Genomic DNA, 576716 nt, shown 5'->3' with positions numbered 1-576716 from the left:
AGCTGACACAGCTATTAACGGCTGATCTCCTCTAAAGGGTAATTAATATTACTTTAAACATTTATAAAATGGATTTCCTTAATGGTTATTTACAGCTTTGCAGTAAATTCTTTAGAATGTCAAATGTCCTACCTAAACAAAATTATATCATTTACAACATGATGAAATGGTTTAATGCTAAAGTCCTTGCTCCTAATTTATTGTTCATAATCCAAAAGATAACTTCTAGAGTGACTTCACCGAGAAACAAATTTAAATAACCGTTTAAATTGCTTCCTTCAGACAATGAATTGAAGATTCTAATCTTAACAAAGATTTAAACTTAATATAATTATAATGGTTAAAGTTATCAGGGACACTTACCTGCTTATTGTAGAGTACAACAGAAAATGTGTGCCGACTTCCTGTGGTGGACTGGGCAATGTTTCTAAATAGGCAAAAGGACCCGCATCTTCGAAGCAACCGAATTCACCATAACACACACTGCCTTGAGATCGTTTTATTCTGAGAAAAACATAAAGATTATTAAGCGATCGTAAAAGCATGGTCCCTTGTTCATTTACATTTATTTTTAATTTGGGTTTATGTACTTATGAAACTCGCTTATACATTTTAAAACATTTAATATACCTACATATGTATATCTCAGAAACAATTATATTTCGAATATTCGTAATTACCTACAAAAGGTCAGGAAAGTATGGTAAAATAAGCTTGAAGTTTCAATGTGTACATTATGGCTAACCCGTTTGTATTTAATGAAACGAGTTTTCTTTTATAGAATCATAATAATTATATAATATGCGTTTGCTAATAAGTGAAAGTATTTTGTATATAAACAATATTTATTAAGCAGTTAAGGGCTTTATTTATTAAAGTTATTTTATATTATTAATATAATTTTATATTTAACTTACACACGAGAACGACTTCGGGCGTAGGATTTCAGAATTATGTACAGAAACGAAGATTGTGTTCTTATAAAAATAACTAAGTAAACCATCCGGCAGTGCCTTCTGTCATTCGTTTTACGTGTCTTCATATAAAATACTAATATTGTAAGGTGTTCCCGCAGAAACCATGCGTAATGTTTATGTATAGGTTTTATTTTATTTTTATATTTTATAATATATCACTTAATTACAAACACGTTTCAGAAGATGATAGGATATCTACATTTCAAACTTAGTAATTGATATGCGGTGAGGATGTTATAAAACGTATGAGTGTTTGTTTACCTCTAGTCTACGGATACCGATATCGCGCCTCATTGCAGTAAATAAATTTGCACAATAGAAAGTGGGTACAGTCAGTTGAACGGTGGAGAAAGTCTTGATAGACACGGGCTTTATTGCTTATATACGGTTTTTATGTCTGAAATTTAATTATAGCGTTATTTCTCTAGTTTTCAATCTTTGAGACTTCTGAGAGAATGAGCCCACCATGTTTTGCTTTCATAAATTCGCAACAATAAATGATATGTACATAGATAAGACTTTATTTGCGTTATAAATGTTATGAAGGTTGGAAAATAAAGTGGGAATATTCGAGGAATCAGTTATGTCAAGACTATGAACACGCTGATATAGATATACATATGTATTATGAAACGGAATGTTATGTCCGTGTTTCGCCGGAAGTGCGATACTTGTATACGGCGGGTATTGTGGGTATGGTAGCTGGTTAAACCAGTTGTAGAATATAGACGTCTGTTTTGCAATGACTGTATACATTTAGAAATTGTCATGTTTATGTTGTTGTTGATAATTTCATTTAAATTGTTACTTGCTACGGCTGCACGCACAAATATTAAGCAATATATTACATAACGTATTCGAGAAAAACAATAACAAGACGACAGCTTTTGATAAAAATGTTATTACTCTAACCTGGTCCTAGATCTCTTGATTTCCCATTGTCTGATGGAGTTCCTTACAGCTGAGAGGAGCTCTGCATCGTGACGTTCGTCCTCCGCCTCTTGGACCTCGGAACTGGCCGGCCAGCGCCCCGCCATGACTGTAGTTCTGCATCTGAAGATGCCATTACAGTGTTTTATTCCGTCCAAAAGAAACTTTCATGTGTACATATTCTTTATAATACATTTATAACTCAAAGAAAAGTTTTTTATTTAAAACAATATAGATTTTCTATTGACATAGATATATAAAGAACATTGACTATCAAATTTTTATACCTTTGTCGTTTTAAATATTTTATAAATTGTTATAAATATGTGGTTTATGTTTAAGTGTGACTACGTAAGTAGTGCAACGGTTTGAATTAAAATGCGAAGAACGTAGTCAGTGAATTCCAGGTAACCTGAATCGTTCTCAGTCTCCGGGTATGCAACTGGCGTCAGTTTTATGATGATGTTTCGCTGTAGGGCAGTAGGTATCTCTGACTGAAGTTTAAAATAGAGGCCATAAAGAATAGTTTCAAGTAATTAGTTTTAGTATTACAACAAATTGTATAGAGAAAATATAGACTTACATTTAGCTAAGGTAAGAGTGGTAGTTGCCAGAAGAATGGCGAGCGACCGCCAAATATGCGGCGCCATCCATACGGCGCGGCATTCACGGAAGTCTGCATGAATAATAAAACATACATAATAAAGGGACAAATTAATGCTTCTATATTTTCTTAAACTTTTATTTTACTTAAGAATCTGTGAGACGCTCAAAGTAAATCTTATATATAGTTTTTGTAAGCACTATGCTAATAAGGTGTTGTAGTTATCTGAGTATCACATTAAAACGCCCCTGTTTTATTTAATAGACACTTACCTAAAAATAATAATTACAGAAATTGAATAAAAGAAGCCAAATTATGTTTTGCAGCCTTAGCTAAATTTTTAAAGTTTAAATTATATTAAAAAAGTAAGGAACTGTCGATGAAATCAGAAAGCTTCTTATGAAATTTTGTTCCTCGACAAAGCCAAAGAAGTGTCTAATATATTTACACAATACCTAGTACATACTGGAATTGTCATTTGAATTTGAATTGTCATTGAAGTATAATGAAATAGGTAGTTCCAGAACAAATGCAACGCTATATCAATATTTTTTTATTATTCGAACTTCATTTCATTAAATTTAATTCTCTCGCATTATTCTTAATGATCAGCGAAGCGTGTAATTGACTTGCTCTTTTCGGGTCAATGAGTTTGACCGATATGTTTGTTCAATCATACACCATGGCTATTGAATTAACCCGTAATATTGTGTCTATACACCGGAAGAATCGTGATATCTACACATTACATTTTGTAGTATTGAAATAAAATCATCTATTTTCGTTCTCGTTTATTGTCAGATAGGGTTTAAACATTCTTAAAGTGTTTTGGACCGAATTTTAAGTTAAAATATCTAAGATTTCACGTGTTTAATCTTGTTTGCCCGTGATCACGATTGTTGTGAAGTGACCGAAACGTCGGGATTATGTAGTTATACTAAAAAAATATTTAAAAACGCGTAGTACCCGAGAAACTAAGTTTCACTTAAAAGTATTTCAAGTACTATTTGAAGCTACGAGTACGATCGACGATTTCAAAGACATTGTTATAATAAATTTGAAATTTATTCTTTACCTGTGGCATTGTAAAGGAAGGTTAAACTATTGTATGAATAAAATAATTAACGATTTTACGGATAAGGGTTCTTAAGGTCAATATATGATAGGTCTCATCAAGCATCTTATGATGTCAACATCTTAACTCGCCACAGTAACATACTGAGTTAACTTAATCGATATATTATACATACAAGATCTTTCTTTTATACAATTGTCTGACTCCAAACGTCATTTGCTTATACAATAAAATAAATACTTTAAATATAGTATTCTAAATAAAATTTTATGGAAAACCTCATGATTGTATGTTATAAAATGAAAACACAAACTGTAGTTAATAAAGACCCAGACGCTATATGGAAGAAGTTTTATTAGCTACTAAACTCGTGGAATAAATGAAAATATAAGGACATATTAAATGTTAAGTCAGATTATTAAATTGGGCTTAAGGTGTATTGAAATAAACTATTTCATGTTAAAATTTTCTATTTCCTTTTCTATGTTGTTTTCATGCAGTGTCCATTACATTCATCTTTTTTAATGTATAATGTTTTTTATTTTTTAGGATTCCAAAGTATTGCAAGTTTTAAAACCTATTTAAATTACAACGGCGCTTAGGTTATTAATTATACTGAACATTTTATCCGATTTTATTTTGCACGACGGGATATATAAAAAATACCTAATTATTATAGGACATAAAATGTTAAAAAGGGATCATTATGGTAAAATTTGTTGCTTGTCTGTGCTAGAAAGATTTTCAAAGAGTTACGTTGTTGATATATTAGATGAGAGCATAAAGATTGCAGTTAAAAACACTATAGTAATGAAACAATTAGTGTAATTATTGTCTACACCAAGTTACTCTTAAAACAGCACCTGATTTAAATTGACCCGGAATTAAATGGTTCAACAATACATGAGACCCTGCGTAATGACCACATCGACAATATGATTCCATGAAAAGCTATTAACACGATGTCTCGTTACAGACAACGTAAAATGATTATTAAATGTGGTGTGTATATAAACTATCATTTCTAATAGTTGAATGAAATGTTTTAAAAGGCCAATTAAACAAAAATAAATAAATAAAAAATACAAAAACTAATCATTATGATGACCTTATTCCCATGAACCAGTCCGAATCTGAATCCGAAAAAGCAGTACAGCGTTTATTTTATACATCTATCAGTTACACATAACAAATTATGAGGTTGAAACAATTATGTCGATAGTTTTTATTAACAGTCTTAAAACGAAATCGTTTAACTGTAGATATACTAAAACTGTAAATAAAATTAAAACATTGGAAAGAATCAATAAACGAGTACTAATGAGAAGAGAAAATATTTGATAGTTTTCACTAACTTTAGTAACCTGATATCTTCAATTAGGTTTGAATTGAATTACCCTTATCTTTATTTGAAAAAGAATTGATAAAAAAACGCACTAGGGAATAGAATGGTAAAAATTTAGACAATATTCAATAAGTTAACGTAGGGAATAGGCATAAAGAAATTATTTGTTATTGTTCTCACGTTTTGTAATTCCAGAAACTAATTTACACCTACATAAGAAGAAATAAAAAAGATATATCTATGATTAAAAACTTCAACAGCACATTGTTCGGATGTCTCATTATAATCTCAGTACATGGAATAATGATAGCGGAAACAATGATGTTACGTAGGGTAATCTCGCTGTTACTTAATTTCAGAAGTCATTTGGGGTAAATGTTTTGACATTGGCCGGAATATTGCGATGCGTTTAATATCACGTTACGAAATCAATAAGTCAATTATATTGTAATGAGTAACCGTACTGCTTTGCGTTTATTGAGTTCTCATTACAAAGTTTTACATTCATAAATCTATGAGGAACGCGGAAAGGAAGAGTTTTATCGAATCGCAAGAAACCAAATTTAACGATTTCTAAACAGATTGTATATTTGTAATATTTTATTTTTCTATTCGTTACATGTGATTGTTCATGTATGTGTGTAATGTGTATGTGTGTTATGTGTGTGTGTGTGTGTGTTAGTTGGTGACTGATGAATGTAATGGCAGTCTCTCAGCCTCCGGATATTCTTATTGTTATAACTTTTACTTTGTTTTTGTCATGAAAGATTCTTGAGAAATGTAAAAATGAACAAACTTTAACTAGGTAAATGATTAAAATAAAATTAAATAAATTTTATTTTGATGAACGATTTTTTATTGAAATTATTTATGTATAAAGCGATTAAAGTCAGTTTGATTATGGAAATAATGTTAGAGTATTTAAAAACAATAAAAGGTTTCTGTTTTCAAACAAAAAACTCAGCAATGCTTATAGCTTCACTCATCAAAAAAGTAGGTATAGTCTTTCGTTTTCACAAACAAGAACTTGAACTATATATATTTCCTTTATACAAAATGTTCAGTTATTAAAATTAAATCTATTTAAATCATTTGAATTATAAACACATGGCCTATTTTATGTATTTTTGATTATTCTGCCGAAGTAAATTAATCCTTTGATAAATGTTTAGAACTATGGAACACATGAATATTTGAATAATAATATATAATGAAGTCAAATAGGCATTTACCAATAGAGCCCCCACGCAAAGCGAGACAATTGCCAGCCATTATATTAATCTGTTGTTAATATAAGTAATGATAATAGCTTGTAATTAAGAAAGTGGAGCATTGTCGTGACTGACTACGTGGTATGTAAAACACGACTTTACTTTCTTACAAACTTAATTTCTTATTTAATCTCTTTACGGCCTCTACACGAAAAATACAACAATAAAATAAAATATCACAATAACGAATAATAATATTTCAAATATTATATAGTAACAACATAATATATATTTAAAAAAACATAGTATTTAATAATAATATATACATACATACATACATACATACTTGATACCCGTATGTACGTTTTATATATGTATTTATTTGATTAATAAGTCAAAAACGTTCAGGTCAATTATTATAATAATTTAATTGACAACTGCCGTGTAGTTATTGGTATTATTTTAAATGTGGATGATAATTAATTTGTTCTCTGTGTACAGATCTTAAAGCAACACAACACGGCGGAAGGAGGCGTGACTTTCACTGGATGGACGCATCGCTTTGACCTCTAAACGATCCGATGACTCGATTCATGTTATTTGAAAGTTTCGACCGATCACATATGACCACGATACTAATATTTAAATAATATAACAAAGAACTAACCGACAGCTATAATTAATTCCTAGCGAACAATAAATACTTTCTTTGTTTTTTTTTCTTCGTTATATAAAATAATAAATGTGTGAATGTTTTCGTGGAATCGTGTTATGCAATTCGATTGAATTATACAATATAAAAAAAAAACAAACTCGGTAGACTACAAGCGAAAGTTGCTGTTTCGAATGTCGGCTGTTTACAGACTGGATAACAAATAGGCTCAACAAGGCTGACGAAAAATATTAGTTATTTACATTCCTATGAACAAATTTAAGCTCGGTTTAAAAGTCAAGGACTCTGTATAATTTAAATTGAAGTGTTTTGGTATGATTTAAATTTTCATACTTAGTTCTTGTGTATAATAAATATAATAATATTTTATAAGCTAAGGACATACAACTTCAATATTAGGGTAGGTACATGTAGTATAACATGATAATCTAAAATTGTAACGGAACCAATTAAAATACGATCGATGTCACGATAGCAACTTTGATTTCTTTATTTTTAACACGATCGTTAAATTCACCGTCACAACTATCCTTATAAGTTAGCATCGTCACACAACATACGAAGCGTTTCATGTTTTTCATTCAATAACCTACGTTAGCAGAATGTGAGAACATTTATAGGGGAAAAACTATTAACGCTCTGTAATGTGACGAACCAATTTCAGGGTAAGCATACATGAATGCATTGGAGAACATTAAAACGTATAATAATAACTTAGTATTTTCGACATGTAGTTGACATTCGAAATAATCCATACTATTAAAACTGTTATTTCGACAATATCTGTTATAACACTAGTAGAAGGATGTTTTGAATAAATACATAGACTCTGATGTTTTTGTAAATCTGAAAAAGCAGTAAAATGAGATACTTCGCAAAATTTGATTTGATTTGAAAATAACAGATTAGTAGACATTTTATTATCCTTAATTAAAACACTGTAAATAATATTAATCAATAGAGCTTACGACCAATATATGATGATAAAAGTGAACAGTGCGGTTTGAAGAAACCTAAATCAATCGGGTCTGGAGCTTCTCAAACATTATTATCTGTACGTTGCATGGATAAGCACAAAATGCCGCAGTTCCGTGTTTTAGTGGAACTTCAATCAGATTATGTTATATAAATAATGTGAGTGAAGTAATCTGGATATATTTTAAGGATTAGTTTTTACATAATTTAAATATATCTGCCATAGTTTTCATGCTCAATTATTAAGTCTTTTTAAAAGTTTGCTTAAAATTTTACTGTTTTTTAATAATACTCGTATATCAGGAGGTTTTTTTCATATACTATATAGTGTATTAGTTTATACAATAATTAACCTTTCTTATATTCGAAGTCATATTTTATATTTTTTCTTATCTAAGTCCCATCTTGAACCCAAGCAATTAAAATTAGCCTTGCGGCGTTTGCTGTCAATTTAAGTAAGTAGACATTTTAGCAATGTACTTGAAAACGGTTCACTTTGATTACTGTAGCTATATACATAGTTTTGTGTTTAATAGAAGTGATAAAGATAATATTTTTATCAAAGGAATCTAGAAGATAAAGATATCGGAATTATTCTTTTACTCTAAAACATTTAGATTCTATATAGTGTAAAGTCCAAAGACTCTATTTGTCATTGCGTTCCCAGATCCCAGTTGGTGGTACTTTCAAACTTTGTGTATGGTATTTGTTGGACATAAATATAAATTTTAATTTAGCTTTATTTCATTGTATTCAGTATAAATTGAGGAGCTGTGTTTCTCAGATATTTCCGTATATGTGTGGAAGATATGAGGCTAGCGAAAAAATTATGTTTCATGATTTAAGACGAGACTTAGATGGTTATGTAATTTAATTTACTTTAAAACATCTTTATACTTTATAATAATTAATATGAACAATAAATGCTTGCTACAAATTTGTATCGTCACATTGCATATGAGCCCTGTCCAGCATTTTATTCCTGTATCTGTGCACATTATACTGTTAAGGTAGGTTATTGTATGAGAAACGGGAAACGCTGAATAAAAAACAACACGTTGAGAAAGAAACGGTTAAACATTCGATTTGTTTTAATAAAGCGACGTACGTACGACGTAATCATCATCCCTTATATATCTCTTTAGATTTTTGGCATAATTTTGAATATAGAACTTAGCAAACGGTTACCTTTTAGGTAGCTGTCAATTGTCTTTTTTGATATTTGTTAAAAAGTACAACATAAAAGGAATTTTCAAGACATATTTCTATTTCCAAAAACCGGAAACTCATTTTCAAAAATATTAGTTTTATATTTCAGTGCCTTATTCTATTTTAAGAATTTTAAGTGGTCAAAATATAAAAGCGTAATAAAAAAAAACAAGCAAAATACTTTAAATTAATACTGAATTAAAAATACGATGTCAAATCCAAAATATGTCAATCAGTACAGTCTAATTAATAGTTAATATAGGCTTAATATATATTTTATTATCATAATTTTATTTATTTAACTCAGAATATTGGTTATTTATCCCTATAGGGGCTTATATAAGAGTCACGTAAAAGACTTCAACGAGCGCAGCCTACCGGACTTCAAAGTACAAGATTTTTGGATGAGAAAATTTAAAAACAGAAAAGCTCTACATATTGATGAAGTGAATTAAATCGTTTCGATGGCAGTGAACGAGTTTCAAGAATCCGTAACTAGTAACGGAATAAAATTTTTATTAAAAAATGCTGGTTATAGAAAGTACAGTTATATCAAGTAGTTAATGCTACCATTTACCTCTTACACACGTTTTATTTAGTAGAAAGTAATTGCATATAAATAATATCCGACATCAGTTCTCAATTTAATGGAAACGCGTATTTTAAACCAGCTCACGAGAACGCGAATTATTTATATTGTGATTATTATTTAAAAAAAAACATTATTTTAAAAATATTTCTTTTTTACTATAATATTTTGTTCACTTTGTTGCTCATAGAGATAACGTTCATAATTTAAATTTTCGTATGTAATTTATATATTTTAAAAAAGTCGGTATTAGTCCAAATTTAAATCGTCATACTACAAACGTCGCGTTTTCCGTTTCCCATACATTAATTATCAGTAAACTTTTCTTGTAAAACTTCGCATGTAGTGTTACGATTCTAACTTATATCAAGCGTACTGTTATTGAACTCACCAGTGTGTGAGGACTGTGACGGAGGGCGGCTCGCGATGCACTTTCGTAAATGCTAGCTGATTGATAAATATATCACGCTTACATTTCAACATACGCGCCTCGATTGTTCTTAGTGTATACGACTTTTTGTTACATGCACTGTTGCAACGGTAAAGGTGTGAGAAATAAAGCGATAGATAAAAATATTGTTTCTTTGTTTTTATTAATTGTAAGGCAATATTTTGTTCTGTTTTTGTGGTTCGAACATTTTAATGAAGGAATTTTAAATAGAATAGTTTTAAGTTTTTTTTAGTTTTCCATTTTTTTAAATGAGTGATGCAAAGAAAAAAACGAAGGTGGAACATACAAATTTCTTAAGGTTTTCGAAAATCATGAATAGCTGCATAAATTTGAAATTTGAATTCCAAACCAAAGGCTAGATATTTGAGATAAAAGTGGGCAGTACCGTCAAACGTCAGGGTTATATGGAAGGACCTAATATAATAATTAACACAGTCACAAGCAGCTCAGTCACTTGAACTGTTATGTATAGAATATAAATAAATTGTGCGAATATGCTTTGTTTCATCTCATATATAAGGATGTCTTTTATTTGTCGTGGCTGAATTGTAATACAAATTTTTTTGAACTAGATTATATCAAGTTCCAAATACTACATTAAAATAAATATTGACAAAGCGAACCAAACTTACGGATACGGTCTATATATGAATGACAAAATGTATTTTGTTCTTCTATACATTATTTATCACAAAGTATGTCGTTACTTAACATGTATTGCATACGTCGTTTAATCGTTTAACCTTGGGAACACGAATTGACGTGTGTTATTTAAGGGAAGTGTTTTTTTCTTGTACGGTCTACTCAGTTGCAAAACCGTCGTAATATAGCATGTTATCCTTCGAGTCTTAATAAAAACGACTTGCTTTAAATTCATAACATAAGGTAACGGTTCATTTTATATCATTATTTATTTATTCGAAATTGGATTTTAAATTTAATATATACAATTTAAACTACAGCCAAAGTTATGGTTTCGCAGTAAAAAACACTATGTCAATCAAATAAATGAAACATACATTTATTTAGCACACGATATAATGTGTAACGAAGTATTGGTGTTAGTTATTCGTGCCGTGGGATAATTCACTACAATACATACAAAAGAAATTGGGGACGTCTGCGACTCTAGTATTCGACTTGCAATAGAACCTTCGCCGCACTTAGCAATACAATACGCAACATACTTTAAATTCTAGGACGTGGTACATAGACTTACATTTTTTATCAACAGTAATATAATGAAACTGATATTGTAAATGCTTATATGTTCCAGAAAATCAAATTTTCTGTTGGATTTTAAATTAATCTGGTAGTTATTAACCGTGATTTAGGCCCTAAAATCGACTGCATGATTTTTATCAGATTGTTTATAGGTTTGCATAGTTTAAGATTTTCGGAAGCCCACATTTTCATAACAGTTTTGTTTCTGGTATTTAACAACGGTAATTTTTATTTGATTAATTGAATAACTACTAGAACAGTAAAGTCATAAAATTATTCATATTAAATAAATATACGAAGAACGATAGTCAATTTTAGTCTGACCGTTAAAAATAACCCCATAAACAAATAACAAGGTGAGAAGACAATTGTGATTTAAAAATAAGCTATTAAAAACAAATACAAACTAAAAATTAAATTAAACTGTTAAACATACATATATGTAATTTGAATTAAAATTGGGTTTTAAAACGTTAATTAAATATTTTTAAAACGTACCTATTATCAGATATCACGAAAGAAAAGACAACAACCGTGAATATAAATAAAAAAATATTTGTATTAGTTGAATATTATAAACTAATAATTTTTAATTTAACCTTACTTTAACGTCTTCTTTATGCGTTGGGAACGCGTTTTTCCTTCCACATTCCTCATTCCTCAAAATTATATAAGGAACGTTCTCCATTAAATGAATACAAATTAATCAAAACAAACCTTACACCTGCTTCAACAAAGGTGCTCTAACTTTGCTTGTTCAATTGGTTAGGTTCTTCACTAAGCCGGAGTCACAGGAGCGGGAAAACAATAAAACACAAGCACTAATAACAGTTCACTGTAACACTGTGTAACAACGATCCGTTCTGTTTACTTTCGAAAATAGTTGAACGTCAAGTTTGTGTAGATAGAAGTGGTCGGGTCGACGCCGCGGCTTGCACTGCGCGGACGCAGGCAGCGGAGAAACTCAAGAGAAAAGTGCCTTCCCTGGCGCATTGTCGATTACATCAGTGATCTCATTGACGTTATTGTTAAATGTACTTATTAGGAACAACAGTTCCCTCTTACTTCCTATACGATTCAAAGTTAATTTATATAATTTTTAGGTAACCCTAATCATGTTTTATTATATAAAGACAACTCTACAAAAATAAAGCTCTCTTTTGTTATTTTTATTATATATGTATTAAATTAATAAAAAGTAAACAGCTGTTTTTTATAGTATGTATATCTTTTTAAAATATATTCATAAGTTGTTACTTTATAATTTTGATCGTCATATTCCTCCTTTCAGACGGTAATTAATACTACAGTAACGGCGGTGACAAAATATGGAGGACATTTAGAATTTGAGAACAAGTCTCGAATTTCTTTTCTTTAATTCTTTTGTCGTCTCGGAGAATGTTAAGAACATTTTCACCTACTTTCATTGTTGCACGTAAATTGAGTAAAACATTTAAAACCTTAAAATGAATTGTAATTTGCTTTTCTATTTTCTTTTTACAGAAAACATGTTTCAGTAACAATTATCCTTATTTCAAAACTACCAACAAATAATTGAAGTCAGTGCTACGACTGTTACATAAAAAGTAAATTACTTAAAACCGATGTGATTAACAAAATATAATGCAGACGAACCAATCATAATTAAAACAATAAGGTTCATTTTATATTTAAAATATGCAAGTGTTACGCAAACGGTTATTTAAACCTTTATTATTCGTAACGCATTTCCTTCCTACTGTTACGTTAAATGTAGTCTTAAATAATAATCATATACCTACCAAAAGGCCACTTACGTGAAAATATTTCATGTAAATACCGTTACGATGAAGAAATGTTGTTAATGAGGCTTACTTTTTGCGACAATTTTCATTAAGATTTCGTCTAATACTGCTTTAACTTATTATATGTAAAAAAAATCCGTTACGACATACAAGTCGACAAACATTTATCGAGGGAGCGGTTGTTGCATGACCTTCTGAAATCCCTTGAAAGGTATAAACCGGTATCTTAGATCAACAAACTACATTCATAATTCTATTAGAGCTCTGTGTTCTAAGTCATAGTAAAAGCAGTCATAGAAAAAGCAATCTCATTCAGACGACAGTGATCTTAACTATTGTAGATTGTTTTTGTTAGATATGCAATGTAACGAGGCAATGAAAAGAGAGTGAAGGTTTTCTGTTCCTTTTAAACATTAGCTATAAATATTTGAAATACTTATTGTAATAATAAAGGGAATTTCAACATAGTTCAATACACTGAGGTATCTACCGTTTATTATAAATTGCATATAGAAACTACATATATGTAATAAAATTAGTCGTCTATGGTTACGAATACCAACCGGTACGAAGAAAATGATAGACGCAATTAAAAAAAAAACACCTAAAAAAGGTTGAATAACGAATTGAATTGTGTAAGCTGATTACTTAAATAAAAATATTAATTAATGCCATAAATATAATATCAGTATATTTTTTTTCATCTGTAATAAAAATTTTTTGAAGGCGACCAAGTCACAATAATAAAGTAATAATTATAATAATAATAATATATCTTGTGCATTTTGTTCATAAAAATCGATTGTAAACAATGGTGACGGTTTTCCTCACAAGTACATTATAATTCAATCCATGATAGTTTCATATATAACTTAGAGTTTATCGAGATTATGGTCAAATATATGCAAATAAAAAATACATGTACAATTCTACAGTACAGCGTTTCCCGCATGCAGCTGCAATTGTATTGCACAAGAACTTTCACCAACAGGAGGTGTTTGTATGTATTATGACGCATTAGTTACGTATCAGTGACGATTCATTACAAAGCCTTGAATATTTAAACTTTTAAATACTTTTATTTAAATAAACTTACATTTACATATTCTCGTTCACAGTTACCTTAATTAACAATTTAATTAATTGTTTAGTTATTCTTAAATAACCTTCTATTTACGTTCGTATGATGTGGAATGTATGCGGCAGTAGCCAAATATTTAAAAGAGGTGTTTTAAAATGGAAAGTACAAAAACGGTGATGTCAACCGGATTTTGGCCCAATTACGTAACCTGTCTTAAGATTGTGTCTTGGAAAAGATCGAAGACAGTAACTGTTTTTGTAAATTTTAAGAAACCAGCATGTCATATTTTAATTAAATATCTCAATGCATCTATTTGATATAAAACTCAATTTGTACTACGCTAAGAAAGCATTTAATTTTGAATCGATTGATTTATATGGCTATTTAAATCAATTAATTCAAAATCGATTTTTTTTTCTGTCAAAAATAAGAAAACGAGAAAGCTAGTATTGGAAACGACATATATTATCACTTTTATAAGTGCTCTTTGGCATTTCAGTTATTTTAGTTTAAATTACAGTTGTTTTTTTAAATAGCTTTTTTTTGGTTAATATATTATATGATTATAAAAGTTTCATTTCCAGAAGACTAGCTCCAGACTCCGATGTCACCCGTTCCAACTACGGACCTAAATATCATATGACCATCTGTGGAAAAGAAGTCCTGATGGTCATAATTTATCTATTTAAGAATTTGAATCTTCTTCTCTAGGCATTTTTGACTCTAAAAGATTATTATTCTTCTTATTACAGACAAGGCCTGTGTCTGCACTTCGGAACCCTCGTTTCAAAGAGGAATATTCCGATGCTTTACAGTGTACGAGTATAGTTATAATATCTACATGAAAGTCAATGAGTAACTAAACGAAAAACAGAAAAATGGTAAGATAATCAGGATTTGAAATTTTTACCTCTATTCCTATGATACCCAGTGGAATTAAATTCTATGATTATGTACAAAGTATAGAAAGCAATACAATAGATAATGTGCTACCTTAACTTTAACCGACAGATTCTTTTATTAAAACCAATATTAATTTTACACAAAACGATTGCGTCTTTTATTTCGAAATCTTAACAAGTGTATAAATAGTAATTAATTATTAATTCCTTATGATAATTATCCATTATTTTTGCTATAGAGACAATATATAATATGATGGTGAAATTAGCAATTCATTCAAAATTCCAAGGTTTGGTCGCGCCATCTGTGGCACACATTTTATAGTTTTATAACCTTCAAAGACGCCATCTAGCGAATACAGTAGTATATACAATTTACCGATAGATGTCACGACTTTTACCTGAAAAATGTATGTATTTTCTAAAAATAACACTAGAGTTCGTACAAAGCGCTATATTTAGTTTTTAGACATTTGACAAAAAGATGGCAGAGAATGCCGTCTGCTGCCTTACGTATTTATTGCAAAAATGGCGCATTATGTGATATTTTCACATGAATTACAAATTATAAGTGAAAAATTGTGTCGTGTTTCGTTGTGATGGTGTGATTTTTCCTATGAATGACAGTGATTTTTGTGTGTCAATAAGACATCGACATATTTTGGGATATTGGATTACACATAATATAAAGGTATTTTGCTCCTCCTACGCTTCAAATATTAAATCTTAGCTTGAATTGTACTGTGTATTTTCGTAAATGCAATACTTGACTGGAAAATATTACATAAGCTTTTGGGCTTTAGCACAAATTTCCGTTTTGCTTTTCCCTTTACCACATTGGTTATTTTGTAGTTCCAAACTTCCTGGAATTTCTGTCCATGGTTTAATATGTATCGAAGCTGTCACGTCGGTGTGAGTTATTGGTTGCCTATGCAAGCTTACATGACATCAGCAGGCGATACCAACTGCTGTAAACATTTAGCTGTGTGATTCATTCCACGTTATAATCGTCCCAAAAAAGCTTGATTTAAACATTTTTTTCTTACCTACGCAACTTTTTTAACACAAATATACATTTTATTTATATCCCTGTTCCAATTGATCTCCTGTGTATTATTTTTAATTTCTCCTATTAATTTTGTCTAGATTTACATGTCTCGTGTAGAATTAAATATATGAAATTTAATATAATTCTTATAGTTCCTTTTTATTTTAAATATATTTTCATGAGATATGTTTTTTGTCACTAAACACATTTTTGATGGTCTTAAATGCTGTCAATTCTAAAAACTGACCAAACATTTTAATAGCAATATGCAAACTATTTAATTGTTATATTTTAAATGTATCTCATATGAATTACTCATAACTTTCAAATATTATCAATGTAAGTCAAATTAAAATCTTTGTAAAACAAAATACTGATAGTTCATAGTAAATAAAACCAAAGGCTGTCCTTGACTAATTGTGTAGTTACATTCTAATAATATCAAAGAAACTAGGTCTGTATTTTTTGTGTAAGCTTCCTAAATCTTTGAAATGGCTGCCATGACATACATTTATAATCTGTTTGAGTTTTGTATTTTATATAAAAAGTACAAATTCAATAACAATAGAAACAATATTATTTACATCATTTAATTATTTTTATTACACATTTAACCATTGGAATGATTATTATTATTATTTTTAATTATTTAAAGACTAAACAGTTTAAACAGTTTCTTCCCAACACATGAAATTAAATCCTTACTTTTAAATGTTTTGTCACATATTCATCATAAAATAACAATATAACCCCATGTTATTTAGTAATGTAAGTCTTTTTATAATTGTAATTCAAAGTTTAAAAAAAATAAACATAGTGCTTAAAGCAATGTCTTAATATTTTACTGATACTGGACTTTTTTTTAAAATTAAAACTAAAGCTTTTGATTTATCAAATTCTTCCTCTGGGCATAGCTGAGTTATAATTTATTATTACTTATTATAAATGATTAAAGTTGCTTTGAGAATAACTTTATAATGTTGCATGTTTTAAGAGTTTTAAATAGTTTGATTTGGAGATATGTTTATGAAGACAGTTATATATGTATATGTATATATTGGTCCATAAACATAGTGCTTTTTATATATGAATGACATAAAATATTTGGTTTATGTTTGTAGCAATTAACAAATGATTAATGAAAATAAGCTTTGCTTTGACTTGACTTTAGCATTTGGGTCAGATTAAGTTGCTTTAAAAAAATCAAATTATTGAGATGCAAATAAAATATATTAAATCTATAACCAATTTTTAAAAAATAATGAGAAAATACCAAACAACTTATTGATTTATGCTTGAGTTTTTGTATCATATCATTGACATGTCCAAGAAATGTTATATTAATTGATTTGTGACATTATCTGGTAAATGTTATCTATCGCCTTTTCCATTGCTGTCTCATATAAATAAACAAAATTTATAAAAAATAAAACACTTAAAAGAGACAATATCTATTTCTATTTTGATATTCACACTTAGATGTCAAAAAATTAACCAGAGTTATAAAATTGTGAAACTATGTCACATTTCATTGACATTCCATCAATATGGACCCTTACTTTGTTTTCAAATTCCCATTGCAAGTAAAATACACATGTCAGTTGTATAATTACATTAGGTGATCCAGATACTCTGAAATGCACTGGGGTGTTCTTGACAGCCTGTCATATTTAGGTCTGGCTAATACAGGTTATGTAAAAAATTTACATTCTAAACTAATTACGAGTATCTATGTAGATATATGTGGATAATATTAATATAAACTCACAGTGGGAGTATCTTAATACTTAAAATACTTTATTAAAAGGTTTAAGTGTCATTGAGTTATAATTTGACCAAATAATATTTGGTCATATAACGTGGCTGTTATATGAGCAAATGTCATTTGTAAAGGATTAAAATACAAGCCCTTTAAGCAGACTAATAATTTTGAGAAAATTATGAACTGAATAAGGAACCTAGGAACTGTGGCACTTTCAAAAAAATCAATGAAAATTTATATCACCAATAAAGAGGTTGCTTCCTGTTGACTATTTGATGAACAAGCTTGAAATGAACTCTATTGAAACACCATAAAAGGGGTAAAGTTTGCACCTGGCCTTTTAAACTTCACTGGAATATATTTTCTGGCAATTGGTTTTTATGGTAGTCACATTAGGAAAGGATAATAACAGATAATATTCTTTTCTCTATGCCAAGGCAGTTCCTAAAAATATCTTTCATGTCAAGTATACTATTATGAAACACCTTCCTTCTTCTCCATGGAGAAAAGTGGGTTGAAACCTCTGTGGGTGGGTTTTCCTCAATATATGTAAAACAATAAAAATATTTTGTTTAACTTAAGATCCATAAACTTAAATAAATTGTCTAAAATGTTTTCATGGATAGTACTACCCACATTCTGGGAAATATGATGTGAATACTTTTAGGATACAATCATTATATACACATATGACAGTAGTTGTCTGGAAAAAGATTGTGAAAATGCTAATACTGATTCAAAATCCAAAAAACCTTTTCTTAATATACTTGTAATTAATAACCTTGACATTATGTAAGGCTTTTTTGTTTATATGGCGAATGTTAACGCCTAATTACCGTTCCCTCCGGCTTATTTTTTACTTATATACTTGGGTTATCAACAAAATATGATCGTTATCCTCGACAGTTAACGGGACACTGAGCTGACTATGAATTTGCTGTTCTCTGCAAATTCGCGAAACCAATAAGAAGTATTATTCCAATGTATATGATGAAAGCCAAAGACTGATTCTCGTCATACATTATTCAAGTATAAGAAGGCGCCTGCACGAGACAGCATAATATCTTGGAAACTAAACATATAAGATTGTCGAAGTGTAAAAGCGTATAGTAGACAAACCAAACCATAACCTACGCTTTGACAAACCACAGATCTCAGTTCCTGTTGAAAATATATACTAAAATGAATTTGCGAGGCTCTAGAAATTAAAATATAATCAAATATGAAAAATATGATAAATAGTAATTTATATAAACCTGGAATCGTCTCACTACTAATATCAATCCTTGGTCCTTGACCTCACAGCAAGACTTCAAGATACAATTGAGTCTTTCTTTCATACAGGAAGTGTTTAAGTCGCTGACTTTTCTCTTCTCCCGATCATTTCAAAAGTAATCTAAATCAAAACGACAAACATCAAAATAAAGTTTTATTTAAATTTAAGGTCGGTCTCCCAAAATGTTTATGCAATGCATAGTAAGTAAGCCGATCAAAAGTGTAACAGTATCAGTTTCCACAACGTATTTAAACTAAGACTGATGAATATTAAATGTCGATCGAATTTTAACCAAAACTCTTTTTGTTTGTTGTTTAAAAAAGATATATTTTTTTTACAAAAATGGTTTACAAAAAAAAAATCCGCTACTTCAAACCAAGACGATAGACTTTTAAATTTTAATAAGAATGGAAGGTTATCTTGTGGCAACTTTTTGTACTCTTTGGTTACAATTATATTATGGTTTGTAATTAATATGTCCAGTGCAAATGGAACAATGCTTTTTGTCTAATGCCTTAGGGATAAAAAAACATTAATTAGATATTTACACTAATTACAAATTTTATGTTATTTACAATAAACAGGCTCCTGTCTGTCTGATGTCTGTTTTGTACTTTGCCCTAATTACATTGAATATGATTAAAAGAGAGCTTTGAAAATCAAATTTTTCATTTTTAATGAACCAAAAATAGGCAAATTATTATTAATGTTTCATTTGTTACATATTTGATTTTCCTTAAATTTGTTTGATTCACTGTTATTAAATGTTTCGATGATTCGAATGCTGGTACGGGAAAATCTGAAAATTAATTTACAATTGTGATTGTGGTGTACTGCACCGTTGAGTCAGCATTCTGTAATTAACTTTTATTTTTGGTACATTCATCGGGCCCAAGTTCGGGACTCTGCCAAGATATAAAATTTTATGACAAAAATCTTACATGTGAAATCTTTAAACTGGTTTTAGATTCTCGGAGACTTCAAAGAGTTTATATATAATAATTTAAATGAACCATTGTCTTCTATTATACATAAATTGCAGCTGCTTCCTTTGTCCCTTTATCTCCAAACACCTGAGTGTAAATTAGATGAATTCTTATAAAACACGTGTGGACTGGCGGAACGTGTGATGTAGGATATATATTTTTATTTTTTTAGTAACATTTTCCTTCTTTATAACTATTCTATTGACATATCTTTAGTTTGTCATATAACGTATAAATACCACGCACAAGACGGCACCGCAGTCGTAAAAGATTATAAAATTAATATGTGCGTGTCGGATTGCGTACCATGTTATATAATGTTCTGAATACAAAAGAAATAATAGAGAATCTAAGACTTTCGCCATTTAAATGAAACCAATGTTTTTCGGATTACTACGCGTGTTTTATGTGATGTCACATTTCGTCTGCCCGTGATCACGGTTGCAGAAAAGTAACCAAAACGTCGGGATTACGTAGTTTTTAAAATAATAAAACACGCGTAGTAGTCCGAAAAATATTAGTTTCATTTAAAAGAAATAATAGAGATGGTATCCCATTAAAGCCTTTGGTGATGGTTTTCATACAATGTTGTTTACAAAATCTGCATATATAAAAATTAATCTCACCATCTGGATTGCATGTAATTGATTGTAAAATCCTATAACAAAACTGTTTGTATCGAATGGTTCCAACGGAAGGTGACTTAATCCAGTCACGTTTGTAACGAGTTTATTGCCTGATTTTCTCGACAAAATTAACATTCCTAATCGATAGCAGATCGACGATAACACAGCGTGCATACGGTTTCGTTTCACATCATACCAAAGAGAGTTTTTAAAACATATTTAACTATTCCAATGTATAAATCCGATGATACATCTATAACCGCGTTTGCGATTATTTGTAACATGAAAAAGTAAATTGGTCTTTGAAATTCACACGCTAACCTATATACAGGATGTTCTTTATGTATCAATTTAAATTGGGTTTATAACAGTGTCAGTAGAATTTGGAGGCGAACTAAGTGCGAATAGTTGATTGGAGGTTATTCAACTGGTGAACAGAAATAGCGCGATCACTCGCGGCATCTAGCGTACCTCTGATGACGCGCCGTCAGCCCCGGGACATGTCTTGCTTCCGGGATACGACACAAACTCAATATTTCATCGCTAAAACAGCTTTACAACAGCTCTCTTTTTATTATACAAAAGTTATATTTGGAACACCTTCCTCATTGCCTATATGTTTACTTTCAAATTATATATTTTTGAATACACTTGTTTTTGAAATGTAATCATACCTACTACACGTCTACTAGTAAACTGTTCCTACGATAATTTTATTTATTTGGGGTGTTTTACGGGATAGGTATTATATTTATTATCTAGATGAAAAATACTTATGTACAAATAGTTTCCAAACTTCTACTAACTTCAGCGATTTTTTATCTCAAAACTAACACGAGATAAACCTGATCTATAAATATTTATAGTAATATAACATTATAATAATTATGGGAAAAATAAAAGCTTCAGTAAAGCGTTCGTTTACGATCTATATAGAAATTCACATCTCGTCTGCCTGTGATCACGGTTGCTGAAAAGTAACGGAAACGTCGGGAGTATGTAGTTTTAACAAAAAATAAAGCACGCGTAGTATATCCGAAAAATATTACTTTCATTTAAATATATAGAAATTGTTTTAATAGATAAATTAAAAGTAGAATCTATTCTCACTTTTTATCTTTTTTGACAATTTTTATAATTTAATGTAAATAGGTGGTCATTGTTTGAAATCAGTAAGGAAATTTTTATCAACTTATTTTGATCGTAGACATTAGTGATGGTGTTAAAAAATTGTTTCAAATATAATTAACGGTTTAATACGTCTATTTGATTTTATCTTGTAGGAAATCCAGAATGATCATAAGAAAATCACCCTTTGTATCCATACGATACGGTTTTCTAGATAAGTCTTATAACTGGCACTCGACGGCATGTCTTTCTGGTGTGACGTCACTTTTTTCGTATCGATACAAGCGTATAAGCCCTTTTTAATGGTAGAGTGTCGGTCGGCTGCGGACGATAGTGTTTCGGCTGCGGCTCGGGCGTTAGGATCGCGATATTTATAGAGGCGCCGACGCCGGCCTTACCCAGTACACTATCCCCGTATGTTAATTGGCTACTTGCACCACATATTTCATTCGTTCGCTCACACCAATGCCATTGAAAAGTTATACAGTTTGATAAACACTACAGAAATGTTCATAAACGTTATTCAAATAGGACCTATCAATATCAAATAAGACGATGATGGTAAAATTTTGTGTAGAACAATGTTATTATATGAAGAATGTAAATAAAAACTGTTTGTTAAGAATATTGTAAGATTGTCATCTGTAATAATAAAGTTAATGGCAATACAATTCATCCGGGTAACCGACCGGCCTACTTCCTCAAGCGTTAAATTTGTTTTTATTACAGCTACAATCACACCAGCATAATTCTCTCTGTGAATATTAATTTCCCAGAATTGTCGACTCATTGAACTTAATTTGAGATTAAGGAAAACCGAATAAATTTTACTGACAACAAATCGTTTAAAGTTCTACAAGATTTTCTCATATAACAAGGTTTTGAATACATCATATCAAATGCACATGTATCTGTTACTATACAAATCTTTACAAATAGATATTATAGATGAAAAAAGAGAATCATATCTGTGATATATAAGCATACCATAAATTTTTCACTGCATCCAATTTTGAAGTCTGCGAAAACAAAGTCGTAAGAAAAACTAGTATATAAAAATGACGTCACATTGGAAGTAATCGACCACATGGTTAGCCCCGGGGGCATTAAAACAATTATATTATATAAAGTGTTAATTTTACAGCCGTTACATATTTCCGGTTCCGTATTTAGCCTAACACGATACTAATTGGAAAGAACACGCAACACACTGCCAAATATATTGTGTTGTTGCAGTCTGTGCATCATTTAATAACTGTTTAAAAAAAAAATAACTTTGCTGTTAATGAAACGTTTAAGTAAAACTATCTATGAAATTTTAATCTAAACTATTATATTATACCTTAAAATATTGCATAACATTAAAAACGACTATGTTAACAACTTAACATTAATATTTTTTTTTGTTTTACACGAAAATATTTCATCGTGAGCTTTTTATTGAGCTCCGGTCTCATTATAAATTTCAACTGAATATCCTACATATAATTATAAACGGAACTTTTATTATTATTATCATTGCACTCGCGTAATTTAAAACATTTCTTAATACTGTAATAAACATTGAGCTGTATTTTATTGACTTGGATGATATTACAACGATTTATGTATAAGCATTATAGGTTTTAATAAAAATAATAATCTGATTTTGTTCCAAATATATCTAAAATGTAAGAAAATTTACGCTGAAATGTTTGAATGAAGCAGCAATAACAGTCTTTAAGCATTATTGCGTTCAACCAAATAAATATAGGTAGTAATTATTTATTCTCCCAGTTGCCGATTAATTTTAAACCATTTTTACTTTTTTCATGGCGTTTTAGTTTCACATTGGTTCTGGGTAGAATAAAAACGTGAGAAATTTTTTGACATGGTGTAATCTTGCCTGATTTAAAATATATTTCATCATTATGAATATTTCGATTGTTTATTAAATTGTTTAGAATTGTTATAAAGTATGATAATATCTTTCTACATTTCCTTACAGCGCGTCCGACGGCTGTTACATAATAAGGAAAGTCTGATGGCTTGCTGTCAATAATTTCTGTCACGCAGTCAGACTTGCACTTTGATTCATTTCTCTGTCTTAACCGGGATATGTTGATATTATCGTTTTCAAGGATTCCAGTTATTAGAACTTCATACTTTCCTTAATATGTATAAAATTCCAAGTTTTAAAAATAGCTTCGATTACACAAATTATTTATATCTAAAATTTATACACATTCTATGTCAAATGTATAAAGCTTGTAAATAATTTCCTGTCTGATTTTATATGAATGGTCTTATAAAAAATAGAATAAAAAAATATATAAAACCGTTTTTTTTTATTTGGAAAATTTATAGTTTAAATTACATTCGCTATTGACTATTTGCCATATGTTTATAAAATCTTTATTTAATATCAAGACCAACAAAATAATTAATCTGGAGATTAACATCGAGAAACATTCATGTAACTTGGCACTAATACAAACATAAATCAATTAACAATATGTGAAAATTTTATAAAATTGGCATCTGCAGTAATTATAACATTAATAAAACATCACTTTAAATTTTAATTACCTTGAAAGCAGACTTTTAGATATTTCGGTATTAATTTTTCATTAAATTGAAACAGAAGGGCTCCAAACAATAGCCTCATCTTTTACAGTAAGGTATAAGTATAACTATACCATTCAAATAACGGTACTATTCAAGGATGCGGCCTGAGTTTTAATCATATTAAAAAAGTATTTGTGGTTGTAATGATACTCAAAGTATATTATCACTTGTTCACGACACGCGTGGGCGTCCCTGGGCGCATTCTTTTATTATCTTCGAGGAACATTAAAGCATAAAAATACAGTAACGATTGGTAAGGGAAAAATATCACGTATATGTAGAATGTCCTAAACAAATATATTTCAGTAATTTTAAATTCAATCGTTTATCTCAAATACTTTGTGTTTTTGACTAAGGTATAAAAGTTTCAGCCAATCTAATCAATTCATAGCAAAAAATTACTCTTGCTCGTAACAAAATTGTGCTCATTTTAATTTGTTATAGACTTATAACGGTAAACCGGTATTTATCATTTCAGTTCGTGTATAAATCAGTTAGTGATCATGAATCATTGTCGTCATCGATGTATTTTGTAGACATTTCAAACCGATGACCTTAACGCATCTCTTTTAACACGTCAATACTTCACACGCTGTCTGCTAGCGAAAAGGACGTTACAAAACATATTTATAGGTAACATAAATAAAACATGAATAAGTTTCTAATTAAATATTGTAATCTGTTTTATATGATAGTACACATTTTAAAAAATTCCTTTTTAATTTTTTAACGTTCATTTAAATTAGTTATATCAATAAAAGTATTTTTTTCACTGTAAACATTTCAATAAATTGTGTACGTATACAATAGATCTTTAGATTGTAATCTAAATCATAAAATTAACATGCGAAAGTAATTCACACGAATTTCTACACACGGGTCCCTGATCTGACTCATTCGAAAGTTGTGTTTCACATAACATACGCGATTAGAATAAAAATGTACATGGATTATTGACAATAGAGTTTAGTATGCTTTCCGCAAGTTTATATCGTCACACTATTTAATGTATACCCAGCCTTTCACGTTTTTAATTCATAAATATTTGCACAATACAGGATAAACGGGAAACGCTTCGTATATAGTGTGATGATGCAGAACTTGTTCTAAGCATACAATTCTATGTTATAGATCTTTTATTATGTGTGCTATAATATTTTAATAACAATAATTTTCAGTAAGTATTAGTATGGTAAAGTTTTTTATTTTTCATTTATAGTAAATGGTAAATTTTCGTTGCCAGTGATTATTTTTTGTAGTTCCTACTGCAACCTTTTTGTTTTTAATGTAATTATGTGTTTGTCGCCAGTGACAATGGTGGTGGGTGAGAGCAAACGCACCGCCAACATCATGGACGGCATCGAGAACACTGGCGACGTTCGTCTCCACGACCATCGACTGCGTCTCAAACAGAGGTATGCTCACTTCATATAACAAGTTGTAAGGCTGTACATACATAGTACCATGCAAATATATATGTAACAGTAATGTAACTTTTAAATACAAAACTGATGCATTACTTTATCTCACATAACAAACGCTTGAAAAACAATAATAACTCCAATTTCCCTAGTTATGTACTATTTGTGTACTTGTTTATTTTGATCATCAATTTGTTCTGTCGCACATCTCTAAATGAATCATAGTACGTTAGTCCTCTGGTTTGTTTTATCCGACTTTATTAATGTGTCATATTGCTTATCCTTCCTTAGAAGTTATATTTTGTTTACCACGATTGGGGCAACAGTACAATTTTAAAAAATATTTCGTAATAATGTTGCGCATTTTCATGCAGAAAATATTTTCTTTCAGTTTTTCATTATTTTATTTTAAAAGAAATAAAATCCGATCGAGTTTGTTTGAGTAAATTTTGAATATTAAAATATATATCAAATTATAAATTCGACTTGTTATTACAAACGTTGGTTCTCGCGGCGAGCCGGTGACCGCATTTCGTTTCGATTCGTGCACCTACGCTCGGCTTCTCCGATATCCTGTGGGTGGAAAGGTTGTGAGTGACGTCACCTCCACACTCTCAACCTTTACAGATCCAGTTGAAATCCTGAACGGAGATTTTAAGAATCCTTTATAGATGTCGTTCATCTAAATGTCATAGCCATTCATTAAAGTGAAGAGCAGTCGGGAATAAAACTATATAATATATTTTTTTAATTGAAGACTATTTATCCATTCTCAATAAATATTCTGATAATTACATATGTTAGAATTAATACGAACACTTAGATATTTGAAGCTTTTAGTCGTATTGAACAATTCCAAATACTTTATTGGCAAATAATTAGGACTTTTCCATAACTTGTCCATAAACTGTCGATATCACGATGCGAAATCAGATATTTTCAATGAAATGTCAATAGTTTCCAATATTTCAAAAGAAGGTCGGTTGATTTTATTATAATTTAAATCTGAAATAACTGATAGATATCAAAAATGGTAAGAAAAGAATCATATATATACATATTACGTATCAATATGAAAGGAATAATTATAATAACATACTCAGCAACAAATATATGAAAACAGTACATATGTATATATATATATATATAACTAACTACAATTGCTAGTGACGACAATAGAAATCTCGAAATAGTGAATTTCAATAAAATGAAATCATTTAAATTATAGAATGTAGAAGCTGAATATAAATAACATATATTAAACACGAACATCAATGTAATGTGTCAGCGATTTATCTCGCAGTAAAACAAACATTCCAACTATTCTTCCATCCCGACAGACAATAAAATTATATAAATATTATAATCTTGTTTATTGTCTTCTAGAATTTCTTTATTTACAGTTTACTAGCATTGATTAAATATAAATTCTATAGCGGGTGATTAAACCTTTGTGGATGTAAACTCGTTATAGAATATAAGTCCAGAAACAATTTCTTACATCTGTCTCGGTCGAAAAATCCTTATTTCACTTATTTATAGTAAGAGGGACGGTGTGGGTGGTGTTTTTGTGATATTTTGTATGTAGAACGATGACCGATTATCTTATTTTAAAACTGTAAAAGAACTACATCGTTGGTCCATTAAAGACGCTCCAGAAGTGCTACGTGGGTTGATGTATCCCAAAACCACTGACGCTAGGGAGATTTAGTGTATACTCGTATTTGTGACCGTTTTGTCTTTAATATTAATTTGGCAAAAACAAATTCATTTGTTTCCTTTAATATTAAACAAGTATGTTATGAATTTGTCAGATTGAATTTAGAGGTCGTTCACTTGTAATTTTTTTCTTGCCTTTTTATTTTTCCTTTTCAATAAATTGAATTTAAAATTTTCTCAGGTTACGTCTTATCGATAAGTAATTTTTTTGGCACAGAGAGACATACAGTTATTTGAATTACGCCTAATTTATAACACATCCAACATGCGCTAAATATAATAACCGATTCATCCTCTCCCCTAAATTTATTATTTAATGACCGGTTCCTAAATCATATCGAGTTATCCGTTGGAAAATATGGCTCTGCACAGAAATGCCTTGTGAATATTGTTTTTAGATATTAATTATATTTTCAATTATATCGCTATTATTAAATCGTATCTGCAAACTAGTATGTAGTAATGCTCTAATTGCTTCCATATACATACTTCAAGTCTTTTTGTATTATCATTATGGTTGCATGAAAATAAAACTATTAATACAAGTGAATACTACGAATCTGTCCTTAATTTCGACAATAATGTAGTATTAGAATTATAAGGTAATTATATTATTATTTATAAGTAATTATAATGCAATGTATATGTTTCCTATATTTGATTGTTACTTAAAAAGATACCTGTATATATATGTGTGTGTTATAGTTATGTATATAATTTAAACAAAGATTAGTAACGAATAAATAACACTATTGTGATGGTAGTTTGCCGTGGATACAATTGTGCAAAACATCTATCGCAATATAATGCACTCGCATACCAGCTATGTGACTATGAAGCGTAGGAATATATTAACGGATATATTGAAAGTTGTCTCGTTTTATTTTAGATTTGATATAGTAAGGAAATTGGGGCAGGGGACATATGGGAAGGTCCAGCTAGGTATCAACAAGAAGACAGGACAGGAAGTGGCTATTAAGACTATAAAGAAATGCAAGATTGAGACTGAGGCTGACCTTATCCGCATACGGAGGGAGGTTCAGATCATGTCTTCCGTCAGACATCCGAACATTGTACACATATATGAAGGTATTGAATTCCTCTTAAACAATATCGAATTAATATTTATCTGGCCAGCGATTTAATTTTTTTTTATCGTATTTGGTGTTTTTAAGTATTCGAGAACAGTGAAAAGATGATTTTGGTCATGGAATATTGTTCCGGCGGTGAACTCTACGACTACCTTAGTCAGAAAAAAGTATTAGAAGAAGACGAAGCCAGAAGGTGATACATGGTTTATTATGGTAGTTGGGTTAACAGTGAAGCGTTTAATGAAATTTGAATATTCCAGGTTATTCCGGCAGATAGCAACAGCTGTATATTACTGTCATATACATAAGATATGTCATAGAGATTTAAAATTAGAAAATGTGTTGTTAGATGACACAGGTAGTGCCAAGGTAAGGTATTATTTTGTTCTAAGTAACATTCGCGTATACCTTATTAGGGTTTTTATTTTAAATTACGTGTTCTATGACGTGTTAGCAATCATTAAGGGTTTAAGATTTGATATTTTTTAATCATATAACAAATAAATTTGTTGGCAACCAGATAAATTTTAACTCCATAAGAGTTCTGTAAGAACATATGTAATACACCTTTTCAGATTGCCGATTTCGGTCTTTCAAACGTTTTTAAGGAGACTTCACTGCTGTCAACATTTTGCGGATCCCCACTGTATGCTTCACCCGAAATAGTCAAAGGAACTCCATACATCGGACCTGAGGTAATATATTTTACTGTAGTAGTAGTCTATAATAGCTGATGTATTTTGATATTAAACTTTTGAATTATTACAGTTATTAATGATAAATATCAGTGTTCTATTTCCTCGCTAGCGCTGTAAGTGCCAGAAGTACAATTAAATAACTTGTTTGTGATCTTGTTTTAGATATAAAGCAACAATATTTCGTGTGTAGAATTCATAAATTTGATGTAAATAAAAAATATATATGTGTCAAATATGTTTCTAGGTCGATTGTTGGTCACTGGGAGTTTTATTATACACTCTAGTGTATGGAGCTATGCCTTTCGACGGTTCAAATTTCAAACGTCTGGTCAGACAGATAAGCAACGGCGATTACTATGAGCCTAAGAATCCATCAAGTAATATATATACTTGTCAATAATTATCGCATTTCGTAAAGTAATAGTCGGGTTTTGAACGTCATACTGTTTTCAGCGGCGTCCCCACTAATAAGGGACATGCTGACGGTGGATCCACTGAAACGTGCTGATATCGCATACATATGTGATCACCCGTAAGTTAACTACAATACCAATTAAGGGTCTTCCGCTAATATCTTGATGTTTTTAGCCACTTTTTAACCCCACCCTCCGATGTGTATTTCCTATTTCCTGTTTTAGTGCAAAGTATATTGAGCATTTTAAAATACAATTCTACGTACAACATGTACGTATAAGATTGCAGAGTGTTTTTAATTCTTATCATGTAGTGTGTTGAGTACACGTGACATCTCATCACGACACAACACCCTTCTATCCAACTCCTTATGACATTACATAAATTTTCTTCTAATTTTTTTCGAACTTCAAATGTTTCTAAACGATTCTTTACGACAAAAAGGGAATGTTATTAGTTTTCATTTGTTTGTCTTTCTGTTTCATAGATTACTACTTAACAAATAGATTGATGATATATTTGTGTAAGGTGGGTGAACACCGGCTGCCAGACGTCATGTCTTGAGATGGCGGAGGCCCTGGCGGCGGAGACTCCAGTGAGACTTGACCTGCTCCTGTCTCTGGCGCCCGCAGCTCCCTCCAGCTCTAACAGTGTCGTTGTACCCCCTGAGGTACACACACACACACACAAACACACAGCACACGCGCAAGCTAAAATATATAAAAAAACATTAATTAAATTTCACAGTACACACCCTCAGTTGTAACACACTGGAGAATTCATATTGATTACAAACAAATAGAACCACAATATAAGTAACATGTTACTCTTTCCTAATGCAATATTTAGAGTAACACAATAAAAGAAAAGTATAATTAATTTATGTATTGTTCGCTACACAGCAATAAAAGATTCATTATCAACTAACATTATAAATTGAAAGAAACTAAAATCAAATTATTCAGAGCCGGTTAAATTACTGCAGTAATTAAGAACAGCTTTGTCAAGACGCGGTGTTATTATTATCTGACATAATTCTTTACTTTGGGCGCTATCTTTTTACTTGGGTTCTAAATATTGACCTCAAATGATGAAAACACTGTTTTATTATTTGTTTATTAAAACATTAAAAACCTTCACATTTATCAAAAGCTACTCTCCAGCACTAGGTATATATTTCCACCATACCCTCCATCGGGTTGTGTTTTACAAGCATTAATATTATTTCCAGGCTGATTTGGGCACAGAAGAGAGTTGTACCGACCTTACCAGTTCAACATCCATGGCGGTCGAACCGAGCAACTCGGCTGAGAAGAGGATATTGGAATTAGTTGCGGGTAAAGAACACTGAATGAGAAACGAATATTCTATATTTGAATAAGTTTTTTTTTAATACCCTGATCATTAAAGGTTTTGATATTTGTTTAGCAAACTACAGTAAATTACCTGAATGTAAAAAATACCGTGTTTCTCAGAGGGTGGCGAGGATGCCATTAAGCCGTCACCCACGCGCACCCTGGTGTCGGCTGACCACAAGAGGAAAATGGACTCGCTCAAGGACAGAGTCGCCAGGTATACTGAACAGTGAACACTTATAAAAATATCACTTATATATATATTTTAACTGAATAAGAGCACTTTGAAAAGTTTTGATAAAAAAAAAATTAAAACTGTATAGTTGTGTATATTTTCTTCTCTAGTAAAGTTTAATGCTCGAAAATTGTTATTACAAATGGTATTAGAATTTCACGTTGAAAATTTTTTTTCAGTTGTGCCAGTATGGGACCCACGCCCCCAGTACTACCCGAGGAGGACACTAAGTTAGAGTCACCGTCTGCAGATAACATCGAAGATGAGGTGAAATAATATATATATTTAATAACGCTACAGTACCTCTACCTACCTTTTTTTATATTTTTTAATAAAAATACTCGTCTAATGACATTAAAAGATAAATTTATCGTTAATTTAATTTATTAAATATCTCAGTTACAGGCTGTCCAGTCCACTCTCAAAACATCGGCCACGATTACAATAGCGCCGGCTCCGGTGCAAACTCAAGAGATACACGAACCTGTCAAGAATATCGAACCATCTCTAGAAGAACAGAAGGAGAAACAAAAACAGAAAGTCATCAAGAAGGTGTCCCCGCAGAAGGTCGAGGAGAAACACAATAAAGTTGAAGAGACTAAGGTAACACGTCTCATACAAAAATGATTTTTATCAAATAATCATAAGATTCAATTTCCCTTAATCACAATCATATATATTAACTAAAATATTTTAACACTATTTACAGGAAGAAAAGCCAGCTCTAGTGCCCCAAGTGGATAAAATCACAGCGGTGTCAACACCACAAGTCGCGGCTATGCCGTCTCCGACGAACGTGCCGGCTAAACCTAAGAAATTGTCTATAGGTATAAGCAGTTGCAATTATATAGATACAGTTGTATTTAATGTCCAAAAATATTTTTCACATGTATATTTGTTGAGGTGGTCACGTGGGCAACTTTAAAGAACAGTTTGAGAGGCGCGCTTCACTGACCACGGCGCCGGATATTAAGAGGAATGTAACGAAACCTGGTTCGTATAGAATGGCTTCTTTGATATAAAAGTCTATATCGTCATAGGTTCGATCTTATAAAAAGCATAAGCTATTTCTATATTATTGTTGTTATTTTAAAAATTAAAAAGAACTTCATAAATTAAAAAATATTTTCCTTATGTGCATAAGCTCGATCAGTTATAATAAATAATTACTTTGATGAAATGTTCCAGTTGTCTCCAAGATCGCTAAGCCTAAGGCTCAGAGCGAAGACCGCGAGCTGAGCGCCAAGTCGCCCGACACCGGCTCCGTGAGGCTGCAGCAGATTGGTATTGAACCATCACAGGTAAGGATATTAATTAAATTATCATTATAACATAGAATTTTATGACATTATAATTATGAAAAATTTATTGTGCGTGAAGTCCCTTCGCGTGGAAGAAGTATAACTGGTAATGATTCCCTCTCGCTCTGTCTCTTTTTATCACCCCCCCCCCCCAAGTAGCGTTAAACGTTTAACGCAAACCTGTTTGGAGTTGCATAGGGAGTTTCACTTCAAAAAGGGTTATAACAACGACAGTAATAAGATCCGTAATAAGTGATGAATGATAAAATATTTGTTAGTATAACGTATTATAAAAATAAATATTGAATATAATAATTAACCTTAGAAATTCTTTATCATCTCAGATGACGTTAATATATGCGTTATAATTAAAACCGAGCAGTGTGCATCACACGTATGATTGAAATGTTTCGTCATCTCCAGTCGTCTTCAAACACGACCGAGCCTCGCGAGACACGCGGCGTGTTGAAGACGGAGAGCGAGCCAGCGCACTGCAACACTAGGGTCGACCCCGCGGCTCTGCTGCAGGACGCTAGAAGGTATACATACATACATACATATTACATACTGTATAACTAATTACTGTATATATTTCACAAATTTTACTCACTGATTCAGATTAACTAAAAAAATTATCTGTATTTTTCTTTGTCTGTAGGCTGTTATTATCAATGGAATTTATATCATATAAACTAAGTTTATATAATGAAAATCTCAACAAGTTCAAATGTTCAGTTTTTGAGTACCCATTTAACTATTTAATATACAAACATATATTAAACGAAATTTAGTGAAAAATCTAGGAATTTCCATATTTAAGTGACGTTTTATGCTACAGGAGTCTTCAGAACTCAATGGCAAAGTTGACGGAGGAGAGACTGGGTGAAGACAGTCGAAGACGCGCGGCGCGGGACATTATATCATCAGCTATACGCACAGGTGACGTCACACACATGAACCATCTTCAACTATGAAACATGAATAGATAATAGAATTATATAAAAAGAATTCCAGTGTCTGCTCATATTAAGGAGCAAAGACTTATAAACTTACGTATATGTCAACTACAGAGTCTGATCAAAATTTACTTTCTGTAAACATTTAGTAGTAGTAGTAGTTAAAATGGTAGTGCCTAATGGTCGTTAAGCATATTTAGAGGCTTTATGATGTATGAGCCTATACATACTTCCATCAATCAAGACTTTATCAAAGTGCTAAGTTCACAACGCTTGCGTCGTATCAAATCAGCTTCCATATTAATGACATATATATATAATATGCCAGGCAAGCCGCCCGTCCCGTACGGTCGTTCGTCGTCAGCGGGCGTGGCGAGTCTGGTGTCGCCTCCTAGCACTCCGCCCGCGCCGACCGCTACTAACGCCGCCTCGCCGCGGGTCTTCAGGACGGAGGCCATGCATCGCGTAGAAGATCACAGACCCAGGTTCGCTCATGACATACACATTGAAGCTTCAAGTAATCATAACATTTAAGTGGAACAGTCTTGTTCTGTTACTATATGTATATAATGTTTTTGCATGCCTATCGGGGATACAGATATGATTGGTGTTATTATAAAGTATAACGATATATATCAATACATATGTCTCTAATAGGGGCATGTCTGTGGAGCGTATCATACCTATAACGATGTCTGGCGAGGAGCAACCGCCACGTGGCTCGGTGACGCCGGTGTCGCCGCCAGCGTCACTCACGTCGCCCACCAGCGGCAGGGTCACACAGACGCCGATCAGGTAACAGATTATAATTACCCTAAAGAAACTACTATTCAAATTTTAACATGAAAGTTAAATGTATGATAAATTACCTTTATAAAGAGCTTAATAGAAGTATTTTAAAATCACCACGGTAAATATAAATAAGGACTTTATTTTTACGATGATTTTGTAGATGTCAAAGTGTTGAATTTTGACATCAACAAAAGATGTCAAAGTTCTTATTTTGAAAACTTCAGATACTTGTATTATTATTTTTTTTAATGGTGATTATTTAATTTTATATAGACGTTTGACGTCGTCGGATTCTACGACGGCCAGCGAGGCGGGTGGGGAGCCGATCAAGAAGTCGGCCCGCGAGTTCATCATACCCATCGCGGTGGAGGGTAAGGGGTACGTGACACCCAGGCAACGAAGCCTCGAACCTGACACGGCCACGCACCGACGAACCAGACCGCGCCGCATGGGGTGAGCGAGTGAAGACGATTACAATAGATTAAACAATACACACACATAAACGATATGTTCTCTATATCGGATACAGTACTGAGCTTACATGACTGGTTTTATATTGACGTATCCACAGAAGCCTCGTGAGCGGCGGCGAGTCTGAGGAAGAGGACGACGCTCACATGCACAGGCTGAGGTGACGATATGTATATTTTGTATTTGAAGAAGTACGAAAAAATGTACTGTTCTTTATTAATATCAATATGACCAGGTCGACCCGCGCCGCCCGCGCCGAGTCCGTCAGCTCCGGTGAAGAGGACGAGGAGGACGAAGGCTTCCATCTCCTCACAGCCGAGAATCTTTTCTCCACTTTACTACATAGAGTATGTTCATTTTATAAAATTTTAACTATTCTGTAGACTCGATTGTAATAAAAAATAAGTGGTCAACACGAGATCCTTGTCTCTTCACGTATTTTATTAATTAAATGGTACGCTAAGAGCCGCAGTGGAAATCTCATAGAGAGGAGCAAAGTATAATATGTATAAGGATAGAGATACAAAAGAGTGTATGAAATTAGGTTAATTTCTAGAAAGCAAGCATTAATTAAAAGATTTATTTAACATAAAGTGACTGACTAGTTAATATTTTATTCAAGAAATGTTCAGTTTAACAGTTTAAAGTAAAAATTAATAAATTCTATACGCTAGGTGTCTTAAGTCCAATATTGCTCGTGTCGATGTTTTTTTTTACTTTGTATAATAATATCGTCCTACACAGGTCCGCGCTCTCACCCAGCGTCTGAACGGCGAGGAAGGTCCGGGCTTCCAACACCCACACTCGCTGTTCAACAATCTGCAGTCGCCGTTCTTCAACAGGTACACAACAGTTTGTAGCGGGTGTCGTTGTTTAACATTTAATAACTGAGTTAAATATGTTTTTTTTATTAATATCCTGAATAGGATACTTCAATGTATCGTTTCATACACATCAGCTGGGTGTTGAAATGACCTATGGGAAATATAATAAATGCCGAACTTATCCTATAGGTAACTTTGTGTGAGTGCATCACTGGTTTATATAGCTTGATATCATATTAATTTCCTCGGACGGAAATTGCCATTTACTATTCATTAATTAATAGACATTCTATCATGTATCGCGATACATTACATCATAAATTAAAAAATGACTAATATAATATATTTTTGTTTTCTGCATGCAGCCCGCATTTACCTCGACGACATCTTTTGTGAGTATATTTTATTTAATAAAACAATTACCATCACACAGACTGTTGTTCATAATAATACCTAATACTCTAAAACATGTCATTACAAGCAGCACGCATAGGTACACGGAAAGTAAACGAAGCGTGTCGGAAACGTAAGTCACAAGATACCTACATATATATATCCTAATGAAATAAACGAAACGACGTCCAGACAGATGACCTACTAAGTTGTATTATGATTTATATATATATATATATGTATATATGTATATAGGAAAAAACAAATATCATTGGTGTCGAAATTTTAATATTCCGAAACGAATGAACGGATACGTGATTACAGCAGTAAACATATAACATAATATGGTGTTATAGACTTAAATGTAATTATATATGTGTGTGTTCACAGGCGCGAGGGCTGGGGCAGTCGTGATCTTCACGCCCCGTTCGAGTCTCTGTTCTCTTCGCGACCCTCTCGAGGTGAGCGTCGCTGAACGCTTGACGACCACGCTTGATACCAACACCCTGTATATACACTGACCGCCTTAGCTGCTTTAGGCGCTGTGCAAACGTACGACAATTGTGTATTTATCCAATACCAGTTGGAAACATATTTTGGTATGATTCTAAATTGTAAACTCTCATCTAAAGGCAAGCAACGTTTTTCTTTGTTGTTCTGTCGAAAATACGACTTGCACAGCGTCTGTGAAAGCGAATTCTCTGTACTAAGTGCGATATCCGCGTGGTTCGATGGCGTCCGGTGTCGGTGACGTCACTGACACCATTACTCCCTAACAGTTACGGATCATCACGGCCTACGGCTCGTGATAGTCCGTTTCCGTGTTTTTTTTAGAATTTGTATTAACATTCGATTACTAATTGATTTTTTTTTGCATCGTAGTGCTCATATTGTTTTTCATATTAAAGCATTCTTTGTGCAGGTCTTGAATTTTTCCTACCCGCTAACACTAGCAGAAAAATGTTGCATCGCTCTCGTGTTGTCACAAATTCACCGTAGTTACAGAATTGCATGATTACGAAAGGCATTTCATATTAAGGAGAGGCAATGCATTTTGAAAGAAGTTGCACATTTTCATTTAAATCTGTATATTTCGAGGGACAAAAAGCGAGTATAATATTCAGACGCCAGTTAATGAATATGTTTGGAAAGAGTCACAGCCTCTATGGTAGATAGTGGATGTGGTACGTTGGTATCGCGATAGCTCGCTCGCGCCGGCCGTAGTGAGTTGTGTTGGTGTGGTTGCAGTTGGGTTGCGCGTTACACTGCATGCCCCGACCAAATCTACACTCCACAGCGGCTCCGGCGCACACAAACCACAACCCACCTCCGACACGCAGCAATAGGTACTATGTTATATTTATTTCTCATTTGTGTTTTTGTGTTGCGCATCGCGCGCTGGGGCTGTTATCGGGTTACGGATGCCTTCATGTGGAACCGCTGATGCAATATTAATTTAGTTCGCATTCTGGTAAATTTGTTTGGATTCAAGGAGCAACATTTTAATGCATATATATTTGTGTGATTTTTGTATTTCGATTTCGTTGCATTTACGCTTTCTTCTTTTGTTCTTAATCGTTAATTTTTTTCTTACACTAAAAACCTTACTCATCGCATCGATGTCTGCATCCCTTATTTTAATTGAAGTAACTCTATTTGTAATCGACCACAGAGTCCCACGGTCACACCGGTCTCTGCCGGACAGACACTCCCTCTCGCCCCGAGATTCAAAAGGCAACACTGTAAATATATCATCGAGCGAACGCCATGCATGATGGAAATCGTGTGTTTTCGATTAATTTTCAGGCAGTAATAAGAAAACCGGCAAGCACCGACCGCAACCCACGCATAACACGGAGGCGTCAACCGAGGCGCTAGACCTCTCAGACCTGGACTTGACCTCGATAGAATTCTCGGAGCGCGAGATGGCGGCGCTGTCGGGCCTCACACCGGCGTTATCGCGCCGTCTGCAGAGGCAGCTCTTGGCGCACTTGCCGCCGCGGGCCGCCGCACGTCTAAGACGCACGCTGTCTCTACATTCGCCCGCCACCGACTCTACAATCTCTGGTCCTACCTCTAGCAGCCCCACTACCACCTGCTCCGCAGCTACCAGCCCTACGTCCGGTATTATTGGCTCTTCGACTGACCGTCCGCCGTATACGCGATGCCGCTCCGCCGGTCAAGCCGAAGACACGAGCATCGATCACAACGAAACAATAGCACTCGAACGTCCCTCCGGAATCGAAAACGAGACAGTTCTTGACGACTTAAAATCTGAATCACACTCTGACCTGCCCGTATCTCAATTTTGCACACTACCTCGCTTGCGACGACGGTCTTCCGTAATGGCCGAAGCTAAATCTCCTAGCGATGTCATAAACGATAGCGCGCAAATTCTGGAACGACCGTCTCAAGAATCTACTAGCTCTAAAGTTGGTAGTGTGCGTTGCACCCCAGAACGTCCTCTACTCAGTAAATATCTAGCGCCGGAGCGAAATCACTCGTTAGACGAAACCTGTTCATTGGAAAGTGGAAGCATACTTTCTGACCCCAGTTACATTGCTGCTTATGGCCCATCTAATGTAGGAAATGCTTCCGGTCTTGGCTTTAGAAGACACTCGCTCAGATTGAGCGGTGAACAAGGTAAAAAACGCATCTCGAGGTTTCTTCGTTCTGATTTCTTTGACACCCCAGCTGACGAAAACTTATACGCTAAGCATAAAAAAGAAAAGGAGCTAGAAACGCAAAAAATATTAAAAGAAATACGGGAAAAGAAAAATAAATCTTTGGAATGCGCCAAAAGTCCCACGGAAACCAATGAATTTAGGTTTGGTGTGAAAGACGAAAGTTCCGTTAAAAAATGTCTTTCCCCTGTGGGAAACTTGTTATTAAAAGATCGTAGCAGATCTAATACCCCATTCTTTCCTATTTTAGATAATATTAAAGAAAGCGCTCTAGATTCTACTTCCATTCAACCTCTTAAAGTAATACCGCAGGAGACCGATGAACTAGTATGTAAAGATAAAATTAAAGAAAGTACTTTAACTAACGAATCAAAAATGATGAGGCCAAAGAGTTATCCAATTAAAAATTTGGATTCCTATGACGATGCTAATAAAAATGCCGTATCATTGGAAATCTCTGATAAATCTCAAAATATAATCGAGGAGAAGAAAGTCAGTAAGGAATCTAAATTAATGCGACCAAAAAGTTATCCTACGGGCAGTCCTTCACCAGAAAAGATTTATATTAATCGTAATACTAAAAAAGATGAAACGAATGATTTTAAGGATATCGATAATGGCAAAGAAAATAAGCCCGACATAGAAGTGAGTTTTAATCTAACGCTCCCGAAAAAAACCAAACCAATTGTTAAAAATTCAGATACAATTAAGAAAGTTGAAGATCCAAACAATGAAAATAAAAAAGATATAGAACCAACGTTGCATCTAAAGAGATATCAAATCGTTAATGAACTTAAACCGGAGAATAAGGATGCTAAGGTTAATCAAAGCAACCCAATTGATACCACTACAAAAGTTAAGAAAAGTTTGATGCTAAAAGATGACACTAAAACTACCGCCACAGATAATCAAACTGATGACAAGAAGTGTGTAAAAAAGAAAGTTGTAAAACGAGTATCCTCAAAGTCTAAGACCGATTTGAGTATTTCTGATTCCAATGAACCGAAACCAACTGTCGAAAAAAAGAAAGTTACCAAAAAGATAAAAGATAAATCTTGTGATGACTCTAAAACTACTGTTACAAAAAAGAGATCAGTTTTGCAATCTATTGGACATAAATTAGAAAAATTCGCTTCCTCTAAATCAAACTCTCCTGAAAAAACATGCAATAATAGTAATATAACAGGCGGACTATCTAAAACATCTAGCGCTTCTAACAGAACTCAGCGAGAGCAATCAGTTCCTGCCATTGTTGACCCTCCGACGGAATCGAACCTTCTAAAGAGGGCTGTAACTATCACTGACGTAGCTGCGCTTGATAATAATCAAAATAATAGTATACAAAATAAGACAACCGTTTCCAAAGTCTTAGGGTTGTTTAAGAAGTTTGAAACTAAAGAAAAAATTACCGAACCGATATCAGAGTACAAAGTACCCGAAAACTCAGGCAACGGTACAAATTTAATTAAAAATAGTAATACCTCAAAATCCAATGTTGATTCCGAGGAGAAAGCTAAACGACCCACTTCTCTTTTATTAAATGGTTTAGGGCGTAAGAATAGGTATAGCAGGTCGTCTAGTGATGACAACAGTAAAGAAATAGTTGAAAACGAAGACCAGCAAGTACTTAAAAAGAAGGAAGCTGATACCAAAAATATCAGAAATACTCTAAGATTAGATTTCTCACGATTGCCAAGAGTAAAGAAAATAGTTCCTACGAATCCTGTGATAGAACCTCAAATTTTTAATAACTCTGATATTGAAAAGGATACCGATATTATAGAAAAAAATGGAATTGTAAATGACCATAAGTCGAATGTAGATTTAAGTGATACTCAAACACGCAGTCGATCTAGAAGTAGATCGACGTATTCCAATTCTGATATCAAATCAGACTTAGGTGTTAAAGAAAAGAAAGTTGTCTCTGATGTTCCTCTTCCCCACTGTAATGTACGGAGTCACGAATCGGTAACACCTGAAAAGGAAGATATCGTAGACAGGATACGTAGAAAAAGTTTTTATTCTCGATTCAATGAAAAGAAACAGAGGAGGAAAAGCAATTTGGTAGGACCTGGAGCAGTTGAATACGATCCATTGGCAAGAATACACTCTCAAGTATCGGAATCTAAGTATGACACATCTCCGACATCGCCGGGAACTTACGATTTATCTCCTGGACTATCAGTTGGCTCCGATGTATCGCCATCAGCAGAACGCTATAGATCTCTCTTAACAGATTTGTCATTAAACACAAGAAACAATTCCAGATACGACGGTGGGAACGAAAAAATTGATATGTACCGATCCCTCGACAGAAACGACTTCAGAAAATATCCAAGCAGCAAGAGCTATTTAGATTACGAACAACCGCTATCGTACAATCCCAACCGATATTCCAGGACGAAATCTTTGTTCGACAGTTCCGATGCCTCCGAGGATTATAATACATTCGTCCTTCCAAGAGAAACACAGAAATATAATCGGACCAATTCCCTATTCTCACCGGGCAGCTACGCCACATATAGACCCAAAAGAACCAGAAACTCCGCTATAATACTTAAGGAGAGCGAAAAAGAGCCCAGCCCCGAGAACATATTAGATAAAATACGACAGCGAAAAATATCAATCAGCGTTACGAGAAAACCAGACGTTGAGAAGGAATCGACGCCGAGGTGTGTATAGCCACTGATTTATTTAATGAGCGTCAATAATTATAAATAACTCCCGAGAAATTTTATGTGCACGCTTCACGCTTTTGAATAAAATTTTACGGCACTAATGCTTTAAAGTTTTTTGATATTTTTTAAGTATATAAATATCTGTACATTGTGTAAATTGATCGAGACAAGCTGTTAATGAAACACAATTTCGAGAGCTCCACACACAACAAAATACTCTAATTTAACGGATCGTCTTCACCCATTAGATATAACTTTGATTATGGAATTCATGTCACATTACATATCATTCAAGCATCGCCGAAGCTGGAAAAAAAACTTATCACTTTGCAAACAAACGGTGAAAAAGCATACGAATAACGACAGTCTTGAATTTCAGATCCAATATCTCACCAAAAGGCGAAAGCGACGGTTCAGAACGCTCTACGAAAATTGACTGAGAGACGCTATTGACGCTACCATTGTGGTCGTATTTTTTAATCTGAACTAATTCTCTAATAACATGCCAATTGAATACTCGAATGTCAAATATACTTTACTTCCGATACCAACAAAGATTTCTTGCCAACAAATATTACGGTGTGTTTGAGTGCGGGTTTTACACTGATATCTGTGAATCCATACATATACTATAATAAATATAAGTCAAAAGAAAGCAAATCGTTGCAGACAAAGGCAGTTGTTACCATTGTTACGTTGCATAATTAAAAGTGTAGCATATCAACTGTATAAGGTTCGGAGATATCAGTCTTGTGTAGTTTATATTTATTTTTGAACGGTCCTCGTTGCTCTTAATTACAAATAATTTGGAGAACTCATTTTGGAATCTCATATTGTTTATTGAATTTTTTGAAAAAAACAATCGTTATTTACCTTTAAAATTGAACATTGGCTGCAAATACTTAATATTCGCATATGTACTGTGGTGAATTGATCTTATGTGCCTTTATAACATAAGCAACTGGTTTTAAATTACATTGTTACACAAGTTTTAGGCTTTTGCACAAAGGTTTTATGTTTAATGATAATATTATTTTACATAATATTAATTGTTGGTATACTAAGTCAGTTTTAAGTTTAAATGTTTATGATGACCACGTAGTATTTGACTGCTTAGTCGAGGCGAAACAGTAATCGAATAGAATGGTGCTTAGTTAAAGGTTTTCTTAGGTGTAATTCATGTTATAGATGAGCCGTTCACTGTGCGTAGGAATGTACACTAATATTAAAATAGCTATTACGTCGTTAGGAGGTTATCTCTGGAGCTACTGAACGGAAAACTCAGATATCGGAAAGCCAGTAAAGTATGATGTGATGGTTTAAAAATTAGAGAATCTATTTTATTAGTCTCTAAACAAGTGTTCTAGATGAAACAGTATCGTGTTTTTTGTTGCCATTTTTAAAGAAATGAAATGTCAATGACATCTAGTCTAAGTTGGTTTGGCTGTTTGTAAAGCAATAATTTTGTCGTGGCTCTTTATTTTATTTTTTTCGTCATTATTAATTTATTGATTTTTATAATTACAATAGAAATGTATTAATTATTTATTAGTGTGCAGTGATTATTAATTTTTAGGTAATTTGAAATGTTTTGAATATTATATAGTTGACACACGTTTTATATTATGTATGTGAATAAATTATATAGTTTAAACAAATTGAAGTTTCATTTATTTTTTGCTAGTTGAAAGTACGGTAAAGAAAGTTGACTGACATATAAGATCATAAAAGTTAAGAGCCAAATAACATTGTCGAAGATCACTCTTGTTTCTATTTTTGGTTAAGTATTTTGACTGTTGAAAAAAAAAGCAAAAAAAAATTAAGACAGGAACAAGATTCGTTCCCGAATGAAAAATATATTGTAAATGGAAATATTATATTCGATAAAATGCCAAATTACTTAGTGTATATACAGTTCAGATGGCTAGTTTGCTGAGTTCTTCAAAGTACTGTTGGTCTTGTGCCGCGAGGGACTCGAGCGCGTCGTCTATAGCCAGCGTGTATCGCTCCACGGATGACGTCACCATCCCTGAAGCACTTGCCTCGTAGCGTTTCAAAACAACGTCATCATCTGCAAATAATAATGGCCAATAACGTTTTTCATCTTTCTTCACAGTATCCACCCAGTAACAGTTATAAATATAGTGAACGTAATTTTGTTATAATCCTTGTACTAAATCGATAATAGCTCCCTGAGGTATGTAACTTGTAAGCGGCAGGACGGAGGGGTGGAGGAGGACATGATTTAATAAATCAGACCACTTTGTTCTAAACGCACGAGATATTACACATCATAAGATTGGTTCGACGATATCAGGACAACAAAACTGTCATTTGCAATGTCCAGAACTTTTGAGATGAAAAAGCCCAAGATGGTATGGATCACAAATATGATTTTAAAAAACTAAACATAGTAGTAAAATATATTTAATGAGATCTAAGACTTCGCGAGTTTTATTCATCTAAATGAAAGTAATATTCTTCGGATATACTACGCTTGCTTTATTTTTTGTTAAAACTACATACTCCCGGCGTTTCCGTTACTTTTCAGCAACCGTGATCACGGGCAGAGGAGATGTGAATTTCACAAATTTTTCAAAATAATAATTTCCCTCATTTATTTAGCTCAATTCCAACATTATTTATCAGGAGGTAATTACATAATATTCGGGAATCCCCAGAGTATAAAAATTGTTGTAATAAATAAGTTATTTTATTAAATTACCTTTGAGAACCGTGTTGGGTTGTACGAATATATTCCGTGGCTGTTTGTGCATCATGACGATGTCCCTCCACCTCAGCCAGGGTTCCTCTAGGCTGCTGAGTCGAGTGAACAACTGTTCGCCCGACGACACGTCTCCAGTAGATTTGATGGTCTGCAGCTTTACTAAGAAGTCGCCTACAAATAAATTCATATTACAGTATATTTCATACAAAAAGGCGCCGTTCATAAACTACGTTCGCATACAAGGGGGGGGGGGGGGGGAGGGGTCTGGCCGAGTGTGACAAGATGTGACTAGGGGAGACGGGGGGTATACGGCAACGTGATGTTCGCCGTTTATTATTTTTTGTGAAAAATGTAAAGAATGTGTTCTATATCACACATCTAATAGAACCTTATTACAGCATTTAAAAAAATTACATCCAAAACAAAAAAGGAAGGTTGATGTAGTTCGGCGCGAACAACCAACTCGTATCGCAGCTCGGCGAGTTCGAGAACTGCTAGGCAAAATAGGAGATGAAAACCATGGTACGGAAGATGCTGAATGGTTGGACGACGATGAGGTGGATGGTGGGTTGGAAGATGAAGAAGAAGACGGTGCAATACCGATTGTAGATATGTCGGCGCATTTATAAGATCCCTGTACTTCTGACAAATATAAATATTATTTATATGTTCTTTATGAAAGGTATTTATTAATTTATTTAAATTTTATTATAATAACTAAATAAATATTTTTAATTTTCAGAATTTGTGTACTATCATTTAGAATTTATCATACTCAGCAAGGGGGGGTCTAGTTAATGTGACACGAATTATTTCTTGGGGGGGTGGGGGTGGGGGGTGGTCACTGAAAGTGTGAAACAGCGTGACAATAGGGGTGGGGGTAAAAACTGATTTTAGTTGGACGTATTTTATGAATGGCCCCAAAATACAGGTTTTAAGTTAAAAACCCTAAAGCGTAAAACCATGTTCAGGCTCATTAATAAAATATAAACTAACTAAAAATATTTTAATTCTTGTGGGACATTTATATATAAACTTGAACAGTTGTCTTAAAAAAATCTAAGTAATTATAAATTTTCATTAAAAGCATCTTACTTATGTTTTAATTTTAAATTAATAACAAGTCATTCTTACCGACAATTCGTTTTCCGTCAGTAGCCAAACGTTTCCTGTCTAAAGTAAGCAACAGGTTCTTGCCGGGATCAACCTCAGTGACTGTTAGTATTCCGTTACCTTCCAATTCCAACAATCTCATTAAAACAAAACGAGCTCTCGCGTGGGCCTGGAAATAGACAAAGTTGAATAATAATAAGTATATAAAATATATACATAACAACGGTTTCTCAATTTTATAAAACAAACAAAGATCCTTTGGAAATTCGTTCACATTTAATTTTTAATCCTGTATAAATAATAAGTTGACTCATATAGCCAGTATTATTCTAAAAGCGATAATGTGTTAGGATAGAAATTAAATTTTAAATTTAATAACTCGACTGTTCCAGCATAATGCAATCCTACCTAGCTTAGTGTATTTGAGCACTTAAAGAACATCACATACATGAGATTGAGTCTTAAGTTTTATCTCAAGATATTTCTGATACATCAACTTATTACTATTCTGTAGTCACACTGACCTGTAGCCACGTTTTCGTAGCCGGCTGGTACATTTCCGTGGCCTTGGCGGCTCCGTTCCACAGTAGACTGAGCCAGTTGACGTACATCACGTCCTCTGCTTCCTGACCCTCGTAACCGAAGATTCTACGTGATGTTTTTAATTAATATTTTACATTATGTTTCTACTAGACATGTCTTAGTTAAAAATTAACCAAGTTTAAGAAATAGCTATTAATAATATTCTATTTATATTTAATATCAAATAAAAATAATTCTTAAACATCTAGATAGTTTTACTGTTCATCTACATATCTAATAGTATATTTACTTGAGTATCTCAGGTCGTAACGACAGATACAATCCAACCGCCTCCGCCCGGCATTCCTCGAAGGCGGATCCCAAAGTGGTGAATTTGCTGTCGTAATTCTCGCCTTCTGAATACCACGACTCGATCTCCTTGCCTTTAAATAAGAGTTAAGAATATTATTATATAGCTTGAATCTGTTTAGATGACGCCTTTACTTCAAATTAAAACAACAATGAAACGTATATTTTTTTAAATCTAATTAAGAGTTTGACTTATCAAAGTTAATATTATTGATAATTTTTCTATATGAATATACTTTATTTAAGATATTTGTTGACCCGGACATTAAAGCCGAGACTCGATCCTAGTGATACAGTGTAAAGGTTGTGAATATCAGTAATATTGTTATCATCAATAAAATATAAATATACACATAATAATAATTTACTTCTGTATGACTTTAGCCGTGTAGTGACGGCAGATTAGAATACAGGTGTCACTACCCCCTTCTCTTCCCGCGGGTGTCGTAAGAGACGACTAAGGGAGTATACATTTTACAGAGACCGGGCAGCAGCGGTCTCTGAAAACCGAACATCATTCAACTGCGATCGCCAACCCGCCTGCCCAGCGTGGCGATTATGGGCAAGTCATCCAATGGGTACGACAAAATGAAGCTCATATATATGCGTTTATTTACCAGTTAGAGGATTTTTAACTTTCTCCTTGTCGAAGTTGAATGTCCCGTCTGCGTTTTGTCTGAGAAGCTTCCCGCTGCCATGACCCAGCAGTTCATGAAGTCCTACTTGAACCTGCATATAAATTTATTTTATTAATGCATAAATTAAATTATTATTATTATTATTGGCTTTTATTACCAATTTAACAGAGTTTCGTGAAAATTAAAATGTTGATCTGTGAGTCATTAATTGGTGAAGCAAGTTAAGGCTTCTTATATGGGACGTTGAATTAAATGTTCTTAATTTTACCTCAAATGCAGCAACCCTGTATTTTTCTAAAAGAACTTTATCACTATCAGAGAGGAATGGTATGACGGACTCCTTATAAGCGGCGGGGAACACGTTACCCAGGGACACGTTCTTAAAGCCTTCATTTTGTCGGATCTCATCATCTAGAAAGAATTTCATTACATATTTAATAAGATATTTGATTACATAAGAGAAAATGAAATATAATAGATATGTTCAATATTCTGGTATAAAGTAACAAACCCACAGTTAGGTATGTTAATTCCGGCTGGTATACCGCTCCCTGAGAACGTCAGTACGTCTAGACTAGTGAAGTCCGGTCGGAGGAAGGAATCCTTCTCAAGCCCCTCCCCCCACGGTAACAGCTTTATGAAGTTTTCAGCACCGTGGACGAGTTCCCCAAACTTTTTTGACATATCTTTATTGACCATAGCCACAAAACCCTCGAATTCACCTCTTTGTCCGCTGGGATCGCGGTATGTCTCTATGAAGCCTTGATATCTATAATAGGAATATAAAATTCTGGTTCTTATTTGTTAAAAACCAATATTTAACTAACGTCCTCATTAGTAAAGTGTATTGTTTGGCGTCATAAAGGCTTAACTTTGATGAAACCGTAAAGGAACATGTTTGGACGATAATAAGTAATGGAACAGCGAATGTTTATTATACAGAAGACTTCTGTTTATTTATTTACAAATCAACAAGTTCAAATATTATTTAATAAGCTATTGGTAAGCGTAAATCTTTTGTATTTATTTACCTAATATATAGCTTCCCTAGCTTTTAAGAATATTTAGACCCCACTGACAGATGGTGAAGGAAAACATCGTGAGGAAAGCTGGTCTTATAATTTCAAATTCTAAGATTGAAATCGCCAACCCGTCTTGAGCTAGCGTGGTGATTAATGCTCTAACCTTCTCCATGTGAGAAGAGGCCTTTGCTCAGCAGTGGGCTTTGATAGGCCGATGATGATGATGATGATGGCTTCCCTTGTGTTCATCTCTCTTTGAGCTAAGCAGAATTGGTGTACTATAAGATTTTAAAACTTACGTCTCTATAATCGGTCCTTTGTCTTTCACCCAGAACCTGCTGCCTTCTTTGTGTTCACTTAAATCTCCCTCTTTAAAACTGTTAATGTAATGTTTAATCATATTCTTTTCATTCTCATTTGCCGCATACTCCATAGCTTTTGCAAGATTTTCGTTGACCAAACTCAATAATGGCGAATAATCTCCCCGAGTCACTTGGAAGTATGCATTTTTGTATTTTTCTTTATCCATAGTAAGGGGCGGCTTTGAGCTTTTCTCGACACTGGCCAAGTGTATCGTATACAAAGGTACTGGAACAATAGACATGCAATTACTATAAGACATTTAAATATTTATATTTTACAAAAAGTAATGGCACTAGGAATATAACAAGTATTTAATTTGCTAAATATATCATTGCATATACAGATTATGGAATTTATATTGCTTTTAAAACTATTATCGTGATTTAAATTTATTCCAATTCATTAAGCAACATTCAATATAATACCATGTACCAGTCTTTCATTTGTAGCTTGAGATGACATTTAAGATAGGGACGGAATCTATTGTGAATTATTGATTTTTAAGAAGAATAGTTAATTGTTAGTCTTACATCCATCGTCAGCGGTTGTCTTGAAAGTTCTACAAATGTATGCTTCAATGCGTTTTGTTTTCATCCAGTCATTTACAAGAGTCGAGTCCGCCTCTGTACAGTTACTTGAGAAATATGTTGTTATACCCTATGGAGTAATCATATAGTATTAGGTATAACAATGTTATAAGTATTTAAATTTTTAAAACTCTTATATAAATACCTTATCGGCTAAGCCAAGGCTGGCTAATCTGGGTGCAGTACTGTACATAGCATTTTTAGTGTTCTCCCACAGTTTACTTATATGTGCTTCATCATTTTTAAATGCTTTTGATGATTTAACAATAACTTCAAAACATTCTTTTGGCAAGTTAGGAATGAATTTTGTATCACCAAAGCCTTTGTAATTACCGCTGTTAGCAAATAATCCACCCGCATAAACTAAGAAGGCCTGCAACACAAAATTTTATAGATATCATTGTTATAGTAATTTTTAACTATTATTTCACGCTCCTATCAGACTTTTAGGATAAATGTGGGTCAGAATGTAAATAACCACAATAAAATTAATAGGTTGTGGTTTTCCTATCAGTTCTCAGTAGGAAATTTTTCCAATGTTCTATTTAGTTTAATATTTACATTGCAATATAATAAAAGAGGTACCTGAAAATCATCCTCGGATACACCAGCTCCAAGGGAAACTTTTTTTAAATCAGCTAATCCTTCTGATTTAAAAATTCTGTGCAAAAGTGAAAAAATCCTTGGTGATTCTGGACTTGTTTGTAGAAGAACAATTAAACCACCATTCCAAGCAGCCTAAAATTAAAATTAATATAAAAACTTATAAAACCTCATTATTTTCTTTTAAATTCACTTACCTGACTCAAATAGTGAGCATACAACTTTTCTTGTTTAGTTAATTTTGTAAATGCCTGTGAACTATCTAGTTCAACAAATTTCTGACTGTTTGGCAAAAGAAAGATCGACTTATCCTCCATAGCTGTAACAATTAAATATAATCAAAAACTTTTACTATTCAATTTTAAGATGCAAGGAAGAAAAAACATTTTCTAACAAGAAATATTGAACTGAGCGAAATAAACTAAGTTAAGAGGTGTTAATCCTGTTAATTAGATACAATATAGATAAATATATTTTTTATAAAACTTATACAAATGAAATACACCTCGTATAAATATTAGCATTTCTTTGACAATTACTGTTGACACTTCTGTATAAATAAAAGTTATTAACAAACAATTTTCACTTATAACGACAAGATACTGACCATTAATACTTTTGACAGGTTGAATAAATTTCTTTTGAGTTCCTGATGAGAATTTATTGTATTTAGAAATAAATGAATCAGCAAATTTCATTTGCCGGCATTTCGACAAGTTTACAGTAATGTTGCGAAACATTTGTGTTATATTTCATATAATCCGGCTTAAATAGATAAAATAAAAAAAGCCGTACTTACTAAAATTACTAAATCTCTCAGTGGAATATAATATGTGTAAAGTGTTGAAATTGCTGTCTTGTATCTTGAAACGTCGGACCTTTACAGACTATAAATTTGAAAGCAACTATGAACTAACAAACTGTCCAGAGTTTTTTCCCAGATAACCGTTATGTGGTTATAGACTATCACTAATGGCTGTCAACTTTTTTTTAATAAAAAATGTTGTTTTATTTAAACTGAAAAAACTAGAGACTAATGCATACATCATTTATATAAGTACTATTAACTCTATTTTATTAAATAAAGGTCACAGAGCTATACTTCTGAAAACACCCACTTGATAATATTTATGGTTTACAGAAACTGTAAGAATAGCCGAGCACAGCTGTGAATGACAGCTGGCTTTTTTTAAACAATCTGCGTTTTACTATAACAGGTTTTATATCTGTGGTGTGAAGTAAACACTCAACATGGATGGTTTCTCATTACTCTCACTAGAGTTATTTCTTTTAGAATTAGTTGTTTAAAATGTTTGAGTAACATATAAAGAAGAATTATATTATTTTTAAAATGTCATCAGAAAGGTAATATGTAGTGACCGCTTATTGCTTATGTCGATGTCAAATCGTTACCGAAAATTTGTCGAAAGTTGCAAAATCAATAAAGTACGCGGAAATCACTAATGTCACGCCCTGAATTAGTTTGTTGCTGTGCGGTAATACTGCTGTGATTTGGATTTATCCAAGGCGATGTTTTATTCCAGAGTGGAATGGGTGGAGATCATAGAACCGAAGACAAAGGAGCATATGTATGCTAACCTAACAACTGGTGAATGTGTATGGGATCCTCCTGAGGTATTATTTTACATTGAATACCTAGCTTTGCGTTTTATTGTATGTTAAAAACCTTATTTAATTTTATAAGAAATACGTTTAGTTATGGAATTTTACAATAATTTCTATTTATTTCCGACATTTTTATTCATAACTTAATAAAATAGTACTGGTATTATGTATATTTTTATTTTTTATGAAATTAAAATTTATTTAAAAATATATCACAATGAAAATTTTTAATATCACAATATTTTATGTATCGAAATATATATTTTTCATTTCATATAGACATGCAACTATCTGTTAAAATTTGCATTAGTAACAGCTTATATATAAAATCAATTTCAGGGTGTGAAAGTGAAACGCACAGACTCTTCTCAATGGTGGGAATTATTTGACATCAATACTCATAGGTTTTACTATTATAATGCATCTACTCAGGTAAATTTAAAAAATATAATAATGTATATAGAATTACATATATAATAATGTATATAGAATTTATATAAAAAAAAACTGTTCCAGACCACTGTTTGGCATAGACCAACAGATTGTGATATTATACCACTAGCAAAATTACAAACATTGAAACAGAATACTGATCCTCAAAAGAGAAGAGAGACATCGACACAAACAAATCAAGCAGTGCCGCAGGTGAATATTGTATGTCAACTTTTCAATCAAAATCAATATGTTAATCACTTGAGAATTGCCCTTAAAGTCATTTATTCCAATCTTGTAAATCGGAAGCATATAAACTTTCCCCTACTATATTGTGATTACTATTATATTTTTTTGCACTCTAATGCTAATATGCATAATGCAAAGATCATTGCCCATTTCCTTTGTGCCATTGCACTGTAATAGAGAAAGTATTTATAAATATTGTAAATTTTATTCAACAGGCAGTTATAATAGACATGAACAACAATCAAAGCATATAAAAAATATAAGAAACTTGTTGTATTTTAATGTATCAGTCTTGTGAATAAAAGTGAATAACATTTTACAATATAACAAAGATAGTGTTGGACTCGGTTATGATGCAATAAATATGTAGTACATGTGATAACCTGTGACCTATAGGTTTTGTAAGCACTGATTTCCATTACCCTTTAAAATGCATTAATTAGTTTCTTTTAAATTTTGTTTATAAAATAATTTTAATTGCTTATGTATGCTGCATTAACTTGCATCTGCATTTTGCACCTGTAATATTTTCTTAATAATCTGTATGTTCTTCAAAATTCCATTCAGTTTCAACAAGTTTGATAACTTATCAATTTCCTTCCTCTTTTGAAATATTAACTGTCATGTTCAATAAGATACTTGAGTCATAGACAATTTGGGTCATTATACATTTTTTTTTTTAGGTTCCATCGACACTAGATCCAATCAGTAGCAATGGCAACAGCACAGCAGCAAGTGCTAATAAACTGTCACCAAATAACACGAAGAGTGTTACCATCACACAGACCAGTCCCGTTAGAACAAGAAGATCTAATTATCATCAACGGTGAGATAACAACTACATATAAAATAAAGATGGCCAAACATTAATTGCTAAGCTGACCTAATTCTAATACTTTCATATAATACCAATTGAATGAATTATTACTTTCTATTGCTGTGCAATGTATTTAATAACTAATTACACATACCCTGCATATACCCCATGAGAATAGGCATTGATAATATGTAACTCATTACAATAGCTAATCCTTTTTGCCTTGACCACTTTGTTCAACTTGTTAGGAATTTAATATTCATGTAGGATGTTAATTTACTATTCCAGTTCATTGGGCCGGAAGACCACCTTAGTTTATTTTATTTACATTTGGAGCTGTTTCAATGAAGATATATTTTTTGAAATAAGACCTCTTACGGGCCTCTTTTAAAAGATGATAGTGGTTATGAAATTTTATATGTAAATTAAAATAATTGGATTAATATTACAGTAGCAGTGGTGAACGTCGCTGTCGTCTGAGCGAAGACAGTGCTGCGCTCTGTCGCCACACAGATTCTGGTCGTTCCTCTGACAGTAGCCTTAGTAGTGCCCAGCAGAGGAGAAAACAGGTGGGTCTCAATACTGATGTATGATATCGTGATGGTCTAAGGCACTATATACATTCTCGATTTTTTATGTGCAATGTGATGTATATTTGTAATGTAAGGCCTATGTTCTACTGTTGCACATCTATCATTAGCTTGAATTTTTATTGATAGACATGTCACTGAATATATATCTTCCCTAATAGTTTATATTAAAAATAATGTAATATTTTAATATTAAACATTGCTAAATTATTTTATTTTTTAAAACACACCTATTTTGAGTTTTGTAGTGAACACTGTAAAATGTAGTTCATTACCTAAGTTGCCTTAGTTTCTTTATTAGTAAATGTGTTTTGTTGGTGAATGTATATAGTAATAATTTTTATATAAATAATGTATAAATTTTTGCAATAATAATAATAAAAAATATATGTTATGACATTTCAGCAAGAGTTAAGTGCGTGTGGCGCGGCTTGTACTCCTCAGCTGCGCAAGCGCAGTTCGGCCCAGCCTCACGAACCAGACAAGTGGTCCCCTCACACCGGTACATATACTATATTCTATGACCCACTATCCTATGAACATCATAGATGAGAAAGTTTGTGAGGATATATGAATGTTTGTCGTCCTTTTACACAAAAACTACTTAACGGATTCTGATTTATAAATTATAGTAATGTTTCTCAGATTCAAAATAAAATATAGGCTATAATTTATCACTTCATTCATTTTAGTTCTCGTGAGATCAGGTCATAATCTTATCTAGTATAAAGCCACGTGACCTACACTACACGTCCCTGTGGATAAGTTATTATAATCTATTGTTTAAACACAATTTCTCCCTGATTTTAATTCCGATGTCTTATACATAAAATATTGCTAAGGTAAATAATTACCTTATTTAATGATAAAAAAAATTTACTTCACCAATTTAAAGTTCAGTGATCAAATAGGTTTTTCCAATATATTAATATAGTAACTAAGTTTTATATTTTTTACAGCTCTCAATCGTAGTGGAAGTTTTATTTCACCACGGAAAGATGCTTCAGACGACTCGATGCACGAGAAGTACTTTAAATCTGTCGAGAGCACGCCGCTAACGAGGCGTAAGGTATGTGCGTTAAAACATACACACATTACTGGATTGAAACAGTAATAAATATCATGTACTCTTCGGTTACTTTAGATCCGAATATTTTAAAAGGATTTTACATATTATTAGTGATTGCTACTTTAAACAATCAACTGTATAACTTCAGCTACGTCAACTAAATTTAAAGTTTTACAAAAACCCATTCAGCGTAGTTCTGAAAAAGTAACAACGATTTATACATACATACATCTATATTAAATTATTAGTAGGATTTATTAAAGTAAGTAAACGTCTAATGTTTAGTTAAAACAACAGTCAGCGGGCGGTTCTTCAAATGATTCTGCGTCCCCTCAAAGTCCTAGTAGTCCATTACAGAAGCCCCAACCTACACCTTTCTTACAGGCAAGTACACATTTACATTACAACACCTACATTATATTTTATTATTGGCTTTGTTAAGAACAACGAGACATAAAAAAAATATTTTTCTGTGTTTTGAATAAGCAGGTGTGTCAGTTGAACCTACTATACACCTGTTATAAGCGAGCACACCTGTTAAACGAATGTATCTGAATTTTTTTTCATGACCAGATAATATGATAGGACCTTTTGTAGGATGTCACTTGTATGATAAAGGTCTTGATAAACTGGTATATAAAAATAACCCAAATGGAAGTCGTTTCATTTTGCATATTTTATTCAATATACATTAACTTCGATCTAGACTATTAACATATTACGGCCTATATAGTTTTGGAATTGGTAGGTGTTGCATTTTTGAGGAATAAATGAGCTCCATACAGTGGACGAGATCTTAGTCGTGTCTTGAGTTCACACCCAGACCTTTCAGTCTGAACATCCTTGATGGATTCATAGGACAATGAAAAGCAGTTTGGTTGACGGATAGTTATTAAATTATATTTAGTGTACGTTATATTAACATATATCACAGGCTTATATCGAATGTTTTTTTAAATACATCTTCGGTGGAAAATAAGCGTACGGCCAGTGTGATGTTAGCTATCAGAGCTGTTTTACCATACCAGGGTTGGGACTTGCGCCTTATCAACCCTATTTTTTGCCAACCCTATTGGAATACCAATGATATGTTTGTCATCCATAATCTTCCATAACCTACAAAGGCCTTTCCTATAGTTTGTCCGGGTTCGATTTTCATCTTCAATTTCATCCTTCATGTTTGATTAATTTCCTTTGTGTGTAAGTATTATCTTAACATGTGTATGTGTGTGTCATATCCAGGCGAGCGCGGCTCGTCCGTCACTAGTGTCGTCTATTTCGTTGGCTGAGAACACTCGCGCCATGCACTCGCTGGAGAGACCTCACCTGTCACGACACACTAAGGACCGCTACTCCGACAGGTATGCATGTTTGATATATCATATTAGACACTTCTTCCATATAATGCGACGCTTTGTTCTAGAACGAATAACATGTAGTATTTTTTATTCTGATATATGTAGCTTTAATATTAATGTACTGTTTCAAAAAAATCCCTTCACATATTTTTTCTTCTAAATTTAAATTTTCACATATTTTAGCATTCAAAATATGAGTTAGTTAATAATAAGAATAAAAGGACTAGCTAAATTTAGTTTTATGCTTTATGCATTCTAATATTAAGAAAAAATACATAATATTTCTAGGCATCTAGACAAAGAGCGTCTAGCCGAGCTTGAGCGAATGGAGCGGTATCCTGAGAAGCAGGCTGTATACAGTGTGGACAAACCCTTCAGACAAACCAGCCTGGACCTACGTCACAACGCCTCCAGCTGGCATCCTCCGCGAGAATTTACTAGGTATTTCTTATATATACTAGCTTATTCAGACGACTTCACCTGCTCTAGCTAAATGTGTGGTTTAGTAATTACACCGAATAATCATTCTATACATATTTCTATTATATTATTTAAATAATCAAATTGTCAAAATTAATTAAAATACTCTTATGCCTTAGTAAAATTAATTCACACTTTCGTCACAAGCAGGCATCTAATATGAACATATATTAAGGGTTAATAATTTTTCATATATATATTAAAAATATGTTTCCCAGGCGTCAACAAGCCGAACCCGAGCGTTATACCTCCAGCAAGACGTCAGTGTCCTCTGGCAGTAGCAAACAAAGGTCCAACGAGCAACATAACTTCATGAGGCTGTCTTCCGCCAACGAACAGGACAATATAGCTGCTGGTTAATAATATTATTCACTTAATTTAAATGTAGTTATAATAATATTCATTAAAAGGATGTTATTTTTTAATTTATAAGAGTGTTTTTCGCCTGCAGTGAATTATAAAATGAAATGCGTCAGCTTGGAGCCGACGTTGACAGAGCCTAATGTACAGAAACACAATCAACGTCTAGAGAAAACAACGACGCCCAGGGATAGAACGAAATCACGACGTAAGATGAACATCACATATATATATATATATATATATATATATATATATATATGTTTAATTGTCTAAATCGGGCTCACGTAATAAAAATAAAATATTAGTTTTATTTTAATTAACACTCGCGAAAGATCTCATCATCACGTTATCACGTGCTAGAATTTTGGTCATTTTTTCTATATGTTACCGGGATTCTGCTTCGTGGTTAATGATGGTTTCATAATTATAACGTATCTCAGGTCACAAGCGTGTGGAGGAGGAAGCGGCCTTGGAGGGTGACGAGGAGGACGAGGACGGGTCGCCGCTGTACTGTAACTGGGACCTTAGAGGCATGCAGCACTTACTCCCGCTACAGGACTACATAATACAGCAGGCTAAACTATCCAGTTAGTATTTTTGTGATGTCTATATAGAGGACTTCCTCTTATAGTACAGTGATATATATTGTATATAACGTAGCTTTTATAGATAGACTTTTATATGTGACAAGTGTATACTTTATATACGTGATTGCTTTCGTTAATCGTATACATGGTGTTAAAAAATGTAATCAGATAAAAAACATTTTTGTTAGGTCGCGGTCGTTATGCGGGTTCGGATTCTGACGGTGAGTCCGGGAGCTCGAGGTCGCGGTCGGGTTCGGAGTCCCGGTCTCTATCCGGACACGAGCCTGACAACGAGTCCTCCGACGGCGGCGCGCGGACCCCTGACGACGATGACGGCTCAGGGGTCTACCTCCCGCACACGTACGGAACACACAGACCGACCGACGCCGAATATATGAACCACGGGGTCGCCTATTATAATACGTTCGTTGGATTCGATCGACAACCCTCGCCTGGTATACACAGGGTGAGTGTTTTATTTTTCGTTGGGTACTGATACTATTATATTATGCCGATTATATTATATTATACCGATGGACTAGAACAAACCAGTCCGAAATGTTATAATTATATTAATTAGTATTAAAGTTACAAAACTATTGTAAAAAAAAATGCAGAATAAATTTCATCAACATAGTGAGTCGCTGCACTTCCTGTAGGTTTTTATTAACTGAAATACAATCTGGGAAGATTTCTCATTACCTGACTATGTGATAAGGATATCTTACTAGAATAAGTTAGTATTTCGAATTAATTTGCAACAATTGAAAGCAGTTTGGACTAGGAAGATAAGGGTGGAGAGGTCAATCAAAAAGACCCTTTTTTAAACGTGGTAATAATTATATATGAAGTTAGCCTAATCATACTTAATTTAATGTTTCGCACAGATTTGATAATGTTAATTGTTATTTATTACAGACGTCGTCCTTGGGTGGTTCGGGTGCTCCTGCGGTGTCCTCTAGTACGGGGAACACGAGTGCGGGCGAGTGCAGCCGAGCGGACGCCTTGTATAGTCCCGTGAGGTCGCACCCACATTCGCACTCCCACTCGCATCCACACTCGCACCCACACACCCACCTACACCCGCCGCCCGAACAGGATATAGAGATATTCGCAAAGGACAATCTCAATTTCAACAAAGGAATATTCAGGAGAAAGGTTTGTATCCCACAACTTATTCAAAAATTAATATTGCTTTTTAACAGTTACTCTTAATGCATGACTTCTTTTACAACTAAAAATAGTGATATTAATTTGAAAAATATATATATTGTAATTCCAGGCGTCAGTCCGTGACATGCTTTCTTGGACGTCATCATCGATTAGCGCCCCCATGGTGGGAGCGGAATGGGACAAGACTCATAAAAAGGCCGCCATAGATCTGTTCCGACTCGTACAGATATACATGGGAGACCGCAAAGCCCGCCCTGGTATGACGCTCAACTCTGTTGCCCAGGATATACTTCACGCAACCTTCACCAATGAGAAGTAAGTTCAATCCATCACAATTTCACAATAGTAAGCAAAGCTGCGCATATATGTGTAGTATTGTATTTCTTTCTTTTGCTTCGAGCGGACTCTTAAATCTATTTGATTACATTATATCTATGAGATATTCTGAAGAGTAGAAACGATCTCAAACAGTTCCATGATAAGGAGTCCTCTCAGAATTAGTATATTGCATTGCATAATAAATTTATTCAAGTGTCGAGTGTTGAGCTACAATATTGCTTTAAAGTAAAAAAATATATGTACGTACTTAAAAAAATGCTGTGTGTGTATAGATTGCGTGACGAGCTGTACGTGCAGCTGTGTCGTCAGACTACAGAGAACCCTCTCCGCGACTCGCTGCTCCGCGGCTGGGAGCTGTTGGCTGTGTGTCTCGCGTTCGTGCCGCCCTCGCCGGCCTTCCAGCCAGCACTCACCAACTACGTCAACAGACACCGCGATCCGGCCTTCGCGGATTGTTTCCCTGAGGTTAGAACAAGGAGTTTTAATTTCTATAAAATTTTTCACTGTGGTCATTTTAATTATTTTTATTACTACTAAACGATAGTTGTAATAAACGAATCTTCTAAATATTTATCAGTATTATTAATTAATTTGTTCGTAAACGGTTAATGTTGAAACTTCAGGTCGGTTTACATTTGTAAATATTAAAATTTGTCAAGGATTCTCTTGATGAAGCTATTTTTCTTATTCTCAATGTATATTTTCACTGAACCTGAGCGATATGTTAAAGATTTTATAATACCCAATTATTTGTGATCTTGTGATCGTAAGATTGCTACGACACACCTAATAACATTTCCTCTTGTTTCCAGGTTGGTAAATGGCCTATTCACGTCCAGGTGTCACACTATGCGAGCGTGGCATGTAAGAGATTGGAGAGGATCGGCTTCGGAGGAAAAAGGCAACCAAGAAAACCGAGTACTGAAGATATTGATCAAGCGAGAGTAAGTAACAAATGTGTATTTGATGATTACATTATAAAAATCGATTATAAAAATCGTTTTGTGTTCCAGATTCAAATATTCAGGCAGTCGATGTTCGGTAACACGCTCGCGGAAGTGATGGTGTTACAAAAAGAGAGATTCCCTCACCGACAGCTACCCTGGGTTCAAGTGGCGCTGTCCCAACAAGTGTTGCAGCTCAACGGTAGAGAGACTGAGGGGATATTTAGAGTGTCAGCTGACGTGGACGAGGTCAACGCCCTTAAAGCTAAAATAGATAATTGGGAACTGCCAGATGCATCTATGCTTACGGGTATACATATAATATATTTTATTTATTGCCTATTATTAACATATAAATTAGTTTTTTTTTTGATAAATATGACCACTTGTATTTTATATATGTATGGATTGTAATAAAAATGAAAAATCTTTTTACTTAAACGATCGATCTTCTATTTTAACATAACAATTTATTATTTCATTAATATAGTTTGCTATGGGAGAATTTAAGCCAGTATATTCCTAATCTTATATTTGTTTTCCCGCCAGATGCTCATGCGCCAGCCAGTCTACTGAAACTATGGTATCGTGAGTTGTATGAACCTTTGATACCTGACTCGCTGTACTCGGCGTGCGTCGCTTCGGGCGGGGATTTCCCGGCCTGCGAGCGAGCCCTACAAAGACTACCGCCGTTGAATAGACTTGTAAGTACTATAAGAATTAATGTGACTACTTGTGAGTATGAAGTTAAAATATCATGAAAATTTTCTATTTTTAAAAACTTTCGTTTATAATGTATTGCTTTGGGTAACTCTTATGCAGGGCGTGCACAGAGATTTGGGTTAGGGTAAGCAGATTGTTTGAAAAAAAAAAATACCAATTTTCATCATAATTTCCTCCTCTAAAACCTTGATAATATTCACGTATAAAGTTACACCAGTTCGATCAGAACTAACATCTATATATTTTATAAATATATCAACTACCTCTGAGCCGAGTAAAACGAGTAACATTACTTTTTTTTAAGTTAAATCTAAACTGGTCACACAATTTCCCTTTGTAACTATTTTAATTTTATCATCAAACGCTAACGACAAATTCGAAAATCAAACGACAATCCAAAATGTACTCTTAAATAAATACGTTAAAAGCACATTCATAGTTTTTGCATACACACTTGCAAATATTTCCCGCAAACAACATGGTATTTGTAGATAGTAAGCAGTGCTTATTTGCATCTATGGTTTGCACGCCACAGTTGTTACGTAATATCTTCGGTTCAATATTCTCTAAATCGAGATTAGAATTTTATTAAATGATAGAAATTTGTCATATCTCTTACAAAAGATATAGCATAAGAAATGTTGATTTTTATTATAATTTTATTCCCGTTATTATCATTTAAAAAATGATTGAATAAAAGTTCTTAAGATATTATGATAATAAAAATATATTTAATTTTAACCTTGTCTTGTCTTTATTAGGCGACATCTTTGAGCACACGAGATAAATTTTATATTAAAATTATATTGCTTGTTTAATTCCTTAATTAGTATGTTTGATACATTCCTTGCTTGCTATATGTAAAACATTAAAAGCATCTCAAATCGTTCAAGGAGATGTTGTGAACAACCAAAATTATATGACATGTAAGAATTTCAAGTACTTCTTCGGTATATATTATATTTTTAATAATATTTTATTTGCACATACATTTTTTTTGTATTTTTCATACTATTTTTTTAAATCTTCATTATATCAAGTGTTAGAAATATGTACCATCCGGTATTCTTACTGAAGTAGTAGAAACTCCGAATACCACTTTCCATATATATGCGGTAATTAATTTATCAAGGAAAATACATTAACATTTATAAAAACAGTTATATAATAATAATAAGTGAGGGACTTGACCTTTCTGAGTGGGAGTTCCGGCCATTAGTAAGCGCAGACAAAATACGGGTCCGTAACACGTTTGCCTCGTTAGCGCCCGAGACAAAAGATGCACTGGCGCTATCACAATAAAGGCGGTGTTAAGTTAATTATTGCTAATGACCGGCCGCTTTGCACACGGCACGCTCTGACGCAAAATCGTTCGATCTAGGCTAGTTTTAGTCAGGTGAACTTTTTTGCCTCCCCGCCACATTTATCACAAGACTCCATCGTTACACTACACACGAAGCGTTTCTCGTCTGTCATACAATTATGTTATTATGTATGGATACTTATATGGACCTTAATAATATAATGTGCGAATATTAACAAATTAAATGTGTCGTAAATAACAGAAAATAATTATTTATTTTATTTTTTATATTCTTTGCACTCGTACAAATGTCAATCAAAAGGTTAGCTTAATGCTACATGCATTTTTTACCAGTCAACTTAAGGGATGAACAAGAAAAAGATCTTGGGGCTGTACAAAAACTAAAGTAATATAGATGACAAAAAAAAAAAAAATAATCTATTATACATTAAAAATATAATTAACATGAAACTTAATTTTAATTCTGTGGTATGTTTAACGAACCTGTTAAAATTAATTTCTCAGTAAAACTAATTCTGTCATAATCACTAAGTTCGTCATATATTATCAAATTATAGTTTTTTACCTACCGATAAATCAAATCAGAGTTACGTCAAAGTTTATTTACATTCGATGTTCGTCTTAAGATTAAAAGATATAACAAAACATATAAATTATATTTTAATTCTGCACGAATCGATTTTTTTTAAGCAATAGTGTAGGTAACAGATAATAAATATTTTAGAAGAATCGTGACTGGACGCGATTTTACTGTAACGTTGAGATCCAGTTTCATCAAGCTTTTTTTTTTGTATCCAGCCCTCTGCAGATTGTTTAAAATGGTTTGGTGACTAACTCCCATCTTCTGGGCGATGTCAGGAGATGCCACATGCCGGTCTAACTCGATGTTTTCCATGTTTTTATTCGTCGTCACATGTCTTCCGCCGGCTGGCCTATCCTCGGTGTCGTTTTCACCGGCTCTGAATCATCGAAACAATTCCTCCGCGGTGATAGAGTACCATCCCCTAAAACACAATTAATCTCACGGAACGTTTCTTTAGCGGATTTGCCTTTAACGAAGAAAAACTTTAAAATGGCGCGAATTTCGGCGTTAGTCAACTCCATGTTTACAAGACTATAACTGTTCAACGAAATATCCAAACTAATGATGCACAGCGTCGTTTTGTACGTTATGTCAAGACCTTTCAAATAATGTATAGTATTGTGAGGTACGAGCTCTGTATGTGTATGTGCGTGGTGGGACGTACGATACGTCTAACTGTCCATCAAATATCTTAAAAAGACTTAATATTGATAAGTGAAACTGGGTCTAAAGCCGGTATCTTTAAAAACAATTATAAGGAAAAAATATGAGATGGTCTATGGCAAAAAATAAAGAAATAAATAAAATATAAATACATACTATTAAATTAAATATTGAAAACAAATGACGTGCTATTAGATGTTTTTTTTTACTGACCTGGATTAGTATTATAAAACATGATATTATAATTGTTGAGTTAAAAAAAAAGGTGCGATTGTTTTTTGTAGGAATCTCTTTGGCCAGTGAGGAGACTGTTAGCTTTAGAGAATCTTTTTTTTATATACAAAGTCACATCATCGATTTATCGGTTCAGCCATTATTGTATCATTTTCCACTTGATTTTGCTTATCTATTTCCCAATACTAGACTGTTATGTTTAGCGTGCTTTCTTTGTATAATGTAACGAAATTCTTTCTTAAAAAAATAATTTGTTCCAGGTACTTACATACTTAATAAGTTTCCTGCAGCAATTTACGGCACCGGAAGTGGTAAGTCAGACGAAGATGGACTCGGCGAATCTGGCTATGGTGTTCGCTCCAAACTGTCTCCGATGTACGTCACAAGACCCCCGCGTGATCCTGGAGAACGCTAGGAAGGAAATGACCTTTCTGAAAACTCTCATCACAAACCTCGATACATCCCACGTCCAAGATCTCCTGTGATTTACAAATCTTAACCACTATGATAACAACGTGTCGAGATATATTATAGCTTTACTATCTCCTTATAGAGAACCATCGAATCCTTAATAATATATTATAGCCAACATATATCAACACGGTTCTTATAAAATACCGATTCTATTCGTCTTGTATATTATATGTTTTTTTTTTTGTATTTTTGTACGCTATGTAATTTTATTTGGTCGTATCCAAAGATATTTAATGATATGTGATTTTAAATATATTTAGGATTGAGCTTTACAAAAGATCACGTGCAATGTTTCTCATTTGGACATCGTATTTGTTGTTAATAATAATTATTTTTATTGTACTCGTGTGCGGGATAATAGCTATGAGTTAGTTTTGTTTGTGCGTGTGTGATGTGCGTGTGTGCGATTATTTCGACCTTATATTTAACATCACAAATACAGCGTTTTGTAATGTCGTCGTTCGTATGCCGTGACAGTGATTGAATGCTAAAGAGCTACCGTTATTTTTATACGAAGTGGCACTAATGGTTTCCTTAAAATAATTTTACGTTGAATTAAATTATATATTAAAAAAACGAGCCGTATATTAGACCATTATTAAAATTCTGAAGGACGTATCATACGATCGATATATAAATTGGATGTTCCTAATTTAAAGTAATCAAACAAATTGGTATCATCAAACAAATAGTACCAAATTCCAATACATCACAAGTAATTTAACTATTGTGAGATACCAACGAATTAAACAGTGCATTTATATATTGCTTTTATAATTTTACGTAGTCATTTGATTTTTATCATTATATTTATATAAATGTATTATGTCAACTGGTATAAGGTTAAAAAAAAATATTGTCTGAAAACAAAAAAATTAATTAATGATGTTAGATTTTAAAAAATTACGACAAAAAGTTTAAAGGTGTTATTGATAAATGGCATCTTGATATTATAGTTGACATTGGATAAACGTTCTGATCTAAACGTACATTTGAAATTCGAACAATAATAATAAAAAAAAATTAACAGTGTATTTACATCGAAAATAAAATTTATTTTGCAAAAATGAATTAGAGTAAATAATTTAAAACAAATGGCCACGATAAAAAAATGTCATCTCGTTAATGTATGATTCAATATTACATTTTATGTTTGTTTTATTTTGTGCCACATAAAAGGTCTGTAATAGAAATTACAAGTTAATGTATTTCAACTTTATGTGTAACGCTTGAAGGTTCATTATGTAATACGGTCTTTCAAAGCGCAGCTATATTAATCGAGATATTATGTTAATTTCCAGATTACTTAAAATCTAACGTCATTGATTTCAACACACAACTTATTTCGTCACACCAAGGTCAAGCGCTATACTGCCAAAAAAAAACACAAATTAATTTTCTTAATTCTCGACACAAAATGAGTTTTTGAGTTTTGAAGGTTTCTTACGGTAAGGTCTTATAATTCATAAATTTCGTTTCCTATAATAATTTATCCATAATGTATTCATATTAACAAACTGATCATTTAAATGTCTCATATAAATTTATGTTACATGTGAAAACGTCAAGTTAATTCCAAACCAGCCTAATGATAAACCAGATAGTTTAATAAACAAGTTAACCAGCTTAAATAATAATGATATAGATTAATGAAGAATCCTATGGACGAATACGTGAGATATAAAAAAAAAAAGCTATTATTTTTTAGAAATTTAAATATTAATAGTTACGTATTGTTGAACGCGGTTTATGAATTTTAATTCGTATTGATCATAGAAAATTATATATTGATGGATTCATAACAGTTGTTGAATTTAGTGAATTAAATAGCTGCCTTATATCGCTTATAGAGACCTCTAAGTTAAAATTAATAAAAATTATTAAAAAAAAAAAGAAATCGCACTACACAAATATGCCTTAGACGAGGAACTATACAACATGGTTTAAGGTTAATAGTTTTAAAGTGCTCTAGATATATACTTGATACGCTCTTGAGCTATTCAAGTAACCCTCATATTCCATCATATGTAAGCTTGGTAACATAGTATACTTATTTCGACTGATTTTTTTTTCTCTCCCTAGTTTAAGCATTCATCTCATTTTATATTATTTTTTATAATCTTTTTTGGTTATGTAAGTAATTTTAAATTTATTTTAAGGGAGCAGCGTTTCCATTCATTCGTGGCGAATAAAAAGTTATAGTATTGAAGCTATTTAGTATAATAATCAATAGAAATAATTGTGAGCTTTTTTTTTGTTCAGCTCTGTTTGAAGCCCACCCTTTATTTGGCAGCTTTGATATGACTTACGAATGAATCCAATTTGAACAAATTTTTTGCTTTCTATAGCGTCGTCCTTGTGAATGTCACTTGTTTTTCCAGTCATACTAAAGAGATCTAAAAATCCGCATGTTCAAATCACTAGGTTATTTTTTCAAATGTCAAAATATATCGAACCTCTCTTTTTTTTTATTTTTTTTTTTTATAAGAAAACCTTATTTTTGAAATGGTTTTATATGTATGTAATTCGAAAGACGAACGTGTTTTGTTTACCTATTTTATCTCGAGTGATTGGAAACGAAGCATTCTTAATATTTTTACGCTTTAATAACAAACGAATGATAATCTCACTCACTTAAAATAAATATTAAATGTTCGGATGTATTTCCTATAGTATATTTTTTTAGTATTTTTAAACAATAATAATTATCGGGGCACATGTTTATTTTTAATATATAGCTTTTTTCAATAATTAATGTTTCTCGGACATTCCTATTCGTTTATTGGAGCAGCCTGCACTATGATTAGTAAACAATTAAAATATCTATTATTATATTTAATTATATATATATATATAAGGATAATTTATAATTTTTCTGCATCTATCGATGTCATATAACACTGATTGCAACCGAACTTATAACTGATAATATTTGTATATCATTCGGCAGCTGTGATAGACCTCGATTATATTTTTTTTTGATACCGATATGAGCATAACCTACTTATACCCCGTTATTGAAAACCGCAACATTTTTTAAGCTATACTATTAAAATGTTACCGTCGCTCACTGTGCCATAAATACTTGAGAGGTGACGACATTTTATTTTAGACTTTATAAAACTCGTGTAAGGTACGTTTTAAATTAATTTAATTTAGAATGTGCCTGACTGTGTGTCCGAGAAGTCGATGTCGTCTAATCTCACGTGATATCGGGACTCCCGATCTATTGAATGCTGGTATTATTCGAATTTCATATCGTTTTAGTTGTTAAGATAATGTTCTTATAGCCTATAAAATATAAGAGATATGTAGCTTTGAGTTAGCTCCAGCCACCAACGCTCTCTTGTTAAGTAGAATTTGTGATTAAAGTGAGGGCACAATTTATTTCCGTGTAAGTTTTTAGTTAGTGATATATGCACACTGTACTGCGATCTATATTTTTGGCAGCTAGATTTATAATAGATTATCTATTGTATACTAAATTGCTTATAATACACCTGTAAAGTTTGTATAGTACTTATAAAATAATGCAATAACTTCACTACTTAGTCTTTGTAAATAATATGCCTCTTGTTTTTTTTTTTTTTTGTTTAATCTGGACAATATAAGTAATGCCTACGATGTTCATGAGAGTTGATGTGAATATGGACTTGCAGAGAAATAAATTATCCGTTGGGTAAATGCGAATACCACATCTTGTTTTATTTCATTATTACTGCGTGTCTACTTTGTACCTAATTTTTTTTATCAAATATCACGTCTCTTAATCCAATGTTCAACCGAATGATCACGACTCGCCATTAGTAAAATTTCTGATGTAAGATCGGAGTTTTATTGCAATAAATATAGATTATTAGCATCAGAAGTTAAAGCAGTTGAAAAAGTAAATAGAGCCTATATTTTATAAAGTAACCAATTACGAAAACAATACTCTTATTTGAATGCACGATATCGAATTATATGTAAATTTGATATCAAAGACATTACTTTAAAATGGTCTTAGTTATTACTATGAATTATTAAAAAGAATTCCTTTATCGTATTATTGTGTATATTCACCTTCATAATACTATAAACATAAATATAAAAAGTTGAATAGAGATTATACGCTCGTTTTCAATCACATTATTAACTCGAGTCATATACTATGTCTCCGGTCATAAACTAAGTCAGCCTGAATTAATAAACGCTTAATAATTTATATTAATCAAACACACAGTCTTGGACAATCATCTAAAATTTGACATCTCATCTATAAGTCTTAATTTAGGTATCTATCAATTTTATAAATGTCAGTGTTGCCACCAGAGCCTTGGATTTTCGGAATTCGGTTGCAAGTGTTGTATAAATAAATTGTATTAAAAATGTTTTTTTTTCCATTTAAAATAAACAATATTTTCCCTTCGGAGATTGTCAATAAGTTGTGTGAGCATTTTCAACGGCTTGATGTAATAAAAACCAAAAAATTGCTTAAAATCCCTAACGTTCAGTAATAAATTAGAAACGAATTGGTTTCTCGTGCGCATCAGCCAATCAGAAATTAATTGATAATATTTCCTTGTTTGTTATGCTTTAAATTATTATATGGAGACCTCGCAACGGATCTGTGAATGATTTCGCCAATAATAATAAAAGATAATTCAAATAAACGTTTATATCCGAAATAGAATATTGAATGATGACACAGCGTTTAATATTTTAAAATTCGGATTTAATTTTCGATTTCATATATCATTTCGATTTCATATATTTCAGGATATCAGAAGTAATTTTTTTTTGAAAATAAAATTCTTTGTTTATTTTTTGTACTGAAAATAAAAGACATAATATTCAATAGTACAACTCGTTGCCAACACCTGATATTTATATTGTATATTAATGGTATAATGAAGTCACATCTCATAAATCATTTTTTTTGTAGATGACATATTAATTATTATTTTCACTGTTATAACTCCTGCTGATACAGGTTTCCTTATAAACACCTTATAATTTTCTTAATAAATATGTTTCACTGTTACGTATTGATTTAGAAATTGGAATTATCTGACAAGAACACATTTAATAAATATGTACATTAAATGATTATTTTCTCATAAAGATAACGTACCATATTTTACATTTTCTTTATTATATATAAATATATTCCGAGCTTCTTTTTCCCATGTTATTGTTTTGTCAACTTTATGCCTCAACACTTCTCACTCAAAGCCAAGTTGAAAAACACTGTTCACATTGGTTTTTTTACTGTCCAAATTTCAATAAAAGTTTATACCAAACTGACTCAATGTTAATGTATACAAATTAATCCTTATTTTCTTAGTCCAGACATAACTTGAGAATGGCTCAAGAAGATGAAATTCTTCTATGTTAAAATGTCTTTTCGATATTTCATACATGTTTACATAAAAAAAACTGTCTCTCAGTTGGTTGAATAAAGCGCAAACCGTTTGTGGTTAACAATGAAGACATTTAATAGTAACTCTATGTGACTTTCCCAGATCAGAGTAATTTAGTAAGATGGGGCAAAGGTACCGAAAAAACTTGCCACATTTGCGGGGAGGCAGTTGGAATTGCTAAGCATTTGCTGGTGGGATGTAGGGTACTCCTAGATAGCGGTCAGTACTCGCGTCGTCACGATAGGGTTTTAGAAATCATACGTGAATCGGTTAGTCAAAAACCAACGATCAATAGATTTTGTGAGAGAAGGCACTAGGGCTACAAAATCAAATGTCAGGCCTTAGTCTATTATTGAAGCGGCTCCGATTGGAGTTTAATGATGGATACGTATGAGAAGCAATATAAAATCCCAGAGGATATTTGTGTGTCGGCCGCCAGACCGGACATATTTTTATATTCGCGAATTTTAAAGCGCGTTGTACTAATAGAGGTCACGGTTCCTGGAGAAACCAACACCCCAAAGACCATGTCATCAAGGTCAACAAGTACAAATTCGAGCTCACTAACGAACCCACTAAGATTATGTTCGTTGTAAATTTGTACGCGGTAGAAGTAGGTATAACAGGCAAATGTCTCTACAACCTGCTAAAAGACAGGCGTGCCAATAACTAACATCAGTTCATTCTTGGAACTTGCGTCGAAGGCAGCCCTAGCAGGTTCGTTTCAAATTTGGTTAGGTAGAGAGAGAAGCTTGCAAAGTGGAGGTGAGCCTTTAACGCTCGTTAGATAGGGGTCCTTTAAAACTACACCTGGGTCGCAAGTCCTAGGTACTGGTGAAGCTCCTCTCGCTGCAACGCGATGGACCCGGCACCCACACGGTGAATCCATGGAATGCTGAGAGATTTCGTCTCTGACGTCACATTCTCCATAACGAAGAGTTAGTAAGTTGTAACGTTCGGGACCAAGAACTTTTTTATAGTCTGTTAGTTTAAAATAAAAAATTAAGGCGTATATCGTAATTAATGAAACTTTAATAATAAGCGAAACAAATATTTTTTTATGATAAATTTGATAAATTATGCGAAGGTTCAAGTTTTTGTAAAATAACTTACAATTAGATATTAAATATGTACCATACATGTTTATTTTATGATAGCTACTAACTATTATGTTTTAAACACATGTCATATAAGCTATACACATATAAATAAATAAGTTCTAACCTGAGAAAACTGCAAATTATCTCGCTATAATCTAGCTATAATGTCAATTATCAATCAATCATAATAATAGAATATCATAATTGTTTTGTAATTTGCCGTACACATTTCATAGTTTGAAGAAGAAAACGTGTTTTATTTTATTGATTCAAAAATATATGTGCTGCTATAAACAAACTTAAACTGTAAACAAATGTTTTTGAAATTCGCCGGTTCGTTTTTTTTTATAACTTTACTTACGTCAAACCGAATTAATTACGTTGCGTGATCGTATATGAATATTTAAAATACAAAAAAATGTATACGGATGTTGTTTTTTTTTTTTGGGTATTCTACGAATGTAATAAATACGAAAGTGTATGAAGATGTATAAATGTTTGGATGTGTGGATGTTTGTGTCTCTTTCACACAAAAACTACTCATTGGATTTTGAAAAAACTTTACAGTTATGTTAATTAGGTATTAGAACAAAACATAGTCTATAATTTATCACGGCATTTCATGTAATTCTCGCGGGATTCCGATATTATAAAGTTATATTTTGCCTGGATTCACGTGATCGACAATGGATGTCTCTCTGTCTTGATATTAAAACAAAAGACATGATGTCTTTTGTTTAATAGACAATAAATTTCTCTCTAGACTCAAACCTGAAATCTTCGCGGGCGAAGTCCGAGCGATAACCAGATATCAGTACTAGTCTTGTTTGTGACTAAGCTATTATAAAAGGTAATGTATTTTTTCTACTAATAAAATTACTTCCAGTTTCAATTTAAACCTACACGAAAAAAAGTACAAACATTATATCATTGTATAAAATATATCATTCAAATATCTTTTACTTATAAAGAAATATCTATTGATAAAATTTTGAAAACAAATGAATATATTGAAAATCTTAGCTCCGCATACTAATGGCACTTATGTCTATAATGTGATGTAATGGTTTTGATTGTGGTTTTCTTACAATAGAGAAATGAAATTAAAAAAAGATTTAACAAAACAAACTAGATACATACCATAATGAGATCTAAGATTTACGAGAGTTTTATTCATTTAAATGAAACTAATATTTTTCGGATATACTTACTACGCGGGTTTTATTATTTTAAAAAACTACATAATCCCGACGTTTCGGTTACTTTTCAGCAACCGTGATCACGAGGCGAGAGACGAGATCTCACATCTCGTAGTATATCCGCGTAAAATCCGCGTAGTATATCCGAAAAATATTAGTTTCATTTAAATAGATACATACCAGTAAAGATAGTTATATGAATTACACTATTAGTAGTTCATATAACCATTTATGTATCTCGTCTGCCCTTGATCACGGCTTTCGTAAAGTAATCGAAACCTTGCTAATACATATAACAAATCTTGAAGTACACATGTAGGAAAAAATCCTACTATAAATATTTATATTAACATCTATTACTCGACCATAAAGTTTTTTGGTTTAATTAAGTTATGAATTGAAATACAAGTTTTGTTTTTTTTTCTATCTAGTTAGGTATTTTGATAACTGGATAACCTGAAATAACTGAAAGGTCAAAGGTTTAAGTCTCATATCTGAAAATGCCGAGCACAACTGTGTAATAGACTAATAGTCAACTTATAGTCTATATAAAGAAATATAATATTTTGATATGACTATTAGAAAGGAATCTATTAAAACTACAATTTTAATGTTTTTTCCTATAAAAGTAAAGGTACAAACATAATATGTCTACAACATTTAAATTGATTACAAGAATTACAAAGAATTAAAAAATATCTTTTAATATCTACTAAATGATACAAAAAAAAGTTATTCCTTTATTCGTTTATAAGAAAATTGTTAGCTTTTTGTAAGTTTCATCGAACTAATAGTGAAGTCGTTTATAATAGTTGTAATTATAATATTAAGGTAAATTCACCTATTAAAAATTAATTTCTTGATTGTTCCTCTACTTCACGCGGACCTTAAACATGTTGTGACAATTCAATCGGAAGGTTGACGCGATGTTGGCTCCAAAGCAACGTCAAAATATCGTACAATCCTCTCACTTAATACGAATCATTAGAAAAATAGCCGGTGCTTCCGTGATTACTATTAAGAGCACGTCTCAAAATGTTATTCTGTCATCATTCACATACTTCGGTTTTTTTAGTTTCATCACTTGGTATTCCATATATTTTTATTCAGTATATAAAATGTATTCAGAAGACCAGACTGTATTGAGGTCTCTTTATAGCACAAAACTGAAACGTTACGGCGACGAAGTCGAGAGGATTATCGAATTAATATTTTCTTTATACGCTATGTGGAAAGTACCGTTCGATTTGAGCGGCAGTTCCGAAGACATGCAACAGATTGTAGACATCGACAAAGCGATCCGCGACTTATCTGAAAGTGTAGATTATAAAAATAACAATAATTCTGTCATTTTTATATGTATTGTTCAGACATTTATAATTGGCACTAGAGTTTTCAGTATATGGTTTTCTCTTTATAATTTAAATCTAAGACTTCCGAGCCAGAAGGTCTTTGTGATTATTTTCACTGATGCTGTCACTTTTATCATAGTAGCACAGTTTTGTTCATACCTTGTGCTTTTAAGGAAGAGATATAATATACTTAATAGAATTCTCGCTTCGATTAAAGTGAGTGAAGTATTGATATCTCGAGTTAAACTTCCAAGGAGCGTAGATAATGGGTCTAAAATACAAAATAGATTTGTTGCTGATAAAATAAAAGCTTGTAGCAACATTCATAGCATGTTATTCATGGCTGCTCAGACGTGCAATGATAAATTTGGTTTAGTAATACTATTAACAATGTTGAAAAATCTCATATTGATTATATTACATTTCTTCTACTTCATGGAGGCGACGGCTGCGTCTCTGTTTAAAGAACCATTGGTGTACATTGGATTTTTAGTCTATGTGTACTGGCAAATATGTTTTTCTCTTGCCGTTATATATGTATTCATTTATTACAGTGAAAGTGCTGTAACAGAGGTGAGGACTGAAGGGTGTTATAGATAATTTAAAAGGACGATATATCAATACGATAATTTATTTGTTTTAGGCTCTACTCATGGCTGTTATAATACATCAAATTATAAACAGCAATTTGGATTCTTCTATAAGAAGTGAGGTATGTTAATGAAAGCTTAACAATGATGAAGAATATATTATTTTGCTATATTAAATATTAAGAAAACTTTTTAAATCATGTTAAATTTTACAGGCGGTTAATTTATCTTTGCAAATATTACATCAAACGCCTAAGTTTACAGCTCATGGACTGTACAAATTGAATCATGAAGTTTTGCTAGAGGTAAGTATTTGTAGGTAGGTACCTACAAGTCCCTCTTAAAAAAATATTGATAAAATTTTAATTCCCATATCTCATGTCCGTGACCACACCGCAAAACCTAGAGACACCGTAAGCGCATTCTGCCAGTATCCAGAGCGGTACGCCAGAAAATTGAGAAATCAATGGCGGTAGATGATATATAACAGGACCAACTGACAGACATTCACATCTCGTCTACCCGTGATCACGGTTTCTGAAAAGTAACTGAAACGTCGGGAGTATGTAGTTTTTTTTTACAAAAATAAAGCACGCGTAGTATATCCAAAAAAATATTGGTTTCATTTAAATTTAATTATAATTCTTATTCCTCAGGTTAGCTATAGAAATGGTTTTGTAATCCCCCCTATAACACGGTACTCTTATAACGCGTTTTCATATAACGCGATTTCATGTCCCTCGTATAACACGTGTTTTCCCCCATATAACACGGGGATTCCCCACGTGATTTTCCTCATTTAACTCGGGGATTCTGAATTTAAAATAAATCTTCAATACTGTCTTGCACCATATGTAAGAATGCAGAAAAAACATAAAATAGAAAACGAAGAATCATTAGATAGTGAAATTTTAATTAATACAGACGACATAACATAGTTTTTCCTTAATATTCGATTTAAACCCTCTTTAACAAGAAAAGTTAAACGTGAATCATTTGTATATAACGCGTTATACGAGGTCATACGAGCGCGTTTTACGAGAATTTTCGTACAACGCGTTTTCCTATAACGCGGAACAAATATACCGTGTAATAGGGATTATTATATTATATTATAATCATGGATTTTATGACAATTGTTTTTTTTGTAACATATAATAATTCTAAAATCTGTTTGAGTGTTCAATACGTATTTTTTCTTTATAAACGACTTCCTAATAATCATATCAATATTTTCAGGGTGCAAGATCTGTTACAACGTTTCTTGTAATTCTTCTACAATTTGTTACCGATAAACGATCTAATTAGTTTGGTTTGTGAAAGAGTTTGTACAAATGCATTTCATGATTCTTAGTCATAAAAATAAATGATTGATTCCAAATTGAACCTTACCTTTATTTTTAGATTTGAGCCTATAGCCTATTTTTATTTTCTTTACTTCTTGGCCAAATAAAGGTACCTATTGAAAATGATTAGATACTTATGTTTTAAAAGTATTAACAGCCGATTTAAGACGATGTGAATGAATCATTGTTATTTAAAGTAAATTATATTTTTATGTTAAAGAGCTAGGAACTGTTAATAAATTTATCGACTTAATTAGTATTAATTATGTCACACGATTCGTGAAAAGATGAGTGTTTTTCATTTGGCATAAAATTTTTTTTTTTACAAATATCCTAATTGGTAATAATTATATTCTTAATGAAACCGTAACAAAAAACCAATTGCTCATAACAATAGCCATTGTGTAGATATTAAAACAATTGTAGTAGTTGAACAAATTAAAGAAACTCATGTTTGATTCCCATAAAGGTAAGAAAAATAGTTCATTTTTTTATACATTATAACCTGTATATAAATTGCAGCAAATGATTAGGGTAATTTGCATAGTCCTCTTGTATACACAAATGAATGTTTCTTTGTATATAAGTGTCGCTTCTGCCCACAACTTCGATTAAACTGAATAGTTTTAATTAAAGATAAATAAAAAGTGTGGCCAAAATAAATTGAATGCCCATAAGTGTTAATTGATCAGTTATCGACCAGGGTAAAAATAATGTATGGTTTGTTAATGTGGCTTCATTAAATATGCGAATCGAGTTTTAAATATAAATATAAATGTGTTTAGAATTGACTACAATTGGTGTTTATAAGGAATAAATCACCATTAATTCTTAGACCTGTAGAATATACATGTATAACGATTAACACTCTGACAAAAGGATATTTTATTTAAGATTCCTTTGTGTGTTACATAATTTTTCTAGTTTTAAATAAATAAGTATATTTAAGTAGAAAATAAAACGTTAGTCTAATAGCTTTCTTAACGCCGTTTTGATGCTGTAAAGCAATATAAAGGAGACAGCAATCATGTTTTTTTGACAATATACAACATTTGACTTTAGTTACAGCCGTTATATTATAAAATTATTTCCCAAGAACTAAATATAAAAAGGATGAATAATTTCAACAAAAATCGACATCGATCACATATAGAGAAACCCTAAGAGTAGTGTTGCTCAAATTTAAGAACAAGACGAGACTTGGCCAGTCTTGGTCTTGGTCTTGGTATTGCACTTCCAGTCTTGGACCTGGTCTTGTTCTTGCAGCAAGAGTTTTGCAAGTCTTGCAATTACCTATTAGCCTGTCGCTATTTATTAATCGTTATTTTAGATATTAGAACAACGCAACAGAGTAGGTACATTTTGAGCTTGAATTAATATTTTGACAAACCAACTTAATAAATGTCTTAATATTTCATGAGAAATTAAAAGAATTCCAAAAGTCAACGGTGTCTTGCCGGAGGGAGTCTGTTTCTTAATAAACGTTTACATTTAATAATCTTCAATGTACTAAAACATGGTTTAAACATATAGAAAAGACATTAATGACATTATGACTGCATTTTAAAATACTTGACTGTATTTTACATGTAAATGAATATTTGCAAAAATATATTGTGATACAACAGTCAATATATCAATTTATTTATTTAAACCGTTCTCTCATATATTATTATATTCCTGCTCCTAAACAGTACATAAATCTTATTGCACGCTTTTTATATTATTCGATTAAGTACTATTATAGAAAATTTTTACATGTTTGAAGTGTTTTAAAAGCGTCCACAATATTTAAGCACCTTGTGTAATGTATTTTAAAATCACACAGAACCGATCAGCATAATGTACTCGTGTCTATTCTTAGCACCGAAAACTCATTTTATTCTTTGGCACACTTGTACTCTGGGGTGGTAATCGAACAGTGTCAAATATTGTTCGTGCGGCACGGCGGCGACGATTGTTTGTATATGCAATAGAAGCCGCCGCACTTGTATCTTGACCTTGTACTTCCGAATATCTGCAAAATTTCTATGAGAGTTCAGTACCTTTGATATTGCCGACAAGGCACCGCTCAGTAGCCGACCTTTGATGATGCCGACAAGGCACCGCTCACTATCACACACCATGCCGAAGGTCAAAACTAGGAATGCAATCTTTTCTTTAAATGGATATTTCTATTCGTTATGTACGTTTGTTTATGGTACCTTAATTCGCATAAGTCTAATTTTGAAAAAAACAAAATGTTATATATTTTGCGTCACATAGAGTCCCTAAGCGTATCCCCGTATACCCCGAACTCCTATACTTAATCCTTGTAACGACCCTCACTCCTAACTGCAAGACGCAAGAGTGTTGCAGGCTTAGTCTTGTTCTAGCTTAAATCTTGGAGAGTCAGTCTTGGTCTTGGTCTTGCATTAATACACCTGGTCTTGACCAACCAAGACTGCAAGACCAACACCGATTTTGGGCAACACTACCTTAGAGTGGTGGTAAAAATATGTAACTTTGGTAAATTTATTTGTGTTGATAGTTATTTGGAAGACACATTGTTTGATCAGTACTTCCTGATCTACTCTACTATTTCTCTCTCTCTCTCTGTACTCCCACCCTAAGTTACCCTCGTAAAATTATATGCGGAGATTTTCCACGTTTTTATTCATACATCTTTGCATATTTTAACGAAAATATTTGTATTTAGTTTGACTTTGCAAACTTGTGGTAAGGATACAGTTTGTCGTTAAAGTCAGCGTTTAATTGCAGTAATTCTATCTATTATGTAAGAGGGGTAAGTAATGAGTTATTTAGACATATTATTATACGGGGAAAATATAATGTTCATCCGAAAATTGTTTTTTCTATTCATTGACGTATATAAATGACATTTAATCATCCTATACCACAAGCAAGATTTCTATTATAATTTTTCCCATAAATATTTAGCATTAAACAATACATGAAGTAATTATAATTAAGAAAAATGTTAAGTAATTTTTAAAATTTCATAAAGGTAGTTACTCTATTTTGAATGGACAGGTATATCAGCTTTGTTTATTCGGATAAACCTTTGTATCTAACAAAATATACTGTAGTAAATTTAGTGTGTGTTCTGTACAATGCCAGTTTTAGCTAAATTAAGAGCCTCTGGGTCTCATTTAAAGTCATGACCTAAAAGTTTGTTATGTCCATACCGGAGAAAATATCTTTTATTTACGTAATTACTATTTATGGATGGTTAAAATTATCAGATATCATCTGCGTAATAACCTGCGTAGCCACCTATGCAAATTCAATCACAATGACTGTTAGTTAGTACAGATAAAGAACATTCACGCTCGAGCCGTTACAGGGATCGGACCTCTTCGAAACAAGGGATTCATCAAACCGTCTACAAGGTTACCTTCAACATCCTGCAAGCATGACGATAACCAAGAATTAAGGCGTTGGTGACATCAGTTACGCTGACGTCACACTTTTATATTTTTTGTTTAGACTTGACTGTAGCTGTTAATCCCTTAGGCTTTGGATACTATATCAATGTTAATTTCAGAAAGCCTTGTCAGCTTTATTTATTTTTAACCATCTCGTTTTTTCATGGCTAATACTAAGATATAAAAATTCTAATTACACGTTCGGACATTTAATAAGTTATAATAAAGTAATTTTTTTTACTTGATAAAATTTGATGGCTTATCTTTTTTGTCGTAGCTTCCTTCTCCGTGGCATCTTTCCAATTAAAGTTGTCAAGCTGAGAATTGTAGGTTAGTCTATAGACTTAGCTTCAAAATGCATACACAAAATCTAACTGCGTTTTTGAAAATATTTACGTACTCTTTGCATAAGCAATTGCTATACCTTGTTAGCAAAATATGAGTTCATAAGTATATTCCCTTTGAAGTTCATAAAATATTAATTAAAATCGCGTTCTCTGAATGTATGAACCGAAATTTAAAAGGCGTAACATTCCAACCATACGAAAAATTAATTTTCGATTACGATCAATATGCTAATAGCACAATACATACGAAACTTTCCCGTTGGTCATTCCATAACCTACGTTAAGAGAAACGAAACCTCTTAGCATTCTCGTACAACAGATTCACCGTGTATGTGCCGGGTCCATCGCGTTGCAGGGAGAGGAGCGTCAATAGTGCCTGGGACTTAAGATCCAGGTGTAGATTTAAGGAACCCCAATCTAACGCGCGTTAAACGCTCATCTCCACCGTCCAAACTCCTTTCTCTACCTAACCAAATTTGAAAAGAAACTACAAGGGCTGCCTTCGAAGCAAGTTCCAAGAATTAATTAATATAAGTTCTGCACAGGCCCGTCTTTTAGTAGCTTGTAGAGAGATTTACTTCTACACACCTACGACGAACCTATTTCTAGTGAGTTCGTTAGTGAGCTCGTAATATTTATTGACCTTGATGATATGGCTTTTGGGGATGTTGGTTATAAAAGGAGCCGTAAGCTCTATTATCACAACGCGCTTTAAAATTCTGAATACATTATATGTCAGGTCTGGAGGCCGACGCACAAATATCCTCTGGGATTTTGTTTTATTTCTCATACGTATCCATCATTATAGTCCAATCCGAAGGCGTCTTAAGGATAGAGTAAGGCTTGTCGTTTGATTTAATAACCCTAATGACTTCTCTCACAAAACCTACTGATCGCTCGTTTGTGGTTATTTCCCTTGGCGTTCTAGCTACCAAAAGACAAACCGCTTCAAGTATGATTTCCAGAACTCTATCGTGACGACGTGAGTATTGACCGCTATCCAGGAGAACCTTACATCTCACCAGCAAATACTTAGCAGTTTCAACTGCCTTTCCACAAATATAGCAAGTTTTTTCGGTACCTTTATCACATCTTACTAAATTACTCTGATCTGGGAGAGTCATTTGGAACGTATTGAGATAAAAGTTCAGCAATGCTGCGACAAATCATTTGTTGTGGGAAAATATGTGAACTAAAAGTGTTAACCCTGTATGTTTGGCAATGCACACTTCAAGGTCGTATCGTTATACGAAGCGAAGAAAAAGGACCAATAAGATAAAATGTCACTCATAAATCCTCAGTCCCGGGCAGTGTCTTAACGTTCTTTTTTATTAGGTATTTTTTTATTTTTTAAATTCATAAAGGATACTTTTAATCATTCTCTTATTCTACAGTCCACACACTATTAGGAAATATGACTTAATCCATTATGCGTCGTATCAAGATTTATAGCTCTGATTAATTTACGAGTATTTTCTACTTGGTCGCATAGATCGCTATCTCTGTAGAACCGTGAATTGCGGACAAAAGGTCGTTTTTTTCCTCATGTTATAAAAAACAATCCTGCCAACCAGTTATATATTGTATCGTACGGTTCGAACATAGAATAATCGTAATGAGATCTAAGACTTTCGCGAGTATTCATTTAAATGAAACTAATATTTTTCGGATGACTACGCGTATTTTATTTTTTTAAAAACTACATACTCTCGACGTTTTGGTTACTTTGCAGCAACAAAAATCACGGACAGACGAGATGTAATCCGTAAAACACGCGTAGTAATCCAAAAAATATTAGTTTTATTTAAAATCGATTACGTAAAATTTTTAAATAGCTTCATTTTAAGCATCAGAAATTCGTAAAAGGTAGGAAAATACGATCTAATTTTGTATAGTTATTGGCGAAGCAAACATAATATTTTCGAAAAGTGCTTGTGTCTCTTAGATTTGATTATGCACATTTTATGTCCTTATATTGTGTTAAACACATTAAACAAAATTCTTATATGACAAGAATATTTAATTTTTTTTCCCCTGAATTTTTTAAGCCTTCATGGAATTCAAAAATCTCATTAACTAATATAAAAATTAAAAACAATAGGTTGTAAATTCGTATTGAGTATAAAATTGTACATATAATTATTAGCGACACTTTGTAACGTCATGAAATGTTGAAATTCTTTCCAATAAAATAAAATATTTATAGAACCATTTCCATATAAACTATACGAAGAATTCAATAGGATTTACCAATTTCGGTTCACTATTACAGAAGCTGTAAACAGAGACAGATGCTTTAAAACCTTAGTAGTATTATAAAATATAAATACTATAAAAAAGATGTCATAACAGTTTGGCAGGTTATATTAAATTCAACTCATCCTATAAGGCCTTACCCGTAAAGATAGCATTGTGGATGTGGATAATGGCAATGTGATAGCAAGATGGAAAGGCAAATCTTTGAACGTTTCAACAAAAAAATTGTCATTTGAACAAAATGTTATATGGACAATAAATGGCGTCTCATTTACATAAATATATATTAGTACTGCAAAGTAATTACATAACGTCGGGGTAATTATTTAACATCTGTTTCAATTACAGTTGACCTCCGTTGCGGTTTGAACTTAAACCGAGTATTATATTATAAAATAATGATAATGATATCTTCGATATTATATCCAAGAAATAAATACTACAGTGATTGTAGTATTGTTTTAATACATGTTGATACGTTCTGTGCCTACGACTTTAATATTGTAATGCAAGAGTGGTAATAGTCACTAAAAACACTTATATAAATATACATACTAACAAACGCTCAAAATACGGTTTGAAAAAAGTTGACCATTAAATATTTTAGAACAATAATATAAAAATAAATAAATGGAATTGTGTTTAAATAAATTATTTGATAGATACATATCTAAGTACTGACTTTTATAAGGCAAACTGGTATTCATTTAATATTCCAAATATTGGGATTTGCTCATATTATTTTAATTACTACCGAAGGTATGTAAGCCAGGAAATTCTTCTTCGCCGTTAAGTCTTCGTTGAACTTTGATTTTCCTTGAATCATTAATTGGGCCTGGTAGTGTAGCTGGGCTGTAAGTAAACCGGACATTTGATTTCTTGTAAGGTATTAAGAATCTCCAGTGAGTTTTCTATTTCCTGTAAGTCCAGTCTTAATAAGAGCCTATTTGATAATCTTTGAATAATAATCACTATTAACATAGATGTTCCAACAACTTTAGGTACCGTCTTCTATCAAAGAATTGATCTTTAAATTCTTGCAACAAATATTATTAATTCTGTTTAATTATTCAATAACTGTAGAGCTCACATACTTTGAGCTTTTTTTAATTGGAAACTAGATTTTATGTACAAATAATACAAAGGCAGACTAATTTTCTTAATTAATTTTCTTTCACAATATATTTGCATTTCAAGCAATACACAGTCATTAGGGTAAAATATTATATCTTGTGGATTACATACTTTTTGTAAAACAAAATAAAAAAAAGAAATACTCTATTTTTAACTTGGTAATTTTTTTCATGTTTATTTCCCTTTGTGCGCTCTAAGTAAATAAAAATTGAGGCGATATTATTATATAATTAAAGTAAAACCGGTTTCTCTCAAAACAGTTCTTATCCACGTCTATAATAAGATTTTTTTTCATTTGTTATTTTATGTATTTTAAGTTAGTTGTAATAATATATTATAAAACTCTACACCATAATTTACTTTAAAATATTTGGTGCTTCATCAATATCGAAGTACAGCCAGTTTGATATATGTAATGTATCAGTAATTTTCTTGACCTCCGTCCTGCCATCGTATTTATTGTTAGAATATTGAATTTAATTGATGTTATTTTTCATCTACCATAAAAAAAAAATACGGAGGTTACGATGGACATGAATAAAAAAAATACCGTAGCAAATCATACGAAACAGACATGACCTTGTTCTTGAAAATGGTTTTAATCAATCATTATCAACTTATTTGGCTTTAAAATATATTTAAAAAAAGAACGAGATACACTAAGTTATATATTTGAAGAAAGTATAAGTTTATAGATTCATAATTTTCTTCGATAATTATAACCATCAGCAAATAAAGCGGTGTCATTTAGTTTTCCTTAGACTCTTAAATATAAGCTATTGTTTTAGATTTTAGCTACTCTACGATGAAGGTCATTACAACCCATCCTGTCAGAGAACAAATTCTCTTTAGTAAAATTAATTTAAATCTGAGTCCAACCTCTAAACTCATTATTATGTATTAAAATTTACAGCGATATCTACAAGATTATGTAAATAAAATGTAATAAGTATATACTTTTGGGGTGACACAATTATATTTTGCCTTGTGTGACGTGGCTCCACATAACTTATATGCCGCCAAAATACAACGAAGGCATTCAGGCTTCCTACTATAAGCCCCAATAAACTATACATCCATATAAAATATCTTACTATTCTTATGAATAATTAATGTCTACACTATAATTTCACGTATTACATAAGTTTGTTTATTAATGATAAAATAAATCTTATTCGCAAAGGGATAGTATAACAAACAAAATTAATTATATCAAACGACAAGGCTGCTGACTGTGTACCGTGAACTAGACGACCCCAGAGCTATTATCTGAAGAATTTGTGCGCCAACAGTGGCCGTCGACTGCAGGAAAATGGTTTAATAACACCAACCTACGCCTATATAGGAGACATAAAACATGAGTGTCCGTTTAAAAGTGTTCATTCATATGCGGTGAGCAGATAATTCAACATGATTTTGTGGTATTTGTTGTTAGCGCTGGCCTTTTGGACTGTTGCGTTCAAGTATAAGAGACGTAGGATGTACAAGTTAGCGGCACTTGTGCCAGGTCCCAAAAATGAGTATCCGATAATTGGTGTTGCTCATGATTTGGTGGGAACTACTGAGGGTAAGTACGATTATTTTTTTTTACGTTAAGAAATATATTTGATGAATCCTTAATTCTTTATTGAATTTTTTTATTAACATTTTTATAAATTATAATACTAACAAATTGCAGATATTTTGCGTACTTTGCAAAGATATAGTTACGAAGCGATGGAACATAATGGTACGGTTAGGGGTTGGCTGAATCACATTCTTTATTTTTGTAAGTAAATGTTTTAAAACGGTTATTTAATTACAAATTTTGCTTTATTGCTTTATTTAATAGATATACACTGAGTTTGCGATTACTTAGGTCGCGTGTGTTCGGATTCAGACAATACTAAATATGGTAGACAATAACATTTACCTGGTCTCATAGAAATGTCCAGAACTTTCAAGGTTTCAATTTACTATTTCAAAACATTTTTGATAATTTGGAGATGATATAATTTAATGTATCTTCTACGAACTTTTTGTGAGTTTTAATATTTTCTTTAAAATTATATTAAAGCGCTAAGATCTGAAGATATTTAAACTAGTATTGTTATTTGTATGATACAAAAATATCAAATGACAATATTTTATTCCACCAACAGTGTAATATAACATGTGTAAAGTATATCGCGAAATGTATTTCTGAAGTCGGTAATATATTATTTCTGTAGTTAGATTACTTTATAATATATTGTGTGCTTCCTTAAATCTATTTTAGACATGGGATAGCTGTATTACAACTTCAAAGAATTAATATTCGATAAAAAAACTCGTATGGAAGGAGTTTTTAATAATTTTATCTTTTTCTCGAGTGTTGTTTTAATCATTCTAATAATATCTAATAATTTCCTATATTTTATAAGGGTTACGTTGAAGAGTAGTTAGAGGAATAATAAAAATTATTCCATTATAAAAGAAAATTATTATCTGTAGGTATTGACAATTTAATGCTTAAACCATTTATTTGGTTATAATTATAAATTGAGATGAAACTTCTCAGCATTCCATGAATTCATAGTGCGCGTGTCGGATCTGTTGGGTTTCAGGGAGAGGAGCTTTAACAGTGCCTGGGATTTGCAGCTCAATTGTAGGTTTAAGGGTCTATAATTCCTATTTAAAGCGTGTTAAAGGCTCACCTCCACCGTCCAAGCCCCTTTCTATACATAACCAAATTTGAAACCAACCTACTACGGCTGAATTCGAAGTACGTTCCAAGAATGAATTGATATTAGTTCTGGACAGACCCAAGTCTTTTAGTATATTGTAGAGAGATTAAGCTATTTTTCTCGCTACCACTTATACCGCCTACAAATCTACGACGAACTTATTCCGAGTTAGTTCGTTAGTGACCTCGTAATAGTTATTGACCTTGATGGGATGGTCTTTGGGGATGTTGGTTTCCCAAGAAACCCTAAGCTTTATTACCACAACGTACTTTAAAATTCGCGAATACAGCAATATGTCTTGTCTGAACGCCGACGCACAAATATCCTCTAGGCTTTTATATTGTTTCTCATCCGGATCCATCGGAGCCACTTTAAGAATAGAGTAACGCTTGTCGTTTGATTTTATAGCCCTAGTACCTTCTCTCACAAAACCTATTCCTTGCTCGTTTGTGATTATATCTTTTTGAAATAATCACAAACGAGCTTCTGTAAGTTAAAAATGTTCGTATCTTTGTAGTGGTAGTACATCCTACTGACTTGGAAATGATATTGAAAACATGCTTAGAAAAAGATGATCTTCATAGGTTTATACAAAAAGTCATCGGATATGGAGGAATATTTGCACCAGGTGAGCACGCAACAATTTATAAGCATATTTATAACCATTGAACTGCAATATATTTCCTTCTAGAATTATAATTATAATTATATAATAAAATATATACAAGTTAAAGGTGAATAAAATAATTTTGTTCGATTGCAATTTGAATTTAGCAATAAAAGTTATTACATATTGAAAATTTTGAATTAAATTTGATTTCAGTTTCAATCTGGAGACGACGACGAAAAATATTACTTCCTACGTTTAGTCCAAAAATACTCGAAACTTTCGTTGAAGTTTTCTCCGAACAAAGTGAGAAACTTGTAAGTAGATTAGGAGAACGAGCCCCACAGAGCTCTTTCAGTATCTGGCCTTTTGTATCATCATACACATTAGATTCCGTGTGCGGTGAGTTAATACTTAAAAACAATTGTGACTTAAGCGATTTTCAATTTTATTTAAATATTTAATTGTTGTTACTTTTAGCAATTTTTTAAAATATACCCAATGCCTTAATATTGAATAAAAAAAAAAGAGGTAACGATTAATTTTAATTTTGTTTTTTTTTTTTTTTTTTAAGAAACTGCTATGGGAGTGAAAATAAATGCTCAAAGCGATCCCACTTCCTCACCCTTTCTGGCTTCATTGACAAGTCTCCTTAATATTGTATGTGCGAGGATTTTCCACCTGTGGCTGCAGCCAGATTGGCTGTTTAAACTTTTCCCACAATTCAATGAACATGAGAAATGTATAAAAACATTACATGACTTTACGGACGAGGTATGTTTGTTTAATGTTTCAAATGGTTTCCAGTTAAATTGTTTTCCTTATAAAACTAGCCTTGACCTACAAAGACAACGTTTACAATCATTTAAATATACATACATATGCGACAACATATTTTTTTCTACGAAAAGATATGAATGCATTTCTTATTATAGGTTATTGAAAAGAAAAGAATGGAACTCCAGGAGGATAAAACAAGTCAAACGGAAGTGGACCACCATTTAGGTGAAAATTTGTTTTCAGTGTTAAAAATATGAATTTTTGAATTATTTTAAAATTAATAAAAAAAATATATTTGTTTTAAACAGATTTACAAGATTATCAAAGAAAAAGTTTTCTGGATCTATTAATTAAGTTGTCTGGTGGAGAGAAGGGTTATACAAATGTGGAGTTGAGAGAAGAAGTTATGACTCTGACAATCGCTGGAACAGATACATCTGCTGTTGCGATCGGATTTACTCTCATATTGTTAGGAAAATATCCAAAGATACAGGATAAAGTTTATGAAGAGTAAGTTATTAATGTCTTTTACCTATTAATTAGTTGGAAGCCTATGAAATTTGTAAAAGTTTTTTATTCATACCTAAATTTTCAAGGTTGTATGGAGTGTTTGGAGATTCCAAACGTCCTTTAGTAAAAGAAGATTTACTGAAGTTAAAATATTTAGAGCGAGTGGTAAAGGAGTCATTAAGGCTATTCCCGCCTGTGCCTTTTATAATAAGAAAAATTGATAAAGAAATAGAATTGCGTAAGTCTCCTTATAGTATATTATTTATTGTATATCATTCATGCCTATTAAATTTAATATTCCATAATTTATAGCGACAGGTAAGCGTCTTCCAGCTGGAGCTGGGGCAGTTATATCAATTTGGGGTTGTCACAGAAACCCTGAATTCTGGGGTCCGGATGCTGAGTGCTTTGACCCAGACAGGTTCCTACCGGAGCGTTTCGACTTAGTAAAACCTGGTAGTTACTTACCTTTTAGTAACGGACCCAGAAATTGTCTTGGTAGGTTTCGTCGTCGTTTCCTGTTTACTTAATAATTTTTGAGATTCTTTGTGGTCAGCATGACTTAAATTACATGAATTTTTAGGATACCAGTACGCATTGATGTCAATCAAGACAGCTTTATGTGCAATATTAAGAAATTACAAAATACTTGGAGAACCCGAAGCCACTCCTATACCTCATATAAGAGTAAAATTAGACGTCATGATGAAGGCCGTGGATGGGTATCAAGTTTGTTTAGAAAAAAGAAAATCAGCTGCTTAGTGAAAGCCCAAGGTTTTTTTTTTTATTGAAAAAACAAACTCGTTTGTATTTTTTAGTATTTTCTACTCAAATATTTATTTAAAAAAATGCTTTAATTTTCGCCTTTCGTTTGTTAAAAGGTATAAGTTTTCACAATTCAATATCTTGTCATAAAAAGACATATACTTGAAGTTGAATGGGAGACACAGAAATAAATTCTGTTATTAAAGAATAGTGAGAAGATTTTGTTATTATTTCTTATAAGTCTTTAGAGGAAATATAAAAAAGCAAACATGTTTATTCATTTTACATTTAGGTTTTGGTTAGTCGCGTCCTCTAAAAGAAGTTCCCATTTAAATGAACGAATTTCATAATATTACATTCTAATATATAGAAATCGTAGACTTTGTCAATGTTTATATAGCATATGACGTTTTTAGAAAAAAAACGACTTTGGATAATTGCTCGTAGGACAATTACTAAACAAGTTTTAAGGTCACGTTAAGTACTCCTGGTTATAATCTAACGTTGTAATAAATACATTTTATAAGGAAATATGAGAAAACATAAATTATAATATATATGTAATAAATGTTTATTAAATAATGATATTTAACGAGTGATACCAGGAATATAATCTAATATATATGTTTCAATTTAATATAAGCTTGGCTCATAAAAAATTGTCCTTATAATTCTGATTTAATATTGCAACATTGTATTTATTCTTTATTAAAAACCTAAATAATTTTGGGTATATTATAAACACGAAAGCTAGATAGGTTAACTTTTTGAAAGTTATTGTATACAATGGTTCATAGAAATATAAAACATTGGCATATCGATCTATTCTCGAGAGAAATAATAAATGTATTTCAATGTTGATATAATTCTAAACCATACTAACAAAAAACTTAGATAAATCCCCAATATAATATAGTATTGAAATATAAATGTAGTTTTTTTTTTGTTTATAAAAGCATAACTTAACATTTAAATTTCGTATATTTTATGAAACTTCCTTTTGCAAATTTATATTCATAGGTCATTGCAAACGAAAAACCCGTCGCCTAAAACGATGCCAACAGCTAGTCAATGTCAAAGACAACGACAAAACTGGTTGTGATTCACACTGCATGCTTTCGTTAATCTGATGTTGCTATTAGAAACAACTTTTGAAAGTAAAATCTTAGTTTTGCCTAATCTTGTGTTAGACAACTCTGGACTTATAAAATTTTTGAAATAATTATAAAACTATATCCATATTTTATCTAAAAGTATTTGAGTTAACGTTTTTCGTTTAGACTTTTTTGATTTATGTTTGTCTCTATATCATTATTCACACACGCGATGTGTAACTTTGATACATTATATGCTTCATAATTAATTTTCAAACAACTATGTTATTAAATTTGTTTTCCGATTTTTAACTTTATATAACTACAATTTAAAAAGAGAATAATATATACAAATTGAAATGTCATACGAATATATTAATTTCTCTACTTAAACTTGTTCCTTGAATTATGTTATAAACTTTGAAACGTAAAAAAATACTATTTCAATATTAAATATTATACGATTGTACATTGTAATGTGTCTTATTATGGAAATGTTTTTTGTTTACTAAAATATAAATTTTATTACTCGTTGATGGATTGTTACCTTGCTATTTTTAAATTGTAACAGAAAATCATTTATTTAGTTGGCACTTAAGCTTGTAAGAAGTGAAAGTACGGATAATTGAAGAGATTTTATCACTCCGGTTATAATTGCTCAATCGTTACTAAATACATACAAATCAAATTGTTAAACTTTAATTAAATATTTTTTATACTAAGTAACATTTGTTTGAACAAGTATTTTTTAAGAATTATGAAAGAAACAATAATATGACAATAAAAGTAAATTAATATTTTTTGAGTTAAAAAATCAGTAAAAGTTTTTCAGTAATATTTAATTTGAATACTGAAGTTGTTTTAATATTGATTAATTAGTAAATTTTGCTTCTGTGACAATATACACTTTTATAATATGGAATATTAGCAATGGAATTGTTGGGCATATATTGCGACTGTTCCTACGTATATAAGTTCAAGTTAACACCCGTGGATTACAGGAGAGCGTAATTTGTATTCAAAAAGCTCTAAAAGTTATTCTATGACAAATAATAAATATTTTATTTACAATATTTTTACTTTTTTAAGATCTTTATAATACAATTTTTTTTTTAATTGTCTTGTAAAAACTGATTGATAACCGTTTCTACGCCGATACTAAAATAGAAGGATGTCAGTCATGTCTATGATACCCTTTTATACGCAGGAAGCAAAAAATGTGTGTCGTATATAGAATTTAAATAAAATTGGTTTATGAAAATGTACGACTATATTACTTTTACAAGCTGTTGCCCGCGGCTCCGCCCGCGTGTTTGTCGCTTTTTGCATAACCATATATATATCAAACTTAAAATATTAACAGACAGAAAAGAGAAGGTAATAAATAATAGGCAACCCTAACCAACTAACATAAGAAAACCAAATAATAGACAACCACAACCAACAAACAATATTGAATTTTCGAACCGTATGACATTCATTACACAACGGACAATCTTAACACCGCTATCTAGGTTGATGGCGTATTTTATCAACGCCATCTATCGAGAACAGTGTTTGTTACCTCTTATAAGTTTTAATTTTAAGATTAATATATATCGGCGCAAGCAGCTTCAACGACGGATGCAACATGAAAATAACTGGCACCAATTATTATAACACCTTATTGGTCGTCGTTACTATTGTTAAAAGTAAAACGAAATCAAAGAGAATAGAACTATGTTTGAATTCTGGTTTAAATATGACGTCTGGACGCACGACAAGGGACTGTAGAGTTCAGCGAGTGCGGAGCATAAAGAACCTTCGAGAAATACAAGAACATTTAGAAGAATTGAAGTTTCATTCTAAAATATCTGGAACTTTCTGAAACAAGTGACATTAGAGACGTCAGCGAGGCTGGCGTCCTGTCTTTAAAATAATGAATTTATAATAAAATCCGATATCAGAAGTGGGATCGCTCCTGTGATCAGTTACTGCCGGTCTTAGTGTATTTGTAAATCCTGATCCAGCTCAAGAAAATAATCATCCGGAGAACTTGCGTAATGAAGAACGCTCCTCAGTCTTTCATGCAAATGATGTCAACAATGCAGAGCGTGACCGAACGTTTGCTACTAAAAAAACAAGGGATACGATTAAAATTACTAACAAGATCATATTAATTTTATCATCTTTTGATCCCGGTGATAGTGTGTGTGTTCGGGATTGATTCAAACGCATCTTTACGGCTGTAAATACGTACCAAATCAGTAACTACGACATTAGAATTAAAGTCTTTTAAAGGAGCGAGCTAGAAAGTGTGCAGACGATTGGTTAGTTGCAACATCTACACAAGAGGCATTACGTGAGACCATAGCTAACATTTGTTATTATCCTTTGAGCTAACCTCGTGTCCATGATGTATTCTGAAGAGAACCATGAGATTCTGTAGGGAAGGCTTGTGGTACCGTGACAAGACAATTACAGATATAATATAAATATAAATACAAAGATATAATATAAATACACCACAGATCTGGAGAGCGTGACCTCTGAGCTAATCGCGTGTTACCCTTGAGCTAACCACGGGTCCTTGATGTATCCATAAGAGAACCATGAGATTCCGTAGGGATGCCTTGTGGAGCCGTGAGAAGACAAATCTACACCACAGATGTGGAGAGCGTACCTCTGAACTAATCGCGTGTTACTCTTGAGCCAACCACAGGTCCTTGCTGTATCCTTAAGAATACCATGAGATGACGTAGGGAGGCCTTGGGAAGACTTGAGTAGAAAGGTTTTGAAACGACTACTGATATATTAACCGGAGCAGATTTATTACGTGATAAGAATACATGTGGAAAATTTAGTATCCTTGCCGATGTTTTGCACATACGAACAAATCAATTATGCTTTGACAGTTTAGATTACAATTCAACAATCAGTCCGTTTAAATCGAAGTAATGCACCAACACATTCAAAACAGGATGGTCGATGGCGGAGAGAAGATACAAAGCTAGGTTTTTGAGAGGTCGAGCTACGATTAAAAGATTCCAGAAGGGACATATTATAACCCCAGAAATCGGATATCCCTATATTTAAAATTTTGTGAACTATACAAAATCCAGAAAATAATTGAGAATGATTAATATCTTGTAAAGTGATTTTAGACAATGGATGACTTCGAAATGTGGCACATGACCAGCTACGATGAGACTTCACAGCATCTGAGGGACGACACAGAATTACTAAGCAAGCAGTTAGGTGGACGGTTCGCCTACCTAATAGTTATCCGGTGAGCGTATTTCATTTTGTTCAAATTGCTTCATTCAAACGCATTACCATTAATCATTGCTAGTAATGTGATTGTCTACCACTTAGTTTGAGATATATTACTATAAAAGATGCATTTGGCGTGCGGATCCGAACCATAACAAAAAAAAAAAAAAAAATTAATTAATAAAAAATTATATTGTAGACGGGTGGAGACGTCTTACGACAAACAAATAAAGAAAAAGAAAATGTAGACAGGTGGAGACGTCTTACGAAAAAAAAAAAATAAAAATTAAAAAAAAATATTGTACACGGGTGGAGACGTCTTACGCCAAACAAATAAAGAAAGAAAAAAAAAATCAAAAAAAATCAAAAAAAAATAAAAAAATCAAAAAAAAAAATATTGTACACGGGTGGAGACGTCTTACGCCAAATAATAATAAAAAAAAAAACAAAAAAAAAATTAAAAAAAAATGTTGTAGGCGGATGGAGACGTCCTATGACATATGTTATGAATGTTCGTGTGACGCCCCAAAGCCATAAGTAGATTAAATAATTGGACCTGATATTATGATTTCGTCTCACGATGAGTCGTAATAAACAACGTAACCCATACGACAACAACAAATTTGTTAACCATAACTATAACATTATAAAGTTATCTAGGTTTACTGTGGAAGTACCTAGACTACATAAGTATCTCTCTGTTATCACAGAAAACAATGCAGAGCACGCATCAGTATAACCGTATCGGCATGACTTCGGATGATGAAGCATCAATTCTTGAACCTGGCCCATCTACTCTACGAGACCTGCAACGGGTACGAGAACATAACGAAAGCTAAGCAAGAGAGAACACATCACCAGGCAGGTGCAGAGCACGCACCGCCTGCCAGAATGGCCGTATCGGCGCAAGCAGCTTCAACGACGGATGCAACATGAAAATAACTGGCACCAATTATTATAACACCTTATTGGTCGTCGTTACTATTGTTAAAAGTAAAACGAAATCAAAGAGAATAGAACTATGTTTGAATTCTGGTTTAAATATGACGTCTGGACGCACGACAAGGGACTGTAGAGTTCAGCGAGTGCGGAGCATAAAGAACCTTCGAGAAATACAAGAACATTTAGAAGAATTGAAGTTTCATTCTAAAATATCTGGAACTTTCTGAAACAAGTGACATTAGAGACGTCAGCGAGGCTGGCGTCCTGTCTTTAAAATAATGAATTTATAATAAAATCCGATATATATATTAGAACATGTTTTTTAGTAACTAATATAACTAATTAACTATTAACTAATATATGATATATAAGTAATCAATATTAAGTTGTAGTGTTTAAGAGTTTTGAAGCAGTGCTTGATGTAAATTTTCAATTGACCATAACTTCTTTTCCCTTAACCGATTTTGACGAAACAAAGTTATGACAATGCTCCTAATTATATGTAATCTAACTGTGAAAACCGCGTTCAAATCCGTTGAGTAGTTTTGAAGTTATAACATACCAGACAGACAGACAGACAAAGATTCCAAAAATAGTTTTTTTTTGGTTTCTATGACTCTTCTTTAATGGCCTCCTATCAGTTTTTTGGAAAAATATTTAATGTACAGACATTAAATTTTTACTATCTTATTATATGTATAGATTAGGTCAATACGTTTAACATCCTGAAATCTTCAACCATGGACCAACCATGGAGTATAAACATACTTCAACGAAGACATATCACTATATACGTGGTTTTAGTCTTTTGGAGTACGACTTTTGTTCTTGTAATGTAAACAAAGTCATGTCTTTCACCAAAAGGATCAGGATTGTGTTTATTAATTAATCAAGCTTCATAAATGCAACATTTTTTTATTAAAAAAGAATTGTGTCTTAGCAACTAATTAATGCATCTATATTCTATCTATATTGTCTCACTAAAGTCGGAACTAAACATATACAATCTCTGTTGTGCTAGATTAGTAATTAACCATTTTTATTTTAAGCATGTGCTTCAGTTAATGATCTGTCTAACAATGAAATCGTTACTTAGTATTTAACAATCATCACAGTTTGATGAAGAAGGTTATTCAGCCTAATAAAATACGTACATAAGTATTTTAATAGGCTGAATAACATTCTTAATGAGTAAAATTGTATAATCATTACAACATCGTTTCAGTATATGGCTCATCTTCAACACCTAATTTATTCCAAGACTAAGTCTTGGTCTACTTCTACTGCTGTGTATGGAGGACAATTCTGTTTAGCGCAATCAAACAATGTATACCATTCCCTCCCCGTGTAAATAAGTTTGTTTTTTGATCTTCGCTTTATTAATGCGTGAACGGTATATACCTCATGTTTGATTCTAGGAAGCAATGGGAAACAATTTACCAGAAATCTATTGCTCGCATACAATTATATAAAAAGGACTATGCGATTGCGGTTCTGACCAGCACAGTTGTCTGACCAGAATCTAAAATCTTTAACTCCATGCAATATTTTTAAAAGAAGAATGCAATTTCTATTTTTGTTTGTAAAAATTATCGATTTACGAAGCCATAGTATAAGCGGGAATGTGTGATATGACCGCTTCTACGCTTATTATCAACGATTCTAGGTTATAAAACAACATAGATTTATTATAATGATTTTAGGTATTATCGAGCATTTAATGTATCGATACTAGGATTACTCATTGGCTTTATCGATGTAAGTAATTAAATATTGTGTTTCAGAAAAGCATAAAACATTATTTTCAGCATTGGCAATATCCACTTATAACTTTCATGTGCTGTTATTTATGTTTTATACTATTGTTGGAGGTAATATCAGTACTTATAACTAAATAACAGATCACTTAATCTAAACAGTACCAACATATACATATTGTTTCATCAGAAAAACAAGCGTCGGCCTGTCTCGTTCGGGGAACTCCCGTAAATGGCGCTAAGTCTGACAAGTTCGCGTTTGCAGAAAATGGCGCGCGTTTTAAAACACCGTACAAAAATGTATGTATAGATGTCCGCAAATACGACACTTATTGGTTGTATTGATAGACTATATATAATAGACGTAGTATGTACATCATATAATTTTATACATGTGGGAGTTTGTGACTATGTTTGTATCAATTTCAAACAAAAACTACAAAATATTTATAATGAATCTTTATATAATATAGCTCAGATAACTGGAAAACGTACAGGCTATAATTTATTCCTTCATTTCGTGTTCTTGTATGTTTGTAAGAAGTGCCGTCACGTAGACCAAAATATTAAAAAAAACTGAAAATGTATGGACGTTCGGTGCTTTTTCATCTATAATATCAAAGCGAACTAGTTTTGAATTAAAAATATATATATTGCAAGGATTTTTAGGCATATTTAGGCGTAGTTTGCTGGTGAAGACAAAATAACATGAATGTATAAAGTCACGTGGCACAGACGATAGATGTCACTGCTGTTTATTTAACATACCTATAATTAATATTGGAGTGTCTGTGTGTAATAACCGTTATTTTCTACATGCATATGAATAAAAATAACATGTTTTACAGCTTTTGTCTCTGTCTCTGTTTGTTTGTTAGTTTCGGTTAATCTTTGAATTGGCTGGACCAATTTTGACGGGACTTTTATTGGCAGGTAGTTGATATAGGGAGTAACTTAGGCTACTTTTACTTTTAAAAAACATCTTCTATTTTAGTAAAATAAAAAAGAATGCAATGTTCAAGTATGAGAAATAAGGCGTTAAAACACCCGAATGGGAGACGGGCCGCATGCGATGCTACTGGCGCCCGGTGAGCGGGTCACGGGCACCAGGAAATGGGAGATACCAACTGTGTTTACGAGAACGAGCAGACGCGTGAAGGCAAAGGATGTCGTCTCACGTATGCGATCTTTAAGTTAATTTAATGCAACGGATTTGCTCTGTTGTTTTGATTACTTAAACATTAACATTTTTTTTTTAGTACTTCAATGTTCACGTATAAATAGGTTTACTTACAGTTTTATTTTAATCTAGAATAAGTACAAATCAGTAGAAACATTGTATTAGTAGCAGTATTTATGTACTATTAAACACCTGAGTAGTTTTTTGTCAGTTTTGTTTATTTCAGTTATATAACGAGGTAATAATGAAGTAATTAGGTTATATTATTTTATGTATTATCATTATTTTTGCGTTTTGAGAAATTAATTCTTTTTTTTGTTAGTGTCCGTATGTATAGTATGTACTTATAAGGGTTTTCATTTTTTTTTTTTTACACTGACGGTGTCGCTGGTCTAATATATTAAGTACACATTATGCATTTCTCTCTAAACACAATACCGGACACAACGCGGATTGAGTCGCCTACGAAATCGAGTTAAATATATTTTTTTGTGAACAAAGGGTATATGGTGCATTATTTTAAGCTTGATCTAAAGCTGTCGTGTTATTTTTCAGACACCATTAAAATAGAAGTTTTGACCACAATCTCTTTCAAAGTATACCTAAGTCATACTTCGTTGATAATATTATATATTTTTTTATTTTATTGTTAAACAACATAAAGTTAGCCATTATTTTGTGTTACTACCTCAAAAACAAATTGTCAATGTATTAAATGTCATGTCGTTTCAAATTTTCATCTAAAAGATCTTTCGGTGCCCACGGTATGTTTGGAGAAGCTCAGAGATTTTACATTGCATTTAAGTATACCATTATAAATAAAAAGATGTTAAGACATGTTTAGTGTATTCAGAACACAAACTTTCAATTTAGTCATGCAGATGCCTGCTTATTTTCATATCTTTTTCATTACCAATTAGTTTTATCCTTTCTGAACACTTTTTAAGCACTAAAATAACAATATATTTCTATTTTTACATCGTTCGTAAGCAAAAAGAAATTAAAACGCAAACAATACTTTTCTTTTCAATTTGAACGTAAATTCATAGATTAAATATAACTCCTTTTTTAAAAAATATCTGTGATAACACTATTTATAAAGCTAATGATAATTTATTTGCAAAATTCAATCCTCGATAAACCGAAAAATTTTCAAACAATATATTTTTTAATATAAATATAAATAGTGATTTCATTTGGAACATTTCAACGTTCTCACTTAATTGTTGACTTTGTTTCAGTAATAGAGGTATGATCATAATTCAATTTAGTAATTTAATTCATTAAGTGATATACCGTGGTACGACCTTCAAACTTATAAATTTCAGTAATGATAAACGACCTTTTTTAAACGTTATATCAAATGCAAATATCATCGTTTCTGGCCATTAGAACAATTTGCAAAACAAATCTGTCTGGTTTATGACAATTGATTCAAACATGTCAGCGATTAACGAACGATAATATAGGCGGAATGGTATTGTTAATTCGATAAAAACGACGAATTTAATTTTTAAATTTAAGTATAACCTTTTTAAACTATTACCATTAAACTTAAGTATTTTACAAAAAGGAACATACTTTGTAATCTTTCTAAATAAAAAATTTGTAAAAAGGATTCATATATTCTTGTATTCAGGTAAGAGATTGTATCATTTGTATTTTTTGTACAATAATATGTATTTTTAACTGCTGATTACCTCAAGAATATAAATAGAATTGTCACATTGTTTATTTATTATTCAGCTACCTATTTAAAAGCCGTGTGTCACGAAAGTTTGGTTGTAAATCACTTGGTTACGTTTACGTAGTGGGACCAGTGCCGAGAAGGCTTGCGTCCGGACCGGTAGGGCCTTATGTCACGTAGATAACGTAAACGTTACGGGTTAACGTGTCGCCAACCACATGTATGTATGTAATCGAATATCAGCATGGCAAGATAACATGCGATTCCGGTATTCGCATACTTTGGCGACACATCCTTTAACCGCAATGGCTTAAACTTTGAGTAAGTAACTTTAACTTTAATACTACGAGTATACTGTAGATTGTTTTGGTCATATGACATTTGAACCTAAATTTTCAGATGTTAGAGATGGCTCAAGTATTTGATAGTGATGGTCCATTTATTTATCGCTTAAATGATAACGGTTCCGGACCCAGTCTTCTAGTTAAGGTATTGAAGGCACTTGATCACGCTGTTTAATTAAATAAATATATGTAACATACTTTTTAAAACCTTCGCTTTATCAATTTTTTTTCAATAGATATTTACTGAACGTGGTTGGCGAATATATCAGGGCTACAATGGTGCAGAGGAGAGATGGAATCTTTGGTGGAGGACAAGCGCTTTTCCAGCTACTTCCTACAAAGCCTTGGGAGACTGGCAGGTATTCTTATTATTTCAATAACTTGCATAAAGGAAAATTATATAATTGACGCTTCTGAATTATGTAATTTTTTGAATGAGATAAGGAAAAGAAACCAGAAATTGTATGATGTTGATAAAATGTATATAAATATTTTATTGCATCGCATATTTTATAGGTGACTGATAAATGCGAGAGGGAGGTGGAATTGGCTATAAAGTGGTTGTCGTGCATTGTAGGCTGGGTTCTGGGTATTCATTCATATTTTCTATTGAGTTTTGTCGTGTCCCCGACTAATCAAAAATTATGACGCTGTGATAAACATTGCTAGTTTTATGATTTTAGGTCGTGTCTGACGATATTTATTCGTGTATTCATGAAAGAGGCTTGAAACAAATTTCAGGGATATATAAAACAATTGTCTCGTTTGAAAATAATTCGTTAAAAAATATTATGAATTTTCTTATTCTCGGAGATGTTATTTACTAATTTTTCGTTGTATAACATAATTTCCTTGTCTAGTTTAAGTCAGTTTGAATTCTATTATTAGAATTAATTTTGTTGTTATTATAGATTACAAGTTTTGTATTTTATATATATATCATCGAAATTTAATATTTATTGAAAATTGTTTACTATTAAAGCCGTTTAGAAGATTGATCCGATGATACTTTATTGTTAAATTATCACACAAAATTATTAAGGTTAAATTTGTAAAAAAAAATTTAGGTATTAGAACTTTTTAATTGCTTTTTTACTGTAAAAAGTAAAAAGCTGTAGACAACCTAGTTTGTTACGTATAATGTATAAAATTTCTGTTGCGTTGTTAGTTTAAGATAAAGAGATATCGAAAAAATTGTTCATCCGTTTTAGAAGATGGCAGCTCGGGGGGGGGGGGGGAGAGTGAGAAAAGTGACGACCCCACGATTTTAACTTAAGCTTATAGTAACCCCCTCCACATAAAAAAAAAATTGGCCCTCCTGAAAAACGCAACTCTAAATGGAACTTTGCAACGGATGAGGTGTATACAAGTCATAACCGCCATAATGTATATGGTAACATGTAGGATCATCAATTTCTCTGAAGTGTTTGAATGTGACGTTGATTAAAAATTCTTTAGTTCACCTACATCGTTTTCATTTCTTACGATTGACATACATCGGCAGATAATCGATTTCATTTATAGATTAGGTGCTATTTTTACAACGAAGGTAAATACTACTTAATATGCTTATATAGGGGACTATAATGTTATCACTATGAACTTCCTATGAAAAAAAATAAAATATGCGAGGAACTTTTATAGTTACAAACTTTTAAATTTGTTTTTTAGAGACTTACATAAAGATTGCAAGCAAATAGAAAATAAAATATATGATTAAATATGTACATATATTTTTTATGAAGGTAGCATATGTAATTACGAATATATCCTCCTATTGGACGTTTCTGCTATTTAGCCAATAATCCGAGTTAAGATCATAACAATTGATATGTGGGGTACAAACTGTGTTGATTCAAATATAAAAATATTTTTTTCTATATTTGTTGATTGAATTAAATTGTATTTTTATTCTACTAAATCTATATTCATTTATTCCCAAAATATTAAGCATTATGGCAAAAATTTTCAGATTTTGTTGGTATTACATTTGATAGATTGGACATAGATATATCATCGCCATATTTTTTTTTTCAGTTTATGAACCACATACCGAAAGGCGGTTCAATTTGTCGGAAGGACAGCTTGTCGAGATTGCTCCGATGTATGAGAAGAATATACGGATCTATTTATGACTTCAGGTATATAAACAACTGACGATATGAGGGAAATTTAACTAGACGGGTTATTGTAAGTGATAGAGATGAAAATATATATTTTTCGCACGTTTTAAAATTTGCATCTAGGTTATGGCTTAGGACAATATAAAAATCGTATCAATGCATATGTGATAGTGTGATAAGTTTTTTTCAATAGAGCTGTAGCAGTTTATGGTCTCAGATTCTTTGAAGATATAATCATGTTAATATAATAATTATCACAATGAAAATAGTCGGAATTATAAACTTATGATATAAATTTAAAGCAAAAGACTTTATTTGAGTAACAAAAATAAGTAAATAATTTGATTGAGGAAATTATTTAAATTGTATTTGAATATTCAAAGATAAAATAAAAAAGACGATAATATTATGAGTTATGTATATTCATAATAGTCTATTCATTAATATTTGTCTCTCTATGAGACCAAACCTCTTAGCACTGAATGGGTTCACCGTGCGAGTGCCAAGTCCATCGCGTTGCAGAGAGAGGAGCTTCAACAGTGTCTGGGAGTTGCGATCCAAGTCCAAGTTTAAGGGGCTCCAATCAAACGAGTGTTAAACGCTCACGTCCATCGTCCAAGCTTCTCTCTCTACCTAACCGAATTTTAAAGGAACCTACTAGGGCTGCCTTCGAAGTACGTTCCCAGAATGAATTGATATTAGTTCTGGACAGACCCAAGTCTGTTAGTAGGTTGTAGAGAGATTTTGCCGTTATACCTCTCGCTCCCTCGCTTCTACCGTGTACAAATCCACGACGAACCTATTTCGAGTGAATTCGTTTGTGAGCTCGTAATATTTATTGACCTCGATGGCATAGTCTTTGGGGAAGTTGGTTTCCCAAGGAACCGTAAGCGCTATAATCACAACGCGCTTTAAAATTCGGGAATACATATATATATTGCGATCCGGGAATAAAGTTGATGAATCAGCCGATAGCCCGAGCCCGAGCCACAACTTCAACATCTTTATGACGCCTGCATGTAATTTTGACAAATGGGTCTTATTAAAATCATAGACGAAAATTGTCGTTAATCCACGCTTTTTTGACGTTACTAATGTGTTGGCTATCTACCTTGTTAAGATCGTTTATAAAGCTATCTATTATTCCTTCTAAAGATGGAGTATGACCTATATTATCAATCTAACGACCGAGAAATGTAAATGGTGCATTTTCAGTAATCCTCTAAGACCTCCTAACGATAATCCCGGATCATATTAGGTATATCTTCCGCCTATCGATACACAGGCAGTGACATTAATTCGTGAACATTTACAAAATCCCAGGATATGTTCGAGTGTAGAGAGAAATATAAGGATATACACCAAGACCGGAAGTCATCATTGTCATTTTCCCCAAAAGTGGTTTAGACAATTAAAAGTAATGAGATGCAAATATTAAAGCAAAGCCTTTATGGCCAATTATAGCCAATGATAACTGCATTCTAATTTAACCTATAAAAAATATAGCACGCAATCTGCTTGTCGGGTTCGTTTTAATGTTAAACTTTTTATTGATGTTTATCAAAAGGTTATCAAACGAACACAGATATAATAGCTTTGTAACATTAAAAAAATGTTGTGTTTGGAATCTGAATTCTTTTATATTTTATATGGATATTAGGAATATATTTTTTGCTTGTTGCCACAATCTGTAGAAGAGATATACTTACAAAATAGAAGCGAATGTGTACTTCAGTGCCATTTTTTCCAGTTAAATTTTTATATTTATTCTTGCTTCTTGTAAAAAAATAACATTGTATTTTGGAATCGTTCGCTATTACCATTATTGCCCCAAATGATAGCTTACAATAAAACAATAAAACAGAAACATTGCACGGAATAAAAATAACAACAAGGAAGCATCCAATGAAATATATCAGGCCCTGATGTATACTTACTTACTTACTACAACGATGTTCTGTTAGTGTTGTATTTGCCTTTTATTTATTATTATTTAATCCGGTTAATATTTTCAATAATATCTAGAATCAATTTGCAACAGATACTAAACAATGTTTAAATTTGAAATTGTTTTTTTTATATATAAGGTCCCCTTGCAAATAACTGTTTGTTGTTTGATAAACAAAATAAAGCAAATATAGTTATCAGACTATATTTGCTATAAGGATATTATTAAAATTTTATTGGTCAATGATTGGAAGTAGGCCCAACTTTTTTTTTATTTTCCTTTATTTACATGTTTCATAATAATCAGCACTACATTGTTCTTTCTTTTTCCTTTGTAATTTTGACATATTTTTAAGTTTTTGTCATTTTCTTTAATTTAGATTAAGCATTTTTTTTATTTATTTTACATTCATCGAAAGTATTTTTTCATTTTTAAACACTTAGAAAAATTTCCTTTAATCGATACATATATAAGTCTTGTGTAGTCCATCGTACTATAACCTACCGTATAGAGACAAAGATGAATCGTTTTACGTCATTGGGTATTTGAATGAAGCCACGCGTTTGTTGCGTGTGGCACGGTATTAGGTAAGTAAAGTTTTTTTTAACTGAAGAACGCTATGTTAATTTAATTTCAACTTTAATTTAAATTAATTAATTTTTAATTTATATTAGAAACGTCGGGATTATGTAATTTAAAATAATAAAATCCGCTTAGTATATCCGAAAATATATTAGTTTCATTTAAATGAATAATACCCGCGAAAGTCTTAGATCTCATTATATTAGTGTCAAAAGCCTAAGGAAAGGTAATGGAATTGCTTAGTATTGAACAAAAATCTAACTCCTTTACCTTTAACATTTACATTAATGCAATGAAAATGAATTATGATGTTTAGCTGTAAAACAAAGTTTTAATGTAATGAATTCCTGAAACAACAAATTGAGACGCGCTTATTATTAAATTAGCAAAGTTTTGGATTTAATTTAAGGTCGACATGGAAATTTTGCCCGTGGGACGAAGGTGAAAGTTCGAGGTAACATTAAATTATAATCGTATATTCATGAACCGTGCTTCCCTAACAATTACTCCAAGTGGCACCGACTCGCGTGACGCTCCCAAGAAAAAGTCAATGTCATAATTTAGTTTTATAGGGAATTATAGTGATGACGTCGAGAGTTAATGTTGCACGCTACTTGTGTTTTCACTAAACATTATCTGTGTCGTTCAGCTTGCATGTGAATTTCACTCTATCTTGATAAATTTAAAAATCATAAAAACATATTTGCACTGTTGATGATTATTTATTATTTGTTTTCTCCTAAAATTACTTGCCTAATTATGACGCTTAAATTTCTTTGGTCTAAATCTCATAACCCCAGGTAAACTCTTCCGTAGTTGATCCACGACCAATAATTTATAGTTTTTAATGTATACACGACATGTAAGGAGTCAAACTATGGACTGTATTATAAGTGAAGATAGATATTAACAAATTACTTCGATGACATTCTCCAATTTCTTCTATCTCCTTTAAATTTAAACACTTTTTTTCCATACATATTTGGAATACTGCTAACAGAGACATAAATGTAATGAATACTTAAAAGACTCCAATATGCAGCTTTTTTTATACAAACTGAACCCGAAAGAATGGTTAATTTAAAATCACCATCCTTTTGTCTCACGAGTGTTGAAACAAAAGTAATAAGGGCAAATAGTCTATAACTTGGGATAATACAAATAACGTGAAAAGAGTAGGTGATAATATTATATATGCAATTTTAATTAGTGTAAAGTTCCAAGACGTGCCTTTTTAAACCACTACCCAAATGAAAAACTGTAACACTCCCTAATTTTCTTAAAAGGAAAGACGAATAGGGACATAATTCTATTCTATGGTTTCACTATAGTTCCCCCTTGGTTACAGTACAATGGCAAAATGTTTAGAGCGTTAATATTACTTCTTTGGAATATTAAGTTTATGAAACCGATGATGTACAATGTTGACTATGAAATAAGCTTTTCAAATAGTTTTAGCTAATAATTATTGTAACTAATATATATTTCTTCTGTCTGTCCGTCTGTCCTATGTTACAGCCATTTATTTCCGAAACTGTTGGGCCTATATGGTTGAAACTTTGTAGGTTGATGTATTCTGTTAAATTTTGAAAATTTAAAGGGGGGCAGTCTATACATGCAACTGATTGAAAAATTTTTTTTTTCAGCTATCCTATACGTGATGGGTGTCTATAGATAGAGCTTAAAAAATACATAAAGGTTCCTAAAACCATTTTTCGTTAAAATCAATTGTTTGAAAGATAGACGCTTCCAAAGTGGAAAAAATGAGTGTCCACCCCCTCTAACTTTTAAAATAAGAGAGTGAAAAACTAAAAAAAAAATATGCTGTAGATTTCAATGGAAACTTTAAACGAAAATTGGTTTGACGAGATATCATTACTAGTTTTTAAGATATAATCCATTTTCAAAAAACGCATATACAATTATGTTGTTCATACAAACAATATGAAAACCAAATTATTTTTTTTTATAAAACATCGATCAAAGTTGCAACGCACTTACAATAACTTTTATATTATGTCATCTACTTACTGCTACAGAACCCTTCATGGGCGAGTCCGACTCTCACTTTTTATATCTATATATATAAAATAATGTTGTGTTAGTTACACTATTTATAACTCAAAACCGACTGTTGGGAAATGGTTGAAAATTGGTGGGGAGATAGCTTAGAACCAGAAGACGGAGATAGGATATTTAATTCTGTTGGATCGAAATAGAAAAAAAAACCTAATACATTCCAATATTTGATTATTTATGGCCTCTAAGGCGGAATAGACTTCGCCCTCTCAGTTACTACTGTTACTAACATATATTACTAATTCGGAAATAGTCGCGGACAAAAACTAGTGTTATATAAAAAGAAAAATATCCTTCGTATTCCAGCCCGCCTTGTTTCCACTTACCTCTGGAGTACGCAAAACTGGTTTCCGAGTGCTCAAGACTCAGGCGCGGCGATGATCCCACCAGCTCGAACGTGGTGTGGATACACAAACCAGTGGCGCAGAGTCAAGGACGAGGGATCTTCCTTTTTAGGGTAAAAAAAAATGATTGTATAAAATACTGATAGCAATATTTTTGTTAATAGTGCTCACCGAAATAATTTTTAAGATTAAATTCATTCAAAAATTTATGCTATTAAATTTAAAAGACAATACAAAAAAATCAAATGCTCAGAATTTACAATTTAATATAAATCTATGAATACGCCTTGATGTTCTCTAAAAGACCTGTCATATGCATTTTTTATTTATTATTATTAGCATTGGTGAATCTTTTAAATGGAGCAATGTTTATCTTACCTTCCATGTTAGATAGATTTTTTGGAGTTAACTCAATTATATCCTTTTTCACTACATCAGATACTGTATTACATATGTTATAACCATAACTTTTTCCTGATTTAGTACTCGATCATGGAAATTATACATTTTTAATTTGCTTGTACAACCTATTTAGAAATTGTTTGTACATATACAATTTTTTATACATCAATATTCATATTTCCCTTACTAAGGTATAATCTACATATGGATACTTAGTACGGGAAATATATGAACATACCTAGTTATTCGTTTATCCATACTTCACTAAGCATAATAGGGCACTAAGTTTAAGTTTTGCCAAAACTAAGTGCATCTAAACACGCTATTTAGTCAGGTCATACATTAGCTTGGTATTCCGAATACTGGTATAAACTAAAATGCATTGTCTGGAATTCATATTGGTATATAGGGAACATTTTAACAAAAGTTTTATAAATGCAAAATATAAATAGAGTAAAAAATTGTTATAAAACTGTGATTAATTCTATTACGAAGAAGGAAAATCATTGCAATTATCCTTTGGTTCCTTATGATGTGGATTATTTTAATTTTTATTTAAAAGAACTAGCCGTGTATATAGAAGTATTTCAAAGCAGATTATTATTATTATTGCTTATATAATGTCTCGTATGATTTAATATATAGTGTATATATTAAATACACACTTCTTTCAACTCAGATACAAAAAACAATTAATAATGCTTAATTTCCATTTAATTGTGTATAATCCTAGAGCTATTTGAGCTATAATTAAATGGGTCGTTATAAAGTCTAACTACATATAGTCTAAGCATAGATATGTCATTTTATTGAAATCTCAAGATTATTTAAAAAGACCCCAGCAACAAGTTTGTAACTGTTGTTGTTTGGAAGATTTGAAGGAATATAAGTGTGTTTTGAAGTTTTAATCTAGATAAACTTACTTAAGCGGAGTCCGGAACATTGAATTCGTGTATAGTAGTTATTTTATATTTAGCAATGTAATAAATGATAATATCTTTATTACTATTGAAATTTATTGTATTGTTTTATAATATAGTTTGTATTGATATCATACTAATTTCTTTGTAAGTAGATGTATTACATACATTTTTTATTTAATTTATACTAAAATCATGTGATTTATTTTTAGAGTGTCTGTGACATGAGATGCGGTAGTCCCGCCGTAGTACAGAGGTATATCGAGCGCCCTCTATTGATAGCGGGATACAAGTTTGATCTGAGATTGTACGTATGTGTTCCCGGTTATCGTCCGTTAACGGCTTATATGTACGCAGAGGGATTGGCGAGGTTTGGTAAGTATTTCAGTATTTAGAACTTTTTTTATGTATGGCTTCTTCTAGGAAATGTAGTAAATTTATTTATTTGAATAAGGCTATATCATCGATAGTCTATGTTAAGAATTTTATCATCAATATTTTATATTCCCACATTGAGATAAAAGGCATTGCACTAATTTTATTTCTCCTACAATTTGCTTGTAAATTTTTTTATCAATAATTTTTTTGTGTCAGGAACGGATAAGTACACTTTATCTGACATCCACAATCCCTACCGACATCTTACAAATTCATCTCTTAACAAAACTGGGCCGCGGTACGCAGAGTGCAAGGATAGAATAGGCAGTGGTGAGTTTATACTTTAGCATTATTAGATACAAAGCTCTTGAATTGCTGCGATTTTGTTTTTATAGTAATACAGTCCTAGAGGGCGCTGACTATTAAGACTTCCCCCTTTTTAATTACACGTGTCGAAGAGAGATGGCGTTTTAAAAAGAAATTATCACAGGTTGTAAGTGGACGCTGAAGCAAGTTAGGCGAGCACTGGTCGGAAGATGGGGTGCTGTGGAATGGTTGGTTTGGCAAAAAATACGAGCGTTGGTTACACTGACTTTACTCGCTCAAGCTGCTGGAACTCCACCGGCAAGGAATTGTTTCGAGTTTTACGGGTTCGATGTACTACTTGATGATTGTTTGAAGCCTTGGCTTATTGAGGTATAATATTACAGAAAAATATGAATATTTAAAATTTAGACTAATGAAGATGTCTATAAATGTTGTGTAATCTATAATTTTTTCCTCTTTTGATTTCACTTAAACAAATATTTATCTGACATTTAATTTTGCTATCCATCCATAATTTAAGGAAAATGTTCAATTCCATCTTTTGATTACGAAGTGATGTATTAAAATCAGTAATGAAGATTAAAATTCGTTTTTAATATCAGAAACTAAACTGCAAGACTAGAAACTATATTACTGCAACTAGTTTCCTAATAATTTGGATCCTTCCGATTATTAGATAAGTTACGGTGTTAGCGGTAAAGTTATCACGTTATTAATTATGCTTTCGAAGACGTAACGTAACGTTAGAAACACGTTATCTTATACCGTATTACCTAAGCGTTAACACTAGTTGTGAGACGAATAAATTTTGTAATGATAACAAAATACTAATGGTCTGTAGGTGAATTTATCACCCGCTTTGGCTGCTGACTGTGAAGCTGATGTGACAGTGAAGCAGCCTATGTTACACGAGCTATTTGACCTTTTGGGTTTACCTATGCGTCACACGGGGTTGTCCTTACTACAGGGGCCACCGACTCCACATATAAGGTATATGAATTATGTGATAATCAGAAGGAAGTATAAAGGTATTTAATGACAAATACATTTACTATTAATGATACTTTGTATAAACGTGTAAAAAAGATTTATTATAAGTATTATTTTGGTATGTGTATGTTGTATAGTCCATATGATGCTTTATATGATTTAGCGTTTATCACATAAAAGTAAATAGATGCTCATAATTAACACAAACCATATAGAGTACGTAAATAAAGTTTGATATTTTTTAAGTGACTATTCTTTTAGAGTTCAAATTTTAATGCGAAGAAAGCCTTATTAGATATAAATCTAATAAGGCTTCGCAATTTATTAATGGACATGATATTCTAGTTTTTTCCGAGAAATATATACAAAAATTTTATTGTATATGCAAACTGTAGCTGCAGTTCTGAAGAGGAGAATAGTTCTGCTAAGACTGTTGGACGAGGACCGACTGGGCCGCGTATAGGGCGACGAGTGAGAACACGAAAAAGACGAGCCATGCCCTTACACTGCGTTACTCTACAAGCTCCAATGACCGAAACTATTACAGTATGAATAAATAAAGATACACTAATAACGCATAAAGATAAACTAATCATGCTTTTTACGCATAACTTAAGTTTGTAAGCATTGAAGGTAGCTAGACTTTATATACCGTAAAGATAGCTAGGTTTGCATACCTTTAGTTAGTCACGCTTGCAGACCTTAAATTACATCACCACGAAATAATAATAACACTATTACGCATAACATATGAAAATATTTAAATAGTCTGACTACACAAATATAAAAAAAACTCTTACCTCTAACACTTTAATTTATCTTTTTATTATTGAATGTTGATACGAGCAATATTTTCTAGCTAAAAACAATTATTGGTTGGTTGTTTATGAAACATAAAATGTTTAAGCTGATTTTTTTACAAGGTTTGTCGCAAAGGGTTACTAAGAATATTTATTTTGTTCTCTTTGTATTTGCATTAAAGAGCACGCATTTACATTTTCATCACCTCTTTACATTTTCAGATTTGTTGTTAGTGTGGTAAATGGAAGCGAAAGCAAAGCTTTGTGTAGTTTTACTTAATGCAAGGAAATCCCTCAGAATCCTTTATATACGATTGAGTCTAACACAAAAACGCCGCGAACGTATTTCACACAAACTTAGAAAGTGGAATAAACAATGAAATATTTCTTTTGTTAAAGGATTTAGCGGAAAAAACAAAAGATATACAAATGGGGCGATTATACAAAACGACGTCAGATGTGAGCCCGGAGAGTTCAGAATCACAAGTAAGACGTAATATGTTATGAAATAAGACAAATAAATTGAGTTCTGTTCTAATCAAAATTGACAAAAAAATAGCCTGTTGTATTTGTTGCTTTATATTTCAAAGGTAAAAGAAGTTCTGTAATAGGCACCTAATAATAAAAATATATAATACTAAAATTCTTTGTAGTAGTAAAGTGTTATATAGTACAGTATAGGAATGTAGAAGTACATATATGTATATTCATTTGACCTGATAATTTTTCGTATTCCAGTGTTCGACGACAGTAATTCCCTCAACGGAGCCTATAGATGAATCTTGGCGTGGTGGGTATTCAACGGCTGCTTCTCGACGTCGGATGATGGCCGCTTGCTCGTGGGGTAACGGTGTCCGATGGGACCGTGGGGTCGGACGAGTGGGTCACTGGGTCCGGATATATCCCCACTCGCTGCCAGCTGATGATCAGGTTAACTCTTATAAGATATATATTTTAAATATTGTTCTAAAGTTATAACGAATATTAAATATATAAAAGTTAAGTTGCATAGAGTCTATAAATATAATTGACATTTTATAAAATTGCAATGTAAATTATTTATGGAAGTTGTAGTTGAATTTAACTTTCATAAAATTTTGACTATTACCGTTACCATATTTTCAGCTACCAGGCGAAGACGTCAGGGAGAGTGTAGCTCAAGTGTCTAAATTTTTGAGAGCAGCACGTGAAGTCGCGAAAGACGGAGGCAGAGACAAAAAAGCATCTCGAGATGGAACAAGAGATTCGATTTTTGAAGTCACCCTACGTAAAAAACTCGATTATGACCATAACTTTGAAGTCTGGCTGCCACCTTTCTAGTGTGTTCATTATATGGATTACTTAGTATTAATAAACGCTTGCTCAATAGCTGTGATTTTGAATTTTCATCTACGAATATGTTATGTCTATTATTTGTTCATTTCATGTTACGTCAATGAAATTTCAAATCGAAAATCGGATTCCAGCGGATATGTACATTTCTATACCTTGTTAGGAATACATATGTTATGAGCACTCAAATTAATTGACACGAAAACAAACCGACGTTCGTTAATAGTAAAATTTTGTCCGTCTATACAACTGAAACTGAATTTTAGTCATGGATCCGTGTGGTTATATGAGAATGCTAAGTCTACAAATAGTAAAATCAAATCGTTAACGACCACAGGCTGGAAATTCGGATTTCGCGCTCATAGGTGAATGATACGCTACGCTCGTTAGCTGCTGACTGTTCTTGCTGTTGTATTTTAAGCTAAATACTTGCGGTAACAGTAACACAAGTTTGAGCAAATTTATATTACAGTTGGTAGAATCTATGACAGTTACATTCATTTACATATAAAGCTTTGATATTATAATTCAGGGAAAATTGATTCTTAGACAGCTTACAAAAAATATAATATCCAGTTTTCTATGTTTATATTTTTAACCTATATTTTCGTAAGCAAGTCATTGTTTTCATTTGGACATGAAATAAATTGTTAGCAAATTCAATGTAACTATTTTGTTAGCATGATTTTATTTTCAATTGTCTTAATATTAATATCATTGAAACCGGTTGCAAGTGTAATTAAAGTGGGCAAAGAGTGAACGAGTGAACGTGTATGAGTAGCGCCGGTCAATAGAAAAACACAATGGATTCTGAACAATACCAACCATTCATCGCTCTTAAACGTTGCCAGCCAAATGGAAATTTTAGAGCTCGACTACATGTCACTATTATTTGATTTTCTTCATATGCCAACAAATGGAGCGATTGTACGTTTTTTTGCTTCACATTTTATCGGGAGTGACTGCTATTTGACCCACGGCTACTTTGCCATTTCAATGATTTTCCCTTTGTTTCTCTTCGGTTCTGTGTGAATTTTCCATTAACGTGATTACAATATTTACCGTCTACATATTCCGAGCTTTTAATAATATTATCCTCGTATATACTCACTCGTCTTATTTTTAACTACGTTATGTTGAAGATAATGGTGTTTTTTTAAATAATGCATTTCATCATAATAACAACAGTAATTAAATATTTTTTTATCAGAATCCGATTTATATATTCGTAATTTTTTTTTCTACGTTCTTTACATTAGGGCCAATGGCAGTATTTATACAATGTATAATGTTTTGTAAGAAATAAAGAACTATGATAATTTTTCAGTCTGTACAGAGGCTAACATCATGGAAGGTCTTAGTTTTAATTAATCCGGCAATATTACTATTTAATGAGGAATCTTTTCAGAGAAACTATTAAGAAAAGAATTTTGCTCTACAATTAATTTTATGGGAATGATCTCAAGAAATAATTTAAATTTTATTAAAAAATGTATTCATATAATTCTTAATGTAATAATGTTTATTGTAAAACCTTTAATTAGTAATTCTGTCTATCAATTCCATCTACGCTGAGTGACGCGTGCCAATAAGTTTAAATGCTTTTAAATTATTAATTTGTAATTTAGCTAACACCTAAATGACAAAACAGCTAGTACAATATGCAAAGAACTCCCCAGTGACATGACCGACCATGTCACCTACCTATTTGTTGTTTAACGACACATTAGAATATTATATCTCTATATTCTAAACTATCCCGGGACAATTTTGCGTCCTTTAGCAATATCAGAGCAGTACTTCTAACTGGGAATTGTCACTTGTCATGTATGAATAACAAATCGAGTATTTGTGATTCCAACAACATTTGATTACTACAAAGTGTTTTCTCTGTATGTGTCTGTATTATTTCCTGGGTTTGTATGTATCTGTTAAGTAATCTTTATTACAATTTTCTTTTCTTAATTGTTATGGCTTTTTTTAAGTTACATTGCCTCACATTTAATTTGCGAATCCATCGCATTACTCATTGCAGTTAGTCAAAGGCAGTTGGCAGTGCAGAGAGAAGGGTAATATGCAAGGAAAAATAACCCGCAACACGTAACTGTGTAGCTTTTCAATATTCGTTTATTCGTTGAACTGTCTCGAGGGACTTTGATGTTTAAAGTAGTGATTTAAATAACTATTTTGTTTTGTTTTTAATACGCTTCTTCATAATAAACTCCAAAAAAATAAATATATGATTGATATCCTACTATCAGACTCAATTTTTGGTAATTAAGATGTAATTAGATATATATTGTCATTTAATAAATGTCAATAGCTTTTAAATGAGATGTATGTATGTCATTATATATAGTTTACTCAAAAGTATTTAGTACAATTCCGAGAAGAATACCTTCAATGTGGCTTTATAAGATAACATCGAATTTATTAGTTTCAAAACTTAAGAATTTGTAAGTTACTTACGATTTTATTTTAAAATAATAGTTATTACTCAGATCATATCCAATAGTACACTCCTATATAATATTATATTCTTCTTATTATAACTTTTTAAAGAACTTTCTTGTCTCAAAGCAAAAAAATCTTTTGCTAAATGCTTTCGCACTATAAATTTAATACTTGTGTATTTTATATAATCTTCAATGGTAAATTTTGCAAAATGGTTATAATTATGTTTATGTGTTTTGACTTTGGTCATGTTTAAGGTCCTAACCTTAAAAATATGATGTTTTAGTGAAAATACTGCGTAACTTCTTTATTGTTCAAAGAAATTTACGCAAATAAATGCCGCTGACAAAAGGAAGGAAATTCTCTCATAAGTAATCAAAATATTCGTGATTGAATGAATCATACGTCTGTCCATACTTCATGTTTCATTATTATTTTTTGTTTTTTCTTTGCGTCACTTACTTGGGACACCGCCGTTTTATTCTCGCCCCTGGTCGTAGAGCGCAAAGGCTATTGATGATTTATACGTTTAATTACAGACACATATATCACAAAAGTGGCTAGGCATTATATGGCTTACTATTAGTTATCGAATTCTGTTTGATTATTTGCTATTTTGTGGTTATGATATTAAACATATGATTAATAAGTTCCAAGTTTAATATTACTTGAAGGTAAGGTAAAATGAGATTTCTTTAAAACCTACTATACTATACTATATATTCTAGGATTATCAGGGAATCGAACGTTTAGAATTTGTTTAAGAAGAGACGAAGAATATCTATGAAATCTAAAGCTATGTTCCAAAGCATGGTTTCATCGTGAAATTAATAATTTCATATTCCGTAATAACACATAGGCACACATCGGCGACCGCGACAATTCAATGAACGACCGGACGACGCGTTCGGGCGAGCAATCCATTATGCAGATTGCCAGCCCGATTGCGGCATTGTCGCAGCTCGGTGTGCCTATTACGGAACGTTGCAACGCCCCGTGATCCTACGGATACATTTTACCTATACACCGATATAACGATTGATTGATCCATTCATATATTTTATAAACGTTTCGGAAGGATTGTACGCACTATCTTGAAGCTATTAAATATTACTTTGATATCAATTTGTATTGCATATGGGATTTAACGGAGCGGTTACTTGATTTGATGGCAACGTTAACAATACAAAGCCTATTAATGGGAACTTATACTTTGAACAGCGATTAGTGTTGGTAACAGACTATATATTAGGGATTGTAATATTCTGCGAATGACAGCTTCATTGAAATATTCATATGTACGGTTTCATTTAATTGTAAGTAAATTTCTATTACAAATTTAAGGAATTATGTAGAAAATTTATTGTTCAAGAGAAATGAGATTGGTCTTTATTTATGTTTGAACTTATGACAAAAAAAAAAACCTCACAAATATTATAATAATGTTATGGTTTGATAGTACACAAATTTTACTTGGAATATGAGGATGTTTATAACTACAAAAGAGAAGCTTCGCAATATACAAACAGTAACAAAAAAATAAAGTACGTTGCAAACATCGGTGAAAAGTGCGACATGTTTATTCAGTTCGAGACTAAATAAAACTTCATTGCCCCTCAGATTTTGAATCATGATTATAATGAATTTTTAGAGGCGAGTCCCAATTTCGGGTTTAGTTTACCCCGTTACCCGGCCACGGACCGTGGAAGTCATGAATATGTAATTATTTCTCCGCTATTAATATTTTTACCAGCTCCCGTAGCGTTGATTGCCTCTTGAATTTATTATCTAACTCCAGGATCTCCATTCAGGTATTTATTAAGACCACCTGCCAGGCCGCGAACGCACCTCTCCCAGTGAATTATGGTCCGAGGATTTCACTGATAGAATATTTTATTTCTCTTGTTTCTCTTTGTTTATGGTCTGCAAAATTAATGCCTTATTCTCGATTTGAAATCTCGGTATTCTGATTTTCTGTGAAAGCATTTTCAAGTTCGCTGGTTACATTTATAATTTGTTCAAGAAATGAGATTTGTGATTATTAATGTTTAATTCGGTTTCGATTATGGGTTCATCTGCAATATATTTGTGTGTATGATGGCATTAAATCAAAAATATATTCAGGAGCTAATTTGTCTATTCTTGATTTTTGTTTCATTCTAAGTTATTTGTAACAAAATATTTTACAAACCGATCCTGTGACCAAGAGTTCATAATTATCAATGTTGTGGTTTTAATAACAGGTAAAAGACGGGCCGAATAAAAAGAAAACTGATTTTATACTGACAATGATAACGGTTTTATGTAAAGTGATAGCTTTAAATTTTGTTTTTTGAATTTTTCTTCTATAGTGGCCCAAACATGCGAGTAAACATCAAAGAAGAACTTAATATAGATTTTTTATTTCATGAATAAACTTTACTTACATACAACAAAATATTAAGTTTTTATTTTAAGAAAATACTTACAGAGTTATATGAAATAGAAATTTAAAATTAAAAGTGGATGTTTCAGTTGAAACTAAATGCCAGTGCAGGCAAGTTTGTAAAAAGATAAAGCTTGCTTTGTAATTCAACAAAAAGAATTCAATTAGGTTGTAGTTAGCAAAAGGAACAACTGTACTAGTTCCCAGACTGCATGTAAATATAAAACGTTTTTCATTTATGAAAAGTTAGCGATAACAATACAATATACGTGATTCATAAAAGATTAAGTTAATGATAAACGCTAAGGATGCCTTTTAAAGAAAGGAGTTTTGTTACGTAAACACGTTACACGGGTATAGAAAAGCTCGTTTAATATTGCATTATCGAGACTTTGCGTTTGTATTGTTTGAGGCATGTTTGAGTTGTGAATATTTATTTTTTTTACATTCTAGGACGATATTAGATGAAAATTTTATTTGAAATATTTAAAACCGGACGCTGTTTTCGAGCCTAATGGATATACAATTTCTATATTAGGTTACAAGAAAATGACTCTGCCTTTCATTCAAATATATAGTATAAAATAATTTATATAAAGCATTGTTGGGTTTCAAAACCATCCAACCAATATGTTCTCCGTAATATTTGTGTGATATAAAATATGCTTAAGCTTAAAGGCACCGGGTTTCGCTCATTCATCTTCAAAGCAAGTTCACAAAATAAGATTATAAAATTCTCATATAATTTATCCTTGGATAGAAGCGAATATATGCATCTTTCATTTTCCCATAATGTACTCCTCAGATTAAGAAGCGATAAAGCCGATAGCCATTTTGAGGGAAAAGTGGAACGAGAGCCGCTACACTGTTTTAGCGTATTACCACTGATTGCGAAATGTTTGCTATTATTAGATAAACAGCGTTCGCGAAATGCACATGTTTGCGGATTGCACTCATTATTGAAATGAGGTCGCTAATATGAATTGAACCGTTAGCACCACTGAATATTGAATACAACTTCACTTGAATGTTTATTGACTAATGTTTACCTTGTTTTGTAATGTTATTTATAATTTAGTTTGAAATGCATATTTTTATTTAGCTATCAAGTAAGACTAACAACAAGGTATAAAGAATTTACAATCACTTTAATAGAATTTTATGATTGCTTCCCGTACGTTATGTTACCGTGTGTTATATAATTTTCTGATGCGTCACAAATGAAAAACAATTGCATAGTTTCTATTCAACATTCCAAGTGGCCAAGTAGCCAACAATAATTTAAACGGGCAGCCCTATCATTAACAGCTTGATATACCTGGCCAAGTGTTTCATGTTTAATTAGGCGCGAACAAATACGTACACTGCTCAAATGCCCCGCGGCGCAAAATCCTTTGTCCTTTGTAATAGAATTCACAACTTTCTTCCGTCCGCAAGCCAGCGACTTTGAGGTCAAGCTTCAAACGGACTATTTTTGTTCTAAACACATAAATTAAATTTATAGATGTTGTAGGAATATTGAGGAAAAATATATGATTTCGTATTACTCGTGGCTTTCTACTGGTTATAAAACTATGGTATATTTAAACATTAGTTAAGGTATGCAAATGTTCATACATACATTCATAATATATGAGCTCACGTACGTAATTAGCGTACAAGTAACCGTTTTGTTGGTTTTATGTTACAGGAAGAAAGGTCGTGGTATTATGAGATGTACTAATTAGAAGTAGAACCTTCTCCAAAAGAGCCAGTAGAATTTTAACTGGTAATTTTGAATTATCTCTCACCTATGTTTGTGTGCATGATTTATTCAGTATTAGCCATATATTTATTTATTTTGAATGTTACAACTTCAAGCAATGCAATACAAGCATTTGGTCCGATTTGATGAGGAGTGAGTGAGTGATATATATATATATATATACATATGTATATAAGAAAATAATAATAAAGGTCATATTGAAGTCGCCTCGTTCTAAAATTTAAAAAAAAATATATTTCCTAAAACTACAAGAGTTGAAGTGTATATACTAACAATTCATTGATTGAAAACTGTAAGAAAATTGATATTTTTCAATAATTTTCATCTGTTTGGTTAGAATAAGGTTTGATATGAAAAAAATATTCATGAAATAAATTCATCATAGGCTGTATTTATCTAACCGTTATTTGCAGTTTTGATTTCATTTAATGGTCTGCTTATTCAGGTCCGTTTCCATTACCCAGAGGTATTTCTTAAAATATTAGTTTTGCACATTTATCTAAACATATATTACGAGAATATCATATTAGCAATAATATATAAAGACATAATTTAATGGCTTTGCTGTATGAAGACATTTTGTTATATATTATTACGTCTCTGTGCTTAAAATAACGTTGTTATCATTATTTTAATTACATTTATGTCATTCGGTTGATATTTTTTTCAAATAATTAGACAACATTGAAATATAAATATACAACGTTCGAATGAGAAAAGTATAAAATATGATTTCAAGAAACCTGCTTACATTATCATTAGACCTTCAGATAATTTGTCAAAACATAAACAGTTTAATGTAACTCGGTTAGCGTAATCGTTTTATTATTTAAGTCATAGAATTTTAAAACGGGAACCTTATTCTATCTGTTAATAAGAATAAATAAAGATATTATTTTAGCTGATACGTTACTTTGAAGATGAAGATCTATGGTTTTGTATTAAAAAAATCCTATCGCCTAAAGCCAATCAAATATTTGTGTCTGTGTTAGTGACACCATTAGAATAGAATCGTACAAGACAATGAATAAACATAATACAACATGATTCAAACGAATATTGTATTCAAAAAGGAATACACAGCCAGAGGTAAGTATTTTAGTTTAGACCCTGGAATCTCCCTGCGGCACTACGGAGCTTTGTGAATTTAACTTGCTCGCCGAAAGTAAACTTGCCTAATTGAAATGTATATTTGAAATAACATGTTTAGTTTAAAAGTTTATGAACATTGGTCTGTTTCTGTGAGTAGTTTAATTTCATTATTATATTACATTGCGTCCGAATTTTATATTATTAATTACATTGGAAGCTTTGTCTCTTTTCATGTTGCCTTTTGTTATACTGAGTGAACTTGCAAATAAATATGCTTGAGTCATATAATATATAGTTATAAAAATACATCTAGATATTCTTAGAAAAATATTTTCAGTTCAATAATATTATGATTTTTTTATGAAAGCAACTATAATATAACAATAATATCGAAATGTGAATTGAAAACTGATGTTTTATATTAAATTATGATTATATCAGTGATACAAAAAATTTATAATTTTCTAATTCATGGGTATTTAAGAAGAAAACATTAAGTAATTCAGATTTAGTAATATTAATGTATGTATCAAGAAAGGAGAACAAATTTTGTATATAAACCGTTTGCTGACCAGTTTAATGGACCTCCAAACGAGTGGGGTGTATGAAGCGATTCATTATAGCCAATCCACGAGAGTGGACGTTGTGGTAACAAACAACCATATTTCTAACAATGACCGGGACTGTTGTATTTGCTGAGGGCAAACATTGACCAGCAACGCTCACTTCGATGATTTGCGCTGAAAATTAAAATGGATACTCTAAACAATGACCAAAAACTGTGACCCTTACTATGTGAGTTAAAAGAAACAAGGAATTAAATTAAATTATAGAAATAACAAAAATGTAATGTAATATAAATGTAGAAAGGGTTCAATTAAATCTTGATTGATAGATCCGCAGCCAACGGTTCAGAACCAAGGCGCTTATTTTCTGTATTATTCTGTGCTTTTGTTTTTTTTTTTGTTGTGTTTGTAGACAATGTTAATGGTTCAACATTCGTTCGGTAAATTATAGCAGAAAAGAGACAAACTTAAAGATCTAAGAATTTATGTATATTTTGTATTTGCAACAAAAATATAATAAAAAATAATATATATATTCAAAATAAAGCCTAATTCCGTAGCAGATTTAACTGATCTTTATCATTGAAGATTCGAATCATCAATTTACTTCTAGTAACGTCTGTCTGTCATAATTTCATAAAATATACATTAATTACTTAATAATAGCTTAAAGTGGCTGTACTTTTACTTATGCAGAATATATTTTATGAAACTAATAAGAATATTTCTAAAAAGAAATAGAGAAATATAATGAGATCTAAGACTTTCGCGAGTATTCATTTAAATGAAACTAATATTTTTCGTTTTACTAGGCGTATTTTAGTATTTTAAAAACTACATAGATGTGATGACATCAGGTCTGCCCGTGGTCACGGTTGCTGCAAAGTAACCGAAACGTCGGGAGTAGATACGTAGTTTTTAAAATAATAAAATACGCGTGGTAATCCGAAAAATAATAGTTTCATTTAAATGTAGAGAGATGCTAGAAGAAATTGAAGTGTATTCTTGATATTTTTTTTTAAATACTACTAACAAGGAAACACAATCTCGTATAAATTAAAATATTATCATAGTAGGGGATAATCGACGCTTTGTTGTTAATTTTCTGCCAATGTTTGATCAGGTATACTAAAAGCACGTTTCAATACATTGTTAGATTATCAATAAACGAATACTGTTTTAAAATTCACCGACTTTAAAGTCAATTTGTTTTTTTCTTTTTTGTGTTCATTTCACAAATATCATGATGAAATGGAAAACCAATATATGGAGTTATTAAAAAGCATTTCCAAACACATGATATTTTGTTTTAACGTTTCAAAGGTACAAAAGGTTTTTTTTTTTTTATGTTCAGCGAATAGTATATTTTTAATTTCGCTTCACTACACTCGCATTTAAAAATAAATAGAATATTTCTGATTTGTTTTTTCTTTTTCACCTTTCGATAAAAATAGAATTTTTAAAATTGTATTCGATACAGAATACCTTTACTTGGAAATATTTGTGGTTGAATTATTTACGTCTACAATGATAAATTGGTTACAACAATAAATTATTGGTAATCTACGAAAATTATGACTTTAATAGCGAAATTTATGTTGTAATTGTCAGTTATCATCGCAATTAATGCAACGAACTCCGTAAATGCGAAGTATAGATTGTTTTCAACTGTCATTTATTCATAGAACTTCTAGGCTATGACAATCGATATTATAGGAGTAGCTAACATCAATAACTTAGTAGTCAGTACTTAGAAATAAACAAATAATAAAGAACTTTTATTAATATAATTTACTCAATATTCTTATCGATGCTCGGATAGGTAGCGAAGAAACATGACTTTATTTTGCAATGTTTGTATGAACATACCTATGTATCAACAATTTTTAAGATTTCCAAGAGTACACATTTAAGCACAATTAGATTTTTTTTTGTTAACGAGGACTGGCTGGTGTTTGATTGTCATTCCACCTGATGGTACGTGGAAATGAAAATCAGTTAAAGGAAAAACAGAAAAATGAGTAGTGAACTTTTTTTTTCTCTTCTTCCGTATGGACTCATGTCCCACCAGGTTACCCAATTGAAGTTTTTAAGTTTACCGCTTTAGCTAGGGATCAGAAAGCTATACTGCCAGAAGGTTGAGCAGAGAGTTGACTAAGAGCTTTCTTTTTGGAACTACATCCTGGACTTTGGAATCTGAGCACTTACCCAGACATAATATGACGAATGCTCTCAATAGGTATTTTTTTGTGAACTTTCGTGTTATGGGATTCGAATTCAGAGATATGACGAGAATAACTTGGGAGGAAAAATACACAATAAAATTATCAAAGAGTTAACAGACAAAAATATGTAATATACAATAAATAAACACTTAAAAATTATATTTTAGTGACGACAAAGAAATGCAAATAATGTATTGATAGAAATATCTTTAGAATATGATAAATTTTAATAAAAATTTAACCAAATCCATACATTACTGACCACTCTACAATATATAAATATTATCTTATAAAAGTAAATTATTTATGTTAGAAGATTTTAAAATATAAAATCGATCGAGGCTGTTATCAAATTCTAGTCAAGTAAGTTTATTTAGCTAGATTAAATAATATAGAATAATTTTGCAATTATTTTTGCTATACATATTAAAAACAAAATGAAGCCTTCATTAAGCTATAAATTTTTATAGGCTAAGTAGTAAATGATAACAAGCCCAAAGTTCTTGCCTTAGGTCGTTATTGAAATAAAATTCAAGCAATTTGTAACTCCGATTGAGATTTTTGTTAAGAGAAGAAATAGTTTTGTTTTTTTTTTGTTCCTAAACAAAGAAATGAACATCACAAAATATCACAAGAATTTAAATATATTGAAAAACTAAAATCACCTTGGTATTTCCAGACACGAAGTTTATTAAAAGGCCACAGCTCATAAACATTGCTTTGATCCACGAAACTTGTTTTGTCTGGTATATTTCCCTACGTAATAATATCCCACAATTAAAATTAATCACACCCCGTGGTTCTTTCACGTCTTCGGCGTCCTTAAAATATTACACCACCTAGATTTTACCAAGACCGCACACGGTTCGTTGTATAAATTTCCGGAATTCTGCATAAACTTTCTCTTCATAGTAACGGCTAGACTGAAGTAATTACCTTGATTGCCCTGAAAAGTAACTTCATGAACTAGCATTTGGCCGCAGGAGTTGAAAGGTTATTAAAATATTCATAAAATAAAATAAGTGCAAAGTGAAAACCACAATATTGGTAATCGTATTGAGGAGCTTAAGAGGAACAACTGAATAATAAATACTGATTTATCAACAAAGCGAGTAAGTTTGTTTGTTGATTCGGTAAATAAATTATATCGAGGTCTCCGCAAGCCTCTTATCGGACGATTGAAAACTTTTACGGAACTACTGATGGGCCCCTACCATTTGTTCAACATAATATTTTTTTATGCATGTGTCTTTACGTACAATTTTATTCTAAAAAATATTACTTAAGTCTATGGCGATATCAGTAAATCAATCGCATGTTGTAATTATGACTTAAATAAGAGTACCATTTATACCTATTTAATTTTAATAATTTAATTAGAAAAAGATATTTTTTACTAAGACCTTATTAACCAAAAGCTAAGAATAGTAACATGACTTTGCAATTTAATATTTACATCATAAACCATGGTAGGGGTGGCGTGAAAGACAAGAACAAACCGTTTAAAGTGAAACTAAGCTGTCCTACCAGAAGAATTCTATTAACACAATCTGCTTGTGCTTTGTGATGAGATTTGATTTTAAATACTATGATTTAAAGGAAATGATACCGTTACTTTGATATACATTAAAATATCAAATAACTTATGAATAAAAAAATAATGTTTTATAATTTGCAATTTTTTTTATGCATTTTGTCAGGAAGAATACTTGATATATCTGTTGCCAAGTACTTTAAGGTAAGTTCCCATAGCCGTGGCATGTATATACAATATTTCCTACTTTAATTTTGACTAATTTGCAATCTAGAAGAGTATTATAAATTACTAGCAGTTTCTATAATATACACTATGAGCGGACTTTAAACTCGTGCTATAGTCTTGAGAGCGCGATCAGTCAACGTCACCCAACATTGTTAGCGAGGAAAATAAAGCAAGCCCTGGACTTGGGAAAACTTTTATAAAATATGTGCAAGCTCTTTAGTGCCCGGGCTGACCTCTCCCGAAGAATGTTCTGAAACAAAAATGCTTGATCTATTGCCGTTGCCGTGAAAGGATAATTGAAGCCATATATACCATCATATAATCGATTATTTTACGATATAATTAATTTCCTTTCGTTGTTTTTAACATTAAATCAATGTTGAGCCAATTCATGTTTTAAAATTCAAATTGAAAATGTAGAAATAAATTTTATTTTAATTATGATAATAATTAGCTTTACACATATTTGCATGGGTGGCTGTAAAATTATCGGTACATTAATCTCTTGATAACATATTTTTAGATAATTATGGATGGTAACAGTTATTGGGATTCCAGAATTGGAAACAGCAAGTCTTCGATGAAGACACGAAATGAGGTTAGTTGTATTGTACCCAATTTAAATTTCACTTTTTACAAGCAAAGTTAATCTTTGCTAGTATTGCCAACTATAAGCTTGTATTGGAAACTTATGTGCATCGATTCATTTGAAGAACACGGAAATTTACAGCAATGATTTGTTTAGATAGTATATTGTATTGTCCAGTTGAGGTATCTGGGTCTTAGAGTGGAATAGACTTCGTGCTTCGGGGCTCACTTCTCCTCGTTGGCCCCGCTATTTGCAATCATCGCTGGTTTCCAGGCTTCCGCCCTCCTGAATGCTTCTGCTCAATTACGGAGGGCCGTCTGTTTATTCTGGTGGTTACACGCTGGTGTTGCGAACAGCAGGGACCTCAACGATGCCTCTATATAGTCGGTTACAATTTCTCGCTAGTCTTTAGATTTCCTGTAGCAGCGGGTTCTCGTAGGTGAGCGTATTATCACAAGTTCTTGACAGTAAGACCGTTTTATTCACCAGCGTTTCCTTCTGTGAGCAAGTCATCGTTACGTTTGAAGCCGTCGATAATGGGGGGTACTGTCTAGTCTGCTGATTTGCTTGAGGAGAAAGACCGTGTAGGCGGGGGCAGGACTATAATTAAAATGAAATATGCATACACACATATGTTATACAACTGTCGATTATTGAAGTAAATTTGTAAGATTTTTCATTACTTACTAGCAGGAGCTTGTAATACTTAGAAATTGAAGAACAATTCGCTGTTGTAAATGCACACAAACGAGTTAAATTATTTTATTTGTTTAGATCAAAATTTGTTCATTCTAAACCAAACCAAAATCTAAACTAAAAATCTGGTAAAAGAAAAATGTAAAGCTTAATTTGTATTCTACATAAAGCGACATCTAGTTTGAAACAGTAGAATAAATGGGAACAAATGAATTTCATGGACCAGGTTTTCTAGGCACTAGATGGCGTTACTAGCCGCATGTGAAGAAAAAATCTAAGTCTTAAAAAGCTTTATTTCAATGTTTCAAACATAAAATAAAACGAGTCCACTTTTCAATTTAATGGTTCAAAACCAGTACGTAATTATTAACTTCAAATAATAATTTATTTATCTTAATTTCGCAAGAAGGATTAGGATTTAATAACTTTCAAGATTCAGGTTTCAAATAACTATTCTGTAAGACACGTGAAAAGTAAAGAAATAATGTGTAGATTAGGTTGTTTAATAGGAAAAGACTCTTTGATTATTGGTTATGACTATTGGTTTATTACTAGACAGCAATTTCCGGTTGATGAGTAAGTAGTAGGTATGTTATTTACAAATGCATTCGTCTCATTTCACTCAGGTGTACGGAATACCGTTTATAAATGCACGCACGGATTACTTTGAGTGCGCTTAAAGTGAACATGCCGTGTATGGAGACGAATTGCTACTACAACCAATGAGTTATTAAAATTATACTCAAAGCGAAGTTTGAAACATTATTATGCGAATGTTGTTGTCATATTTCGCCTCATCTTATATTTTTGTGCTTAATGAGTAATATTTCTAACAAAATCTTTGTTTGTATATAAACTAAACAGAAATGTCTACGCCAGGCTTGTCCTGTCAGCTTATTTGCCAGCCGCAACAGTTTTAAGCCGTCGCGGGTTGAGCGATATGAGCGACGCTGCTTTGTGTCGAGTTGCCGACCCAATCCTCTCGTCTTCATTATTTATTCTACGCTACGCTAAAACTGCCTTCACATTGCTATATTTTTACCTGCGGCGTGTAGATGGAAACATCAACCAATATTTGGTTTTCGGTGTTGTTTAATACTTAAGCCGATTTATGAAACTTTTTCAAACCTTTTATTTAATTCACAGTTTTTATATAAAACCACTGTTTACCTTTAACTGGAATTATAAGTGGCATATACAAACATATGTTTTTGGTTAACGCCAAAGGTCGCATTAATATTTTCTCCAGTGCGTTTAAGACCTTAGCTTAACTGTTTTCCATTACAAGTGAAATTATCCACATAGCGACACTGTCTTAACTGGAGTGACTGAAATTCGGCGCCCCAATAAACTACACGTAGCTTTGCGTAACGTTAACTACGTATTAATTATAAACAGTTGATTATTGAGAGAATAATGTTATCATTAGAGTTGAATGGGGACTTGTTTAATATACTGTTCAATTTATTTAGTGCCTAATCATTCATTCGGATTAAATTATCATAGAATAAAAGGTTTATCAGTTTGTAGACATTATGAAATGTACCAAAAACTAACGCTTGGATCGTACCTCTAATAATCCTAAACAAAGGAATAAAAATATTTAATTATTATTAAGAAAACCCTAATATTTTTTTTTTGTTACAAATAGCGATGGTTCTAAATTGTCGACGAATTAGACAAACAAAATCCAATATTATTATTTATATCGACCAATATTAGACAAACACTATTTTAAACTTTTATTTAAGAAAACAATTGTCCACTTTCAAGGTATTATCAAATTTTTTCTGTTATATACAATCTCCATAATTAATAAATCTTATTTCAGATAAAGGCCTGCTCTTAATTAATTGCAATAAGATGTATGGGATTTGTTACTTTTCTTTAGTTAGAGGCCAGATCTGATTAGTATATGCCTTTTTAAAACACTTTACTAAAAATCTAAGAATACTTGTACTATTACAGCCCTCTAATTGTATTTTGTCAAGAGATTTTCACTTTTAATAAACAACCATATATATATATACAGAAAAAACTGAACAAATTGTTGCGAAACGAAGCTGAAATGTAATAAAAGTTATTGCATATAAATATTTAAATTTTTAACAATAACGTATCCTCCTGCATGTATGGTTGTAAAAAAAGGTGTAGTCAACTTTTTTCCAGAGTTATGGTGCGGACAAATAATGTTTTGTCCATCTGGACTATTCCGTAACACAGAACATATGACAAATGATATCCTGTAGCAAGGATGTTGCGAATTTATGTCCATGAATGTCTCAGTACAAGTCTGAACAAAAGGAAAAAATAAGCCGCTCCCCAAATTTGTTTGTTACGGATACGAGACATCGCAATTATGTATTATGTCGTATATGTAATGTCTGCAATATAACTAAGTTATATTTCACATAGTAATAAATGCACAAATTTTATTTTGACAGTCAATGTAATTTATGAAATAAGATAAGATTAATTATTAATGAAGTATTTCATATATATATACATGTGTATGCGTGTGTTAGGGTGATATTATGTGTGTATGTGTGTAAGATGACTTTTATTTTCTTATAATTACAATAAAAGCATACAGAGCCACCAGCAACACCAACCGTCATTTGTCATCCGCGGCGCTCTCTGACGGATTCCAATTATCTTCCCCTCTACCACCAACTGACCCCAGTGATGCTTACGTCTCAAAAATAATTGCGATATATGAAAATTCATTAGCGTTCATCTTAGAGCTATACATTAAATAAATTATTCCCCGACAATGAAAAAGAGAAAACTTTTTTAACTTTCAAATGGATACCATTTTTCCCAATATCCATTCTATTCAGTTTTTTATTAGATATGAATAAAATATATACAGCCGAAATAGAACTTATAATATTTATTCGGTCAGTCCCATATGAATTGTTAAATTTACGACAGGCGTCTGTTATATATATTATTTTATCGCCGCTAGTATATCAATTGGAACATAAATGGTCTTGTTCATTTCAATAGAATTCCACTTTGTTTGTTCACATCAAACAAGAAGACAAACGCGAAATCTCATGAAAAGAATATCACTCGAATAACACAAACATAGCCAAGGAACAAATTTTTGTTTTCATAACTTTAGAGAAGTAGCAGTTTGAGTTATTTTTTAAAACATACCAACTGGCTATAAATCTTGTTAACATAGCGTAATAACAGTTACAACGGTAACATGTTGAATACTAAAATCTAATTATAATATTGAATCACTTTAGTGAGCGCCGTTTAATCGATTTGTCTAGGTTATTGTAAGAATGTTTTTCATTTGTTATTTTATTCCTAAATTGTCTATACATCGCGCTGGTAATACATATATGAGAATTGATACCTTTAAGAGTATATAGTTGTTTGATAACTGATTTTTATGAAAAGTGCTTAGAGTGCGTCTTTCAGTTAACACATTCAATATAATATATATTCATAAATATTCAAGTCATTGAAGACTGGTTGTTAAAATAATAGTCACGAACACCATTGTCTTTTTAGTATATGTATGCCATAAATTCAACAATCACTTAAAACTCAGACTAAATCGTCCGTAAACCGCGCCATAAAGCTATGTACAAACATCGCATCATGTATGTCGTGAACGCTCCTGAAAGCTAGGATTAGCTACCAATTACACCTCGGGCGGGCTTTGTCACGCCCTGACTTGTCAACTAGAACGTGTTTCGATTTCCTTTCCTTCGTAAAATATGCAAGAGACTAAAGCTCGCATTTCTAACTGTAACGGAATCTGATGTAGTTTTGAGCTGTTGGGGAATTTATTGATTTATGATTCAGACCTTTTTTATGTTCGTTTTGCTGAAGTTTATCACTTGGAATCGAGATTAAAACTATGGTTATAGCATTTCATTGAAATAAATCTTTTAGATGTTGTAGTTTAATCTTTAATAAGTCTGTCATATATAATTGAATGCTTCTTCATAAATTTCTGACCCTTTTTACATATTGTGACACACTGCGTTGTGTCCATAAACGTAAGCAATTAGTATTATGCATATATATTAGACAGCCAGAAACAAAAAGGCTAGAAAGACTTATTTAAAACATTAATATGCATATAGATTAAAGTATCTATATCACCCTTTGGTCGCACGTTGAACGGAACGAGATCTTTGGTCGTTACCGAAGATGAGATGCTTTGTCACCGCTTCACAGAAATAAACAATACACTTCACTTAATAGCCTTTGCTTTTGTAACAATCGTCAATGTCAGAACTCGGAGGCCTTTGACGGAGTAATCTCGCAGAACGGGTAATTACTACCAGTTATTGAGTATCGACCACGTATTTTGGTATAGCAAAACGGAATACTCGGCCTCAAGTAGTTATTTGTGAGTATAGCAAACATCTTCCTTGGCTTCAATCCAGAGGTCTTTGTCGAAGACATAAAAGCACTAGATGTTACTGAAAATTTAACAATAGGAGAACTTTTGAAATGTACGAATACCATGCATCATGCATTTGTAGCAAACATAACTAATTTAGTTTTTTCTGACAGTGACATTCCTTACTGAAATTAATAACTTAAAATATATTTGATTGAGCGATATAATGTGTATTATGATAAAATATTTGAAACGTATAGCCCTTCTATATCTAGGTATTTCTTAAATAAAACAGAAAAAAATGTAAGCAATGATTTATTCAAAATAACCCTTACAATAAATGAATTTGACCGTCTATAGTCAACATATTTAGAAAACGATACCAGTAATGACACATGAGATTAGAGGCAATTCGTGAAAGCGGATAATGTGCATGGAAAATTTGCTATAATGTTTATATAGACATGTCCGTTTTGAGGACGTGAGAAGAATAATAATGTAGGTTGTATTGCGTTAGATGTGTTTAGTATCCGGACTGGAGGGTAACGTGAACCAACATTAAGGGCCAACCTCGACTGGACTTATCGTGAACATTTTACGGACTACGTTAATGCTGGATCCGTAAATCGGAACAATCTGTTAGTTTCTTCGTGTGTTACCATTTATTATTGAACTGTATAAATGCAAAACAAGAATAATTAAAAACCAAATCTAACTTTAATGTTTTGAATATAATAATTGTATTGAATGTAAATAAAAAGGATCTAATCCGTTCATTATTATACTTCCCTTTTATGTAATTAAAAGTTGTTCTATCAGGAAGTTTCTGTAACTCCTTCAATATTATTTATATCGACGTTGTATGGCTCTCTTGCAATTAGTTTCTGCTCAAAGCACGTCTGCTACAGACCGAAGTCTATGATCCGAGCTCAGCCAACGGGAAGCAGAGCCTCGAGTAAGTAAATCTCCGACAAAGTAAAGAAATGGTTTCAAATATTTATCTGGCCCAAATATTAAACGACTAATAAAATTATTACCCGGAAAGCTGATTTCATTAAAGTTCTCAAAGTATAAAAATCAACAAACGTCCATGATATTATTTATTAAAGTATAATTACATAGAGAGAAATTCACAATACTTTAATTTTCTCATTTATGTAAAACTGAAAGATATATTAAACAATATAAATTAAATATTTGTATTTTAACTAAATACTATTGCAATAAAGATATTAAATTATATGAATAAAAATTAAATACGTTGTGAATATTCTTAAGTATAAATAATTAATACATATAAAGCAATAATTTTCTATATTCTAAGATATTTTCACAAATACATAGGTCCCGATTTCAAAGCGACGTCGCCCCACTGCGTAGATAAACGCATTTCACTTCATTAGCGTAATTAAATTTCGTAAATTTGGCCTAAAATTAACATTCTGATACAACTTCTTGTAATGTATGGTTGTATAAAGAATTCTGAACCGAGATCGTTTTTATGGAATAGGAATTATATCTTCTGTCTCCTTCCATATAATAATATTAATGGTTTTATATCCTTTTATCGTATCCGTTGCTTAAATCTATACGAAATTTTGAGGATGAAATTAGAAAACGTTAATATGAAATTAATTTTCTAACAGCATATTTAGAATGTAAATAATAAATGCTACGCTTAGAAACTTCTTATTGTAAATTTTCTATCAGCATGAGTAATACTATATGGGTTAGAGTGGGTTTGAATTAAACAAATAAAAGTGTTCTCCATACAATGTCACAAGCCGGCACAGTAGCCCAGAGACCGCCATTCACAAGACATCTCCTGAGAAATCACGAGGTTACCAAGCCTCCCTTCTACCTGAGTACTTACATAGCTATTGTAAACGCCTTGGAGAATTGTAATGAAGGTACAGACAGCCTTTTTGATGTGCCTTATCTGATTTTTAAACTTGTACGATATGTATCCCCGACCGCTGAGTGCTATTTATATATTAAAATTCAATTATTCTTACATTACAGTCTTAGTGATGATTTAATTTATCTTTCTTTGGGTAATAAAAATAATTCTCGTTGAAGTTTTTTCAAATGTAATAAAAACTTTATAATAAAATCAAATAATTTATTAAATACTTCATACAGGTTAAAAATGTATGAATAGGCAATATTAAATATTTCTTCCCTTGTAAAATTTTATTTTAATTAACATTAAAAACCAATTTACTTCTAGTATAAATATTTAATAACGCTAGCTCCTCTGGTTTTAGCCGGTTTTATTCATTTTAATGAATACTTTATTTTTCAATTATAAACTTTTATTTTTCATTGTGACTATTAAAAAGTCAATTTCATATTGATTGACTTATAACTTAACTAATTAAAGTATTTGGTTGAACAGTGCTATAGATAAATTTAAACTGTCCTAAAAGGCAATAAACAAACAGTAAGAAAGCAAAGTCTTGGAAGTAAACCAACTTAATATAAATAAAGGTAAAATGTAACTGGTTTTCTTTGTTCCATGTGTCCGGATCCAATTGGATTCGTTGCATGAATATCTTATAGCGCCTAGAACATGCATAATATATAGTGAAACATAGCCACGGGATAAATTAAAATATAGAGCCTCTATTACGTTCCTGATTAGCTAATAATTAAGACTATTTGCTGTTATAATCTAGATAAAACAGGTTTTTAGTATCGTAATTTTTAATTTTATCGATACAAACAGATTCGAAAAGCTGTCTTTATTTATGAGTAAATTGAGATCCTTACCTTTCACATAAGTAGCAATGGGTTATGATTTTGAAATTTTAGAGTAATTTTCACACCCAAACAATAATGTTCATAGAACTAGTAACCTGTATGGTGAGATCTTCATTTAACCTACTTTAAATAACTAAGTTTAGATTTCAGTTTTGAATTTCGGACTTTGAAAATAATAAAAAATACTTGGTTTGCAAATATCAAAATGAACTGACCTAATAAAGAAAAATCCATTAAATGAGTCATATCATATTTGCACCACTTATTGAAATGATGTCAAGATTTCTATTATGACTTCATAAAATGAACATGTAAAAAATAATGTAAGGAAAGAAATTTTCCTCCTAAACAAATATACATACACAAAGCCATATAACTAAGGTCCTCTCCACATCCCTCGTTATTCAGTTATATTGCTCGTAAAATTGGTAGCGTAAATGTTCTGACGTCACCTCAAATAAAGACAATTGTCAATATATCAGGGTTATCTCATTGAATTACCTTATGGCCTTTGATAATTGCTTTATTCGATGTATACTATTACTATATATATATTAATCTGCATATGCAGAATAATCAAATCGGAATGTTCTTAATAATATTGTATGAAACGTTTACCTTAATGAATACATAACAGTTTTTACCGATTTCGTCTACGTGTGTAGTCTGTATGTATCTTCTTAACCCTGAAACTTTAAACCAAAAGACAATACGAACCCAACTTATAATGATTACATAACAAACAAAACGAACAAATGAGTTAAAGTTATTTTAATAAAATAACTTTGTTTATAATTTTGATTTCCGTACTTAAACTATGAAGAACTTACATATATCTCATTTGTAACATGAAATTGGACGCAGCTGATGTAGTGCAGTGTAAATAATTGTGAAGTGTACTATAACAAAAGATTTTGTGAATAATGACACACTTTGTTACGTGACTCTATGTTGTGCAAACTTAAGTGAATGAATTACATACACATATTTAATGCTAACTCTTTACAGCTGCTTTGCTTATTGCGAAGCCAGATGTTTGTTAATTAATATTGCTATTTATATGCGCTACATAAACAAGGGGACCTAAATAAAAATCCTTCAGAAATGTTCATGAAAAATAATACAAGGTTAATTTACCTAAGAATAAAATTAAAAGGGAAATGATAAGGATAATTATTAAGCATCAAAATTCTCAACCTCTCTCATGCTTTCATCTCAAGTAAAATAACATAATAAAACTTAAAATATTCTCATATATTTTAAATTGACTTGTTATCTTTGTAAGTTAAAGTTCTTTTATTTTGCAATTGATTTGTAAACCAGTTAACCAACTGACATGATATTAAACTTATTTTATATTGGATGACAGGTTGTGGATAGGTGACGTAATTTTAAATCCGAAATAGCTGTTTAGATAGTTAAATAAAATTAAACTGATACACTGATCGAGAAGAATATAAAGACTTAATAAGTTAAAATAAACTAAAGGAAATAATAAAGAAAACTAAAATAATAATAAAATCATTTTAAAACAATATTTAACAAATAATTAATAATTAATATTTTTTTTATTATTATCATTAATAATTAAATAAAGATTTTTTTATATTATTCTTTACTAATAATACTTCGATATATTTCACTGAACTATAAGTATTAACGTAATACAATGTAGAATGATGTGAATCTATTCTTATAAATATTTAATGTGTAGTAAAAGCGGTCGATTCATGTTAGGATTATCAGACTTTAGTGTTATTTTATTGGTTATATCATAAATGATTGTGGGACGGCATTGAAATCGGAAAAAAAGTAAGTATTTAATGTACAGTATAACAAAAACATCAAAACGATCGTACAAGTGAACAATCCATGCCATTAAGGCTCTGGCAGCCGTGTTTTACGAAACAGAAACAAAATATGTTTCAATTAAAGTTACGTCCGGAAGTTGCTTTCAGTCTCGGGGGGCTGAGTGTTCAACAAATGGAATTATAAGCCCGTCTTATACTTGCGGTTACCTTTGCTAAACTTGAACGTTCGGATACTAGTGCAAGAATATTGGTATTTATAAGTTATTTTTATGTTTGTTACATGTTTAGAAATGTTTATCTCACAAATAATGTTGTATAATGCATAAAATATAATAATGTATCGTGAATATTACTTTTAAATTAATTTTGTGGTTCAAAAATATTTTAAATGAATTCAAGTTTTCTACATTACATAAAATTTAAAACCCATTAATTTTATCAAAACTTAATTACTGCATTAATTTTATAAATGAGAAGGTATGACTTTATTATTCCTTGACATAAAAATACAGAACAGTGTCCTGTAATATTTAGCTCTGCGCTACATGCGGGCATGATATTGTTTATATTTTATTTTTGTCGCATTAAATAAACAACAGACTCGCTTACAATTTATAGTGACACCTGAGTTTTTAGATAAAAGTTTTTTTAAGGTAAACATTAAGTACAAATATCCGAACTCTTACCTATGTATATCGCGACATTACGTTCGCTTCAGACTGATTGCTGTGTTTGTTGCATTTTGAACATTTATATTCCTTCTTTGTCTTTACATGCTCTTTTGTAAACTTGTTCATAACAATGGAATATTCATAAGCTTAGCTTTACGCTCTCAAGTCGATAAAAGCTCGCTAATAAGATTGGCCGTAGTGGCTGTTGTACCGTAATACAGGTTTGAAATATCTCGCTCAAACGTTTTATTATTGTACTTTTATTTATTATGTGATATTATTTACTTAAAATCAGATTAAATGATGTTAAAAATGGATTTTACGGATATAGGGTTCCTAAGATTAAAGTAGGCTGTGTGAAAACATTATGTAATCGCTTTAGATATATGTATGAAAGAAAATGAAATTAACAAATTAATTGGAAAAAGAAATTGAATTAAAAAAATAAACTTAGATTACTTCAGCGGAATTGTGTTTTGCAGGAATAGTGCTCAATGATACCTGATGTTCTATTAGAATGAAGTGTTTTTATAAAAAAGTGTTTTTATAAAAAATCTGCCAACCAAGTGACGGCAATAAAACAAATATAATGAGAAAATAAAACAAAATTCTTTACCAAATTAAGACAACAAAAAAAAATATAATGATCATTATTAATGTTTTGTTGCTCCAGTGATACTTAGGATCTCATGAAAGTTTACTTCGTCAAAGAAATCTTTTAACGTTCTTAATAAAGAAAACCCATATGTTAGTATAACGCTTCAAAGAACTGCACAAATACACGTAAGTAATAGGTTTAAAGGCTTATGACAGCATTTATTGTGCGTTTTTTTTCCTTTATTTATGTTCCAAATTTATTTTATAATCGAAAATATCATTGAAAACCAATCTGCCGGAAAAGCCTCTTTTTATAATGTTATTGAACAATAAAAGATTTAATGTATTACAAGCTGTTCCGAAAAATTTTCTATGTTAAGTGTATATTTACTCTGAGACTCATTGAAATCGATAGAGCCGATTGCATCGGCTGCATGTAGAGAGAATGAGTCTGAAAAATTTCCTGGAAATTTTAGTGTAGTACGATACTCCAGGATTTCCCTTGTTGCGGGGGAATGGTCATGAAGGGTACTAGAATACCAAGACGGGTGTTTAGTTGACTCCCCGGCTGCCGAGTATCGCTTCTCTTTAATGAATAGTATAGTGGATAAATCTTTTAAGCCTGCTAATGTGGTAACCTAAGAAAGGGAGCTTTACAGGCCCTACTTTTAATCTTCAGACTTTAAGTACCGTTATACAATCTTAGTTTCAAACAATAATCTCACTAATGAGTAGGTATCTCATTGAACACTTAAGAGCCCTTCAGTGGGCATTTTCTCTTGTTCGAAACATATTTATGAGGAAAAGCTTCAGAGAACAATAATGAAGTTCTCGTGATCCCTCTTCAATCTTCCATAATTTTTAGCAGGTTATGATGTAGGAGACTCATTGGTAATCCATCAAGTTGTAGTTCATTTCGCGGTCTGAATTTCTGACTTGCTAAGGTACCAAAAAATGGTTGCTTGCTTAATACAATAGTCAATACAGAGGTTCCTTAGGGTTCTGTTCTGTCCGTAACTTCATTTTTGCTATCGATCAAGCTCTCATGTCAGCTGGGATCAAAATAATATTGGAAAGAGAGGCCAAGTAGATCGTGTTTTTTCACGATTCAGGAATTCACAAAAAGCGGTAATGCTAATCTTAAAATTTAATGCCACCAAAACACAAAATAAATTTAAAGGACAGATTCTGAAGCGTTTGCAAAGAATTTGAATGCTTTAATTCCTGTATCCCCTTTTTACCTTTCGACAGTAAGACGACTGAAAAGTCTTCATATTATTATTGTAGACCTTCCTATCAAGCAGACGAAGTGGCACGCCTCTACCTTTCTTATACGCAAATGATTGGAAGAGTGCAAATTCTAACGCATGCAAATGCGTCTGTGTTTTCGCCCACTTCTGATTTGGATGTGTTTAAGACAACAGTCTGACTGTGATAATGCTGTTATCATCTACGGCTTCATTTCTATCTACTTCTAGTGAAATGATTGTCAAGCGCTATCGAGGCAATATTTTTTATACTAAATAAGAATTTCAAACATAAATATTTTATAATGTTGTAAGTTTGATATAGTGAGAGGATATATATATATATATATAACGGAGGATCAGAAGATAGCTCGTTATCAGATATAGTGAACGATGGAACAAGATTTAGTTGGTAACGCAGCGAGTTCATCCACTCCAAAAATGTCGGTGACATTCCCTTTTTTCTCTGTCAGTTGTCCAACGTCAAAACCGATACCGGTGTGACCTCACTCAAGCTAACTGCTTGACGTTGCCAGCTAATTCGTAATAATTTGTAAAATAAAATGGAAATAAAATCATAATTAATTCTGACGCTCCGACACGGCCATCGTGACATCTCACACGTCCTCGTGTGATGTACCTGAAAATAGAAAAGGTTCTGCAGTAGATAAAAATTTCCACTCGGCCAACCTGGCACAAATAAAGAACTCGGAATAGTCTTAATTATTTTATGGCAAACAGAAAACAACTAATCCTCTTTTATAAAGCAAAATTATTACAACAACCAAAGTACAACCATAAATTAGCAATCAAATTTAACTTAAGTAAACTATGATTCAGAATACTAATAATCAAATAATGAACATCATTTTCGATTATAATATACGCGGGTACTCAATTCGGCGTCCGAACAAGCCATGGACAACCTCATATAAAGTTATTATACCTGGATAACTGAACGGAGTCCGAACAAGCCATGGACATCCTTACAGCATCCGACAACATCAGGATAATCAGGTCGGCGTCCGAACAAGCCATGGACATCCTTACAGCATCCGACAACATCAGGATAATCAGGTCGGCGTCCGAACAAGCCATGGACAACCTCACATAAAGTTTTTATACCTGGATAACTGAACGGAGTCCGAACAAGCCATGGACATCCTTACAGCATCCGACAACATCAGGATAATCAGGTCGGCGTCCGAACAAGCCATGGACAACCTCATATAAAGTTATTATACCTGGATAACTGAACGGAGTCCGAACAAGCCATGGACATCCGACAACATCAGGATAATCAGGTCGGCGTCCGAACAAGCCATGGACATCCGACAACATCAGGATAATCAGGTCGGCGTCCGAACAAGCCATGGACAACCTTACATAAAGTTATTATACCAGGATAACTGAACGGCGTCCGAACAAGCCATGGACAACCTTACAGCATCCGACAACATCAGGATTATCAGGTCGGCATCCGAACAAGCCATGGACAACCTTACAGCATCCGACAACATCAGGATTATCAGGTCGGCATCCGAACAAGCCATGGACAACCTCCTTTTAGCATCCGACAACACATGGATAACCGTGCTGGTGTCCGAACATGCCCTGGACAACCATCCCGGCATCCGACATTATAACATATCGCTAATTTTACAGTTTTAACAAGAACTAGTAGATAGCACAGCAAAGTCATCGTCAGAGTCATAGTCGTCATAGTCTGGTCCAGGCATCCTACGGAGTCTATCATCAAACCGTATCTTATCATACTGGGCATTTCTAGTTATGTTCTCTATTGTCTGATCTCGTACAACAATCAGACCGACTTCGGGCTCTACATCACTAGCTAACAAAATGTCTACTGGCCTAACAACCTTGACAATAAGCTATTCCAGAGGACTTAACCCCGTGACTCTGTGTTGTGAACAGTTTAGTGCTAGTTGTACATCTGGCAAAGCTTCCTGCCACGACCGTTTACTAGTCTCGGCGGCAGTAAGCATCCCCTTAAGAGTGCTCATTGTACGTTCGACCTGCCCGTTTGCCCGAGAACTAACTCGTAAGATCTGAACTCGTGAGTCTTTGCAATATCGTCAGGCAACTTCTTAGCTTTAAGGTCATTCACCAACTTACTAATTTCTTCGCCACGCTGTTGTTCTGCTAACAGCCAATTACTAGTGAACTCAGTAATAGTAATTTGTTTTGACTGTACCTGTGAATGGTGCGTGTGAGCTTCTTTGACTGGAAGAGGGTTTCGTGAAAAGAAGTCCGCATGTGCCATACGCTTACCATCAATGTGAATTACATCAAAGTCAAAGTCCTGGAGAAATGCCCACCATCTGTGTACTCGAGGCGTCAAACCTAGCCTTTTGCGAGTGGACTGAAGGGAGTTGCAGTCGATTACTACGATAAACTTGAGACCATGTAGATAGTGGCGAAAATGCTTAACCGCGTTTACAACCGCTAGAGTCTCCAACTCGTAAGACTGGTATTTCGACTCTGCGGCTGTAGTACGCTTACTAAAATAAGCAACTGCATGCAGCTTACCTGCTTTTTGCATAAGCACCGAAACGTATCCAACCGCACTTGCATCAGTATGCAACTCGATCTGTAGATCTGGATCGTAGATCATAAAAACCGGCTCCCGTGGTAGCTTGGAAATAATTTATTGTCTTACCAGCTCATGCTCAGACTTCCAATCTAGTTTACTATTAGAGCTCGAAGTCAACGCGTATAACGGTGCCATTGTCTGTGAGAATCCCGCAACAAGCTGCCTAAAATAGGAGACCAAGGATACTGGTGAAAGGTGAAAAACTAGGACGAATAATATTTGGTTAACTTTTTCCCTAACAATTAATTAATTAAAACAAATTAATTGGTTAACGTTTTCCCTAACAATTTTTCGCTCCTGAGGACTTAAACGATAAGGGCGACAACTTACTGTTTTGTGGGGGCAATGAGCCTGATGGTCATAGGGTCGGTGTTGGCGTGAGTCACAGGTACACCAGTAATAAACGACTTTTCGAAAGACTTCAAGATGTCAATTAATTCTGCCCTATGTTCTAAAGGTACATCAGTATTAAATTAAAGTTGTTCATTCTCGCTAACACTACACGATTCGATAATACAAGTTTTCTCTACACGCAAACAGTTACGAGTCATGTGGACAGTTAGGCCTTGATATAATATTTCAAGTCCGACCATTATGTCATATTGAAGGCAATAGTCGGGTAAAAATGGAATAGTATTTTTAAAGTAATGTCGTCAATCTTAAGCATAGTCAAAATCTGTAACATCGATTTAACAGATGTTTGCCCTATGCCAGTCATATTAACAATACTATTCAATCTTCTACCTCTAAATTTACTAGATATAGATTCTTTACTTAAAGAGCATTCGGCTCTCGAATCAAAATAAAATGGAAAACGCCCACCGTTATGGTACATATATCCAGTAGGCGCATCTATATTGCACAGGTCCACCCGCTTTCTATAGTTGAAGCTCCGCTGCTACCGTTGCCTCCGTCCTTGCTCCTCCGCTTCGGGCAGCTGGATGAGTAGTGGCCTTGTCCTTGACAGGAGTAACAAGTAATGGAGAGGTGTTCTGCAGCAGGCTTCTTATAGTTGTTGAAGCGAGTTTGGTTATTGTCTCCATTTGGCTTCAAATTCCTCCTCGGGAAGGACTGAGTAGACTTATGGCCCAGTTTCCCACAGTGAAAGCACTTGATGCTTGCATGGCTTGTAGCTGGGCGAATCCTCCTAAAATCTGGCACGTCAATGTTAGGTGGAGCTCTTCTCTTTAAAACGACTCAGCTGTAAGCTCTTGTTGCAGTCATTTTGTATTGTCAATATCAGTGGTACAGGACAATCGTTGAATACGAGGCGCGAACTTGCATTGAAAAGCTCCTTGAATTTTTCTCAGTCATCCCTGGAAATGACACAGTCGACAGTCATGTGGATGCGTCTCCTTTCATTGCACGACTCAACGCAATCATTAACGGGGCGCCATGTTGACATCCGTCAGTAATGCACGTGTCCGCTGTTGCAATCCAAGTACGTGCGTCCACATTGTGTCGGTCCGGATCCAAATCAGGAAGACGAAGTTCGTTCGGAGATCGCGAATGCTTCACGGCCTCTAGCATGGCCAGAAAGTTTCTATTTTGCTGCTCCAGTAACAACAATAACTTTTCGCTTTCGGACGTATTTGCAGCACGTGGGGCGTTCCGGTTACATCCCACTTCTGATAACGGAGGATCAGAAGATAGCTCGTTATCAGATATAGTGAACGATGGAACAAGATTTAGTTGGTAACGCAGCGAGTTCATCCACTCCAAAAATGTCGGTGACATTCCCTTTTTTCTCTGTCAGTTGTCCAACGTCAAAACCGACACCGGTGTGACCTCACTCAAGCTAACTGCTTGACGTTGCCAGCTAATTCGTAATAATTTGTAAAATAAAATGGAAATAAAATCATAATTAATTCTGACGCTCCGACATATATATATATATATATATATAAGAAAGTCGTGTTAGTTATATAACTTGAGTTCCGCCGTTCTTGAGTTATACAGTATAACGAATTTAGCGGAACAAATTTAACTAAAAATTGGTAAATGGTAATGAAACTAAAAATTGGTAAATGGTAATGAAATTCAAAATCTGATTACTTATTTCCTCAAATCGTAATATGTTTTATAAGGATATCGAAATTCTAAAGTAACGTTTTATTTTTTGCTTTCATTTTATTTATATTAGTCAGAAATAGGGACTTTAATACTGAAATCCACAATTTAAAGTTTTCAAAACGATACCACATATAATAATAACAATATCACTTACCCAGCTCCCTGGTCTGAATGATATCTTTGACATGCCATGTTAAGGTCTGTCGGCTCTACTAGCATATCACATTTAAAGCTTGTATTTATGGGATACGTACAAAATTGGTGTTCATTTAAAGGCAGCTCATACTTCAAAATCTGGAATGGAATGTGATATCGATGGACGAGAATGCATTCACTATTTGATTGTGAGGACCCTAGATGACTGTAAACGGACTCACAACAGAAAATTGTTTTGTGTCATATTTGATTGTGCTATCAGTTTTAAAGATTTAAATATGGTATATCTAGTGAAAAAAAAGTAAATGTTATAAAATAAAAAGGTTAAAGTAACAAGTTGTTAATGACTTCAAACCTCTATAAAAGACTAGCTATTTATTGATAGCTTTACAAACCGGAGTTAATGTCATTTCATAGAATTTTATGACACTATTTTTGACGTTTCGAAACTCTATTGACAAATACTGGCGTAAACGCTTATAAGGTATGTCATTATTTTTTTACAATCATATTTTTTTTACTGTCATCATTTTTTGTATATGATTAATGAAATGATGAACGTATGTATGAATGTATGTATGTATATCACGAAGACCAACTTTGTAGGTTTAAAGAATTTAAACTAAACAATAACATAGCATTTCTAGAATTTGAGATATTCAACTACATTGTCATCGATTCAGTTCAGTTCAAGTAATGAAAAATAATTAGCTTATCATTTATCGTTTAATTAAAGTATTTTAAAATTAAACTTCTATGAAATCGCCTATTTACTGTAATATATATATTTTCGTGTATCTGTTCTGTCTCTACGAAGTTACTGAAAGGAGCTCTGAAGGTCCATCGACGCTATTATACTGTCGTCAATAGCTTGCATCAGCTGGCCGTGAATCATTTATGTCCGCACTTCGTACAGGTGCTTCACGATATTTGTATATTTTGATCAGTGATTTAATTAAATATTGTGCCTAGTAGATAACATGCCTTTAACATCAGAATTGTTTATTCCAACTTAACAGTTTATCAGAATCACAATACAATATTTAAAAATTAAAAATGTGCTTAACAATGTTAGAAAATAAAAATGTAGGAAAGTTTAACGAGATGTGTAATTATTCAATGTGTAAATTACATTAGTTGCTCGCTGAAGCAAAGCACATTTTAACGATCCATTGTAACGTATAACACCTCAGAAGTTTCAGCACTGAATAATGCAACCGATTAATTAGCCGAGAAGTGAAGAACTTAGTTTAATTGCAATAGCTCCCCGTATTGTACTTGTCAGCTGTACCTTTATTGGCAATCTAATTCGATAAATTATGCACTTCATGGTACGATGATTAAAATTCCGACTCTATGAATTATAAAGGGGCCAGACAACACTGTCACACGGGTGACATGAAAAAAAGTAATTGTAAACTTTTAGGAGTGTTTGAAAATCTGTATTTTAAATCAAAAATTTAACAATAAATCGTTAAGGTAAACAAGTAAATTTTAATACATATGATAAGTTTACTGTAGAAGAGTAACTTAAAAGAATTTTCTAATTTTTTTAATATAAAGCGACTGATTAGCAACACTAGTTATCATTACTTTTGTAATTATTAAACGTAATTTTGATGAACTTGTTATAACATAATCATAATTTTTTAGCCAAACGAAGAAACCTTCTCCAAAATTATTGCTTTGAACTATCTTTGAATAATTATCTGAATTATTGAGGGATATAATTTTATATACACGTAATCTACATTAAATAACTCTTTTAAAAATATTATATCTTTAGATAGAGGGAATGTTCTATAATTTCAGTAGTAGCACAATGATCCTATTTTATTTAATCGTAAATAAGGCATGTCGATGGTTCGGTGTCGTAAATTACTAGTCCCGTGCGAATAGCCTCTCCCGTCTCTAATAAATACCAATCAATAACTCTATACATATATAAAAAAACTTTATAGACTTGTTATTCCGATATCCCTTTTACTTTTTCTCAATTAAGAAGCATTTTTTATACATTTATATAAATATTTTCATCATCTATGCTATGTTTAATAGCAGCTGCTGAAAAGTGATATATACTTTTTTTTTTTTCATAAATTTAGTATTGAATGTGATTATGAAATCATGGTGAATTTTTTTTTGCATAAAATATAACATTTTATCACACAATAGAAATAGTAACGGTACATACAAAAACGATAAAATTGCAAGAATGGATGAGAAAATAAATATTAAAACAACATTTTGAGTCTCATTTTTATATAAACATAATAGAAATCAATTCTGCGACTAAAAATTCATGTGAAATTGCGGGCGAGAATACATTTTTAAAATGTTTTCAGTGGTTCGAGAACAATCTTCTACCAGACTCTATTTGCAGCGAACACAAAAGTAAACTTAAATCTGGTACCCTCCGGCGATTCGCAATGATTTTATTACAGCAAATACGAGTATATTATGAAAAAGAAATTCAGATACAATTTTTGACACGCCCTTAAACCTAAATTAAATCTTTGTCGTGTAGTTCCAAGACAATTCGATTATACTGATGGTTTAAACACTTAGCGTAATGAGATAGTTAGCTTAAGGTTCACATTGAGTGACGTATGTCAATTCTATGTAGAGCATAGAAATTGTATTGACTTTTCAATATTCATAACTTCGTACGAAGAGACAACAGATGAAAGAAGAATTGTTTAAAATTATTAAATTGAATTGGAGGAATAAAATGAGCCAATGCAAATATTTTTCAATATGTATATAGCATATAACATCTATTGTATATTAAGTTTAAGTGTATTTGATGAATTTATTTTTACGTATCGAACATGTATTGGGCTTCAGAAAAGATAAGATATCGGATAAATAAATTGATACTATCGGAGAATGAAAGTCGAGATGTTTCAGCATTCCATGTATCTATATTTTAACAAACAATATCTCTAAAATTTTACTATTGTTATATTTGGTTTAATAGATTTACAGTAATTTAATATTAGCTGAAAGAATTCTGAAGCATTTTTGTAATACTAATAAATGAAAGTGACCTGTAACAATGGAGGGAGAAAATAGGTTACGGCTTTTTTTTTTATATAAACGTATTCAAACTTGAGCGTGCTAAATAAAAGACAAACTTTTAGAAAACTTAAAGCTTGATTGTAATTAAAGATAATAAGTTAGCATAGGTGTGAGCTAGTGTATTAAATGCGAAGGTTTGTGTGTGTGTTTTAGGAATTTATTCATAACGAATAAACAGTCGATCGATTAGGATTTTTGTAAAGTATTTAACTATACATAACTTTCCTATAAATTACTAAACTACTGACATTAATAACTTAAGACTCGCGAATCCTGATTATTGACCATAGTATATAGGTAACATTGTGAAATAGATTACTAAGATTGTCTAAGTAAATAAAGTCAATTAACAGCAAAGGCAAATTCAAAGCGTACTTGTAGATAGCGAAGCCATTATTGGAAATATTATTGTAACCGTAAACCGGACATACTTCGCTCTGCATAGCATCGAGCGTAAGCATTCATTATTGAACAAAGTTGCTAACTGTTCATACTATCCGACTTTTCACATTACTACAGCACCGCATTAAAAGTTTCATTTCCAATGTTTTTATTACATATTCGCTAAAGTCAAATTAAAAAACTATTTTAATGACATGAACATAACAAGACAGATATATAAAATATCCTATGGATTACTTTTCGGAATTCATAATTTGGGAAACTATTTGAAATTACTTTATATTAATAATGAAACAAAGAATGTTAATTTTGAAAACACCTATATATATTAAAAAAAAAACATATTTTCATATTTTAAATAATTGTGCATGAAAAAAAGGATTTCCATGTTATTGATGTGTCGTCGGTCTTTACACTATGAAGTCTTAAACTCAGTAAAAATGTAAGACTCCTACTGAATTGCATGAACACAATGTTTTATTCAAAATGTGTTCTCGTACGGAGTGGTAGTGAGTGAAACTCATTACTTAAAACGTTTACGCGTTTAACTCGATCTTTATAAAAAAAAAATGTTGAATTAAATTGTTACATACAAAATAATCTCTATTTAAATGCGAACTCATCCTAAGGGTTAAAGGTTCATTTCATTGAATAATTTGTAATGCTTCCAAAATATATAAGTAATGCTTCCTAAATATATATATTTTTTTAATACATTTTCAAGTTCAAGGCCGCACAGAAGTTTTATACGAATGTAATAGCATTGAAATAAATAATAAAAAAGAATAATTTCAAATATTTCTTAATATTTATTGCTTTGGACAGCGGTATTTATAAAATAAGTCTGTCCAACCCTATAATTTTGCAATTTTCTGTAGATTTCTTTTAACTGAAGCAGACTGAATTATTTGTTAAATTTACTTTTACTTAATGTAGCCTTTACTTTTACTTAATGCAGCATTCGCATGCAATTCGGTTATTTATGAAAATATTCAAAATGCTTATCAAATTTTTAATGCATGTTAATTGCTTTTATAGAGAATATTTCTAAGCTAACCGGCTTTCAATTCAATGCGATTGAAAGTTACATTAAGTAAATATTAGATAATAATTTATTTTAACTTTTTATGCCTTGTAAAAATATATAAATATAAGTGAATAGGAATTTTTTTGTCAGCATTAGCAAATAGCAGCGTTTAGAAAAAATAAGGATTTGTTCTTTTCAAAATCTTTTTAACAAAACGACTTCATGTTATAAAAAAATAAAAGCTTTTTCAAAAAGTCTCAACGCGTTTAAAACTGCTGAAAGGTTTCTTGAAACTATTTTAACAAGGGGTTTCTAGTATTTAGACTCCATTTTACCAACTATGATTTTAAAAGACCAACCTTTAAGTTTTAGAATCTCTTTATTGGACTAGAATACTTTCGAAGGGAAACTCTCTGAATCTGTGTGCGTGTTATTTTTACAATCTTTTATTTAACCTGCTGTTCATATGTATCTGAGGGAAGAATCTTGAAATTTAAATTTAAATAGGTTTTTTTAAGCCAACATTTTGGTCTTAAATATAAGATCTGTTGATAAATATATTAGAATTAAGATAAAAAATAAATTATAAGCAAAAGTAAAAACGTAAAAATGGTGTTAAAAATTCTATTGTAATCATTAATTATTTTTTCTTTTAATAAAAGTTGCTATTCAAATAATTTTTATATTTTAACTTTTGTCATATTTTTATAAATAACACTAGTAATTTAAGATTACTTTTTCAAAATTCTCTTTACTTAAGGGTGAAGTATAAGACAACTTTTACAAAAAAAATTAAAAATCTGATGTCCATGCCACTTACTTGAACAATTCAGCCCAAAAGTATACACATATGAAACATAAGAATAGTTTCATATGATGCGATAATGATATCACAATGACAGGTATTATCCTAACAATTCCTTCGCCCCTCACCATCACAAAACAGACAATATGTATTGTTTACAAACACCACAATGCCGATCAATGCATGACGTCCCTCAGCAGTGTTCACATGGCAGCATCTTTGTCTTCGATGTGATGAATAAAACATAAGGCGTCATGCTTTAGCCTTTACATTGAATAACTGAAATATGAGAGGTTTATTTAACACCTTTTTTAGGGTACTTTGAATATATTGATTAGAGTGAAGGTAGTCTTATATTCAAGGCTCTTATCTTAAACTTCATGTGTTATACAATATTCGTGTGTGCATATTCTAACAGGACTCATACTATTAGTTTTTGTATTACTTTTATAAAGTATAAACTACTTATGCAAACTTGTGTTAGTTAATATTTAATTAAAAAGATATTATCTTGTAACTCAAAATATTCCTAATAATGTTTATTTTGTAACGAAAACATGAATGTTGTGTGTACATACAGATATAGCCATGTCCAATGTGTTTTGTAGAATGGCAGTGAGAGTGAACTTCCTACTAATATCTGTATCTCACTGAAGTCGGATAACCGTCGATTTAGTGGCAGTCAGCCCAACAGATTTTGCGAAGCTCACAATAAAGTTAAAGGGGAGGGGAGAGATTAAAAATCGAGCGAGTCCCGGGCACAATGAAAATGTTTTTTCACTGGCCCCTTTCAGGCAAGTGCTTTGTTTGTGAAACGAAGTTCGCAGTTTTTGCCTCTATGTGCTTCATCGCGATTTTCTCTGGGGGGGAAATATTGCGTAATGAATATTCCACTCTGATTGCAGTCACAAATGACTGATACGACTACAGTTTAACACATCGATGGCTCCGCTGCGATAATTTAACCAATCACAGCTCCATATCTTTTTGATATACCATTCACTAGATTTCGGATCACAAATCGTCACGCGTGCCGGATGAAATGTATGAATCAAAAATATTTTCCTCTAAAATATAACGGTTAAAATATTTTTTATAAATATATGACCGTACAATAATATAACCAAGTATATTTTGTGTTAATTCTTCATATATATTTGGTATTATAATAATTTTTAAAGTAAAGGGCTTAAGAGTTTTGCGAAAATTTAAATAAATAAAACATGGTAATTATAATTATATACAGAAAAATGAGTATGGATTATCATTTTCAATAATGATGACTATGACTTTATACTTTTAGAGGTTGGATTAAATTGCAAAAAAATACTAAATTATAACATAATTACAGAATAAACAATACTTATTATAAATTATTCATGATCACACTTCTTCTTAGTTTAATTTATGGAAATGTTTTTAATTTATTTCCCACTTACTTTAATATTAAAACACGTAAAAGATTTTAAGGGATATTTTATTACGTCGGAAGGAACCAATTTCGTAGATCTCAATTTCAAATGTTCGATTATGAGTCGTGTAACGCTAGTACAAGCTAACGAGGTTGTCACATTTTTATTTATTATGTATTCCTCCAGAGACCTCTACCAGCCCATATAACACTTTCTTGAACTTCAATAGAGAAACTGGGCTATAAATTTTAGATCTAATAAATTTTCAAATATAAAATAAATTAAGATATTCGACACTTTAATTCAATATTATTATCAATTTATATAATTTAAACAATAAAATCTAATTTTCATTTTGTTAAGAGCATTATCCGTCATTATTATAGAGGAAAATGAAAGGTCAACGAGCTATTGAACATTTTAATAAAGTTTCGGAGAAGGTAACAACTAATGATGTGAGGGTCAAATTGCTAAAATTATAACCTGTTTAACATTGATAGACCAGTCGAACTATGATGAATATTTTAAGTCTTAACCTAGAGCGAATATGAAACGTAATATGAAATATGTTTAATAAATAATATTATATTATAATTAATTTTAAATTTAGATTAACTTCTAAGTTATATTCGATTTATCTTCGTCACCAATTAAACATCACTTTTATATTTTGGTACTTAATTACTACATTAATAAATACTCAGGAATCAATAATAATGTAGCTTTTTCATTATGATACTAAAATCCGGAAATAAATAACGTAAGATTTTTCAAAGTTTAGATGTCACTTACGTATAAATATTGTTGGCTGTAAATAGTATATAGTTTGTTTATTTGGTATTTTCTGAGGTGGTAGAGCCTAGTTGTTGTCAAGTAACTACATCTCGAATATGGGCTAGCTCGACCGGGTAAGTACCACCACCTCAAAGATGATAGGCGTGAAGTAATCTTTAATTCCTAAGTTTCGTCCGATGAAAGAGAGAGCGAGTTGCCCTTTCCTTTTTTCCACACTTTTCTCTACAGGGAAGTTTGTGTGCCTGACCTTGATGACCTTCTGTCCTGTATCTGTTTAAGACTGTTTTGAGGTGTTGAGCGTGTTTCATTAGCATCTCCTCCAAGGAGACCCTGACACGCTGGTCAAATCGGAGGCCATTCTGTACTCCGTAACAGCGATCCACAAAACCCGTTTCTCAGATTAGACTACGGGCAATGCTTATTGATACTATGATTATTGGACCATCAGCATCCCTTATTCCTTTGATCTCAAGGGTGGCAAAGCATCCGTAACATTATGTTGCTGAAATCCATGGGTGACGTTAACTACTTCCCATCAGGTTGGCCGTCTGCTCGTTTGCGACCTTTACCTAAAATAAAAAAATAAGGAAGTTTAGCACAGGTAGCAAAATAATTTGAATGAAATTGGAATAAAGTCTTTTTATCGTGTTTTACATAATATACTATATATGATATATAGAAATAAAATAATTAATTAATCATAATTAATATTTGCATTATATTGTATACTTTTAAAACGAATTAAATATAAGTTGGATTACAATAAATTCCTAAATACAATCAAAATTAATTCAGTAAGCTGTCCCCTTCTAAATCCTCAACATAGTATCCATAGAATTTAATAGGTTACCCGATATTGGATAAGCAACTATAGGAGAGAAAATAGTCCCTGAATCAGAACGCTTTCCGAGGCGCCCGTCCGCCGCTGTCAATTGAGTTGACGGGAACTTCCGAACTTATTGTTTCACTTCACGTTGTGCCACATTCAAAAGTCAGACATACGGCCTTGATGAGGCTGGGTTATTATTACCCTAACGGTGATTGTTGTCTTAAAATTGAATTTTGAAATGAAACATATATACGTATATGTATGTATATATAACTATGCTATTACTTGTTAATTGTTATTAATTGATATGATGTTAGATATAGGATATTTCTACCTGATTCTTGAGGTAACAACGAAAGTTCAATTTCGCAAAAAGTAATTACATGTAATGTCAATAATAAATTATATTAAACATATTTAATAAAGTTTCGGGTTTATTTACAAAGACTTTAGGAATTATCGTGAGGTATTTTGAACGATGTCAATGTTTTTGATAGAACAAATCACTTCTAAGTTACTTGTAAAATAAGTTTGTAAGATAATTATGATTTTTTTTAAATGACGAGTTAATATCTTACATAGTATTTTTTTAAATGTTTAGTTTGTGTTATTTGTATTACTTTCAGCACACAATCTTTCAAATAAATATTAGTAAGGAATTCTGCTACAACTTCAAATGGCTCTACATTAATTTGAGCCTCGTTATTATCATAAAATAATATAAGTTGAATGTTTGATTTTGTTATCCATATTTTTCATTTGTAAATATTATGCAAATGAATATCCCTACAAACCATATCATATTTTATTTCACGCACAAGTAAAATAAAAGAAGTCATAGATCATTCAGAGTGAGCAAATTTATCTTCGTTCATGCCCCTGATACAAAAAACGTAATATTGTATTTTGTATGAGACGTAGGTATTCCAGATCCTTTATAAAGGAAACATTGCAATCTACTTAAGGTTAGAATTGGGGCGGGAGTTGCTTTTCGTTATATTTGAAATAGTTGGCATACATCGGAACTGAAAGACTTTAATTTATAAAAATTCAAAATAACATGTAAGGATTCCTATTTAAAAAAAAAAGTTTTAACTGATTTGTTAATGTGCAGACATTATTTATAGTATAAATTAAAAACACCTGTTAAATTCAAGTAATATTTTCGTTATTATAACTTATCAAAATATCGTAATATAATCAAATTGTATTGTTAATTTTAATTTGCCAACTAATTTGATAATGAATGTGAGCGTTAATAAATTGGTGATATTATAAAGGAAAACAAACTAAGAGTAACACTAAGAAATAAGGGAAGCAAAAAATTGTCCAACTACCTGCTCTACGGAGCTTAAACGGTCATTTATCGTTGATTTTAACACTTGATAAAATTCTTTTATTTTGCGACTAGTGGATTTAAAATATTTGATAGCAGCGGAAGTTTTTACCTGTGGACGCTATTGGTTGACTTTATTTAGTTTTTTAAAGGTGTTATTTATTACGAGCAGACAAAAAGTTTTAAAATGAATAAAAAATTCTATGATTTTACCTTTAAAATGAGAATAGCTTTTTACATATATTATAAAAGAATGTTACTATGTATTTGTTTACTCGCCAAATAAACAAACAAAAAATATTCTATACCATAAGCATTAGAATACGTATCATCAAGTTTATAAAGTATTGTAGTCTACAAAATAAAATTTTACTAAACTAATTTTTGTTTATCGTTGAGATATATAGAAGGTGATCATTCGGAACACGGTACATTTATTTAATTTTTACTATTTACACTACGAAGTTTGTCCGGGAAGCTATTTATTAATATAAAAATTAATATTAATATTCACTTGACATTTTGACGGAATAAAAATAATTAAAATATATTAATACCGTCAATTTAAAGATGAAAACTCTATTTCTAATATATATTTTTTAAATCTAGTAATTTATTTATATTAAATTGATACGAATGCTACCATTACCTATAATATATTAATGACTGTGTATCTAATGATAGAAATTAGATACACAGGATAACAATTAACTCCGATTGGAATCTGAGACGATGTTAGACGGTCCACAAAACCGGATTACTTCATTCACTATACGTATATTGTATAGAGACTAGGGCAGAGGGTTTCGCAGTGCATCACGCACGTGTTGTTAGATTAATTGAATGTCTCAAATCGCCGACAACGTACCGCCCGCATCGCAGGCATCGTCCCAAGGAATTAATTGAACAAACACATTGATTAAATAAATAACAATTATCTCACAAGTGACTCTACAGCTCTCCTATGCACTTGACTTTTTTTGATATAACTCATGTTTTTCATACGACGACGTCTAGGCGCGGGTCGCAGGGCGCGGGCGGGATGAGAGCGGGTCGCGGGGAGGGGCGGGTCGTGCGGCCTCTCGCGTTTAGTACAGCGCTCAGCAGGAGTGTCGGACGCTCGGCTTTACAGTCGCCGACTTTAGTATTCTTCGTTTATTTTCTTTTCTATTCGTTTAATTTGTCGCTCAGCCCCATAACCTTTAATGTGGGAAGTTTCGACGTTGTTGTATGAGTTTTAAAGTTATATGTCCTACCTACATTTTGTTGACAGTGTCACGTGCGGAGTTTAATTGTTACCGGTTCCGGAGTTTACAAGTGTTTATAACGCATACGGCCTTCACTTGAGGCAGGTAGAGTCGGTGGATCATCAAAAAAGTGCCCTGAGTTATTGGAATTATTAAAAAACACTGGAATTGTGAAGGTGTAAGTTGTACAGAGTTTGTGGAGTGATAAAGTTTGTCCTACTAAAAAAATCACAATTTCTCGCGGGTTGACTTATAGGACTCTGCTTGGAAACTCTGTATGAGTACATTGCAATGAAATATTGAAGTTTCGATAAGTAACAACATAACCTTTTCGAAAAAGGCGCGTGTTTACCGGACATGCGCAGTGGGCTCCTCCAAATTATTTATTAGTGGCTTATAATTTTATAAACAAACGAGTATTTGTGGTTTGGTGCCGGTCTGTAGTGCATTCTAATACCAAGTGCGCTTGTGTTATAAATATTGGATTAATTTCAAAGAAGTTTTAAAATTTTCGGCAATTGTTTGGATTACAAATTGAGAGTAACGTTCACCTGTGGGATTTCGGTGTTGAATTGCGCGCGCAGACTGTCATTCCTTCAGGTGAGTTAAAAGTTTCTAAACTAGTAACTATTTTTATATTATTAATATGATCAAATTTAAATTAATGAAATAAGTAATAATGGACACTGCATGAACAAAAACATTTTTCTTATTAATTTTAATATATTACTTATGGAGATACAACATTCTTGTTCGGGACGGTACTATGTGCCGGGCGGGTCGACCCCGACTTTTTGTTCGTTTTAAACATAACCAGTTGCTTATTCTTTTGGTTTTGACTTTTGATGACGTCATCGTTGAAATGTATTTTGTTCTCTTTCATACATCACACTCAGTGATCGAGGATGCATATTGCATATATGAATATATTACTAGAGATTGTTTTATTTTGGTAGTTTCTTTATGGCATGTTGTTTTAAAGTTTGTTTGATAAACTTATATTTTAATTAGGGAACTTGTATTGCAAAGTAGGCTTAAAGCGTAAAGCTTAAAGTGTAAACCTACTTGAACCAAGAACCTAGTTTCCATTGTTTTATTGTTTCTGTTATTCGTATACACTTTTATCAATGCATGTTTCTTGTTTATTGTCAATAAATAATTCATTTCAATAACCGTGACTAAATAGTTTTTAATATCATTATGGTTGCATGTAATGTAGCTTTATAGAATAAATGACAATTGCTGTTAATTTAAATTGTCAGTTCTCATAATCTAGTCTTCACCTTGAAAAATCCAAATTACATTCATATGTAAACTTGTACTTTCCAGTAATTGTATTATGGCGGCCAGCGAAGCGTCGAAGCCACGGTCAAATACATCCTATTTTAAACAAAATTTGCTTAAAGCTATTTCAGCTCGTATGATTGTAAGTGATAAGGTCTATTGTCGATTGTGGTGTCTGGAAACATCCACGTGTAATTTTAATGAAGTGTACAAAACCAATTACTGAAACCTATAATGTCTTGCCGAATTCGTTGGAAGCTAATTAGTAAGACACGTAATCCTATAAGTATATTATATTTGTAATAATTTAGTATAATATGTATTAGGGAGACTCTAAGCATTGTCAGCTTTTAACTCGTCTTTTAATTAGCTCAGTGAATTATATGTTGCGATGTTTTAGGTATATACTTAAATATATATTATTTTAAATATATATGTGTGTATGTCCATACATATTAATGATGGAAAAGATATTTCATGTAGATATTTTGCTAATAAGAATATTTGCACTAATTTATATTAACATTGTTGCAATAAATGTTATCCAATTTTTAAAATAATTATTAAAACGTTCACGAGAACTATGTACGGAACCGTCTGTGCGGGAGTCTGACAATCCGAAACCGGTTTTTTACTAACCTAAGCCAAAAAATTCCTATGTTCGGCTGTAAAAGTGTGTTTATCAAGGCATTATGATGTGTGTCTGGAGTGACAAAAAGGAGGAGGGTAAAAATAATGTAGAAAATTCTAATTTCATATTTATGTACGTAACAAATACATTTTCTATTTTTGAGTAGCTTTACGGCTATTGGGCACAATTTTTTACTACCTTTACTTTTTTTAACGTTCTCAAATTTGTCTTTTACTTTGACGAGGCGTTTACGACTTACGTGTCTAATAAATAGTAGTAAAAAACTGTTTATTTATCAGCTCAATACTTTTCACTTGTTCATTCGATACAATAACTATTTGTTCATTAATTGGTCACGAATAATAAATTATATACCAACTGAAAAATATTTAGGCTAAGAAGAATTATAATACTGATAATTATAACAGCTTTCCCTTTTTAAATATATGTAACACGATGAATTTTGCCATCGCGTTTGATATGTTTCGTCTTTAAGCGCAGCGGAGCTGTGGAAAGTATTAATAGATATGCCTCCGTTCATCAAAAGCTCTGAACTTCCTAAGATTTTAAGGAAGAGGTGCTCTTCATAAGATTTTTCTAGAAAATTATTTACATGATATAAGAACTAGATCAGAAACAGTCGGTGACGTCATAACAAATACATTAATACTTATGGTTATTGATTAAAATATTTACACATCCTTGTGACTTACATATAAAAAAAATTAAGGACTTGCGTGTATTAAAATCTCATATTCAAGTTCTTTGATCCATGTATTATGTAAATATGATTCTTTAGGTTTTGTAAATATTTAGCTCTGTATTCCAGTTATAGTTTTAAAATTACGCCATTTACCATAACGATGGCTTTAATTAATTTTAACTCAGGAAGACCATTAAAATCCATTAGCGAGTCAAGCTTTTTACAGCACTGGAAATACAGCAGAATGTGCCGTCGCGTTCAATATTAAGGGTTAATGTTTTTAAAATTTTCTGCGGTTTTAAACGATTTTACTCTCTTACATTTGTACACTGAGTGGATATAGAAAATTGTTTACAAATTTACTCTGCATTCTCGTGACAATATTTATGAACTAAATGAGTTTTATTTATAAAATACGAGTTTATGCCCGCGACTTCGTATGGACTTTGGAATTTAATTTATAGGGATCTCAATAATGTACTTATACTTAAATTAAATAATTGTGGTAATTATGTTACTGGTAACGCCATCTGAGGTATATTACATGTGTATATATAAAATATTGTCCTGTTATTTAGATAACAACACAAGATATATTAATCTCATTTGACCTATATTTCTCAGCTTTACTACTAAAAAAATTCTTTAAAATCCGCTCAGACGTTTTTGAAAGGAATTTCAAGGAACAAGGGATACATTCAAATATCCTCAAAAACTTTCAAATTTATTATATTGGAGGATAACTTCCAACTTTCGAATTTTGTCAACATAAAGATTTTTGTTTAAGTGAAACGTTCACGTGGTTTGCAGAAAGCCCAATGTCTAATGAAATGAGCAAATAGAAACCATTTCCTGTTCACGATCGTTAGGATAACACAACATAACACATGAAGTATAAAACTTAATTATAAAATATTAAAAGATCATGTGAAGAGAAATTGATATACTGTTTATAGAGTTAATGTAGGTTTCTTCAAAAAAATATTTAAATGAACTCTATATATAAATCAATTACATAGCTTACGGACATACGAAATAAGATAAATATGAAGAATTTATAATGAATATAAAAGAATGCAGTCGAAAATCTCAGTCTAAATTAAGATTAAATAGTAATTAATACTAGTACCTAAAAAATATTTCTATGAAAAACTTGTTTTTAATATTTTTTACATAGTAGGTAAAAGAAAACTGGTGGATTTTCAATAAAACAATTACTTTTGTTTCTCAATAAACGAAAAAAAAATTAATTCATTTGTGATGTTCACAGAGTGGCTGGGGGAGAGAAATTTTAAAAAGCACAGATAATGTAAAACTTGATATAGACTCAAAAAGGCGCGAAATATTAAATGTGAATATTACAACAAAACATTGAAAATTAAAAATAGTGTCTTACGGAAATTTGTTAATCATAAGTATTTAATTACGAACAATTATCCCCGAGTAATCTTTCGTCGCGAACAATTTACTTCACTGACCAAAACAAGCTTGCATAAGATTCAGAATGCCTCCTTCCGCCTTAAGAGGTTGACACAAGGCTCAAAATCTTCGGCTTAAGGTTTAATGAACTGTCTGCCACTTAACGATCGTAAATATTTGAAGGCCTCCATGCTTGCTGACATCGCCAAGAATGTTTACTTGATCATCTCCGTTTGCGCTGTGCTAAACATATGACCTTAGAAACGGCAATGGAAATATATTCTCGAAATTTCGACGATAATGCGTAATATTCATGAATACGATGTCTTAAGTGAATATTCACTTACATATTACTTTGAATATATTGATTATTTTTGTCATTAGTCACGATTCCTATGAACATAGGTCACCGCATTAAGTCGCTTTGTAAAATTTGTATATCTGGAATATTACTACGAATATAGCAGTATCGTTTTAAATACCTATAATTATTTGAAACAATAAATCTTCAAACGATTACAGCACTGATCATATTATCTCGATTGTTAATCTGAAAGTTTTATACGTTTTGAAAAGAAAAAATTTCGTAATTACAAAATTCAGATGGAAAGACAGATATAAAAAAAAACTTCGAATCATAAACAGCTCACCTGAGGGGTCAGATGTCAAGGATTATGAGAGACTGTTTATCAAAAGATAAATTATTACTTTGCGACAAACTTAAAGCGTTAATAGATGAGTAAGCATTGCGTATACATTTCATTAGCTATGGCTCTGTGCCTTTGCTCAATAATATTGAGCAGCTGGAATTTAGTAATCATAGCCTTGTTACGAACTTGGTATGCACCTTCAACATATTTTGTATCGTGCCATAATTTAAATTGGAATATCTACATTAAATTCATAAAATTAAAAGTTTTGAAGGTATAAGGATGGCTCCATGAAATAGTTTCAGCGTGAAAATTAAAACTAGTCCAGAAAATTTAAAAATACGTAAAAATAGCCAATTAATGGTACAGCTTTTATAAAGATATTTAAGATTGCGCACAAATGATTAATTAAATATGTAATTTATCGTATAAGTTAAAATAAATTTAAATATAATTAAATTTATTAAAAACAGCTGCTTCGCTATAGTCCGAATAGTTTTAAAACGGGTTCCCAAGGTTACATCATCACTGCTAACGAATGTATCGTCTACAGAGATGTCGATTTAAAATATCTTTTATGCCAACATCAAGAGTAATAAAAATAGTAGTTTCGATTGGGCTTAACAACCGGATCTGGGCTCGACCCGCTAACGAAAACAGACACGGACGGACGAACGGATTTATTTCTTGATGTCATCAATCGATTATATTATGGATGCATACATAAAGTTTACTTTCATCTGTTAAACAAGTTGTAACACCAGACATAATTTTTTATTGCTAATGGTGAACACTATGTAATGTTTAATATTCGGCTTAGACGAATATAATGTCTTGGTTTTGTTCATATGATATTAGTTTTTTTTTAGCAATACATTTTTTAAGCTTATGTTTAGCGTCTGGTATTTGGGATTCACCTTGATGGTTGTAGTTTTAAAGATTTTGCATGTCATTGCCAAACTAATCACGACATTGGTTTCAAACAAAAAAATAGCTTTTAGTATATTAGCAAATAATTAAAATAAACACCCATTTCTAAAGCCAGCGATATTGCCAACCCGGTTTCCATTTGACGCTGCCGACAAATATCAAAATACCAGGGAAGCGATCAATGCTTAGTTAACTTCCATCGTGTACCGACGACGGGGGAGGCTGAACGGTAATTAATTACCGCTGTCACTGACAAGTGGAGCTAGGTGAGTCGTTTAAGTAAAAGTATGTATAGGACCTCTGCGCAAATTGTTAAAAAACATTGTTTGAGAACAACCGAGCTGAAGGTTATTGGAAAAGAAATTGATTAAACAACAGGGACATTAGCTATTCATGGTTTCAATATTATGCAAAATAAATGTATTGAAATCGAGCCTGAGAGACTAAAACTAAAAACGGTCTGGAAAAACTATAAAAAATAATAAGTACGTAATAAGTCCGATAAGAAATCTAGGTACAAAGATTTATGTGCTTTTAATCATGGCGTTTATCAGAAAATTCATGTAATAAATGTTGTACGCAGTAGAAAACAGTAACGACAACTGTACTCTGGAATACTATAGTGTTCTAGAGTACAGTGCAGTGGAACGATGAAGTTGCAAAAGTGTGCAAGTGAATCCTGCAGACTGTAGTAGATACGTCTCCAGCGAGTCATACGTAATGCGCTCGATAATATATATTCAAATCGCATTTATTCGCCAAAGCCAACGAAACAAGGTTCTGTTAGCAGAGGCGTGAGACAATCCCCTAGAGGTACGCTTCGTAACGGTTTCAAATAAATAATAATATATAGATCTCTGTGAATGTCAACACGACGAAAATTATACCTTTGATACACAGTTTATTTCTATTTGTGAGTCAACAATTCGCAAAAGTCTTTTAAATAGACAGTACGTTTTTGATAGTTTAAATAAGCAAATAATAATTTACTATATTAGAATACTTGTCACGCTTGTAGAGTTTTTGACGTCGAGTTTTAAAGTAGCACTTGTCCCGTTTAAACTACGTAATTCAGACGGAGTCCACGTAAAGTTTTATTGAAAATTTAAAATTCTTAGCGTACAGTTGGTTTTGTGGAGACCACATTTTTTTTATTTAAGGATACTCCCACTATCAAAATTTAATATGAGTTCTTTTGTCAGTAATATCTGATATTATTTTAATATTTTTTTGTATATTGAATAGAAATAAAATCGATACCATCTTTATAAGGTGTCGTTGAAATTTATCCCAGTTTGCGAGGAGGATGTCACAGGGACTCAAGTTTCAAATTGTTTAAATAGGATCGACGGAGTTAAAGAGGTTACTACAATTAGCCTGCTCTAGAATATAATCCTTAACTGTTTGTTGTAATAAGATCAACACGTGTTTGTGGTGTGATAAGAGAATATGGCTATTTGTTGAACATTTTGTGAAATAGTCAATAATTTTATCTGAAACGACTAGTATTTATTTTTGGTAATGCCCTCATCACTTGTAATATATAAAAAAAACACATTTAATATAAAAAAGTTTATATTTAGCTTTGACTATAAAATTTATTTTCAAGTTTTCACTTTCTTGATTATTGGACCGTTATTAAAGTAGAATTTTGACCGCTTTTTCCTGAAGCAATGTCAGGTTGTTGTCATTAGAAATATGATAAATATTCTTGGAAGTGAATGATAGCCGATAAGAAGCTGGCACCTGCGCCAATCTGCGGAATGCCATAAATTACTTAGCAACTAAGCTATACTTCTAAGCCCGCGTTTAGTAGAGACCGATATTAATTTAATAAAGTAATTTCAGACCCATCTTATAATTACAAGGTTTAGTTTCGTTCAAATGTCAAAGGATTATTTTTAACATACAAAATAATCATGAGGTCACGATGTACACACAAAATGCCCTCTTTATAATGATTCACGAAGCGTGTCGGTGAACGTACGACCATTGGCTACTAGAAACGGATCGTGTTTAATTTAGTGACCTTCACTCGCCGTCTCAAGACTATCTGCTATTTCAAACATAACGTGCGTTTACACTAACGTTATATTAAAATTTAATATAGTATAGAAACAAAAACAGATTTATATTTTATCTTACAATTAGAAATATGATTTACTAGATATCTGCTAATTTTAAATACACATGAGACAAAAAACATAACTTCTATAAAACAATTCTAACTAATGAATATCGTTGGATCTATTCGAATATAATAAAACTGTAGGGCTTTTTTTGTTTTTGTTTTAGTTAAAGTAGAAAACAATCTTTTTCTGTAAGGTATGTACATTTTCAAGGAACGCCTGACGCTATCAAGCTTAACGTTATAAATCTGTGTTGGACTTGAGTTTCTTAAATATTGATATTTATCAAGTTGGAAGAATACGCGAACTGTTTTATTAAAGATAAAATTATTAGACTCAGCTACCATTTATGTTTGTTGTAAAATATGATTAATGAATGCGAATATTATTTAAACATTTTAATGGCATCGTTAATTTTATTCCATTTAATTTTTGTTCGTAATCCGTCCGTAAAAATTGCTTTACGTATGTCATCATCAAAAGAAGTCAGGATGTCACATACTAAAATTAGAATCAATTTTGTAACGTATCAAATTGCCGTCGGTGATAATAAACAGCCGCAAGAATATTGTCTGAAACATTGGATCTATTCCAACAATCGATTATTTTCACCCCAGGATTGTGACAGGAAGTCACCGAACGGTGTAACATTTTTTCGTAACATTTTAATTCGAGCGCTAAAACATTTATAAGAAATAAATAGTTTCTACATTCACGAAATTCAGAATGAAACCTGTACGAATATAAACGGTTTTGATTTTTATTTGTACGAGAAATGTTTGGAAGTGCAATTTATTCGAGTTATTCCCACACTAACGCTGTGGTGTAATATGATTTAAGAATTAACTATATATCAAATGTTTGGCACCTGTCAAAATGTCCAGATAAAGCTTGACAATTTTATCATTTATTGACATATCACTGTTAAGAATCATCATGTCCAGAGATAAGCTGATCAGATTCTTATAAAGTGAACCAAATACTCTAATTTTTAATATTTGCACAACAAGAGAAAGATTATGATGGTATATGATCTTAATGTGTTGCAAATATTTTTGGCCTTAATACCTAAAAATGCCTAATGCCTAAAAATTTTATCGTAGACAAAATCTTTCAGTTTCTAAACTGACTTTATGTATTGAGAATCAACTATTCTTTTTTTATAAATACACAGAAACGAACTTCCTAATCCTGAGAGAATGGAAAAACTGAGCAGGAGGGAAATATCCGACGAAATTTCAAACAGAGGTTATGGTTCTGTTTGAAAGCTCCAGCAAATTTAAAAGCGAAGCTCAGTTCACAAAAAGTTATGATGGCATATTTATGCTTGTTTAATATTGACAATATGACCAAATAAAAAGAATATAATGTATATGCTCTTTAAAACTATATTTAACATAAAATGAGGTCTAAGACAGTCGCGAGTATTTATTTATATTTAACATAATTTTTAAACAAAAATATGACTTAAACTATATTCAAACAAGTATTAAATCACGTTAGTGAAGATTTTAGTAGAATTATGTTAATATTATCGAAAATACAATAATATTTATCAAAAACAATAAAGTCAAATATATCGGAAAAGTTAACTTAACAGGGAAACCTTTTATTATGTCTAAGGTTATCAGCGAATATTCCTATAGGTTGGTTTTTTTGCGTGGTTTCCCGATATACGAATACGCCAAGGGAATATTTGCCGTTAAAATAAACTTCGTCTACTCTTATAAATTTACCAAGTACGTAAATAAAAGTAACCGTCATACGCAAAATGTAAATGTTGAAGGTCTGTCTATCGCTTGTCCATATTTGGTCTATTAATTATTATTTGTTAAGGATTATATTCATGAATATTCATAGCTAAATATCATTACAATTTACTGTTTAAATTATAAAATCACAATATATAGAAACAAATAAATGTTGATGAATATTACCCACGCAGAAAATACGAGTATAATTTTCTTCACCAAAATAAATTTCACTTTATTCATGAATAGAAATATTAAAAGAATGAAGCGCTTTTTAAGTTATCATTAAGGATTAAATAAAATAATGTCATATGTTATAAGTGGTCTAAATTTGGGGTAGCATTTAATTTGAAGAGTATTGCCAACGAAAGGAGATAAATTATGTAAATACAGAGTACCTACAGAATATTGAATATTGTATGACGTCATTATAGCGTCATGTTGCCGAGTGTTTTCCGAGTAAAAAAAAACAAAACTGTTCGTCGATAGATGAATCTATCACATATCAGAGAAGTTATGGATGTTTACAACGGGGTACCAAATACTAATCATTTGCTTTCAGAAAAATTGAGATTCAAATCAAATATTATATCCTATAAATATTGGTTTAAAATAGTTATTATATCATTGTTCAATAGCCTTGTTAATGAACGTTGTCACGATTAGTTCAACTCGCCGTACTATTGCGATTAAAATTATTTATATGCCTTACAAATTAATTAATAATTTCAATTGGTTATATGAATTAATATCGATTAGTATTTCTTGGTAAAAAATATATCTAAATGAAAAGCAAAATTAAAACAGAAGTAAATTTAAAACTTTATATTATATGAGTTATTAAAGATTCAATTAAATATAGTTATTGCGTGCAAATAATATGCGGGCCGTAGACTTCCGTGAGTCGATGATGAGACGATTTGCTAAAAATGATGTCATACGTTATATCGAGGGCCAAGGTTCTCATAAGTATTATTGCGCAGTTGTAACTGAAAAGTCCAGCGGAATAGAAATAAATTTTAAAGAGGGTTCTGCTTTAAAACATTTTCATTAAGCCTAAGCTTGCGCTTATCGAACACGACAATATTATACTCATTCCAAATCTCCATTCAGAGCCGTTGAGATTAAAATTGACGAGGAATATTTTAAAATAGAAATTCAGTGAATAGGTCAATAAGAGAGGTGAAGAGAGGAAGAATAAAAATTTCAGCCAAGTTCCTTATCAAAATTAGGTTGTGAGTTAAACAGTGTTTTATCAGAAACGCTACACCATTTAGATTCGGTTAAACTTTGGTGGGGAATTTGTAGCGGAATGTTCGGTAAAATTCCCGAAATAGGAACCGACATCGTGCTCCCGGCGGGAACTAAGACGTTAAATCCTCGTTACGACCACCTATTGAGCCTTTACTCAGTTTCTAAATAGATACAAATTGCTGAATGAATTGCTATAAGGAATTAACAGTCTTAATGTTCTTACAAGGCTTTCAGTTCATTGTTATTAAATAATTGATACCGTTTCCCAATGTCAAAAGACTCAAAAACACGAAGTCCAATAATTATTTCTGAGTTACCTGCTGTTACAATAGAACATATTTGTAAATTATCAAGTAATTGTAAATCTTAATATGAAAAAAACATAGAGATCAAATGAAAATGCAAAAATTTTATAAAGACCTTAAAAAAGTCGTTCTGAATGACAATGGGAATCGGAGTTATTTAACTTGATACTATTGACGTATTGATATTTAAAGTCGTCGATATACAGACGGAGGTGGTTAATTGAGTGTGAGATGAATTATGATATATTATAATCCAATAAAAACAATGTTAACCCAACATTATTGAATATTTCTACATTCATAGCCACTATTTATAACAGTGATAGCATCTATATAATTGTAAGTTTTATCTTTTGTATACATAAATAATATGATATAATAATGGCATTTACCTACATTGGTAAAGTTTGTTACTCCGTAATTATAAGGACACGCACGTCAGTTAAATGGTAAGTTGTTTTATACCAATTTCATACATTATTGATATAATCGGATTGCTTTTGTAATATTCATATAATTTATATAGTCATTGTTATCATTGTTGTTCATATAGCATCTTATTTTATTTAATTTTATAACATACGAAATATGTATTGTACTCCGTATTAGTGGAATAATGTGGCGAGAGAACGGAAATGGAATGACTTCTTTTTACCACATATTTATTATTTGGTGAAACCTCAAACATTGTGATGTTCAAATATAATAATAAATTGAGTATCGGCTGTACTGATGACTAAATAAAATTAATAAAATGTACTGAGTAGGTCATAGCACAGACACTGTAGTTATTGATCGATTGGTATTTTGATTTTAGTTATTAATAAATTGGGATGGAGCGACCGCACTTAATTGATGAACGCGTCAATCCAGAACAAAGTAAAACGTCATGTAAATGCTAATTAATACTGATATGTTCTATCATCATATTAGTTAACAGTAATCATTATTACTGACAACAATAATATTGCTATTAAAATTACTTAAATATGATATTTTTATTAAATAACATTTGATATGTCAATCGCTATACTCAAAGTTCGAGAAGTAGTTTATTATGAAACTTTGAATGTAATATTGATATTAAATTAGTTTCAGATAAAAAGAAATAGCTTAGGTTAAAAATAGTATATAAAACATATAATTTTTTTTAAAGCATGTTTAAGATTTAAATCATTCCCTTTGATATACTAACATAAACATTAATTTCAAATATGTGAAGAGGTTCTTATTAATTGCATCTGGGTATATGTGTCATAGTCCACTTCAGATCTGCTATCGCCTTTAGAGTCCACAAATATGAATGACTGAAAGGTGTTCTCGAACACTTCTGAGCAAACACAATCGTTTGTAATGCTGCCACTAACGATCTGTACTTAACTTAGTTCGTTTCAATGGATTTATTGCATACTTATTTGCTGTCTGGTGTATTTGTAATTTTGTACGTCTTCTTTAAGAATCATAAGTTTAGTTTCGAAACAGGGAACTGCATATTATTTAAAAAAAAAATCTAGAAGTAACATAACCTATGTTAGTATTAAGTAAATCAGTTTTCAAATTTTACTAACAAAACACACTGATTGCCCTTATATACTATAAATGCATATGCGTGTATAATATATCATCAGTGTTAAAATACAACAAAATTACTGGTTTATTTTCACAGTATGGTAGAACTGTCGTCAACCCTGTTTTTTTTTTTGCGTTTTAGAATTTTAAAAAGCGGAAAAGGAAAGTTGTTGAGAAATATTATTGTTAAACTTCGACTTTGAAATTAGTTCTGCGTTCATAGATCATGATGAGAGCGAAAGGGATTATTATCGTATTAAGTATTTACTTGGCTAAATGAATTTCAAATGAAAGCAAATAAAGCAAAACAACGAGGTCATGTCAGCGAGCCTTGAATAATCGGCTGGACTTTAATCCTCTTATTAAATTAAGTATTGGTGGCAAACGGATTTGGTACGAATGATGAAATATTTTATCGTCTAATACATTAATACACACAGTGTAGAAGTAATGATGAAACATGAACATCACATTTTATGTGAAGTATACACTTATATATTAAAACATCTTTAAAAATCCTAGAGATTTCATCGATATACCCTTAGTGTTCAATATATAATTTCAATCAATCGTGTAATTAAAATGAAAGCTATTGTATGTTACATGTATTTATATACTGTTTGGTGGTTTACATCTGTGTGAGTGCCGGTTTAGATTATGGTTATGTATTACAAGGAATGTAAATATAACGCTCATGTTTCAATGACAATAAACAACGTACAACATAAATTGAGGTCGCACCATTAGCTCCTCTATAACCAAACCTCGTTTCGGTTAATCTTATTGTCGTCTTAATTATACCATTATGTGAGTTAATTAAGCAGACAAGCGCATAATGTCTGATGCCGAAGCTTCAGTCAAGCGCCCTCGAGACGGAAAGATAAGGCAAGGATCGGTGTACTTGACTACAGATATCCTTGTTTCATAAATCGATAATACCTCACCGTATTCATTGACGAAATGGCTAAGCTTACCAGCCTCCAAGAAAATTAGGACAGTAGAGAAAAAATATGTGAAAATCTGCTACGTACTTTGGACAATACCAAAGTTTTATACATGTACAAGTTGAGCAGATTAAATAAAAATGATTTTTTTTATTTCTAGCACTTTAAATATCGAGTCATAATACTGGAGTATTTCACGCCTGCCGTTGAGGATTCTCAGAAGAACTTTCGAAGGACTATTTATATAGTTACGAGACCAACCAGAACTATAAGGCACTATCATATGACATGGTCATGATTTGACCCGATTACAGTCTATAATTTTTATGCCGTTACATATTATATAATAAACAAACAACAGATAAATAAAAATATTAAAATATTCATAAGAGCGTTTTAAAGCCGCACTTAAAGTGTAGCACTTAAATGAGACAGGCTCTGGTAGACTCGCGCTGTCAACGTCTGCCCTCAGAGCGCAGACCGCGTGATCGATATAATGCCTACAGCAACTGTATTGTATGCATTCTGTAGTCTCTTATACTTACTGAATAAATATGACTATATTCTGGTTATTATTCTTACTGAAGTAGTATTCTTACTGATACCTGTAGGCATACTGAAAAATGACGATTTTGTGATTTGAAGTCATTTTGAAATTCATAGTTTGTAAGTATTTTCATTGAATGAATTAATTAAACTTTTATCGTTTTGGAAAATCTGATAGTAGTTGAAAAGTTGTAGATGAAAAAATCTGATCGTAGTTTATTATTCTTCATAATTCTTTTTTGCTTTGTATTATGAACCGATAAATCCCTTTTAAACATATTTTTCTTTTCTTATACCTAAAAAACAAAGACTTCAACTTGAGCTACTTTTTGGCCATATGAAATCCAAACACCGAAAACTATGTTGAAGTAATGCCTTTTTATTCAAGAATGTAGTTTTTGGGAATGTATTTACAAATATGAACATTAAAATACTTTTAAATAAATTATAATAAAGTAGGTAATTGTCAAAAAAACATATCCAAAAATATGGTGGAACTCACTTCCAAACATTAACCTTAGTAAAGTATATTAATACAAAGTTTAACTAATAAACCTTTACTTATAGAAATTCCCAAATAATTTAGTTCCTTGATTAATATTTCTTCCATTTGCGCAGGTGTATTAATCTAGTTCATGATTCAAGTTTATTATTATCATCATGAATAAAAAAAATTTTCGTGTCACTTTTTTTCGACCTTGCTGAAAGTCTTCCAATGATACCTAAGATTCATTATATATAACATTGATTTTTATTTCTTCATAACTTAAGGACTAAATCTCGGCAACTAGATGTTTGCTTTATAAAATGAAATTTATTCATAATAATTAAAGGATAACCTTACTAACTAACTTATAAAAGTTACTTACTTATAAATTAAAAACAAAATGCAACTGAAGTTCATATTCCAAGTATGGAATATTACAATAGATAAGGTATAAAATATTATAAAATGGTGATATGAATGAAAATGAATATTTTATCAGGACAAAAGAAGGCCTAATTGTTTATGATTTACAGTTTATGAAAACTAGTTGATTTTGTAATGGTAATACAAATTTGAATTGGACGTTTAGCCAAACATTATCCAATATATCTGATAACCATACGGTGTCTTGTTTGCGGTTATTGGCTTATGACTCCTGTCTTGACCAACAAGATCTGGCAACCATCCATGTGTAAGTGTTGGAGCGCCTGAGGGTAAACAGCCGTTAATGTATAGACATAATTCACCTCCATATTAAATAAATATACTTAGCACATGTAAATTTATATTTACTTAAAGTTAAGATATTGTATATATATAGCGTTTTAGTATTAAGGCCAGCAATTTTTGGAGAAAGTTTTCCTTAAAATTCTTTGCTGGTGGAATTTTAAAATAGTAATTGAAGGTCCATCACAAATGCTTCCAAGTGTTCTGAATTCACCACGAGTGTGTATCGCTTATTCTCTTACCACGCACTGCACGTGTGGATTTATATTCGACGTGTTTTTGTACGCGTCTAGATTTTTGCCCTGTATATTAACGTTTTACCTGTATTGCAACAACAAAAACTAAGCGATAAACTATTATTACTAATTCAAGCACAGTTTTTATAAAGTCTTATAATTTGATATCTGTTGAGGAAAATTTAAGATACTTTGAATAAGTAATACTACTTTGAATAGATATCGTTATAAGAAATACTATTTTGTAAACTTCTCATAATTTATTCACCGTCGTGTCACCTACTACTCCTATATATTAGAACTAAATAAAAAAATCTACTCCATTGAAAACAATACGGAGAGAAAAGTTTAAAGTTCCACATTTTTCGTTAATCGCCACCACAAAAGGTGTTGAGTTTAATCGAGTTTTCTAGGTCTAAAAAAAATCTTTTATGTGACAAAAGACTAGGCTGTTCCGAAATCGATAGATATTTGGGTCACATTATAAAACGCTTGGCCTCATTACATTTTAATAGCATACACAAGCGATAACAATGATTGGATTCAGGGGAGCAGAAACCATAAAATTGAAATCAATTTTGATGTAATGGTTATGGGTTGCACATAAAAACAATCTTGCTGTTGACCAAAACATTTTCTTTATCTTTATAACTAAGACAATATGCATGCGTGCATATGAACCTATATTGATTGAATGGTTTCAATTTGTTCCTAGGCATGTTATGCTAATCAAACTCGACACAAGAGCACCCGTTTGTAATTTCGTTACTACACTCGATGTTCGCTGTATTTAATAAGAGCATGTGTATTAAAAAAAAAAAACAAATTTTTGACATGGATTAATATCCATTTAACAATTAGTAATAATATTCTTAAGGAGCCTGACGAATTCTCAATATAACACTGCAATAGTAATATGCATAACATTTGTAACTTCAATAAACACATACTATTTGGTACAGAAGAATCTATGGAATAAACCTAAAGACATATTGAAGTTGACATTAAACTTAAGGTTTAACCACATTAAAACACTTTATTTATCATGAGGATAAAAAATCCTGGATCTTCTTGGGTTGTATAATATGATATTTGATTTATAATTACATCACTAGTCATACACATAAACTGTGACATAGGCTATAAGGTGAACCAGGAGCACGCGTTAGGCAATACTTAAGTTACATTAATTATATTTATTAAACGTAATTAAATTAACATTCAAATTGAAATTTAAATAAAAGTTTCAACAACACGTTATTTAATAGGAATTTTCAATTTGTAAGTTTTTTGGCCTGTTATGTTTTTTAAATATAATTTTAAAATATTTTGTCTTTATTTTATTCATTGGACAAAATGTCTTACAAAAATCTGACTTAATTTTTAAATTGTATTCTAAAATAAAAACTAAAATTAGCATAAATAATTCTTACAAAAACTTTCCTGGTACAATATAGGATACTATTTAACAATATAAGTTTTTCGCTGATAAACATGTCGGCATTGTAACCTATTGAAACCAAACATTTGATATTTTCGTTCTTAGTAAAATTCGTGAAGGATCTAATTATTCTTTTATCACAAAATATGCAATTTTGTCATTTTCTAATTTTTTAAACATGTATTTAATAATAAGACTTTGTAAACTACTATCACTAGAACGCATGTCTTATTCTCATTGTCAAGACTCATAAAACGTACCTGTTGAAACGCGCTGTTCTCCATAACATCACATACCACGCGTACGCTTCTTTCGACTAAATCTATATTTTTGTTCAACAGATTTTCAAAGACAATTTGTATTTTTTAATTTTCCATTAAATTTCCTTAATTTTTTACTAACTTCATTGCTAAAAACTGCTAGTAGCCAAACTACTAGAAGTCAAGCAAACCAGTAACTAATAGTAAGGAACAGAAAAAAATTACATAACCTGACTTTATTACCACAGCAAATGAGTATAATAAAAAATATATCTTTTTTAAATTTTTACGGCTTATTGATTGAATTGATATATGTTAAGCAACTTTTTTTATCCCCCAAAAAATAATATTTTTCTTTCGGTATACAGACGAGTGAAGCTTAATCTTTATTGAGGTCTTCTAGTACCTGCACACCTTTTTGAGAATATCTTAAAAATAAAAAGACTTTTTTTATTAATATTTTAGCTCTTAGATGTATGCCTTAGTTTTCAATACGAAACCTAACCATGTGACCACAAATTTTGGTTTTGTAAAAATCCCTCGCTTAGAAGTTTAAATGATTCTGAACCAAACTTGTAATGTAATAAGATTGAAAAAGCTGTAACGTCAGCCATAGATATTCTCACTTGTTTTGTAAAATCGAACTATTTCGATACTCACCCATATGCTGGTGGCAAAAGGTTTATTATTTCTTAACGTAATATAATATATTCAGTTCACAAAATGAATTGCGAGTGTTAGTAACTCCGACTGAGCCACAGAACATATTCGTTGGGATCTGTTACTTCAGTTACCTTATAAATATGGTTACTACTTTTTATATTGAGTTGCCTATTTTTTTGCATTCTAGTAACGTTATTTGCTGGACGCCTACTTACTAACAGGATATTTTTATGTGCTGCAGTAACTGTATTAAAACAATGAACTACTAATGTTATTAAATTTCAAACTTATTATTTTATATACATGTTTGATTTGATGATAGATAATCGTCACAAAATCAGGTAAATATTCATTATTAATCAATAATGATTTATATGATATTACTTATTTTATTTGTATTTGTTATTCCAACTCTTGTCATACTTAAGTGTTTATTAAACAAATTTTGTAGGAGAGTTGTTGCAGTTCTATGTTGGTTTACTATATTCGAATATATCCTTTAACCCAAAAAACTATATTCTTACCCTATTTTGTCAGATTTTCAACAGAAGGTAAAATTTGCTCTTCGCCCAATTTTCATCTCCGGTTCACCGATTTAGTCATGAAAAGGTAAAAAGCAAACTGGAAGAGTGACTTCACTTCCAACTCATCATATTATCATAATTGGCTTCGCGACGATTCTGATTCTAGTTTCATTTGAAGTTCAATTTTATTTACTGTTAAATACTTAAAAAGTGATTGTACAAGTGTGACTGTATATATTTAAAGAGAATACCTTAATTATAAAAAGATATGGATATTTTGTTGGATATATGCTATTATTCAAGTGGATAATTCAGGTCTATTATAAGTATATTACAATTTCTTATATATGTATAAAATATGAAAAAGATTTTAAGTTAATGAAACTTAACGTTTTATTATTTTTATGACAAAACTTAAACACTCAGTACATATTTAAATTTACCATTGTTTTAAATACTTACATTCAAATTTTAGTCTGAATTTTCTGTTTTTAATTTAGCATAGAGCATAAAGAATAAAGTAAAGTAGACAAATGTATTATTACAACTTTTTTTGTATTAATTTTGTTGTCATGTAATCATTCTGGTGCTTTATTTTTTATTCAATTTCAATTTCTATGATAAATAATAGAAGAGCAATAGAAAACTTATCTAATGTACTACTTTTAGTATATAAGTTTTTCTTATATTTTTTCATCTCATACAATTTTAATATGTATGTATTACGTATTCATTTTTTTATTATTATTTAAGAGATCAGAACGACTCAAAATATAAAAATTATGTTAAAACTGGATTCCATTTATCCCGATTGCAGTTCACTTTCCATAGATGAGTAACTAACTACGAAATAAGTTTAGAATTCTGAGATATTCAAACAAAATAATTTTTGCTTAAACTTAAATTCGGGATGTAAATTATAATAAGTAATTCGTTTCCATTGTTGTCGCGAAACGCTGTTCGTCTCTTTGCAACGTTACTTGAACAGACAAAATCAAATCTTATTCCACAATAATCTTTCATAATATGCAATGAAATCGTTTTTCATTATAAATATAAGATTATTGTAACAACTACAGGGAATATTTCATATATAATAAATGTTTTGGCTGTTAAATTTTTTTATTATTCGAGCCATATTTTTCCCTCGGTTCCATTATGATTTAGTACTTTAGAAACCTGGAAATGAATCGGCGCCTTGAGGATTATTCGGCGCCGTTTTAGTCGTGAAATATTTTAAGTTGGATAGCATTATAAGTGTATACTAAGAGCTCTTTATAAAACGTCCCGAGACGGTATCATTCAAATTCGTTTCATAGTGGATTGTGAAGCGTGCGGGAAATTTAATGATGTTTCTGGACGAACGTCTTTCATTGTTATTCGAAGCGCGTTTGTCTGGCGACCGTTGACGTAAGGAACGGACACATCGATACAGTCTGATGACCTCGCACGGCTCTACCACTAAACAATCAACTATTCAATTGCTTCGAAGATATTATCAGTAGATTATTTAAATCATTTGAATAGGAAAAAAACTTCGCAATTTTACACTTCGAGTATAATACTGTTTAAAAAAAACATGGAAACGTCGGGTGTATCATCAAATGTTGTTGATTCTGATTCGCGTATCAATTCAATGAATTATTTAAATGTAATATGAAACTCTTAGAATTATGTTTTTAAGCATTAAAGCAATGTTAAGCTAAATACTAGAATTAAAATTCAAATGTAAGATATAGAATGTCAATTTCATCACTATGGATTCGTATTGCTTCTAGAATGTCGTGTCCTACCATTTTTTTAAATAAACCTTAAGTCCTAATAAAATGTAAGTATAATCTTTTTCATCATAAAACATCTCTAATGTACCATAATATAGAAAAATAGTAAAAGTATATAATTTATTTCTTCAAATTAGAAAGACGGTAATCGTGGAAATCACTGTTAGAATGATGCAGATGTCAAGCGATTTGTTATTCAAATTAGTAGAGACATCGTGTCTCAAACGCACCCCTGACGTCTCAATGAATATGTAAAAACGATTATGGAAAACTTTTGAATAATACTGTGGAAGCACTTCAATTTTATAATATATGAATATCATTAATCTCTTTCTTGACATTGTTTTGAATTGTTTTCACATCTCATTTGTATCTTACTTGCGTTTTTTTATTTGTTTTTAAACAATTTATATTATATGAGAAGCTACTTAAACAGTTACTGGTATGAAGACTGGTATTTTTTTTGCTATAAATAGTATTGCCACTTAAATGAATGTTCTCGGCTGTTTATTTTTATTAAATCGTTCTCTATTTTGCTCCACTCGTCTTCACTGAATTTACGTAACTTTTTATTTAAACTCCTTTTACTTAATTTAATTTAAAACGATGCTAATGCTTAATAGCTCAGCTTTTTCTATTCATTGTTGTCCGTAGCCTTTTTCGGGATTATTGTTCCAATGGCTTCTGCCTTTTCTCGATGAATCAATAGTAGATGGTAATAATCTTGACCTATTTGTAATTTTTGTAATACCTGATAAAATGAAATCACTCTTTTTATTCTATTAAATGGAGTTGCAATATAATTTTCTACTCGTAAGTAAAACGTAGAAATCATTGGAATGAAGATATATTAAAACATTCCTTTTGAATGCGGTAAAAAGTACACCCTTTGCCGTTGGACGTACGTTTATGTTAATCGAAAACAATCGTGTTTTATGGACTCGTAAGGTTTGATGGGCGTATAAAAGTGTTCACCTTAAGAAATGGGCTCTGCCTTCACGATTATAGAGAGAATCTATTCAAGATGCCTTTTATGTGCTAGACACAAAAAATCAGGTTTATCTTATTCAGGTCGACCTCGTGTGTGCTAACATATCCTTCGGTACACATTGCTCTATCCAATGTTCTATGAACGTTGAGAGTTGTCGAATAACAAGGAAGGTTTCAATAACATACTTGTTAACTATTGTACTGATACTGAATCTGCTTTCTAAATTTGAACTTGAATATGGAAGGTATATGTAATTCCTTCTAACAAGACTATATTAATTTTCGAAATAGCTTGAAGCAAGTTAAAAGTTTATACAAATTTATTGCTGCCAGCTTTGTACACGCAGTTCGAGAAAGTTGCGGGTCAAGGGCCGGAACCTCAAAACATTCCAAGAAACTTCCTAGATAGCTACTATTCATTTATATATTTTGTTGTCAATACCTCAATGGAATTTATATAATTAATTCACTTATAAAAATTAAGGGTAAATTGAATTGTATTTTTAATCGCATTTTTAAATTTTGTTTATCTTTAGTCTGTTACCTGTTTAGTCTAGTTTATTACCTGTTTTATATAACTATAATAGATGCACCCAGAACCATTTACTACATACTAAAAGTCTTTTTGTAAGACCTATACTCAAAAAATTATGTATATTAGTCCCCAGCATTTTTTTTTCTAGGATTTGTTTTGGACATTCTTGGACGAGTTAATTTCTATTGATTCAATGTGTTTTGTGTACTTATGTGAAATTATATCAATAATAAAGATTTCAGGAAACGATACGTGAGTTATTTGTAACATACTAAATAACAAACAAGAACACTTAGCATGAACTTTTACTCCGTATATATACGGATAGAGATAATATTAAGGTGATATATATTCTTATTGTGTTCGAAATTATACGGATGATTTTTATGAAAGCTTATGATATGGAAATAAAACGTAAATAAGAAACTGCGAAGTTTATAAACAAATAAGACTTAGCTTGGTAGCGTGGGCCGCTTAATAAGAGTTTTTGAATTTCAACTTAAAAATGTGCAAACACAATAAGTATTGTATCATATTATTCAACAGAAAATAAGGAAAAAATATTGACACGAAAAAGGTTGTAGCCTTTGGTTGATCATAATTCAGTTGCTTTTCAATTATTAGCTCAAGATTGCTTTTATGTTAAAATATGTTTAGTATCATAAAGGTTTCAGTTACATTTAATTTTATAAAGGAATATGTCCTTCTTGAAAATTTATATATTATTGAAATAAATGGAATTTGTTTTAAGGGTATATCTATAATAATTAATGTATGCCATAGGTTACTGGCATCCTAGTCTGTGGGCGAATCTTCGAGACGAACATGGTTTAAAATAATACATGGACCACTGTTTAATACTAGAGTGAAAAGGCTTATACTATGTTTGACCCGGGTGACGAAGGTTGTCACGATGGCCATTAAGCCTAGGAAATAGGCACTTTTCCCCTCGTTAGTACACGCTCGCAGTTTTAACTGTGACACTATCAAACTATATCTTATATAAGTTGTTTGTATAGAGATACAAAAATTGTATAAGTATGTACTCGTATATATATATCTCTATATATGGACAACAAACAATTGTAGTCCAATTGAAAATCTGTCGGCGCTAATGCCAACCTCTTCTAAAACCGCAATGTGTTTCAACTGAACTGGTCATTTTATTCAGTCGAAATGGACTTTTGCTCCACGTATATAAGGATTATTTTTAAGGATTATTCTTGAGACCTTTTGTCGCTTAGAGCTTGCGTCTTAATTAATGTTCAGTATAGTACAAAGCTTGGATTGTGTATTTTTTGTGCAAGCCTGTACTATACGCTTATTGCAGGAGTTTTAATTTCTGTAGTATTAATTATAGGGTTGCCGGTGATTATGAACATTAATTGCTGGCTTTGTTCAGCTCCAGAAGCCGAATAGACTTAGGGGTTAGATTAATGTAATATACTTCATACAAAACTATTAGCTGTTCTTAAGTTTCCTTTTTTTAGATTTAGAACAATATACTAAGTATTATATGGAATATTTATTGTTATACTTTGAGTAGATATATTGTATGAGTACAAAGGATACAAGAATTACCGATGTTTCGGACCGGTCGAGACGATCCGTCATACAACTGTGACAACCAAAAGAAATCCAATAAAGTGACATTCCAATGCTACTGGCGTCTCACCCCCAAACCGGTTACACCGAAATCCAAGATGGCTGTCGTGGCGGGAATACAATATTTACATTGACATTTTCACGTTCAGACTGGTTCGCGGTGTTTCGGATAATGGGACGTGCGTGACCTTCACCTCGATCGCGCAGGTGGAGATAGCCAGCCGGCTGCAAATATAGTCTGGCCCACAATTCAAACAACGCATATTCAGATGTGAGTTGTTTAAATTGCAACATTTTAAATTTTTAAATTTTAATTTGTGTCGCTCCAAACTTTTTTATGTTTTTACTTCTCTGAAATGATAATTTATGACGTTTAAAATTCACAAATATATTAAATCTCATGTAAAATAATAAAGGAATTTGAATAATCGTTAGCTCAAAACGAGCGCTGATTTAAAATTTAATAAGTAAACAAACCACTAACCTAAAAATAAAGTCTGGTTCGTTCAAAAATGTTCACAGCTGTTGTCGCACTGATTGAGTGTAAAACGATGGAACGGGCGCTGACATGTTACCATTCAGCCGGGAGATTGTAAATTAACCAAGAAGGCCGCGGTATGATGTAGTGACGAGACTTTGACAGTCACGCTTAGCAAATTTGTTGTTTTTTTATATTATAGTTGATAATATCTTTTCACATAATTTTGAACAATACTTGTAGGTTTATTATCTATTTATATTTGTTAGAGATAATCGAGTAATAAAAGATTTTTCTCGTATTATACAGAAGAAAAATGAAATCATTTTCAATCAATAAATTTTAAGAAAAATCAATCAGCATAGGTTATAAATACCTAAAAAAACTACATTAAACTACTACTTAAAAACTTCTTCACTAATATATTTAATATGTATAATTAATACACTATAAATATTTATATATTTGACGCAACAATTATATCGAATACTTTATAATATTCAACTTTACTACACACCAAATATCATAATAAAATCTGAAAATTATAATACACACATCGTAATATGACAAGCCAAATTTTAGTTATGTTTTGTAGAATGAATTTGCTTAAAGAATGATCCAAGAACAAATGTAATGTCAAAGTATTTAAATAAAAAACAAAATCTGGTTCCACGGGTCTGTGGACTGATGTCATAAAATGTCTGATATCCGGTTTGGGAACACACAAGGTCAAATATTAAAGAATTTACCAAACGATGTGTATTATAAAGAGAAATAATGAGAACTGTTTATTGTATAACAATGATTGTTAATTAATTTAGGTATACCAACCGTAACTAAGTAATATTTTTAAAGGCACGACGTTTGAGTACACGTGTCGCTTTAAATAACGTTGAGTAGCTCAAAGACTATGGTTAATATGCTCAAGTTATTACAAGGTAAGTGTTCAGGCTTTTTCAATATATCAATAAAAATATTTATTATTATAATATATTAATATTGTGTTAAACTGGAAGCTAAAAGGAATAAAGAGTACGTAACCATTATTTTAAAGAGTCTAAGCGTTTGATCCTGTTAAAGTAATGCTATCTACATTAGCTATGCAATGTTTTGTCGGTTTGTTTGGCATTTGAATATTTAAACATTTTATTTGAATTAACCGTATGAACAGGTGAGGTCAAACAAAATATTAATGTTGCAGATACTTTGAATACCATGGAACGTTGACACGCTAACCAGCGTTTCACAGAATAAAATAATAAAAAACAACATCATTAAAAGTGCATATTTTGACATAAAGATAAAATATTACAAAATATCTTTTTTGTCTAACAAATACAAGAACCTAAGTTTTTCTTAATTATGCAAAATAAATATCATATGTGGTATGTAGTCACATGACTATTAAAGAACGAATGAAATAAGTAAAAAAGTTATTAAAGCAGCTTATATTTGAGCATAAGGACTGCTCTTAATTAGTATAGCACTATCATTAAAAAACGGTATCAGAATTACTACTTTCTCTAATAAAAAACTTTTTATTGCTGGATACGTTCCTTTGGTCATCGTATATGAAAGACATTGCATTTTATCCCAGCTCGATAATATTCTATTTTAACTGTCCTAAAAGGGGCGCTGAAAATAGTCCCTTAGGGACTGAATGTTTTTAGTGTTAGTTAAGACCCATTTTCTACGACACCGTGTCAGGGGTAGAATGTAAATAAGATTTAAATTTTAAAGCAGCGTATAGGTCGCAAAGAGCCCGAATAATGTTAGCGGACTAAAACTGTCTACACTCTACAGCGATTAATTAGTTCTATCCCTTAAATTTAACCCATCAATGTTTTAATTAAGGACACGCATGTTGTTCGCTGGTCATTCCATTGATCAGTTAATTATTATTGGGTTCTGTTACATTAATGGCACTCAAAAGCATTTAAATATGATTCTCTATTTCGTTTGCTAAAAATATTGGCATTGTCTTTGCCTCGCCCATTGCATGATCGCTTTTATAAGATAAGGTCTGTATAAATGCACATTTTGCGTTTGTGAACATTTTTGTTTGTGTATCCATTTACGTACTTGAGTTTTCCAGGTTCCTTGTGAAGTGAATTATTTAACTTGTTCTTTTATGGTTCAAAATGCGAGTCCATGTAGACAATATGACAAGACATTTCAACGGCTTTTACTGACATTCGCAAATATTACGTTACATACTCTAGGTAACAACATATATTTTTCGATATCAATATAAAACCTTAATGTTATAAAACAAATATTTCAACAAAATATAACCGTCCCTATATTATACGATACATGTCGAACATATGGCTGTAATACTCCAGTATATCGTCAGGGCAGGGTGAATGTAACAATTAAAATTTCAAAGACCGCTTTAAAGACCGAAATAGAGTTCCTTTTTGATGGATGGACGCTCTAACGCGATTGTGTAACAGCGGCTCACAGAGGCGCAGTCACCGTCGGTTTTAATTTTTTACTTTATGCATGTTGCCTTACAGTTGATTTATTCAAATCATATAAAGTTGTGTACAGTACGTGATATGTACGATGCAGGAAACGAGGGGAGATACTCGGCAGTCGGAGCTTGCCGGGCGTCTGTGGTTAGATTTCTATCGCTCGTTGTTATATCTATTTAGTATATGGGGGCCTACGTCATATCATATTTATATTTGCGGTACGAGTTACTAATAAATCAAGGTGTGTCGTTACTACGCGAAAATAATGTTATGTAACATTTCGGATGAAAATAAAAAAAATAATGTGCATATATTATATGTTCACGATGAAAATGTTTTGTAATACCAACTGGAAACGTTTAGATGGAATGGGACGTTTTTATTCTTTTAAGACAAGAAACCATAAAATGTTCGAAACACGAGTATAAAATGGTAACGAGTTATTATCGCTAATATTGAATACTTCAATATCGGTTTGATCTAATTTCTCGTAAAACATTGTCGGGCGCCACCTTGCCATGATGCCGCTGTAATCTTCGTCGTTCTGGGTGTAATGGTGCGACTAAACTTCACGATGTTTTCCGCCGACCTCAACTTTGAAGCGAGTAAATTGTTGATTAAAATAGAATAAAATAATGAACATGTTTTTCATAACCTTCACTATCATTTGCTTAATGAATTTACTTGTTAGCAAATCTTTGTACGTTTCAAAGACTTTGTACGTTTAAAAATCACTTTCGTATCAGTCGTTTTTCTGAGAACGTCAATTAACAATAGTGAATTCATTATCATTTACATATAGTTACGGTAGTAATATAATATGTTTTGATACAATACAGGTTTACATTTACGTTTTATTAATAATGTTATTGTTTTACACTAATTTTTTTTTATATGAAATAGGCTTTTATTTACGGAGCAAGACTAAACAATATTAAAAGTATCGCACTGTATCATATAATGAAGCATTTGTCAGATCCTATAACGTTTGGTAAGATTTATATCCGAGAGTTTCGACTGGTATTCAACAAAATCAGGTAATGTTTGTTGACATATATAAAAAAAAATGTTTCAAGAGAGTAACACTCTCTTGAAACATTTTTTTAATATAATGATCGAACAATAATATGTATACCGCTGTAATAAATGTGAGAACAAAACTAGCATCGCCTTTGAAGCGTCAGGGTTTATTCATGACAGCCCTTTCTTAGCTCAGTATTGTCAACTCGCCTTCGCCAGCGGACGTCCGCAGCGGTGCGAACTGTCGTCTACCACACAATACTTCATTTGTTTTCTTTAATTGAAATTCTTTATATCACACCATTGTTATTCAAATAATAGGGACAGATAAGGTTTGATTTTCGGTGACACTTTTCAGTTTTCCGTTACGTTAATGTATCTATTAAATTGTCAAGATATTATTTACAAATTCTCGATAAACATTATATTGCTATGTCGGAGACAGATGTTAGATATAATTTAACAGAAATTTTTGATGAGATTTGTGCATAATATAAAGTCTTTCACAGAAGCTTTAATATTTTCTACAGTTAAGTTTACCTCGGATCGAGATTTTGCAATCTTCATATTGAAATTGCTACATGATTCCAACAAATAATATGTAAAACATATTTCTTTATTATATATTTCTTCCTTATTAAGTCCGAAAATTGATATCTATTATAAATACTTACGTTCTAAGTCCAGAAATTGTTAGTCGACGCAGGCTTTGCCTTTCGTTCAATGGACGTTATCAGGCTGCGACACGCGGTTGAAGCGGATTTGACACGGTGATGCAAGTCTATTATGACCGACATGCTATGTACTAGAGATACCATCTATTAGTTTTTATTGTTTACTTATTTAACAAAGTCTTTGCTTGTAGTATACGGTGTCATGCAGGAATTGTGGCTTTTTTTAGTTAAACGTAATTAAAGTCAGTCACTTGATATAAAAAGTAACAGAAAAAGGCAATCTGCATTAATTACATAATTGTCATGGAACCGTTCACCGTTTACTCAGGAGTGTGGATATTAAAGCGCAAACTTTTTTAACCGTTCTTAAGTATTATAAATATTCGAGATCTATAAATATATATTTCTCTTTCGACTTTGCAACAATATAGCTTTAAAATAAGCTATTTAATAAGGTGTATTTTAATTAAATTGTATAATATTTGATAAGGTTAGAAGAGATTTTTTTTTAATATTATGTGTTTTAAAGGGCTATTGTTAAAACATTCTTAAAAATCCGAATTACTGCGGAAGTTGCAACGTCATTGTATTTACTTTTTTTTCTTTTGCTCTAATTTTATTATTGTTTCATTACATGACATAAAATGCCTTACCAGTTTGGTATTCAAACATAGAGAAATTTGTATTGCACATCTTAAGATTGAAATATGATTTCCGTGTTCCTTTTTAACTATGAGGTTATTTGATTGATTTAAAAAAGCTATTTGAAGCTTAAGCTGTTTGTGGTCACTTCACACAACTGTGAATTGCGTGTTCAAACACTGTGGTGAACGTTAGGCGGTCTGTTTGTGTTTGAATAATAAGTTCTAACATGAACTAACAAATTCCCAGCGGCGAACCGTGGTCGTAGTTTCGTCCCAAGAGCTTGAATTATGAACTAAGTTGTTCAAGATTGAAAACTGTAACTTCCAACAATGGCGACTTACTTTCGTCTGTCGTGGTAATAAGCGTTATTTTTCATCGTTTCTCAGTGCAAATACCCGAGCTGAGTTTTTTCAATTTCTCTCCATGATTTCTTTCTGTTGAAATATTTAAGTAACGTTCTCGACATTGTGCGCTAAATCAATTAAACATTTCTTTCATTTTATAACACACGTCAATGTGTAGCAGGTTATAATTTAAAACTGTACTAGCATGTCAAATATTTCAATTGCCTAAAGTATAAATAACTCTGAAAACACATTTGATGTACTTGGAACATTTTAAACTATTCCAAAAAGCAAATGACATTTTTCGTATATTTTTTTTAAATAACGCTTTATTATTATTAAAAACAAAACCTCTTCTCCATTCATCGTATCGCTATATGGGAATGAAAAAGTAATAAGTCAGTATTTAAAAAGCGAAAAGTAGCTCTATTTTATGATTATTCTAGAGAAACCCTCGAATGAAATGAATTTCTCGTTTTCAAGCGGATAAGTCTAGGCATCTACTTCGTCCGCTGAAACCTATAAATTCAGAATATTTATACGAAACTATGTTTAACTTCAATTTCTTTCTATTACATTTTAAAATATTAATTGTGATTCTTTTTAAATTTTATTTCTCATGTTTCAGGTAATATACTTTTGATTTTAAAGAAATTTATTATTGGAGACATGATATGGTATGTAGAAATATATGTTTATTTCAGACAATCTTATTTAGTTACATGGAATGTTGATTTAAGTTCAATTTGGTTTACCTCTTGCAATGAATTTAGTTTTAACTTATTAATATTTATTTCGACCGCGAGTTTCATTCCGACTCCAGTATCTTAATAAAGCCTGGACAACTTAAATGCATCAGCGTTGCTAAATAGCTCTACTCTTATACTTAAAAGGTACTCGTAGATTTTCCTCGGATGGGGGAAAGCTTCTAATTGCTTGAGCAATTAATATTTTAAAACTGAATTGATGCAAAGGCATTTTCGCATACAAGCAGTCATACATAATTCATTGCCTGCTTAATACGGACTCGAATCTATTATTTCTAAACGATTTCACGTCCAATGAATATTCATTTTGACGTAATTCCATCAAAAATGGCATTAAGGAAAAATGGATTCAGGATTGTCGTGAGCCGGTAATTTTTTTTCAATTGTGGAGGAAAGTAAGATGCGAAACAAGGAGTTCAAGAAACTTGTAATAGTTCTAGTAATGCAATGATTGTCTCCATTATATTTTTCGTCAACAACTGACGCAAACGTCAATTACAACTATGTGCACACGTTGGCAGACATAAGACGAATGACCAAATGTTGCACAAAAACAACCCTGTGTCATTAGCGTGAGTTGTGACGTGCAAGTTTGCGGACTAAAGCTTGTAAACACTTCTGCTAATGACAGCCTTATATAGTCTTACATAAATTATGCGAGCAAGTACATTCCCTAATGGACTAACCCTTATTTTTAATAGTTAAATTACCTCTGTTAACTTCATTGGTGGAAACGAAACAGATAAATAATTAGATTTATAGAATTTCAAATAAATAGAATCCAGATTTTATACCAAATTTTGTTTTAAAAGTAGTCCGTGATCTAAGATACTCGTAAGTATGTTGAGCAAATAGGACGGACCGATTTTAAGATTGACTGTTTTATGAAGTCAAACTGATTTAATAATAATCGTTTTGTATGTTACATTTGTCTCGTGACTTTACTTGCGATTTGATACTTACTCTTCAATTCTCATAAAAAAATCACGACACTCTCACAAGGTTTGGTAATAAATTAATCTCAGGATTTCAATGAAAAAATAATTGGGAAAATAATAATTTCCCGACTATAATTGAAAAATTACTATCCAAAACAATTTAATATTTCGACAATGAGACAAGTCACTTGTCACGAACTTCCTAATCTTTTCGAACCGCTTATGATGTATGGACCCTTTCTGCGATCTTCGCTTAAGGCACGTCTGCGACTTAAGAATTATTTTGAAGGGTCGCCCCCACTTTACGCATCGTTTACTGTTCTTCAATTATATGATTTTCTTTAAGTGGTCAGTCCCTTTTTCTTTTTTTGAACATTTCTCACGACGCTCCCCTCTGTTTAACAGCGAAGTGAATATTAGTGTAAATAAAATATTTAACGTTCAACCCCTTTTTCATCTAATTATTTACTGTAGGTCATAATTATGAACCAATTAATTTGTTCACATAAACTAAAGTCAGCGTTCATTATTTTAAAAGAAAAATAGAATTCAATAGGATGGTAACTGGATGATTCTATATTATTTAAAGATAAAAAAGTATATCAGAAGTCAGAACTCAAACAAGCTATGGATTATTTTGGATATACTTATATTAGTATAAATAATTTCTGGAAAATAAATAAAATTAATGAGACTACTACCCACTCAAAAATAATAATACTGACTGTTTACTTACAATTTTATGTAGACTAAGGAGGTTAGAATTCAAGATAAAAATATATAATTTAGAATGATCGCTATTATTATTAAAGGTTATTCAATTAAAGTAAGTTTTACCTGGCAAGTACCAATGCAATCTTTTCCGAAACATATATACTTTCTAAGAGTTTTTAGACACCACTGACGGACGGTGAAGGAAAACATCGTGAGGAAACCTGGTCTTATAATTTCAAATTATAAGATTGAAATTGAATCTGATAGTTTTGGAATTAAAGCACACCAATAATTGCGTAAAAGAAGTGGGTAATATTTAAGAATGTAATTGTGAGTACATTGTGTTTGACATTCAGGGGGATAAATTGAAAAATTGCATTCAATTCAAGTTGATACCCATATCATGTTATTAAGTTTAATATGCACGCTTACTAAGTTTACTTTCTTAATAACATAATTAACTTACTTTCAGTCCTCCTTTGTCATTTGGCATAAACGCATAAATTCCATTTGTATAAAAATATTTCAAATATAGGTACGTATCATATTTTATTTTCGCTAGTATTAATGTCTGAATTCTGTGATATAATTTTACATAAGTATGATTTAATGTTTAAAAGAAAAATTCCTTACTATCGTAGTCAATCATACGGTCCTTCTACGCATATAAAAAGACGAGTACTTTATTTGACACTGACATCCCAACATAGATACAAACTTATTCACTCTTAATAAACTTACAAGGCAAGTGTACCTCGCAAAATTGAAAAATAAAACAATCAATATTTGTATTTTTTGCTTAATATATTTAGATTCTCAAATTTTTTTTGATACCACTCAAAGCCCGCATGAAAAGATTTATGCGATGTAGGTCTTGACAATTGATTCACTTCTAAGTATAACAATCGAAACGTATCTCTAGCGCATTCAATTGAGAGCAATGAATTCGACCTCTGCATGTCAGTGGGAAGTGAGTTGAATAAAACTATTGTATACATCGAAAATAAAACTTATTCATAACTACTTGAGGATATGAACTTATGATTATATATATATGTAAATATATATAATATTTACATAAATACTTTAACCTATATAGAGGTATTTATAAACTTAAAATTGTAAGCGTATATACTAGTAAATAAGTAGTTAATTGTATATAACATTTTAAAGGGAAAATCATCAGAACTAGTGTTGTCGTCCATCAATTCCTAATGTGCCGACAAAACTAGTAGTGAATAGTAGTTTATTGATTTATTGCAATGCATTTAGCAAGATGTGAACGCGGATCTCGATGATATCAGAAATATTTCTAGCCTTAATACTTCATATCAAGTTTTGCTATATGGAAAATTTTCCATTAAATACGCATTAAACTAGTCATAACCTATGTATAAAACTACGACAAGACGAGGATTATGCTGGTGCATGGGGCTTCAAATCTTAAACTAAACGTGACTATTAATTTAGGAATTGGTGATATTAACTCAATTTAGAAAGTGTTGCTTCATATTGTAGGTTCTAGCATTAGCAAGGACGGACTTTGCGAAGCCGTTATCAATAGAACAATTGAAATTCTCTAATTTCCTAATTTGGGCAGAAACGTAGATATTGAAGGTAAGAGAATTCCTAGATATCCCATGCCTAAGAAATGTGGTGCAAAGAATTTTTTGGTTGGCTTTTAGCACCAACCTCTCCATCTTTACTTACAAGAAGAACTTACAATTAATAAAAAACCTTTAAAATTTATTTGAAGAGAATTCTTGAGTATTTCGACAATGTCACTCGCAAACTAGGTGAAGACTTCCAATAGCTAATGTAATGATGAAGTGAAATGAGGACAGGATATTAATAGCTCAAAATTTAAATGCGACCCACTCAACATCCTCACGTGGATCAGGACAAGAAGGTACATTATGCCCGAAGGATTAGGTTAGGAAACTGATAACAAATATTAGAATACTTGCTTATAACAAATATAGAAAATATTTTCAATTGCTTCAAATTTATTCGATTATTTGTTAAAGATCTTTATATAAATTATGAAGCAAAACAAGAAGAATTCAGACTGTGTTTCATGATAACTTTGTGTGTATCTGTAACGAATTTTGATTGGCATTAGTGATAGTGCTTGTTTCTAATTAAAAGATTTGAGACGCCAATAACTGTTTTAAAGCTGCAGTCTGCGACGAATCCGATATCGATTATAATCAGAGCGGGATTCTATATTAGTTATTGAATTTGGACCAGTTCAAAATACACTATTAGTGTTTATGAAAACAATCTCATTATACTTAGTAATATCTGTGTTATTGATTCCGTGTTTTAAGATTCGTTTTACATCTAAATGGGTTTGGAAATTTAAGCACAATGATAATTAATTATTACTGAAGCAATTTTGAGCCAAGTTATACTCAATGCATAATAGAGCAATGCTATTGTTATGTACAGAATTCCGAAAATTAAACTACATAATTGATGACAGGATCGGCGAATTATTCCTTAAATAAACAACGCTGGGCTTAACCCTAAGTAACTTCTGGGAAGTTTGATTAGGGGCGTTTTGTCGATTTGTGGTCGGAACCCCTGTACCGCATTGATTGTTTGTGACATTTTGATTTTACTTTGAGGTGTTCTTCATACTAGCAAACTTATAACTCAGACATTATGTTGGACTAAGATAAATATTTTTATACAAAAAAGCTTCTGTACATCCAAAATTATTTAGAGTTACTCCTCTTATTAGAACGTCTCTTGTATTCGTAGGAAGTCGTACTCAACTTTATTGCTATGATGAGAATATAGCTAATAATAAATACAATACTGCCAATAATAACATATAATTAATAAATTTATGGTTTATGGTATACTTAATTGATTAAATTAATATTATAAATAATAACTTACTTCACCAGAATTATTATTATTTATTACTATGCTCGTAAGCACATATCTTATTGCCGAGGTCGAATCCTTCAATGGCCGCTTTCGTAAATCCTTTTAATCTATTTTGTATGAAGCTATTTAGATGATTGTATTGAAACCGTTCCCTTCAAATTTATTATTAATGAAATATTTACTCTCATTGGACTTGCGGAAATATTTTGATTTCCATTTATTGTTGCAACGCTATAATTCTGGAAACATTTGGAATAATTACGTTAAGAGCGTAATTTTATAAAATTATTGAAGAATAAAAAAATCTTATTTAAGATAAACTAATCAGTAAGGCTTAATTCGTAAAACGTTCTTTCAAATAAATCGAACCCTAGACCAGTAAGTGTTAACCGCTGACCAATTCCTTAAATTATACTATTTTTGCTCGACTACTCAGTTGACACGTGGTTCGAATAACCAACCACACTTTACTATTGATTCTCGAAAGGTTTTCACGTAATACATTACAGGCCAATATTCTTTCACCATTATTTATAACTAGATTTTATGCCATAGAGTGTTTCTTAGCACTTATTAATTTGATTGTGAATGACAGTAGTTATTTAAATTTTCAACTTCGTTCAATATATATATATATTATTCGAAATATATACAAAACTATAGTTTTGAAGATAAAAATACTAGTCAAATTAAGGTTAGTACTATCCCTACTTTTTACGTTGATGTTTCTCTTGCTAGTAAGTATGTATTCTTTGGAAGTGTTTCTGAAATTGAACTCGCCAATAGCGAACATATTTTGAAATGGCGATCGGTAAAAAGTTGCTTTCATATTTTATAGAGTATACGTGATTCGATTTGGAGTGTACTTTTAAAAATATATAATTTGAAATTACTTCCTAAAAACAAAATTACGTTTTAAGAAAATATAGACGTGTACAAGTGCATATACGTATATACAATAATAGTGGTAAAATACTATGTCGTAGAATGAAAAATTAAATATTACTATTTATTACACAAGTGAATAATATTTAAAACTTCAACAATATGTTTACAAAGTCTGCAATGTTAGGTTGTAGCAACTATTTCTTGTTAGGCATCTATTATTTGATGCATGTAAAGGAATCCGTACGCTGTATGTGATTGTCCAATGTAATATCGGATCATAATTTTAGTTTCAACGAAGACGTTGGTAAAGGTAAAGGTAAAGGTATCCTAGAGTAAGAAGTCTAGGATACCTTTAATACCAATTGCGTTATTCATTGTCAATGACGGCATTATGGGTAATATGGTTTATTGGTTTGTGTAGAAATCAATAGTGTACAAAGTGTATGGCGATTTATGATTTACAAATTAATGAAGATTTCTTTATATATCAAACTTGAAAGTTTTTATTCAGTATATTTGTTGTCCAAGTGAAAGTAACCGTGGATTTACGTCAGTTTTAATTAAAATGTTCGTAATTTAGTCCATCAGCAACTTTTAAGAAACTATTTTTTAATAAATATAAATAGATTATCACGTATTATTGTCATTTGCCTCTTTATTTTAAAAACATATGAATCTTGAAGACATGTATCATAAATTTTAAAACCAAGGATGATTAATTAAGTATTGACATATAATTATTGTTTTTGGACTAACACGTCTTAATTAATGTAATGTCATATAATATATAATAAGACAACTTTAAAACAATACCACGTCGTATTAAATATTTCTATGATAGCGTCATTAATTATTCCGGTATTAGTTTGATTTATTGTAACGCCAGTATCTTAACGTCTTATTAAATAATATCTATTTCATGGATACAGAAATGTTATAAGAGTGAGTAAACATCGTTTTCGTCTTGTTTTTTGCCTTGGTTTTATTTTTTCTATATGAATTAGGCTTTTGGTTTTTTTTTTTAATTTAAGTGTGTTAGTTTTGACATGTTGTTTAGAAATATCCGGTTATATATTGGTAATGTTATTTATATATAATTATTGTAACGGTATTTTATTGTTTTATTAATAAAAATCGGGAACAATGGTTTGGTTGTTTAGTCAAACAATTAAAAGGCTGCTGGTTTGTCAATTAATCTGAAATGAATATCATATCTATAATCTGAAATCACTCCGATCTGTGTCGACTTTACGGTGACAGATACATTATTTTCTCTGTAAATTTATTTTTTTAATATAATAAATTACATGTATCCAAATAACTTTTACCGAAAGCAAAACAGCAACTTAACGTTCATGGCAAGTTGCTTCAACTAGTAATTATGTATGAACGGCTTTTTCATGACATTCTTATATATTTATAACGAATAAGTTAAAAAAATAATTTAAACCGTCCTAAGAATTTCGTGGAATTACCATTACTGTTGTCTGTAAACACAACCCTTTGAATATGTAAGTAAACTTTTTAACTCAAATATTCCACGAAAATGAAAGTGAACTGTTGAATTGAGAAGAGGTTGGTAACATGATCGTAAAAATCCAAGGTCAAACTGGCGATCACTGACGATTCGAAACAAAATGAAGTTTTTTTTTGTGTAAAAACTCATTGAATCTTTACCTTTCAGTCTCTTTTAATACAACGTTACTTAAATGGTAATAAACTTTAAAATGCTGCTTTTTGCGTGAATTAAGGTGAACTTACTAGTCTACAATCAAATAAAGATTTTTTGTTATTCCACTTTTATTATTTTATTTTCAATTCAATTCCATTATGCGGTATTCTTATAAATCTCACAAGTTTTGATACAATAAATTGATATGTTTGTTTATTGATATATATATAAACGTACGGTTCCTTGGAAATTATGATTAGGCAATGTTGATGTTTTTGTACCAATAACATCCTTGGTTAATTAATTTAAATTATTATATGTATGAATTCTTTCAATAAATATTTTCTAGGAATATATAATTATTATAGAATGTTACGATTCTAAAGTAAAATAATAACAGTTTCTCATAGTATTATTAACTTATTGTTGAACTTTAAAATATAACTTATGAAAATTATTAAGGATGTTCATTTTAATAATTCAACGGAATCAACAATTTCTCGGAATAATATAATCTTATCTTCATGTTCCAAGATCTCGGCCACTCCTTAAAAAAATCTTTCTTAAAGAAAAATAACGTTTGTTAATTGAATAACATTTTATTAATATTCTAGGTACTCGGTATTTGAATACCAGCGAGATTCTTGTTTCTTATTCCCCTTTTTATTATTTAAATACACCTAAAAATTTGTTTTATGTTAAAAAGTCCAAATAGTAGATAGATATATCTAATAAGCGAGAAAAGTTTATAAAATTTCCTTGCATTCAAAACATTTGCTTGTCTCTACTTGAAACTGAGCAATACTTTGCAAGTATCTTGCTAGCATATTGAGGGATAATATGTAAAACCAAAGGCAAACAGTGATCTGGTAGAACGCTAACTAAATGATTATTTATTCACAATTATATGAGGTGGTTCAATTTCAAGCTTCAAAATCCCATGCCTGGAATTCTATCTTATTTCTTTAAGACGATATCAAAAACCTCTTGCGTCTTCATTACATTAGTTAAAGTGAATGAGGTACCATATACCTTATTCGGAGACATGATCCAAAGGGATGTCAAATTCGCATTATAATGTCGTATCTTTTTTCCTAAGTATAAGCGATGGATATTTAACAATTGACAAAAGCATTAACTGAATGGAACTAAATATAGCGCATAGATGCTAGTTCGCATGTCACTTAAGCGTAATTAGACACAGCCTCTGAGCTTAACCATCAACAATTATTATGCTCCGGCTAAAAATTAAGGCTGACTACTAAAAAAGTTACAGTACATCAAGTCCAAAAAGTAAGTTGTAATATTTATGGTAAAAAAAATTGCATTAGACCAGAAATTTAAAAACAATTCAACAAACGTCTAGAACATTCATTTGTGTAGATATATGTTATAAAATGATCTTCACCTATGATACATTTTTATTTGGGACGATTCAATTTATGTTCAATAAATGGAACACAATGATAATAAAATAGATGAAGATCTGTTTAACAAGCTCATATTACTTCTGGGTGCGTCAGGGCCAATATAAAACAATTGTCGCATCCTGGGCAATAAACTCTTCGTATCACTCCACGGAATACAGCTGTTTTATTAAGTCTGTTATAAAAATATATAGTTCTGAAGGTATTGAATAATAAGAAAGATTGAAACAAAAGTTATGTTTTATGCTACATACGATAATATACATGTAATATTTTTCCCCAGGCAACAATTAATTTTGATTACTTGTTTTACTTGTTGTTAATGTAATGAAATGAGGTTAAACAATTTATTTGCATTATGCTTATATATTAAGTAGTTATAACTGAGGTTTTTAGTTAGCTAAGAACACATACAAACACACAATAAAGCTCCAACTCCAAAAAAAGTAACTTAAAAAAACTTTTTACTTTAAAGCCAGTTAATTTTTATCATTATCTATACCTATACATAATTTACATTAAAACTGTGGTATATCAAAGGGATTTATAATTATTTTACATACTAAAAATTGATATACTTTATTTAAAATAAGTATATTTTTCATGTCAAAATCTGATTGTTTATTTTCGGAAGCCAATTTCAACAGAGGTAACCCAATTAGCGAAGCCTCTTTCGTCGGTATCAATTTTGTAACCCAATAACCGATTTCATCGATTTTCAACCGATTCCATTGATAATCTCAATTCATATGCAATGCCAATTTATAAAGGGAAACTGCAGAAGCCGTGGAAAATTTTATTATATTAAGATATTTAACGTTATTGAAAATTTACCCATTTCTTTCTTAGTAATTTTAACAACAAATAATAACAATTAAATTAATAAATACTTGGTAAAGTTAATGGAAATCTTTTGATGAATTTTTATCCCTATTATGAGCTCCGAATTCGTTTGTTTAAAATCTACAATACAAATATATTTTATTAAATATTGTATGTAACCAAAATACTTTTATCATTTATAAACACAGCTAAGGACTTTAGACAAAAGAACTTTTTGAACATAACATCTACTTGCCCTGGAAGAAATAACTACCAAAATGTAGTTCATAACTAATTATTTAACAAAAAAGTTCCTATCAATACTGCTTGTTCCGACGTCGCTATGCCAAGCTTTAGTTACGGACGTGTACGTAATTTATGAAATATACAGCGGCAATGAACACATTGAAGCAGTTTGTCGCTGGTCCATGATTGATAGCAACTGTAATTAATTTCTCGGTTGATAAGTTGACAGTTCAGACGTGGGGAGAGCTTGATTACGTTTCATACGTTATGAATACCGGGAGTTTATTAGACTCGAATAGATTATGATAAAATTAAATTAAAATGTTTCAATTGAAACTATGGCGTTTTTTGTGGAATCGTTTTTGTAAAAAAATGCTTTTAGTTTTGTCCTTTTATAAATTATGATTTTTTTATGACATTAAAATTCTTATTCAAAAAATATCAGCTGATTTCTTCCATATTCCAAATAATGAAATAAACAGTAAACAAAACGATGAAACCGAATTAAGGTACTCTTTTGTGATATGTAAATTATAATTATCAGCGATAAAGCTATTGTTATACAAATAATATTTAATGGTAAATAATAAACAACACACACACATATATATATATAATGTTTGAGTAAAGTTTCCGACGAAATTTATATTATGAACACGAACACGAAGGTAAACAAAAAAATTTATAGTTTCTTATTATGATAGAAAAATTAAGTTTTGGTAACTTAAGTCAATAAACATTCAAATCTATATCAATGTTAACTAATTCGAGTTTCATGATTTTTTTGTTTCTCTAATTTTTAATATAAAAAAAATATTATTGTTCATATACCAGAAATTATATATCCGTTTAATTTCCTTTATTATGCTGTTCAATCTTGTACAAGATTTATCTCTTGTTAAAATGTGCATCGTTCCTGACAACGCCATACGTACGATATATTCAAAACATAAACCCTCCATAGACACGCACAATATTCGCATATGTAGCAATAACCGTAAAATAGTTTATATTAAACACAGTAACTCGTAAGGCCCGTGCTTGCTAACCCCTACCAGCGTTATCATTCCATTATATAAAATTAATTGAGACAATAAACCACCTCATTGATTGATAACGTCCATCATTCAAACAGACGTCCAACATTAAAATTTTCTCAATACTAATGAAAATGCTTAAAAGCCAGTGTTTACGAAGCGTAAAGAAATCAATGATCTTTATAATTAAATTCCCTGATGTATTTCATCTATTCGTTTTGATTTAAATTTGCTTAATAAAATATTCTATGAAGGCATTTTTTTTGGTCACTAATTAATTGCGGGTCGGATACCTAACGTTCAATAGATTGATTTGCGTGCTAGATATCGAATTTGTTGGGATATGATAAGTCGTATTTGATTTAGTAGATCTAAACAGTATTCAGGTGTAAGTTAAGAAGCCCTTGTTCCTTACACGATTATCGTAAACTTTTCATTAGTTACGATATAGACTGAATACAACTCTCGTGACCGTACTAATGGACTTATCTGTTTCTATTCAAACATTCATGATAAGCACTTTCTAAGTCAAGCCCTTAATTGAATGAATACCCCTAATCGGATAAATTATTCAACCTGTGCAATCACAGAAAACTCAACCGTATAACTATGGAACAGAGTCTTTTGTGAGTTTTAGTGATTTCACTGTGTTTACTTATGACGAAAAATGGGTCGTGCGACGAGGGAGCATGACACCTAACTTACATTACGTGTCGTTTGAAAAGAATTTGAAATTAGACATCGCTTTATACGTTTCAACGATCAAGTTTAAGATATGAACCATATCTATACATCTCTATAAACCAAAATGTACGTGTTAAGTTCCAATAGAAATAAGCATGTTTTCCATTTTAAATAACAACAGCCTTCCTGCTTTATCTATTTTTCATGGTGTGGATATAAATAATACTTCAAACTATTTTATCTGCCAGAATATGTATCTATTCGTCCATTTAGCATGACTGAACGGAAACATTTTTATGGGATTTTTGCGTCATGATAAAAGTTTTCTTAGTTATTTAAATATAATAATCGAATACCGAACTTTGTTACGTTAAACATGTTATGCAATTATTGACAAAATAAATAGATCTTAATCCTGTAGGCACTTAAACCGAAGGACGGGCCATTGACGCGATGTAAGCGGTTAATAATATATATATATATATATATATATATATATATATATATATGCATATAAGATATTGATGAAATAAAACAAAGTAGATCAGTAAGAAGTAGCAACACAGGTAAGAGGGTCAGAAGAACAGAAGGTTACAGTTAAAAAAAACACTCCGTAGCTTGGAATCTCTCAATGGAGTACAATTAAGATTCCCCGCAACTCTTACGTGCCTTCATGCATACGGAGTAAATCCATCCGGCTGCGAAAAGCGACTGTTTTACAAACGACATAAATCTCACATCACACGGGTTTGAACACCGCCGCCGTATTTTGAATAAAAATAAACGATGACGCCACCATAAAGGATTTCAAACCTAATTTCTAGTGTAACATGACCTAAATTCGCACTGTCGTAATCTTGTCTCGACGTTTAACGTCTCTCCAGTCACGAAGTTTTCTATAGCACGGGTAAGTGATATTGACTCGTGCTTGCCGAAATTAAACTTTAAGTCACCCTTCGATGAGAATGAAAGTGGTCTAGGTGCGATATAAGTTTCGTATGGAATTTCCACAATTTTATCCCCGATGTTTGTTTATTATTTATGTAAAGTGCTAATGGAGGATATAAATTAATGACATGAGGCTTCGAAATGTACTGAAAGATAACGTCAACGAAAGAATAACGGGCTTAAAAAGTTTTTTATTAAGTGTATTATAATAGTCACATCGAGAGACTAGTTGAAAATTAATGAATAAATTGCGTAAATAAACATATGGTAAATTAGAAAGAAATGATTATGATTAAGAATGATTCAAATAGTTTAAGGTATTTTAATCGTAGTTATTTATTAACAACATAAATAATAGATAAAGCAAAGTTATTTTAGATTACATTTACGAGTAAACTAACTATCGTTTACAAACTATTTTATTCGTTCGTCTAATAACTGATAGGAGCAATTATTTCTTTAATCTTTAATTCTAATAATTATCTTTTAATTTCGAAGCATCTACCTTAGCAACTTACGCTGTATGCTTTTGAACGGCAAGCAATGTGAATAAAATAATTTGTAAATAACGCTCCCGTTGTGAACAATTGGTTGACGTGGACATTTAAGAAGCGGAACAATCGTCGATTAAAATTGTTTATAAATTTCAATGCGATTTTTGCAGCATTTGTATTTATCTTTTGTTTGGAGCTCATTGCTTTCTTTAGTTTATCAACGTGCATTGTTTCCTGTTGAAATTGAAATTTAATTAACGTATGAAATTCGTGTGTTGCTTTTGTAAACTCTATGAGATTGTTTTATGAAAATGAATTATTATTTTACAAACGAACTGTTGATGGAATTTATGTTTAATTAATATTTTTCATACGTACAAAAGTTATGCACATTCAGCGTTAGTTTCCTTTGATATCTATTGATAATAATGTATATTCTATTAGTTCATTATAGCTAGGGAAAATAACCATTAGATTATATTCCCTAGTAGACAATGGATTGTGTAACTGTAACCAGATGTCAGCCGGTTCCTCGTATGTCTCGTTTTATGGTTTGTTATGAGTGCACACCATCCGTGAGACGACACCGTTACTTGAGTGTAGCTAAATGACAGGGAAAACGTCATGCGGATGTGCGATATGAAAAATGCATGACGCGAAAATATTTTAATATATGGACGAGCAAACACAATATGAGTTATTAAGTTGTAATTGTAAAATACAACAGTGAAATAATCGAAACACGAACTCAAATATAAAGTTAAGTGTTCCGTTTAACGTTTTAACATGATAATAATCATTGCTAATACCTAGTTAGGTTCTATTGAGATGTTAATCTCTAAGAAACGATATTTGACGCGGTTGTAAGGGTTTCATGCATATGCGCATTTTGCATAATCTGTCCATAAGCTTATTCACTCAAACTAATTATTCGCGCCTGAATGGTATGACACTACACGGGACTTTCATAATATTTTCTTTATGTTTATATGAGTTTAATATTTTGCGAGTTCAATAAAAAACTTCCTTTTTATTTATATTAATTTATTATGCATTATTATGACTATTATGGTTACTATAATATATTCAACCCTAACATTTAACGGAATGTGTCTGTAATGACGAATAGTTTAACAGTATTACTAATGTTTCTGTTAAATGTAAGCTCAACACAAACATATAACACAAGTTTGTCATACCATCTCCGAGTCAATAGGATTTCGTGCTCCGGCAAGTTGTTGAGTAAACAGCTCCAAAGTATATAGCACCTAACATTAGTGTTAATATAAACAGGCTAAGGAAACTTCGGATGTAATACAACATACAATATAATCAATTAATTTAGCATCGTTTTAAAATATATGAATAAAATTTCATGTATGTATTTTTAAAGAGTTGAAAACTATTTATCACATTGTCTCATATAAACGGAATGCAGTACGTCTAGTTGTGCCAACATTATATCCGTAATCATGCTCGATATTCAACATTTCAATGGCATCCTCAATAATTTACTGACAATTAAATCCACTTAATCAATAGTAAAATAAGCGAGTTACTTTACACGTGATCTATTAAGCAATACTGTGACATACTAACATTGTACTGAATAAATTTGAATAGTATAAATACATTTGTAAATTTAAATTGTAGTATGTATGTTTCCTAAAGTACAGTTATAATAATGAAGTCCACATAAAAAATGTAATTTCCTTCAAACAATTCCGCTATCGGTCGTTCCGCAGCGGTTTGCGATAACATCGTCGCTAACTTGCCTCAGTAAATCGTTTCTACACGTTCAAAGCCTTATTTACGAATGTCCAGATTTGTTTGACCCTTATTAAATACTTGTTTACATCCGACAGGTTGATCAACGCAGTTCATAATATTCACATTGTCTCATTAGCTCTAATTTAAAGTCAAATTTTATTTTATTGTTCCGTATTGTTTGACTTGAATTTATATAGCATCTATTAGCAATAACACAATCCTGTGATTTGAGTGTCTTTGAAATAGTATACGTAAATATACAGGTAGTATTATTCCTCCCATTGTTTTTATATATATTTTAGGAATAATTTGCTGCTGCTTTATAAATAAAGATTAAATTCATATGTAAGTTATCATTGATGTCTTGTGAAAAACTATACAAATGCTTTATTTTAGTTAACAGAAATTATAACCTCATTTACTGCTTTAGAGTTATATAAATAAATGGTTGAATTAATTATATTAATAGCAATGACATAAATAATAACAAAATCTTCAGTGGTCAGCGAATAGCATAGAATAATTTAGTTCCAAAGTGTCGAAGTTGCACTGGCCAAAGTAGGTATAAGGCCGATATTTCAGGCGTTGGCTTAATGTTTGAAACTTGCAGTCAATGCGTATCCCACTTACATTGTCATATTTTACAAGTATATTACATAACTTTAACAGTTATGCAGATACATAAAATTTACGGTTGTAAAGTTAAGATAGTTAAAAATTTTGTAAATATAAATATTTGAATTATATAAAATAAACATATTACTCAAAATTTTCTTTGGAATGACGTTACAATATAATATCCTTTTTTTATGTGTTACTGTAAAATACGATTTATAAAATACAAGAATCATAACGGAAAAGTAACTTTCTTTCTTTTATTATTGTTGATTTTTCTACGTTTATTTATCTTTGAGTTGGTATAAAGCGAAAATAATAAGAATATCATTGACCAAACTGCATACAAGTTATAACTAATGTTTTGTAAACTCGATTAAACTTAAGTCAAGTATTGTTGAATTTTTATAACAGATAAACTTTGTAAGTGCAAGCCACGAATGGAGCGAGCTATCAAATGGTCACCTGTTCACAAAAATTAAATTGCCTCCCCCGACCGTACTGACTATGTACATATCATAACGAAAATAGCTCATTTCTGAAAAATAAAATAATTATCAAATCAAGTGTAATCGAATACAAGGATAAAGTATAACCTACATATACAGTGAAATAAATCAGTTCATTACCTAATGTCACCCAGAGGATATCTTCGTTAAAATGGTCCATTAAATTTTAATAAGCCTTTTACAAATCCACTTCAATACAAATTTTAACTCATGTTAATACATTACTTTATTTTTTGAAATTATGAATGCGTTTAATTATTTCTATACGTTTATAATGTTGTTTTACATTCTTTTATGTTGTTATTTAGTATTTACATGCAAAAACACTTAAATTTATACCTATTATGATATTTAAAAGAATATCCCTCTATTTAATGTCGGTAAAAAGAAGGTCGAAAGAGAGATAAAACAAAGTAAATAAGCACTTAGCGAAGTCCCTCGCTGAGAAAAACGTAATTAAAAATGCAAACCTTGATAACTTCTTTGTTTTTAAATTCTGTTGGATTTGTATCCATTAATTAATCAGGAATAAAATTATTGGCAGGTTTTTGGAAAAAAAAACTGTTATATATACGAAATAAGTGAATAAATAGATTAATAACTGAATTGTAGTATTATAGAAAAATAATGCAGAAAATAAACGGTTAAAATATAATTCATGACGAGAAAGGATTTTGAGTTGCTAGTATTAAAATATTAAATCGATAATTAAAATTATTAGCTTTCAAAAATATTTATATATTATGTTTTTTAACAAAAAATGTCGAAATGTGAAACATATTTGTTTGTCTCTAAATAGCAAATAAGTTTCTCATATTGAGAGAATTGTGTCCAATATGACATTATGTAGATTTGACATAGGTTATGTGTAATTTAGCTTGAATTCTACCCTGCGAGATTTGTAATGCTGGGTTGATATATTTTGTAAATATTATTGCGTGGGTCAGTATGTTCTAAATTGATATTAAAGATAAAATTATCACTATTTCTCTACGATACCCCTCATTGACGGAAAGGTTTAAAAATTCTTAATAATAAAGTTATATTGTATAGCAGATGAGCAATATTACACATTATAACGGTTCCCTTAAAAACAAACAAGACAGAAAAGCTGCTGGCTTAATTTAATTTTTATAAAGTACCACGGTTTTTATTTGGAAAAAAAAAATATCCCTCAATTTTTGTCCTTTATATCCTTTATTAATTTATGAAAATTTTACCGACGTAACATATGAACTATCATAGGAAAGTAATTTTCCTTTATAGTGCCATTTTATGTTTGAAAGCAAAACTTTTGGTTACTATTTACAAACAGTACAAAAAGTAAACAAACAACTGAAAATAACAGCGTATGCTGTTAATTCAATGTATGTATAGAGTTTAGCTTACAGCACTCATTAGATCGACATGGTTGAATGGGTCTTGTTGCGGTTTACACATTTGTATTGAGCATTTTTAAATAAACCTATATATAATACTACGGTTCTCTCTGTAATCACTAACTAAAACTCAACATATCAATTATTGACACTTCAATAATATTGCTGTATCATAAAAATGTATGGAAACAGTTTATCATTGAATACAGTTTCTTTCAACTTGTTGCTGCTTCTATTACATGGAGTTGTAAATCGAAATAACAAACATTATTTATATCATAAAAATAATGTTGGCAAGGAAGAAATTAGTGCTAAACATGTAGATAAAGTAAAGTAAAGATTGTCATCACACAGGCATAGTGTATACTTACTGGATATGAAATAATTGAATTGAATAAACAAAAAGAAGCTAAGTAAGGATAAATCACTACATTATGTAGTGTAATAGGTAACTCATTTTAATACGACGTAGAAATGTACGCATTGGTCGCGAGAACATAAACAAAGGCATTCGAATGTAAGCCCTAAGTCGGGTTGTTGGTTTTTTATCACCTCTTTTACGAGTATTTGGGCGCACAGCGTCTAAGGTTTTTATTTCTTTTAGCACCCACCGTTGACTTCAGTGAATGGTATGTTATCACACATAAATTATGTACTAATGAATTTATAATTTTTTTATGTATGTTACCAAATCAACTTTCAATATCTCTAAATACAATAAGAAGTATATTATTTTAGTTCTAAAAATTTTTTTAAAACTTGTGTATATTTGTATAAAACAAATTTGCAAAAAATAATCTATTTTCACATTACGTTACTTCAATATTGATTATAAATTCACGATTAAATGACATAGGATGAAATTAATTTCTACATAATATAGCGTTAATATATGTAAAATATCTCGGTCTCGTATTTTGATTGATTGTTGAATGATTTGATTGACGGAACTGTAAAACTTCTGGCCACGTTCGATGGCTTGTGACTGTATTATCTTTTATAAAGCGTTCACATACAAGTTTATGCAATAATTACAACTGTGTAGTGATCCGCTTGCAAACTGTAATTAGTCTGACATTAAACCGCATAGTCGTGATTTGATTAATGATGGCGGGGCGGCGTCGGTTTAACCATTGATGTGCATTTTAGAAAACGTTTTGTTTTGCTTTTAGAATATGACATCGACATTATTAAGCATTGTGATTTGTTTATTCTCTTTCTATATATATATATATATTTTAATTCTAGTATTATAAAAGTCTGACATTGTTTCGAAGTAGAATAAACTTCAAAGATATGAAATTGATTTGCAAACTGCACGGGGGCATCGTTTTAATTTGATTTGATGAACTTTTTATCAATAGATTCAATACAACCTAACTAGTTACTTAACAGTTGAATACGTATGATCGAAATATATGTATTCATTACTGTATATATGTATTAATTACTGAATTAACGTCCATATAACGTCTGGATATTTTTTAAGGAATAATCTATGACGAAGCGTGTAAATTCATATAAATTAAATAGCCCATAAATATTCTAAACATTTATAAATATAATGTTGGTTTAAGTTTGGTTTTAATTGATATGTGGAACGTATATATCTCAATCTTATATAGGCTAGTGGGCAGTGTAACAGTTTATTTGTAGTACCAATATTGATTTATGGTGCCGTTTGTGTATGTTTGGCATGGTCTACCCTGTTTATTGATGTGTGACTTATCCGTAAACATTATCCATCTGGAATTTTGGATTTTCCGGAAACAGCTTCTAAAAGATAACAGAATATATATAAATGAATGATTTTAATCAAAGAGAAGTTTCGTGTATTGGGCTATGAGATCTGATAAATATCTGAATTTAATATTGTTCGACGATATATCAATAGGTAACTGTTAATAGTAGGTATTACTTTGTAAGTTCCGCTTTGAAAATAGACTTACGGATGTTGTGGAAATTTATTAAATCATCCAAAATTACGTTAACGTTTTTAACTAACGTAAGAATAAATAGTTTGAACAAAAAAGTGAATTAATAGTATAAATTGTTTAATAAAAGAAAAATATTAGTGTACTTGGGTACGTTTATTATAAGCGGTGACCATTAAGAAAAGAATTCCCTCTAATTGCTTAAATGGATTGAGTGACTTTGTTTAGATACAGGTCTTTCTTTGAATGGATTATATATAAAAAAACACACACACACGCACACATGTATGTATGTGTGAGTTTCCACGTGCATATTAACTAGAGTACCACCTCAATGACTCTGGATTGGGTTTAAGGCTACAGCATGCACGAATAAAACATTTATTGAAACCCTTTTTTAATTTTATTTTCAAATATATAAGCCTTAATTTTTACTTTGGACCTAAACGGTCGACAATTGATATGTGTATTATACTTTTCGTTATTATATGACTCACTTGGTACTTATTTAATCTAAATATTCATTTTATTTTAACATTTTAGGTAATTTGTTGGCAACCAGATTACTGTGGTATAACTAAATTACATCTAATACCTAGATCAAATTTACTTTTACATACTCCTGTTTCTTAATAAGGTCTCAAATTTTTTCATTCAAACTCAAGAAGAAATCGAAAACCAACAACCAATGTTCTAGTCAAGGAACATTACTTACAAGCGCTAATGTTTTAATTAATAATTGCATTGCTTACTTCTATCCCGTAATATATGCTTAGGAGCAACATTGATGGGCGAACTTCGTAAAGTCGTTTTACCTCAGCGGCATCGAGGTTTCTCATATTTTTTTATTTTGCCGGCGACACAAATTGAGGTCCTTTTATGGGAATATTCCCGTTACTTGGTTTAACAAACTTTCTAAGTGCCTTTATTGAATTTTCTCAAGTTTTGATAGGTTTTCCGTCGATTTCTTTGTTGCTCTCTGCTGGAAGTTAGTAGCTTCAGTAATTTAGTCCACAATATTAATATTATTTTAATAAATAGTACTTTGTAAATATTATGTAAATATTACTGTATTGAAATATTATGACCTATTCTCTTTTATAAGTAAACAAGTATAGAAATTTATGCTACTGATTCTACAACTCGTTGTGTTTTTCTTTATACGGACGTAAGGTATTCCCCCTGTGTCTATTATTATATTACGTGTAAATAAAATTGTAGAGTTACGTCCAAGTGACATATATCGTGTATTATATAAATAATACTGTCAAAACTGTAATCATTCTAGTCGGGACACCCCTGAATAACAAATTAGTTGGAGCTCAAAAGTTTGTCGTCATATAATTAAATGCTCACAGCTTAGCAACTGTTACTTTAACTTAGCGTTTAACTTGTTAATATATTATGTCTTTATTTCCGTTACATCTAACAGTTGCTCAACTAATAGACATTCGAATATTAATTTTATATAATTATATCATATTTTGTGTCTATGAGTACCATTGTCCATTACACAAAGGTAAAAGATATCATAACTTTATTTTTATTATACCTTTTTCAATATATAGATTACGTTTGTATTAATCGTTTCATTCACAAGTATATCAACGACTTAATAAATATGACTGCCTCAATACTAATTAAGCAGACATTTCTAGATCTGTCATTGTCGAGATGATGTATGACTCGTCAGGCTTGTTTAGTGAGATTAAAATAATAAGCGACATGTGCTTTGAATTAAACTATGAAATTATAAAGAATATTTTAGTAGATTTTTGTATAACCAGTTACATTAATGCTTTTTATTTAATGTTCTTTTAATAATAAAAGTTAATTATGATGTTATTCGCAATTAAAGTGAAACTTTAGAACATAACATAAATTCCCGTATATTTACCTAACATTCTGTATGATATTAATTAAAAATGATTTGTGACGTCAAAACTATATTACACTGATCCTAGCGTAAAAGTATTATAGTCTAATTTCAAAAATGAACTATTTGATACTAAATACATTTTTCAAATCTGGCCACTAGTAACCTTTAATTGGTTCACTCAAATAAAATTAATAAACTTTACAACATAATAACATTATTATAGATCAAACAGTTTAAGTTGAGATAACAGTAATAAGTAGCGGTTTATTAGGTTTATACTTTAAGCACTATTGTCATTATATTAAAGCAGTAAAATCTGTAATAACAGTCATTAAAATAAGAACTTGTTATTTGTATTAAAAGGAGGTAAAGTTAAAGGTGTAAATCCTTAAAGTATTTATGGTCCGTTTCTACGATGCGTCATTATTTAATCCATAAATGTTCATAAATTTTATTTGCATTTTCTTATAAGTAATGCAATTTTATATATTTTAAAGGGAGCTTTGAATACCGATACTTTGGTTTCTCGTCTGCCGCTCAGGGAACTCGCTAGAGGATATATTCTTATAATATGCCTGGTAGCATTTGATTATTTGAATTAAAATTGGAAATTATAATATAAATTGAAATGTGAGATACAAGTTTTTTGTAATTCGTCACAAAATATGTTTATCATAAAGATACTATATGTATGTTTGATCTATAAATAATATTAAGAATATTTTATTTATACATATCTTAATATGTCTATTATTCGCTGGAAATGGACATTTCCAAAAATCCATCTACAAATAACAAGAAAAATGATGTTGAGAAAAGTTTAGATAAATAGATGTTTGCCAACATCGGTTTGAACTCTATAAGGATCCGATTTTTAATTACTCTCCCATTTGATTGCTGGGTCAGTTAAAACTTTTTGATCGTTAAATTACAAATTTTGTTATATGCTTTCATTTATATAAGGGAATATTATTATTATTATATATATATAACGTTTCTTAACTCTATACTTAGTTATTTAAAAAAATAAAACTCTAAATACAACCAATTATTCTTATAACTAAACAAACACTTTAAAATTCATACCTGTTTACATTAAATTTGCTAACAAAACAGATAATAAGAGCAGGGTCGAAAATAAATTCTGCTTCAAACACTATAAACATAGTCTCAGTATGTGCGGACTAATGAGTTTAACTCCGAAATAGTCTATAACGAAGTTACTACGAAGCGAATAGAGCAACTACCGTGCGATCATAATACTTAGAGCGTTAATTTTTAAATACAGCAAGCAATACGCCGACAAACGCAGCCGTGCATCCCAAGATTGCTATCTTCATTGCATGCGAAAGCTTGCATGCGCTTCAGAATGCATTCGTTTTGCTCTTATTACTGCTTGACTGTAAATGTCTGGGTAATTTATAGATGCGGGTTCAGTTCCTACACAGGTAAATTTTAAATTCAAAAGATTCATTCTTGAGTCTGTCTGTAGGTTTGTTTTATTTTTCAAAGCAGATATTTTGGAGTGTATATTTAGGTATTGGTTACAAAAGTAATTGTTATATTTTAATATTATTTGGCAAAATTTTGTTACTTTGATAGTAAAGAAAAAGCCAAGCTATACAGAAATATAATATACGGTACCAAGCAAATATTAAGTCATTACTGTTTGGGTAACGAATCTAAAAACGTCCCATAATTAGGCAATATAAAATGTTCTCGTTAATATTTATTATTTTTTTGTATTTATCATTTCAGAAGAAAGTCCATTGTACGTTAACATATAATTATAATTAAATATAAATATAATTGGTACTAGATCTGGATTCGTTCCTGCTTAGTCGACACAGGTTGGACAATCGTTCTTTTTGAGATTGTCAATTTGAATTCTGAACTTTTCCATTTAACTTTCGGATGCCAACTTCACGATATTCTTTTAGACAGTTTTCGTTGTTGGGATTCGGTGTTAAAAATGAAATTTACGTGATAATTCTATTTCAAGCGGGTGGCCTAAAAAGTAAGACAAAAGTTCTTGGGTGCGCGCATTTCATGCTTAAAAAATTGTTTAACGACTTGCAAATAAAGATTTGAATCTTACCCGTTTTTGTTTTTTTTTGTTATTGTCAGTGTAGGCTCAATGTTTAAAGTTTAAATTTATGATCTTTCTAAATTATCTTCTTGATAAAATGTTTGTTACGTAACGTGTAATAGTTTAAATTTTCAAGTTTAAAATAAATAAAAAATACAAATTGCTTACTTATAAGTGGAGTAGAAAAAATGTAATTACTAACCTTTATAATTTGAATAAATAGATGAATAATAAGGCTATTTCAGACCCAAAAATTTGAGTTCCTTATTTCAAAAGCAAGTTATTGATATTTATTTATATACATGAAAAGTTTTTAGCTGGCAAATAATTTAAAATATAAAAACTTAAAACAGAAACTTACGAAGCTGTTAGTGAGGCGCCTACGACTTGATTTGTACCAAGTAAGTTTTAAATTTGTTGTAGAGACCTGTCTCCCTCAGCCTTGTTCTAGAGATTAGGACCTGTAGTCTTAGAAGTATATATACAAATCTTAGATTATTTTTTGCTATAGAATTAGATAACTTAATATGGAAGTCAATATATGTATATTGTCTTATTAAAATAATGATTTCACTGTCTCTATTTCTTTAAATCTTTTATTTCAAATGGGTTTTTGGGAAGTGTTTACAAGTAAAGCTTAAAATATAATTTCGCTCATCTCGCAAAGTTTGAATACAAACTGTGCTCTTGCGATGACGTTGGCGGATTGAGTTTACGGAGATGATTTATATTTAGCGGACTTATAAAATTCAAAAATAATAGAAAAACTTTTAATATTGAAATTAATGTAAAAAGTGTTAACGTACAATGATTTTTTTTTTAACTTTAAAGAAAATTCACTCTACATCAATTATATTATTATGTTTTATTTTTACCAATATTAACACTAATTAGTAGAGAGTACATGTATATAACCAGAGTTACAAAGATCACAACAATTTACTTCGAACTACAGGAGGAGCAATTAACTAGCTTAAATAACAAAACAGTGATTTTAGGATTTATATCTTTAAGTGGGTGTAGGAGAAAAAAATCACTCCATTCCATTGGTCACGTCTCATAAATGAATTGTGGTGTACTTATTGCGGGTTTGTTAATACGTAATCTTAAGTAACCCTCTCTAAGAGGATTGCTTCTTTCTTGTTCTCGACACATGTTCTCTAAGGTAAACTAGTCTGATTTTTAGATTTCTTAGGGGAGCTCACAATTATTCTTCAAAATCATAGTTTTTAACTTATTATATTTTTAATTATTTTAGTATTCTACTCATGACATTTTAAAAAATATGTCCATCTTTAATACCTACTCATCAAAATGAAGCATAGGAAATCAAATATTATATTATGAAAAATAATTTTGTTTCAATATAAAATAACAACAATTTATATTTTTTTAACAAACGTTATTATATATTGATTCATCTCATATGATTTGTTTTTGGTAGACATTTGTACTAAGCTTTGCAAGGAAGAAAAATTGTTGAATTAAATTTGCTACAGAACATGTGAGATACATAATAATTGGAGTATTTTACGATGCGTTACTTGAAGAATGTATAAATTATCAAAGTGAAACTATATTTTGTGTAATGTTCACTGTTTACGACTTGGCATCGCGTTGATCATTACACGATACACGTTCCAAACCAACATAGATGCGATGCACTCCAAATAATTTTCTTTACGCTCGAAGGACTCTGCTTTTTTTATTATACCATATATAGCATAATTGTTTATTATTATTTGTATAATTTATTTATAGTGTAATAAAAGTTAACAACTTAATTATTCTGACAGAATTATTTATTGTTACTAAAAACTAATATAAAATCCATCCATACATTCAAATTGGGTATTTCAAATATTTGTTAATAGCCTTGAAATCTACTTTTTACAAATATGTGAAGTATTTAATTTCATTTGAAGAAAGTTAGGAAAAAATTTCCTTAAATGTTATCAGCATTACTTCAATTTTACATTAAAGGCCAGTTGTTATTTAAATTGAATTATATAGAACACATTATTATTCCCAAATACATTTGGTGTACTAACCGCAAAGTAAGTATAACTAACCACAAAGTAAATATTAGTTGTGAAATATCGACTATGAGACAAGTCAATTTCCAAAATATAATTAAAAGTATTCTAGAATACCAAAAACCAGAACGTTAGAATGTGATCCACATTAAAGACAAAATTTACGAGGCCCATTACGATTTGATAACTGTCTGTAAACGATTAAATTATCTCGGTTTTCTGTTGGCTTTCGATCAAAGATGCGGATTTAAAAGTGTTATTTGTTGACAAAAATGTCTTTCATAGACCAACCTAATCCATTTGATTTTGAGGTCAGCCAGCTTTTCTTGGTATTAGTCTTTGACGCAGAAATCCTTAAGATGATGATGTAATAACGATGTTATATTATTCTAGAACGGACGGTTATCGATAATGAATATTAAGATCACCACTTGAATGCCATCTGTTGAGTGTAAATTAGAGCCACTGCTTAGTTTACATGTCCGATATTGTTTTATTACAGATAAAACACTTTAGTATACGATTCTCGTTTTGATAAAACGTACATGATTTTGCGAATCATATTTTAAGATCGAATATTATATGACGGTAAATAGTTGTTTGCCCATAATAAATGTTATGTAATACGTAATTATTTCGTGATATTTAAAAGATTTTCGTGATTGCTAGAGAATGGATTCAGTCTAGTGTTTTGTACGTTCATTGTTATAGTTTCCCGTCTCATCTGTGAATTAGATAATTGTCCAATTCGTGATAAACAGCGCAAGTAAATCTTTGTTTAAAGTGCCAGTTAGCCGCGATGGTAGATATTAATTGCTGTTACCCAGACATCTCTTTATAAATCTTCTGGGTGACAATTAACATTTATAAAATGTTGCAGTTTCCAAATAGCTTCAGACAGGTATTTAGAACTGTGAAAACAATAAATTGTACGGGACTTAAGATTATACTTTTGTCTAAGAAATTACGCTAATAAGCAATGTATTTTACTGTCACTCCCACGTTCTTCAGCCAAAATATATTCAATTATGGTAAATAAATATGTCTAAAAAGAGATTTACATCTAGAAATAGAATAGGAGACCAAAGTTTGAGATATGTATGATATTTTCGTGGAATTTTGAAATTATGTTACAAGTGTGTAGACAGTAATTCCTACAGAATTTTATTTTTTATAAATAAATTCATGTGAACAGCTGCTATTAATTGGTGTATTAGTAAGACATGAAGACGTGGGCCACTTCACACAAATAATGAGAATAGTGTTTCTATTTCGATGTTTGCATGTTAATGTAAGTAAGACGAATCTGACATTTATATTTTCTCAATTTAATTACTTTAAATCTATGTGGAACATTTTTTTACTTACGGATTTAGTATAAGATTTATTCCAACTTTTAAAAGCGTCTTTTTGAGTGTTGTATGGTTAATAAATAAAAAACACCAACACAAAAAGATAAAAGCTTTAATTCCAGGGTGATTCATAAGAATGAAGGTGGAAGCAATCTCCTGGTTCAGTGACGCGAACAAGGCGTGTTCAGCAGTCTAATTGGGCGAAAATTACTTCTCAAGTACCTGCTTAGTGCTTAGACCACAACTACAATTTCCATCTCAACTCTAACGTTGATTATCTTTTATCTAACATTTCTGAGAATTCTGATTATCGAGACTGATGCAACTTTATTAAATTTCCAGTTGCGAATTTCTTTTTGTGTTCTATATTTTCTGTTCTCTTTTACCTCGAGAAAGCATCTAAAAAGTTTTCCTTACGTTAAAAAGTTAGATGAAATTTTAAACAAATCGTTTGATTGCCAAGAGAGGATTAACATTTTTTAAAATTAGCACTTCTTGCAATCGTGGAGGAATGCGGATTATTCCACGTTTTAACTTAAAAGTTTTTGTAAAATTGTGGTTTCTTGTTTTTCTCAGTTAGATATCCTATATATCTTAAAACATAGTAGATTTCTTTTAGTTACATATTAAAATACATATTTCAACCTTAATTTCATCCGCTTTAGTTAAAAATACATTAAAATACTTTTCAAAATAAACATCTTTTTTCACTTTCATATAAACGTATACAGCTTGGTGGAAGTCACAAGAAGTGTGGCATTTATTAATTTAAACTGTCAGAAATGTCATCGTATTTTGTAAGAGCAGCCCGTGTTAATAGTTTAATACTCATGTTTGTTTATTTGTGTGAATCTTGGCCCAGAACCGGACATATATTTGAACGATAAATTTACTGTCATGACTTATTTCCGTATTGCATTATACTCGGTCTTCATGTCTTTGGGAGGGAACATTGAAATAAATCGCTATAATAAAATCGAGCTTCGAATGAATGCTTACGTAATTGGAAAAGTCTTATCTTTCTTTAGAATGTCCTTTTTATAATCGTGACTTAGTTTTATTACCGTCTTAGTACTATTTGCTATTTATTTCTTTTCAAGCTGTGAACAAATAAAGAGGACTGAGGGCCGAGGGAGGTAAAAAAAATAGTAGCTTTACAGAGAGGTAAACGGCGAGTCTTCCTGATTTTAATGAGATCGCCAATAAGAGGGGTCGCCCACTTTTTATACTTTGTTGTGGTTTTAACCTGACATTATAAATAGAAAAAATGAACAAAACTGACGTGTGTCTGAAGAAAAAAATTGTTTTTTTAAATTATTTTTTAACTTTTGGTTTCGCGATTTATTTTATTAATTACTCAAACTATTATAGTGAGCACGTTTTTGATTCTATATATCTTTAAATTACATGAAACTAGCAGTCAAAAGTAAAAATTGTACATATGATAACAGTACATATATTCACGATTTCCAAACTTTCCATAAAACAGGCCAAGTTGCGTGGAAAATTATGTATTAGCTAATAATTCAATATGTTTCGAAAGGTTTCACAAAAATAAACATATTTTTATTACATGTCTTATTTTAGAATCTGAATTAACATTCATGTATAATTTTAAAATGTGGTATAGGAATCTATATAGATCAAAAAGAAATTATATTTGTGACACTTCAATTTAAAGGAAGCAAACCTTTTTTCAGAAACAGTACAGCAATGAATTTTCATAAACTTAAAAGGATCACACAGATACTAAATTACGAAAAGGTATCATGTGCATATGAATCGTTTATAAATATCTACTATAAATACGTGTCAAACTCATCAAAATTATACATGATTCATTTACTCATTCAATTCATAATATTCACGTTTTGGAGGTTTCAAACAAATATTGAATTTATAACAATCAGAATATATAATTATGTTTTGAATATTAACCGTTTTGAGTTTATATCCTTTCCAAAACCCTAATATTGCAACTCGTTTCCAATATGACAGCTAAATTATATATAATGATTAATTCATTGAGTCGTAATGGCATGATAGCTTAACAGGCATAGCGACTGGGACGTGATATCCCGGAAGTCGCGTGTTCAAGTCCTGTTCGCGTCAATAATTTTTTAACTGCAGTATTATTTATTTGAATTTTCAGTTAATTGAAAATATAATATTACATTTTTTATACGTCAGTCAACCTTTTATATGTAATTTTTAACACGTTTTAAAATTAGTTTAGCTTACTTGTTTTATATGAGGAACATCTCAAAGTAAAATACAATGTAATGATGGCATTAAACAAGACCTTTGTGTTCTGAGCAAAGTTTATTACTGACTGTTCTTATATGTTATAATAATTTAATAAATTACGAGCTAGTACATCTCCCTTATTGTAAAAGAAATGTTTTATTGTACAATTTTTGATACAATATACCTATGTATATGAACATTTTTTTATATTCTACAGACTTGGCAATATACATTTATTTTTAGTATATATATTCAATAATTTCCTATTAACCACCACATACATACACGAGTATTTATTTAAAAAAATATACACTTTATAAACAAGAAGGTCTCAATTTTAGACACAAGTCTCATTTAGCATTATTTCACTCGTTTGCGGGGGATATTTGCTCGACCAGCCTAGAACATGACACCTGACTGCCATCTGCACAACAACAATATTGTATGTTTGCAAAATATCGTTGAAATGTATGAATAACTCTAAGACTCGCGGCACACCCGCATTAATAGGCCAGCTCTCTGAGTATGAATCCTTAACGACGACCAAAAAAGGACGCTGGCTACCCATCTTCATAATCTCTAACTATTCCAGATGATGGAAACTTTGATAGAAGTGCGTAATGTCAGACACGTTAAAAGGTTTTTTGCCATGATTTCACAAAAATTGGTTTTGGATTTTGGACGTGACTGAAACCTTTTTGTCAAGTGTTGAATTCGAGACAAAAGGAGTGAGCAGACCTATATAAATTGCCCTTTTCCACTCTGGTCAGAGAAACAACTTATTATCTGGGTTGCCTTAAAATTCAATTATATCCAACATATAAATTCTTCCAAATAATTGAGAATGTCTGGTGTCAGAAAGTTTTGCTCTTTTCTATATACTGGGTACATGATGTACGAACGGAAGTAACACATTTTTATTTTTCTTTTTTGTATGATGAGAAATCGGAACAATGTTGTTTTTATTACCGATATATTTTTGAATAAGTCCATCCCCATAAGTCTGAACTAAGCAACGATTTTTGGGTGTCGCTGGCATCGGAGATGAAAAGGCTCCCGATTCGATTCGCAATTACGAACTGGGGACCACAGCGTTTTCCCAATCGGTCATAGCAATCATCTGACTACTCCCAGGCCCTACCTACTACTACCATAATACATCATCATCATCATCATCATCAGCCTATCGGAGCCCACTGCTGAGCAAAGGCTTCTTCTCGCATGGAGAAGGTTAGAGCATTAATCACCACGCTATATATTATACATATGTGTATTTTAACTAGACATGACAATAATTATTGTAATATATTTTAATAATTTTTTTTGAAAGTCTTACTTTAACTTCATCAGACATCTGTTTCTATTAATAAGTTATTATGAAAGTCATATTCGCCTAACTATAAATTTAGTGCATAGAATTGTTGCCAACACTCAATGATAATGGTCACTCAGGTGGTTGTAAGCCAAAATAGACGTTATTGTTTCAATACAAACACGAAAACAGCTTGATTGGATTGTAGTATTAACACCATGCTCACGTCCGTGCTGTATGAACGTGGAATCAAATTGGCCTTAATTGCCTTTATTTAATTACGGCATTTGGTTTTGTGCGGTGATCTTCATTACGTATATACTAGATTTCTCAAATGTATTGGTTTTCTAAATATTTATCCAATAGTTAAAAACAAACATCGTAAAAATTGTTTTTAAAATAAATTATTCCAACCGATTCAATCTTTTGTTCTGGTTTTCCTCTCTTGGTTTCTAAGTTAAACACGTGCAAATATTGTCCCTCTGGAAACAAAAAATCCTGAAACAGCCGCCTTTGGAGGTACGGGATTTATTTCTCCATTGTTACTTTTATTACTTACGAAACTTGTGGTAGTCATTACGGGGATCTTTGCAGAGCGTTGTTTACTTGTTCACTAAATCTAAGTGCCCAACTACCCTAAATTTGTTTTATTATTCTTTCAAACTTTTTATATTTAATAAGCCTTATCGTTCAACTATAATCGTTATGATAATACACCACAAAAAAAAAAATTCATACCAAATAAATTTTCTCCTACCAAGAAAATGTTATGTCCACGAAACTACTTAAATTTTATTATATTATAGATAATGTGTCTCGCAAATAAAGGTTGTTGAGTATGAGATAAGTGCTGTTTATTGTATTTTACCTGCTGATTTTCTCGAATTTGAAATTCACTATGAAATCTATCGTTTTATATATTAATAAGAGGAATACTTTATCATTACGAATATTTTTTTAGTTTTATAACTGTTATAATAACTAAACATTGCCGTTAATTGGTATTATTTAATCATGTCATTTCAAATTAATACTTAAGATATAAGTGTTATAACATTAAAAAGCTTTTATATTACGTCTACCCTTTTGTTAGTCGATATCGATTAAGGAATTAAAAATATTCCAGGGACAATCTTACGACGTGGCGTCGTGTTTACCAACAAAAGATTTGAAAAAAAAAATTTAATCATCAGTAAAGCTCACTTATAAATTGTTATTACAAGGTTTGTTTTAAGATTTTTAGATTTGCTTTAACAGTTTTGAATTAAATTACAAGCGTTTTAAATAAATACTAAACGTTGAAATATATTAAAGTTTTAAGTGACTTTCAATTGGCATCTGTAATATTCTTAACAAATTAAAAAAAAATTTTAGGAACAAAAATAGTTATTTGTTTTGTATATATTACATATTCGACACATGCCACCACATATATTTATATTATTAATAAATTGATTATTGTAAATTTCAAATTTTTAAATATCGCTCTTTTAGTTATGTTTAAGTTTTTGACCATTTAATAAATAAATGTAGATATGTATTATACATGAATTTATAAAAAAAGAAAGTGTTTATTTTGTATTTAAACTTTATTTATTCATCCTACTGCACAAATGAAGCTACTGAAGTGTTCACAATAATGTAGGCGTCCCTAATTTCGTAAGATTTACATCTTTCTCATTACTTTATTAAGTAAATTGTGGTTTAAAAATATGTGGCTGTATGAAACATTCAATGAGTCTTTATTGAATGTTTCATGTATATGTCTATAAAGTCTTCATTTTAATAATCAAACGTTCGATGTATATCTCAAAGATAAATATAACTACAAGCAATAAACCCGAAAAGTTTTGATCCAGTTTCTTTACGGTCGTCATACATCGAATTATTTTTCATTGTCGGTACGGTTGGCCACTACCCAACTTTGCTTTTATGATTATCCAGATTTTATAGTTTCCTCATATAAACAGTTGACGTTATATTTTAGGAATAAGAACTCGTGAATCTAGGCTTATGTTTTGCATCGTAACATTTTTAATCGATGTATGTTATTTAACCAGAGGTCATTGTTTTCATATTATGACAAAAAAATATTCATCTGTCAGATACTCTCAGTAATTTCTTACTTTAAGCCACAGTTTAGGAATCGATCAGAAATGTAATTATACTTATGTATAATAGAAAAACAACATAATAATTTTAGCAATAACACCTTTTTAAAATTGTGACGTCTACACTTGTTTGCATTGATACTAAGGGAAGTAAAGCTATTGTAGAGTAAAAGTTCGGAGTTTATCGAATATTCTGACCACTTGTTAGGATTGTCCTGTTGGCAGAGTAAAAGTCAACCTGTCACAGAAAAAAAAGTTTTGAAATTGACACATTATAATTTAATTCAGAATACATCAAAAAATCTCGCCGGTCTGTGACAGTGACACCGTCATAAGTCAGTCCGCGTATTTAGTTTGGCTTTTGCATTTAACTGATGATGGCTAGACTCTACCACCTAAAGGGATAATCTACTAACTAAACCTGTAATCTTAACTTGTAATGATTGCTTTTACTGTTATTGTAATCTCTAATAATAAGTTATTTTATACGTATGAATTCTATTTGAATTTGAATTTTCTCTAATCTTTAGCACCAAGTTTGTAAGATTTTTGAACTTATATTCATATATTGTTAATAGTAATAACTTAGGAAATGTGATGTAGATTGTGGACTAAAAGAAATTGATATTTCTAATACAAAATTGGTAGAAAACAGTAATCTGTTAATAATAGTAACAATAAGCATATGACGATTCGTTGTATAAACACTAGTTAAACTTGTTATATAACATATTTAAACCATAATGTTGTCATCATATGTAATAGTTTCAAATATGTGTATGGAATTCCCTTAAAATTTAATTTTTCGCTCCATTTACAGTCCACATTTTTACCTACGGTCGGGAGCTTCACAACGTTCAACCTCTCATTTCTAAGGAATTCGTGCCAATGCTGTGTTTACTTTTAAAAGTAGCTTTAATTCTACTTAAATATACTTTAGACTCAATAAAAACTTTTTCAACTTTCGCATTCGAATTTCGAATTGGAATTTACTTCTGTTTTATAATTTTAGATTTGAATAATCAAAGTTATGATATCTTTTAATGCCGCAAATATTTGTTATAATTTACATATGTTTACAGTTTAAATTAAATGACCTCGTATATTAAAAATTAAATTTAATGAAGTAAATTCCTACTTCGTATATCCGTGGTTGAAAAAATATAAATCTGTGATGTAAAAATAAATTACTAAAAATATATTAGCTAAAACAAGAGCGCTCGGTCGAGTAGCTACTTGCCAAGGTAAGTGTGCTCAATGTCAAAGGCTGAGTGAGTCAAGTTCATTGAACGTGCGAAGGCGGCAGGGCATTCCGAAGGTTTCCTGTCGCCACTTCCTAATGGCATCGCTATACGCGTACCAAATATCGAATCTGGGTCGATTGTAATGCTTGAGCCTGAGGATATAACGGATCTAATGAAATTATGCCCTTTTCAGTATAACACATTCATAACATACATTTAGTGATTGAGTAATAGTTGAGAAAAATCAAAAGGGAATATATTTTTTTTAAGAACGAACTGCTATCAGATGAACTTACAAAAAATTCTGGCAACATTAGAATTTATTTAAAATTTATATTCTGAAATATTTACCTTTTTGAATGAAGTCACCGATTACATTTTATTTGTAAAATACTTGTACCTCGCTTCCTCGAAGACAAGATTTAGTCAACAACTTTAAGTTAAATGTATTCAAAACACACTATTCTCACATCTGGAAACGAGCATTTTTTAATGAGATCTAAGATTTTCGTGAGTATTCATTTAAATGAAACTAGTATTAGCATTTTTTAGTTAGATCATTATATTTTATTTAATATTTTCCGAGTTTCCATATTTAAATGAAAATCGATTTCATTCTGTAAACGTTCTTAGCCATAATTGTCACTGGGTTGTGCCAAAACACTAAAGTACGGTATTTACAGCGTTGCGAGTGAAATGAGAAACTAATATTAGTTTGCGAGGGTGCCTGTCGTCTTCGCTTGGTTCAAACGCGTCTCACAAGGTTTACATAATAAATTATATTAGTTTGTAATAATACTTAGTCAGGGTTAACGTTACTAATACACTATTTGTACAAAGAAAATGATTTTGTCATTAAGTTCCTTTCAATAATTGTTCGAACGTCTAAGGGACAGTAATCATGAAACTTGCGAAAAGTTACAAGTCCAACTCCATACATCCGATATATCCTCATCAAAGTTATTTCTCATACAGCAACCATTCATCACGAAGGTTAATAACACGTCATGAACAAACTAAACGGGGTACAATACATAGTTCAGATGCGATCTGGCCTGCAGACGGGATCTGTATCTGACGTAACAGTTAGAGTTGCATTATTTATGTGTTCTGTAGGTATTTAGGGCGGTGGCGTGACGTACGCGGGATTTCAGTTTTAGTTCTAATTTATACGTATTGTTCGAATGTTTATACATACATAACAATTCGTTACATGAATCTTATTTATAAACGTGACCTGAATTTTGAATGTTTTTATCGACTTTTTTGGTTACATTTAAATACAATATATTTATTAAAAAAACAGACATTTCCGTGAGGCACATGAAATTTTTTAATATATAATCGATGATGATTCAATAGCAAGGTTAAAAAATTTTGTATTTTCAATAAAATGTTAATAGGTTTTATTGTGTTGGTGTTTAAATTATAGAAAATGACAAAGAAAAAATAAATGTCCATCACTTCCATTTGTAAAGAATCATCTGCGGCAAGGCGTCAGAGCAAACAAGGTCGCCTTAGAAGTTCTTTGAGGTTTGACCCTAATTAACTCGTTAGGTATAGTGATGTTCGCAGATTTGAAGAGTTTCTTATTTGGCTAAAAATAACTATTTCAATAGTCATGTACATAAGTCATACAGTTTTTATAATATTTTGAACTAAAACATTTTAAGTGTTTTCATTAACATTTTGTTTGGATCCGCTTACGTTGGATTATGTTAATAAAGATTGCATTAGGTTAATTTATGTGGAGAGTGTTTTGTTTGAAATTACATTTTTGGTCGTTGATAATTAGCTTAACTAATTACGCTTTGTCTAATTTTTTATGTTTAATAAATATATCACCAGCAATTTTTATAGCTATAAAACTATAGTTATACCTCTTTACCGCTATAGCAGCACAAATACACACATATGTATATACAGACATATATGCGTGATTTGAAATATGTTTCATATTCGTTAGTTCAGAAACCTCCTTTTAGAAATGTACCGTGAAATCCAACAGTTAAATATTTCTTGTTATCGATAATAGTTACAATAAGTCAAAAGCATCTTTTTTATTTGCAACCGTTTTTACTTAAGCATAAAATGTGTTAAAAAAAAATTGCCTATTCTTCTGCAAGGTTGAAATGGTACGGCATTGAAAAGGAAATTTTTAAAACATAATTTTATATACTTACAATTATTATTTATCAACAACCTAATTATGACGTCATCATATTGCAAGTGAACATCGGCATAATAAATTTGACTAATTAAATTACTCAACAGTAGCTAAAGTATAATGGTACTGAAGTATTGCATGAATATTATTATAATATCTGTGCAAGAGGAAGCAGTAAACAGTGCAGCGGAGATTGTTTATAATGCCGACACGCAATCTTGCCGGACCGCTGTGTGCACAGTAGAGCAAACAGGGAATATTTGATTGAAATGTTTATTTATACAACTTTTTATATAGCATTGCTTGATTTTTTAAGCGCTGCATTAATTTATTTGTAATAAAATAGATTTTTGTTAATCGTGTTATTTTTACTAGTAGTTTTTAAAATGTAAGGTTTTTTATTTTAAGAACATACACAAATATTTTTTTGAGTTGTTGGTATTTATGAATAGTTTTAATGTTACTATAATAAAAAATATTTTAATTTAACTTTACGTTTTTCAGGTATTTATGCTAACACAGTTGCAACATTATAGGTTAGTAAGAACAGACTTATTATATGAATGCTTTATGTAGTTCCATTTAGAGCTGTAGCGCTGCAATCGCTTGAAGCGTACAAATTTAATGGTTGTTGTCTGGCTCGGCTTGCAGCTAGTGTTACCTGCGAGTCTTTCAGTATTCCAAGAGATGGCGTTACTGGTCTTACAAAGCAATTTAAAATTTTCGCCCTTTTAATTTTATAACCGATCTTAAAAATGTTCACTGTAAGTTAATTAGTACTAGCCGGTTTTAATATTATATAAACTGGGTACTTAAAATTCTTATAAGAATTTCAATTTCGTTTGTACCTTGCAATATAAAAAGTAACTAAATGGTTTCATTAAGTCACCATTTTCTATTAATTATACATGATTCAAGAAATAGAATTATTATATTTTACTATATGATGTGATATTTTAAAAATAAGTTTAGTATTTCTTTATAAAGTAGCACATCGTGATTGAAAAATTCACTGACTAATACTAACTACAACTACTGCGTAAGATAGGGAGGGGCCCTTTAAACCCACACCTGGGTCGCAAGTCCCATGCACTGTTGAAGATCCTCTCCCTGTAACGCGATGTACCCGGCACCTGCACGGTGAATCCATTGAGTGCTAAGAGGTTTCGTCTCGTCTATAAGTCGCAATCAAATTCTCAAAAAGCTTTGCTTCATAAATAAAACAGCAACCATTGCTCTCGAATCGGAATTAACAAAAATTTCAACATCAACTGAATATTACAAAAAAAAAGTAATTCGTAAATTGCTTAATTACAAAAGTAAACGGCTCATGGAAAACAATACAGGATACATACACGCGGCCATTACAAAACTACCTGCGATTTAATTAATTAAATGGTAATCCCTGGTATCATCCGAGATAAAACAGAAAGCTAAATTTCTATCGAACTGTTGACATTCAATTCAATTTAGGAGGAAGGATTAAAAGTTATTATTCCTTGAAACGCGTCTGGTTTAAGTCATATTGATATTATGAATATGATTTCAATTACTAATGATTCTCGTTTAATTCTTTTTATCGAAATATGAACAGAAATTTTGTGTAATAAAAACGAAATAATAACATGTATGAAATAAATGTGGATATAATTTTCAAGAACGCGTCGCGTGGTCCGTACTTCAATAAACTTGCTCAAAGCAATATTTTAATTTTAAATCAAATCCAAGCCATTTCACTTAAGATGTTTAATTTTGCTTCGTTTCTCGTGTATCATTATTTCATTGCATCAAGGTTTGTTTTCGCGTGCACACCCCAACGTCACCTGCAAAAGCAATTTCTAGTCTGATTAATTTCATCTCAAAGGTTAATTAAAGCGCATAATATTATTAATTTCTTCCTTAGAACATACCGAGAGTTGGGAGATTAGAGCTTTATGAAATTCTTCATTGTCGTCAGTCTTGTGTAGGTAAGAAATTTTTATGAAGGAAATTTTAAAATAGGCTGTAAGAATTTTTAATTTCATATTTAATGTACATTCCATATATATGATAAACGATATATCAGTATTATAATTATATTAGAGCGCTAATTTTTAAACAAAAATGATATACAAGGACGATTTTGATTTAATGCACGGACTGAAATATATATTTAATAACGAGTCTAAAATTTGTTGTTTTTATGTGACTGTTTTTAAATTATTGACTTTATCCAATTAACTTATTCAAGATAGAAATCGAGATAATATTTAAATCGTACAATTCAATAACGACACTAAAAATTGGATTTGAATGTTTCATTTGGGTAAGTCGTCCAATGGCTTGGAAACGGTTAAAAGGGCGGTAAGAAAATCTCCTTTGGGGGCATTAAAATATGTAAGGGGTAAAAATAACGGATGGTCTAGCGTCGACGTAACGAACTGTAATATAGACCCAGCTCGCAAAAGAGGGCCCCAGGGCCCTTCCGATGTTAGTTTAGGGATGTGTAACTTGTTTGCCTAAAATATTGTTATTTGCCTATCATTTTTGTAGCAAATCTGCGGATAATCGGACCGTGTTTGTGGATGAAAGTGGGCCCGCTAAGAATAAAAGGAATGTTTTGAATTTTTATTTATATTTATCTTAAGTAAGTCTCACCTTTGATATGTATTGTCATGAAGAAGAAATAGTTATATAATAGTTTATCAAGAACATGTGCAATGAAATGGAAATTAGCATTATATAACATTCATTACGAGTATAATACCAGTTTCTAAAGGAATTGCCTGTAGTACTGTTACGTTTGCATGATTGAATCACTGAAGCCATTTTCATGAAATTTGGCATATCTATATATTGTACTGATATATATGGAGGAGAACCAGACATCTCTCTAGTTTAATTATAATGTAATAGAGTTGTGTAGAATTGCGACAGACGTATGATGACGTATGATGGCTTATTACCGAATAAGATCACTGTACGATTTTTATGTATAACGAAAATAGATTAATAATTTTATTTAGTTTTAACTTGATTTAACATTATTTGAGTGTAATACGAGTAACATAGATGTTTGACCGCCAACCACATTCATATTAATCATTGGTATTTGATTTCAATTTTATTTCAAAATAAAAATGCATATATCATGTTATTTCTATATATTACGATAAATTTAAACAAAATGTGGTTAAAAAAATATATTATTCCCAAATAATAATTTAAAGTCTCCATATTGGTTTTTACTGAATATATTTTTTTGGAACAAAGAATCAAATAGAGAGGTGAAAAAAATTAAACGAAATGAAAGGAAATATAGGATTAAAAGGCAAACAGAAATGGTAGCCGTTCACTTGAATATTCGTTTCCCCATAGATATATTATAATTAAAAACTGTAACGAATACGTGCGAATAAATGGCTATATATGGACTGTAAACTATTCACAAATAACTAAATGTTAGTACATAACTTTTGGGATTACAACGCCGCCATTGTAATTGAAGGTTGACGTTAATCTGGGGCTTTCAACGAAATGAATGTGCCAGTAAATCTCATACCAATATGGCATGTTTTGGTTTATATTGGAAGCATCTATAAAGATTTATTTTGCTTCTACACACCTGTCTTTTATAATGCTTACTTTAAATGCAAAACACTATTAATATTACATTTCGTCCATACATTATTTCCATTTAAAAGTTCCTTAGGTGTATTGATCCAAATGTCTATGTTACTTGAACATGAAAGTAAACTTTAATTACAAAACACTACATATATTCAAACACAGCAACATCTTCTGTGGTTTAGAATCACTTATTACGCATTGGTTGATGGTCTTACTAATACACGTAAATGGATTGTGGTTAACGGTTTGACAATCTGCGCCAGGAAGCATCATATGTAGCGGTTTCATGTATAATTCAATTGATATCCACAGCTACATACATTAGTCTGATTTAAATTATTCTAATAATTAACGTCTTGTATAGGACTGAACTCCGACTAATGAAAATTGGACACTTGGTTGATTCATAATGTATGCGAGAAACGTTACTTAACAGATACGGTAGACCACCAGAGCCATGACAAATTGTCCCGAACTTGGTTCCCCTTATTAAATGATTGATTTATTTGTTTCACAGTTAACATTCGTTCGCAAACAGGTGATGCTACAACTATTTGATTTACTAACTCTAATGCTTTCTAAATCACTCAATCCTAATTCCTGAACCTTTCCCTTTTCAAAATGATGTGACGCGGGCACCTGTCTAAGTGTGTTTGTGGTTTGGTCCATAGAGACAATTTATTGTTTGTCTGTGTTTGTTCAGCTAGACTTAGGCTTTTATCATTGATTTTAAAATCCCCGTACATCGTGCCAGAGCTGAAAGGGTTATTCGCACGAGGACTCCGCTTTTAGAAAGTTATAAAAGCTATCCATAAGAGTTCTTTAACATATAATATACTGTTTTTAGGGTATTTAAAAAGTAATTATACTTATTTCATGTTTTCCTTAAATTCATGCGTTCCTTAGGTCTGTTTTGAGTGTTAAAATGTAAAAACAATTACAAACTTAGTCAAAATGCTTTAGAATACGTAAAATTTTAAATTCTTATTATTTTAAACGAGTAACGTACATAGCGCCTATATTAAAAATGTTTCCAACCATTTCTCTGAACATTATTTGTATGAAAATATTATGATTAAGTCTTTCAATGTTGAAATCTACTGAACATTTTGTTGTCAAATAGTCTACATTAGCAGATTAGTAAACAACAATAAAAGAGTCCAGAAAACGTTGAGTTCTAACGGCGTACTAAAAGCAAATAAATTAGTAAGCAATTAAAACGTTGTCAGAAAGCTTTTTAGATTACTTGCCTTAATTCATAAAAGAGCTTGACTCATAGAGAGCAGATTTTAAAAGCATGTTAACAAAATCCTATGAAAGAGAATATCGGAAACAGGACTAAAGTATTCTTATTGTATTCCTCGTCTATTATTTCCATATCGATCGAAATGTTATGTATTTATACTTTTACTCATGAAACTTGGCTTTTACGCAATGTGGGTCCATTTTGGAGACTGAGTACAAGTTTTTCTTAGCAAGAAGGCGCCCCTTAGGTGAAATGGAGTGTTATAGTTTTGAAGAAACTAAGGTGAAAGAGTTTTATATATGATATGAAAAATTTCATTTTTATAATCTGTCTCTATTTTATATAACGTAAACTTGGGCTATAAATTAACTATAATAGTAGTCTAGTGAGAACTTTATAAAATTCTGTACAAATAAATTATAATTTTTCATGATGTTTTCTTATGAAAATCCTTATCCTAATGGATAAGGCGGGTTACAGTTTAATAGCTATGGTCACTATGTATTGATACTTTAACGAAATATTATAATAATTTATAACTAAACACGATTTTACATATTTAAATTATGCCGAAATAACATTGTACTTATATAAATATTAAAAAAATGTTATAATAAAAAACATTTATATACATTTCATGATGATTTGTTGATTTCTATGAAGTTAGACATGAATTAAAACAAAAGTATTTTTTTATCCAAACTTCTTATAATATTCTTAAAATGTATGTACATATATTTACTAAGCCAAAAATCCCTCGAAGGAAGCTTGATGTAATTGCCAATTAAATATTATTGCGGAACAGGGTTCTAAGTAATCGGTTTAGTTTTACATGTGCTTGTTAAATCCCGCAGACTCTAGTCAAGACATTCCATATTTCGTAAATTTATCTATGATTTGGGAGATTTGACACCAATTTGATGTTAATAATTTTTATATTATTATGTGATCCTTTTCATAATAATCAATAATTCTAATAATTTGTTTACGATAATGGATGTCTTTAGTAAATTAATTTTCATTTACTAAGTTGACGTTGCGTATGAGTGTAAAACAGTAAAAAATAACAGTAAATTGTCGGCATAACACTTCAGAGTCTATTGTCTGTTATAAACCTAAAACTACCGCAAGTCTTTCATTTAAAGGCAAAGCTTATTCAATGTAATGAAATGAAATTTATTTATAGTCTAAGTAATATTAATGCGATGCAGCTCTCTCGGGAAAAACGTAAGAAGCCTTCTAGTAAGTAAGATTGTAAGCCATAAACTATGATTTTTCTCTATGAATATGACGGCGGTTGAGTGCTTCAGACAGATGTCTATGGGTAAGAGTGGTTTAGGTAATTGTTTATTTTACTATTACACAGATTACATAATCATTCTATACTAAAAGTAATAAAACTATGAAAGTTTAATACCACCGATAAGGTACTAATTTCTACTTCTTTCTTTATCGCTTAGTGATTAAAAAAAAAACCTTTTTTATTACGGCACGTAGATTGTAATTTTCTTCACTTTAATAGCAATTTCGTATACGTCAGGTTTAAAAGCTATTTCAATATAACGCATAAAACAGTATTTAAAGTTTTTAGGAAATAATACTTCGATGAAAAATCAAATCACAAAATTCTCTTTAGTTAGGAATTTATCTTTATTTCTTTTCTGAGTTGAGGATAATTATTTTTGAGAATTAGAGTTGCAAAAAACTATTATTTTTTTATTTTAATAACTTGATAGTTTAATATAATTACTTGGTATTTCTCTATAAATACCATTTATCAAATTTACTTATTTCAAGTTCTATATAACCTTAAGAAATTAATCGCCGTATTTTTTTATTGTGTTAGAATATACGTTATCTTTACAGATGTTCCTTACAAATATATATATAATATGTATGTATATATATATATATATATATATATATATATATACATATTTACATACATATATATATATATATATACATATATATATATATATATACATACATATTACTAATCTAAAATTATTGTCACTTGTAATATTCAAATTAGAGTTAAGAATTAAGTAATACTTAGTAGATTTAACAGTACCGATTAGCTACCACCAACTAATGCATCATTCGGTAATTTCGTAGAGCAAGTTAGAATTGCATTTAAGTTTCTCTAAACCTTTTTATAGTGTTCTAAAATTTCATTAAATTTCTGTTTCTGCTTATATCGTATTGATATATATTTATTGCATTAGACTAATTGTCTGTTAGTTATTAAACTTCTTGAAGAAATCTCTGTATTGACGAGGATTCATCTTTCAAAATAATCCATGTCTTTCCCGTTTACTGAGACAATTATAAGTTCTCAAGCATTACAAACACATCGGGGTCACAACGATACCATAATCTCGTAATCTTTATTAAGCGGTGGCGTGATGTTTGTACAGAACGTTTCCTAAGCCTGGGCTTTTTGTTTTTGTTCAATAAGATACCTTAGTGGTGCGTTAGTTGAATTCTTTCGGATGTCCTGTGAGGGGACATCTGCATAAATAAAGCGGTCACGTTTGAACGCGCGTTTAATATAGAGATTTATCCCGAGCATGCTGAACCAGAGCAGAAAATTTACTTCTATAAAACATTTTGTTAATATATCTTTCTTTTAATTCATTAAAGTTAACAAATACATTAATTGTTCAAAATTGATATAATTCCCCTTTTTCTATATACAGTAGTAGGTATTGCCAATAATAATTATTCAGTGAGCTTTTGGCACGTTGACAGTGGGCGTCGCATCAAAGGCAGCAATCGTTTGTTGATGTCACGCCCTCAGATTCTCGGTATCATTAAAACATCATACTAAAATCTATTTATATTTAATGTATATTTTTCTTTTAACATTCAGAAAATTCATACAGTTTAAAATAACAGGAATGGTCAAGTACACTTGCCATACTAAATAGAGCAAAACCGATCCTCATGTCATGCCTTTATTTTCTATTTCCAAGGCGGCAAGAGAAACACCACGGCTAATCGTCCACCCGCCGACCCCTTTTCTTTAGTGATTGGCAAACATTTCGTCAATAAAAAAATAATAGAAAAGTTTATTTCTTATAGTTTCCCAAAATCAACTACAAAATGACAATCAATTAAAAATAATGTTATTGATATATGTATTTGTTAATTTATAGTACTAGTTACATATGTGTATTCAAAATACATATGTAAAGGTAATCAATGTTTAGTAAATATTGTTTTTTCTAAATGCAGCAATATATCGTTATCGATAAAATTAGATCGTTGCAGCCCTAATTGTCTTGATGTGTTCGGAAAATAAAGTGTTCTTTTAGTGGTCTGTCCTACGCCTCGCTACCTGCGCTTTTTAAGATCAATTTACATATGTGTTTATATTGTGTTTACGATTTCGGTGTATGTATGTGCGAGTTGGGTCATTGCCATTGTGTTTTGTGTGGTAGAAGATTTACAAAACTTGTGCTTTGCAATGTGGCCGATATTAAAAATATAGAATAGATTTAACAACAATAATAAGATTAGCAGTTGCATTTTTTTATTGCATTTTAATTGAGATATTTTTATAAGTGAGGTATAAAGCTATAACTAGTTTGTTTTTGTGAAAACAACTGCTATACCATTTTAGAATGAGACGGAGAACATTCATTCACTTCATTTTGTTACCGGTAAGATAAGTGTATATTTGTACGTAGAAAAGTTTTTGTAACATGACGTATATTGTGGGACCACATCTGAAAGAGCCACCTGCTCGCATATAAATAATCATTTGTTATAGCAGAGCGTAAGTTAAAAAGGATTGCTAATATCTCAAATGGGTTTCGCCCTGTTTTGTTTACGATGCGAAGTAAATTTTTGTGACTATTAAATCTTTTGTATATCCCGCAATGGCTTCGTTTCACTTGTAATTGCTTTTGAAATCTCTAGATTTTTTAAGGCTCGCAACTATCAATGATCTACAATGAATAGTAAGCAGTAGGAGCTCAGGTGCATTAAGTCTTTTGAGCGTATATGAAGAATGAGTTTATTGTATCATTTTGCAGAATACTATACTGAAGTTAATTTTGCACACATTTAATTGGTTCCATAAAATCCGATTATCACTTAGTCAAGTTAAATATAAATAAAATAAAATATCCGACACAAAACCTTTCTGTTTAGAACTAATTAAGTCATTACAAATTTAATGTTCCTCCTTTTTCTATAATTTATTTATTTTTGGTTGATATACTTCTTATAAATTAAAATATTAGATAGAATAGAAGATAGATATAGAAGTAATCTAAATTGTCTTGTTTAAATTCATATATTTTTTTAAAATATTAAAAACTCGTGGTTACTCTTATTGCTTGTAAATATTTTAAGCTGTCAATTCCCACGTGCTAATGTAAGTGCTACTAGCTACGGCAAACACCTAATGGCAATTCCATTACGTTAGTCAGTCACAATGACTAGTTTAATTACCCCGTTTCCTCCTGACTAAGTAAATAAGATAGTGCGGCTTAGTTACACAGGAGCGTGGTTTCGTGTGAATAAAAGGAAACATTCAGTAAAGTTGACTTACTAAAAATGAGTTAGAAAGAATAAAACGAAAAAGGCTTCAAAATTTTTTTTTCTCCATATTATATTGTATAGAATATAAACTTAATGTGATAATTATATCCAATAACACTAAATAATTTTTGTCTGTGTAAACGAACACGACCTGACCATAACAGGAACGCCGTAAAGGTATTATTCATGTTTTCGATAGCTCTTACTTTCTTTCATGTTGAAAGGTTCTTAACATTGGACTAGATACTGTTTTACGTTATGTACCCTTGCTTATGACAGTTAACAGTTAAAAAATACAAAGATTTTGTTGAAGGCAGAAGGCGAAACGTAAATGCAAATCAAAATTTAATGACAGCCTCCGGCACTCGACGAAATTGAGGATATTTTTTTTGTATATTTCTCTTTTTTATATTCCATTCTATTATATTTTTGTATTACAAAATTTTGAGGGGCTTGAATTTAGTTAGTGGTTTCCTATATTAATAAGATCAAAATGAATTCAATTATATGTCTAACTTAGTCTAGTTCTATATCTGGTCTCAAAGATGGTTTTTTGTATAAACCACTTTTCTTTTAAAAAGAGAGAAAGGGAGAGAGAGAGAGAGAGAAACAGCATATATCAATAATCTATCAAATTAGATATGTATTAGTATAGTTAATAATAATGTTTCGGCCATATCGGCAGGACATTTATATTTATAATATAATTTGTATACCTTTGAGAATCACGTTATTTAGAAGTATTTTTTTTTTAATCCTGCTCTCTAAACCTGTGTGATACACGAACACGTGCTTAAGTAGCCAAGTAAACAAAAGAACAATTTCACCTTCCTTAGTAAATCGCGTGAAGAGATTTTGGCACACGTTCCAATGTCGCAACAGGTCGCCGATTTATCTACGCCGGGGGAGTCACGCTAATGGAAAAAATGTCATGTTACAAGAGATTTTTAAGGAATTGAATAGATGAGTTATGAAGTTGATGGGAGATGATCGTTAAAGATTCAAATTTGTCAGTTCATTAATTTTATTATATTAAATTTAAATGGGCGAAGTTTGAATTACCCCCTGATTTGTAATGAGCTTAAAATGTTTTTACTCTTTGGTTTATTATTCGAATATTTTTAATAGGACATTTATTTTTAGGTGTATTATTTCATGTGATGAGCTTATTTTGGAAATAATTATTATGCATTTGTGCTGAATAATTATTTAAGTGAATAGAATTTAACTTTTCATAAATAATTATATTTGATTTTATAATGATTTAAAATAAAATAAGTAGAATTAACTTTCACATTGAAAATATCTCAAACATAATAATATATTTCTAAAATGTATAATTAATATTATTTCGAACAAATTGTTTCTATGAACAAACTAAGTCTACGAAATTGTCATTTTCATGCATCGTGATATAGATAGATATATATTATCGTCTTTGTATCCTTTGAGTCCGGTCTCAACTCTTCATAACAAGTTAGTGAAATTCGTGCTTCGCCAAAAATAAAGGCAATTTGGATCTTACATTCTACTACGACTCAAGCTTGTATTTTGGTGTCTACTTTGCTTATGACATTCAAATTGTATTTAAGGATATCATACATACCCTATACAAAGTTTAAGTGTATAAGATAAAGACATGTATTGTATCTTTTTTTCTATTCGATACTACTAATGTCATAAATTCGAAAGTTTGTGAAGATGTATATACATTCACATATTATATATATAATATATGGTTTTTTCTTGCCTTTGCCACTTATAAATTATGTAATTACTGTAGATTCAAAGTATAACAATTGTATTGTAGATTATTAATAGTTCTTTTGTATTATTATATTCAAATTTTTACCTGAGACCATTTCCAAATCTACTTGGACGACGTAGCAGACAATAACTAGATATATTATAATGTTTGTAGGTGTGTGTGAATCGAAATAAATTTAATGATTTTCTTAAGCATGTAAACAAATTGTCGAAGCCTAAGCAAAGTTAGTCCTATATAAAAACTTATCAAGCAAAGTTGCGGTTAAAGTTTATAGGTATTAATATTGATAACAAAAATAAACCTATCTCTGGTCATAAATTTTAAATACAGAACCTGTAACAAGTTATTATAAAAGCTTAATTCGTTCGATATGATTCTATTAATGTAATTTTAATTCATAAGTAACCTTAAACCATTACATGGGCCATTTCACTTACATTGAAAATATAAATGTATATTTTATTGAACAGTCGACTGATGAAACAGATTAAATAAATATTGAACATTGTTTTTAAACGATAAATGATCGGAGGGATCATTACATTCAATTAGCATTATGTTAGGTAATATGTACACGCATGAACAGGCACTAATTAACTAATTATAATATTAAATTCAAAAATCACATTACATGCGGGGATGCGAACTAATAACAATATAGGTCATTAAACACAATAAGGGATATTAATCGGCTTACAGCCGTAATTACATAATATCTACAGTACAGTACAGAGTTACTTGCGCCATTAGTATCTACACACTCTGAATGAGAATTGTGATCAATCGAACGGACAATAGGGATTGCAGCTATTCTAGGTGTGCACAATGTAGGAAGGGACAATGACGTCACGAATGTTGCTTCTCCATTACGGAATCAAGAACGCTTCCATAAGATGAATGAATGTTGATGGACAATAGTACTAACGCAATTGTATAACCTGTATCTTCAAAGTTTTGGTGTTGCCGGACCGATCTTGATGACGCAACGTAAGATAAATAACACGTATTGTCTTTACGCCTCTTGGGAAGTTCAATGTGGAAAGAATGATGAAATGCTGTGTTCAAAATCATCATTCAAATTACGAAAAGATAGAGTCTTAAGATACTATGAATGACATTTTTTTAAAATAAATAAAAAGTTATCATTTATAATTATATAGTAAATAGTTTTTGATTGTCATAAATTTTTGCTTGATTGGAGAATCGGAAGAATATAAATACGTAGAAAAGGTTTTAGGCAGACCAATGATTAGCATATCAATCTTATTTGGATCGAATCCTTCGTATCCGATGCCTCAAATAGGTTATTGTGTTTTCATTCCTGTCAGGGTATCTAGTTTCAATTACCTTATCGTATAATAGCTGCATTGATTAGCTTTGTAGGCGTCGGTCAAACGTCGACGTAGTAATTATTCAACATGATTATTATAATGCAAGTGGTGATCAGATGTGATACGTTAGTAATGTCACGGATTGTTATGAGTCTATTGTTGTTGATATCAATTACATGTTAGATTAGATTTTAAAACCTTAATGACAGGCTTACAATTGTCTGCGCTCGAAATTGGTCTATAGTTTATAAGTAAGTATAAAATTACATCGTGCGAGGATTATTGTTGGTTTTATATATTTAACAAGTTGTCTTTAATTGTTGTTTGTAATTATCTAGGTTTCAAGTTTATAAATAGTACGTAATCTCTAAAACTTCAAAAGAGATGATAATAACACTTTTTATAAATATTAAATGCGCTTATAGCGCAATCTATAGGGAAAATTGTGTCCTGAAGTTTTTAGATTTCATAATTTTTCCAGATACATGAAGAAATAAAAACCATTTGAACTTAAATGAAAATGAAATGTCCGTATCTATAATAATGAGTCAGGAAGTGTATGACATTGAAACTGTATGACAATGATTTTTTTTTGTAATAATTAAAGTACTAACGTGGAGCAACCGTTTGTGAACATAGTGTGGACAACACCAAGTTTTAATATAATGTATATGTAAACAATCACATAAGTAATAACGTCCAATCGGTCGGGCTAAATATAAGAAAGGCTCTATTTGGAACTACTCAATATAGTCATTATTTTACTTCCGAAGCACTTGATTTGCATATAGACCGGAGCGGCGTGAAGCTACAGCTGTTAGCATATAGATTCATATCACCCAATAGTGCTATCGTCATTTTGTGTTCATAAAGGAGCGACTAATAGTTTGAATATTTATCCGCGTAACTAAGAATTTAATTTTCAAGCGGTTAATTTACGATTAAATCGTTTTAAAATGTTTCTTCGAAGTTTTTCTCGCATATAATATTTGAATACATTCAATTGTTTTCTGATTTTTTTAATGAACGTATTGATTTTATAAAATACTTTAGTTGTAATACAAAACCTGTAACTTGCCATACCTCCATTTATCTCAAGTTTGTACAATTATCCGTCCATTAAACAAAGGGACCGGATAACTTTATCCAAGCAAACTTTCGCTTAAATAATTCCCAATAGATATAAAGTAACATGACATACTACTTGACAGTTCCAGTAAGTATCTATAGGAACTATTAGTGAGATGTGCGTGGCTTTGTAACCATAAAATAAAATTCGTGGCACCTACCTGAAGCGCCTCCAAACAATGTTAGAGAAATTCAATCTCGCAAAATAGAAAATATTTTTACGGTCAATGAATATGAAAATGTGGATAAGACGGGGTATTACAAGAGGGTTTATGCTGTCTTAATACTAAAATTTAGAACCCTCGCTCGTTACTGTGTAATGTGTATGTTGTATGGATTTTGTATAAACAATGTAACCTTTATCTGTTCAAGTTATAACTATTGACTAATTTGCGACTAGGTGACAATAATATCAAATATCAAAATGATAGTTCGAATCATACAATATTCTTAATTTGTGAATTGTAACGCTTCTTATCAAAGTATTATTTTAAAAGGACAAAGGTGTAATAAGTCAAAACCCATCGAGGTTAGTTTTGGTGGTTACCCATTAGTTTTGGTGGTTATAAAAACAATTTCATATAACAACAGCTTTCAAAAAGATATTAAAAATTAATAATTTGTTCAACGTGAAATTCATTTCACTATTACTTGTAGCATTGTGTTTTCAGTGAGCGAAATAAAATAAGTAAAATTGTACTCAAAGAGGCTTTTCTTGAGATCCGATTTACGGGTAATTATGATATAAAGAGCACATGTTTCATAGATGTTCAATTCAGGTATAAGATGCTATTGTTACAGGATTCTATCAGGAAAATTTAAAATCGATCCCGTAGCGCTTTCTTCAGAAACCAATCCTCTAGCACAATACCTGCTCTTACAATGGCTGGTAATAGCTGGGATGGCAAGAATCACACCACGCTCAGGGGCTCTCACGGCTGGAGTGTGCTATTTACCGACTTATAAAATTCGCATTACAATTGGTTGTTTCATTATACGGTATAATAATATCGCTTGAATTCGGGCGCAGGTGACGATTCATTTATGACGCTTGTTGTATTTGCTTAACGCTGGAAACGTTAGCAATAAAGTAATTTTATTACATTAAACGTTAAAAAAATTATTTGATCGTAAATATTACTCTTTGATAATTTTGAATTTTCTTGAAACAATAATTTTAATTTGTTTGGTAGTTTGAATATTATAAATACTATGACATTTTTATCTTTTTTTCTTTCTCGACTGTTCAGAAAAAGGCTTTTAGTTAAAAAAACAGATATCAAAATATTTACTTTATAGAAAACAATTCTAAGAAAGAACGTTGTTAATTTGATTGTATTTTTCTTATATTTAAAATTCATATAAGAGAGGGTTCTTTGAAACGATAATATCAACTTCATTATATCACCTAACAAAACAAACAGAATAAAACAGCAAAGTACTAATTGCTCTCTTGTATTTGTTTAAGCCGACGCGTCACGCTTGTCTGTCTCCTATCAAAGGATTTAACAAGGGTAAATATTTTAAATTGATATCTCCGAGTTTTCGTCACGGATCATTTCAGGCAGTCCCTAGGCGGCATTGTCTCTTAATGATATTAAAACCCACCATAAATACTAAATGGTTAAGCTCAATACCATAAAATATGAACTGCTTGTTTTGTAAAGAATCTACAGTTTCCTTATAAAAACAACCTGAAAATTTGTTCAACCCTTTAAGTATTGAATTAGAGTTTTAATTCTTTTATAGAATAGACGGAGCGTCCGCGTCCGTCCATTTATCCTCATTTTTCTCTTTAATTTTCTTGTCCTTGTTAAGAAGTCAAACCGGTTCTTTATGGTTTGTCGAGTTTAGTTTTCCTATTACTGTTAATGGCTAAATTTTTTGTTTCTTTGGAAATTATTAAAGAAATAACATTGTTTTATATAAGATTGCTGTGGGTGCCGTACTATTCTCTAGAACTTTTTCGTTAAATTTTCTCATGTTAGACTTGTCTTTGGAATTTTATGTCACCATCGGTTCTCATTCTAGTGTTTCAGGGTTATCGTTAAAGCCTATATAGTATTAATCTTCCTTCTATTATATATTATGATATTGTTAAGATAAAAAGAAAACACTTTTTATTCAGAAAATAATAATTTGGAGTAATAAAACTCCGTGCCATTTACTTTAAAGATACTGGTTAGATGTATACTTACGTAGCCAGCGAACTCTAAAACATTGCCGAATTTCTATATTACTAAGGGGTTCAAACGAAAGCAGAGCGTAGACTCCGGAGCGTGAAGCCGTAACCGAAACAAAGATATAAAGCCAAATGGATAGAAATGAATAGAGTGCTGTAGTTTAATGAATGAAATGTAGCCTTTGTGTTGCCGCTTGGTTAAAATTGATAGATAATAATTAAAATATATGGTATTATATTATAGACTCAGGTTAATGTTAATAGGACGTATACAATTTCCATGCATGTTTCAATCCATGGTTATTGAGGCCTCGAGCTATGCGAGGTATGTAGTGCACATAATTTGATGCTGCAGTAATGGACATGGCACTGTTATTCGAATAACTATTTAAATGCCGCAAATGAATAAATTACCATCGACAATACGCTAAGAGCAAAATAAAACACTAGTAATTCTGTATATTCGCGGAACATCTAGAAGATGTATTCAAAGAGTCGTTACAAATCAAACCTTATAAACTTTTCCGAAGATTCCCGATAAAACGACCGAATCGAATAACTTTCTGGCTGTACTTATTTGTACATTATTTGTATAACTGGGGGCTGCGAATTTGTGTCTATTACAGGTAAATTTTATTCTTATTTGTACTCGAAATTTTCGTTGTACTTAACGATAAAATTGTGATTTAAATATAAAATAAATAAGGTAAGATAAATAAGAGCTACTATACTTCGATACTTTCAGTAAGTTCATTTTATTAGATTAAATAAGGTTTTTCGAGTTGTTTATTATATAAATATAAACTTTCATGTAATTAAACTTATTTATTCAAAACATTATTTTTTTATAATTTTATTAATTATATGAAATGTTATCCGTAACAAATATAGAAACATTTATGAACTATCCATTAGCAGTATAATATGATTGTATCAGTTTCTGTGAAGAATATGTGTATATTAGATACAATTAAGCAAGCACAACTCTTACATTTAATGTATTTGATGATATAACTAAAATATTAATACATAATTCATAAGGAACTTTTATCGACACAAAAGTATTTGAATCCGAACACCTCAGGATATCACCTCCCAGTCTCCTATACAAAAAAGCGTGCCGATAAGCATTTTACATTAGTTAATGTTTTTTGTTGAATTTCTATTGTATGAAGTTTGTATTTAGGCTATGACAATATGTTGAAGTTTCAGTACCCAAGTATAAGAATTCCTGATGCTTAAAGAAGAGGTAAAGCTTAGAATGGGCTGTAAAACCCGTAATCTGTGACAAGACGCGGCCGTTTAACTCAGACAATGACAACTGTTTCATGATAAATTATGACAATGACACTGAAATAAACTCTAGAAGAGCTGAGATTCTTCTCTTACCAAATTTAAAACTCGTGGTTGTTCTGAATTTTACTGCGAAAATATTTTTCAATTAATTTTTTATCGATGTACTGCACGAATTCTTTTTCCAATCGCTTATTAAAATATGGTTTAAAACATTAACGTGATTTTCTTTTGTTTATATCATACAAGTATATTAAATATAAATAACGTTATTGTTTTCCTCCTGTGCAGATATTTTTAGTTCATAACCATTTTATTGTTACAGGTAACCCGAAATATTTAGCTGCTACTAAGAAAAGGTTCTAACTTAATCTAATCATTATTTATAATTTATATATTTATTATAAGAAAGTAATCTAATGTTATAATAAAAATTTATTCGAATTTAATTAATAAAGTAATTTATTATATAATGTAATTGTAAGAAAACTTACAACGTTATTTGTTTAATTTTCTTTTGTGGCGTCTAGAGTACTAAAGATAAGTAAAAAAAACTTCGATAAGAATTCGTGTAAGGTTCCTGAAAGTCAAGTGTCACGTAGGCCCAAAGCTTGGCGGGCCGCCAGGACCTGTTGTCAACATCTCGACTTAGTGGGACAACTGTTGCTTTGAGTTTTTCATATTGTCCTATCATCTTATACCGACATATGAGGTACAAAGTGTAAGACATTGCTAGATTTCCATATTTTATAGTACCAAAGCGATAGGTCATTATCTTGAATATCATCAATCAATTTTAAGGATACGTTTTAAAAGCATGAAAAAGCCATTCGGTTTGTACATTACTTAAATTATAACGTTCACATTCGGTAGTTGTATGATTAAACATGATATATTTATGAACTTTTAATTACACTTGTTTCGAATGAATGACGGCGAGCCGACAGTTTTGCGTCCATCATTGAATACATACTTTATATTTTTTTTATATCAGTCAAAATAAATATGGACGTTGTGTTTCAATCACTACATATCAAATATGTTGAAAATGTTAAAAATATATCAGAATAAGCCAAAATATTCCAAATTAATGTATTAAAAAATAATAACTTTTTACTCCACCATATCTGTCTCTAGACAGTAAATCTTAATTAGTAGTTCAATTAACAATGTCTGGTTTATTTATTATTTATTATAAATTTGTATTACTCATATATTAAATGTACTTAAGTGTCAACTTATTTTCAGTAGGTGTATGTATGTGTCTGATATCAGATGTACATCAATATATTGTTTGCTATTATAGCGTAAATCAAAACATACTGCCCAGTATGGTCTCATATTTTAGTGAGATATCCCGTAATTGGCTACGATCGGAGAATCTAGAATTTAATAGCCATAACCTAATACGTTAAACTACTGCCTCGGTTAGCGTGACTGGCAACACGCCAGTTCTACCTGTTGACTTTCATGTTACTAGCCTTTGTGTACACGATATTTAAAATTTCCATTCATATTTAAATCAACTAATATACCGTTGTTGCTGCAAAGGTATAGGATTTAATAATTTTTATGTTTAATTCGGAAATTCTAATTAAGGTGAGCAGCTGTTTCACCTTTTTTAATTTGAACGTCAAACTGCGTCGTCAGATGACGCGAAAGATGTTACGGCCTTTACAACAAACTTACGACTTACCTTATCCCCTGACAAACATTTTCTTTTAATATCCTTAAGAAAACGACCTCTTTAAGGTTGGCACCGTGAGATATTATAAATGCTAAATAAATTTAATTTAAATAACGAATTTTTTCTACCTTTCCTTTGTGTTATTAAAAATAACATATTAAATTTTGCTTATTATTATTTATGTTGTATTACAAAAAAGGGATATAAAGAATATTGTTTACATTTTCTAGTTAGTACGAATACATAATTAATTAATATAAGATTTCATTTGACGACTGACAGTGTACCTACCGATGTTAATAAAATATGTTCTTGTTTAAAACAAGTTGGGTTATTTAAAATCGACACGGAGATGGATGTAACATGAATACAGTAAAATAAATATTAAACTTGTATTTCCATTTGATATTTAAATTTAAAATATTGACATAGCTCCCATTGCGCGCATTCGATTACCGGTTTTCAATTCGTTTTAACACAGCTAAAGCTTGGCCCGAGGGCTTGCAGGAAAACATACAGTTCATAATTTACGAGGTTCGTGAGCGGAAACAATGTTCAGAACAAAATGGATAATGAAAACAATACAATTTCACATCAGAATTTTAATCGATTAAGTACCAAGTTACAAAGGCAATCTGAGCGGAACGATCGATGGATCTACATTAAGTGGACGTTAAATATCGTCATTTAAAAAACGTTTTCATTTCGGTTGTCGTATGGTCGTTTGATGATAATTAAGTATCGATATTATTAAAGCCTCAAAGTTGGTATAAAGAGACCCATATCTTGTTAATTAAATCAGCACCGTAGGGTGCCTCCGGGCGGGTTGTTCGCGTCTTGGCCTATCTTTATAACGCTGCCGAATTTAAGGCACAAACGAGGTTTAATTTAAACTTGAATGGAAGGGTATTTTAAAATGGCTACTTTAAATTAATCATACAATGTATTTTCAATGACAAAAGAAGTGTTCATTAATATTATGTTCACTATAATATCATGTCACTTCAGGCTTTTTTTGCTGCCTCTTGAATGTTTGTTCGTATAAAACATTTAATTGCGCTGCAAGAGTTTTATCAACGTTCAGTAAATATTAACTAGTGTATGTGTAATTGCTTGAGCTTATGCTTGCATAACGTGATAGAGAAGGAACCCTAAATGAGAGCCTGTACAGATGTTTAAGTAAATATTTAACAAGGTTTCATATATCCACATTATTTATTCTTTGTTTTCATTTGCCCAAACCGTATAAGTTTATGCTTAATTTAAAATAGGATATTTTAATAAACCTCTTTCTAAGAGATATAATAAAACGTTCTAAAATATTTTGCAAAATGTCTGGAGATGTGTAGCTTCAATTATAAAATATAATTTACTGTTTTAGAAGGTACTGAGCGTTTTTAATATTTATTCCCATAAACTTCGGTAAAAAGACTTCGTTATTTCATTATCTAAGAATAGGTATAATGTTAACAATAAGTTGAAATCCTCATATGGGTAGATTTCTTATTGAGAAAAACACAAAAAAAAGATAAAAAGAGATTGAGGGTTGTTATAATAACCTGTTATCTGAACGAAATGTTATAATAACAGGCAATTCCAAAGATACCTTTAATATACTTAATTAGGATTCACAAACATACGTAAGGGTCTTTGTGGAAGGTAAATTGTATGAACTTAGCATCAAAAGAGATAGATTAAAGAATTATATGGTAACAGAGCGTGCGATAACTGAATTAAAAACCTTTGTTCGAACGGTCAGCTAATGTAATACAGGCCTTTGATGGATAATATTCTTCAGAAATATTCAGCCCCATATAACAATATTATCTCATATTCTAAGTTACTCCATAAGGAAATTTGTAGCTATATTCTGGGTTAGTAAAGGAGAATTGATATTCAATATGTATATGTGGATATCTCCAGTTTCACTATAATAAGTCTGCGATTTTATTTATAAGTTATTTAATGTAATAACAAGCATTTCAGCTCAGGTTACAGACTTAATTTTTATTGAATATTTTGAATTCATTTCTAATCTCACATAGATTTTGCTTGATTACTTTTATCTCTTTTTGTAACCATACTTTCTTTGATTCCTGTGATTAAAGTCGAACTTTGAGGCACCTTTATTACCATCTTATTATGAAATTGATTTTACAAATATTTTATATTATTATTTTAGAGCTTAGTTTATTACGCTTTAAAAATACATGGCAAAGATTTAAAGTATTTGTTTCATCTCCTGTGCTTGTTAAATTTAAAGAGAGGTTACTAAAAATTTATTATATTGTCTCTAAATATGTTTTTATTAATTAATTTAAGATAAGTTTTTCTTATTGATATTAAAACTGCCAATTCAAGTAGAAATTTATGCATTTATTTGTATCAGTATTCAAATAGCTTTGTATTTTAAATCTCAATGGACTTTCTATTTTGGTAAAAGTATGGAAGATTTATTTGTTTTCATAGAAAATAGCGTTCCGATTTATTATCTAACTATGTTCTTATATTATGAAGTCATTCCTACACGGACTCATTTTCTTTTGTTATTGCAAATAAAGTTGTAGCTGTAAATGTTTACGTAAATTATTACGTATTAGCTATTAGTCCTTTAGACTTCGTACTTCTAAAAAAGTTTTACAATATATCTTTAGCATTCTTTGTATTAACCATTTTTATTTTATGTTAATTATTATGTGTAAATTAATAATTTTAAATTACTTCAAAAATATATAAAACTTAACTGATAATTACTAAAAACAGAATGCTTTAAGATTCTTTAAGAATCTATTCTACCTAAAATATAATCACATCTATAATTGAAATACAAAATACAAAGTAACGCTGGAAACCTGAGCAGTGGACACTGAGAAAGATATGTGATATTATTTCATTATTACTCAGTAAAATCAAGTTATGAATGAACGCATATTTTAAATATGAATAACTTTTTTGATGCATTGTTTTTTGTATATCTGTTCATCGTTAGTCAAGATGGATGACGTAAAAATATTTTACGCATTCAAATATCTACGAACATATTTTCATGGCGGTTGATTGAGCGTTGCGAGAGTTGCAACGTTCAAAAGTTGCGATGCCGCGCCATCTGGTGGTTGAAATTAATAGCTTTATCTAAAATAAAACATTTATTCGATATTTTTTTCTTATATTCATCAAAAAAGATGTCTGAAATAAAAATACTTGTTGAAATTATCTAAAATCTTCATATTATATATTTATACCGTTAAAGTAAACTATTCTTTGCTGAAATATGTAGTTTCTGCTAAATAATATCCTAAAAAACACCCGTGACTCGACGCCCGACATCTAAAGTCTGATATATAACTATCCACTTCTTACAAAGAACTGTATGAAGAAGTCCTGTTAAATATACGAAAATTTCAACATAAATAAAATATGCTTAATCTTTACCATAACACAATATTATATGAAAATATTTACATATTCGTATATCATGAAGCACAAATAAAAAATAAATTCATACTTTTGTGTATTAAAAAGTCATTAAACTCCAGTAACAACATCTAGGATTCAGATTCAACAATATTTCACCTGCTATGTCACTACCCACATTATATTTCGTTTACGTCGGTAGGACAAAGGCGTAAAAAGAGCGGGCATGTTTACCTACCCGCATGCCGCCACCGCAAACTCCCTTTCGTTTGTTTAAGTTATATAATTAGCACTAAATTTTAATTAATATTCTGAAATCTGTCCTTGTTCACTGTTGGGGTGTTTATTTTTCAATTAATTGATTGCGATCTTTGATTTTTTATTATAATTAAAACCTTAACTTAAACACACTTTTTATTTTTATTCTCATTGCAAGATTTTTCTTTTTATAATATTTTAAATGTAACTCGTATTACAAAGTTATGTTGATCTACTTGGAAATAAATTCTAAGTAAGCTTCTTGTACGTACTGGTACAAACTAGTTGAACAAACAACAAAACAATTTAGCTCTAAGCACAGCCGCAACAATTGTAAAATCAAAACTTAGAGCTTGCTCAGTGACTGTTTATATTAAGTAAATTACATTAATTATTACTGGAAATGAATAGTAGTTGTATAGGCTCTGTTATGATTGTGAGTGTAATTATATGGACATATTACAAGAGCTCAAGGCAAGATCGGCACAAAGGTCCGAATTTTCATTCCATCATTGAAAAGGGGTGATCAAAGCTATACGATACGTTTTCTGTTTGAACAGGTGTTTTTTTGAGTTTCCGTTCCATATGCGATGTTATTACGGCTTTTGTATCGATCGCCATTGTAATTTCGAATATGTTTCCAATATCCATAGTACTAAAATAATTCATATTTTTTTACATAAACAATTACGATTCTGATGTTATTATTATATAGATTTATAAATGCTCTTGAAAATTATAACTATTGGCATATTTCAATTTTGAAATATATTTGCTATTTCTATTGTTTTTCGTACTTGTCAGTGAATAGAGTAAAATGTTCTATAAATACAAAGTATTCGGTAACAGCCCCATTGCTTACATGAACACAACGCACCCTCTGGCTATTTTCCGCGGTGCAAGTCACGAGATGATAGATATTTCATTATTCTTTTTTTTAATATATTATAATTTAGTCGTAGTAATGATTTTTCTCATATTAATTTAATATAAGAGAAAAAAAAACAGTTTTTTGAAAAAAGTCAAATAAGATAACTCAAATAAATGTAAAAAATTGAGGAATAGTGTGTTTCTTAGTCGTTACGTGTTTTTGATTTCAATCCGGCAGTAATAAATAATTATTATATGTCATTATCTTAAAACAGTAGCTTGATGCATTATAATCTTGAATGTCATATCGCAAAGTAAATGCCATAAAGTAGGTACGTATAAATTTATAACCACTTCAAAGTTTTATTAATGTCAGTTTATTGACTAACTTTTGTATTGACGAAATCATTTTCACACATTCAAGATAAAGATAATGAATTATAATATAATTATAAATGTCAACTAAAATACTGAAGGATTTTAATTTACAGCTACTAAAATACTTTAGACGCTTCATGCTGTAACTTAGAATGTATGAGGTATGGTACCTTCGATTTTTACCTTTACTTTACTCAGTAAAAATACTTTTAATAAACGAATAAAACATACTGTAATCAATTCGAAACTTTTTTTCATCCGTTGTGGAAAAACATATCAAATACATGCTATTTAAACAATAAAGGAACAACAAAATATAAAGCCTTATGGAATATTTTCCCGACGCTTAATTAATTGATTTTATTTTTAATTAGTATAAAAGCTATCCAAGAAAAGAACAAATATGCTCTCGTTCGACCGATATTACTTGTGTTTTTAATCCATATGCGTTTGGTTTTATTGATTTGCAGAATTTCTCTTTAGCTAATTATTAATTGTTTATTAATAAATGTATCATATTTTGATTAGAAGATGGAGCGCCACATCGATCAAACTTGCTTAAAAACATAAAAGAGTTTCAAAATAAACCTAAACTCTTAAAAGTTCTCACTCAATAACGTTAAAAATGAACTTTTCCGGTAGCAAAATTGTTTTTCTACTCAACAACGGGCCGATACATCGCCAAAATGAAAAGTTTCCCCATCAGCCACTGACACCTCGATTGGCATTTACATCTTTGTAAAAGAAATTGCTATACATTTTACAAAGGAAGATAAACCTTACGGCATGGTTTTACGCTCTCAAAAATTTCCCCTTGTTTCCTATACAGCCGGTGTTTCCGAACTGCCATCCTGCTATTGGTAAGCAATCCATCATTTATGGAGGTAAGTAACAAAGATGTATATCGCAACGTGATGCCTGTGTATCACAGTAAAGCAAGCCTGTACGGTATTGTTGACTGTATCTGAATAGATTCTCGTGATATTGAGGTATAAGGAGTAATGGATCTAGGTTGCTATGTACTTACATACAGAATGAGAGTAATTGCTTACATTGACATGCCGAGCCCCGAGCAGTGCGGAGAATGCCTTAATAATTAATCGAACATCACCAAAGATCGAAATCGGTTTATCAGTATCAAATTACAATACACTGTGTTCTGTAAATGAAGATCATAAAAACTTACTTATTTAATGAAACGTCGGGAATTTAATGGATCGAATTTATATTATTAAGCAGTGAAAGATATTTTAAGGAAAGACTCTTTGTTTAAATTAATTATATTACGTAAAAGAAACTTTAAAAATACTATTAGAGAGCAGCACTTCTGTACATTTTAGTGCAATTGTAACGTTACATTTTATAGCGGTTACAAAGTAAATGTTTGAACAGCGTCTCGGCAAGATCACGTTCCAACTAATTTATACCCGATTTGAATTTTACAGTCTTTAAGTAATAAAACTTATGAATAACTAAAACTTTGGCGGCGACATTGGAGCAATGAATTTTTCGTTCAATTAGAGAGCTGTGGGTGAGTTTGGAAGCGGTTACACTTTAATAGTTTTATTATAATCAGCGTTTTCCGCCAGTAAATAGTTACTACGAGAAAGTTAATGTTCTTAAAATCCTGCATAAAGGTATTGCAATATATTTCATTAATAAGAGTTTAATTTATGTACTAAATATAATAAACACTCATACTATAGTTTTTAAAGTTATTAGATCTAAGACTTTCGCTAGTATTTATTAAAATAAAACTCATTTTTATTTTTACTCAATTTTATCATAATATAATTAGTACGTCATCTGTTCCTTGTAATTTAGTACAACAACAATATAAAAGAAAATATTTATACAAGAAAATCATAAGTTGAGAAGACAAAAGTTATTATTTTCTGAGACATTTATCAGAATAGTCACAAATTTAAAGAAGTACAACGAGCAGAATCTTAAGGTCAGTTTACTCATAACTAACTATAAATTCCTTTATCGAAATAATATCAGCGCGCAGCGCTTAGTTATCAAAACAATTAAGATTTACAATACCCAAGACTCCTTTAGTGTTTCGTGTTGCTTGATATTTAGTTATCCTTAAGGACCGAGTTGGTGATCCTCAAGAGGCGAGGTAACGTTGAGTTAAGCAACCGTGACGGGCACAGGAACGGTGAAGGGATAGAAGAAACTAACGTCTTATATATACCGAGCGCCTCCAGCTATTTACCTACAAGTCGGATACACTAATTGATACTGTACTATCTGTAAATTACTTCTGTAATCTAATATTGCTGATAAGTTATGTTCGGATTCAGTAATAAAGATGTTGTAATTTTTAAACCAAGAAAAGGTTCTTTCATTAATATAAGTATCTTCTTGATATAATATAGCTGTATAGTTTCTATTTATCTCCTTGAATTTATATCAATTTTATCGAATTCTCTGTGGAAGCTATCATGCAGAATATAGGACTAGTGCGGAGCTTTACGCTGGCGTGAGATAACACTATTCATAGCTGCGAGTAAAATAAGTGTGACTTTTTTTTGTATCTATAAATTTCGAAAATTAATTAAAACAGGATTAAATTGCAGAAATAATCTAAAACTGCAGAACTTTAATGACTAAAAAAAATATTTTTTTTTAAAGCTTTTGTAACTTTATAAAGTTTTTTTTAATCATACATTGTAACAACATATGTAGTCACACTTTTTCCAAATTGATTTTAAGTCTCAAAGATATATATATTTGTTTTAAATACTTAACAAATCTATTTGTTAAAAATTACTTAGTTAATATAATATTTACGAGAAAAAGCGTACATTTGCTCCACCGAAGGAGCCGCTAGCAAAGCCTAGAATTTTTATTTATATTTCATAAGTGTTAAAAAAAAAAAATAATTTAAATTTTTACATAAACACATATACAACTTATCGACTAAAAACGTGAAAAATACCAAGTATAGCTTTAAAAACAAGGCGGTTGAATTTCTGCGTCAAGAATTAACTAGAAATAAAAATTTCCAAAAGGTAGTTTTATATTCTACTACCAGAAACATATTTTTTGCTTGCAGTATTTCTTATGAATCAAAATTGTTCTCAGCAACTTTATTAAGTCGCAATCAGTTCAGTTGCATCGCAAGTTGCTAGCAACTGTAAACAGCGATCGTAAGTCCCATTGTACGTCAGCTCAAGCCAGTCCAACTATCGTTTGTTGTCTTAATAACTTTCCGCAATTACTATATGCAATATGTATACAAAATTTTCGTGATGAAAGCTAAATGTATTATGAGAAAATTAATTTGCGAACTTGCTTACTTTATCAAGACACTAGCTTCTCTCAGATTTGTCTATGGACTTAGTCTACATATTACTTATGTTTATATATATTTTTTTGTTTTATATAGACTTTTTATAGCTTGTAAAGACAGAACTGCGTTCAGTAAAATACCAATGTGATACAAAAATATAAGATAAGCAACTAGTATCGCAGTAAATAGTTTTTATCAGTTGATTTCATAAAAACCGATCTGTTATACCATGTCTTCGTGAGAACAAAACAAAAAATAGGATTCTAAATAATTACAGATAGGTTATCATATTGATGGGCTTATTCTTAAGTTTTTAAAAATATTCAATAATTTTGTTTTAACGAAATAGTAAGAAACATCCTCACACAGTAGTAGAAGTTACAGTAGCAATAAATTTCGCATTTATAAAAAGACTGCTGATGAATAATCAATTTCCTCACAAATTCTAAAGAACCGTAATATGATTAAGGAACAATTGTTAAGATTTTTAACAATAAACATGTAATAAATTCTATTTTGCTCTGCAACCTTATTAACAAAATTGAAACGAAGTGAAAAACGCATTAAAAGTTTATCAAGCAATTGTCTTCACCGAGGTGAAACAAGAATATCGTGGCAAAAGAATTATTTTCGGTTTACTTTGAAAAAATGTTTTAGTTGAAATGAAATTCCAATAAAATAACTAAAAGTTTAATCTGATATGTTAATTGACTGTCATTAATATTATGGTAAGAAATATAACGTATTAGTATCGTTTTCGCAATAATTAAAATGTCTTAATATTTTTTAAGACGTACAAATAAAATGTAATTACAATTTAATATTCTTTTGATGTTTTAATTTTTTATCTCTAATCAAATTTGAGGGATGATTGCGAAAATAATTTCGGACTTAATTTTTAATATGATTTTTTTTCGTATTGTTTTGGCCGTATTATATTTCGAAGTAACGTTTTCTAAATATAGGTTAACCAATAATAGTATATTATAAAAACAATAACAGAATTCTGTCTCCTACCTTAATTATATTTACAACTTTCTCTATAAAGCGAGCTCAACTAAATCAACTCGCATTTTATTGTGTACTTCATAATAGCAACCTAATTTTTGTTTGCCCTCCGAGTGTTTTCGTCATGCATTAATTTGAAAAGTTATATTGCTACGTAAGAATCTTTTAATAAAATAAGCTTTTAAGTTTGATATATTTTTTGTTTGAATTTGGATTCAATTAAAACTTCTTATTGCATGTAATATATTAAGTCTAACTTTCCTAAACGGGTTACCTGTTCATATAAAGAAATTTAATAACTTTTAAAGTCACTAATATATGTACGTCTTATCGACAATGTAGATGAAACTAATTCAACATAAACAAAGTTATAGAAGACAAACTGAAACAGCATCGTTCACTCAGCTTATGACGACAATATGTTTGAATATAGAGTTTAACCCGAGGGCAAGTTTCCTCAACTAGATGTTTTAGCTCGCAGGTAAAGTACAACTTAATGCTAGAAATGCAGACCGCGTTTATAATAACGGGTAAATGTAAGACTAATTCATGAGTCAAGATTTGCAAGGTTATACATGCCTGTATTACATGTATAAGCCCTGAATGCGGTATGTTTGAGTGCCGTTTAACATTGTTAATGTGGTTGTAAGTATATAGTGAGACAATAAAAAGTAAACAACTATTATATTGAAGTAAAATAAATATGTAACAAAGATGATTAAGATCAAATATAACACGTCTCTCAAGAATCATATATATGTCAACAATCAACCCTAACAAGTTTTACAGACCAGGTCGTTCGGCCTCGAGGGGAAGCGTTCTGTTTCGGAGCATTTAGAAAATACTTTTAAGATACGCTTTTGTTATTACTTATTCGAGTTACTGGTTTTGGGGAGTGAAACGACATTACTATTTCAGTATTTTACCATTTATAATCTTTTCAGAGATATAACATCGCATACAGAAAGTTCATGTATATATATATATGTGAATACGTATTCGTTTACCATCTACGGCTTCACGTCCACTTCATATCAGATGGGATGATACTCAAGCACTATCAAGTGAATTACTAAGAAAAAAATATGTAAAGTTGTAGGTGAAGTTCGTGTATGCATGGACGTTTTATAGCTCATTCATACAAAAACTACCGAGTTGTATTGTACGAAGAAAAAATCTACCCATAACTCAAATATTTGTAACTACGTGGGAAAAATATCATAAGGATCATGTGTTTATTTAAAGCCATTTAAAAAACATAACAAACAAAGCAACTTATTTCGAATTGGTAATTTATATTATAAAGATTTTATTGAAATTAAAATAACTGAACAATGATATTGTTATTGAATTTGCTATTAACTGATTATAAAATTTTAATTATACTCCAATAACTTTAGTCACAAAACAGCGAACTGTTCTGTGATTTCCAAATATCAAATTCCATAAGCCGCGGGGTAAAGAATTCACATGAAATGTGAATATTTCAAATATGAAAAATATTGAATGAATATTGTGAAGTTTGGATAATTAATAGTTAATTAATTAAAATCGCCTCTACTCAACTTCGGGAAGAACAATAAAATAAATTGAATCCGTCAAAATTATAGAAAGCCAATCGTGCCCCAGTTAATTAATGATTAAAGAAGAAAAGTTTATTAAAAAAGTACATCATTTATCCGTCTTGATGAATGTTTTATGACTGGATCTTTTAATTATATTATATTAAATACTATGGATTTGAAATAGCAGTAATTGAACACATCATAATATCTATTCAAATTCTGTGTTTGTATATTATATCTTATTTGAACATTACATTATATGTAATATATTTTAATACAAATCGTGAAATTATAATGTTTTTCAATATAATATTAACTCGTTGTCAGGAACATTATTGTGTGTAGGAACACTTAGATTGCTCGTGCAACATTCTTCTTTCATTATTTTAAAGTAGCAATCATATACATACACGAGACAAACAAACGCATCTTTACGTTATAATTATGTAAATATAATAATAATTTATAAATGCTTTCCTTTAAATTGTAAGCATTATTCAATTATTGGATAAAATTAAGATAATGTTATATATTGACATCGAGCAGATACACCGATTTCCCGTGACAGGTATTGACCGCATCCCTTGAGTCAACCCTCCGAACTATGTGTTGGTTGGAAAGTTGTATCATTATGTCGCTTACTTAACTACATTAATTACTTTAATGAATTATAATCTATGGTGTCGGTGAACTATTCCGCCCTAACCACACGGCGTCACCTCCTAATGGGATAATACTTGACATGTATTTTAAATTTGTATTGTAAAGTTAAAGCCATCCAAAAATGTTATAAAAAATCTTGTGATGATTTTCGATTTTTAATTTGAAATTATAAATTTATTAGGGTGTAAACGTTGAGACTAAATCATTGTCTCTATTCATACTCTTTTAGCATTGCATAAATTTGTAAAACAAATAGTAGATTATGTTAAAGTGGTGTAATTATTTTTAAATTCAAAATTCATTCTAAATATGTTAGAATTTATAATATGATTATGTTTGGAAATAAAATCGAAAATAATTAGCAAAACTAGGTACATGGCCTGAAAAAGCTTTCACTCGAGTAAAAAATGAATCACCTTCAGGACTCCTATAATCTGCCTTTTAATAATATAATATACATAAAAATATGTTTTCAGGTCAGAAATTCAATATAAATCAATTTTCATTTTAATATCAAATAAATTTTATGCTTGAGAACTAATTTTAAACCTTTTCATAGTTTATAATTGTTAGTTTTAAACCTATTATGGATTAACATAATTGCCTTCGTTGTGTCTTATACATGAATCTATTTTAAATTAAAGTAAGATAAATATCCTTATTAATTAGTATGTTTTACAATTGATTCATATAAAAGTCATTATGAGATACTAAGGTTTAACACTAAAGTTACCATATTATATATCAGAGTTCTCAAAATACTAAGGTAATGTTCATTTTATTCTGTATAGCTTCATTTAAAACACCTTATATAGTTTAAGTAGCACTAAACTCGACTATCGCATACAAATAACAATTGACAGTGTTGACGGGGATGTATGTAAAAATCATAACGGGAGTGGATGTATGAAACAATGTTCAAAACAATTTACATGCGCATTTAAATACGGACGAATAAAACATCATTGTGTCAGGCTGTCCGTTTGTCCGACGCTTATATTTGTCACGGACGAAGTAACGCTGATCTCCAGCGATGCCTGCATACGCGACTATATATTATTCATAAAGTTTTCAACGAACGAACCGGCCCACACAGAATATTAGAGTATATACCAGTTTATCCAGCTTTTTCAAATTCATCGCTAACTAAATTGTGTTCGATATTATATAACTAATTGATGATATTGCTTGCTATATTAATTTCGCTCCTGAATATTATTTTCAATGAAGAATATTATAGTCTTTTCATAGTTTAATTTTGCTATCTAAGCTCTTCAATTTTGTTTACAGGTTTCGTTTACCTAATGATGATTTTTATAAATGTGCTTCAATAGTTAAGGAAAACGAATTTGATATGATATTTCCTTATTCTTCTACGCTAGGAGCATAAGTTTAAGTTTTCCTTAAATTATAATTTTTTTGTAACTTTTTATATCTTATTATTTTTTTAACATCTGCATGTAAAACTTTTGCAGTCAGTACAAAAATATTTTTATTATTTAAAGGTTATGTTGCTATATACTTAAATCACATATTCGTAATACAAAGGAAAATATAGCCAATGTTTTTTTTATCATCATTGAATTGAAAATATATATATATACATAAAAATACTAAAATATATGGCGAAAAGAAGAACAATGCAATTTCAATTTTAAAAACTAAAATCTTTTTGCGTTCCTGAACTGATTCCAATGAAATCCTATACAAGGAACCCTCAGTGGTCTTCGTACATACAAAGCGCTCACTTTAAGGACATACAACAAAAGCGTGAGAAAAATTTGCACTAGATTTTAAGTGCCTATGCGCGAAATTCACGTCTCTATATACAAGAGTGAATTTGAAAACAGCCTGCACACAGCGCAGCACGCGAGAGTTTTAGCCACGTGTTGCCCCTTACAGTCAATACTATCAGAGTGTGGAAGACAAGAAACTTTAAACTTTCCGCTGCCAGATCTTTGCAAGGCATTGAAAAATATAACAATACATAGGTTTTTTTTAAACCAAATCAAATAAACAACTTCGAACAAAGTAGGTTCCATTGCTCTTTCTGTTACACACTATGAGTTTAAAGTAGGTTTGTATGGTGACGATGTAGTTTTTTCTGTGATATTCCCATGTTATAAATATTTGTTTATTTGAACTGAACAAATTCAACGTGATAAAAAATAAGGCTACTCTAATTATATTTATCGCTACGATTGTTAGTGTTGATATTTGACGTATGTCAAATATGAGAAAATTGTAGTATACATTTCCTAAAGTAATTTAATTATTTCCAGATTAGCGCACGATGATGTCCTGTCCTTTGCCTTTGCCGCTGCTGCCAGCGCTTCACCCTCAGCCAGCGTTAGCATCTGACTTTCCTATTCACATTGGAATTAAGGTGAGTATGGAATTTACCAAATTTTTATGACAATCTTATCATAAATATAGGTGTCCGGGTATTAATATTAACCAGAATAAATATTACGCTTTTGTTCGGAAAATACTAGCGTTAATCTTGTAATTTAATACACCCAATAAAAATTTCTCACCTTTATATAAAGTAAGTTTAAATTATGTGCCATTTTGTGTGTTACTTTTACTGTCTGTTTATTTTCTATCATCGTTAGTTGGCAAGGAAAAAATACTTTAATCCGGCCTCCTCGAGGAGTTTTAGACAACTTAAATTGCGAATGTATCAAAGCTAAATAATGTAAAGTAAGCGAAGAATATAAGGTAACTTTGTAAGGTAGATACTTTATAAAGGAGTTCATACACCAGCAAAATTGGTTTTCAGAAACATATTTTCCTAATAAAGTTTATCCTCTTATATAAATGTTTTCATGAGATTTTACAATTATTGAATATTGAAAAATATTATCTGCTTTCACGATTTATATTAAAATATCATTAATAATATTACCAATGCAAAGCTAAATTAGCAATTTAATTTTAGTTTAGTGTATGTTATTATGAGTCACTTCATGAATTATTAAATGCAAATGTTCGTGTTCAAAAGGTGTTTTTATTTTATTTTATATGAATTTTAATTAACTATATTTTAATTAATAGGTAAATTTAATCTGTTTTTTTATTATTCACCAGTGGATGTAAAAGTCTATTATGGTTAAAGTATCTCAGTGAAACGACGTCATGGTATCAATATTTGAGATGAACTTTTGGCCAATTATCTTTGAGAGCTAAACCGTCTTAATTTATAAGTGGATATCGATTCAAACCGAGTTTAATTAGTTTCAAGTTGAAACGTTCGCTTCATTTATTTCATTATTTGTGAATGGCCTTCGGACTGTTTAACAATTGTTTCCCAATATAAATTTTAATATACTTTTAAGGGGAGCCGTATATTTCGTGTCAGCGTACAAATATATATAAATAAAATAATTGATACAGACTGCATACTTCTAAAGGATATAAAATTAATTGGCTTAACATTTTATAGCGTTTATTGAAATTTTAATAAAACCAAGGTGAACGTTTCGATGCATCATAAGTTTACTCATTAAATACCAATTTACTCAACGTCGAGAGAGCATAATATGAAAATGTTGTTGGAAGTTCCAACTTTAAGAAAGAACTTCTACAAGTGTACTCCAATACTCGAGGGTAGTCTCAGGAAGTTTCTCATTTTTTTTTTATTTGAAACATATTTTACTTTTAACATTACGTTTGTGTGTCAACCTAATTTGTCCCGTCGAATCCATTTTCATCTGGAGGCCATATTTCAGTAGTCGTGGCCGAGGTTTCAATTCATACATAATATTTGAATAAATAAATATGCATGAAAGCAATTTATAGAGGGCGCTAGGGTCGGTCGGCGGCTGGGCGGCACAATATCGTAGCCTCATTAGTAGCCTTCTACGCCGTTACGGCTGCTACGGAACTATGTAGCCACTATGCTTTCATTATAACATAACACGGTTCGCTATTTGATTTTGTTATGAAGCTCATGTTGTCTAAATAAAAGTTTATTTTTGATTGAAGCCATTCGTTAAGAAGTATTTATGTTTTTTCCTTATAATAAGTATAATTGATAAGCATATTAAAACAACGAGTATTATCCCATCCATTCCGAGTCAGCCAGAGAATTCATTAAAGAGAAGCATTGTCATAAAACCGGGAAAGCGGATACACTAACGAGAAGCGACGTCCCGGACAAAAACGGCCTAATATTAGTGTTGAGCTAAATAACAGGCATTATTTCTTACAATATAAACGTCGTCAACCTGCCCGCAATAACTGAGGCACTGCCTAATGAGGACCCGTCCATCATCGTTGCGCTAAACCTGCGCTTTTATACCGATAACATTTACTCACCCTCCTTTATGAAGGTAATATTTAATGCATCTGCGAGACCTTTGTAATAAATATGTTTGAAGTTTAAAAGTTTATATTTTATAAAAGATCGCTGCTCTCAATAAAGGCTAGAAGTTAATAATGATGTGTCTTACCTCCGACGAACATTGCGGGTATCCTGCAGCAAAAGGTGTAATATTACTAATATGACTTATATTAACCTGAAGATATTGTATGTTATGAAATACTGTAAGCTGTTCATATATATTCGTACTATTTATAAAGAATGTCAATTGGATTATACTAGAACATTTTATTTAAATTCGTCGGTAAGCGTCAGTTTGTATATCATTTCTCTTACATTTTCCAGTTGGAGGGCATAAGATTTTTCTTTCTTTAATAGTTGAGAGTAGGTCTGTATGTGATGCGAATTAATGTAAATATTATTGTTTAAACGAAAAGAAGGTTTAGATTAATGTTTCAATTCTTTAATTATAATATCGGACATGAAAATCCCACTACTATCTGCAGAGGTCTATTGTTTATATTTTTCTTTTGTCACCACATCGTCTTAGCCACGTACCACAGCTCCATTCCGTACTTCGTATATCGCGAAAAGTTTTCTAATAAAGGGCCATCTCTAAGTTTTTGTAGTTCGCTTATTACCTACAGGTGACAATTGATGACTATAGCTCTTTTTAAATTACTTGGGAAAACAAAAAGTTTTTCTGTTTCATTGTTTGTAAGTGAAAACAACTTTACACTCCTAGGAATTCAAGTTTGTTGTTACATAAAACACAATCTTTTAATGCATTTGGATATAGCTCATTGTTATCGACGACTTAGTCCACCGTTTTTTGGTCGTCTTAAGATGAAATTTAAATTTTCTAATTTTAAGGCTTTGTTGCCATGCAGTTTGCCCAGAAACTTTGCTAACTATTTACCAGTTTAGGTTATGACTGGTGAGTTTTGTGTTAAAATAAAAATCAAATCACTATCAGTGAAGCCATATCAGAGTTAGGCCAGAACCAGAAAAAAAAATAGAAAAATATTGTAAATTGTTATTTCAGTCAAAAGTACCGTAAGCTATGTTTCAAAATGAAATAAATTTGGGGGTTAAACGTGATACTTCAAGTGTATTTTTATGTAAAAGCAAAAAAAAAGTAAATTATAAAAAATCTTTATTTTTTCGTAAACAAAATATAAATTCGATGTATCATTCATATTTTAATATAAATATTACAAACAAAATTAATTTAGCTAAAAGTAGGAGCAGAGCTAAAAGGAGCTCAACTTCGTCATATAACAGGTCAATCTTTTCTCAAGAAAATGCATTAGCAAAGAATTAGTGTGGATCATACTAGAAATATATCATAACAAAAGAAAATATTAAATACACCGTCACTAGTTACTAGTAAATTTCTTATTTTAAGAAAATAAATCGCGTGTTGTATTTGATTAAAAATAAATAAAAGCGTCTCTTTTATAACTGTTCTTGACAATTGTGTCCTAAACGCCACTGTAGACCGTAGCATGTAAAGTCCACATGCGCGTGTAGAACAACGTTCCCACGTATCTTATTATATATGAAGCTTATGAAAACCAACAACGGTTTTAGTTTTACTAGTACCACAAAATACGTGCCAGCGTTGTCACGGCGAGTTTCAAACACTTAGTGCTTTTAGTAATTTTTTTATTTAAATAATCTGCAGTTTAAAATGTAAAAAAAAACCCAAGTCACTTCATTTGAATGCAATATTATACATCAAAGTTGCGTATCTCTGTAAGAAGACGTAACAACAATATACAATATAATTTATTTGTTCTAAAGCTTCCTTCTGTGTTTGTTTAATTAACTCATGAGTTATGTTTGTTTCATTTTTGTAATATAATACTATGTTGCGCCATCACTGTTTAATTTTCATAACTCTTATGATAGGATACCTTTATAATAAATAGGGTCATGTCAGAAATATAAGAATTTAAATTCAAGATTTATTTTTTTAATATTATTACAATTTAAAGGTTTTATAATAGTTATCTTCTCCTTATACCGAAGAACTTGTATAGGAGATTTTATACAAGTCGAGAGCAGCGATTATTCCACGATAAGCAACCCTACTCCATGTGGAGAAAAAATCCTTAAGTATACAGGTGAAAGTTAACTACACATGCACTGGAGTTCACATTGTCAGCCTATATTCAGCTACGTTAATCGCTGATGTATTTTTAATTTTTAACTTTTACAGTTACAGTCCGTTCGACTTCCTATAGTTAGCGTTTTTGTTTTGAATAATATAATTTAAATTTATGATTGTGAATGAACTTTGTTTGAATGAATTCACTTAAATATGTTGCATTTCTCTTGAAAAATTTAATTCATATACATAGGTATGCATTATTTCCCTGAAATTAAATATGAAAAATGAACATACTACTTTTTAATTCGCCTTTCAAAATACAAAATTTAATCTGAATATCCGCGACCTCAAATATATTGCTTTATTCAAAGGCTTTGATTAAAGTTAAAAAAATATAATAGTTAATACTCTTTCTTAATCCTTTATTAAAATAGCTAATTTAAAGGAATAACTGTAACTTTTAAATACATATTTTAACCTCATCTTCATAAATAAGTAGGAAAAAGGCATGCGATTGTGGAGTAAAATTATCTAACCGACAGATTTGCATACTTTGAATTTTCATTACCTTAACGTTCTGTCGCTTTACCGAGCTAAGATTTATAAGGGAAAAATAAAGTTAGCCAAGTAATTCTTAACTTCACAGATGATCTATTTCGCCTTGTACAAAAATTTCGCAGGTAGGTATGCTCATATTGTACAAAAGTTCCGTAATTAGGGCGCCGAAATAGGTATCTTGCCCCTGCTCTTTTGTGACAAATTTTCTTTAATAACAGTTTTCCTTTTATATTTTTTGTGTGTTTTTCTTTCATTGTTTTATTTTTTAATAATATCTTATTTTAAGAGTTACGTTGCAACATAAATTTATTGAATAAATTTATATACTGTCAGACAAATAACATTATTGAACCTCTTCCACGAAACGAACTTCAACAATCCAGCTACGGTTGATGGAATAAATCCCAATCAGAAATCACTAACAAGTTCAATTACAACCAAAAATACTCGGAAAGATCCGAGTTATTTGTATAATACGATACGAATTATCCGTAACCGTAGCCTCGGTTAACTTCTTTAAAGGAATATCCGATCAAACGTTGGCGTAAACTAATTCCGCCGGGCAAACTCACAACTTGTTTAAAAAGAAATAAAAGGCACCCCGATACCCAAATCGGAACCATTAAATTGCTTACCCATTACACCATCGAAATAACAAATTATAATTTTATAACGAACAGCTCTCGTCTTTTCTACTTAACTACATACAGTCACTAAAACCTTTCTGCACTTGTGTCAGTAAAATAATTTCCTAATATAAAGTTAATCACGAAAAACTTACCAAACGACGATTACCCACAAACACACATAAACCTCTGTTTTAATAACCAGAAGAATAATGTCATAATCAATTTATATTTAAAACTTGATAATTTATTATCAAACTTGAGAAATAAATAATTCCACTTTGTTAATATAACCAAGAGCAAAAACAATCGTAGCACGATTATCGCGATCGAGTGGCTTACTTGAAGAAGTTAACGTTTTAATTAATTTTCAGGGCCCGCTATTATCCTGAACTACGCATGAAGAAAATAAAATAGACTTTTAAAACAGTGTTTATAAGTGAATTAAATATCGCTTGGCGTAAAGCACGGCTTTGGCGTCCGCATCTCTACCGACTTTATACAACTCTTACGTGAAATGGTCAAGGTAATCAAATATATGTATGAATTATTCACCTCTCTTAAATAACGTCACGCTAACCCTTCCCTGTTTGGGCTTTTTGTAAATATATTTCTGAAATTTCTAAATCACTTACCTCACTCCGTACTTCGTTTGCGCAGTGTACTTCAACTGTTTGAATATTCGATTAGAATTTTAAATTGATACTTGGTCGCACTTTTTGACTTACCTTTAGGTTTCGCTTTGCTGTTTTAACGTTTTATTTACTTTGCACATTTAATATATGTTATTTGTTTTTATTTTTAAAAACGACAAATTTGTTAAGAAAATTATCTTAAAGTGAATTTTTCAATTAAATAGCATCTTGTATATACGTGGAACCGTCTCAACCAAATGAGTTTCTACAATAAACAAAGCTTACTTGCATTTAAAATCTCCATCGTCTGTGCAGGTTATTTACTGCTTAATGTCTAAGAATTTATTATTGGTCTCAAAAATGCGTTACTAAGTCTTTACCTATAACCTTTTTATGAACACTTAAAGCAACCTTTATTTTATGGCACAATTGGTATATTTTTTTACATGTGAACTCTGCCTGATACATTGTTTTATACAATCTGAAATGATATTATTTTATAAAAATAACACAATTATTTTTCTGAAAATCCGATGAATACGTTATATTTACAACAAGTTTCAGCCGAAGTCCGAATTAAAGACCTATTCGAATGAAATGAAAATAATTTAACTGTTTCCTTGAATAAAATAAAAAAAAAAATCTACGTACATAACAATATTTATTTTTAAGATTTAAGTTATCACAAAATTAATTCCACTACATTACAACAAAGGTAACAATGGTATGAAAATAAAAAAGTGAACATATAACCTCATTTGTATACAAAATCCTAGCCTGTATCGACTACATAAATTTAATCGAAAAACATATTTTTGTGTAATTTCATTCACTGCGAATTCACAAAGGATTAATATTAAAGTAAAATCATTTTCGGTGAACATTGGCTGTAGGTCGGATTTCATTTCACTGAATGATATTATAATAGCGAAATGTAAACATGGCGGCTGAACATGCACATGTCCGTATAATGCTAAATATACCGTGTATCCAAAATGTTATTTGTGAAAAACGTTAAACATATTAAAGGCTCCGTAACATTTTCAGTACAGATCTATATTATAATTATTTATAAATATTTTCGATTTTGTAAAGCAATTTTAATATTGTTTTCACAGTTTATTGTCATGGTTCAAAGAATTATCTTTATTTATTCTGTACATTTTATAAAATGTTATAATATGTAATCTACAAACGGTATATAAAAATCATATTCATTTTACAAAATTGTTTACTAGGTTCCTAAACATGTGGAAGTTATAAATTACTTTATTTTAAAATACATTTCATTATTAATCCAGTAGCAAATCAGACGTATTAAGATCTCAACCTCAATCTTCAATACCAGAATCTGTGTCTTAAATATGTCATCCTTATTAACTTTACTATTAAATTTAATACATTCAACACTCAGAATTACTTTTTAATGTATACTTAACCCAGCCGCGTATACTGAATAAGCAAGATTTTTGAATTAGAGTTCAAAAGTTTTGTTTATTGTATTAAAGAGAAGCTTTGAAATGTTCAGTGCAAATAGAAATATGAATTATAAAACTACAAATATAAAACTCCTTGGTTAATATTGTCATTATTTAATGTGACATACTCGTATAAACATATGTATGAACGTTTGCCTTCTTTAAATACATGTTCAATAAAAATATGTCCTCTATCTAGCTTTGATATGTTTTGCATTCAAAGCGTTACAAACAAACGGTTTATTTTCTCATTTTTTAATTTAGCATGGTAGTGTCCCCTCTAACATTTAATAAAATAACTAATGAAGATCAATTGTCATCAAAAGTAAAATAACTATGCGAGCTCGCTAACAATATTTTATTATTTAGTAATACAAACATATGGATATCTGTATGATTCCAGAATACTTTATTGGGCATCGCTCTCCCCGACAAACAGATTACCAGCCTCCTCTTTCCCCTCCTACCTTTCTCTCGACTTCTTCCACGCCGTATCACTTTTCGCGAACGCGTTCTTTATCCAATTATCCGAAGATAAATCTCACCTGTGACTGCAGAGGAAATAGCGAAGAAACGTTGTATTTGAGAATAATACTCACAAAAAGATTTTTCACATATTCCGCCGCTTTTGTTTGACTTCACAGATCCATTTCGGTTGATTGATATTTTTTTATCCGCAAAAGTAACTTGTTAATGTTAGAAGATGGTTAGTAAATATTTGTGATTTATATCTGAGTTTTGTTTCTCTTCTAATATTTTATTTTACTTGCATGAACATTAACAAATCAACTTAAAAGGCATATTTGGTTAAAGCAATACTGGTTCCCTAAATTATATTATGATAAATTGTAAAAACCTCTTTTGAACCAATTAAAGTTTGAGGTTTTCTATTTAAATAAACTAACTCACAATTTAAATAGTTCGGTTCTATTGATAACTAGTATATGTATAGTATGAACATATATATTAAACGAAAATCAATCCGATTATTTTTCGGGACCATAGAAACGATGGAAAAGTAAACTTACCAATTGAAATAAAATTAATTGCCATTTAAATTTGCCGTATTTAGCAAATTAAACTCAAATCACAAAAGAATAACCTAATAAATACAAAGTAAATTTTAGTTAGAATGCTAAAATCTAATATGATGAACTAAACATTTTCAATTGAACCATTTAATATACTTATATTTTCATTCTTAAATAAGTTATCTTTAAGTTATTTTAATTCTTAATTAAAAAGGTGAAATCTTATTCATTAATTTTTCGTTTTTAAACTTCTTATAAATAGCAGAAATAAAATTTAAATATTCTCGCTACAATGAATGTCAAACAAACTGTTGGAGACAAGCTAACTAGTCGATGTCGTAAAATATTGCTGATTCAAATAAAAACTGATTGCTATCTCACTTTGATGTTGTCGGAGGAAATGGGATCTGCTTCCGATCTGCGAGGAAAAGGGAATAATCTTCTTCCCGTTTGTAGAGATCCGTTTTAAGGCTGAGCTCTTAATGTACAGAAATTAATATTAATTCCTTTAGACGTTTGTTTAGTTAATTATTTTAGATAATAAATCATACAAATTTGTACAGTCTAAGATTGATAATATCAGTTTACTAAAATTTTTTAGATTTTTTTTTGTTTCAGAGCATAATTGAGGTAAAAAATAAAATCTAAATTAAAAACATGGTCAGCTATATTTTGCTGATCCTTATTTGTGAAGAGAACATACAGAAGAAATAAAAATAAAAGTCCACGGAACCTTTAATTATTGAACGATTCATTCTTGGAGTTTTTTAAATTTCGTCGTGATTGCTAAGAGGACAGATAGCGTGATATCTGCTGAAGGGCCCGGTGTCGACTTCTGACCGTTTTGAGTGCCGATCTAATTTGCCGAATCGCGGAAGCATGTGAAATTTAATCGATCCGCCTCACTGAAAATGATTTTGTTAAGGAATTCCATTGATCTGTGTTACGTGTGATTTAACTTGTTATTGTGATTTAGATAAAAGCTATGATCTTTTGTTGGGAATATTATTACTATGTTTGATTATATAATCTTTATCTAATCTAAGGTTAAGTACCTTCTACAATCGTAATGGAGGTGAATATTTGTTTTATTGATTATGAAAGTTATTTTTTATGAAAAGAGTTTTTTTTAATCCTATTTTTAGGATTATCGAAATGACACTTTAAATAATAAGTCTCTTTCTTTATTATCTCTAATATATCCGTATCATTTAATACCAGATTGTATCTTGAATATTGAACACAATTTTATAAATGCCTGATGCAAAACAAATGTATTTTGAGTATATTGCACCAATTTCTTTATCTAAAACAACTTTTTTTTTACCGGTTATTCACTGATTAAGTTGTATTTTGAAGAGAATAATCGTTTTATTAAGTATTTTTGGACTTCATTTTAAAATACCAATGGACCAGCTGATTGCAATAGTTCGCGCTGACGTGGCTCTTCTGGAATAAAAGCAGGTGAATTCAATTGACATTTAATGATAATTTTTAATTCCTTTCGCATCATTGGCACATTGATTATCAGAAATTTCCTGATACTTTTTTTTTTACATAAACAATATAAAGTAGGAATTTTAATACATTATCTGTTAGCATTTGAGTCTTTTTAAATAAAAACCTATTATAGCTATACGTCATCTTTATGATCAAAATAAAATAACGTCGAATCAGAATGTCATTAAGATTGAATTGGAATCTAATAGGGTTATTCTAAGATATATTTTAATATACATATTATTATAAAATTTTATTTAAAGTTTTACTATGAAATGTCTCCCAGGTCCTGATATTGATGTAGTTCATAGCGGCGCCGGTTTCAAATGACTAAGTGATATATGGGCTCCAAGGAACCCTTATTCGTCAAAGCGGAACGCGCTATAAAACATAACTTCTTAGTCTAATTAGTTCAATGCATACTCTTATTATATATTTTTTTTAATAAAAAAGGTGTTACCAGTTTGAGTTGCTTAATGTATTTTGTATGTAATAGATGGGTGGACGTATAAAATTTTTATTTGAGTGAAAATTTTAATGAATTGAAATTAATATTTAATAAACTTTTTAGACAAAAAATATTCAAACTGTATTATATAGTTTAGGTATGTTCTATCTTCAAATTTTTAATCATATAATGCAAACCACACACAGCTTATAAAAGGATTAACTAATTTAATTAAGATGATGATCTCTATGCAAAATTGAATTACGGCTTTGGAGGATTCCAAATTAGTTTGACCTAGACAATAGCTGTCACACTGAGATTGTTCAAATATTTGTAGATTTAGTCAAGACGGTCGTCGTAAACCAAAGATACTGCCCCAGTATTGTCTCAAAGAGATTAGTTTCCATACAATTCGGTTGACGTTATGCGAATTAATTTTAGGTAATGTCTGCAAAATCATATAAATTTTATATTGCATATAAATAATATAGAATTGCATATAAATAATATAGAATCCAATGAATATTTTAGCTGTATTAATATTTTTTAAGGAGTTTATTTTACGAGGTATACAAATGTGTAAGTTTATCGAACTTCCTTTAAAATTAATTCAATACTTTCAAGCTGGGATTTCTTGAGACCAAAGGATCTTCCGTATTACATTATCAACTATCTTGATTAGTTAAAAAAAACACTCAATTTCATACTAATAAGGGATAAGCAGGGCCCGTTTAACGTTCAATGAAATTCACCTGTTCCAAAGAACCCAAAAAGAATAACCTTTTTAATACCCATAAAGTGAGTGTTAGAGTATTTCATAAATAAATATAATAAGCCAACAAACATCTGCTTTATTAAAACATAAATACCGGATGAAACGCGCAATTTGGATGCGTGCAGTAATTTTGAATTTCGCCATAACGTCAAAGCTGTCTGCAACATTATAGCCCGCATCGTATGCTAGTTTCGCGTTGATTAAAGATAGCTATATCAGTTTCGACCTTTCATTAGAAATGGCACAAAGGCGAACGCAATTACATCAACGACATCTGCTGGTCTTATCACGAAAGGGTTGCATCTTATGACACAGAATACTGTCTCGCTGGGCTTCACATGGCCTAGTGAACTGAAAACCTCAAGTAACATACATATACATACAATTCGGTATGTATTTTCATCACTCTGCAATTCGAATATGTCTATTAGTAAATTATTTACATTTTATTCGACGACGACGCTTGAAATGTTGTTTTTCTTTACAGGTAATATGCTGTTATATTATTTGGTCTATAAGTTAAGGTATGTATTGATTTTCTGGTGTTATATCGTACTGCATTGTACCTGGAAGTGAGATGGGAATTTATTAAAATTAAACATCAAATTTACCAATTTAAAACAGCACGCTAGCCATTTTAATGTTTATGAAGTGATTTGAAACAGTAAATTATATTGTAACCAAATTTTGATTAGTGTAGGTACATGTACATACATAGTTAATTAAGTTGCCTAATGCTGAACTTTTGAACAGTCGCTACAATGTACTATTAAATTTCAAATCATTACCTCGTCTATTAACATTAACAATTTACTGTTATTTCAGCAGTATTCAATAAATAATTAACTGATTTTAGTTTCCGCTTAATCGGCTTTTTAGAAAACTCATTTGACTGGCAAATTGTTTTCGCTTGCTCGCGGGAAATGTGTGTTCACTGTGTACCTAATGTTAACTATTGAGTATATAATGTTTTTACTTGTGCCATAAATAATAAATTTATTCATATTATATTTCTAACGTTCTAATGTGTTATTTTTTCTTTCTACCGTCACGTGTTGAGTTATTGAACGCTTAATGAATTTGAATTTATTTAAGGTTTCGACCGCAATGAATATTTATAATCGGTTTCTATATTGTGCGATTATTGTTTTATTTTGACGACGTAACCGCAAAGGTGTAAAACAAATCCATTACATAGGAATTTATTTCGAAATAATGTAGCCTCTTTAATCCCCGCACAAATAAAGGGAGTAGTACTAAATAAAGAGCTTAAAACGAAGCAGCAAAATGGATAATAACGCGCGGGCTTATTTAATGGCCACATTATTAATTTACACAAATTTCCGATTGATTTTGAATAAACGAAAATACATTTTGCTGAGAAAGAAGTTTTTTTATAATGTAAAATACCTGTTATGTTAATGTGAAATGCATGTTTTTCATAGTGTTATTTATGCACATTCATTTTTTATTCCTTTTATCATAAACGTTGCCCTGTAAAATCTTTACAAATTTATTTATAAAGCTACGTAAGTTAATTGTAAGTAAAATCAATACCCGTTGAATATGTTAACACATTTTTAAAAGAGAATAGAGCTTGGACCATACAGTAAATTAGTATATCTTATGAGTGGATAACTTGCTAAATACAATAAATTACTATAAAGCATTGTATCAACGTATTTGCATGCTGTCCATACGATTATTAGATAAATCAAATAATCAATCAACAATAAACAATTATTGTTTTTGTTATAATAAAGATACATTTCCATTTATATTAATTTAGGGATTGTTATTAGTTGTGTTACTAATAATATTAATAACTTTAAGCTCTGTAAGGGAGACCTCGCGTTTCCATCAAAGCAAATAATGATTCAGAGTGAAACAGAATAATAAATGCTTATTTAATATCATATCTTGATACTTATTAACACAGTTACTTAATTAAAGGATATATTAAATACGATCATCGTATCAAGGAAAGCTGAAGCTATATAAAACGTTTGTATATAATATATTCCTGAGTAAGACACGTAGTAGGGTCTTAGAGAAGCACTTAGATAAAGATTATATTAATGTAAAACGCACAAAGAGATGTGATAGTTATATATAAAATACTAGAGGCAGTAAAACAGGCGACGAGGATCCTAGGATTTAAAAATTTCTGATTAACTACATAAGAAAAAAATCTATTTACAATAACAAAACAGTAGGGTGTTCCAATCCAATTTACGCTATAATTAGGATGTCATCGGAGAAGGATTTAATTAAAGGCCTTTTTGAGGCCCCCGAGGTAATTGCTGTTCAATGACTCTTTGTAGTCCGAGAGCCAACATTGTTTTAACTTAGTGATTATGTTCTCTATTAACGAATTCTTAGTTATACTTTGCTGTTTATCAATTCCTTATTACACAGAAAACAGGCTTAAAGGCAAACATTAAATCCACGTTCCCCCCACGCTGATAGCCGTGAAGCAAAACTGTCGGGATGCTGGCTCTACCTGAAATGTCTTTATCATACTATATAAAATAAGTTTCAAGTTGTATGAAAAAGCATTTGTTTTATCAAAATTTGTTTCATTTGTTTCATCAAAATTTTTAATAATTCTTTTTATCTAGCCTAGGGATAAATTAAAATTTTGTTAGAAATAATATACTTGGCGGTAACACTTGAGATATTTACCTTATAATTATCCTCTTTTGTTTTTACTTTATGAAATTAAGTTTCATAAGGTTAATATAACATTTTAATTGAAACTACGTCCATATATTGAGTTACAGTTAAGATTATTAAGTGTTAAGTTCTTTTATTTATAACAAAGCAGAGAAATGTTAATGAATGACCCTATTTCTAATTTTATGAATTTTAATTTAAACTATAATTAACAGCATCGTCTTTCAGAGCTCGGTATAAGCAGGGTCGCGTCTGCATTAAATGGAGTAAAAAGATTTTAATATGCGGTGAAAAAAGCCGGGCAAGTCTAGGTGCAGTCATTTACTTAGCAAACATTTCCTTTCTTGGGCACGGAGCACAAAGGAGATGAGTCTGAAAGTTAATTAAATTTAAATATGTGTAAGCGAACGATAAACGGTATGCAGGCTTTGTTATATTTATTTTCCATAATCAACCTTTGTGGATGGCGGTTTAAATAATTTGCAAGATGTTTATTCTGAAACAAGTTTCCTCTGATGAAATAATTATTAATTCACTTTATTCTAAACAGTTTAAACTTCTTAACGTGTATCGTAAAATTATGTCAATGATTGTTCCACCTTACTATTGGCCAGTTAGCGCTAAACATAACACTTCACTTCACTTTGATGGATGGTCATTCATGTGACAAATTTTATAGAGCCCTCGGGTTATTAGTTTCAATAGTATGGCTTGCCACGTTATATCGAAGTGCATAGTATTCGTGCACACCAATTTGGCATTTAACTTGTACAAAACAGACCATATTATAGCATCGCGTATTAGTTGATAGACAGTTTTTGGATGTCTGTATGAATTATAAGCTGATGGCTGCCACTAAATTTGCAACACCATTAGTAAATATTTGTGTGACTTACGGATTGTTTGCATTAGTCATTTTTATTGCTTTTCAACTGTCCTAAACTAAATATACTTAGTGTTATTGTAATTTTTATATTATTGAGTTCAAGCCCATATAATGGCTACTGTTGTGTTTGTGCTGTATTGAATTACTCTCCCATCAATACTGATGAAATACATCTTCGAGTTTCTTTCATCCTTTAGTTCTTGGAATTATTTCCCTTACGACAGTTACTTGTATCAAAATTAAATAGAAAGAAGTATATCAAAGAAAAGTCATCGTTGTTATGCCATATATGCGAATAAAAATCTAATAAAAATGGTTAAGTAAATAGTATTGTTGTATATATTTAATTAAAAACGATTATTCCGGTAGTTTTCCACTTTATCGTCATTTTATGGGATATAGTAAATAAAAGTTCATTCGAGTTTTGTGTACCGAAAGGACCGGATAGTTTAATGCGTAACCGCATATGAGCGGTATCGTTGCGTCGATAAAAACTAATTAAGTTATTGAAAATCCAATTTTAATTTGATATCCTTATTGTGTTACAATTCAGCCTAATTATAACGAAACTATTAATTGATTCATAATAGGTTTGGATTAATTGCACTTCGAGTAATGCATATTACTTGGGCCCGAGCGGTTTGCTTTCAGCTGAAACATTACAAATTGTAAATGTATGTTTGTTGCATGTAAATAATATGAATGAAAACTGGAAACCTTTGTTTTAAATAAAAAAATATTCGCTATCAAATAATGCAGGAAATTAATTTTCAAATATGTTCCTATTTGACTCTTTCTTATTGTTCGAAATTAATTTAATACCTTACTTAATTATTGACACGGTACCCTTGATTTTTATTTGTAGTTAAAAGCAAGCCAAATAGGTCATAGTGCATATTTAGAATAAATATAGGTTAGTCAAAAAGAATAAAATTAATATTCCAGATGCATGTCAAAAATAACCTTTAATGAAAATAAAGCTGCAAGGAAATATAACATATGAAAAAGTAATCCGGGTAGATATTTTTGGATTATTAAAAGTATATTTTTAGCTCTTACGTTGTAAATATTATGTGTGGTATATTAAATTTGTATGGTGTTTATTTTAAAAGCTTCATGCAATGCTTTCGATTGGCTTTACTTAAATATGAATGTGCATAAATAATATGGATTTATTATTTGTATATAATTAATAATTTAGTATTACACATCGAAGTTCATTAACGTTAGTTTTTAATAAATTAAAATGTACTGATTAATGAATAATGTTGTATGGCGCTTTTAATAAATATTGCTCAATCATTTTTTGTAATTTAAATGTGTATACTTGTTTTATTTAATTAAATATTTTGAAATAATCATAGGAATTGGATATAAAAAACGTACTTCCTCACAATGTAATAAGAAACAGTGATTCAATCTATATATCTTAGATCTCTTCTTTACCTCTCATTTCAGAAAATTGTCTCTCCATCTGTTTTATCCCTAATTTAACTTTTAAGGAACCAGATTGGTAAAATCGGAGAAATCGCCGAAGCATAAAGTTGTATGTAACCAAAAGGGATAGATAGGCGCTATTTTAACAGCGTGCCGTGCCATTACTCTCAGTAACCGCGTAATTTTAGCGCTAACAAATTCGGTTCGCTTGGGGTTAAGATGCTATTTTATTGATACCGATTATACGATTTGTTATAATGGATACTTTCCCTTATTTCTTTCTCTATATTCATGTTACGATGTTGTAATTTGTGAGGGTATACATAAGACCAGCTATATAAACAATGCTACTTCTAGTTTAAGTCGTACTAAAATATTTAGAATATAATAAACTTGATTAATATCATTGACTGTTTATGTGTCCTCTCATATAATATCTTAGAAAGAGCTATCTGAGAAAAAAATGCAGTGTCTTATGCATTAGTAACTTATTCCCTTAAAAGAATACTATTCTAAATACATCCTTGTCGACTCATTTGTACGTTTTCTTAATATTAAGACCCCAAACTGTTGCAGTTATCACAAAGAATAAATACTTCTATCATACTTGATTTACGATTGTATCTATTTAAATACATATTTCAGTCTGTGTAACAAAAGATCAGAAAAAGATTTTTCATATAAACCTCAATTGAGATATTAATTTTAATATATATTAAATAAAAAAAAATGAAGTAACGTTTTAGTTCACTTAATCTTCTGTTATAAATAAATTTTTATTTTTTATTTCTTCTAATATTTCAACCTTTAATTATAAAAACTTTATTCTTATGTCCCGCAACAATTTTTATTTTCATAATATTTTTTTATTTCAATGTAATTCTACGGTAACTTCAATCGTAGCTAATATGATAATCTCAAATAAATTGATTGTACCTGATACAATTAGGGTTTAAAAAAAGAATAGTTACGAGAAACAAAAGTACCAAATCAATAAGAGTATAATTAGTATCAAGAAAATAGATCAACCAAACAAGCCCGACTACAGATCGTCCGCAAAAAATTCTTCGTTAGCTGAAAGGTTTTTCAGATCCGTCATATTACGAATATGCTAGTGTGTAACGAAATTGAAAATACATGTAACAGTTACATGTAGGATTTTTTATGTTAGTTTTCATAATAAAAATATACCGTTAAATTAAGCGAAATAAATGAATTTTACCATACCAAATGGTTTTATCTCTATTTTTTAATTAACAAAAATAGCAAAGTTTAACGTAGCGATATGCTTATTAGATTTCTTATTTCACCTGACTTATTTATTCAACTATATATCCAAATTAAATTTATATTACAATGACCGAATAAAATCATGAAACCATTAAAAAATTTGAGCTATATATATTTATAGATATATTGAAATAGAAGGAACAAGCACCGATTTCTTTTTGTTCTGTGTTTGGTTAAAAAGAGATATTAGCAGTAAGTGAATTGCCGCGGTTTCTGTGTTCTTTTATTTTTATCCAGCACTCGGGTATTACAGGTGAAACGTTTGCTTTTTAACTTTAAGCAAGCAAACATTTTCTATCTCTTAAACGTTACAAATCATGCTTCGGGCGGAGTGAATCAACAGTGAAACATTTAATGTTCGCTTAAAAACTCTTGTATTACAAAAAAAAAAAAATGATAATTAAATAAGTATCCAAGAGTTTCATTTGAAAAGTCAATTTACTGTTGCGTAATACAAGATATGCTACAAAAATCTTTTTTTTTGATAAAATTTCTTTATTCCTTGCGTTTGTTACCTCATATTTTGCTTATAAAAGATAATTCTTAGTTTTAATGTTATGCAAATATTGTACTTGTTATACGAAAATTATGTTTCTCTTTCAATATTGATTTAAGAAAAAAAAACGGCTTACACGCTGTGCTTCCCGCGTAACGGATTTCTGTAAAGAGATGACTTTAATCCTTTTTTTTTTCCAAAAACCATTTATTCCATATTGTTAAGCTTATTTAATCTTGAAAATGCGAGAATTTGTTATAAATGAAGAAACGAATACACTCAAAGTTTGATAAAATAAATATCATTATACAAATGGCAAATCGAGCCTTGATTTATATTTAAAACAAACAAAGCTAACTAACTAAGATGTGTCTAAGATTGTTTGAAACAATTAAAGATATTTTAATTCGTCCATTCTGAATAAATCACATAAACTTATAGATAGTTATGTATTCGTCACAAAAATTATCTCAAGGATACATTTAACTTACTCCTCCAGGTTTAGTTTTTGTGTATATTGAAATAGCGTTATTATAAATCATATTTTTTTTATCGTGCAAAAGAAACTTACAGTTAGGAAGTATACGTATTTCTTAAAGCTGATTATTGTTACAAATTCTTCCTTTAGTATTCTGTCCATGGTTTTTTCTACTATTCTAGTTTACTATTTACATATTAAATTCCAGTTTCACATGTTTGAGAAACTTCAAACAATAGGTTAGATGGATAGAGGAATGGACGGTTACGAAAAAACCGCTCCTATCCTCTAGGTTTTGGTGTAGAAATAACATAACAACAAATACGACATAGGAAAGGTCCAACGTTTTCGTTATGGCAATTCAAAGATAACAAACGCTCGATTCAAAAATAACAATAAACATTGCTAGTTGTTATTCAGAATAACCAGCCGTGATTGTAAATTTTCTTAACTACCTTTTTCTTTCTTTCATAAAAATTAAAAAAACCAGTACAAAATAGATTGATTAAAAAAAATCTATAATAATATTATTTATTTACGTCGCCACTTAAAGTAACTGTATTAAATAATATATGTAAATGTCTTTATGTACACATTTAACCATTAAGAATAGACGGCTTGATTTATATGTAGAGCTTTAATTATTACAATAATAATCTCCATTAACATTATTAATTTTCTAACAATAATTATTAAAGCAAACTGGGAATTATTTCCAGCAGTGACAGGCATGGCACCCAATAGCTAACCATTTTCTATATGAGCCAAGTTTAAAGTCCATTTCGACAGTTCCTAAGTAATGGATCTGCTATTTTAAACTTTTATTCAGTATTCGAATAAAACATTGACTCTTGCTGCTCACCTTCCGTTTCAGCTATTTGTTTCGTCACGTAAACTATAATAAAATACTTTTCTCCTTATGATATTTTATATAATACAGATATATGATGTATTTGTTAAAATTATTTTTCTCATACTGTATCCTAGTTTTAAAGAATCAAGAATATTTAGTGTTTATATAGTATTTTTTTGTAGGTTTCATAGCTTTAATTGGTAAACCTAATATGTATTATTTTTACTTATAACATATAATCTACTTGTTATCCTTTATATACTGTAAGAAGTTTAAAACCATAAACTTCTTACTGTTTACGCAACTTTGGTATTCAAAAGCAGGTAAGTTTACAAACACTGTGGCTTTAATGATCTAATATTAACGAACGTTGGTATTAATTAATAATTCAAAGTATTGTATGGAGAAATTATCAAGATAGATTTTGCTTTAAGTGTTGATGCATCATTATAAAATTTAATTACAAGCGTCGAATATTAATTGTTAAAGTACCTTTAAATAACATTGTATAAACTTCATGGTAATAACATTTTATTAAGGCATATTAAATATCACGTTTAAAATAATTAATTAACCATTTTAAATTTTGGCTACCAGAAAAATGCCCGTAACTATTTCAATATCCGCATTTTTTTAGTATTATGAGCTGTTCTATCATAATGGCTGAGAAGGTTAAAAAGAAAATTATTCTATAACATAGTTGTAATAATGTTGTATTTTTAAATAAACAAAAAATTAATCGCAATTTTCACTATGAATGGTTAAATTCATAAAGACGACAATGTAAGCAGTTTGCCGTTGACAAGTGTCAGATTTATTGACGCGTTCACAGCCGACTAAGCTTATTTTTACGAAGATCTACTCTCACTAGAATAGATGCTCATTTAAATATTTAAATAGAATCGGAAATAAGTCAGAAGAACAAAACATATTTCAATACACAATCTACCTAATAAAAACTATGAAAATCGTAAGGTTTTAATAACAGAATAAAAAAATCTGTGTCACAATAAAGCCGTTCCCGAAGGTATAGATCCAAGCGTGTAATGTTAGCTTAGAACGTTATCTGAATATTAGACGAGCTTGTCATTTCTGTATACAGTACATTTGTAAGAGCGAGTCGTCATTTATTGGCCGACGCGGTGCCTCTCACCTAATCCTGCAACGTCAGCGTCGTGACCTCCTTAATCCTTCTTCCCTTTTCGCCAAAACCAAAGCCATACTTTGTTGAGATTATAGATTTTTTTTGAGGGCTTAACTGGTGATTTTAAAGTAGAGAAAATGAAAATGTTTTAATAAAGTTTTTATGGCTTTTCACTTTGTTTTAATGTTAACATTTTTATTATGATTAAGGTGTTTTTAAGCGGTTATTACCTTATCTTACGAAAGCAAAATAATTATTACTTTATATATATTTCATATTGGGTTACCAATGACAAAATACAATGTTTCCTTCAGTATTAAACTGAACGTTTCTACAATAGTAATCTACGTGAAGCACGCTCAAACCTCCGATTCAATTAGACCATCCGAGTATATGGGACTACAATATTTGCTTTCCTCTAATACTCCTTAGCAAATAGAGTAACTCTCCAACTAATACTAGCGATCAATAGGTCTTTTAATCAAATTAATAACGCCACTTAACAAACAACAAGTAACTGGAGTCCAAAGTTGCATAACATACATATATAGTACCAGGGTGGTACTCGAATATTTCACGCAAAACTTGTAAGCAGCTTACGACTACATGCCCCGCAAAATTAGTTGTCTAGCCAATTTCTACTATCTGAATAATTGATGTGATTCACCTGCGCCAAGGCAAACATTTGCCATCGGACTAGGTTTGTAAGTGCTAAGGTATTTCCTACGCGTAGTTTCTTGTTCCGTAGAGGTCACTTTCGTCTGTAGAACACTGTATGTATTCTATTCGGAAATTATTAATTATGATTTGCATCTAAATAAGAAATATTTGGAAATAACTAAGATTTCAGTTCATTTAATTTTATATGTGTGTATATATATAACTGACAAATAAAGTAAAATTAAGATTTAAAATACATTTACAGACATTACATAAAATGTTGAAGTACCATACATATTTTATGTCAAACGGTGTTTTTGCTTAAAATACTTTTTATGCAACATAACAAAATGAAACCATGTTTCGAAGAAACCAGATCGGAGCAACGCGACGCAAAAATCTAAAAAACCCTGCTCAGATTACATAATAATACTTTTTTACTCACCGCTTTATATATGTGTGTTTTTAGTTATATTACGACATCATAAGGTGCATAACAAATAAATTCTGAAAGTAATCCAATATAATTTACGGATTTAATTTTAATAAAACCTGTATATTATAGAGACATATATTGCAATATAGGAATAATTAATTTAATAGCATAGCTTATCTTAGCGATTTATTACGAAATTATTTCAGAGTCAAAAATGTATATATATTTAACCAGTGAATTTGTCATAAGGGTCCATTTTATATTGCTATTACAATACATCTCATGAACACACCAAGCTAAATTGAGTGAAGGTTCTACAAAGGGATCAACTTACTATATCTAACATATGCATAATAATAGAGTATTTGAAATTTGTTGCCTACACACCGACTAAATGCAGCATTCTATTAAGAGGACAGTGTTGACCGCAAACGTGACGTGTATTTTGATATGCACATGGTATATATTTTGGTGGAGTAGATGCACACATATAAATTTCAAATCTTTAAACTATTGTGAACATTGAATTGAAAGTTAAGCAGTGTTAAGTTTTATTTACAGGGGATTATAGAGAAGGCTATGCCATATCTTTTTCAATTATAACATCAAAATGTATTTTATGACGATGGAAATAATTGAAGTGTATTGTTAAGCTAAATAAATTATTTAAGGCATAATAACATATATTTATTTATAAGTCATTATAAAATACAGAGGTAGTAGTAATATCATATATAACAATACCCGAAGCTAAATTTCTCACAAGTCAGAATTTACTTTGTTGCGTAGAGACTACGTGAAAACAGCTTGAACAGGTAATATTACATTCTATTGGTTGACAGACTAAGATCTTATCCAGGAGCCCTGTCATTGAAACTACCTTCGTAATGACAAGGTATTTCTTAAGTTAAGTACTCCAAGTTACATGTCTGTGATTACCTGGATAGTTTAATCTACTTCAGTTAACCCGGCTTTCATTCCGCCTTTGAAATACTGTGGTTTTATCAGTTAAAGTTTAGTTTCTCAAAAGCCACAACCAATAAAGTATTTACTGGAGACATGAAAAACTAGAAATGTTATTGTAGTAGTTCACTTTGTATAAAGAAAAAATCCTGATATTATAGAGGAGATATTAAGGTTATTAATGAACAATCCTTTGCTATATAAAAATAATTCTCTTTACTAAAATGGTGTTTGTGTCAAAACATTGTACGGAATAAACAAGCATCGTGTGCCGCATGCCAACGGCTCGAGCAACAAGTGAGTTCTTTGTCTTGAGCCAAAATTGCTCTTCTTTTAAGATATTAAGTTTTAGTTTATGTCTAACTTTAAACGTAATGGAATACGAGAGGATAAAACATGTTACAAGACATTTCTCGGTTAAATTTTTCAATATCTTTTCCGTTTTAAGATACCTTTTCTTTTTCTTTATAGTGTGAGCATTGAATTAATCTTGGAATTAATACTAATAAAGTTAAGGATATATTATTTTAAATTAACTTTAAATACATTAGAGGAAATCAATGACAGAAGTCGGTATTTGAGAAGTTAGCCTTAAATGTCGTTACCGTAGTTGCATCTCCAGGGTGCAATGCATCGTTATTATTCCGCCATTTAGTGCTCTGCACATTTAACTGCGGTCGTTAGCTGACATATCCCTTTAAATGTAATATTCATGGATAAAAAATTATATATAAATTTATGTCCAAATAATAAAATTATTACTATTCCTACAAAAAAAAAAATAATTATAGCAAGGAATATGTTTCTATTGAAAATATTTTAGTGGTGATAAGTACAATTAAAATAAAATAAAATTTCATAAACGTTGTCCTACCATAACACCTATAGAAGCAAGGAGAAAATAGATAAATGTTTTAGATATTGTTTCATTAAAGTAGTATCACAATGACGTAGTCCAAGGCTATAGAGGTCCGTAATTGGTGCTCGAGCTTGCTATCGCTTGCAAATTCTGCTTCTTGAGTTCAATTGCTCGCTTTATTTTGAGTAATTGTGCATGAGTTTTGTCTAACAATATAATAGTCTCATAGAATATAATCCATGAATTTTACTAAATAATTTAACTGTTGTATAATCTACATCTACAATTTCAAGGTAATATACTGACTAACAGTTACTCGTAGTTATAACAAGCTTTTATATTTGCCATTGTGGTTTCTTACTTCCGACATATTTTTTTATTGTATGAATTTTACTTATATTCTTCAATGTAATAATAATTTTTTTAAAGAAATTTAATTTCAATCTGTGCGGTGGTTTCTGTTTTTTATAACTGTAGTACAATTTCGAGAGAATCATATATTAGGTATATTTATTATACCTTCGCATTAAGTAAGAAATGTATGTATAATACAATAATATAACGATAATTGACTCTAATATGGATAGTGTTCTGCCCGAATAAGCAGGGTTTAGCCTAAAGTAATCCTCGAGGATTTAGTAATAATGGGATCTGTTTACATCGATAGAGAGCATCATGTATCTGATAGTGTAACACAATATTTCGTATTGCGTTATCGATACCGAGACGAGGAGTAATACACATGCTATAACTTCTATACTGAACAAATCGATATTTTGCATTTCATTTTGAATACGAGGTACTACATAGATTTGAGTTTTAGAACATTGGTTTCTCAAGAAATTTAAGTTATATCAATAATTTAAACAAAGATATTCGTATCACGTTCAAAATAAAAAAGGGCTGCCATTCTGAAATACAAGACCGTTTCAAATCAAACAAGGCGTTCCCATTATTAATAACTGAAATGTTATCTTTTAGTTTGAGCGATAGAGGCGGAGTTTTGAAATTGTCCTAAGACCTTAGCACTACCTGAGTTAAAGCTTCTTTACATCAAACGGCATAACAAATTCATACATAATGTATAAACGGCTTAATGGAGCTGGCATGAGGTCAGGCCGACTTGGCATTAAGAGCTTTCGGTGAGGCCAAGGGTGGGGGAGGGACCAAAGTGAATATTATAACAGGATAATAATGATATTCCTTGTTTTCCAGCTGCCAAATAAACAGTTGTGGCACGGACTATGCCTTGGAAACAAAGGCTTAACAAAGATTCACTTGACAAAGAGATAGCACTTGTTTGGCTAGACTTCCGACTTCAAGACAATCCTTTATTTACGAGTATACATCGCAATAATTTATGAACGCGAAATGGAACAAAACTCTGACAATTTTGGTTACAATGGGATATTGTACGAAAAAAAAATCTTCTATGCGCCCAAAACAAACTTGTAATAAATTTTAAAATGTCTATACTCGTACATAACTTGATAGCGTATAAATTAATTTAGAATATAAATGAGAATAATATCGTTTCGGCGGGGCATATATTTCCATAATTTGTTAAGTTCTCACAGGTAGGCGCTAGAGTGTTGCTAATTGAGATCTCTTGGTATTATAAGAATAACATTGAGATATTTGCTGCCTATTATATATACTCCGGAACCTTAAAAAAGTGTAGTAACCATTTTGAAACGTATGTGGAAGGTGTAGGTAGATAATACATTTAAATTCAAATATGGCTTGACATAGTCTTTATAAAATGAGTGATGAATTGACACACATTTTAGCCGCAGGTAAAGAACGGGTTTTTAAAAACCTTGTACTGAAATTAGTAAAAACATTATAAAATCCCAGAATTTTATAAAAACTGTTTCAGCAACATTAAGTTAAAGTGCTCTTAATAAGAATCGTAATAATTTTAATCTCGGCGTAATGTATCGCGGTGTCTTCCAAGTGAATGCACCAGTTAAGTACCAATTATAAGGCTCCCTTTTGTAAAGAAACTTCATTGTACAGTTTACAATAAAATCTCATTGCATATTTCTTAAAGTTGTTACGTTTACAACGCTAAACTTCTAACAATGCCGTCGACAGACGGCATTCACAATACAAAGTAAATACTTTTATTCGAGAAATTAGCTTGTACAAAATAGGCCTCGGGATGGCCCTAAGTAAACCAGCTTTTGAGTAACAGCAGCCACAAAGTATGAAGAAGCCTCCGTTGAAACGGTGGACAATTTCGCCGAAGGCCCAGACAAACATTCATATTTAATTCTACTTCGCCTTTGAACTTGCCTATTAGCAAACAGACCTCCGAAGGACCAATTTTGCACATAAGATTAAAACTTTTCGATGTTAATGTTTTATGTGCTCAAAGTCTGGACCCTTTGCTCCTGTTTTTACTGCTGTTACATGTGTTAAACTAATTTAAATATATATTCGAGAAGTCATTTGTGGTGTTCGGTTAACAAACTCTGAAAGTCTTTCTCTTTTCAATAAAAAGGTTGCTTAACATGGTATTTGAAACCTATTTAACAGTAATTTCCACACGAACACATGAGTTTTAAAACTAGAATTAAGTCATTTAAGCAGTGAATAAGACACTTTCATAAATATTTTAAATTAAAACTGTTTAAAATTTAGTTACACACCTGATTTAATATTTTATTATAGCACTCAGATTACTATCGGCGGGTAAAACGAATGAGGGGAGAATCCCGGCGCCCGAGCTAAGCGGATAAAATATGAAATACATTTTCGAACGACAGCAAATGCGTGATCATATTAATTATTACTTATTTAAAACTAATTCTGTACTCTGCGTTCATTATTTCTACTACACATTAACTTGTGTAACCCTTCGCGCTTATCTTAATATCATATTCTGTTTGTATGTGTAAATTTCAGCAAAAACCCGCCATGCGGTCTGCCAGCGGACTTATTTCAATGACAAAGTACATATTGCGTTTAATTATTAATGAAAATTATCATATATTCCGTTTTAAAATGTAATCCGCTCGTGATATAAAAAAGTTTTATGAGATGTAGTCTGTGCTTATGTACATATTTTATTCTTTTACAGATTTACTTTCAAATGTTTGTTCCGAATTATAGATTCCAATTGTAATTACTTCTCTCAACTCCGATTCGTCAAAGTCAGATTGCTTAATAAATGAAAAGGGTTGGACATACTTAATTGTCTTAAATTTGGTTATCTTAATACTTAGGGCCTAAATTAATCTCTATTATTAAAGATGTTTCCCTATTTATTCTAATTATTTCTTTTGTGAAATTGTTTTCTAGGAAAATTTGAGTAATAAAAGCTTTTAGAATCCGTTTTTAAAAGGACTTTTTTTTCAGGACTTTACAAAATATTTTTTTACGACAAAAGTACAACCATTTCCATCTTAGCTATTACAAAAAAAAATCTTTATACGATAATCGGATTACAAGTTGATTATAGGAAATTAGCTGGTTTTGACAAAAACTCTAAGATATCACTTAGTTAAATTATGCCATCCTAGCTGATTAAGTTAAAAGTTATTATATAGAAATGGAATAGAGAAGTGGATCCATCTATCACATATTACATTACTATTACTCAAATATCATAGAACAGGTTAATAACAGACAATTATATGATGTACCTACTAATACAAAGTGAAGCGTAAACGTAAACGTAAATTTTTAGTTTTTATTATTTATTAACAGAGTGCAATGTACTCATCACTACAATATGTTCAACTTTAATCAGGGATGTTCGTGTGAGCATGGTCCCGTTGGTGTAGTTCCAGGTAAAGCATCATATGCACTAACAATTAACGTTATAAGAGAGCCGTTACAAAATAACGGATAAGTTTACAGTGTGGCTACTAATTCTACTTATTTAAATAATTTTTATTTAAGAAAAGATCCTATACATGAAATATAAATTTAAAAAAACCATAGATCAAGGTATACAAATTTTATTACAAAAATTAAGCACCTTCCACTGTCGTCAAGTATTTTTATTACTATATCTATGTAATTATATTGTTGGAATGCATTATCATATACGCATAAGAAACTCTAAATGTTTATAAAAATGTACATAAATTTAATTGTACCGAGTGCAGAGAAGCTCTTTTTTTAAGTACTATGTATGTACATATGTAACATGTATATGCTATAAAAATAAGTAAATAATACAAGTCCATAACAAGCAGCCGCTACTTGCAAAACGTAAATGCCATGGTCACTCATTGTAACAGCTTTTTTTCTCCTTAAAATATGCCTTATTATAAAAATTTATACGTTCTTGGATCGCACGGACGATTTACTTTAGATGCGGACACGCTTGTTTGTTGTTATCATTTCACCGTCCGTTATTTTGAAATTTTCCGATGCATCATTTAAACATTACAGTTTTGAGATTTTTAAAATATAGCATATAATGAATCATATTATTACAAACAATTGTTATTATATTATATAAAAAAATAAAACATATAACAATTAAAATAAAACTAGAATAACGATATTAAGGCCTCATTGACAATTCACATATTGTATCTATAATGTATCGTCTACGCGTCTATCCTATGAGGCCTCTTTCGCGCCCAATGTTAAGGTCAAATTACATAACTCCGTAGACAGCTTGGCGGCGCGCGCGCAGGTTCAACGACCGGGGCCCGCGCGGTACTAACTTTGAACTTCAGTCCGCATACCAGCCGATTAATGACCAGGCTTGCCAATTAATTTAACATTCAAACATTGATTTGAGAAGAACCATCAATATTATATATCCATCTCGATTTTTTTTAACATACACTTTAACGTTTTCTTATTACGATGAAGCTGTGATTTTATGAGGTAGGCAATACATTTGTGAGATTACCTATTTCAGATGTAACGTACAATACATTACATTCGATATAATACATTACTTTATCCTAAGCCTGTACACTAATCTCATAAAGGAAACAGTAGATAAGACAAGGGAATCAGCCTCTACAAACACGTTCACCACACCCCGTAATTACCGTACCTTGTACATTGATGACAAGAATTAATTAACAGTATCGAAAACAGACGCCCCTCTATGCCTGACACCTGTGCCTAACTGTTTCACAAGGCACCGGAATTTACTAATTTAATGTAAATATTACAATTCACATATTATATTATGTCCCTTATGATTGGTAGATCGATGATAAATTTTATTACTTTGCTTTTATTGCTATAAATGGTAAAATCTCACTACTATTACTTCTTTCGCATTCTATGAATCTCTAACATACATAAAGCATGAACTCAAGAATTGGTCTATTATAATTTTCTTTGTTTGGCTAAAGTAGCTTTAGGCATCGTTTATAAAAAAATGTCAAGTGCCTGTAAAAATTTTGAATGACATTGGTTTCTTTGTATTTTGTTTAAATGAATTGTATTTTTTAAGGTAATAGGGTTTTATAAAGAAGTTGCAGTTTTATTTTTACATTTATGTACCTTATCACAAAAAAAATAGTTCTGAACGTAAAATATGAATAGTAAAAATTGGCATACGGTTATATTGAAAGGTTTTATTGATTTAATATTTATGTAAATACGATTGAATTTTGTCTGCCTGTGAGTTTTATTTTCTAATGTAAATATTGCGAATGTGCAAACTTAAATGTTCAATAAATCTCTGTTTGACAAACACGTATTTCAAATGTATCAATCTAAGGGTTTCTATTTATATTTTGCTTATGATATTTTAAATATGCGTAGGTACATGAAATAGATTTAATCCTTTGAAGTTATAGATGAAAACAATTGATGTCATAATCCTCGTGATATCTCGTTATCCTCTACTTTATTTTTACCTGTTACAGACTAACGAGATGTGCGTAATCTCAATTTAAAACTAAAGACATTTGCTGAAAACATTCGGATACATATTTGATAAAAAACGCCGATTTTTCAGTGTTATATTATGATAAATGTTATAAAGTGAAAAATATTACCTCAAGTTATTCATGAATCAATGTTTTTTTAGGAAGAAATTATTTTTTGTATATACAATAATTGAGTTCTTATTGTATAATAGTTGTATACTTTGTTATTTACTGTTTTTTTTTTTCTAATGTAACCGACTCGTCTCAGAAGACTTTTCTTATTGTTTTTGTTTTGAATGAAAATAGTGCGCTACGATAAAAGGCGCTTAATGCCCCTAAGCGTACACAATGAGCTTATACAGGATGCCTCTTGTGATGTCCTAACGAGTCCGACTTACAAGATCAATACAATTTTGTGTCCATACTATGGATCATTCATAAGTTTTTTTAAATCTAATAATTTACAGTATGATTTATTATAAAATATTTTAAAATCTTATTTTTTTTAATTTTATAGCTGATTATATATTTTCTCTAAAATCCTTTTTAATTTAATCTTTAAATTAAATATGAAGTTTCACTTTAACATATTTAAGAATGTAATGAAGAGATAGGAATGAAAAGTTTTGGTGGAGAAAACTTAGCTGTGGTGAAAATTAGCGGTCATGCACCGTCGGCGTTGCAAACAGTAGCCTCAGCTTAAGGCGCGAGTTGCAGAGCGGTCGGAGGCTGAGCAAGCGCGGCGCAAGCGCCCAGGTGAGTCAGGTAGGCCCGCCCCTACGCCCTCCGCGCGTCTCGCGCACCTGCCTCGCCGCTCAGTCCATCGCCACACGCCGGCCTGGCGACTTGTGCTCTGTGCACGCCGCCACTCTCTCAATACTCTCGCGAGCCCTGCGCGTTGTTTCTCGCTTCTCCCGATCGCTTAGTTTCCCATCCCCGCGATCGCCCCTTTCCGAACCCGATACGACTTTGAAACTTTGTTCGAAGTTCCCGCGCTCTCCAAATTTTACCGGTGAAATTTGACCCGGCCGGAGACGGTTTCGAGGACTCGGCGGCGAGTTGCCGTCGAAAGCTCGGTGGTCGGCCGTTGATGCGGTCGTGAGAGACGTCGGAGAGGCCTCCAGGAGGCCGTCGGCACGCTGTTCCCGCCGCAGCTTGGGTGCGTGTCCTACGCGACGCCTTGCGCCTGCTGCCCACCGCTGTTTCTACAGCACCCACATCCATTGGCATTGCCGCTCCCCCTCCCGTTACCCCTTGCATTCCCGCTCCAAACTCTTGACCCTCAAGTCGCTAAGCACCAGCGTCTGCTGCTCTCTAACATGGTAAGTCTATTAAACATTTCCCGCCTATCAGCGTGTACTCGAAAAATAATGTCATATTATTACTTATAAAGTTTTAACAAATGGATCTGATAAGAAGTCTCATTGTTTTGCATTTAATCCTCACGAACGGTATCTTTGTTTTCCTAAGGTTGGTTCTATGAAACTATTGCTAATAAATAAACATTGTTCAAGAACTTATTAAACCTTATTGAATCCGTATGCGACATAGTTTCTCAGATATCTCTAAACTTCGTTCGGTCATTCGTAACAATTTAGAAGTTTACACTTCTCAAGTATAACTCTGGAGTATTAATGATGTAGTTATTCCCTTAACTTTGTATAGGCACTAAACTCGAACCCTCATTTAAATGAACTACCGAAGTTTTCATTAACTTAAGGCACGTGTTGAAGATAAAAGTTTAAACTTTCCGTACAATATATATGTACGTATGTGAGAATATTGAAATATATTGAAATTTATTGGTTAAAAATAAGTTTGTTATAAAAATGATTATTTCCAAGGTAAAACAAAAAGCTGGTATATTAAGTAAAACATCTTTTGTTTTAATATAGAGTCAAATTTTTATCTTCTTCCTATGTACCACCGAATGGTGGCATCCAGCCATGAAAGTAAACGACGATGACAGAAGTTTGACTCAAAATGGAAGTCGCATCAAACTTTTCTCATTAAGACCTTCCGTCAAAGGTAGTGTTTACGTTATTTTAATACTTCTAACTCATAAATATAATTTGTCGAGCCAATCCTGCTCTTACCTGTCCCGGGAATTGCTAAGAAGACAGCTCAGTTCAAAAAATGTATATTGTATGTATATACAAAGTATTGAAATAACTTAAAAATGTCGTTCAGCCTCATTGCGTTTTATAAAACTTAGGAAACTAGACACTACCGGTTTATTCGATAACTTTATAGAATTATTAGAAACATTAATTATTTTTATTACTAGAGGAAGAGAAAAAGTATAATAATAAATTACAACCGTCAGTTACATGTTCGCAAATTAAAAATTTGTTTTTAATTATCTCAATTTATAAATTAATATTTTTATATCAAAATACACATCACAGTTATAGAGTTCCCGACGAACTAACGGTTAAAAATTTTTATATAAGCATTACCATTCTAAGCATATAATATACACGGGCAACCGGCTAGACGTTTAACGGCGGAATCACATTTATGTCTTGCTAAAATTGAATTTCCAGTACTTTTGGTAATTAATCTTTATTGGTTTTATACTTAATATTAAAAAAAAAACAAAACAAATAAGCTTAAGAAAATTAATATTGGTGATATATTCATTTTATTCACATTGTTTTTGTTATGAATACTAACTGTAATTTCAAGGCTAGAGTGTTTAGGCTGTGACTGGAATAGTGCGTTCACCACCTATGACTTCACTTCCACCTACCAACCGTTGGAATGACAGTCAAGTATTTCCACATCATTACAAAAAATAGTCGTAAGGATTGTTTTTGATCTGTTCAAGAACATAGTAGCTCTGATTGAGCTCAATAAACTTAATAACTGGAAATTTAAAGTAAAATAATACTGATAATTCTATTTAAGTGTTAATGCGATTAGTAAAAAATAACTGACCTCCTTAAGCGAGGAATAACAACGGATAATTTTGGAATATATTTAGTAAGAATTTCATTCATATACCTACACGGAATATAAAAGAAATCACAACTCGTATGTAGCGTGTCGTCATTATATCAGTTTCACCACAATTTCGCTCGAAAGCCGCGACTCTAGTCGACCGCGCGAAACGGTATTCGCTACACAAGTATGTATTTGATTAATTTTATGAAACATTGTTTTAAAAATATCTGTTAATTCTATACTTCCACTGATTCTATTAAAAAAATCCTTAATAAAACCTGTAACAGCTAAAGCTCAAGTTATACTGACTCGCAATATTATTCATTCATATCTTTACTTATATTTTAACTTGGCAAGTTTATATGAAAATTTGGTTACAATAAAAAAATCCAATATAAAATTTAAGACTAGAAGTTAGAATATATTATAGATTTTAATTCAGAAATATAAAAATTGTATACGTGTCATTAACAGTCTTCTATCATATCGCGGTGAACTCGGAGAGGCCCCGTTGCATCATTTAGAAAATAATATTTTAGTCCGAGTTATAGCCGTTTAGCGATTTTAGTACAGGCAAGTTCATTGTTGATAATAACGCTTCGGTAAAGTCTTGATAAAGTAAAAATTACGTTTACTCTAAATTACCATATTTGCTTACACTGGCGTTTCACAAAAAGTATTAAGTACTTTTACAGAATAGTTATTTTTTTTTTAATATCATCTATATTATTTTATTTCTATTTTATTAGATATATGTATATATATTGTAATATTTATCCAGACCTGTGATATGCGTATAAGACAGTTATTTTTTGTAATAGATTTTTATTTTATAAACAAAAACATGATAACTTCATACGTACAAAATATCAAATTAGCTTTTAACTCGCTTTCTATTACACCTTGAGCCAGAAATAAATAATATAAGGTCATCGTGCTAGCTTACGAACCGGAACGGCCATAAACGTGTGCCGACTAAAAATCACTCTTTGTATTAGTATTTAAGAAAATTAATCAAATTCGATATTGTGTCTACTGCATTTTATTGAAATTTTGAACATAAAAATATATTACTTGCAATAAATTTTGATTTGCGATCAATGAAAACAGAGTAAAAAAAATCTAAGAAATTGTTATCTGTTAAACTTACTTGCGATAGGCAAAACTATTAAATAATAATAATAATTTAAAGCAAATTTAAAATATAGAGAAACATAAAGGCTAGTTTAGTTATTATTTGGAATTCGTTTGACGTTTATATTCCGGTTACGGCCGGCATCTGTTTCATCTCTTACTAGATATTTATGGATGAAATCAAATATACTAAATATGTAACACACTTTGATAAGATTAAGACAACTTGTAAGTTTTTAAAAATACCTTACAATTTTAATAAAATTCTTTTTAGTTCAAACAATTTCTTTCCAAATCGAAAGCCCAATTCTATTGTTCCAGCAACATTTTTTTTTTAATTTTGCATTAATATTTTAAAACATAGAAAGAAAATCTATTTGGATTTAAACACTTCAAATTTTATAAAAAAATCTGTAAATATATATAACTTTACAGCATTATCATAATTCTGGTAGAAATGGCCAAAACTTTTTATTTATACTTTAAACTAACAAAAAATATTTATTTCAAAGTTATCAGGTAACAGATTAATCGACTGAAATAAAGCTACTAATATATTCATATCGCTCGAGGTGATTTAAATTCTCCGTTGCAATGGTAAAATACGGTACTAGACGTCACAGTAACGAATTTTTCTCTCTAATTACTCGGTGTCAGAGAGATTGTGCAGGAAATGCTCTCGCGCCGGACAAAGGAGTCTGCGACGTTCATTAATAAGATCCTTCTAACTGCAATTTCCCTGAATGAAACCCCGGGGCCTCGTTAAAAATATTAATATCGGCGATATACCTACCGTCTTGATGGTGACCATTATTTAAACCCTTTGTAACTGTTTAGCTCTGTCTCTTATAATTTTATTAATTTGAACAACAACATCGAATTTCTCGTAAATCTGTTACAATTATAATAATTCAAATTTTAAATATAAGAAAACAAATTACAAAGACGCTATTTAGTTATAAACAAAAAAAATAAGGAGGGCTCATATCGTCACAATGTCCTTCCTTTGATGTAATATTCTAATTATATTCCTACGTACTTATAGTACTTAGAAATTATTTTTAATTTCGCTTTCGCAACTCATATTTCAACAAAGACCCTTCTAAATCCGTTATAATGTCTTTATAAAAATACGACATAGCCAAGAAAGGATATAGGGAAAAGGTGATTCTTGCTTCTTTGTGCTGCAGGTAATGAAAAAAATGGACTAGGTCACGATGACGGGAATTTATTAAGCTTGTTAAAATAAATTTGTTCGTTTTTAATATCGCTATAAAACTTTCACAACATTATATAATATACGTAATAAGGTGAATAATAAGAATAAGAAACAAAATATGCGAAAAACTTTATACAGTTTTTTTAATCAACATACTGGGTATTGTTTAAAATGTTAATCGCTTATCGTGACTTGATTACATAATATGACCTTAATTTTAATTTTTCTTTATATCTACTACATATAGATGATATAAAAAACAATTTGTAGAATCAATTCATAGCTTCACGTGTGAAAGACAGTCTGAGGAAATTATAAGGAAAAGGAAGAGCAAAACTAATACATAGAATAAATTAAGAGTGACGGTTTTGGCTTCGGAGATTGTACAATTTTATTATAACGCTCTATGAAATAATATTTTTTTTTTGCATAACAATTAATTGGTTGTGAGAAGATAATTTCTTTATTAGACCGAGAGAAAAATGTCTTTACTGTTCATCTCCGTATAAAAGTTTTTTAAATTGTTCTACCTTAATAAAAATTATTTCACAATTTTAAATTAATTTAAAATAAAGTTTGGTCTGTGACTATTGAATGGAGAAATAGAATTTTTACTTCTGTCACACTAAAAGTTCATCAACGGTATAGTCGAGTTATGTGATCCTAAAAACATGCAGTATAAGAAAAAAACACACGAGACACACATGTTGTAGGAACAATATACAACAAAATATTTTATAGGAATCTCAAAAACATGCAAATATATTTTTATTACAGCTATTTATAATTGTAATATACTCAAAAAGACGAAAATCTTAGCTGGCAAAAATCTTACTAACACCAAACGGTACTTTTTACGTTCTTGGTTGCGGCACCTTAAACCAATATTACCTTAATGGTCGATGAGTTTAACGTTTATATAGGTTTTCCTGTAAAAGTGTAACTCATGCCAAGATGTAATAACGGTCACAACATGTTGCATCATATTCAAATTTATTTCTACCTTTGCTTAAATCTTTAAACCATTACTGTTAGCAAGCAACTGTAGCTACGTAACAATTTATTTTTCATTATACTTCGTTTTCAAATATTATTGGCAAAATATATAACACGTTTTGTTCTGTTGGTGTTGACTTTATACAAACGTGATAAAATTACGAAAACTTAAGTTGAAAATATTAATTCATAATAAATAACTAAGTTTTGAGAAAATAAAATTTCAAAGTTTCATTTCGTAAGTCGGTAGTTTTGACGGCAGCCTTCTGCGCCATAACTCATGAAACAATGGCGGCGGACGCCAGAAATAACCGCGGAAAACAAACAGACAGCACCGCAGACACTCTCTCTACACTTTACAGATACACCTAATGTTAATTTCATAGAGCATGATTCATGACTTTAAGTACATATTAAGAATAGTTCACTTACTGACTTTGTAAAATATAATACATATTTATTATAATATATATATTATATTAATTATAATATTAAAAGTAGGAAGATAGAATTAAAAACATATATTCGTATAATACTTATCAATGAGTTATAAAAAAGAAGACGGACAAAGAAGTTATATATGAAGAACCAAAGTTCTTTCCCCTAACATTTCAAATAAGTTCCAATATTTTAAATTTTTTTATTATGTGGCTTTTTTATTTAACATTACATTTTTCAGAGAAAAAATATACAATAATAGAAAATATATGTAATACATCAATAATTTCCTCATACCTACTTGTTATTAGACATATACGCCATTTGATGTTATCTAAAATGAAAAAATTTTGCACTTTCTAAATACACCTGAAACAATTCAGCAATCGGGCGCTGAAATAACTGGCAACAATAGTGTTACATTCCAAACAGGGCATGACTGAATCTGTTTCAACTTCATAGCTCACTGCGTTTTGTAAATCAATATACATGTAAATGAAATAAACTTCTTTACGTGTACGATTTTTTAAAATGAACATGTTAGTTTACTGACATAAACCTATACTACAATAAACATTCCTGTTGTAAGACGACGATATAGTAATATAATAGCGTATTAAGTTGTACTTAAAAATAAAAAGCCTGGAAAAATTATGTGTAGGTTATATTAAAACGAGGTATGTCCTAATGTAAGCAAATTGCCGTCACAGCCTTTCAACATCCGGTCGCGGCTATCATTTTCATGATAAGCGCTTAAAAGCCTGCTGGAAAACGCTTTCAGTAGACTGACTACTACAGGATGCTTCCATACTTTTTGCTTCTTCGGGATGTGTCGTGAATGAATACAGTGTGATAAATAGTAAATCGTGATTTAAATTTCAATGTCGTTCCTACAAATCTATTCATGATGATAATTTCGTTAAGCGTTTTCAAGAACAGCATACCTCTCATAACTGTTCTGTATAGAACTTTCAAAGCTTTTTTCAATTCAAACAAATTAAATGTATTCTAAGAAAATACTCGCCACACAAACTAATTTAAATAAAAGTCATCAATGTTTTAAAAAATATAGCTAAATGGAACCTTATTTACTAACATCTAACCCAAAAATATAATCAAATTACGTTGACGAGAGGTCGCGAACCCCGGGAATCGACAAAATTCCTCTGTATATAAACGAGGTAAATTTAAGAAATAAGATGATGTTAGAACAACCTAATAATGTTAATGCATTGGATTACAAAAGGCCTTGTGAAGAATTTTATATTTTGCGTTATTAATGTTGTAATATTTATCAAACGATTGTTATATAAAATGGAAATTAAATAAGCGAATATCCTTATTAAATTTCCGTTCTTGAAACGGTGCGACAGTGATTTCGAACAAGTCGGGAATACGTTTCTTTGTATTTATGGCAAACTAGCAAGGAAAGAACGTGAGGGGGCGAAAGTTAGGGGGAGGGGAGCGGGTACTTGCATCGTAATGTTGCACTTGCCCTGGTCAGGAAGCGCAGCGGAATGCCGTCAGGCGCGTTTGTAAGGCAGGGAGAGGGGTGTAGAGGGCAATGCACGCTGCGCCGGCGCAGCTCTCGGTTTACCATTCTGTCAAAAGCTTTATTTACTATTCTATCTCGCTTTCTTAAACAATTTTAAGTCAATTTGTGAAATTATTATTGCTTTCTTAATTAAAAACTGTATTGTTTTCAGAGAGTAAAATTCTAGGACAGTGTTTTTGTAACGTAAATCAGAATAAAATTGTGAAACTTGAAACGTTAGGATTTGAACAAATCCAATTCTGCACTAAGCCTTATTCCATTTTTTTGACTAAAAATAAATTGAGGTCGTGCTATATAAACGTCACGCATTGAAACACCTACACTCGCACATGGCGTTGCTTTGAAGCCGAGTGCCGCAATTCTGTGCCGAGTTCCAAAATGCTCGCCAGTACTGAGAATGTACTCGTTATATGCACACTCGAAAGGATTACCCGCTAGTTTGCGTGAAACGATTGACTGACGTCTGTGGTCTGCTATTGGTTTGTTCAAAATAGTAATATCATTTCAATTTGAACCATCAACTGCAAGCATTATCTTCATTAAGCATCTTGTTTATAATTATCTATAAAATCGCTGTAGGTGTGTTAAGAATTTACTATTTTATTCTGTGTTTATTATACAATATTATACAAACGACTTAAGTTGTGATAAAACAAGAAATCTTTTTAAAATAACTCTTAAGTTTTATTTACCTTAGGAGTAGACCGTGCAAGCAGCAATTTTATTTATTATTCCTTTAATTCACCGGTAGGTGCGTGTTGTTAGAGAAAGTCGAAGAAGTATTTCGTCAGCTACATTGCGTTAGTTGAGTTAGATATTTTTATTTCGTCCGGTTTGCCTAATTTAATTTTGCCCGGCAAAAAGTTTGTAAAGCGATACCTAATAGAAGCAGTCTTTTACGTTAATGACCGTCTTCGTAACAACGCTTAAGAAGGATCCATAAAACTTGTACAAAACGTCAAAAACTTGTAGAAAGTGCTATTTTTCAACGTCAGTAAAACAACGATGCAAGTTTAAAATAACGATATGGTCTGTTAAGGTAAACCTGTCTGGTTCCATGCCACTGACTTGCGACTACTCCTTTTAATAGCTGTTTTTTTCTGAATATGATACCGGAAAATATTGTACTTACAAAGTGGTTTGTTTTTCTTAAAGTGGGTTAGTTAGGTGGGACACAAAATTGGAGGAAGAAATTTATCAAAGTTTTAAATTTTATATGAAAAAAAAAAATTAAATTTGAATAAGAAGCGTCTCTTGATAGTGATAACACTCGAGAGATGAAGCCGCGATGAAACCAAAAGCCTTTTACAAACCAGTTGACGGTTTGAATTATAATCGTTTGGTAGATTATCCCTGTTCCCTGGTCAAACATCCTCGCGTCCAAAATTTACATATTTTTTCGTGCACATATACAATTGAGAATTTCGTTGTCTTGCATTGCACGAATCCTTACCTTAAACTGTAACTTAAAAGGTTGTCTAACTAAGAACAAGAGCTTTTTACAAAAGCACAAATATAGTTTTCTTTCCTGATTCGTAGTTATTAGTCGTTCGTTTTATCAGAATACATATCTTGATTTACGGCGAAACTGTGGTCAAAGCAAAAACATCTCAAACCTTTCGCAACAAGCAATGAAATATGTATTCAAAGTAGAAAACAGCGACTAACTGAAATTTACCGTGCAGCACAGTTGCCTGTGTAAAATATCGAATGTACCTCTGGTCCCCAGGTGTGGTTCAAACAGCGCAAGTTTCACTAATGTGCGGCTTAAATGATGACAGCGTTGGAGAACGGGTTCGCCCAAGTCTTCCAACTCCATGGCCTCCCATCCTCTTTATTTATGTTTGTTTTCACCAGAACTAAGCGTTTCAGCTTTTATCTTCACTTAATGGGATGCGTACAAGTTTCATTTATTACTTCAAGTTTTAAAATATATCACATATTCGCGGTGCGTTAGGCAATGTTTTAAAGATGAGGCAGTGAAATGATGTGAAACGCCAGAGTTTGGAGTACTTAGGCAATATATAAATACATATATATTTACACATATGGTAAAGTATTTTAAATAGATATTTGAATACTTCCAACTTTAAATTAAACACAAATTGTACATTATTAGTAGAAATTATTGTATTTTACACAAAATTTTAAGTCAGATATAAATGCAATTCAGTCCATAAATACTCCAACATTTATCCTAGTGAAGTAAAAGATTTACTGCTAAAAGAATTTGTAAACATGTGTATGATCAGTTGCTTATAAATTGCGCTGCTTGATAGAAATTTATTTAGTTCCTCTCGTCTAGATCTAACATTCGTATACATTTAATACTTGTAAATAAACACATTTGTATTTAGCAACAATGTTTAAATAGAAGGCGCTTAAATTTGTTCTCCTAAGTAGAAGTAATAGAGGAAGTTCGTTGTGTTATGTAATCGAAGCGGGTGTCAGGAACAAACTTAGTTTTTATCTGTTAACTTTAGAGTAGTACGAGTTAGGCACGATAGAATTATTGACAATGAGCCGGGTGTTACCTAAGTTTCGATAATATAAAAAGCTTTAAAAGTATTAATTATTCCACGGTAAAGTTTTTTATTGATTTTTAGTCGCTGCACGTGCCCTGTACAGTTTTCAAATCATCGACCAACACGGAATCGGAGTATGAAAATAACTGAAATAGTCGTGTAATGAAAGTGTGCGGTGCAGGCTTTCAGGGCATTAATTGTCACAGGTGTCGATTACCGCTATGACGCCGTTATTTCTATAAATGTTTTTTTTTATTTCAAATTCATTTTTACCTACCTAACTATGTGTAAAAAATATTAACGTCTCTGAAAAATAGTTAAAAATGGTTGTAAGAAATTTTTAAAACTGATATTTATGCTTTATTTTAATAGTTTTTAAAGTTAAATGGTATTTATTGATTTATTTTACAAATTAATGTATTTTAAAAATAATTAATGACTAGGCCTAATCTTCACACCCAAAGTAAAGATGGAGAGACCAAGTTAATGTTATTTAGTTTCATTAAATTTCAATTTTATTTTTTATATGAATGTCATCAGAAACATAACAAGGCTTTAAATTATTTTTTGCGTCGTAATACCCTTAGTTCAATTTATTTCACGCACACATTGGGTATTTTAATACGGGTTTAAAAATATTTCACGACAAAATGATTTTTTCATTAAAACATTTGAAGGATATGTTTAAGGCAAATTAGGTTTTGGGTTGACTGTAGCTGTATCGTTATCTTTAATCAGTGGTATGTTATCACTCTTGTACTCCAAAGCCTGTGACGGACGCCTTGATAAAAACCCTCGATAAAGTACGTCCGAAACATTCAATATATTGATTTCACTAACTCCCTTTTTAGTTCGGTTTTATCGCTTTGTTGTCCTCCGCATTGTACATTTTATTTCCTTTGTGTTTTCATTTGATTAATGGAGTCGGAGTCTATGATACAACCATAAAACAGTAAGGACGAATACATGTCAAATGATGTTTTTAATGTAGAGCGCTTTTACTCCCCTTGGACTACACGCTTTCATTCAGTGATAGCGGTACATTTCACTTAATAGTTGTAAAAACTCTGCTAATGTTTTACAAAAACATTAATTGACAGTTTGATATGTAAAAATAAAGATTATTAAAATGAACTTGTAAAACCTGTTTGGAATTTGATTTCAATATTATTTTATATGTAAAAGTGTCCATCTTATATAGATTTATCACAACTAAGCAATAAATAGGTCAATATATATATATCTCAATAACCTAACACTTCATATATATAGTTGTGCACTTGGAAACGAGAAAACAGGAGACTAAGGTCATATCACAACAATAGGTGTAATTACATCAGCTGACCCCCAAAGGACTATTTTGCTAATTTCTCAATAAATAAACTTAACTCTGACTTACTATTATTATAAATAAACTATTTATTGTTAGGACAAACATCTAAGTACTCAGTAATAGCCTTTTTATAGCGAATCTTATCTTTACTAGGGTTATTTGAATGTTGCCGCTACTTATCTACTTCACTCAGTTGTTTGGTTAGGTAATAGGAACCGATGCGCTTAACAAACCCCTCGCGGTCATTATACTTACCAATACCATTCAGAATCCTGAATTAGCTTAAATAATGCGATACAATTTATTTAATTTATTTTGAAATAAACCCTGAATACATTACATAATTTCGGATAGTTTTGTAGTGCTAAATATTATATTTCGAAATACAATTTAGTATTTATTCGAAATATATTTTCTTGAAGAATATAAGGAACTCCTTAACTTTACGATTAAATACATAAAGATCTTAAATATGATTTTTACCTTCAAATAAATTTGTAAATGCGATGGAGTAGGAAGATAAAATATATTTAATTTCTTGTTACATTAAGATTTTAAAGAAAAATATTGTTGATCCCTCCGTATGACCGGCTCTAGATCAAAATTTATTTTATCGAGAGACACTCGAGTTCAAAAACATTTAATAAAATAATTTAATATCCAAGAAGAAATAGTATATTCTATTAACGAAACTTTCATGACAAAATCATACAGAAATGAAACAGTAAATCTCTGCTATATTTCACTTGCACCATTAAAATGAATAAAAGTGTATACACTTCATAAAATGTATTTTTGAACGAAATTTGTACACATATTTACAACCTGCCTCAATACAAACAAGTGAGGTTGACAATAGGTGAGGCTCTATAAAAAATTAATGTGTAACTGGTTTAACGAGCGCTGTGCGAGCAGAACACCTGTGTATAATATGAACAATGGACAACAAAATGGACAAAACTGTATACATAAAATTAATAAATATATAGAGAGGCATTTAATATAAAACAATATTAACAACCTACAAGTTTTATTTTGATAAACTTATATTAAGAATTAATTTTACTTTGCAAATCTGGAATATTTTAATATTGAAAAAATAAATAAATTACAGACTACTGTTATATAAATAATATTAACCTCTATCAAACATCTACCTGAGACAATTGTAAATGTAACTTACAAATGAAGATTTCTCTCCGTCTGAGAATCATGCGATATGTTTAAACAGTATTTCACAGCACTTGACTGCTCATTAATCGTACGAACGTTAACTCATGACATGAATATCAGCAGGCTATTTACTTAGTGACGTTATTCATGCAGACGGCGTCGTCTGAAATTCCTATGTGAAAATTAAATCCCTAGGTGACTTATCGGTCACTGTTATCATGAAGAGTGCTTTTTGGCAACGACAACTTAAAACCTTTGTAGTATTAGTTGAGAAAGTTAATAATAAATATCTATAAAAAATCACTGAAATTATTATTTTTTCTCTCTCTTATATAGTACATTGTATTGTTTTCCATCTAAACGTAATATATTATTAAAATGCTGAAACAAGTTTATCCTCCAACTATCCGTATAAATAAAGTTATAGGTTATTGTATTTTCGCTTTCAATGAATACCCGAATTCCGTCTACGAGCCATAAAGAGGCTAAGATTTGTATACTATTCATATGTCATATTAAAGGATAAAAGTTCAGCTTATCTTTTGCTAACAGTAAATTCGAATGTAGTTGTGTGGTAGTTTACTTAGGATTAAATCTCGAGATTATTATTATACAAGACCATATCCATACACTCGTGATTAGCCTCTCTCATCACATACCTGCTAGATATTCGTTAATCTATTAGATCAACTGAGGTATTAATGTTAATTTGATCTAGAATCCAATATTGATTGAACGGTTAGTTAATCGACGTGATTGAAGTATCTACATTTTAATATAGATAAATTTCATCGTTTGCCTGTGAATAGAATTAGCAGACTTATTTTATATATTAAGTAAATTTTAGACGGTTTTTAATATACTGGTAAAACATATTATGAATTTCAAATGAACGCAGAAATCCATGGCAAATTTTATGGACTATGTGCGTGTTTACAACTTAAAGGTGAACTATGCTCCATACATGCTATATGATTCATCACCTACCAGATCACAATCATTGACATATTGCTCTATACAAGTACATAATATTGATATATATTATCACAACGCATTATCAAATAGAGATACTTGAAAAGTAATAAAAAAATTAGTCTTACTTTTGAGAAGACATTTGATAAGGTTTCTTTATAAATCCTTTATTAATTAGAATTAAATCTAAACATTGCTCTTTTCTTCCTTTTTGCGGTTGCTGTTTAAATTTATCTTTTTTTATCTTTATCTTTTATTATCTTTCTTTTTTTTTATATATTTATTATCTAAAAGGAATGAGAAAGTTTTCCACGCACTAATTTTCGCTAACCGGTCGCATGATCAACTTATCCGCCGATTTATCTGGCAACGCGTCTTCGGGACAGCTTATTCCGGATATTGAAGCACGTAATCTCAATACAGTGTCTCTCCACTCGCAATTTATTGGACGATGAATGGCTCTACCATTATTTTCAACCCTTAACCTTCCTACTTATTAATATCTAGATAATTTATTGTAAATTGCATTTTGCAGGAGTGATCCCGTGCGTGAATAACGGGTCGACAATGACGGTTAATAAAGGCTTTCCTTTGTGAGATTTACTATTCTCACTACCTGAATAGATTCTGAGGTTAAGTGACACCTTTGAACAAAATAATACTAATATATTATAACAGAAAATGTATCAATAATGGTTAAAAAGTTAAACTGTGATAGAATTTTTTATCTCTCCAAAGTTGTATTATAAAATGTACTTAAAAGAACTAAGCGAGGTTTTATTGTTCCTGTTTAAAAGTTTACTTATTTACAAAGGACTGAGGTTCTCGCGAGTAAGCAAATTAAATTTAAATGCTTTTAATATATTTTAAGATAAAGAAAACTGACAATAAACTATTTACAACTTCTTATTGACAAAGATGTTTAACAGATGAAGTGATGCAATAATTAAAATGTTAAGGCTGAAATATAATTTATTTGACGCCTGTAGCGTAAAGTTTGCGTGCTTGCACCACTTTAAGTTATATTTGGCGAAAGTATTAACAAAATTAACCTAACCCAACCTTAATTCTGTTCGTTTTACTACTGAAAATCCTATGTATCTAACACTTCAAACATTGGTTACACAAACGTATTGATTTAGTGGCACTAAACCAATTTATTATTGTTTAAAGTTTGGTTTCTAAAATAAAATGTGTTTCTATAAGCGGCGGGAGTACCCAGTGATTTACTGGCAACGCTTTTAGCGAATGAAAAATACCAGGCGCGTGCGCACAATTTGTTTAAAACTAGATATCGTCTCGAAGACTGAGACGGATATCAGAGTTAAATAAGAGTTTAATGTACACCGCGTAAAGTTAAATTGTGTTTTGTAAATAAAATGCCTGATTTTTATAAAGTGAGTAAATAGTGTCTAGATTGAAATGTGAGAGGTTAAAAGTAGTGACAATGCGTTACGCATTCTATATTGTCTACGTATATTAGAATGCCGGACGCATGTTTAAAGGAGGTTTCGATAACTTCCGCCACGTACAGATAGTCTCGGTTCAAACACTATAAATTGTTATATTTTAAGGACAGTAATATGTCTAGTTGTAAGTTATAAACATAATTATAATTTTGTACTTTAACAATTTATCAGCATACCTTTTAATTTAACCATAGAACACGTATTTTTAAAAACATATGTATATATATCTACTTTGTAGACCAGACGGTAAACATAAAATAAAAATTGCCGAAAAATATTAAATTTATAAGACTCCCATTTGTATGGACCGACTGTAAATTGTATGTATGACGAACCTGGCGTTCATATCCGTTTCCGTATAAAATTAATTGGGCCGTGACGTACGGAAGGATGCTAGCAACAACTCATGTAAATTGCATATCTTCTGAATATGAATCTGAGATTGTTGAAATGGACGCCTCATTCCGCAATGCAAATAAATAACAATTAAATATAACTCTAGCGCTATTTCATTCCAAACTGAAATTGCAGGTTTCCTCTATTCCTAACGCAGACGAATGGAGCCACTTTAAAAAGATATTAATTAAGTGTTACCTTAGTAATAGAATTCTTAATGTTTTCTTGTTGGTTTGTCGGTGGAATGGCAGAAAATGATCTCAAGAAAATTGGTTGTGTTTTCCTTAATCTATTTATCTTTTGCTGTTTTAGGTATTAGGAACCCATTGAGTGAGACTTGATTTTTGTTCTTAATTATTAGTTATAAATATTTATAAAGTCTAATAGTAAAGTTAGATATTTACTAAATGAAATAAAAATAGTTTTCGACGATCAATTGTTTTATGATAATGTTTTTATTTGATGAAGAAATCATATTATTTCCTCTTTAGCTGTTTAAACCGACTTAATATGAGGTTAAAGAGAATACTGGAGACGAAGGTATTTTTGTTTTTATTTTTATCTAATTTATGATTACTAAACTTTGTTGAATTTTTGAAACATTGTTTCCCGTGAATTTAATAAGTATGGAAATGTTTTTCTATAACAAGTTCGCATATTGTCAGAACCTAATCTAATTAACCTTAGACACGAGTCCAAATGTGTTAACGGGTGCGTCCCAAAAGCCCGAATGAAATGAAATCGCAAGCGAAAGCGGCTCTTATAGTGCAGACGTGAAAGGCTATGTTTGCAAGAAGAGTCAACTCATTAGCATTCATTGTGCGCTCGCGGCCGCGCACTCCCGAATAAAGCATCTGTTAAATGTCTCGTGCTAGCTAAAACTTGGCCGTAATTATCTGTTAACATTCCCAAGTTTGACCCCGCGAAAATCTTCACCGAAAATCGAGTATTCGCAAACTCTCCGGAGGCGTTTTACTTCCATAATAATCAGGTTCATGGAGATTTTTAATGAAAAAGATTGTTCGCCGTTATTTAGAAAGTTAGTAAAAGGGATCTCGTCTGAAGTTTGTTTTGATTTAGTAGCGAGTACGGAACGTCCATTGTATCCTTTCAATAGCTTTGTATAAGATTAGAGGTGATTAAATTTTAAGCGTTGATAGCTCAAATACTGCAAACTTCTATTCCTCTGTCCCCACATACTATAAAACAATATCGCTAGTTGCATAAGTTTTGTCTACTCGGCTAGTTCTTTAAGCTCACAAAGGATTATGATACGTTTTTCTCTAAAGGTACGAGTTAGAATTCTATTTGACATTTGTAAATATTTGTAAAAAGAGATTTAATGATTTCTTTTTTCAATCTATGTCAACATAAAACCAAATGTAAAAATATATATCATCACTTCTTTTTTATATGCAAATAAGTCTTACCAAACAAAACCAATATCTTATCTTGTACATTTAATAAAGCTTTATTATATTTGCTATTTGTATACCTAAAGGATATCGTTTAATTAAAAACAATCAAGTATTTTTTAAAAAGATGTTGTCTACGAACAATATATTATATACATATACACTTATATTAATCCATAGTTTTTTTTTTTAATTTTAAGCGTACATTATTGGGCTTATACAAACTTCATAAAATAAGTTATTCAGATGAAACAGTTTAGCAATAAAAACATTATAAACATAGAAATTAAAATTTAAAATGTCTATTTTGTCACAACGGGTTGTTCTGTGGAAAGAAACTAGTTTAAATAAAAAGTTTTTGTTTCTACAGAAACTTTAATTGATTATAAAAATCGAAGTCGTGTTTCACTATTTAATTTTATTTTTGTCATTAAATAAATTTTGCGAGCTTCGCATATTGAATCCAAATAAACCTCATGGATCGTTAACCAAAAATCGACTAATTGATGTGAAGCTTTGATGTTTTTAAACTGCAGTGATTTTAGATAGCCAATACGTTATGTTACCATTGGTAATACACAAAATTTCAAAAAATTTTTTTTTTTATTTTGTCTTGATTTTTTAAGTCAAAAATATTTTTTATTTAAGGCATTCTAATATATTTCTCGCAGCATAGTAAATTTTTACGAATCATTTGGCTAAAAGTCCAGAAAAGTTTATAAAATTGGTCATGATAGAAAAAGTAAGAAACATATTTAAATATTTCTGACAGTTTAGTGCTGTAAATTAAATTATTATTAGTATATATTATTTTGACCTAATAGACATTTTCATTTACCAAGTCAAATGTAAATGAATATAAATTCATAAAATCATGTGCTGGTTTGCATTTGATACACCGAGTCAGCTAAACAACTAAGCCACGGAAGAACTTTCAATAACCCAAATGTAATTCAAACAGCTAGTCACATATGAAAATTTAAACTATTATATACAGCTACTAAAGTGTTAAGGCTATTTAACATTTAACTTAGATTCGAAAATTATTTTCGTACTTCGGTCATAAGAATTTATAAGTTCATTTGAAACAGAGAGGTGACATTTGATATGCTGATTTGTGAAGTTTGCTGATTCACCGTTTTTGAAATAAACAGTAAAAGGTATCATAAGTCCACATTAATCATGACTCGTGACTGACGTTATAATTCTCTTCGTTATCGTTTGGAAGCAAACAGAATATATTTTGATAGATTCAAAGGTATGTCCCTGTATCGATTCTCAATTAATCTTCCATCCCCTTTTTGGTTCGGCCACCGTTATGCTCACGTTCTGAAATATTTAGATTAAAAATAAATAAAAGGAATATGGGAAAAGACAAAGACAATTTTACCATTTATGCTAATTAGTGCTAACTTTTTGTTTGTCTGATATTTGGAAGTATCAAGATGGATGAAAGACGTAGAATCTAATTATATATTATAAAAATATATAAAAATGGTTTGAAAACTTAATAAGACCGTTATTTTAGAATCCTTTTTCTGGCCAATACTGTCTTCGCCGTGGGCAGAAATATAAGTTATTATTATTTGAACCTTTAAAATTGACAAAAATCTATCAAATATTAATATAGAACCGTCTACAGCAGCTTTTATCTGATACGTCATCCCAAATTAAATATAAATAATACTATTTGAAGACAAACGTTTACATGAGATAGCAGTACACATTCACACATAGTATGGCTTCCTCAACTTCTAAAGCTCGATATGTTTTATTTACTTTTATTGCTCCGTGTTTGCGGCACGTAAGCGGACTTGAATATCGGTTTGCTCAGAATCCGGTCTCGTATTATATCGTCTATGCTGAACAAACATTGGATACAAACATTGAAATCACATCGAAATGTTATTCATTTCTGATTTTTTGTTTCGCGATTTATTTCTGGTCTCTCTTTCTCTAAACCAAATACGTTAGAAGTAATGAATGTGCATTACTTATGTTTAAGCAATCATTGTTTGATTTATAATTTTTTATTTGTTCATATAAATAAAAATCAATAATATACTTAATTTATATTCATATCAATAACCAAAGGTACATTTTATATTATTTATATTATGTTACATAAAATACCCAACGAAATGCAGACGTAAAATATATATGATTTTGCATAATTTTTTCAAATACAGACTATATTTGATCCTTTTATTAAGTCTGTACAGATATTTCAACATAGGTAGGCAAAGGAACAAAAAAGGGAACGATCAAAAGCAGTCTGCTTCGATATTGAAAAAAATCGTCATAGATACACGCTCGCTTTATGGTCAATATGTTAATAAACATTCGACGTGCTTTGACTTGATGAGACTTAGGTCTATAACAGCGAGACATGCGCTGAATTTATAATAATCTAACAGTTTAAAATTCCCAATTATTGGAAGCGAAATATAGGTTCGTGATCTTTCACATTTATTCACATCTATATATGTTAAACGTATTATTACGATTCAATAAATTTAAAATACTGTATACCAATATTTTTATTTCATAGAGAAACTCTTAGTACTAGTGATTGGATAATAGTTGAGCAAATAAGAATAAGAGAAGTTGAGTTATTGTACACTTTAGACAGATATTAGCACCGATTTATCTGGTATTAATAAAAAACACGAGGAACTTTATTAAATTCTCTCCACCGTTGGCCAGGTAGCACGGTAAGGCTTCACTTTATGGCTCAATTTAAAAAATGTTTTACATTACAAAAAGAAGAAATAATATGCTTGGGACTTAGTCTTAATGCTCTTATACATTTTATATTTCATTTACAGTAGACTCTACTTTAACAGAATCTTAAATAAGTTGTAAACATTAGGAAACACGAAATATCATGATTAATGTAAAAAAAAAATCAAATCTTTTTTCTTTTTAAAGACGTCTAAACGATCTCTGGTTAAATTGTTCCAGGTTTTCATTTTTGTTTGAGAATTATTGACGTCGTTAGGGTTTTAATAGAAGTCGGAAAAGGCGTCTGATTGATGATCATACGAAAAACTTAAAAATGCCATATTTTAAGATAAATCATATCGCATTTTGAATATCGTGAAAGTAAAAATATAAACATAGACAACAGTTACTAACTTTAAAAATAATAATATTGTGAATTCCAGATTGTGTTATAAACAAACGTGGTTTATCAACTGCTGTATTTAATTGTACTGTAATTCAGATCGTGTATTAGCACTACTTGTTCCGGATATAAGACAAAAATGTGACACAACCATGAAAATTGGTTCGAGAAGTATCTTGTGATCAAAGAGACGGAACGATTTCGTCATCGACATTCACCCCGAGTATTTTGAGTGCCCATGCTTACATTTTATTTACCGCAAGAATGTTAACTTTGAAGACGGAAAGTAATTTGTAGTTAGTAAAGATGTAAAGAGAGTTCCTAAAATAGTTGTTTTGATTAAATACAAGTTCTAAAAGAAACTATGCTTGTGGAATTAGACGATATCGCGACTCTTTTTTTTGTTGTTACATTCGTCGATTATTGTTTTTTTTTATCTTTTTATACTACACATAGAAAATATTTACAAAGATCAAATTAGAACTTAGTTTATATTGAAACGAAATACTAACTCCTTCAATTACCAATATTGGACACTACCTATATGTGAAGCATAGCCGTATATTTGCGTATTAATATTTCCTTAACTTTCCTGCTGGTTCTGTTCTGATACAAAAATAAACAGGAGACTCGAAATGTTTTTAATTAACGTTTTTAATTTCACGAGTATGTTTCCATAAGCAAGGAGAGGCTTTCAATACGGGATGTCTCATTGCGGATACGTTCGCCTTATTTCGTAAATTCAATCACTCACTCCGCAAAATCGTGTTCCTGGTTGGTTTTGATCGACTCCAGTTTTCATGAACTGCGAAAAGTGGAATATCATTTTATGAATTTAAAAAAGAAAAGTAAAAAAGAACAGCCAACATGATGTAAAGCGGTTTACTTTTTCTATGGAGATGTTTCGTATGTATATCGAGTATCGACGCATTGTCCTGATTCAGAGTGGTATTATCTGTAAAATATATAAGAATAATATAGAGTAAACGCATCGAAGAAATAGCTATTATGTTAATAAATTCTAGCCGGTCTTTTATGCGATATGGGTCCTAGCTCTGTCTTGTCATAAACGATCGGCTGGAGTTTGACTACCATCTTAAAAGTGAATTCATTTAAATAATGAGCTATTAAAATATAGCATAGATAATCATTGCCAATCCGCCTTCGGCTGACGTCATGCAATGTTCAAAACTTAATAAACTTTAAACAATGCTAAGAAGACGCGATGTCAGAACTTTGCGAAGTCAAAGTGAAACAGGCAAGCAAAGTTATGACCCTATTAAAGTACATAATATGTTCAATGTTTTAATAATGAACATGCAACTCACGATATAATTTTAGAACAAAAAAAATCTAGATAGTGTTATGATTTGAATTATTAAGATTTTTAATAACTTACATGGGATTTGTATATATCCATCTTATATTTCCTTAAAGTGACATGTTTCCTTAATAATGAATATTTATTGGCTTTCATGTGAACGGCGCGAGATTTTAAGTACCTTTCAATCATTTTGTTTCTTATACAGTTATCCAAAGAAATGCTAAAAACAATTTACTTTACAAAATACTTCAAAAGATTTATTGAAACAGTAAGTGCATTCTGAAATTTAAATGTTTATTTAAATCTGAGACGGCTAATTTGAATAAATAAACATAATTTGCAATCTAATTCCTTACACCACGGGCCGGCTTGACCAACAATGGGGCGTTTAGCAATCCTCGTAATGAAGTTAAGCTCAGATTGTGCCTCCCTGAATCGTTTCCAACGGGCTCAATAGAACGCGTGCTGTTTCACTGATGAGTTTAATATTCTGAATTGTTTGTCTGGAGATTTAACTAATAAAAGATACAACTATCCCTGTTATCGGATTGTATTTATGGCCTTTGTTCTAGGAGGCGACTATTTTTGAGAGATTTAATAATAAAAAGCTATTGTATAATTTACCTTTTATTTTATTTTTAATTTTGATTGCGCATATTTTATTCGTGTATTGATTAACTTTAAGTAAAGTTAAGTGTCAATTTGGTCTTATAAAAGTTTTGCTATGACCTTTGACAATGTGGCATTAGATACAAAAGTCTCCGAAGACATTGTGCAGATATAGATAGTTCACATCTCATACCATACGCACATTTGGAACTTTTTTTTTGTATTCAATTCTGTTTAGTTAAATACAAGGCGCTACAATAATTATTTATAAGAATAGAGGTCAAAACATAAAACTAATCAGAATAAAATTAGAAATTATGATGTTTTTTTTAAGTTTTCTTAGTTATTTTCTTAATTTCAGGTGAGTGAATCTTCACTACTTGAGTGCAGCAACGGGCGCTACACAGCGTCCGAAACGGTAAGTCTATTTCAAAAGTATGTAGGTAATTAGCGAATATGGAAAACATCAAGAAAATGAACACCAACTTTAACCTTATTCAGTTCATAGAGATGTTTATTAAATTTTATTATTAGAAATGCCACCATTAAATATTAATAAAGTTTAAAGTATTATTCAAAGACAGGAAAGTATTATAAAGTTGATGCAAAACTCAAGTAAATATGATACAGTATTTACAATCGTGTACAGCTTGTTTTTCTTCAATAAAAATAAAATACTTCGCAAGAGACCGAGAAGCTAATCAACAAGATTTTCATACTTTCAAGTGTATCAAAGCGAAACTCTAGATCTACAAAGTTATCCGATTTTTTGCTTTGCAAACTCTCGTAGCTCATGTAAACATTTTTTTACTGAATTTTCCTATACATCCAATTTCTGAATACGATTTCGAGAGAAATGAATGGGTACCGGAAACGTACATATACTATATACTTGTATGTCATATTATATTCGTGAATGTGACTCTGTAAGGACGTGTATTTCATTAGATTGATTGTATATATTCTATAACCAATACGTTACTAAGTCCAATACTTTTTTTTTATCAAAACATTATAATAAAAAAATATATGACAGATAAAAAGTAGCAGTTTAATTAATATTACAAAATGATAATCCATCTATGTATGTATTGTTTCTAAAACTCATCCTCCAGAAAGCTCAATGGTATGAACCTTATTTAATTGCGGCGCTACAGTCCGGTACAGACCTCACCATCCACTTGACTCCCCGCGTCTGTTCACGGTTCGACTCCAAAGACTAATTACACCAGTTTCACCTCGCTCTTACATGTTTTCTCTCCGCACTCCTGCAAAAAAAAAGTCACTGAACAAAAGGCAACCTTAACACCTCCTCATAGAGATTACGTTTAGAACTGTATTTACTGTCGTATTAATAAATTATCTAGCATTGTTGTTTTTATCCATCTTCTTTGCTTTGGTAATTAGCAAAAAAACACACGACTTCGTTATCGAACGCTTCAATGAACACAATTATATTTCAAAAAATTAAATTGGTCTTAATTCTATTCGTGATTTGTGTTCGGTGGTTCAAACAATGCATCGCGTTGTTGTATAAAACCATACGTGTCTGCCTTACTATGCTTTTATATTTTTACAAGATATGATGAAATTTTTTTAAAGCGGATTACATATTTAAGTAACTATAATAACAAAATAATTTTAAGAATTTCGCTATGCACAGCCCCATATCGGTAACGTAAACATATTCCTAGTTTTAGAATCGCAATTGTTGAATAATTAAATAGCAATCAAATACCTATTTCGGAATTCGTGAAGCTATATTCTACACGTTTGAAATATGCGAAATTATAGTTTGGAATATGAATCGAAAGAATTTCATTTTAAAATAGTAAACGCAATAGACGGCGATCGTGGGTATTGGAGAGTTGCATGTTTACCAATTAGCATCAAGCACGCTGCTTGGTAGCAGACCAAGAATCACATTCCTTACTCACAGTAATTGCTATTAGATTCAAACCTTATTCCAGTTACCCATTAACGGGCTTTGCTTCTAATCGTCTGTTAGAGATTTATATTTTTCGTGGAATACAATTGACTTTTTTAATATTTATATTCGACTTCAGGCCCTATTTTAAATTATACTACGTAAACAGATAACGGTCTAAATTGCGAGGCTCTTCTTGTAGAATCGCCTCACTTCGCATACACCTCGCGTCGACGAGTTTTTGAATTTTTAAATTACTCATTGTGCGATGGAATGTTGCTAGTGGCAGTGAGTCGAAGGAACTTGCACATCGCAAACAAATGTAAACTCTAAATTCTTGCTGTTCTGATTCAAAATACATCGACGCACTCAGAAGTTGGTACAATTCGTATCGAAGCTGATATGAAACTCTAGGACGCGGTTTTCCTGAGGGCGTTATTAACGAATGTCGTCCTAAATATTTTATTGTTAAAGTCGAAATATCCTTAGCATGTAGCTCAACACTTGATATATCCAGCTTTTAAATTGCATGGGACTGAGATACATCTGCGTTATCCATTACTTGGTATGTAGGATCTAATGGATCTCGAATCCGTACGCAATAATCCTAGATATCTGCTCTCACATGATGCAGACATTTTAAGTAACACATAAGTTTTGCGAGTATGCAACGTAACTATTCACCTGGAACGTTGGAAGATAGTGAAACAATATAGCGCGCTAGAAAGATCTAACGCTTTTCGAGTTTCCACTGTCAAGAAAGTTATTTCACTTGCGGAAAATTGGTAAGTATATCGCATTTTGAATTGTAGGTGTACGCGAAGTGAGGTAAACTTACAATGCAATATATTTGTTGCTAAAGCACGAAAATATATAAAAGTGTTTGGGAAGGAGTCATCGAATTTTTAAGCCACATGTATCAAAAAGTTAATAAAAATAGACTACAATTTAACTCAAGGCCACATGCAGTCTGACTCCTTACCGTAATCTCTAGTTCTTATTTAATATTTACGAATGTATACAACGTCTCTATGTTTTTTAATATGAAGTATTCCGTAAAGTGTAAGCTTAATTGAAAAACATCCTACATTTGTAGTGTAATGCATAAAACTCGGTTGAAATTATTAAAACTGTGAGAGTAGTCGCTTTAATGTAACTGTGGTTACCATTGTTTCTCATACAAGTAATCGTCCAAGTCATCGACAGAACCCGTTCCACGTCGTGTAGCGTCGTAGAATGTTATTACCTCGGCAACCGGGAAGCGCTGGCGCAACTGGGTGCAAGTGAGACAGGAACCGATAGAATTAATATGTGTGAAAGAGATGCAGTCCGTGGGAGGAGGCAAGGGGTCAGTGAAAGTGCATTGCCACGGCCATTGCGCTCACCCGATGGGAAAAGTAGTTCTCGTATGTGGAATATTCACCATGGGAAATTATACGAATATTGCAATATCGTTATAGCTCCATCCAGTCGTTTATAGTATATTAAGTTGGAGTTCTAATAACAACATACGCCAAAGAAATATGGCTAGTTTTAGATAATCTCGCTTTATCATATCATTAGATAAGCTCAAATTATAACAAGATTTTGAATCAAACATTGAGAGTCAATATAAAACATAAACCAATTCCAACAGGACTCTTAAAAGCAATCAAAACTAAAAAATACATAAAAACTCAACAAGCCATTGTGTAACACAAAAAGTAAAATTTAATTCATTATATGGAATATTGAAATATCGTCGTTTTAATTTAAGTAAGGTGAATGGTGTCAAGTGAGGTTTGGACTTTTTCTCGGCTGTCGAAAACAAAAGGCACTGCATAAGAATTACTCTTCACGTCGGCCAAGATTTACAATCTTAGAAACCACGCCCTCTTTGGTTCTCTGTTAATAGATTTTAACGTAAAAATTAAAAATTACACGAAAACATTTAATACAATAAACATGAATTGTCATCATTTATTTCACAGTCCAAAAGCATTTCACTTAATATTAAATTAACCGGAAAATTGGTTATTTATAAATAATAGTACATTTTAATGTTTATAGATTTATAAAAAGTTAATTACAGCGTCCTGCAGTTACGAAGATTGCTCCATCCTATTCTAACAGCGAGAATGTTATTTGAATTTATGTCTGTACTTGCGGCTTTCTACTTTAGCCCGTTCGCGACTCCAGATCTGATTTTGTACCAGGAAATGTGCTTTGATGCAATGCGATGCATCTACACCTCATGTTTATATAACTTATCAATATTTAATATCATCTATTATAGGTTTCTTGCTAAGAAATAACTGATATTTTAAATATTATCAGATCAGTATATAAAAAATTATGTCGTAATTGATACAAATTGATATTTCATACACACCTTTGACTTGGCTGTATTGAAGTGTTAGTAGTCTTACATCTATTATAGATTATATGTCCTTAGCTTTTCTATTTTTAAAAGCTTATATCCTATAACTTTTTAAAAATACACCATAAAAATAAATATTAATGGGACGGCTATTATATTTATAGGGAACATTTTTCTTTTACTGCCACGCGTATATCAAACTAACTTTTGACAGTGGTTTTACTTGAATAAACTTCAAACCCGTGTTTTCTAATTAGTCGATGAATATGTGATTTATGTTTTTGGTTCCCCAACTTTGAAAATTATATATGAATGTACGGACGAGCTCACGTAATTATTTCGACATGATATAGATACTGAAAACAATAATAATTAAGCCATATCTAGGTCACTTAAGTTACATTTTGATAACTACTGTTATTATACAAATGAAACGATCTTTTGAAACTGGATTATCACAAGTAGAAAATAAAATAGTGACTATAAAAATAAAAATCCAAAGCACAGTTTGCGTTTGTATGCGTTTAACTGAATTGATAGTACATGACTTTTGTTGGATTGGAATCATTACTATTATATATAATGTATTCTTATATATATATATATATATATATATGTATATATATATGTGTTTCTTTTAAAAAAAAGTCCTAAAAGAATCATTAATTATTAGATTAGGACCAGTAACCATCTTTCCCCAGAACAGCGAACAGATAAAAATAAACATTTTAATTCCGATTTATGTAGGTTATAAATACGTAGAAAGATTTGTACTGAGTTAAAAACAGATTTATTTTAATAAAAAATATAAAACCTTGTTCTTTAGAATACAATATAATGTTATTTTTCGAAATAGGATTAAGGACGTTTTTATAAAGGCAACGTTATGTCCCGTGGTTACTATTCAAATCTTACTTAAACTTTTCATGTACATATATAAACTTTACTTGACTAAGGTTTTTTGTTATAAATTGTGGTTGTAGTTATTAAATTAAGTCAAGTTTGTAGACCTAAATGATAAAATTATTTTAAGGACTTATGGACTCGACATTCTAATTAACTTATCAGTATTCTTTACATTAACCAATGCAATACATTAAAGTCATTGAAAAATGATTAACTTTCAAAAATTAATTACTTTTATAGTATATTAAATATATATTTAATTGAACCTTTAATTGAAACAATCCCCTAACCTCAGACAGCCAATTATAAAATAATCTACAACAGATTACATATACGGAGGGTTCATACTTTTAACAACTTTATAATTAAAATTCTTTTATAAAATATCACAAGTGTATAAAATATAATATTTATATGTGTATGCAGATTATAAAAATATCAAAATGATAAATAATATAAAGAAAAAGATTTTTTTTTTGATTTTTTTCAATTTTACTTGTCCTATTTGAGATACTTCCAAGACGCAAAACGTATTTTTTTTTAATTTTATTTAATATGTCTTCACTATTTAAATACAACACTGTGCAGTGATATGTACAATTTATGACATGTTCACAACACATAAAAGATCATCATTCACACTTTAACATGCGGTTGTCTTGCCATTTTATTGCGTTTCCCTATTTTGTTAATGATTAATATGGCAACATTAATACAATGTATTTGATATATCCTGCTCGAGGTTGGAATAATATTGAGCTTAGGAGAATTTAATTTTAAGATTTCATCAGCACAAATATATGGGGACACTCTGTCATAATGAGTTTTGCATGACACTTTAGATCCTACATTAGGTGTCTATATTTATAATACGATTTAAAATTATTTTTAATATAATGGTCATTTGTCTTACAATGATTGTTTGACAGTAAAGTTGATAAGAAGGTACAGGACTACTGTAGAAAAATACAAGCAACGGGTGCGATAACACAAAATACTACGTCAAAACGCAGGAAGAAATGGTGTCATTTTTCAGTCTCCTTACTTTTTCGGCTATGCCGGAGGACCACTCAACCCAATTCTTTTCATATCTATGACAGCTGGCATACTAGCGGGCTTTTAAAGAAACCTATTCATTTTGACCTCAAGACGTAGGGGACTTAATAACGGGGGTTGGAAACCGAAGTGCGGCGAGTGAAGCGCATCATCATTTCAATTTAATTCCAAGGGAAAACTCCCGTGACAAAGCCTACGTTGCCATTATTCTGTTCCACCTCAGAGGGTGTTTAATAAACAAATGACGCGGGGCCTCGTAATGATGTAGCGGTGCTGCCCTCCCATCCTCTCGTGAACCCTATTTTATGTTCTTTGTAGATACACGTACCGACCGTACTACTAGGACTGTAAGTAAATGAGACTCAGAGGCTACTTTGATATTTAGTGGGATACCCGACCTATTTTACATGAAATCTTGGTCTATTTTCAGATAATTAAACGTTAAGTACAATAATTCTGACCATAGCTTTTTATATAAATGAGTCTGTAACAGTCATTTAAATTCCAATGCGAAAAAAAAAACCGATTAGGACGGTAATTTTTACTTTCAGTGTGACTTCGGAATAATTGCTCTTAAGATCTTGTCCCAGAAGCTGTAAAATTACGAAGGAGATAACAGGCATTTTACCTGCTCCACAATTCGCCCTAATTTATTCGGCGAACTTCTCGAGATAGTCACGATCTTGGAGTGTTCACATATATGAGCTAAAGAACCTTGAAACTCGTAATGTATTTAATATTGAGTGAAATGGTAAGTGTTTCTCTTATTTATTGGGTAAAATACAGAATTTGGCCAAAATAGTTAAATATTTTATAGAAGTATTCAAAATATACGATACTCGTTTTATTACGAATGTTTAGGTGTTTTTGGACTGTTGAGACTCTTTAGTTTAGTATTGAAATATTTTGAATTACTAACTCATTTTACAATAGCATGTTTGTTATAAATATTTTTAAGTAAATCCAACAAAACACATGTATGGACGGAAGTATATATGGATGCTGGTTACTTTATCCCGAAACGGCGTGTAATTCTCGCGGGAATACGGTAAAACAATTTTTTTATATGAAATCACGTGACACAGATGATAAATGGCGATGCCGGTTAGTTACCACATCTAATTTTTAAAGCAAACAATTCTTTTTGTTTTGAACCCTAATTCAATTTTTTTAAAAGTTGCAGGCAAAAACGAGTGGTTGTAAATTATTTGAGACCTACTTGTTTAGACGTAATTTAACTGTTTAACTTTTACTGTTATTATCAAATTCAACACCTAGGTACTATTAATAGAAATAAAAACACCTATCAAGGTATTTACCTATTTGAACTTGTCTAACAATTTACTTAAGGAATATAGCGGGTATGTCGTATCTGTATCAATTATATTAGAAAAGTTTATATTCAAATATTTGTTTAATATGGAGCCAAAAAAATTTTACAAAATTTTGAAATATTTTTATAGGGTAGATATTTTAATTATATCTCTTTTTTATTATTAAAATCAATTAGCGTTTATCTACACGCTATATGTATTTTTTATGATTTCATTTTAAACCTTATCACAATCAGTTATATTATGATAGAGAATGTATATGACAACTTGCATAATTAAAAAGTTATTAAGAAAAATATAAAATAAGTTTAACTCAGTCAACCATCTACTATAACTAAAATAAACTTAATCAAAAATTCAGTTGCCTCGCTTACAGTTTTATTTACAAATATTAGACTTAACACATTAGCAGTTGTCGCTTCACCCTGACTGTCTTAATAACAGTATTTATAAGAAAAACTCGGAACACGAAAATACAATTTGGTAAAAGGTAATGTTGTCACAGTAACGCGAGTGAAACATTAGGTAGGCGGGGTAGGACAGTCGCGTGCGACCCGCGCTTTATTGAACAACATTACACACAAAACTTATACGTATTGGTGACATGAGAAATGAAAGATATAAATATAATATCCATTATCGGATTACTTTCAAAGGTCAATCGACCGTTCAGAGAAGCAACATTCATTAGAATTTTTAATTAAAAACTTGAAAATTAAACTAAATCCTCAACTCATTAATCAATTTTTGCCTTTATATATTTTAACGTGAAGCCGATTAGCCAATAAAGGATTAACGTAGTACCAAGCCTGGGACAATCGTAGCCATTACCACGAATTTACCTCAACATAGCCAACAGGATGATTAATCGACGTTGTGTGGGATTAAATCCATGGACTGGTCGTGTTTATAAACGGGCAACTAGATTATGAAAATAGTTTTTCATTGAATATTACACTTATCTCTTAAAATTTTAACTTTTAAACATATTCTTTTTTATTAATGGTTTTTTTTACTTCTAATGACTATACCATTAAAGACATAAGATGATACCACGTATTTGACTTACACAAACGAATTTTAGATTTATTTTTATAAACCTAGTTAACTTTGTTGTTTATACATTTTTAAATTAATTATTGTAATCAACTTAAGTGAATACGAAAACAATAATCAAAGCCAAGGGTCATTCTAAAAAGAAATGCTGTATACCAATCGAGGAAATTCAGGTCAATTTATCACGAAGTCGATATTGTAAGAAAAAATAACAAAGCATCCGAGACCCCGGATCTCATTTGGACAAATCGCTAGTAGCGGTCAGGTCAGATACCAATAACAAGGAACACGTGCTATTGTACTGCTAGCCACCATTAAGCCGTTTCTGTATATTTAGTTTACAGAATTTATAATCTTACCCCCATAAATATAAGATTTATTTTGGCTTAAAACCAGACCGATATAAACCAATGCATTCCAATATGAGAACCGAATAACGGAGAACATCATAGTCTATCACTTTCAATTTCTCCCTCGTAAAGGGTCTTCAAGACAAGCCGAATGATTCGTTATTATATTTTGTAAATTTCGTATCGAGGCTTAATTATAAACATGATATTCCATATTAGCAAAGGTATAAAATTTTTCATTACTAATATACGAAATAACAAGTTTTAAATACACTTAATAATTAATTAGTTTCCCAGAACAAGTAGCTAGTTTAACTTCGAAAATTAAAAGAGGCACATTTAAATTTCATTTACATTTTAAAATTCGCTGTAAACTATAGAACTGAGCAAGCGCGACAGTTCATGTCAATTAATCTGTGAATACCTCACATAATTATTTATAAAAAATTATAAATATTTACCTTAATTACGAATATTGCGCCCAGAGTATTTTTGTAACGTCGTGATATCAGCTGTGTTATTTGGTATCAAATTATTATTGAGTATATAGGAGCTTAAGGCATAAGTCGTTATTTTATATAGCGTACCTTACATATTAATTAAATGATAAAAGGTTTATTGAACTCTATTACAGAGATGTTAAAACACAATTTAGCCAAGCGGCATCCAAAACCCTAATACGATCATGGAGAACTTTACTATCTCCTTATTTAATTCAGCTGCTTCCATAATAAAACACGGGACTGTCGTTCTAGAGAGCAACGCAAACTCGGACTTGTTGCATTTAAGTTAATTAATCCGGAGCTACATCAGATAAAGTCTGCCGTTGTCCTGAAAGCCACCTTGGAGAATATAGTTATTGATGGTTGAGGGTAAATCTTGACTGACCCGAAGTAAGTTTGTATCCGCACCGTGTTCTCATCCCTGCTTGTTTCAGTTACTTTGAGATATTATACCCCACTCTGTACTGATAAAGATCCGCAGCCCACTTGTTTTTTTTTTGTTGACTGGGGTTTCTTGAATTTCCCTTTTAAATTGAAAACATAAAGTGCTACTTACAATTTACTTAAATTTATATAAGTGCCTTATTTGGTTATAGTGAATAATTTATAGAAACAACAGTTGCGAATATTTTATAGGCGTTTTTAAGAACATTTTTATAATATCAGCAGTTATTACAGTAATTGGAACTTCTTGTATTTATTTTATAATAAAATTTACAGTAAATAAGGTCACTCTTTCATAAATGTGTTTTTTTACATTTCACAAAAACGTATAAGATATGAGTTAAGGGAAATAATATCGTGAAACGTGACAATTCTAGAGAATCTAAATGTTACATTTAATATAATCCGCAGTTAGTTGAGTCAGGAAAATAGGATCTCATACAAAATGCCTCTTCATTTGAGCCTACTTTTAATATGTGTTATGTGAAAAGTGTTGACTTCACTGTTTCTTATTTTACGGGCGCGTTCCTCTTGATACCCGCCTGTGAACAGCGATAAAGGTTCAAGAAGGTGATTCTCACCAAATTACTAACGAATCTTTAGTGATTCGACACCTTCTTTGTCCTATCAAAGTTGCAAAATAAATAGTATGCTTTGCAGTCTAGTATACGATTTTATTTTAAGTACAGCTATTTTTTTCAATATTTATCTTAAGGGATGTCTTTATTTATTAATTGAATTTTTGTTGTTGGAAGTGTCTTAATTTATAAACCTATTTACTTAATTAAATTAAATACAATCCGATTTACAATTCAAAACACTGTTGGTTAAGCGATAACGATAAAGATCATTCGCAATTAGACCTTTAACGTCATATAGATTAAGATACTATTCACCATAACTGTTATTTTGAACCCCTATTAATTAATTTTAGTATTATGTTGAAGTTAAAGATATTGAATATGTCCACTTGGGGATTAAATCTCATTGGGTTATTCCAGGTCAAGAGGATTTGACGTTAAAGAAATCAGAAGAACAATAAATGTAACTTGCATTTTAATTGTTTTTTTTTGTTTATATTCGGTATATTTTATTTAATTTTAATCTAAAGCATTTCTTTTCGATCATCATTCCAGCTTATTGTCTGCCAAACTAGGGCAGACAAGGCAAGTAAAGTGGAATTTATTGTTATTTTCACTTTTATATATTACAGCAAGAGCAATATTAATTGTTACCTCAAGTCCATGAAACCTTACGCCAAATGGAATTATTCATTATGTAGCGATAAAAGTAATAAAACAACGAAAACGGAAAACTTAGGTGATAGACCCTTACTGTTCCGTACCTGAACCCTTCCGTACAGAGTCATGAGTAAACTAAGTTTTCTGACATCTGCGACACCGAAAGTAAAGTTCAAATGTTGAGACACGGGAATGAAATTCGAGTTCTAATTTATGCTTACCCACATGAGAATATTAAGGGTACGGGCATTAAGATGAAGGTGGCAGATATGTGAAGGCGACAGTAACCTTTCCACTTATGACGTATGTTTGGCAATTAGAACGTACCCATTGACTAATACAAAGGTATACGCTAAATTCGACTGAGAGGTAAGCAGTCAGTGACTCAATAAATTTGTATAATTATGTTCATATATTATGAGGGATCACGGCGCATGGCGCAACCTACGCATGGGTGTTTTATTGAATTCATCAATTATGCAAATACCTACGTTTGTGGCTAACTGGATTAAGTTGAAGTACTTTATAAAGACATATTTGTTTAAAATTTTAAAACTTTTACATATCATTTTATAATTATTCACGAAAATTATAAATATTTATTATTTTATGGAAAGAATGGTTATATTGCATATATCAGATAGAAACAATCTAAATAGTATAAATATAAAGTTTATATTTTATTTAAATTATTTTTTATAATTTTATCATTATTAGCATTACTGTCATTGTATACGTTAATCTCCTTTTTACCTTATTCCATCTTAATAACTTAATACACCCTTTCGTACAAAACGCTAAGATAGTGGAGAGCTGGGATCTATAAAAGTGTCCAACAAAGCAATTAACACAATTCTACTTGGGACGGGACGGTTTCAAGATAAAAATGAAAAAAGTAATGGATTGATGTCAAACTTGCTGTGAAAAATTTTAGTCAATAGGGAAGATAATTTTCTTCAAGAGCCAGAAATGTTTTATAAAATTTCTATAAAATATTGTAGTCGCGCTACGGTTTTGAGAACGCTCACTCGGTCTGAGTTGCTGAGTCTTTTTATGTCATTTGTTTTCTATGAATATTAAGCAAATGATTTTTAAACATTATATAAAAAGATAGACAAAAAGGTGTTTTTATGTACTATTCATTAAAATTCGAATTCAAAAGGAAATGGTAATTAATATATTGTAATGAAATGTTGTAAAGAGACAGTTCGTTGGCCCAAAAGCTATTATAAAAACCGAGTCCTAAAAGGCACGATATTTAAATTTACCACGGTGCTAACTTCGTCACCAGCGACAATTCAATTACAACTAATAGCCTCTGATTCATGTTTGTATTGCTAATTAGTAGCCGACTCAAGTTTTGTCACTCCTTCATTTACCGACGCTTTTGCAGCTCCACGGTCCCCACTCTCTGTTTTGCTTAATAGATTGCACTGCTTTCCAGACTCAAATTTAATATGATTGAGTTTGTTTCTAAGTAATTTAATGTGTGGCTTTGTTTAAATCTCGTTTTTTAAATAGTGTCGTAACATTAAAAGTATGCCCTTATTTAGTTTAATCTCTAATCTGTAAATTCCCAATAACCAATGAAACCGATCGAAGCAATGTCTCATGAAACTTAGATAAGCCGTAGGTAGCCCTTGTCCGAAACTAGCCTTTGGTTCTATAAAAGAAAACTTGTAAATCCTGTTGTGAAACCGCAAGGTACACGCGACCCGAGAATTAAGAGAAGCTGTTTGTAGTTTTATTTATCCTTGTCTCGCGGTTGTTTGCTTATAGCGTTTTTACTTATAACAATAATACAAAACTTTTCGTTTTGTCCAACTAAAAACATATGAATTTTCTCCGATTACATAGTGTAAAAACGAATAATATTTATAATTATTTGTTTTCATATTGAATGAGGAACGAAATCTCTTCTTAAGCCGCCATAATCGATTGAAACACTAGGACATTGTATAAGAGAATCTAGCCCACACATCTGAAGCACTTAATACTAGGATCACAGAAACGCTTTGGTGCTATTGTATTGTAAGCGGAACGGACCGCTTCAACCTGTTGCTCGGAACTATTTTATTAGCACGAGTGTGTCGGTGGGCCATTCTTTACGGCTCTTTTGTTGTCATGGCGTTTAGTTCACTGCAAGCTCCACGAGCGTGATTGGCTCGGTTTATAAAGCAAACAACTCGAATATTTTCAGCCTTTGCCGCCCATTGTCTATTGTCGTTCGTTTTGTGTGCTTAAATTCCGATTGCATTGAATGCCCTTTGCCAATAGACCCGAGTTTTCATATGAATTTTATTTCAGTAAATGCTCCTTTATTTTTCGTTTATTTCTATCACTATTATTTTTACAATTATTCCGTTTCCAATTTATATTCGTTTTAAAATGTATATCTTACACTTCTTTACATGATAGTTATAGCTGAATTAATTTTATCCTATGTCCCGTATGTCATGATTTCTACTGTCATTAAGTTTAAAGCCAATGTGGTATCTGCATAAATTGAAGGATTTGCAACTGCAGCGGCGGGAATTTCCCTCAGGATATTCACGGAGTAAAAACTGTATTCATCCGAAGCTTTTAATACTTCATCTATAATTCAATAATCAGTATTACATCGATCGCCTATTTACAAAGGTAATTTACATGATCTAAAGCATGCCAAAGGATAGATAAAAAATGCACATCTCATTATTTATACTTTTATCAACCTCTTTCGTTATTGAAATTGAGAGTTTTTCATTTCGGTTAATTACAATCCTTTGTGAATCGGCAATCTCCTTTGTTTTAAGTTAAGATATCGTATTAAAACTATATAGCCATAAAACACTAGAATCGATGCTTATTTAACAAGTTTCCCGTCTCTGAATTCAAAAACAAGCCGAAGAATTTACTTTGACTAAATAGCTCAAAAGATTAATTAAGGGTAACTTTAACTGACTGTGGATTACGTTTATTGGAATAGTACAACATTAGGTATTATTTGAATATAAAATCGAGAGCTATAAAATTAAAAAAAAAAATACCCTTTAAAACTTTTTCAATATGTACATGATATAAATTTTAAGTTTATATGTATGTGCTTTAACGTTTCCCTTCAAAATGACTATGTGACACATTATTCGATGTACTTGGAGAACATTGCGCACGTGGTTATTCCCGGAGATCTCTAAACGGTTCCATTTGCACGCATGCACTTGCAATACGATTGCAATGTCATCACATTTCAGCGGTTGAACGTGACCCTATCTTCACTAATACTTAGACACCTGCTTTTCAAATCTCTATACTTTCTCAGTATGGTATTTCTGTAAAACGTTTTCTAGATCTTTCTTGATTTGCCTTATCGCTTAATGTGTTACTACCATGATATATGTTGCTGTGTTTTATAATTTTATAACGGTGCATAGAAAAATAAACACGTTTGAGTGGCGTTACGAGAGGCACAAAAACTATTTGGTCAGTGGTGCGTTGAAGGTATTCAGTTTATAAATATGGGCTTTCATCCGTATAAAAAACTCAACATGGAACATTCCGTGATTAGATAGGATGAGAGATGCATCGATCGTGATGTTCCACAACATTCCATTCCAGTCTTCCTTTTATACTTCAAGAGCTACGAAATAATAACACGCAGCGGTCCGCACTGAAACGATGCAAAGCCTAATCGTATTATAAAATTAATCAATGCCTCAACTCCATCAACAGTTTTCTTTTCATGGTTGTAACGCTATAAACAATTTAATTTATAATGAAAATACAAAATTAAGCGGAAAAATTAATTAGGAACATAATGCCTAAAGTTATCTAGTCTTTATGAAGTTGATAAAGAATGACTTGCTTAGTTTATAATTTGACTCTAAATTAATTAGATATTTCATAATAAATGATTCAAGAAGTTTAATTAAACCAGGTAATGCTTACTTTTGTTTACAATCTGCGGCGGTGTCTGAACAATCTCATCCAAACAATAACGAGTTGTAATTATAACAGAAAAGTTTTGTTATGTTTTGATGGGAGAAATGTAATCAACGGATACCGCCTGATCAAGTATCAAATATTTTAATGTGATGGACATTTTACCAAGCCATTATTATTATTTATCAAATGAATTCTTGTATCAATGTTCAATCTCCCATTTTCTTTACTTTGATGAGTGTTTTGTTGGACGAGTCGTTTATAAATAAAATGTATTTTGTGTGGGTATTGGTTACTTTATCGCTTCAAAACCTTAAATTTAATTAAACTTTTTTTTTATTGTTTTTAATATAGTAGAAATCACGTGGATTCATTGAAAATATATAAGTTTTACTAGTTAACATTAATATCGTTTTCTTTCATATCGATTTACCTAAGAAACATGATGTTCAGTGAATAAAAATCCTTCATTGTTCGCAATACTTCTTTATTCAAAAAGATTTGTGTTAAATACATGTTTCTATTCCTAGTGGAGAATTTCGAAAAATTAATTGCATATTTTCTCATTAAAATGTAATTTCATAGCAATCTACTTACAGCAATATATTTACATTAATTAAGCGTAAAGAAGCGCATCGAAGCGGCCAGTCGAGTGGACGATCAACCGGAAATGACGCAGAAAATTGCTCAGCCTCACGTGGACGCAATATCCTACGAGGACTTCCAATTATGTAGATACTACTCACTGTAATCTTACAACAATGTTACTTAAATGAGTTCCTTAAGTAAATTGTTGTCAAGGTGCATCTCGGGAACAGACAGCTTATTAATGAGCTAGAACCAATAGTATTTTAGAAAATTGATATAAAAGATGTAATGTTAATATAAATAGGTAAACAGTTACTATAACTGTTACATTTAACTATAAACTTCTTAAAATAATTGAGTCTCGTAATATAGTAGAATCCTTATTTTTTCGTACGTTTGATGAAATAAGAAAAATTGCGATTTTTTACAAACATAACCGGTCAAAACTTTTCTTTGAGCCCACCACATAATATGTACCGTATTATAAATATATTATATATATGTTTGTCTGTGAATTTAGTAAATATTTTACATGTCGCCATAATAATATTTTCTAGACTCAATGGTTTATTAAATTCTTGAAACAGTAAATGCATAGGGGAACCGCAATACCAGAGCTAGAAGATGTTTAGTGAATGCATATGGACCGGCGGGCAATCTGCATAATGAGAAGTCAGGTTATTGCGCGGATCGGTCCAAGTCGGCAATTTCCCGATACAATTGCTATGAACTCACTTGCATTATGGAACATTGATTTTGAAGAATTTTTTTAGATTCATGATATTTGCCTCTTCGTCTGGTGTAATATATTTTTTACATATATGACAACGCTATTAAGTTGATAATATTAGCAAAAAGCAATTTTACATAAAAGAAATCAATAGTTCTGCTGTCCTCGGTTTTATTTAAAAAGTTTTCAGAAGACTCTCATTGCAATTACCAATAAAATTATAGTACCTGGGCGTTAGGGCTATTACAACAGCCTTCTTTTATCGCCAATTGGGTATAAGTATCCACTGAAAAAATTCTAGGTTAGCCATGTGAATAGCCAATTTTCTATTTGTAACATCAACGCTGAAATATATTTTTATTATTTTGAATTATTGTTTCGTTAAATTTATTACAACCGATATAAAAAGTTTGCTCCTAAACTAGCAATGTGTGCTTTTGCTATTAATTTGCGAAAGGCTCTTTTCCACCGAATCGTTGAAAAGTTACAAATATGTTTGTCAGGGTATAATATTTTGGGACAGGTGATATCATTTATGTGACACTAAACCTCCAATTACAGTCCGATTGATGTTCGCGATCTCACTCTGTCAAAGATCAAATTTCGTCCTAAAACAAGCCAATTCACGCCTCCATCTTCCTGACAACTTTCTTTTATTTCCCGAGGCATTTGACATATTTCTTTGGAACCGGGTAGAAAGATTTTATTGACCGGTTATTATTTTATTTTATGGACAACTCTTATTTCACAGGCCCTAAGAACAAGTTACGGGTTTTGTCGGGCGATTATTGGGTCAATCTTTTAGCGATTCCTGACGCTTTTATTGAATAGTATTCCAAGTTGAATTGTCGTAAAGGTTATGTAATATAATTTCGTTGCCATTTTTTCACTTTTTGCTATGTTTATTGACTTTTGTGAGATCATAAACAAACCTTGATAATTATTTCTTTTATTCAGAAATTCTTATAATTTTAATTGCTGTTTCTTTTTATCAAACATATTCACGAGGTCAACTGATTTTTTTTCAAAAAGTGCAACAAATAAAATATTTATCCTTAGCTATAATGATTCATTCAAGATTGATTATCAAATCACAATTTTATAAATTATTATGATATAAAAAAAAATTATTGAATATTAACCACAAATAATCATAAAAAAATTAACAAAATGTGAATAAAATAACTGTTTTTATAATATAACAGGCATCTTTAGGCATTTTTATTGAAATTATATTTTTATCTTTAGTTTTTCTTTTAACACAAAATACTTACTATCCTGAAAACGAAAACTGTGAAACTCAGAGATTACGTACATTGGACAGTGTTAAATTAAATAAAAATAGAAACTAAAGTAGTGTCTGTAGTGTTTTCTATCAAAGAAAATTACGAAGGGCACATAGACGGAGGCGCTCCCTCCTTTCTTTAAGGCAGGTGCTCCCAAGCTCTATAAAATCCTTTTCCTCGCAACATATCGTTCTTTTCTTCCCAAATTGCGGCCATCCCGACGCGGCAGACACGTCCAGGTAATAACGCAATAAACCACTGAGAGCTTCCCCTAGAAAAGCGATCGAGTTTTCCTTCAACCTATCGAGGAGTAGTTACACAATTTTCTTTTCCGATGCACTTCAAAACAAACCTTATTTTCATTATGTTTCTGTTTGTTTTCCATTTACCGGTTATATTTGGAGAGCGGTGCGCAATCGGTCAGGATGCTTGACCACAGCGCCGTTTTTCGCGGTGCAGCCGCAGCCCTGTGGCCATCACTTTGTGTAATTGAAAACTCGATGTGCACTTGCAGTGAACACCCGCTTACAAATAAATCTTTTACAACCACAGTGACGCTGTTTTATGTACAAACTACACGTGTCTAAAGTACCGAAATAATAAATATCGTAACATTAAAGAAAATGTTAAAATTACAATCATTTTGTGATTTGTATAGATGTTACAATACGAAAAATACAATTTTGCCGAATTCAGCATTATAACAGTTAAATCTTTTGCAGAAATATTTACTGTATTTTGACTTCCTACCCCGTGTTAAATATTTGAATTATAAAATATTTCAAACATTTGGCGCTTCGTATAAAGTTAACAATTTTTTTTTATTATTTATAATTAATTACTATAATATACATATGTACGTTACATTTCATTTTGATGTTGCTTTAAATAAAACTCATTTATTTGTCTTATATCATGTATTTTTTTATATCCTTATTCTTACTTAAGCTTATAGAAAATTAATTTCGTTTATTGTATTTTTATAAAGAAAAGAAATTATTAAACAGAAAGGAATATGAATTTTATTACTGGATTTAAAAAGTGGAAAGTGCATCATGTTTTATTATTTTCCTTTAAATTTGTTATCCCTCTGTTCGTAGACGAACCATTAACTAATCGGCTCGGCGGCGTGCAGCGTAACATAAAACCAAAATTATAATCCAACATTAAAAAACGAAAATCTACATGCGCTTCTTATGAATATACACTAAAATATTTCGCATGTATTTTTTTTAAGTAATGCACTTAGGAATCTATTAAGAATCATATACTTCAAGTGGGCTGCAATTGATGCTTAAAATATCTACCATTTTTTATATTGAAATCGATTAACCAAAATATTCGATGGTGGAAAAATATAGCAACATAAATTACCAATTAAATTAAAATGGTATGCAAATTGGGGAATAACTGTGTCGATTTATTACAGATCGAATTCAATGGTTTCATATAAACTTCTGTTTTGTGACCGAATGTATGTTCCTGTTAATACGTAATTCAGGAAAACTGAAAAGAAATATATAACAGAAAAAGTTTGATTTTTATTATTCAAACAAATTGTAAGCGTACATCTCTTTTTTTCATGTGTTTCAAGAAGAATGTTTATCGCATACTTCTAAAATGGCCTTGGTTAACTATGATGATAAGAGAAAGTAAATCAAAGTCGACTTATTACAAACCTCATTATAAATTTACAAGTAAAGCCAAATATTAAAGCAGGTGATATTTTGGGGTAACGAAACCAGTTAAAGTATACGGAACTAATTCGATGATCGAAGCCAAGGTATAAAAGTCTCGAAGCAAAGTGTAAATTAATGACCTCACATTGTCAACTGTAGCTTTTAATTTTGATGATAAAGAAAATTATTTCTGTTACATTCACTTCATTTATAGTTAATAAAAAATTCCAATATTGCATCTAATTTTAATTTATCTTTTTACAGGTAAGCGAGATCTATTTTTCGTGGATCGACGCATGTACGTAAGTGATAGTTAATAAAACTGAGGTTAACGTCCGGAAGACTTACAATTTTCAATATGTTAAACTGAAACTCGTAGACCTTAAAAGTTGGTCTCGTAGCACCGTAACCCCGTAGCACCCCATCTGTAGTAAATCTTTTAATCTCTTTACAATGGTCCGACGTCATAAATTTGACATCTGTGACTTTTTTATTACGATATTCGAAAACGTGTCCCTCCCTATGGTATGATAAAATCGTGTTTTATGGACGCACCTCCTGTCAGTTCATTATTTTACTCCATTTTATCAATTAAATTGACGCTTAAACCGTGGATGCGTGGATGTAACAGAATAAAATCTATGAAATCATTTAAACTGTATTGTAGTCAGTAAATAAGAAAACATCCTTATAAAAAAATATTAACGCAAATGTATCATGAATAGGAGATTTATTAAAAAGGGCTTTTGTTGAAGATTTAGGAGAAATTTCAATTCACAAAAGTTCTATAGAGTTCTGAAGTGGGAGGTTAATGTTTATATTGTGATTTGTATGTATTTGCCTTGAAGTGGTTCTATTAAAGGTCGCAATAACGAGAGTCTCCGATGAATAGATAATATCCATTCGTTTTAGACCCTACCATGAGTCGACGATTCCTGAAAAATTGCAAACAACGCCATTATAATCTATTGAATTTATAATTTTATCACTTATTTGATTTTTGTAGTTATTAATTTATAAGATAGTTATTTAAATACTTAATGCAAAAAACGACAAAATATTTCTTTTTAATGCTATTATGTATATAATTTAGGTGTACCAGAAATGCTTTCTAATATGTAGGCTAATGATGTTCAAAAAATTTTGATAACCAAACTAATGACATCAATGAACACATGTATACCAAATATGTTTAAAAATAATTACCCAATTCCAATTAATTACTTATTAAAAATATATTAACTACAGCCATCAAAATCCAATTAAATACTGCAACATGACTAAACACCGAATGAGATAACATAAGAAAATCTTCAGTTTAGTAAAATTTATTATTGAAAAAATACTTTTTAATTTTTGCACGTGTTAAACGCTATACTTGCGACGTCTTCCCACATAATAAGACTTACCCTTCAATATTCCCTCCTACACTATCGTTAGACGCTATCGCAAATTAACGATCTGAGAGACCGTTCCGCAAAATGAGGTTTACAGCGAGAACTCATATTTCGGTACGATAATACGTGATTAGTAATGAAATAATGAGGGTTCCTATTACATTATTACGAGTAACACTACCTCTGATAATAAAATTCATCCCAAACTTTACGTATTGCCGATTATTTACGAAAATATAAATATACTTAATCATAGGTATTATTTAATTTTTTTTGCTATATACAATAATATACGTCACAGCCATCTATGATTCAGGGCTTCTATAAAACTTGCTGAAAAACTTGCATTTTCAGTGTATTAAAGAAAAGTTTTAAAGAAACATAATTTTCTTATTTGTATTTGATATCAGTGTACTTACTATGCAAAATAATAATGTTGACTATAAAAATTTCGTAATGTATATGCTTAAATTCTAACCTTCATAAAAAATATAAGTGGATAAAATTAATTCAAATTTAAAAAGGGTTCTGTTTCGTACCTATATCTTAAGAGTTACTCATATAACTGTATCCAATACGGTTTTAAATGTGATACACATTAACTGGAGAAACATTTTTTTAATGTAAGGATACTTGAGATTAATGTTGTATAAATAAAAGATTAAAAATAAACGTTGGCTTCAGAGAAGGCCTTTAGTTTGTACCTTAATAACCCATAGAAGGTAACGAACACTTCCCTTTATTGCGACACTCTTAATACTGATTCTCTTTTCTCCGACTCGAACATTTTTATGCTCATCCTTAAAACTTTTGCAATCCACTTATATCAGCCGTGAAACGCTAAGCAAATATAAAAAAGTTTTCATGTCTAATCTACTGGCTTTCGGGATTGAAATATTACCAGCCGCTCTTTTTAATAATCCGCGTTAAATCAATTTTTATTTATACACGACTTAAGACGACCGCTACGCACGCACTCGTGATTTGCAATCTCATCTCTTCCCCATACGGGGGAGGGATTTTTGTTTTCTTAAATTACGTCATATATTTTTGTTGTCAAACGTCTTTTGTTGTTGCTGAATTTAATTCGTATACACTATTGGATGAAACGTCCGCACCGTATTGTAGGTCGCTTGATAAATACATGAGCAAAATAATTTCGTTCATCCTACAGTTATATTTGTTGCCACCGTTGAGGCGCGCTGGGAATTCTTATCAACCAAACACAGCACTTTGATTACATAAGAAAGGAATATTTTAAGAAGCATTTGCGTGCTTTGTGTTGTTTGACGGCATGTATATAATTTAACGAGAGACGTTCGAGCGTTCGTCTTACAATATTACCGTATTACTATCGTGTTTCATGTTATTTATTAAATAATAGATTTTATTTTTAAAGAAACAAAGTTTCCAAGATAGATTTTATATACAAGAAAAATAATCTATAATCTATTAAATATTGAGTGTGATTTTAAAGATATGTTATTTATATTTTTTAGTTACTTTTTAGATATAAAACTTTAAGTATGTTGTGCTAACAGAATTATCACTCATTTATAAGCCTAAATTTATTCATTGAAGTATTTTATGATCTATCTATATTGATCTTTATTAAACTTATCTTTATCAATAAGTTGCCATCTTTATCAGATTAGTAGTTTTAAAGAATAATGCGGTTATACAAACATACATGCACAATTAAAATTTCAGTGTCATTTACAAAAATCTTAATTATTTGTATCTCTGAGTATATTCCAACTACACACCCACATATTTATTTATGATTGAACTAATAAACAACATAAATTAAGACAATATTAAGAGAAAAGTTTTCTATGGAATTTATTCTAGTCATTGAAATCTGATTTGAATCGATCGCACCCCCCATTCGCATCACTTATTCACCGTCCCATAAATACTTAAACTCAATCGTGAACTAAGAAACAGCGTGCCCGACTAATGATATTGTAGTTATTTTGAGTGCTGGTTAATACATTACAACGAAAGCATTCTTTAATCACACTTACAGAACTCGCATTCAACGAAAACAAAGATATAATACGGTTTGAAGAGAATATGTTATTATGATTTACAGAACGTATATGCATGTGTTAGTTTATAAGCACTTTTCAATATTACATTGTCTGCATGTGTTAAATTGTTTTATATGGCAATATAAATGTTACCAATTTTATAGTATCCATCCTCTAATAGAACTATAAAGGCTGTAATCGTAAAGTTTATTTCGTTTACTACATTTGGGGAATGGAATATCCTAGGAGTATGTTCTTGTTTTTCCTTAAGTGGCGTTGTGTTAGTGTGTTACTTATGATTTTATTACGAAGCGTGATGTTCTGGGTACGTTTATGGAGACGTTTTATATAGACGAATTGGTATATAGAAGGTTTTTTATAAATCTTAAACATTTTTTACCTTTTACAATATCGACTCAATTAATTAAAATATACATTACAAACTTAAGAGACGAAATAAAGTAAATTACCGATAACAATTACGAAATGTTGCTTAACCATCTTTTATTGTCTGAAAAAAAAGTATTTTTTCGGAAGGTAAACGTCTAAAGATGAAATAAATTATATATTAACAAATAATTATAATTTAAAGAAAGTAGCTTTTAATTTTACTATTTCATAAAACGTTTCGCACTTTGCCAAAAATAATATTCAAATCATACCTCGAATTCCATTTACATAACTTATTTACTATCTAACTATGAAAACATGCATAAGAGTCTTAGTATTATTAATCTCTGAGAGACAATTTCCTTCCTAAAACATTTTGTGGGACTCGGCCCTTAAATCCTCGCCGTGTTTGTTATACATACTTGACCCTATCTTGGAAATGAAGTAATCTCTATGTTTTATACGTTGTTTGTGTTTAATATAAAGTATACAAAAAAATACATATAGTTTATATGCAAGATGTGAATATTTCGAATCTTCTTGTATGTTAACTTTCGTTTCATAAACTCTAAGCTGGCCATACACGTAGCGACTTGTCAGAAGTCGATGCACACGTGCCGGTAATTAGCACACTGACAGCCAAGGCTGAATACATGAATCAATTGACTGTTACGATGGTGACAGCTGCGTGGTAGAACAAAAAGGTTAATCTATTAAGGTTCTTTAAGAAAATAAATGTATGTCATATGAAAAAATATCATGTTTAACTTCAGATACTTAATATAAATGACAAGAAAATAGTTTTTTATTATAACATAAATGAGATATGAAAAAAGTACAAAATATAAAAACTAATATTTCAATTATGTTTAGCTCCAAAAATATTAAAAGCTACACTTTCTGAGAGTAAATAAAATCATGATAGTGAAAGATTAAAAGTATTGAACGATGAAAACACCTTCGCTCCAGTGACCTGCGATACTGTTTCCACTGGAGTATTGTAAGTCGACGCGGACCAGAAATAATATCAAATACCTTTCCAAGTGGCTGATCGGCAACACTGTTCTCTCTTTGATTTTATTCCATTCATATGAAGTACCGTTCAAAATAAATATTATTCATTACACAGATTCTATTTTATTATGAAAATATACTATTATTATTTTAAATTATATTAAGATAATAATTCTCCATCGTCACTTGTTTTTACGTATTGCTATTCGAAATGGATTTATGTGTTTATACTTTGGCCTTATTTTTTTTTATTAAAAGAAGGTATATTTAAAATAGATTTCTGTCAAATTGATATAGATGTGTTGGCGTCGAGGTTGTTTTTGTTTCAATCATCTCTCTTTAACTGTTTCTAATTTATTTCCTTAACCAATAAAAATCTGTTATTTGTGTTATTTTAAATATGGTGTTTAGTTTACGTGAAATGCTATTTCGACTCCGATACACTCATGATGAACGTGGTTGTGTCCATGACGAAAATGACGAGGTGAGACAAAAAATATATTATGTACTGAGGATGTGTTTAATTATAGTAAGATTTATATATTTTATCAATAAATATTACTAACAAGTACATGCGTTCATTCTTAAGTCTGTTAGAATAAATAAATAAAATTCCATGCACTCTAAAACATATTGATAATATTTTATTTTTTAAACAAAAAATATTTTCCCGTTGTAACAAATTGGTGACAATGATAAAAGTTGGTGGTTTACCGATGATATTGAAATAGTATTATAATTGCTGTTCATATTTCCAAGTGTATAATAAACGAAGAAAGAGTTAGCGAAGATTTATAAAGTTCTTTTCTATTGTAACTTTGGTTTGGTAGTTGCATTGCTACGTCACGGGCTGAACATTTGTCAACGCTAGAGATGGTACCCGGTAACAAGGACGATGTCTTAGATGTATTTTCTTTACCTGAAAACATGTGTTATCGAAATATGAATGTAAACATTTGTACGAGTATTTATATCAAGTAAAAAATTCGTCGTAAAAAAATATAATCGGTGTTTTGAATCTACTAGTCCGTTCAGTATAAGTATTACTGATGTTTGTTTTGACTGACATACATATAGTGCATGGTATTCCTGTTGAGTAAAAACTAATCGCAAACATAAATCAAATGGCACTGAGAGGCCGGAAATTGGTAGCGCTCTGTCCCTTTCTAATGTAACCTGTCATAGCTTGTTTGGCATAGATTGTTTGAAATTAGACTTGCTTTTATGTGCGTGTATTTTATCATTCTTCTATGCATTGAAATTTATTGATTATGATTTTCAGTAATATATATTTAAAAAAAGTTAGTATACATTGTTTGCTGAAATTAAAATGCTCGAGTAATAAGTTTATGGCGTCTGACAAATATTGTTCGCCGCCCGGTCTAATCGCGATTGTTTCGAAACAGTTTTAAATTTCATAATGGAACTGGGTATTAAGGTTTAATGTGCCGACAATAGAACGAGACGACCAGTAAAAACTTTGCCACTAGACACCAGCAGTGAATACCGACGTTTAGCTAACCCTCCACATAGTTTACAAGTAAATTTCAATAAAAACAGAATTTATGATAGTAAAACATATATAACTATCCACTCTAACACATAGCTTGGAGATTTCAAAAGTAAATACATTTGAAATAAATGTGTCTTCCTTATTAATAATTAAATTTGATTCTAATGATTTCTGTATTAATTTCATCTTCTATAATTTATTCTCCGACTGCTTTCTAATGACAAAACCAAAAAACAAAGTGTATTTTAAGTTTTATGTATATACGATACATAAAAATCAGCGTAGTAACACTCGCATTTTTACTAGAATACGCACGCCGGATGTCCATAAACACAGATTGTTTCAAACATCGTATCACATTCAATAAATAGAATACACAATTCAACGTTAACTCACTAGCATCGCATTCCACACGTTTACTAGTTAGTAGTAATTGGTATTCAGTGCAATGGAAGCGCCTACGAGGGAAATTAAAAATGATTGTATTGCCTGGCATACCTGCGTAGCTATATAAGCATTTATTGAGTGTAAGCGATGCTGTGCTCCGAGCTCTTTTGGATCCAACAGCTAAATGGAATCCAATTTTTTTACACAGTTTGAAAAACTATTAGCCAATTTTTTTCTAGAAATCCTGCACGCTGTTTAAATTGAAACGGCTGTAATAATTATTCCAATAGCTTTTAATTTCGCGAACATTAAACGTTTACCGTTGGTAGGTAGGCATTGTTTCATTATTAATTTTGACAAAGTAAATATTTTCACATAATTAATTTAATTAAATGTGCTTTCATAATACGTCATCGAGTTACATAATTTTCAAAACCTTTCATCATTACTCTGTTAATATTTACTTTAAAAAGTTAAACACTCGGAATTGCACACTTTTCCACCAATTAATGTTACGTTAAAAACTGACCAACAAAGGGCTGTCTGTCGTCGTTCGAATAAATTCGTAAATGTTTACTCAACACATCGGCCGTGCTGTGTGCATCAATTAAAAATATATTACTCGCCGGGTTTACTTCCGTGCGGTGTTACGTTCACTGTATTTTGTAATCTTTTCGAACGAATAAAATACTTTTTATATGTATATATTATATAGATATATGCTATGCCCGTATATCAGATAAAATTATTGAAACAATTTCAAACGAGGAACCTTTTGCCTAAATTGTACAATTCTAATTCTAAATATTCTATCTATACTAATAAATCTAAGCTAATAATATCCTATATCAGAAATATAACTAAAACTGAATATTCATATTCATTGCAAGACTTTTTGACAAAAATGGTATGTTTAATTCAAAGTACATTTAGTCAAATTTGCATATGAATCTGCATTTTCATTGAAAATTTTCAGTTTTTCAATATTGTTGAGAACGTTAAACTACGGATAATATGTATACGTCATATTTGATACGGAAACATGTCGGCACATATGAGGGGACGATTTTTTACACAATTACCATTGCACATTTTTGACCTTTTTTTTTTAACTTTCGGAACATACAGAATGTTCGAATAACGTAGAGCTTTATAAGTTAGATAGAAACCTCGAAAAACTAGTAAGCTAAAATACTCTCCGATACTTCAGTTTGTCCGCAATTAGTACGATAGTGCATTGCTATAGAGTGTACTGTATAGCTATTTCTGTGGTAGGACTGTTATTGATTCCAGCGGTAAGCGGTTGTGGTCCCATGTGAGACAAATAGGCAATAAAATCAATTGTCTGTTATATTAAACTTCCAACTTCATCTTAATACTTCCTAAAACATTACGTCATCATTATGTAATTGTAATTAATAGTCATGCACTGAAAAGAATATACAAATTACAAATTAACTATTATAAATAAAATATAGAAACATATTAGTAAATATTTATACAATTAATTAGCATACATTTTAATCATATGTCATCCTACACTTATATTCTAACTTTTACCGCCACTCTTGCATTCCTTGTAATATTTTTGAAAAGTCATAAAACTCGCATCTCGGTTTCTATTAATATATATTTTTTTATGTTCTTTACGTTTTTTATTTTATAACATAAAAGAGACGAGACCTTAATTATGGTAGAAGTTGAATATTCTTTCATTCCGAAACAGATACGGAGCACCCTAAAATAGGTCATCCGGTGGAAGACCGAGAAAAAAAAGGAATCGATACAAAACGCTTACAACAAATATTTTGATTGCTCCAGCGGTAATTGAACCATGCTTAGGAGAGATTAAAAAGAAACCATCTTGAGTATACACGTATATGTCAATGTTTTAAACGTGCTTCATATGTTTACATGTGTTTTACGAAAGCAGTTTGAATATTTTAAAACCAAAGATAGCGATATGTTTATCTCGGTCTCATCTCGATATATTTATTGAGGGAAGCTGCGATCGAGATCTTCCCTTATTGATTCCAGTCGAAGATGTAATCTTATTTGTCTGTTTATTGATATTGACTTGTTTTTGTAAATTATTGAACGCTTACTTTTTTATTACTTTTCTATTGATGGTATTTATTTTAAAAGAGTACATTAACATATTCATTTTAAATAAAAATGTTAATGTATCATCAACTTTGGTAATATCGTTATGTGATTACTTATGTTCGATATACATGTATCGTTATCCGATGTTGGCTTTTCATCAACATGATAATCGTTCAACAACACCGTTGTAACAGACTGCCGCAGACCTGGCTAAAATTAAATAAAAATAATCAGCAAAATGAACTTTAAGAGTAATTTTTGTTGGATGTTTATTAAAGCAACGTTTTGGCGAAGGTCGTTACGTATACTCAAAGTGCCTATCGTTATAAAAAAGTTTTCTGAATAGGAGTCATTAAATCCTATGCTGGCTTTTATAATAAAAGCAACTCGGAGCTTTGTTTTTAAAACCTAATTAAATTCAGCGTTACATACTTGTAATTAACCTTAGTGTCTTTACGTTCATAAAAGGTTTTTACTGGGACACATGGTATCATGAGCTATTTAAAGATATAGTATTTTTTTTTTCGTATTTAGAAATGGCGTTAATAGGGTTCATTTCAAATTACAGTGGAAAATAACATGAACGTCCCGCTGTTGTTATGCTGCACTAATAGGTACATAAGTTTAAGCTGGGGTCTAGCTTCGGGCTAACCAGAACCTAGCTTTATCTAATCTTGCTAATAATATCAGAGCAGGATATTCTCCTTCGTTACTTCAATAAAAATAATATCGTACGTGTAATTTAATAATTTTTTTAAAGTTAATTGTATTGTTTTCTTAAACTATAAAACTCCTGGTATATTTTTTGGGTTCGGTTCGTTTAAAACTCGACACGTTTACTTTGTTGCCATTTATATATGTGATGTACAAAAACCTATATACTCGAGTAAGAAATTTTTTTATGTACATAATAAATAAAATACACAAATTGTGTTCCAACTGTCATCCGTTCTAATACAATTACAATTAATAAATAAATATTAAAAATTAATAAATAAATAATAAAATAAATTATTTAAAAAAATCTCTTATTTGGCAACATCAAATAATAGTTTAAGTAATGATACATTGAGGTACATCAAATAAATTATTTACTACAGTCTTTATAAAAGATTTGTAAAAAAAATGTCAATAGTGAAATCTGTTTTATGCGGTCCGTAAACTAGCTGCCAATGTACTGTAACTTGTTTGATATATGAACCATTCGCGCAACCGCCGTGGGATCCTCTTAATGATACCCAATAAAATCTTTTCCGTCCCAATATGTTCTCCCAATTTTGGACAGAAAAAGAATACTAATTTACACTACGGATGAAGTGGGTACTTAAGAAAGCGCCTTTCTGTCTTGTTACGTCTAGTTGGAATGGAATTTCATTTTTTATAAAAAATAAAATTTATCATATAATGTTTTTTATCAACTCGGGTTTAATACAAAATAGCAATTTCAGTTCTAACTTGGTATCTAAATTATTTAAAGAGCCTCCATTCAAGTTGAGTGTTAGTACATTTAAAGGCTATATAATTCAATGGGTAAACAACATCTTTTAGTGTGGGCCATCGATAGTGAAAACGTTGGGTGGTTATGTTTCCGTCGTCTATAAGGATTTATTGCAATAACGTTTCACCCGCTGCGGACAATCGTCTGTTTTCGCAAAAATAAATCCTCCGAAAGTTTCCATCGCGGTTAATGTGATAGTTTTTACTTTGAATTCACATATAGGCAAAACTGTTTGAATTCGTTTTATGAATATTAGGAAGGAAATCAAATCGCGGTTATGTATTATTTATTTTGTTTCTCTAAACTGGAGTCAATAAAAATACTGAATAATATGCGAATTAGTGTAATAAATAACTCAATTAGTTAAAAAGGAGTCAGGTGGAAACTGCAACCGCAGACCGCTGTCATTGTCAGGCGTTACAGGATCTGGTTAGTAATGAAACAAATAATTAACTGTAATTAATTTTAATTAACAGATTTTTATATTCATAATTATCTATAAAATGACTCTGTAAATAATTAAGGCTATACAGAATGTCATTAATATATCCGTGTATCCGTTAAAATACAATTTTCTTAAAATGATAATATCTTGGTGTAAATATTTATGTTTTAATTTCATAGTATTCAAAATATTTGGTAGCTTAGGATATTATTAAGCATAATTACATATTAATCCTATAAATCAATTAGTACGATTAGTCTTACAATACAAACAGATCTATATTGATGGCAATAATTATATTACTATTCTTTGTGATATAAATTTACTTCAACTAAACATACCATATATGTATGTGTACATTGACTGAATGATTGTCATACATTATTGTAAATATAAAATATATAAATGTACTCAGAAACGAACAAATATGTTACAGCAAATAAATAAACCAAAACCTAGCAGACTACGAAGTTGTTATTCAACCCAATATTACAGGCATTTTAACTTTATACGACTCTTTTTTTAATAGTATGGGCAAAAGTGTCTCGTTTCTGTTTCTGATTTTATTTGTCCAATGCAATGCAATGAAAGATTTTACAAAGAAATATATACATACATATATACTTATATTTGAACTATTAATAACATTAACACATATTACTAATAGCATATGACATACATACATATGCATATAACAATAAATGTTGCATACGTTGACGAAACTGATTTTTAAAATCATAATGAGATCTAAGACTTTCACATGTATTGATTGAAATCGGAGTAAATCCGAAAATATTAGTTTTATTTTAAAATTTTCTTATATATCGGTCTTTATTTTGGCTTGATTTGAAAAATATACAGACCCGAAGTTCTGAACATTTCTTTTTTAATAATGTTGGCCCAATGTAATGATTTGTATTATTCTTTGTTACAGGTAAGCTGAAAATACAAAAGCTAAGTTGACGAAATCATGTTTTTCAACAATATCACATAAATCTTTGCAAGATATTCAACCTGAAACCTTGATAAAATAATCTACCCATCTATGTTGAATCTGAAACCCTAAAACTACTTATTCATTTCTTTTACTTAGAAATATATTTGTTGAGATATAACACTGCCATAGCCGAAAAAAAATCTGCACTTGCGTAATCATTGAAATGTCAGGAAAAATGGAGAATATACTTTTTGGTCTAATAAACATTAAAAATAAATTCACAAAAGCCTAAATATTAAGCCTGAATAATCTAAATATTGTATCTATTCACCTTTTTGCACGAATATTTTGATTGTACTGTTAGAGTAAGAAACCACTTTTCTGTACAAAAGTTTCCCTTATTACGCGTCTCCTATAGGATATGAGGAAATTGGTCCGATGGCTTTATATGAAAATCTCACGTAATCTTCGAGACCCACAATATTCTACACTTGGCAATTGTGTCGCTTGTAATATCATTTTTATTCAATTATTCAATAAGATTTTCATCTTCCGTAATTCATAAAATATATATTGTATTATATATTTTTGAATTGTTACTTTAAAATAAATATGTGTACCAGTACCGCGTTACATGTAACAACAAATAGAAAACAACGATCCAACACTGATAGACAATACGGAAGTAATGGATTATGAATTTGGTGATAACTAACTGAAAATGCAGTATAGGTATGTTGAATAACCGAATAAAAATTGACGGCTACGTTCAGCGCTAGACTACACTGAAGCGTTACAGGTGCAGTCGGAATTACTTGAAATGACTTGGATCACCCTTCAACGGCCGTCGCCACACGCCAGTTATGAAACTTCCAACAGTGGAATCCCAAATCACGCTAGAGATTTTTGCGGCTATAAGCAGATTTTTTAAAGAACGGGATTTTATGTAGCCGGAAATGTGCCCGTTCCAGTTTATTTCTGAGCCGTATTGCTTTTGAAATTGCACTGTTTCATTAGTTATGAGCTATTTAAAGATTCTGGGTTAATGCAACATTTTCTTAACTTCATGTTTTTCTATCGATTTTCCATAATAAATTCATTATTTACACAAAACTCTATTTTTATATCCATCGTTTTAACAAAAACCCAAGGAAACAAACAAGCTAAACAAGATTTAAGTGCCTTAAGAACAACATTTATTTTATTTGTGATCTAGGCTATCATGGAAGCCAATAAATGATCGTCTAAAGAAGAACAATTAGCAGTTGCAAAAGAAAAGTAAGGAATTAAATGTTTTATTCATTCCGTTAACGAGAAAATTACTGAAAGGGCGGCGATAGATCGGATTGCAAGAGAACACGAGGAACCTTTTGTGTTTAGGGAGAAGTGGCCCCAAAAGGCTAGGTATCTTCACCAATTAAGAAAAGCATCTTACTCGAGTATCTCATTGCGTTACGACCAAATTTCATAACTAATCGATAGAGCCATTATAGATAAAATGGTATGCCTTAACGTTGTTAACAATTTATGTTTGGAATTTAGGAATACTTTCCATTATAAGGCTAAAATTTACCGCTTAGGTTAAATGCTTAAATGCGGGTAAGCGAGTGGATTTCTATGGATTCCTTTTAATTTTATAGATATGAAATATTTTCTTGAAATATTCAGTCTTTCGTTGAGATTATTTTCCATTTAATCTCAAATTTGTGATATAATATTGTTTTCATTAGACACTTCAAAACAAAATATTTTAGACTTTTGACTGTATGTATGTAGACTGCAAAATGCCTATTTAAAATTGTATTCCATTCATAAAGGTGGTGAAAACTTTTATGTATAGAAGTTAAAAATTAATAAACGTACGTACGTTACGTACGTAACTATTACAGTTTACAATCGGTAACACTTTTGTAGAAGGAAAATAGTTTTCAGATACTCTGTTAATATGGTGTAGATTAATTTGGTAGTGGTTCATGTAGAATTCAACAATATGATAAGATTTAAGTATAAGTGTGTTTTTACAACTGGTCTGGTTGTTAAGTTTCTAACAAAACAATAAATCTAAGCACCCAAGATTGGTGGCTAATGACGTAAACTTTCCTACAAATTCCGAATGGGCTGTAAAGAGTGAGAATTTGCATCGTGAATATTTTTCGTCAACAATTAGCCGGTTAGGCTTTTGTCTGTTAGCAGGGGTTGGTTTTAACGACGTTTTAAAAGATTTTAACCCCAGACCGGGGGCTTATCACGAACGTGCTCGCCTGCTTGTTACAAAAACCCCTTTATTAACTTTACGATGTCTTTAAAGAATAACAGATATAATAAATACGAAGGTTCATTTTACTACGTGGCGGTTTTATGTGAAGTAAAATCATTTTACAATCCTAAATTTTGGTAAAATACATAATTCGATATAAAACATTTGAATGTTGTTTTTTTGAAAATTAATAAAATTTTATGGTCATATATAAATAAGATACTCTTTTGAATGATGACAATATATCAAAATGATGGCTAAATAAAATCATAATAACATTATATTAGAATAAACATCGTCTAATTCAGGGTTGTAAATCCAGTGCTAGCGAAATCCGTCAGTACGCATTCACAGTTTAATTAATAAGAGGCTCTTTGTGTTGTGTTCACGAGTTAACTGATATACCGTGCGCATTTATAAGGTCAAAACCAGATGCTGTGAACTTTAACAATTACAACTGAGCATCGCCTTCAGGCAACTTCTCATTGATTGGGTTCTATAATGTTCACTATTAGGAACTTCAAATTTATTTCAACTCGTTTCATTTTCCTTGGTAAATCTTATTTTATATAGCAATATACCTACAAATGGGTATATACCTACATATAGTTGATAACTGAATAGACTTAAGGTATAGAAATTAAAATTTATATCATTTAATTTTGTTAATTTTCACATAAAAGATACATATTAAATATTTCAAACAATCTAACCATGATATAACAAATCATAAATATTCAATACTCTTGACTATGCTATAATCGTACGTTATGTAAAATTAAAATTGGTTGTGTAAAAAGGATTATAATACGTTTAACTTTAGATTTCCCTATCCTACGAGATTATAAATTATATTTGTAAAATACATGTACAGATGAGGGTTGTATACAGTATAGATATAATAGTCCTTTGTCGACATTGGTCGAGCGATGTCCGTTGAAATGATTTATGTTTGCAAACCAGCTTGTACCGCTGTGGCCACGTTAGCAACTACGGCCAACTTTGTCCACTTTCATGGACAATGTATTCACTAAAGCTTCTATGAAGTTACGATGTATGCTACGTGCAAATGCAAATGTGCTTACTACAGATAACTTTTTATGTCTAAAACTGTAACAATAAATAGTCCTAAATATATGATTCCACTAAATAAAACATGTTTATGCGAATGAAAATTACGCAGGTGCGTTATGTAAACATTGACGAAATCACTCCCGACTCCTTAGCTATGAATAGAAAGGAAAATATATCATTGAATAAATGACTACGCATTTGACAAACGAGCATTCACAGCTATATCCCGAGGTAAACGAGGAGAATGATCCTCCCTAGCGTATTATAAATAATATAGAAATTTCTTAGGGGCCGCGAAAATGTACTGGATTTGACGTATATTATTTGAGTTCTTGTTTCATTTATATGACATCATTTTGAGTTAGAAACTTTAGTAGTTTCGACTTTGTACGTAAAAAACTTTTAAACACACAAGTGTCTTAAACGAGAACCTAAGTTATTACGGTGGAATTTCGATATGATGTCTGTATTTTTAAAACAGTTAAACGCAATTTTCTTCATAAATAACCAATTTAAATTGTATATAAGTACGTAACGTGAACAAGAAAGCAAATTATAAAACAATATTGAATTCGTTTCTTATTGTTGTATGTTGTTGGGGACATTATTGAATTAAAAAAATTCTACAAGAATCAGAACAAGAATCAGTCAAGACGAGACCTTATTGCCTATACTTGTTTTTCTTAAATCTCTCTGTGAACAACTCTGTTATGGCGAATCTTGTTAGCGTTTTAATCATTCTCTATGCCCCGGGAATAATGAGTTCTGTGTTTTCACTCCAAAACCCGGTGACTTTTGTTTAATGGAATGATAATACGAATGCTGGCCTCTTTGTAGTGAGGAGCCGAGAATATTGTTGTTTTTCCTCGGGCGGGTCACTTTAGTTTCCAAGGGTAATTCCATTGCTTTTCTAAAATTTCCTTTCTAATGGATTACGCGACTGTACAATATTAATGTTATTTTTCTTTTTAAAAATCCTTCAAACGAATTAAAAATAAATTGGTCCTTTGGATAAATATCTTTCATTTTTAAATGTTATTTTAAGAAAATCAAATATTAACTACGTTAAAATTGTTCATCTTATTATATGCAAAGTAAGAAAAAAATCTATTTTTCATGATTTAAGTAAAAAAAAAAACTAGTTCTGTGCTCTCGATATTATTAATTAATTGTATGAAATTAAATCTTTTCAGAATTCGGTGATAAGTTTTCTTAGTAAAATTTATATCAACTAACAAATACACTATATCAAAATATAATTTTAATACCTGAAATAAAAAGAATAAGAATATAAGATGCCAACAATGTTGTTTTAATATACTTAACATTTTGAAGCCAGTGTGTGGCTAAACAAATTTAATTATATCTCGGAATTAGCCACAATAGCTACCCCGAGAATGGAAAACTTCGAAGACCTCAACTTTAAACGAGTTTCCTGCAAGTGGGTCTCACAAAAAGTATTGTCTGTGAAAAAAATACCTTTTGTAGATTCTATCACAAATAGATTCACAAGTTTTTCACTGAGGTAAGTGCTCTCGTGATGTTTTTTCAATTTATTTTTCGTCACTGCAATAATATATCTAAGTTGATAAAAATGTTCTTTAACAGCAGATTAAACCAATCTGCATACGATTTCATTGCTTATGTCATCGAATCTATAATATTTATGACAGTAAGAAAAACAGTTTTAACACGAATGTTATGATAGAAACAAAAACAACAAGTCCTAAGTATAACTTGCCGTTAAAATCGCCAACTATGTAATCAATTTAGGAACGATACCCTATTTAATAACAAATTTACGTTCTCCCAGAGGTTTAGAATTCGTGAAGCGAAATTGCGGTATTGTATTAAATAAATTGTTATTAATGACCGTAACGCTCCCTACTTGTTGTAATAATAGCTGTCTGTATTTTGTTAACAGATATATTTTATTTGCATAGTAGTAGCAGACAAAATTACAAACGCCTTAACTTACTATATAGTCTTAGATCATATAATATTATTACTAACAAATTGTACGCCATTAATAATTATTTGCTTTCTTTTATTTTTCTTTGGTACCTTTGTAAACTAATAAAACTTTACTTCAGAGACTAAATTGTAAATATAATAATATTTGATGTTTCTTACTATTATTTTGATATTTCGTTATCGAGTGACAATAAAACTCCATTATTAACCCTATAATGTCCGTCAGTCACGACCGGCTTTGTTATTTGACTCGTATCTTTTTTAAATCATATGTTGTCACGACACGTTCCACTACATTTTTCATCTATCTATCATTTAAATTTCACTCACAATTTAGGTTTCAAAATTATTATTTTTTATTAAAATGTAACTAATATTTGTCGCATTTACTATGCGTTTATAATTATTTTAACAACAGACTCGAGACGTTTCAATTACTTTGCAGTAACCGTGATCACGGGCAGTCGACATAAGAATTTCTTATATTAAAAGCGTAGTAAATCCGAAAAATATTAGTTTTATTTCAGTGAATACTCGCGAAAGTTCTAAGATCTCATTAATTTTTTATTAGTTTTTAATATTTGTTAACGATAGACCCCAAGCACGTTTGATTTATTGTTAACTCTGTGATTTATTTTGAAATGAAAAATGAATAACTTCAATATTACTTTACTTGGTATTCAACCATATCGTATAGTCAAGAATATTGAATTCAATATACGAGTCACATGATGTTGTATGCCATAACATCTTGGAGAGCAAACATTCAGCAAAAGGGTCGTTTGCTATATTCATACTGTTTTACGATTTTGCTAAAAATACAATAAACGTAGCCAAAAGATAACCTGGGAGCGATGTGAGAGTTGTTGAATTTTACGATTCTGCTAAGCCGCCTTAAAGTGGGGCTCTTGCTGAATTTTTTGATTTATTTATAGAACGCCGTAGGTAAAAGGGTAGTCCAAAAACAATAAACCCAGAGCTTATCGGTGACACTCGATAAAGTGCTGTCAACTGCGATGAGATTTTTACCGCTTTCAATGTTTATTTTTTTTGCTTAATATCTCTCTTTATAATATTTCAATTTCAACTTATAACTTATTAAATAAATAACGTTACTGAAAAACATTTATTTTTCAATACAGTTAATTAAATAATTTCAATTAAAGTTGAACTCATATTTTTCCTCTTATTTGATGGACGATACTTTTATCCATCAAATAAATATGTTAATCTTTTCATCCGCCAAAATAATAAACAATGTTAATTTGTGGTGATCAGAACTTTTACACTATTCTTGGCATTAGGAGATCTATGTTTGATGATACAGAACCCATTAAGCTCTTGACGCTTTTACTTCTAACACGTCATTGTGATGTTAATTTGGGGCAGTGGTATGAATATGAGGGTGGCTCTCCCAACAAGCACTTTTTACCTTGCAGCAAAATTAATTTGAATAATACCTCGGATACGTAAGAAAATCCGCCGAAATGTCTTTTATAAGAGTTTCCGGCATAAAAACTCCGAAGCGAGTGTGGAGAATATTATCATTCCAATTTTTAAGAATCCTTTAAGTACTTGTTTATGTTTAATAAAGTTATAAGGAGCTCGTTTTAAATTGAAATATACAGAAAAGTTTTTTTTCGTTCTATTTATCTTCTTGTATGTAATACAAGATAATGCTAATTAAAAAATTGCTCCTCTATTATAAAGTCTGCCAATTTTAAATTCCTTACTTATGACTGGAGTACAAAAACGAAATTGGCTTAAGTAATCTCCGTTTTATAGAATATGTGAAGTGCGAGGGACGACAGCCAATTCAAATACGGCTTGCACTCAAAACGAAACGCAGCCACGTAGCAGACGTACGTGTTCGTCATAGAAATTTATGGGGTAATTTTTAAATGTGCCTTTTCCATTGCAACGCTCACGTTATTCAGCCGTGTTCATACGTTAGGGCACTTAGAGAAATCCAAAGCCACTTTCAAACACATGTAAGCTCTTGCATTCGTCACTACCATCGTTCTTAAGCGGATTAACTAAAAGCCTGTGAATATATAATGATATTGAATATTGATTTAGTATTGGGTGATGTACGAAGTGCATGCTTACAATATGTTAGATTTGTATGATTTGATGATTTTACTGTTTACATCTACGGATGATTCTGATGAGCACAAATAAAAACTTTTCAATACTTTATTCTACGTCTCACTTGAATTCTCCATATGAATTGTCATAAAAATAACAATAAATGTAATAAAGGTGCCTACTGAAATATTGAAAAGTCGTAAAGCTATTTAATAACAAGTTTACGATCCATCAAATAGAGTAATATCAAATGTTGCCAAACTTGAAGGTGGTTTACCTAAATAAATAAAACCCTTCCGTAGATTTTGTTTACTGGAACTACTCGTAATAATAAACTATAGTTAAATGATATTAATATAAAAAAAAATAGTTTTTAAGACATTATAGGTATACACTGTTTATATATATATATATATATTTAATATAAACAAATGAAAATATTACAAATAATTAATTTTAAATAAATTAGTTTTTCGGTAATTGTATGTAAAAGTTACAGTTATTAGTTCTTCGGATTGTATCAATTCGTTCACAAGCGTAACAGTCCTCAATGTTGACATCCAGTACGGCTAACCGCTAAACGATGCAGCCTCCGCAGCTGGTGCTGACACACACCCACAATTGTTTGTTTACATATCCGTATGTATTATTTGTCGAATGTTACGTTTGTTGCTTTGCTTATACATGATACGATTATTTATTAATTGTTGTTTTATAATCAACAAAGTCAATGTAGCCATTGCAATAATAAGAAATTCAAGCAGTATGTGCTGTTTTTCTATTAAGTGATTATATCCATTTAGTAAATATAATTAATCAGGTTATCGAAACTATTTAATAGTCTTCATGGATCTGAGTCATGCATAAATAAACATTTAAAATAATTAAAATAGGGCGTATATTATATCGGTGTGGTAGAAGACTGTTATGTTAGTGTGGCAAAAGTCATAAAAATGAAAAAAAAAATTCAGGTACACAATGAAGACTTTCTCCGAACACCCTCCGAATACTACATAATGAAAGTCATACAACGTACTTCATTATGACATATAATGCTAGTGAAAGCCAATTAGGGAAACTGTCAACTTACAAGAAGACAAGAAAGCTTTAAGAACAGCCAATTAGTCATTCAACGTGTTAATTGGTATCTCATTTACTATAACTAAGTATTTAACAGCTAGTTTATATTGATACGTCATTAAGTTCAAAATGTAATTTAATCTATTAGCATTCCTGTGATATGTTTATTAGACGACCGCATTCCGTCTTTAAAACCACATTTGTTTTTTTCTTACGGAGAAATGTTGCAGGCTTATTATATTTAAATATAGATTAAATTGTAATTTGACAATTTTGAACTAAGGAATCTGAATTAAAATAAAGGTTTTGGTCAATGTTATTGAATTGCACTGCTTATTAGTAGGTTACCAAAAAAAACCGCGTGATCAGGGATTAACACCATCAGATATTCTTCAGTGTCACCATGATCGATTAATGGATGTGATTAAACTGAATCGAGTCTATCTGACCAGTCACTTTTATATTCCACACATCCCGTGATTCGAACACGCCGCAGATTGTCATCACGATACGCTAATAACAGCGGTCGAATACTCACAAATTAATCATGTGTCCGGTAATTTTGTCGGTTAACAGTGAAAATGTATATCCTGTTTTGGGTACCACATTTGTTTCTTGTTTTTCTGATGTAAATTGGGACGTGTGCATATTTCCCTAAAAGTATAATGTTGGCAAAGAAATATACTACATGAAATTCTTCAGCAAATTTATTTTTAAGGTGTAAATGAAAAGATTTAATCAGGGTGCACATTTTAAAAATTGACTGAGTATAAAACACGTACCTGAGCTTCATTTTGTAATGGATCTATCATGTGTTGCATTTTTAAATACGTCATTATTACTAATATCACAAAAAAAGAAAGAAGAATATTGATAAAACCGTTGATCTGTATTTGATCTTTTACTAATTGAAAAGTAATGTAAATCAGTTGGTACTTTAATCATCCACATTTCTGAAGGTGTTTTGAAATTTTAATTTATACTAACTTTCGCCTACATATTAGGTAATTTATAAAAAAAAATAATGTTATAAAATCAGTTTACTTTCCCTATTCCGAAAGTTAGAAGGAACATGTTTGATAAGTACACAAGATATTGATACAAAATATAAACTGCATTAAAGCACCTAACAGCCATAATAAAAGTCTATCAGCGTTTTATTTAATTACATTCAAATTCAAATAATCTTCCAGTGAAAACATTGATATCGACCATGCAGCTTAGTCCTAATAACCGTAATAAACATCAACAGTAACGAGCAATAGGCAGCGATTCGTGCTGATGTTACACTGTTTTTATACACGACCGGTACATGGGAAAGCTTTCTAATTGCCGGAACAATGCTGAACCGGTTATTTGCCGGCGGCATTGTTTTTGTCTGCCGGTTCATTTTACCCCACCTACCCCCGGGCGGGAGATTAATGGAATTTGAATACGCATAGCCTTTGTGCTCAGCTTTACGCGTAATTTAAGAGCACACCGTCCCAGTGAGTCGGCGTTTCGCCCTCAATCTTGAATCGCCCAGGTGCAAGAGCCCTCTTTGACTCTAGTGATAATCACATATTATCCACGTTGCCCGATTTCTCTCGGTTTTTATTTCGCCTCGTCACTGTTTATAGGCCGGCCGATATCATTTTTCATCTTAGCTTTTCTCTTCCATTGCAAAATAATACAGAAATAAACGCGATATTTTCCTAGAAAACAGGAGAGGTTTTCAAAATAGCTGTGTTTATATGTAAAAAATACATTGTCGTATATTTTCAATCGGCTCCCAATTGCTTCGTTCAATAAGCAGTGTGTGTGCCCAGAACACTATCAATCATCGTCCCATGCCTGCCTATACACATACATACCGACAAATAAAATATATTTGTTTTATTGCGGTGCTATTGATTTTGGAAGGAATAAATGATAGCCAGTGGAGATATTGATTTATATATAAACATTAAAAATACATTGCTAGTTTAGCAACCCCAAGATTTGTTATTTATTTTTTGTATGAAAATATATTATATAGAAAGTATAGACTAGAGTTTCCAAATAAATTTTTCATATGTATTTTTGCTCTAATTGTTATAAGATGCTGTGAGCAACCATCTTAAACACGGTAACAGTCGAGTTCGCTTATTGAAAGCAAGTCCATTAGCATAATTGAGTATCTTGTGTTCGGGACACTACACCACCGGATCGAAGACGTCTTTGACGCATTCAAGTAATGAGGGACTGAGTCGCGTCATCAACCCTAATGCATATTCACAATGCTAGTCTAATACATTCAACAGAATTCATCCGGGGCGATTAATTCAGACGGCCCATGTGAGATCGTTTTCCAGCCTTATGATTTTCTACCATAGAGAAGATAACAATAAATCACCTCATTACCCACTGATGGGTGACTGCTCTTTACGAAATACGCAGTTTTATTGAAGTTCCACCCGCGGAGTCGACATTCGTTGGATTGCGAAATTTTCATGAATGAATGTTTGAAATAGACATTGTTCATAAAAATTTTAAATTCCGTAAAACTTCAACTTAATGAACATAATGGTAAAGATTGTACCGTTTCATATGTGAGAACATAAAATAGAATGAAAAAATTAATGTTACAAATGGCACAAATCAAAATTGTGATGAAATTCAAATAAAAAAATAATAAAAGGTCGCAAATTAAATTACGTTTTCGTGATGCAAATGGACAGGGGTATTCAAACATCGTAATAAACAATGTGGCCAATTCATATTTTCAAAATCCTAAATACAATTAGAAGTCGGTATATTCACGAATTCTAACGGTTTGATGTTTGAATAACTTATTGCCATATTTACTTATATAATTAGGAACGCCGAATCTATGCTTAACATTTTTAGATATTATTAAGTCACTTTGAGATAATACGAATGTTATCAATTCATCGTGAATGTAGACTTCTACATTAACAGTATTTAAAAAACTAATATTATATTAAAATAAATTAAACATCCACATTTTCAACGAGGACGAATAAGTGGCAAAATGAAAATAATTATCAAACAATTATCATTTTAATAAGAATAGTGTTTGAGGTAATGTGATAAGATGCAAGAGAAATCTACGGCTGATAACGGTTATTTTTTACAATGAAAAGATACATATTATATGATTATACAATTTTAACTTAACAATATCATATATTTTTTTCCTTTCAAGGGGCTATATATAACCAGAAAAGGAAATTGGTCCAGCCCGAAATGAAACCGAATAAAGTATTAAGTAGAACGTATCGATACAAACCACGCGATGTTCGCATACGTTATATATCCCAATAATTCACTGTTATCAATAAATGAAAATTAAGAAATACGTTCTGACCGGCTGTAACTGACACATTCTCTGAAACAGATCGGTGTAAGCCTGTAAAGGGTCGGCAAACCACCAGACCCTGCATTGACAAACGATTCGGGCCACTTCATTAATTGCGGCCGACTTGTACGACTGCCTCTAAATAACTCACATACGACTGCTTTCAACCTATATCACTTTGTTTTTTATATAAATAAAATAATAATTCTCGATACTAAGACATTTTATTATTTTAGTTGAATGAGTAATGACTGCATAATGTTCTAATCTGGGCCATCGGATGTCAAATGCGCGATAACAAGAGTTTGAATAGGGAAAAAGCACCTGCGTTCCTACTCGCATCGGTCGTAACTAGAGTCGTTACGCATTTCGGCAACGGCCTAATTGATTCCTCGCCCTTTCGACCAGACGGGGCGTCGCATTATTGAGCACAGGTGCCCCTTTTCTCCAATTATTTGCCTCCTCGCGACTGACGATAATATCGCACCACCTCTGATTTAGGACAGTCGAAGGCCTTTCCATTTGTAATTGTATATCGGATATTCTTTTTGTGACGTGACTCTATTAGTAATAAAGATCAAACGCGGCGTTCCATAAAGGAAATGACTTAATTTTCAACGAGACGGAAACATCCATTCTCTCCGCTATTAAATATGTGTGGAAATCGAAGTGGTCTTTCGTGAGGTAAAATATGGAATGTCTTTAGTTAATTTGTATGCATACCGAACTCCAGTTAACTAATTTATCTAAAAGTATTTTTGATGGCAAACGTTAGTACCGTCTGAGGGCAGGGCCAAACTGAGACGTGTCTTCGCTCTTTCAATTACATTAAAAGCTTAATTAGTAATATTAACGAAGTGTCCCAGTTACAGTATGAAACTCTTTGGTAGTTGGTTTCAGTAAATTTTCTCTAGTGACGGAGTCTTCTGGTCAAAGTTGAGACTTCGACGAAATGTTGCTAGTAATTAGTCTAATGAAAGTAACCCTTCTTGCTAATGTTTTAAGATAAATAAATATTGTGGTAGAACTTTTATAGTAGAGAAATCTCAGCGGCATGCAGCATCGTTCTGGCCACGGTCCATTTAACCCACTCGGTTTGCGTACCGCAACACACACCAACTCAAGAAAGCGTTCACGTAAATCTTTTCTTCATATTGCACACACGATTACCCTTTTGCTTTATTCAAATTTTTTCCACTTTAGCATAAATTAAAATATATACTTCTATTATTATTAACTCGATATAAAATTTATATTAAAAACATTTCACTATATACTCTAATATATTTATTTGAACATAACTAAATGTTAATATTAAAGTAATCAATAATAATTTCATAATAAGCAAAAGGTAAAATATACTTCTACAGATTATTACTTCTTAGAACCTGTCAAGTCCATAACTTAACGATTTATAAGAACACAATATTGTAATATGCATGAAGCTTAAACTACTTTTAAACATTTAAGTACAACATTAAATACATTTTTGTTATTACCTTCTAAACTCATTTGATACCTCATTCATTGAAGGTGTAGAAGGAAATATTTTACCACACATTATTGCCTCCCAAAGCCGTCATTATTTTTATTAAGCAAAATTTGATTTACCATTGTGGCAATTTAAACATTTAATAAAAATCAGTTAACTTCTGCAACAGTTACAAATACCTTCAGATACGCTTAGGAACATATGTAGCTTAATAGTTAATAACTAGTACACTATGAAAATAGTTACTTATCTATGACGTATCTATACACTTATTGATAAGGTTTTGTTAGACTATAACATATTATTAAATACACAAAAATGGAAGATTTATAAAGAATTTAATTGCATTGAAATCAAATCATATTTTATTTTATTTACTTGTACGTATATAATGGAAATATATCCCTAACTTATTGACAAATTAACTAATGAAAAAACATAAAAGCATCATTTTTACTAGCCTTACCAACAATTTACTTAATGTAAGTAAGCTTTTTCTATACTACGTTTTATTCCTCTATTCTACGATAAGACATGTTTCGGCTAAAACTGTTACTGCAATTAAAGACTTTAAGACCTAGACAGCATGCTTCATAATTGTCCGTATGAAATGTAACTTGTTGCTCCTTGTGTTTACTAACATACGAGCCGTATGTAAGTCTTAGTTGTCTTTCACTTTACATCTCTTATTTTGGACATTATTAGTGTTTATATATACTTTTTACTACTATTTCCATTATTTTATTTTAATCTTGGATTTTTTCGAACAATACAATCAAAAAAGTGTCATCGAAAAGAGTTACGTCGTAATTTCATTAAATGTTTTTAAAAATCACATTCACCATATTGAAATTCAATAACAAAAAAAAATGCTCTCATAAGAGACTTGAGAGGCGAATGAGCGGTTCGGCTTTAATGCAATGAAGATTGTATTACAACGTTGAAATTTACCTTATTAATTTCATTAAAGCAAAATAATCACGTCGGTTGCCTTGGCTGATCCTTAAAATTATTAATAGGTATATTCTTTCTTGCCTTCAATATTTACAACGATAGAATATGAAATTTGTTAACAAAAATAATAATAATAACTTTAATCCAATAAAACTCTAAGTATATTTTAAATGCAATGGAAAATTTAGGCTCCATTAAAAGCTAGATAGTCATTTTTTTTATACAGAGACTTGATACAGAGATATAAATTTTCTTAGAAATATCACGGAGAAAACTTTTGAAGTCTGTTTATAATATGAACAATATCTTTTATGTTTATATTTAAATTGCCTCATTTTTATTGTGATCAGAAGAAAAAAACTAATAATTAACAATTAATAAAAATTCAATCCAAGCTATTTTAAAATTTTGTACTGTTCTTGTGAAACATGTTATCTGCAATAGTATTACTAAAACTTTAGAAATCTTATTTTTCTTCTTCAATAATACAAATAAGATCTAAGCTTGCATAAATAAAATTATGCATAAACGGCACTTTTGTAATTTCAGCCATTTGTATTAATAATCTTAAAATAATAAATGGTTTATTAAACGAATGGATTATGTTCTGTATCTGGGGCTTTCTGCTTGTCTCATAAATCTAATATTTAGAATATTATCTTGTTCCCTTGGCCAATGTTAATGTAATGAAAAAGACTTTCAGTTTTTTTGTCATGTTTGACCTTATAGTGTATTTTTGAGCAGCAAAATATTGTTATAAAATGGCAATTTCTTTTATTCTGAAAACACAAACAATGACTATTATACTGTGAAAAAGAACAACATTCAATTAAAAAAAATAAGAATTCGGAGTTTTTAAAATATGATAACCAAGTTAGTGGAATGGTTTTCTCGTGACTTTCAAATAAACCTAATTATTGGGACGCGTTAGTACGCACTCTTGATTGCGACTTACCTCTAACCTCGTGACATCCCACTTGTCTCGCAATCTGATCGAACTCCTAAATTATAGCATCTAACTTAGCGCTCTTTAAGCCAAAGATAACTTGCGAGAAGCGCTTCTAAGTAATGAGTACATGTGAGATCTTTGATTAGGTAGATGTAATTAATTATCTTTATCGTTGTATTCTACGTTATATTGCAAAATTAATTTTCTCGAACCACATATTTACAAATATTAAAATTATTCGTGAAAGAATCTACCTCATTATTGTAATGTAGTACGTAATTTGTCATACTATTGGTTAACTTTAGTTGTAAGCGAAAAAGGGCAAAGTTTTCCAATTACCTTTTCAACGCCCCATTCAGAAGAAATTCGGTGCTCTTTGAACAAGCGATTCTATGAAAATAAATCACCAAATAGGTGAGCGCAGGTATACTCAAGAGTAAATATTTGCGTATGTAAACTGAAATTATTCACGAAAAAAACTTTTAATGGCGTCCCCGGAGTTCCCGTCAAACATTTATCAACAAAAGAACGAACGTCCCGCAGGCGATAGAACTTGAAATGTATGGAAATTACCCAGTCACGAGCGGGAGAACAATTCACTAACGGCATAGGCAAATGTTTTTGTCGCAGCTTGTTTCGTCGTATTTAAAGTTCCATAAGCAGTAAGACATGGATTATGGCTCTACGCAAAGCAACTTGTTTAATATACCACCCGCTTGTAAATACTAAATGTTATATTTGACAGAATTATGAACGAACATGTGTCTTATATGTGTCAAATTTTAGTATGACGGTATTCATAGTAAAATTTTATTCACCTTAAAATATTATGTATATTAATTAATAAACTAACTCAGACTGTAAAGTAAATTCTAATCTTAAGATCTTCTATCTGTGACTGGAGAGTAAATATTAAATTATTAACAATTTATGAATAGAGTAAACGTAGCTGTGAAATTTTCTATCTATAGGATCTCGGTACGTAAAGAAGTAGATGGATGGAAGTTAATGTTTATATTGATATTATAACTGTTTAATTTTGAAAATTAACAGCGATGTTAAATAAAATAAATAAGTTTAGAATGAACACGATTCCATTTGCATTTCAATCAGAGTGATATAGCCGGTGGGAAGGAAAATCCACTTCGTCGCCTCACTTAAAGCTTTCAAATATTCCTATAACTTTTGACTCAACGGGAAAAAAAAGCCTATTTGAATTGGAAAGATCGAAGCGTATAAATTTAACGTTACAAAAGCGCGTCAAGATCGTCCAAAAACGCGTCAGGTACTTATTATTTCAACAGAGACAGTGTCTCATCTTCTCCCTTATTCTGTTTGTCTTTTCGATTGTTCCGGTGCATAGACTCCTCCATTACTCGGCACTGAAAGGAAAGTTTTGTATTCAATTTGGTATTATAATTCCTATTTGAAGTCACCACGCACCATTGCGCCGACATCTACTATGTAAATGGGTGCTTCCGGAACTTGGTCGCGTTCACACCAAGAACCTCAAATATTTTTGTCTACAAAACATCTACCGTTTTTAAACTTTCTCATAGACTTTCCTATAAGCCTAAACGTCACAACAGAGTTTGGATATATGAATCAATAATACTCAAAATATCCAGCTCCCGTATCCCATTTATTTATTCAAACAGTTGTAAGTTTCTCGGTTTGTGTAAATATTTCCTCGCACTCGTCTGACGTGAATTTTTATTCATCTGCACGCTGCCCCGGCAGGAGACAAGGCAACATTTCTGAGTTTCTCTTCAATTTAAAATGAAAACTTATCCCCGGGCTGCCATAAAGTCTGCATTTTCTATAGAAATCCACCCGGTTCATGCATTTGATCCTAACCGGTGTCCGAGATGAATCCACCTGGATTTAGAGAGCGTACATTGGCTGAACGCTGCCGGTGAGAGGGACTTGCATCTTATACCGGGACAGGTTTTATTTTACGAGATGTTTTCCACGACCGTTTCGCAGATACTAAAATAATAAGACTTTTACGTCGCCGCGTATTATGTAGCTTTTATGACCCTCCGAGCTCGACTGAAGCGCTGTGTTACGAGGGTTCTTGTGACGAAATAATTAACCCAGTATTATTCGTATTAGAGTCTGCTTCTATCTAACTTAACCTTCTATGCTCCGTGTTTTATTGCTGCAATTTTGTATTGTCATAGAATATTTATAACGTCATTTTGTTAAGATTTTCCCTTAGGGAAGTGGGAGAACGCAAGGTATATTATTCTATGAAATATTAATTCTTTGTTTACGGATATATCTTAAAATATTAATTTTATTTATAAATAACAGGACACTCATATAATTTTGAAGTGTAAACAGCTAAAATGACTGAATGTAAGGCTGAACGTCTATATTCAAGTAAGAGACAAGGGACCGATAACAGATTACCCGCAAACACGTTTTAAATTCATTTCCCAACCCGAGAGCCTATCGCTCCCAGATAAAATGTGGGGGACCTTCGGGGACCACCGGGGAACGGGGACATATTTACTTAGACCCCCGCCCGCGGCCACTTTCCCGTCCAGGTAACATACGAAGTGGCAAAATATTGGGACGAAGGCCTCTTACCTTTCCATTCGGATTTATAGTACTCGATCGCACTCTAGATATTATCACTTTCTATGCTCTGCACTCTTTGCAGTTAAACATTTATTACAGCCTAGTCTTAGAAATAATATAGTTTATGTAATATATATAACAACCGATATTTTCCTTCAGAAAATAATAACCTTATTATAGTGTTATTTGTAGTAATAATATTTCACATCATTAATAATGATGTTAGTCAGTCTACTTCAATGTAAGGATAGATATATGAAGCTCTGTTTTTGTATTCGGTAAAACCGGCCCAGCATTAACCACATAGCCCTTACGAACAACTTGCCCACTAAAGATAACTCCATTAACACGTCACGATGTTTTGACTCCAGCTATTTTGAAACAAGGCCCGAACACTTAATGTAATCCGGTCAAATGCTTTTGTGCAGCTTAAGAAAGTTTTTCACTTTTCACTATTTAATTATACTAATAGCATGTTTTGAAAGTGTAATTAGCTATATTTAAATTCATATTAGGATTTTGTGTCCACTACTAGATTGATATTTTTCCTAAAATACTTTACAAATAAAAATTTTATTAGACTGTTTCTTACATAATCACGCTTAATCTTACACTGAATTTTGAATATATAGTCAATGACAAAAAGAAGATTATAAGAACAGGATAGGATTAAAAATAAAAATAAACAATGAGAACGCTGGTAGTAGATTTATTAGGGCCAAGCTAAGATGAATTAATGGTTATAACGGCCATCAATGGAGTCAGTAATGATCGAAGAAGTCATCACTCCTTACTACATTAACAGAAACAAGAACTGATGATGATTTGTTAAATATAATTGATTGTTGATTGGTGGTTTAGATATCTTAGCATTTCACCCAAGACATGCAGCTTTCATTACGGTGTTTCCTTCATAAAGCAGACATGGACAAACATAAAATTCTACAGATATTTATTTTTATTTCCGGAGCCCATTTTTGTTTCCACTGCGATAAATGGTTGAATAAAACGTAGATATAATTTTTGCATTGGTCGATGTTTGGTATATTATTCATATTACATTATTATGTTGCAAAATTCATAACTTTTTTTGCATCAAATTTCAGCAATACTATAATATAGATATATTTTATTATTTAATAGTGTTGGTAGGATTACATTTCAGTAGTACTATTAATAAGTTCTTTAAATAATCCTAAACTTTCGGAATGGATGATTTCTTAAACATTAACAAAGATCTGAAATAAAAACGAAATTTGCATCTCAAATACTATGTTTTATACATTCGCGTATAGCACATTGTTTCCTTTGTAGAAAGACGTACCAGTTAAGGTGCCTATTCATAAAGTGAATATTTGATGTCGAATCCATTTTGTATTTTGAATAACCTGATTATTTAAGTGTTTTTATCGATTTCGTAAACTGAAAGTATAAATAAAATTAAATTATTATCAAATTTCCCATACACGAATTTGTAGCGCATTGTTTACTTATTTAAAATATTACAAATATCAAGACATATTACTAGTACATGCAGAATGTTGCTTAATAAAAATTCATCCTTCAAACGTAGTACTCAAATACAAATATTGACTTTAATTGTCATCATTTGTAGTTAAGAAATCCAGATCAACATTTTTATGATTAACTTTATACATTTAAACATCGTAAATATGAATATTCAACATAAAAATAGACACAATAATAATAATTTAATCAGGTGCATAAAACGGTGACCGGTTAGACTTTGAAGCTGCAAAGTACAATGAGACTAACATTTTGTATTCCTTTATGTTTTACGATCGGGAGTGGCACATATCACAAACATGCTACAAGTATTCCGTGTTTTATCTGTAACTACTGAAGCATACAATTTTAGGATGCTATATAACAAATCCGTGAATATATCTGAATAATACTCGACCTGCTCTTAACATTACATTGTTGGACTAGATTAAATAATTTTTATATTTATTATGATGTACATTTTGAAGGCTGATAAATTGAAGTGATCTTATATTTTGCTTAACTGATGCTTCACATGTCGATATACTGAATCGGAGACAAGGGCCTTGAAACAACAAGCGGAATCTTGACGTGTACCGAACTGAGCATAACATTCGGTAGGCAGAAAGAAAATATGAAAATGCGCAATATTGCCCAACGAAATTACGATCGCTTTGGATTCCATTCGTCCCATTGAGGGTTGAATTGTTACCTTCCTACATTGCTTTAAAGAATCTATTTGTTTTTTTTTCGCACCGCTTTAAGATATCGATTGTTTCCTTGCCAGATTGACAGTGATACTGTACGTGGGTTCAATCAGACTCCCCTATTTTGAACAATGGCTTCAGTTTTAATAATGTGTTTTCTTTTATTATTCATAACTTCATATAATATGGTCGGGTAACAAAGCTTCATTTTATTAAAATTGTCTTAATATTATGCTGAATATTTAAATAAAAATAGAGTAGTAACATTAAAGTAAGTTGTATAGGAAGTTTCGTTAGAATTGAATATAATTCACAAGACAAACGGCTTTTGAAAGTTTCACATTTTCTCATTAGGTTCAGAAGACTAAGTCTCATGTAAGTCATATCTAGTCTTACTTTGTAACATTAATAATTACGTATTCCGTTATACAATAAGAAGCAGTAATAGTTCGATTGTTAAAGCTTCTTAAAATTTACTGAGCCGATTCCCTACATAACTTGGAGACGAGAAGTATAAGTAACTAAGTACTTACCTTACTAGAGCCCGTAGTCAATCATAAAGGAATATTAAATGAGATCGTGTAATGTTTCACGTTGGATTAAACATAATAAAAGGGGCATAATAGCAGTAATTATACAAAACGTTTTATTTATTAATATGAAACCACAATACGCATTTGTATTTGTTACAAAAAATTTAGACTTTTGTTTCCGTAGCTACGGCTGGTCTGATGTTTAACAATAAATAGCGATCATTACCCGTTTCTTATAGTGACATTAAGCTTTATTGGATGCACTGAGCTAACTCAATCTCCCTCAAACAAAGCGCTTTCAGATTAATCGACAAAGTGTTATTAGATACTTACATTGCCTTAGCTATAGGAAATAAATACCGGGCTATGGTTCTATTATTGTTTACGCTTGAGTTTCTATTCACAGTAGTATCACGTTGAACAAAGTATTTGTATCTTTAAATTATATTTAAATATTTTCACAAAGCTACTTATGTTAATAAAATGCAAATTAGGGATATTTACTTCACTGTCATATTTATTAATTTTTCTCGTATAAGTGAATGCCGCCTCTAAACATAGACCTCGGATTCTCTATTAACCTTATGCTTTTATAACATAACTTTTCCATAATCCGGAAGTTTTAACCATTATAGTAAATAATAGTTGTGCAATGTATTATTGTTATATTTTTCAACCTTATCTTAGGGTAAATGCAAAATATCATTGAAGTTAATTGCTTAGGAACAAATAACAATTAGTTTCTAGTATCGCGATATCGGAAGAGTCAAGTTAGTTTAGGTATCTCAAAGCAATACAAGTTGAAATGGCATGCGACTTGCGTTCAAGCGGTAAACGTCTGATGTCTCTATTCATTACTAAAGTAACCCACCCAGCCCTGGCAACTTAGTTCACACAACTCACTGTTCCTACTTTCCCTATAAAGTAGAGTTGTGACAGCGACTAATGTCTCCTTATATTGTTCTGGGGCTAAGAAGTTTGCGTCTTTAGATGAGAATTGTTAACTTTTACGTAAGGTCTCTAGGCGATTTGTAGTAGCCTATCATTCAATGCTATACAAGATGTTTCTACAGAAACAACAAAACATGTAGCAGAAAATGTTTTCTACTAGAGTTATTAATGATCGGCTCTCTGGCATTCGGCTGGAGCAAAGAGTTTTCGTTAATCGATCTGAAGTATCGATTATGAAGTTTGAGTTGAAATCATCGGGTGCCGGTGGCCGCTTGACAAATACCCGTTATAAGCGTAGAACAAATTGGTGCAATTAATTACCGGCGAAGCTGGCAGCGCTGAGCCAACAAATATTATCAAGATCGTTAGTTTCGACATCTTACTCCGGGATGATATTAGAAGTGGGAGATGAATGTGCGGTGCATGACGTGATAGGACCTATAGCAGCCTTAATGTACCTCATCTAATTTGATTGCAAGCTCAGTTATGACGTCACTTATATGTGAATTGCGTTATACTTGGTTTTGTCATTGTTCCATTTGCATATTCGTCTTTAATCTGTATTTAATACAATAATTATGGTTTACCACATTAATATAACATATTTTGGCTGTGATATAAAAAAAAATATATAATTCTTAATATAAATAATAAAAGTAGGGTGCAATATTTTTAATTTATACCATTAATCCTGTTTATTAAGTAACAATAACAAATTCATGATATTTAATTCAAACATAACACAACGCGTCTTAATCAAATGTATATTGTATCATATAAAAACTTTTAAGTGTGTTTTCAACGGTGGTTATTAAATTAAATCATAATTTATATACGTCACGTTAAATCATAGAGAAAAGTCGTGAAAGAAAGATAAAAGTATATATTATTAGCCTTTAACGACTATGCTTATGAACCAAACGGCACCATATTGTATTCCTTTTATTATACGTTTATTCTTCTGCAAGAACAATGACGTCATAAAGGCAAAGTGATTTTTCACTTTTATCATAGAGGTTCTATAGCTGCGTTCCCCGAGGCAACAAAGTACGATGTCTTCCTGAATATCTGCAATATTATTAGATATTTTTCTACTTAAGAAATGTTTATGTCTAAGGCGGTATTTAATAATATTCTCGCATAAAATGGGTTATAAGTGATTACCTATCAAGGAAACACTAAGAAACAAAAGAAGTTTAAATAAAAGCCGTTTAATTAACTGATGGTCTCGGAACTCGGGGTAACAATATTGGGATTTAATGTTTTGTTCTAAAATACGTATTCCATTGGTATTTAAGCATTATTTTGCGTGTTATTATTACAAGGTCAAAACCTTTGAATATATCGCTAACCCTCATTAATAAAATAAGATACAGCGTACTGTATCAGGTGTATTTCTGTTAAAAAAAATAAAGAATAATTCATTTTTAATAACACTAGTGTAGGTAAACTTTAAGAGTATGATAATTCGGAAACGGAATCGATTAACGCTTTGAATAGATTTAGTGCCGCATAAATATTTCATGTGACATCGATAGTTGGTTATCGGTAGTGTTTACAGCCTTCATAAAAATGGCGTCGAGAGCAATGTTTTTATTGTTATTTTATTATCGTTATCAATTGCTACCTTTCGTCCTTTATAGACAAAAAAAACTACCAAAAAAAGCTTTTGTTCAAAACTAAATCAGAATGATAATTGCAAATAAATAGTTCAACAATAATTCTTCTAATAAGCCTTAATTGTCTTCTAAGAAGTCATTGGATTTAAAATCCTAATTAGATCACCCCAAGTTATTAAGTATTGATTAAAAGTTAGTTTGCGGATTGCGGACCAAAAAGCGTTGAAATTATACCTAAAATAATATTGACTCAAGCAATCTGTAAAATAAGGTTCCCCTACTGAAATACAATAAAATCTTTGCGACCCATCTTTGAGTATTTTCGCGGAACATTTTAATATCACTAATAGATTATACGTATTGATTCTTTACAATGGACTCTGATACTCTTGTTAGATAAAGTACTTATATAACTGTCTTTCTTTATATTAAAAAAAAAATATAGCATATTTCGTATAAAGATTCTAAATAACTTAGTTTTAATTATTACGTAATAATGGTCTGAAAGAGTATGAGAAAGAATTTTAATAATTATCATTACATTTCGAAACACTCATATATAAATTAATCAGTATATGGAGATATTATTCATAATATGAAGAATTAATAGACCAATTAAAATTATTACTTTTTAAATAACAATAAGAAATAAAGCCTGTTAAAGTTCTTGCGACTAACCCTTAACTCTCTCGTTCATTATTACAGCTACGAAAATTGAGACTGAGTTTTTATTAGTTTCAAACTAGTAAAACATAGTTGTATTACAGAATTCTACTCTACAGTTAGCTAAGACTGTCAAACGATGCAGACTAAAGCAATAAACCTTATTTATGTTTATAATGGCAAAAATGTAATTTCAACTGACCATTATCACAGCTATTTTGTAATAAAAAACCAATAAACAGTTGTATATTTCCCGTCAGAAAAGAAACCCGAGCCAAGTCGCCCGCTCTGAGTAAACCTCACCTCACCTTTTATATATATTTTATTTCTCATAATATTCTGATACCAAGGGTTCTTGTATCACATTTATTCAAAAGACATATTGGAGTAACGTTTCAGTATGTTTTCATCGAGTGAATATACCGAATTTTCTTTGGCAAGTAAAACCATTATTGCCGGCATGTAATACATTTTTTCTATTTTAATCTTATACATTATACATACATATATTGTTGTTATTTATGTTTCCTTTGTCCGCGATGTCTCTTAAGCTGTAAAAAATATATGCCTTAAAAGAATGTACTATCCGGCGTGCACATAATTGTTATTAAAATATTTAAAAGTATGATTACTTTGAAGATTTTTGAATTTTATTACCTATGAATTATAGATACTTTACTTGGCCAGTTTTGTTATTTCTACATATTGTGATATGAATAATCTGTTTATATTTTTTTCATTTTCCATCAGCTAAAAAAACACATTTTAAGTCGAAACTGTTCCGATTACATTTCCTATTTTCAGTGAAGAAATATTAAGTTTATTCTATTTTACTGTCTCTATAAAATTACTGCAAGTAATAAGATACAAAGTTGAGTTTTACCTTTGTCTAAAAGAAACAGTTCTTCAAATCTCCTACAAAAGAAATATATTAATCTGTTTAATAAAGACGCTGTTCGTTGTGATTCGAATGTTGACATCATAAATTCAGTTAAAAGGGCAGAAATCGCAAATATTTATACATGATATATTCATACACAAAAAAGTCACTTTCATACTAAGAGAGTTACAATCAAATAAAAATGTGATTTTACTACCAATAGAACGACTACTTAGCGATCTCAGCAACACGTGGTACGCGAAAAAACTATAAATAAACAAAATGTGCTCTGTGAGCAATTTTGTCTGTTTCGTATTGTGAAAAAGCATTAGGAATGACGTGTGGGCTTTATTAAGTGTCTCATGTGACTGATGTCCCAGTGTCGGCAGGTGCGAGCGAGTGATATCCAGCCGCATACAGATTAGCTGAACGAACAGCAACATGCTGACGGGGCATTGTTAACGCTAAATGTGACTGAAACGGCCACTATGGAATTTTGGGTCTTCTTCGGCAACGATCGGGTTATTCAGTGACAGTACTTCTATTTGTTTCTTTATTTAACCTTACCAATAAAGGTTTTTTATTATCTTTGTATAAACCTGCTAGTTTCAAATTGCAATCAGACATAAATCCTAGCATTGACAATTTCATAACCTGAAACCGACATCACTTGGACGATGACAATTTTATTCTCATTTTAAATCCGCAGTTCGTGACTCGTCTACCAACATTTATTTGTACATTTGCTTTATTACGTGGGGTGATTTATGCTCCGGCCCGGTGCGTTTAACTGCTGAGCCCTGTCATTTCCTCGTCTTAAATTGAGATTGATCCGATGATGGGGTGGTTGACAGCATTCGCGTGATGTTAATTTTTGTTTAGTTTTCTTCATAATCTAAGTTAGCTGTGTATACAAGCAATACCCTATATTATGACTCGACATATACAAAGACACGCAAATGCAGGCTATGAAAATATATGAAAATTATACAATTACCAATTAAAGTATAGTATCAGGTGCCTTGATGATTTAATTATTTTTAAATATGGAAGACAGCATATAAAACTTTTTTTTTTTGTTACAGAGAGGCTCAGACGAGCTTCTTTCGCAGAGTGGCGTCACCGTCATGGCGCCCGCCGCTCCACACCATGCTGACAATAATAACCAAGATTCCGCCGCTAAAAAGGTATACCATACAGTATATAATTCAATATTATGTTAGGTGACTAGTGTACGTGTATGTAATATATTTATAGGATAAGACTTCCATTGAGACTTGACGTTATTCAACTGCGAAAAGATATTCTGAATATGTAAGCCGGAAAAATCATTTCTAGTAGGTCTGTAATACCTTCTTTTAGTACAATATTGCAATAAAAAAGTTAATCCAGCTGAAGCATGCCGTTATTGAAAATAAATACATAAACCAACGTGAATCAATATAAAGTATGGATATAAAGTAAAAGGCGCTCGTGAAAGGCTAGCAGGCCATAATGGGACATCCGTAAAGGCCTTAAGGGCAGAATTTTTAATATTCTCTACCCGAAATGTAGATACTGGATTTCTAACTCTGAATTGAAATTGAATTGATTTTAGGAAAACCGTCCCTTATTGATTTTATTCTTTTATTGGTATGTCCCCATTTCTATAATCAGTTTAGTGATATCTATTCCAAGTATTGACGAACCTTACAATATAAAGTAAAATAAAAAATAATCTATTTACATAAGTTTTAACGAAAACACAAAAAATCCTTGAAATGTTTTATTTTTAACCCTTTACCAATACATGTATGAAGTTAGTTGTTATAGTGTTAGCTAGTTTTTAACCTCAAACAAAAAAAGAGTGGTGTTATAAATTCGACGTAGATATCTGTGTGTGTGTGTCTGACCGTCTATCTTTAGCATTATAGCTCTCAAACGAATAGTCCGGTTTTTTCATTTGAAAGTCAATTGCCTGGCAGTGATTCTTAGATATGATGGGTAATAATATTGGACCAGCAGATTAAGCGCATCATCTCTTTTTCAAAATGGTGTAAAATATTTTTGGCCTATAATTTCTCGATTAAGTGTCTCATGCATGCCACTATAATCGTCAAATCACAATTAATTTGACAAGGTTTTTTAAAATATCGTAAAATTTACAAATATTAAAGTACTAAATAAAACAAAGATAAACGTAATCGACAATTTTGTTTCAAGGTTCAGTTAAAGATCATCCAGACAGACTTTATATTTCGTCTAAATTTTAGCTGAAACGTAATAACCTAATAAAAATAAACATTTGTTTTTCCGGTTTTCCATTGCATAGCTTTTTCGAAGTATATTTACATAAACTGTACGCACGCGGCTAGTAAATGTACACTTTGTTTGCCACTGAAAAAACAACACAAGTTTTTGTCCCACTTTGATCAATAAATTCTTTGTGTAAAAAATTTAGATCCAAAACTAAATTACTCAACAAAAACATTTTGCACTTATTTCTGATACACCTATCAATTTATTGTGCAGTAGTGTCATGATTGTATCTTTTATTATACGTTTATTAATTATTTGTATATTTTATTCTAAATTGAAATTTATAAAGCATAGTTTTTAAAATATAATAATTGTGTGAAGTTAATTTTGAAATGTTTATAAATGACACTTTGGCTTCCAGTAATAAAATTTGTTAACCTTAAATTTCCTGAAAAGTAATTTCACGGTAATGGAAAAAAATAAAGAAAACAATATTCACAAAAATAATTATTCATTTAGGCTAAGAAGTCTTGAGAGGATGACAAGGGGACATTACTAATGTATAAGTATTCCGCTCGGGCCATTGTTGTGTTATTGTAAACGGAAAATTGTGAAAATATTTCGCCGCTTGAACTATTTATGTCAGGCTCTTTTATAACAGCTGACATAATGACCGGTGACATGGGAAATAAACTGCCTACGGGAGAAGAAAAATTTCTCGCCGGTGAAACATTTAGGTGTATAAATAACACCGTGTTAAAGATTTATTTGCAACGTTGGGGACATGAAAACAAACACTGTTTAGAGTTTTTTTTTTAATAAATGATACACAACTTAATACTTAATTTATACTTAAGAACACAACGTTTCTTATATAAATAATTCACATACTAGTAAAACAAATAATGCTGTTGGTTAGTTTTGTCCAGTTACTCTTACTTATCGCGCTCAGGAAAGCCTTGCTCAGTAATCTTAATTTCATTGTGATCTCGTTACGCCAGCCCTAATTCATAATTAAATAGAGACGTGTCTCCTGGTCACTTATTTACTTGCTTTTTTTTTGGCGTTGCGATTTCGCCCACTTTGTTTTTCATTGCAAAATTTTGACAGCTTTTATTGCCACACTTTCTTCTTTATCACACTGAATATTTATTTAGAATCCTCAGCAGATACCCCGTTTTAAAGAGTATTTTTCATGTTGCTCTTTTGTGTTACTGGAAAATACATCTTCTTCCGTCAATGCTTACACATATTGTATATTATTCATGAATAGGATGAAATACTCGAAAGTCTTTTAATATTAAATGATTAATAATGAAGTAATTAATAGTCTGTTTAAAAAGACTAACCTTGCTTAATACCTACTTCTTCACTGTTAAAAGAAGTAATTAATTATTTCCAGTATTTTTATTCTATTTCTTTGACGTTACGCCGTGAAAACTGTGAAAACTCAGTGGGGAGGAGATCAATCAAATCAGAGAATGCTGCCAAATGACTACTTAACCAATTTAGACTTGTCACATAAAATTTTATGCATCTTTCACCCACTTTGGTTGCTTTACTTTATTAAAATATATTTCATATTAAATTTAAGATAATAAAATAAGTTTTTTATAACAATGTTATACTTCATATACCTGTACGGAAACTTATTATTTCACACGTATTCGTTAATTATAAATGGAAACACATTAATTAATAATTACTTTTTGACAAGTTAAAAGCTATATAGTCTTAAGTAATTATACATATATTAAGGTTAAAATTTCATATTTAATAAACATAGAGTTTAATTAATTTTACTTTTTATATGTGGAAATGAAATACGTAAATAAATTCCGTATATAAATTAAAGATCTCAACTATTTATGTTTAGAAAAATAGAACGTAAAGCATTTCCTTATGATCAGTTTTAATATTTAAGTGCCTTAACTTCATAACTTAAGGTTTATATTTACTCAGCTCTGGACTACATCCCCAGTATTTTGGCTACGTGCATTCCTAGCTATTTAAAATTTTTAATATAAATAATTCCTTAGCATAGTATGATATTCATGATATAATTATTTCATTTTTCACTTTACTAGCTAGAAGAGACATTTATAGTCCTGTCCCCAAAGAAATATTTCCTCTTATTAATTAATATAGCGCATAAAGAGCCTTTTGAATTTCTTTTCGCATTATGTGAACCAAGAGCAAATTATTAATTATGAGAAAATGCCTTTTTTACCTTTATGTAACCTATTTATTTTCTCTTATTCCATTCAAATACACATATTATGTTTTGTTATAATTAATATAAAGCCAATAGTTGTTCTGAATTTTATCTTAAAGGTAAATAACTAATAATACAAATGTTGCTAAAACTGAAAAGTTTGAAACTGTCCGCGGATCTTGAATTTATTACAACTTAAAAGTTGGTGGACATTTACAAACTAAATAATCTCAAGGCTGCCAATTAAAAGTTTTAAGGGTGAAGTTATTTGATATTCTGATTTTAATAATCATGAAATGAACCGGTATGTTTGTGCAATACCTGCTTCATGCGGTAATAAAATTAACAGCGCATGTTTGTTGATTACTTATAATAAATTTGAAATACAAAAATTTGAGAAATACTTACAAAAGTTAAGGACATAAATGGTCAAATACGGACTCGAGATTCAACCTCTAAAAATATGCCGTTCCTAATAGGTAAGGAAAATATACTCTATGCCTTGAAAAATCTAGTATGTAGGTTAATGTACTTTATGACTTGAAAATAAGAAAAAATACGAAATTTAATGAAAGCGAATCCAACCGTGGATAAGCAATACCATTTTTCATACAATTAGTAGATTTTGGTAATTATTTAGGAATGAATTGGTTATTATTTATGAATCTATAAAATTGAAATAAGTTTTTTTTCTTGTATATATAAAATTTACGAGTAACATGTTACAAAATTCTGAAAGCTATCTAGGTATAACAACTTAACTTGAAGTAGCACAGCAATTTGCCTCGAATGCACTTACGTTAAACCGCTCGTAAAACTTCTGGAATAAGTAAGTACGCGAACTGATGGACTTGACTATTTATAATATTATCTGCTTAAATCATCCAAATATTTACTAAATCCGTTTAAAATTGTAATATAAATTTTACATTTTAAGTATTTATACCAAACATATGTGATATAATTTAAATTTGATCTATTTCAAAATTACTTCAACTTTTTAAAATGTATTATTTAAAACTACCTTCAACCCTAAGGTGTGCGGGGCGGCTTATCCTAAGCAACCCCAACCATTTTCCAAGTCCATTTTGTCAACAACCGTAATATGTGTTCTAATCTTTAATCTGCCTCCCCTAATATATTTGAAAACCGAATGAGGTCATTTTATCCTTTATATTTTATACGACAACCCACTTTCATTAAATATGCATTTGATTTCTCATTTTATCCAAAACAAATTCAATTATTTTACATTAAAGTAAAGATTATTTATGCCTAAAATTTATACAACATTGAAAAATTTGTAAGAAATGAAATTGATAAGGGTCCATGATCCATTGAGGGGCTACAGAGTGAGAAATATTATTTCAGTAAACACGGGCATTCAATCACCAGGAAAATTGACCAATTCTCTAGAATCCTTGTAAGAAATGTGACACAGTACCTTTTTTTCAATTCCAACAACGTAGTTTTAATATTTATGTACAATTGTGAGACAGAGCGAATGATTTAAAGTGTCTGATGTGGAAATCGTACCTCGCAGATTTTCTGACCCACGAAAGTAATGCCCCTTATGTTTTACGTACCAGTTGTTTTGTTTTGTAACAGAAAGTACAGAAAGGTGAACGTACTCCTCCGATTTATTCCTCCTTTTTCAACTGAGTTTGGAAAAATATTTTTTTATTTATTTACTTACGGAGATTTGCTTCTTTTGATGTCGATTGTAAGATTCGTTTTGTTAGGATACAAGATGTCTGTTTATTTTTCTTTTGCTTAGCAGTTTATTAAGTTTGTATTAAATCTTTTGATTAAAGGTGATTTTGTAACCGTAAAGCGTAAAGATTGAATTTATATATAATATTAAGTATTATGGAGAGAAATTAATAATATATTTTTTTAATTTTCAATTTAATATTAACATATCTTTACTAGACTTGTTTTCTAAAGCTAACAATTAGTTGATAATAATATAATCCCTTAGAAACAAAGCGTCTAAAAAGGACCTGCTCTCAAATCCATAATACACAAGTAGTGAATCTCTTTGATAAAGTAGTCAATGACTAACTAACGGTCTGCTCATTTGTCAGACATTTACGCTTCGCCGATAAAAGGAACATAAAGGAATTTTCCTCAGAATCCTTGAAAAACTTGAAGACTCGAGATATTTCTTCTTTAGTGAGTTGTATTTCAACCCAAAAGACCTTTTATATTCCAGTAATTCCGTTATCTAAATATATTTATATAAAAAGTATTACTAAAGTCAACAGAAAGTTTTCTATTCCCATTCAATGATATTCAAGTTCTAATTTTGTAAATCAAATCATTATTAAGGTAAAACAAGCAGGAACGATTATATCCTAAAAAAGACTTCATTGTGTTAAAATAATCCTAGGTCTTGCAATATGTTTCAGAACTTCGGACATATTTTATTATATACTTTCTATAAGTGAAACCACCTGAGAAGTATTTTTTAGCTTTTAATTTTTATTCTACCAATAATTAAACCTATGACAAAATATATATGTTATGTTATTTGTTGATGGAGATTTCATTGAGATTTATAAAAGATGCATTATATATTATATTAGACTGAATTATGTTCCTTTTGGAACTGTGGAAAGTACGCCGTTCAGGTAACTTTTACACTTCAATAGAAAGAAAAGTGTCATATAAAGCTACAATATATCGGAGGCTTCGTTTCGGGTCGACCGTAATCAAAAGGCTCTCCTGGGAACAATAGCGCCCACATCGGGTCGAGACCGATAAGCCTCAACAATTATACTACATCGACTTTTCAATTATCCAACCGACTCCTCTCGCTAACAATACTAACTTTATTTATCTATATTAGAGCGGTCATTTTGTTCGCCACTTAAAAAGGTATACGAACACTAGTCACTTGAAAAAGATGCAGATCTGGCAGGCAAAAAAGCATGTTGTTTCTAAAAATTTTATCTAAAAGTCTAGTACCAATCTCATGCTTGTATATACATTAAAAGTCACCTATAATATATTTAAAACAATAAAAAAATAACAATTTTATTTTCTATTTAATATTTAAATTTAACTGTTAGTAATGCATTGTAAAAATATTAGATTTTCAAAGCTATTTACATCTCTAGTTTAGTTTAAATTACTTTTCTCACCAACCAAACTTTTGGAAAGCGATGGATATCAAGGATGGTTTTAGCTATATATCAAGTAACTTCATTCAAAGGATCAAATCGCAAAAACCAAACAGCGGTTCCAAAACCGTGTACTATAACCACAAACGAGCACCATTGTCAGAGTTCTCTTCACTACTTTTCCGTGTAAAGTTGTCTACATTTTACATTACTTTTCAGGTGAAGCTTGAACAAAATGTCGGCAAACCTTCAAGAGTTATCCACATACGGAATATACCAAATGAGACGACGGAAGCAGAGATCATACAGCTGGGTCTGCCATTTGGGAGGGTTACCAATGTTCTCGTGCTCAAAGGAAAAAATCAGGTAAACACGTCAAATTATATGCAACTTTTCAATCGCTGCAGGTTACATTGTTGTTTGGATTAAAAATAATTACTGAAACACTCAGTTACTTTGTATTTTTTGTTGTGCTCTGTATTCGAGGGTTATTGTTATCCAATATTTAAAGACGTTACAAAGTTATCTTATAAATATTATTATAAAGAAAGATTATAAAGTTAAACACAATTTTTATACTGGTAAGAAATACAATGCGTTCACTCTCTTTCTTTAACATATTTGTTCCACCAAGTACAATATATAATTGCTCTAACTCATTATAATGTTATATTTATTTATCGAATTAAAAATAACGAGAGTCACGTGTTTCTATTTGAAAGTCAAACTTCATATATGTTTTTTGACATCCAATAAAAAGGTATAATTTTAGTATTTACAACAAAAAAAAAAAGAAATAGCTAAAGCTATGCTAAACTTCTCTATGCTATTTTATGACACATAAAGTTATGACTACTATGTTGCTATAAGCACAATCACTATGCATTCAATAAGTCAAATTCAAGTATGCAAAATTAAACAGATAATTTCTAAATTAACTTCTCAATTGAAATTCCTTTTTCATTTATGAAAATAAATACATATAATTAACGAATATTTAAAACTGACATATCCTAAAGTTATGAATTTTTAAAAACTAAAACTAGATTGAAACAAAGAGCCTTAAAACTTTTTATTCAATTAAAACCGCAACCTGAAGTGCTTTAGAAAAAGATAATTCACATAGGAATTAATATGTGAACTCGGTCATGTAACTACAATAGAGGCTACGGAAGCACAACAAGTGGGCGGCGCGGTCTCTGCAAATAGGCCGCTAACCATTGTGGAGTTGTACTTCATACCCGTTTTATATTACCTATAGATCAGTTAAAAACGGAATGTTAACCTAGTTACGACGTTTGTGTTAGTTAGGGAGTTTGTAATTCTTCTGGAGTCACTGTAATGTCTGCTCATTAACATGTTATATTAAATTTTAGTAATAAAGTAAAGAAGATAATGAGATGACCTATAATACTACTATCTCATAAAAAGAATGAAAGATTTTGGATATTATAAACAGTGCTCTGATGTAGTATGATGGATTAGATATATTAGAATAATTCTCGAGAAAGGCGCCTTTCCTTACCAACCACAACTGTAAATACACGTATTAATACTGAAAATGTCTATTAAATCGAGAAATAAAATGAATGTTAATTATTTTTAGCCGAAATGTTTTATTCTTAGTGAGTACTTTTCTAATTTATTAAAAATATTAAAATGAAAGCTGTAAGGATTAATTTTTGATACCATGATAACCAAACGATTCTAGTCCCTTGTAAAAGAATTGAATACCATCAAAATCTGTTAAGTCACAACGGCACAACATTATCAACTGGGAAAATATTAAAGTATAATAATTTCAAACGATAATTTTATGATCAGCTGAAATAAGCAAAAAAAATGCATCTCGATACTATAATTAAATATGAATTTAGTTAAGAAAGATTTTTTGAACTTATAAGCATTTTACGATCTTAAATTGCAGGGCAAGCGTTAAACTCAATCGGTAAAACTTTTACAATATTAAAGTAACTAAGTATTAGTAGACATCAGTAAAGTTTATTCTACTAAAACCGCAAATCTTTAAGTCGACTTGAGTCCAGATAGTCGCGGAAATACCCTCCATTGTTTATCTTGTAAGTTTTTTGTGGTTCTTAGAAATTTCTTATATTTATTTCATGATTTAAACATTTGAATAAAATTATACAATGTTATAATTATTATTTAATTGATTATTCCAATTACATTGTTAGATTTATAGATAAACCTCTTATTTTTATTTTTATCCCAGACATATTTTTTTTACATAGAGACATTAGAGCATTTTACGGTATTATGAAATATTTTAACTCGCAGAAATAAGAAAGAAATAATTACATGAACTACTGAAATTTTAAACATCTAAAGAAAGTTCGTTTTGGCATACACAATAATGAGAAAGCAATTGTTATATTGCTAAAAATTCGCTTGTTAAATGTTAGCAAAAATAAAGTTATAGAACAAAAAAAAATATAAAGATGGCATGGTAAAATTTTCTTATAATATCCCATAAAATATATCTTTAAACGGTCAAAGATACGGTCGTGTTGTAATAAATTACGATTATGGTAACTAATTAATACTTTTTACATAGTATTTACGGAAGAGGGGAAATTATAATGAATTATCTCTGTGGCGAAATTCCATCAAAATTCTACTTAGCACATTTCAAGGGATGGCGACGTGAAAATAAATTTCAATTTCAGTTGCGAATATCTCGTCCGAAGGGCATGTTAAATAATATTTTTTTTTCGATTATCTTTTTGTACAGCGGTGTCAAAATTTTATATAATAGAATTTTGTTTGTTTATATTACTAAAATAAAAATTATGAGAAAATATCTACTAAGTTGGGCTTAAAACAAAAAAAGTTTTTACTTTGTTTATAACAAACCGGTATAATTTCTAACCGTCTTGCCTAAGTTTAGTTGCGATTAGTCTACTAAACATAAGCTAATGTAGAATTGTTATATTTGCATTCTAGACACAAGTAAAAGAATCAAATACATCGGTTATTGAAAAGGGAAAAATACTCTGTCACAATATTATTTCATAATAAATTCACACCAGCACCCAGTTTCCATAGATATGTAGACTTACATATGTACATATATTTTGAATGAAACATAACAATCGAATAGTAAAATTGTAAAAAAAATATATGACCTTTAGATAAATTTCAAACAGTTTGATTCAGTTATATTAAGGATGCAATTTTTGTATATTTTATTATAGAAAACGTCTCGAATTATTTTAATTGTACATGCTAATAAACTGACCATGTTATATATAATTCTGAATTTCGCTCTAATATATAACAAGTGAAAGTCTCCTCAAATATTTAATTCTGTTTAGAGATACGTGTAATGGTTGCTTACAAATTAAAAATACTTTAGTTTACAACGGAAAATGAAATGGTAAAGGAAATCTCATTACGTTCAAGCAGTAGGGCAGACAGGGGCACAATTTTATCCCATCTAATAAATAGCGCCTATGACATCCACCTTGTATACATACGTATATATCGTGGCGTGAAGAACAACAATCTTTCTTCTAGCATGAGAAGCAATCCCTTTTTTATGAACGGTCCGATCTTGCTTTTTGTTATGAAATTTTCCGTATCTTTTCATTTCTGTCTCCGGGGTGCAGGCACAATGAAATTTAAATGTGCTTTTACTTAAATTTAATATTTTAAGGTTGCAATATTTTCGCTTAAAATTTCATACTCTAGGTTAAATTTAAAATTTAACGCCTTAGTCGAAGCTAGGATAAGTCTTAAAATTTAATTTAAATCTCTAAGCTTAATAATATTAAAGAATCTTTACATGCAAAAAAAAGAGAAATTACTATAACCTTCTATATGTACAAAACAATAACTTAATGAATAGATTCTGTTTCCTTGTAACTAATCAAAATAAAACACTCTAAAGTTGAACTGGCTTTCGATCCTTTGATGGACTCTAAGAGAATGATGAAAAGTATCGCTGTTGATGGTAACCGTAGCACTGAGAGTCCAGTTACAAAGGCGGCATTTGTCGAGAGGTGGGCAAACATTGATGTGAGTGGGTGCGGACAATCGCTTCCACTCTCGGTGATTAAAACGAAGAGCCGTTGACACTATTTCACGATCGAGCCCCGTGTGCCAGTCCATGTTTTCATTAATTTGTGAGCTTTCACTCACATTCTATCTGATTTATGAAACAATAACATTAAAGTTTTTATTTCATGAAAACTATGATGGAGGTATTTGTTTTAAATTATTCTTTTATTACTGTATATTTAGTCATTACCCAAATTATTATTTAGTAATTTGATCTTGAATTTGAAAAAGTAAGTGTATTTCAGAAATAATCACTGAAGAGGTTTTTTTTCATAATTATCGATTACAGCATGGAGTGTATCCAGTAGTTTGTTTAAATTCCACTTCCACTCGCTGTTCACAAGGTATTTGTTTTTTAATTAGCTACAGACAAATTCTATTTAATTTGCGGCTTCCTACACAGGCCTGCGCCGGTGTATTTTGTACGCCGGTCGGCCATGTTAAAATGCCAAAAGCAGGATTCTGCGGTGGTGAATTGCGCGCACATAGAATACGATGCACGCAAGTAAAATGTTCTCTCTAAAATCATAGTGGAAATCATAACGCATTTAGGGCACGATGCTGGGCATATGCGGATCAGTCCTCTTGTTTGGTTTATATATAGTAGTATTTCAGAGCCGATTAATTGCAGAGCATGGTGCTACCAACACAAAACCTCGTTAACGGTCCCGTAACGATAATATTCTGAAGCGATGTATTCATTCAGTGAATTATAGTCGAAATACCTGGTAGCAAAATTATAAGGCGCTTATGTTGCACGTTCAAACATTACCGTATGCAATAGCGGGTCATTAAAGCATATGTTATGGCTCTTCAAAACAAAATTATCAAATATAAAAAACAATAAAATTAGCAATAAATAGTATCACAAAAACCGTATTAAACAGCGTAATAAAAGTCTAGTATAATGTATATGGTTTCGACATACGCGTTCCGGGACCGCTCAACACGTCATCTTCTTCCCAGATATTTTACTCTCAACGTCGGGTATTCGATTAGATCAGGCGATATTTGTAATGGACCCACACTAGGTCTCAATTTATGTCTCCCTTTTACGTTCGCCACAGTTCATCATGATAAATATTTTGAAATGTTCTCTTAGATTGTGTTTATAAAGCTTGATTTTTTTTTTAGATTATCAAAAAATATTTCCCAATAACATATTAGATAATTATGAAATTACAATATTACCCAAAACATAGAATATTGTCTTGTGCTACATATCTATCTTAATAAAATAAAATCAAGACCCCCTACAATTATTTTCTATGAAATGTCATGTATTTTTTACTGCTTTAGGCATTCCTGGAAATGGCGGAAGAAATATCTGCTGTAGCCATGGTGGCATACTTCGGTGGCTGCGTGGCTCAACTTCGTGGGCGTGCTGTCTACGTGCAGTTCTCTAACCATAAGGAACTAAAAACAGACCAGACTCACAGCAACGCGGTACGATTAACATAAGTTCTATTCTTTATTTCCAGTAATTATAAGACATACAGATTATAACACAATGTATTGTTATGTACTCTATCGGACGATTAAATCCTGTCACGTCATTATCACAAATTGCCTGACGATAGTTTAATTAGGTACGCCTCGACTAAGAGGAATTATGTGGTATTAGATGGCGCATTAAATACTCGTACGCGGTACCGATTGTGAAATTTAAACCCCGGTCTGCGGTGCAATTGAACTATTAGTATAATCTTTGTAGGGGATATGAGAGGCCCACAATTAAGATTACTGTATTCAATAAACCCGCATACCGCTTTAGCTTTGTAAGTTTCGTTGTTCGAATCTGCTTGAGCTAACTGCTACTATTATCTATAGATGCCATTTGGGATTAGCTCAGATATAGTATGAAGTATTAATTTGTGATTAGGTGACAATTAAGCCCTTCAGAATTTTAAATATTAGAATTAAAGAGCCACATTTGATAAAATAGACTAAAATTAAACTAAAATATTTAACTCCTAGTAATATTCTTGAGGCATATTTTCTTTAAAAATGTTATTAGGTACTTACCAATACATGAATACAAAAAAATTCTCGTACCCTAAAATATAATCATACTAATTAATAGATTACGTTTACTTTTGACTAGTTTTCCTATATAAAATATAATTTTCATACAGTGAGAGAGTAAAATTTACGTCCATTTTCTATTTTACAGCCCTGGATGAGGTAAATTCTTAAGTGCTTTGGGTTTTTACACTCTCAGTTATATCATTCTTTAAAATATTTTTTTGTAAATTTCCTTTAAATTTTATAAAATACCCAAGAGTTAGCTATGCTCGAATTGAATTGTTATCTAAATGAACTTAAAATATTCGGAAGAATATAAAAATCTGAACTCTCATAAATTTCTTTTAGGATACTACAGATGACAATCATTAAATATTAAGTCTCTCCATACAAAGGAAAACTTCGTTTAATGACTTTAAGTTTTATACGATATAGAGAGATAATATATGAATTAAATATTTTTATTATAGATATGTAAACGTAAAGTAAATAATAAATAAATACTTGGCTATTAAATAAAATGTCGCTTATTGGAAACGCCATATCTATTATATTTATATGTTATTAAAAATGGGCTTTTATCAAAATGGTTATGCAAAACAGCCAAAGGAAAACAATTCGTGTGACATACAATGAATATACATGAACCGCATGCTGAGTAACTATGATAGTCTTTGAACATCAATACACTTAGAGTTAAAATAAAATATTATTTGCTTAGATTATTGTTATTTCAAATTTATACAGAATATTCGGGAATTTAAATATGATGTGATATTAACCTTTCAACTATCTATCATATTTTCCTTTACTGGTATCTTTCCCGCTGGAGTAATTTTTGTTAAATTATTGGTGGCTCTACTTTTTTCGCATGAGCGTATATGTACATATATCAAAGGATTATATGTAGGTTTCTGTGCTATATATCGCAGATCTTAAACAGTATTAATCCCGTCAATAATGTTTTCGTCTTTCAATCGCATATTTTTTTGGGAGAGTAAATTGAGAATCTGAGGAAAAGTTCCAAAATTAATCACCATTAATCTTTGGCAACTTTCATGATGTGTACAAATTTTTATAATAAAATCTTATGTACACGATTTCGACGCTGTTAATGTCGGTCTATGGCACCAGATCTAACTAAACTTAGGAATAATATCATTATATTAATAATTATGCACAAGTTATAATTATAATCTCATTGTTTATTAATCAATAGTATAATAGTTGTTTGATCGGATTGTCAACAATGCAAACAAGCCTCTTGGTAAACACAATGGCTAATTAATGTGATGATTAAACTGAAAATGGATACAACTAGGTGTCTATTATCTATTTGCTTTAATCTGTTACGCTCTTTGAGAAGTTTCCCTTCACATATTTGTCATTTAATTACTAAGAACAAACTTGTAAACACACAATCTATTAACCATTGTTTAATATTGTCGTAGGATATTACGGAGCAATTTTTTCAACAAATAAGTTATAAATTGAAGACAGCCTACACTTGATAATTATTTCTTATAGTTATTAATTTATTTTTTGGCTAAAATGACACTTGGGTCAATTTTATGCTATAAATTTAATACGGTCATAACGAATATTTTTGATATATTATATCTAACATATTTTGGGGATATTTTGACATTTCTTTGTCAGTCCTATTTCCTTCTTCAGTACTGAGAAGCGTACTTCATAATGATGTGACTAAGGCCCCGAGGCAACGTCTCTTTAACGATATCAAGGACTTATTTTTCGTGACGATTTCAAAGACCGATCTTTTATTATTATTTCACTTTTGACGTGTTCGCTAATAGGATTCCATCTTTTCTTAAACATTCTGGATATTTATATTTATTGATTATTTAATAAATTAGTCTCGTCAAATATTGACATGACGTAAAATTCATAGAAATATATTAAAAATGGATAAGCATACTATCAATGCATCAACTCAAATGTCTTAGTACCACAGCCTACAACAACAATATTATAGCCTGTATATTAAAAATTGTAACAAGAGAATATTTATACTTGTTTTTTATTCCAAAGTGTATATTATATCTTATTGTACTAGAAATAAAAGTACATATGTAAACTCGCATCTTATAATCATGTTAATACAAAAGATTGTATTTTTATTGGATTAAGTAAAGATACTCGTAGTAAAATCCATTGAAATCTTAAAAAATAATATTAGAAAAAAATTGTGATGCTGCACAAATCAATACCTTTTTAAGCAAATTCAAGTTGCCAAGTACAAGGAAAAATGATGGTAAAAATATACGAATATTTTTCAACCCTTTGTTGGTTAGGACCCAACTTAATTTACCTATGAAATTTGTTCTATCCTGCATATATCCTTACTTGTGCTAAATATTATAATAGAAAGTCTTAACGTAATTACTATTAACCTAGATTTTCTTATGTCCGTCAATTTGGTATGTAGTAGAAATTAATTTATACGATTAAAGGACGTTAAACAATTAAAATTCTATGCATTACAAAAAAAAAAAAACGAATAAACTAGACACAAGGAACCCTCAATTCACACATCTAACTTACACTAGGTTTTATTTATCCCAGCAGTTACAGCTGTCTTGTTTTAAAACTATCGTTTTAATATCATTTGTTGAAAAGAATGCTTTGAAAGAATGTATGGAATGTAAGTCTTTGACCAATCAGGCGATGCAAAAGGTATTGTGGTTGCTGAATAGAAGTCTTCGATGGCGGAAGGAGTTATTTTGTCGCTCGACGTAGACCGTCTGCCAGCGGTCGCTGAAAGATTGCCCTTCCTTCGAATAAGACCTTTTAAATAACTCAAGAGTTTGCCAATGCGCTTTCAATGACCTATTGGAAAATATTTTCAAGAAATCGGGATTTCAATTATTCGTGGCACACTTTTATAACACAATCCTTTGTGACTCCATTTGAATTTGTTTTCTATGGGAAATCTTTCTAATCATTCATATCTTTTTTATCAGATAAACGATTTACTTTGATCTCTATCAATATTTAAGATTTATTTCCATTTATACATCTTACAAGTAATTGTTTTTTCAATATAACTATAAACAAATAGCACATTAATGGATTGTGTTAATTAAGACCAAAAACCTTAGTTAAAATTGAATGACCGTTTTATATATAGAACAGTAAAGGAGGTGAAAGTCGACATGAATTTGTAGAGGATCCTTTGTCGTCGACGGCAAGCTTACCATGACATGGTTAAAGCCTTATTTTTGTCTGGCCTGCACGCTTGTCAGCTTGTCGTCGGGCACAAAGCCATGTGAAAATATAGGATCAAAGAGTGGCCGGTTTGTGCGATCATGACGTCCTTCCTCAGCGCACGTTTCATTTGCTCTAACCTTTTATGTTGCGTTCATAACGTTCAACACTTCATGTTTAAATCGAAGGACATGTAATTTTCAAGTTTTACGGGTCTTTTTCACGTTAAATTCCTTTGTGTAGCACTATTTTTCTTCGAATTTCCATATCGCTTTCGGGTTCTCTACACGTGCAATTCACTTGTCGATGAAGATTAAACATTTTAGATTTTTATTACCCTTTCAGTGTCAATTTTACTTTTAATAGGTGTTTCAGAATTTTTTGAAATGATATTACTCAACAGATCTTTATTTATGAGAAAAATATTTTATATTTATCTAGTTTAAAAGTTATAAATCAAAAGTAATACTATCTAAATAATATTTTGAAACATATTTGATTTAACTATTTGAATTCATGTTTTAATAAAAAATCCAGAAATTTTAGATTTGAGCAGAATTCCAACCAGCGACCTCTGGAATATCTTGTTTACACTACTTTACAAATTAAGACATTGTGCCTTGACTCGATTCGATGAATTAAGCCCTCAACATATTTAATCGTCGTATTGAGATGAAGGTGCTATATAGATTTTTATAAAAATCATAACCAATGTTTTGTAATAACCACCACCACCACCACCAAAATTTAATTTAGTCTTAAGTAACTAATGTAACTAATTTTGAAATAGATTGCACTGCTTTCGAACTCACATTTGATGGTTTCTTATTACAATATAAATAATTTTGTATCAATCGGCTGTTTCGCATAACCTAACAATATAAATTGTCACATGAAGAAGTCAAGAAGATTTGTATCTTAGGCAGTATTACTCCTTCCAAATATAAGAGGTTTATTTTATTTTGACATTACGCGTAGCGGCCATTCTCGACCCTTATTTTCTAACAAAGTAGTGGATTTCTCGACGATACAAAATAAGTTTATGGCGTCCCTTTGTCTGAGGCGGTCAATGTTATCTCATAGTCGTGGAACACTCCAAGGTGTGCGAGAGATAACTTGTATTGCGTTCTTTTGTTGTCCGACTTATGAGAAACAAGTGGACATATTTATTTTTTTACGTAACTCTAATGTATCTTACTAGGTGTAATAATTTTGGATTTCGTCTGTGATTTTCATCTTATTCAGGATTTGTTAGCAATGGTTATTTTCTTGACCAGTAAATGATACCATTTTTTTTACAATAACAAGTTGTTTGAGTGAAGTTATATTTGTTTCTTCATTACAAATAATTATTTAAGATAGTCTGTAAAGAAATTCTAACCAATACTTGGTCATACATGCAGTCGGCGTCAGCACAAGCGGCACTTCAAGCTGCTCAAGCCATATCTAACAGCGCTGGTGCAGCCCTTGTAGCTGGCGCGGGCGCAGCACTACAACCAGCCAACGGAGGAACCGAAATACAAGTTTGTATTAAATACAGTATATAGCAAGAAGAATACTATCGAGAAAAATATTTTTATATATATATTTTACTTAATATCAGACTTTTGAAACTTAGAATATATTAAATCTTGAGACAAATTTTATTTATCATCATCTTTACTAAAATAATTACCTAAAATCATATCTCCTTTCGAGATTTACCACAAAGTTATAACAACCCTCCGTAATGGTAAAAGTTGAAAACAATTTTCCTGTTCCTATACAAGTACATGGGCACGTATGATTTAGTTTCTTAATAACATATATCAAGATAATAGCCGGCGTACAGTCGAGGTATTAAATCGTACATTAATGTTACCTAAGGGTGACGTAAGGTAAAGAAGATTATCTATTTAGTATTAAACCGAAAAGCTGATTATAGAGACCATCTTAAATATTACAAGCTCGTCCTCTAAATCAGATTTTCAGTTCACTGTCAATTTCTGCTGCATATATTTATGTGGACCGCATACAAAAAGTGTGTGTAACATTTAAATTAATTATTAAAACTCCACTCCAAAGAAGTTGACCGCCAGGTGCTAATTGACATATTATTAAGACTTACTTTGTACCGCGCTCTTAAAAGTTGCGAAGACACTTTAGTTTTAAATTTTTCACACTAAGAGTGTTTCTTGTGTGTAGTAAATTTCCATCATATTTCTAAAACAAAATAGGGTTTTAGAATATACATCTTTATTATTTTTAAAATTTCACCGTGTGATTCGTTAATTACATTATTTCTTGACTTTTTTTGTAAGTAAATTAAATTTGGTAATTATATTAAATTCCAGACATAATTTCTCGAATGTAATAAATTGTTATAAATATTAACTTATGTTTAACAGTGTGACCTGCAGGGTGGCCCCAACACTGTCCTGCGCGTTATAATAGAACATATGCTGTATCCGATAGTACTTGATGTACTTTACTCGATCTTCCAGCGATACGGAAAGGTGCTCAAAATTGTCACGTTCACTAAAAACAGTAAGTACACATTTATTAGTATCATATTCATGTAATAATGCTTTTGCTTAAGAGAAGTATTACACGCAGTATAAATAACCTACGTAAACAGTATACATTATGGCATAGTCACAACTAACACTTGAAATTATACATTTTGAAAAACACCAGTGATATAATCTATTAGACATAAGGTCTCATTTGTTATACTAATTTTGAAATCTAATTACGTTTTAATCCTTTTATCGCGTTACCATGTATTTGTCCCGAGAGAGTAACAGTGAGTAAAACACCTATTAATAATCGAATAGAGGCCGGTATTAAAATTAAATTTAAGCCGCGGTTGTTCTAGTGATAGATTTACCAAACATAAAGCAAATCTAAAATCCAAGGGCGCAATCCGTTTAAAATTTAAATCATACCCTCATGCATATCCTAAATAAATCCGACACAGCCTGCCAGGTTTGTAGGTACATATTTGATAAGCTTTGCCCACAGCGATGTAACCCACCCTGTACTGCTCGCTTTCTGCTAATTATAAACTTCGTTAATACCTAATCGGGGTTTAAACTTCCGAAAATCTTACACTATACTTATATACGAGTTTCAGTATCAGTTGTTGTCTAAATATATTTTAAAATAGCTAAATACTTATATTATTATGTACAATATGTAGTAATAAATAAATGCTTTGAATGGAATGTGTACATAACATTAAAAAAATCCAACGACACTAAATTGCTAAGAAATGTGTAAATGAAATGTTATTATATATACGGATCTTTACAAACAACTTTCCTCCCGTAACAGTTTTTATCGTAAAATAATATGAAAAACCGAAAACTCTTGCACTTCGGTCCGTTCCGTTCCGTTTCCATCTAATTTATTTAATTTTAAGTAAACTAGCTCTCATAATTCGTCAGTATCTCGACAGAGCTTAGTTAATGCAGTGATTCCAATTTCCGAACGACCCTTGCAATGTTACCAAACCGTTTCTTTTTACCGCATTTGTCATTGTCCAATTGTAAAAGCTTTTGTCTACGCCAGTTCACCGTTTAGTTGTTGTCCCACTCGGTTTTAAGCATTTTTATAAATGCAGTGCTATTATTTAGTTATTTTTTACATTCTACTTGTCAAACTCGTCCATTACTTCCAAATTGCGTTTTAGTTTTAAATAAGATTTTAATACAATAAACTATATTTTTATATTTATATACATGTATGCATTACTATATGACAAATTTTGAACTTGGAGCGTTAGTCCCAAGATTGCATTTCCATCACGACAGACAAATTCGCCGAATTTGCCCTATACAAATCCGAATTGTTACCTACCAACCGTAGTAGATCGTAGATCCGAAACGTATAAATCCCTACTTCAATTATCCTGTCTCGTGGGGAGCAAATAAAGCACATATTTCGTATACAATTCACTATCAATACTATACAAAACGTTACGCGCCCGACGGAGTTAAATAACATATAATGCCTCGGTGGGTAATTTTTAATGTTTGTATTTTCTTCTGTTCTTTATTACATTAAGCAACATTGTTATATTATTTTCGTTGACATTTTGATATTTCGCGTAATGCGAGATCACATTAGCAAAGACAGGGGAATCCAAAGTCAGTATTGTGTTTCAAATTTTTTTTATGTAAAACTCATCGCAAAGTATCCTAAACGTAATTTTAACATTAAAAATACATATTTCTAACGTGAAAAAGACTTTGCTGAATAAAGAAATTCTTTGAAAAATAGATGAATATTTTTCTTTATGTTTGAACTTTGAACTTTGTTACGTATTCAATGATAACTAATTGTTTAAATTAATACACAATATACAACAGGTCATAACAATTCTATAGAAGCTCATTAAATTTATAATCCAATGTTACGGCTAGCTTTATTAGAAATTTTAAATTTATTATTAATTGAATGTTTCTTATGATTTGCATAAGTCAGTGTTTATCCGATCTTATATTTTCTCATTCAGGATGGCCACCGAAAATGCTTTATAACTTCAACCACTTAGAAGTTGTTACCAATTTAGGATTCATGTTGTTTCTCCTTGTTATTTTCGTAAGTTTATCGAGTTTATCTAATGAATATTCCCTAACTTTTTATTATATTACTAATAATAAAGGGGACGGAGTTGTAAATTGTTCTAGGAGTTTGATGAAGGATTTGTGGTCTTACAATGTTATTTTTAATGTTTTTTTTTAATAAAAAATCCATTTTTTAAACTAAAAATTAAGACATTTTACAAATTAATTGTAAAATAAATTGTTTAATAATGGATTACCTACAGACACGACATCCACCACAAACAAGGGAAACCTTATAATTGTAGCGGTCTATTACACCTTAATAAAGGCAATCTCGGAGGGAGGGGATTACAGAATCTTCATTGAGATTTGTTCCGAGATTAGGAGCATGTGATAGAACCTTCATTGATCCCGCACGTGTCGATAAACATACACAAATAAAGGAAATCGTAGCATTATATCAAATAAAATATTTCCTGTTAAGGTGAAGAGATAGATATCAAAGAACTTTGCATCATCAACACATAGAGTTACCGTTTTAATAACTTCCATCCTGATTATACGCAAGAAACAGGAAAAACGTTAAAACTGTCTCTGCTTTGAATAAACATTCAATCTCGTACTAGATATACAGAGTAGTTAAACAAATCTTAGCGAATACGAAACATCATAATAAAACTGGAATTTGTGTAATTATGTGCTTGAAATCGTGGGTTTAACATTTCTACATATTTCTCACTAACGCGCCAGGGAATCGCGTTTAAGCCGCAGTTTACTGCTTCTTACTTTACTCTTTGCTTGAGTGTCGCAAGATGAAAGGGTGCTTAAATTGCGAACGAAAATGCTTTCAGATTCGACATTGCAAGGAGCAAAAGCGGTAAGATTTAAGATATCATATTATATTGTAATCGGATGGCCAAAGGAGACAGGACCTCGCTTAAATTTACATAGCGGTGCCAACGGATGCTACCTCTTTCCTTTTCAGGAAAAGCGGAATAGGAAATTTTAATTTACAACCTCAGCTATCGTATATTCGTAGATATTTCATAAAATAATTACGTGCTCCAATGGAATTTTTAATGAAACGAAAAACATCGCATTCGGATTGATTGGAATCATTTAAATTTCTAGAGCGCAATCGGAGCAAGCATCGTTATTGAATTAGCCTACGAATATTTCAACTCGAATAACTAAATTCGAATAAAGGGTAACGGGTTGAAGTTGTTTTAAAAAGTCCCGCCCCGACTGTTGTTTATTATGGCCGAAAACTTTTGTTGCAATTTTTATGTATTTACTATGCTTGTATTCATTTAATTATGTTACGAGCTTTTAGATCGTTAAATCTATAAACAGGCAAAAAGATGAGTGTGTTAGTATTTTTTGTAACTGAACCATATTGTTGTCCCCGAACTTTGGGATTTACATCCGGAACATTGTACAAAAACGAGGTCTAGCCTAGAGGATTTGAGAAAATCGTGTTGTTAAAATTTTTCAAGATAAAAACCATATTACACATTTTTAGTTTATATATAGTTTTTAATTACCGTGTAAAATTTATTTATGTCTACTTTTTATATTTAATATAAACACATTTGTGAATAATATTAAGCAATTATTATATATGTACATATTCATTAAATTTCCTTACTAATTATATTATGATAAAAACCTATGATAAGTCTATTTTATTATACCTAAGACAAAATAATTTAATGATTTACCAGACGAAAAAAATATATAAAAGAAGAAAAGGTGTAGTTTACAAAATTAATTTTATGTCGCCGAAACGCTTCTAACGTTCCGAGATCGAGTGAGTAAACGTATCAATTTATGCGTCTCGAGTTCAGAAGGCGAAATTACGTGAAACTTGTTTCGCATATTTGCTAAAGTGTTGCGGATGATAAAATAACTCTGATACACCTGAGACGATCTTAACAAACTCTTCGAGAAGCGAATTGCGTTGCGCCCCACCTTAGTATACATACGCTCTTAAACCAATTAAATTCCGTCAGTAATATTGTAGCATGAAACTTGCCATAACCGATATAATGATAATTTATTTTGTAACTTTTACAATAAGTAAACTTTGATACCTGCTGAAGCATTTAATAAAAATTATAAACTGTTTACAAAAGAATGATTTTTATTTCATGACAATGTATTTATTATGATGATATGTTAATGTGAAATTAAACATTGGATATATGTATGTTGTATCCTTATACTTTTCCTGTCAATAAAAATGTAACATTTTATGTCGCTTAAACAGTTTTTCAAAGTAGTGTAAGATTTATTAAAGTTTTTTACAGTAAAGCATTTCCTTTGCAGATTCATTTCAAGCCCTAATCCAGTACCCAGACACCGGGTCAGCGCAAATGGCGAAAACGGTGAGTAGTGAATACTTCTTTGTTTTTATTTAACTGTTTGTAAAGTAAAGCTATAAAATAAAGTTCTTATTGCCGCACGTTTCATTCACTTTAATGACTCGCTTCCAACTATCTGTAGATGACTTGGTCTTATCTATCCCGACTGCGTTACCGGCCAGATTAAGACTTTCATATTGATGGTTGTTCTTAGTTGTGAGTTAAATGTTGAATAATTGCATTATGTGATAATATATTATTTTTTTTCATCATAATATATTGAAATATATATATTTAAAGAACTTTACAAAAGCGTCACGTCTTTTCCTTAAAATACACTATCTCTTAAATAAATAGTATTTTTAAAATGCTCGACTACCTACTCTGGGACATCATTTTTCTCGGCTCAACTTTTCCCATTCGCTATTCATTTGTGTTAGAAGTTGAGCGTACCGCCGCCTACTGCAGTGACTGTTTTAACTTTATTTCTGATGCAGCGTTCAGGGCAAATTAAATTTCGTTTTGTGGCTTCCATAAACTCGCTTTGCTGGGATAATAATTATTGAGATTTGTTTTTTTCGTTTTCAAACTATTATGAAACGTTGTAAATAACTTTGTATTCAATAGTTGATAGTCTATACTCCCTTACATATTCGTGAATCAGTTGTTGCAAATGTGACTCCTCCTTTTGTAGCAAAATAATCAATTATGCAAACTTATTATTATACCGAGACCTGATTTTTGGACTTTTAGAACATGTGTAAGTTTTTTTAAATAGTTTTTCCCAAAACGTCCGAACTTTTAAAACAGAATGAGCTTTGGACAGAATCAGATTTCAAAAAAATTGGACTTAAAAATAGCTCTACAGATTAGTACTTCCAAGCGGGGAGATCTCTACTGAAATTGAGATATCACTGGCAACGAGGAGTGGTGAAAACTTAGAAATGCTAAGTCCTTCTCGACTGCCATAATTGAAGTTGTACATAAAAGGATTGATATTGAATATTGCACTAGCATGAGATTTATTTTGCGATTCACTAATTGATGGTTGCTATATTTTTTACATGTCTGATATTAACGAAAGTGAATGGTTCGTTAACATTAAAATTTTTAATTGAATATACATTTCCTTTGATATTTTATTATAATGTAAAAGTAACACATATTGTACATACTTAATTGGTGCAACAATACAACTATACTTTAATGATTATATTCCTCATATGTGTTTAATGATCCTATGAATATATAAAAAAAAATCGTAGATATCTCTTCATGTTTTTTTTAATTCTCTTCCAAAGTATATTTAGTTCTAAGTTTATAATATAATTAATGTGTTTTAATCAATTAAACACAGTAATTGTGTACTTACAACTACAATAATAATATGAAGGGATTAAATTACTAGGGCTGATTTGCTACGGTAATAGGTCTGGTAATAGTTAGTCATGCTAACGAGGACAATAATGTTTTTATTATATTTAGATAGATAGGATAGATAAATAAATGGATGGATGATTGTTGGGTTTTAAAATAAAAACATTTAGCTTACATAGTAAAAGAAAAGAAATTTAGTTTCCTTATAATGTGATGCGTACGAAGTTTGTTATTAAATATATTTAGCGCCTAGTGGAAGTAGTAAGAAGCTAAGAGTATTACTTTCGGCTTACCTTCCTTCCAACCGTCAACCTATTCTGATAGTCGGGGACCGGTGTAGTCACTGATTTTTCTCAAAATGAAATTGAAACGTCCCGCAAGGTAAGTGGCAGCAGAAGTAAGAGGTACAAAGTGAAGTGAAGCCGGATAGTGCTCCAGTCACAAAGGGCACAGTCGGATGTTGGAGCACTGAAATCCCCCGATCTCCGACTCTATGATCCTTGACATAAATCTCTAACCTCGCCGTCAAATCTTTTCAGAGGGCGGCTTATGCGCGCGGACACGAAATGTAAGCTCTTAATGTGCTCAATTCTGGTACCTATTTACCGTATCAGGTCTTACGAGTAAACATGCCGCGTCTTAGCTGCGTCGTATCTTTAACAATATGCCTATGTATTTAATACGCTGTTACATCGTTTAAGGATTTCACGTATAAATATATTCAAAATTCAGCTATTTTCTGACAACAAATGCAACGAAGAAAATCTTAATCAAAAACAGTGTACTCCATCAATAGAGCGTGATTGATAATAGTGTGATTCATTGGAGTGCAGTCCAACCCTCAGTTGTAGTAACCCATCCATAACAGCACCGTCGGTAACGATCACTCATAATAACCGAACTGATTTAATAATATATATAAATAGTATATAAAATCTGTTTAATTAAAAAATCTGTCCTCTTCCAAATGTAGCTTTAGTTTTTCTTTTATAAGTAAATAATGTTTTAAATATACATGAAAACAAATCCCTCTGTTACTTTTCCCTCTCATATTGATTTATTTGTGACTTTGTCTCAAAAGACTTTTGTTTCATATGATTCTTAAAAATAGCCTTTTGACAATCCATTTTTAAATGGTCACAGGCGAGGTGTAAAGGAGTGCCCCTTCAGTCTTATCTATCACTAAAAGTTTTACGTTCAATATTGTAAAATCCCAGGTAATGGTTAAGGCGTTGGTTTTTGTTTACATTTTAAAATTGCGCTCTACAGGGAGACCGCGACCTCGTCTGAGCGGGACTTTCTGTCAACACGGACGGATTCAAACAATGTACATACATACATATCTGTTTAAAATGTGATACCTTCGCTTTGTGGTCTCTTTCAGAGATTGTACCGGTGATTTTTTTTAAACATTGTACGCATTTTTTTGCTTTTTTATACATTAAGTCGTACAGTCGTACAGATATACACATATTTCTAATAAAATAAAACGTATTACGAGTAAAAAAAAAATAAAGTAAAAAAGTTATAATCTCCTTACAAATTTTAAACGATTTTTTTTTAAATCAAGTGAATCGATGCCTTGTTATTATTATTGTATATACCGCTGAATGTACTTATTATGTACTTATTACATCACGCAAAAGTATTGTCATATTTTAATTTAATTTTGTTAATTAAAATATGGACAAACCATGCGAGTATCGAATTAAATTATCCTTTCAAAATGCTACTGGTACTCCTTCTTCAGATAAATATATCAATAAAAAATATTCTTATTTTCTTTTTGGTTTTAAAGCAAAATATTTTTTATTGCGCTTTGCATATTACAATAACTATTGACCAGGTAGTAAATTTTAAATTAAATACACCACAGCAAAAAATATGTTCAGGAATGTTTAAACTGTTTTCCAAAACTATAAATAACATTTAAAAAATGTTAAACGAAATACTTTTGTTAAAATTTGAAACAAAAAAAAAAATTCGAAGCCTGGGCGTTAAAATTATTTCCAATTTAATATTTGGTCGGAGAAATAGTTAATAAACTTGAAAATTTAAAAAAAATAATATTTATATTTATAATTTACTTATTCTTGTTCATCTTATGCATTCCCTAATTCTATTTTATCCTTCTTATTTTCTTGTTATATAAAAATATATCTGGTTGTTGATTCACAGTCATTACACTTTAATGAAATCATATGAAGAATAGAGACAGTAATTTAATAATATATATTTTTAAACATCAATAACATTAAAGTAACTTCAAATGATTTCTAGTTTTCAGTTAAATGCCATAAATTATACGTGTAATGTTCAATATACTATAAATTTTAAAATTTCGTGTTTGTTTTATAATAAAGAGTTGACATATTTATTTAAAAATACATGGCAGAAAACAGTTTACAATTATTTTTTATATGATTTAAAAGTCTAATAGATAAGATAAGTATTTCTGAAGTTCCAAGATACAGTAATACTTGTAGCTATAATTTACGATTCACCGGGCAAGCAATGTTCATTCACCATTAAAAGCACATCGGATCTCGTCTTAAAACTTTAATATTACAATAATACGTTTCCATAAATAAAATCTCGACGATATTGTAAGCAGTTTATTTGTTTATATGATACATAATTATTGATTGAATGTGATGAGTGGTGAAAAGTCTCTTGCTTAAGCTCATTCAAATGTTTTGAGAGGCAGCTTCATTTTTCACGGAATAAAATGATACTAAGCTACCTTTTAACGTTAGATATTTGACAGTAAATATTCTGACAGCTATTCGATTCGGCAATCTTGAGAAACATTTATAAAACAAAAGTATAATTTTGTTTTAACTTTACAGATAAACATTTTTATTAAAATAAAGTCTTGTCTTTTTGCTGGCTGTTGCTTTTATATTAAACGTTTCATTCTATCAGACTAGATTATCTAAGTTTGAAGAAGCAAGTGCTTAAAATTGCACGCCCTCGTCGCCTCCCTGTTTAGATTGAAGCACTTGATCAACACTGCCCAAACTGCATCTTGTTACTTCACAAACACTGTTTAAATCTCCTAGAATGTTGTGTCTCCTGTCCGTTCTTTGTTAAAAATTGTGATATGTTTTTATATAAAAATTGTGATATGTTTATTTTTACTAAGAAATGTTTTCATATCTATCTGAACTTAAAACCAAATATTCACTTGTTTATTTATTAATAAAATACTGGTTGATTGAATACCGTAACTTCAAAAGTTATTTAAAATACTTGGAGTATTAATAAATTATTACTATAGGTGCGTTTACCCGGGATCTAGGGAGTACCTGAATATTATATGATGTATTGGGGACACAAGTTGGCTGTTTGTTGGTGGTAGAACAATGCCATTATGTTTTAAACAAGGCTAGTATTCATAGACAAAGCCAATTTCCGCTATTTGCATCAAATGTGAACTTCATTATTCATAATGTCACAATATAGTTTAGTTTCTGAGTTAATCGCTAATATTGTGTTTCATTAGGGGAGGGCTGAGGTGTGGTTTTTGAGCAATGATCGTTGCGATCGTGTCTGTTTTTGGCCTACAATTAGGGTAACTTTGCGTATTAATTACATTGCTTAATGGAACCATTCGCTGTAAAAGGCGTATTTATTGTTAAAATATAATATGCATTTTCATTTTATTTACCAAATATTTGAGTTTAATATTTTATACCAATATATAGTTAATTTTTTTTACTTGTTGCATTAATGATTTTTATTTATAGCTACATATAGCTTATAAAAACGTGGACGTTAAAATGTTTGAAATCTTTAAACAAAAAATTTTAATAATAACAAAATTAGTAAACTAATATTCATGAATTCCTTTGCAATTTCTTCACTAGTGGAGAGCACTTAGGTATATTTACTTCTGCCGAAGTTCCGAGTCCGGTCGCCCGTTCAGTGGTCTTTATCATTGACTAATCGGCCGTATACCAACCCGCCTAATACAATCAATTAAAGTACACGTGCTCCAATCCCAACAATATTTTCCCTGGAGTGTCTCTTCAATTACGACCTCTATTATGAATTGATGTTTCTGCTTCCTTATATTTCGGATCATTAACCTGTCTTGTGCCCATTCTAGACTACTATTTCGTTTTTTTTTCATCCATTCTAATATTTTAAGATAAAATATTAAATGCATTCTAATGCAGACATAATCCCTCAATAGTGGCAGACGCAATCTGAGCTCGGTCGTCACTTATAAATATTAAACGTTGAGCTTTGGACCCCAACAAAAAACGTTTATCTGGTCTCCGTGGAAAAACCGCCAGAATTAGCAACAGGGGGTGGATTAAGGCGGACCGCTCTTAATCCGTCTCTAAGAAGGCTTTGCTTAAACGAGTTCTAACGAGCTAAAGATAAAACAATTACCAAGGACGTGATTAAGAGATACGGAGGACACTTGTTACGTCTTACGATGATTCTGTCTCGCTGCTCAGGCGGCCTCTTCGCTATTTTAAGCGAGTCTTATTTACCCCGTTCCAAAGATCTAAAGTTAAGTCAACCTGATTAATTTCCTTGAAAAGTTGTTAATTGTCCGAATAAATGAAGGAGATTTTTTATTGCTGCCCATTCGATTACAAAGGGAAATAAATGAATATTTTGTAATTTAAATAAATAGTTGCTGTACTATATTTTAAATACAATAGAACCTTCAACAACATCACGCTGAAATAAATTAAATACAAAAAATGTCTTGATCTTTCTTAAAAAGTCTAAACAATTGTTTCCATTTTTATTTTCATTCAAGCAAACTTCTTATGAATTTATTGTAAGAAATAAAGCGGTATTTAATTTTTATTAACCTGCGCCGTAATTAATCACAGAACTTAAATTGACTTTACTCACCCATGACGCAAATGTATTCTTAAATTATATTAAAGGTCTTTTATACTCTAAGGCAAAAAAGGAAGTTTAAATTGAATGTTGCTTGCCTTTGTTCTGCTTGATAGTGAATTAAAATTGCATACATACTTCGTTGTCTCTCCATTTATATAATAGTATTATGATCTATGTTAAATAATAGCGTATTTACCTCGAGCGATTTTGTATTATTAAGTTGGTTAAACGAAATAAGAATGATATATAATTCAATTGTATACGATTACGCACTTCTCCCTCATTCAATTTTCGACAAAATCGAATGCGAGCGTCGCGGTTTACAAAGCTAATTATATATTGAACGGATCTTCACGCTTTCTTACGTGCTTTTCGCATTTCCATATAAGTTGAGCTATAAACGAGCCAATCTATTCACGTCTACACATCAGGGGTTCGCATTTGCATATAGAGCAGAAATTTATTAAATCTACAGCCAATATTCCAGCTATCCGACATTGAACTCTTACTTATTCATTGCGTCTCTGAAATTTTTATTGGATTGTAAAAAGGTATTCAAATTTAACTTCATTTATAGGAAGTACGGGCGCGGTTTAATCAACGATTTTAGAGAGGCCTCTGTAATTCGGATGGTTGATTGTGTTTCCTTTATAGCTTTCCCATCATATATTCCGTCAGGAAATAACTTGCAAGTAATAAAAAATTATAACTTAATATAATGTTAATTTACTATGGCGTCCGTTCTGTTTAATTGTACTTCGTTAAGTCACATATTGACTTAAAATGGTGACTGCTAATTAATATAGGTAAAATTTTTCATATACAAGCAAAAGCCAGCAAAAGTGCCGCGAGCGACGGGCAAGTTGACCTTACTGATGAAACAGTTACTCGAAAATTGCCACAGGCTTAATACCTGGAGCATTTGAATTAAAGAAATCAAAAACATACATTTATAAAGAGATTGCACGAGAAACACTTAACGGTTAAAAATTAATGTGTACACGCTGTAAGCAAACAGCGCACGAGTAATCCCTGAAGCAACGTTTATCTTTGCTAAATTAGATAGTAGCAGTTCCCTTGTGACCCAGTTACCTACGTGTAAGAAGTAAATTGATTTGATACTACTAAAGAACAAAATAATGTAGTTACTTTCTAGAAAAAACCTTTTGTTCGTTATTTTTTACATCATCATATTTACTGGATAGGTCAGAATGCTGCTGCATTTTAATACATTCATTTTTCTATCGTGATGCTTTGCTATCAGCTACGTGCAGGCAGCCTGGTCAAACAAATAAGAGGCGGTACAGGAATAACGATTTCCATACTTATTTTTCACACTTTTATATTTGTTGCGTTGTGTTTTTTATTGAGTTTACATTATTTTACATTGCTTTTCAGGTTTCTTTGTAATATTAAAATTAGTATTTTCTTTTTCAAATTTAAACTTTTTAGTAACCACAGTTCTTTGTTTGTCCAAAGGCTCTGGATGGTCAGAACATATATAACGGATGCTGCACTCTCCGCATTGACTACTCAAAGATGACCTGCCTCAATGTCAAATATAACAATGATAAGTCCCGAGACTACACTAACCCGACGCTTCCATCTGGAGACGGAGACGCTCATCAGCTGTTGACCAGTGAGTTGATGCCACTGCGGGCCCACCTCGCCCTGAACCTCGCATCCAGGATGAGTTAGTCTTATACTACCCCACACCTGGACCTAACTTATCTCTTCGATACACTCTCTAGTTACTTGGTCACCTAGTGTAGTTTCGTGCAGTCTTTCGGTACTACCAAAACGCACATTTTATACGTTGTATAATAAATAGTATAATATATTTCGTTACAGGTAGTTTAATTTTATAATTAAAACATTTATTACCAAAATGAATTATATCTAGAAATATATATTTTTTCACATTTTATTTTGCCTCGCATGTAATAAAAATGTATTTTTTAAACCATATAAGTCCATTAACTATTCCACGTTACCTTCGTCTTATTCATAATAATCAATTCTAAATGTTTCCACAGTGACTAATAACTTATTATAAATCCCTATTGCACCGTAGAGACTTGTAATATATGAGGATTACTTTAGCAAAGGCCTATTTGTTGTTTTCATTGTTGTTTTAGCCCTTAAATAAGGGACTCTCGAAAAAAAGGCCATACGTTAAAGCGGTTATGGGTTGCTATTTCTTGTGTCGAATACATAGTGATTAATTTTCAACATCGAATGTACGAGGGGTGATAAAAAGAAGCATCGCGTTTATAAAACTTTTGTGTAGGCGGAGGGGTATTGGCACCACCGTTCCTGGGTCTGGGATCGGGGCTAGCTTCTCCCTATGGTGTGGGAGTGGGGGGAGTAAGCCTCCCAGCGTTTGGGGCTCTCGCTTTGACTCCAGCATCACCAGCACTGCGAGCTTTAGCAGCTCCACCACTACCGCTAGCTACAGTACTGCTGGTTTCAAATCTCAACGAGGAGGTAGGTATCTATGAGAAAATATAACCACCAAATGACACTAGTGATAAAGAAATAAAATAGATATCAGAATACCTGAAACCGAATGATATTGTTTGCTTTTTGCATTGTAAAAACAATCCTAGATGACTTGTAAATGAGTTTATACACTCGTAAATATGTTAGGCACCGAGTAGAAGATTTTTTTTTGTGATCTTTAAATTTGGTAGTTTAATGTTTATTGGCCAATTATGCATTATGCTAACCCAATAGCCGGTAACGTCCTTACAATTCATACAATAATATGGGCTCTTAAATCCGCCAACGACTAATTGTTCCGAACTAATACAGTTGGCGTTACAGGCTATTATTACATTTATATATTCTACTTAAACTCCTTGAAGATTCGTTGCTAATTTATTTATAGATATGAAGTCAGATATCTTTTATGACTATTTATAATACTATCTCTTTCTCTTTCCTATTGTTTTAGATGGTCACGCCTGACGCTCTATTTACCCTTTTCGGTACGTGTGCACATACATTCCGTATTTTATATTAAAACATTAATATTACTCCTGAGCCCCCTGTCTGCCTGAAAGACAAATTGTCACCTAACATTCTCGACTTCTCTACCGAATAACAGCATCCGATGACTATATTTGTCGAAGCTTCGCTTGTTAACACTATCCATACTTAATCATTCTTTAAATGCTTATTAACTTGACAATTTGTGTTTCAGACACCCTAGATGTAGCTAGGTTAGTTTACCAAGCCCCAGTAATGTATTTGTTTGGTTTATTCACTAGTAGTATTATCCAAAATCTAATAAACAAAACTTACAATACGATTTAAAAATATTGTAATAACATTATAGTAAAATCGTAGAAAGCATTCTAATAGTAAGAGAGATATTCTTATAAATCATTTACAATTTATTGACGGTGTTCTTTTTAGTTCTTTGAGAAAAATAGTTATAATGTTTTAGTATTTCCTATTCTTCGATCAGTCAGACAGAACAAATGCCGGCTCTGTTTATACTAAGGCATTAATCGAAAGCTTTATCGTGACCAGTATAGCTTAAAGTTGTTTTCTTCTTGTGTTATTTTCCATCTGTCCCGTTTCACATAATTATTTTGTATACAGTTGGTATTACTAAAATAGCCTTTGTATAACCGTTGGAGTAAATCTGTGATAAGTGTAGTAACTTAGCTTATTTGGTACCAACTTATACCGTACCTGGCTGACTCAACTTTGCTTTTATCGCTCCATTTTTGGATGGAAAAGTTTTACATTTTTATGGTAATACTTAGCCGAAACTCGAATTGTGGTCTTATGTTTCTGTCTAACAAAGTCTTGTGAAGTACTCTTGTAATTTGAAAACATACATTTTTTTATCAAAAAGCATAGTTGAGGTCGCTGTTATTACATAAATGTAGCATAAAATTCAGTATTGTTTAGTTTTTAACATACTTTTGTAATGTAGGCGTGTACGGTGATGTGCAACGGGTGAAGATCCTCTACAATAAAAAGGACTCAGCCCTCATCCAAATGGCAGAACCTCATCAGGCTCATCTAGGTATGTTATTATATGGTTCTGGTTTTTAATATTAATTTTATTATCACTACATTATTTTTAATAAATATTTTAATAAATAGTTCACAATTTTTAAATAAATTGTTATATAATATCCTAACATAATTCGATAGGTCTCAGCGTAAAGTTTTAATATACTTTGTTTTTGTAAAATATTGTTTTAGTAACATTTTTGGATAAAATTGACGTTAAAGTTCATACTAAAATTTGTTGTCAAAGTAACGACTTGTCTTCAGCAGTAAAGTTGTATTTGTGGCCACAGTGAACAAAATTAAAGAAATTTTATTTTTAAAGAACGACATCTTTTTTTAATTACTGTTTTATAACGTCATTAATTTAAGGAATACAGCTAATGTTATGTTACGGCGGTACTTATTTCTTAGTTATTGGAAAACCAATGATTTATAAGATATGTCTAATATCACTATAAAATTGTTTGTTACAGCCATGACTCATATGGATAAGCTTCGGGTGTTCGGTAAAGCAATGCGCGTGATGCTGAGCAAGCATCAGACCGTACAACTGCCCAAAGAGGGACAGCCAGATGCAGGACTCACCCGGTAATAGGAGTTTCCATAATATAATCCTTATTAGTCTTGTATCTTGTTGTATCTTATTGTAAACTTTTAGTGTATAATCTTAGGTTTCTCATCCAAACTTTATAATATGGTATTGAAGAAGAAGAGCATATTAATGAATTGATGCTAAATGGATATTTTCTCATGTATATCTCGTAGTTTTTGTAACGGATCATAATTTTGGACTCTTTTGAAATAAGTTATCGTTCTCATTTAATGAAAGATACGATTGTGGGATATTCTATGGCATATTATAGATATTGTTTTATATTTCACCCGACGTTTCGGATTCTTTACAGTGTGCAGCAACCGTGATCACCGGCAGATTAAATCAAATCATTCATCACTTTAGTCATCATTTATTCATTATCTCCTCATAGTTGTATTTAAATGTGTTCTTGCCAAAATCTTCTATATAATTATTGTTCGCGTTTAGATAGCATTTTTCTATTATTATTTTGGTAGATTTTTACCTAAAACTCATTTCAAAACCGGTTATATTGCTCTAATTATATAGTATTTCCGTTCCACGGCTGAAAAACATGAATCGACACTACTTTTTGTCATATTTTGACAGGAGATAACAAATGTCAATAACCCCTATTTTACAACTTGACTCTAGTGGTGTTATCTAGTATAAAGTAGATTAAATGTGATATATTACAGTATTAAGTTTAGTTCTGCTGTAGCTATGTTAACTTTTTGGTTTTGTAACAGATGGCTTTACTAGTACAATAAAATTCTATCCAACGAATATTAAAATAAAATGCATTTTTACCGGTATAAAATAATTTCATTATTTCGACAGCTAACACATCTAAAATTAATTTAAATTTCTATCTTGAATTACAAATCTATAGGCCTAATAGTTTTTCGGTAAACCGTACCATAAGAGGTATTGAGGTCGCTGGACTGTGGAAAATGATAGCAAATGTTAGCAAAGCAGGCGTTAATAAATAATAAGTGTACTCGCCATAACTTCCCATACCTACTTTTAATTTCTGACGCCCCATTTAAGAGAATAATCTTCGAGCATTATAGTATTACCGTAATCCAATCTGCTTAAGATCTTAATATTATGTAAGAATAAATATAATTTTTACTTGTCTCTAGAGTAGGGGTACAATATTTTTAATCTTAATAATTAAGATCCACTGAAGAATTTTATGTCAATAGAATTCTATTAATACAAACGTCAATAATATAAATAATATAACCAAATATTCGGGTTGCAAAAAAAATACTGCATCACTTTACTAACAAAGGTATATTAATTATACGGATTATTACTTGTTATTTCACTTAGAAAACATATTTACCGATCATTGTCACAATATACCAATTAGATGTAATCGATTACATAAGTACATCGGTAACATAAATTTTTATCATTCCAGGGACTATTCCCAGAGCCCACTCCATAGATTCAAGAAGCCTGGTAGCAAGAACTACCAGAACATTTACCCTCCGAGCGCTACATTACATTTATCCAACATTCCGTAAGTTATTGTCCAATTCTAGATCCAATTTCAGTCCAAAGAACCGACCTGTCACAACTCAATACTTCTTTCAGAGCTACCGTTACTGAAGATGACATCAAGGAAGCGTTCACTAAACGAGGTTTCACCATCAAGGCGTTTAAATTCTTCCCGTGAGTACTTTCATCACATTTATTAGGTTCTTAAAATGAATTATGTCATTTGAACCTTTATATGAAATGTTATAGTGACGATTTATTTTTAATGTAATGGTCCATTTTATTACACAAATATTTTATCTTTATGGACCAGTTTTAGTAATTAGTCAGCACACTTATGATTTCAACTTATATTTTAGTTTCCATTAAGTATAGTATCGCTTTCTTAAAGTTGTTTAACTGTAAAAAATATAAAGCAATTTCGTATCGCCCAGTATAATTAATGTAAAACAGGGAAAATATTTTAATATTTTTAAACTACCGTTGCAGGAAAGACCGCAAGATGGCTCTGGTCCAACTGCCATGCATCGACGACGCTGTGGCTGCCCTCATCAAGATGCACAACCACCAGCTCTCGGAGTCCAATCATCTAAGGGTCTCCTTCTCCAAATCAAGTATTTAAATTCAGTATCGAATATCACACAATGTCTAGACAGTACCCTAACCGACTGTACTATGTACTATGGAGCGCGACTGTACCTCACAAATCGAGAATCGCTCGACTGATGATATCTGTATTACGCTTACTCGGATCAGTAGAGGTTAAGTGCTAACTTCTGTAGTGTAATATTAAGGTCTCCGGCAACTAGATATATTTGTTATTTTAAAGCATATTGAAATTTGTGTGATATTCATTCCGTTTTGTTTTCTTAATATATACATATATATAATTTCGTATGACGTTTCCAGTAGTTCAGTTATCTGATAGCAATTAGATTGCGCTAGAATTATTTACAAAACTTGGCAGTATCGCGATGTTAGACATTGCCGTTCTATGACTATCATGACAGCTTATTACTATAGTATTACATATATAATATACTATAGTATTTATCACTAGCACATTGTTACGTATATTATTTTCGTCATATAATTTGCAGTTATTATTGTAAGATTATATTTTATCAATATATTTTATTTTCTTATTCTAATCAGCACAATATATTATGGTATTATGGATTATGATTGTTTTGTACGCATACACATTTTCTATAATATTGAAATGCTACGTCATAGAAATGTGTATGTGTGTGCAATATTAGTTTTAGAGGTTTTAGTAATTTAAGTGATAATAGTCTTCTTTATCGGTCTGCATACTTCCATTATTGTTTCATATATACTGTTGCCTCGTATAGTTAGTGTAATCACGACTATTTTATATACATAAAATATATATATCTACGTTATGTTCGGTGACATTGTAGTGACATGATGCATTTATTTTCTATGTTAATTTATAATAATATTAGCTACAACATATAAATGCTCGTGCATTCACTAATTAAGTAATTATAGATTATTTATTCCTCTAACAAGCATAGTGTTTACAATGATAATTCTCTAAGATAATCATTAAATAAGATGCGGTTAGTTATGAAGTATCCGGTCGTGTGGTATTTGATTTGAACACCCTGTATATACGTCCCTCGTGTTTCACTACACTCGATTGGTTCTAACAAATCTTTGCCTTCTTAAATTAAATAATGCGTCTAGTCCAATGTGAAAGAGATTAAGTCGGTTAAGTGATTTAATAGAAATTCTCTCGGAAACTGGCTAACATTAGATATTATTTATTTATAAATGAATTTTATTTTTGATTGGTTCGTCTTTTGGACCAGGTAATTCAGTTCGTCGGTTTCAGGCAAAGCATGAGTGAAACACGCCCAATATACGACGCTTTGTCCCGTGAATTAGTTTATTAATATTAGGTACAGAAAAACATATCTTTGCTAAGTTTATAAACAGTCCATACTAAAGGTGTCTGAGAGACGTCGGCATATCCTTTCAGTCACCGATTATTTCTTTTAATTTATGTAAGCGATCATTGAAAATTATTTACACTATTATAAATTGTATTATATACATAAAATACCGTTAAATAAAAAAAATAGAGCTTAGTAAGATGGTTAAACTGAAAAAAAATTGATCGTCAGTACGGTGTAAGGTTTACTAGAGAAATTTGATCATATAAATTATTGTATTAATCAGTACCTACCTACAATAAGAACGTGTACGTAGGTTCGGTTTAAATAATGCTAGGCGACCAGGGTGTGGTGATATTTTGCACGTTTTTGAGATGTTTTTCTATGTGGCTCAGTCAACTGTGCCCGTATAAAATGGCATGAAAGCGGTGGTGGTCTCGAGATGGTATTGGTAGCTATAATTGAATTATATTATGTATTATAACAGAATCACAAAATAAAGAGATTACATATCCGTTCTCAGCGTGGAACGCTACACACATAGATATCAGTTCTTGATGGACAAAAAAGTCTGTGCTCAATTAGTAGTGCGACGGATGTGTGTAGCGTTTTGTGGCCTAAATTTTTCTCATTAATATTGGTATTGACTAATAGATAATTATAGGAATTTATGTGTTTAGAGAAGTATTTTAAATATTTAGGATAATAACATACTGTAATGAAAAAAAATCAGTGTTTAGAATGAGATGCCAAATTTAAAGTCAATACACATTATTTTAGGTAAAACGTAATTGAATTAATCTTAACGTTTATTGAGAAGTTAATGAAAATGTTACAGTTAAATTATATTTGAGAGTTTTATTAAGCGCAATATTTGCTATTTTATTCATCGCGAGCGAGAATTGTTTCAATTTGTTAGTTAAAGTTATGCGTTGAAAAAGATATGAAGTTGTGTTTCTTACTTAGTCCATTTGGTACTATGATAGTTAGTGTTATTTTACTCGCTGTGTTGTCTCTTACATATCTGTTCATATCGCCGCTACGATAGTACAGATTTACTTCATCCCTTCACTATAAACGATATATGAAGTTGTTTCATATCACTAAAATAAAACGCCTACATATCAGTAAATAGAAATCTTTTGGCTAAGGCGCATGTATCAAATTGTATCCTTTAACAGCTGTTACTTTAATCTTCCCTTTGTCCTATTTAATGCTATGTTATTTCCCAATGTAATTTAAAATGTCGTCGATCTTTGTATTCTTTTATTTTAGAAATAAGCCTTTGTGTGTTTAATTTCATTCTTATTTTTAATTTCATAATTAAATTTTTATTATCATTGATTCTTTTTTTCTTTATTTTCCTCATTTTCCTACCTGCATTTAATTATGAATTATATATTATCCAATCTTTAATTTATATTCTCTGTATACAGTATATTTCCATTCTAAAATAGTGGAACTATTTGTAAATAAATCTTGTAAACTTAAATGGGAACAATATAATGAAATTATGTACGATTGTACACCATCTGTGCTCTAGACATATTCTTATCTACAGGACTGTACTATGACTTGAACGTTTCAATACGTATTTTCAAACTCTTCGCGTCTTGCGTATAGCGAAGTCTGAGGCAAGAATTTAGGCGAATACAGGTTGTTAAGATGAATGTGAGTGGATTAAGGGACGCAAAATGATGCCAATGATATTTTTGTTATAAAATTATCAAGTGGGATACTTCGCACAGGGTAAAATGTGAATATTTACTCCTTGTCCCAGAAACTATCCGTGCCACGTCCCTTACTCCAGAGCGTTGAAAGAACTGAAGCAATCCTTATTGAAACGTTGTTCTAGAAAAAAATGTATAACTGCCAATTAATAGGATACGTCACTGCTACTTCAAATTAAATAATGTTAATGAAAATTGTTTAGAAAAATAAGGTCCTATGAAGTGGCAGTTATCCTGTTATGTATTGCGGGTGTAATTGTAAATACACGACCTTATAAATAATTAAATAAAATTATAGAACTATTACAGATTAAAATGATCATAACTTTAAGATTCTAGATGAATAAAACTATCCTTATTTCGGTAGACGATTTAGGATAACTTACCTGCATGAAACAGGATGTCTTCTTAGCTACTTCGTGTATACCCGGCTCCGTTGCAATTTAGCAACTATTTGTTAATTTATTGAAATATTACTAAAGGTGTGCAAATTAAAGGGTTGTGTGTAAAATTAAAAAAAAAATAGTGTAATAGATGTAAATCGTCTCAATAGAGTCTTGGTTTTTTCTGACCCACTAGTGTCGTATCTCGATTATAGTTTTAAATTTCAACAATTTAGACTTATGATCAGTAATTTAAACAACATGCCAAAGACCAATCGTTGGAAAAAATAACAGGGATATAACAAATAAATAATATTATTTTTCCCTTAAAAATAAAATAGAAGATCAAATATCCTTTGACTAAGCTTTAAAAAGCAGAATGTAATTCAGATGTATTATGAAGATTGTTTTATGTATATTTAATTTTATATCAATAATTATAACTAAAACCTGTCAGTTTATGTGAAATATATACACTATTTTAACGTCTAAGTGACTACACTATTAAACTCTAGATTTATTCTTTGTCATTTTATAATAAAATATAGTTGAAAATGTATACGTATTTTATTTGAGTATTCTTTACCTGACATCCAGATTCCCTTCCATGCCTATACACTTACAATGGTAGATTCTTTTGCACTTTGGAACTCTCTGGGTTGTTTACTTCAAACTACTTTTTCATCGGAGGTCGGCGAGGTAAAAAGTGATGAAAGAGTATCATCAATAATTTTGGAGCGTCTGTCTTTGATTTCAAAACAACTATATTTTCAGAAAGATTATTGTTATTTACATTCTACCAAGATTTAAATAGTATTTTTATCTCTAAGTAGACTGAAGTTAGTTTATTACGTGATTCCAATATGTATATATGGTAAAGCATTATGTATGCAGGTGAAATTTTACCACATTTATTAGTCTCCGCCTGCAAAATCCAAAATTTTAGGCAATGTGACTTTAAAATTGTATGTTATTTTGAAATTAATACGTTGAATCAAAGTATATTATAAGTCCACCCATTTTTAATCCAACAGGCTTAACAACTTAACAACTGAAAAATCATATGTGGTTATTTAACAATTATTAATCATGACTAACCATTTGTGAGTCTCATCATTATTCATGACTTGCCTGTGAAAGAAGGCGTGATCAGTATCTAGTTATATAACATAATTTTTATAGATATAAAGGGTTGGGTAAGTAGAATGATTCAGGGTGAACCCTACCATGAAATATCTGGGGCTCACCCTTGACGGAGGGTGGACCTTCGTGCCCCATTTCAGAGAGTTGGGGCCGAAGGTCAGGAGGACGGCAGGTGCGCTGGGGAAATTCCTCCCGAACCTCGGAGGTCCCAGCGCAGCTTGCAGGCGGCTATACTCTGGGGTCTGTCGGAGTATAGCCACGTACGGTACTCCCGTTTGGGCTGATCGCCCGATGAGCCGCGGGGTCAAGACCCTTCTGCGCTCGGCGCAAAGGGCGCCCGCGGTGAGGGTGGTTAAGGGGTACCGTACGGTCTCCTGGGCCGCAGCGACGGCTCTTGCCGGCGATCCGCCTTGGGATCTTGTTGCGTCGGTTCTCGCCGAGGTGTTCTCTTACGTCTCGGGTAGGAGGGCTCTCGGAGAGAACCCTTCGACAGAGGAGATCCGGGCGGTTCGCCGGCAGGGGGAGTCGCGCCTTATGCGGGAGTGGGGGGAGGACCTGGCGGACCAGCCGTACGGTAAACGTACAACGGCTGCGCTCCGGCCGGTCCTAGAGCGTTGGATGAGGCGGAAACGCAAGCCCCTCACTTTCCGTCTGACGCAGGTTTTTACCGGGCACGGCTGCTTCGGTGACTACTTGTGTCGGGTGGCCAGGAGAGAGCCGGAAGGAGGCTGCCATGAGTGCGGCGCTGCGGTGGACTCAGCCCAGCACACCCTCGAGGTGTGCCCGAGATGGGCTGCGCAGCGCCAAGACCTTGTGGCGGCACTCGGCGGAGTGGGCTTGTCGCTTTCGAGTGTCGCGGAGAAGATGCTCGAGAGTGACAGGTCCTGGATGGCGGTGTCCTCCTTCTGTGAGACGGTCATGTCCACGAAGGAGTCATCTGAGCGGGAACAGGAGGTTGCGGCTGATGCACCCTCCCTCCGCAGACGACGAGGGGGGGGCGCGCCGGAGGCGATATTCGCAACGCCTCCAATAGCGTCCCTCCACTACGGTCTGGGGTCGGGCTGGTAACCCGGCTCCTGTGAAAGCCCGGCGTCGTCGGGGCGATCCTAATTGCCGGGATCGTCTCCTTTCTCCGAGGGAGTAAGTCCGGTCTTTGCCAGGACCGGCCAGTCGCTGGTGTGCCCTGTCGCTGACAGATCCGGGGTGCACCAACATAGCGGCCGATGGCTTTCGCAGTGGCTTTAGTGAGTAGGGACCTGCCCAGGTTGAGTCTCACACATCCTCTCCGGCCCCACCAAGGCCGGTGAGACGGCTCGTAAAAAGAGTTTCCCTGCGTCATCAAAAAAAAAAAAGTATAATGATGGTATAACTTATTTTATACTAGGTTTTGCCCGCGACTTCGTCTGCGTTAGTTTCAGAATTAGAAATGTATAGCTGACCGGGCGAAATCTATTCCTCCCTTAAGACAGTAGATTAGAAGATTTTGATTTTGATAATCTTTTTTTTTCTCTTTCAATCGGATGAAAACTATCCTATGTCCTTTCCCTGGTTCTAAGCTATCTCTCCACCAATTTTCAGCTAAATCCGTACAGCAATTCTTGATTTATAAATAGTGTAACTAACGCGACTTTATTTTATATATAAAGATTATTTTTTTAAGTATAATGAAATTTTAAATTTGTTTCCTGGGATGTTAAACAGTGGTCTTGTTACTTGAAAGAGTTACAGAATACGACAAATTCAACAAACTTTATTTTTACGACACGGAACAAGCGGCATTGACGTTTTACAGATATATTGAATATTTTACCATCGACTTTCTATTTTTATTTAACCCTTTTTCTAAAGTCGAAGTTTTACTATAAAATTATGTATAATGGAAGTCTTTGTTAGAAACTTATGTTTAATTGTACAGCATAAATCACAGCTATGTTGAAAAAGATTTTATATTAAATTATATTTATTACCATACATTGGACATTTACATCTGCAGCTATACATGAGACTTCTATTTTTTTTTATATAAAATCTCTTTAAAACATAAATAAAGACACAAGGATTTTTCAAGCTGTCACAATATTTTATTCCGAACACTTTCACAGTCCTTTGATATGTATAATCATTCGTCCAAATTTATTATCAGGCATTCAATATATTTATAAGTAATTTTCTTAATAATATTTTATTAGTTGTTAATTATAATGGACACTTAGTTTAATACACTTGGTAATTAATGAATATTGTGAAAAAAAATGAATTGAAGTTAATTCTTTAAATTTAAATTAATCTTATCATATATATTTTGTACCTTAAGTTCATGGTTTTAGAATTTATATTACTACGTTATTACGAAGCTTAGTACGCTTTTGATAAACGAAAACTACCAACGTTATCGTGTTTTTTTCTCATGTCCTTTCTTAAGTCTCAAACTATCTCCTTACCAAATTTCATTTAAATCTGTTCAGTGGTTTAGGCGTAAAAGCGATCAGCCCACCTGAATTATCCCATGGGAATACGTCATTTTCCCGGGGTAAAAAGTAGCCTATGTCCTTTCTCGGGTATCAAAATATCTCCATACCAAATTTCATGCAAATTGGTTCAGTAGTTTAGACGTGATTGAGTAACAGACAGACAGAGTTACTTTCGCATTTATAATATTAGTATGGATAATTTCATAATATATTTTCTTAATATATTTTATATTTTGTTACAATAATATAATTTCATGATACAATCTAATAAGAAAAACCTTCATTGTGAAGGTTATATTTTGCATAGCATGTCAACATAGTAAATTAGGCTTGTAACCTTTAAACCTTCCAGATTAAAAAAAAATATTTCAATTACTTAAATTTGTACTATCGGGGCCTATCTTTCAATTTAATACGGTTAGTTTTGCTAATAGTCGTTATCCTTTGAACTCTTTTCTTTTCACTGTTCAATCTCGAAGAGTTCAAAATGAACATATAATTTAAGAAATATAATTTTCTAATATTTATTAAGAGAGAGAGAGAGAGAGTGAACTTAGCTGATCAAATTTACTTTCGTCAAAATATGCACTAAATATAATTTGAAATTATTAATAAGCATAAAAATATTATCCTCTATGAGCCAAATATAGTAAATCTAGCTGAAATATTTTTTTATGCTTTGGTGATGTAATTGTATTATCTATGTGTCTATACTGTAAATGATACTAATTTAATTCAAGATTACCGTTTTCAATTAAGTAAGTTTATTTTGGCAATAAAAATATTTTAGGAAATATCGACAAATTCATGTTACTTAGTGGCTGGCAACTAAAATTGGCATTGACATTCAGAATCATGTCGAATAGTTGACATTTGACAATTTAGAATTTGAAGTTCTGACTTTGACGTATGTACGACTGTTACAATAATAGTAGGAATTCGTTTTTTATTTTATAACGCCGGAATATTTTCCGAGATTATTTAAAGTTGTGTAAAGACGTTAAAGAGTTATGTGAAATACTACACATTAATAAAACAAAAATGTTCAGAACACTGAATCGCAAGTTTATCTTTGGTACTATAGCAAGAGTGACTCCTACATTTATAGTACCTATTTTTCACGAAAGAAATCAAAATGATGAAATTCTATTAACCGATTCTAATAATGAAGTACAACAAACAGGATGGGATAGATTGCGAGCCATGTATAGCAGAAAGTAAGACTTGTTTTTCCTAACCTGACATGATTTCTTAAGCTCTTATTAAGCTCTTTTTTACCTATCTATAATAGTTTAAATTTATTTATTTGTAAATAATAATAAGTTTTTCAAATGTTTATCAATAAATTATATTTGTTTCTTATACATACCTGAATTTATACAATTATTGTGTTAATGTTATTATTACAGTGAATTTGATGAATACTCAATAGAGCTGCACAATGTAGTACAAGAAAGTTTGTGTGGATTCTTCATTGGCGCCTCTTTGGGCGGATTTATCAAGTCAAGAGATGCATATTTAAACTTCATACAAAATAACCAAGCTACAATTTTTCATTCTACTTTTGAAGCAAAAGTAATATTTTTATGCTATTACATATACAAATATTTTTAGTGTTTCAATTATTTGTATAAATATATGTTTTACTGATAATTTCAGAAAAAACTCCAGGACTATGTAACTATCTCTTTTGCCAAAGGGGCTTATCACTGGGGTTGGAGATTAGGTATTTTTACAGGAATATTTAGGTAAATATTATTGATTTTTTATTATTTTGCCAAATAAACATTGTACTAAACTCTAAATTTCTTCCAAAAGTTATATTGTTGTGTCAATATATGTTTTTAATATATTGTATGTCTTTGTCTATTTTCAGTTTATTTGTAACATCGATTTCAGTGTATAGGAATCGAAGCTCTTTATCTGACTACATTGTAGGGGGATCTCTCACTGGGGCTATATATAAAGCTAACTTAGGCCCAACAGCGATGTTAGTCGGAGCTGGTGTTGGTAAATGCTATTTTATATTTAACTTTTATTCATCCCAAATAATAATATTACTTATTGACCCTGAAATTTATTTAATTTTTTTGTTAGACTGTATGAATTCTCAATAATATATTTATTATCTGTCATAAGGTGGAGTGTTAAGTGCCATGGGAGGAGTTCTTATTTTAGGCCTTCTGAAAATAAGTGGTTTATCTATGGATGACATAAGGAAATCACTTTACAAAATTAAAGAGACAAGGTAATTAAAAGTTACATCTTTTACTAATTATTTAACCAGATGTCACTACTATATATAAAATTAAAGAGTTTTTGAACTGATCAGTTTTGTCTGGTATAAAATAAATAAATTATTTGACTGTGATTTATGATAACAATTTGTTTATTATTCTTACTGTCAAAAAAGATTGTTACTCAAATTTGTTTAAAAATTTCCAATATATAAAATTATTGCCAATAAAGTATATTTTCAATCAAATACATATTACGTTTCAGACAAAAATTAATGGATGAAGCTATAGAAAAATCTGCAACAGAGAAAAATGATCACCTTACCCAGCATCATGATATTATTGTTAAAGAAAAAGGTGTACAGAAAGTTGAAGATCTACCATAGACTAAAAAAATGTAGACTTAGATATAGTTAATAAATTATTTAATTGTTAGCATGCAGTTATTAATAATTTTATAGGAAATGAAAGAAAAACTGTTAAATATCAAAAGCATTTATTTATCACTACCCAATAAAGATTCTTTGATTAAATACAAAAATATACTCAAATATACAAACTTTCTAAATCTTTTGTGCACAAAAAAATATGAATTCGACAATCAAAATTACACATCAAAATTTAAGATTTAAAAACTTTAAATATAATATGACTTAATATAATAATATGACTAAAAATATATTTGTTTAAAAGTGACAGTTACAATTGTTTTGGCAAGATAAAGGTTTTTTCTTAATGAGAATCAATAAATCATTTTCTTATTAAAATATTTTTGACAATTTATTGAAAGTCATTGCCTTTCTTGCTTAAAAAGCTTTGAATAGGATTATACGCCATTTCTTCTCAGAGTGTATGCAATATATACTGAAATGTAAGTTTTAAATATATAGGATGGAACAAATGAATCTTGAGAGGATCATTTTTATTTTATAAAAAGTAAAAAAATTAACCATTACTTTTTAAACATAATTTTAATAAAATAATGCAATTCTTTGTTAAAAAAATCGTTATATTAAATAGTTACTTGATGTGGCTTCAAGGTACATATATAGTTTAGTTACCAATGTCTGCATATTTTCATATGTCCATACTTGTTAAACAATAGGGCAAAAATTGTACATGAACAAAAGCTTTGTTAAAAAGTTTAGTCTAACCTGTCCTAATACAAATATTTGTCACTATGTTTCTAATTTGAAAGATAAAAATTTATACTTTTTGCTTCTGAAAGCCTAAAGTACTTATGATTGAAGCGTTAATTATTGATTTTAGACAAACAGACAATAAAGGTAACATTTATATTTAAAGCTCATAGACGCATGTTGTGTTTAAGATATTCAATGTTTAAAGGTAAAATTAATTTGTTTTCGATTTCACCCTTTACATTTTTAAGCCTATGTCAATATTTAATGGTTCGGTTCTCTATAAAAAAATTAAAGACAGATTATTATTTATGAAAATAAAGTTGAGCCCACTATTACAGATCCATTTGTTCCACGAACACCAAAATTTATAAATTCTATCAAGTATAATTTAAATTTTGACCAATCATAACATTATTTAAATCATACAGAAATGGTAAAGAGAATTTAAAAAAATATTAAAAACTACATATATTATGCATAAATTTATATGATCTCTATTATCGTAGCTAAAGCTTAAAATTAATAATGAAAAGAGACTCTAAATGACAGCATACATTCAACTTCTAAAATTCACAACATTATCTTTATACCTTTGAAAAAAATCTAGTATTTTCTGAAATTTTTAAAAAGCGTTAGTTTACCATTGAACATAATATATATAATAACCACTTCGTTTCAATTACATTGCACAATATAAATATTCTTATAATATTTAATACTGTTACTGCTTATTGCTTTTTTTTCATAATACAACAGTATTTTATTAATTTCACAGGTGTAGTTTTTAACTAGTGACCTATAGTAATACTTATTCAAGTCGAATATATTGTTTATGTTAAATTTTGTATTTATTAAAATGGTTAGCCAATTTTATCATTAAAAAATATTATAATTAATAAATATAAAAATGGAAGTTTTCATAATTAATTAGTATTATTATAAAGCATACAAATAATGGCAGTTGATTATTGAGTGGACTGCGCTTTAGTGATTCTTTTGGCGCCTCTATTCGGAGGGCCCTTCGGTTTGGCGAAGGCTGGTCTGTGTAAGTTTCTTTTTGGGTGAATTTCATCATATAGATAATCTTCAGTTAATTCTTTACCGTCATCTATTTCCAGCTGAAAGAAGATAAATATTATAATTTTAGAGCTTCTTACAGATAGAGTATCCAATGTCCATGATGCCAAAAAGTTTAAATATAAATTCAGAAGTTCTTAGTGGACAACAGTGCAATTTTGGGAGAAGCATTTAAAATGTTATCACAGACAAATACAAAATAATAGACGATAGTACAAGAAACAGACTAGCCTATGTGAAATTGAATAATAAAGCATTAATTGTATGTCACGTTGAGTAGGAATAAAATAATATAAACTATAAATCTTATAAAAACACAAAAACCGTTCCAAAAATAAAACATATTTGCTGTATGTAGACATTAAGAAATTATTTCACAGCCAAGAGCAACAACAACACGACTAGATAATAAGAAACAGTAGGAGTATTTTTTAAACATATCACACCGAGTTTCCAACTAGCTCCAGTGAAAACTAACAAAATATATTGAAATAGACAAGTACATAAATAAAATAGGTTAGCCTCACGGCTTGGCTCATACCTCCTAATAAAAGAAAATACTTAATTTTCTTTTTAAGACAGGATATACAAAATATTATTGAATAAATTCCAGGAAAGTATCAAACATACAATTATTAGATTTTCTATTATTTTGTTAAATAGTTTATTTACAAATAATTTAAATTTATATTAACTATTAAGTAAAAAACTTTTTATATAGTTTTAGTATTACATCTTATTAAAACAAGGTTTAACAATTGTTCGCAATAAAAAAAAACAGCATTATTGTATTAAAGTAAATTATTAGTTTCTGATATTTTCTACTTCTAGACTTTTTTAATGATTTTTTTTATAAAGGGGAAAATCATCATATGACCCCTCTTGCCCTCGGTGGGGCAAGAGGGAGTGTCAGACTCTTACTGACTAAAAACCCCCCTAACCTTCTCCTGCTCCGAGCCAGGCCACGGTACATCGTTGCGCTTGCACCAGCAACCCGGCTTGGCAACGGTTCTATGGCCCCATCTGTGGTGGTCTGATGGCTCTTAAAGGTGCGCGCGGTACACTAAGCGCCGTACGTTTGGGTCTGGTTCTGATCGGGCGACAAGCTACCCTTGCTCGCCGTCCGCAGTCCCGCGCTTACGGTGGCTGGAGATTGTCTAACGATCCCCAACGACTGGATCGTCCTCTGCGGCTGCAGGGGCGTGAGGAGGATCGTTCTGCATCCTCCTCAGCTAGCATGACTGCTTCGCAGAAGAAGGAGCCGGCTTCCCAGTGCCTCTTGCTCCGCACCATGGCCTGAACTAATGGCGGGCGCGAGAGGTCGCCGCCGTGTTCTCTGGTTGGTTGTCGCAATGTCTACACCCGGGCGTTTCCTCCCTCTGAATCCGAAACAGGTACCTCCCAAAACTTCCGTGTCCGGAAAGGACCTCCGTCAGACAGAAGGCGAGGACGCTGTGGTGTCTCTCCAGCCACTCCTCAAAGAGGGGTCTTACCGTTGCAATAGTAACGAGCCCGGCCTTCGGCTGAGACAATCGGTCGTTCCACTGTGCTATGAGATAACGCTGAAGTTCATCTCGCCACTCTTTGACCTGGCGCGGCAGCGGAGTTTAGCCCTGGCGACAAGCTTCAGCGCGCAAACTGAATACATGGGCAAGCACCTACGCCTCTAAATCTCATGGCGCTGATCCGACAAGGAGGTTTTCAGTCTCTCCGGTGGTCGTGCGATACCCAAGGATTGTCCGAATGACCATAGCCCTTTGATACGCGATCAGCGCACGAGCTGGTCGCCGGCTTAAATTTGGCGGCCCCGTAGAGGGCCATGGACCACACGATTTCCGAATATAACCTCAGGAAGGAGGCGTTCGGCCCTCCTAAGGTAGGAACCGCTTGAGCGCAGTCCCTGTCTACTCCTAAACTAGACTCATGCCAAAAAGGTCTTATATAAAAGTGCTTACCATTGACTGTTAATGTGATTGAAATATTAAAGTTTCTTTAAGTGTCTTCTGTCAGCCAAACATTCCTAATTAATGTAAGCAGTATATATTTGAATTTTTAACTCACCCTCTTAGCGATAGCAACACCCATATTTTCTAAGATATCCAAAAACTGTCCCTTACAACTGGAGTACATCATCCTTTCTTTAATACTGCAACTGTATCCTGGCATTGAGTATATGAACACTGCAAAAAAATATGAAGTGTCATATATATCAACTTATTTAACAAAACGAACAATGATTAGGTATGAATATTCTTGTTTCTGCAAACATTTTATTCTTAATAAGTTAGTTTTTTCAACTATACACATTACAGAAAATGTCTAAATATTATATTTGCAAATTTACCAAAGCTCTCTATGTGGTCTCCTTCATGAGAATGCTTGAATAAGAACAAGTGGTATCTCGCCTGATCACTTGGAACTTGAGCTGGTAGTTCAGACACATTTATCATGGCTGCTTTTGACAAACATATTTTTTCTTCATCTATATCTGTAACATAAAAGCTTTCTTGTAATAATAATATACTGAGTGAATATCAAGTTTCATACAATCTATTGGATGAATCGGGACTGTCTTTTAAAGATAAAAAATTGGCTGTATAAAAATAACTTTAACTTTTTTTATTGAGAAAACAGAACTGCGACAAATTATCGTGTAACCATGAATATTTAAAAAAGATCCGCAAGAGATAGCACTAGTGAAAGGTATGCATTGATTTTCCTATCATAATAATATTAAATTCAAATATTATCAGTATCGATAATATATGAGTTTGAAGTAATAATATGTCCGAACTTAGAGAATTATATATTGTTGTATACAAGTGTGGGATATATTATAGGATAGACAAATTGCTATCACTAGTGCTGCCCCTGGCGGAATTTTTTAACTATCTTCAAGACTAATTCCGAATAGCAGAAAGTATTTACAATGAATATGCACCTATTTTGAACTGTAAATAGTTGTAGGAACCTCGTTGGAGATCAATAATACCCTGTTTTGTTGATTCTGTTATTGGGAATGCTATCCCTCCCATTGTTGACTGTCTGAAATAGTTACATTAATATTTACAATAGGAATATTTGTCTTGTAATGATAATAAAAAAATAAATAAATTGTATTTTGACTTATTTTTTTTTAATTAGTTTAAATTCAAATTCTAAGAAGAAATAGTGACAATATTTTTGAAACCATTAAGTACTAAAATAACATGAGTTGTTAATATAAATCTTTTCAAAGTTATTATTTTTTATTTTTTATTATCACAGATTTCTATATTTTAATACTTACTTTTAATACTTATAATTTACCAATCTGCACCCACAAGCACGTCACTATGTGTATTTTAAAGAGATTGTTTTTGTACTAAAGATCCACATAAAAATAGTTATGGAGGTAATAAAAAAAATCATTTCAAATAAATGAAATTTTTTATATATACTTTTTTTTTAAATTTGCATACACTGTTATTATACTATTCTCATTTTATGTCTGTAGAACAGAAATACTCTCAAAAAAAATCCTTACAACATTATAAACAACCAAATCTAAAGCATTAGTTGACACTTACTTTACATGAACTGTTCTATATTTTGTTTCATTTACAAGTTTCCCATGCATTTAAATTAAACCTACCTGGCATCCGTACCGTAGTTAGGGTCATGTCCACTTTCCTGCAATTCTTTTAATGCTTCCTCTCTATCAGTGAGGGGTGCGGGGGCATTCACTCCGCTAACATGGGCCTTGTAACCTTTGAGACATATTTCGTCCTAATAACAAATAATTGATGATAGATTTTAAGGAGAATATTCATAATGTTAGCTTTTCATCATCTGAAATCTTGTATCTATAATAGCAGATAAACTTGGAGTTTTTGGAATTTCAAATTAAAAGGTTTTACTAACACAGATAGACACAGATACCACTACAAAGAAAGCATGTTTCAAAAAAATTGTTCTCGTTATACTCTACAACTAGAAGGAAATGTTATAAAGAACTGAGTAAATAAGGCTACTTTTAACCAACTTCAAAAATGAGGAAGATCTAAATTTGACTTTGTTTGTTAATCTATTATTCCTTCAAAAATTATTCGTAATTGAAAGGTCATTGTCCTGAACAAGTTCTATTAAGTCAGGATCTGATATAGGGCTCTTGATAAATCGAATTAAACTTCATAAGGATAAACACATTCTCATAAGAGTTATCCATTCAAGCCACAGACAACAGCTAGCTTAGAATATATTTCTTGGACCAGAGTCCTTACCGTTGAAATCATATAAAAAAGTTATTAGATTTATTTAAAACTTATGTGTTGTACCTAATGTAGACTTAATGAAACATAATTTTGTCTAACAATGTACCTTGCTTGTGGCATGCATTTCATCCTTTATATGGGCCGATCCAAATTCCTGTTTCAGTGTTGCTTTCGTAGAAGCGTACAACATTTTATGTCTCACTGGAGCTGAGTCCGGCGACCAACTCAACAGGAGCCACTCATACCCGAGGGAATTTGTTGTATCAAATCTGTAATATATTATTTTTAATAAACAAATATAGTTCAAGAGATTTTTCTAAATGTGATAACTCATAGTCATAGCTATGGGCTACTAAGTATTACACTATTTACCTTACCTTAATATTATTACATTATTTATGAAGTTCTCTCGGCAAAACATTAGTACAATTTTTTAATATTATAAAAAAATTATGTTTTCATAACTGTCTTATATGTAGGTACAAGTGGTCATTTATATTACCTGTATAAAATATAGCATGGCAAGTCTTCGACTATCAGTGACGGAACATACTTATCAAAATCACTATCAAATGTACTTTTAACTGGATAGTGTTTAGCTAATGTTAGTTGTTCTGTAATAAAATAAATATTGATTTAATCTTATTCATCAAATTACAATTATGATGACCAATATTTTTATTAATAATACCATTTTCTATGCTAATTTTTAGGACACGAATTTTCCCATCTCTACACTTACTGAAGTATTTCTTCAATTCGTTATTAGCTGAAACATATACAAAAGTATATTAAAATTATTTCCTCTACTATTATATATAACGCCATGTTATGGAGAAAAATATTTAGAATTTTGTAGTTATTCAAAAAATTAAGGACTTTTCTCATTTCAAAGATTTTACAGATATAAATATTTTAAAAAGATTAAATGCACATCATTATGATGAATATAAAAATGCAATGTAAAAATACGTTCCAGTCCATAACCATAATAAAAATTGCTTTCCCTCAGTCACACCTATAAATATGTGAAATACTGTTATATTTATAGATTTTATCAGATTGCATTCAATTAAGATCTGGTCTCTTGAATTACACTCCTATGTTTTTCTTTATTACAATCTTGTTTTTATTTAAATATATCATAAATGTAAGTTATATTCATTGAAATTTAGTTGCTATTAATAAGACCGACAGCACCAAAACAAGAATAAAAATGATGAAATACCTTGTATTCCAGTTTGATGTGACATGTTGTATATATTAAGATTAATATCTTTATCTATGAAGTGCTTTGTTTATTGTTCTGAAATATGAATTCTCCGTTTTTTCGGATATATTATTTATAACGGGAGTTTATGTAGGCGAAGAGTGATTAGTGATTATAAAGATATAACAGCTGTCATACGTCCTAGTTCTGACATATTGAATAGAATTACATACCAATGTCCATCTGTCATTTACAATAATACCAAAGACAATAAATATAGTTTTATCGGGCATTGAGACACGATAAATTGGCTTCGCGGTATTGTATTTCAAATTAATAAAAATGTATGTTATATGGTTCAAAAATCAATTTTTACTTGTTTTGTGAAAACTTTAATTAAATTTGGGATATCCAAAACTTGTGTTAACAATATATGACTTGAAATAAATATAAAAGTTCATTATAGTTGTTCTAACATTTTAAATAAATTCAAATATTGTATTATATTTTTTTTTTTTTACGAATTATATCTTTCAGATACACTGTTATGTCGTCGAAATAAGTAGTATAAATAATTCAGAATTGTCAATTGCCTTATTATCGGTTATTTAGTAGGGAAAAGACCAAAAAAATATAATACCAACTTCACCTTACAGTATACTTTCGCAAGACTTGACTAACATCCATACCGGTTTTTCAGAGGTGACCACAAACGACTCAAGCATGACTGCATAAATTGCAGAAGTAGGCTTTTTTATAGCAACAAAATTCTAAAAAATTCAAAAGAGACGCCGAGTTCTATGAACTAAAGGCTGGTTAATATTTTTTGTCCCATTTCTGGTATTTTTTACTTTTTATTTGGCAAAGACACTGCTCATTCCTATATTTATAAATTCTTCTATCATAGCGCGAACTCCGTGCCTCTTGACAGCCCCATTCATTTTGGTGCGAAAATGACGTGCACATATAGGTGGCTAAAACTATACTGAAACTTGCGCTGAAACCAAACTCCTACTACACACGTTGTAAGAAATTGTGCATGTCGGTAATTTGCACAGTTTTCTTCCAATACACGTTACAATATACTTCTGCAGGTGCAAATGCAAGTCCTGAATTGCATAAGTATACTGTAACGTTTGTGGCTAGCATAATCTATACTTATGTCTGTTCAAAAATAATTAAAATTAATTAATTCAAAAATAATTAGTTTAAAAATCATTGTGACCGTATGAGAAAAATGATATTCAAATATTATTTAAAATATAAAAATAAAACAAATTTAATATTATTGTTTATGAAAATTATCATTGTTTATTTAAAAACATTATTTATATATGCTATACAGTCGCTTCATTGCTTTATTATATGTATATAGCCGCTACTATATATGATGAAGCGATTTAGGTCATGAAGAAAGTTATATAAAATCAGAAACAAAAGAGCAATAGTTTTTTACAGTTGATATATTTTATACCTTAAACCAAATTCATGAACTACTTTTACTAGTATTATACTTAAATACTAGTTCAGAAGGATTCTAAAGTGATTTTTTATGCGTAACATAATGTCATATTATGATTCTTACTTAGTTAGAAAAAAAATAATAATAACGTAAACACGGTTTATTAAAAACATTAAAGTTTAACGGACCGTACTGTAAAATTAGTATATTTAATTGCATTTTTAGTAAATACTAATAAATAGTTGCATTTTAATGGAATAAAATACTTTCTACATTAGAGTATGGATCAAATAAGACAAGAAAAAAATTATAAGAAAGAGTTCTTAAAATAATTCAAATATACTTAGTAATTTTGATTCGGCGCCAAATAAGAAATTAATTAATTACACAAACCGTGATCGTCGTCGTGGCGCAACGGAATGCGTGCCTCCGCCAGAAAATGTCTAGCGTTCTCCAAGTTAATGTAGGCGAGAAAGCAACCGGAACGAGTATACAAGTGAGTACACATGTTACAGCGTCGTTAATTTGATTTGGTTATTTGTTTGAGTTATTGGTTTTTTTTATTTAGTGTTTGTCATTCATTAAATTTTTGATGGCGACTCTAAGTTAATAAAATACATTTAAAATATTAAAAAGCTAAGTTCTTAATTTGTTTATTTAAAAAAATATATTGTCTTCTTTTCACTTTAGTCCGATTTTCAATATTATTGTGATATTGTTTTCATATTGATGACAATAATTTCCTAAATAATATATGTTATTAATAAAAATTTAAGGATCTTTTTCCCGCTGCGGATTTCTTTAATTCAGATGGGACAACATTTAAGTCTTGTTCTACCTATAAAATTTAAAAAAAATTAAAATCGGACTTTTCAGTAGAAAGTTGCGCTTGTTCTAACCTGCAATTGATAATTTCCTTCGATTTTTCGTACATTAAAGAAATGTTTAGAATCCTAATCAACTATGCATATTTTTGTATTTTCTGTATTTAAATCGAAACGTTGATAAAAAATTGTCAAAAGAGGGAAATTTTTTGTCACTAAACTATTGCAAATTATTTTTAGTGTAAATAAGCTTACTTTTTTATGTAAAATGAGTGTTTTATTACATTACTTTTGAATTTACATTTCTAAAAAACTATTTTTATTTCAAAATCACGAGAACCATCATCATTGCGTTCCTATATTTTTTCACAAATTTTTGATAATTTTTAAAAGTTTAATTCAAATTATGTAATTTCTCCAGAAGATAGTAATTAAAATAATATATATCAAGACTATTGAAGAAATCGAATTATATTTAACATCAATTATATTCTCAAAAAATAATTTCATTCGTATAGTGTTCGTTTAGCTACACCGGTGCAAATAGTTGCCCAATTCTGTAATGAGCATGTCATTCACGTGATTAGAATGCAAGCCTCAATTACAATTCAGCACGTAGATCTTAAGTAGCTGAAGGAACGTCAAGCTTATTTTGATTGGAATTGGAACAGTGAGGTACAAAGCGTAACACCGTAATTGCTACTACGTTCCGAAAATTACATACAAGAAACATCTATGTAAATTTATCTAATGGTAATGAATCGTAAAGATTTGACAAATTTAGAATTTCAAACTATATAATTCAAGAACATTATTGCCATGGTTTCGGGTTATAATCAATGTTTTCTGCGGTGATTTAAAATGCTGTACAAAAGAGATAAATATTGGAGCTGTCAAAGCCACAGGGCTAACAGCAATATAAATACAATAACTTAAATTACAACAAAAACATATAGTTTTTTTTTTTAGCGAGTTTACGTACATTTCTCATATTATTGCTACAAGACACTCTCATCCCTATTTCCATGACAATTTTCATTGTTACGGAGTAGTCGATACCTTACTAATTGAATCGCAGTTCTTCATATTATAAATTGTATGAAAAAAATATTTTTTTTACAAAAACTATTGATTAGTACTTAAAATTGAGGTTACACAATTCGCAATGCTTTCTGTCATATCTTAATTTTATTCTACTGTAGCAACTTAAAGAACTTCGTATAAATGAAAGATTAAATTAACAGATAAAATCATTTAACAAATTAAGAGTTCTACATAGTTTTTTTATAAACCATCAAATATTATATTTCGATCTCCAACACTTTTTCCTTTGTTGTTTTAATTTAAAATATACAATGCATATTGAATCGAGAGCAAATAATTTAAACGTGTTAATTTGCCGCCTATCCTCAGGCGAAAAATATGAATACCTGTGTTTTTAGCATTGCACACAGACGAAAACACAATATTAACAGTTTTTTCGTATTCTGTTTACGATTGCGATTTAGACAAGTATTTTTTTGTAGTAATAGTATGTTTACTGGTTATTAATAACAAGAATCATTCTTATATTTTTTATCATGAAAGCCTAATGTTGAAACAAAATACATTTATACATTTAAAATATATAAAAGAATAATTCTTAAGACTTTAACGTCCCATCTAATTGTACATGCATATTGAGGAACGTTTGTAATTAGGAAAACCGTTTCTATTCTGAAATTTAATTTCGGCAGTAAAGCTTGTTCAAAGGGAATTGGAAATCAAAGATTAATATTTCGAAACACTGTGGTATTAGATTTAAAGTTGGTGCATACGACTCACTTAGCAATACTGTTTAATTCTTATAAAGTTTGGGAAATGGTTATTGTAAACTGTAAGGTTAATCGTATCTAGACATATATATATTTAGTTATATATTTTTAGTAGCTATGATACTTTTAAAATCAAATAGCACTTCCTATTCATTAAAATAACTCTGAAGCGAAAACAATACTTTTTAGCCTGTGATTTTTTTTTTTACAAACCTAGGTCGCGAGGTAGAATGTATAGTAAATAATGAAGGAGTTTTTTTTTGTGTTTTGTTTAGTTTATTTTTGATTCTATACCTATTTTAATGAAAAAAGTTAAATGTCTATCCGCAAAAAAAAAAAATATTAACGAAACTCTCGGTTCTATAGCTTTAAAATAATCGATGCAAACACAAAAGACTCAACAGTTCTACACAAGGGCCAATGTCCAGACCGTTGCACTTCAATATATCGGTTTGCAAGACAAGCTTGTTTCTTGATTCGATTCAAACGGCTCTCACAGAACTAGGTCGAGGCATATAGACACAGTCCTCCATTTTACCACTAATATGACCAAATCAAGCCGGCCTTCTGGAACTTATCTGAGATATATCGTACGAGATATCTATTGGTTGGGTCGAAAAAAGGCGAAAAGAACTTATATTAGATTCGACTTATTTTATTACTTTTTCTAAACATGAGGGTCTAAATGATTATATTTTATAGAAATAATAACGCTCACAACCCTTACATTATTTCTTCAAACAAATAAATAAATTCATATATCTATAAATACATCTCTTTTTGAGAAATTTGATAAATTTAAATTTAAAATAAATATCATATTACGAGAGATACAATTATAACAGATGCATTTCGCTTGACGCTAATTACATTTCACTTTGATGTTGTGTGACCACGCTGTCATTTGCAATGAAATGAAAATTTGCATCGTAATGTAGGTACCATGATTTCACAAGTAAAACGAAAAACACTATAAATGAAAAATTGCGATTCGGGATATCTGTAGCGGCTCTCATCAATTAAATATTTCTGAGCCATTAGCGCAGGTGGCAGGCAACGTAATGGAACCCATTAGAGCTGCCCGCCACCACGCCCGCCTTATATTTGTAAAGTAGCAAATAATTCAGCAATTATTATAACCTTATTTTATCAACCCTCCGACTTATTTTAAGATCTATAATGGTTTTTATACTTGATGCAAAGTGACGGGCATTTAATACCACAATACCTTAATGTTGTGTATTGTCGAGTAAAACGGGATAGCGTTGTATTCCCGATTTAAAATGGAGCAAAATGTAAATCCTTGTGTGGCACAAAGATATAAAGTTAATACAAGATGCTATCTTAGGCGTCACGGTCCGTATAAATTGCTGCAATCTCAATCTCGCTGGGCCTGATCCAACTCGAGGATTCCTTTCACTCCGCTGATTTAACGAAACCGCTCGGTTTTACTCTCGTACATTTATTCCGTCTGTTATTATTAGTTCTTTCCGGGTCAACAGTTTCATAGTAATGCAAGAAGCGTGCACTTTGATAAGACGTTTTCTTTGAGCTACGGGTATTCCACTTCAGACAGTATTGTTTGTTGAATTTCTGGTTATGTCGTTTCCAGTGATTTTAAATTAAATTTTCGTTCTATTGTATCCATTGATATCTGTGATTGTATTGTATCTTGACTAAACCTAATTTTTTCGAGGACACGTTATTGTATTGTATTAAGTTATTGTTCGGTCATTGATAAATTTTCGAATATTCTTCAAAAGAATGAATGAAAATAACCACTAACGTAATAATCCTAAACCGACTTTAAGTAGTCTTTTAAAATAGAGCTATCTTTATGTTACCAGATTTATTCCACTTATTGTTCGAATCTTATTAACAACTGCTAGGAATATTGCCTGCAGGCCATATGTAGGTATTAATTTTTATGGATAGATTGTGTTTTTATTGAATATTTTCTTTCTGGTAAAATTATTCAGTTCAGCAGTTCTTATTGGTATGTTATATATAGTCTACTTGATTTATTGCAATTTGAACTAAATTGGATTTGAAATAACTGTTAGGTAAATAAACGATAATTTACTTTAAGTATAATTTTGCAACTGTAGACTAATATTAAATTTTTAAAGAGAGACGACGACACGAAGGCCACAGTAATGGGGGAGTAAATATCGCAGAGCTCCTTATGAATGAATAATAAATATCAGGCGTTCGCTGAACGTTGGAATTTAGAAGTCGAGAATTTAGCGACTATTTGGACTTTAGATTTGGACTTAGATCTACAACGTTATATCATTATAATTTATGTCGAGTTTCTACATTTTAATCATGGAAGAGAATAAGGTATTTGTTTTTTACTAAAGTTAATTTAGCCTATATATTAATATCTGATTATAACTTACGAAATGCTTACCTCCCTTGATAATTTAATATACAATAAGGAGCTCGTACCTTAAATTTCACATTTAGGTATTCAATTCCCCTATGATTTTAATCCAATTATCTTTAATAACAATATATTTAAAGTGAATGTATGAATTGTGATATACAATATATTAATAATACAGCGTTAATATGTAAAAAGCAATATTTTCACTTCATTTAACATATTTAACAGAGTTTCATTGTTCAACGCTTTTATTATACAAAGGCATTCATGTCAAAAGTCCTTTACTTAAATTTAGATACATTTTGTAAATGATGGCTTACATGAATATTTTGTTTGGCTCTAAGGTTTCTGTTTTGTGGCAGGTTGTGTTTAAAACGTACATTGTTTTCAACGCCGTGTTAATTGCGCAGAAGTGTTTAATGAACTCTTGTTTGCTGTTTGCTGGGTAAGCTATTCAGTCGAATTTCATTGTGACTCCTAAAATTTGAGCAGGTTTGTTGTGTCAGCGAGTGATAGGATTTCATTTTAAAAATCCGTTTTATTTGGATTCGACTATCATACGGTATTTACCGGAATTACTACGAAATAGTTGCTAGTTACAGGTTTTTATTCAATACGGTCGAAGATTAATGTATTTTATCACACAGAAGTGGAATTGGGAAAGTATAAAGACATATTTTTAAAGCGAGATAGCGGAGTTTCATTCTACTTGACGTGAAGTATCCAAGTTCTGCGCTTGTTCTTAAAACTTTATATCGTGTAAGGTATACAATGTATCACTCCACTGTATCGTTCCTAAGCCTGAACTCAGTAAGACGTGGGAGTAATTTGTTTAAACTAGCTAAGAGATCACAATTTATTTACGTTGTATATGTATCTAGAGAGGAGCTTTTTAGATATTTTACGAGCTTAATTTGCTGCAAGTTCCCCGTCCAATAGAAATATTCCAAACTAACTTAGAGATAACGCCGTCTAGACTTCAAAACGGTCTATGTTATCGCAGTATCAGAATTTGCGGTCAAACATTATTACTGTAATATTTGACATTTTTGGAATAAATAATTTTGTTGTTTACCATATTTCATTATTTGTATAACCTCTTATTATAAATGGACTTAATTTATTTTCAAATATCATAACTGAAGATATCCTTTATGTTAAATATATAAATACAAAGATTCTGAACTTTGAAATAATTTAGATATCAAAATATTTTTTTATGTTTATATCAGTGCCTTAAAATTATTTAAAGTCAGTGAAAGTTGAGATGTTGTGGCGTTTTTCATTTTGTTTGTTAAATGAATTAATGTTACACGGTGAGTTATTTGATAACTCGATGCATTGCAATATGCCGTTTTCAATGGATATTCATCTTAGTTTATTTATTAAAAAATATGATGTAGATTTTTTTTTAAATATACTGAATGAGATGCTTTTTATTTATTTTTATCCTAGTCGTATGACAGCCACTATAAAATTTTATATGTTATTATAATTTTGCTATTTGAGGCAGGATGATGCTGTATACATTAAATAAGATTAGCAAAAATTTAATCAGTTATATTATTTACATGTATATTTATAATAAACAAGTTATTGCCCTTGACTTCGTCGGAGTGAAATGTATAAACTGTGTTTAAACAATAGATACGGTAACCAAATGCTAGCGACATCTCTAGACTGTGTCACGTGAAATCATACATAATACAAATATTGTGACTTGATCCTGCTTCAACTAAACTGAATTCCTGAATGAAAACTGTTCTATATCCGTCTCCTAGTTTTAAGGTAAATATCCAATAATTTTCAGCCAAATTGGTACAGCCGTTGTTGTAAATAGTACAACTAACACGACATTTACATTTATATATAATCTTAGAAACAAGGTAAGAATTGACTTTTTTAAAAAATAACATTCGATACAATTCCACTGCAAATTTATTAAATTTACACAAAAATAAAAACAATTCTAAATGAATAACTTTCAACTATCTTGATTTAAACTAATCGTTAAATGAAATCCGAATATAATACAATCGAAAGATTTAAACACACTTTGAAAATCTACTAACGACTAAACTATCACACCAACGCGCGTTACGAACGAAAAAAGAGCCCTGATGTCCTCTGACAACGGCTTATATGTCGTTTGAGTCTCTCCTACCCTCTCATATTCCTACATTGATTCTCTTCTACCCTCTCATATTCCTACACGGCCTTTCCTGACATGAGCACGTCCCCGGGCTCCTTTGTGTTTAACTTTCTTGACGTCCAAAACGTAGTATTAGCACCAAGGGCAGGAAATTCTTTTCATTCGCACTAGACGTATTCAGTTTTGAATGCCTTGACATTCCAGACGGGCTTGATTGCGGCTCAGTCCCCTCCACAGGCAGGTCAACCTCCGGAGGCAAGTTGGCGTCATGACACAACTCTTCTCCCTCATTGTCTATGTCTGAAATTGAGAAATATAACGGCAGAAATCTTTTCGATTTTTGATTTAACTCAACAGTAACATCATGGTTAACGTCAATGTAAAGTGAGCTAAACAAACATAGCCCACACAAAGTGGTTGTAAAACATCCCAATAACCAACCACTTGGGGCGGGACTTGTCGGAAGATCGCCCTCTCACACCTCGTCAGAGACCCACAAGGAATTGCTTGAGGCATGACTTGGTGTGTGTGTGAAGGTTATTATAAAAACATGTTCCAAAACATACCATCTGATACAGGCAATGTTGGCCGACCAACATCCCATAAATAAACTCATGATCTTTTACAACCACAGCTCGATAGACAACTCACTATCAAAGTCAAGCTTCCGAACATACTAAATTAATTCCTAACCAAGAGACCAGATCCTCAGGATAACGTATCCGATGCACTCCAAGATAAACAATTATCCCAGGCCTATGGTCCCTCCTGGGATAACCGAACCCGATGCACTCCAAGGTAAACGGCTATCCCAGGCTCAACGTACCTCTTAGGATAACCGGCCCGATGCACTCCAAGGCAAATGGTTATCCCAACCTAAGCGTCCCCTCCGGGATAACCGGCCCGATGCACTCCAAGGCAATCGGTTATCCCAGACACAACACCACTTCTAGGACAACCGGGCCCGATGCACTCCAAGGCAAACGGTTGTCCCAGGCACAGCGCCACTTCTGGCATAGCCTGTCCGATGCACTCCAAGACAGCTATCCCAGACCCAGAGATCTAACCTCTAATACAGCGTGTCCGATACACTCCAAGACAAACACTCACATCGTAACAAGTAACTCATGTCTCCTCGCTTTAACCCCAATACATTTAGAGATTTGTGTCAAAACAAAATTAAAATAAATAACACAATGGGACTAAGTTTCAATAAAATCTCAAAAGGAGTTTTAGTCAAAATTTCAGGCAGAATAAGGCAAATACCTCACCATCAAAGAAAGCAGAACACACATCGGGAGTCCATTCTCACTTCCACGGGACCATATATTCCGCAGCTGCTCGAGTCGATTTGCCGTATGAGCCAGCTAACATCTGCAGCTCATATCGGCAGTGTGATAGTGTCTTCATAACCCGGTGTGGTCCCCGCATACATGAGTCCAGCTTCCTTGTTGACTGAGCCACCTTGCTAACAAAAACTAAGGAATGTAGTTCAAAAGAGTGAGCCGGTTTACGTCTCTAGTTAGCATAGGCATCTTGACGAGTTTAGTTGGCACGAAGGAGTTTAGATGCCCTCTGACGACTCATTTGACGAAGGACTTCTCGATTACCACTTGAGCCTTCAACAGTAACGTCTCGTATCAAACTACGTATGAGCGGTGTGGCAGCTTCAGCACCTATAAGCAGGTTTAAAGCAGAATATTGAGTTGTCTTGCGTTTTGTTATGTTTAGGATCAGCTGTAACCTCAACAAAACAGCTGGCCAAGTCCTTGACCCAATTAATAAAATCAGTGCTTTGAAACATTGAAACATGCGTCCCCGATCAGTGACAATTAATTTTGGAGTTCCAAAGAGAGACACCATGGTAGTGAAGTGTTGCTTTAGTTCGTCAGTGTCTTGTCGGAACATGGGATACAATAAACAAAATTTTGAAAACGCGTCTATAATAATAAGTACATGACGGTGACCGTCAGTTTCTGGTAGGGGGCCCAAGGTGTCCATATGTACTGCCTCAAATGCTACGTCTGGTTTTCTCCCATGAATGAATGAGCCGTGAAAGAGCACGAGCTACCTTTTTATGAGAAAGGCAAACCAAACAATGGGAAATGTATTTTTTTTTTTCTTTGCAAATGTTCTCAACCCTGGGAACTAAAAGTGTTTTGTTATCAAGTCTACAGTTTTATCAACCCCTTGATGATCATGTTCGTCGTGAAAATACACATAAGACAGTCTATGGCCTTTTGGAATATAACAACAAAAATTAGGATTTTCACCAATAGGTGAGAGCTTGACTTAAAGGATGTCATAACGACTGAGGTTTAACTGCCCATCCACCAGTTTTTGTTTTAGAGAGTGAGTTTTCTCGTCAGAAGCCTGAGCAACTTGCGCCCAATTTAGCGGTCTTTTAATGGTACATAAGTTAACCGGATTGCGGCTAAGATAATCTGCATGGGACAAAAAACAACCTTTTCTATATTCCAGGTTAGAATCGAATTCTTGGAGGTATACCCACCACCGAGCCACCCTTGGCAACAAGTCTTTCTTACGTTGGGTAAGTTTTAACGCGTTACAGTCAGTAACCACGATGAAGTGTGCAACCACAAGATAATGCCTGAAATACTCTAATACCTTAATCACTGCCAGCGTCTTCAGTTCGTACGAGTGCTACTTCCTCTCAGCCCCCTGAGTGAGTCTACTACAATAAGGCAGTACTCGTTTACGATTTCCCTTATGCACTCTCATCATGACGACTCCGTAACCAATCGAGCTCGCATCTGTGTAGTATTTCTATTGGCAGCGTAGGATCATAAATGGCGAGTACTGGCTCACTTGTAAGACAATCTATGATGTAGTCACGAGCGGCCTGTTTTTCAGCACCTCAATGAAAGTTAATTTTTAGTAAGTGCCGCTATGCAAGCAGCCCTTTGGGCAAACCCAACTATATACCGCCTAAAATAGCTAGCTAACCCCAGAAATTGCCTTACTTGCTTAAGATTTTTTTTGTTCGGCTGAATCAATTAAGGCCCGCACTTTCTGACGACTTGGCCTATCCTGACCTTTACTAATCGTACGACCCAGGTATTCAATAGTGGTAGCTAAAAACGAGCATTCCTTTATTATTTGCTTTTCAAGCAAATCTGTTATTATGTCACGACCACGGATCGTTTCAGCGTGTGAGAGTTGATATGACCGATTATACACAGGAATGCTGGATTTAAGTTTAATTGACATGCTACCTATGTTTACGGTTGATGTAGCAGTTCCCGTAATCAAGTACCGAGAGAATTCATTAATTATCCTCTTAGTAACCCTCTCTAAATAGTTACCTACCAGAGGTGTATCAATTGTCATCAAAACATCAGACTGAACAATCATCACCATTCATTCATAAAATATGTGCATGATTCGAGCCTAGATAACTTAACGCCCTCACTATTTGATAAACTCCCTGATAACCGTTCGATTTTGGGTCTCTTACTACACAAAGCTTCTTTTTGCCCCAACTGCCCACAGAAAAAGCACCTGATATCACTCAGATTACGTTTACGTGAATACTCCAGAGATCGTCTATCTGTCGTAACGTTTCACAATTCCGAACGCGAGTATAGTTGTCTCGAAACACTAATTGTATTTGGTTTAACATAGATTGAAAAGAATTCGACTAAATCATTCGGAAATAGTTTAGCATTTGTCGCCGTAGCCCTAATATTTGGATCAATGACACTGCGAATAATTATAACCGAAATAAGCTCCTCATCGAGTCCTTGCACTATACGTAAGCAAAGTATCGACCGGCGTACATATTACGCGTACGTTGGATAGTGATCGGAATTCTTAGACATAACTTCAAACAATATTCCAGCAAAATCTGGTACTTCAGGACATAAAGGTTTGAATTCTTTCTTAGAATTGGTCCAACTACGGTAGCTAGACACCAATTTATTGAGCCAAGATTTCGCATCCCCTAACAAACAATTTCCTATTCGTGAAAGGCATTCTAAATCATTCCAATTGTTTAAAACTTTCGCGCAATCAATTTGTATGCACTAATCGTCAAAATTGTGTAGATTTGGGTCAAAGTTCGAAATATAGTAATACCGAGATTTTTCAGCCGTACTAATTGATCTGATGGCACTAGCAATGCAATCGGTAACACTCGCCTGTACTAATTCCAACGGTATACCCGCGTCGCCTACTTGTCGTGATCGAGCGAGGTCTCGGATCCTGATGATGATAACATTCTGAATGGTAGCTTCACGTCAAGTCACATGCGTCGGAGAAACCAGATGCCCTATCGACGATAATTCACGCATTCTATAGGGTACACGACGATCGGAAACGCGAGATATATCGCGGACGCGCGTTGGTGTCTGCAACTGTCGTGATGACTGCCTATTACAAACGCTACCGGGCGTCAAACCTTTGTAACGCAATTCCTCATAGTCGTGTGAATTCACCGACGCGCGGTGCGGCATGGACGAAGCCCTTGTTTTCGCCTCTAACGTTTTAAGACGAGACATCATTGCCTCCATATCAAGTCTCAACATGTTATTCTCATCAAAGGATTACTCACGGGAACTATTACCCTGACTCTAGCTACGATCACGACGAGGATTACTATCAAGACCACTGCGGCTACAATTGCGTTCACGTTCAGACATTTTAGTAACAAAATAAAATAATTAAATAAGTATGATCGCTAGAAATTAACGTATCAACAAACAAACGCAATAAAAGCTTACTCACCGCTTAATCAAAGTAATTAACACAAATTAATATTCTCGATAATAACGTAACACGATATTTAAAATAACTCAGTGTCTAAAAAAAAAAGTTATAAAGAAATATTTAATAAAACACAAAAAAAATAATGTGTGGGTAAATTGAAATAACAAGGCCTTACCAAACGGGGTTCTCAAGGTACGTATCGCACTTCTGATCTTAGAAACAAGGTAAGAATTGACTTTTTTAAAAAATAACATTCGATACAATTCCACTGCAAATTTATTAAATTTACACAAAAATAAAAACAATTCTAAATGAATAACTTTCAACTATCTTGATTTAAACTAATCGTTAAATGAAATCCGAATATAATACAATCGAAAGATTTAAACACACTTTGAAAATCTACTAACGACTAAACTATCACACCAACGCGCGTTACGAACGAAAAAAGAGCCCTGATGTCCTCTGACAACGGCTTATATGTCGTTTGAGTCTCTCCTACCCTCTCATATTCCTACATTGATTCTCTTCTACCCTCTCATATTCCTACAATAAATAAAAGATTTAAAAAATTATTGTTTACAGACTGGAACCTTACCCTGCAGAATTCTCTGACCTTAGTAAATATGTAAATATTATATAATACTTTTATTCCTTTAGCCTCAAAAGGTACATGTATAAGTAAAATGATCTATGATAATAATAGTAATATTTTTGAGTAGGTAATAAACAAACAAACGGCAAATATATATCACCTTTACTAAGGTCTGTTATTATTTCATGTTGTCTGAGAAGAAAAATGTTACAACGATTACATCAGCAACATACAGAAGAAGTTGGGACCAGAATTTAAAAAAAAGTAATAAATGTCATTATAACAAAATTTTCACATAAATAAATACTTTCCAATAATTCATAAAGTAATATTTAGTATAGTTATTATAACATGCTTAAATAATTATGAATAAATTTATTCGCAAAAGAATAATTATTAACTCACCATAGATCGATAAACATTCGTTTTTCAGTCGCCTGGCAACATTATATTCACTGAAATAGCTGAAGTTGGCTTCCAGCAAAATTGGTATCCTGAAAAGAGCGAAGCGGTACTTTACCCCGGTACACAAATTATTATTTATAAAATGAAACCCCATATGAAGTATTCCCCTCATCTTTAGGGAGGTGCAACCACATATCAACTTCGATTTTTTGAATTATTTCAAAAAAGAGTGGTGACAATTGTCTATGACCCTGGTCTCACGAAACTGAACCATTAAATCTCTGGAGAGCTTTTGCCAGCCTGTCTTACTGCCTATTGGTATGTATTCTATACTAATGGGATGTATTCCGAGGAAATATTTTACGTGAAGTCAAAAGCCTTATACTATTATCGCACTGATCGCCATCGGCAAAATGTTTAAAATGAACAACTTTCGTGCAAAGAATTGAAATGTGGTTGTAGAAGCGGTTTAATTGCTTCAATGCCGGCAGTCCTTTGAGAAGTGAAAGACTTCTATAGCCGGCTCTAAACATCGCAGACATCTCCTCGGATCCTAGAGCCACATTAACACGCCACTTTTCAAAAGACCTGCCAGAAGTCAGCATTGGCGAAATCGAGATCGCTCTTGGGCAGCTAAAAAATGGAAAAGCCCCTGGAGAAGACGGCATAACAACAGAATTGGTGAATGCCGGAGGTAAACCCGTACTGAGGGAGCTCCAAAAGCTGTTCAGTTCTGTCCTCTTCGAAGGGAGAACTCCGGAGGCGTGAAGTAGGGGTGTGGACATCCTGTTCTTCAAAAAGGGAGACAAATCCCTGCTGAAGAACTATCGACCCATTTCCCTGCTAAGCCACGTCTATAAGATATTTTCAAGAGTGATCACAAACCGTCTTGCGCGAAGAATCAACAAATTCCAACCACCGGAACAGGCTGGGTTTCGAAGCGGATACGGCACCATAGACCACATTCACACGGTGCGGCAAATTATACAGAAGACCAAAGAGTATAATCAGCCCCTTTGTCTAGCATTCGTGGACTATGAGAAAGCTTTTGACTCGATTGAAACCTGGTCTATTCTAGAGTCCCTGCAGCGTGGCCAAGTTGATTGGCGGTATATCCAAGTGATAAGATGTCTCTACGAAGCCGCCACTATGTCTGTCCAAGTACAGAATCAGCAAACAAGTCCCATACCGTTGCATCGAGGAGTGAGACAAGGGGACGTTATCTCCCCGAAATTGTTCACAAATGCAATAGAGGACATGTTTAAGACGCTGCGCTGGAAAGACGAGGTATTAACATCAATGGCGAACACATCTCTCACTTGCAATTTGCAGACGACATCGTCATTATGGCAGAAACGCTGCAGGACCTAGAACAGATGCTTGATGACCTGGCTGACTCTTCTATACGCATCGGCCTACGGATGAACTTGACAAAACCAAGGTCATGTTCAATGAACATTTTCTACCGGAACCGATTGCAGTCCACGGTGTCGTTCTCGAAGTTGTTCAAAAATATGTCTATCTGGGGCAAGTATTGCAGTTGGGTAGAAACAATTTCGAGGACGAGATGAGTAGAAGAGTTCAGCCGGGTTGGGCAGCGTTTGAGAAGTTACGTCGAGTCTTAACATCGTCGATCCCACAATGCCTAAAGACGAAAGTTTTCAATCAGTGCGTCCTACCCGTAATGACTTACGGTGCCGAAACGTGGACACTAACGGTACGGCTAGTTCACCAACTCAAAGTCACTCAGCGAGCTATAGAAAGGGCTATGCTCGGCGTTTCTCTGACGGATCGCATCAGAAATGAGGTGATTCGGCAGAGAACATAGGACATAGGCTACCGGATTAGCAAACTGAAGTGGCAGTGGGCTCGCCATATTAGCTGCAGAACCGACAACCGTTGGGGTAAACGAGTTCTACAGTGGAGACCGCGTCTCGGCAAACGTAGTGTAGGACGTCCTCAGGCAAGGTGGAGTGACAATTTGCCCAAGATGGCTGGCAGGAGCTGGATGCGAGTAGCCGAAAATAGATCTCAGTGGCGTGCAATTGGAGAGGCCTATGTTCAGCAGTGAACCAATATAGGCTGATGATGATGATGATGATGATGATGATAAAAAAGCATAAATAAACAATATGATAAAATCTGCTTTTTTTTGTACGTCTCAAAAAAATATGAAATATGTGGACTTTGTCTATGAAAATGCAGACTGGCTAAATACACAGGCAGAAAGGCAATCTATGGCTTCTACATAGTTCCACTTGTAATGTCCGCAAGGTATATATTTCTTAAAAGAATATTAAGATTATAAAAAATTAAAAAGTACATGAATTTTTACTTGTTCGTCTGAAAGTCGAACTTAAGTGATAAAATTATACAGAAATATTTAAATTCAGTCAACTGGGGTTAGTTAATCTACAAATTGTTATCATTATGTTATTAATTGAAAATAAATTAATTTTGCATATTTAATCAAATTATTCTATAAATTACCAAATTAATTGTTTTTGTTAGCAACTGTTTTATGCAATTATACATAATTAATCATTCAACATAGCCATTGCGCTGGTCTTAATAATTGTACTAAAAAGCAATTCTATTAGACTGGTTTACTTACATCTGGTTAATATTCAAGACGTCATTGTTATGTTCAAAAACAATGTTCGAGACAAGGCAAGGATCACTGGATGTGTTTATTTAGGACGGAGCGCTACATCTTGGTCGACGACAAATATTTGTTACACTTGATGACAATACCCGTGTAAAATTTGGGCTGGCCCTGTAATCTATATATTATGCTCTCTATTTAAAACAGACTACGGCTGTGCATTTAAATAGTTTCAATATTTAACTTTAATTTAACTTGCGAATTAGTGAAGTATTATGTTTTACTTAAAAATATAAAATATCTTTGTTATTAATGTCATTGAGTAACCTTTAAAAATATGGCGTATATAAAATTTGACACGGAACGTGAAAAGCAAAATACAAAAAAAAAACAAATTTAAGTAAGGAACCGTAAAAAATTATGTTACCAAAGTAAGCTCTCCATTGTTCTTTAAACAAATCGTAGTCACTTGTGTTTAGAGAAAAACGTTTGGGTCATCGCTCCAGGCGAGGCGTACATCCACTAATGAAATCGACTAAAGAAATGTAAATTACAAGCAGGTTTATTTTATGAATGTAACTATAGTTTATTTAGGACATCATAGTTCTTTGTCTCGAACGACTTAATGCCATTGAAATATTTATATTTTATCCATTTCATTTCTATGTTTTTATAAAAAAATTAGCTTCTTCGTCTTTCGATTTATATATCCTAAGGGTCATGTAAATTTGACTCGTGATTGGAGTATCAAATCTTGTTTAATATTATAGATATTCCGTAGCATGTTCGAAATAAATATAAGCAAGCACCTACAGTCACGCCATTTGAGCTATGAATCCCCAGAGAGGGTGATTTGCATCTCAAAGACGGAATCTATTTGTATAATGGTGCGATGTATTCGTATAAAAATTATTCGTCATACAAAAGAAATCGATAAACCTGTGACGTGAACCCTTATCACACTTGTCATATATGAAGACATGTATAGTTTGACGTGTTCTGGAATCGGATTTATGCAAATCCCATTTGAAAGTTTTACACATAAACATTTAATTATATACCATAATATATAAAGTACTTATCTATGGCAATAAAAAGAAAAAAAAAATTTAATAGATTAGTTAGGAAATGTTAATTTCAGCCAACCTTTTATCTAAAACCAATCGTCAATCATAGTTAAAAGTTTGAAAAGTTTTAGGAGTGGCAGCCCATTAAAACCGAATAAAGATCATTTTAGATAAATCGCTAAGGACTTTTAACTGATTAGACCTTGATGAAATTACTAACAATATTATAAAGTTGGCCTTTATCAGTCAGGGCCTTATAAAGAGGAATGAAAAGGGACAAATATTTATTAATATTATTAGCAATGTTTAAGTTGGGTACTTCTTTTTTAAAGAGAAGTCAGTATTCAGTTTTTTGTTTCTGAATTCATAGGTTCAATCATTTGGATAATTTATAGCCAAAATCATTGTAGTGATGGATTTAAAACAATGAAAAAGTTGGTTTCAATGGCGTTTAGCTATGGAAAAATAAGTAATAGCTTGATATAAAAGAAAAGCGCTTGAACTGTTTTCAAAAATCCATACAATTGTTATAAGGCCTCCTTCCAGAGTATTTCTGTTTTGATCGTGTACACCGTTGAATAACAATGCGAAAAAAGAGATACAGGTTATCTGGAAATTGGTTTTCGCTCAGTTTGGGTTTATTTTGTTGGCAAAAATTTGAAACTTTGCATGGAATGAAAAAGACTGAATTACATATCTCGCTTTTTGCAAATCTTTATTTGTTACCATCTGTTTACAAACTTTCTGTATTTTTTAATTATATTAAATGGTACAAACGTAAAATATTAGGTTTTTAAAAATTAATATACCTTATTTGTTATGTCTAGGACATCCGGAAAATCTACAGGAACTTATTTATTAATATTTCTAAAAATAAGAATATAAACCTAAAACTACTTGATACTTTAGAATGTTAGAATAGTAAAAATCTTTTCCTTTTATATTGTATCACAAATCTTAAGAACTCCTCAAGACAAGGCCATAGTATGTCGATGTCAGCACCAACTTTCTTTTTCTTACAGCAGTGGTTCTCCGGCGATGATTATTATTAATTATTGTTTGTATTTCTTGAACATTATTGTTTGAGTATTCAAAATTGCAGAGTATGTTTTAGCAGAGCAAGTGCTGTCACTAGATTCTGGATTAATGTTGATGTTGTAATGCATGTTATACAATATGAAAAGAAATAGTAAAGGAATTGCTTCTTTGGTAGGTGCCTACCTTTAGCTGGAGTACAAACAAATTGAAGAAGATCACTTTGAAAAGCTCTTGCAGTTCCATGTGGAGAATTCTGAGAGTGCTCGTTTGTTATATAAAAAGAGTGCTTGTTATAGACATTAATAGTTTATTCGTATATTTAAATTCGTAAATTTAAATTATTAATGTTGATATTGCACTGTTCTTGATGATCCCACAAATGGATTTCTTGAAAACTGTAAGTTGACAGTCCACGGTGGGTTATATCCAAAATTCGATTGAACCGGTCACTGACGTTCCAAATCACCGGTATAGTAACTAAATATAATTTACTCGGTTAAAATTTAAATCATTAATGATGCAACATCGATAATAATCATGTCTTTCAATTTTAACGCATTTTAATTATAGTAAGATAAATCCAGACAAAATATTTTCCTGTTTCTCTCCAATAGCACCAAATAGATATTATAATAAAAACAAAGATAACAAATCTTTTTTTAAAAGTGACTGATCTGGCACGAAGAAATTAAAACAAATAATTATTTTCTTCCTGTCAGATCAGTCACTTGCTGAATGTAGGTACAGAAATTAACGCGATATCAACACGAGATCTTGTAAACGCACGTAAAATTACGTTTACGTAAATTTCTGTCGAAATTTTGGTTATACGAGATTGACGGGTAAAATATATATATACCATTTTTTATGCGACATGGTTTGGGTTCAACTTATCCTTTATATACTTATATAACTGTACCTATAAAATAGCAACTGTGGAGTTTATTGCGTGCTCTCTTCTATCCCCAATAGAATTCTTGCATTCCTAGTCTGTACTACCTCACGAGCTGAACACAGATTATATTACAATGTACATATATCAATAAAACAAAAGTTATTTTTATAAAGAACATTTAAATTTTAGTTGTATTTAATTTTCAGAAATATTTAAATTGTAGCTAAAATTATAAGAAAACTAAAGAAATAAACATAAATGTTACGTGCGATATTTCATACTCAAAGTGTTAAAAAAAGATCTGAAATAAGTAATTTGAATAAACTTACAACCTATACTTAGAGTCGTTTAAAAAAAGATAGGTCTTATATCGTGGCATTAACGCCGCTCGGGGACGATTTGCTACAAGCGCAAATATGTGTTCAGTATTCAATCTTCTCCGTTATTGCACAAGTGGGACACGAGACGCAAAGTTAATCTTTATAAGATAGGTTAAGTTACTCCCGCAAGCAAATAGGCTTACATTATGGGAATGTGTTCTAGTAAATGTCCGCTTTTATTTTGTCGTAGCTACTGGGTAAAGATAAGTAGCTAGAATGTAAAATATCTTAAATCTTAAATCAAATACAATATATTTATTCCTCTTCATTTTATACAACTCATTATAGGTAAAGGAAGTTTAATATAGAAATAATAATTTTGTTGTGAAAATGTTATCCTAAGCACCCTAATATCACTGGTATCCGAAATTGAGATGAAAGCCTGAATTGAGATATAAAGTTAATAATTCTAAGTAAATGCAAAATTAATTCCTTAATGGAATATCTCGAGGGGGATTTTTAAATCTTATCTCTGTATTTTGTAATTATCGCAGCTAAGAAAAGATTGAATATTACGATATTATGAACTGTTAAAGCGTGATTTCTCAAGAGCGAGAGATTATGATTATTTAGACATCAAAGCCTGAGGTACGCTGATGAAATATTTATAATATTCCAATTTTAATATCTAACATTTTGAATGGCTGATTTGCATGACAAAGTCGCTAACTAGTTGTTGAAAGATCAGATATCCGTGTTCTATTGATTTTGTCCTCCCCTACTACACAATTCCGACGGGGAATTCGTTCCAGATTGTTTTTATTGGTAATTATTGTTTTTATTAAAATTTAATAATAATATATTATTTATAGATTATATATAGTAAACTTAAAAAAAAATTAACGCATATGAACTAATTATATAAAATTTAATTGAATTTATACCAAATGGTTAGATTTATCATATTTTTTTTTGGTCATTGGTTTTTTTTGTAAGACTTATATATAAGTTAAGTATTACATAAACAAAATGATATGAGACTTTAAATAGCATAACAGTAAAATAATAATCAATAATAATGAATTATTAAATATTTAGATATGGGTAATTGGAGATTCAGTTACGCCGAATAGTTAATAGTAGTAAAGGAATTCAGTTATGATAATGGTTCCATTTAAGTTAGCAAACATCTAATCCACCTGGATTGATAAGCAGTCCAGGACAAGATCGATATTGTGTAATTGGAAATATATATTTAATATAGACAATAAATAATAACGTGTTTACCAAACAAGTTCACGTAGCGACCAATATTAACGTTTATCGAAGACGTAGAATATTTTAATTATTTCAATACTTTACTTGTGTTATAATACTTTTTTATTTTATAGAGTTTTTTTATGTTTTCTGACAGAAAATTTTCTATATATATATATTTGAAAAAAATATCTATTTTTCGAATAAAAATAAATACTTTTTTTTTGGCTATTGAATTTATTGTCTCTTTCTAATCTTCTAATCGAACTGAGTATACAATTCATCATTCAAATTGAGCGAGGTCAGAATTCGGGTACCCTCATCCATTAGCTCTTGTCCTGTTGTAGGTGTACATTTTCAAAACCTTTTATCCTTTATTTAACGAGGTTTTAAATGAATATAAAAAATATAGCCATTTATATACTGACTAAAAATAGAATAAAGTGGAATTTGTTGTAAAACAAATGGCTATAATACATTTAATTATAGTTTCAACATAATCTATCGATATTTATGAAAACAGGTGATCCATTTTTGGATAAACAATTCCTAAGATATATATAAATATGAGAATCCTTTTCTGACAGGAGTAGTAGGAGACATTCATTTCTGAAAAATTAAGGTCATATAATTAATGTAACTCATTGTGAATATTGAAAAAACGCCTTATTACGTAAAAAGCAAAACGATGACATCTCCCGAGGGATTAAATAGCGGTTTTAATATTATAATTTTTTTTACATACTTTGCACAGTTGGGGTACTTTATGTTTGACTAAAATGAGATTGAAAAATATTTGATATAGAATTTTAAGCCTCGCAATTCTGGATGTGGATGAAATATCTGCTAACTCGAATGAGTTTGAATTAAGTTCTGAGTTTAATAAGCCATGTCACTGTATTATTCAGACGAGTAAGGTTCAAAGAGCTAAATAACCATCGTGAGCGCCATCACATAGATATATAATTTATTTAAATAAAGAAATGTTTATTTATACCTTTATTTTACTTTATCAGAATCCGACAGGAAATAATTGTACTGAGACTTATCTTGATCAAAGCATGCTCTGGGAGCATAAATGATGCTCTGAGTTGCTGTTTCTATTTCTCTTAAAAATTGTTTTAAGGGATATCCTTACTATCAATTATTTACTGAGAGAATACGAAACGTCACTGTTTTGTCTATAAGGATTCTTATAGATAAACAGAAACTATTGGCAAGTATCTACAATGAACAATAGTAAAAACGAAATAGACGTTGTTTTCAGAGACCCCTTTACTTAGATTCAGTGTCGGAAATAAGTTATAAATTTAAAAAAAACTTTAGTTTAAGTAATCAGGGATACTTGAATAAAAAGTATCTTTATTCTAATAGAGTCATTAATAAGTTGTTGGAAAATTGTGCATCAATTTTGTTACTAGAATATAATAACAACATTATAAGTTCTAGATTTCGAAATTTGAAAATCAACGTGAATTATTTGTAATATTTCAGAGACGAAATAAAATATACTTATTTCTTAAGACATTTTACTTTCAAACTAAATGCCTTGGTTTAGTTTTGTGTCGCAGAAGTACGAATTATTGTTCCGCTTATATTTTACAACTATACATAGAACTAATTTAATTTTAAGGAATCAGCTCCGATTTCCAGGTAAGTATATACATCTGTTCGACGTGAAACGACCTATTTATTCAGTAGTTTCACGTCCTGCAAATATTGAAGTGGCTGATAAACACGGCTAATAGTCCTACATTACACATTCACAACACGGATATTTATACTTCACGGATGGAATACTTCGCCCGGTTGCTTATATGAACTAATAATCGGTTAAGCCTTTCAATTTATAGTAAGTGCAACTTTAAACAAACTCAAAATTAAGTCTACTATTGTAATTATATAGCATATGCAATTGGTTGTGATGGGTATGTTTTTTAGACAAACACGAACATAGATAATATATAGATCAAAAGAACTTTCATACTTTTCATTAAATATAGATAATTATACATCTGTAACTGTTATGAAAAAAAAACAATCCTTCCTAATATAATTCTCGTTTCGTTAGTTTTGATTCAGAAGTAAAATATTGGTTTCTAATGACTATAATTTTTTCTGAATTAATATACTTTACATTACAATTTATACTCATAAAATATGTGAAGTATATTATTATATATATTTTCACATAAACATCTTAGATATTTATTCGTTACTTGCAGTGTGCTAAATTATCTGCTTCGGACGATAGTTTGAAACTTGTTAGTGCCGGATTAACTAAACTCAACAGGTAACTTAACCTGATCCTAGTCGTGCTGAATATCATCACTAACTTCCGAGTAATTTGAAGTAACCGACAAAGTAATAACAATGTTGATAGGAAATGTCAAGCTTGTACAATGTTATAATCAAAGTATGAATTCAATGTCTTCGGATTAATGAAGCTAAATCCATAAATAACAATGATTTGTTAAACTTCAACTGTATTTTATCATATTTTAATAAATGTACTTGGTATTATGATATATGTATATGTATTCTTAAACATCTTTGATAAATCAAATACAACTTAATGTGTAGAATATTAATATTCCTAGTTCGTGATCAAATATAAGCAAGTTAGGTAATAAACAAATATTTGTGTATTTAAAATAATGTGTTTATGTTTCAGATATATGTTGACTATGTCTTAAGAATTTATGATATTTACCAGTTAATTTATATCTCGATGATTAATTTATATACGACAAACAAAATGGATTCGACGGAACTTAACGAAGGTAATATTTTAAAAATATAATTGTTTCAATATTCGATTAAAGCAATTTTTTAAAGTGGATCCTTGAATTTATTAACATAAATTTTTTGCAGTAACAAAGAATATTCAGATCTTCCAATTTTCTCTTGAAAGTTAGGTCGCTATTCAAATTCAGGTGGACGATATTGAGTATTTCGATCCGATGCTTGTCACATTAATGCATATGTATGAGTTTTGCCCGTGGCTATTGTATTTGAACTCATTACTTAGTGTTTTGAAGAAAATCCTAAAAATCTTTCTACAAAAAATAGTATTTCTAAGTAACTTTAATTAAATTTTTAATTAAAATTTTCGATTATACTCTCAATACTTATGTTAACCTGATCTTAATTGAAAAAATGTCAGCTTCATAACTAACTTATCTTTTAAAGTGTAACGATTGAAACTATAACTTAGCGTAATACGTATATCATAAGACTTGCTCTGGTAAAAACAATAAACAAAAGACTTGTTTTGATAAAAAAACTGTTTTTAAGTTTTGTACCCCTGTTAACAAATAAGCGATCCCTGAATTGCTGCTCGACATTCAGTCTGCCGGATTAGATAAACTATCTGGACCATAAACAAAATGGTCAAAAGTCATAAATGTAGAAATTAAGAGATGTTAAAATAATATAATTATATGATAACAGACATTAAAACAAAAGTCTACTACAACTTTGTCGATAAACTGTTTCAGTATTGACTTAAGGAATAAGAATGAACTCGTTGCACCTAACACTAGTTTGGCTTAAGTTCGAAGCTGAATTTGTTCATTGCAGTAAATCAACTCGACTGTAAAATAACTTATTTAAGACTTGCTTTAACTTCTTAGTTACGTTATGTGTTATAATTATATGTGACGAATATTATCTATGAATTATATAATATAAAATAAAATGGCTTGTTACTGCCATAACATTATTCAGTTTACACCTTTGTTATGAGGTTGCAAAGTCAGATTATATACAAATACTGTCTGTCGTTCATTCACATATAAGTAGCTACCTAGATACAAGTGGGAAGATTTATGACTTGCTTACCGTCTTCGTTTTAAGTATATAGACATATACATGGTTGCAGAGTCTATCGGGTATTTTATTTCATCATCATCATCATCAGCCTATTGGAGTTCACTGCTGAGCAAAGGCTCTTCTCACATGGAGAAGGTTAGAGCATTAATCATCACGCTTGCAAAAGACGAGTTGGCGATTTTAATCTTATGATTTGAAATTATAAAGCCAGGTTTCCTCACGATGTTTTCCTTTACCGTCCGTCAGTGGTGTCTAAAAACTCTTAGAAAGTCTAGTCTAGTCTAAAGACTCGAAAAAGATCACATTGGTACTTGCCAAGTTTAGAACCTGCGTCCTCACGTATGAGAGGCGGGCCTTTAACCTCCAGGCCACCACGTTTTATTTATTTTTTTAGTTTTATTTAATATAGTTTTATATGAAGGTGGCTGAAATATACGTCATACGTATTTGTGGATACGTGTCATCCTTGGTTATTAGTTCGCTCCAGTTAAAGTTGGACTTTAAAATAAGATATATTATAGGAAAATGAAGATAAAACATATCTTTATTTTCCTAAAAACTAAACGATCTGATATTTAAAAAAAAATAGTATTTTCAACTTCGTTAATAGTTTTTACTTTTGACTTTTCGTCGTAGTTATAGAAGGCATTCGGTATGTTTTTAACCAACTTCAAAAAGGAGGAGGTTTCTCAATTCGACCGTATATATGCTTTTTTATGAATTACTCTATGAAGAATACACATATGTATATATACATACATACATCTATATATATAATGTCCACGACTATGATATTGTTACATTTAAATGACGATGATTAGATTATAGTCCCAGTCTGACTTAAAAATAGAATGTTATACCACTTTTAATTAATTGCACAATAAATTACACCTACTATTATCTCGACAAAGTTTATGTATATTGTTGACACTTATAATGTACACTATTTCCTATTACATGCAAATTTTCGAGTGACTGAAAACAAAGCTAATATTGATGCAACATACAATCAGTTCACATATGGTGCATTTACGGATGAGGTGTTTTGATTAACGAATTAAGTGTCGCCTATTCAACACATTTATATCAAACATCAATAAAATTATACTACGTAGTAATAATAGCTAAATAATTGTGGCTTAGATTGTTTTATAAATTATTTTTTTTATATAATGATTTTCATAATTGAAACATAGAAATTCGGATAATAATAAAATTTCAAAGGAAAGAAGTAATCCCCAAGTGCAAAAGTGTACTTAAGAGCTTAGTGCCTCTTTATGGTCCGCGCAAGGTATACACGTACCTAAAGCCTGTGGCCGTTGTTTTTCTCGAAGTAGGTTAATCAGAGAGCGAAATGCGATAAATTAGGCTTACTTTCAGAATAGTCCGTGAACACAAATCTCTGGTAGATTTACATCTAGCTTCGCCTTGATAAATTAGCTACCGATTAGCGGTTTTAAATTTAAATTGTATTTTCGCAAACATCTCAAGAGTTTAATATATACATATCTATAGGGTTTTCCATTAAGGGCGCTTGATCTTTGAAATGCAAAAAAAAATACATGTAGGAAAGATATTTGCGAATTTTTTTTTTGTTTGGAAGGTCTATCGACCCCATTATGTATGGAATATGACATCATTCAAATGACCGCCACGGCTTCGGTTGGTGGCGCGCACACGAAAGGTCCAATTTTCGATGACTCTGGCGCACAAATTGGGCTGTATTTGATCGATGGCGTGGCGTATGTTGACTTTGAGGGCATCGGTGGTTTGCGGCTTGTTGGCATAGACCTGCGACTTAAGAAAACCCCACAAGAAAAAGTCCAGCGGGGTCAAATCGCACGATCTCGGTGGCCAGTTCACGTCGCCTCCGCGCGAGATGACCATGTCCAGAAATTGCTCGTGCAGAACTTCCATCGTAGCGTGTGCTGTGTGGCACGTAGCGCCGTCCTGTTGAAACCACATGTTGTCCAGATCCATATTCTCGATTTCAGGCCAAAAGAAGTTGGTTATCATCGACCGGTATCGCTCACCATTGACGGTGACGGCCACACCATTATCGTTTTCGAAAAAATACGGACCAATCACGCCTCCGGCCCAAAATCCGCACCAAACAGTCACTTTCTGCGGGTGCATTGCCACTTGGTGAACCTCGTGTGGATTGGTCTCGTCCCAAATACGGCAATTTTGCTTGTTGACATAGCCATTCATCCAAAAATGCGCCTCGTCGCTGAAGATGATTTTTTTGCCAAAATCGGCGTCAACTTCCAACTGCTCTAATGCCCAGTCAGCGAACACACGGCGCTGTCTATGGTCATTAACCTTGAGCTCTTGGGTCAGCTGGATCTTGTACGGGTGCAGGCTCAAGTCACAACGCAAAATTCGCCAAGTTGTCGTCTGCGAAAGGCCGAGTTCCTGTGCGCGACGCGGAATTGACTGCCGCGGGTTTTCGAGGACACTGTCGCGCACAGCGGCGATATTCTCGGCAGATCTCGCGTTACGTTGACGCACGGGAACCGGCTGATTGTTAACTGACCCGGTTGACTCGAATTTGTCCACCAATCGACGGATAGTCGACTCGGCAGGACGATCATCGCGACCGTAAAACGGGCGAAGTGCGCGGAACGTTGCTCGAACTGAAGACCCATTTTCATAAAACAATTTTATGATTTGCACGTGCTGCTCGACACTGTAACCTGCCATGGTGGTTTGGGAGGACGGAATGAATATAACACACTGCATTTGACAGCTGTCACTCAAACAACATGGCCGCAATCAGCTGTCAAAGTTCAAGCGTCCCTATTGGAAAACCCCATAGCTAGAGGTTACTCTTAGTTCTAAATGCAACTTATTATAAGAAAAACTGGTTTCTCTCATCTGGTAAAAACTTCTAGATCTAATATAAAAGTTACTTTATCATGCAAATATTGTATTAAAATTGTGGCAATTTCGAGCGAATTTATTTGATGTTTAAAATTAACTGCTTTGGACACCTTGCTATTAGAGTTTTCTGTCCTCGTATGGTTGCTCTTGTACCTTACTATTGAATACTACCTTGTATAAAAGTCTCACAAATATTTATTAAAAATACATTTGTCGTCATATTTTAAAGTACTTATAAATTAAAGTAAATAATACCAAAAATACTATGTTATTATATATTCTTTAATACAAATAATATATGTTTTTTTTTTATTTATAATTTATTTTAAAATAATTACTCTTTAAATTTACATGTTATAATAACATTCTGTAATTGAAATAATTATGCAAAGACATGACTTGGCTCTTCATTATTGATTCAAATCAGTGTTATTGGTCAAATAATTTATCTCATTAGTCCAAGAGTCATTGTTCTATGACGGCGTTGTTATATATTGTCTTCTATACTTAAATAAATCTGTAGCGAGGTCCATTTTGTACATGAAATATATTTTCAAAATAACTATCAGGGTTATTAGTGATAGATACTGATGCCAAAAATGCAATCAGTAAAATTCATGTCTGTCTGTCTGTCTGTATATTCCTTATAGAAACAAAGACGAAACGTCACAGCATTCTATGGATTCACCGTGCGGGTGCCGGGTCCATCGCGTTGCAGGGAGAGGAACTTCAGCAGACCCAGGTGTAGGTTTACGGGGCCCCTATCTAACGCGCTTTAAACGCTCACCTCCACTGTCCAAGTTTCACTCTCTACCTCACCAAAACGAACCTGCTAGGGCTGCCTTCGCCGCACGTTCCAATAATGAACAGATGTTAGTTCTTGACAGGCCTCAGTCTTTTAGCAGGTTGTAGAGAGATTTGGTTGTTATACCTCTCCTTAACTACTCGACGGATATTAACGAAACTTGATACAGTTATTTTTCATACTCCTGAGCAGGTTATAGTATACTTTTCATTACGTTACAATCAATAGAAGCAGAGCAGTGAAGGGAAATGTTGGGAAAACGGGAGAAATCACTTCAGTTGTTAAGCTTCCGTCTCGTGTGCAGCCTTAACGGTTAGAGCTTCATAGAAATCGTGTATGACGGAAATACTTTACATAAAATTGTATAAAAAATATCTTAGAACAGCATATGTCTATCTTTTATGGTTGACTCACACTAACACGTTTAACTACCGATAGCTTAGCAGTTCCGAGCTTTCTGATTATATTTGTTTATTCTTACGTTTACAATACTTTCACACATGCCTAATTAAAAAAATAACCTATTCAATAAAAAAAAAATCATAGAAATCGGTACAGAAACACCAAACTTATCATTAAATGATCATGATCTGCGGTTAAACCTAAAAATTTTATAATTCTATAGTAATTTCTTTTATAGTATTTACTCAAATTTTATTCTTTATTACTAATCTTCTAAAAGTTATATTATTTTTTATTGAGATAAAGGCACTTGCATGTATTAATTCACTATATATAAAATAATTTCTTAGTGTAGCGTAGAAGTGACCTAATCACATGAAGCGCGAAAGCCTTTGATATCATGCTAGAACAAAGTACAATGTATAGTCTCTCGATTCTAGTTCTGTTATCGTGTAATTATGTTTGATGTACCGAAACTATTGCCATAAAATCGTACGATCGCTTTCTAGAGAAACGTAATGAGGTGTCATTAACCTAGTGTTAAGTAACATATATTTTATAACACTATACTTTTCGTCTAGTTTTGAGTTAGTGTGGAATATGTTAAATTTAGACCGTTTTTACGATAAAACTGATTAAACTTGTAATAAAGGTAATCATTATTATTGAATTAATCGAATTATTATAACGAAAGAGTATAATTGTACAGACAAGACAGAGTGATGAGAAATTTCAGTGAAACAAGTTACTAAGTCAATACACTGTTCCAGTATTTAAACTATTAATATCTCGATTAACTTGGTCGTTTAACACCCAGACTGCAAATACGTGCTTAATATGAAATCGTTTGAACAAAGAGTTTTGTTTGTGACCTTACCTAATTGTTAAATCAAAGTTGAATAAGTTATGAGATTGGTAATATTGAGTTTCGAAAACTTTGTTTTTTTTTTTTTAATACCAACGTTGCCGTTCTGAAAATCCAGTGTTTGTTGTAGCTGTACTATTTGGACTTTAGTTTTGTTTGGTAAGTAAATTTAAAATTTTATGTAATTTTGTTTTCCTTTGTTGGCTGTACAAAATTTATGTACGTTATCGGCTACAATTATAATAATTTTCTCGTTTTAAAAGGATAAAATAGTACTTACTCCCACAGCTCATACAAGAGAGACAATAAATTACATATTTCATATAAAAGGAAACATATTTTAATTAGTTGCTATCTACTAATCAGGAATATCTTTATAAATTTAAAGAATTATAAGTATCCAATAGCCAGTGTATATATATTTATATTTATTTAACTCAATAATTGTAAAAATAGAATATCTCATATTCTGTACTTATAATGGATAATATAAACAATAACTTGTTATAAATAATAACATATAACCAATTAAACTTAGTACTAAATATATTTATTATTCCATTCAAGATAATCTTTTAGTATTCAATAGTTACATTTTATTCCTCTTATTTTTATAAATCACCCATCATCTTTAAGTTACTCTACATTTACATTTCTCAACTGTTTCTTTGTCATGTTACGTTATACTAAAGAAATATTATTATTCCGTCTGCTTGTTTTTATATGCTCTTTTATTTAAATGTAAATGTTGTTTTTAAAAAGCAGTTCGTAACATCTCCAATATCATTCTGTGTATTTATTTTTGTGCTCTATAAAATTTATTTTTATATTAATTTCGAATTCTGCGTCATACTTTCTCATATTTAATTTCATGGTCTATTTGTGTCATCATAGCAGTTCTTTATCTTTGTTGTTAAAAAACTTGTCGGATTCAGAATGGCCACACTATTTCAATAGAACCTAACCGTATATTAACATTAACAAGGATACAATAAAAATAAAACAAGTGCGAGCCGGACTCGCCCTTGAAGAGTTCCGTAGCAGCAAGTAGATGACATAATATAAAAGTTATTGTAGTGCGTTGTAACTTTGATCGATGTTTTATGTTATGTTTTACATAGTGTTTATATGAACGACAAAGTTGTTTATGCGTTTTTTGAAACTGTGTTATTACTTAAAAAGTAATGATAGAGGGGTGGACACTCATTTTTCCACTTTAGAAGCTTCTATCTTTCAAACAATTGATTTTGACGAAAAATGGTTTTACGAATCTTAATGTTTTTTAAAACCTTATCCATAGACACCCATTACGTATAGGTTAGCTGAATTTTTTTTTTATCAGTTCCATGTATGCAGTACCACCTTTAATTTTTAAATTTATAATTTTTTATTCAAAATTCATATAGCGGTAACTGGAATACACCAACCTACAAAGTTTCAACTATGTAGGCCAAACAGTTTCGGAAATAAATGGCTGTGACATACGGACGTACGGACAAAAGGACAGACAGACAGACGGACAGACGGACAGACAGACATGACGAATCTATAAGGGTTCCATTTTTTGCCATGTGGCTACGGAACCCTAAAAAAACACAATTAATCTTACGTCCAATTGACAATGACCACAACATTGGTTGGTTTGAATAACATTCTGTTTCTTTGTTATATATTTTTAGCACATAATAGTTATATGCTAATTCTTATAGACACTAAGGTATAAAAAATAAGAATAAAAATGACTTTTATTTTAAAACTCCAGTAAATAATTGCCATAAATAATTTCTATCAAATATGACTGACTCTGTTCCATATAAATATACCATTTTTTTTTTATACTATAATAATCCTACAGATATCTTTATTTATTTTCGACGACATGATTGTTTTGAATCTTGAAGAAATATGATATTTCGTATTATACATTTTTCTTTAATATTAATAAATTTATTACGAATTTATTGGAAAATTCGATAAAAGTTCAATTTGAACCAAAAATCTAAAGTGAAAAATAAAATCTTTCTTACTCTTTTTATCTGAAATTATCTTTGGCCGACCATTTTGCTTTGACATCCTATAATCGTATGTAATATATTGTAAGACGGGAGCACTCAAAAAAGTCAAGATTAGGGGCGTAGCATTGTGACGCTATCGTTGGCGTAATAATGGTGTGAGGGTTTAGTTCCATAATATATACGACTCCAAGAGAACAACACGGAAATTCGGATACGAAATCTTGATTAAAGCTACTAGCTAATTAACAACCTGCTGCTTCTATTTTAAAACTTTCAAAATATGAATATTTCAGACCTATGATTAAGTCGATTATTAAAGAAGTTTGTCAAATTGTCACTATTGGTAAGGATCTCAAAGTATGAAACCGGTGCGGACGTGTTTGCCCTACATAATCGACTTCGCTATTAAAGATAATTTCACAGAATTGTCCACTACAAAATTTGAAAACCCGTGATGTGTTCTACATAAATAGTGAACATATTTTTGAGTTTTAATTTTAATTTATTTTTAAATCAAGCAAAGATTGCCAATACATCCGAAAATATTAAGTGGCTGACAAAATTTAGGTCGAATTAATTATTAAAATCATGATAGAAAAGTTTTATTAATTCACTAATAAATGAAAGTTACGGTAAAAATATCCCGTAATCAGAGTATATCTTACACAATCGACTATCAGCAACTAAAAATGCCCATGCATATTTTCTTGATTATGACTCATGTTACTAATACCTAAGTATTACAGAGGTTTGTTGCGGATTTGTTCCAAGCTTTTATGTGGGTCATCAAACAGTAATGTAAAAAGCAGTATCTAAAATGAATTCGCTATGTGAGGCATTAACTCAAGTTATGTTCCTTTATAGAATGGGTCAGAAAGATATTTATCATAATCCTGAAACACATGTTTATGCAGTTATTTATTTACTGCTGTTAGTTATTTATTTTTGTTTGTTTGTTTGTGGACCCTGTTCTTAAAAATATAAAATCCCATGTCCGTAACCACACCGCAGGACCTCAAGACACCGTGAGCGCATTCTGCTGGCATCCAGAGCGGTACGCCAGAAAATTAAGAAATCGATGGCGGTAGATGATAAATGACAAGGACCAACTGACAGACACTCACATCTCGTCTGCCCGTGATCACGGTTGCTGCTGATTATGTAGTTTTTTAAATAATAAAATCCGCGTAGTAAATCCGAATAACACTAGTTTCATTTAACCTTGTTAGAAGATGAAATTTCAAAAATTCATGTTAAACTGTCTTACAATCTAAGTTACTTTTGCTCTAGGTGTTCTCTTTAAAAAATAAAATGAACGCGTACTTTTGTTGATGAATAAATAAATATATATTTTATTGTTTTGATAAAAATAAATCAGTGTTGCATGTCAAAAATTGTAATGCAAACTTTTACTTGTTATTTTCTGTATAAAATATTATATGAAATGTATTATACAAATACAAAACACGTGTATTTGTATACATATATATGTTATGTTCAAATACACATGTTTTACGCCTTTATCACGTTTTCTTTAAATGAGAGCTTTTTAACTTTAAATATGTCGAGAGTTATTACAAACAGCACCTTTTATATTTTTACTAACTACCTTCATACAAAACTTATAATATATTAAATAGTTTATTAAGTGAAATCTTTAAATAAAAAAAACTGTTTCCAGTCAGAAAATTACAAAGTTAATTAAGCAAAAGTTAGCTTCACTTGTCTAATTTAAATATTTTGCTGTACGGTTGGTAGCAAAATTTAATAAAAATTCTTCGAGTCCTACATAAAACAAAAATATTGCAATACAAACATTTTTGAAATCTTTAAAATTTCAAATAGTATTCGTATCTCACTCGCTAAATTTTAATTTCATTATTAAAACACAAACTAAAATTTCTGTATAACTTCCGTTCGTAAAACGTACTTATTCAGATAATCAGTGGAAATAAATAAATTGAATTAATAATACTTATCAATGCAATGATTTTTAGTTATTATAAACATTCAAATCATAAATTATACTAAATTTATATTCATTTAATTATAATAAAGCCTAATAATATATAAATATATTTTTGGCCTCGTCATTTATTCTGATGTTTTATTCTTGAAATATCAATGTAAATAAATTATATAACTCATACCCAAATAAAGTTGGATTGAATATATTTAATGACATTTTTTATTTTTTCCTCAAGTTTAAAGGATAAAGTTAGTTCATTCATCTTTGCGACATTTTAAGTGCTTAAGTGGTCGAGCTAGATGGTGAAATCGTGTTTAATTTTACTAGAGTTTGAACTGAAATCCAATAATGCTCTATAAATTATGTACAAACTAGCTATTAGTCGCAAATTTGTCACCGGATTTTCATCCATTTTTCTGTCTAAATATTTTATGTGTATTAAGGATTTATGTCATTATTATATACAGATCACAGATAATACAAACATTTCTGTGTTGTGACTGTTCTATTCTTAGTCTTTTTTTACTTTTGACAATGTCATAAAAACAACTGCAAATTTTTGCAAGATAAGTTTGATTTGTAGTAGATGTTGTAAAAGTATTAATAAATGTTATTTTTAGTTTTTTTACGGTTTGTAGTTATATTATTTCTAATTGTGGTAATATGTACTACATAATAACAAAAATAACCTAAACATTGTCACATTTGAAGATATAAATAAAACGTCAATTTTCTTAGTAATGCTTATGTAAAAAAAAATATCTCATTTTTTATTTACTTTTGTTTCAGCTTATTTTTTTATATAGTGTTTCTTGATGCTTATCCTATATCTAAAAGTAATTCATATGTATGTGAGGCCGACGAACAATTGGAAAATGCTGAAGCGCATACAAAAGACGTTATAAACAATCTTTTAAATGAAGATAAAAATACTTATTTAAGAGGCGATGTACTACAAAATCCATTTGATAACAATAAGTCAGGAATCTTTAACAAAAAACATGTTAATTTTAAAAGAGACCTGAATTCAAAGGAGATTGATTTTATTGGATTCAAAAAGTCAGAGAATCTCTGTAAAATGAATAAATTCCATAGTTTAATAAAAACGTATAAGTGCAATAATGACAAAACTAACATTGTTAAAGAAAAAGGTTTCAAAAACAAATATGATGTGAATGAGAAAACGTCTTTAAATCCGGCAACCGTTTCAACTATGGACGATAAACCTATATTGCATAATGATTTATATATGGACTCTACTAGATATGAAACAGAACTTGCAACTACGGCTGTGATGGAAATAATTCTTAATGAAATTAAACAGAGAGAAATTCAAACAATAGCAGATCACTTACCATCTTTTTCAAACCTTATAAAAAATGCAGTTACTGAAATAACTTTTTCGACTATGCCGTTAGTAAGCGAATCGAATGTTTCCCCTAACTTAATTTCCGTCGACGATATTGGCAAAAATAGATTCAGCCCCACTTTCGAAGGTATTCAAGTTCATAATTCTAAGTTACGTAATATATTGCGTCGTTCTATAAAGCAGGATACTTCTACCTTAGCAAATGATGTTGAAAATTTTTTACAAAACAAAATAAAGAAAGTTTATAATCAAATTAAAAATAAATTTTCTAAAGATATTAGAAATGATATGAATAAAAAAACCTCCACTGTTAAGAAGCAACTGGACAAAATAACCTCTAAAAAAATGAATACGACGCAACATACAAGAAACACTAAATTTAAAAATTCATTTGCTACTAATGCGAAAATTGTTAAAATTCATAATAATTCTACACCAAGTGAAGTACGTAAAAGTCGTAAAACATTATTTGATCAACGAAACCAACAGATTGAATCTATAGATTCAACAACACATATAATACCATCGATAGGGGATGATGTTTCAATGCTTGCGATTCTTGAAAACATATTAGAAAAATCACAGCAAGATAACGAGTTGATTTTGAATACATTGAGTTATGTAACGAAAAATAATAAACAAGAAAAACCTAAAAGAGATTCTCCACATGGGACTTCCAAAAGGGATATTCAGCAAGAATTAAACAACAATGAAGATGGTTTGTATACAGAGTATACTCATTGGAAAAACAACAAAAACAATAGCATAAAACTTTTTGCAACCCCGAAAAATGGTAAAAGAAACAATGAGATCAGCACGGAAGATACAAGTTATCAAGGTCTAAGTAATAAGATCTCCTACAATGATTATGTGAATGGTTATAAATACTATTTAAACTTCCAAAGAGACAATGACGATCAGAAATATTCTAGTCAAATACGCTATCAGGCTCACAAGCATCACAATGTTGATGACATAGGAAAGTTTATCTTGGATAAAATTCCACACTTACCAGCAACTAGAATGCGGAGAGAACTTGTTGATTATGAAACTTTAGAAGATCAAGATGTGTCTACTAAAAGTGAAGAATCTTGGTTTAAGAAACATTTTTTTATGTTCATAGATTCAAACCCACCTAAAAAATTTCATACATCGCAAATTGTACCACTCAAACCTTCTGAAGTACATAATATGAAATATAATAATTCCGTTTTAAGTACAAAGCAAACATTTGAAAAAAATGAATCGTCATTGCCAATACAGCAACGTAAAAGTAAATTCGTCAAGAGATTTGATTACAATTACTTAAAGGGTAAATAAATATTTTTATCTATTTAAACCAATAAGTGTACTGGTCATAGATTTTAAATAATAACACATATATATACTTTACTATTTATAACATAAAAAACATTCGACATTGAAACAATTTTTAGAATAACTCCAAAATAATAGTATAATTAGAGTTTTAATCGTAAGTCATAACATTTATTTTCTTAGGTGACTGTAAACAACAAAAAAATCTACGAAAAATTAATAAAAGGTCCAACATAGAAAACCATAATAAGCAAAAACCGGGATTGTCGATTAATTTTGATCATAGAAAAAATGGTTTTGTTGATATAGATTTTATTAATAAGCCAACCGCTATTATAAAATTGAATAATAAAAATAAAAAAGAACACAAGTTGCGTAACATTTTTCGCAAAATACGATTTGGTCATGGCAAAATAAAGAAGAAAGAGAAACGGGAAAATCAAAATATGTTTAAAATTTTTAATGGACTAAAAAATATATTTAAAGACAAAGATACCAGTAAAGGTTCAATGATTCACAAGATATTTGATTATGAAATTTTGACAACCAGTAATCACATAGAGCAACCTTATGGAGTTAAAAAAAATAGTGAAGTCTTAAAGACTGATGAGTTACAACTGCAAATCCCTAATATAACCGATAGTGAAAATTTCTTGAAGTTAAATGATTTTAACTTGATTAGTTCAGATAGAAGACAAGGAAAATTTTTACCACATAGCAAAAAACCTGAATTAAGCTATGAAACAAAAGATTATTTAATTTCTTATGGTAAGTTAGAGAAACGAAAATAATTATTTATATATGTAATTTTGGGTTATATACTTAATAAATTAATTCTTAGACATTATATTTACGTTATATTTCATAATTTTCAGCAAATAAGAAGAAAAATAATGATATTGGTAATCAACAGATAGGTACAACAACTGACACATTATTTCACAGTCTTGATATGAATACTATATCTTATGCATTTTCAACAGCCATGACTAAAAATAATATACAAAATGAAATCGATGAGATGGCACTAAGATTATTGAAATTAGGTAAAAACAAAGATATACAAAAAACAACCGATGAAGGAAAAAAGAAAGAGTCTTTTAATTATGATGATTCTCACGGTAAATCTTTAAAAGATTACCAAATAGAGAGGCCTCTTATTCATAATATATTAGACACTGATAAATATGATGAAAAAATAACCTCAACTAATGTTAATGACTTGGATGGAATGGTTTTGTCAAAGTTAAATACAAAAAACGGTGACTTACTTTTCTTTAAATCGAAGTTTTCTCCAGTGATATTATCTACTTTGAGTTCTTTAAATTATGATAATCTTGCTTTCGGTTTAAAAAAAAACACAAAAGGCTTTGGTAAATATTTTTAAAATTCTGTTTAAAAATAGATATTAACGTCTAGATAATTAATGATTAGACTGTTATAGCATGGAAAAAAATATCATGGAAAGAAATTTTGAATGATGCTCCTACAATGTTTGCACAAGATAAAAGCTCTTGTTATTTTGAAGAAGACAAGTATTTTGGTAATCGTTCATGACATGTACATTATATTTTCATTCTCATATAAAGACAAACAAAACTTATTTACCTTTAATTTTACAGTGCCCGAAAAAAATACATTCACACCTACTCCCATTGACTTCACAGTGCATGAATATGACAAAAGCTCGAATTTTCAAGAAATCATAAATTATGGTAATCCTAAAACATAACTTTTTTACGATACTATGATTACATTACATAATAACCACATGTTGTTTGAAATTACACAGTTAAAAATAAACTGTATAAATTGGAGCCAACTTCAAATGATCTGATAACCCTGGCGTATGACGAAAGATTTACTGATATACAGGAAAACAAACATTTTGGTATTGTTGAGAGATAAAGTATTCTTATTTTAAATTAACAACATTGTAATTACATCTTATATTACATTTCAGTTAAAAAAAAGAATAAATACGAGCCAACTCCAAAAGATTTGACAACGTTAGCCTATGAGAAAAGTGTTAATAATTTACATGAAATCCATAATTTTGGTAACTTTTAAAACAGTATTTTAAATATGCTTTTATTTAATTTATTATATTTAAACTTCTGTTCTTTTTTTAATATTATAGTTCCAACTAAGAATGAATATAGAGTTACACCCAATGACTTACCAATGCTTGAATACGAAAAAATATTCAATATACAAGAGGATACAACAAATAGTAATATTTAAAAAATATATCTTATTATTCTTTTTTTAGAAATAATGATTACTGAAACTTACCCTAAGTTTAACTCTTAAAAAATTTTAAGTCAACTACCAATAACCCAACAACAATAAAAGAATAATTTGGGTAACATCGAAAATACACACTTTCTTTCATATTTTTTAAATAAGACATAAATGATTTTTGCACACATTTTCCGTTTAAAAAAATCAAGCCAACAACTCATTTTTTGACATTGATTACATGCTTTAGTAATGTAGATCAAGATAAGTTTCGGAAACTTTTTTTTAACCATATTCTTAGTAAATGTCAACTTAAACTGTAATGCTTACATTTAAAATTTTAATTTAACAGTTAAAAAAAAGTATAAAGCCAGCCCAACTTTCAACGATGATACAATGTTTGCAAATGATGAAAATTCAAATTATTTCAAACAAAACAAGAATTGTGGTACTTATTAAAGAACTTATTCATTTTATTATACAATTTCGGTTAAAAAAACTCAGATTAATTTTTCGCTATCTTTAATTATATAGCTAAAAAGAAGAAAAAAGTCACGACAACTTTTAAGAATCAGGCAACGTTTAAATACGATGAAGGCTTTAACAATTTGAAAGAGAGCAAAACTTCTGGTAATAATCAAAGTTATGTTTTTACTATTTTTTTACTATTATCCTAAAGTACTATACGATAATTTATATTTTTATTATTTTGTAGATCAAAAGCCGTATATATTTAGACCAACTAGTGATCTGACTATGTCTCCATACGATAAAAACTTTGGTAAAATTTCCTAAACACTGTATTCGTCTTGTATTTTTATTTTGTAATTATTTTTTAAATTTTGTAACTAAAAATTTTTCCGTTTAAATTACGTAGAGCAAAAGAAATATAAATTCAAACCAAGTCATAATGATCTAACAATGTTTAAGAATGGGAAAAATTCTGAAGAATCAAAAGTATTCCAACCAGGTAAATCTTAATTAAATATATTTATTTGGAACTCCTCTGCTACAAGAAAAGCACTTTAAGAATATTACAAAAAATCTGCTAGAATATTTGATATATGGTAAATTCATTTCTATTCGTTTTTCATAATTATTTATTTTAATTTTAATGTTACCATCAACATAATCGTATATTTTTTAATTATAATTCTTTATTTTTCAGTTCGTCATTTTAATGATTACAAAGACGTTAATATAGTAAGTATCTTTTGCGATGGATTTATCAAATAAATATAAACTACAAACTTTTTGTCTTTTTACAGAAAAGACCGGTGACAAAAGTAAATACGCCTCCAAAACAGTATTACAGTACTCCTATACCAATGAAAAATGCAGACTTTAATAAATTTTTAAAAAATCTGGATATAGATGTAGAGTCTGTCACAGCGCCACTATCCGACCCCTTGCCTAAACGCATCGATGCTTGGAATCTTTTCAAAAAAAATGTTACAGGATTAATAAGTAAACAACAAAAAATATTAGAAAATTACGAACGCTTTAAAACGAAAGAGAAAAATAAGAAAATTCTGGATCGACCGCTTGTTTATGACTATTTTCATCCAAATCCAGACAAATTGAATAATAATAACAGTAAAGTAATGATCAAATCAAATAAACCAACACCTTTGCAGACTCAAAAAAATTCGGGTGGAGACAAAAAGAGTAATAAAAATTCTCAAAGAAGACTAAGTAGAAAAAAAAATGCAAAAATTATTACGAACGACGAAAGACTTTTAAAGCTAAAAAAAAATTCTATGGTTTTTGCAACGTCTGAATCTTTCGACTTATTCCAGTTAAACGACCCAAAGAAACAACCAATTAAGTCAAACAAAATTGGAAATATTGATGTGACACTCAATAATTATAATAGAAACTCAAGTTTAGGCATGCATAATTTACTTTTAACGAAAAATGTGGATGACCCTAATAATCTGCAATTGGTAACAATGAAATCAAAAACATCAAAAACATCAAATAAGAATGATTTCTACTTCAGGAACATGTATAACTATGGAGATCATCTTCCATTTACTCATATCCCTGCTAAAAATATTACAACGAAAGCGGAGTATAATCAATTATATAAATTTATAAACAAGAAAAAAAAGTTGTCCCAAACGATACCAAGTAGAGTACAAATAAGTGGTCATAGTTATAAGTATGACATAATCTATCAAACACCAATGAATTATTGGATGCAGGATTTGGATACATGTAAATATTATTAGACGTATGGAATATTTATATTTTATGATAAGTAATCATGAATAAACTATATATTTTAGATGACATGTACCCGACATATAATTTTAATAAAAGTACATATTCTGAAGGATAGTAAGTAAATATTGAATTCAATTTTTTTTTTAAATTTATTCGTGACGTTTGATATTAAAAGTTATTTACAGCAAGGATTATTACCCTGGGATGACAACAAATATAAAGTATGAAAACATGAATCGCCTAAGGTTTTACCGCAAAGGTAATTTGCTTGTTTTAACCCAAAATTTATAATCACTCAATAATTTTTCTATTACTTTTTCCTTTGAAATATTGTTTTCCATATATGAGTAAATATAATTATTAATTGGGTTTTTGAAAACAAAAAAAATATCGATTTTTTATTTATTTCAAAACTTTAATATAAATTATAATTATAATTGATAGGAAAAATGAATTATTTTTTTTCATTTCATTATTAACAATTAAAAATTGATAAAATCTCTAAAATAACCACGCCACTAAGAACAAGCCACGATCCGTGGCCATGATTATGACGTCACAATGTTAAAATAATTTGAAGATAGTACACTGTCAACGGCTTCTGCGCGTGAAAGTATCCAAAATTTATTGTAAAAAAATTAATAATAATAAGTAATTCAATTAAGCCATGTGTGATAAAGGATTTATAAAAGTTAATGCCAATAATATACCTGATGTGGATATATTTTAAATTATTCATGTAAATTTTTTTATTGCTATGACTGTTAAAGTTACGATTTGAGTTTGGCTGAAAAATTTATGTTTTGGAATTCTATTTATACAACCTGGCAAGTACCAATGTGCTCGTTTTATATGTACTTTCTAAGATTATTTAGACACCATTGACAGACGATGTAGGAAAACATCGTGAAGAAACCTGGTCTTATAATTTCAATTTATAAGAATGAAATCGCAAACTCGTCTTGAGCAAGCCTGGTGATTAATGCTCTAACCTTCTCCATGTGAGGAGAGGCCTTTGCTCAGTAGTGGGCTCCGATAGGCTGATGATGATGATGATTTACAATACAACTTATTCGTTTACATAAATAATTGTTTATTCCTATATTATTATAAAATACATCAAAATGATCTTCACAACAAAAAAAATATTATGTTGTTTTGGGATTAGGTAATCGCACTGCTTGGAACCCTTGATTACGACGTTTAACATCTTGAGGAACTTTGAAAAATATTTTTTCGTGGGTTGTTTTTGTAGTATTTGTACATACCGGTACGAAGCAAGCACGATAAATTTTAAGGTTCGACATTTTTAATATATTTATCGATAAATAGACGATAATAACAAGATATTATCTGTTAAATGTCAAAACACTGTATAAGCTGTGTGCTACAATGAGGAGAAATTAACATTGTGACGTCACACGCGCACAGGTTTATTAATTAATTATACCGAAAATATATATATATTTTTATTATAAAACATGTATATGATCTTTCCATTTATCACAATGTTTTTTTTCAAAAACCCAATTGTACATAAGACTGGTAACGTTGATGTTCATAATTTAATAACATTCTTTGCTTTTAAGATAACTTTGAACAATGCATAAATACCACTCACATGGCATCCAAAGCGGTAAGTCAGTTTTGGTTCATAATAATTATTTTATTGTGAAATATGTTTGTTATCTGTTCTTATCAATGTTCAGGAAGAAAACTTCACTTCTTTGGACCCGCTGAGTACTAATTATACACTAACTCCGACTGGTAAAATATTGAAAAGTAATTTTAGTAAAGCAACAAAAAACTTTAAAAAGTACTTTTACATTGCCTTAAAAGAACCAAAAAATATAGATGACGTGGTAAGTTACTTTTGTAAGTTTGTTAATTTCAAATTTGTATTATAATTTTCTCTATTACTACCGAAATTTTTATAAATGTAGGTTTACTTTGAACCTCCTCTTCGAAGTCAAATAAAAAAGAAAAAAGAACAGAAACCTACTTGCAAAAATAAGGTTCAAAAGCGTGGTATACAATCTAAAGATGCATTCACCGCTAAAGGTGTAGCTGCTCTTGAAGTCGTTGTAGATTTAGTAAAAAGTACAGATACTTTAAATAATAAGGAATTACGGAACGCTTTGCCTGATATGGAAGAAAAGAAAAATGCTCCCTATATTTTAACTGCGCCTAAGACAGAAAATCATGCAACCAATTCAATTCAAGTTCACATTGCATTGCCAAATGATTTGAGCGATAGAAAAAGGTCCTTGGAACCTATAAAAGTAAGAAAAGTTTTTTCTGCTGTCATGTCTACTCCTGTAGACTTGGAATATCAAATTCATACGTTTGAAGACGATAAAGTAACTAAAATGTCTCAAGAGGTTATTTCACCAGGCTTATATTTATTGGTTGAAAATATCAATATAACTTCACCTACTTCCAATTTTGCTCTTAAACCTATAAGAAATATAGGAATTTCAAATCTGATTTCATTTGAAAACAACACATATAAAAATTATATTAATACTTTGATAAATGGTAACGTAAGTAATGCTACTATAAATCCTGATATTATAACTACTGTTTATAGCCAACTAGTAAAGCGGGATGAAAATATGAATATCACGAACGAAACAAAACCTAAACGTTACATAAAAGATGTGAATTACAATAAAATAAAAAGAGGCGTAAGTTGGGATAAGTTGAAAAGGTACTTTGATCATGAAAGAGTTTGCAATTGTCGTTGCAAAATTAACAAAACCATGTGCAAGCCATGTGCCGCAAGTGATGCGGTTATTAGTGAATTAATATTCGAATTTGATAACCTAGTTAACTACGTGACTGATCATTGTACTGAAATTCAAACGTTTTTCTGGATGAATCCCACTGGAGGAAGAAAATTAAAAGATAGTGTTCATAAACTGGATACAACATTAAATAACTATTATAAAAGACTTAATGACAAATGTCGAGGTAAAACTTGTCAGATGATTTCTACTAGTATTGACAAACGGGAGTGTCATAAAAATTATCCCAAGGGTAAACTCCTTAATCACTTACAATCACTTGACGTTAAATTAAAGAATATTGTTGAGAATAACGTTTTTGATGAAAATGTTTTTAAGACAGGAAAAATGTGCATCTCTAGTATTAATAAGTGCATTAATACTAAGATAAAAAGAAATTTTAATAAACGATCGTTTAAGGCTAGTGCAGAAGACATAAACAGAAAAAGTTTTTATACGCTTAATAATGTAAAGGTTAACTTAATTTGTGACAAGGATCTTACAGCATATAAAAAATTTGGACCTTCGAGTAATATAACCAAAGTTATGACATTTGAAGATAATGTTAAAACACCTTTGTATTTTGATGTAGACGAAATAAAAAGAGAAAAGAAAAAAGGAAAAGTTGTAAAACAATTATTTAAAAAGTTGTCCCATAAATTAAAAATAGGTCAAAATAAAAGAGACCAAACGCTGATAAAACAACTAAAAGAGAGAAATAAAAGACATTCTTCAATCGAAAATCGGGCCAAAACTCCGTTATTGTCTCATAATATTGCCAACTTTTGGAATACAAATTTTCATAATAATGTGAGAGAAACAAGACGCCAAAGACATTTAGCGAAACATTCAATAGGTAATTTAAGTATAGTAACAGTAACGGAAGAAATAAATACTGCAAACACTTTTATTTTAAACAAAACAACAGATGAAAAAAATGAGGCAAATGACAAGGAAGAGGTAGCCTTAGAAACGGATACTTTGAATCACAATTTAAATGATCTTTTTAAATTATTGGGTGGTTTAAAAACCGTAGAAATGAATAAAGGAGAATTTGAATTAGAGTCAACGACCAAAAATAATAACACTTTTTCATCGAAAAAAAAAGTTTATAATCAAACATTGACTCCTTTAAGCAATACCAAAAAATTTGAGAATACTAAAAAGCCCAACAATAGCAGTACAAATTCAAAAATAAAAACCAAAACTGATCAAACAAACAAACAGCTTTGTATAATAAATGAAAAACGTAAAACTACAAGAAATATTTCATCAAAAACTTCCAAACCTAAAACCCAACATACTACAATAGTTTTAACAGGAAAAACAAAAGTTGGGTTCCTTAATAGGTTAGTAGGAGTTACCTTGAAGTTTTTAGGTAAGAAAGAAAACAAAGAAAAACCAACTTCAAAACCTAATTACGTTGAAAAAAGACCTATTTCGAAAATTTTTCATAAATGTAAGAAAAAATTTGCAACTAACGCAGAAACAAAGCCCTCTAAAGGTGATGATATTATACATGAAAATAATAATGTAACAACTTCAAGGAATCCTACGATTATTATAATCGACGATTTTGATTTTACTGAAAAATCTACTACAACAATAAAAAGTAATAACAACGCTATGACTCGTAAATTGTTATTGAATACTAATAAAAAAACTAGTCTAAAGCTATTGGAAGAAACAAAATCTGCAGATTTGAGTGAAAACAAAAGGAATACTACAGAACTTGTCTCTTCGTTGATGCCTTTAGTACACATAGAAAACTCGTAAGTCTAATTTCTTTTAAACTTTTGATTGTACATAACACCGCTACTTATACTTATTGTTAGTCAAAAGTTTTTATTTTAATTTTAGATAAATTCTTGAAGGAGATTTTGATAGTGTGGTAATAACTTTTACTTTACAGTAATAACAATATTACTCAAAACAATATCAAATATCCTGATCATGATATAATCCATAGTATTACAAAGGGCCTAAGTCTTACTGCTACTAATTTAACCACCTTACGACCAGGAAAATATGCACTAAATAAAATATTTTACAAGATTTCAGGAAAATCCACTCCAAGTGCAAAAAAGTCCGAGGTAAGCACAATGTCTAACATTGACATATAGAAATATAAAGCATTTTAATGCCAGTGACGTAAGGCGAGTTAAGAAGAATATGACATTGAAACAACTTGCCCTTTTCCCTAAAATTATGGAGATCTACCTTTTGCTAAGTAAAATTGCATATTGTTGTATATTACGTAGGTACATGCAACTATAAAGCAAACTAATAAATATCCTTTTACCTTGTATTAAAAGATATTTGAATGTATATCTTATCTATTTATCTCCTAATACCTACGCAATTTTATTATACAATATTTTACCTGACGTATCGACTATTTGCCAGTAACCCTGATCACCTCGCTCGTAAAGGTATAAACAGAGCTTGGTCCGCGAGGCTATCGACACTAAAAAACCTATTAATTTCAATTGAAGGTATGGGTCGCCCCATCAAAAGTATAAAATCTCAAATCCATATCTCACGTTACTCGACCTCAAGACACAGTCAACCGATTCTAGGTTCATCCAAAGTAGTTCTCGAAGAAATTAAGAATTCGTTAGATGGAAATGTCAAAAGACAAGACTGACTGACACACGCTCATCTTGTCTACCGGTGATCACGGTTACTGCAAAGAAATCGAAATTTCGGCTAAAATGTAGTAATAAAATTCATAGCAAAACAGAAAAAAACTTTAGTTTTATTTAAATACATATGTTCTTGCGATAGTCTCAATATCAATACAAGTTTACTTATTAAAAATTTTATACTCGTATACCCTCGCATCACCTTTTTCGTGTAATTTGCTCTACTATTTTAAACATCTTGTCATATTTTATTTTTTTATCTCGATATTACTTATTTATTATATTTTTTCTCCATAGTTAAACGAAAAAGATAATAATCAACGAAATATTTCCCTGGATGTTTGGGCAAATCGAACCATGCTTAACAAGCCAATTAAATCAGGTATGTAAAAGTAATGATAAGACCGATACTCAATAAATAGAAAAATAAATATTATATATCAGTATTTGTTTACCTGCTAGAAAATAATATCAAGACAACTCTTCGAACTACTCATGATACTGAATCTGAAAACAGAGTGACAAAACTGGTTAGTCTTGAAGGCACTTTATCAATCATTAAAAGTCGTTATTCCTTTGTGTAGTAATATATTTTAAAAATATGTTTTAGAATGTGACCAAAATAATTCCAACCAAAAAAAAATTAGACACTTGTTACTTTGAAAGCAAATCTTTGAAAGGTAAGAGAACAAATCGTATTTTTATGAGTACTGTAACTTTTTAAAAGTTAAGATAAGAAATCTATTTAGAATACTTTAATTTTGTTAAAACACTTAATCATAGTGTAATATTATACATCTGAACCTTATTTCAAGAGGCTGGTGAAGATGGTTTTGATCACATTTGTGATATTTCTACTACTGTGGCTTTTGTGACTAAATTACAAAAGAGTATATTAAACCATAATTTTGAAAACTATGTTAAAAATATTCCATGCCACAAGTATAAGAGAGCACCAAAGTACTTTACAATTAGATCCTGTATAAGAAAACCTTCGAAAATGTTACAAAAACGCCTACACCAATTAAAATTTCTGGGAAATATGAGAGGAAACAGATTTAGAAAATGGGATTGGATAAGGGATAAAAGAACGGTTAATGATGAAACCAGAGTTGAAGATGATACCGAGGAAGGTAAATATAAATATTAATGACAGTTGTAGCATTAATTGTAAAACTAGATTTCCTTTCCCCGTGACTTCATTTTCGTGAATATACTTGTGGCTCAGATAATTATTTAATTTTTATTTATTCTTATTTTATTGTGGAAATTACACACAAAAGCAAAAATATTTGAATGTAAACATAAAATATATGCTTTTTATTTGTATGCGAATAGTTAAAGACTGAAGACCTTAACAGTTCCTAGACTATGGCTTAGAATAACATAGAAGAATCCATAATTTTTTATTTACATAGATTAAATTAATAACACAGGATGTAAGCACAAACCTTTGCGTTTATTTTCCAATTATCTATCTGGAACAAGGAAACAAAAAAAGAATTCTGATTTTAATGGCAACTTTATTCAACTTTTGGACGGTGAAAACGATTATTATGAAAATTTTATAAGAGGAAAAGATGGCATTTATGGAAAAAGTTTAAAGCGAAGAAAAAGATTGGATGCTGATATGTCTGAACTTAATGAAGGATTACAAAATTTACCTCCTTTGCGCCCTTCTATCGTAAAGTTTATTTGTTAGATTTTTATTTTTATATTAATGTATAAGAATTCTTTTTTTTTATTTAGGATTTTCCTTGCGATAAGAAATTAAATATGGACTTTTATTTTTATAGGAGATGAAATATGAAAAACTACCGATTAAAGTTATACTAGCAATAAAATGGCTTCATAAGTTTCATGATTTCAGGATGAAATTTACGCGATGCTAGCTGAGTCTATAACATTCGATTGTAATACGTCGGAATCGACTAAAAATCGATACAGTAACTATATTTGGACGACCGATCGTGTCGGATTACTTGATTATAAAAACGTAATCGTTGACGGTTCAAAAGTGTACATAAAGAATGTTCAAACAAATAACTCTGGCAACTATTTATGTAATACAGTAAGTAAACATTATTTTCATACGACAGGTTTCATTTAAATTTCTGTTCAGTTTAGTTTCACATTCATAGTAACAATTTTTTTGTTAAATAATTTGTAAGACGTGTCAAGAAACTAGAGTTGCAATTTGATATGCTGCTAGGTAATGATATAATTATCTACAATTATAACAAAGCGTAAATGTAACACGTTCTTGTAATATGAACTATCGTCGTTACCAATTTCCATTACTTCCCAATTTTTGGTTAAGTGTTATTATTTCACGGAATCCCAAATATTAAATACAACTATAGTAACATTTTTATTTAAGTAGCCATAATTGTATTTGTTTGTCTTTTTTAGGACAATGCTATAATTAGGAATATCAAGCTAACTGTTATCGAGCTGCCTACTATCGACATAGTTTTCACACCCTTGTATGAAATTGAATCCTGCTCGTATGAGGTACGTTTATATTTTATGTCATTTTAAATGACTAATTCAATTAATTTATTAAAATATATAATTTACAGAATCTGAAAAACCTTCAGAAACTCGGTAAACTTATGTCACTGTTTACATGTAAAAAGGAGTGTTCTGCACGGATTGATGAACCTATTTGTTTAAAAGATAGCGTAAATATTTCTTTATTCATGTACTATAACAATTCATTTTATTTTTAGTTTTTCACTATATCAAATCGGAAAATAAACCTAAAATATTTCAAACAAATACTTGTGTTGTCATCAAATGTTTCTTATTTAACCCCATAAACATAACTTATGCTTTTAACTTCTAATTTTATGGATAATGTGTTTTGTAATTTTTATAAAATAAAACTTTTCAAAAATAGATGGATGGTTCGATATTAATTCGCCCGATAGTCGTTATGAGCGTCAAACGGCAAGCAAACATTAACTGTAGTGCGAAATGCGAAAGAGATTTTCATTGTTCTAAAGCATTACTACTCGCTAAAAATGCACCAGCATTGGCTTCTGTAAAAGGTAGATTTAAAATAATCGTATTGCATAAAAAGTTATTAGTAAATAGCATAATATCTGTATTATATGAATTTTACAAATATTTGACGCAAATTATGTAAGCCCTGTCAAACTTTGTAACCGATATATCTGAAATAATTGTTGAAAATTGTTTAATAATGCCTGTATGATACTGATTATAGTTTAATTATTATTCCAGTGTTAATTTATGACAATGATACGAAAAGAATCTTATTTCCTTTAAGAGAGAAAAGGAGATCTTTTGTAACTCATACATTAAGGCAGAAGGGTAAGTAAATTTAAAGTAGAAAAAGTTTGTAATGTAAATTGTTGATACTGTCTAAAGTTTGTTCCATCGTTGTTATGATAATTTTATAATACATTTAAAATAATAATAATAATAATAATACAGTACACTATTATAGTTATAGCTTTAAACTTATTGCATATGTATATCTTATAACTAACATACAAACTTGCTTTGTAAATATATGTACGTATCTCGTGAAGATGCAAACGGACATCGAGAGTACCACAGCCTCGCCGCAAACATGGATCCAAATAGTGTTAATGTGGTGTTGCTGTGCTCCGCTGGTTTCTACTTGGTAGTCGGACAGAAGATATGTGGTCCGTACCGTTGTTCAGTCTTATTAATTAAACTTACAACTCTAATCGATTTTCTTTAACGTTTTTAATGCAGCTTGTTTACATTATAACTAAGTTGATGTTGTAAAACAGAAAATGATTATTCAACTTCCAATTTATGTTGTATATACAATAATATTATTTATGATGACTAATAAGAATAGGGTTAAGAGTAAATCTGGCAAGTTATTTTACTGAATTACCTACGATGCCATTGTTATTTTAGCTGTTTGTCCGCCCAACACGTTTTCTTTGGAAGGTGAAAACGTTTGCAGAAACTGTCCCAAGGGATCGAGCTCTGAACCCGGCTCCCGATCATGTCGCCTTTCATTGCACTCAAGGAAATATAGGGTAACTAAATGGATAAACCCATACAAATATGGAGTATCTCACAGAAAATTACGTCAATGAAAACGGAATTTTGCATAATTATGAACTAAACCTGATACTTTTTCTGAAATCAGATTTATAAAAGTTTCCCGTCTTACATGTCTTTTTTAAGCTCTTCATATCGATGTTTACATATTGGAAAATACCTGCAATTCTTCTGGACTGGTCTAGTTATTGCGTTTGAAAACAAAAGCTTTTGAAACAAAACTTCACTCTTTTTCAATTGTCTCTCAGTGTCCATGGAAATATGAATGCGGTGCAGCGGTTTGCATGCTCTCATGTGTGATTGCTTGTTGTTACACTGTTTTACGTCTATTGAGGCAACCAGTTTCCGCAAAAGAAATAAAAACTAGCAGGAAAACTAGACAAGGTATGTATTTCCAAGTGCGTTGTGTAACTACGATTCATCGGAAAACAAAAGGCTAGCTTGAGTAGATTGTGATAATAAATTGAATTATATTAATTAATATCAATAATTTTATTCTTTTATAGGTTTTTCGAACATAAATCACGAAAAAAAACAAAAATGTCGCCCTTTATCACCCTCCCGAGTGATCCTCAGTAGATTATTGCAAGCATCTTTTTCATCATCAAGGGCGACAGGTAAAAACATAGGGTTAGTGTAAAATATACTTGGTTATATTAAACAAAATTAAGTAAGACCATTGATAGCGACTCGTTTTAAATGATTTTTATAAAGAATTTGAGAGCGCTTTTGAAACGTTAATCATCACGAGAGAGAAGCTTATAATTCAAAAGGTTTCTTTTTACGGGCTTTCGACATTTAAATGCTTATCTTTGTTGGTTTTCTCTTTTTCCAGATTCTCAAGAGACCCGATTTGAACTGTGGAAAGAGAAAAACACACTTCCGCCTCTACCCCCTATTGACTTTGAATTGTAAAATTCACGGAAAGAATTCTTTTTATGCGCGCATTGTACGGCTACTTTACAATGATAACCGCAGCATATTAATTGAGTTATATTGTCGAGTTTTAAGGGTTTTAATTCTGTGGTACATTTTCATTAACGTTATTAAGGAAGCCTATTATTATTCAAAAATGTGTTTCATTCGTTCATTTAAAATATTTAATGGCATTTTTGTGAAATATTTATTCATAATTAAGATTTTTGTCGGTATAAAGAGTTTACTAATATTTTGATATTAAGAAGAATTTAGCTCACTAAATAAATACGATAAATACTTTTAGATATAGACGTTACGTAAACTTAAGAGGGCATTGAGTGTTAGATAGTTGCTAAGTATTATTAGTATAACTGTCTAAAGTATATTTGTGAATAAAAATTTAAAAACTGTAATTGCCGTTTTGATTTAATTTATATATTTTTTTTATTTGCATAAAGATATCATCATTAATATTCAAAAATGAATTGACCTGATTTACTCAACACTTTGTTAAATTGTGTCGTGTGAAGTCAAGATTTACGATGAAGTCATTAGGTTTTATGGGCCATAATTGATAGAGATAAGATCTTTGTCGCACTGAAATTGCAAAGTGGAGCTCAAGCTCATTGAACTTAAAGACGCGTTACTGTAAGAGAATAATAAATAGCTGAAATTACCATAAATGACTGGTGTTGTGATTATTAATTATGCGATTTTTATAGTAACGTGTCACGCGATATTAGAATTACTTTCAAGTGTAATTTCCATAAATTGGGGTCCTTGTATTCACGTATAATTGCTTAACCCTGTATACAGTTAATATTATATATTACATACCATAAGGATTATAGAAACAAACAAACGAAAAAACCAAAAAATGCATATATTTTTTAGCATTTACTGGATGTCTGTCTACCTCTTATAATTTACTTAGAACAAATGTAGATGTTAACAAAAGATTACTTTACCGAGGCGGGGAACTAGAATAAAATAATATAATAGAAAGGAGTAATAAATATAACGATCACATCTTTTGTTGAGAATAATTTTATTGTATATTTTTTTTATCTTTCGAAACGTATTCTCGTAAAATAAAGCATTATGGTAAAAGTAAGTAAGTAATTTATTACGACTGTTTATATAAAATTAATGTAATATGATGCTATATAGAAAGTACCAAAAACGTGTTAATTTGGTTTTATGTTTTCGTAATATGACGGCATTAACAGTTCGTGCCAACCCTCTAGAGATGCTACGGAACACCTACAGGTAATCTTGGCTCCATTTCAAGAGTTTACACCATTATCTATTTAATGGATTTATAAAATATAAGAACGAATTTGATACTATTGTTTCAAAAAATTCCAGGTTCACTTAATAGGATCTTTATGATTGTAATACACCTGATATAACTGACATTAATGATAACATTAAATACATGATAATGATAAAGTAATATTCACTAAAAGTGAGAAAGATCGAAATGGAGATCTAGACACATAAAGAAGTAGTATGGAGTAAAAAAATTATAATCACTTTTTAGGTTATCTAAGAACGGATATATTTCATTTTAATACAATAATAGACGAAATGCCTGTAAAAGCCAAAATCAGACGCGCCTTATACTATAACGGAAGTTTCACTGAAATTTGTACGAATTCCAGTGAATGCTTCCACATGAGAAACCGCATCTGTTAAATGCATTCGTTAGTGAAATCCTTAAAGTATTTTGTCACCAAGATTGTAAATTGTATCTGGAATTTAATTTAAGTTATTTTTTAATTTCTGAATGATTTTCTTTTATAATTTTTTTTAGTTCTCATTTTATTTCTGTATACTTTTTTTTTATCTTTTCGAATAGCTTTTCGGGACCACATGGAAAAATTAAACGTTGTTCTTATTGTTCTAAAGCTTTTTTAACAAAACGTGAGTATATAAAATTTATTAGAAAAAAATTTGTAAATTTTCCATTTTGCATCGAATTGATTTATTAACAATGAACTATAAACCCACCCGTTTGTGTGTCTGATAATAATTATTTAATACCCTAAAACAGAAACTGAAATAACTTTTTTAACACATTAAAGTTTTTTTATATGCCTCTTACTCTCGTTTTGCGTACGACCTTATGTTATAAATTCTTTACGTCCGTATTTAAGACTTCAATAAAATGAAAAAAATACGGGTTTTCTTTACTGGTGGAGACAAAGATAGGGCTATGTTCTACTATGGCTTGAATTTTTTCATCTAATATAAAGTTAATTTCACACAAAATGGTGTGACTTATCCGACTGATACTGAAAAGTCTTATTTATTATTTTTTTATTAAATAAGCTACTATTATGTCCTCATCTTACTATATCTATTAACTGACTTTCTTTGTACTATTTTATTTCGAAATGACGTTCTACATGTTTTTGTTTATTTTTGGCCGAATACTAGTGCAAAATTTTCTAGCCTAAGAAAACCAGATCTCGTAAATATTTTTCTTTACACTTTTTCGTGGTAAAATGCTCAAGTTTCACTTAGCTGGTTTGGTATAAAGCCAAAAAGAACGGGTGACTGGTTGAAACTTGAACATTTTTTATTCAGAGAATTGTATCATACAGGTGTTCTAAGCATATTGCTGGTTTTTTGTTAGTTGTCTTCAGTTTTTCTCGACCCCGATGCTTTAGGAAAAATTTTAATATAATCAGGGCTGTGGGTTACCGCTCAAGTGGATGGCAGTGCTGCAAATTATATATTTTCTGATGCGGCATCTACGTATATGTCGGCGCAACGACATTTAAAAAACCATTATAAAGGGTAGTTGTTTCATATGTATGGTTGTTTCATATGTATTTCACTTTAGAGGGTAGATATGACATAAACAATGTCAAGGCGTTAGTAATAACTTTAACAAAATTATTTGTTTTTTAGATCGTCGTACGATTTATATTGAAGGAAAGTAAATGGCAATTCGTATCGTGATTTGTAATATGTAAAGATAAGTTATTTTGTGAGTTTTAGTAAAACACAAACTTAAACAGTAACCATTTTGTAACCAATGTTATTCAATTATGACTTCTTTAAATTTTAAATGGCAATATAAAGTTTAGTTGGTTTAATAATTGATTACGAAAAATTTTGTAATGATTACTGTTTATTTGAATTACTACGAATAATCTTTGTAAGTTATTATTTAAAATTAAGAGTAAATGTAATGACTCCACGAAAACCATTTATATTCGGAGACATCTGTGGCGAGGACACAGTGGTGTGAGAGCTATCCAGGAGAAATTACTAAGTGTTAGTTAAAGTTGAAAATAAAGTGGTGTGAGTAAGTGAGAGTGCTTTATTGGTGAAAATGGATAACCTGATAGGTGGAAATAGTGTTATGTGACGATAACATCGCTGACGTCACAGCTCCTAATAATCAACTTGGACATGGCTCTTCGACATATATAATTGTAGAAAAATTTAATCCAAAAGGCAGAGCCGAATTAGCCTAACACTTGTAGAGCCATATAGCCAGATAGATAAGTATTCAGTTATTGTGAATAAGTAAGCATAAATGGATAGTTACTGATAACCAACAGACTTGTCGGCAAAAAGTTAAAGACTTAATGCAGGATGGCATCCTCTTAAAGTTTCCATGTATGAGAAATCCACAGAATTCCAACTTGGTCCCTTTTTAAACCTCGCATTCGGTTTGTTTTTTCTAGTAATTAGAAAAGAGAGAGAGAAATAGAGGGATATTACTGAAATCTTTCCGTCACAGTTTATCATACTTTGTTCATTCTCATTTTAGTTCTTAGTATGTCGTGGTATTGTAAAACGGACGAGTTTCTTACAGCCCTCGTGTATACAAGGTCTGTTTTGATCTTGCACTTGGATACGGCCAACAATAAGCTGGTTTCTTTGTTTGTAGCTAGCACAACCGTATCTTTGGTTGTGGCTAGCATAACCGTATGAAGATGGTCCGGACAGAACAGTGAAGTCGAGATTTTACGGGCCGAAAGGTGTTAGTAGTACAATTCAGTTGTTTCTATATTCCATGAAAGTAATATTCTCAATATATCGGTATCTAAGATCGGAATAAGATGACTGCCCACAGCCTAGGATAGAATAGCTAGGTTAAAAACTTCTTACTTAGTCAGAAAATGTAGAACAAAACGAGTTATATTCACAAATATACGTACGTATATATTATGTAAATTGCAAGGCAAATAAACAGATCTAATAATTATAAATTCCAATTAATAACATAAAATTTCAAAGTCAAATTTCAATATTTTAAAAAAAGCTCATATTGAAATAAGTGAAAGTTAAGTATAATAACGAAAAAAAATAATTATTCATTTTAACAGGGAAAGGACTTTTCAATCATTTTATTATAATAAAAAAATTGAGTACGTGCAATTGCGAAAGTTATTGACTTTATAAGAATTATAATATCGCTTTTGTAAGGCAATCTAGGTATTATGTAGAAGTGTCTTCACTTCGCATTTCAATAGCGTTTAGAAATTCCATGCGCATTGCACCGACAGATACATTTATATCTACAATGTTGGATGGTAGTCCCTGCATTGTTTAGCTTAGCACGGTAGTATTGTAAATGTGATAACATGGGTTTGAATGTGATTTTATGATGTTCTGCAGCTTTTGATGTACAGATTAAGACATTAATGATAAGGTTTGACAAGTGCCCTATTAAATTAATAACATTGTTCTTGCCGCATTTTAAGTTTTTTTTTATGTTATATTTTATTATAATATAAAAAAAAATGATTTTTATTGTTTACGTGTGTAGGAAATATTCATGGAATGATTCATCATTGCTACCATTATTTAATTTTAAAAATGTATATAATAAATTCGAACTTCTATATATTATAAAACTAAAGACATTGTTTGTTAATTTACTTTCAATCGTTTCTCTGTGGAATGGGTCTGATTTGAAAAATTTTCTCTTTATATTATACACTAGGGTCAAGAATAATTAAATATTAATTAAACATTTCAGAAAACAGAAAAAATATATTTTCAGAGACTTGGTTGCGTGATTCCTATTTACCTTTATAACAAAGTAATAAGATCCAGTAATGGGATCGGATATAAAACAAAATATTTTGAACTGTTTAGAAAAGGAAATCGTTGTCAAAACATAACACAAAAACAATTAATTATTTTTCATTTCTAAAATATTAACTTAACAGTCACTTTAGAACTGAGCTGCTTTGTTATAAATGAAACTAAGCTTTTCGGATACTACGTGATTTTTTTTATTTTGTAACTATATAATCACCTGGTTTTTATGGTAAATGTAACACGTGAAAAACTTAGATATCATTCTGCTTTGATATTTCAGAAGGCAGGTCATAAGAGCACTAAAATAAAATAATATTTATAAAAGAGTCCCGGCTAAAAGAAAGTAGCCGTCGGAGACGCTTTTCCTTTTACAAAATTCAATTAAAGTTACAATTCTTATAATAACGAATGGGATATGAGGACAAAGGATTTCAAACCACGACGGAAAGTTTTTATGGATGATTTTGTTTTTATACAATCCTTTTGAGATTAAAAAAATATAAAATTTAATAAATAAATTTACATCCAAAGCGTTTACAAGATGTCTGTATGATAATTTTATTTCATAATAAGTTGTATTTAGAAAAACTTACCAAAAAAGTCCACATATGAATATTAGAAGATTTTAAATCTGAAATAAATTTTGCCACATCTAAGCTAATAAAGTTCATAACACTGATTACAATTTAAATAAAATGATACATTAGTCTATATACGAGTGTGTTCCTTGTTATTTTCAAGATTTAAGTTTTAAGCTGACTAGTTAATTCACGAGGTATTTACTTCACAAAAGCAAATTTAAGCAATAATTGATCATCATCCAGATTAGTCATCTAGACATCTTTTCTGCAGTATGGATTCATTAAAAGGGGTAGAAAAATATTTTTGACTCAGTTTTTAATTAATATATATTCGTTTCTTAATCCTTCATAATATATTATTTCCTCTTGTATGTTTTTCATATTTGACTTGTGCTTTATTGTATTCACTTTGTCTACTTTATTTCAAATTAATTAAAATCTTACTATAAATATATTTTTATATCCATCGGAAAATTAATCATGTGTATCATCTGTTGGTTTCACAAAATTATATTCAAAACAGGACCAATGATTTCGCAGTTACAAGTGATGAAACATTTTTTTTTTTAATTTTACGTAGAGAAAATGAAACAAAGAATAATTTATAATGAAATTTAAAAAATGTTGCAAAGGTACATACTGAGTCAAATTATTTGATGGGAACATAAATTGATTACGAATGTAAACTTTTGCGATTATTTGTGATTAATATGATTTTCTGGACTATTTTTTAGAACAAAATATATTATCAGCAATTTATTTACAAAACTTTAAATTAATATAAATGTTGATACCCTATTTTGTTATTTAGTGACCTACCGATCTAAATTTCATTGACGTATTTGTCCCCATCCAACCAATAATACAATTATAAGTGTAGATGTTATGGTGTCTACGTCACTTAATTGCTTATGTAAATTTTTAATGTAGATAACATAAAATAATATAGAAGAAAGTTTGAATCATAACAATGTAAATGATAAAACTTCAAGGATAGACTTCAAACAGCAAAGATTTGGTGAGTTAACTAATTATTGATAGTTGCTGTTTGATCTACTGATCTTTTTCTCACACACTAATCACTCCCGAACTGTGTACACTGTGTATACTGAGAGGGTTATATACAAATAAAGCCACACCGTATACTGATCTAGCGAATAGCTATATTTGAGACCAATTAACCATACTTAATATAAAAACGAAGGAGCCTAACCAAATCAATTCATGCTATAATTAGCGTGATCTATATCTATACCTAGGTCAATTTGTGACCATTTACAATTTTGTGTTTTTATCCACATTCTTATTTGAACAGTTGGCTATAATCATGTTGTTTTCTTTAAGAAGACATTTTCTATTATTATAATATGTATATTATAATGTGTTTTTGAAATTGTTAAAGTAATGATCAATTATAATTTTTATTCACTGTCAAGCAAAGAGTGTTTAATAGCGTCTAGAAAGTACAAATAGTAGAGAACTGTAGAGTTGACTCTGTTATAAATATATTTGAGTTTAGTGTTATCCCTCTCTGACATGATTCGAAATTAGGATCATTTCTAATTGTGAATCATCTGATGCGTTTGTTCACAAATACCAGTCTCGTTCTAATTTAACCAACTAATTACGAGCCGATGTTCTGTAACAATATAATTGTCCGCAATAACTATGAGGGACAAATGTCAAGCACCATTTAGTTTCATTTTTATCATAATAATTTATTTTTACTTTTAGCTGGATCTAATTTTGTCTGTTTTGTTAAATTTAGCTGTTTTATTTTTAGATTTTTATGCATATAGTATTAAATCAATCCATCATAGTCTTATGTAATAATTTATTTGTTTAAATTAAGAACACTTAAATGAACAGCATTAAATATTTCCCTGCGGAACTAAGAAGTGAACTAAAGAACCACTTTAGAACAAAGGGTTATAAATCCATACAAGCGTCCAGAATAAATTATAAAGTTCTTAGCCAATTTTCATGTATTTAATTTACTGCTTACAACGGTTTTAAGAATAAGTGCATAGTTGTATGAACAAAATTATTATAAAGAGATCCTGATATTAACAATAACAAATTTCGCTTATTAAATTATTATTTTCAATTTTATCAAAATAACGTTGAAATTATTCTAAAAATTAGTGTATTTTTTCTTAATAACAATATTCATATACTTTTCGTATATGAATGTGAAGTTTTTCGGGGAGGAAATTCCTTTGAAACCGCACTATGTGCGGAGGCAAAGGTAAGAGGATTGATGCTGATGGCGAGCAGTGATATGATACAAGATAACTGTTGGCATCTTAATCGATTTTTGGAATACATTATACAGACAATACAATACAATCAAGTTCTGCCTTTAAATACAAAACTGTCTGTAAGTACGTGAATGCATTTCTTGCAGCTTGTTTTTGTAAGAAGTCAAAAATTCAAGTTGTCATCAGGGTGCACTCGCTCATAATGGGAGCAGTAGTAAGCCTAAGATAAGACTTTCACCTTACATAACAGATGTCTAGGTACCCCAGGTTGAGGTACTGCTTTGTTTTACCAAAACACAAAACATTTCTAGACCTAAATTGATTAGTGTGTTAAGTGACTTCAGGAAAGAACTGAATTGAAACTTTGAGGCTATAGGAAATTAAGTTTTCTTAGCAGTGAGTATAAAGTCTTTGACCTTGATGAGGTTAAAGAGTTCTAAACTATTCTGGCCTTAATCGGAGACTCTGGATATAGTTCTCTCAATTTCAAAGAAAAATGCCACTTACTTCCACAACATGTCATTTTTATCCCTCATAAAAGGGAGAGATCAGTATAACTTAAATATAAGTACCAAGTCCCACCACTACCATTCTAATAAGAAAGAATGCTATCGATGGAAAACATTTCTTGGACATGTAAAAGAAACGATGTCGAGACAGTACCGAGGGTTACGGGAACCAGCATTTATGTCCATGTTTAGACTTAAAAGTCAAACCCGCTTGCTCATGCACAATGCACAATTGCTGTTGTTAAGACTATGGTTCTTGTTCTAGAAAAGAAATTAAGCTCTACTACCGAGACAATAGTTAATTAACCATTTTACAAATATCGAAGTCTAACTGAGATAGAGGACCGGCTTTAGGTAGCGCTGGGGATTAAATACTGCCTAAAAATGCCTGGGATAATGGAAAATGACTGCACTATTTTTATATGTCTTTAATTCAAAGCATCTGATCAGTTACCCTTTTCAAACATAGCGTACGTTGTAGAAAAAATTCAATAAAAGTAACTATAACGAATTGCCATAAAACACTTGAAGCGATTATTTAAACAAATTTTAGCAATTGTATGATGACGAAATTTATACGTTAATGACAAATAAATTTAAAGGATTCATAAAGATAAATGAAATTATTTTATTAAAGTTAGTCAGGACATGCGTAATATTAATTTAAATATAGATACATGGTCGATTTGAGAATCTTTAATTAGTGTTTGAAGTCTATTCTCTGTTTAGTAACGACATAATTGCAACTGTTATTCTTTTTTAAGCCACAAATTTTATAGATCTACAAATAATGTCTACTTCATATTTCAATTTGTATTTTGCCATAAAATTTATTGACTCCTAAATTTTGTTACGTTGCTTAAAATTGCGTAACAGTTATGTTAAAGTTTTAAATCTCATAGACCAGCTGTTAAATTTGGAAGTAATTGTTTGAAACTATATAGTCACCATTGCACCAAATGGGAAACCACATCTGCCAAACGCATTCGCTAGTGAAATCTTCACAGAATTAAGTCACGTGCCCGTTATATATTATCTGTAATTCGGCGGCACAAGTAAATGGCTTTATGTCGGATAAACGGAGCCCAAATGGCTCTTGACGATTTATGAAACTATATGGAGTATCTGAATAGTCCTAATGTTTTAATAAGAAATTGTTTCTTATGAATGTATTTTTTTTTTAATTCAAACATAATTGGCGTATACTTCAAGTCACCAAAAATAATGACTATTTGCAAATATAGTGTAAGCTGATTCGGGGTAAGTAAACAAAACATAATAATAGGTTAAAAAACATATAATTGAATAATATGTAATTACTTAATAGTCTAATAAGTTTCATCGGTATTTTTTAGCTAACGTTTTCTTTTATCTTAATTCAAATAAAATGTGAATATAATTTACATTTCATACATTTGCTTAAATAAATCCATGTCAACATAAAAAATATTTGGAAGCTCTGATAAATATTACTAAGTGTAAAAATTCTGTTTCTTTCGGGTTGCATTTTTCAAACAACACGATATCTTTTTAACTTGTATTCACTAAATATGAATGAATTGCAAATAGCTTACCAATTATATTAAATGTTTATTTGATGAAGCTTAAAGTGACTCGTGCCTGCTGTCCAGGAAGTTAAATTAGTGTAGCCGCGGAAAGTTCACGATACTCCGTGTCTGTTTATAGAATTCCGTTTTCACAGAAGAATAACGCACGTTTTATGCCAGGTATCCATATTGTCTTCTTTTGTAAGGATTACTAATGCGTGGGCTCATACAGGTCTTACAGTATACAGTATAACAATAAACTTTATAACAATAAAATTATTTTTTTTGATATCGAGTATACTTTATCTTAAATTAATAAAATAAATTAATTTGAATAATTCTGATCCAGATTTTTTTATATTAATCCACATAATTTATAGTACGCCGCACTAGAAGAAACATTACGTGAAGCCAAGAAAACAATTTCAGCTCCAGGTGGTAAAATGCGTTCTGGTAGCGGGGTCGGAACTGTTTACAGAAACTTGGCAGCACATAATATCTTCGTATTACATAAATATTGCACTAAATAAAAAATATACATATTAACACTCTACGGGAATCATCGGCTTGTCATTTTCTTTTATGTTCTTAATTTTAATAGCCAAATATATTTTAACTGAGTTGAATTGAACTCTTTGCTATTTTGCTACAAAGTCTCTATTTGGATGTATTATATTTTTACTATTTTTGACTGAAATATATACTTATGGCTTCTATAAATCGATATATTGATTAAAAAAAACGAAACCCCTTTTATAAGGTCGCCAATGATGAGTATAATGTTATTTGCTATGAATGAGTTGTTTAAGATATAAAACACAGACTAACACGTCGGGTTTAAAATTAAAGTTTAAGTCTCAGAGGAAACGACAAAGCTATTGTTCCATACTTCAGCGAGTGCTCCACATGTGAGAACCGGAACTGTTGAAAAATATGGATATAAAATCTTCGTTTCATTATCTAACGAAGTTATTTCAATAATGAGCTTTCACTTGCGGAAAAAATATTTACAAGTATATATTTTTTTAAGGTTTATCATATTTTTAATATAAAATTTGTCTCATTGATCCGTCATAACATAAATTATTTATTGTTTACAAAAATAAACTCTTTATGTAATGTAGTCGGATATTTACATGCTGTATTAATAAAAACAAGAGAGTGTGGGTGAATGTTTACTGTTTAGCAAGACTATATTAAATTGGTGAAAATAGAACAAGTTTAAATGTTTGTAATTTATTACAAGCGCTTTAAGGAATTTATTGCCGCTTTTATAAAGTAGTACTTTATTTATCTCAGCTTATTGCAAGATGTTGCAGTTTTTTTTTTGATAAATTTTTACTTAACGTTATTTGTTACAGAAGTAAAGTTACTTTAATTGTTCTGTTCTTAAAACAATTTTTTTTTGTAGAAGTGTAAGGTAATGAATATGTAAAGCTTTATAAAGATTTTGCATTAGCTGGTATTTAATATTACACATCGGAATCTTTGCTATGACTTTAGCCTAAAAACTGGTTATTATTTTGGAAACTGGTTATTATTTTGGAAACGCAGCTTATTTTATTATTTATGACGCCATAAATAAGCAGACGGTTTATCTTACTTCAAATTAGTGGATGCTAGCGTTCATTGATATCGAGCCTCAGGTGAGTTGCCTCTTTAAGCACCTTTGGGATTTAAAAGAAAACGCGAATAATTATGGGATTGGTATTGGGGTAAATGAAGGAAAGCAGAGCTTCTCCTAAATATAATTGTCAGCTCAAGATATTTTTTATTGATTTTCAAAATCAATCATAGAATTATTTTATAGTGTTTAAATATTCAAATAATTGCCTAATAGTTTCAGTAATTTTAAAAAGGTATTTCAAGTCAAGTCAATGTCACTTTATGTAGCTACTGATGAAGCCACGTATGAATAATAATAACTTTATAAATCCTAAAATACTCTGTACTAATTTAGAGGTACATTACTCACGTCTGTAGTGTTCAAATGTCATTTGCTCAAATGAACATTATTTAGGAATTCCGAACACATAGTTTCAACACCCTTGTTTGATTGTAGGTACGCTGTTTTGCTTATTAAGAGATAACAATGTAAGTGGCACAAATAGAAGCTAGCATGTTGAAGTATAATATTGTAACTCGTAATAATTTGTGTAACTTTGAAATAAATTCATAATTCTAGTATACAACGGTAGCGTTGTTTCGAATTTAGTCTCTTTGCTATTGTCCATACTAATTAAAGTTGTTAAACATGTTTGTGATTCAGTGTATACATTACTATAAGTTTTGCTTATATTATAATGAGCACTTATATATGACTTTAAATTTGACACTAAATTTAATTTCAACATTAATACAAAATAACAAATAAATAAAAAATATGAAGGAATGATTTTATCTGACAATACACGAAAAATAAATATTTAATACAATATAAAGTTAGTTTGTTTAATATTGTAACACCGCATATTATTCTAGATATACAGTCTCATTGTCCTTTAATAATTTACTATCTAAATATCAACCTATTTATAATCTCACATCAAAATGGTTGATGTGCATACGTTATACATCAACCTGTATATTGTTACAAAGTATATGGTTCCGTGATTACTAATTACATGAATTTTGCCGCAACGTGACACGTAACTGCAAAATATTTTATGTATAATTTTGCTGATTTGTTTTTCCTGTAATTATACAAAATTGCATTACTCATTTTATTTCACATAATATTAGAATAACTATTAAATTGTGTTATATAATATCATGCTGAGCCCTCCTTCGAACCTGCCCCAAATTAACTATTGGTTAATATATTTCAATATATAATATAATCATTTTTACTTTTATAACTTTATAAATAGAAAATTTTAAAACTTTTGCATTTGTATAACATATCTTGGATGAAATCTGACGATTACAAAATATTAAATATTAGCCATCATGTATTAAGTATCAAATATTTAAGTCAGAAAATTTCTTTTTAAGAAATATTCCAAAATTTCGTTTAATGTATTGGTTGATAAAGTGAAGATGTGGAAATATATGTTCATAAGAAAATCAAATTATAAACCGTTTTTAATAGAAAATAGCCATTATCTTTCAGTTGTTTCTCTTATAGTTTACGTTTATATACATTATTATATACGAGCGGTTATTTAATATAGCTTTTTGAATTACCAACCCCTTTACATATGTAATTTCACCGTAATTTTGTTGTTATCGTTGTATGATAGTATTTAACAATTCCTTTATATAGGTAAAGAAAAATTTATGTAGATCACATGTTCAGCTTCGTAAGTTTATAAAAAATACATAAAGTCTTATTTTTAAAGTAAAATTTTATGGTTATAATAAGATAAAATGGAAATTATTTTGTATGTATTGGGATAAGGGGTTGTGATGAATTAGTATTAGAAATTAGTTAACAATTTTGATAAGGTTCTATTTATTTGATATATATGTACATACATGTGTGTGTATTCCATAAACATCACCTTTTAATTAGAGGCTGATGTTAAGGAATTAAATTAAACTTGTATATTCATTTTTAAATGAGAGCTTTTAAGGAACGCTAGCAACTTCTGTTATATATCCCCTAATATAAGAATATATCTAATCGAAGATTCTGAATTTAATTAGTTGTTATTATAAGGTATTTTCCTTTTCATACAATATAAAGTTAAAAAGGCTTTTTGAAGTGCTTATATGCATAATGTTTATAATAAATATAATATTATATCGTACCGAGCTGGTTAAGAACCATTTTAGAACAAACGGTGATAAATCTGTAGCAGTGTCCGGAATAAATTACTAACTTTTTACCAAGCCGAACCCATGATGAATTTAATTAACAGGGGACACAATTTTTTTAATATCACTTTAAGGTTTGTAAAAACAATAACTCAAATTACATTTTATCAAAAGACGGTGAAGGAACTTCATTATATAAAACTAAAATGTTTTATTAAATAATTAAAATATATTTTTTTTATTAATCTAATATAATATTTGTACACTACCGCTGCTTTATACCAAAAAAGTGATTTTCCATGATGTAAATTTATAAATTTTAAGTCGAAATTTTAATTTGAAAAGTTGTTATCACCCATTATTTGACTGAATAACAGCGTGGAACATAACTTACTATGTGAGATGGCATTAGTTTGCGAGCGAGTTGACAATCGGGAGGTTTATTACGGTCTAACTGACCGAGATATTAAACAAGTCATCGTCACGTTGATTCTAAGATTAATGTATTTGCGTTTAACAGCTTCTTGTTACTAGTTTACTTCACTAGTATTTTCTTTGTAATTATAATGATTATTTTTATATTACAATATGATCGAGTGAGGAAATGAGTGAGTGAATAAGAGAGAAGTGAATTGATTGAATGAAGGTATGATTTTCTGAAGACAGTATCTGTTTTCAGCAAAACAAGTAACAAAAAAAAATATCAACAATTTTGAAATGATTCCATCAAATACTGTTTGTTAACAATTTTTTAATATTAAGATAGTCAAACACTGGCATGGAATTTATTTATTGTAGTATATGCAGCATTTCAACTTTTATTGCCTCTTTTTTAAATCAGAACATAACAAGAATACGATTCATCTTTCGAAAGTCAACTACTTAAGCATAATGGTCCACAAGGGAGAATCTGGTTCCATTTTTGTGGTTATGTTTATAAACGACTACCTGCAGATACTTCTACGTTACCTTCGGAACTGGTCTCATGTAGAAATGTCTAAAAATATTTTTAAACAAAAGTTATGACAATAAAGTAGTAACGAAATATTTCATCTATAATTTAAAAGTGAATGAGCAACAAACATCCATAAATTAATACTTCCACAAAATCTTTAAATGACCCTCATTAACGACGTAAATATATTCTGTCAAACACTTATTATTATTTGCTTTAATTTTTTTATAGTTCTAATACATCACAAAAAGTGCTAATTCATTGTCTACTAACTAACTGAAGTACTGGTATCCATTCATAACAGTTTAAAAACATAATAAATTGAAAGAATAATTAGGCTTGATTTCCTCTTAAATATTTTTATATAACTAGTCTCATAATAAATACTTTCGTTTTCAATTTTTTTAAATCAAAATTTCACTCTTAGATAAAAATCAACAATTAGTACGTGTAATAAAAATATCTTATGTAAAATGTTAGATATTGCGACAGAATCTTCTAATTTTCTTTAGAATACAACTAAAGAGACTCAGAAATGTTATGTTATTTCATAAAAATATGAAATACGGTCTCATTATCCTGAAGGCTTGAGTGAATTTGAAGATGTTATGAAAACATACTTCTATAACAGTTTTTTGTGTACACAATTTAATCAAAACACATTCATAAATTTTTGTAATATTCCGTGGACTAAAAATAAAACAAATATTTCATAATAGGACAAAAAGCATAAATGCTATGTAATACCTTTCGATCGAAAATACAATGGATTCATGTACATGAATTTGATTTGATAAAAATTTAAATTGTCGTCAAGATATTAAAATTATTAAATGATTATATTAACTCTTTTGACAAATGCTCACTTCTTGGTGTAACTACAAATTTTTATTTAGACTAGGCTGCAGCTGATATTTCTGTTGGCATAGCTAGTGGCACGGGGGGAAAGTGATCTGATTATTGAATTTGGGCCTGAAAGCCCTGGAGGAAGGAAGTGAGCTGCGTCTGTTCCAAGGGTGCCTTAAAGATGGCGGAATTTGACTTAGGAAGGTGTTTAATAGTAAGACTGGTCTGGTAATGAAAAAATTTGTTCTTCGAGTGTAAAACACCAGTGCGGCGTGTATAAAGCATGAAGAGGGAATCTGTGTTTGCTGATTATGGGGATAGAAATGTGTATTGTACCTTATAGGGGGGCATCGACTGTTGGTATATTATAATAAGATTTTAAGAGCACGTCTTTGGGATGTCTCTTGTTTAGAAGGCAGTTTGGGGACCAGGAGTAGTTGGAGGGGAGTAAACGTAGAGCTCACGCTAAAGTATTTCATCATATATAGGATGTGTTTTATTTTATAAGGGTTGTTGGACTTTTACTGCAAAGGGAATGGTATGGGAAGTCTAAGAAATGGGAAGCTCTTTTTCTATATGCTACTATTAATATAATAATAAAAAAGTTATACCATCAAACGGTTAGTCGAGTGCCAATATGTACTCAACTTCATTTTAATGTATTAACTTCACAAAAATGACCAGTCAAAATAAAAAGCGCATGGTCCTATCACCGTATGCCTCAGTTTTAACAGCTGTTGAAGAAAACTATTAGAATTTTATTCCCAACGAGGTCCTCTGATAACTGTTTAGTTAAGTCCATTTCAACACGAACTGCACATGTAAATTTGAGATCTGACAACATTGAACAAAAAAATGAACATAACAAGCAACAAAGGGCCATCATAGGTGGTGTTTTAATCTCTTGGATGAAAAAAAAATAATAGAAATCACACCTACGAAATGTATTCACCGACGACCTACTCGAATGGCAGTAGTCACTGTCGCCCATGGATATTTGCGACATAAAATACATTGCGGACGCATTGTCCACCTTGACTCTTAAGGAAATAGGAAAGCTTTGGAATAATTAGAGGTCAGAAAATAGTGGGAACAGGGAAAGAGCAATCGGCTCTCTTATTTATCGGACGAAACGCAGCCATTAAAGGCTACTTCACACCGATCTTCTGTGAGAGAGTTCTACTTCTCCGCTCGAGCCAGACCTTGTTTGAGCTGTAATAACTTGACCATAGCTAGTCTCGACCACCTTAAAATATTTCTATTTAATTCCAACTACACGTAAAAATTGCTGAATGCTAGATATAAGGATTCCTTGGGATTTATGCAACCTAAATGAAAGTACTATTTTTCGGATTACTACGCGTATATTACTATTTTAAAAACGACATACTCCTGATATTTCGGTTACTTTGCAGCAGCCGTGATCACCGGCACACTGACAGTTGGTCTTATTATCTATCATCTACCGCCAACGATTTCTTTATTTTCTGGCGTACCGCTCTGGATGCCGGCAAAACGCGCTGATGATGTCACGAGGTTCTGCGGTGTTCATGAACATGGGATTTTATATTTTTAAGGAGAGGGTCCCAGGTGTTGGATAGATTCCAGCAATGTTCTCTATTGAAATTGGGATGGTTTTTTGTAAATTTCAACGAATTAACAGCGGTATTTACCTGTCTTCACGAGCGAGGATTTGTGGTCTATCAAACTGATTGTAGTGGCCTGGTCTGTTTATTGTGTATCCACATACTGCTGACTTCGACGCGCGCCTATTTTTAATGTCTGAGATAGGTCCTTCACTCTTATAACTCACACCACCATCCAGTTAGTTACCGTTGGCAAATCTCTGTTACAGAGAGCCCAATACCTTTGTGATGCTCACCATCTAGAGGCCAAGCTGCAGTATATAAAACATGATCCCACCACCAACAACCTGCCCCTGCCTCGTCAGTATCACAAAGTGGGGGCTCCTTATAAATATAAAATCCCATGTCCATGACCACACCGCAGGACCTCGTGACACCGTAAGCGCAGTCTGTCGGCATTCAGAGCGGTTCGCCAGGAAATTAAGAAATCATTGGTGGTAGATGATAAATAACAAGATCAACTGGCAGACATTCATATGTCGTCTGCCCGTGATCACAGTTGCTGGAAAGTAACCGAAACGTTGGAAATACGTAGGTTTTAAAATAATAATAAAATACGCGTAGTAATCCGAAAAATATTAGTTTCATTAAAAAGAATACACGCAAAAGTTTTAGACCTCATTATCACTTTTTTCACACGATTACTTACAGTTAGACTATAACTTTTTACATACGATTAGTTCAAAAATTGTATGAAAGATATGATACAAAGCGCCCCATGCATTTCTCATAACAATACTAATATTTTCCGCCCACTGTTATTTTTTAGTTGGGTTAATTAGAAAAGCATGTTTTTCAGTTTTTTTAAAACTATATTTTATTTTTTACTTTTTAGTTCGATTTGTCTTCAACGCAGATGTGTTAATCTTCTAGACAACGAATTTTTGATTTTACTATCAAGTAGCTACATTAATTTTTAATCCATTGATATATAAAGCTGTGTTTAAAGAGTTACGTCTCCAATTTGTGTACTTTCTAAGGCTTTTTGTGTTAGAATAAATAGCTACACTTGCGATCAATGTAGTAGTGTAACGATTTATGTAAAAAAGCCCTATTGGTCACTTTTTATTAATTAATATTTCGTAACCGATCTATTTCGTCTTATATATATATTCACGAAGTTCACATCTCCCTGGTTGACCCTGCCAGTAGTCATATTTACGACACGGCTACTCTCTTGTAATTATCGCTATTAAGTTAGTATCAGCTCAGTCACTTAGAAAATTAAATATAAAATTCTCTTTATCAAAAGTTTTTGATTTTTGGCTGTTGATAATGCAGCTATGTAGCTTATCAACAAATACAATAGCGCTCTATCTCTTTCACTCTCATGTAAATGATATGATGATCCTGGCAATTCTAATGATGAAATTGATATAATTTTTACGAGGTATTAATTTGCCACCGATCCTTGATAAGCCTTCAAAATTTGAGCGAAATCGGTCCGTTTAAATTGGGTCAAAATCGATTTGGAAGAAGTCGGGTACAAACATACATAAAAAGCATGTAATAAATAAAAGCATGTAAAAATACAAATCTAAAATAATACTAATATTGTTTATTCTTGTAATTAATTATATTATCGACCAGCAATAATAATTTTGAATCTTTTTTCTCATACATGTTTTGATGAAATTTTTTGAAATGATAGTAAAATACAACTCAAGCTAATGAAAGAGTGTTAAAAACATCTAAAGAGGAAGGATAAAAAGGATTTAATAAGTTCACTGAAATTAATTATCTTTTTTTCTCGAAAAAGCCTGAAAAGGCGTAACCTTTAGAAAAAAAGGTTTGTTTGTCTGTGTATCATGAACCTATAATTTATATTTAAAAAGGGTGGGACCGGTTTAAGTATTCTTTTTTAATTCTTTGCGATATATTTAAAATACTTTGGAATCAATTATTGACTTAAAAAGAGATATTTCCTAACAGCCATATTTACATTAATGTAAATTGATAGTTTGACAAAAGCAGCCTCTATTTTTAAGAATTTTTAATATTGTTCAATGTTTTCTGAACCCCTTTTGGTTAACAGGCTCAGGAATCCTAACGTTTGCTCATTATTTTTTATCGTTAACCAATTTTAAACAATGTATATGGGAAATTTGATTTTTGAAATTAAAAAAGAATTTTCTTTACAGCCTGTTGTTTTAATGATAAACAACACTACACCAAAAAACTTTATTTACTTATTTAAATAGTATCAAATAATATGGTGTGTAAAAAAGGTAAAATAAAATGAAAATTTCTTGTTTTCATTTGGACACTGTGTTTGTGAATTGTGATAGTATGATTATATATCCATTTATATTTAAAATAATAGGCCTCCATTTATATGTGAAATAATAATCTAGTCAGAAAATTACCCATCATCCAGGTGATAATCGGGTTAACGGATTACGCATAATGTGCGCAGAAAAAAATAATGCTTCTTCATAGCTGTAACGAAATTTAATTAAAAATAAATAAGTTTGCATTCAGTTAATTTCGAATTCATTGGATGAGTGAAAGCTCCAGAATGTTCTCTCCTATACCTCACCTCCCTAGATCCTCATGGTAATATTAAATACATTCAGTTAATTTGTTTTATTAATTCTCTAGTGTGTTTACGTACAACATATGAAGACATTAAAAGCCGGTGCCAAGAGTCCAAGGACCGGGCTTTATATTGCACCTGCAGTTGTTGGCTTTAAGCCACCACCGAATGTTTTACGGGAAGGTGTCTAGAAATTGTACTTAGTATAATGACAAGAGCTTTCATGTTAATGGATTAAACTATTTAAATTTTTTTACCAATAAAACTAGTTACAATCGAATTGTATCATAATTTATTTTATAGTAACAGTTGAAAAGAAAAAATAATTATTTAAAGGCCAATGATAGCGTTTCATAATATAGTCGTGAAAGGGGAGCTTTTTATGATTCTCCATATAAGTATGAATGATATATTAAGTAAAGTATCATAAATGACCTTTTTAGGTACTTATTTTACCTTACTGGATACTAACACGTTTTTGATTACGTATAATTTCTGTAATATCCGTTTTTTTATTAGTTTGAATTTAAAGTCCAATATTTTATGAAAAAATTCTAAGATATTATATGAATAAATTATGTTTTTTATATTTACTTGGTTTTGAGTATCTATACATAATATTTATATATACTTTGCACCCAATTATTAACAAAATTTCAAATTAACTCACAAATTTGTTACAAGTAGTGTTAAAACAGACAACAAAAATAACTATAGTTGAAAGTGACAAAAAATTGAATAAATTTTTACGAAGACATATCTTTCATGAAAGTATACTAGGCAAGTTACCAACTACCTTAACACAAAAGAGCAATAATTCTTAGAAGTGTTCAGAATAAATTTGAAACTTTTAAGTTTTACTTACATTAGTAAATTTAATTTTGGTGTGAATAATAATATTTACTAATAATTTAACAGCTTTATAAATGTGTTAGTATATTTTTCATTCATGTGAAGTTTTAAACACAGCATGTTTATTTTCTTCCAAGCGCAGTAAGAGTGTTATAGGATTATTTTTTATTATTTAATAGTGGTAAACAAGAACCACCAGAGAAATAAGCCGTAAAATAGTGTTTAGTATTCATCGATCGTCAACTCCAAAATTTGGTGGAGTGAAATGGTCTCACTCGACATTCATCGCTAGAAAATTATTCAGAATATCATAATTTTTAAGGGTGGAGACTTACGATGAAAAAAGAAAATGACAATAGGTCAGAAGGAAAAAAGAACAGGCAATAGAGAATTATCAGCTATATTGAAGATTATAGTATCAAACTTAAAGCAGTTTTTACGTATATTTCACGAAAATAAGTTTTAATAATCCGAAAAACAGAGAGGTTATAAGTAATAGAACTTTTATTAACAAATATAGAAAAAATCTTGACTCATGACAACGTGGGCAAAACCATCTAAATTTTATCTGTTACCTAAGATCGATAAACAAGAGTTTCCTTCGCGTCCTATCGAGAACCAAATTAATTTGCCTACATATAAGATGGCCAAACTTCATATAAAGTGGCCAAAATCAGCACTCCAGGGAGTACGAAATCTTACAGTAGGGGTTCGAAATCTTACAATATTAAATATTGAAAATGTTTTGATGTTAAACATTATTTGCTAGTTATTATAACCTGCTGTTGATTGTACCGAGACTTTGTTAAGAAGGTTAAAGGATAGTAAAAATTTCTTAAGCTTTTTCTAACTGGCTACCTAATGTGGAAGGATGAATATATATAAATAGTATAAATGTCAGGCCCTTATTAAGAGAAGTAATTTTAGAATTGTGCAACATTCTGGGACATCCTGTTGAGACTAAATCTTTGTTTGGTTTCAGACGGCCCAACACCTTTGAGATGCTGAATATCTAGAGACTGAACTGCAATATGTAAAGTACGCTCTTGCCAGCAACAACTTATCCTCGCCCGACCAGCGTCGCAAGAACATTCTGAATCAACCCATAATTGAAAGTTTGCGATATTCATATGTGAAGGGACTTACTAACAGAAAAGGGAATGTGCTTAATGTATCCACCTTATGTATGCACCTTATTTAGTCGGCGCGAAATAACAAGACTATAATAGCAGGAGTCTGTTTAATTGAGTATCGATTGCACTACGATACATAACTATTTATTACAAAAAGAAATTCACAATAACATTTCATACTCTAACTACATATTACCTACATACAAATTAATCACAATTACAACAATTTAACAAGATTGACTACACACAAATTAATAACATTGACTGCAATTAAAACTGTTTCTTACGTCGCAATAATAAAAACATAATATAATTCAATGTATATGTAGTCTAAATTGTAACAACAAATAAAAAATATGTATAAATGTTTTAAAGTAACAATCATTAACTGTATGTTAATGTAATTCATAACTAATTCAAATTCACTTGTCGAGGAGGTGAACCGCTGTTTAAGCTTTGTTCCGCTCGAAGCACTGTGATCGTTGCGAGTCCTACATCCTGGAGCTCTCGTCTCATATAGGGCTCGTAACTTTCCTTGCATTTACTCCACATCATGTAAGCTATGTAACATGCATGCGATGGTGAAAAGTTGATATATTTTGTATCTTATTAGTGTAGTTTGACTTGATTCTTCAGTCACTGCTGTCGAAGAGGCGTGCTATTTCCTGCCCCATTTTGAGCTATAATGATGTGCTCGTCTGTGTTTATGCTTTGTGTTTTTACCATTATTATATGTATTGTAATGAATAAATATTTAAGAAGATGTTGTCACAAGGCAAAACGAACTGTTGTTTTGATACTACGACCGAATCTCGATACTTTAAAATTATTGTTTATAGTTTCGCTTGCCCTATTTGGATGGTTCTCATGTTTCTTGCCTAAGGGGCAAACGGAGGTTTCAAACGATAAATACAGATTACTTTCTCTGTATCACCCTGCAATATTTTAAATATTTTTTTTTACTTATTACTTTAAACGGACCTGAATATGGATGTGTCAGAGATTTTGAAACCCTATCGCAGCGTACGAAAACGTATGTACAGTCCTTAAGCTCTGGATGAACAAATATTTTACCTTGATGAATTTCCTTTTTCGGAACAGATGAAATATTCACTATTTTTTTCTGAGTGATTGGAGAAAAATTTCGTCGTCTGAGGTTTCGAGCTGCTTTGGCTGTAAGAAATCTTCCGGTAATCTTATTGATTCTCCATAAACCATTTCGGCTGCGCTTATTTGCGTATCATCTCTCAAACTCGCTCGAAAGTCTAGTAATAGATATGGTAACTCAAAAACCCACTGTTCTTTATTGTAAAGATTATTAGAGATGACATTAATTACATTAGAGATGTTTCTGATGAGCGCTGCAACGTACTATAAGTCCATTGGATTGTGGATGATAGGCAGTAGTTCTATGCTCGTTAATACACATTATATTAGCTAATTGTCTGAATACATAAATAAAATTAAAATTGGCGTCCTGTTAAATTGATAAAATGTCTAAACGGACACATAGTATGTCTATGTATTTTTATTTTTGACATTTCGACCAACTAATGATTCTGAAATGAACAGATATCTTCCGGAAAGACTGTTGCTTTGGTCTTTTAGTTACTTACTTATTTTCATGGAGTCAGAGGTCCTGTGCTCATTTGTAAGAAAAGAAAATAAACTTATTGCGAAGACAACAAATATTGTCTTTTATAGTATTTATATCGATTTTTTTGTTTATTACATAATTTTCTTCATAAAAGGGCAGAAGTATTCTATAAAATACAGACAATCTTTTTTTTCTACCACTCTGCAGGTGCTTAAAAATGGGACACCACATTTCCTTTATATATTCACTAGTACATACCTCTTTATATTAATAGAATTTGTTGTAATAACTAACACAAATATAGGAAACAAGGCAATTATACCTATTCTGTTTCAAATTCATTGTTAGCTGTGTACTTATGTAATTCATGTACATAATTTATTAAACATTGTTAAGTAAAGTATAATAAAAGGTATGTGACGTTGTCTATGTGTTAACTTTTAAAGCTGATTAGAATGGTTTTTTTACTTGATTCCGTGTTAGATAAGATTGACGGAAACGTAGCCACAAGCAATAGCATGTTTTGGAGATATTAGATTCATACTGTGTTAAATAATAAAAAAAGACGTTAAACGATGTTACGCAGTTACATTTATGTCATGACGATTGTTATCGAGTACTTTGTTTTATACGTTACAAGAAAAGTATTTTATCTTAGCGACCATACAGAGGTATACATTATGTCCGATTTTTTATAACTTAATCCCGCAAAATAGCGATCCGTCTAAAAATAACAGCAACCGTCTATAAACGAAGCAAAAGTAATGCAACGGAATAACTTACCTGAGACTTGTAAGTTAAGTCGTCAAATAAGTTTTTCAAACTTTGATTATGTTGCTTTTAGCTGTTCAGTAAATAAATTTAAAAAATAAACTTCGACTTATAAAACTGATTATTAAAGTTAGACGAAATGTTGTCAAGTAGAAGAAACCGGAATAATAAAAAAATCTTTTTAATCGACTCTAGAAAAGGAGAAAGTTTCACAATTCGAACGTATATTCCTTTTATGTTTGTTCTCGAACAGCTCTGTCTTCTATGGAGTGATATAGAACTGGGTATTCTTTTTTTATATAAAGGATATATCCCGTGTTTGGTCCCATGATGAAGACTTTAAAAATATAAAATAGTTTTTTTTTTTATATATAAACCGAACCTAGACACACCTAGAATTCCGGTTTAAATTAATTTAATTTTAGATTTTATTTTCTTCGTTTCAGTCATATTTTTTTTAAATAATATTGTTAGTGTAATATGGCGATCGGGAATGGAAAAACTTATTAATAATAATCTATGGGAAAAAAATTCAAGTATAAGTAAATGTATTCAGGTAATCTTGTCACAAAAAATATATATATATATCGTAAAAACCATAACACTCTAATACTTTATGTTTTTAATCTGGTATGTATATTGTTTATATATTCCTTTTCCATTCTTTGCTAAAATGTATGAAAGTTAGAAAAAGTTATTTTATAATTGATTGTGCCATTAAATATAACAAACAGCCTTTATATAAATAGCCCGAGCGCAGGTGCGGGCCATATCTTGTATATTTAAATAATTTGCATAATAGACTTAACCTGTTTACATGTTTCGTATTCAAAGATAAATGTGTTTGGTGATTTTAAAGGATTTTGCCACTTTCAAATGTAAATTAAATATTTTTTTCATATAAGTAATAACATTAAAAAAGAAACTACATTCAAAATTTATTTTTGAATTTTTATAATACATAAGCAGTGTTTGTCAGCTTCCTTGTTCGTTCTTGTTGTTCTTACTTAACCTAATAGCTGTTTTTATATTGCTAAATATATATGTATGGATATAAATCCTATTAGAACCGTTTTTTTATTTGTTTTAGATTTAATTGGAATGTTACTTTTCGTATCATTAGTTGTTACATTTCCCATGGGAACCGTACTGCGAGCAGTACGATATTATCAAGCATTTTTTCTTGTGATGTTACATTTTTTTTAATGAATTAATGATACGAGCACAAAGTGAAAGAGTACTTATTTTTTCAGAAAATAAATTTGATCAAATAGTAATAGTTTTTTAAGGAATTATATACTCACGTATACATGCATTTTTTAAGTCTTATGTGGAGAAAACTTAATTAAGTTAACACGATATTGTTTGGTTTCACACTTTTTTGGTATTTAATTTTTAAACACGGTCATCTGAAAAATTTTTATTTGGAAATAACGGACAAGTGCCTACTAGTCGTAACTTGTTCAAAAAGGTCAGCCCGACTATCGAATAAGCGGAGATCTTTCAAGCTATTTATAGTTTAATGGTAGTAATAAAATGTTAACTTGGTTGATCATTTGTTTAATTTTTAAGAATGATATAAAAGTCACTAATATTTATTAATAAAATACAATTATTGTGAAGTAGTCGTTAATGGCTGCGTTTCGTTCGATGAGTGAGAGAGCCGATGACTCTTTTCCTTTTCCCACCCTTTCTTGTCTTTTCCCTTTTCGTAGTTTACTTTAGGTAAATATGATTAAATAAACTAGTGCTTCTTGTTTGTGCTTACATCAATGATAAGGTTTAGGATAGAGGATAAAAATTTTGTCATAAAAGATTTTATACATCTAAATATATTTTTTAAAATACTATATATTTTATTAAGATGTTTTATATTAAGATAATCAATTACATTTAATTGGCTTCATAGTATATAATCAATCAGATTTCTTTTTTTGAAATAATATTAAGATTAAAAATACACGAGAAAAAGAACTACCTCAAAATTAGCACCAGAAGTCAGAGTTAAATCTATTGTACGATTGACTTCCCACGACAAACTTATCTTATCGGTCAGGATGTTAAAAGTTAGCGGCTCCGTAACTTGAGGCAGATGCAGAACAAATTTACTATGGGACGACTGATTGTATAATTGTAGTTCCTGAAAACTTATTTGTGTAGAAATGTCTGAAGTAGAGTTGAGCTTTGGAAGAGGATGAACTATTTTCTACTTATTTTATGAGTTGCATAAAATTTAATTAAGAAATAGTTTGTATTATAATTTATACGAAGGAGTAGAAATAATTTGTCTAATAACAACATGGTGTAAGAAAATTTGAATAAATTTTGATTGTACACTACTAAAGGTGTCATTTAATTTTTTAATTTTTTTTTTTATTAGAAACATGAGATATATTTTAAATAGTTTCTTTATTGTTTTGAAAGTAACTTACAAACAATTTAAGTTTTACGTATACACAATTTATAAGATGTGTATGATTTTAAGACACAGAAAACAGAATCTTAGATCCGTATCGCTTTGGGAAAACAAAATATTAGATTTTTGCAGTTGTAGTGCTTATAATGACTCGCTAATATAGCTTTTCTGGCTCAGTTGTTACCAGATATCTTGACAGTTTCTTTTGTGGAAATGAGATAAACTAAATATAATAGGAATATAACGAGAACTCTTATGTTGTTTCGGTAAAGTTCAATTTTAGTAAAAAAAGTAGCATGTGGTTACTTCCCGGAATAATATACAGGTATTGAGGCCCAAATTTGGAAGATATAGACGGGTAGAGGAAGATCGAAGAAAAGATGGATAACATAATATAACTCCGTAAAAGAGAAATCACTGCTGAATGAAGAGAATATAATGATGTATTCCTTCCTTTTGCAAAGATAAAAGGTTAGGGAAATTAATATTTATTAATGTTTATGATAAAAGGTAAAAATATAACATAATTCAAGTACATTAAAAAAAATATCAACTTACATTGCTTCATTTCATCGTATCATAGAAAACATTGATCTGGTCTTATGATTCTGAAACAAATTATTATTTTTAAATATTTCAAGAAAAGCCAACAAAATATAAGATTCTATTAATGAAGGATATTCGAGAAATAATTAAACATTACATTAGGTTAATTCATATCCTCAAAAGATTCATAGATACAATTTTTGCTTCCAATATTTTTGAAATAGGCCATTATTTTAAAAATAAATAATTTTTACCATAAGGTGAAAAATTGCCTATAAAAGCAACAAAATTAATTTTAATGTCAATCCTACGTAATTTGTAATAAAAATTGTCTTTTGTAATGTTTTTTTTTATTAATTTACAAGTATTTAGTTTATTGTATATAAGGCGAATTAAGATTAATAACTACTTATGGTTTTAATAAAAATATAAGGAATTTCACATGAAAAAATATTGATTTTTACATATGTGACGTTTTATGGTACCAACAATAAGCACGTTGCCTTAAGTGGATTTATTTAATATTACTCAAATTCTGGGTTTCGATAGAAATCTTATATTACTACAATACAGCATCTTCAAATATATTTTTCTCTAGTTTTGACTTCAATAATCTGCATAATTCTATTAATAAATATGTGGATTAGTTTTGGAGGGAGCAAACCGCCCCTCGAAACACTCTTTGGAAACACTTTTATGATGTTTTTAAACTGCGTTTCCTTATATCTATTTCAAAAGTAGTATTATATTAAGGAAATATGTCAATCCTCTCTTTTAAAGAGGCTATGTTATGGGTAAAAATATCGTATAGAATGCCTTATGAAGGTCCGAATAATTTTTCTATACCCATTTACTTTATAGCAGCCTGTTGTTTTGTTTTGTTGTATCGAGTATTGTAAAAAGTATCTACGAAAATTTTGTTAATATGGGCGGTGCGAAGTAGTGTTGTACTTGTCTGGATGTCGCCATGTCAAACATTGTGAATTTGGTATAGCTTTCTTACTTTTTTAGACACATCAACGAATTTTATTCTGTTTTGTGGGTAATAAAACGACTTATCATTTAGAATGTACTTAAAAATACTCATCGCTACTTAATAAGTTGGTCAATTGATACAAATAAAAGTAAATTATTTCATTATATTCAACTTTAGATAATAGAGAAGGAGTTTTTTTTTGTGTATTAATTTATTCATTTTGATTTTTTTTCTGATGTACCATTTAAAAAGGTAGGTGCTAAAAATATAATATCAGTTTATTCTATGCAATGAATCTTCCAGTTTTAAAGACTAACACATTTAGACAAATTTTATATATGGGTTTAATTTAAGTTATATTTAGATTTAGATTGAAACAAAGAGAAGAAAAGGTTTGTCAGCTACTTTTGGTAGTGAAATAAAGAATGCTATAATCGTACAGGACAAGAGTTTGGAACAGTGCCAATTAAACTATCCTGTCCTGAATCAACTAGACGAGTTAAATCCAAGAACAATGTATTTATTATAATCTAAAAGGAATTTTGTTGTTTTAATGTATATATTTTTTATGTTATATTATGTTATTTTCATATTATTATTATTATTATTGAAAGCCAGAGTTTTTTTTAAATGAAACTGGCCTTAAATAAATTTTTATTGATGAATTCTGAGGGCTTGTCGTTAAAATAAAACATTTCTGTTCTAACTACAGGTTCTTTATTTTATAGTATACCAGGGCCTATTTATTTTGTACTTATTTTGACAGAATCTGTTTGATATTTACTTTTAAGTTCAACAATGTTCTTATAACTGTTTATTTATAATTTAAGTAATACCTCATTGGATGTTTTGAGTAGAAGCTAAAGATATAACATGTTTCCATATCTTTACTAAAGAAAACACATACTGAATAAAATTAATTTATAAATATTTATTTAATAAGTCTTCTCGATAGAAATAGTTCTGATATTAATGATCTTAAAATGTCTCCTTCGATACATATTTTTATTTTTCTACTTAGTCATACTTTCACTGCGTCATAATTATATCTGACACAACTACAATCTACCTCCTAAAACAATCGCATTCAACCCTTATGCAATTTAATTTTCCCGTGAAATTACTTTTATACCTGCCGATTAACATCTGGTGACTAGCGACTGTATGCCAAACGCACGTTTATGGCATTACCTTTCCTAATACTTAATATTTCAACACCTTTTCCAGCTATCACAAAAATTTTTACGTTATATACACAGATACACAATGTAATATATAGCCAATATTAAAAATAATTCTACATCTCAATGTAAGTATAACTTTTAAAAATTCTGTTCTTACATTTCTATGACTACATATTTTCATAAGATCTAGCAGTGATTTTACATTTCATGTAATTTTTCTTGCTTTGTAAGAAATTTTTAAGTATTCATGATTAATTCAAACATTATAATGAACCTTAATATATAAATACACTATACAGTGTAAGTGTATGTATGTATTATATACATCTTTGGAAGCAACTGCTAGTAAAATCTTAATGGCGTTATGTCACGTAGCTTTTACACTAAATCTGATATTCAGCGACACGACTTAATTACTAGTTGTCAGAAGAGCGCCGAGAATACCACTTATAAGATTTTATATAACAATATTTTGGTAAAATTATTTAAATAAAAAAAATGTGATCAAATTAATATCAAAACTTAAGTCATTATTCATTAAACTTAATATGATAATGATAATGATAATGATAATAAGTCTAGACAGTCTAGACGAAAAAATTCTAGATTTGACTTATATTGTAAATTTGTTTAACATTTCAGCACAACTCTGACTATATTTTTATATCATCTCGAAATATTATTATTCAACTTCTTATAAAAATAAAAATTGATAAGTTTTACACAGTATTTTCGTATTCGTATTTAGTTTGTACTTAGTCTTTCAATAAATATTGTTACAAAGAAAAGCAACATTGTTCTATTACTAGTTTAATACACTAATATAAAACGATTAAAATATATAAAGTTTATTTGAAGTTATCTCCATTAGCTGCAGTACACTTCATCGAAGTTTGATGCCAGTTATATATAGCAGCACGCGCTCTATCTATGGAAAAATTCTTCAGAGCCAATCAAAATCAAAAAAAAATAAAAATTTATGACGTTTGGAGTAAACTTTCCTTGTTAAACGTGCCCATAAATCAGAAACCAGTGAATTAAGAACATGATTAGATGACTACCACTCTTCGGCCAGTCTTTAAGCTCGGTTGAAGTTCCAAAACGTTTGTTCTAATCAATATTAGATGGATCGAGTTTTATGACCCGGTGCCGGTCTGAATAAAAAAAAAACCATTCTTGTTTATTACACATAGTCATTTAAGTGAAACTAACATTTTGCGGATAAACTACGCAGATTTTTATTATTTTAAAAAACTACATAATTCCGACGTTTCAGTTACTTTTCAGCAACCGTGATCATGGTAATTAGATCACGGTAAAAAAATATTAGTTTCATTTAAATGAATAAAACTCGCGAAAATCTTAGATCTCATTATTACACATAGTGTTGTTAACGGTTTAAACAATGTTTACAAAAATGGTATCTTTATATGGTTGTGCCGATGCTTTGATATCTTTTTCACAAAAATATTGCTCAGTCACTCTTTTAGCTATTACAACGACCGAGTATTTGTTAAGCTATTGCTCAAATATGAAAAGTCTATTATAGTCTACAAGACCTATGTCATCTCTTAAAATGTGCTACAAACTGCTGGGTGATATCGTCCTCTGTCGAGATAAAATATTTGGCTTTCGCATTAATAATGAACCTATATAAATAATATCAAGCATTTTAAGGTTTTTTAAAATTATATTCAGCTAAATACCTACGTACTTTATATTAAGAAAACTCAACGAACAATCGTATAAAAACTAAATTAATAACTTTAAAATAATACATATTTTTAATTTTAATTATTATACAATTTATGGCTGGCCGAAGAATATGAAACTTTTTTTAATATCAAAATTTATTTATATGTTCTATGTATTATTATGAACTTGGTCAGTACCTAAAGATTCAGATATGAGGAAAATAATCGGTAAAATAATTTTAGTTCTAATTAATTGAATAATGTCCTTAAATTTATGTTCTTTGTTAAAAATCGTTTTAAGTATTGCAATACCTAAGTGAATTGGAGTAGACTACTATTGCACAAGTAAGTATCAATAGATTGTATGTAAGTGAAATTTCTTAAAGTACGGTTTTAACCAGATATTCTCCACCTCTGGACGAGGGGCTAATCGCATAAGTATTTGCTATCGATTTAAGTAATGACGATTGTGAGTAGAAAACATATTTTTCAATTTGAAATTTAATAATAAAAAAAAAGTGGTTATTATACTAAAATCATCTTTAATTAATAAATTAAAGAAGATTTTAAGAGAAGTAACAACTTTTCTTAAGTTTTTTATCTCGGTAATAATAATTTAAATAGTAAAGTTCAAATATTCTATGCATATTTTTATTAATTTAATAAGATTAAATATATATCTTTTACAAATTAACTTCACCTATGTATTATATCAAAAGAAACAATTATGAATGTGGTGATTATTTAAATTTAAGTGTAGACATTCATATAAAAGCATGTGTTTAACACTAAGCACTATTTCAATAAAAAAATACTGTTTTTAATACTTATTTAGTTATTTTATTTGAACGTATAATGGACTTTACATTCAATTGGATTCGTTTCTGTAGAAGTAAATTTTTTCCAGATGCTATTTGAAAATTGTGAGAACAGTTTTCGATGCAGGATTTTGAATTTTTTGAATGTTTTAGTTGTTCGTAAACAAATTCCAAACTTATCATGTTGAATAAATAAATTTTGCGAAATAAAAATTTGTAAAAACCGATGAAAGTTAAGTGACAATAGTCATCTTTGGTATTGCCTGAAGTGAAGGCTATATACATATTCTAAATAAAATATAAATATTTATTCATCGTGTACAAAATATGTATATATGTCATTTGGGTTACAAAGTAGCAATTTTGTAACGGATCTTTAACTTTAAATATAAAATATAATATTTTCAATAAATGGACTATCCAACAATGAATTTATCAAATCGGACCAGTAGTTAGTGAGATTAGAGAGTTCAAACAAACAAACTTTGCAACTTCATAATATTAGTGTAAACTTATTTACAGCTGCAAAAAGTCAATTCCTATAAAATATGTGAGTTAAGAATTTTTTCACGAGGAACTATATTTTCAGCAGTGTCGTTGTTACAAGATTTAAAATTCCATGTTTAATTTTTTTTGTTACTTTTAGGATATGGATGCAGAACGAGTGAAATAACATTTTACATTCAAATTTCTTGTACAAAAAGGTATTCTAACCTGCAATAAGAATATCTTACTTCGTGGTTAAACTTTATTATCTTGTCAAAGCAAGTGATTCGCTACCTACACCAACACTGAGATCGATAAGATCAGTTGGTCAGGGAAAGTCAGTTGTACATTAAATTTTGTCTAGATTTACAGTTTGAAGAAATTCTAATCTATGAATATTAAAAAGTACTTGGTATAAGCATTAAAAATTACTTATTATACGATAAAACATATTAGCATAACTAGTAGACTTAGTTTATCAATTCTTTTTAAAGAAATAATTGAAGTGAATGTATTAATTTCCCTCAAATTTGAATCTGTATTCTTTTTATATGATATTTTGAGTCTCTTTTCTTTTACTAGAAAGTTCTATGATAGTAATGGAGTAATGGACATCGATTGCATTTCATTCCTTCCCACTTTGTTTGTAATTAAATTAAATATTTCGTCTTCATCTAAAGTCTCAGAGAAGTTTCATTAGCTAAAACATCAAGAGTTTGTCGCACGCTATTAATTACTGTTATGTTTGAAGTGTGAGGAAATATGGAAACCCGATAATAGTCTATGGAGTTGGCAGGTTTATTTGAATAGTAGGCGGTAATAAACCTATCCTATGTACATGTACACAGGTTTAAGCTTTTTGTGACAAATAAACAAATATCATGTAAAATTACTTTGTGCAGTTATTTTATATACAACAGAGGAAACGATTAAATAATCTATCTAGAGCCTTAACCTTAAAATTAGACGCAACCAAAGACAAAACACTTTGGCGTAAACAGATTTCGTTCAAAGGGCTGTCTTAATTACAAATTCCACAGTAACGGACCTTTCTTGATCGACCCAATACACAAGTTTAGGGGTAATTGTTTAATTAAATCATCAATACCGAAGTGATGTATCCGTTAGAAATTCATTTTCGAAAGGAAAATAAACGATTATTTATGCTGTGTTTTATCAAAAAAATTAATCTTTTCAAAGTTCAATAGAATTAACCAAATAATATTATATAAGCAAATTATCTGAAATATAATCTTGTGTTAGAAAATTTATAAATGATCATTATTTTGGTAACAAAACTAAAAGAACTATATTAATGGAATTACTAATATAGTTACTTAATCTCTTTGAACAGAAACGAAAACAATTTATATAATAATGGATGGTTGTTGAGAACTTTATCCTAGTGTATCAGTTTTCTGATGGGAGATTGTTTTAATCTCCTTAATTGGTGTCCTCTCCAGGATTTGTAATTTGATTGTACTTTAAGAGCTATTAAAATATAGTGTCTTGTAATTTATTTGCCCTTCGTCTAACATGATAAATATTTAAGTATAATATTTATTTAGTACTGCGTTCACTTTAAAATTGTTTAGAGACTATAAGTGGGTAATGCTATTTAATAAAACAATACATGTTATGATTTATTTTTAATAAATAATTACAAAACATAATATTTAAAGGATCATTTCCTAATAAGTATAATAATTGTTATATTTATAATTGGTGCCAATAACTAAGAACAAAAATAAATTTCAACGAATATTAATTATAATTAACTACTGCGGGCCTGCAAATATGCCGATAAAAATAGGCAGTTTTTTGAATAAAATATAATAAATAAATGAATGGTCCGCTCTGAATACAATAGGAGAATCCACCGGTTCGGCTACTGACGTTATTCCTACGGTGATTGCTGCAATGTAAAGAGATAAAGGAATACGTATTATTTGAAAAACAGTTTCTTTTACTGGATGAATTTATGAATACCCCCAGTTATTGATTGTAGCATCGTTATACAACATAATAGTTTCATGAGAATTACTGTGGTCCAAAGTAGAACCCGACAAAGATGGGTAAGTTTTTATATATTATAAAATAAATAAATGGATGATCTGCTTTGAACTTTATCTGCGATGTCAATGGTTGGAGTATTGCATTTGCTTGCACTGTTATCGCTGTAATGTAATTATACATAAAAAAATAAAAACATGTTTCCATGAAAACCACGATATTCTCTTAAATATATTTGGGTATGTTGTGATACACTACCGCGACCTTTTCCCAAAAATAATACAATTTCAATCACAATGCTATCTGATATATGAGAATTGATGGAATACAATACAATGTTAGTAGCACTATCCCAGATAGGAATACATATGTACAAACGGGAACTAAGGCTTTTCTCAAGAAGATGAACTCCATAAAAAAGAGTTTTACTTTAATTATGCTACAGGATAGAAAATAGATTATTATGTTAGTTGGTACTATTAAGTTCCTCGATACATTCCAGCAAAAATAGGTATTTTTTTATACATTATAAAGTATATGAAGGAATGATCTGCATTAAATTTAACAGGATCAGGTTCAGATATAGGAAGAGACCTGACACCAACGACAACCGCTGAAAGGAAAATAAAAGAGCTAGTAAAGGATTAGGCGTGTAGAAGCTTTTAAATGGTAGCTTTTTATAAGCTTTTAGCCTATGATACGTGTGTTAAAGTTATACATTATTGCTTTATTATAATGAAAGCAGATTTAAGTATATTTTTAGTTTACCTGTAGCGGCGGCTGCTTCAGTTCCAGTTTCATTAAGAAGTATTTTAGCTTTTTGAATACCAGATGTCACGAAAATATCTTCTGGCTTTTCCAATATTCCACTAATTCCAGCAGTTGAAGGGTCAAAGATTGCTTTAACACCCGCCTTAAAATAAGGTATAAAAAGTAAGTAAAACTATTTCTTCCTCTGCTGTAAGTTGATTATGAAAAGTTTTAAAATCTCACATCAAATAAAAGTGGTTTCAAGTCGGTAGTTGTCGATATATCTAATGTTGGCATGGATACATCTACCCTAGTAAATTGTAATTCAGTGAATGAACGCTTTATGAGAGACGATACTTTTAGATTTTTAATCAAATCATTGATTCCTGTTCTAGATCTTGGCAAGCATATGACAAATGAAATATCAGCGGCTTTGTACGGTAGTTGAAGAATCTATAAACGGAATAAGAACAAGTGAGTGTGTATAATTGTAAAAATAATCTGTTTTGATCTATTTTAAATATCAATAATAAGATGATTATCGTCAACCCACCTGTACATCGGGGCTTTTTAATTCTGTATATTTGAAATTACCAATCTGATTCATCATTTTTACTTGCACGGAATCATCTTTTGTTTTTCCAGTATAGAATGGCAGCAATCTGGTATTTCTTGCTTTAAATTGATATCTCCAATCTCCCTATAATATTTAACACTTTTAATGAAACCCTTTATGTAACGTTAAAAAAACATATTCAAATGTTTAAAAACCTTGAAATATATAGCGTTTGCAAGAACTAAACGCGTGTTAGAACTTAGCGCATCAGGCGATATGAGATTTGGAATTAGATTCCGAGTACGTTCAGCTACCTGAAATTATTACAGATACATGTTAATTTTACAATAGAATATTGACTTCTTAAATTAACAAAAAACTAGTCGAAAAAAGCAATTTGAATCTTTAAATCTTTAGCGTTTAAAGGGATATTATTAGACATATTTGTGATAATTTTTATCGTTAAAATGTGTTCGTATCGTAACATAATTTATAAGGTTTCTGTAATTCTATACCACACCAATTATTAAAATAATTTATGTAAGTCCGTGAAATAACACTGATTCAAGAATGTGAGATATTCCTGAAACATAAATTAATGAACGGTTTCATTTTATATAATAAATGTTATTGTGGATGTTTCATTTCATTTCATAAAAAATATTATAAAAGTGCTGTTTAATATTATTTTAGGATAATTTGTAATTGATACATTAAACACTGATCTCAATGCATTAAATAATTAGATACCAACAGACTTTTCCTTGGGATATAGCAATATCTGAAAAATATTAGTGAATACATTTTTACCATACCCATTTGTTGATGATGTCAGCTGCTTCTTTTGGATTTGAAAAGTCAACATTTTGTGCTTGGGCGTTGAATACCTCTCTAGTATCCTTTTTAAAGTTTTCACTGAACGGATATTTGACACTACCATAAATTTTTTGAGCTAAGTCGAAACTAGCGTTGTTTGTCACCGAAATTAGTTGGAGATATTTCGGAACAAATGATCGAATCTTAAATAAATTTAAAAATTATAAATATAGTATATAATAAGTTTCAAAGGAAAAAATTACAAAGATATAAGCGATAAAATTTTAATAAGATAAAAGATTGTCTTATTTTATTTACCTCACAATCATTGCTTAGATTAAGCAACTTCAAAAGTTCTGTTTTGGAATTTCCACTCGCATATAAAGCCAATTGGGCTAACAAAAACAATATACTAAAAGGTGATCCTATAACGCTCGCGTTGGGATTATTTTTGGCAGCCGTCTGAAATGAATAAAATTTTTGCTATCAAGTAACGATGGCATTTTAAAATCATTTCATAATTTAATAGTCAAAACTCACCAATAGAAAACTTTCAGTAAAACGAAGATTACCCTCTTCGAATTCTGTCAAGCCATCGATAATTTTTTCACTTTGACCATCACAGGCTAAAAGAATAAAAACAAACAAAAACTTTTTAATATTCAAGAAATAAGAATCGTGCATTACAACAGTTTTCGTCGAAAAAAAATTGAGTTGAACACAAAAATAAATAAATTTACAGTGTAACGAACATTTACAGTGTAACATACGAATATAAAACTGGTAATTAATTTCATGTTATCGTATTAAATGTAAAACACGACTGTAAGTTTTTAATGTGATAAAAATTGAAATTCAAGTACTATTAGTCTTTAAATTATTTTTTTATTGGAACAAATTATTCATAGAAAAAAAAGCCGTAATAAATACGCATCACCATTCTTGACACTAAAATGTAGGTATGATTAATTTGTTTTTAAACTCTCTTATTGATATGGATATTGCAAACTTCTAAAAACATATTTAGAAGTTTGGTAGATTTTGTGCGTGTTGTATTGACAAATTAATTGACTGACAGAGAGTATCTTTTGACAGTCATAGGGATTAAATTGAAACTTATCGATGAGAAACTTAATATTACTTTAAGTTTTTTATAATATCATTCAGTAATTAACTCTACTAAATGATGTATACAAAATAATGTGCTTGAGGAGATTAAAAATTTCGGTGTTTTTTTTAACAACTCTTATATCATAAAATGTTCATCATCATCATCAACCTATCTGAGCCCACTGCTGTGCAAAGGCCTCTTCTCACATGGAGAAGGTTAGAGCATTAATCACCACATTTGTCAAGACGGGTTGGCGATTTTAATTTTATAATTTGAAAATTATAAGACCAGGTTTCCTCATCATGTTGTCCTTAACCGTCTGTCAGTGGTGTCTAAATACTCTTAGAAAGTACACATGACTCGAAAAAGATCACATTGGTGCTCACATTGGTACTTACTACTGGCCCTCACGTAAGAGAGGCGGGCCTTTAACCTCCAGGCCATCACGACTTAATATGTTAGGTTACATAAATTTAAAGACTATCGCCTTGTTTATGTCATGCATATTATATAACATTACAGCGGATCGTGGCGTAAGAGTCAAGCAAATAACGTTCGACAAAGATGCCAAAGCCACTGTGTTGGTGTATATGGTTTATTTGTATTTTCACTCGTTCGTGCAACGACTCTATAGTTTTTGTACGTTTATTAGTGATTTAAAAACATATTGTATTAAAATTCATCAGTCATTCAAACATAGACTCAAGATTGAAATTGTTTTCTTAGATGATGATTGATCTTCAATTTTTATTTTCCATTACCATCACGATTTTAAAATAAGGTATAAATATATAACCAAAAAATATATTTTAACACTTTAAATTAATTATTATCAGTAAGAAGCCTTTAATCTAAAAAATATCTCACTTGTATCATGGTTTTATAAAAGCAAACCCCTCTTATTTAATATAATAGTAAGTAATTAACATATTATACAATCGAACGTCTAACACATATAGCAGAAGATTACTGCGAAATTTAAATCATTAGATTTAGTTTTATAACCAGTGTTTGTTATTTAACATTAAAAATTGTCAGATAGGGAATTTAAAAGTAAAGGATACTTATTAAAAATCCATGTATATTATTTTTCTACTGTGTTAATACTTTCATTTCAACAAACAATAAATTTAAATAATATAAGTCAGTCAGAGCGGTAATATATGCAATATGTATTATCAAGTTATACCAACGCGGTAAAGGAGCTTTTATGTACATTATTTATTCAAGTGCACAGACTACCCATTCTGTGCAGTATATCCAAAGTTAATAGACAAAATAAACAAATGTTGAATTTTAACGACAATAATACATGCATTTACATTTGTCTTTTAACTCAAGAATATTCACAGATATTATACCCTTTACATTGAGTTGCGAATAAAATTGTTGCTATGAGTACTTCGTTGATAATAACATGAAGTATTAAAAAGCCTTATTTATGTCTTTATCATATACTGTTTTTCAGAGTTAGTATTCCGGATAGTAATAATATCCAAAGACGTAAACGTATCTTAGTACAATAAGTTAACATCAAGTATCATAAGACATATCCTATCTGAAATTATGTTTAAGTCAATTTAATTATGAGATTGTTATTATTCTACAGTTTATTTACCAAAATATTTTTTTTTCCGACTGCTCAGTTTTTAAAACCCGTGGTATTTGAGGGACAGAAAAAAAAAGTATAAAATAAAATTGCAATGTTTTATAAAACTACAATTAAATTACCTACACAAAAAAAATCCTTTAAATCGGTTTGATATATTTTGCGGGATTGAATGACAAGCACAGATACATGCTTACATCCAAACTTTCGTAATTTGCAATATAGGTAAGATTAATTTTAATTGAAATCAGAAATGCCAGATTGGGCATCGTACGGATATTAAAAATAATGTTTGAAGTTATTCATAATATATTTAACATTCACCCGGTATTCTGAAACGATCAATCCTTTCAAGCCAAAAACTATAAAGTACAGCGATACACTGATAAGTGCTTAAAAGTTAATACACTACTGGGTTATGCAAATCTTTAGAACCCTGCAAAATATAAGGAATACTCTACTAAGTGGAGTTTGGCGGAACGATCTTATTAACATTAAGGCTCGCGTTCTATACGTACGGAAGCACTTACAGTATTTATGTGGTATGCATAAATATAATTTGAATTTTTATTCTACAATTGCAATTTTCATAATTTATGACAGCGTTGGTTCAATGTTAGTTCTGGAAAAAGATAAACTTTTAATTTTTTATTACAACTCTGGTATATAACAGTGATTTTATATTAAAAATTCTCTGTCTAGAGTCTTTTAGTGCTGTTTTTGTCTTAATTAACATAAATGAGGAAATAATTAGCTAAAAGTAAAGCAGCAGTAATAAGTTAAGTACATAAATAGTTATATTGTTAAGTAAGTAATGCGTTTTCGTCTTTTTTTTTAATTTATTTATAATATTTAGTTGAATTTTCATAGGAACTTAGTTAAATATTCAATTCGCTTCTCTCTTCGACTGACGCTGTCAAAACTATTGGAACTACCAATTTCATGTTATAAATAAATTATTGTTTTAATATTATCATCTATTCTAATGAAATATAAATAATTGATATTTCATCGTGCTTAATTTTTTTTTATAAAAATCTATGCTTTTCAAATTGTAATATTTTAAAAATTAACAATAAAAACAGTTATAGGTAAAACCAGTCACCTGTCAGAGTTTGTGGTTTAAATCGTGGTCAATTTCTATTGTAGGTATTGCTCAGCGGTGATTGTCTGGTAGGACAAGATGGCGTCATTAATCTCCCTGTAATGGCCGCCCAGAATGCCGACGGTCGTTGGACACGGGACATTTGGTAAAGTATCTTACAACCTTAGTTTTAGCTTAAATCGGCACAGCTTTTCTATTGTTAATTCATCAGGCCATCTCAATTTGCTAACAAGCAATTTAGTTTAATTTTTGTATTAAAAATATTAAAATTATAACAAGAATTATAAAACTTGAAAAAGAATTGAAATGCAGAAGTTTCGTTAGAGAATACAAAAAAGGTTTTTTGAAATACTACAGAAGTTATATTACGTTAAGTCTCTTTCACTAAATCTGTTGTATGTTCTATTTAACTATGTTCCTCGCCGCATAATACGTCAGAGTTTCAGTAAGAAGTGGAAAATTAAGATGAAGCTCATGACAGTATCTACTTAGTAAATTAAATCATATTTCGAATATAATAAAAGAAAAAAAATGTGAATGTAAATTGTAACGAGCATCTACCCTTCTTTTAAAAGAATTTTCTATTTTTACACGTCCTAGGGATAAATTCTTATCATGCAATCACAAATCGATCTCAAGATAGAAGTATTGTTTCAATAAGGAGTGACAAAAATTAAAGTGGGATGAAATATTGATTTCATTTGTGAAAAAGTGGTAGCTTCTAAGTTTCATATAACAGACGAGATGTAATTTAATTTAATTTTTTAACAGCAGCCAGCGTTGAGCTCGCTGGGCTTTCGATACTAATCGATCAATATCTATTTTAAGCAGAGTACTAGTTGTCAACAACAAATCCAAAATAAACAGGTGTATAAAAGAAAGTATATATTTTATTAAGAATAATAAAAGGTATTTTTATTTGAATGAACTACAAAAACTATTTACTTGGATCTTCTCATGTAAAGTCTACAAATATTATGTCCAAAAAAAAATATAATCAAATGTGTTTTTAAGAATATTCTTTTACTTATATGAATTATAACGAATACATACTTTTTATAACATAACAAAAATATATAAATAGTACCACACTGATATGCAATACTAAAATATTATCTGAATGCTGAAATATCGTTATATCGAAACGAAGGATATAAAAACTGAATATTAAAGAATATTACTCACAGACCATATTATAATTATTATTGAAATAAAAAGAACAATATTTGGTCCGCTTCTCTTTTTTGTATTAATTTAAAGACGTGTAAAATGAATAGCGCAGTTTTAAAACTATGTATCTACGAAATAAAAATGAGCCGACCGTGATGACCTAGTTGTAGCAAATATGATGCTTGTTGTATGCTAACAGAGTAAATAAAGTGTGAATTAGAAAAATGAAAAATATGTTTACATAATTCATATAGAATTTTTTTAATAAAATGTTTCATAGAGATTATATGATTGCTTTAAAGGAAATGCAAAAGTTATCGTAATATACACACACATTAAGATAAAGGCTCAGTGATATCATATTTGAACCTGTTCAAGATTATGTTCGTTCAACTTTTGGTATTGTATGACTGCAAGTAACAAGAAAGCTATCAAAGTTTATAACAATGTCTACAATACTACACGAAACGGAACAAGTTTTCAGGAAGTTGTGAAAAGACTTGCACCACTTGATTATAGTTTTTTATGTGAATTTATTTTTATAGAGCTTCAGATATAGGCTACAAGACATTTATATTTGCAAAAGGAAGTTATTATTCCAAGGTGTTAGTGAAAGTAATCGGTGTCAGAATTAGAAATCTAAAGAGATTACAAATGTGTACTTATTCCTTCCCTTACCAAAGGGATTAATGAATTGAAAGTGCTTTTTAGGAAAGTGATTTGGAATAATTTTGAAGAGTTTTGGATAGATTTAATGACTTATAAATTTTAAAGTGATGAAAAAGAAACACTTGCTAGTAGGCTTTAATAAAATAATTAAAATTAAAATTGCATGTAAGAAATGTATTTCATCTTTGAACAACCTCTTTTATATAGAAAATAGGATTGCTTTTATAAATTGTTTTATATGTACAAAAATATTCTTAATATTTTTATTTAAATATTATCATTAATTTATATTTCTTTTTATTTAGATCTTAAATATATTACTACTAGGTGGTTTGAGTACTGAAATGGCATTTAACTAATTGATGTCTAAGATCATCTAACGCAGAGTTTCATTTCTGAAGAGATTCTGACAGAGTGTAGCTTTAAGTGATCTCCATAGTGTAGTGTTTCAAAGCAGCAGCTTTCAAGTGTTTGTTAAGAGAAGATAGTGTTTACGAATAGGGAATTATCGCCAATTCAACAATAAATTAGCTTAAATTTTTAATGCCTTGTTACAATTGCTTTAAAATAAAATTTAATAGAAGTTATGTATGGTATTAAAATTCAATTAAATTTTACACGATATATCTAAAGCGTATAAAATAGCAATTACAAGTGTATTTTTGTTAAATTCTTTAATATAAAACGGGAGCATATTTTATTGTTGAGGGGATTAAAAGTTGAAATGGTAATTGGATTTACATTTCACGTTCAACAAACCGTGAGTCGCCGTATAAAATGATGTTATATCATAAAAATGAAATATACTTTCATTAATACAGACATAAAATATAATTTGTATGCTCTAAATTTTTTTGCATACTTTTCTGATGCATCCTCACTGCTCGCCTATTTTTATACCTTTTTTTAACTCCCTCACTCACTCATTAAAGAACTAGTCACTCTTTTTATTTGAAGTCATCCAAATCTTTAGTAGAAGAAACCGTTGAGGCAAGAAGACTATTTCCAGCAAACTGCCTCAAAATCCATTGCTGTGCGAGAGCAATGAGAGAGCTAATAGCATAGTTAAATCGAAGGATGACGGCTCGTAGTTCGTTCGGTTATTCATTGGTAAAAGAAGGACATGAGGGAATTATATCATTCATTTCTTGCGTATACTTTTAAAAGTATATCTTATGAAGTATCAGGAGGCTGGGTATTTTGCGCGATTGTTCAAGAATAACTAGATGAGTTGGCAAATTATAGTCATCAATTAGTCTTTTTCAAGTCTTAAAATAGAGACCAAAGCCTTAAGATTGTACAGCACCAATCCAAACATAATATCAGTACCCTACACACGACTGGACCTGTCCTTTTAGCGGAAAGAAATCCGACTTTTTTAATTTGACTCTTTCATGTTGCTAATAAAGTGGATAGTTTATATGAAGGATGGAAGTTATAAGGCCCTAAAATTATTACCCAAAACTACAATCAAATTATTTATACAAGTGGGGATTTAATTTAAACTCTGTAGGGACGCCGGGAAACTTCTAGAAATCATCATCGAGTCTCTTTTTTGGTCGCTAACAGTAATGAAGGTGCCACCCTGGCGATAAACACAGTTAGCAGGGTAGCAATTCATGAATAGATAACCTACTACTTAGCTTCCCTGTTAACTACATCAGGTGAGTAGACGATTTTGGATCAACTATTATTCATGACTATTTCCCGACTAAAAGGAATTCTTCACGTATCGTACTCGGTTCAAATTATATTTCATCTTTCAAACCACTTAAACAGATAACATACCAGAACTGTACGAATCGATTGGCGCATGGCCCTGACAACTATGCCGGCGGCTGATGTTACCTCGTACCAAATCGTATCGTATCGAAATAATTTTCAAGTTAAATCATAAAAAGTTTAAAATATAAATAAACTTTTTCAAAGCGTTTATTTATTATATTTAAATATTGTTTGGAACTCGCTATTTTAAAAGAAACATTATTTAACAGATTGAAATATGTAAAACACTAAATTATATGTACTATTTTATATAATCCATTGTCAAACATTAAAAATTGCATGACTCTTTAACTGTATACCTATAATTTAACATCATATTGTAGCTGTTTGTAATGTGCCATTAATTTGGAAGACTTTCAATATATTTTACAATTGCCAAAGGCATTAAAAGGGGTCAGAAGGATATATATGAGTTATATCATTGTTACTCTCCAATAAAATATGATTCCAAAGTTTTTGTAAATTTTTCATATTAAAATAACTCAAGTTGAAATTTTATTGATTTAAAATACATATAAACGAATATAAATATAACCCCTGTACAAGCAGAACTTTGCTAAGTTAGAAAAAAAAACTCACTATCATATGAGGGATCCAAAAACTAAGCGGAACATAATCTGTATCTACTAAAAGAATAACAAACACAAAATAATAATTTTTTGTCACGAGGAACTATTTTTTTTTTTTTTTACATTTTTGTATAGTTTTATCGATTATTTAACTTTCAGTGAATGTAAGAATAGAAGAAGAAATAAAATAGAATAAATATTAAAATCGAAGTAGATTATTTTTTTTATTTTTGCCATTTATAATGTTGACTGTAAAATGATGCAGCTTACTTGATTTATCAAATCTATCTTAGTTAGGCAATTTAAAAGAAAATAAAATTTAAATTACTTACTTGAAACGCACAGACCATTTTCGTTTCTGCTATAACCATCCTTACAACGGCATTGGAGCTTGCAAACTTTGGATTTATTAGGAGGAATACATTTTCCGTCCATAACAATACATTGTTTGTTGCAAGTAGTATCACATCCATACTCCTCATTAGGACCGCAAAGCTCTGTCAAGTGGAATAAAATTTGGTTAAGTTAAGATATATAAAAAAAATATATAACTTTACTTTATTCAACTCTATTCTAAGTAGAAGGGATTATAAGATAATGAGCAATGATTATATTATACTACTATATTATTTATACGAATGAAAAATGTTAATATTTGTCACGAACTCTATGAAATCATTGACTTATACTATAGTACTTCGTCCCTTCCTTACGTTACTTTCTTAAGTTACTAATATACTGTACTGTCAGATCTTGATAGATTATTAGAAAGTGATTTAAGGTTTATTAAATACTTATTAACTAACACATTATTATTTCTAATGCTCATTTAATGATAAACAGTAAAACCGGATGAACTATTTGTTAATTAATTTTATGTGTACAATTTTGAATTAAAGCAGTTGAGGTTTTCGAAAGTTATTGTTTAAAAATGAACGATTTTATCTATAAAATAGAAGTTTTACAAAAATTTATTTAAAAAAAAAATATCAATAAAATATCAAATAAAGTACAATAAAAATATCATTAAAAAAGAAAGACTTTAAGGATAGCATTAAGCTTTTTGTTTGAGTTTCAAACTTGTAGAGCCCTTTTATTAAAAGTATTTAAAACTTTTAAAAAGAAATATGAATTTATTACTGTAAGAAATTAATTGTTTGACGTTAATATTTACCAGGGCACTGGTCTTCAGGAATACAATTACCATCTTCGTCTCTAGTGTAAGAGTCTTTGCAAACGCAGCCTTGTTCACATGAACCTTCCAGTAAGTCTTTACAAATAACACCATTATCCGAACATTCCCATCTCCTACATCCACCATTAGCACAGTCAGAATATTCTTCATTTACACCGCAAGATGGTTGAGCTGTTTAACCGTAGTATATTCATTATAAGATTATTAAGATAAGGGAAGTATTATAACATAATAGCATTTTTTTCTGTTAAACGAAAAAAGCTTAGTAGTGAAACGTTCTACATAAGTAATAGCTACGTTATTCTGTAATTTTCTGTGTTTTTTCCTAATTTTTTATTATTATTTTCAAATAACAATCAATTAAAATGCAAAATAAAAATAAATGAAATATTTGTTTTAGAATGAGATACTGTTATTAATATTGTAATTTTTTTGCGAATTTCAAGTTTTTTTTATTTTTATATATTTCCTTAAATTCTCAGGGCATTTCTCGTTGTATATAAAATACTTACGGGGACACTGCGAAATAGGTATACATATCTTATTTTCATCATAAGCATATCCATCCTCACAATAACACTGCTTATTGCAAACAATATTTACAATAGGGCAATGAGTTTGATTTTGTGTTTTTATAGTACGACATTCATTGACACAAGCTGAGCCACATGAGAAGAATTCATTAGGTCCATTGCATTTCACTGAAATTAAATTGGTATTGTAGTAAAAATATGGGTTGCTCTTAATTGATGACCTAACATATAACTATTATTTATCTTTCCTGATTCCCCCCCTCCTCTCTGTTAAAACATCTGCGGGATATATAATGACGAAGCTAAGAAATTTGTTGAATATGTCGGGACTAACAAATATTTTGTGAAATGAATAATTGTCTCAAATTTGACTTTCTGAAAGTCCTAGTTGTTTCCAAGGTTAACCCGTCGAAATAAAAAGACACAGACATCAACACTATTTAAAAGTAAAATTAAAAGCTATGGTGGTAATTTTTTTTTATCCCTAATTTAAAAGGATTTAGTTAAAATTATTTCTTTTTGTTTCATGCTCTCATGTAGTTACGTATACTTACAACAATTTTCTTTTGATATACATTCACCAATCTTATTTCTGTAAAACCCTTCTTTACATCTACATTCTCGCTTACAATTTTTTGATGTCATGTCTGGTTTGATTTCTTGATCAATAGATTCACAAGTTTGAGGGTTGGAGTCTTTGCATGCATATACTTCATTGGCTCCAAAGCATTTAGCTAGAATAAGTTTAATACAAAATTGTGTAATACTATAGCTTTATGTTTAAATTGTATTTTTTTGGGCAAAATTTTATTATATGTATATAATTCGCTTTTCCTTTACTTTTTTTCTTATTTGATATACTTACAGCATTCCTCTCTAGTTACGCAAACACCGTTATCATTTCTATAGTAGTATTCTGCACATCTGCACCCTGCCTTACATTTAGGATCACCCGGCTTGGGGTTTGCTGCGCATCTTATTATTCGATCATCTACATCACATCTTTGTGGTGGACAAAGTGGAGGGCATTCGTCATACACTTCGTTCACTCCACATGTTGCTAAAAAAACCAAATAGATCTAGACTGTATACAAGGCTATAGCTACAATCTAATTAAATAAAGGTAAAATTATGTGTTTACTATTGGGTTAGTGAGATAGATCCTTAAATTTTTAATGTTTCTTGAATTTTTTTCCTTCTTGAATTATAATATTGCCTTCAAGTGAAAATATTATTTAACCTAAATAAGGTCATTTTAAATGAAATAAAACAAAATGAGGGACGAGTTATTTATTGTGCACTTTCATCTTGTTCGCGTTAGATAAAAAGATAATGTGAAAAATCAAAACCTTTATATAATAAATCCAATATTAAAATTATATTTATAACTTTTAAATTATATTAACAACTAAGACAATTTCTACCCAGTTATAAGTAATTGCTGCGTCATGTGTTATCATTCGTCTATTTTAAAGATTATAATTAATCCATAAGCTACTCTTACGGATGCCGTCTGGTGAATCTAAATTTAATTAAGATCAAGATATTTTTACTATGTTTTTTAATTAAACTTGGTTTTGGAAACATACTCCGTGTACTTAACAGGTTATTTTTGAAAACTTGATACTTAACTAGATAATTTGGTACAAACCATTTATTTTCAAGACTCGTTAGGAATGCAAATTTCTAACAAAAATTGTCCATTAAACGGCCATAAATATTTATTTATCCAATAATCTGACAGAAGTGGATTTATATTTAAAATTTATAAGATTGTCTCATATGACTCGTTGAAGGAACTTTATATCTATTCACTTTAAAAATATTTACTTACCAGGACATTGGCTTTCAGCAATACAAGTTCCGTTGTCTGCACGTGTATAGTTCGTTTTGCATATACATCCTGGTTTACATTCAGCATCTTTTAAATCGACACATTCGATACCAGTCGAATTGCATGAAAGTCGCCTGCAGCCACCATTGGCACAGTCAGAATACTCTTCATTGAGATCACATATGCTAGGAGATGCTACAAAAAAGAATAATATTTTAAATGTCTTCTCAATGACAGTAATATTATTAAATATAGACTTTAATAAATAACAATATTTACTTTCACATTTTTAGTTATTTTAATTGCATAAATAATAAACCTAACGTTTTTAAACTTTACGTATTAAATTTTTTATACTATAATGTTGAAAATTATTAAAGTATTATTTAACTTTCTTTAGTGGTAACAATAAACTTTTTAATATCACAGAGAATTTATTCTTCATGCATGCTTACATCTTTTATTCAGAAACACTATGAATAAATTGTATTTTATTACTTGAATTATATAATTCTCTTTTAATTATTTTCTGTAGAAAATGATATCGATTTTTCTTCACTAGCAACATCGAAAAGGCTTACATTTTGTGTGACCATAAGCGTTTTTCCCTAATGTAATAAGGGTAATATTAATAAGATAATTGTTTTTTTTCGACTTGTCTGTAGCAGTTAGCTCTATTGGATTTTACAGCATCACCGAGAGGGGTGGGTGGCCCGATGGGACCGAGAAATGATAAAATCCAGAGACCTGGATGAGGTATAAACTGCGGTGTTATCCGCGAAAAGGGCAAGGTGTGTTATACACAAGCGATATCCCTTGTGGAACCGGGATATCGCTTGTGTATAACGAGTAAAAAAATGGGGAGAGGATGGAGCCCTGAGGAACTCCCGCTCTTATGGAGCGGGGGGAGCAGAGGATGCCCTCCACTCGATAGCGGAAAGAGCGATTCGACAAGTAGGGCTCGAATGATGTGAACGAGCCTGTCTGGCACTTTTAGCTTGAACAGCTTGTAAATCAAGCTTAGGAGACCCTTGGTTATGTGCTCCGTAAAGCGGTGCACCGGGTGGACGCTGATAAAATTGCTGAACGCTTCACAACTTTATGTAAGAATTTTTTCAAAGTAAAATTTAAGGTTTTAGGACAATTTTATCACTTACGGCATTTGTCTCGAGGTATACATATACCGTCTTTGTTTTTAGCATAATTATCAGCACATCTACAACCTGGTTTACATTCCGGATCCCCAGGTAGTGGATTAGGTTTGCACAATATTGTCGCTATATCCACGTCACATCGCTGTGGTGGACAAATAGGAGGACAGTAGTCATAAACCTCATTGATGCCACAAATATCTAAAATGTATTCGAAAGTGTACTTTGATTTATATTTAAACTTCAATAAGCACAAATTGCTCTACTTAATGTGTATGTACTTGGACACTCCTCTTCAGGTATGCATGTTCCATTGTCAGCTCTTAGATAATTTTCTTTACAAAGACAACCTTCTTCACAGGCGCCGGGCGGCAATTTTACACAACGGGTTATTGGTTCAGCGCAACTTATTTTCTTGCAACCACCATTAGCACATTTTGATGCGTACTCATTGTCTCCACACTTTATTAGTGGTGCTATAAAAATACTTTAATTTTGAACTTTACAAATTCCTAAAGCGTCAGCACTTTATAAAATAACTGGATCAATAACTCTATCTTGTAAAATCCAATTGGAAAAATAACTTACGACATTCATCCCTAGTGACACAAATTCCTAAATCATTTCTATAAAAGTCATCTTTGCAACGGCACCCTGGCTTACAATCAGGATCTCCAGGCATTGGTGTTCGTTTACACTTTATTACTCGGTTGTCTATATCACATCTTTGAGGTGGACAAGTGGGGGGACATTCATCGTAAATTTCATTTAGTCCGCAATTTTCTAAAGTATAATATAAATAATAAGGTCATTATTAATAAATGTAAAGTTATTCAAAACATTAATGTTATTCAAAAAATAATAATATATTTACTTACGGGGACATTCACTTTCTGGAATGCAAGTGCCATTATCAGAACGCAAATAATTTTCTTTGCATCTACACCCTTCTTTACAAGCTCCTTCACGTAGCTTTACACATATCGTCTGTGGTCGAGAACAGCTTCGTTTCCAACAACCACCATTGGCACAACGTAATGCAATTTCATTCGGTCCACAGTCAATTATTGGAGCTTTAAATATATTAAATACGTTGAAACACTTGACACATAAATTATTTAAATATAAAATGATATGGTCAAAAAGTGTCTTTACTCACGACATTCCTCTTTCGTCACACATAAACCGTTTTCGTTTCTATAATAGTTATCAGCACAGCGACATCCTGGTTCGCAATTTGGATCTCCAGGTAATGGGTTTGGAGCACAATCTATAAGTCGTTCGTCTACGTCACATCTTTTTGGTGGACAAGGTGAGGGGCAGACATCATATACTTCATTATCTCCACAAACAGCTGAAAAATAGTTTTTTTTTAATTTGCAATATTTTTTCGTGCTAGCCATCGAGTATTGGAAGTATGTTTAAAAATTTTACTTACTTACTTTCCTTGCTTTGTGAGGTTTAATTGTTTTAAATTGACAAATTAAATAAATCAAATTTATAAATTAAATTTTTACATAATTTTATTAAGTCCGAATTTTATTATATCAATTCTATTTTTTTTTAAAGTTACCTTTATCTTTGTAGTAATATGTTAAAATAGATGTGACTTACTAGGACATTGATTTTCGGGAATACAGGTTCCATTATCGGCACGGGTGTAGGATTCCTTACAAATACATCCCTCCTCACAGCCTCCTTCTATTAAGTCAACACAAAGAATAGCGTTCATTGCGCATGTAAATCTTCTACACCCACCATTTGCGCAAGAAGAGTATTCTTCGTTTAAACCACATTTTTTTGGTAGTTTTGAAATGAAAATAACCATAGGGCTCCTAATTTTCAAATTTTTAAAAGTAATGGAAAAGTTTTTATTGTTTAATCAGCATATATCCACTGGTCTTCGGGAATGGAGTTGCCATTTGGGTACTTATGTATGATTCTTTGCAAAGGCAACTTATTTAACATGAGCCTTCTAGCAAACTAAATACAAACATAGTTACACTACTAACAGAGTAACAAAAAAAGATAATTAATATTAATTAATGTGAACATAGAATTCGACTAAAAATTGAGACTTAAATATCTTGCAATACTGACACGTAACCCCAAACAGTGTCAAGTTCTGTTGAATGAGGTGGATAAATTCTGTGAGTGGACGGATGGATTGAGGACAAAACCAAATAAATGTCACTGTCTGTGTCTCGGTAGGCGAAATACGAAATATCTCATTCGATCCGGGATTATCGTTATGCGGTCAATGCGTTTCTACGGTTACGGAAAATGCTCCTTTTAAATTTCTCGGTCGTAAGATAGATAATATAGGTCATACTCCACCTTTAGAAGGAATAGTAGATAGTTTTTAGAACGATCTTAACAAGGTCGATAACCAACCGATTCGTAACGTCAAAAAAGCTTGGATCAACGATAATTTTCTAATATCACGTTTGAATTGGCCTTTCCTCGTCTATGATTTTAATAAGACCCTTCTGTCAAAACTAGATGCAAGCGTCGTAAAGTTGTGGCTCGGGCTCGCGCTATCGACTGATTCGTCAGCGTTATTCAGGGATCGATATAATTTTGGGATGACCAAAAAGACCATCGCAGCTCTATAAACACCTAAGAGTTTCCAAGAGACATATCCTGGGGAAATCCCAGGATGACGTTATTCCATCACTCCCAAAAGACAATGATGCCCTAGAGCTAGAATCTAGACTTCAATTCCACAAACAGTTTATGACAGGGGCACAAAGTAATAGAGTAGGGTTAGGATCAAGTAGGAAGGAAAAAGATACGGATATATTAAAGACCTTTATTCGGCAAGACGAGAATTCTTAATATAAGATCCATGCAATGAGCTTAGAAATGCAGAATGAGTGGCTACACATAGGAGATTTTTGCATCCCATTAACAATAAAATGGCGCACTCTAATTCATGATTGGTCGCCAGCACTGCTAAAATTTTACCTCAATGCATTCCAGATGACTCTCCCAGATCAGAGTAATTTAGTAAGATGGAGCAAAGGTACCGAAAAAACTTGCTATATCAGCGGGGAAGCAGTTGGAACTGTTAAACATTTGCTGATGGGATGTAGGGGACTAATAGATAGCGGTCAATACTCGCGTCGTCACGATAGGGTTTTAGAAATCATACGTGAATCGGCTAGTCTATCGGTAGCAAGAGCGCAAAAAGAAATAATCACAAACCAGCAATCAATAGGTTTTGTGAGAGAAAGCAGGGCTAGGGCTACAAAACCAAACGTCAAGCCTTTCTCTATTATAAAAGGGGCTTCGGACTGGACTTTAATGATGGACACGTATGAGAAGCAATATAAGATCCTAGAGGATATTTGTGCGTCGGCCACCAGATCGGACATATTTTTATATTCGCGAATCTTAAAGCGCGTTATACTAATAGAGCTCACGGTTCCTTGGAAAACCAATATCCCTAAAGACCATGCCATCAAGGTCAACAAGTATTACGAGCTCACTAACGAATTTACTAAGAATATGTTCATTGTAAATTTGTACGTGGTAGAAGTATGAGCGAATTCATTTGCTACAAAAAATTTAGTTTAATAAGTTCTACGAAATAATAATATTTGAAACAGTATCAACTGAAACTTTTCATTAATATAGATAGTTTTCTGGTTAACTTATATATTTCCAGAATTATACTTCTAGGTCTCAAGAAAGATTAACTTTTATATTTGTTACTCACAAAAACAGTATTTCACGTAATATACTTACGACATTCTTCTCTAGTTACGCAAATTCCTTTATCATTTCTATAGAAATTGTCTGCGCATCTGCAACCGGGCTTACATTTAGGATCACCCGGTTTTGGGTTTTCTGCACATCTTATTAGTCTGTCATCTACATCACATCGTTGAGGTGGACAAAGTGGCGGACATTCGTCATACACTTCATTCATCCCACAAGTTGCTAAAATACATTTAATACAAAGGTCACTCTTCAGTTCTATCCGTAAGTAAAATCGATGAATAATTTACATTCACATTTGTAATAATTGTTTAAATATACATATATGTATATATATATATATATATATATATTTGTATATGTATGTATATTACAGAAAATTATTATTATTATTTTTTATTTATACATACAGCAAGTTTTTTTAATGTTTGTCCAGAGTATAGTGATTACCACTAACAATAATAATTTAATAAGTATGCTATTTTTCACTTGTTTAATATTAGAGAATTTGTTTTAAAACATGTCTGCCATTATGTTTACAGATTATGTTGAACTGAAAATCAACACTGTTTATTCCTTTTACAATACAAAGCAGAAAATTACTTAGTTTCAGATACACAGATACCCACACTTATATAAACATACAAAAACAATAGCATTTTTTAATATTTTTTTTATATAAAACGTGAGCGTATTTTATTTTGAAGCGGATTAAAAGCTGATATCGAATTGAAATTATATATCACGTTCAACAAACTGCGAGTATCCGTATAAAATAATGCCATATCATAAAAGTAAATATATTTTCATTTATACTCTTAACAAAAAATATTTTGTGTACTCTGGATTCTTTGAGATTATAATTTGATTTTACCCGATCAGTTTTTTTCAGATTTATGCAATTCAATTAAAGCTTGTACAGTTAATAATAAAAAAAAGCAACAGCAACTTGTTTTGAATCTTTTAACTGAGTTTTAGTTAGTTTAACCATAAAAAAAAAAAAATCTTTTCAATATCTTACTTGAAATGCATTCACCATTTTCATTTCTGGTATAACCATCCTTACAACGGCATTGGAACTTGCAAGGTTTGCATTCCTTAGGAGGAATACATTTTCCGTCAATAATAATACATTGTTTGTTGCAAGAAGTATCACATCCATACTCCTCATTAGGACCGCAAAGCTCTGTCTCTGAATTTTTAAAATTTGATAAATGATACTATATCAAAAATAAATCAATTACGTTCTTCGTTACAAGAAAATAAGATTTATTTATAAATTATCAAATAAAAAGTTATTTTAATTTAATTTCACTTTCATATACTTTAGTATATAAAAAAGAGCAGACAAATAAAAAAGTAACTACATTCATCCTTGGTCACACAAATTCCTAATTTATTTCTGTAGAAGCCCTTTTGGGCACCCGAGTTTACAATCGGGATCTCCAGGCATTGGATTTCGTTTACCCTTTATTAATCGATTGTCGAAATTACATCTTTGGGGTGAGCAAGTGGGGGGGCATTAATTGTAAATTTCATTTTGTCCACAATTTTCAAAAAAGTTATAAAAAAATGAAGTAAATAAGAAATGTTACGTTATTTAAAGCATTGACATAATTATTATTTTTTAAATATTAACGTACGGGGACAGTCACTTTCCGGAATACAAGTGCCGTTATTAGAACGCAAATAATTTTCTTTACATCTACATCCTTCCTTGCAGCTACCAGGTGCAGGCTTTCCACAAATCGTTTGAGGAAAAGTACAACTTTCTTTCCAACAACCTCCATTTACGCAACTTAATGCTATTTCATTGGGTCCACATTCGATTAAAGGAGCTATTTTAAAAAATATCAAAAGGCTATATTCGGACACTCGTCCGTAGAATAATTCAAATAGTAATCAGTATAGTCATTAAAATTATATACTCACGACATTCCTCTTTTGCCACGCATAAGCCGTTTTCGTTTCTATAATAGTTATCAGCACAGCGACATCCTGGTTCACAATTTGCATCTCCAGGTAATGGGTTTGGTGCACAATCTATAAGTTGTTCATCTACGTCACATCTTTTTGGTGGACAAGGTGAGGGGCAAAGATCATATACTTCATTATCTCCACATGTAGCTAAAATTAGAATATCATTTAAAATTAAAATTCCATAATTGTTTAAAATAATAACGCAACGTAATAAAATTAATTTTGCTGATTTTTAAACCAATACGTGAAGGTATTTTTTTTCGTATATAGACGGTTGATTGTATGATTTGTAACTTGATTCTTAAGATTACCTATAAATATAAACTTACGAGGACATTCATCTTCCGGAATGCAGGTCCCGTTATCTGCTCGTGTATAAGATGCTTTACAGATACAACCCTTTTTACAGCCACCTTCTATTAAATCCACACAAAGGATACCGTTAATAGCACAAGTAAATCTTCTACAACCACCATTTGCGCAAGACGAGTATTCTTCGTTTAAGCCGCATTCATCTTGTAATTATTAAAATATAAATCAATTGAATAGCAAAAGTTGTATAACTTTCACTTTCTAACATTTTGAGTTCAAAGAAGTAATATATTTTTTATTATTTTACAAAAATATTATCAATTACTAGGACACTGTTCTTCGAGAATACATTTGCCATCTTCGTCTCTGGTGTAAGAGTCTTTGCAAAAGCATCCTTTTTCACATGAACCTTCCTGTAAGTCTTTACAAATAACACCCTCATCTAAACATTCCCATCTCCTACAACCGCCATTAGCACAGTCAGAAGGTTCTTGCTGTTCAATTGTATCATTTAATGAAAATGCTTTATTGTTCTTATTAGTTTTAGAGTAATTTGTAAAAATTGAATAATATAATAAATGTAATCATTTTAGGGTAATCTTCGAGTAGAACTTCCTTACTCTTTACTTCGCGAATAGGTATATAAAGTAAGATACTAGCGGTTAGTTTTGTTTAGATTAGTTTTGATTAAAAATTATAAAACATATTTTTTGTAGTAATTTCACCGCTGTACGGTAAAAAATATCTTAAAGTATAAGATATTTTGTCCTTTTCAATTTCATCGATACCTAGTTGAAAAAATCTATTTCAAAAAAATTACAGTGAGCAGAATATTTGTTATAATCAATCATGGAAAAAGGCAAATACCATTGAGCATTTAAAAGAATGGGTGAAAATATAACGCTACCCATATATTGAAATTTTTGAACAAATAATATTTTAAAGCATAGATACTACAATAAATTAAAATTAAGGTTATTTGAAAAAAAAAGACTGTTACTTAGGAAGAGAATTTTGCGGTACTACATTTAAATTAGAAGATGAATTAAATTATTCGAGAGTAATAAGATTTAAACTATACAATGATATTTATATATGCAGAAACACAAAGTGGTACGTTGTGGAGCCTTTTAACACCCAACTGTTACAAACAACTTTATCAAATAAGTCCACTCACGGTCCATTTCTGTGAAGTGTTTCTTTAAATTTTGGTTAGTAAGCTAAATAAAATATTTTGGTAATAGATCTTATTAATGATATATGAATATTTTAAAATTTATTTGTAAATTGTTTAATCAATCAAGCTTACATGCATCACCACAATCACCATCGTCATCTTCTCCGTCGATATCTTCGGAAGGTAGAGTAACAGCTGTAGGTGATATTGCTGAGAGATAAGCAATAAGAATTCAATATATTCTAAATCATATAAATTTTACTTTAACCAAATTATTTATCTAACTTGTTATCATTAATGTAAATTTATTTTAATACCAAGCCATCTAACCTTCACATGATATGATTCCAGCCAAGGATATTAAAAACACAAAATACACCCACTTAACCATCTTAACCAATAACAATGTTGCTATTGAAAGAATTTATTTTCTTTTATACAGTTAACATTGTAGCACTTGTTTAAATATGTATATTTTTTATTTCAAAAGAAACGATATTTTATAATAATCTTTTTTTTTATATTTTCATTGTTATCTTTTATGATATAAAAAAATAAAAAAATATATTGTGAATTTTTAAAATTTGTATCCAAATATTTTTCAACAAAAATTTATTTTATGTTGTGTCAAGTTTTTCTGTCCATCTATCACATGAAAAATTACAACCGTCGACGGAGTTTTGCTAAAGTGATGGGCACTCGGCAAAGTTCGGCTGGACTCGGCTCCCATCGGCATTACTTACTATTTTGTAATATTGTGCTGTGGTTTCTTTGTGTGTTAAATATTGTGTATTTGATCAGTGATTTGAATATTGTGCTCTAATTTTAACAGCTGACGAGGAAGTACTTTTTGTAATATTATCAATAAATTCTTCGATACCACATGTAGTATGTACTCATCATAAAATTGGTTAAAATATTTCCATTTTATAAGATAATATGAAAGCCTTTAAATGGGTGCTAGAAATTTTGAAACGTGTTGCTGGCATAAAAACATTTGACGAGCATGTTTATTCGTGACAGTCTGTTAAATTTGTTTAACCATGACGATAAATCTATAATTACCCAGACCTACGTAATATTTTGAATCTATATGTTGTTCCGTTTTTAATTTTGATACATAATAATTAGACAAAATAACATAAAGATAGAAACGTTAATATTGTATCACGTATATGTAAAGATACTAAGAGAAGTCTAAACATTTTTAATTATTACGTATTTAATAAAATTTAAAAAACCAACATATAAATTTTAATCTGAAAAAAATTGCTGTTTAGATAATTGTCTGTTTTATTAAAAAAAACATCATGAACATTAATATAACAATAAATATTAAATATAAATACTATGAAGTTTAAAATTTGAACAAGTGTTCTGAAATTAATTGTTAGTTATATCATTTGTATAGAAAAGTCATATTACATTTTATGGTCCTTTCAAAATTAAACCAACAAATAAGTATACTGGTTTAATTACCTTTTTTGTAAACATTTTATTGTTTTTTTTTTTTTGTAGAAATAATATTTTAAGGCACTTGTCATTATAACATTCGCAGGACCAGGAATTTATTAAAATTTATGTTTAAATATTATATTTTATTCGAATGTAACTCGCCAGTTTTCTCTTTGACTTCTTGTAGCCTTTTAAAATTGGTATGTAGAAGAATAATATAAAAAGTAAACATTATTAAATATCATAGATTGCACTTCCGCACAATTATTTCTATCTAATCAAAGGCAACCAATTACCTGCCAGTAAACGACGACTAGCTAAAAGGAGATACTGACAATAAAGCATTATCTTGAAATAGATATTAATTATTATAACATTAGAAAAGTTAGCGAATCGTTAAGATAAATGAGTTTTTTTTTATTCTTTTGCAACTAGTAAATAAACTAGATTGGTAAAACATTATTTCTTAATAAATATTTGTCACAAAAACGAGGACCCTAAGCACTAAACAGACCTCATTTTAAAACATATTTTATTCAAATGCATTCATTCAGAGGTGAATAATGTCAAGAAAACTCACAATTTAGATAATGGTATGTTACAGTATGTATGATAGTGTTGATTATTTATTTAATCATTTAGTCGATTAAGGCTAATTGCTACAAAATCAGCTAACACGTGATGATCACCTCGGACTTTATTTTCACCATATCTTCCATATATTATATAACAGACTTTAAGACCCATGGCTTTTAATTTATATCTTGTACTGTACTGTTTATTTTTATTATTTGGTAAATATTTCGTAGTAATAAAAAAAAACATTAATCGAACTAAACAGTTTTTCTTATAATACCTTGATTAATTTTGTTTGGAATAAAAATAGTTGTGAATTATGAATTCACTAATGACAATAAACCTACTTTTTATGATTTCCTAAAAATCACTTTTACTTAGTGACATAAACAAAAATCCTTTATTTACGATTGACGGATGATATTTCATGATATTATTGTTTGTATAAATTTTATTTAAATACAAAGGGCGTACTGTTACAATACAACCATATGAAAAAATACAACATGCGAAGCAAAATATCTCATTTTGTTTATCATATAATATAAGAGATTATTTTGTATGTACGGTTCACTAATTGTCCAAAGGTAAGAGGCATTGCTGAATAACAGCGTTTTAATAAATTGTAAGTTTGTAAAGACATACGCAATACATAATGCAGATGCATTCTGTTAGTACTTTAAAGACCGAAATATTTTTATTTTGTGAATGATATTTTTTGTATGTCTTTTTGTAATATCTTATATAAATTGGTCATTTTTATTCCACAAGTAACAAAACTCAATATAAACTTGCATGCTCACATTTTTCATCACGAGTTTTTTGAAATGGCTTAATTTTTTTTTTGGTCATCTATTCAACCACATTAATACAAGTTTAATATTATGAAAAAATATACCTATTAATAATCACTCTCGACACAAAACATTATTTATAATATGAGTTTTATTTAAATTATTTGTATGTTATGAAAAAGATGGGTATAAATACAAATGATAAATTATTTTTATGTCGTATGAAAAAAATGGGTATAAATACAAATGATAACACATTTCTATGATAAGAATGATATCAGGTCAATAAAACAAGCCTATAAATAATAATATACTCCAACCACAGAAAAAATATAAAAATTCGGTTCTTTAGTAAAGAAGTTATTAATAAAATTTGAAAGTTAAATCAATAGTATCTTATTTCAGTCGCTTAATATCATTAACATACCTATTTATTTCACATTAGATCTTTTGTGAGACTTAAAAAAGCATTTCATATGTGTTTTAATAAAATAATAAAATATTTGAAACAATAAGTTGCACTGTTAATTACTAGTAATATTTTGATAGACATTTAAATTATTCGTAATTTCTATGTTTCGAATTCTTCTTGTTGACCTTTTAAGTGTAATTTTTACATTATCAAAAATCATACTCTTTAAATAAACGTAATTTAAATTAATATTTATCTGAAAGATCAATTCATTTTATGCAACTGTGTTTAGAAAAAATAATAAGTAATTGTCAGTAGTATTTACCAATGACAATAAAAAAGATAGTATTATTATGGTGTGCTTATTCAGCCATATCCAAAGTAAAATTAGTCACTTATTTTTAAAACATATTTATATACATATGCTATAATATCAGCGACCTTCAAGCTCACTTAAAGTCGACTACCTATGATAACACACGTGGCAAATTAAAATACATACGTACCAAGTGTTGACACTGTTTGTAGCACACATATCCAATACGAAATTATTATTAACATTCTCAAAGTCATTTTGACAAATAGAATACTTCACGTCTAGTCTTTTATATTGTTAACATTTATTTTAAATCACTTTTGCAAACCAGTTTTATGTACGGTTAAAACAGTTGTGCACGAACAAGGAAAATAATATAATGATATCACCTGATGCTGTATTGGGAATTATACGAGTTTCGTTACAAAAAAAAACCCGCTTCCCATCATGTAAAATGTACCGTGTCTAGTGGGCACTATGTCAATTAAGAGCTCCTCTTACACGCTATCAATATTTTGTTAAAAAACGTCAGACTGTTTATTATTTAATAATACTATAATTTGTTTGAATTTATTATCAAAAAACCTTATTAAAGTAATTAAATCACAATTAAGTTTATTAGATCCACAATTCTGGTGACTCAACTACATTCTCAACAAATGATTATCATTCTAAAACAATTAAATTCTGTTCATCATTTAATCACAGTAGACAGATTGTTTTTTTTTAATTAGTAATGTTCTATGTATTTAGAAAATATTATAGTATTGTTTAAACGTAAATTTTCAATTTGTCTGTTATTTTGTGGTGCCGCCTACAGGAAGTATGATTAAAACTTTCTTTTGCGTCGCAGATGTTCCATTTTCTTTTATTATTCTCTTTTCTTTCAACTTGAAAACTGTTCGTTCCTATAATCTAACTCCTTTTGACTTTTCTTTAAGTTCAATGACAATAAGCCATTTGGTAAATTATTTAAGAATTTGCGAATAGAAGGCAACTATTATATATTTTTTATTTTAGTGATATAAAATAGTTGCGAACTTTTTAATGATAATAATTACATTGCATTAGTATGATTGTGGAAGTTAAATATGTATATTTTGATATAAAATCGATTCCATGAACAACGAAAATCGAACTGAAGACGCTCGCATGTATTTCTTTTATCCCATAGGACGTATTGGATATCGTAAAGTGCCTTTGTTTGCTGTAATGGATATTTTATGCAATGTCGTAGGCCTTTTTTTATCTCAAGCGCCTGTTTCATGACATACTAACAGTTATGTGCCCTCAATAACTTTGGGTCGTGTCATATATTTTATTTATCGGGTTTTCGGTTCATTTAAGTATAAATAACGAAAATATAATGAGATATCAATGACAAAATTCTCGATGTTTGGGAATTACTGTCGGAATGTACCTTATGTAAAATATGTTTCTCTTTGATGGATCTCCCGGAGAATTTTTGTAATATCGTAATATGATTCCACAATTATTTTATGAACTTATTTGAAATAGAATTTAGTAAGCACCGAATTTCATGAGATTTTATACTCATTTAAAATACTTGTGGGATTATAAGAATTAGTACTTATTTTTTTTTACTTTGTTATAAATAATTCTACAAATTCAAGTTAAAAAGCTTATAATCAATATTGAAATAAAATACAAATCTAACGTTGATGGCTGGGTGTTAAATCAATTTTCTTCCTGTTCTTAAATATCATAGTTCAACTTTTCAAACATACTGCGTATCGTTATTTAATTCTAAGGAAATGGCAACTGCCCGGGAAGCACTTAAGTTATGGTCATAACTTTGCCGTGCGCTGCATACTCTAGACTAAACTTGTATGGAAGATAATTTAAATTAGTTTAAAGAAGAAAAAACGGTATTTAATTAAAACAGCCTTAATTTTATATAGTTCATATTCCTCAGTTTTAAACAATACATTTCTTAATGTACAAAAACCGAAACGAATAAGTTAAAATTATGAACGGCTCTTTAGAGCTTAAGTCTAAAAATGTATCATGTCTCAAATACTTTTTATGTATCCATACTAATCCTAGAATATGTTGTAAAATAAGTAATAAATATTAAATCTATCAGACAACTATGTCAGAATGTTAAGCCGCAATAAAAAAAATATTTTACAAATGATACGCGGCTATATGCTGATTGTAATAAAACTAAAGAGAACAGAAACAGAATATTTACCAATAAAACGAACGAAGTATGAATAAAGGACGGAAATTTGTATGACTTCCTCGAGGCGGAAAATCTTTTACGACTATATATTCCTTTAAAATATGCGAATTTGTTTTATATGTATTAAAAGTGATTTTGTGAGATAATTGTAACTTTAATTTATAGTATACATATTATGACTGTTTAAGTTCATAAAGTAATTATTTTGTCAATTATATTTTCATTTCAGACAATTACAACGGTATAATGAAATGGACATTAAAGTTTATTATGAAAAATATATCAAAGGCTCACCAGATATTAAAAAGTGTTGACCTATGGCTGACATCGGTAAGTTCCGAATGGGACAATTGGTGTCACGACAGGCGCTTGTGTTCGACAGGCCAGCTATTCATGGCGAAGCAGGCCTGGAAAGATACACTCAGATGAAAGAGATCTCTACGAGGCAGACTTCACTTATTTGTATGTATAAGTAATTTGTTCTGAAAAATAAAGCTAAATATGCGTTAATAGTCTCATATCTTATTTTCTAAATAAGTTAAAAAAAACTGCATATTTGATCAAGCACCTTCTATTGGCTTCAAATTTAAACTAAGTGAATTAAAATAATAAAAAAAAATTTTTTTTCTTTATAACCTTATTTCCTAATTATCGGAATATGTAATGGAAAAGGAAAATTTCGGTTGTGAAACCAAACGTCAGCTGAATTACATTTATATTAATCGCGGTGAATGTTTTTTCAGAAGGTAACATTAATTTACTACTGCAATATGAGGGCTGGCGTGATCGAAATACGCCCACTAAGATTGATGATTTGTTTGAGCAACCTACAATTATCTGAATTGTATACAATAAAGTAATTAATGAAGTACCATAGGGAAATGTATATCTAATATGTTATTACGGTTGCTTCATTACTGACATCAGTAAACTACTCCGATCAATGTAAAGTTCCTGGGTTTTAAAAATGAAAACCCCTTTTTGTGATATTTTGTGGAATAAAATTTTCAAAAACAAGAATTTTAAGGAAAGGGTTTTCCAATATTATTGTAATTTTTATTTCCACCTTCCACATTTTTATTTCCACTCAAAAAATTGTTTCAGCCGTCAGCATTTTGAAATGGTTGATTAATTTTACGACATTCGATGTTAGTTCTTAATAATAAATAAACTTTTGAAATATCAATTTGGTCTGCTTCAAAATTTTCTTGTTTTTCCACAACAGTAATTTAAAATGAATTTGATATTTTATCATTCTTAAAAATACGAAAAATATAAATCATTATTAAAAAAAATTATTCATTGAAGACTTCTGTAAACTTGAAGTAATAGGTTTTGATCAATAATAATAGCAATAAGAGTCAACAAAGCCTTGAAAGGACATAAAAAATGTTTTATAAGATGATAAGTTCCAAGAGTCACCCTAAATGAGCATTCATTGTTGGTTTCGTTCAATCAGTACCAGCTACTTGAGTGATTGATTTTTTAAATCCGTGCCCCAAGGCACTGGCACCGTTTGTTATATCTTTTTTTGTTGAAATCATAAGTTAAAGTTGTCTGGCAACATCGATGTTAGCTTTTACGAAGTATGAACTAAAAAAATACAAGAAATTACCTTATATGTATTAGTCTTGATGAAGCCATAAGTATTTTTCATAACAAATTAACAATAGTAGAGTGTTTCAACAGTTCTTGATTTGTATAAGTGTAAACGTTAGTCGAGTAAAGACCTTTATCAAGTAAAAAAGATTTTATATACATACTAATTCAATAGTTAAAATACCTATAGTAGTGAGACACACAGAGAAACAACTATTATATAATTACCTCTACTTAGAGAGCGAATTTTATTTGAATTCAGTCGTTTATTAAAATTGTAAAATATAGCTGTTGAGAGTAAAAACTATTATAAATTCAGTTCTTAATGCCCTCTAGATATTTCCCGAAAAAAAAGGTTTTTCTAAAACCAGTTGTAAACAATAAAATTCGAGATATCTACTTAAAAACTTTAAATATATAATTTACAGTCTTTAACAAAGTTTTAAGAAACATTTTTATTAACTCAAAAACAAAACAAAATTAATATTTTGTATTAGCTAGTATATATTATTTTTATGATAGACAAACTATTGAATATATACTTGATGTTGCAATTATATATGTATATTTCACCAATATTCATGAATATGTTTTGTCATGACAAAACAGTAATGATATATTTATTAAAAATGGGGGTAACAATATTATATGTCCTAACCTTATCTTCTCTTTTCATCATTTATCATAAACAAGAATCAATGCCAGTTTATGCGTCATAAAACAATTATTTAACTTACCCTCATCCAAAGCCGGGAGCCGGTTTTTTACGATTACATCGGCGAGCACTTCAGAAACTTTTATCGTTCCTTAAATCAATAGTAATGTGATTTCACGTGCCCATCCTCCCAGATATCTCAACAAAATACAAAAGTTATAGGCGTATAGTTTACCCTTTGAAGGCAAGTAGCTTACATAGCTTTATCGATGTTACAGTGCATTAACTATTTCATTGTACAAAAAATTGTCCAATAAATATTATTCAATTGCTTAAGATACTTGTATTACCAATAAGTGTTGTGTTCTGTCCAGCCATCAATTTTAATTTAATGTTGTATTAACAATTTGTCAATGACAAAAGTAGAAGAAAAGTAGTTTCAACTCCATTTATTACGACGTAGAAATTATTGAAGTAACTTTTCACTAAATCCTTAAATATAGCTCGGATTTATTTTAAGAGACTACATCCTGTAATAAATATTACAACAACAAACAAAGGTCGATACAAAACTATAAGGTCTATTTTATCAGTATCGATCTGACGAATTTACGACGTGATAAGAGATCTAGAAAACCCTAGTTTTGCTTTGCCTTTCCCTGGTGAGGATGGTATTTTCCCGGTCAAGCCAGCCCATGTTCGAGCTGCAGTAACTTTACCACAACTAGGCTCTACCACTAACCTTATAGTGTTTAAATGTAGAACTAATCTATGAAATTTGCAACAATTAGTTGTAATAGGTGCTAAAAGTATTAAGCGCGTAAAGATAAAATTTCTTTCGAATTTTTTTTTTTATAAATTATTACTATAAATTATATTTCATGGATTAAATAGAATTCCTTACTTTGGCTTGTTACTTTGTTAGAATAGGTAAGGTTAAGAGTATAATAGATTATAGTGTCACAGGCCGACCGTTGTCAACGGCCAGCTGGGGCCTTTGGCGTACCGTATAGAAACAATTTGATATTACCCTCACTCGACGGCAATTTACAAGTTTTAACCTTACCTTACTTGTAATACTAGCAAATAACTAAGTCATTTGTCTTTAAATACTTTATTTTCAATTAAATCATTATATGTAATTTATTTATTTTTTTTATCATTAAACTTTAAGCATATTAAAAAAGATTTTTTACATAATTAATTTAATGTTAATATAATAAATTAAAATTTCAAAGAATTTTTTTAATATATGATTGTCATTTACTTATTATTACACGTTTGAGTGCTAAGGCTTTCCAAGTAAGAAATATTATAAAAGTTTTGTCACGAAAGTTAGCCCATAAGACATTTTGTTATTTCATTCTGAGTCTTCAAAGAAAGGAATGCCGCGAAATGTTTGAGAACTTTTTACTGCAAAAAGCTAATTGAATGTTATTTCAATTGTTGTTTATATGACTGTCATCTCGTAAAAATGGGATAAAGTTTTTAAGCACCCTGCTTATTCCATTATTAGAATACTCGTGTCTTATGTCGTTATGAAAATATCCAAGTGCTTATCACATAATTTTTGTGAATATGTTATAATATTAAAAATAATTAAATATTTTTAAATATGATGCTTTTAGTACAAGAAAATTTTTATAATAACAAGAATATATATTTTTTTCTATGATAGAAGTAAACGAATACAAGAAAGTGTATTTTATAAAATGTTTAATAATTTGTGTAGTTAGTTAGTAATTAATTGAAGGTTAAAGTTAAGAGATTTTTTTCATTGAATTATATAAAATTCGATGTTAATATTTTTTTTATTATCTTACAATACATTATTGCTTTAAGAAAATATTTAGTAAGACAATATTCTATTGTAACTTTTTTATTGGTATTATTATCAAATATTAAAAATAAAAAACAAATACTGAATACCAAAAACAACAGTTGATTGCTGTCAGTCAGTCATCCTGTCTACTGACAGGAACGTTATTTCAGGGCCATTTTATCAAAAATAGTACTTACAAGACAACGATATCCCCTCTAAAAGGCCTTTGGTTAAATTACTGTCGTTTATCAAATTGTCACCTGGTTTATTTGAGAATAAAGTTCTGAGGCTGTATTCGGGATTTCAGAAAACCAATCAATCAGAATAAATACCAGTAAAAAAATATAATTCAAGTACTTATCAAATAAATGGGTTTATCGTGTAAATACTATTTTTATCATATTTTGTGAATTTTTAAGTTACCTATGTAATACAAGTTTAGTATTGCAATTATCATATACATACAAACATATTCATTTAAAATAGGAATGTTAATAGCATTTGTTTTATTATTTTTATCATGAATACCTAAGCAACACAATTGAACTGTTCTAAATCAGGTAGATAGCTCAAAAATGAATTATACCATTTCCGGACGGAGCAATTTATTTGAAGGCTATACATTTTTAAGCAGAGAATGGATGTGCCCATTTAGTTATAATAGTTACTTACTATACTTTTTATACTTTTCTAAATATCGAGACAAAAAATACTTGTAGACGAATAATTTTGAATATTTTTATTATTCTAATGTCTTTTGTCATAAATGAATAAAGTCAATCACTTAATAATAGCAACGTCACAATAGAATGTTAACGTGGGTCTACAATCCCAGAATAAATTATACAAAACCAAATGAGCGAGAAATCGTCGTCACTCAAGCGTTTTCCCTAAGGGCAGAGCCTGTAAACCCAAATATGAATATATGGAGCAATAGTGAACTATATCCCACGAGCGTGTGATTCTCAAACCAACTTCTCTCATAAATCCACGCCTTACATGATGCTTGTTTGCATAATACAAGACTTAGCCGGCTTTGTTTCAGTAGTTTGATAGGTAGGCAACATGTGCCTTCAAGTACCTACAAGATAGTATGTGGGATTTTATCTGTTTTATAGGAGTCAACATTTTGCGAGGATATTATTCTTAATAATAAATATTGGAACCGGGTCTGGACATTTCAAAAATTATTTATTCGCATATTAATAAATCTCCATATGTTAATCTGCAATACATGTTTACACAGTCATAATCATTTTCAACTTTATATTACGAAAATATGTGTATACGGATTGCACAATACTTAATGGAACGTTTTTCATACTTCATACTTAAATATTTATATCACGTACTTATATAAATTCTCGTCACTTTTTATGTCCCCAAATAACCGACTGGCACAAAGCCACAATAGTAGGAGGCGCAATCTCACTTACTATATTGTATTCAAAACTTTATACCATGAGACCTGGTAAAGAATTGTGTAATTTTTTTCAGAAAAATAGTTTATGTAATGCTTATTCCTGTTAGTTAAGAACATCGTCGGTAAATACTATTCCAGTAAAATATATTTCATGAGGATCTATGGTCCTTGTCAATAGGACATTTTCTCAACTAAAGATCCTCAATTAAAATTTTAGTGTGCTGAAAATATCTTTTAAAAAAAATCTTTGGACAGAAATTACTTGGCTTAGGTGATCATAATATTTTACTTAAACTACATAAAAAGAGCGAGAGGAGATTGTTGAAGTTCAGTGATCTCAGTGACGTTCGGTGGAAGAGGCCTATATCCAGCAATGGACTGGTTACGGTTGGTGACGATGATGATATTGATGTTCACGATAAAATAAAATACTTCTCAATAATGTTATTATTTCAAGGACGACGTAAACACTGGTTTTTATTGTCCATTATGTGAAATATAGGTTTTCTTCTTGCAGTGTTTAATCATTTCATAATAAAAAAGTAACATTGTCTCCATGAATTTTTTTTATCAAAATTTAAAAAGTACCAATACATAGTTGATATAATAACTTTTTGTAATGTAGTTTTTCAATTACTTAAACAAAACAATATGAACAAAAATAACAAATTTCATAACTTTTTTCCTAAGTTTATTTTATTAACATAATATTTTACGAACTTTTAATTCAAATCACTTTATTTTTGTAAAATGAAAAATATCGATCTGTTTTGTTGGGACTAATATCAAGGTCTGAGAACACCAAGGGAAATAGTAATTCCTGCTCTGACATTTAAGAGGATTGTGAAATGATGAGGGTATATTTGAGCGCGATAGTGTTGTCAAAACGGGTTCTAAATCGAGCAAAACATTATTGTGTGTACAAACATTTCTAGATTTGTCAACCATTAGGGTTTTACACATGTGTAAGGTGATTTATGATGCAGCTAATAGTTAAGGATGGGCGAATTGGTATTAACGACCAAAAATGTTGAATTAGATACATAATTTATTTGCACTTTGTATAAGCTTTTTGGGTCTTCATTGTAACTTAAAATGGCGTATGTCGTTAAACACGTAAAGTATTACAGTCAATGTTGCTAAGGAATTAATAAATATATATTTTGCAGCATTTATTAATGCACTTTGAAATAGCATATATTTTATTTAAATTATAATAGTGTATACCATTAGTGTTTAAAAAGGTTTGTTATACACATTACACAAAGCTATTTAAAGATATAAGATCGGATCAAAGTAGTATTTCACGTGTTTGAAAACCATCAATTATTAAATATCGGTCAAAGCACGCCTTTGTCGTTTCATAAACGTCGCCGAGCCGTAAAATTTGAGTTATACTTTTTTGTCCTTTGAGTAATTAAACTTAACGATCAAACAAAAATTGTTAATATTAATATATGTATAATGTATATGTAATATAGCTGTAACCAGAATATGAAAATAAACTCTACAACGTTAATAAATGGAAAATTTTTATAGATGCAAATTATCAACGTAAATTATTATCAAATGTCTAAAAGAACGATTTATATACGAGATACCACAGCGGAGTTATTGAAATATATGTCCCTAAAGACAATACGTAGCCTGATAGTATTTTCATTCGAGATTAAACTTTACGAAGTGGAAAAAAGAGCACAATTGTATTAAATCGGTAACATGCAAAAACAACAACAGTAGATATTACGGTTAAATTCAAATAAAACAGAAAACAAAATCAGAATGAGTCGTTCCACGATGTAGCATAAATCCACCGAATAGCATTTGCATGCAAGGAAGACCATTCATCCTCGTATCGGTTGAATTATCTGGAAGACATTATTATAGATTGTGTCTTTACTTACCTCGGAAAGTCGACGATACATTTCAATACAGAGAAAAACTAACAAATGTAAATCCCATCAGAACTTTCGGAGTATCATCTGGTTATCATTGATTTTTTTTAGTTATTTATGTTGATCTCAGCATACATTTGTTTAAATTGTAATGACGGTAATTGGACATAAATATTTTATTTCTTATATATTATGTTTCCTAGTTTTATATTTTATAAATATTAAAATAAAATAAATAATCATTAGAGCTGCTCGTATTTACGAAGTTAATTAAAATATTGCTACGTATATTTGTATTTATTGTGTATTCATTTATTTTTCACAAATTTAAAAAACCAATACCTCGCTTATGATATGATTATAATCATTGAAAGGTTGTTTTATGGGAACTGAGCAGATTCAATAATTCGTTTAAATTGCATTGATATGAAAACAGAACTTCATTCGTATTATGTTTATCATAAATCACTGAGGATCTCATGTGACAGGCTTATCGCATTGAAATCGTGATGGAAAGCGTTGGACGTGTGATATATTCCTGATAGAATATTTTATACGTGATGTCTCATCGTTCATACATGCAATAACAGTTTCTGTTCTCTATCAATAGGAAGGGAAAGCGAGAAATATATCCAATTTGTACCGACATAAATCAAAGTAAAATCGTATTTATTTATTTATTTTTTTGGGTTTATTTAATCTTCTTAAATCCTTAAACCTTTCAATATTTTTACACCTTTATTTATAGCAAATTTGTTATTTATAAAACAATATTGACTTGAAATTAACAAAACTATATTTAAATACATACCTACGTATGTTGGAAAATTTGGTTCACATAGCCACATTCTGGATGGAATGCTCTACGAGGATAGTTATTTTATTGATTCCACTGAGAAAATATGCAAAGATAAATGCATATAGAATTTTCTCGAAACCTGGTATATAGATATATTTATTTTTAAGAACTTTAGGCGGGATCTCCAACGCGAGATATTTTTTGCGGCCGTGTATGCAAATACAATAAGATGTTTAAATACATATATGTCTTGCTCAGTAAAAAAGCTTATAAGCGTCCTTGTGGGTGACATAAAACAAGGAATTGAAATGAATTCGTAAATAAATACAAAAGCGCTATATCCATAAAGTCCATTTCGCTTGAATGACCAAAACTAGATAATTTGAAATAAAATCTTATTAATAGCAAGATAAATTACTATATCAATCAATATATTTACAACACAATAGGTTCATGGACCTAAGTCCATAATTTTTTTTAAACTCTTGGAAGAACATAATACAATATTGTGTTTCTATGATTAATATATGTATACTTTTACAAAACCTGTAAAAAAGTCAGTTGCTGTCTAAAATTTTTTGTGGGCTAATGAGTGGAATGTTGGAGACGAAACTTAATATTTCTGTTTGGGTGTATAAGGCGGTCCATTCTTTTCTGAAAATGCTATTCCCAAAGGTATATAATCAATTCCTTCATTCTTTCTACACAGATATAGAATGGTTTCACAGATTACTACGACTTTTGTTTAAATAATAATTTTTGAGTAACCAAACTTACTAAAAACATATTTATCAAAAACAATTATTAATAATTAATAGATTCCCTTGTTAAAATTATACATTTCAATTGAATGTGTAAGTATTACTCTCATTAATTATTAAATAATTATATTTACATTAGAATATGACCATTTCAATATTCTGAAATTAAGTATTGTCTGAGTTTTTTAAATGATATAGAATATTATGGTAGTCATGTCAATGGATTTTATGTTCCGATTATAGCTTCAAAGTCTGTTGACAGAGCCATTGCCTGTGGATATTTGGAGTGTTCCTATGCCTTATAAGGCACACCGTCAAGTTTTGGTCAGCCTTATTAACTTGATAAGAATATTTTAACACTCTAGTTCGAAAGTTCTGTATAGATTTCAGCACACTCATAAAGAAACATCCATAAGAAATGAAAAGGCAAATGAGTAATATCTACATTTAAAGTCTTCGTGGCCTAGTGATTTTATAATTGCAGTTTGAAAGCATTAACAGAGGTATCATCTACTGAACTAAACGAGTCGAAGATATTAAAAGACATTTCAATAATACCTCAACTACAGAAACTATTTTTGGGGAAGTTCCTTTAATCCAAAATGATTTCTATACTTAAGCCGTCACCCACAAAATCTACTTACTCCCGAACAAATGGGATTCAACCCAATGCTGTTACGTAACGATTAAGTTTGCTAATTGTTATCCATCTTATGAACTCACACGAATTATAAGTCATCATAGTTTTCATTTGTTTCGCCTACTATGGGAAAAAAACTTGCTACTTGACAAAGAAAGTATATGATGATGCTGACTGTCTGAGGTTATTGTTCCTAAAAACTGTCGTGAGACGTCTGTGTGAAGTGGAGCTCTGTTTTAACTTGACTCACAATTTGATGATTTTAACCATGAGAAACGTATATAAATTTTAAAATTTGGCACTGGAGCAAACTTTTATTTCTAGTTTTTATAACATGCAGTCAGACATGAAAGTTGCGGATTTAATGTAAATATCCTCAAATAAGATTTTTTCTTTAATTGAAAAGGTAAAACATCGTCATGTGAACAATTATTGATATTTTATAAGATATTACATCAAATCAAGCTTTTCTTTTAAGAGGTCTTTCAAAATCTTTGAACCAGGAACCGTGCATTTCTGAAAGAATGGTTGTTTCTCCATGTCCATAAACCAATTATTTAATTTGGGAAACCTAAAACATATACAAAATAGATTTAATTTGTTAGTCAACTGTCATATTAATATAGAGTTAAAACTGCTCTTTAATTTGCTTACTGTTTTGGATCAATGGCAATTATATGCCGCAGGCCTGATACAGTGGCAACAATGGCTATATCTGCAAGAGTCATCCTATCACCGGCGACAAATTTTGAGTTGTTGAGAAATGCCTCAAGAAAACCATATGCTTCTTCAATTTCTTTCAGCATTTTTTCAGATGGCTTTCGTACTCCTTCGATTATTGCTGCGTACTTAAACAAAATCAACCAAATTATGTTCACTTTTAAGTTCAACCATATATACGAGTACAAATTTCCTTCGATAATTACTTCAATATTTAAGAAACTTTTTAATCAGTTGTCACAAAATTTTTTTCTCTCTTTCTCTCATGTTTAACAATACTTACCGTAACGTTACGCAATCTTGTGAATAAAAGGGTGTTAAAAAACAATTTCTGATCTACTAATGCTCTCTGCTTTAAATCTTTTGGATACAAAGAGTCATCTTTGCCATACATTTCATTAATGTATGTAAGAATAGCGTTACTGCAAGGAAAAATATCATAATGTTATAACTTTTACATTGTAAATATTATGTCCATGATATTTATAAGCATTCTTCATAAATATTTGTTATAACAATTTAGTTATTTTTAACCTACCTATCATGTAAGATAAGGTTTCCATCCTCTAACACAGGAACGGTATGCATCGGATTTTTCTGAAAAAAGTGTAAGACTTGTTAAAACTTTGAATGTCAGTTCTTGGAAATGATTTTAAATATATGTACATATTATTCATTACGGTAAGCTTAAACTGTTTTGGAGTTTTTACAGCTGTTATGTTTATAGTGTCATGAGAGCATGTCTTCAATAATCACCTGTTAACTAAATAAACTGTTCAGGGAAAGTTAAAGTTCTCCTATATAAAATTTATAATTTATTTTAATTTATTGTTGGAATCTTAATAAGATGATCATTCAACAACGTTGCATTTATTTAATGTTTACTTTTTACTTTTGACATAACGAAGTTTGTCCAGGCAATTAGTCGTTAATAAAAACCCCGTTGCAAAGTAATGAATTAAATAAAGGGAATCAATATAGTTTGTGTTGACGCCTTTATCGGATTTCCTTGTTTGGGGTACCGGCTACCAAAGACAAAATGGAAATCAAATTTATAATCTGTGTTCCAATATTCTACGTCCATATAAATTATATTAAGATATTAAACTGACAGTTCGCGAGCTAATAGGAAATATCATGGATAAAAGCATCGTCAGAGAGTCTCGATCCCAATTTGCAGGCCCCATAATTCTGGCGAAGAAAAAAATAAAACTGACCGTATGGGAAATTAGACATACATATGTAAAACCTATGTTCTCCACAGAAATATTCTTTACCGCGTCAACGTCGGGATGGAGAGCCGCATATGACCGTCAGACTGCAAGCAGTCCTTAGACAGAAAGCGCAAAAATCATTACAGACATATAGTATTAGAAGCTTTTTTATGTTAAAAACGTCGCTAAGTATCTAGGAAATTTCAAGAAAGCTAATCTAGAAAATGTCTAGAAATCTTTCAAATACTGTTAAAATTATCATATCAAAATGGACGTCAACATTTCCAAAATTTGAATGATGTCACTAGTAAGATTTGGTAACAGTAGGAATTTAAAAGATTATTTATTTTTGCATCTTAAGTCCAATCTAAACTCTGTAGCGGTTGCCAAATGTAAGAACATACACTCAAAGAATGCGTTTTAATTCGCAAAAACTCAACACTAAAATCTTAGAATTCTGTGCATGGGATTGTTTGTAAGCAAAGTAATCAAAAAATGTATTAAATACATATGTCGTGGTTTAAAGATTTTGATGTATTATTATATACATATCTATCATTCCAGTTAATGCACTCACAATGCTGAATGAGTATTTAGACGAGTTTTATCCTCTTGCTGTAATACTCAAAGCAAAAGTTATATTATAATGATGATAAAAAATAGTCCTTTTTTATCTCCACTACGAGGTTACTAATAGCTTGAGACGAAGAAACCCTATAATTATGATAGAACTTCATTTTGGCCAAGTTTGTGTAGATAAAATATATATGAATCTAGAAACTATAAAAGTAATATTTACGTTTGATCCTTATAATGAAACTATTACTCTATCTTAAAATTTAATTATAACAGTAAATAATAAAACAGTCATTACATTATCGCAAAAAATATCGTGGTTGAACGATGATGACGCTGATAACATTGTTATTTGCTTTGACCTCGGTTTATCTTACTTCTTCAATGAATGATTAATGTCTGTGAATAGTATTTATAATAACTATCAAATGAACATTTTATGAACATCAACTAATGGGTGTATAAGTAATTAAAGTTCAAAGAATAAAATAATAAAGTAGATATTACATTATAATAGCATATACTTTGTGACGTCACCTTTAAAAATTCCGGTGTGTAGTTCTCACGTTTTATAAGATCAACATCAATCATCTCAACAGGGACATTATGAATTTCGCAAATCATCATAGCAGCGCAGGCTGGAGGACTCAATTTCATTTTATATAGTTTTACCGGCATCTGAAATTGGTACGATGAGGCATAACTTTTAAAATTAAATATCAATGCAAAATTAACAAAGTGAAACTTTATCCACTCAAAATTTATATTCATATCATTAAAATTTTCCATTTATTACAATTAAAAATCTATGATGGCGAGCTTAAGTTAAATAATCAGCTTTTTTTTGGAATCTCTAGTGCTTTCTAATTTCGAAGGTTTTTGATAGATGATTTGTTTTCATCTTTTGTTAACTTTCATCTTCTACATTAAATTTAGAATATATATTGTAGGTGATATTTTTTTTATTAGTAATGCAGAAAATATAACTTTTTAGATCTAAATATGTAGAAAAAATAAGCATAAACACTCGATAAACAACCTTTATATATCTAAAAATATACGGTATACTATATACCGTTATCCCACGAATTCGATCACCTGATCCTTAGAATTCCTTAAAAGAGAAAAGTTTAATATGTACTTACTAATAGAAGTTTTGTAAGCAACTAGCTGTCCTCTCTATTTAAAGTCAATTTATACAAGATAAAACTGTCATGACCCGTTCCCGTGGGAACAACCAGAGTATCGAAATAAATGACAGCCTACGTATTTTTGCAATGTATGATATAAATTAATAGTATCATACATGTACATAGACATATACATATGTACATACATATTTTTTTGCATCGATCCAAATATACCCCTCAATAATATCGGTAGGAAAGTGGTTGTTTATCAAAATACTTAAAATACTTACTGAAAGTGCTACTTGACCTCCAAATTGTAGCATTTTTTAATAGTGTATATAATATATATAGCATTTTTTAATAGTGTATATAATATTAAGCGTTGCAAAAGATATATAAGGTTTCATTGCTTACATTTTTTTTATTTATACAAGTTATTAGTATACCTACAAATACTTATAAACAATATGATACAAAATACTTACAGTGACAATATTCTAATTCACTGTTAACACAACTTTACTCCGAGGACCTTGGGTCATAAATGATAAATACATTGACAGTCATATTATGTACAATGACGAAATGTTTTTTTATCCAATCATGACACGTAGAATAAATGTGTATGAAATAATAGTGTATACTTAAGTTTTGCATCCACGTCTCTAATTTATATGATTAGACTTGTTATACGAGTATGATACATACGAGTACATATACATTTATTTGAATAACAATTAGTACTATTATTGAAAAGAAATAATTAAGGATGTAGATGACCTTGTTGGTTATAATTACTACAGGTGACTACTACTGATTCATATCTAAAAATATTCGCATAAACAAGTTTTTTTTTAAATTATCTATTGTACTTTGAAGACACACAAATTGTTATTTAAAAGACATAGAGAAACAGGCAAGTTGTTCCCTTTCTGTTTTGTTAAGATAAACACGGAAGTCATCGCTGATACGAAGGTTTAAAAAAACATAATGGAGGCTAACACTACCTCTGATTAACCGATGATAAAAATGAGATACAGGAATTAAGAATGAATAGTATAGAATACTTGGAAACGGGCCACTTTTGTCAATTTTCAGCTTGTTTGCTAATTGCAGCTCTCATCCACAAATGTGAGGCATACACCAGAAGATCCCCATCGACAGATTCTGACGAAAACAGTTTTATAGAGTGGAATTCTCCTTTGCTGTATGAGCTAATAACCCTTCAGTTTACACCAAAAGAGTTAGTTAGAACTTAAAGAAACTTGTTTAGGGCCTAATTAGGGCCAGAAATGTTTACTAGGGTGTAAATGATATTAAACGCTTTACAGTTCTACTTTTACGAAGTAAACGTTGCGTGATGTTATATATGGAAATTTAGAAAGACTTTAACAGATAAGAAAATATCAAAAGAACCTTTATCCTTGCCCAAGAATACAAACTATATCGCGGAAGAGGTTGTTTTTTAAATTATCAGGACATAATCGCCTATAAAAGAGTGTGTAATAGAGATTTTCTCTTAAGATCATCTCAGGATCATCATATCTTAGGATCCGACTATAACAAATATGTATGGAATCAACTAACAATATCGCAATTACTTACTATTTATTTAAACAACGTGAAGCCATGCGAGTTAGTTGGAAATAATATACAAGTAAAAACCTTGTCCTTTTTAATCTCGTTAAAATATAAATAAAAATATAATTAGCTTTTTTAGACACTAGAAAACTTATCATGTTTCATAAGTTATTTAAGGTACTTTTAGCAAAAGTCTGACAGCCTCAGCAAGCGTTTAGCAGAAACAGTTTTAAAAATTAACAACATTGTATTGCGTTTAAAGTGTCGTTTCAATCAATAAACCTTGTAAACATCACGATATGTAAAATTAGGTCGTCATGGTCAATGCACTTTTTATTCTGTGAAGCGTATGAAAACGGCTCTATTCATTTTATATGTTTCTCATTGAATAGTGACCTTTCAAAGTCGGAATGGATGAGTTTGTGCTGTGATTTCATAAAAATAATAGAGATGAATAGTGCTAAAAATAGTTAAAATAATTATAACATAAATAATAATATTTCACTGATTCTTAAATTACATATGGTTGCTTAAAAAGATAAATATAACTTAGTAACTTATAAAAAAAAAATATAAGTAGTTTTGGTATCCTTCTTATTAATATCCACATAGAACACTAAAAAACAGTCCTGTGCTTTATTTAAATTCTCCAGGCATTCCTAAAGCTCGGTGCCATTATGAGATTACTTTACCAAGTGATATAGAGCCTGTAAAGGGCAGGTGTTGGAAGCTGTTAATAAGTGTTAAAATTTTCTAAACATTATATACCTTATTATTATTATGTTAAGAGATCTAGAAGAAGAGACTAAAAAGTTAATGCAAAAATAATAAGCAACTTAATTTCGTCCTTACAGGTCGAAACCATTAACTTCACATTATAAGAATACCAAAAAAAAAAAATTAACTGTCATGATTTTATATACTTATTACATCGCTCAAAAAATTCATTATTTCTTAAAACATATTTTAATTTTTTAATTATTTCCGGTGTATACTTGTATTGTCAGTAGTAGCGTTTTCCATGAAGCTCATTACCTACGTTATAACAATTTCTTCGGTACCACTATCGCTTTCTAAGATGGGTTAAATATTGGTTTTTTCTAGAAAACTATTTCAACGATAAATAAAGGTGAAAATAAAATTAGATGTTTTTAAAATTTTTATTGCATATCCGGACGTATGGATTAAAATAATTAATAAATAAGAGTGAATTATAATTTATCAAACTCCAAACAAATGTGAACAAATATATTTTTAGAACTGAGATTAAAACAAGGTATTTTATTAAAAATATTTAATTTCTAAAATTTAAAATATTGGTTTCTAAAAAAAAATCCCTTTGGCTTGATATATAAATTATGATATTTATTAGTTATATACTTTGAATTAATTAGTCGTTAGATAGTAATAAATTACTACATTACTATAGGGAAATTTCAAACCCAATACTCCCAATGAAAGTTTAACATTTCTGGGTGCAAAAACTTATTGATAAATAATGAGTGTCATATTTTTTTGGTAACGCTTTTCTAAGTTATCATAAGTAGTTAGTACGTTCATAAAATAGTCTTACCAAACTCCGATATATACAGAATACCAAATATATTGTAAGAAAGAGACTCGAGAATTTGCATAACAAAGGCTTGTGTTAAATTTTGCATATTTATCGATTTTCGTTGTATGCATACAGCTTTGTTCTATTTGAAATTTTATCTAAATAAGAGAAGTTATATGTCGTATGTATCAGAATTACAACAAGTTCTATTAAGCAGTGAAAAACTATAGAGTAAAATATATATAATCTATGAGGTATTATATTGTGTCTGCATTAAATAAAAAAAACTTGTGACGTATAAAACCATGTAATATAGTTAAACTTTAATATGTTAAGTATAGAAATATCTTATATGTTACTAAAATTACATTTATTATTTCTTATTAGAAGTGGTTAATAAAAAATACGTTATACTGATATAAAATTATTATTTTTATTTGATATATGTATAAGGTAAAGGAACTTTGCCATTGTTTAGTTAAATTAAAAATATAAAAAATATGAATTTCAGTCTATCAATATAACATTGGAGCAAATTTTATTAGTTTTATAAGGCTAATGAGATGATAAAAGTTAGATAATATAGAAGAGTAGGGATAAAACAGGAAATTAATATCAGGCATTGATGTTTTTTTTTTCTAAATCTTAAAATACAATCTTAACCCATGTTTAAAAAAATCGAGAAACTTATAAATATAAGGCACATATTAATATATATATATATATTTTTTCGTTAACTTATATATAACAATAACGTAAACATGTGTCAATTGTTTCCTCGGTTAATTTCAGATTTTGTGTTAGAATAACACAAAAACAAATGACAAATGAATGCCATATACTACATTAGGTTACCAAAGAGTTCTAAAACTGAAATTCCAAAAAGTTTTCATCAGCAATGTTCCTAACTGGCCAGTTCTAAACATTTTCAGTGTTACCCAAGTAGTCTTATTTATCTACAATCTTTTGGTTTTAGAACATTCTAATTAACAGTATAATTTAATGAAACATTTCAAACAGCTCCGTACTTGTGGTTTGTAAAGTTATAAATAATTATTCAAATATTGTAATAAACAAGAAAATGGTGAATAAGTACGGGAATATTTATCACACAATATGACACAGTTTATTGACCATAACAATTTTTCGGAAGCCTTAGAACATTAATCTTCACATTTCTGTAAAAAAAAAAAAAAAATATATCTAAAGCTCTTTCTGGGAAGTATTTTAATCAATATATATATATGTCGGATTTTGAGCGCTGTTAATATTTTTATAAAGTCCAGTACTGATGACTCCTTCAGGGCCATCAGTACTGGTATTGGACTTCTCCATTTTGTTAAAATCAACAAATTAAATAAGAAGTACAAAATTATAATTAATTTATTGCTGAATGATTATCTAGTTACATAAAAATGCAATTTTAAATAATCTAAACAAATCACTTAAAATGTGGAATTAGAATTATTTCACAAAGTAATGAAAATAACTCACCAATCGACCGCTGGAGCTCGAGTGTGTCTGACACTCGGCTCCGGCCGCTTAAATACGCTTTCCCCACCCGCCTCAGGCAGATGTGGTGCATAAGCAAGTTATGACTACCCACATTTTAGTTTTGAACAATTACAAATCCGATTCTATGTAAATCCTTATTTTAAACAGTAATAAAGAACTATTGAATCGCCATTTATCCTAATGTAAAATGCCATCCATTTACAATAATTAAGTTAGATAATTATTAACAGTAATTCTTAACTTATTCTTATCTTTCTAAGATTAGTAGTAACTTTCTCTAAACACAACAACGGAATTTATTCCATTATTCAATTCTGGCGTCATTGAACAATTTAGAAATTCAATAACAATCAAGTAATAAAAATTTTAATAATATCAACGTAATTTGTAAAACTATTCATAATTATTTACAACTGTTTTATCACAGTGTAAGTTTCATTAATAATTGTTTAGTCTCGTCGCTATATGAATTCGTGGATAATGTCTTACTCACATATTGAAAAATAATATTGCGGCGACATATAATATTAGAGAAATAAAACAATGGTGTACAAACAATACATTGCGACGTCTAATGTCTAAGCCATACCGTCATTTTTCTTATAAAACTTTTAGAATATTGATATTCAAAATAAAATATATTTTTATATGTTAATATATATTAAAAAAATTATTTATATAATAATAATATCAATGAATATTCATGTATATAAATGGATATATAATGGATATTAATATCCACTAATTGCTTTTTGCACTTCAATTTAAAAAAAGCAGTCCCGATTCAGATTCAGTTGATTTAATAGGTTACGAATTCTGTTTAAAAACATCAATTTAATTTTAATAGACTGGACGTTTCGAGCCGACACCTATTTTATTTAGCATAATATAAATAATATTTATTCACTTTTCTGAATTGAAGGCACATCTATTTTCATTCGAGACTTTAAACTAAAGGAATTTGTTTAATTTGAAGAGATCACAAATGAAAATTAACAAAATTTGAACCGACATGAACATCATCTAAATTTTTCAGTTTATGTAAGTTTGACATTTAAAATTATTTAAGTATAATGATTTGACAACTTAAGCGATGTAATATTGCAACAATTAATGTCTTATTTAGCGTGATCATTAACATGGACCGAGAAATAATATGATCGAACGTTCAGAACTTAACTTAAAATTGTATAGATAATTGAATAAAGTGTTATTTTAGGAACGACTACATAAAACAAACAACAAAATACAGGGTATAGATATTCTCTAATTAGACAGATTACTTCATCAATTCACTGGAGGAATAACGACTTCAACAGGAATGCAAATTTAACCTATTTTGTCATTCACATCTAAACCATCTCAAAGAGTACTTAATTGCATCGCTTAATTTTATACAACAAAAGAATTTGTTTACTTCTTAAATGGTCACGATCAAATTTTTATTAATTATTGTCACATGGGCATGTAGAATTTAGGTGTTTTTTTTTATATTTTAAAGGTTTTTGCCTAATTTAAAGTTATAATAGAAAAAAATTAAGATTTACTGTGATGATCCATGTTAAATATATTATAAACATGGTTCCAGTCGTTCAAAAAATAACTATAAAACCATTACATGCGATAACACAATAAGTTTCATGTAGATACCCATATATCCGTTTCTTTCGATACTTTCGTTGTTTTTTGGTGCTTCGTGGTTGATTTGTGTTTGTTCGAATGGTTTTGAGATGGGTGATAGGGAGTATGATGCTGGGGGGGTTTGCCGGAGGAGGGGGATAGTTGTGGTGTGGATGACTCGATGTCATCACGTCCATAATTGGAGTAAGGAGCCAAACGACTCTTTTCGGAGGTGTCTGGCTCCGACACCGAGACTGGGGGCGGTGTAATCAGAAGATCGGATCCGGTGGGAAAGCGAGGCCGCGTTCGTACGCTGGCTAAAGCCAGTAAATTCCTGCGGGAGCCAGAGGAAGAGGGGTCAGAGGCCGCTCTTGACTCCTGCTTGGAGAGGAGCCTCGGGAGGAAGAGGGACGGGGTAAGAGCGAGAAAGAGTGAGGTCCCTCCGGAGCTGGAGACTATGGGGGCGGAGGCTATCATGGTTGAGGCAGAAAAGAGGCTCAACCTAATTAAGGACCTGGTCGGGAGGAGTTCAAACCTCAAGGGGGAAAGGGAAAGGCAAGGGGACCAAGTGAGGGAAGGAAGTGGCGTGCACCGCCTTCGGTCCATCCACGTCGGGTGGAGGGACCGGGAAAAAGGGACTGGGTAAAGTGGAGAGCGCGGCCAATGCGGCGGAATGGACGGAGGTGGTCCGCTGCAAGGCCCCCAAGAAGAAGACGGATGTGGTGCCGGTGCCCAAGACACCGGCGCCATAACAAAAGAAGGCGGGCCCTAAGGAGGGCCCTAAGAAAATAACGCTCCTGCGCTCGCAGGCCGTAATGCTCAACTTACGGCCTGAGGCAACGGCCAAGGGAGCGTCATATTTATCGGTCCTCCTGAGGGCCGAAAAAGAGGTGGATAGGAAGGAGCTGGGTATAGGGCCCCTAAAGATCCGGGCAACGGCAACGGGGGCCCGCATCATTGAGATTCCCGGCTCCACCAGAGCGGACAAGGTAGACGCCTTGGCCGCGAGGTTGAAGTCCGCACTGGAAGGGGAGGTGGAGGTGTCGAGGCCCGTGAAGTTCACGGACCTGAGAGTCACGGGCCTCTACGACGCGACGAATGCGGACCGTCTAGTAGTCGCGGTCGCGCAAGAGGGGGACTGCACCGAGGCCCAGGTCAGAGTGCGCAACGTGCGACCTGGGCCTCGCGGCACAGGCTCTGACCTGCTGGAGGTGCCGGCTGCGGCGGCCAAAAAGCTGCTGCAGCTGGGCAATATATCAGTGGGGTGGAACCAGGTGCGGCTCTCCTACATGGAGGCACAACCCAAGTACTGTTTCAAGTGCTTGGGAATGGGGCAGGTTGCGGCCGCGTGCCCCAGTCCAAAAGACCGCAGCGGCTTGTGCTACCCCTGCGGCAAAGAGGGCCACAGATCCGCTTAATGTACCGAGGCACCGCGCTGCGCTGTGTGCGCCGACGCGAGTAGACCGGCGGATCATTTGATGGGGGGCCATTCGAGCCGTCCCCCATCCACCCGTGGGAAACTCCCGGCCAAGCCAAAAAGGGCGGGGGTTTCGAGGCAGGCGTCAGGAGCTGAGATGTCCGAATAATGGCCGGACATCTCAGGTTCCTGCACTCCGCACCACTCCGCCGGGGCTCAGGATTTCTTCCTGCAGTCCATGCTAGAGTGGGCCGTTGACGTGGCGGAGCCGTATTGTGTCCCTGCCCAACCTCATTGCTGTGAAAGCCCGGCGTCGTCAGGGCGATCCTTATTGCCGGGATCGCCCCCTTTCTCCGAGGGAGTAAGTCCGGTCTTTGCCAGGACCGGCCAGTCGCTGGTGTACCCTGTCGCTGACAAATCCGGGGTACACCGATATAGTGGCCGATGGCTCGCAAAAAAAAATTCCCTGCGTCATAAAAAAAAGGTTATAGTTAAGTATGATCATAAGATATAGGTAATTTCATTTTACTACAGTGTTAGTGTCCTTTCGTATCTTTAGAAAAAAAGAAAATTGTAATAATACGGGGGAAATAATTTTCTCCAAAACGATTTATACTTTAAAATGCTTTATTTTGATTATTCAAGATGGTTCTTTTCTAAATAAAAAATTACTTAAGGAAAATGACTAATGACTAAATTTGGAATAAATATAAATAAAAGAAAAAGTAGTAATCAAAATTTTGTGTCATTTTTAGTTAGAGTAATGTTTATATAGGAAAATTATGTTATACCGCAGTGCGGTTTATTTGGTGGATGAATAATCTTTGTTTTGTCACATTATTCGTTATTATTATGTGAGCTGTTTGCAACTTACAAGTCACTAGATACAGAGTTCTGTCTTTATGCTAAGTTGTAATGACTTAGGGGACGTTTCTCGTTGAATTCGTGGAAATTCTCGTGTAAAATTAAAAAAAAAGTAAGTAAAGTGAAAATTTTCTTTTGTACAGTTTATAGTTTATGCTGAAACTACTTGAAATGAGCTTCTGCTTTATTTGTTAAAAAATATTTGTTTCAAAGCTTTTTATAGCAAATTTGCTTCCGTACATATGAGAGTCTACCCTAATCTTTAATAAATTCGTCTGATCTCACACAATCCGCTTTATAAGTTAATCGATAACAGGAAAAAAGTTCGCAAGTAAATCTCCGCATCGAATGTTTGATCAGGGCAAATTAAATTATTGGATACTTGCCGGTGATTAGACAGTAAACGAATTAGTTTCGACGTGGTACTTACATAAAAAAGAAGCGAATAGCTTAATCACTAATATTTAATTATATAGTGTGTGCGTGTGTACAAATACTTATAATATATATTTATATATGTCTACATTAAAGAAATATATACTTTCTAATAGAAAAAAATGCGATTGAAGTCTTTGGAATGAAAATACAGATCGTTTAATTATTAGGTTTTGCAATTAATTTGTATTTTTTTTTTTGTAATTAATTAATTTTGTTTTGGAATCACTTTAACCAATGAAAATAAAACATTACCTTATAGAAAATACTGCCCATCGTCTCCCACTACTTTTTTCCATTTTTTAAGTAACTTTCGAATACCCCGACGAAAAAATTCTTCGTCCTTGGAGGTAATCCACGAATAGATCCAATTTAGGCAATTTTTTTTGTTGTCCAAACCTTGTCATCTAAATCAAAATCACTCTTAAAACGCACAAACTATTTCTGATACGTTTGGTCAGCTAAAGCATGTTCACCGTAAACATCTACTCAAATCCGATGACTTCCTGCAGCATTTTTGTTCATATTATGCTAATGTTTAAAACTCCCCGCATAAACAGTTTATTTGGAATAAATTTCGACATAATTAAATAGCTGCCACTTGTTGTCATTAACAATTAAAAATAAGATGGGCCGTAAAAACAATACCTAATAACAGCTGTTCACCGATTAATTTGTTATCGTTTTCTAACCAATTTTAGTATCGTTTTTTAACCAAAAAAATCAAAATGTATATATTTTAACAAAACACAATATTGTAAGAAATAACATAAAAAGGACTATTCATGTGGAATAGCATAATAAGATTCCATAAACTCATAAAATTAAATAAAAACAGGACTGCAGAAAATAAAAAACTCACAGTATATCCCGAAACCAAAAAACAAACAACATTCCGAATCCAAAAATCAAGTTTTAGAAAAAATATTAAATACATATCTTTGTTACACTACGTTTTTGTACATAGCTACATGCCGTCTAAACCCAGAAAATATTGTGTGAAATTCATAATACACCAGTCACCGATAAGCACAAAGAGCTTTATAGGAAGCACAGATCGAGTAGCAACTTTCAACGTAAATATTGAAAGTAATAAGATATCTACCGTACAAGTTTAAGCACTTACAGAAAACAAACAAGAAATCGAAAAAAAATGTAATTCTATACTATAGAAAAGTCCTTTGCTACGTACGGTATACACTTCATCATTCTAATAGGAGACTTAAATTCAAAAGTTACAGCCCCAAGAGTAAACAAATATTTTTGTTATGAAACCATATGGAGACGGCGAAAAACAATAGGAGATTTCAACCTGATATACGGAATCGGCCACTTTATTAGTAGGTCTAAAATTTAGTTTTTGTTTCGTAATTAATTATTTTGTTTTAATTTTTAATTTTATCAATATTTTGAGGATTGTTTTTTGAAATGAATTATTTTGGAGCTATTTAGAATATATATATTGCTGTGATTGTTGCTACCACTCTGGTTAAAATATTTTCTGTATATTTTTATAATTTTGTTTGTAATATATACAAGGCATTTTTTATATTTTTACACAACGTATTTTTTACACGTAATCAATATTATTTTTTTATTATTTTACAATGACTCTGTCAATTTTCTATTATAACGCAGGGGTTTAAGAACTAAAACTAATCAATTTCATTCTAACCTTTAGCAGTTTGATTATGACCTAATCTGTCTAAGTGAAACCTGGCTTATGCCTGGATTTTTTTACGACAAACTTTTTAATTCGCGTTATGTCGTTTACCGTAATGATCACAACTATAAACAACACATTTTTGTATGGGTGGTGGAACTCTCACAGCGGTGCAACGTGGAATGGTTTCAGTGGATGCAAGACGTTTAGATGATCTTCCATTGTTTCCACTTGCAGACTTTACTTAGACAAATTTAATAATATCTGAAGGTTCCATTCATTAAAACTTGCGTCTATTTTGTTGTTATTTTCCTCTAAATGTTCACCAATGTGATAATGAGTCTTTGTTTTTTGAATTTTTATCTGACTTAAGTTTAAACAATCCAAACGACAAATTTATTGTTCTAGAAGACTTTAATATTAGGGATGCAATTTGTATTTGAATCCCTCTGAAAATAATTTAATTATGCAAGTGTGCGCTTTCATTATTTTACTGGTTGGTTTCAATACAATCGTGTGTTTAATAGTAATAATAGCATTTTTGGATCTCATAATGTCTGACCTTCGTTGTAATGTTGAAAGTACCTCACCAGTTTCAGTTTCTGTGGATATGCATCACCCAGTTTTATTAATTTCAGTACAAATTAATATCACAAAAAATAATTTAGCAGCTGCTCCTCGCATAAGTCTTAACTTTCATGATGCTAACTATGACTTCATCATTGGCGAATTAGACAATGTGAACTGGATACAGGAACTTCACTCTGATAACATAGTATCTCCGGTAAATAATTTTTATTCTATCATTAATATTATAATTGATCGTTGTATTCCAGTTAAAAATGTATATTATGACAAAAATAATTTTCCAAAGTGATTACCAAAATCTTGAATAAAACTCGTCAATAAAAAATTTAAATTGCAAAAAAAATTGACCTGTGACTATAATAGCTTTTCTGAATTAAGAACGTGAATTAAGCGACTTGCGGTGGATTATTATAATAATTATGTCAGTAACTCAGAACGTAACATTCTTTATAACTCTAAACAATTTCGGACCTTCATTAAATTCAAGCGAGGAAGTAATGATATACCGGATAGAATGTTTTTAAACGAGCGTTTAGGATCCGATGGCCAATCTATCTTAGATTTGTTTGCCTCATTTTTCAGTCTGTTTTCGAAATTGATGGCAACCTTGTAGGTAACTTAACAATGAACGGTTTTTCATCTTAGTATAATTAATCAAATACCAATTAACAATATCCACATCAGGTGGGAAAATAACTATTAAATCTATGAACAAGGGCCCAGGCCCAGACTTATTCCATCCGGTATTTCTTAAAAGATGTTAAAAACAACTTTCTTTTCTCTTGTTTATCTTACTTAATAAATCATTAAATTCCGGGTACTTACCACAACTCTGGAAAACGTCAATAATAGTTCCGATACATAAAAGTGGTGATACGCATGATGTCACAAACTATAGGGGAATATCTAAGTTATCTGTTGTTCCAAAATTATCTGAGAAAATTATTTACAACACTTTTTCCGATATTCCGACCTGTTTTTACAACTGCACAACATGGATTTATTAAAAAACGTTCTATCTAAACCAATCTTTGCGAATTTCTCGATGTTGTTCTTAACTTTTTAGAGGAGGGATCTCAGGTGGATGTCGTGTACACCGATTATTCAAAGGCATTTGATAAAATTTCACATTCACTACTTATAAGGAAACTTTGTCTTGCTGGTGTGCATGATGACTTACTTAGATGGTTGGAATCCTACCTAAAGGATAGAACTTTGGTAGTGGAAGTTAAGGGATTTACATCTACCTTTGTTCCAATATCATCTGGAGTTCCCCAATCATCTGTCTAGGATAACAGAGATTAGATACCTCAGGATAACTCTTGATCAGGGACTTACATTTGGAAGACACGTGGAGAATATTGTTGCGGGATCATACCAAATGTTAGGTTTCATCTTTTGTCAAGGTATTGATTTTAAAAATATATTAACTTTTGATTTACTTTATAACAGTCTCGTTAGGTCCAAATTAGAATTTGCGTCTTGTGTTTGGAATCCACATTATATGAATAGTATTAAAGCGATAGAGAAAGTTCAAAATAAATATTTAAAAAGTTTAATATACAAGTCTGGCATCGACGCCGTCAAAGTTATCCGCTATGATTCTTTGGAGAAGCGGCGAGATAAAAGGGATATTTTATTTTTAATTTTAAACTACTACATTGACTCTTAATATTTACTGAACAAAATTCGACTCAATTACTCTCGTCCAACATCACGTCTAAAACAGACTTGTGTTCCATTTTGTATAACCAATTATAGCAAAAATCGTTTTCTCGTCAGATCCTGTAATAATTATAATCATTAGTATAATAACATTGAAATTTTTAATCTGAATATCTTTAATTTTATTTGTAGTTTAAAAAAAACAATCCTTAATAATATAATGTAAAATAATATACAGATTAACTTCTTTTTATCGTTATTACTTTATATATCAATTTATTGTTTTTATTTTTGTTTTGTTACCTTTATGATTATTGTAGTAAAATGTATGTTTGATACTCCTAGCTGTTAATTGTCTTGTTATATATATATATGTTGTTTTTTTTAATAATTATTATTGGTATTATTTCTCAGGTACAATACACTCCATGTCAAAATAACTGTGGAAACTGTTGTGTCAATCTGTTTTTACCCTACCGAAATAATTTATTGTAAAATAAGCTGTATGTTTTCCCATAAATAAATAAATAAAATCTATCTTACTTACTTTTGGAATGATCAAGTCAAAATATCCACCGCACCAAATTTTGGTAGAACCATTCGTTGAATTGTTTAATTGTATACTTCAACTTCTGAAACGCCCATAGAATAGTTTGAAACGGATATTATCTATTACATACCAATTATTTTATTACAAACTATGTCATCAATAAATAAAAAAATAGTCAGACAATAGAGGTAAAACAACCTGTAGAATAAGCAGGCTTCGGAGATGAAAAATAAATATATGTATATGTAATCACAATTATATATGTCGGATTTTAAGCGCTATTTATATTTTTAAAAGACCAGTACAGATGACTCCTTCAGGGCCAACAGTATTGGATTACTCCATATTGCTAAAATATATAATCGATTAAATAGAAAGTACAAAATTATAAACAAGAATTAATTTATTGCTGGAATTATTAATTAGTTCAATAAAAAAGCAATTTAAATATTCAAAGCAAAATATCTTAAAATGTAGAATTAAAATTATTTCATCATCATCATCATCATCAGCCTATCGGAGCCCACTACTGAGAAAAGGCCTCTTCTCACACGGAGAAGGTCAGAGCATTAATCACCATGCTTGTCCAAAACGGGTTAGCGATTTAAATCTTATAATTTGAAATTATAAGACCAGGTTTCCTCACGATGTTTTCCTTCACCGTCTGTTTGTGGTGTCTAAATACTCTTAGAAAGTACATATGACTCGGAAAAGATCACATTGGTACTTGCCAGGTATCGAACCCGCATCCTCACGTATTAGAGGCGGGCCTTTAACATCCAAGTCACCACGACTTACTAAATTAATTCACAAATTAATACAAAAAAAATATTTTTCAAACGGCCGCTGGAGCTCCGGCAACTTAAATATGGTTTCCCCACCCTTCTCAGGCAGGTGGGGTGCGTAAGCAAGTTACGATCAACCACATTTTAGTTTATAACAATTATAAATACTAAAATAATTTAAAGCAAACGATCTTATGTAAATCCTTAAATAAAACATTAATAAAAAGGCTAGATTATTAAAATAATAAAAACCATTGATTCGCTATTAATCCTACTGTCAAAATGCTTTCCATTTACAATAATTAAGTTAGATAATACTTAACAGTCATTCTTAAGTCATTCTTATCTTTACCTAAAATTAATTATAACTTTCTCTTAACACAGAACGTTATAACACAACAACAGAATTCATTACATGAATCACTTCCAGTGTAATTGAACAATTAGAAATTCAATAACAATCAAATAATAACAATTTTAATTATATCAACGTAATCCCTAAAAGTATTCATAATTATTTACAACTTTTCTGTCACAGTGTACTTCTAATTAATAATAATTGTTTAGTCTCGTCGGAATATGAATTCTTGGATAATGTCTTAGCCACATATTGAAAAATAATATTGCGGCGACATATACAATAACAAAATAGTGAGAGTACAAATCGAAACCTTCAAGCCTGATTTTTTTATGAAAAGAGGGGTGCGACAATGGGACCTGCTTTTACACACTATTTTCATAGACATTTTAAAAACAGGACTCTAACTACTCTACGACTTCTATCTGAGTCATCTGATGTTCGCTGATAAACTAATATTTATTCAGGGACAGTGAACGCGATGTCATCTATCATAGAACATCTCCACAACAAGCGAGTATAAAAATTAGATTGGATATAAATATAAATAAGGCTAGGGTAAATACATTTTATATGTAACTATTAATAGTAGCCGCAGAAGAAAATAACATTTATTTGGAAATACAATAAAATAGAGAAATTGTCTAGCTAAAAATGAAATCAATACCTGTCAAATGGGTTTTTAGCAAGGTTAAGCGTAATAAAAAAAATTTAAACACACAAAGGTAAGGAAAAGTACTTAATACAAACTTATATACATAACATTGTAAATTGTACAAATCACGGTAAAATAATACGCGAGCAGACTTTATCACAAAACCTGCGTCTATATTGTAATATACACAACTTTCGATTACGCTCAGGAACCGTATTTGGGAGTATATTATTCTAATAGCGCTTTGACTAGCACTTCGTTGGCTATATCCTGATGAGTCGATTACAAGAAAACACCTTGATACTTTAAAATGATTTTATATTTTCAAGTACTACCGTCTCGATCGGTATCTAACAGCGAGTGACCGAACGAGTTCCGTTTAAAAATCATACCATACTCAAAAACAAAATAAAATAATACCCTACGTAAAAAAAAACTATCACTTTACAAAAATAAATCGGTAATACATTTCCTTTTAATCGATATAAGTTAAATACATAGAGAAGTTATAATAAATATTAACGTCATTTAACAAACAAAATGCGATATTCCAATCAAGGATTAATATGTCGATAACAATATTCAGTTTTACTTTAACAGTATATACATTAAGTAAACATTTAAAATAAAAATAATTACTGAATAATTTATATTACATTATTCCGTATGAATATAAATTTAGTTTTGTAGGCTCTAAAATGTTGTAACTTCTGATTTTGTATTAATAAATTGAACATTAAAAACTATCTCTCATTCGAAATCAAATTTGTATTAAAATTTTCTTTTATGTAAAATTAGTCATCCTTAACTGTACCTTTTTTTAGGACAACATCGAGTGAAGTTAGATTAAATTTATAGCGGTCTTGACACTTATTTACATCCCCTTATTCATTCTATTCTTAGTCCCAGTTTCACCAAGGTCTGTTTGTTAAATCTAAACAAGCCTTTTACTAACGAACCTTCAAAAATATAATTATCTGTCATAATATTTACGTCTCACGATAAAAAATTACCAAGGCATTATTAAATAACACGTTAAACGACTGGTTAACAAATTATTTATTCATGTTATAAGACGACCAAATTGAAGTTATAACGTTTAATACGAAATTTTTGCTACGATGCACCACTTTATCCCTTGATCGAATATATCCCTCGATACCGCACTTGTTAGCAAATTTTATATATCGTTGATTGCATAGATTTGGCACTCAATAAGCAGTCTTTTCAGTTTATTAGATGTAACCTGTCAAAATCGTATTGTCAATTTATTGGCATAGAGTGTGTTCAAGTTATAAATGATAAAAAGAGTACTTAATTTGCAATGTTATAAAAAAGTCGAGGGGCAACATTTTTAATAAAATCATCATAAAAAATAAATTTTAATTCAACTTATTAATAAATACAATTAAATAGTTGAAATTGACAAAACATTTGCTGTTAGTGTGGTTACATAAATCAGGGGTGGGTTTGGACATTTGAGTTTTGACAATACAATAGATTAACAGTCCGTTATCCAATTGACAGACCCCTAGAGTAGGAATTATATGAATGCCTTATTAAGACATTTAAACAGATATTATTGAGTGGTGGGACTCGATGCAACTAACAATGTATCAAACGCCTTAACAAGACGTTATTTGTATAACATTGATTGGTGAAACTGGGTCTTAGTCAATTACTGATTGTTCATGTTAAATAAAGAAATTATAGGTATTTTTTAGAACAAATTAAATGAGGTTTTCTATATTAAAAAAATTTTCAATATACCTGAAATATTTTTTATAATTTACTTCGGTATGGCAGAACTTAAAAAAAAGTATAAGACGTATAATGATAGCTTATGAGAACAACAAATTGAAAGAGTCTTTTAAGTTTGGGCGTGTTTTGTTAATGCCACAGAGATATAGGCATAAATTAAAGTGTCGTTATAAACTGTAAGATAATTAGCCAAAAATATGTTTTTACTCTCTATGGAAGACATTTCGGATATGTGTTGTCTAGATCAGTATTAGGTAGATTATTCACTTGAAGTTGCACAATCAATTCCAATTGATGATATCTAAGAAGCAAGCTGAATAGCTTAGTACCAAGCCACCTGGCCAACTCGTTTGTCATCTTATAAAAAGAACGTCCAATCGATAGAGTATGTGTTGATTTTTATTATTGGTCTCCCCCGTTGTCGTATTTAGTGTTTTATAATAAAAAAGTTGTATTTATTTAAATGAAACTAATGTCTGTCGGATTACTACGCGTATTTTATTGTTTTCAAAACTACATACTCCCGATGTAGAAGTCATGGTGGCCTGTAGGTTAAAAGCCCACCTGTCATACTTGAGGTCGCGGGTTCGAAACCTGGCAAGTACCAATGTGATCTTTTCCGAATCATATGTACTTTCTAAGAATATTTAGACACCACTGACTACTATGCTATGCTTACCCGGACTTGCAGATGCGTGAGGGCAGACGACGTCGTCCGACATATGCTATCTTTAGGATATTTTAATCCAGCAAATTTGCTCTGTTGTTTTGTTTAGTTTAACATAACCATAGTGTTTGAATGTCTATATATATTTATTTATAGACATTCAAAATTACTATTTTACTTATAGTTTTGCTTAGAATAGGTACAAATCAGTAGGCAAATTGTATTGACAGTACTAATATAGGGTTTTCCATTAAGGGCGCTTGATCTTTGAAATGCAAAAAAAAAATACATGTAGGAAAGATATTTGCGAAATTTTTTTTTTATTTGGAAGGTCTATCGACCCCATTATGTATGGAATATGACATCATTCAAATGACCGCCACGGCTTCGGTTGGTGGCGCGCACACGAAAGGTCCAATTTTCGATGACTCTGGCGCACAAATCGGGCTGTATTTGATCGATGGCGTGGCGTATGTTGACTTTGAGGGCATCGGTGGTTTGCGGCTTGTTGGCATAGACCTGCGACTTAAGAAAACCCCACAAGAAAAAGTCCAGCGGGGTCAAATCGCACGATCTCGGTGGCCAGTTCACGTCGCCTCCGCGCGAGATGACCATGTCCAGAAATTGCTCGTGCAGAACTTCCATCGTAGCGTGTGCTGTGTGGCACGTAGCGCCGTCCTGTTGAAACCACATGTTGTCCAGATCCATATTCTCGATTTCAGGCCAAAAGAAGTTGGTTATCATCGACCGGTATCGCTCACCATTGACGGTGACGGCCACACCATTATCGTTTTCGAAAAAATACGGACCAATCACGCCTCCGGCCCAAAATCCGCACCAAACAGTCACTTTCTGCGGGTGCATTGCCACTTGGTGAACCTCGTGTGGATTGGTCTCGTCCCAAATACGGCAATTTTGCTTGTTGACATAGCCATTCATCCAAAAATGCGCCTCGTCGCTGAAGATGATTTTTTTGCCAAAATCGGCGTCAACTTCCAACTGCTCTAATGCCCAGTCAGCGAACACACGGCGCTGTCTATGGTCATTAACCTTGAGCTCTTGGGTCAGCTGGATCTTGTACGGGTGCAGGCTCAAGTCACAACGCAAAATTCGCCAAGTTGTCGTCTGCGAAAGGCCGAGTTCCTGTGCGCGACGCGGAATTGACTGCCGCGGGTTTTCGAGGACACTGTCGCGCACAGCGGCGATATTCTCGGCAGATCTCGCGTTACGTTGACGCACGGGAACCGGCTGATTGTTAACTGACCCGGTTGACTCGAATTTGTCCACCAATCGACGGATAGTCGACTCGGCAGGACGATCATCGCGACCGTAAAACGGGCGAAGTGCGCGGAACGTTGCTCGAACTGAAGACCCATTTTCATAAAACAATTTTATGATTTGCACGTGCTGCTCGACACTGTAACCTGCCATGGTGGTTTGGGAGGACGGAATGAATATAACACACTGCATTTGACAGCTGTCACTCAAACAACATGGCCGCAATCAGCTGTCAAAGTTCAAGCGTCCCTATTGGAAAACCCCATACCTACAATAATAATAAATACTTATCCACTATAAAACTCCTAGGTAGTTTCTGTCAGTTTTATTTTCTTCAATTACATAATTAAGTATTAAGGGTATGTACTTAAATAGGTTACATTATTTTCATTAGTGTAGCATTTCGAAAAAATTATTTTTTTGAAGTGAAACTTCTAATGCTACTTCCAAGAAGGTTGCATTAAACATTTTACGCTCCTTGGACACATAAAAATTCCCTAAAAATAAATTTCTACCTCTTCCTGTTTTCATTCCAACATTACAAAGTTTCACTTCTTCCGCAAGGAGGGACTCCACGCTCAATATTTTTTTTGTTCCTATCTGTGTGCGTAATATGTACTTTAAAGGTTTTTTTGTTTTTTTTACACACTCAGAGTCACGGATGGTACCTATTATTAATATAATTGCCAAAATGGAATAAAACTATTTGTATTTTATCTTGGATACTTATGTACACTGTTTAGAAAAATACCATTTAATGCTTAATTTGGAATTACCGATTTCTTAATGATTTGATTTTTGAATCTTCTATGTATAATGCTGTATTAAATCGATAAAACAAGTGAGGGTATAGCCGGCTACTGCTGAACGTAGTTCTCCCACACAAAGACCTGGGCAGACCAATAGGGACCTCTACCGGCAACTTTTCTCAAATCGTCGAAACACGGTATATTTACCAAAACACGGTATTTATTCTAACACGTATCGGTTGTATCGATTGTTTGGTCGTCTAGAGACATGACCACTTCAACTTCAAGGTGCTAAATCTACCTGAGATATATGTGACTTAACTTTTTGTACCTTATTGATAATGTTATAAGTACTGGATAAAAAATAAATAAATACAGTAAACATAACCATAAAGAATGGGAGAAGTACCATGAATATAGTAAAGTTATACTATTTGTAATGGATATCTACAGTCAAGTACAACTAAAAAACGGTAATATTTGGTAACAACGAGCTTGTTATATCATTAACAGTATACAATATAAAAATATTCTGTTCGACTTAAAACCTCTTTTTCTCAAAAATACTCAAGCAAGTTCTCTCAACCTTTTTTTGGCCATATTATCTACAAAACACACTCCAACGTTTTTAACTTTTCTAAATAAATAGAATGAATCAAAGTGTCCCACTACAAGCGCGCAAACTAGAACACAAAGCTTGTGTTCACGTTTAGTTTTATATTTTTCGTTTGCACTAGTAGAATATTGTTGCCGTTTAAAAGTAAAATAAAATACAAATATTTTAGACAAGAACGTCAATCAGTTATTTTTGTTTCTATGAAGTTTACTCCAATAAATAACATTTTTTTAGAGAAATTACTAAAAGCAACTGTATTAGTTTATTGAGGAGGTGTGCTTTTTTGTATTTGTTTGTCTTTAGTCACAAAAAAGCAGACGATGATAAGTGTCTACGACCGCCTCAAATAATATTGAAATAGACGTGAAAGTATTATTTCATGTGCAATAAACGTGTATTCTGGAAGCAAACAAACTATTTAATTTCTTTCGCTATGTTGACCCTGAGGATCTCAATGCTTTTGCTGATCATAAGAGGAATAACTTAAAACATTAAAATACATTGTGTGAGGTCTTTTTGTAAAATATAAGTTACTATTCCCTCTGGTGACTCAACAATAATAGGAATATGACTAGAAATCCACACAGTCTGAAATTTTCTCCAAAAGTTTTGTCTTAAATCAGATTAGAATAGATAATAATTCTTAATATCAGTACTAGCTTTTCATGCTCCTCCTCTTTTTTCAATGGTTTTAAATTGTGACTGAGTTAGGAATACCAGAAAAACATCAGCCTCACAGTGGAAACGAAAACTTTATTCTCACATCCTATAGGTAATATATAAGTTGCTTATTCAATATCCTCATAATTATTTGGCCATTTTTTAATAAAGATAAATGAGGTATTCATAATAATTCTTTTTTAATTATAAAGGTTATAAATTATATTGTTTAATACTGACTATTTGGGATATCGTTGGAAGAATCGTAAGTATGAACAGTTTTTTATAAGATCGTGGAAGTATTATTTGCATTGCAGATTAAAAAATAATATTTTCTTTATGTAATATGAAAATCTTACATTAAAAATATGATAAAAAAAAAAGACATTAGGAATTGAAATTCTTTTTACAATTTCAGTTATTGAAAGTTTTAAGAATAATAAAAAAAAATACAATACTTTGTAAGCTATTACTTTAAAATACCTACCTTTTTGCATTTATGTATGTTCCGTCTCATTAATAAAAGGTTGGTCGATTTCTTAAATAGAGCGATTCATGTATAGTCCAAAATGAGCTGAAATAAAGTGTCTGTCATTAGGGCTATGTATTATTTTTAAATAGCTATTTAAGGTTTTGGTAAAAAGTCAATAAACTTGTCAAATTAGCTTAAAGTGTATAATTTAGTAACAATCATTTCAACTGCTGTACTTTATGTTTACATTTAAAATGGAATAGACTCATGCAGGATAACGTTTTTCCTTTGTAAATATTAAAATAGATTAAAGTGTTCCTACCAGGAGGCTCAAATTATCCTAAATTTATGTTAACGTTTAGCTGTGTATTTTTACTTTAGTACTCTTACTATATTGTTTAATTTTGAATGACAATTTCTGTTGAATTAACGTCGCTATATGTAAAAGAGGCTTGACAGTTCCAGTGTTTCATTTAGTGTTGTTTTAACATTGTAGTTCATACAGTTTTTTGGGACCTTCCCAAGCCTTTTATTATTTTGTTTTAATTTGAGAGTTAATGTTAATTTGACTTTACTTACATTATAAAAAAAAGTAATCCTGTATTATTCATTACCATTTAAAGGGCTGATATTAAGGATTTGAATTTTTGGTATCGATCCGTGATAAATTTATGTTTTTTAAATTATATTTTCAGTATTTTCTGTAAAACGACACTTAGCTGGGACGGTTTCTTTTTAATATATATCAAAGGGGAAATTGTAGATAAAGGAAGAATATAATTGCTAAAATTCCAATAATAATGAAGATTTTATAAAACCTGATCACTCACTGATGGCCAATATTTTGCGACTACCCGATTTTTTGCAAAAAAAAATTTTAAGCACATTACAAGCGGAATTATTAATTATTTATTAACACTCTAAAAATAAAATTTTCAAAAATATTTCACGAACTTTTACAATAAACTTAAAAATATATTTTTTACAATCAAATTAAAAATATATTTTATTAAATATTAGAATTATTATGCTTTTATATGTATACAGAGTATCCTAATAAATGTCTTGTTCAATGCTTAAATCGTAGTTCCATATAATGGCCACTTCAGTTACTTATTTGAAAACTCTACAATTTGTAGAATATCATTAAATAATATAAGTATTCAGGGGATTATCCTTTGCGAATGAAAATTTTGCTATCCCGCATTGCGGAGCATTCAGTCGTTGAATAATTTTAGTTCTGTTCACTATTACTATTTTCTTGTTTTCTTTTAAAGAAGATGTAGAAGTAGAATATCACGTATTAAAATAATAACTAATTTTTACACGGTGACTGGTATCTTTTATTTTTGTTTTTAAATAAAAACATACGTATGGATTGTTTTTTTTAATTGTTTAATACAACTCACAGTCATGACAATAAATAATATTATTTATTTTCATTTGAGTGATTTTATGATAGTTTGTTAAAATGTTCTCGTCTCATATGTCAATGAAATAGTTGTAATTGTCTCTTTCCTGGCTTAATCCCTCATACTTTATTTCCTTTAACCCCTAATCTTATACTTGTTTAAGGGAATTTGCACTCGTCAATTGGTGGATCGTCGCGTCTGAAAAATCTGTCTACGAAATCGTATATTTAATTGAAATGAAACAAATAATTATTTTTTGCTTATTATTTAATTTCACGTCAACTTTTTCCCAAAAACCTATTATCTTATATGATAATACTACTGAATTATCATCTTTAATTGAATGCTGTTAAGATTGTATACATATTATGGTAATGTTTTAAAGCTTCAATCTAAAACAACTATCGTCTTATGAGGTTATTGATTCTACATAATTTATGATTCTGGAAATGAAAAAATGTTACAAATATCTCTCCGTTATAAATTTCACTGATCTTAAGCAACCCGGTCCTCGCTTAATCGATAACAGGAAAAAAGTTTAGAAGAAGGAAATCTCCGAATCGAATATTTGATTAGGATAAATTAAATTATTGGGTACTTGGGAGCGATTAACCGTTGAACGAATTAGTTCAGACGTGGTTTCATTCCGTGAATATTACAATTAAGATAACAAATAGGTAACACATTTTAATTAATTGATTTTGGTATCACTATAAATGATTCTAGATAACATGAAAGTAGGATATAAGTTGAAAGAAAAATTGAACTAGCCTTTCAGGCGATATAGATAAAAAGATATAAAGGTCAGAAATATATAAGTGTCAGAAGACCGCTAAAATGGTGAAAATAGATTAACTCCTTTTCTTTTTGTTCTAAAACCAAATCTTGAGGTAAAGTTGAGTATATTTGAAATACGCCTAATATTTTCTGTATAATGATTTAGCAACGGCAACAACAAAACAGCTCTCACAATTTATCCAGTTCAAACAAATCAATAGCAATGAATTACAAACACTAAATGAGTGGTTAAATTATTCTTCTAAAACACTTATGCACGGATGGTATATCGTTAATCTCAATTCTATTGTCATAGTTTGAAGGCTGCTCACAAACGTGCGTCACGAAACTTAAATACTTATGTACAATGTGTAAGTATATTCTCGTAGTGGATGTTCTTATTTGTTTTTTTTTTAAATTTTTTGCATTTATTTTAAATATTGTAGTAATATTATTAATATCTCAGAAATAAAATAATACTATTTTAAATCTTCACATTTATTTGAAGCTGTATCTTTCTTTCCAATTGATAAATTAAAAATTTAAATACGCAAAACTTAATAAACATTTACTTATACATATTTTTTAGTAATATCTATCACATTATATAAATTTTCTTTAACCTGCAATCACCCTGTGACTGTACCAATAGAATGGATTTTGTCGAGTCAGAGCGGGAGTTGAATTATCAGCACTTCATCATGTTCCAACTCATTTCGTTTATACAGACACTTAGACACCTGCGATTCTTATTTAGTAAGTTAGAACTAAAATTGTATGAAATCTTATAGTTTAAACTTAATCGACTATTAATTAATGTGTGCATTATGTACGTACGTATTGTTGATTGTGTAAAATGTCAAGTAGTTCTATAAAAGTTTGTTTCTAAAACCAAATTTATTTTTTTCCAATACATAAAAATATTAAAAACAATTGAATTCCAACCAAGCAATTTTTTTACAATACAATGAAAATTTACTCAAAGATTTCTGAATAGTACCAATTACACAGAGCTGGGGAAAAAATGTCTTTAATTGAATTATAAATGAAAGGAAGGTGAACGCCTTTATACGTAGTTCTCACAAAACAAGGCGGTGCAATATGCTCCATTTCAGAGCATAAACATGATAGACCACGATCCATACAAGTGCCCCTTGACATCTCTGCCATGTAGCCGCAGCAAATGTTAGCGGCCTTTATAAACACTAAAACGGCTATGTTTTATTGGAAAAGCTAATAAACGTATATCGAATACAAGTTTATATTATTTACGATTCAATGTATTCTAATTAATTAACCTATTTATTTAGATGTGAAAATTTGTACGGTTCGATATGTGTTCATATTACAATCGTTTTTATGATTATATTAGATATTATTAAAGTTATAATATTTTTGTATATAATTAACCTAATCATCTATTTTATATATCTGAGTGTAGTTAACTGTAAAATAAGAAACATTTTCGTGATATTAAAATCCTCTAATTTTTTCCGAGTCGGGATTTATTATGTGCACTCTATATTAAGTAACTTGTGCATTCCCTGAGACAAGACGAGCAAAACATTTAGCCAGTTTTCTTTTATTCCCACTGCGACATTGGAAAAGCAAGAACTACTTAATCCGATGCGCTACGGTACGAAAAATAAAACAAAATTGAGTTAGATAGGAAATACCTATTTAGTAGAGTTGTGGAACAATACAAAGTTGTATAAAAGATAAATATCTCTCTGTTTAAAGCATAAAAATCTAATTATAATTGTATAGACAATAAACAACATCTTGTAATTTATTCTTAAATTTAACTCATTAGTTTTAATCCTAAAAATATTCGAAAATATATTCTTTAAGCTTGATGACACTAACATCGACGGAAGCTTCTTCAGGTTCAAAATCCACTTGCTTGTGTTACATTTTACTAATCCAATTACAGCACTTCAAATTTGATGGTTATAAATATTTCAACTATTTATCATTGCCAGGTTAACTGGAATGATGATCGACTGATACTGAGTTATAAATAACAAAACGCTTGGAGTTCTTGCTGTAATTGTTAATTCGTCGTAATCTCTATTGCACATGCAAATCGTAAAATTCTAGTATTAATTTCAGGTTAACTAGGGATAATAAGTGATTGTATAATTTTAATGCTTATATAAATAAAACAAGATTACATATAAGATGCTATTTTTTTAATATGTTTTAGTAAATCATATTTATAACATGTCACAAACAGTTCCTTAAACTATACTCATGATACATACGTGTATATACCAGGACAGATGATTTGTGGAAGCCGTGTCGAAGCAGCTCCTCTTTTTAACGCCCTGCTGATTAATTATTTGCTTCTGTGTTTAAACTGTGGTAAAACAAATCTGCATTCGTACACCAGAATCGGATATAGAACTGTAATTTTTCAGTGTTAAACGTTGTTCAACTTTTCAATGCTTACTCATTTTAAAATAAGAGCTCGCATTTTCTGATTCTGCATTTTAAAAAGTAACCGCTATTGTGACTCGCCTTATCCGTAACTACGTATCAATTCAATTGCTCGACTCAATCCCATATCTGATATTGTAGGGTTACTGATATTCTTGAACATAGTTTTTTTCTGATATTCTTGAACATAGTTTTTTTCGGCAGTCTTGACTACGATTGATATCGTGCAACGAACAATAACACTATAGGCACTTTATCACTGTATTCTAAGTTTAATTATTTTCAATAAAAAAAAGGAGACGTTCTCATCGAAAGTTCAGTCGCAATTGACAGCTCTAATTTTTTAATTCTTCCTCAAAAAGTCCTCGACAGCAACTTGGGCGCTCATTATTACATAAAATCGAAGCCTTACACAGACACATATATTAATACAACTATATATATATATATATATATATATATATATATATATATATATATATATATAGTTGTAATAAAATTCTCACTTATGATTTTTGTTATTTATTTAAACATTTTGATGTATGTCTATTCGTATTTATCGACCTACGTAGTGATTGTCCATACATTAATTGGTTTATATACTTCGAAACATTAGGCGTTTCCGAATCCTAAAAGTAGAACTGTTGTTTCTGATAATTTTAATGCCTTTAAGTATATCCATTGGCTTTGTTGATCCTCTACGAGATCTAAGAAGAAAGAGCCACCAGAACATGCGGCCTTGAGAAGTAAGTACTCTGCGTCCTCATTGTGGACCCCTTGGATCGAGTCGCTATGTGCCCCGTGTCGACCATACACCTCAGTCTCGTACCTCATGTTTGTCGATTGAAACCTTCGATCTCTTAAAATGTTTCTAGGTTTGGGAATTTTGCAGTTTTGTTAATCTTGACATATACTCTAAGCTCACTACCTTTTTTTATTAAAAAATTTCGTCTGTCTTTTACGATTCATCTGTACTTTTAAACATATGCTATCATAATGGTATAATTGGCAAGGAGATACAATTTATCGTTCTTATCCTATCAAAACTGGTTAAGATATGTGGCTTTCTATTGTGCAATTGTAAGCAACTTAAAGGATTTCTAACAAAAATTATTGTACACTACGCTCAGGTAGTGATATATGTGATAGGCTATATCGTTTTTTCTTCTTTAAGATTTAATGTATCAATAAACATTTACCTTTCTAAAGTATAATCTACATAATACAATTTAATGAATTTTGTTTAAATTAAGAATATAGGTAGGTAGGTATTAGTTTAATCTTCAATTACTCTTAAACTGACCATCGATTTTTCTCAGCCTTACTTTTTTATATAAGGTGGTAAATCGCTTCGTTGGTAGTCATTATTTAGTGGCTCAAATAAATATTCATGTTGCCTTAAGAATAATGAGGTCTTCGACTTCGTCCAGAATATACTAAAAAATATAATCACATTTAGGCAACTATCTATTTGATAATACGTTTGAGTCGTACTTAAAACTTGGTATTTTTGCCATTGATACGTCTTGTAATAATAATTATTATTATTATGAATTTTACGTACGTATTTTATTAATTATAATATTATTATTTCACACTAATATTTTCACAAGCAACTACATATCACTCAATGAGACAATAATGAATTACCATTATGTCTTGTAGATTACTTACAATAAATTATGAATGTTAATTGTATTAAATGTGTTATACTATAAAACTATCACAAATATAAAAAAAAAATGTCATGATAAAACAGGCAGCAAATACTAAATTTCTTGATTAATTTCAAATTCATAATTTTACCTCAGAATCAGAATTATTGTCATATATTATATACCTCAGAATTATTGTGATTATATGTTTCAATAAATTATTTTCTCATTTCTCATGCCGTCTGAAAATTTAAAAACATTTTCTAGCAGTTCGCTTAACACGGTTTCGATAACTTAATTTATCTTTTGTTAGATAGTACCAGTCGGGAAAGATAGTCTCCGAAAATTATAAAGCTATATTTAATATTATTTCTTAAAATAAATCAATAAAAAAATTATTTCATAAAATAATGTCAATATCAAAAACTAGGCAGAGATTTTGAGAACACGTCATGAAAAGATAATTATCTTTTCAATAGTTAAAATTGTCCTCTATCATGCCTTTTAAAAGACAACCTTTACATCATTTTTATTTCCTTCATTAAATAGCTTTCATTGGTTTTTCCGGTGGTGTCAATTAAAGTAGACAATATTAGTAATTGAATAAAAGCATTACATATTTAACCAACAGACAAGTTTCGGATCCTCAAAGGGGCGATGATTTATGAAGGCAATGACACAACGTTCGTAAGCGTCTACGACTTAATTTATTTTGATCTAGACTAGTAGAGAGTTCGTGTTTATTGCTTTGAAAAGAATGTTTTTGTAAACTTAATTGAACAAAGTAATTAATTTTTATACAAATATTTTGAAATTTTATCGTAAAAACATAAAAAGAACCGTCTTTTGTATAAGAAACCAGCAAAAAATGATATTTAACATAAAAATCATTAAAACGTGATGCATTTTGTAATAAAGAAACCTCTAAAACTCGCTTTATGAACTAATAAAATACTAACCGTGTTGTTTAAAGTTCAGAAGGTCGTAATGAATTAAAATACTTTGGACGCCGGTCGTTTGGGGAAAGTTGATGTACTTAAACAAATGCCTGCCCAAAACAAGGCTTGTAATCATACATTTAATGGTTCCTATAATGACCTCGTAAAGTGGTAACTGGCAGGCCTTTTCATAAATACCCAACATCCCCTTTTGTTAGTCAGATATTTAATTTTTTTTTATACAAATTAACCTTGATTTTTTGTTTTGCCTATATATAACTGACAACTGTTTGCCTATATATAACTGACAACTGTATTATTAACGTATTTTTGTATTTTTCTCGACGCTTTACGTAGCTGTATGTGTGGAAATAAAATTTTAAATTTGGAATATTTCTTTTTTATTTGCTATTGGATGTTTGTTTAAGGTAAAAAAAAAATGCTTAACCATTGAATGAATTCTTCTACCTATTCGATAAGCACTTTTATTTCACATGAATTCACAATACAAATCAGGACCTTATGAATATTTTAGAGATATTTTTACGTTTTCCGAACGAGGGTCATGATATAAATATTTTTTTTTTTGGCTACATGACAGTATTAAGTGTAAGGATATGTAAGTGGACAGATACAGCGTTTGTGCATTTACCGCTGTACAGTGATTAAGCAGACAATCGGAACGAGGCCGGGATTCGACCCGTTAATCCATTTACCCTGTTAAATCAAGGTTTTTGTTCGGTTCTATCCCAGTTAATTCAAGCTAATCAGAATTTTACGCTGGGCTTAAGAAACACGGTAAAATTTACATTAATTTTAGGTCCATATGCTTTTGTTAATTAGATATTCAGTCCATTAAATAGGTAAGAAAAGATAGAAAAGCTTAAAATGTAAATTTTTCCTTACCTTACTAAGGTACGTAATACATTTTTAAATCATAAAAATAGTTCCATTGATTGTTAAGTTGTCAAAGTTTTGACGCACTTTGCACAGTCCAACGTGCGGAAGTCGATTTAGACAGGCTGTTTTGATTGATAGATTGCCTCAGAGTGAAATGTCAAACTAAATGATATAATATAATAAAATATTCAATAATAATATCTTCAATAAATATCGTATCATAAATACTAAAATATTATTATATTGAATAAACTGGAATACTTATTTCTGATATGTTTACCGTCTATATATTATAAAAATATTGTATACTTTTTTATATTACAATTTTACATTTGGAAATGGTGAAAACATAATTATTATTGTAATTCAGAGCTCATTGCAAAGTAACAGTTCATTGTTACGAGTAATAAACGTACTTATGTTTCAACAATCGATTATACACCGCGGAACTATAATTACGCAATAAATAACAGTGATTAATGTTACAATAACTGAGTAAATCAACGATAATAAAAATCACTGTTGAATCCATAGGTTTTTATTAATTTTAATTGATGTGTATAACCATTTTGTAAAACTTTAGTACTTTGTTCGAGTGTTCTGTTATTAATCGCATTGTTTCATGAACATAGAGAGTTTCAGATTCAGCCATTTTTCCCAATACTTTTGTTATTAGACCACTGACTGGTGAGAAAGCTCTGCGGTCTGGTCCTCCAAGCTGATTATAGATTATGAGTAAAATCATTGTATGGTGCCTAATTATGTATGTATATATTTTTCGTGATCCCTTTTTCACATGTGGCGTTAGTTTTCTGTCTATTTCATCAGTTCTGATAGTTAGAAATATTCAGGGTGTCGCCGAGAGTACCATACTTTCTAAAACTACACACAAGATACAACGTGAAGATTATTTAAGTTCAGGCACAGACTTTGGCAAACTCAGACGATGACATAGACATTATCTGTGTGACCATATACAAAATTCTGTACCGTAATTTTAAAGCAAATAACAACGTTATATCGGACATTTTAACACAAATATAGGAGCAAAAACTACTGAAAGATTCTCAGTGAATTAAAATGGTTTCGGTGTCTCGGTGCATAGAATATACAAAAATAGCTCTTTGTCTCACCATGACTTTTTAAAAACAATCTTAGAGTCTAACACAGTACTTATCAAAATACCTTCACAAGATTCTTGACCTCTACTAATAATCATTAGTAATATTTGAATGCGAGAGGAAATAACAGTCTAAAAAAGTTCTAGGTGTTATTCATTTGTCATTTTTATTGATTCAACTCCGAATACAAAAATCAGGGTTGCAGTCATGTTATTTGTTAAAAGATTGACAATACCTCTATTTTATTACCGATATCACCTCTGAGTCAGGCATGTTATACAGAGTCACAGATTGACATCGGCCTAGAATCAATGATGTTCAACCTCCCGAGCAGGTCAGGTATTAAAGTGGCTTTAATACAAAGACTGAAGACTGCAAATTATAAACGTCTGATCTGTCTAGTCTCTGTTGACTACGCGGAGGCCTAGGAAACCTTTTGATACCCGGTCTGTTATTGACTCAATGCGAAGAGATCAAGTTGTCTGTTGTTACATCAAGATGATGTGATATCTTTATGAACAGTTTCCAAGGTTCGTCTAAGCGAATCCGTCTCGTGATAAATTTGAACAAAACAGAGCGATGATGAATCGCCACTTAATAAGGGAGCGATCGATGAATTTAGTCTTCAATTATTTTTACCTAGGATGATGCTACCAATAGATAGATTAAATGAAAAGTAGTTGTTCAAAAGACGAATCAAACTCCTTCGGCTTTTATCATCGCTCACATTTCAAAGTTTGAAAAGGTTGGTGTTTAAAAAGAAAGTCAGACTCATACTTAAATAAAAATCCGAAACGTGTTAAATATTTCACTTGACGTCCTAAGTGTATAACAGCGAATAAAAAAGCTGAAGTTCATGCACTGACGACCCATGGAGCAGTATGATTCTGAAATGTAGACTGCACATCAATAAGCGAAGTAGTGGCTAAGTGGGGCAATGATATTAATAAGGTAGCAGCGAGACATTGAAGAAGAAGGCCTATTTATAACTTTTTTTTATGACAAAGGGGGCAAACGAGCAGATGGCCTACCTAATGGATATAGTGCCATCGCCCATGGACATCCGAAAAATAGTTTTGCGGACGCTTTTGCTACCCTTATTTGTGGAAGGGGGAGAGGAAAAGGTGGGAAAAGGGTAAAGGCAACCGGCTCTTTCACTCATCGGACGTAACGCAGCCGAATAAGACTACTTCACGCCGATCTTCTGTGAAAGGGTGGTACTTCCACGGTCGAGCCAGCCCACATTCGAGCAGCAGTAATTTGATCACAAATAGGGTCTACCACCTAAGATGGACCTAGGACGGTGATAGCATTCTATTAGATCTTTTGTGTCTAAAGACATCCTGTTGTCAGTTTAATTCTACGAATAAATAAATACCAATATTATTTAAAAAATATTTTCTGCTCTTTTTTTAAGTACCTCGAACATTTAATTTTTAAACCTAGGCAACTCAGTATTTGATGTAAAGCCACATATGTATATATTTTTTTTGGCACAATAGATTCTCTTTACAAGACGTTGTTCTGAGGTGGATGATAATTTCTAACGTTAATAATTCAATTTTTATCATATTTTTTTCTATACAATTGGGTAAAAGTTGAGGTGGCCGTAACTATTACAGATTTTTATTACATCTTATTTATCAAATCTTATATTTAACACCTAGATTTCATTTGAAGTATTTGGATAATTTGGATATAGCAGGCGGAAAAAAACGGGAATAATTAAAAAATCTACGTATAGCCAAAGCCCTAGGTGACAATAATCTTAGTCACCAGCTAGATAGGGCGTCAAAGTCAATTCTAAAATTAATTCAAGGAATATCGGCGCAAAACCGCATAATTTTACAATAATTTGGACCTGGCAAAATATCCAGTAGATTTTGATAAACCTTTTGAGTATTCGAAAACCATGTTTAAGAAAGAACGCGGAAATCTTTTCTTAACCAACGAATAAATTTACGTTCATTTTAAAAGCACATATGAAGTGCCCAGAAGTATCAGACTATATATTTGCATCGAAGAAATATATAGAGGTTATCTATGTGCATCGAAGGCAGCCCTTGTAGGTTCGTTTCAAATTTAGCTAGGTAGAGAGAGGTAGCTTGGACAGTCTAGGTGAGCGTGTAATGCGCTGTAGATAGGGGCCCCTTAAACCTACACCTGAGTCGCAAGTCTCAGGCACTGTTGAAGCGTCTTGCCCTTCAAAGCGATGGACGCAGCACCCGCACGGTGAATGCATGGAATGCTGAGGGGTTTCGTCTCGCAAATAAAAATAATGCAATAGAATAATTTCCAGTATTTTTACACTTCAGATCACTACTGATCGCGCCTCGATTTCTCTCACAAATCCATGTGTTCGATCTACTGATTCAGAAACATTTTTTCCATGTTTTCGTGAGATTGGTCCTTTATTTTTGTAATCACGATTTGATGAGCATGTTCTTTTTGTATTATGGCATTTTTACTCTCTGATAAATCACTGATATTGAAAACAAAGTTGTATTTGCAGTGTTATGTTTCGTGTTTTTATTAACCTATCGTATCTTTTAATTAAGCTTATTCGTAAAAATTATTTTGTGTAAATTAAAAAAGTATGTTATTTATTTCTCCAATTCTTAAAATAGATTTTTATCAACAATGCAAATGATATTTCTATTAACTTTTCTTCTGACGTACTTTATAAATATATCATAATATATATTATGAAGATAGTTTATAAACAATTTACTAATATTTATTAATTTCTTAATAGGCGTGGTTTATTTTTAAATCAAAACGAGAAACAATATTGAGATCTAAGATTTTCGCGAGTTTTATTCATTTAAATGAAACTAGTATTATTCGGATATACTACGCGGATTTTATTACGCGGCAGACATTCGTCTGCCCGTGATCACGGTTGCTGCAAAGTAACCGAAACGTCGGGATTATGTAGTTTTTTAAATAATAAAGTTTCATTTAAGAGAAACAATATTTGAATATGATGATGATGAACTATAAAATTAATCGTTGATTCAATATAAATAATATAGATTAACTTATACTAATAGTTAATTGTAAAAAAAAGCATCGCCAATGCATACTGTTATACCGACATTTTTATATACGACCTTTTTATGCAGAAAGTTTTATAAAATTCTGCTTGAAAATTCCGATATCATCAGAATATTTGTATAAACCTATATCCCAATATTTAAAGCAAATCTGTGCTTACTATTTGTTGTATGGCATGTTATACGGCATGAAAAATTATTTTTGTTTTTATTCTTGCAATTCTTTATGTTCGTAAAATAATACTATATAATTTTCTCTCGAGAATTCGCCCCGAGACCGTGGCACTCTTAGTATACAATATATAGTATATGTTTTCGAAAGCACTGTTTCCACACATACAACACATAGAGACTTATGCCCACCAACACATATGCCAGTAGAAATAACTAAATACGTATTAAAAAAATAGAATTCTTTATGTATCCTATTAGATAATTTTTTTATGTATTCTATTGGATCCTTATGAAGCATCGCTTCCTTAACATACCATGCTAGATTTTTAAAGCTTCAAGAAGTATGAATATTGTTGTTTCTTTAAATCTATATCATTTGGTTTTATAGTGATAGCACATTAAAAATATATATTCATAATATATTTACTGCCGTTTGTTATTTACACCTGTTTATAAAAGGTCGTTACGTAATATTTATATTACATACTATATTTCGGAGCTATAAATTATTTATTAATAAGTTATAAACTCAGCTGTCGATAATTTTTAAAAAATTGCGTAAGTTTAGCTTGTTTGCGGCTACAAGGCACCCCAGGGAAATTAAAACTCGATGGATGAAGGTCATAGGCATACGGGAATTCACCATTAAGTGTAAGCTATTGTTACCTGAAGAAATGTTTACTCCATTAAAGATTTACCGACCGCCTAGCAGAATTCACTGGCGACTCAAACTATAAAACATAAGTTTATTTAAAAGTTTTATTTGTCAAAGTTTATAATTTCATTGTGCAATTGTAACGTTGTTACCATAACTATAAAAGTGAATCATATTCGTGTTTTTCTACTTAGGTTAATAATAAACATATCTGTAATGATTTAATAAATTAATTGTTTTACACTTATTAAATAAAGATATCATTATACTTAAAACCACATAATTAAAAATGAAACGGAAATAAACTTATATTGAATTATTGAATAAAAACACATTTACCATTATTTTTGCACTAGGTAGGACTTTTACATCTCCCCCGAGGAGCTGACAGAAATTGTTGAATCTTTTATTGCCGGGCTTGGTCTTGTTGCAAGCCCATCGGTATTTTGTAGTAAACTTTATTAGTCTCACGGTCGATGTAGTATGAGAAAAACTACTGAGGTATTAATTTATGATAAGCCAAGTTTATATAGGTTATGTGCGGACTTTCGTAGACATGTTATATTAGTTTAGCAAAATATATTACAGGATACTTTATTAGGGACCTACTTGAAAACTAAAATAATAAGTGTTCTATATATAAATTACTGTAATTTTCATGTCACTTAGAGTAACCGTCATTATATTTTATTTTTAATAGTCGAGACATAAAATATACAAAATAGCGCCTAAAATAGAAAAATAAATGTTAATTACAAATAAGAAAAAAAGAAATTTTAAATAATGTTACTATTTCTTTGAATTTGCAATAAATTAAAAAAATGGAAATAAATTTCGAAACAAAGCGGTCCCTCTTTTAAGTAGTATTGGTGTACTTAAACAAAAATTTTTTCCTAATGATAATATTCGTGACAGGTCACCGGTTAGATTTAAATAAAACAATAAAAAAGAATTACATAAAAGTTATGCCTTAATCAACGTTATAAAACCTAAAATAATCTCAATTAAAACAAAGATTTGTAAGGTTAATATTTTAATTTTTATAGCAATCCTTTTAATTTCAACTCACTTTTATGCCCTTGAGACGACATAAAAATGATAGGTAGTTTTTTTTATAAACAAAAACACAAATCATATTCCGTGTTTAAGTTTATGAAAGTAAATATAAATTTTCAGTACTCTCTGGTCACGCACGCTTTCTTTTATTGTTTAAGAAAATTTTGTTTCTTTTATGTAGCTGGTACTTTATCGTGTTGCATGCCACTGAACCCTTCTGGGGCCATTCCAATGGATGTTTGGAACATTAACAATTATACATTTCATTGTACTGAATATGTAATGGAATAATGAAATGATGTTATCGACTGTCTTGAAATAGAAATCGCAAAGAACTTAAATTTTTCCTTCGATTTATATATAGGTGTGTAGTTAAAGTAACTTTATTTTTAACACGAGTAATTGTGAAAAAATGTTATTTCACAGTTTCAAAGTGACGTATATTTAAAAATTTAAAAGTTTCATAATGTCACAAGAATTTCCATACTCGTGGCAATTTCCCTGGCCCCATACATACAATTACTCTTGGTGGGAATGGGGTACATATTTATTTGTAAGCAAAATCGCGAGCACCCATTAGGGTGCGGAAATCGTAAGCACGCAATAAGGACTTTCGTAACTTCGTTTAGAAACTCCGAGCTGATGTCAGATTTTTATTTTATACTATTTATTAGATAACATCTCAATGAGTTTTTGTAAATTCATTATTAATTTCACATACTTATGTACAACGACTTCGTTCTCATTTTTTGTTTTTAAAACAAGTAAAATTACTTTCCTTACTGTGCCTTATTGATTAAAAGGTTAAAAACTTAATAACGGTGACTAATATAAGTATAATTGTTCAAAAGAAAAAAAATAAAACACACATAAAAATAAAATCTAAGGTCACACCTATATAAGTCTGTTAATTTTATATTTAATCTATGTAGAAATTACCTTTGTGTCTTCTCTAGAAAGGGCATCAGTATTGTTAGCATATTGACTGTAATACATTGTTAAATCGATCATAATGCATCATAATAATTTAAAAACTTATACATGGGTGGATAACAATAATGTAGTTTCTTTATTGTGGCAGCAGGTTATCCTCTTGGGAAATTAGCGATAGATTGCAACGTCAAAAACTTGATCACATATTGTACTCGATTTCCTTCAAGTTTTGCTGCCTCACCGCACGTAACGTGTAATGGCTACCCTTACGGCGACGGTGCATTCTAAAACCCTTTTTGTAGTTGCCAGACACACATTTTTTCCAAAAATCAGAATGAAATTTAAATGAAATCTAAGATATACTCCCAGCTGCTTTGATAAAAATCTATTTTGATTTAATTATATTTATTCTTTTTTCTGTGGTACATATTATTTATTTTTCTCTTATAATATATTATATATTATTTTTTTCTCTTATAATATATAATATAGTATAAGTTTGACACCCTTGCCTGTGACCAATTTCGATGTGTTAGCAGGTTGAATAATATCGGTCTCACAACTAAGAGAATCAGCTCTTTTTAATTTTTGGCTTATGATGAATTTTAAGTTATTCAATCGTGCTACTATAATCTTTAACTGACAATTAATGCGAAAGAGGTTTTTTAAAATTTTATAAGATTTTCCGTCATACAAAATAAACTTCATTGATACTAGTCAAATAAGAGCAGAAGAGTTGAATGAGAATTGAGTATTCTGTAGACTCCAGTTTCTGGCACAGTTTCAGTAAAGAAAACAGTCCGGAAATATGATAAAAATTCAGGTGCTAAGGATCACTGAAGTTATTGATATTCCAATGCATATTTTATAAAAAAAATTATAAATTTAAACTACTGAAATTTATTTGTGAATTTTTTGAAAAAAAAAAACACAGATTTTCGGTTTAATTACAATGTGCATAAACTTATAAGACTCTTTTAAAAATTTTTAAATCCTCGTCAATGATTAGGTTTCAATTTATAATATTAATCGGATAAGGATTTTTCTTGAAATTAAATCCTTAGATTGGGTAATGTTTAAAATAGATTTGTTTTAGCTATTGTTTTATCTTCTTGGTAAGTCAACTCCAAGTTGTATTCATCATAATCATTATAAGAATAACTTATTTCTCCAAATGAAATTGTTTAATGTACCGTTAAAACAAATTTCTAATTTTAAGTTTAAAGTTATAATAAACACGAAATATAAAATAAAAAGTCACATAGCTTTGAAAGTAATAATTAATCACCTCAACATTTGTTAGTGACGTTTTATAACAATATGGCCACACTTTTAGACGAATGTTTTTTGTACCTTATAAATCATAAGAGTAAATGTAACCTTCCCCAGTTTAATGAGATCTAAGACTTTCGCGAGTCATTTAAATAAAACTAATATTTTTTTTCGGATTTACTGCGCGAATTTTTGTTATTTTAAAAACTACATACCCAGCCCAAAGTTTCGGTTACTTTTCAGCAACCGTGATCCCGAAAAAATATTAGATTCCCAGTTTATTTTAACAAACAATGAAAACAACAAAGAGTTCACTAAAGAAATTAATTTATATTAATTATAACCATTGTGAGTTTCGCTCAACATGATTGAATTATTTACTATTTTGGGATAGGATAGAAATATTGTTGTTTGAATAGATGACAGGTTTTTATAGATATAAAATTTAACAAATAATAAAACATACCACAAATCTTAACAATAATAAATAAATTTACGACAATTTTCAATGGATATTCATTAGGTTAATAACAATCCTTGCATATTTCATAAAATAATTCATTCAATTTCTAAATTGATTTCAGTCTCACATACAACTGCTCAAAAAACTAACAAAGCTTTATATTATTAAAAATTCACAAAAAATATCTAAACACTTTCTAAATTTACCTTTCTTATAATGTTTTGATTTATATAAGAACAGTTGGCTTTTATATAAGATTCTTCGTAAAATATGTAATAAAGTCTTATAAAAAAATCTCATAAAAAGATAAGTCTCCCTATTTTTCTCATTGTGTAAAGCCAGTTACCTTAGTTAATTTCACCATCTCGCTTTTAAGGAGACGCGAAAACATTTTCGTCTTTTTGCTTACTAATAGAACAATGATACAAATTTAAACACTGTTTTGCACTTAGCTTCTGAAGTTAAAGTGTAACTTAAAATCAGGTATGAGTTGGCTGATGAAACTGAATATATAACTGAACTTTAAGCTATTTTTAAAACGACATTTTACTTAAACCAACTGTCATACACATTATTAATAGCACTATTGTAATGTAGATATGTAAGTAAATAATGTTTATACGAGACAATTATGGAAAAATAATAAAAAAAACAGGAAAAAACGTAAACCGTAGAACGAAAGGCAAAAAAATATTAAAACATGCAGCACCCACGTTACTTCTGTTCAATATAGTTTTTCTACCCTTTGCGTATTTTTAAGTTAAGCCAGACATGTACTGTTTATCGATTTCTTATGTCGCGTTAAAAGGGCTCATTTGGTTTTATTGTATAAAATGGATAGAAGTGTAATTTGCATTGAGTCGGTGGTCACGCACGTCGAAGGGAGTTACCTTTTTATTGTTCGTCTATGCCTTCACCGTTCCTTTAATGTGTTGGGTGGCTCGGACCCCACATTTATGTTAAGGGTTGTAGCTGACAAAACACTTTTTGCAAATATTTCATACCTTTGTGACCGAAACCATTATTGAGTGAACAAATATGCTCGTGTGTTATTTAATGAACGTGATACGTTTAATGTTTTTATTTTTGAAGGCAAACAAAATGTAATGTATGTTTTAAGAACGATATTTTGTAATATAGTTACATTGAGAGCTTAAAAAGATACATTGTTAGTACCAAATTACTGACGTTGTAGTGCAACCAAAAATTAACAAAGATGTGTATAATTTGAACTTAATAGTAAAACAAATAATGATAAACTAGATATCACGTAGCTTTATTCATACTATTTTTTATTTAACCTACTAGAACTGTTGAAAATAAACTTATTAAACTAAAAAACCGACTAAAACCTAACCAGTTCTGAAAAACAAAACTTTTAATTAATAGATTTAATACTTTTTACTTCATTCTTTACATTTACAATGTTTATGTCTTGTGCAATCTTCATAATTCATGGTCAAAAGTTAGTTTTTAACTACAAATCCATCAATAAATCTTATCAGAACTTTTATTTGTCTACGACGATAACGATGACCTTAAAGAAGAAATGGTGGTAAACTAAATAACAAAAATCATATCAAATAAAATTTCATTATATAAAAATGTTTTTAAAAATTATATATAAAAATATATATCTTATTTTAATTTCACAAGGGATGAAGCTCAAACTTATACATAACTTTCTGAGCGGGTTTCGATGACGTTTTAAAATGTCTCAAGTCTCGACGATATAATATATGGTTTGCGTAAAACATGCCATGGCACCAAGGGAGCATTATTTCAAAGAGTTGCTGAACAGAGTCGTAAACCGCTAACGACTGCTCTGCCACGATAATGAATTCGCTCTACACTTCAACCGCACCGCATTTGATTCTAACGAGGGGCTCAAAATAT

General features: G+C 30.9%; 14 protein-coding genes and 3 long non-coding RNA genes across 43 annotated transcripts in view; 10 read left to right on the top strand and 7 right to left on the bottom strand.

The window, feature by feature from the left end:
• Window positions 1–12198, bottom strand: part of LOC116765662 (uncharacterized) — a 16240-nt gene extending 4042 nt beyond the window's left edge. The window contains 6 exon segments of the mRNA XM_032655228.2: window positions 1–31; window positions 364–504; window positions 1890–1992; window positions 1995–2030; window positions 2491–2583; window positions 11986–12198. The exon segment at window positions 1–31 is cut by the window's left edge and continues 138 nt beyond it. Of these exon segments, the coding sequence (XP_032511119.2) occupies window positions 1–31; window positions 364–504; window positions 1890–1992; window positions 1995–2030; window positions 2491–2557 (378 nt within the window). The 5' untranslated portion in view covers window positions 2558–2583; window positions 11986–12198.
• Window positions 12199–15492: 3294 nt separating this feature from the next.
• LOC116765902 (MAP/microtubule affinity-regulating kinase 3) lies at window positions 15493–43153 on the top strand. 7 transcript variants are annotated; one of them, XM_061521999.1, is made up of 28 exons: window positions 15493–15721; window positions 25773–25878; window positions 28493–28692; window positions 28779–28887; window positions 28955–29063; window positions 29270–29389; window positions 29637–29769; window positions 29846–29924; window positions 30335–30476; window positions 31038–31143; window positions 31282–31378; window positions 31576–31663; window positions 31796–31999; window positions 32106–32223; window positions 32300–32389; window positions 32585–32697; window positions 33121–33236; window positions 33536–33636; window positions 33982–34138; window positions 34311–34448; window positions 34719–34898; window positions 35017–35076; window positions 35152–35263; window positions 35661–35758; window positions 36106–36132; window positions 36524–36594; window positions 37382–37479; window positions 41875–43153. In XM_061521999.1, exons 2-27 carry the CDS (start codon window positions 25778–25780, stop codon window positions 37477–37479), a joined length of 2967 nt encoding a protein of 988 aa, XP_061377983.1. In that variant the 5' UTR covers window positions 15493–15721; window positions 25773–25777; the 3' UTR covers window positions 41875–43153. The 7 variants fall into 7 exon arrangements, with proteins under 7 accessions (XP_061377983.1, XP_061377984.1, XP_061377986.1 ...); XM_061522000.1 differs by lacking the exon at window positions 41875–43153 and adding an exon at window positions 37940–38080; XM_061521998.1 differs by lacking the exon at window positions 37382–37479 and adding an exon at window positions 37940–41489 and having other exon boundaries at window positions 15498–15721; window positions 31802–31999.
• LOC116765904 (uncharacterized) lies at window positions 19156–20837 on the bottom strand. The gene is made up of 3 exons (XR_004353200.2): window positions 20729–20837; window positions 20058–20189; window positions 19156–19236 (listed from the first exon to the last, which is right to left on the bottom strand). It is a non-coding gene; the product is annotated as an uncharacterized LOC116765904 (long non-coding RNA).
• Window positions 43154–43354: 201 nt separating the features above from the next.
• Window positions 43355–50386, bottom strand: LOC116765594 (dipeptidyl peptidase 3). Of its 2 annotated transcripts, none has more exons than XM_032655121.2 (14): window positions 50240–50386; window positions 49638–49759; window positions 49423–49575; window positions 48983–49210; window positions 48781–48907; window positions 48187–48475; window positions 47381–47634; window positions 47134–47276; window positions 46845–46956; window positions 46169–46301; window positions 45861–45984; window positions 45358–45505; window positions 44221–44394; window positions 43355–43566 (listed from the first exon to the last, which is right to left on the bottom strand). In XM_032655121.2, the coding sequence occupies exons 2-14, from the start codon at window positions 49755–49757 to the stop codon at window positions 43412–43414; spliced, it is 2160 nt and encodes a 719-aa protein (XP_032511012.1). In that variant the 5' UTR covers window positions 49758–49759; window positions 50240–50386; the 3' UTR covers window positions 43355–43411. The 2 variants fall into 2 exon arrangements, with proteins under 2 accessions (XP_032511012.1, XP_032511011.2); XM_032655120.2 differs by lacking the exon at window positions 50240–50386 and adding an exon at window positions 50048–50084.
• Window positions 50387–50666: 280 nt separating this feature from the next.
• LOC116765756 (uncharacterized) lies at window positions 50667–74497 on the top strand. The gene is made up of 25 exons (XM_061521907.1): window positions 50667–50805; window positions 50985–51075; window positions 51406–51498; window positions 51583–51711; window positions 52431–52573; window positions 53016–53133; window positions 53560–53656; window positions 54114–54223; window positions 54509–54607; window positions 55466–55584; window positions 55870–56022; window positions 56280–56416; window positions 56513–56629; window positions 56865–57011; window positions 57200–57477; window positions 57930–58169; window positions 58294–58499; window positions 58796–58988; window positions 59336–59467; window positions 59537–59777; window positions 60017–60171; window positions 63255–63305; window positions 73165–73233; window positions 73327–73416; window positions 74351–74497. The coding sequence occupies exons 1-25, from the start codon at window positions 50792–50794 to the stop codon at window positions 74417–74419; spliced, it is 3291 nt and encodes a 1096-aa protein (XP_061377891.1). The 5' UTR covers window positions 50667–50791; the 3' UTR covers window positions 74420–74497.
• Window positions 57863–61665, bottom strand: LOC133319024 (uncharacterized). The gene is made up of 3 exons (XR_009752724.1): window positions 61382–61665; window positions 58771–58983; window positions 57863–58484 (listed from the first exon to the last, which is right to left on the bottom strand). It is a non-coding gene; the product is annotated as an uncharacterized LOC133319024 (long non-coding RNA).
• Window positions 71824–73150, top strand: LOC116765755 (uncharacterized). The gene has a single exon (XM_032655347.2). The coding sequence runs from the start codon at window positions 72096–72098 to the stop codon at window positions 73119–73121; it is 1026 nt and encodes a 341-aa protein (XP_032511238.2). The 5' UTR covers window positions 71824–72095; the 3' UTR covers window positions 73122–73150.
• An 8489-nt stretch (window positions 74498–82986) lies between the features above and the next one.
• On the top strand, window positions 82987–87919 carry LOC116765890 (cytochrome P450 4C1-like). Its single transcript, XM_061521954.1, has 10 exons — window positions 82987–83189; window positions 83301–83390; window positions 84845–84955; window positions 85151–85336; window positions 85509–85708; window positions 85870–85939; window positions 86023–86224; window positions 86311–86462; window positions 86537–86722; window positions 86808–87919. The coding sequence occupies exons 1-10, from the start codon at window positions 83033–83035 to the stop codon at window positions 86984–86986; spliced, it is 1533 nt and encodes a 510-aa protein (XP_061377938.1). The 5' UTR covers window positions 82987–83032; the 3' UTR covers window positions 86987–87919.
• Window positions 87920–95980: 8061 nt separating this feature from the next.
• Window positions 95981–109847, top strand: LOC116766077 (probable tubulin polyglutamylase TTLL2). The gene is made up of 14 exons (XM_032655731.2): window positions 95981–96853; window positions 96961–97222; window positions 97301–97390; window positions 97482–97604; window positions 99283–99386; window positions 104284–104434; window positions 105856–106018; window positions 106238–106351; window positions 106512–106717; window positions 107190–107338; window positions 107734–107884; window positions 108538–108624; window positions 108877–109068; window positions 109264–109847. Exons 3-14 carry the CDS (start codon window positions 97301–97303, stop codon window positions 109456–109458), a joined length of 1725 nt encoding a protein of 574 aa, XP_032511622.2. The 5' UTR covers window positions 95981–96853; window positions 96961–97222; the 3' UTR covers window positions 109459–109847.
• A 40272-nt stretch (window positions 109848–150119) lies between these two features.
• On the top strand, window positions 150120–395079 carry LOC116765674 (polypyrimidine tract-binding protein 2). Of its 9 annotated transcripts, XM_061521836.1 has the most exons (18): window positions 150120–150882; window positions 248000–248103; window positions 253716–253867; window positions 300237–300293; window positions 356714–356815; window positions 363426–363572; window positions 368586–368732; window positions 373943–374062; window positions 374927–375065; window positions 379418–379476; window positions 387178–387391; window positions 387989–388185; window positions 388655–388688; window positions 389648–389740; window positions 390204–390318; window positions 391734–391835; window positions 391910–391987; window positions 392303–395079. In XM_061521836.1, exons 3-18 carry the CDS (start codon window positions 253859–253861, stop codon window positions 392433–392435), a joined length of 1746 nt encoding a protein of 581 aa, XP_061377820.1. In that variant the 5' UTR covers window positions 150120–150882; window positions 248000–248103; window positions 253716–253858; the 3' UTR covers window positions 392436–395079. The 9 variants fall into 9 exon arrangements, with proteins under 9 accessions (XP_061377820.1, XP_032511134.1, XP_061377821.1 ...); XM_032655243.2 differs by lacking the exon at window positions 253716–253867; XM_061521837.1 differs by lacking the exon at window positions 300237–300293.
• Window positions 395080–400329: 5250 nt separating this feature from the next.
• On the top strand, window positions 400330–402134 carry LOC116765677 (RPII140-upstream gene protein). Its single transcript, XM_032655251.2, has 6 exons — window positions 400330–400679; window positions 400872–401037; window positions 401122–401210; window positions 401339–401472; window positions 401602–401710; window positions 401965–402134. Exons 1-6 carry the CDS (start codon window positions 400504–400506, stop codon window positions 402083–402085), a joined length of 795 nt encoding a protein of 264 aa, XP_032511142.2. The 5' UTR covers window positions 400330–400503; the 3' UTR covers window positions 402086–402134.
• Window positions 402135–402178: 44 nt separating this feature from the next.
• LOC116765676 (twinfilin) lies at window positions 402179–409587 on the bottom strand. Its single transcript, XM_032655249.2, has 9 exons — window positions 409400–409587; window positions 408863–408940; window positions 408674–408785; window positions 408278–408440; window positions 407553–407686; window positions 406860–406963; window positions 406263–406406; window positions 405980–406098; window positions 402179–403959 (listed from the first exon to the last, which is right to left on the bottom strand). Exons 1-9 carry the CDS (start codon window positions 409422–409424, stop codon window positions 403807–403809), a joined length of 1032 nt encoding a protein of 343 aa, XP_032511140.2. The 5' UTR covers window positions 409425–409587; the 3' UTR covers window positions 402179–403806.
• A 34916-nt stretch (window positions 409588–444503) lies between these two features.
• LOC133319017 (MATH and LRR domain-containing protein PFE0570w-like) lies at window positions 444504–447818 on the top strand. The gene is made up of 4 exons (XM_061521881.1): window positions 444504–446386; window positions 446575–447159; window positions 447267–447758; window positions 447811–447818. Exons 1-4 carry the CDS (start codon window positions 444784–444786, stop codon window positions 447816–447818), a joined length of 2688 nt encoding a protein of 895 aa, XP_061377865.1. The 5' UTR covers window positions 444504–444783.
• Window positions 447813–461694, top strand: LOC116765750 (uncharacterized). 2 transcript variants are annotated; one of them, XM_061522042.1, is made up of 32 exons: window positions 447813–447934; window positions 448014–448106; window positions 448184–448282; window positions 448355–448450; window positions 448532–448624; window positions 448985–449080; window positions 449167–449262; window positions 449348–449413; window positions 449510–449602; window positions 449801–449835; window positions 449901–450852; window positions 450924–450975; window positions 451047–451120; window positions 452451–452497; window positions 452571–452723; window positions 452805–455419; window positions 455560–455740; window positions 456590–456674; window positions 456755–456822; window positions 456903–456972; window positions 457108–457425; window positions 457729–457976; window positions 458163–458363; window positions 458705–458806; window positions 458875–458976; window positions 459195–459345; window positions 459542–459631; window positions 459853–459969; window positions 460214–460338; window positions 460612–460747; window positions 460870–460980; window positions 461199–461694. In XM_061522042.1, the coding sequence occupies exons 1-32, from the start codon at window positions 447883–447885 to the stop codon at window positions 461276–461278; spliced, it is 6897 nt and encodes a 2298-aa protein (XP_061378026.1). In that variant the 5' UTR covers window positions 447813–447882; the 3' UTR covers window positions 461279–461694. The 2 variants fall into 2 exon arrangements, with proteins under 2 accessions (XP_061378026.1, XP_061378027.1); XM_061522043.1 differs by having other exon boundaries at window positions 460870–460993.
• A 33404-nt stretch (window positions 461695–495098) lies between these two features.
• LOC116765598 (zonadhesin-like) lies at window positions 495099–521427 on the bottom strand. 8 transcript variants are annotated; one of them, XM_061521983.1, is made up of 27 exons: window positions 521266–521422; window positions 517655–517732; window positions 516363–516548; window positions 515986–516180; window positions 515697–515891; window positions 515075–515245; window positions 514081–514275; window positions 511945–512139; window positions 511490–511684; window positions 511209–511403; window positions 510919–511113; window positions 510612–510806; window positions 510337–510531; window positions 509180–509374; window positions 508211–508405; window positions 507900–508079; window positions 507325–507513; window positions 506792–506983; window positions 505950–506114; window positions 498140–498225; window positions 497918–498061; window positions 497599–497802; window positions 496999–497097; window positions 496781–496927; window positions 496471–496680; window positions 496246–496390; window positions 495099–495379 (listed from the first exon to the last, which is right to left on the bottom strand). In XM_061521983.1, the coding sequence occupies exons 1-27, from the start codon at window positions 521330–521332 to the stop codon at window positions 495243–495245; spliced, it is 4545 nt and encodes a 1514-aa protein (XP_061377967.1). In that variant the 5' UTR covers window positions 521333–521422; the 3' UTR covers window positions 495099–495242. The 8 variants fall into 8 exon arrangements, with proteins under 8 accessions (XP_061377967.1, XP_061377970.1, XP_061377971.1 ...); XM_061521986.1 differs by lacking the exon at window positions 521266–521422 and adding an exon at window positions 517853–517955; XM_061521984.1 differs by lacking the exon at window positions 495099–495379 and adding an exon at window positions 495386–495641 and having other exon boundaries at window positions 521266–521424.
• Window positions 521428–521515: 88 nt separating this feature from the next.
• LOC116765599 (uncharacterized) lies at window positions 521516–524293 on the top strand. Its single transcript, XR_009752741.1, has 3 exons — window positions 521516–521710; window positions 523511–523743; window positions 524025–524293. It is a non-coding gene; the product is annotated as an uncharacterized LOC116765599 (long non-coding RNA).
• An 8963-nt stretch (window positions 524294–533256) lies between these two features.
• LOC116765881 (glutathione S-transferase 1-like) lies at window positions 533257–537157 on the bottom strand. Of its 4 annotated transcripts, XM_061521947.1 has the most exons (7): window positions 537001–537112; window positions 536461–536499; window positions 535923–536063; window positions 534134–534192; window positions 533879–534017; window positions 533530–533723; window positions 533257–533446 (listed from the first exon to the last, which is right to left on the bottom strand). In XM_061521947.1, exons 3-7 carry the CDS (start codon window positions 536061–536063, stop codon window positions 533326–533328), a joined length of 654 nt encoding a protein of 217 aa, XP_061377931.1. In that variant the 5' UTR covers window positions 536461–536499; window positions 537001–537112; the 3' UTR covers window positions 533257–533325. The 4 variants fall into 4 exon arrangements, with proteins under 4 accessions (XP_061377931.1, XP_032511406.2, XP_061377930.1 ...); XM_032655515.2 differs by lacking the exon at window positions 536461–536499 and having other exon boundaries at window positions 537001–537157; XM_061521946.1 differs by lacking the exons at window positions 536461–536499; window positions 537001–537112 and adding an exon at window positions 536806–536853.
• Between the last annotated feature and the right edge of the window lie 39559 nt (window positions 537158–576716).

This window comes from Danaus plexippus, chromosome 11, assembly GCF_018135715.1.
Source record: "Danaus plexippus chromosome 11, MEX_DaPlex, whole genome shotgun sequence".
Taxonomy (NCBI): domain Eukaryota; kingdom Metazoa; phylum Arthropoda; class Insecta; order Lepidoptera; family Nymphalidae; genus Danaus; species Danaus plexippus.
The sequence above is the reverse complement of the archived record's forward strand: the minus strand, read 5'-3'. Positions and strand labels throughout refer to the sequence as shown.

What these genes read in the sequence shown, in the direction of transcription:
- LOC116765902 (XM_032655535.2), top strand. Translation starts at nt 25,778, where the DNA reads ATGGTGGTGGGTGAGAGCAAACGCACCGCCAACATCATGGACGGCATC. An exon ending in CTGCTGCAGGACGCTAGAAG is followed by an intron (nt 33,237 to 33,535) that starts GTATACATACAT and finishes TTTATGCTACAG; the next exon opens with GAGTCTTCAGAACTCAATGG. An exon ending in CTCTTCGCGACCCTCTCGAG is followed by an intron (nt 36,595 to 37,939) that starts GTGAGCGTCGCT and finishes ATTAATTTTCAG; the next exon opens with GCAGTAATAAGAAAACCGGC.
- LOC116765594 (XM_032655121.2), bottom strand. Translation starts at nt 49,757, where the DNA reads ATGGAGGATAAGTCGATCTTTCTTTTGCCAAACAGTCAGAAATTTGTT. An exon ending in GCCTTGGCTTAGCCGATAAG is followed by an intron (nt 48,908 to 48,982) that starts GTATTTATATAA and finishes ATTACTCCATAG; the next exon opens with GGTATAACAACATATTTCTC. An exon ending in CGGAATTAACATACCTAACT is followed by an intron (nt 47,277 to 47,380) that starts GTGGGTTTGTTA and finishes AATTCTTTCTAG; the next exon opens with ATGATGAGATCCGACAAAAT.
- LOC116765756 (XM_061521907.1), top strand. An exon ending in CCCAGCAGAGGAGAAAACAG is followed by an intron (nt 53,134 to 53,559) that starts GTGGGTCTCAAT and finishes ATGACATTTCAG; the next exon opens with CAAGAGTTAAGTGCGTGTGG. An exon ending in AACCTACACCTTTCTTACAG is followed by an intron (nt 54,608 to 55,465) that starts GCAAGTACACAT and finishes TGTCATATCCAG; the next exon opens with GCGAGCGCGGCTCGTCCGTC.
- LOC116765755 (XM_032655347.2), top strand. Translation starts at nt 72,096, where the DNA reads ATGTTGGCTCCAAAGCAACGTCAAAATATCGTACAATCCTCTCACTTA.
- LOC116765890 (XM_061521954.1), top strand. Translation starts at nt 83,033, where the DNA reads ATGATTTTGTGGTATTTGTTGTTAGCGCTGGCCTTTTGGACTGTTGCG. An exon ending in GAATCACATTCTTTATTTTT is followed by an intron (nt 83,391 to 84,844) that starts GTAAGTAAATGT and finishes GTATCTTTGTAG; the next exon opens with TGGTAGTACATCCTACTGAC. An exon ending in CAGGATAAAGTTTATGAAGA is followed by an intron (nt 86,225 to 86,310) that starts GTAAGTTATTAA and finishes TAAATTTTCAAG; the next exon opens with GTTGTATGGAGTGTTTGGAG.
- LOC116766077 (XM_032655731.2), top strand. Translation starts at nt 97,301, where the DNA reads ATGTTAGAGATGGCTCAAGTATTTGATAGTGATGGTCCATTTATTTAT. An exon ending in GGATCTATTTATGACTTCAG is followed by an intron (nt 99,387 to 104,283) that starts GTATATAAACAA and finishes TTCGTATTCCAG; the next exon opens with CCCGCCTTGTTTCCACTTAC. An exon ending in CCACCGACTCCACATATAAG is followed by an intron (nt 107,339 to 107,733) that starts GTATATGAATTA and finishes TGCAAACTGTAG; the next exon opens with CTGCAGTTCTGAAGAGGAGA.
- LOC116765674 (XM_032655243.2), top strand. Translation starts at nt 248,011, where the DNA reads ATGATGTCCTGTCCTTTGCCTTTGCCGCTGCTGCCAGCGCTTCACCCT. An exon ending in GAACCTCGCATCCAGGATGA is followed by an intron (nt 387,392 to 387,988) that starts GTTAGTCTTATA and finishes ACTTTTGTGTAG; the next exon opens with GCGGAGGGGTATTGGCACCA. An exon ending in AAGGCGTTTAAATTCTTCCC is followed by an intron (nt 391,988 to 392,302) that starts GTGAGTACTTTC and finishes CTACCGTTGCAG; the next exon opens with GAAAGACCGCAAGATGGCTC.
- LOC116765677 (XM_032655251.2), top strand. Translation starts at nt 400,504, where the DNA reads ATGTTCAGAACACTGAATCGCAAGTTTATCTTTGGTACTATAGCAAGA. An exon ending in ATTCTACTTTTGAAGCAAAA is followed by an intron (nt 401,038 to 401,121) that starts GTAATATTTTTA and finishes TGATAATTTCAG; the next exon opens with AAAAAACTCCAGGACTATGT. An exon ending in ATTTTTACAGGAATATTTAG is followed by an intron (nt 401,211 to 401,338) that starts GTAAATATTATT and finishes GTCTATTTTCAG; the next exon opens with TTTATTTGTAACATCGATTT.
- LOC116765676 (XM_032655249.2), bottom strand. Translation starts at nt 409,424, where the DNA reads ATGTCACATCAAACTGGAATACAAG. An exon ending in ACATCAAACTGGAATACAAG is followed by an intron (nt 408,941 to 409,399) that starts GTATTTCATCAT and finishes TATATGTTTCAG; the next exon opens with CTAATAACGAATTGAAGAAA. An exon ending in AGACCACATAGAGAGCTTTG is followed by an intron (nt 406,099 to 406,262) that starts GTAAATTTGCAA and finishes ATTTTTTTGCAG; the next exon opens with TGTTCATATACTCAATGCCA.
- LOC133319017 (XM_061521881.1), top strand. Translation starts at nt 444,784, where the DNA reads ATGAATAAATTCCATAGTTTAATAAAAACGTATAAGTGCAATAATGAC. An exon ending in TGATTACAATTACTTAAAGG is followed by an intron (nt 446,387 to 446,574) that starts GTAAATAAATAT and finishes TTATTTTCTTAG; the next exon opens with GTGACTGTAAACAACAAAAA. An exon ending in AGATTATTTAATTTCTTATG is followed by an intron (nt 447,160 to 447,266) that starts GTAAGTTAGAGA and finishes CATAATTTTCAG; the next exon opens with CAAATAAGAAGAAAAATAAT.
- LOC116765750 (XM_061522042.1), top strand. Translation starts at nt 447,883, where the DNA reads ATGTTTGCACAAGATAAAAGCTCTTGTTATTTTGAAGAAGACAAGTAT. An exon ending in ACAAGAGGATACAACAAATA is followed by an intron (nt 448,625 to 448,984) that starts GTAATATTTAAA and finishes TTAATTTAACAG; the next exon opens with TTAAAAAAAAGTATAAAGCC. An exon ending in CAAGTGCAAAAAAGTCCGAG is followed by an intron (nt 455,741 to 456,589) that starts GTAAGCACAATG and finishes TTTTCTCCATAG; the next exon opens with TTAAACGAAAAAGATAATAA.
- LOC116765598 (XM_061521984.1), bottom strand. Translation starts at nt 521,332, where the DNA reads ATGACTTTGAGAATGTTAATAATAATTTCGTATTGGATATGTGTGCTA. An exon ending in ACCTGAAGAGGAGTGTCCAA is followed by an intron (nt 510,532 to 510,611) that starts GTACATACACAT and finishes AATACATTTTAG; the next exon opens with ATATTTGTGGCATCAATGAG. An exon ending in ACCTATTTCGCAGTGTCCCC is followed by an intron (nt 506,984 to 507,324) that starts GTAAGTATTTTA and finishes ACGGTTAAACAG; the next exon opens with CTCAACCATCTTGCGGTGTA.
- LOC116765881 (XM_061521946.1), bottom strand. Translation starts at nt 536,838, where the DNA reads ATGCTACAATTTGGAGGTCAAGTAGCACTTTCA. An exon ending in GAGGTCAAGTAGCACTTTCA is followed by an intron (nt 536,064 to 536,805) that starts GTAAGTATTTTA and finishes TACCAATTTCAG; the next exon opens with ATGCCGGTAAAACTATATAA. An exon ending in CAAGATTGCGTAACGTTACG is followed by an intron (nt 533,724 to 533,878) that starts GTAAGTATTGTT and finishes ATTTTGTTTAAG; the next exon opens with TACGCAGCAATAATCGAAGG.